Source organism: Erinaceus europaeus, chromosome 20 (assembly GCF_950295315.1).
Source record: "Erinaceus europaeus chromosome 20, mEriEur2.1, whole genome shotgun sequence".
Classification (NCBI taxonomy): domain Eukaryota; kingdom Metazoa; phylum Chordata; class Mammalia; order Eulipotyphla; family Erinaceidae; genus Erinaceus; species Erinaceus europaeus.
Genome location: NC_080181.1, coordinates 40,944,478 through 41,502,245, shown reverse-complemented (window position 1 = coordinate 41,502,245; position 557,768 = coordinate 40,944,478). Strand labels below are relative to the sequence as shown.

The following is a 557,768-nucleotide window of genomic DNA, read 5'->3' as shown; positions in this document are numbered from 1 at the left end:
GTCCCTTTGCCAAGGTCAATGCTTTGCCTCCTTTGAGTGCATTAGCATCATATGATGATGTGCTAAAATCTGATGCAACTCTCCCAGCCAAGGCTTCTCATTTATTAAGACTGGTTTTTCAGGCCTGATAATTTATCTAACAAGTGCCAGGGTTACTTAGTGGATCACTTATTTTTTTTAAGTTTTTGTTTTCTTTATTGAGGGCATTAATGGTTTGCAGTCAACAGTAAAATACAGTAGTTGGTACATGTGTAACATTTCTCAGTTTTCCTCATAACACTCTAACACCTCCCCCCACACAGACCTAAGTTCTCTGCCATCATGTTCCAGGACCTAAATACTCCCCTACCCCTACTGTCCCCACTACCCCCAACCCCACCCCCACCCCCACCCCAGAGTCCTTTACTTTGGTGGAATACACCAACTCCCGTCCAAGTCATGTTTTGTGTTTTCCCTTCTACTTTTATTTTTCAACTTCTGTTAATGAGTGGAATAGTCCTATTTTTAAGAGAAATAACAGTCCAGCTCATAAAACATTTTTCTTTGTGTACTTTCTTTAATTTTTTTATATTTATTTATTTATGTTCTCTTTTGTTGCCCTTGCTGTTTTTTATTGTTGTAGTTATTATTGCTATTGTCATAGTTGTTGGATAGGACAGAAAGAAATGGAGAGAGGAGGGCAAGACAGAGAGGGGGAGAGAAAGATATACACCTGCAGACCTGCTTCACTGCTTGTGAAGCAACTACCCTGCAGGTGGGGAGCCTGGGGCTCCAACCTGGATCCTTACACCAGTTGTTGCACTTCATGCCATGTGTGTTTAACCCACTGCACTACACCCGACTCCCTGTGTACTTTCTAATTTTGGGTGATGAAAATTAAGGAAGCAGCTTGGGAGGTGGTTCAGTTGCTAAGAGCTCAGTGCAAATATGGGGTTTCAGGTCAGATCCTCCAACACTGCATATGTTGACACTGAGAAGAGCTCTGGTCTCTCTCATTAAATAAGTATCCCATTGAAACAATTACAAAAGTCATAACGTCTACCTTCTGCAGCCAAAAAGAATTTCTGTACATTCTCCCAGAGGAAGAGAAATGTTAGTGGAAGATGACCAGAGGGCTCTGAACACTAATTCCATCAGTACTCCCAGAGAGATGAGGAGAAAAGAAAATACATTCAGAAGTAGTAGTAGGTGTAGTTGTGACTTGTAAAGAAAGAGAAGATAGGACCATACAAATATATATAGTTATAGACATAATAGTCAATCCATATCTCTAACCTTGGGAGAACCACTGCAGTTTCTTTTTTTATTTTATTTTTAAATTATCTTTATTTCTTTGTTGGATAGAGTCAGCCAGAAATTAAGAAGGAAGTAGATGATAGAGAGGAAAAGAGAAAGACACTTGCAATACTGCTTCACTGCTTGTAAAACTTTCCCCCTGCAGGTGGGTACCAGGCCTTGAACCCAGGTCCATGGACACTGTAACATGTGCACTCAATCAAGTGTGACACCACCTAGCCCCACCACTGCAATTTGTAATGGAGGGAATGGGGACACAGAACTCTGGTTGTGGGGACAGAGTGAACTTATACCCCTGTTATTTTATAAATAACTAACAAAGAAACCTAAAATAAATAAATAGCTCATTAAAGAAATAGAAAAGTAAAAGTAATTTTCCCCCAAATACTTATTTATTTTATTTTTAATGAAAGAGAAAAGGAGACCAGAGCACTACTCATCTCTGGCTTATGGTGGTACAGGAGACTGAACCTGGGACCTGAGAGCCTCAAGCATAAAAGTCTTTTTCAGATTCATTACATTGTCTCCCCAGCCCATTTTCTTCCTTCCTTCCTTCCTTCCTTCCTTCCTTCCTTCCTTCCTTCCTTCCTTCCTTCTTTTCTTTCTTTCCTTCTTCATCTCTCATCCCCTTTCTTCATTCCTTTCTTTCTTTCTTTCTTTCTTTCTTTCTTTCTTTCTTTCTTTCATTCTTTCTTCCTTTCATCACCAATACAATAGAGCCAAGTAAATTTAAGAGTACAGATCTAGAAGTCCCAGGCAAACAGTACTTTAAGGTTTATAGGACTAGTCTTAAACTCAGCTGGAGGGAGAACACTTGTTCAACACCCCACAGAAAATTAGTTAAAATTAGAATTCTGTTTAGATATGTCTCTATGGCCGTTGGCAGTTCTCTGGACTATCATTATTCAAAGAGAGTTTGTGAACCAGCATTCCTGGATTAGGTTGGGTTTTGTTAGACATGCAAATTCAGCTCTCACTCCAGGCCTACAGAGTCAGAATCCAAATGTTATCAATATCTTCCCTGACTCCCTTGCTAATTAGCCTTTAAGATGAGAGGAGCCTGGAGTCCCAAATCCCAGAAGCAGAGATAAACTCAGAGAGCATTTGTTTGGTTCATGTTTTGTGGTTGTGTTCTACATCAGTTATCATTTAAAGATTTTTTTTGGAGGGGGAGCTGGGCAGTGGCTCACCCTCTAAGAGGTACATTATCACTCAGGAGAACTTGGGTTCAAGCAACTGGGCTCCCACCTTTAGGGGCTATGGGTCACAGTTGGTGAAACAATGCTACAGGTATCTCTCCTTATCACTTTATCCCTCTCTCTCACTGTCTTGAAAAAAAAAGTGATCTGAAACAGTGGAGTTATGCAGGTACGAAGTCCCACTGGTAACCTTTCTGGAAAAAAAAAATGGACATTTACTCAGGTATTGCATCATTTCTAGACAGAAGAACTTTAAAAGACATGCTTTACATGCATTCTGTCTTTCCCTCCTGCCTTTGATCACTTTCTAACTGACAGAGAAGACATACTACATGATTTGGGATTTGCATAAAGCCAAAAATAACTATCATATTATAACTGCCCAAGAGTCTTCTGCCAGGATTGCCTAATGTGTGACTGGCCCTGACCCAAAGACTAGGAAACTGGAATGCATATTTCAGCTTTGTGAAGGCTTCTAAAGTGGTCCTGTTTGTTAAGAAGATTGACATCAAACAGGTGAACAGAGTTTGCCCTGAGGCTTAATTCAGGGAATGAGTCAAGAAGCAGGTGCAGGATTTTACAAGTTTAAAAAAGATGAGGCCCAGAGGAGTTGTAACTCCTCTTGGAAAGAATTACTGTAGAGTCAGCTGAGAATCCTGCCATTTGTACTCTGGAAGTTTTCTATTCTCCCCGAGCAAAAACTAGCCAATTTTCCAGGTAAGAGAATGGAAACAACTGTGATATAGGATAGTGTTCTAAGTCATACAAGGTCAGTTTCTTTAAGTCCTCTCATGATTAAGTAACTCCTTTAACTCAATCTAAAGAGATGAGCTGAACATCAAGGAGAACAGGTAGGCCAGCAGTTTGTAAATGACCTTGATGTTTTGTCCTAAATTTCTGAACATATCACAACTGTGGTTCAGACCCTCCTTAATGGTTTGCATTTCTTAAGCAAGTGCTCAGTGCTGAGAAGGTAAAAGGTACAACCATCTAGACCAACTCACTCTTGTTCTCTGTTCTCTTGGCTTCTTAAAGCTGTTGGGCTTTTGAGCAGAAAGTAGGGTTGTTGTGGTTGGATACAGTAGAGCTTGTGGACATAATCACCATTAGCAAAACATCTAATAGTTTTCACCCTAGATAGATCATAATATGCCTTGCTCAAGGCCCTAGTATTGAGTCCCAGGGCATCACATGGAAGCATCATGGATGTAACTGGAGGAACTCCACAGATGGTGGAAGGGTGCAGAGTTGTTTCTGCCCTCTTTTTATCTCTAAATAAAAGGAATAAAAAATGGCCCTGAGAGACTGCTCTGTGGTCTCTCACAAGTGTTAGTCTCTGAGTTAATTCCCAAAGTGTTGCATTAAATAGGAAAGGACACACATTAGTAAGATGTTTACTCAACTGATGAAACAGAAAACACCTGGCTCTCCTAAAGTTGTTGACTAGTCCATCTCAGCTTGACTTCCTCTTCCAGCATAGATCAATCCTCCAAGTTCCTCTCAGACCTCTACCCCTTGTGATGGCATATAAGCTCTACCTGTTTCTTAATTTTTTTTAAAAAAAAGATTTCCTTTCCGTGTTTGGTTTTATTTTACCAGAGCACTGCTCAGCTCTGACTTATGGTATTGCTGGGAACTGAACCCGAGACTTTGGAGCCTCAGGCATGAGCATCTTTTGCAGAACTATTATGCTTTCTACCAGCCCAATTCTGCTTATTACTATCAATATATGTATTTGGGAGCCAGGTGCTGGCACACCTGGTTTGGTTCACATATTACAATGCACAAGGACCTGGGTTCAAGTCCCCACCCCACAACTTCAAAGGGAATGCTTGCAAGTGGTGAAGCACTGTTACAGGTATCTTTGTCTCTCTTCCTCTCTATATCCCCCTTTCTTCTTGATTTCTGGCTGTCTATGTCCAATAAATAAATAAAGATAATTTAAAAACTAAATATAGATATATATGTATTTTGATCTCTTTTTATTTTTTACTTGATAATGTTTTCAATGTTTATGCTGTATGAAGCCCCAGGTGTTTTTTTTATCTTCATATACTACTGTTTATTATTTACCAATATGTGTAATGATACAATGTGAATACAAACATAGTATGTGTATACGTATTTATCAAATGTGTGAATTATATATCTATATATAAATGACAATATTTTATATTTATTGAGCCCCTTACAAAATTGTTTGTGTCACGTGTAGTATGCAATTATTACCAACAATGCTGCCAAGAACAGATATTTAAATAAGTGTATCCATAGGGGCTTATGCTTAGCAACATGAAATCTGACAGTAAGGATCACTGATAGATATGCACAAATCTAGCAGGAGGTTTGGTTGGAGATTGAGTGACTGGGGCCTCAGCTTTGTTTGTTGTGATTTTCTGGCTACTTAAATTCAAGTTCCAGTAGCCCATTTTAATAAACTCTTTATTGAACTGTGAACACATGAAGTGACTCATACTCTGTGCACTTAGCCCGGTGTGCTACCACCCCTCACATGAGGTGACTTGTATAATTACTTTCCTAAAATAAAAAGACAGGACCAAGCAATAATACACCTAGTTCACCTGGTTGAGAGCACCTATTGCCATGCACAAGGACTCAGATCAAGTCTCCAGTACCAATCTGCGGGGATGTAGAGGGAGAGCTTCCTGTAGAATGAAGGTGTCTCTCTCACTCTCTATATCCCCTTCTCTCAGTTTCTCTCTGTTCTATCAAATTAAAAATAAGATATTAAAATAACATATAAAGTTACAATAAAAAGATTTATTTACTCATTATTGAGAGAAAGGGATTGAGCTTGGGATCTGATCTTTATAGTTCAATACTTCGTACCCAGCATGTTGTACAATGGATTGGGTAAAGCATTGAATTCTCAAGTGTGAGGTACCAAGTTTGATCAATGGCATTGCATTTCTCTTAGTGATGCTCTCTGAGTCTTTCTCACTCTTATTTATCTGGGGGGAAAAAGACCCAAATACTTTATCCATTGCACCACTTCCTAGGCCCTTATGATTATTTTTTTTAATGACTTTGTAGAATTTTTACTGAAGTAATTTAGAATGGAGGCAGGGGGTAGGGGGAGATAACATTTTAGTTATGCAAAATCAAGTTCATGCCTGAGGCTCCAAGGTCCCAGGTTATTTTAAGGTACCAAATCATTCTATATAATTTAGTTTAACAGCATACCCCAATACAAACTAAGTGTAGAAGCTGTTTTAAATTGCCCTACTTATTTATTTTTGCATGTGTCATCATTGCTTTAGGGGTAAGACTCCACCTTTATTACTAAGGCTCAAAACATAGAGCCTATGTTTTTGTTAAGAATTTTTAAAAATATTTATTATTTATTCCCTTTTGTTGCCCTTGTTGTTTTTTATTGTTGTAGTTATTATTATTGTTGTTGTCATTGTTGGATAGGACAGAGAGAAATGGAGAGAGGAGGGGAAGACAGAGAGGAGGAGAGAAAGACAGACACCTGCAGACCTGCTTCACCGCCTGTGAAGCGACTCCCCTGCAGGTGGAGAGCCAGGGTTCGAACCGGGATCCTTATGCCAGTCCTTGTGCTTTGCGCCACCTGCGTTTAACCCGCTGCGCTACATGCGCTGACCTTTATGTATATTAACTTTATGCACATGGTAGCTAACATTCATAGGGGTGACAAGTGGCTCAATAGGTAAAGTGCACAAGTTACTAGGTTCAAGGACCTGGGTTTGAGCCCTGGGCTACCACATGAGAATGCCTGCAAGGGAGAAGCTTCATGAGTAGTAGAGCAGGGCTGCAGTGCCTTGTCTACCTGCCTCTCTTTCCTATTATCTCTGTCTCTTACTCTACGTAAAAGAAAAAAAACAAAACAGTGAAGTTGTGCAGGCACCAAGACCCAGTGATCACCCATGGGCAACAACAGCGACAAAAAACACATGACAAAAGGAAAAAGGAAAGGCAAAAAAGGAAGGTAAAAGGGAAGGCAGGTCATGGCACTACAGTGTGCAAGGATCCAGGTTCAAGCCCCTGGTCCCCACCTGAAGAGAGGAAGCTTTACAAGTTGGTAAGCAGGTCTCTGTCTCTCTCCCTCTCAGTCTGCCCCTCCCCTCTCAGTTTCTCTGTGTCTTATCAAATAATAAATAAAGATTTTAAAATATACTATTAAAATGAAAAAAATGATTAAATCAAAATCATATTATCTTTGAAATCGCAAATGAAATTAATATCATGCAAGAGAATAAGCTAAACAGCAATGTTTTGTCTAGATAGTTATTTAGCATGATCTCATCAAGAGTAGCTTCAAGCTTTTATATTTGTATCACCTCAAGCAGTATAAATTAGGCAACTGCAATCGGTTTTTCTTGTCTGGGTTAACTGTTTCATCATTTAGTGTCAGTTCCCCTAAATCTTTGTCTACAGCTATTGCTTTCTTCATAGACTTCTTGAGAATTATATAGTGAGCTCTATTTTTTCCATTTTATCTTTTTATATTTTATTTATTTATTAATGAGAAAGGAGGAGAGCGAGAAAGAATCAGACATCACTACAATACATGTGCTGCTGGGGATCGAACTCAGGACTTCATGCTTGAAGAGTCCAATGCTTTATCTACTGCATCACCTCCCAGGCTGTTATTTTTATTTCTAAAAAAATGTGTTTTTTAAATTATTTATTCATTTTGCCTCCAGAGTTATTGCTGAAGTGTGGGACCTGCACTATGAATCCACTGCTCCTAATGGCCATTTTTTTTCCATTTTATTGGATAGAACATAGAGAAATTTAGAGATGAGTGAGAGGTACAGAGGGCAAGAAAAGACACCCACAGACCTGCTTCACCATCTGAGAAACATCCCCTCTGCAGGTCTGGAGAAGGTGCTCAAACCTGGATCCTTAAACAGTTCCTTGTGCTTAACCCAGTGCACCACCACACAGCCCCCTAAAATTGTATTTAATTGTAGAAAGAGGCCAGATACTGTTTAGTTCTGTCTTATGGTGGTGCTGGCAATTGAACCTGGGACATCTGAAGGAACGTCAGGCTTGCAAGTCTGATACTGAGTATCTCCCGATCCTCGTTTTCTCATGTTTATTAATGTCTAGCAATTTCTTCAGATAAAGATTTCTTCCTATAATTTCAGATTATCTGCAATTAACAGTCTCTAGAACCTCATGGGCATTATTTCCTTCTTTATTTTGCCACCTAGGTTAGAGCTGTGGCTCTGTGCCTGCAGGACTCCACTGTTTTTGGTGTCCACTTTCTCTTTTCTTTCTTCTAGGTAGTGAGTGAGAGACATGGGGATTAACAGACAGAGAGGGAAGGGAAGATACTGCAGATCTGCTCTATCACTTCTGAATCTTCCCTCCTGAAGATCCTCCAATAACCTGCCCTAGGATTTGATCCCTGCACACTTCTACTTTACTTATGTGCTCACCTGGGTGAAACACCTTCCTGCACACTATTTATTTTTTAATAATTCATGTATTTATTTTTATTTTACAAGATAGAGGTCAGACCATAACTCTGGTATTTAAAATCCTGGAGATTTAAACTCAGGACTTCAGGCTTGCAAGCCTAGCACTGTATCAATTTGGATCAACAAGACTGTTTACCAACAACTTAAAAACTAGTAGTATGGGGATGGAGAGACAGCATCATGGTTCTGCAAAAGATCTTCATACCTAAGGCTCTGAGGTCTCAGGTCCAATCCCCAGCACCACCATAAGCCAGAGCTGAGCTGGTCTATTTATCTCTCTCTCATTAAAACAAATAAGATATATATATATATATATATATGTATATGTATATATATATATTTTTTTAATTTTAAAAGGCCCTTGGTTAAAAGAGGAAAACAACTAGTATTTACTGAAGATGTGAACTTTAAAATGTTTGGTTTGGTTTAGTTTCCATATTTCTCAGTAAATTAGGATTATTTTGTGTTTTTGCATGCTCACAAATCAATTTATATGAAAATTTGATTTTATAAATTAATTTAATAGCAGGTGAAAACAGAAAAAAAATCTTTATGAAAACTGTAGAAATACAAAATCAAGGGGGCCCTGCCATGGCACAGCATGTCAAGCACACATACTAGGAAATGCAAGGACCTGTGCAAGGATCCAGGTTGGAGCCCCCTTGTCCCCACCTGCAGGGATGACACTTCACAAGTGGTAAAGCATGTTGAATGTGTCTGTGTTTCTCTCTACCTCTCTGTCTCCTCTTCCTCCTCTCTCAATGTCTCTCTGTCATAACCATTAAAAAATGGGCAAGGTGATTTTTCAATTCATACTATCATATCATCTGCAAATAGTGAGATTTTAACTTCTTTCCTTCTAATCTGTACCCCTTCAATTCCTTGCTCCTGCCTGATTGTGATGGCAAGAACTTCCAACACTATGAAGAATAGTAATGGTGATAGTGGGTAGCCCTGTCTAGTACCTGATCTAAGGGGGAAATTGTCCAGTTTTCCACCATTTAATATGATGTTGGCTGTAGGTTTGCTGTAGATGGACTCCACTATCTTGAGAAACTTTCCATGTATTCCCAATTTTTGCAGTGTTTTGATCATAAAGGGATGTTGGATTTTGTCAAAGGCTTTCTCTGCATCTATTGATAAAATCTTTGTGGTTTTTGGTCTTGCTTTTATTGATATGGTGGATCATGTTGATTTATTTATATATATTAAACCAACCTTGCATCCCTGGAATAAACTCCCCTTGGTTATGATGAATAAATCTTTTAATATGTTGCTATCCAGTTGGCTAGAATTTTGTTTTTACATAATCATCATGCCATCTCCTTGATCCTTAGCCTGCTCTTAACCAGAGAATTACTCAGCTTTGGCTTAGGGTGGGGGTGGAGAAAGAGGGGAGGAGGATAATGAACCTGAGACATCATAGCCCCAGTCATGAATGTCTGTTTGCATAATCACTATGCTTTTTCCCTGGCACTTGATGGCTCAAGCTTATATTACTACTTTTGGGAAAAAAAAAAAAAAGATTTTCCATTTACCGAGGTGTCAAAAATTTTTTCTCTCCTAAGTCACCTCCTAAAGTCTGTTTTTCAAGTAGGTTGATGTCAGGAACTACTACAGAAGTAAGATAGACATTTTCTTTTTCTTTAACTGTCTAATAATTTATTTTTATTTTATTTTTATTTTTTAAATATTTATTTATTTATTCCCTTTTGTTGCCCTTGTTTTTTTTTTTTTTTTTTTTTGTAAAATGAAATTTACTTATTTTTAGGAAGCTATAGAATGGCTGATGAATGTTTCTTGAAATGTTTGTAGTGCTAATTCTATATATGCTCCCTTCTGTGCTTCTGTTTTTGCAAAGACCTTCTGTTGTTAAAATTCGTAGGCGCTTGCTTCACGGCGGGTAACAGAGACGCGGAGACAACGGCTGGGCAGGGAAGCTGTATTTCTTTATTCAGGAACAACGATTCATAAACTAAGACAAACTAATCACCAAACAGAACTCTGCTGTCTCTTTGCAGCGGCACAAGCACTCCCTCTTACTCTGTAACTCGGGAACTCTCCAACTCTGGAACTCTGGAACTCTCGTACTGGGGAACCCTCTGAAACTCTTCCACTGTGGAACTGTCTCTTACTCTGTAACTCTGAAACTCTCGAACTCCGGAACTCTCCAACTCTGGAACTCTGGAACTCTCGTACTGGGGAACCCTCTGAAACTCTTCCACTGTGGAACTCTCTCTTACTCTGTAACTCTGAAACTCTCGAACTCCGGAACTCTCCAACTCTCGGACTCAGGAACCCTCTCTCGGGGTTCCTTGGGGCGGGGCCAAGCAGGCCCACAAAATTAACAGGACTGATGCAATTCTCTTGGCTGGGAAGAACTACCCAATGTAAAGCATACAACAACCTTGATTAGCTGCAGCCTTTCAGCAGCCTGCGCTCTGGCCTCCTGCGCTGACCGGCCATCTGGAGGGAGGAGGTGGTACAGCTGCACCAGGCTGGTGGCGTCCTCAGTTAAATCTCTCTGAATCTGGTCAATCAGTAAACCATCAATCTTTTTTTTATTTAGAAAATACCAAGCCATCCCACCAAAGTGCCGTGTTGAACGTAAGAGGTCATACTTTTCATGTTTATCTATATCTTCATAAGTCTGATGATGAACTTTGATATATTCAGCAGAATCTGGTTCAAACTGGGCAACACAGAGATTAAGGACATCTACATGTCGGTCTTGACTGTACATGGTTTTGAGATTTTCTTCCCTGAAAATTACTGGTGTTAAAATTCTGCGACCTTCTTTGGGGAAATTGATTTGTATCATCAGGTCCCGTTCTTCCCAAGTGGCTTTGCGTAATGTGCCACTTGGTTCTCTGACAACAATAAAACGCTCCCGGTGTGGCAAGCTGTATGAAATATCAGTAAACACGTATTTGGCAGTTTCTGTTCTTTCCAAAATCTTATCTTCGGCCAGCACGTCATTTATGGGTGTTCGCTCTTCCAGAACTGGCGGCATCTTTAACCGTACTTTAGCTGCCTCAATTGCTCGCCTTGTAGCCTCTTCCAGCTGGACATGGGTCATCAGCTTGTATTTTGGCGGCTTTAGCTGCTGGAGAGCTGGCTTAAAAACCTTCTGCAAATTCAAACCTGTTATCTTGATGAGTATGTTTTGGACTTCCTCATCCATAAATGTAGGTTTCTTGATCGCTGGGCTGCCAGATCCAGTCTCAGAGCAGAGCCGACGGCATGGTGTTCCCGCCACACAGGGACCCGGCAGCGACTGGAACTGGGCGGCGGCCTGGAGCCATGCTTGGACTTGGAAACAGATCGGCTTGGCACCCAGAGAACCGCCCAGGAGGTTCCATAGGGATGCAGATACTCTGAGTGCCGCCATGATGGCTAGGGGGTCGCCCTTGTTTTTTATAGTTGTAGTTATTACTATTGTTGATGTCATCGTTGTTGGATAGAACACAGAGAAATGGAGAGAGGAGGGGAAGAGAGGAGAAGAGAAGGATAGACACCTGCAGACCTGCTTCACCTCCTGTGAAGTGACTCCCCTGCAGGTGGGGAGCTGGGGACTCGAACCGCGATCCTTAGGCTGGTCCTTGCGCTTTGTGCCACCTGTGCTTAACCCGCTGCGCTACAGCTCGACTCCCAATAATTTATTTTATGTATTGGGTAGAGACTGAGAGAAATTGAGTGGGGAGGAGGAGATAGATGGGATCCAGAGAAACTTGCACCAACACTGGTTTACCACTCACAGGAAACTTTTCCTCTGCAGGTGCTGACCTAGTACTTGAACCCAGTCCTTGTGCTAAACTGGGTGTATCACAAACCACCCTAAAATTTATATCTTAAAGACACAGAGAAAGGATGTATTTTTTTTCCCCAAGTTTTGTTGATATTTGCCTTTTATCAGAGCTTAAGGTAACTGTTGCTTTAAAGTTTTTTTTTTTTTTAATAGGGCAGTTTGTTCTCAAAGTCCTTATCTTTTACAATATTGATGAGCATTTTGAGATACAAATAAAGGGACTTAGAGTTACACCTAGGGGATGTATTACTGGTTTTGTAAGAAGTCTGAGACAAAGGCAATAGCTTTAAATTTATTTTTGTTTTACTTTTAGATAGAGACAAAGAAAAAGGGAAAAATGGAGGGAGGGAAAGAGGAAGAGGGAGAGGGAGAGAGAAAGAGAGAGAGAGATGGATGCACCACAGTACTGAAACCTCCTTCAATGTATTCAGAGCGAAACTCTAATTTTAGTTATCATGCACATAGCAAAGCTGTGCACTCTTCTCCACCAAGTATTATATATATATTTCTTTATTCAAGTTCATGTAGTTTAATTTATATTCCATATATGGGTGAAATTATCCCATAATTGTCCTTCACTTCCTTGCCTACTTCACTAAGCATAGTCATATTTGTCCCCAAGGACAATATAGTCTTTATTAACTGCTTGAGTAGTACTCCATTGAGTATGTGTAGTATATGTTCCATGATGTATTTTTTTCAAATATAAGAATCAAATGAGTGATGTTTATTTCATTGTTAAAGCCCCCCCCATCTAAGTATGATTCACAGATTATTTTTAATTTTCCAATATTTTAAGCTTTTAATGAAAAGGCACAGACAAAAGAAGCATGTAGACCATTTTGGGTTATGATGCATGACACCATATAGAAGCTGATGCCTTTTTTATTTACCTCTAAGGCTCCACTTACTTTACTTTTTTTTTTTTACTTACTCAACTCACTTACTTTCTAAGCCACACTTAAACCTATTAAATACAGCTTCTGGGTGTAAAACAGCAGGAGATCAAGGGAGCTGTTTCACTGACCCAAAGATAACTGTATTTCTTAACACCAAGGGTCAGGTCACAGTCTGAGTGACTGCTATCAAGGGACTGAACACCCATCTAATTATATCTTCAGAGTTCTTCTTAGTTTTTATGTGGTGCTGGGAATGAATCCAGGGCTTTTTGCACATGCAATACTGTTGGTGATCAATCTTCCAGGAGAGAGATGGGGAGGAGGAGGAGAAAAGGAGGGGGAAGAGGAGAGGGAGGGGGAAGAGGAGGGGGAAAGGAAAGGGGGAGGGCAGAGGGGAAGGGGAGAGGGAGAGAGAAACCAATCAATGGCACACCCAGTTAAGCACACATAGTATAAAACACAAGGAGCCATGCAAGGATCTGGGTTTGAGCCTCTGGCTCCTACTTGCAGGGAGGATACTTCACAAGTGGTGAAGCAGGTCAGCAGGTATCTCTCTCTCACTCTCTATCTCCTCCTCCTTCTCTCTGTCCTTTCCAATAAAATGGCTGCCAGTAACAGTGGATTTGTAGTGCTGACATTGAGCCCCAGAGGTAACCATAGAGGCAAAAAATAAATAGTTACAGGTCCGGTGGTAGCGCAGCCATTTAAGCGCACATGGTGCCATGCACAAGGACCATGTAAGGATCCCGGTTCAAGCCCCTGGCTCCCCACAGGTAGGGGAGTCACTTCACAGGCAGTGAAGCAGGTCTGCAGGTGTCTTTCTCTCCCTCTCTCTGCCTTCCCCTCCTCTTTCCATTTCTCTCTGTTCTATCCAACAATGACATCAGTAACAACAACAATAACTATAACAAAAATAAAACAATAAGGGCAACAAAAGGAGGCAAAAGCAAATAATAAAAAAGAAATAATTTATTATATTATATTATTGTTTTATAATAAATAATTATAAAAAATAAATTCATACATACATAAAAACAAATTATATATATATATATATATATATATATATAGAGAGAGAGAGAGAGAGAGAGAGAGAAACACACACAGAAAGAGGAAAAACAGCCCCCTCAAGTTCTTCATGATTGTCCTGTCCCTGGTGGTGTGCATGCTCACACCCAGTGCCTCAAGAACAGCAAGGCACTATCAAGCTATTTAAATCCCATTCCTCAATTTTCTTCTTTAAATCATGTGGGATGATTTACAACTAAGGGAATTTTTTTTAATTCTTACCATTACAGAGTTGTTTCTTTGATATCTTTTTATAAATCTTTTCATATAGTTTGACACTTTTTCTCTTTAAATACATAGTTCAAGTTTAGCTTAGGCCAAAAGGTCTTAAAATAGTTCCTGTCAGGTTCTACACTGGCCCACTACAAATTTTTATTTATGGGGGCCAGGTGCTTGTTAAGTGCTCACATTATTGAGCACAAGGGCCTAGGTTCTAGCCCCTGATCTTCATCTGCTGGAGGAAAGCTTCATGAGAGAAGAAGCAGGGCTACAGGGGTCTCTCTGCCTCTCTCCTACGCTATCTTCCCCTTTTACTCCTTAATTTCTGTCACTATCCAATAATAAATAAAATATTTTTTTAAATTTATTCATGTATTTGATAGAGACAGAGAGAAACTGAGATGGAAGGGGTAAGTTAGAGAGAGAGAGGCTGGGTGGTGGCACACCTGGTTGAGCACACAAGGATCCAGATTCGAGCCCCGGATCTCCACCTGAAGGGAGAAAGCTTCAGTGTAGGTATCTCTCTGTCTCTTCCTCTCTATCTCCCATTCTCCTCTCCCCTCCCCTCTCCTCCACTCTTCTTCTTTCCTCTTCCTCTCGTCTCTTCCTCCCCTCCACTTCTTTCCCTTCTCCTCTCCTCTCTCCCTCCCCTTCCATTCTTTTCCCCTTCCCCCTCCTTTCCCCTCTCATCTCTTCTCCCCTCCCCTTCTTTTCCCATTCCCCTCCTTTCCCTTCTCCTCCACTCCACTTCCCTCTCTTCTCTCATTTCCTCTCCTCTCTTTTCAGTTCCTTTCCTCTTATTTCCTCTCCTTTCTTCTCCTCTCCTCTCATTTCCTCTCCTCTCCTCTCATTTTCTCTCATTTCCTCTGCACTACTCACATTCCTTTGCTCTCCTCTCATTTCCTCTGCTCTCCTCTCATTCCTTTGCTCTCCTCTCATTTCCTCTGCTCTCCTCTCCTCTTCTGTATTCTCCTCTCAGTCTCTCCCCATCTCTTCCCCCTTCCCTGGCCTTCCCCTCCCTTTCCTTGTCCTTCTCATCCACTTCCCTCTCCTCTCCTTTCCTCTCCTCTCCTCTCCTCTCCTCTCATTTCCTCTCTTCCCTTTTCATTTCCTTTCCTCCCCCTCTTCCCCTCCCCTTCCCCTTCCCCTTCCCCTCCCCTTCTCTCCTCTCCTCACCTCTCCTTTCCTCTCCTCTCCTCTCCTCTCCTCTCCTCTCTTTCTTTCCCCATCTTCCCCCTTCCCTTGCCTTCCCCCTCCCTTGCCTTGTCCTCCCCTTCCACTTCTCTGTTCTCTTCTCTTCTCTTCTCTTCTCTTCTCTTCTCTTCTCTTCTCTTCTCTTCTCTTCTCTCCTCTCCTCTCCTCTCCTTTTTCTTCTGTTCCCCTTTCCTCTTCTCCCTCTCTTCCCCATTTCCCTCCCCTCCTCCTCTCTTCTCTCTTCCCTCCCTCTTTGCTTTTCTCATGTTCTCTTTTTTATATAGTCAGAAAGAAATTGAGAAGGAAGAGAGATACAGAACTTGAGATAAAGAGATTGAGATAAAGTATCACTGCTTCACTGCTCATGAGACTTTCCCCATAGGTGGGGACCAGGTCTTGAACCTGGAAGTTTGTTCATGTTAACATGTGCACTCTACCAGGAATGCCACTGCCTGACTCCTGGGCTGATGTTTTAACCATGTGAATCCTTCCAGTCTATGAACTTGGAGTATCTTTCCATTTCTTGGTGACTTCTTCTATTTCCTTTAGTACATGATAACTTCTCTAGAAGCCCAGCAGCTCTTAACTTTAATGTTTAGACCAACAAAGATGTCCATAGTGATGGTCTTCTGTATTCAACACCAGAAACTGTACTCCCAACTATATCTGAAAACATGACTAAGGTAAATTAATAGAGCAGAGAAACATAGAGTCATTTGAATTTATATGATACAGGAGCCTTCATAGAGAAATGAAGACATAAGCTTACCTGAGTAATGTTAGGTTAGGATTGCTAGAGAGTAGGTATGATTAGAGGGATATAAATTATGGGGTACTAGGTTAATAACAGTAAATTGGGGGGGCAGGTAGTGGTACACCTGGTTGAATGTACATGTTACAATGCACAAGTATCTGGGTTCAAGGCCCCCCCTCCACCTGCAGGGGGAAAGCTCCATGAATAGTGAAGCAGGGCTGCAGGTCTCTCTCTCTCTCTCTCTCTCTCTCTCTCCCTCCTTCCCTCCCTCCCTCCCTTTCAATCCTCCCATTCCTCTTGACTTTTGGCTTTCTTTATTCAATAAATTCATAAAGAAAATTAAAAAGTAGATGTTAGTAAGGAACTGAACAGAAAGGGAGAGAGAGAGAGAGAGAGAGAGAGAGAGAGAGAGAACTTTGTTCACCTGGAATTAAAAAAGAATCTCAAAAAACACACAAAAAAGTAAATTGGTGGGCTGGGAACAGAAGCTATCTCATCTTGTAGAAAGCTCAGTTTGCCATACTTGAAGACCCAGGTTTCAGTCACCAGCCACCACATGGACCAATATGCAAGAAAGGAAGCTTCATAATTGGTAATGTGGTATCTGTCATCTCTGTGTATCAATTCTATCTCTCTTCCTTTATGAGGAGACAGTCTGCTGGGAGAAGTAGGGAAGACCCACCAACAAACAAACCAACAAACAGACACTGAGTTGGGAGGGAGAGTTGATTCTGGGCGTAGTTAAGCCCCATAAACATCAACAGGGCTGAAACTGGAAGAAACATGACAGCTCTATTTGTTCAAAGTCTTCTTGTCACCCCCTTTATATTTTGAAATAAGGATACTCTTCTCCTCAGGATCTAAAGAGTCCAGGTCTCACATGAGGGTTTCATGACCTGCTTCAAGGGAAAAGAGGAAGAGAATTTCAAAGTGTTCTTCTGCATCTCCTGTTTCCTCAGACTGCTTGAGCTTAAGATATTTACTGTTTCAGGAAATGGCTGGTGGTTTCCTGGCAAAGATACTTTTTTCCATGCATAAGCATTCCATTTCAAGTCCCTAGTACCCATTTGCAGAGGGAAAGTTTCACACTCAGTAAAGCAATTCTGCCGGTCTCTTTATCTCTATCTATGTATGTGTCTATTGTCTATTATGTATCTGTGATGTTCTATATATAAATAAAAAGACTTCTGGTAATAGTGGATTCATATAGGCACCGAGTCCAAACAATAACACTGGTGGTAAAAATAAAATAATAATAATATTCCAAGGTGACATATTTGGGGGCAGAATGTCATTCATGACATCACTATGATTCATCTCCTTGACTGCAAGCAATTCTTTGTGTAGAACACTAAGTAGACAGTAGATTAAGTAATTAATTAAGACAAAATAATGATTTATAGGAAAGACACCTCCATACCCAAACCAAATGCCTCTTCTAGTAAGAACAAAATGCTGCCCACTCCAAGATTGGATTATCTCTTATTACTAGATTTTCACCAATGCCTTTCAAAAGAATTATAGAACCAACTGTAGAAATGCCATCTGAATTATACTTGGGCTCAATACCTGTACTATTTTGCCATTCCTATGTCCCTTTACTTCCTCATAACCTCCCTCTCCCTTCTTTCTTTCCTTTCTTTGATGGGATAAAATAGATGGGAGGAGAGAGAAAGAAAGACTGAGGGAAAGAGAGACATCTGCAGCACTATTCTAGCCCCTCCCCACTGTAGGTCTTCACATTTCATGTTCAATGTTCTGGTATGAGCACACACAAGATAATATGTGCCCTTTGTAGTGAACCACTACCTGGACCCCAGAAAATTCATTCTCAAAAAAAGAGAAAAAACATATATATATATATATCTTTCTTGAGCTGGGTGGTGGTGCACCAAGTGGAACACATGCATTACCACATGCAAGAACTCAGATTTGAGCCCATCCCATCCCCACCTTCATGTGGGAAGCTTCATAAGTAGTGAAGCAGGGCTGCAAGTGTCTGTCTCATTCTCTCCCTACTTCCCTTGTCCCCTCTCAACTCCTCTCTGTCATATCAAAATAAAAGAAAAAAAATCTATTCCTCTGGAACCACTCTTTGTAGAAAAAATCTGTGTGAGTACACAGACATATGGTTGGTCTTTTTTCTCTCTTAATTTACTTGAAGAGAGTTATTTTGGGAGGTGTTTTTTTTTTTAAGGAGTTGACTCATTGATTCTGGAGGCTGGCAAGTACAGAATCTTCAGAGTAGTCTGCAGCTTGCAGACTTAGGGAAGGGTTCATGTTTCAGTTTGAATCTAAAGCGAGTTGGTTGGCAGAATTCCATCTTTCCTAGGGGACCTCAGTCTGTTTTCTCTTGAGAGAAAATTCTATTAAAGGAGGCTTAATTACATTATCAAGAATAATCAATTTAAGTCTAAATTTGGTTGAAAAATATTGTCATGACAACATGCAGGTTGGTGTTTGATCAGGGCACTATGGCCTAGTCAACTTGATATATAAAATTCTCATTATATCCAGAGAGTAAGTGGTTTTTTACTTTTTTTATGTTTATTTTCCCTTTTGTTGCCCTTGTTGTTTTTCATTGTTGTTGTAGTTACTGATGGTGTCATTGTTAGATAGGACAGAGAGAAATGGAGAGAGAAGGGGAAGACAGAGAGAGGGAGAGAAAGATAGACACCTGCATACCTGCTTCACTGCTTGTGAAGTGACTCTCCTGCAGGTGGGCAGCCAGGGGCTGGAGCCAGGGGCTCGAACTGGGATCCTTATGCCAGTCCTTGCACTCTTCTCTACGTGCACTTAACCTGATGCGCTAATGCCCAACTCCTGAATTTTTACTTTTATAGGTCATTTGGTTTCTGTTACATAGAGAAAGAATTTTTTTTCTTTATTATCTTAGGGTCGCTGTTGGCCTGAGTGTGAAAATTAAACAAATACATGCAACTTTACTTAATGTAAGAATTACAACACAAGAGCCTTTGTATTTAATGAAATGAAGAACCAAAGATGCAGTTAGTCTGCTTACATTTGCTTAGTTTGGTAAAGAAAGGATAGTTGGGTAAGAATCTGACAGGTTAGAGAGTATGAGATTAGTATAGTAAGGGTGGTGTTGGTGGTGAGTACTTAGCAAGGTTGGATTTACTTGAATTCTTGGTTTTGTTTTGTTTTTTTGCCTACAGGGTTATTTCTGGGGCTTGGAGCCAGCACTACAAGTCCACAGCTCCTGGCAACTATTTTTTCCCCTTTATTGGATAAGACAGAGAGGAGAGAGGAAGGGACATAGAGGTGGAGTGAGACAGAGACCTGCAGACCTTTTTCACTACTTGTGAAGGGACCCCCACCCCCCGCAGATGGGAGAGTGGTGGTCTCAAACAGGGATCCATGTGCAGGTCCTTGCACTCCGTACTATAGCTTAAACTAATGCACTACTGCCCACCCACTATATATATATATATATATATATATATATATATATTATATATATATATTATATATATATATATATATTTTTTTTTAAAAACATAAGGATGTCCTTTGTTTCTGGGTATTTGGAGGGCACATTAAGCTTTGATGATATGTTTCAAAGGAGATCAGAGAGGAAGATCAAAGTGATCTTCTGTTTTTTCCACACTACTTCAGTTGAAAATATTCTATACCAAGGTGCCATTTTGGGGAGGAGTATATTCTGAGCCTTTCAGCAGTAACTCTTTAACTCTAAAGCTATATTCAGAGATAATATATAAGCAAAGGAATATGGCTATTGGGAAATTGTAGAAAAATATGTATCTGTGTCCCCAGGACCAGGCACAGAATTTCTGAGACACTTTTAATTTCATAAGTGATAAGGATATTAGAATAATTATTCTAATATTAGATCTTTGACAAAACAAAGCAAAAATCTTACAAATTCTTCATGAATTTACCTGCCATCCTTGTGCAGGGGCCATGCCAATCTTCTCTGTATGGTTGCAATTTTAGTATATGTGCTGCCTAAGCAAGCACAAACCTTGCAAGTCCTTCAGAAGTTGGAGGACATCTTTTGTTCTCTGAATGGGCTCCTGGTTGGGGTTGTCTTCAAAAAAATATTTATGAAAATTGGAAAAGTTTGGGTTTCAGAGAAGGTCTAGGTTAGTGTTGAGGAGTAATTTCTTGAGACAAAGCCCTTAATCTGACTCAAGCAGTGTCACAGTGAATTGATGTCTTCTCCCCAACCCCCCATATCTGGTTTAAAAAAAAGTCTGAGAAGTAGAAATTTCTGTAATTAGTAGTATAAGATTAAACACACAAGAGGTGGGTTTTCTCTACTCAGGATGAACCCCACCCCATTTAATGTATTCTAATAATACTATAGGACACTAAAATTTGCCTTTATTTCATTTATTTTGAGAGATACTGCAGACTTATTTCTCCACTTGTGAAGCTTTTCCTCTGTGTAGGTGGGGAAGGGGGCTGGAATCTGGATCCTTTACACATTGTAACCTGAGCATTTAACCAGGTGTGCCACCATCTGGCCCTTATGACACTAAAATTTGAACTCAATATAGATTTTTTTTTTCTTTTTAACCAGAACATTGTTCAGCTCTGGTTTATGGTGGTATAGGGGAATTGAACCAGGGACCTCACAGCTACATGCATGAAAGTCTTTTTGCAGAACAATTATGCTATCTCCCCTGATTACCTATAGTTCTTATGTGTCAGAAAAGTCTTTTACAAATCCTTCCACCATTTCAAGTGTTTGGAAAGTAGTTGATGGGATTCTGGGTACTTTGCTGACCACCTAGGATATTCATATCCAAAGCCAAGATGTGGTAGGGGGGAAAAGTTGTGGGTGAAAGGGTAACTATTTTTATTGCTTAAATCCTGTTTGAATAGTTTTAAGAGTAGACATATCCCCTGCACCCTGATCAGCCTGTTTCTAAAGTGATCCTGAGATTTTTCCAAGGAGCCTCCTGCTAGGAGTCTCTTCCTCCAGCTGTTCCTCAGAGAGGGGGAGGGAGACTGCAACAAAGATTTACTTTCTTGGTCAGGCTGTCTTTTAACTGCATTCCAGAGAGCATATTGTAACTGTAATGAAAAGAAAGGCTGCCACCCAGTGCCTTGCTTGGTTATCCATTCTTTGGTGTGTAGATATTTAGTAATTGTTATCTTCCGTCTTCCACCTCCCCCCTCTCTCAGCCCAACCTCCCATTGCCCTACTTTTACAGTTCTTTACTATTGTAAATGAGGCTTCCATGACAGTATTTTGGTCAAGTCTCCCATAGATGAATACTTTTATTTCTTTGATAAGAAGAAATATTTACTTGGAGTTATTTACTTGGAGTAGCATTGTGGATGACAGTTAAAGTTTATGGTTTAAATCTACATAACGCCAAAGTCCTTTCCAAATATATATTCCTGTTAGCAATATATATGGGTTTCAATTTCTCCACGTCCTTTACAAGACTTGCTATTGTCTTTTTAACTATAGCCTCCCCAGGAAGTGTGGAATTGCACCCTGGAGAGCTATTCCTTTGCATTTCCTCAATGACTAATAATGGGGAGCATCTTTTTTAATGTGTTATTGGTCAGTTGTTTTTCATTGATGGAGAATTGTCTAATCAAATCCTTTCCCATTAAAAAATGGCTTTTTTGTTTTTGACGCTGAGTTATAAGACTTTCTTTGCCAGCTATATAATTTGCAAACATTTTCTATCACTCTATCCATCATCAAAGGAATACAGCCCTCTTATATTTTACAAACTAGGAAACTAATGAACATAAATTTGAATAGCTGATCTTAAGTAATTCTGCTATTAAGTAAAAGCTGGAATTTGTATCAAATGAATCTGCAGTCAAAATCTTGCTTCTACTGAACTATACTGAATATGTTCTTTTATTTCCACAGTATGTATATAGACATAAATTTCCTTAACACAGTCTAGACAAATGCCTATTATATTTTTAAGGTTTTATTAATGAGAAACAGGATGAAATAATATATATCATTGCTCTGGCATTATGTGGCATAAGGGTCTTGAACTCAGGAAGTCTTGCTTGTGAGTCCAAGACTGAATCCACAGCGCCACCTCCAGGGCCACTGTATGAATATTTCTTGATGGTGGGGGTGGGGATAGGGTGAGGGGCTTGGGGGAAGGGAATTCCTGGAGAGGAAATATTAGCTATTTAGTGGCCATTATTTTTAACTCTATTCTCAGCTCTTTGATATTTAAGATCAGGGCTATATTATGTAAAAGCCTAGGCAAATACAGCTTCAGGATTGTTTTTTTCGCTTTAGCACATCAGCATTATTCTCATGCTAAAATGTATAGAAATCTTTAAGTTTCTTAAAGCCTCCCTGCCTCCATAGGCAGATTACCCTTGGGGTGAAAATAATGTCGTTATTCTTTAGTACAATAAAGAAGTGTTACTTCCCCTACTCCAGATTCCACTGGGTACTACTTATTTGTATTTTCTACAAATAAAGTTTCTTGCATTATGTAGGGATCCACTAAAATAGTCTTATCTTCTCAATTTAGCAGACTAGTCATTCTGTATTGGAAGGTTTAAATTGGATGCTTTTTATATGATCTTAACAATTTGCAAAAACAAGTAGATAAAAGGCAATCGTCCTGCTGAATTTCAAACAATGCAACATCTTTTGAAAATCAGACTTTTCTTTTCAGACAAGGATATGCAAATCTAGCATTATGTGCTTCGGGGGTTGTTCACTATCAATTTAATTTCTCGCCATCTGATTTCTTGTGGCATAGAGAATAAACAATATGGGGGGGGTGACTTCTTAAAATTTTAAAAAGAATTGTTTAGTGCTGCCTGCAAACATGTATTGGGGAACCAAGAACCCGATGTGAATATTTGGCACATGACTTAAAAGAAAAGAATTAATAAGATTAACCCTCTGGTCTTGCTGGTTCCTGAGGCTATTCTCAAGGAAGCTTGAGCACTAGGAGTCAAGGGGACCCATCAGCAATTCTCTCAGAGTAAGGGTATTGCGGCAGGAATCCGGCACTGCGGCAAACTAACGCGCATGCGTCGTGCGGCAGGCAGGGCAGACTGGTGCGCAGGCGCGGAGGCCCGGGTGGGTGTAGTCTGCGGCGCTGCGGCGACACCGGGCGCAGAGCAGAGCGGCGGCTGGACATGCCTGACGCGCTCTGCTGAAGTCCGCCAGCGACGCGATGGAGCGGGCCAGGTCAGCCGAGTGGGTGTCTTCTCTGACAGGAACGGTGACTTGGGGTTTGCTGGCTGGTCTGAAAGTGTAGAATTTGGAATATTGTCGGATGTCGGTGGAATCCGGCCCCGGAGCTCTTTGTTCCAGAGGTCTGAGGGGACATGTTTGTAGCTCGCGGCCGCCAGGCCTCAGCGCGTCCCCCCGGGTGCTGCCTCCTCCGAGACTCGGGGTCGCGGGTACAGCGAGAGAGGCATTAGGGGCCCCTGTTGGAGTGAGAGGGGGAGGGGCCCCGGGCAGGGGTGGCAGCGCCCCTGAGGACAGGGCGTCACCGGCCAAGGTGGCGATGCTGGGCACCCGGGCTGAGGCTGACCGCGGCCTTGGAGCGTCGGGGCTGCCATGTTTTCGGGGGCGGGGTGGCGGGGTGTCTGCGGCAGGTGACGGGTGTCTGCAGCAGGTGAAGGCACCGTGTAGGGAGCCGGAGCGGTGGACAGTTGAGGTGCCGGAGAGCCATGGGGCAGCGGGTGACCCGCCTGCAGGGTGAGGGACCCTTGACTGTGTGCAGGGGGCGTCGTGGGGTGGCCGCCCTCTGCAGCTGCGACGTGTCAGTTCTCTGTGGGGGCGGGGAGCTGCGGGGTGACGGCCCTCTGGGGTGGCGATGCCAACAGGTGGGGGCAGGGTGGGGTGATCTCATCGTGGTGGGGGCGGGGTGGGGGTGACCTCATCGTGGTGGGGGTGGGGTGGGGGTGACCTCACTGCGGTGGGAGCCGGGGGGGGGGGGGGACTGCGGGTGACCGCCCACCGCTGTGGGAAGGTTGCTGGGGTCCCACCTGAGCTGCGGTGCCGCGGCCGTCGGACGCAAAGGTAGCGCTGCCCCTCGTTGGAGGTAGAAGCGGGTTGCGGACCAGTGGGGGCGGGGGGCATGGGCGTGGTAGCCGCGGCGGGCGCCTCGCCCTCTAGGTTGGAGGGGCCGACGGGGAGGGGGGGCTGTAGGAGGGCGAGGGCACCAGGCAGTTGGGGGACCGCGGCTGTGGGGGCGAGAGGAGCGGCCCCACGGAGGTGACAAGTGACGGCGTCAGGTAGCAGGGTGTCTGGCATGACGTCGGGGCGTCGAGTCATGGAGGAGTTGGGGCTTCAGTATGTTCATCATGGTGGAGGGGCGTTAGGTTGTCTTTCATGGCATCGGGTGTCAGTCATGGCAGAAGGGCGTCAGGTGTCATTCAAGGCAGAAGGGTGCCGGGTGTCAGTCATGGCAGAAGAGCGTCAGGTGTCATTCAAGGCAGAAGGGCGCCGGGTGTCAGTCATGGCAGAAGGGCGTCAGGTGTCAGTCAAGGCAGAAGGGTGCCGGGTGTCAGTCATGGCAGAAGGGCGAGATACTTGGTCTGTCGCGTTGGGGGTGGAGGGGTATCGGGATATCTGTCATGGCGGAGGGGCGCTGTAGTCTTTCGTGGCGAGGATGGGGGGGCGTCAGGATGTTTGTGGTGGCAGAGGGGTGTCCGCTATGGCAGAGGGTTGCCCATCATGGTGAAGGGGCATCAGGGTGTCAAGTCACGGTAGAAGAGTGACGGGTGTCTCTCGTGGCGGAGAGGCAGACACCGCGTCTTAGCTGAGGGTTGTCGGGGTATCTGTCATGGTGGAGGAGCATCGGGGTATCTGTCATGGTGGAGGAGCGTCGGGGCTTTTGACATAGGGAGGAGTTGTCGAGGCATCTGTCAGGTTGAGGGGCGTCAGGTGTCTGTCATGGCGGAAGCGAAGTGGGTGCAGGCGGCAGGCAGCTGAGCCGCATTTGTGCGGGGGGGCAGGAGTGATGGAGGGGACGGGGCGGTGCTCCCCGTCCTGGCTGTGATTCTTCTGCCACCTGTGGTGGAGCGCTGGGCAGCATTTGTCTGGGCGCCAGGGGCTCCTCCCGCCCACTATTCACGCCTCCACGGCCCTCACTTTGTGGCTTTGGAGTGGACATGCAGGGCTGAGGGGTGCAGGCCTTGCTCCCCACGCCTTCGAGTTCTGGGACGTGCCTTGCAGCCATCGTGCAGCAGCCACTTGGTAGACTGCTGACTGCCGCTAACAGACCGTGTCTCTGCCAGGCCCTGAGGGTCCTTTGCCGCATCAGCAAAGATGGCGGCCACCGCAGATATGCGGTGCTGCGCAAGCGCAGACACACACACACACACACACACACACACACACACACACACACACACACACACACACACACACACACACACACACACACACACACACACACACACACACACACACACACACACACACACACACACACACACACACACACACACACACACACACACACACACACACACACACACACACACACACACACACACACACACACACACACACACACACACACACACACACACACACACACACACACACACACACACACACACACACACACACACACACACACACACACACACACACACACACACACACACACACCCCCATATGGGGGAGGGCAGCCCGGCGGGAGTGTCGCCCCGCCCCCTGCAGACAGAGAAGGCAGACCCGCAAAGTTCGGCTGGGGGAGCATGCGGCAAGCATCCGGGAAGTGTTGCCAAGCAGTGAGGTGGTCGGGAGGGTGTGGGGTACTTTCAATCTGCGGGCAGGTACAGCTGGTAGTGAGTGACCTACCTCATCTTTGCACCTCTGACGCTCTGGCCCAGCGGGGTGAGAGGCCGCCCCCATCCACCAGGGTCCTGAGGAATGGGGAGGGCAGAGGCGGCCTGGGCACGGACATGAGGCCTGGGATGACAGACAGCCTCACTGTGCTCTTGCTTTTTCTCTGTTGTGCAGTAGAAGGGCCTAGAGGTAGGGGTTTGGAGGCCGAGAAAAGGACCAGCCATCCCAGGAACGTCAACTACATAAGGTAGTCTCTCCCATCACTGGTGTAGGAGGTTTCAATCCTCATTCTGGTTCTCTAGAAAGGCTTAGCGTTTTTGTGTTTATATATTCACCTTCCATGTTATTGTAACTTTTCGAATTGATCTCCATATCAAACTGGATAGAGTAACCATTTAGACAGTTTTATTTCCTATATAACCTTTGATTCTATTTCAGCATTGATAGTTTTATGGCTGCAAATTAAATGCTGTTACCATTTTTAACCTAGATATTCAATCTACGTTTGTAGATGATTTCCTTAAGCATGGGCTCCTTTGCTGGGATTTGAGACTTATAAATTGTGTTTGTTCAGAGAGATCAGAGAAGCGGGGCGGATGATACATTGATTATGTTGAAGATGACTTCACAAAGTTACTGTGTTTAGTTGGATTTTAGCGTAATGGTCTTAATGATTTTTTAATTTGGAGCTAATAATGAACAATTGGCTAGAAACAGTCAACAAAGTAATTATTTAAATATTTGTTTTATGAAAGATTTTGTCTTTGCAGGACTTTGATGTGTTTGCATTTGCACGCCCTCCCCATTTTATCTTTCTCTGCAAATAAGTTCTGTTCTGAGTTGGAATAAAATTGAGGAAAAAGGAAACTCAGGAAGCAAAAGAGTAGCTTTGTTTTAGGAATGGTTATTTCTGAACCATTTGAGAAGTAGTAGTTGTCTGGAATTTTGTGATGATTATCTTTTGTTCTCATTTTAAGGCATTGTTTGAAATATTTTATTCTGGTTAAACTGACTCTTCACAAGATGAACTTGTTTCTAATCCGCCATTTTGTGGCCTTTTTGCTTAAGATCTCAATATGGTGGATCTCTTTACAAAGTTTTCATGTGATGTTTCAAGTTCCCAGCTGCAGGACTAATGATGTGGCTTAGTATCAGATGCATTTGCAAGTGAGGAGGGAGTTCAAGCTTTTATTCTGGTTTAGAGAAAGAGACAGTACAGTGTATATTTTATTGCTTCCTTAATATAAATAAGGTACTATGTGACTTGGGTTTATGAAGAATTTATTTTCCATTAACATGATTTCCCTAGTATATTTAGTGTTTCATTGCTAATATTTCTTTACGTATGGTTACTCAGCATCTTTATTATTCAGCATTTTCCTTTAAATATGCTAAGTTTCTAATAATTTACTTTTAAAATATTAGGGCTTCTAGAATGACTTGATTTTGATACTGTATCTGCTACTTAGCTATTTTTCGGAAGGATCCTTGGGGCAAGGCTGGCATGCTTATGCTGGTTCTACACGATACGGACTGTGAGGTTATTATCTTCTTTCTTTAGTGTACTTTAGGATTTTATCACTGTTCTTGTTTACTCAGATTTTGTAGCCTCGAACCAGGAAACATAACTTAATGGTTAAGATAGTTTCTTTCAGTAAGGGCATAAAGGCTACTTGCTTTTGTTCCTCTAGTTTTCGTAAGGATAGCTAGCCCTATGGATCCCACAAACTTGACTGTAGATGCACTGATTTTTCTTGCATAATTGAGAATTAACTTGCATTGTCTTTATTGTTGTTTATTCTTGTGATACCACGTAAATTTTTGATGAAATGTAGACCACATTACATGTTTTAATAATAGAATACCAGGCAATTACGAAAAACATTGAAATCTCATTATCTTACACATCTTAGTTTATTTCCACACTAGTACTATTTTAATGACAATGATTTTTGTACCAAAAATCAACACTACATGTAACATTTTTCCTTTATAAAATGCTTACTTTGTTTCTTTGAGGGTGAAATTAGGAAGGTATAAATGCACATGTGTGCATTTGTATATATGTTGTACAATAATGCAGTGTCTTCGTTCATAGATGTATTTTGCTAAAAGTAGGGAATTGAATATTTTCTACTCTAGCTTGTTTTTTCAGCAAAATTTGGTCTTATGGAGTAAACAGATTTATCTTTTCTAATTTGTTCAGTTACACTTCCAGATTAATCATTACTACTGGTATGATTGCATATTCCATTTTTTCTATAACTATATTGTATTTTTTATTATTGCACTTCAGTTTATTTCCATTATTATTTAACATTAGGTTCATGCGTAATTCTGGTCTTACTTCACACAGTGCAAGGGTGGATGTGCTGGTACAGATAATTACTATATTGTTAGCATTTTTAAGAAGTGCCAGAAGTTGTACCACTGTAACCTATTAGCAAATTCTCTTTCCTTTACTCCTGGTGTTGATTTGCCTTTCCTTTGAGACTACTGTATTACAAAAACCATTTATTAGCATTAATGTATCTCTGGAAAGCTGTCTATTTAAATTTTGTACTCATTTTTTAAACCAGATTTTCTTTTATTGGATTGATTTCTTTACAAATTCTGGGTACTGTACTTTCATAGGGTAAATCACTTGCAAATCTTTTCTCCTGTGTTTCTGGTATTTGCTCACATGAATAATCTCTTCTGAGGCAAATATTTTAAAAAATTGATGAGAATCAATTTCTGAATTCCTCCCTCATATTTATTAGGTATCATAGCTAAGAAACAACTGCCAAATCGAGGTGAAGGTGTTGAGGAAAGTGTGGATTTTTGTCATTAAAAATAAAATACGAAAATGTGATTTAAAAAATGACATTTTCTGTTCATTAACTACAACTTTAAATTTTTCAAAGGAGTGGAACAGCTTGGGGTTATTGGTAAGCTACTTGGATATTATTACTTCCATATTATTGTAAAATTTTAAAATAGTTAATACTACATGAATTTCCTTTTGGGATATGTCCCAAAATGTTATATTTAAATTGCACATGTTTTGTATAATGTCTTCTGTTTTATCTGGCTTACATTTTTTAAAACTTTTAATTTTGCAATTGGTTCCTCTAATTTCTTCATGAGTGAATCAAATGGGAGATTATGAAGATCCTCATGCAGCCATTTTGTGAACTGTTCTGCAGATCATAATATCGCAGCAACTGTGTAGGATTTTATTTTACTTCTTGCTTACACTTTTTAAATCTCCAAATCCTAATTAAACAGCATCAAAGCTGTAGTCAGCATAGACTTTTTGTGTAGTTTTACTATACAAAAGGATCTAAAGAATTCTCAAATATTGAGTTGTTACAAAGTCATTTACATAGAAAAACATGAGAAAATTGTTAGGACTTTTCAAACAACCCAATAATTTAGAATTAGCATTGCTGTTTTTCAGAGAAAAAATAGTATGTGTAATATAATAGTGTATAATATGTGTTTATATAAGATAGCTTAAAACTGTGGTTTCACATATGTAAATTTTAACATTAATAGAAATCAGTATATTTTATTTTTGCTTAGATTGCTGACATTTCTCTTTCTGATGTTAATGATTCTTAATGGAGAAAGTGATTTTGTATAAATAATGAGTTTTGGAGGACAAAAAGACTTAAAATATTTTCATATTGCCTATTTTAATGTTAAGAGCATTATAAAAATTATGTTAAGTGTTAGGATAAATTGACTACATATTACATTAGTAGTTATTTTATAAATTAATAAAGTCTTAGGTAAATCTTCCTGTCTGTTTCAGGGACCGCTTAAACCTGAGACGCACTACTGAACAGCAGGTGCCGGAGGTAGAAGTCCAAGTCAAACGCAGAAGGACAGCTTCACTGAGCAACCAAGAGTAAGTACAAAGTAGACTGAAAAGCAGTTTAAAACAGCTTTTTTTCAAATAGGAACAGAGTGACAATTTGAGGTAAAGGAAGTAAAGTAAAATGTTATATACCTACATGCATGCATACATACATTTTATATATATAATGAAGGCAGAACAAGGCAATTAAATTATGTGTTCTAATTAACTCAGTCTTAATTTTAGTAAAATGCATTTCCTTTGTTTTCATGCATGTGTATGTGGGTTTTCCTTTATAAAATTCTATATTTTTTAATTAGTTGTGCTGTTTATCACTTCCATTCCTTGCCAAATGCTGTATACATTAAGAATTACTAGCTATTCCCTACTATTTTCTATATGGGCATATATGCACACAAATAGAAAAAGTGGTAGATATAATTTGTCTCACACACAGGTTTATATTGTTTTGGAAAAGTTTACTAAAGAATCTTTGTCAGTTCTTATAGATCTCTAATTTTTTAATAGTTTGCATTCTTTTGAAATTTTGAATTCTTTGAATTTTTTTTTATTATCTTTATTTCTTGGATAGATACAGAAATCTAGCAGAAGAGAGAGACAGGGATAGAGACAGAAAGACACCTGCAACCCTGCTTTTCAACTCGCAAAGCTTTCCCCCTGCAGGTGGGAACCAGGGGATCGACCTGGGTCCTTGCAGATTGCAACATGTGTGTTCAACCAGGTGTGCCACCACCAGCCTCACTAATTTTATAAATGGTGGAATATTAGTGATAACATAATTACAGTAATTATTAGCCTACTAACATTGTTTACATTTCTTTATAAAAAGTATTTTGAGAAAGATTGGGGAGGGGATTCTCACTTTTCTACTTATGTGATTTACAGGAATGAGGAAGCATTATTAATATTTTTCTTTTTTTTTTAATTTTTTATTTAAGAAAGGATTAATGAACAAAAGCATAAGGTAGGAGGGGTACAACTCCACACAATTCCCACCACCCAATCCCCATAACCCACCCCCTCCCATGATAGCCTTCCCATTCTCTAGCCCTCTGGGAGCATGGACCCAGGGTCGTTGAGGGTTGCAGAAGGTAGAGGGTCTGGCTTCTGTAATTGCTTCCCCGCTGAACATGGGCGTTGACTGGTCGGTCCATACTCCCAGTCTGCCTCTCTCTTTCCCTAGTAAGGTGTGTCTCTGGGGAAGCTGAGCTCCAGGACACATTGGTGGGGTCTTCAATCCAGGGAAGCCTATCCAGCATCCTGGTGGCATCTGGAACCTGGTGATTGAAAAGAGAGTTAACATACAAAGCCAAACAATTTGTTGAGCAATCATGGATCCCAAGCTTGGAATAGTGGAGAGGAGTGTTAGGGAGGTACTCACTGCAAACTCTAGTGTAATCCTGCTTTCAGGTATATATTTTGCAGTAGTTTATGGATACGTGTGCACATACGCTCTCTCTCACAGAAACTGGTGTATGTCTAGGTTATGGGACTTTGTTAGAAAGTGAACTACCTGAGATGAAATTAGAGTGTACTATAAAAGGAAAGGTCTCACCCGAGTAATGAAGCTGAAGGGTTGTCATTCCACACGTGAAGTCTCTGGATACACTCTGAGGTGAAGCATGTTGAGATGGCAATCGTTGCTTTGGTTAGGTTGTGATCGGCGGATGCAATATTATTTGGTTTGGATTGGGAGATGCATACGGGAAAGTGAGCCCTATCCAAGGGTGCCAGGACTGGGGGAAGTAGGGGCTCTATAGTGAAGATGTGAGGTTCCTGCTGTCTTAGGGTTCAAAAAGACAATCAATAGTTAATATTATCATCACATTATTTGTTAATTGGGTTAACTTTGAAAAGTCCCTTTGTTATGGTTTGCTGTACAGTACCCAGTATCTTGTATATAGCTGTGCTATTGGAAGCTTCTAATCTACTTGGTCTAGGCTTTTGAGAGAGTCCGCATATCAAATACGTAGCCTATCTATTAAAAAGATTCAGTTTGTCTTTTGAGAACCTTTGAGACATACAATTGATTTCCCCCTCTCATATTAATTAACTACTGATTTATATGTCTACATTTTGCTAGGAGTGTACATAAACACCATTCCCATCACCAACTTGTTCAACTCTTCTTAATGATACATATCCTCAGTATTCTCTCATAATAGAGGCACTTAAAAATTATAGTCTGCGTTTTATTTTGATTTTTTTCTATTATGGTGCAATTTCAATAATGGATTGTTATTAGTATCCTATAATTACAAAATTTAAAAAATGATTAAGAACCACATCAAGATGTAAAAAAAAAAACATGAATAAGTATTCAAAATTTATTTGTTTAACTTACTTGGGTTGGTGTACATTCTGTTATTTCACACATACATCACAAGATTTGCTCTTCTTTGTGGCTAGAGAATAAACTCACTTTGCTGATGTACTTCCGAGCTTTAGAGAAATTAGAGCTATAGAGTCTTTGTGCTTCTCTAGAGTTATTCCCTTGAAATGGATTTTTATCTGTTCTGCATTTAATGAATTGCTGTTTGAACTGTTTCCTGTTTACTCATCCTTTCTCTAGTTTTAAATTAGGCTTCAGAATAAAGCAAGATGAATGAAATAACAGATTTTGTAAAAAGGAAAAAAAGGTCTAATATGTTTTTAGAGCTCTTAGTTGTCATTTGGTAAACTAAAGGGTTAGACTTGAGGATGACTAAACAAAGGCTGCATTTTTATTGATAAAAATGAAAGCATTTAGAGGCTTGAGCATTGCATTCTGATTCTTGCTACCTGTAGTTACTGTAGATTGACACATTAATGGCATAGTCATTCCACAAGGTTACCCAAAGTTCACATGTCTGAGTCAGAAAGCTCCAGGGTTTACTGATCATCTACAGTGTTTTTCATTAGTTATCTATAGAATACTCTTTGTTTCCAGTTTGATAGAGTGACATCATGATCTCAGAACTCAAGAAAGCACTAAACTTTTAGTAAAATCAAGAATAACAGAATTTCCAAAAAGTTATGAAGTCATAACCCTAGGTGTATATGTATAACCTACTTCTTTATTATATAGCAGCCTGTTATTTAAAATCTAAAGAAAAAAAGGAAAACCTTTTGTTATGATCCCTTTTTCAAATTCAACCACTTTGGGTTTTATCAACAAAGGCATACTTGGTGATAACGTTTTTTTATATATATATTTATTTATTCCCTTTGTTACCTTTGTTTTTTTATTGTTGTACTTATTGCTATTGATGTCATCATTGTTAGATATAGGACAGAGAGAAATGGAGAGAGGATGGGAAGACAGAGAGGGAGAGAAAGAAATACCTGCAGACCTGTTTCACCACTTATGAAGTGACTCCCCTGCAGGTGGGGAGCTGGGGGCTCTAACCAGGATCCTTAAGCTGGTCCTTGCACTTTCCTCCACCTGCTCTTAACCCACCTGACTCCTGGGGTAATGACAGCTTTTAATGATTATTTTAGTCAGTAATTGTGACCATACATGAAGATTTCTTTGAATGTATACTTATAGTCACATTCACAGACTGACACATTAAAGTATAAAGAGTATAAACACTTTGATAATCACTTTATATAGTATTTAGAGCCTAACTAACCTCTATGCTAAATGGAAGTATTCTGGTTTGCCAAGTACAATGGATATGAATGACAGCCTTAATAGATATCTCTACACCTCACAAAGGGTCAATAGATTACATTCAAGTAGAATGATTGGGAAATGAGTGGATAATATAGGACTGATGGACTAAAGTTTCTTTTGGTTTTGATCCAAAAGAGCCTTATATTTATTTATGCTACTATAGTTATCACATAAACACTGCCTGCAGTTTCTTGGGCTCTTGCCAGTGTCTTACTTTTGGAAGATTGAGGGTAAGAGACAGAATAAAGAAGAAGAAGGTGAGATACCACATCACTGCTCTATTACTAGTGAAACTTCCTTTGTATATTAGGTACTTCCACGTGGTAGACTTTGAACCAAGACCTTAGGACATGGTAAAATGTTCTTAACTAAGTTAGCTATGTTCTGTCCTTCAAGAATCTAGTTCTTAGCTCTGTATGTAGCAACTCCTTCAGCTGTTTTCTGTTTAGTAATTTTATCATGCCATACTGTGACACTATATGAAGATTGATTTAAATGTAAAGAGGCATCTGTATTATTAGATTACCATCTGTATGATACTTTTACTTACATGTATCATGCTTTTGACAGGTGTCATCTGTACCCAAGGCGCTCACAGCAGCAACAGGTTCCTGTGGTGGACTTCCAAGCGGAACTGAGACAGGCATTCTTAGCTGAAACACCAAGAGGTGGTTAAAACAGCATTGGAACATCAAGATAGCTGATTCCAAGCAAGAAATCAGGTTAGAGTTGATCTACTTATGTCAAGGAGTAAAACAGAATGTAGGGTGCTTGAGGAACATCTAACTGTTTGGGATTTCTTCAGTTTTTTCATTTAGAAAGCATCATACAATAGACACATTGTAAGGAGTGGTTAAAGGATCTTAATGTTTTCTGACACTACTTTTTGTGTCATGTCAATATTGTATTCCATTCCTTGTATATGCTCTTTAGGTAGTTTTATTTGCATTTTATTACTGTTATTTTATTTCCACTTCATCGTAAGTGGCTGCTGAATATTCTGCTACTTAATGTTTTATAATTCCATTTATGCGGCACTTTACTTTTTAAAACTTGTAGTTTAAGTTAAACTTGATTGAAAAGTTTTGCATCAACCAATAGATAAGGCAGGTTCCCTAAATATGGCAATATAAAAATAAATTAAATCTATGTACAATTCCCAAATGGCATTACAAATTATATTAGTCAGTTTTATTGCTTTTTAATAGTGGAGAACCAATTACAGTACACATTGAGTAGCATTGGCTGTTGGCTATTTTATTACCTATTACTACTGCATACTGAATTATAAATAATTCATTAGTAATTGAGAAGTTAAATGTTTTGCCATGCATATTTACTAACCATTCTTTTTTGTTTTGTCTTTTACTTTTCTGTTTACATCAGTGTATTTGAAACAGCTGATAACAATGTATTTGAATCAGCTGACAATGTAATAAAGATATTCTCCACAATTTTTCACTGTGATGACCATTTATTTACATATTGTCTTTATGTTGGTTGCTGACATTTTAGGAAAAAGTGTTCAAAAGTTAATTTAATTCATACTTTTGTGATTATTTTCTAAACCAACTTAATCATTTAGTTGTTTTTTTTTTCAACAACCATTATTGTCACAGGGGTATAGTTTTACATCTTTCCAGGATATACTCCACCGAATTCACACTCCACCAAATTGTCATCTTTCTCCACTATGGGATACCTAGTGTCCCAGCTTTGGGCTCTAAGTCTCCCTCTTCATGTTTCTAGATGTGCTGAAAAGATCAGTTTATTAATGAAATTCAACCATGTATTTCCCTTTTGTTTCTTAAGTCTCACCTATGAGTAATATCCAGTCTTCATCCTTCTCCTTCTGACATCTGTCACTAATCCTCTACATTCCCATCCATGCTATATAAAAGAGAACATTTATTATGATTTTCTTTGTATTTATTTAATGGATATATATATATAAAGAGAAATTTAGGGGAAGATGGAGATAGTGAGGGGAGAAAGAAAGACGCCTTCAGCATGCTTTACCACTTGTGAATTGTCCCTCCAGTAGGTGGACTGGATCCTTGAACCCGGGTTCTTGCATACTGAAACATGCGGGTTCTATGGGGGATGCCACCACTCAAGCTCATATTTATTATGATTTTTCAGTTTTGGTATTATCAACATAAAATTTTAGGTGTTTTTAGTGATTTAATTTTTGTTAAAACACACAATGATCACAGTAGCACAATAGTCACTATAAAATATCTTTCTTGAAGCTGGGAAATAATTCACCCAGTATAGTGCCACATATTGGAACCACTGTGAGTGACAATGAGGAAGTTCCATAGCACCATGCTATGCTGTCTTACCCTTTTTCTCATCTAAATAACAAGTGAAAAAATACTAGACCATGAGACTGTTCAACATGTCTTATGGGAGTGATACTCCTGTTACTTTGTGAATTTTTTTTTGTGCCGAGAAAGTTTAATATTTTCTCCCAGCAGATTTCAACATTTCAAATTTAAAGTGTTCAATGCAATACTAAATATAATTGACTTCCTACCTGCTTACTACATTCATTTTTGAAAATATTTCTTTTGGGGCTAGGTGGTGGCATATCTGGTTGAGCGCACATGTTACAGTGCACAAGCCCCTAATCCCCACCTGCAGGGGAAAAGCTTCATGATTGGTGAAGCAAGGCTGTAGGTGCCTCTCTCCCTCAAGATAATAATAAAAATTTAAAGAGATGTTATTTAAAAATATAATTATTTCGAGAGGGAGAGAACCAGATATCACTCTAGTACATTTGTTGCCAGGGATCGACTAAAATGTGTATGTTTTAGTAAGTATGATAATAAGGAGAGGAGGTAATTTGTATGTTCTTTTTAAACCAGAGTGTCTCAGATGTGTGACCTTAGTTTGTTTTAGTAAGTATGATAATAAGGAAAGGAGGTGATTTGTATGTTCTTTTTTTAAACCAGGGCCTCTTAGATGTGGGACTTAGTTCTAGACTTCATTCTCATTAGGATAAAAGAAGGGGCACTTACCTCTCTGACCCTATAAAATTCATAACAGATTTTTGTCTGTTTTTTTAAATATTACTCATGTTGGCATGTTTAAGACCAAACACCATTTTGATTTTCAATGTAACGGAAGAAATTAGACTTTTCCTGAGGAAAACTTCCCTATTCATTTTCCACAAATTATTGACCGCAGGATAGTGACCTGACTGTTGTGCCTTTTTGTTCCACAATGTAAGGGCATTATGAGGGAGTCTTTACTTTTTCCACATTTCTATTTTTCTACAGATTTTGCTCACTTATTTAATGACAGATACATAGGAATATATTAACATACTAGAGCACTGTTCAGCTCTGACTTATGGTGGTGCTTAGGACTGAACCTGAAACTTCAGAGCCCCAAGCATGGCAGTCTTTTTGCATAGAACACTAGGTTGTCTTCCCCTGTCTTAATTTAACAAATTAAGAAAATAATTTCTCAAGAGGAGATTTTCCTCAACATGCATGATATAGTAAGATTTTATACTTTTTTTGTGCCAGATAAGTTATTAACTTCATTGCAGGTATTGAATCTATGAGCCCTGGTGCCTCAGGAATGAAAGTCTGTTGTTATCACTTCTGTATCTACTAGCTCCCCAATAGTATTGATTCAACAAAAATGTTATAGGATAAATTTGACATGTTTACACTGAGTGAATTTAGTGTGCATGCCATTTCAGCTTAGTAAATTTATATGCTGTAATAAAATTTTTGATGTGGCAGTATTTATCATTTCTCATAATTACAGTATGTTTTTGTTTTTTTCTTTATACTGTGTATTAGACTCTGTTTTATTTACTATTCATTAAAAATATTGTACATTGAAACTCACATTAATCTCATACCCAACCATCCATCCCATGATAATCACTGTTTCAGGGTGTTGTTTTTAACATACTTACTTTTTTATAGTTACACTTATACCATAAAGTACTTGTTGTCTGTTTTTAACTCATTTAACATAATGTATTCAGTGTCCATATATGTTGTTGCAAATGGGAGGACATTTTCTCATGATGAACAATATTCCACTGTGTCTACATAGTCCATCTTTTGTATCCATTGATCCATTGGTGAGTACTTGTATTGTTTCCATATCCTGACTGATGTGAATATGGGGTATATATATGTTGTCATTCCGTTTTCATTTCCTTTGGTTTTAGATAAAACTAAAATAGCTAGATTATTTACACAGTAGATTTATATTTAATGTGTTGTGGTACTTCCATACTGCTTTCTATGCTGTTATCAACAATGTTCTATTACCACTGCAATATTATCAGCATCTGTTGCCTCAACATTTTTTAATTTATTATTTTTGTGAATAATAGTAGGTTACAAGATTTCAGTGTATAGTTCCACACCATACACATCACCAGATTTCTGTATCTCCATCATAGATACACCTCCCAAAGATAACCACCTCCCAAAGATAACCTCCCAAAGATAACCACTATACTTCTCACAAGTCTTAGAAACAGTTTGCTTCCGTTTTCTTTTTTTTTCAAGATTATGTGTATCAGTCCTCTAGATATATAGTTCTACACCATACCTGCCACCAAATTTCTGTGGCCCCCACCCTTCCACAAATAACCTCCATAGTTCTCAAACAGTTTTAGATACAGTGTGATTGCAATATCTGTCAGTTCTAGATTCAACATAGTAAAAATGCCTGTTAGTTGTATTTCATCTCTTTACTTACTTTGCTAGCCATAACTACCTCCAGTTTCATTCATTATGTCTCAAAGAACACAACCTCCTCCCTTCCCTTCTCTCTCCTTTTAATGCAGAGTAGTATTATTCCATGGAGTATACTTACTACTACTTACTATAGTCATCTGTTAATGGGCATTTATTTAGTCTGTGTTCAAGAATTGAGAATTGAGAATAATTCAGGTAGTTTATGTGCTTTTTAGTTGATAACTATAAAATTATTTAAGTCCTATTATCTACAAATAGGGCAATTAATTTACTAATAATGTATTTTATTCTGCTGCAGTGCTAATTTATCTGAACAGTATAGGGAAATAGTATTATTTTAGATCAAGTATTCACAAAGGTTTATGATCCGTTACCTGTTACTGATTACAGCCTCTCTCAGCTCTGTGAATGGTGTTAAGGATTGAAGCTATGATAGCTATGATAGCTATGATAGTTGTGTTATTTCCATATTGTCACTACAAGATTACCAAATACTTTTTGAGCACAACTGTGTCCATTATTTATTTATAATTTATGGCTCTCCTACTATAAGTTGGGCATGTTTTGTGACTGATTGATTGGCAGGCAAATAGTAAGATGTTTTTTATCTCTTAAAAGTTTCCTTCCATTTTTTGAGTACCACATTCACAGACAAAAATACCAAGTTGGGGCCAGTTGTCGTATGGTTTTATTGGCAATAAAGTTAAAGGATGAAATAGGAAGGAAGATACTCTGTGGTAAACAAAGGATAGAGATAGGTTAGATAGGATAGAGTAGGTTTCTAGGAAAAGAAAAGAAACAGGCCTAAAGAAGTGAATTTGTATATGTATATGGAATTATATAATAATGTTTTTTTAACTGTAAAAATAGGAAGTTTGCCACTTTATACATGTTTCCACCATAGAACATTGAACTTGCATTTTCTTTATTATTCTGTTGGAAATTTAGTTGAAATTACGCTGTTAAACTTATTTATTCCACATCAGTGTGTACAATTATTTTTCATTGTATTCCATAGTCTTCATCATTTATAATAAACAGATAGTTCATTTATGGTTTACTTTTCCCTTCTACTTGTGCATACATTCTCTCCACCTTCATGTGCTGCTAGATAAATATATTTTCAAGGTATTTGATATCATAATTTTACTAGGAGTATTATTCATTTGTAGCATATAAATTTGTTTTGTTTGCTTTCTAGCAGCATCAGAACCATTATGATGGTTTTCAAAATCACTGTTGGAAATACTGGAGTGCTAGTTTCTCTATACCACTTTCAGTCTTAAAAAATCAATTTAATAGCTGCTATTTACTTGTGGGTTTAGCTGGCATTGTATGTAGATGAGTATTTTTCTATTTGTATTTCCTTGCATGTTTATTTTTCCTCTGAAGAGTTATATTTGAATGAGCAGTAGTGCATTAATCATTCGTGTGTTTACATGTACTCACCATTATTCTATAATGTACTTACTAATCTAGTGTGTGTGTGTACTAACTGGTATTTATTTCAACTTACAGTAGCTTTATAGTTTTGTGGTTTGGGAGATAGCACACAGGGCTTGCATTCAAGGGATTTCTAGGTTTATCTACACCATTAGTTAGAGCTGGGTGGTGCATACAACTAAAACAGCAAAAAATTTGAAATTGTGAGGATATTTAATGTAAGGGTATTTAAATAGAGTTCATTCATTTACATACCCTCTCTATCTCATCAGTTCCTTCGGGAGTACATGATACTTTTTAAGATCTAAGCATGTATGTGGTAACACTCTTGTTCTTTTTGAAGATGAGATTATTTATTTGTTTTGTGTCTGTGTGCTTGCTAGACCATTACAAAGCTATGATTATAATTTGGTGTTGGGAATCAATTATGGGACTCTTGCCACACAGGCATTAGACGTGTATATAATATATATATTTGTGGGGGGGTATTATGATATCCCCAATCCTCTTATTATTTTAAAGGAGCTGGGGGGGAGGAGACATTGTGGTATAATTTAGGATATTATGTCAAAAAGGTGTATTTCAGATGGAGCAAGTATATGTTGAAGTTAAGATAACATGTCTTAAATGTGGGTAGAAAGAACATACTACATTTTGGGAAGGAAAAATGAAACATAATTTATGGGGTTTTATGTATAATAACTATACTTGTCAGCTCTAGATATAAGTGCATGAAATGTGGGGGTTAGGATGATGGAAGTATTAAATTTGGGTTTGCTTAGTGTGGGTATGGAGCATGGGGATATTTAAAATGTGTTATGTTTCTGTTCATTAAGAATTATCTGCTTGATATAAACGTGATATATTTCAGTGTAGCTTGATCATGCTTTCCTCTGCAGGCTCCATCTGCTGTTTGAAGCTTCTACCACAGCTTGCATTGTTTGTAGGAGAACCTGCACCATACCTTTATCTGTAGCCTCCCCTTAGGTCTTAAGAAACCCCAATCTTTTCTGTGGACATTGGATTTGGTGGAACAGCAATCATGGTAAGACATATATGTATAAGTCTAGAGGGTTAGCAACAATGACTTAACAGATTGTGGAGTGATTTTGTATTTGTAATTGTAATAACCAGTATAAAAAGGTATCATTATGGGGCTAGGCAGTGGCATACCTGGTTTAAGTTCACACATTACAAGGTCCCAGGTATAAGCTCCTGGTCCCCACCTATAGGGGGAAAGCTTCACAAGTGGTGAAGTAGGGCTGCAGTTGTCTCTCTGTCTTCCTCTCCCTCTCTGTCTCCCCACTCCTCTCAATTTCTATCTCTATTCAATTCTTCTTCTTCTAGTGTTTGTCCTTCTTCCGTAGCCAGTCAACAGCATCAGGTTGAGCCTATTCAATAATAAATAATATTCAATAATAAATAATATTTTTATTATTTTAATAATATTTTAAAATAATTTTTAAAAATATTTTTAAAATATTTTTAAAATAATATTTTTAATAATATTTTTATTATTTTATTATTATTTATTCAGTAATAAATAATAAAGTATTAAATGAGTCAATAATAATTATATAATATTCAATAATAAATATTAAAAATATTTTTAAAGTATTACATGAACTAAATTATAAGACACATCTACTAAAAAGGAAAATGGTCTGGAAAACATCTTAGAAGATCCTAGATAGAAAAAAATGCTGGAGAGTTAATTTATTCTGATAGTGGTGTGATAAAATCATACAGTAGAGTTAATCAAGACTATAATTTTGGGAGTCTGTAGTGCAGTGGGTTAAGCACAGGTGGCATAAAGCTCAAGGACCTGCATAAAGATCCCAGTTCAAGCCCCCGGCTCCTCACCTGCAGGGGAGTCTCTTCACAGGCTGTGAAGCAGATCTGCGTGTGTCTATCTCTCTCCTCTCTGTCTTCCCCTCCTCTCTCCATTTCTCTCTGTCCTCTACAACAATGATGACATCAATCTGTGGATATTAACATTAGGTTGTAATGGGATTAACATTAGCTATCTTTATTGAACAAAATTAGGAACATTGATATAGTATCTGAATGAGACAGGATATGTGGGTATGATGGAAGAAAAACAGGTCTTTGCTGAACTAAGAAATTGTTCAGAGTATCTTTTCTGTGTTTATGAGATGTGCTAACTATGGATTTCCTGCCATATGGCAAGCTGTTGAGAGTGAGAGGAGTCCATGGTGTCATTGATTCTATAGAGTTAGTCTAGAACAGAGATTAGGAAGTAGGTTACAGACAGATAACTGGGTTTGGGAACATGTTGGGAAGGAATTAACTGAGGAAATTTCAGATGGCAAAGGTTAAAATTTTCTGAAATGTAAAAGGGTTTTATGAAAGAGTATAGTAGTCTTGAGACTCTTGAGATGAGATGGAACATGTTGAGAGAAACGAAATGGGAGAGAGGAGCATACCTCTAAACAGAAACATGTTTTTGGTTTGGCATCATTAAGGAGAAAAATAGGAATAAGGATATTTTTCCACATAAGCTGACTAACTTCTTTTACTCTTTCTAGACTGTGGGAAAGAGCAGCAAAATGCTACAGCACATTGACTATAGAATGAGATGTATCCTGCAGGATGGCCGGATCTTCATTGGCACCTTTAAAGCTTTTGACAAGCATATGAACTTGATCCTCTGTGACTGTGATGAGTTCAGGAAGATCAAGTAAGACTACTTTTTTTAAAAAAAAATTATTATATTTATTTATTTTCCCTTTTGTTGCCCTTGTTTTTTTTAATATTTATTTTATTTATTCCCTTTTGTTGCCCTTGTTTTATTGTTGTAGTTATTGTTGTTGTCGTTGTTGGATAGGACAGAGAGAAATGGAGAGAGGAGGGGAAGACAGAGAGGAGGAAAGATAGACACCTGCAGACCTGCTTCACCGTCTGTGAAGCGACTTCCCTGCAGGTGGGGAGCTGGGGTTCGAACTGGGATCCTTACTCCGGTCCTTGTGCTTTGCGCCACCTGCACTTAACCCACTGCGCTACAGCCTGACTCCTGCCCTTGTTTTTTTTATTGTTGCTGTTATTGATGCTGTTGGATAGGACAGAGAGAAATGGAGAGAAGAGGGGAAGATAGAGGGGGAGAGAAAGACAGACACCTGCAGACCTATTTCACTGCCTGTGAAGTGACTCCCATGCAGGTGGGGAGACGGGGGCTCGAACCAGGATTCTTCCACCGGTCCTTGTGTTTTGTGCCGCTTGTGCTTAAACTGCTGCGCTATCGCCTGACTCCAGTAAAACTACTTTTGATGGTAATGGGGGAGCACAGGGAAATGTAGTAGAAGACCAAGACTATAACATAGTAGTTAGGGTTCATTCTAGTATAGTTTAACAAGGTGTGGGAAATGTAGAAAGGTCAATCCATAGTCTTTCTACATACATACAATTTGTCATGTACCCTTTAGCTTTGGTTTTTATTTGATCCATCATGCACTAGGACCTCAATACCCTCTTGACCACATAACTTCTTCCCGCCTTTACTTTGGTGCAGTGTACCACGGTATAGTCCAAGGGAAAACTTTGTGTATCCCTATCCTTGTTTTTTTAAATTTCATTGATGTTTATTCTTTCTTTATAATGTCTATTATAAATTGCTTGTCACATGTGAGATGCATATATCTTGTTATTGGTTTGCTTTCACTATCCTTGCATAATGAGCTTTAATTATTCAGAAGCTTTTAATTTGAAGTAGCAATTAATTTTTTTTGTTTTTAAAATATTTATTCACTTTTGTTGCCCTTGTTGTAATTATTATTGTTATTGTTGTTGATGTCACTATTGTTGGATAGGACAGAGAGAAATGGAGAGAGAGGAGGGAAAGACGGGGAAAGAAAGATAAGACACCTGCAAACCTGCTTCACCACTTATGAAGCGACTTCTCTGCAGGTGGGGAGCCGGGGGCTCGAATCGGGATCCTTGTGCTTTGCGCCACCTGCACTTAAACCACTGCACTACCGCCCGACTCCCTGCAATTAATATTTAATTTCACTGTCCATGAAGTTGAGTCTTCATATGCACATCTTTGATATTTAGGTCCTGCAGAGTTCTATAGGTGTCAGTTATTGAAAGTATTTCCTCTTTTTCTCCTCTGGTATTCTCTTTGCTACTATTTTGATCCCGTGTTTCAATTATATCAGGATTGACTTGGTTAAAATGACTTTAAAAATTATGTTGTATCTTAACATAGAAATTGAAATTTCAATTTTTATTGCTATCTTAATCTGCATTTCACAAAGAAATTAATTTTGCAGTAGCATAATATTTGAAGAATATTCTGGAAAACTAATTTTCATATATAAAACATTTAATTTTTTACTTCTGTAGACCAGTTCAGTGATTTTTGTCTCAATTACAATTCAGTAGCTGAAGATGATCATGAAATCAGTTATTATTTTTGTTGACAGTTGATGTGTAAATATATTTGTGAGTGAATCCTAGTAAGCTGGCTAAAATTTGCTTCCATTTTATAGGCCAAAGAATGCAAAGCAGCCAGAACGTGAAGAAAAGCGGGTTTTGGGTCTAGTGTTGCTGCGGGGTGAGAACTTGGTTTCCATGACTGTGGAAGGACCACCTCCCAAAGATGTAAGACAATACAGAACAGACATGAATTAGTTTGCAAGGACATTGCATTTCTTAAAATGCCTTCTAAATCATACCAACTTTAGCATGGTATAATGTCTTCTTTGAGGGGGATTAAGATCCATTTTCTCAACATTTCCAACATTTCAAAAAGGAAATATTCACAAAGTAAAATCTCCCACATGAACTTCAACTTAAATATAGACCCTAATTCAAATTCATTTATTTTTAATATCCATAATTTTAATTCTATTAGACCAAGGACGTAAATGTTCTTTAAAGTCCAGCGTCAAGTTCATTCCCTGCAGAATAGCACTGATGCTGGGTCACCTACCCCATCATTTTGCTGTTTTACATTGCCTATATGTAGGTGTTAGTTGTTTTTTGTTTGTAAGAAGACTTGGACACTTTGATATGATTTGATTTCACATGATTTTTCTCATTTCAGACTGGCATTGCTCGGGTACCACTAGCTGGAGCTGCAGGAGGCCCTGGGGTTGGTAGGGCAGCTGGAAGAGGAGTCCCAGCAGGTGTTCCAATTCCGCAAGCTCCTGCTGGATTAGCAGGTCCTGTCCGAGGGGTTGGAGGGCCTTCTCAACAGGTGAAGACCAATGACTATTTTTAATATTATTGTGAAAAAGTACCATGAACCTGACATTTTTTATTGGGGTTTAGTATTTTATTCTTTTTCTTTTTTGTCCTCCCTAATATTTTACAGTTTGAAGTTTAAGTCTTCAATGTATATCCTACACTATAGGATCTGAGTTGGAAAAATGCCAAAGGACTTACTAAGTTAAAAGGTGGATGGTTAGTTTAAGGGAGAATGAACTAATTGGGATATTTTTTAATAATAGAGAAGCAGAAAATAATCTAATTTCTAATGTGAAAGGCACCAGCACACATACTATCTCAATTTGAAAAATAATTGCAGCCCATGAAGTAATTCAGTGGTTAGATTTCATGTCTTACCATACAGAAGGCCTTGGGTTTGAGCCTTAAACCCATTAAAGTGCTTTGTAGCCCCTATCTCTAACTTTTACTTCATTTAAACACTCATGTTCATACTCTCACAATTGTAAAATTAACAAAAAAAGGGACCAAAAGGCCTATAAAATGGAAGATTTGGGTTCATTCCTTGTCACATTAAAAAAAAAAACCTGTAAGAATCAATCTTATTTTATTGTCTTCCATACTGTGTATTCTCAGGTAATGACTCCACAGGGAAGAGGGACTGTAGCTGCTGCTGCAGTTGCTGCTACTGCCAGCATTGCTGGAGCCCCAACACAATACCCACCTGGACGGGGAACTCCACCCACTCCTGTGGGGCGAGCAACCCCACCTCCAGGTAAGAAATGATGAATAAGAAGTATAAGAAATGAATTATTTCTTGTACGAACCAATGACTAAAGCTACTCTAGAAGACACTGGCAAAGCAGGTACCCATCTGTGTGGCACTGAGTTAGAACCCTGACACCATGTGGGGACACCATGGAAAGCAGCATGGTCAATCTTCATGGATAGTGGTACAGCAAAGGGGTGTCTAGCCATTCCTTCTCTGTAGGAAAAAAACACATGTTCTGCATTTATTTCCTCTTGCCCTCAACAAAAAATATGCTGAATTATGAGCAAGCCTAGAATTCCTAACCTAGAAACTTAGAAGATTTTTCCACTTTTGGATACTGGTTGCTGTATAAGGACTACAGTCCTCTCTTGAGGTTGGGATTACATATATTTTAATGGTCAAATGGTCATTTCTTTCTACTCCTTGAAATCTGGCTCCATTTCTTTAAACAGTGTGTTGTGCTTAATTCTGCTAATTTAGATAAACTAATTGATCTGTGTTGGCATTTATTGTTTCTCTTTTTCAGGAATTATGGCTCCTCCACCTGGTATGAGACCACCCATGGGCCCTCCAATTGGGCTTCCCCCCTCTAGGGGGACACCAATAGGCATGCCTCCCCCAGGAATGAGACCCCCTCCACCAGGAATTAGAGGTGAGTGTGTATGCTCAGTGTTATTAGCCAGGCCCCTGAATATCTGTGTATCACCTTTCTAATGGATTTATGGGGTTTTGCTCTATCTTTTCCAGGTCCACCTCCCCCTGGAATGCGTCCACCAAGACCTTAGGATTCTATCAATCCCTCTTAATCACTTCTTCCCTGCAGTGTGTCTTGTGAAACTGTAGAGTATTTGTGAGCTTTTTGTCCCCTTATTGTTACACAATAAATAGCTAATAAATGCATAGAACAATTAAACTGCAAGATACTGTTGTACTTCTTTTGCCTATTTATTTTGCTGAGATCAGAGTGAAGACTGGGATTTTCTGTTCTTGAGGTTATAAGGATATTAATCCTGTTAAACTAAACTGCACATTTAAATTATTTCCATTTCATGACAAAATGGTTCTGCGACTTGCAGATTATTACCTTTCACTTGAACACTGACTGGTTTAATAGTCTCTAAGCAGAGGGAACCTACTGATCAAGTATCTTTTTCTGTGCTGTCACACATAATGAGAGGGATGGAATGCCATGCCTATTAAGGCTATCTATTTAAAATATTGGTACTTAAAGGAGTACTTTGTTCATTAAACCAAAATATTTGGAATAGGAGGTTCTTCTTTATCTTGGCTGTGTACTTCAGGTGATCAGCCTTTACCATAGTCTACACAGTGTGCTCACAATAGATGGCATGGCCAGGATCATCATCATTTCCTGCCTTTGTGTAAGTATCAGCTTCTGCCTGATCTGAGTACTGGGAACCTGGGTGGCTGCATGTTTTATATAATAAATTATATTCCTTAATATCTTGATATTTAATTACGATTGTGCCCAAGTGTACCACATATAGTGTGTCATATTGGAAATACTCTGGTACATACATGGTCTCAGTTAAAGCCATCTAGTTCAAGATGGTTATGTAACAGTGAAAACTTAAACAAGAAAGGAGTAAGTTTTTAGAAGTTACTGTTCAAATTTCAGTTGAGCAATCACTTGATAATATAGTGACTGTAGTAGCTGGCAGTAGTATATTACAACTGGATATAGGTACCCCCTCATCTTCAAATCCATAGACTCTGCTTAATATTTTTTACATGTTAGGACACAGAGTGGATGAGGAAATGGAGAGATAGATACCTGCAGACCTGTTTCACCACTCTGGTTCATCACTTGTGAATCAGACTCCCTACAGGTAAGAAGCAGGGCAATCTTTATAATAAGAGTTTTGTTTAAGTCATATTGATGGTATTCTTTCAAGTAATTGTATTCTAAGAGGGACCTTTAATGTGACTATGATTGTACTTACAGAGTACTATTACCAAGTCTATGTTGGCTTAATTTAGATGTCACCCCCCTTCTTTTTTTCAGTTTGTCCTTGCAAATTTCCAGATAATATACTTTTTTTTCCATCTTTAGGGGAGATAGTCTTTCTCTTACAGTGGTGGGTAATGTCAAACCCACAGGAACTTGAAATTATTGAACCTGACAATAACAAGGCAAGCTCAGGAAAGGCCCCCGGGATTTCTTTTCATAGCAACATTAAACCCTAATTTTTAAGTTGGTAGTTTTGTGTAAACCATAAATGATGATATAAATACCCAAATGGCCTGATCAAAAAAAAAAAACTTACACACCATCTTGAAACAGAATAAATGGAATTTATGCATTGATATGCTCTAAAAATTGAAGCTTTTTGTCTTATATTTCACCCTATTATCTGGACCAAATTCTAATTAATTATTGTACATTTTTTTTCTTTTTAGAAGGATAACATTTCTTGCATAAGTCTGCTGATAGGTATGATCATTAGATTTTTTCATAAGTGACTATATAGCATATTTGAAGAAAGCAATTTCCTTAACTAATGATAGCCTCCCTTTTGCAAATGAAAGATAAGTAGCAACAACCTTAGAATCTGTAAGATTTTTTTTATAATGGAAATTACTGAAAATACTATTTTCTAGAAGTACAATGAATTTTATTTTGGGTGGTGGCTAATGGTTTACAGTTGTTTTCAGAGATGAATACATTTTCTCATCTCCTTATGACTAGTGTCTGCAAAACATTTTCACCCACATCTTTGGATGTTTTCCCACTGTCATCTACCAGGACTCTCATGCCCCCTTCCCTGGAGTCCTTTTTTGCATTGGTGCAATACACAAACCTGATTCAAATTTTATGCTGTCTTTTTTAAAGACTCACAGCAGATACAGTTGTTGTTATGTGTAAAATGTATCATTTTTCTGCAAAACACCCTCACTCCAGCCTATTTTCTTTTCCACCATCATACAACACAACCTGAAAGCTTAACCCCTTGCTCCAGAATCATTTACTTTGGGGCAGTATACCAAACCCAGTCCAAATTCTACTTCAAGATAGTTCATGTTTACTTTCACAGTCTCATCTGGTGTTTTCATTTCTGATAATACTTTTGGGGGGGGTTAAAATTCTTTATTTAATAATTTATTGGATGCAGACAGCAAGAAGTTGAGAGGGAATTAGATGATAGAGAAAGGAAAGAGAGATGCCTGCAGTGCTGCTTTACCGTTTCCAAAGCTTTCCCCCGCAGGTGGGGATTCTGATAATATTCCTACCAAAGTCTTTCCTCTTGTGATTATTTCATTTATTAATGCTTGAATGTTTTTACATTTGTATTGTTGGCTTTTTTTAATTTATATTTTATTTAAGAAAGGATAAATTAACAAAACCATAGGATAGGAGGGGTACAACTCCGCACAATTCCCACCACCCAATCTCCATATCCCATCCCCTCCCCTGATAGCTTTCCCATTCTCTATCCCTCTGGTATCAGGGTCGTTGTGGGTTGCAGAAGTTGGCTTTTTTTTTTCACTGCTGCAGATTTTGTGGGGGGTTTTTGACTGAATGCTTTATTTTGTGTCCTGGGTGTTTACATGTGCTTAAAACTCTGCGGGTGTGTAGAATAATTGCAGTTGAGTCTCAGGAAAGAGCTTTGCTTTAATTGAGGTGAAGATAGGGTACACCAGAGTTCTTCTACAGAGATAAGAAAGTTCCAGCAATTGAACAGTATAACCCAATCCACATATTTCTTTGACAGCAATGTACCAGTCAGGTGGGGTTCAAGAGCAATAGTTTAAGCGCAATAGTTTAAGAGCAATAGTTGTGGTATAGCTTCAATAGGTTCCACTGTAACTTTTGACCGCTTCAGTATGTAGGTAATAGTTGTGGATGCCTTTCTTTTTTTGGGGGGCAGACTCCCTTGTAGAACAGTGGTTGATATCAAATTCCTAGACTAGTCAAGAAAGAAACTGTGATTCCCTTTAGGGTCAGAAGCCCTTACAATATATATTGCTGATAGGTATGGTGTAAGCTGGTCTCTGATCTCTTGGTTCCAGAAGTTTGGGGAGCTATATTTTTTTTAATCTTTTTTTTTCTTTAGATGACTTTATAACCATCTTCAGATGGATGTTTGGAGTCAGACAGAGGTGGGTTTTAGTACTGGCTCAGCCACTTAGAAGCTATGTAATCTTTTTTTTTTTAAAGATTTTATTTATTTATGAGAAAGATAGGAAGAGAGAAAGAACCAGACATCACTCTGGCACATGTGCTGCCGGGGATCGAACTTGGGACCTCATGTTTGAGAGTCCAAAGCTTTACCACTGCGCCACCTCCCAGACCAAAGAGCTGTATTTCTAATGGTGACACTCATGCCTCTGAAAAATGAGAGGTATATAAATCTGTTGGCTAACAATGTCTCATTCTTATACAGTCCACTTAAGTTCATAAAAGGGATGGGTGTCTAGTAAGTCTCTATTTGTGTGCTGAAGAATGAGTGGTTCAAGGGTAGCTCTGCCTGCTCTGAATCCAGCTACTTAACCCTGTAGGGGTCCTCTGGAATACAGAAGCCTTCCTGAATCTGAAGACTTAGCACTCACCTTTGTCCTGAATCCTTCTGAAATCAGGCCATATCTAGGCTTGGGGATGGGGTTGAAATAGAACACTCACCACACGCCATTGTCCCTTTTGCTGTTCATACACATATCACAAGTTTTCTATGTGACTTTTTCCCCTTTTGTTTTATTTTATCTTACTCTATTTATTTTATTGGGATTAATGGTTTATAATTGACAGTAAAATACAGTAGTTTGTACCTGTGTAGTATTTCTCAGTTTTCCACATAATGATTCAACCCCCACTAGGTCTTCTTCCTATCATGTTCCAGGACATGAGCCCTTCACCCACCACTTCAGTCATTTACTTTGGTGTGCAATACATCAACTCCAGACCAAGTTCTGATTTGTGTTATCCCTGCTGATACTATTTTTCAACATCTATGAGTGAGATCATCGCATACTCATCCTTTTGTCTGACTTGTCACACTTAACATGATTCCTTCAAGCCTCCTACAAGATGTGAAGAAAGTGGATTCACCATTTTTAATAGCTGAGTAGTATTCTATTGTATATATAGACCAAGATTACTCAGCCACTCACATGTTTGACACCAGGGTTATTTCCAGGTTTTGGCTATCATAAATTGTGTTACTATGAACATAGGTGAACAAGTCACTTTGGATATATGTGATTGTTTCCTTAGGATATATCCTAAAGTGCAGTCTAGTGGAGGCCCATTTCCAGCCTTCTGAGAATTCACTGGATTGTTCTCCACGGGGTTTGGACCAATTTGCATTCCCAACAGCAGTGCAAGAAGGTTCCTTTGTTATCGAAAGCCACTCATTCAGAGATGCCAGGATCTGAACAGAGTTAGCTTACAGTTGAAAAGAGTTAGCCTGTAATTATCTCCATGCAGCCATCTTGGTACTGCCTTCTTTTTTTTTTTTTTTTTTTTTACCAGAGCACTTTTTCAACTCTGGCTTATGGTGGTGTGTGGGATTAGACCTGGGACCTTGGAGCGTCATGCATGAGTGTCTGATTGCATAACAATTTTGCTGTCTACACTCAGGCCCTATTTGGTTTCTATAAAAAAATATATATACTACAACAATAAAACAGCAAGGGCAACAAAAGTGAATAAATAAATATTAAAAATTAAAAAAAAAACATTATCATGCATACATGAGAATGTAGTTTAGGAACAGTAGGCATTGGATATAAGCTAAATGTGCTTTTTTTCCTTCCAGTTTACCAGCTTAAAGTTCTACATGTTAACACCAAAGTTCAAATATGTAATTTTTTAATATATGTAATGTTTATTCATAAATTGGAGTAAGCTTGTGTGTCATCTGAAACACCATTGGACAATAACTGTTTTCCTTTTCATAATTAATTATAACTAAATATGTCTTATACAGATCTTCCTCTATTCATGATGAGATTATATCCGGATAACTTATTAGTACTGATGTGGAAATAACTACTTGCTTACAGTGACCCACAATTATAGGGAACTAATCATAATATGATTTCATTCTTGCCATTTTCTTTTTTTTTTTTTTTTAGTTTGTATTATCTCTATTTACTGGATAGAGACAGCTGGAAACCTGAAGGGAAGGGGAAGATAGACATGGAGAAAGGCAGAGACACCTGCAGCCCTGCTTCACGATGCGAGTGAAAACTGGGGACGTGAGCCCAATACTTGCACATTGCAACATTTACACGCATCCAGGTGTGCTACCACCCAGTCTCCTTATTTGTCCTTTTTCTTAGATGCTAGTTACAAATTTGAATAACATTAAGTGGTATTTATTACAGGTTTTCACAAGTCATCTGCAGAGGGTTTCATTGTGGTATGCAGATGTTTCTATTGAAATTCTGGAGTTCAGTTACCACAGCCTTTTATTTCTGGTTTCTATGTTGATATAAAAAACTTGACTTTCTTAAAACATGGCATGAGGTATCCTCCCTGCTTTTTTAAAAGTAATTGGCCTTTAATAATGCAGTCATACCACATTTAGGAGGTCTTGTATTTTTTTTTTTTTACAATATAATTGCTGTGAAACTGTTTTAAGAAGTACAGCGTGAATATTTGATCTTTATACTTTGGATATCTTTATACTTTTAAATAATTCCACAGAATAAGTAAAGATTCTATATACAGCTAGTAATATGCAGACTGGAGTTGGTATTTCACCATAGTAAAAGATGCTGTTGAGGAGTAGGATTCATGTCCTAGATCATGATGTCAGAGGGAGGGCCTAGTGGGTTTGAATTGTTATATAGGAAACTGGGAAATGTTATGCATGTACACACTACTGCATTTTACTGTCATGTAAACCATTAACCCTCCCTAATAAAGACATACAATTAAAATTAAAAAAAACTAGCATATGTAAAATGAGTAATATGCTTAAAAAGTTAGCAGTTTAGTGAGAATAAGCCCTATTATAATTATATAGTATTTTTGTTAAAATTGTCATGTAACCTTTTTTTCAAAATTCAGGAAGAAAAGATTAATACAGAGTTAATTGATTTTACTACTTAGTTTTAGCATCTACTATTTTATAGTAAAATAGCAAATTTTCCTTAGAAATACCAGGCTCTTTTTTTTTACTTATTTTTGCACTTTAATGTCCTTAAGACCTCCCCCCCCCTTTATTGGGGGGAATTAATGGTTTACAGTCAGCAGTAAAATACAATAATTGATAAATGTGTAAAGCTTCTCACTTTTCTACAAAACACTTTAACCTCCACCCAAGGTCATCCTCTGCCTTTATGTTTTAGGACCTGAACCCCACGTCGTTTACTTTGGTGCAATACAATAAGGACATTCTCTGTGTACATTAATGCTGATTATTTGATATTAATATATAAAATCATATATGTATTAGATTATTTTTGGAATGGAACCTTTTCAGTCTCATATTATCCCTTTTTTGCCCACTTAGTGAATGGCTATGAAAGGAAGAATTTGGCCACTGAATTGTCAGTGAACCAATAGTGCTGCAGCGAAACTGAATTAACTGCATTTAGGACAAACAAAACACTTAAGGTAAGATTATCTTGTGAAGAAAAAAAAGTTTTTTACCCAGGCCTTGGCTAGATTCATGATGACATTGGACCTTGTATGACTAAAATGACATCAAAATTTGAGCTTAGAATTATACTCTGAAATCCAGTCAATGTGCCTCACTAGACATTTTTTCTCCGTGGAAAATTATGTCAGTTCTGTGAACATAAATATTTTTTGATTTTGCAGAAATTCTGAACTAAGTATTTTCTTTTTTCCCCATTATACATATATGCATACATACATATATACATATATATATATATATATATGTGTGTGTGTGTGTGTGTGCATATATGCTGTTCAAACTAGAAAAGATGATGATCATTGGTCCCAGAGGAAATACACTTATGATAAAATGGATATAGAAGATAGGAAATGAGACAACTGCTACCTTCTGGATCAAACATTGAATAACGAACTTCTAAATGTCAAAGTGAAATCGATGTCCAGGAAGGAGGGTAACTAATATTTATGGAATATTTATTATAAATATGTGTGTGTTGAGTGCCTTCACATGTATGATATTAGTAGTTGAATAACACTTATTTTCTGATGTTTTGTTATATATATATATTTAATCAAAGGATATCATATGTGTGTATATATGTGATATATATTTATATATATATATATTATATAATCAGAGGGCATCAAGTCTGTGCCATAGTAGACATTTAATAAGTAGTAAAAAAATATGGGCAGTACCCTCAAAATTGTTCTAATGATTTAAAATTATTTACAATATACTCCTTATCTAATTGGGATGTCCTTCAATTTTACTATCTTATTCAACACTAAACTATTCTGTAACAATACCCAGTTGGACTGTTTCAGTGTTTAATAGGATATCTTATAGTCATGCTGTTTTGACATGAATTTCATCATTCATTTTAGGAGATAATGTTTAGTTTTTTAGGGGTCCAAATTATGGAAATAATAGTTTCTATTCAGAGGAGTCAAAATAAGATACTTAACTGAATAGTAGTATCTGAAATCTAGACCACATAGGGATATTTGTTTTAGGTGATGTTGCTAAATGGCTTGATGAATTTTTTTTTTTTTTTGTCTTCCATGGTTATTGCTGGGTTTGATGCCAGCACTAGAAATCCACTGCTATTGTCAGCCCCACCCTTTTTATTTGGATAGGACAGAAAGTTTGACAGGGTTGGGGGATATAAGATGAAGAAAGACACCTGTAGGCATGCTCCACCAATTATGAAGCCCCCTCTTCAGGTGGGGAGTTGGATGTTTGAAAACAGGACCTTGTGTGAGTCCTTGAACTCCCACAGTAAAAGATTTATTTTTAATCATTTTGAGTGGTTTACAATAGTTATTAATACATGGGTATAATTTCTCATCTCCCTCTATAGATAGCTCATCCATAATATAGTTCTATTACTACCATCCTGCAATAGGAACTCAACACTCTATCTAGCCCCTTTCTTTTTATATCCCTACACCTTTACTTTGCAGCAATATATCCCACCTATTCCAAGTTTCACACTGAATTTTCCCCTCTGTCCTTGTTTAAATTTCTCCTAGTCTATTTCTAGTGTTCCAAGGTACACCCAGACTATTTTCCCTAGGAGTTGAGACCCATTTAGATCCCTACCAATAGTGTAGAAGTTCTCCTTTCTCCCTTTCCAACGTTTTGTTTGTCTTTTTCTTCTTTTTTAAATTTTTTAAAAATTTATTTATATTGGATAGAGACAGAGAGAAATTGAGAGGATAGGAGAGGAGAGGAGAGACAGAGAAACCTGCAGCCCTACTTCACCACTTGTGATGCTTCCCCCTGCAGGTGGGGACCAGGGGCTTGAACCCAAGTCCTTGTGCACTGTAGTGTGTGCACTTCACCAGGTACGCCACCGCCTGGTCCCGTTTCTGTCTTTTTCTTAATCTATGACATTCTCAAAGGAGTTAAGCATTCTCTCATAGGAATATACATATATATATATATATTTTTTCCTCTGATAGGGATTTGAGCACTTTTTTCTCATACCTAACAGCCCTCTGCATCTCTTCTTTAGGAAATACTATTTTTTGTCTTGATGTTTCAATTTGTTGTTGGCTTTTTGTTGTTGAAGTCTAGTAAAGGACAGTTAAAGTGACACACATTAAAAGATGGTTTACAGTGGCAGTGATGCGACTCCAAGCTGACATTTTATTTTATTTTTTTAATTTTCTATTAGTGGTTTAATAATTATTAACAAGATCATAAGATAGCAGGGTTATAATTCTATACAGTTCCTGCTACCAGAGTTCTGTGTCCCATCTCCTTTATTGGAAACTTCCTTATTCTTTCTACCCCTAGGAGTATGGACCAAAATTCATTTTGGCATGTAGAATGTAGAAGGTCTGATTTCTATAATTGTTTCTCCACTGGACATAGACATTGTCAGTTCAGTCCATACTCCTAGCCTGGGTCCTTGCATAGTTTTGCCACTGCCATTTTACTTTTCAATCCACATCCACTTCTGAATTAATGCATTTGTTCTGGTGTAATAGGCTATTTTTTTCTTTCTTTTTTTCTGCCTCCAGAGGTACAACTGCCCCTGGTGCCTGCACTACGAATCCACTGCCCCTGGAGGCCATTTTTCCCCTTTTGTTGCCCTTGTTATTATTATTGTCACTGTTGGATAGGACAGAAAGAAATTAAGAGGAGGGAGACAGAGAAGGATGAAGACCCTTTTCACTGCTTGTGAAGCACCTCCCTGCAGTTGGGGTGCATGGACTCAAACTGGGATCCTTATGCTTTGTGCCATGTGCCCTTAACCCTCTTTGCTAATGCCTGACCCCTGGCTATTTTCTGTTTATGTACCCAAAAATCTCATTGTTAATCTAGCCACAGACGGATAAGAATCTTACTATTTTTTTAGTTGTGATTTTTTTGATATTGAGGTAAATATTCATTCTCTCATGCCTGGATATATCCAGTAAAGTTGTACTAGTCATTGAATAAATACTACCTTGGCTGGATTTATGATGAGCTATGTTTACTGAGCATGATGAAATGAAGCTTGATATGAGAACTCTGAGGTCCAGTACAAGTGTTAGTTCAAAGATTTTTGGGACACATAATTGCTTGAATGTATGTCCCTATGTTACCAATTTTATAAGTTATTTTTTCATATTAACATTGTAAAGAGCTGGAGATTTTTCAAATGAAACTAGGTTTCTAACTAGTGATGTTTTATTTTCAGCATCCTGTCTTTCCCCTCATTTTTATCTTATTTTCGAATTATATTCCAGATACATTTTTTGGCCTTTTCTCTAATTTTTTTAATTTGGTAAAAACTTAATAGTGATTACATTAAATCCATATAAGTCTCTGGGTGAAATAGTCATGTTTTTTGAGATAGTCGCTTTAATACACTGTATTAATCCAACCCATGAATAACTATTGTGTCTTTTTCTACAGTTAAGTGACTACTTAACATTACTTTTATTTTTTGTTTGAATCTTTGTTTTTTAATATTGATTTACAGAACTATAAGATAAAAATAGGGTTATAGTTCCATACCATTTTCACCACCAGAGGTCTGTATCCACAGCCCCTTCGTTGGAAACTGCGGTAGATATCCCAAAGTCACAGATATGGATTGACATTAACTATATATAATCTATTTAAGTATTTGTCCATTTTTTTCAGTCTTTTCTTCACATTTTTAGTCACACCTTCACCTGTTACTACTTCTGAGCATCCTTTACTCCCTCTTTCTCTGATAAAAGGAAGCCTGTATGAATCATGAATATATATTAAGAGTCCGTAAAGTTGTGGTCTGGGAGGTGGCACAGATTGTTTAGCATAAAGTCATTAGGGAAATTGGAAAGATGGTTGTTGTACATAGTAAATTTAATAAAGATTTATGTAACTTATCTTTAGTTATTGGATAGAGAGCCAAAAATTAGAGGGAAAGGAGAGATAAAAAGGGTAAGAAGAGATACATATGCAGCACTGCTTCATCATTTTCAAAGCATTCTCCTGGAGTCAAACTGGGGACTTTGCACACTGTAACATGTACTCAGCCAGGTGCACCATCACCTGGCCCCAGTATGTTTTTTTTTATTGAGTGACAAACAATTGAAATATGTCTTTCTCTGTTACTTTAATTATCCAGTTCTGTATTATAAGTATGTCATAAAGTGGCAATCACCATGAATTTCTAGGTATGATTTTTGAAAGTGTTTGGGGTAAGATATTCACATAAGGTATAATATGACGGTGATTTCTTTTGAGGCAATATTTAGTTATTTAAATCTAATTTTATAAAGGGAAAGATTTACTTTAATGCCTATGAATTAAATACAGCTAAGAAACCCAGAGCACCACTCCAGCATATGCATCATTGGGAATAAAACATGATCATCAGACATAAATTATCCTGTTCTTCAGTGACTGAATAGTGGCTCTAGTGTATTAAAAAGATGATTTTTTTTTTAGGAATAGTGTTAACTGGACTTGAGGCTTATATTTAGGCACTTTAGGATTGACTTTGTTACTCTTGAAGTTATGAAAGTGATGAATGCACCTAAATATAAGTCAGAGCCAATCAACATGCTGAGGAAATTATACAGACTTTTGAAACAAGACTGAGAAAATTGAAAGTGAAGATTTAAAAAATAACTTGAATCTTCATTAAATATACCAATGTTTTGTTACTGCTTTTCTCAAATTTCAATAGCAAGTAATGTAAAACACTGTTTTCTAAGTGTCTTATGTAGAAATATGTAATCCATTGAGCTTGACTGAATATGGTGCCTTTGAAGTGAGATACTGGGTAATTTTTTATTCAATGAATACAGTAAGGCTGTTAGTGATGTCAGAATATCAAAAGAATTGTCTCATCCTTCAATTAGCTAAAGTTTCAGAGAAGAAACATCATTCATCAAAACCTGTTTACTGAATGATCATTTTTCCCCTAAAATTTTATGTAAGATCTGGGATAAATTATATATATGAAGATACTGACATTTTCTGTTTTTTCTTTCTTTTTTTAAATTTATTTTTTATTTAAGAAAGGATAAATTAACAAAACCGTAGGGTAGGAGGGGTACAACTCCACACAATTCCCATCACCCAATCTCCATATCCCATCCCTTTATGAAGAAAACCAAATACCCATCATTGACCAGAGGTAGGGAGTCCATGTTGGTTTACTGTATTCTCTGAAAGGTCTACCTTAATGAATGATCAGCAGTTAATGATAGTAAATGCTGAGTGAATATTCTATATTTTAACTAGTGTATTGTCACAGTTATTGGTAGGACAAATGAACAGTAGGTTTAAATTTTTTCCATCTATTTCCATCTTTTTTGTTCATGAATATGTCAAATTTATATTTGGGTTTTAAGGAGAAAGGAAAGGTTTCTCTTTGGTTTTTATTTTTATTTTGTGGTATCACTTCAGACCAGCTCACTGGAGAATGAATCTTCTTTATACAAAATACATGTATCTCAGTTTACATGATACTGGGTAGCAAAGAACTAAGCAATATAGAAATTTGTGGCAATATTGGTTTGTTCGTATTATGATGACAATATTGGTTTTTCTCTTACATTTGTAAGCAATGTAGATAAAACTCATGTAAAAAAGATTTTGAAATTTGCTTTTAAAACGATAAATTATATACATACATATATAATTTAAAGAAGAACCTAAAGAAACAGAACCATCTCAAGTTCATTTATAAATGCCCCTTAATTGGGTTATAATTTTCCATTTTAAAGAGATATTAGACACTCATGCTAACTCGGAATGATTATCATTTATGGACATACTTGGAACCTAAGAATGGTGAAGAATTTAAAAGCAGAAAATTTATTGCTTAAAAGGTACCACTTCATTTAACATCCCTAGATATAAATTTGAAGTCTTTTTTTAATTCATTCATCTGGATGATATTCAAGAATCGCATCAGAACTTTTCATAGTTTTGGAATTTCTGTGTCTGGAGTAAATAGTAATCAAAGAAGAAAAGACTGTAAACTGATAATTTATATAGTATAGTATATTTTGCTACTATCAACAGAATATTCAACTATGACATTCAAAGATCTTTGACAGGATAGAGTGCTGCCAACCTACTTGGAACTTGTCAACCCCCATTACATCAATATACAGAGTATCTAAAAATATGTCTATAACTTGAGTTGCTCCCTCTACAGTGAGAAAGTTGATTTCCAGTTCTGATGGAATATATTGTGAACTCTTAGTTTCATACTGCTATGGAAATACAAAACCAAATGAAGACTTAAGGAATTTTTGGCCAGAGCTATCCTATACAACCAGTATTTACATAATCTACTTTTTCTCCATTTGCCTCATACAAAACAATGTGGATATTATATCTCTGATTCCAGATTGCTACCAAAAAATGGAGGTATATGAAACTATCTACTTTTTTTTTTTTACAAGAGCACTTCTGGCTTCTGGTGGTGTAGGGATTGAACCTGTGACTTTGGAGCCTCAGGCATGATAATTTCTTTGCAGAACCATTATGCTGCCCGCCCCCCCCCAAGCATACTAGCTAGTAAGACATATTTATGACATTTCATACATATGTATTAAGATTTCTTGGAATTAATTTTTTGTACAGCTCTAGATATTGAGATCTACTGGACATTTATAGGTTATTAGTTTTCTTTTCATTATGAATACAGACTGAATGTTGATGGAGGCACTAAAATATAATGAAATAATAATATTATTATTAACATGAAATAATAATGTTATTTCCATTCAGTAAAAATAAGGCTCTAATTATTGTGTATTTTCTGAGGATATTATATAACTGTCAACTATAATTGGTCTGTGCTATCTTTAATGTATAAAAACATAATTTTGCTGCTAAAACATATAGATGGATATTTGTAATATTTTGATTGAAAGCCTGAGTAATTGGATTATTAATAATGTTTTAAGTTATGACTGTATGAACACTTGAAAGTTTGGCTTGAATGAATTTTTATTCCTTTGAATGATCATTTTGTTGCATGATGTACTTTGAACTATAGGCATGACTGATTACAGAGGAACACCTCTTATTTTATAATTTTCTTGGTTAATGAGAGAATTATCTAAATCACTGTTCAGAAACAAGAAATGATTTTAAGGGAAGAGTATTTCTTAGACTCTAGATTTTACTGCTTATTAATCTCTTTGGCATAAGCATCTATTTTATTTAAATCCACTTGTTTAACATTAAACAAGTGGATCTTCTTTCAAAATATTATAATTGTTAAATTGTCACTAGTAACTAATTAATCAAAATACATAGTTATTATGAAACATTTTGTTTTTATAACTAAAGCTATACAGTATTTTAAATTAATTTTTACTAAGAAGTTTTTCTTAATTTTACTTGCAAAAGATTTTAGGTCTACTTATTATGAGTCAACTTTTATGTTGTGGCATTTTAGAAAACAGAATTTTTAAAAAACATTGAATATTTTAATTTAGCAATAGATTTCTGTAATGGTTGTCATATTACATTTGCAAATGGGAAACTAGAAGGATATTGTGCTTTATAGTTGGTTATAGGATATCTACAGTGCTTTTTCTATGTAATTATATAAACTTTTCCCTAAAATCATTTTATTGAGGAAATAATGGTTTACAAGACAGTTGAATACATCTGTATTATTTATATATGCTCAATGATAGTTATGTGAACATCACTTATGCCACCCACCCAAGTCTTTCTTCATCATCATACACTGGGTTTCCTGGGCTGTGAAATTTAGAGTTTAATTACAAATATACATGAATATAGGTATATGAATATATCCATGTGTAGATAACAAAAGCTTTAATAATATTGTTGCCAAGTATTGCTTGCTTTATGTGCATTGGATTATATCTAGGGTTTATCTTCGAGTTTCATTATATCTCTGGAGTATTTTATAAGGTTGCTAGTATATAATAGGGTTGTATGGTTAAGATTTAAAAACAGGCATATATATTTTGTAAATACCCCATTGATAGAAAAATATGAAAACACTATTTTGGTGAATAGTGTTGTGTGGTTAAGATTTGAAAATACGCATATATATTTTTTAAATACCCCATTGGTAGAAAACTGAAAACACTATTTTGGTGAATTTGAATTCTTAGTGCATGTATATATATAATGTTTAAAGTAGATAGAATTTTAGTATCTATTTTTCATAAAGAAGATAATGCCACTTTAAGAAATATAGTTATTATTTTTATAACTTTTTCCTTGAAATGTTAAAGATGATTGCCAGATTATAGATATGATCAAATATGTATCTTTAGTAATTAAATTAAATTTCTATTTTTTTTTACTGAGTTCTGTCTAAGTATAAAAGTTGCTGTTTACATTTGTAAATATGTAACGTGTCCTTTCTGTTAATCATTCTTTTGAGTTTTGTAGTGAAGGTGAAATGTTTTGGTATATATTTTTAGATAGATGTTATAAACACCCTCTTCCTCAACACATTTTCTCTCGACAAAGACACACACACACATACACTCTGTAAATATACACTTTGATCTATGGATATAACATCTATTACTTTTCATATTTTATATTAATTCTTATATACAGTACATATGATAATGGCTATATTTTAAAAAACATACATTTTTCAGTACAAGCTTTTCTTTGCATTTTCAGTGACCTGCAAGGTTTATAGACAAAGATTTTTTTTATTCCTATTGCAATCATGCACTAGTTATGCTATAAGACTTAAATATTATGACTTTGCAAATTATCTTACTCAGTTAATGATGTATATAATTGTCTTTATTACATTTCATTTTTTTTTACATTTTAATTTTGTAAATACACAGAATTGTTCATAAGCTGAGACCTAGGGGGAACATTGATTTTTGAGATTATTCACTTTTGTGTACACTATATTAAATATTTGTATTAAAAACAATTTTAAGATTGCAAAGAAAATATTTGAGCTATAAATTTTGTTTACATTTAGTTATGCTTGGAGGAGATATAGTGATGTCTTTTTTCTCTTCTCTCTTTCTCCTTTATCCAGAATAGTGTTCATCTCTGACTGAATGAACTATGGGGGATTGAAACCAGGATTTTAGAAACTCAGGCATGAAAGTTGTTCTTTCTCCCCTAGTCATTGTTCTTTCTCCCCTAGTCATTTTTCCTCCTTTCTTTCTTACTTATTAATATATTTTTGTCATCTATGTTTTCAGATAAAGGCATTGACAGAGGGAAAGACACCACATCCTCAGAGTTTATCCCAGTGTAGTGGAACACAGCCACAAAATAGGGTCATGCACAAGTTTTATGTCATACTTAAATACATACTGATACACCCACAATAAATGTATAAAGTAATGTTATGTAATTAAACAGTTGGTATGTACATCTTACCATCACAGATAGTACCATTTACAATTTAGTGCTTTACAATTTTGTCTAGAAATTAGTTTCATTGCTACTCAGTTTAATAAAGGGGAAGTGAGATGTTTGAAAATACATCTACTTGTATCAAGTCTCACAAAGTTTAATTTTGTGAATATCTCATTGTAGATATTCTGGCATTATTATATCTTAAAAGTATCAAGCAATGAATAGGCCCTAAGATTTATACATTAATATAGTTAGGAGAAGAAATTGACAAATGTACACATACCCCATTTTCATATAGAAGTGGGGTATTCTATCAAGTATGCATTTTTATTACAAAATATAGCATGTAGAGTCATTGGTATTCATTTCTACCTTCCTTTTTTTCTTCCTTGTTCTTTTTGCTTGAATTTTAAAAAAAATATTTATTCCCTTTTGTTGCCACTGTTGTTTTATTGTTGTGGTTATTATTTTATTGGCGTTGTTAGATAGGACAGAGAAATGGGGAGGGGAAGACGGGGAGAGAAAGATAGACACCTACAGACTTGCTTCACAGCTCCTGAAGCAACTCTCCTCTAGGTGGAGGAAGTTGGGGGTTCAAACCAGGATCCTTACACAGATCCTTACTCTTTGCACCATTTGCGCTTAACCCGCTGTGCTACCACCCAACTCCCTTGCTTGAATTTTAAAGTTCAGGAAATAAATGATCTTGATTAAGCTTTTATACTACCTCTGGGAACTATGTGCAATTCTGTATGTGTTCCTTTTTTGCATGACAATGTTCAAGACAATTGTAAATAATGAGTAGATAGAAATTTAAAAGTTTTAACAGTTTTTCTAGATATAATATTTTCATTTTCTGTTATGAATTATTTTTATTGGAACTGTTTTAAGTATTGAAATTTGTATAATTAATTTTCTTGAATTACACATTTTGACAACTATTTGCATACTTACTTCTTTAGGAAAAAGGAGTAAGTTAAAGGAAATATATCCATTTTCCTATTTTCATTTAAAATTTAGCTATTAATGTAATGTGATGCTTTATTATGAGATTGATATGTTATCAGGTACTTTAATTCTTGTAAATAAGTTTTGTAAGAAATTTTATTCTCCCTTTCTCAATTAAACAGCTTTGTTTAATTGAATTGCACGACAACAAGCAAGACAAGCATATCATTTGACATGGATTTTTAACATATATGAACTTCACAAAGCATAGTCTTGTAGTATTTTGTTATAAAAATCACAAATTGTTTACTGTAGTTTGACTGTAATGGTTAAAATTGGACTCTTAAATCTATGTGACAGCTGATGTTTTGACAGTTGGTTTTGGGAATAGAGAAATATCTTCAGAAAAAATATTGTAACAAGTATATGGGTATTTTCATATATAACTAAAGGGATATATATTTTTGTATTTCAAAAGAATAATACTTAGTTATTTTAAATCAGGAATTTACATTACTAAGATAATCTGATTTTTCTATAGAAATTTACTCTGCAAAGTTTATATGTATAGTACAGATTTATACGAAATTCATATAATTGGTGTTATGGATTTAATTTTCAAGTAATACTTTATATTAAAAATTTATATTACTATTTTAATTTCAAATTTATGGGAATAGTATTTTCATACTAATATGAAAACATACCTTTCCTTATCACATTGTAAAATGAATTATTTTTGTAGATTGTATAGTTTTCGATTCTGAGATATTATATATTTTATCAGAAGAAACTTGCATGATTTTTAATATTCTACTGCGGGATTTAAATTTTTCTAATAACTTAGGTCATGATGTAACAATACACTTTTTCAATTTTATAAGAATTTCTTTGCATGTTAATAGTTGGCTATAATATCTCAGTATGTGAATGCATGTCAATTATGATTCTAATTTATAATCAATTATTCCTGAACATATTATAAACACAAAAATATGCTGGTAGACAACAGTGGTATAATTTTATTTGAAATTTTATCATTTTGAACAGTTGTAGAGGTATGAGCATAGACTTTTTTTCCTCTGTTAATGGTTATTATTAATATTATCTTAGTCATGATATAGAATTTTAAAAGTACTCAATTTTTATGATAGTGACTATTTTTATACTTTACAGTTTATGTACATGTGCAACTGAAATACTAAAATTTGTATATCTTTACATTGCTACTTGACAATCTAAGACAAGTATCTAAAAGTATAGAAAATTAGTATAAAAAGGGTTTAGAAGAATACTATAATCTTTGAAAATACTATTTAGTGAAATTAGAATCACAAACTGAATCTGCTTTCTGCATTTAAAATTTCAAAACTTGAAAAATGAATGTTTTGACAATTTTTAAGAGACAACTGATTTGTGCCTGTCTTCATCAAACTTGCCTATTCACATCTTGGAAATTATGGGTTGTTTCTAACACTGTTTTTCTAGTGTTCATTTAAAATTGTTCTTAAGTGGTGATCACGAAGAACATGTTATTTAGAAAGTAGAGCAGCAGAAAGGCTTACCAGTGAACCAAATACTGGACTTCAAGGAATGAAGAGACATGTTATTGAAGGTATGTTACTAAACAGTTATATTTGAATTTACAGTTAGATTTTTAATGAAAATAGTCATAGATGCATTCTTTCAATAGCATATGTGTTTGCCAGAGAATGAAATGGTATATTTCTGTTAACTTATTCTATTGCAGTCTTAATGTAGCTCTGTAATTTGATGGTTACTCTTTATTTGGATTGATTTAGATTTTATTTAATGACTTTCTCATTGGGCTCTCGGGAAAGTCTTGACATATTCTTTGCAAAAATGTGTTCTGACTTTTTAGACAACCTAATATTACAGAAAAAAAAAACTAGAAGTATAGTGGAAGAATTACTGTTATTCTGTCATTTTTGACACTGTGGCTCAAAATCTGGGCCTCACAGTCCTGAGATTTATACAATTCAATATGTTAGGTAAATTTTAAGTAAATACCCTTTTTTTTTAGATTTTAAAAATAGCACAAATGACCAGGTTGAATTCATATAATACAGTGTGCAGGGATTTGGGCTTAAGCCCCCAGTCCCCACCTGCAGAGTGAGGGATTCAGGTATGGTGAAGCAGTGCTGGAGATATGTCTACTTTTCTAGCTCCTTCTTACCTCTCAATTTTTCCCTTTCTCCAAAATAGAGATAATATTTGAGAAATGGCACAATATTTATTTTTATTCGTGATTAAAAGGTTTAGAAAAAGTTAAAATCCCATTAAGCAGTCAATTCGCAATTTTATGTTAACTTAAATGGTTTCTTTTTGATATCTAGATGGCTATGTTTATATTTCTCAGGTGAACTGGAATTATTTCTACAGATAACCCAAGGACAATTGAAATTACCAGGGTGGTCCGGGAGATGGCTGTGATAGGGCTTTGGACTCTCAAGCATGAGGTCCCGAGTTTGATCCCTAGTCCCTAGTAGCACATGTGCCAGAGCTGCAGCTGTACAGTTTTTTTTTTTTTTTTTTGGTTTTTGCATCTTCTGACAATAGTGTTTCTATCAAATTCTTCATGATAGCAGTTAGCAAATAGGTTTTCTTTATTTTTTTATCTCTTAAGTTTTAATTACTTGGTGATTGTTTAAAATATCTTTATTTTCAGGCATAGAACAAAATTATATTGTATTAATATGTGACTGTGATAAATTTGCCAATACCCATACTGGAGAAAAGGAAAAAAATCCATTTTGGGAAGTCTAAGAGAGCAAACTTCATGAACACTACCTGTTATTATTGTCAAAGCTGACTAAAGTTAAAATGCTTTAAGTAGAGTAAGTGGATTTTTATTAATAAAACCGTTTATTTTATAGTGAATATAACTCCCTAGAATTTTTTGACTCATCTTTACATACCAACATTTCCCTTTGGAAGGTTCCTTTATTATCTGCTCACCAGAGTGAATGCTGAACAATCCATTAAATATTCTTAATGCCACTGCATATTATGAGGTAAGTAATCTTGAAACTGGATTTATAAATACTTTGTTCTTACAGAAGACTTCTATGGGGATAATTAATTTTGATGGACAACTGGAATAACACCTTATGAACAAAGTCTTTCCCTGAAGTCCAATATGCCTTCTATATTATTCACAAAATTAGTATTTTTCTTCATCAACTGACTAAAACTTCAAATTACATTTGAATTTTCAGTTCAATATATTCAAGACAGATTTATGGAAATATGTAGAAATTCTGTCACTTAGAGTTTTACAAGTGATTACTTACTGTTATAATATTCCAAAAATAATTTTAATCCATGTGTTTTTTTCTTAATAAAATGGTTATTAACTTTTACTGATGAGCTTTTAAATTCTTTCTATTTGTTCTGCTCTTTCTTTAGGTGACAGCTGCATAGGGAACTGATGCTCTTCCATCTCTTTAACCGTCACAAAACTAAGTGATTATCTTCATAAAGCATACAGATACCTCTTTCAAGTGTTGACCCATGGATACGATATACATATGAGGAAAATTGGTATGAGGAAGATCATGCATCAATCAGCTGTCATTCGAAAGACCAGGCATGTGAATTGTTTTCATAGTTGCCACTCCACTGCACAAAATCTTAATTTTAGTCAGATTGTTATACAAAGAAACCCTGGAATTCAGAGTAATTTTAGATGGGATCATTAGAATTATCTCTAATGTTTTTCCTAGATTTGTGCACATCCTCATGGGATGTGCTGATTAATAAATCAGTTTATGAATAGTTACTATGTTGTCATTTTAGCTATATCTTTTCTGTATAGTACACAAACTTGAAATTTTCATTAATATCTTTTTGAAAAATTAGTGAAATAGTAGTATTGCAAGAAGTAAGCTACCAATTTGTCTTCTGTTGAGGTGGTCTTTATAATTTTGTCCCTACAATCTTTTAAAACAATATTTCCTTATGATTATACAGGTGTCAGACATTTCAGTCTTTGGCATTGTGGAGTTCCAAGGAGATCATCGTCTTCATATCTGAACATGTTACCTGTCATACATTTATTTTATTTTTTAATTTGGATATTAGTTGTCTTATCACTGTATTCCAACAGTTCATTTATGATTAAGAAGTTTAATCATTCCTAATGCAATACAAAAAGAATGTTATGCTCCTGCCATTAGTTTCCTGTGGTGTTTGATTTCTGTTTGTATAAATGTTGCATATTGAAATACAGTATCTTTTATGCATTTTGAGTTTTGTGTTTTTTTATACATGTTCACATCAGTATTAAACACCTTTTTTCTGCATTTCATCATTTATTTCTGCTTTGTTAATCTTTACTATCATCTAAGGTATTGCATATTAAAATACACACTATTATTTAATCATTTAGCTTTTGTAACATTATGTCAAAACTTCCACATAGAGTAGAGTGCACTTTATTGGCTATTGTGTATTGACAACTTCAAAAATAATAATGGTTTTAGAAACATATATTGAATAGAGTTCTATCTCATTTGTCTTCTTTTTCAGAAAATATCCCTGACTGTAGACACATTTTTCTCTCAATTGATGGTTTAAATTATTTTGCAAGTTGAGAAAAATGCACTCTTAATTTCACATACACCAAATTTAATATTAATTAGAGAATAGATCTCTTTAGAATTGCATCTACCTTTCCTACTACAAGGTATGTCTTTCTTTAGTAAAATTATTATATCTGGAGATTTATGTATGTTTTCTAATTATCCCAAGGAATTTTATTCTTCTTTTATCTTAGTAATGAGTATAAGGAATGTAGTATATTTTATATTTGACATAGGAAGTCGTGCTCTTTTTTTCTTAAAAAGATTTCATTGAAATTCCAAAATTTGGATTTAATGATGGATAGGTAACTCCACAATACATGGAAACTGGTTTAAGTATTTCTCTGTTACACCAAATTTGAAAGTACAATTTGAAAAAAAAAAAATATATATATATATATCCCATATGCTACTAAAGGTAACACTTCTGTTTTTGACTTTTTTATCCATGAGAAAGAAAGATAGGCAGATAAAGAACCAGACATCATTCTGGTACATGTTCTGCCGGGGATTGAACTCAGAACCTCATAGTTGAGAGTACAGTTCTTTATCCACTGTGCCACATCCATACCACAAATTTTTGACTTTTTAATTATTTTCAGAACTACTAGCAAAGGAAAACACATTTTTACTAAAATGTACAGACAGCATCAATTATTATTACAGCTAGCATCAATTATTGAAGTATTACAGTTAATTGATGTTTTGTTCCATGTTGCAATGAGGCATAGTTGTAATTATTTTTAATCTTTTAACATTTAAAAAGACTTGAGGCAGGGAGGTGATACACATAATTAAGCACACAAGTTAACATGTGAAAATACCTGAGTATTGAACACCCCTGCTCCCCATCTACCAGGGAATAGGTGACTTCACAAGAGGTGAAGCAAGTACTGCAGGTGTCTCTTACTATAAAATAATTAAGTTTATGAGTGGTAGTAATTTCCAATGATTTTTAAAAACTAAATTTGCTATTTGAGATAGATTAGTGTTTTGAACACTTGAGATGATAAAATAAGTGCATTATAATTCTAATTGTAAAGTCATTTTCTTGACCTTAAAGTTTTGAATACACAGTTATTTGAACAGGAAACCTGTAAGAATAGTTAGGACTCATTGTATAGGCTATGAATGAGGTATATCTCCAGTACCAACAGATGTTACTGCATTGTATATCAGAAGTGTTCTTGCATACACTGATATAATGATACAGAAAATTCAAATTAACAAATACATGAGAAATTGAAGTGCAGTGTTACGACCTTTTTATGACATACAGCAGGAATAATTTAACATGAACAGAGTTGTAACTAAATTACAGGAAATGATGACTTTCTATAACCTGGTAAGAATTTTACTGTCTTCATTTAAAAGCACTAAACACATTTTAGAAAAAAAAAATCAGTATTTTAACAGTAAGAAATTAATAGGCAATTGAAAACTAGTGGCAATTGGCATGGTTTAATTTTTCTTGTTTCCCTTTTATCCTTGTCTTCCCTGGGGTTCTACCACTTATCACTGTTCCCAACCAGTATGATTCATTTTTATTTTTAATACATAGTCATGTTTCCTTCAGAAAATAAATATTTTACTGTCTCATCAGAAGAAGTTATAGCAGTTAAAGATGGATTGTGGTATTTTTACAAATCATTTAGAGGTCAATATCAATTCAAAGTATAGTTGTCTGATGAATATGGTTCCTTATCCCCTTTGATATAGGTATCTGCAAATCATTCACACTACCAACTTAAGACATTCACTATCATGAGCTGAGCCCTCACTAGCTTCTCTATTCCTCCCTCTTCCCCAGAGTCCTTTGTTTTCCTGCAATACACCACACTCAGTCCAAGTTTCAACCTGTGATTACCCTTATTTCTTCATCCTTCTGTCTTCTTAGTTAACACTGCTTCAAGTTGTTTCTCTGACATGAGACAAAGGAGATGAGTTTCTTTGTTATTTTAAACAGCTGAGGCTGTATCCACTTGTGTATAACTTGCAGTTTCTCATCCATTCCTCTTTCATTGGGAAGCAGGGTTGTTTTTAAGTTTGGACAATTCTGTTGACCTGATTATTAATCTTTGGAGTATTTTTTTACAGGGTTTTTTTTTTTTTTAATTTATTTTTTGCCTCAGGTTATCACTAGGTCTTGGTGCCTGCACTATGAATCCACTGCTTCTCAAGGCAAATTTTTTTTCCTTTTGTAGCCCTTGTTACTATTTTTACTGTTGGATGGGACAGAGGGAAATAGAGAGGGGGAGAGAAAGACACCTGCAGACCTGCTTCACCACTTGAAAAGCCACCCCCCTGCAGGTGAGGAGCCAGGGGCTCAAATCTAAATCATTAAGCTGATCCTTGGGCTTTACAGTTAATTCACTGTGCTACCACCCAGCCCCTTGAACTTTTTTTTTTTATCCTGGTAATTCTAAACTTTATTGAACACAAAAACATCTTGAGAGAGAAAGAAGGAAATAAAGAGAAAAGGGACCCACTTACACATGGTGGTCTGTTCCAGGAGAGCAAGTAAGGGTAAAGAAAGACTTGTGTTGTCTGTGCCTATGAAAGAGACCTCTGGTTCTGTGTTACAAACTCAAAACCCTGTCTACACCTCCCAAGCCACACCTGTAACCACTCTCATCTCTGAGTGGTCCTTGCTCCAACATTCAAGCCACACCAATTAACCACTCCCATTTCTAGGTGGTCTTTCTCTCAACATTTGCCCCCTCTAGGAGCATGGTCCCAAAATTGTTTTTGAGATGTTGAAGGACGGAGTTTTCATGCTTGTGTGACTGCTTCCTGCTGATATGTGGGGAGTTGCCTGGTTAATCCATACCTTATTAACTCCTTATTAGGGTAGGACTCTAAAGACATGAGATTTCTGGACATTTCTGGTCATCTGTTCAGGGAGGTCAGGGTAGGGTCATGGCAGCATCTGCGTCTTGATGGATGATTGCTGTCCTGGCCAAAGAATGAATGCCACTGAACATTTTTCTTAGTTTTTTAATTTTTATTATCTTTATTTATTGGATAGAGACAGTCAGAAATCAAGATGGAGGGGGTGATAGGGAGACAGACACCTGCAGCCCTGCTTCACCACTCGTAAAGCTTTCCCCCTGCAGGTGGGGACGGGCCTTGAAACCCACATCCTTCCACATTGTGATACATGTGCTTAACCAGGTGTGCCACCACCCGGCTCCTCAACCTTTTTTTAAAAAATATTTATTTCCTTTTTTGTTGCTCTTGTCTTTTTAATAGTTGTAGTTATTATTGTTATTGATGTCATTGTTGGATAGTACAAAGAAATGGAGAGAGACGGGGAAGACAGATGGGAAAGAAAGACACCTGCAGACCTGCTTCACCACCTTTGAAGCGACTCCTCTGCAGGTGGGGAGCCTGGGGCTCGAACCAGGATCCTTACGCCAGTCTGTGCACTTTGTGCCATTCATGTGCACTTAACTCTCTGTGCTAACGCCTGACTCCCAAATGTCACATTTTCAAGAACACAGATGGAGCTCAAAGGAATTCAACTGACTGCCAATACTGATCTGACTTACTGGTCCTGGAGAGAGAAAAATAGACACCTACATACCTGCTTCACCACCTGTGAAGTGAAACTCCCTCCAGGTGGGGAGTTGGGGGCTTGAACTGAGATCCCTATGTCAGTCCTTGGCACTTTGCGCCATGTCTGCTTAACCTGCTGTGCCACTGCCCAGCTCCCAGGATTAAATTTAAGTGACACCTCTGCCAACATTTCTGCCTCATCTTTGCCAATATTTTCCTCCCTCCTCTCCTCCCTCCCTTCCTTCCTTCTTTCCTTCCTTTATTCACTTGCTACCAAAGCCAGAGTTTTATGGTCTTGTAGGGTATTGGGCAAGGGACCTTGGAGCCTCAGACATAAGAATATACATAGCCATTCTGTCTTAGTTGTATGAGGTGAAGTTAACACTTGTGACAGGTTATTTGTTTCCAATACTGAAGCAAAAGTAAAAAATCTGAAAGTTATGAATTAGTAGCTTTGCTTGTATGTGAACAATGAATGAATAGATAAAAGTTATACTGCTAAGACCCCACCAATGTGTCCTGGAGCTCAGCTTCCCCAGAGACACACCTTACTAGGGAAAGAGAGAGGCAGACTGGGAGTATGGACCGACCAGTCAACGCCCATGTTCAGCGGGGAAGCAATTACAGAAGCCAGACCCTCTACCTTCTGCAACCCTCAACGACCCTGGGTCCATGCTCCCAGAGGGCTAGAGAATGGGAAGGCTATCATGGGAGAGGGTGGGTTATGGGGATTGGGTGGTGGGAATTGTGTGGAGTTGTACCCCTCCTACCTTATGCTTTTGTTCACTAATCCTTTCTTAAATTAAAAATTTAAATAAAAAAAAAAAAAAAAAGATGTCCACACCCTAAAAAAAAAAAAAAAAAAAAGTTATACTGCTTCATTTTGTGATTGAAAAGCTGCCATAATGAATAAATTGACAGTTTTAAAAAAATATTTATTCCATTTTGTTGCCCTTGTTTTTTTATTATTGTAGTTATTGTTGTTGATGTCATCGTTGGATAGGACAGGGAGAAATGGGGAAAGGAAGTTAGACACCTGCAGACCTGCTTCACCACCTGTGAAGCAACTCCCCTGCAGGTGGAGAGCCGGGGGCTCGAACCGGGATCCTTATGCTGGTCCTTGTGCTCTACACCACCTGTGCTTAACCTGCTGCACTACTGCCAGACTCCCAGATTGACAGATTTTGAGAAAAAAATTGGGATAACAATGTTGAATACATAACTAGGAAGGTGAATGAATATAAATCAGGATAGAAATTGCAAATACCTAAGTCACAATGCACGACAGTGGCAAGTTTTGTTGTTCCTTTTAAAATTTAGGCCTTTCTCACAGTCGTGAGGTGGTGACCGATGTCTTTCTTTGAAGTTACATGATGACTTCAATATGAGATGGCTACGCAGTTTTACATTTTAGCATGTGGCTGTCCAGATTACTAAGTCTTTTCCATTTGAGTTCTGTCTTGCTGTTGATTAGATATCTGTATATGAACTATTTTATTACTGTGCTCAAATTCTATTACATTGTCCTAAGTGTCTACTTTTCTTTCTGTATCACACTCTTGATTACTATAGCTTTGTAATAAGTTATAGGAATGTGATTCCTCTATTTAAATTACTTATGGGAAAGTTGGACATATTGCAAAATAGATTAGAGCACAACTCAACTTCCAAGATCAGGCATCACATGATGCCTGCCAGTGAACCTGGGCCATCTTCATCCTCAGGCATTTGCTTTAACTTTTAGCTATACCCTTGGCCCTCTTTTTCTTTTAGTTCATTAAGTACAAATGTCACATTTTTATCTTGACACTTCTATTGGTTTCTAATATTTTCAGATATTTTGAGTTTCCATACTATCATCTGTTGAAAATTAAGTTTAAATTATTATTTATTTTACTTATTTACTTATGATTTTCTCGCCTGCTTTCTATGTCATTTGACTTCTAATACCACACTAAATAAGGTAATAGGTGTTAATATCTTTGTTTTGTTCCTGATCTTAGCAGCAGATTAGGACACAGTTTTTCCCCGTTAAGCATGATGTTGGTTAAAAGTTTGTTATATCACTTTCCCATTGTGTATTGCTTTCTACCCCCATTTTGTGAAGAACTCCCCCCCCATATACACACACAGGGCTATTACTGTGGCTACATTATAACTTTATAACTCTACTACTCCTGGCCAATCCCTCCAACCCCCTTTCTTAATTTGAAAGGATAAAGAGAAATAGAAAAAGGAGAGACACCTGTAACATATCTTCACCACTCATGAAACCTCCACTCCCACCCCACTCCCTACCACTTTCCCTGCAGGCAGAGACCCTGGTAGGGGCTTGAACCCTGTTTCTTGTACATGGTAGCCTGTGTGCTTTGCATATGTGTCACTGGAATGCTTCTCAAATCCTTGTTTAAAAGAATGGAGGGGGAGACTTATAGCTGAATCCCAGAGCTGAGCTAGGGAGCTGTGTTGTGATCTATATCCAAATCTCTTTCATTAATATATATATATATATATATCTGAAAAGTTAAAATAGTAACTTGTCAAGTGATATTTTTGCATCTTATGGTTTATTGGTGTTTGTTAAACCATTGCATTCCTGTGGCATGACACTTCTAATGTGATTGATTTGAATTGGTAATTTTTGAGGATATTTGCATTTTTATTTATGGTGATATTGGTCTATAGTTTTTTTCTGTTTTTAAGCATTGGACAGTTATAACAGTATTAGAATAGAAAGTACGTGCAATTAGTAGCTTTTGACCTGATATGTCTCACTGGGTTAGCTTTGTACTACAACCACCAGGTTGGGACAAACAATCAAATATATCACTTTTATTCATTGACATCTTGAAATAATTTGTTTGTAGGATGGGAAATTTTTTATTGCCACTGGTTATTTCTAGGGTTTGGGGCTGCATGATGAATCCACTACCCTTAGTAATTTCTGTTTTTGTTTTTTCCTCCTCTTGATAAGACAGGCAGAAATTAAGGGGGGGGGGGTTGAGGGAGAGAGACATACCTGCAACCCTGCTTCACAGCTCATGAAATTTCCACCCTATAGGTAAGAACTGGGACTTTATGCATGGTAGCATGTACACTGGACTAGTTGTGTCAGCATCTGAATGGTCCTTTAAGAGGTGTATGAGAGTTTTAACCCCAAATGTAGTTATCTTAATTTTGTTCCAAGTATAGGGCAATCATAAAATTTTCAGTTAGTTGTATAATTTGAAACTCAGTAGTCACTGTTTCTTGATAATGTAAATTTTACACTGAAAAAAATACTGAGTTCTCTTCCCTGGGCTAGAGAATGATTTAAAATGGCCTGTTCACAGGTTTTTTAATTTCTTTTGGCCCATTCAGTTCATTCGGTGATAAAATGTCAGAAAGACATCTGAGAAGCATGTCCATGTTCAAAAGTCTGTGCCCCATGGGAGTTGCCTTAGTAAAGGAGAAAACTGGTGTCTTTTCAACTCTCTTTTTCCTGTTACTATAAATTTACATGAAAAACATGGCTAGGAGTTGTGATATTACTTCTTTAAGCCCATAGGTTTGCACCAAAAAAACAAAAACAACAAAAATCCACCAAAACATACAAAAAAAATCAATGTAAAATGTCTTACATATACTATATACAAAAGACATTAGTAGTTTGTATGAGTTTGTTTTATAATTTACCTGAAATTGTTGGTATGCATGAGACCCCTTCTGTTTCATTTGGTTTAAATCCCCCCTGCTTAACACTATTCTATTTACATAACCACTGTTAACAAGTTCCACCTCCCTCCAGGGCATTTGTGGTTCAGTGATAGGATTCTCGCCTGCTCCACCCCCTCCTTGTCACACCCTGATCCCTTCTTTGTCACACCCTGATTTTCACCAGTCGCTTTTCTCTCCACCCTCTCTATGTCACATCCTGTTTCCACCCTACTTGGGAAGTATATATAAAGACAGCATTGTGAGTTTTAGAGTACTTTACCTTTAGTTTAGCTCAGCTCGGCTTAGATTGTGCTGCGTCCTGCATAAATAAAGAGATATTGCCTACAGCTCAACTATGAGTCCCTGGTCGTCTGTTACCTGCCCGTGAAGCCAGCCCGGCGAAAACAACCTAACCCGTCAAAAACAACATGAAATAGTCATAGAACCATAGAAGCAGAGTATAGTTTGGAATAATGAAATCTCATGGAAATAAGCTAGAGAAACATTAATCAGGCTTTCAGAGTGCTTTATAAGTGAGAAGTAAATGTTATGTTAACCCCATTAAATTAGTTGCTGTGATTCTATACACTCATAATGGCAGATCTAGCATTAATGAATGAATGTCTAGAATAGAAATTCAGACTCATAGTGGTAACTTGACTTTAAAAAGTGCTAGATGAAATGGAGAATGCAAGGATAGTGATTGAAATTTTCAATGTAATGTAAGTTTGAATGGATTTAAAAAATGTCGCATGAAATTTAAAAAATGCAGACATGAAAATTCAGAAAGACGAATTCAAGAATTAAATAAGAGAAAGTCCACAAAACTGAAGCTTCCTTCAATGTGGTGGGATGAGGGCATGAACCTGGATCTAAGATATGTTAAACAGCACAGCTATTTTGTGAGTTATCCATTTTGCACCCTAAAATTGAGTATCCTGGAAAAATTGTCTTAGATTATGACTAATAAGGGCCACTAATGTTCCCAGTAAGATTCAGTTATTAAATCACCATTTTTTAGGGTTGTAATTAGCTGTCAACTAGCAATGGGCTAAGGTGTAGTAGCAATATTCTCTCATTTTAAAGTTAACTATATTATACTGAGAGTTCTGAAGCAATTAATTCAAATTAGCTGCTTTTTCCCCACTCAAAGCTGTTCTTGTTACAATTAAAGTAGTATTCCTGTGTTAAAATATTTTAGTTTAAAAAAAGTACATTGTGATAGGGCTAGGTGGTGGCACACAGGGTTAAGTGTACACATTACAGTGTGCAACAACCCAGGTTCATGTTCCTGGTCCCCACTTGTATGGGGGAAGTTTCACGTGTGGTGGTGAAGCAATGATGGTGTCTCTGTCTCTCTCCCTCACAATCACCTCATCTCTTGATTTTATTCTGTCTCTATCCAATGAATAATAAAAGATTTTGTTATCTAGGATAACTAAAAAATTAACATTAAAATAGTTATGGAAAATATTACAAGAATATGGGATGTTTACAAAACTGCATATAAACTATGATATGACCACTATAGAGATTTTAAGTACTCAGAATTAAAATAGTTGCTCATCAAAAGGCCAGTGTGACATTGCAGTGCATAAGGTTGCAGGTTGAAGTACCAGGTCCCCACCTGCAGGGGGACAGCTTCACAAGCCGTGGAACAAGGCTGCAGGTGTCTTTCTCCCTCTGTCTCCCCCTACCCACTCAATTCTTCTGTCTCTATCCAATAATAAATAAAATATTGAAAAGGCCAGTGTGCAAACAGATTATTTTAAATTATTTTTGTTGTTGGGAGGTTAATGGTTTATAGTACCATTTTTGGCATACAGATAAAATTTCTCATCTCACCAAGATATGTGTATGCAAAACACTCTCATACCCAGGAGCTTAATGCCCCCACCCCTTCTCTGTTGGTTTCCCTTTCCTAGTCTTTTTCTTGGGTGTAATACACTGACCAGTGCAAGTTTTACTGTTTCTGTTTCTTTTCCTGTTTATTAAGTTCTGCCCATGAATGAGATCATCCCATATTCATCCTTGTCTTTCTGGGTTATCTCACTTAACATGGTCCTTCAAGTTCCATACAAATGAGATGAAGAAAGTGACCTCATCATTAGTACTCCATTGTGTATATATACCACAGTTTTCTTAAACACTCATCAGTTGTTGGACACTTAGGCTGCTTCCAAGTTTGGGCTATTATATCTTGTGCTACTATGAACATAGGTATACACAGATTTTTTTTTTGGATGGGTTTGTCTGCTTCCTGAGAGGTTACAAAGGGTAAAGGAACCTTACACTGCTGGTTGGAATATAAATTTGTCCATCCTCTGAGGAGAGTAATCTGAAGAAATCTCAAAAAACTAGAATGGACCTACCCTATAATCAGGTAAATAGGTTACTTTTGAGAAATTGTATTTCAGTGGTAGTGGAAAAGAATATTGTTATTAATAGCAATGTTTCAATTTCAGTGTCAAAGAAAACACCAGTGCCTTATGATTCTTCTTTTATGTGGAACCTTCACCAATAACTAAGATAGAAACTGTCAACAGAATGATGACTGCCAAAATTGGAGGGTGGGCAACATGAGTGAAGGGGACAAAGGTTGCAAAATTCCATGAATTTTTTTCATGGAGATACATTATATAACATGACAATTCTTAATAATGTTATATGGGTTGCTGATATATTGCCAAAAGAGTAAACCTTAGATTTCCTATATAAGGAATAAATAATAAGCATATGGAGAACATATATATACACATATATATATATGTCATGTATATCTGGATATAATGCAGTATTGATTATAACTCAAGGTAACAAAAAAGTCTGATTTATTTGTGAATTGATAGATTCATTATCAGTTAAAGTGTAGGTTAAAAAGTGGTTTCCATTATGTAATGCTGGATAAAGGAATCTTATACAGATACATTGATGCTTAGACTGATCGATGCAAATATGGCTGACTAGAATAAGGAGTGGACTTATGCGCAGAAAACATGGTTGATTTCATGCTAAATTTATGGTTTGATAAATAGATTGGTTAAAGGAGGAATGACACTTTAGTAATAGACTGGTACAGTAATAAAACTATATATGTTAAACTGAATGTAAAGATGGACTATTGAGAGATGAAGGTGATACATGCCACATACACTCATTTGTTATTTATGAAAGTAGAAAATCTGGGCCAACAAAAGGACACTTGCTATTTTTCCAGGCTCAGGACCCAGGTTTGCCTTTAACACCCACTGTATGGGTGGAATTTCAGTGCAGTATTGCATAACCCCCCACCCCAATCTCTGAAAAGAACAGTCTGGAGCAGTGACAAACCAGTGATGGAAATTCATACTCTACCACCCCCTCCCCCAAATTAAAAAAAAAAACAGTTTAGGGCCCTCAAGGTAGCACCTGGGAGGTGTCTTCTCTACTTTGTGCTTGATCTGGGTTTGAGCCCTTCCCTGCCCTATTGTACTACACTGAGTGAAACTTCAGTGCTGTTGTGTAGATCTCTCTGTCCTTCTTCCTTCATACCGTGAAAAGTTCGCTTCAAGTGACGAAGCCCCAGTAATAATAACTAGAAAATTTTAGCACTTGAATTCTCTGAGTATTGTGATAATTGATAAAAACAAGTTACCTATACAAGCAAAAAAAATAAAAGTGGGGTTTCATAGAAGTAGTCCCCCCACATTTTATTTTCCTTTAATGATTTGGGAATGTGTTGGAAGTTTATTAAAGAACCAATTTTGCATTCTACATTTGACTGGCCATGGTCTATACTACAATTTTCCCATGTTTTCCACAGTTTCATAAGAGATGACACCGATTAATGAAAAGAGACAATTTAGAAGCCTTACTACCTGACAATTGTATATCACTCCAAATTCTTGTACTTGTTCATGATCTATGTGAACTTCATTCTTCACAAGTACTGGTAAGAATGAGCAATACTGATATATTTTTGAACAGCTTAGTATGGAATTAAAATTGCATAAATAAAAAATTAAAACCAATACAGGAATTGTCAACTATAACCGATAAAATAGATTAAAAAGCTCTTTGGATTTTGAATCAGTGTTGATAGACTCTTACCTACTCTTGGCCATAAAATATGATGTTATCTAGACTGGTAATCTCTGTCCATATACTCAGTAAAAATAAAATTTGTTAAGTATTCTTTTTTAAAAAGTATTTTTAAAAGCCTGAACTGGTATTTAGATGAATTCTGAGTAGCTATATATAAATGATGGTTTGAAAATGCATGTGTAGCTTGATGGAATTAAAATTATTTAGGTGCTACAGAGATTGTGCAGTCATTTGCACAAGGTATGTATGTGATGAGAGGTGCCAGGTTTGATTATTGGTGCCACCAATAACCAGAGTTCATGTGATGTACTCATCACAGATAAGGAAAACAAGTGTAGAAGTTATGTAAGTGGGAAATAAGTTTAAACTTGAAAAAAAATCAAATGACAGTTACATTATGAAGTGAAAACTGCAACTTATGTGTATTTTATTGAAATATATAATAATATTTTATTAATAGGTATGGAGATTGGAATATGATTCTGGATAATTTTGCATACTTTTGATTTCAGTAACTACTGTGAAATTGCCCTTAGTGATAGTGGGGGAAACTATGTTAAAATAGTCTTTCATTTGAATAAGACATAAACTACTGCAAATTATTTCATGAATTCCTTCTTTTTCTTTATTCCACAAACATCTTACATAAGCATGGATCAAAGAGATTACGACTATTGGTAAGAACATAGATCTATATTATGCTTTTTTCTGTATTGCTGAATTGGATTTTTATTTGGGTTGTTTGTATATTTCCTTAACCTCAGATCTATTATGTAATCTATGTTAGTAATTTCAACTTATATTTTCACCCAGGAATTTAGAGTTATTTTTAGTGCATAACTTATTTAAACCACAACGTGTAATGCAAGAGATGTTATTCATCAGAATTTTTTCAAGAAACATTTATGAAAATGGGGAGAATTTTATATGGATATTCTGATAATGGTTTTGTCATGTGAAATGGTTATGAATAATATTTATAAAGCTTACTTGTAATATTCCCTTCTATAATTTTATTTGAATTTTAAGAGCCTGAATTGTCACATAAATGAATTTTTAAAAATTTTTATTTACAAAAGGAAACACTGACAAAACCATAGGATAAGAGGGGTACAACTCCACACAATTCCCACCACCAGAACTCCGTATCCCATCCCTCCCCCTGATAGCTTTCCTATTCTTTATCCCTCTGGGAGTATGGACCCAGGGTCATTATGGGATGTAGAAGGTGGAAGGTCTGGCTTCTGTAATTGCTTCCCCACTGAACCTGAGCATTGTCAGGTCGGTCCATACTCCTATTCTGTCTCTCTCTTTCCCTAGTAGGCCAGGGCTCTGGGGAAGTGGGGTTCCAGGACACATGGGTGGGGTCATCTGCTCATGGAAGTCCGGTTGGCATCATGGTAGCATCTGGAACCTGGTGGCTGAAAAAATATAAATGAATTATAAGTAGTTATACAGGAAATGAAAATTTAAGAATCCATATGGAGTTTAATGGAATAAAAATAATTTAGGTGCTAGGGAGACTGTGCAGTCTTTATTATACAAGGTGTGCATGCAAGAGGTACCAGATTTGATTATTGGTACCACCAATAACAAGAGCTGAGCAGTGCTTAAAAAAATTTCTAATAAAAGATGTGTATTCAAATAGCAGTAAATATGGCAGAGGAGGAAAATTATTGTTTCATTATTTTATACAATGAATATAACTGTTTTGTAGCTTGGAATATATATATATTCGTAAAAGTTATTTTCCATGGAGTACCAGTACAATATTTGCCTTGGAAATGATATCTATCTGTCAGAATACATGGCTGTGTGATAACCTGTTGTTTATTTTCATTTGCAATCTCTCCCTCTATACTCTACTAGATGATGACCCTGTGGACAAGAGGATCACAGATACCCTCTACAGTGGTTCCCTCCACAGAAATAGCTAAATATTCTCAATATTAATCCTTCAGGAAGTCACTGTGTCTTTGTATTCCAAAGGCCACAACTTTTATATATGTATCCCTAGAATAGAAGTGATGTCATTTTTTATAAGTAATTGATTAGAAGTGTTGATTACTCTACCATTTATCTATCTATATCTTATGGTTTATTGTATTGTTGCATTTTAACCCAAGTTTGCTTTACAAATGGGAGTGTTATTTGCATATGGCAAGTGCAATTGATGGATACCTTAGATCCATTTTGATATCCAACAAACTTTGTTAGAAACAAAGTCCCCTCTGTAAGATACTGAGTTCTTGAATTTGTATCATGGATATGAATATGTCATTTTTAGAATAGTTCTTAACTCTAGTCTAGTAGCAGAATCTGTCTGTAGTTAACCTCTTAACCAATGCCTGAAGGTAAGACTTGAATATATTCACAGATGTGGTTGTCTAAGGAGGAGATACACCCTTACATTGTCATTTTGAGTCATGATATATTGTAGAATATGTGGTTGTATGCTTTCCTAGGTGTTTTTGGAGTAAAAAAAAATTCTGTAAATAATGAGATTTAATTTGTATCCTTACTACCCTAAAATTCATTTACTACCTATTTAACTCAAGTGGACTTATATAGATACCTACATTTATTGTACGATTTTATTTTGTACTTCTGGAATGTAAGTTGAACTGTGATACATTAGTATGCTACTATCAATAAATTGTCTGTTTCAATAGATTAGCTTCCCCTAGCACACAAAAGCTGGGCCACCATAACTGAGTCTCAGTCATTAAATAATTTAAAACAAATGGTGGTTATTATTACTCTAATTTTCCATTCCTACTTCCAAGGGACAAAAGTTAACTATTTGTGATCAGCTTTTGAAAGTTTATGTAATTGTAATTAATTGTGCAAGTGTCTCAGTATTGTGGTATATATTTGAAATAATATGTTGTGGATATATTTCTAAATCATAAATATAGAGACTTATTTCATGGAATATAAAATATTATGGGGTTTATTTTTCTCTATTTCAAGAAATTTAGGTTACTATTTGTTCTTACATATACTGATGAATGTATATAATTAGGAATTTATAATGAGATTTGGATTCATTTTTTAAATATTTATATATAATAGCACTGGATAATTTGTTTTGCATACTTTCAATTTCAGCAATTATTGTGAAATTGTATTTAAGATATTTTCTAGTATAGTGTTCAGCAGTGTTATGAGGGCACTCTTAAAGTTCATAAAAGGTATATATCCAGGATATTGTTAATTGTTTAAAAATATTAACCAATCTAATAGGTGAAATACTATTTATAACTCAAGTCAATTTCAATCAATATATATCCATCCATAAAAGAAAAACTATAGTTATGTTTCATGTAAGCACTTGACTCACCTGCATTTCTGAGTTAGGAACAATTGGCCTATTACAAATGTATTTTTGTGGAAGTTCATATACTTCTTAAGTATTTATATAGGTTTTTGTTTCTATGCTCTTTTACATTGGAATATATATTTTTATAATTAAAATAATTTTACATTTAAATTTGAAAGATTTATACAAAAAGCCCAAATAAACCCTCACCAAAATTTATTTCTACATTGTTGTGATCTCTTCCTTTTCCCCTGTTCCTCCTTTATTCTTTCTTCTCTATTTCTCTCCTGTTATTCTAATTTTGTTAATTACTTTTAAGTTGTAGTTGTTATGTGCCTTTTATCCAAATACTTTAGTGTTTAGTTTCCAAGATCATGGATAGTTTATTAACCTTAGTAGTAAAAAAAAACAACAATATATATAAATGGTACACAAATAATGCATTAAGATATAGCCCCTGATCACATTTCACTATTTAAAAAAATATTTATCTTATTGCATAGTACAGAGAGAAACTGAGAAGATTGGAGATATAAAGGGGGAGAGAAAGAGATATACCTGAAGCACTGCTTTAGTGCTTATGAAGCTTTCCACTTGCAGATGAGTGTTGGGGGCCTTGAACCCAGGTCTTTGTGCTTGGTAGCTTATGTGCTCAACCGTGTGCACCATTGCCCAGCTCTTCACCAGTTGTATGTATGTATGTATGTATGTATGTATGTATGTATGTATGTACTTATTGCCACCGGGGTTATTGCTAGGGTCTGGTGCCTGCACTAAAAGTTCACTTCCAGTGATCTGGGAGGTGGTGCAGTGGTAAAGCTTTGGACTCTTAAGCATGAGGTCCTGAGTTCATTCCCCGGCAGCACACGTGCCAGAGTGATTTCTGGTTCTTTCTCTCTCCTCCTATCTTTCTCATAAACAAATGAAAAAATAAAAAAAGAATCCACTTCCAGAAGCCTTTTTTCTCTTTTGTTCTCTGTTTTTTCTTTCTATTTTTATTTGATGACAGAGAAAGTGAGAGGGGAGGGCAGACAGAGAAGGGGAAACTTGATTCACAACTCATGAAGAGTTCCCTTGCAGACTACTTTAGGGAAGAACAGATGGGATGTGGTAGCTCAAACACAGGTACTTGTGGATGTTGATATATGTGCTTAACCAGGTGCACTAATGCGTGGCCCCCTATAATATTTTTTTTACAGAAATTCACCTCAATAGTTAGGATTCAAAAGTGAAACCTATATTTTATTTATTTCACTGTATGCAATTATCATATAGACTCATTTGAAATTGAAGATTTTATATTCATTCTTTGCTTATGATCATATGATACTTATTTTTATTGCTAACAGGGTTATCATTGTAGCTTACTGCGTGCACAATGAAACCAGTCTCTCCAACCAATTTTTCTTTCTCTGTTTTTTTTCTTTGTTTGCTAGAACAGAGAGAAATTAAGAGGTGGAAGGGAGAGATAAAGAGAGAGAAAGAAACGTGCAACACTGTTTCAGTACTCATGAAGCTTCCTCCCTATAGTTGTGGACTGGGGGCATGAACCTGTGTCCTAGCACACGATCAATCTGTGCTCAGTTGGACGTAACACCATCCAGCTCCATGAAGCCATTGCTATTATTGAGAAATGATGGATCATTGTTTTTGTTTTTTTTTAGCTTTAATTTGCATTTCTTTTTTTTAAATTTAAGACAGGATTAATTAACAAAACCATAGGGTAGGAGGGGTACAATTCCACACAATTCCCACCACCCAATCTCCATATCCCACCCCCTCCCCTGATAGCTTTCCCATTCTCTATCCCTCTGGGAGCATGGACCCAGGGTCATTGTGGGTTGCAGAAGGTAGAAGGTCTGGCTTCTGTAATTGCTTCCCCACTGAACATGGGCGTTGACTGGTTGGTCCATACTCCCAGTATGCCTCTCTCTTTCCTAAGTAGTAGGATGGGTCTCTGGGGAAGCGGAGCTCCAGGGCACATTGGTGGGGTCTTCAGTCCAGGGACATCTGGAACCTGGTGACTGAAAAGAGAGTTAACATACGAAGCCAAACAAATTGTTGAGCAGTCATGGACCCAAACCTTGGAAGAGTGGAGAGGAAGTGTTAGGGGGGTACTCACTGCAAACTCTAGTGTACTTCTGCTTTCAGGTATATATTTTGCAGTAGTTTACCTATACGTGTGAACATATGTTCTCTTTCACAGAAACTGGTGTATATCTAGGTTTTGGGACTTTGTTAGAAAGTGAACAACCTGAGATGGAATTAGAGTATACTATGAAAGGAAAGGTCTCACCCGAGTAATGAAGCTGAAGGGTTGTCATTCCACATGTGAAGTCTCTGGACACAGTCTGAAGTGCAGCATGTTAAGGTGGCAATCGTTGTGTTGGCTAGGTTGTGATTGGCAAATGCAATATTATTTGATATGGATTGGGAGAGGCATACGGGAAAGTGGGCCCTATCCAATGGTTCCAGGACTGAGGGAAGTAGAGGCTCTATAGTAGAGATTTGAGGTTCCTGCTGTCTTAGGGTTCAAAAAGACAATCGATAGTTGATGTTAATCATCACATTATTTGGTAATTGAGTTAACTTTGAAAAGTCCTTTTGTTAGGGTTTGCTCTGTACAGTACCCAGTATCTTGTATATAGCTATGCTATTGGTTGCTTCTCATCTACTTGGTCTAGGCTTTTGAGAGAGTCTGCATATCAATTACACAGCCTATATATTGAAAAGATTCAGTTTGTGTTTTGAAAAACTTCGAGACATTCAATTAATTTTCCCCTTCTCGTATTAATTAACTAGTGATTTATATGACTACATTTTACTAGGAGTGTACATAAACACCATTCCCACCACCAAAAGACTGTGACCCATCCCTTCCACCCACTCCCACCCCCCACTATCCCAGGAAGCTGCATGTCTACCCCTCACTACAGGGCTTTTACTTTGGTGCCCTACTTACAATTTGGTCAGGTCCTGCTTTTAGTTTCCCTTTCAGATCTTCTTACTCAACTTCTGTTGATGAGTGGGATCATCTCATATTCATCTTTATCTTTCTGACTTAGCTTACTTAACATAATTCCTTCTAGCTCTTTCTAAGATGGGTCAGAGAAGGTGGGTTCATTGTTCTTGATAGCTACATAGTATTCCATTGTGTATATATACCACAGCTTTCTCAGCCACTCATCTGTTGTTGGGCACCTGGGTTGCTTCCAGGTTTTAGCTATTATGAATTGTGCTGCTATGAACATAGGAGTACACACCTCTTTTTGATTGGGTGTTATGGAGTCCTTGGGGTATAACCGCAGGAGAGGAATTACTGGATCATATGGAAGGTCCATGTCTAGCCTTCTGAGAGTTTTCCAGACTGCTCTCCACAGAGGTTGGACCAATTTACAGTCCAACCAGCAATGTAAAAGGGTTCCTCTGTCCCCACATCCTCTCCAGCATTTGTTGCTGCTGTCCTTTTTGATGCATACTATTCTTACAGGAGTGAGGTGGTATCTTACTGTTGTCTTAATTTGCATTTCTCTGACAATCAGTGACCTAGAGCAGTTTTTCATAAGTTTGTTAGCCTTTTGGATCTCCTCTGTAGTGAATGTTTTGTTCATATCCTCTGCCCATATTTGGATGGGATCATTTGCTTTTTTGGTGCTAAGTTTGCTGAGCTCTTTATATATTTTGGTGATTAGTTTATTGTCTGATGTATGGCATGTAAAGATCTCCCATTCTGTGAGGTATCTCTTTGTTTAATAGTTTCTTTGGATGTGCAGAAGCTTTTCACTTTGATGTAGTCCCATTGGTTTGTTTCTGCTTTAGTCTTCCTTGTAATTGGGTTTGATTCATCAAAGATATCCTTGAGGTGTAGGTGGTAAACTGTTTTACCAATGTTTTCCTCTTAAGTATTTGATTGTTTCTGGTCTGACATCTAGGTCTTTGATCCATTTGGAGTTGATTTTAGTTTCTGGTGAGATAAAGTGGTTCAATTTCATTCTTCTGCATGTTACAACCCAGTTTTCCCAGCACCATTTATTGAAGAGAGCCTCCTTTTTCCATTTAATCCTTTGGGCCCCCTTATCAAAGATTAGATGTCCATAGGTGTGGGGATTTATTTCTGGGCTTTCAATTCTGTTCCACTGGTCTGTGTGCCTATTTTTGTTCCAGTACCATGCTGTTTTGATGATGATGCCTTTATAGTATAGTTTAAGGTCTGGGAGTGTGATGCCTCCATTTCTGTTTCTTTTCCTTAAGATGGTTTTGGCAATTCTAGGTGTTTTCAGGTTCCAGATAAATGATTGTAGTGTTTGTTCTATTCTCTTAAAGAAGTTGGTGGAACTTTGATGGGTTTTGCATTAAATTTGTATATGGCTCTAGGGAGAATATTCATTTTGATGATATTTATTCTTCCAATCCATGAGCATGGGATATCTTTCCATTTCTTGGTATCAGTTTCTATTTCCTTGAGTAGCGACTTATAGTTTTCAGTATACAAGTCTTTCACTTTTTTGGTCAACTTTATTCCTAGGTATTTGATTGATTTTTGCTGAAACAGTAAAGGGGAGTGATTTCTGGATGTCTTCTTCTTCAGATTTAGTGTTTGCATAAAGAAATGCCACTGATTTTTGTACATTGATTTTGTAGCCTGATACCTTGCTATATTGCCTAATAACTTCCAGTAGTTTTCTGCTGGATTCTTTAGGATTTTCCTATGTACACTATCATATCATCTGCAATTAGTGAGAGCTTGACTTCTTCCATTCTAATCTGTATTCCTTTGATTTCTTTCTCTTGCCTTATTGCTATGGCAAGAACTTCCAATACTATGTTGAAGAGTAACGGTAACATTGTACAGCCCTGTCTAGTCCCCGATCTGAGGGGGAATGCTTTCAGCTTCTGTCCATTGAGGATGATGTTGGCTGTAGGTTTGCTATATATAGACTCCACTATCTTGATGAATTTCCCATCTATTCCCATTTTTTGTAGAGTTTTGAGCATGAATGGGTGTTGGATTTTGTCAAAGGCTTTCTCTGCATCTATTGAGATAATCATGTGGTTTTTGGCTTTGCTTTTATTGATGTGGTGAATGACATTGATTGACTTGCAGATATTGAACCAGCCTTTCATTCCTGGGATGAATCCCACTTGGTAGTGATGAACAATCTTTTTGATATGTTGCTGTATCTGGTTGGCCAAGATCTTGATTAATATTTTGGCATCTAAGTTCATCAGAGATATTGGTCTGGAGTTTTCCTTTTTTGTTCTGTCCCTATCAGCTTTTGGTATCAGGGTGATGTTGGCTTCATAGAAGGTGGATGGGAGTATTCTTGTTTCTTCAGTCTTATGGAAAAACTTAAGAAGTATGGGTACTAACTGTTTCCTGAAAGTTTTGTAGAATTCATTTGGGAAGCCATCTGGTCCAGGACTTTTGTTGTTGTGGTGGTTCTTAATAACGGTTTCAATTTCTTTGTCTGTGATTGGTGCATTTAGATTTTATAGTCCTTCTTGGTTCAGTTTTGGAAGGGCATATGCTTCTAGGAATTGTCCCTTTTCTTCCAGAACAAAAATAAGCACACAAACCAGTGGAACAGAATTGAAAGACCCAGTGGTTCTTAAGGAGTATGTTGTTTAGTTTCCAAATTCTGTGACTTTTAATAATTGTCTGTTTGTTGTTAAATGTTACTTTTACTCCACTGTGGTCTGAGAAGATACTTGTTATGATTTCAATATTCTTGAATTTATTCATGCTGTCTTTGTGGACTAACATGTGGTCTATCCTTGAGTATGTGTTATGTGGATTTGAAAAGAAGGTGTATTCCAGTTTTTTGGGGTGAAGGACTCTGAAAATGTCCAAGAGGTCTAGGTTGTCAATCTCTTCATTCAATTCTCTTGTATCTTTGTTGGTTCTCTGCTTTGTTGATCTAAGTGTGAGAGTGGTGTATTGAATTCTCCCACTATTGTTGTATTACTATTGATGTATTTTTGAAATTCTTTCAGTAAGTGCTTGACGTATTTAGATGGTCCCTCATTATGTGCATAGATGTTAATGATTGTTAAGTCTTGGCTTCTTGGCTGATTGATCCTCTAATCATTATGTAATGTCCTTGCATATCTTTTATTACTGTATTTAATTTAAAATCTATCGTGTCTGAGATGAGAATGACTGTTCCTGCCCTTTTTGTGGTCTGTTAGCCTGTATGATAGTTTTCCATCCTTTCACTTTAAGTCTGTGTTTATCTTGTTGTGACAAATGGGATTTTTGCAAGCAGCATATGGTTGGATTATGTTTTCTGATATATCCCCCAACTCTGTGCCTTTTGATGGGTGAGTTTAAGCCATTGACATTCATTGATATTATGGATTTAATGTATTGTAGGGCCATTGTTTAAAAAAAAATTTTTTTGTTTGCTCTGATATATTGTCAGTATTATAGTGATGTTCTTGTTTATAAGAGGTCTTTTAGAACCTCTTTCAGGGCTGGTTTGGTGATGGTTGCTTCCTTTAACTGTTGTTTGTCTAGAAGATTTTGATCCCTCCATCTAGTTTGAATGAAAGTCTAGCAAGATATATTATCCTTGGTTGAAACCCTTTTTCATTCATGGCTCAATAGATATCTTGCCATTCTCTTCTGGCTTTTAGAGTTTGAGTGGAGAAGTCTGCAGATAATCTTATGGGTTTTCCCTTGTATGTGACTTTTTGTTTCTCTCTTGCAGCCTTTAGGATCCTTTCTTTATCCTTACTTATTCTCATTGTGACTATGATGTGTCTTGGTGTCTTCAGGTCTGGGTTGATTCTATTTGGAACTCTCTGGGCCTCTTGAATCTTGATGTCCTTTCTGTTATTAAGGTCTGGGAAGTTTTCTTCTATTATTTGCTCTAGAATGTTTGCTTCCATTTCCTCTCTTTCTTCCTCTGGCAGGCCAATTATGTGAATGTTACTTCTTTTGAGATCATCCCATATGTCATTGTTGTTGTTTTCAGTGTCTCTCAATCTCTTTTTGAGCTCTTTCACCTCTTTCTTCGTTTTCTCTAACTCATCCTCTGACTAATTCTGTTTTCTGCTTCTGTTAGTCTGCTTTCCCTTGCCTCAGCTTCTTTCTTCATTACAGCTATTTCAGCTTTCAGTTCTCTAATTGCCTCAAGATAATCAGTATTTTCCATGGGGGTCTCAAATGTTGTTTCCCTAATACTGCCATTGCTTTCCTCCAATGTTGTTTTCATTTCTGTGATTAATAAATTTATTATTGCTTGCATACTTTTCTTATCTATGGTTACTTCTGGCTGATTTGTAGTTTCTTCTGGGCTCTTGTCTTCATTCATTGGAGTATCAGTTTTATTTGTTTTTGATCTACCCATTTTTTTGATTTATGTGTTTCTTTTTTTATGCTCTGTTGTTCCTCAGTTGTGTCTTGAGTACAAGCAACACTGTACTAAATACCGTTATGAAAATTGCACTCACCAACCTCAGGAATTACAGTAGCAACTGAAACAAGTATTGAAGCAGTTTAATCACCACCAGTTAGCCAAACAATTTCTCCAGTCTGTGAAAAAATAGTAACCAAATCCCAGTGAAGAAGAAAGAGAAAAGAATGAAGGGATAGCAAGAACAGACAGTTATGCAAATCTACTATCCACTGTATATTCTAGGGGTAACAAGAGGAGAAAGGGAAGGAGAGCAGAGATACACACATAGAGAGTCCACTCTGAGTCAGATTTCTTCCCCAAAATAATTCAGAAATTCAGAAAGGCAAAGAAGAAGGAAGGAAGAAGTGTATGGCAAGATTTAAAAAAAAAAAAGATACAAGTGAGAGAAAAGGGAAAAGATAAGAAAAAGAGCTGTAATTAAAGAGCAGTGAAAGGAAATGTTTTTTTTGATTATTTTTAATTTAATTTATTTTTTTTAATTAGCTAGAAGGAGGAGGGAGGGGAGAGCCTGTAGAGGAGGTAGGAGTAAGGAGACAATTTCCTCCCACAATAGATAAGATGCCCACTACCCTAGCAATGAAAGATACCCTAAGAGTTAATTCTGATCAACCTAAAGGGGGGGAAGATATATGTCTTTATATAATATTAATAATAAAATAGAGCAAGGTAAAAAAAAAAAAAACCCTGTCCCAGATTACCTCAAACCTCGTGATCAGAGGCAGCTTATTGTTAAGAATGAGAAAAAGAAAAAAAAAAAAACCTCAGGACTAGACAAGGATAGCTGAAATACACAGTTATGCAAATCTACTATCCACTATATATTCTAGGGGTGGCTAAAGTAGGAAGGGAAGTTGAGCAGAGACACTTGCAGTGAGAGTCCACACTGAGTCAGAATTCTTCCCCAAAATAATTCCCAAATGTGTATCAGTGGATTCAAAAAAGCACACTGTTTGGTGGTGTGGGGGCTGGGGCCTGTGGCTTTGGAAACTGTAGGATTAAGGAAGAAAGGATGAGAAGAATGAGAAAAAGAAAAAAAAGAGAGAGAAAAAAGAAAAAGAGAAGAAAAAGAACAGTCATAAAAGTGTGGTGAAAGGAAAGAGTTTTTATTTATTTATTTATTTTTAATTATTTAATTAGCTATGCGGGGTGAGGTGGGGGGGTTAGCTACTTAGAAAGAAAAAAGGCCAGAGGTTTCAGAAGGGTATAGACTTAGAATGAATGATACTCCCTGGTTGGACAGGAATTTGGTAAAGACAGAAGCTCAGCAGGGGAGCCTGCCAGGAGCTGGTCCCCAGGGACTGGTTATAGGCGGGGGGTAGAGGGGGAGGAGGTATGCTTTATAATTAAATGGAAAAAAATTTTTACCCCTTTTTTTCTACTCTATTTCTTAACCCAAATTAAGTTATAGTCACCTCCTTGGTGTCACCACTAGGACCCCTTATTGACTGGCCTACTAAAGGCAGAAAATCCTACCATTTCCAGAAGATGTGGTCAGAGCTCAAGCCACTAGCAGCTTCTCAGTCCGCCATCTTCCGGGAACCGGCTCATTTTTTTTTTTAAATACCTAAATACTTCACTGACTAATTCACTCATGGGTAGACTTAACTTATGAATTTTTACTTATAATCCATCGTAATTGGTGTTGTGTATCACAGTGAGTCACATCAAATAAAAAATGTTATTTACTTTTGCCTATTATAAGGGACATTGACTTTCTTGTCATTTAGTTGAATTTATGTCCACAAAGTTTCTCCTTCATAAGTCATAATATATGTCATGGATTTCTCCTATGTACCTTTTTTTTTTTTTTTTTTTTGCCAGAGCACTGGTCAGCTCTGGCTTATGGTGATGCGGGGGATTGAATAAGGCTTTCTTGTAGAAATAGAAACCACTTTATGAACAGAAGTATCAAATAAATTTTTTAAAATATAGTTTTCATTTTTAATGAAAGAGACAGAGGAGAACACTGCTTAGCTCTGGTCTGTGGTAGTGCTGGGGTCCTTTGATTCTCAGGCATTAAAGTTTTTTTATATAAATATCAAATCAGTTTGTAAATTATGAACTAACTCAACTTATTTAGAATATGACAAAGCTTTTTTGTAAAGTGGTTAGCTGAATATTTGCTGTTTTGTTGAGGGAGAGAAGACACCACCCAGAAATGGGAATGGTTGCAGGTGTAGGTGGGGCCTTTGGCTTAAAATGGGTGAAACTTTGGGGGACACACACTCTCCTGGGACCACCATGTTACCATCTACCCTGTAAATGGGTTGGGTCCCCTTCTTTCTATTTTTTCTCTCTCTCTTTTCTAGCATGTTTTTTGTGTCCAATAAAATTTTATTTATGTGAATGATCAATTCTTTGCTAGGAAAAGGCATAGCAAACTCTCAGAATGGGGGCCAGAGGCTGCCCCTCCCCCTCTTATTCCTTTAACATACTGAATATCAAGAAAGCAGTTGGCAACAAGGTAGTACTTCGTGTCACTAAAAGGTGAATTTAAGCTTTGAAATAGAGAATCTCAATTTTAAGTAAAAGTGTTATATTAGTGAGGAGTATAGGCAATACTTTTAATAATATTGGTTCAGTCAAGCAATGAATAATTGTAAGTTGACAGTTTTCCCTGTAATATCACTAACATTGTACTGGAAAACATATTAGGATATTGAGTATTAATTATTATAAAATGAAAAGCTTTTTCAGTTGTGAGATTTCAGACTCTCTTTAGTATAGAACTGGCTCATTCCCATGATACCTCTGTTGTATTCCTAAAGACTTATCCTTTGATTTTCAACATGTTTTCTCTTCATCTGCTCCTGTGTCTATCAACAACAGTCAAATATTTTATGAGGACAGGATTTTTAACTAGTTTCAGAGGTTTTGACTTTTGTGAGATGTTTAATAAGACCCCTAAAAAATTAGAGTTTGTGAGAACTTACGAGAAATAAAGAAAAAAGTGGCCAGCTAGCAAAAGGCTGATGCTAGGACTCAAGGGAGTAAAGTAATATGAAATACAATAGCCTTAATTTGTTTTAATTTTTTTAATTCTCATTTAATTTTTGTAAAGACAGAGAAATGGAGATTTAAGGGGCCTGGGGTAGGTAGCATAATGATTATACAAAGAAACTTTCATGTCTAAGGCTCCAAAGCCCAAGGTTCAATCTTCTGTATCTCCATAAACCAGAGCTGAGCAGTGCTGTGTGTGTGTGTGTGTGTTTGTGTGTGTGTGTGTGAGAGAGAGACAGAGAGAGAGACATCTGCAGTACTGCTTAACAGCTCATGAAGCTTTCCCACCACAGGTGGGGACTAGGGCATTGAACTCGGGTCGTTGTGAATGTTTATGTATGTAAGCTACTAGGCCTGCTTTCACTTGGCCCCAAAAGGCTTACATGTGTAGGAAAAACTATAGGTGGAAGAGTAAGGAATGCTAAATCTACACTTTAATATGAGACCTAAAATGGAGTATATGTGGGAATAGGAATATATATATATATATATATATATATATATATATATATATATATATATGTAAATATGTATATATATATGTAAATGTGAAGGATCTAAATAAGGAGATCAAGTTTTACTGAGCAAAAACGAAAATGGAAAATATAAGCAATATAGTTATATATTTATTAGTAAATATACCGCTTCTAGAAAGGAGTAAATGTTAATAGCATTATTAATATCAAGAAAAAGATGATTGTAGACGACAATATTAGCAGAAAATTATATTTTAATATTCACTTATTTTTATGAGAGAAAGTGAATGAGTAAGTGTGAGAAACAGAAACCAAAACAGAACTGAGCTCTGCTTTATGCAGTGCTGGGTATCAAGCTTGCAACCCTATGAGGGCAAGTCCTATGATCTACTCATTACTTACCTCCCCAACTACAGAAAAATATTTTTATTGACTAATATATCAGAAATGAGAACTTAAAAAATAATCATCCAAAATGTCTAAATTGACATCATTTAATAAGTCTCTAAAGTTTTAGTCACTAATTTTTGTCTTCAGTAGAATTAACAAACAGTGTTGCCATGACTGACGAAGTCATATATATTTTTTACTCTGTGTAATTATAGTGAGCAGATATAGGCTGTGTAGCTGTCTGGAATTGAGCATCAGCTAGATTAGACTTGTTATGATGAAAACTATACTTTGAGTTAAAAATTTCCACTGATAATGGTGGTTGGTAGGATTCAGGCTTATTGTTTTTTTCTGAATGTGTATCATGTATCTGTCTTTACTATGTTTTCTCAAAAAAAAAACAAATACACAATAGAAAATATGGAATATATATTTAACATTGTATACAATCATCATATCTTTTTAGGATTATTCTTTTTATACTCTCATACCTTCAAAAATACTTATTTTAGGTCAGGGAGACAGCATAACTATGCAAAAAACTTACATGTCTGATACTCTGAAGTCCCAATTTCATCTCTGGCCACACTATAGGTCAGAGTTTTGTAGTGAGGTGGTTAGGCAAAAATCAAAATATATATCCCTATTTAAAAATTATCTTGGAAATAGTATAATGTCTATAGTACTGTGTTTAATAAAACCATTCTGTGCCCAACTAATGTATTTGTGCAATTTTTTTTCCTTTAAAATAGTTTCCTTAGTGTATTTGTATCATTCTGAGTATGGTGATGGTTTTCTGAAAGTATTGATAGTCACATTATAGTCACATTCACTTGTGACCTAGACCATTTGTTTAGTCTTAGATTTCAAGAAGCACTGAAGGAGTATTTACGGCTACTGTTAGATTGGGAAATAATACATACTTCAGCGAGAAGAACAGTAGGGAGTAGGAGAAATTGTTGAGGAGTCTTTCATATTACCTTAGACTCTGAAAGTCTATTTTATACCCATGTGTTAACAATTATGGTATAAGCTACTATTATCCATTTCCCACTCAATAAAGTTATTTGTAATAAAAGAGAAAATCCAGAAGACTAGAAATACTGACCCTTATAGACATTGTGAAGAAGTATAAACATAGGAAATTATTAGTAAGAAGCTGACCAATGTTTGAGAATTGATTTCCAAGGGACATTGAAATCTTAAGTATACCTGAGATTTTCCTACAACTTTATCTTCCTTTTTGACATTTTATCAATTGATCTAAGGTTAGGTTTTTTCAGTCTTTATAACCTTTAGAAAAAGTATTGCAGGGTGTTGGGTGGTGGCGCACCCTGTTGAGCACACATTACAGTGTGCAAGGAACCAGGTTCAAATTCCTGGTCCCTACCTGCAGGGTGAAAGCTTTGTGAGTGGTGAAGCAGTGTTGCAGGTGTCTCTGTCTCTCTCTATAACCCCCTTTTCCTCTCAATTTCTGGCTGTCTCTATCAATAAATAAATTAATACAGATAATAAAAAATTAAATAATTAAAAAAGAAAAAATATTGTAGTTTGATTCAGTCTGGAGTAATGAAAGATTGCAACTGAGATCTATATAGATAAACCCTATTGTCTTAATGATTAATGATTCATGGGTAGTTTATTTCATAAAGATTCTCATTCACACCTATGTTTTCCTTAGTGGAGGTAAAGTTGTTTTTAAGAGTAAATGAAACCATAATAAAATGGTAAATTGGAATCAGTTGTTTTGAATGGCACACAGTTGGTGTAAGGACTGGTCAAAATGCCTTAATGCAAATAGATGCATATGTTTAGATCTATTTGCTTTGGGTCCTCACACCAAATTCTCAGACACTGTATTTATACTTATGAACACACATACAATTTTGTTTGATTTTATGTCTTGTGTCTCCTTTCTCCAAAATATGATGAGCTCCTACTTGACAGGGACTTTTGTTGTTGTTGTTATTGTTGTTGTTTTGTTGTCTTATGCTGCAATGTCAAAAGTAAAAATTGTGGTAATGACACATGTTTGTGATGAAATAATTGAGAAGTCATAAATAATGAGAGAATATAACAATGAAATTATAATTTTACACAGATACACAGGTGATGATACTTGAGTAATTGTGTTGATGTCATTTAACAGTGTTAAATCAACATTAAATTTAGTGATTTTATTTTCTGAGATATATATATATTCTTTTATAATGAATTGGTTTATGAAAACTAATAGCTAGACACCATAGAAATGTCAGTATTTGAGAAATTAGAAAGTGTTCACTTGGGGGCCAGGCCGTGGCGCACCTGGTTAAGCACACATTAAATGTGCAAGGTCCCAGGTTCAAGCCCCTGGCACTCACCTGCAAGGGAAAATCTTCAAGTGTGGTGAAGTAAAGCTGCAGGTGTCTCTCTGTCTCTTTCCTTCTCTATCTCCCCCTCTCAATTTATCTTTGTCTCTATCTAATAATAAATAAAAATATAAAAAATAAAGTGTTCACTCAAGAATACTATGTTTATGGATGTTGTGCAATCCTTACTTTTCTGTGGTTTTTTGTGGTGCTAACATATTTCAACTTATGCTGGAAAATGAGAGGCTCACCACTTACAGCAGATTGAGTCTGTCTGTAGATTTATTGGATTGCACAGTATATGAGATAAATGGAAAAAGAAATGCAAGGGATTAGTTCTTGTAGCAGCTGTCTCAACTTTTGTTTGATATTATTTAAAAAACTGAATTCCAAAAGTTTTATCCAACCTTAATCAGGGATATTTGACAGTATATAGTAACATATAAAATATGATGTAAAAAATGTAAGATATTTCATGTGACTTGAAGGTTTAATACATGTATACATTGGAAAGTGGTTGCTTCTATAGGACTAATTAAAATATCTGCTACTTCATATATATGTGAAAACAGGCATGTTCTATTTGCTTAGCAAAGTTCAATTATGTAATGCAGTGTCTCCAACTATAAATACCCTGCTATAAACTGGGCCATCAGATTATAATATTTTTTAGAATTTTAGTTTTAAATTTTAGCTTATTTGATAGGACAGAAATATTGAGAGGGAAGGAGGACCGATAAGAAGAGAGATAGAGACCTGCAGCAGTGCCTCACCACTCATGAAAGTCCCCCCCTGCAGATGAAGGACCAGGGGGATTGAGCCAAGGCAGGTCCTTGTGCATAGTAACACATGCATTTAACCAGGTGTGCCACAACCTGTCCCTAGTTTTCATTATTTTATGACTGAAAACTTTACTCTTTTTCTTAACCATTTTCTTAACCATTTTCTTACTCTTTTTCTTTAACTCTTTTTCTTACTACTTTCCACAATCTCCCTGTCACTACATTTCTACTTTATATGTCTATGAATTTAAGAGAAGAAAATTTGTACATGTATGAGATAGCATGTGGTACTTTGCCTTTCTTCCTGGCTTTTATACTTAGCAATCCACTCAGATGGAGTATCAATACATATGTATTCATCCCATCCATCCATCCATCCATCCATCCATCCATCCATCCATCTTTGCCTCACATTTATTTTTTATGCTTTCATTTTCAGTACAAACTTGGACTGTTCCTACACTTTAGTTAATGAAAATAATGCTGCTATGAAAGTAGGAGATTTATCTTTTTCAAGGTTTTTCCCATGCAGACATTCATCCAGAAATGGGGTGCTGAATCAGTTTTTTATTTATTCATTTGTATGTGATGTGTCTTGGGTTATCAGTTGATACTTAGATTTGGTACCTAGACTAAGACTCCATCATGTATGACCAGTATTTTTTGCCTTTTTTTCTGAGGCAGAGAAAGAATGGGGGAAAGATAGGGAAATACTTAAAGCACTTCTATATCATTTGTGAAACTTTACCTTGCAATGGGGACTGAGGACTTGAACTCAGGCCCTGCCACCTGGTAATGTGTGCACACATGTAGATGATGATGATGATGATGATGATGATGATGATGATGATGATGATGATGATGATTATTTACCAGAGCACTGCTCAGCTCTGGTTTATATTGATGCTGAGGATTGAACCTCAGATATGAGTCTTTTGCCTAACTATTATGCTGTCTCTTCTACCCATGTAGACCATTAATTACTTGAGAAACCTCTTTAATTTATATGATAACTATATTAATTTACATTCCCACTAGTGGTATACATGAATTAGCTACATCATTGGAGATATTTGATATCTGTCTTTTTGATAGTATATCATAGTAGGTATGAGGTAATTTTATTTTATTTCCCCATGAAATATAACCAAAAATGTTGAACATATTTTCATATCCTTGTCAGGTCATTTTTTTTCTTTTTTTAAATTTTTATTTATGAAAAGGAAACACTGATAAAAACCATAGGATAAGAGGGGTACAACTTCACACAATTCCCACCATCAGAACTCTGTATCCTATCCCCTCCTCTGATAGTTTTCCTACTCTTTACCCCTCTGGGAGTATGGACCCAGGGTCATTATGAGATTCAGGAGTTGGAAGGTATGGCTTCTGTAATTGCTTCCCTCCTGAACATGGACATTGTCAGGTCGATCCGTTCTCCCAGCCTGATTCTTTCTTTCCCTAGTGAGGCAGGGCTCTGGGGAAGTGAGACTCCAATACACTTGGGTAGGGTCATCTGCCCAGGCAAGTCCGGTTGGTATCATGTGAGCATCTGGAAACTGGTGGCTGAAAGTCGAGTTAACATATAGAGCCAAACAAATTGATGACTAATCATGAACCTAAAGGCTAGAATGGTTCATATGAAGAGTTGGGGGAGGGTCTCCATTTTGTAGTTAGTAGTCCTATTATAGTTATATTTCAAAGAGCCCATGACTATACTAGTTTTATTATTATTTTTTTTTTCCTGAGCCTGACATCTGATATGCAGGTGGATCCAACTTATTGCCTGGGGAGATGATGTCATGGCTGGAAAAAAACCAGAAAGCTGGATCAGGGAAGAGAGTAGCTCTGTAATATGGGAAAGGTGTATAAATATTGTTCACTGTAAAACCCTTCGATTTGATGTGATCCAGGGTGCATATTCAGCTTAGGAGCATATGAGACCTCTGTATCCCTGTAGATCTGAGCTCACATCCTGTGGTCATGAGTAGAAGTGTACAAAGATGCCCCAATTTCAGGACCCATTTTCCTCACATGGAACATAGAGTATGTTGTTCAGCCTCCCTTCAGAGGATGGAACATTCTCCACCGTTGTTGACTCATGTTGAAAGGAAGGTCCTATGGGGGTCCACAGAGGGGTCTATTCTGTTGTTCCTGATAGAGATGACTGGTAACAATATAGAGAGTAATTTATTCAAGGTCTAGGCCCATCATATCTATTTGGGAGTCTCAGGACTCCCCATCAAAGGCCCCAGATTATGGGGTAGCCAGATAGTGACTCAAGAGTCATCATTAAAGTATGCCAGTCTCTTGCCCCTATTCAGCTTTTGCAGTCCTTACTTTGGTAAGGTTAGCTTTGGAGTGACTTAAGAAAATGTAATAGGAAGTAGATGAGGAGGGTATCTAAGTCTAAGTAGAAACTATTTCATATTTATTTATTTTCCCTTTTGTTGCCCTTGTTGTCTTTTCTTTTTTATTGTTGTTGTAGTTATTGTTGTTGTTACTGATGTCATTGTTGTTGGATAGGACAGAGAGAAATGGAGAGAGGAGGGGAAGATGGGGGAGAGAAAGATACCTGCAGACCTGCTTCACCACCTGTGACCTGCAGGAGGGGAGCCGGGGGCTTTAACGGGGATCCTTATACCGGTCCTTGTGCTTCGCACCACGCGCACTTAACCCACTGTGCAACCACCTGACTCCCAGTAGAAACTATTTCATTGGGAACATGTTATGTACTTTAAAAGAGGGGAAATATACTTAGAATCTCCATACTTAACATTAAATTTCAACTTTCTTATTTTTCAATGAAAATGTGCATATGTGTGCAGGCATAGCATATATACATACTTGTATTTATATTTTTGCTTACTTATAACTTGCATGGACAATTTGCATAACCTTCTATGAAAAATTTGCAAAAATTAATTAGAAAAATATCCAAAAGCTGAGGGGGACTGGGTGGCGGTACATGTGTTTGAGCTCTCATGATAAAATGCACAGTGACCGAGACTTAAATTCCCACTCCCCACTTGCAGGGGGGAAACATTTATGAATGGTAAAGCAGTGCTGCCAATTTCTCTGTCTTTATCTCCCCCTACCTTCTCAACTTCTGGCTGTCTCTATCCAATAAATAAACATAAGAAAACTAAAAATAAAAGAAAAAGAAAATATCCAAAAGTTAGAAAGTATACATATAATTCATAACAGAAATGCATTGAAAATGGTCAAGAGTATATAAAAATGTGCTTACATCAGCCATTATGATGACATAATTTGATACGAATTTGTTATATCTAATAAGATTATAATGAAGATGATTTGTGACATATACAGAGATACATATAATGAAATAAATTAGCAATTATTTATATTTTTCACCTATTAGATTAAGATATATATGTACTAATATAGTGTGAAGAATTGGGACTCCTGATGTGTTATATTCCACTTGACAGACAAAGATATGTAGCATATTTAAATGAGCATGTACTATCAGTTGTTTTTTAGAAAATATATTTAGAATGTAATAGGAAGATTTATATGCATATATATTCAGTGGGACTCATTGTATCCTTAGATATATATTTTAAATTGTGTGTAACCTATTATCAAGTTATAATGCCAGGGAGTTTAGTATTGACAGATTTTTGTTGTCTATTTGGATTGCATTCAGTTATATGTGGCAATAAATAGATTCACTGACGTGCTTTTCCATGTTTGTTTTTTTTGTCCACCAGATCTTGATCACCAATTATGTTTTGTGCATTAACATTGTGGGTTTTTTTCCATGGAAAAATGGTGATATATTTGTCTTTGTTTGAAAATGGTAAATAAACCAATTTTGTAGAGAGAATACTCATGAAATGGTGATAGTGAGTTCTGTTCATTATTTTGTTGTGTCACTTGTGCATGTGATGTGTGTGTGATCTGTGTATGTAACGTGTATATTTTGAAATGTATAAGCATTTAGATATGAATTGTTTAGAGAAGCATTATTTTATAAATGTCATTGAATGCTTATAGTAACTATACAAAGTAAAATGTTTATTACTTCATTTTCTTTTCTGTTCCTATATTGAGATAATGTTCTACAGAATTTGTGTCTGGGGTACATCTCATACTTCTGCAAAATGTGTGTTGCTACACCTCATCTATGACCAAAGTGGCAATCTCTTTTGTTTAGGAAATTTCATTTTATACATCTATACAAAATGACTCTCAAACACCATAAGTTCTTAGATATGTTCAAAGGAACATAATTATTCATTAACACAGGTGACTAGATGAAATAAACCAACTTTGGAATTGACCTGATTATAGGTAATAACCAAAATATAATATCAGACAACAATGAAAAGGTCAGTGAGAATCTTCAGTTATGTTATAACCTTGAAGGTACCTTTAAAAATCAAAATCTCTTTTCTCTGACTATAATTTGTCACCATCTGGTTCAGATAAGTTATCCTTCTTGGATGTATGTTTCATAATCAGTGTAATTTTCCCCATTCACTTGTATTCATTATAACCACTTTATGAAGATATTTGTATGTTGCACGCATACTTTGAAAATTGAGTCATCATTTGAATTGTTGATCAAAATGATACATTGAGGGAAATGGGATATGAATTTTGCCTGATGGTATAATGTGGTTAAAGTATGATTAGAAATTCTGTCTATTTTATAAATATAAGTAATTTGTGGTGCTGTTATAACTTTGTCTTTTTAGTCTTCTGATAGTTTGAGGAGAAGTGAACTGTGTAAGATATTTTCCGCTTTCTGGACAACTGAAGGAGGAAAAAGAATACAGAGAGAGTGCACTGTAAGGTAAGGCTGCAGCTGTCCAAGAGAATCACTGAAAACTGAAGTGAGACTTCTTTGCTTTTGAGTTTGACTGGAAATTTTGGATATTATAACTCTGCATAAGCATGAAAGGGAGTTAATGCTAGTATGATTATGAGTGAATGACTGAATAGGTGGGGTAGATTTTTCTTCTCTTGTTTTACTTTTTGTTTTTTTTTTATTGATAGAAAAGAGAGAAATTGAGAAGGAAGAGGTATGTAGAGAGAGAGAGAGGGGAGAGAGAGAGGAGAGAGAGATAGATGGAGACACCTGCAGACCTGCTTCACCACTCATGAAGTATTCCCCATGCTGGTAGAGACTAGCAGTTTGAACCTGGCTCCTTTTGCATTATAATGTTTGAGTTCAAGCAGGTGTGCCACCACCTGGTATGTGGAATAGACTTTTTATATACCAAAATGCAAAAAAGAGGGAGCCGGGCGGTAGCGCAGCGGGTTAAGCGTAGGTGGCGCTAAGCGCAAGGACCGGCATGAGGATCCCAGTTTGAGCCCCCGACTCCCCACCTGCAGGGGGGTCGCTTCACAGGCGGTGAAGCAGGTCTGCAGGTGTCTGTCTTTCTCTCCTCTTCTCTGTCTTCCCCTTCTCTCTCCATTTCTCTCTGTCCTATCCAACAACGACGACATCAACCACAACAACAATAACTACAACAACAATAAAAAGACAACAAGGGCAACAAAAGGGAAGATAAATAAATAAAAGTACAAAAAATATTTTTAAAAAAATTCAAAAAAGAGAAATTAACATTTGGCAGTAATCATAATAATTGTATCCGCCATATGTCTTCAGACTTCTCATGCTGTGGTCCAGGAGGTGGTGCAGTGGATAAAGCATTCGACTCTCAAGCATGAGGTCCCAAGTTCAGTCCCCAGCAGCACTTGTACTAGAGCAATGTCTGTTTCTTTCTTTCTCTCCTATCTTTCTCATTAACAAATAAATATAATCTTTAAAAAAAGAGTTCCAATAATGATTGGTTAATATATGAGAGACAGTTTACTAATATTTGTAATTGGCCCCTTTATCATAGACTTCTGAGTTACAAAATGAGATTTTCATGTAGTACAATCATTGTAAGTTAAAGAAGAAAAATGAAAAGATTTAATGATGTAAGGGACATAGATACAAGTTTCATATTGTTTGGGTAGCATGAATAGACATACTTCAAGAAATAATAAGAGAAATTGAAAAGAAACAGATTAATCCAGAAAATGTGGATACATTGAATCTACTTTATTATTTATTTATTTATTTATTTTTGAAAAGGATACTAGGAGAGAGAGAGAGAGAAAGAACCAGATATCACTCTTGTGCTGTTAGGGATTGAACTCAAAACCTCATGCTTGAGAGTCCAACACTTTATCCACTGTGCCACCTCCCAGACCGCCACTGAATCTACTCTTCAAGTCCAAAATTAAGTAGAATTATAAAGGAACATGTCAAAGGAGGAAAGGCTTGAATTGTGGCTCTAAGTATACATACAGTATCGGGAAATATGAGGTTGGTATAACTGCACAAATAATCTGCTGACAGTGCAGCTTCTCTCTGTCTCTTTTTTTCCTTTACCAGAGTACTCCTAAGCTCTGGTTTATGGTGTTGTGGGGGATTGAACTGGAACTTTGAAACCTTAGGCATGAGAGTCTCTTTGCATAACCATTATGGAAAAGAGAAATTTCCCATGAGTGGTCATCCCACTTCCGTTTATCTTGTCCATCTCCAAAACTCTCTCCCTTTACACTGTCTGAACTGGAAGACACTTTGAAGAGGGTTAAACTGGGAACAGCTGCTGGCTATGATAACATCACCCCAGAACTCATTCTTAACCTGGGTCCCGCGGCAAAGAAGTGGCTCGCTTCATTCCTGTCCCACATCTTGGATTCTGAGTCTGTGCCCAAAGTTTGGCGTCGTGCGAAGATTATAGCGGTTTTGAAACCAAAGAAAGACCCAACACTGGCCGCCAGCTATAGACCAATTTCTCTCCTCTCCGTGTGATACAAACTCCTTGAAAGGCTGCTTCTGTCACGTATTTCTCCTCTTACAGAGAAATTCCTATCACCCGCCCAAGCTGCTTTCCTCCCAGGAAGATCTACCTGTGAACAAGTCCTGGCCCTCTCAACTTACATTGAAAATGGATTCCAGAAGAATTTAAAGATGGGTGCTGTCTTTGTTGATCTCACAGCAGCCTATGACACGGTCTGGCACCATAGTCTCCTAGTCAAGATCTCAAGATGCCTGCCTCCATGGGTGGCCAACACTATATCATTTCTTCTCCAAAACAGAAGATTCCGGGTGCATCTGGGTGACAAGTCTAGCAGATGGAGACTTGTCTCAAGTGGCCTCCCCCAGGGCTCTGTTCTGGCTCCTACGCTATTTAATATTTACATCAATGACCTTCCAGAAACTTCTTCAAAGAAGTTCATCTACGCCGATGACATCTGCTGTGCTACTCAGGCATCCAAGTTTGACATCCTCGAGGAAACACTCACGAAAGACATGTCTCTGATATCTGATTACTGTAAAAAGTGGTGACTAATCCCTAGCACTGCAAAAACGGTATCATCTGTTTTCCATCTACACCATGCCTCGGCCTCGCGTGAGCTTAATGTGCAGCTTGACGATACGAGAATCCGGCATGAAGCCCAGACAGTCTATCTTGGCGTTACTCTCGATTGCACCCTGTCATTTCACGAACATCTCATAAAAACTGCAGCAAAGGTGGGCGCGAGGAATACATCATTGCAAGACTGGCCAGCTCCTCATGGGGTGCGAGCGCTTCCACACTACAATCATCATCTCTGGCATTATGCTATTCCACTGCAGAATACTGTGCCCCAGTATGGTTCCGTAGCCCCTATGTCCACTTGGTCGACTCCAAATTATATTCCTCCATGAGGATAATTTCTAGAACCATCCGTTCCACCCCGGTTCCATGGCTGCCAGTTCTTAGCAACATCGCCCCGACAGATATTCGTCGGGATGCAGCATCATCTAAGTTCATTTCCCACGTCTACGCTCAACCGGACTTGCCAATATACGCGGATATCTTTGCCCACCCTGTTCAACGCTTGACCTCTCATCATCCAATCTGGTCTCCTATGCCTACACTGAACTTCTCTGTTCTAGACTCTTGGAAACAGAGTTGGCAGTCAGCTGAGGTAAAGAACAAACACCTCATCACAGACCCCTGCAAGCGTCAACCCGGCTTTGAACTAGCACGTTATGATTGGGCCCTCCTCAATCGCTATCGAACAGGCCATGGCTGGTGCGCCGCTATGTTCCATCGCTGGGGAGCCAGAGACGACCCGAACTGCCCCTGTGGCTACAGACAGACTATGACCCACATAGTCAATGACTGCCACCTCTCCAGATTCAAAGGAGGTCTCGAAACTTTACATCAGGCTCAACCTGACGCTGTTGACTGGCTACGGAAGAAGGGCAAACGCTAGAAGAAGAACCATTATGCTATCTAGCCCCCCTGTTTCCTGCATTTGATCCATTAACATCAGTATGTCTACAATATATTATTTTACTTAATATGTTTTTTGTTTTCGTTTTTTCTTTTCATTTTTTATTTTCTTTTTTTTAAGAAAGGATAAATTAACAAAACCATAGGGTAGGAGGGGTACAACTCCGCACAATTCCCACCACCCAATCTCCATATCCTACCCCCTCCCCTGATAGCTTTCCCACTCTCTATCACTCTGGGAGCATGGACCCAGGGTCATTGTGGGTTGTAGAAGGTGGAAGGTCTGGCTTCTGTAATTGCTACCCCACTGAACATGGGCGTTAACTGGTCAGTCCATACTCCCAGTCTGCCTCTCTCTTTCCCTAGTAGGGTGGGTCTCTAGGGAAGTGGAGCTCCAGGACATATTGGTGGGGTCTTCAGTCCAGGGAAGCCTGGCCGGCATCCTGATGACATCTGGAACCTGGTGACTGAAAAGAGAGTTAACATACAAAGCCAAACAAATTGCTGAGCAATCATGGACCCAAAGCTTGGAATAGTGGAGAGGAAGTGTTAGGGGGGTATTCACTGCAAACTCTAGTGTACTTCTGCTTTCAGGTATATATTTTGCAGTAGTTTATGGATACGTGTGAACATATGATCTGTCTCACAGAAACTGGTGTATATCTAGGTTTTGGGACTTTGTTAGAAAGTGAGCCACCTGAGATGGAATTAGAGTATACTATGAAAGGAAAGGTCTCACCCGAGTAATGAAGCTGAAGGGTTGTCATTCCACACGTAAAGTCTCGCGACACAGTATGAAGTGAAGCATGTTGAGGTGGCCATCGTTGCGTTGATTAGGTTGTGATCGGCAGAAGCAATATTATTTGATATGGATTGGGAGAGGCATACAGAAGAGTGGGCCCTATCCAAGGGTTCCAGGACTGGGGGAAGTAGAGGCTCTATAGTGGAGATGTGAGGTTCCTGCTGTCTTAGGCTTCAAGAAGACAATGGATAGTTAATGTTATCATCACATTATTTGGTAATTGGGTTAACTTTGAAAAGTCTTTTTGTTAGGGTTGGCTGTACAGTACCCAGTATGTTGTATATAGCTATGCTATTGGTTGCTTCTGATCTACTTGGTCTAGGCTTTTGAGAGAGTCTGCATATCAAATACACAGCATATATATTAAAAAGATTCAGTCTGTGTTTTAAAAAACTTCAAGACATACAATTAATTTTCCCCCTCTCATATTAATTAACTAGTGATTTATATGACTACATTTTACTAGGAGTGTACATAAACACCATTCCCACCACCAAAAGACTGTGACCCATCCCTCCCACCCACTCCCACCCCCCACTGGCCCAGGAAGCTGCATGTCTACGCCTCACCACAGGGCTATTACTTTGGTGCCCTACTTTCAATTTGGTCAGGTCCTGCTTTTAGTTTCCCTTTCAGATCTTCTTTCTCAACTTATGTTGATGAGTGGGATCATCCCATACTCATCTTAATCTTTCTGACTTAGCTCACTTAACATAATTCCTTCTAGCTCTGTCCAAAATGGGTCAGAGAAGGTGGGTTCATTGTTCTTGATAGCTGCATAGTATTCCATTGTGTATATATACCACAGCTTTCTCAACCACTCATCTGTTGTTGGGCACCTGGGTTGCTTCCAGGTTTTAGCTATTATGAATTGTGCTACTATGAACATAGGAGTACACACCTCTTTTTGGTTGGGTGTTATGGAGTCCTTGGGGTATAACCCCAGGAGAGGAATTACTGGATCATATGAAAGGTCCATGTCTAGCCTTATGAGTGTTTTCCAGACTGCTCTTCACAGAGGCTGTACCAATTTACATTCCCACCAGCAATGTAAAAGGGTTCCTCTGTCCCCACATCCTCTCCAGCATTTGTTGCTGCTGTCCTTTTTGATGTATGCCATTCTTATAGGAGTGAGGTGGTATCTTAGTGTTGTCTTAATTTGCATTTCTCTGACAATCAGTGACCTAGAACAGTTTTTCATATGTTTGTTAGCCTTTTGGATCTCCTCTGAGGTGAATATTTTATTCATATCCTCTGCCCATTTTTGGATGGGGTCATTTGCTTTTTTGGTGCTAAGTTTGCTGAGTTCTTTATATATTTTGGTGATTAGTTTCTTGTCTGATGTATGGCATGTGAAGATCTTCTCCCATTCTGTGAGGGGTCTCTGTTTGTTTAATAGTTTCTTTGGATGTGCAGAAGCTTTTTAATTTGATGTAGTCCATTGGTTTGTTTCTGCTTTAGTCTTCCTTACAATTGGGTTTGGTTCATTCAAGATGTCCTTGAGGTGTAGGTGTGAAACTGTTTTACCAATGTTTTCCTCTAAGTATTTGATTGTTTCTGGTCTGACATCTAGGTCTTTGATCCATTTGGAGTTGATTTTAGTTTCTGGTGAGATAAAGTGGTTCAATTTCATTCTTCTCCATGTTACAACCCAGTTTTCCCAGCACCATTTATTGAAGAGAGCCTCCTTCTTCTTTTTAATCCTTTGGGCCCCCTTATCAAAGATTAGATGTCCATAGGTGTGGGGATTTATTTCTGGGCTTTCAATTCTGTTCCACTGGTCTGTGTGCCTATTTTTGTTCCAGTACCATGCTGTTTTGATGATGATGCCTTTATAATATAGTTTAAGGTCTGGGATTGTGATGCCTCCATTTCTGTTTCTGTTACTCAAGATAGCTTTGGCAATTCTAGGTATTTTCTGGTTCCAGATAAATGATTGTAGTGTTTGTTCTATTCTCTTAAAGAAGCTTGGTGGAACTTCGATGGGTTTTGCATTAAATTTGTATATGGCTCTGGCGAGAATATTCATTTTGATGATATTTATTCTTCCAATCCAGGAGCATGGGATATCTTTCCATTTCTTGGTATCAATTTCTGTTTCCTTGAGTAGCGACTCATAGTTTTCAGTATACAAGTCTTTCACTTTTTTGGTCAACTTTATTCCTAGGTATTTGATTGATTTTGCTGAAACAGTAAAGGGGAGTGATTTCTGGATGTCTTCTTCTTCAGATTTAGTGTTTGCATAAAGAAATGCCACTGATTTTTGTACATTGATTTTGTAGCCTGATACCTTGCTATATTGCCTAATAACTTCCAGTAGTTTTCTGATGGATTCTTTAGGTTTTTCTATGTACACTATCATATCATCTGCAATTAGTGAGAGCTTGACTTCTTCCATTCCAATCTGTATTCCTTTGATTTCTTTCTCTTGCCTGATTGCTATGGCAAGAACTTCCAATACTATGTTGAAGAGTAACGGTGACATTGTACAGCCCTGTCTAGTCCCCGATCTGAGGGGAAATGCTTTCAGCTTCTGTCCATTGAGTATGATGTTGGCTGTAGGTTTGCTATATATCAACTCCACTATCTTGAGGAATTTCCTATCTATTCCAATTTTTGTAGAGTTTTGAACATGAATGGGTGTTGGATTTTGTCAAAGGCTTTCTCTGCAGCTATTGAGATAATCATGTGGTTTTTGGCTTTGCTTTTATTGATGTGGTGAATGACATTGATTGACTTGCAGATGTTGAACCAGCCTTTCATTCCTGGGATGAATCCCACTTGGTAGTGATGAATAATCTTTTTGATGTGTTGCTGTATCCGGTTGGCCAAGATCTTGTTTAATATTTTGGCATCTAAGTTCATCAGAGATATTGGTCTGGAGTTTTCCTTTTTTGTTCTGTCCCTATCAGCTTTTGGTATCAGGGTGATGTTGGCTTCATAGAAGGTGGAAGGGAGTATTCCTGTTTCTTCAATCTTATGGAAAAGCTTAAGAAGTATAGGTACTAACTGTTTCCTGAAAGTATTGTACAATTCGTTTGTGAAGCCATCTGGTTCAGGATTTTTGTTGTTGGGGAGATTCTTAATAACGGTTTCAATTTCTTTGTCTGTGATTGGTGCATTTAGATTTTGTAGTTCTTCTTGGTTCAGTTTTGGAAGGGCATATGCTTTTAGGAATTGTTCCATTTCTTCCAGATTCTCTAGCTTGGTGGTGTATAGTTCTTTATAGAAGTTTCACAGGATTCTCTGGATTTTTGTGGTGTCAGTTGTGATATCTCTTCCATCCTTTACAATTCTATCAATTTGAGTCTTCTCTCTTTTTTGTTTGGTGAGTCTGGCTAGGGATTTGTCAATTTTGTTTAATCTTTCAAAAAACCAACATTTGGCTTCATTTTTCTTTTGTATGGTTCTTTTAGTTTCGATGTTGTTTATTTCTGCTCTAATTTTAGTGATTTCTGTCCTTCTGGTTGCTTTTGGGTTCCTTTGTTCCTCTTCCTCTAAGTCCTTGAGGTGTGCAGTAAGGTCATTCATTTGAGCTTTTTCTTGGTGATTAATATGTGATTGTATGGCTATAAGTTTTCCTCTCAGTACTGCTTTAGCTGTGTCCCAAATATTTTGATAGGTTGTGTCTTCATTTTCATTTGTTTCCAGGAACATTTGAATTTCCTGCTGGAGTGAATCTCTGACCCAATGGTTCTTATGGAGTATGTTGTTTAGTTTCCAAATTCTGTGAGTTTTAATAATTTTCTGTTTGTTGTTAAATGTTAGTTTTACTCCACTGTGGTCTGAGAAGATACTTGGGATGATTTCAATGCTCTTGAATTTATTGATGCTGCCTTGTGGCCTAACATCTGGTGTGTCCTTGAGTATGTGTTATGTGTATTTGAAAAGAAGGTGTATTCCAGTTTTTTGGGGTGAAGGACTCTGAAAATGTCCAAGAGGTCTAGTCTGTCAATCTCTTCATTCAGTTCTCTTGTATCTTTGTTGGTTCTCTGCTTTGTTGATCTAAGTGTGAGAGTGAGGTATTGAAGTCTCCCACTATTATTGTGTTATTATTGATGTATTTTTGAAAGTCTTTCAGTAAGTGCTTGACGTATTTAGATGGTCCCTCATTGGGTGCATAGATGTTAATAATTGTTAAGTCTTCTTGGCTGATTGATCCTCTAATCATTATGTAATGTCCTTGCCTATCTTTTATTACTGAATTTAATTTAAATCTATTGTGTCTGAGATCAGAATGTCTGTTCCTGCCCTTTTTTGTGGCCCATTAGCCTGTATGGCAGTTTTCTATCCTTTCACTTTAAGTCTCTGTTTATCTTGTTGTGACAGATGGGATTCTTGCAAGCAGCATGTGGTTGGGTTGTGTTTACTGATCCATCCCCCAACTCTGTGCCTTTTGATGGGTGAGTTTAAGCCATTGACATTTACTGATATTAAGAATTTAATGTATTGTAGTGCCATTGTTCAAAATAAAATTTTGTTTGCTCTAATATATTGCAAGTATTATAGTGATGTTCTTGTTTATAAGAGGTCTTTTAGAACCTTTTTCATGGCTAGTTTGGTGATGGTTGCTTCCTTTAACTGTTATTTGTCTAAGAAGGTTTTGATCCCTCCATCTAGTTTGAATGAAAGTCTAGCAGGATATATTATCCTTGGTTGAAACCCTTTTTCATTCATGGCTCGATAGATATATTGCCGTTCTCTTCTGGCTTTTAGAGTTTGAGTGGAGAAGTCTGCAGATAATCTTATGGGTTTTCCCTTGTATGTGACTTTTTGTTTCTCTCTTGCAGCCTTTAGGATCCTTTCTTTATCCTTACTCCTTCTCATTGTGACTATGATGTGTCTTGGTGTCTTCAGGTCTGGGTTGATTCTGTTTGGAAATCTCTGGGCCTCTTGAATCTTGATGTCCTTTCTGTTATTAAGGTCTGGGAAGTTTTCTTCTATTATTTGCTCTAGAATGTTTGCTTCCATTTCCTCTCTTTCTTCCTCTGGCAGGCCAATTATATGACTGTAACTTCTTTCGAGATCATCCCATATGTCATTGTTGTTGTTTTCAGTGTCTCTCAATCTCTTTCTGAGCTCTTTCACCTCTTTCTTTGTTTTCTCTAACTCATCCTCTGACTAATTCTGTTTTCTGCTTCTGTTAGTCTGCTTTCCCTTCCCTCAGCTTCTTTCTTCATTACAGCTATTTCAGCTTTCAGTTCTCTAGTTGTCTCAAGATAATCAGTATTTTCCTTGGGTGTCTCAACTGTTGTTTCCCTAATAGTGCCATTTCTTTCCTCCAATGTTGTTTTCATTTCTGTGATTAATAAGTTTATTATTGCTTGCATACTTTTCTTATCTATGGTTACTTCTGGCTGATTTGTAGTTTCTTCTGGGCTCTTGTCTTCATTCATTGGAGTATCAGTTTTATTTGTTTTTGATCTACCCATTTTTTTGATTTATGTGTTTCTTTTTTTATGCTCTGTTGTTCCTCAGTTGTTGTGTCTTGAGTACAAGCAACACTGTACTAAATACCGTTATGAAAATTGCACTCACCAACCTCAGGAATTACAGTAGCAACTGAAGCAAGTATTGAAGCAGTTTAATTGTTACCAGTTAGCCAAACAATGTCTCTAGTCCGTGAAAAAATAGTAACCAAATTCCAGTGAAGAAGAAAGAGAAAAGAAAGAAGGGATAGCAAGAATAGACAGTTATGCAGATCTACTATCCACTGTATATTCTGGGGGTAACAAGACGGGAAAGGGAAGTAGAGCAGAGATCCACACATAGAGAGTCCACTTTAAGTCATATTTCTTCCCCAAAATAATTCAGAAATTCAGAAAGGCAAAGAAGAAGGAAGAAGTTTATGAGAAGATAAAAAAAAGAAACGAGAGAGAAAAGATAAGAAAAAGAGCTGTAATTAAATAGCAATGAAAGGAAAGTTTTTTTGATTAATTTATTTTTGATTTAATTTAATTGTATTTTATTTTTTTAATTACCTAGGAGAGGGAAGAGGAGAAGAAGAGGAGAGGGGGAAGTGGAAGGGGAGAGTCTGTAGAGGAGGTAGGAGTAACGAGACAAGTTCCTCCCGCAATAGATAAGATGCCCACTACCCTAGCAATGAAAGATACCCTAAGAGTTAATTCTGATCAACCTAAAGGGGGGGAAGATATATGCCTTTATATAATATTAATAATAAAATAGATCAGGGTAAAAAAAAATCCCTGTCCCAGATTACCTCAAACCTCGTGAGCAATGGCAGCTGATTGTTAAGAAAAAAAAAAAACCTCAGGACTAGACAAGGATAGCTGAAATAGATAGTTATGCAAATCTACTATCCACTGTATATCCTAGGGGTAGCTAAAGGAGGTAGGGAAGTTGAGCAGATATACTTGCAGTGAGAATCCACTCTGAGTCAGAATTCTTCCCCAAAATAATTCCCAAAGGTGTATCAGTGATATCAGTGAAAGCACACTGTTTGGTGTTGTGGGGGATGGGTCCTGTGTCTGTGGAAGCTGTAGGATTAAGGGAGAAAGGATGACAAGAATGAGAAAAAAAAGAGAGAAAAAAGAAAAAGATAAAAAAAGAACAGTAATAAAAGAGCAGTGGAAGGAAAGAGTTTTTTATTTAAAAAATTTTAAAAATTATTTAATTAGCTATGCGGGGGGGTGGCTACTTAGAAAGAAAAACGGCCAGAGGTTTCAGAATGGACTAGACTTAGAATGAATGATTCTCCCTGTTGGGACAGGAATCTTGGTAAAGAAAGAAGCTCAGCAGGGGAGCCTGCTAGGAGCTGGTCCCCAGGGGCTGGTTATGGGGGGTGAAGGGGGAGGAGGTGTGCTTTGGAGATAATAATTTAAAAGAAAAAATTTTTTTCTCTTTTTTTCTACTCTATTTTTTAACCCAAATCAAGTTCTAGTCACCTCCTTGGTGTCACCATTAGGACCCCTTATTGACTGGCCTACTAAAGGCAAAAAATCCTACCGTTTCCAGAGGATGTGGTCAGAGCTCAAGCCACTAGCAGTTTCTCAGTCCGCCATCTTCCGGGAACTCCCCAATATGGTTTTTTTTAAAACTATTTATTTGAGTGTCATATGAGGGAAGGGAAAAGAATAAGAAACCAGAGTAACACTGATACATGCGGCACCAGGGACTGAACCAGGGCCCTCAGGATGTGCAAGTTCCATGAAATAACTAGTAGTTGAGCTCTTCCTCCAGCTTCCCACTTTAAATGCATTTAAAAAAATTTTAGATTCAAGGGGGCTAGACAGTAACACTGCTGGTTAAGTGCACATGGCATAAATCTCAAAGACCAGGATCCCGGTTTGAGCCCCCGGCTCCCACCTGCAGGGGAGGAGGTCGCTTCACAGGCAGTGAGGAAGATCTGCAGGTGTCTATCTTTCTCTTTCCCTCTATGTCTTCCTCTCCCCTCTCCATTTCTCTATGTCCTAGCCAAGAACAATGACAGCAATAACAACAACAATGATAAACAACAAGGGCAACAAAAGGGGAAAAATAGCCTCCAGGAGCAGTGAATTTGTAGTGCAGGCACCAAGTCCCAGCGATAACCCTGGAGGACAAAAAAAAAAAAAAAAAAAGATTCAAATATCTCATTTCGAGGATAATGGTTTCCAGTATAGTTGTTGGCACATGGGTAAATATATTGTTTTAGGATTCTGCAGTGTTGCTACCTGTATCAGTTTTTTTTGTTTGTTTCTTTATATAGATCAGTATAGTTTGCTTCCCCGTTCATCAATAAGCTTCTTCAATATTAATCAGTAGGATTCTTCTCTTGACTGTCATCACCTCTGGCTTAATCTGCATTGTGTGACTATTGCAAGCTTTCCTTATTGCAGAAAAAGATGCAAGTTAATTCTTTCTTATAGTCAAAAAGTATTCCATTGTGTACATATATACTACACCTCTCTTTTTCTCCTTTTTCATTGGGGGATTAATGATTTACAGTAGATATATTTGTTGCTACATATAAAAAAAGTGTTATCTTTTTCTGCAAAATACTCACCTAGGTCCTTTTCCACCATCATGCAGAAGGGCATGAAAGCCCCCCCCCCCCCAAATCCTTTACATTAGTGCAATACACCCAAACTCATTCCAGGTTTCACTTGTGTTTCCCCTTTCTGTTCCTATTACTCAACTTCTGTTCATCCACTCATCTGGTGTTGAGTCCTCGGATTGTTTCCATAGTTTGGCTATTGTGGATAGTACCGCAATAAACACTGTAGACGTGCATGTATTTTTGGTCATTAGTGATTTTGCATTCTTTTTTTAATATTTATTTAGTCCCTTTTGTTGTCCTTGTTTTATTGTTGTAGTTATTACTGTTGTTATTATTGATGTTGTCAATGTTGGATAGGACAGAGAGAAATGGAGAGAGGACAGTAAGACAAAAGGGGAAAAAAAGACACCTGCAGACCTATTTCACCACTTGTGAAGTGACTCCCCTGCAGGTGGGGTGCCGGGGACTTGAACCGGGATCCTTGCACTTTGTGCCACCTGCGCTTAACCCACTGCGCTGCTGCCCGACTCCCATGATTTTGCATTCTTTGGGTAGATTCCATTTTCACAAGTTAGGTGGATGTCTGATTGTGATTTTGATTTGTATTTCCCTGCTAACTGAACATTTTTCATGTGTATGTTGTTTATCTACATATCCTCATTGATAAGAGTATCTGTTCAGTACCACCCCATTGTTAAGTGGGGTACATTTGTTTTTAGTTCAGCTTCATGACATTTCCATGCATTAAAATTTCCCTAGTCACATCAAAATCATATAGATATCTAGTCACATTTAGTAAGAATTTATTTATTTATATTCCTCCAGGGTTATTGCTGGCTGGCTCTAGATGACTGCACTATGAATCCACTGCTTGTGGCCAATTTTATTTTTATTTTTTTGCATAGGACATAGAGAAGTTTAGAGGGGAGGGGGATCTATATATAGAGAGGGAAAGATAAATACCCGCAGACCTGCTTCACTGCTTGTGAAGTGGCCCTGTGCTGATGAGGAGCCTGGTGCTCACACTGGGTTATTTGTGTCAGTCCTTGTTCTTTGTGTGCTTAACCCAGTGTACCACCACAGGGCCCCCAAGAATACTTTATTAATTGTAGCATCTCTTTTTGCAGAAGTTTTCAAGTTTGATAAGATCACACTTGTTTATTTTATTTCTCTTATCTTTGGAGTTGAATCTCTGAAGTCATCACTGAGCTCAACATTATGGAGTACTTTGTTTATATTTTCTTCAGTATATTTTGTGGTCTCCTCATGTGGATATAGAAGGTGATACGACGTTTGAAGACATACAGTAGTTGCTGAACACTGACTAGTCTATTAAGTACTGGTAGTAGCTCTTATTGTAGAAATATCAATAATTGAATTAAAAAACAGGATTTACATAAGCATAACACATGAGAGTATATACTGAGTACTTGAGCACTAAAACGATGTTATTTCACTCATTTTTGTATGTTTACCTTTCATATACTGATTTTATATTGTATTTATTTTAATAAATGATGAGATAAAGAGAATAAAGAGAAAGGCAGCACTCCGCCTATCTGGCTTTTGGTTGTGCTGGGGATTAAACCTGGCACCCTGGAGCCTCAGGAATAAGGTTTGCTTTTTTTTTTTTTTTTTGCATAACCACTACACTGTCTCCTCAGTCATATTTTTACACTTTGTAGTTTATTATGAATACTGTAAATTGACTAATGTATAATTAATGACTTTGACCAATGTGCATTAGATTTAAAACTTCAGTGATGAGCATGTGTTCCTTAGACTTCCATCACCCCTAAAGTTGTCTTTTGCTCTTCCTTCATAGCCAACCTCTCCTTCCTCTCACTAATCTCTGAAAACTGTTCTACCTATAGCTTAGTCTTCAATACAGTGTTTACATGGAATCAAACATTACATAATATTATGAAGTTTACATGGCCATTTACTTGCAAATATTTATCATTCAGAGATCTCTACTATATTATCCATGTAATCCTTATAGGATATTTTGAATGGATCAAGAGCCTAATTCATACCATAATTTTGCCATTATGAGATTGTTTCATTCAGACAGAGAGAGAGAAGAGAGGAGAGAGAGAGAGACTACAGCACCAAAGCTTTCCCTGTTGTCATAACATCTCCCAAGTGGTGCTAGAGTTTGAACCTGGCAATGCAATTGACAAACCCGCTGGCTAATCTTTTCACATCCCTTCTGGGATTTTTGTTAGATCCCTTTACTGGAGGAAGGAATGATTTATAGAGATGCTTGTTGTAGTGTAGAAATGCCTGAATGATTAGTAGTAGTTACTCCAGAACAGATTATTAGACTTTCTTTTTCTAAGTCTGATATACATTATTTGTAATGTTTTGCTGCAGGTGAAAAGAGAAAACGACTTACTGTCCATCAAAGATTGAATGTGAGTAGCTACTCTGGAACCTTTGAATTTCTTTGTGTTTTTGTGGCCAGTGAAGGCAGAACTTCAAAATTAATTTTAGAAACTAAAAGGAAAATATATTTAAGGCATGTACTCACTCACAGTGGGTGTACCTATTTGTTTCAGATAATTCTTATTGTATCTTTCCTAAGAAATTATTTTAATGCACCCCAAATAACATTTGGGAATCATTTTTACATTACCCACTTGTATAATTTTGTCATGATGAAAATGAACTGTAATTCAATGTAAATGTGTCATCAAATTTCCTTTTTATTTTTGTCACATAGGGAAATAAGCATTTCTACTAGTATTTTTACTTTCACAGATAAGTCTTGTTGTAGAAATGCTTATTTGAAAAGAGGGTGCTAGTCTGGATCGATGATGAGAAAACTGTCTGAGGATGCTGAGAGACAAAACAAGCACTGCAGATGTCAATCTGAGGTCCAGATGAGTGAGTGACCTTTCTATGGAAAAACCTAGACTCAGAGCCTGGCTCTATTTGCTGACCCATAAGAGACCATAGAATGCTGCCTTTTAGAGCAAGGCGTGAGCATCCTTTTGTATGAAACAATTTGCTCCTTTAGATAGGCTGAGTAATCCAAGCCTTGCTTCATTTCCCCCCATTGAGTAGATTAGTATAGATAGATTCCTCTGTCTAAGCCATCTGTTCTTGAATAATGAGTGGGAAGTCATAGTGGTTCAAAGAAGGGAATGCATGCCAATATTAAGTATAGACAGTGATACCAATTTATGGTTTTGTTATCTTTGATGTTCAATGTTTTCTGAGACTATGTTTTGCTTTTCTTTAGGTCTTCTACTTGAAAGATCTGGGTGAGTACCTACCTGTCTCAGGAACATGTGAAATATATACAATGTGTTTTTATTTTCCACTGATTCATTCGATAATAACTGCATGATATTTCTTTTTTTTTTTTTACAAAGCATATACTAAGATCTTTTAATAGTTTAGGAAAAGGTAAATTAAATTGTTCTCTGATAAACTTTTTGTCAGGTGTGTTAAGTATCATCTTCTTTCATGTCCTGTTTGTATTTATGTACTTTATTATGCATATTAATTATTCTATAAATATCCTTCTAATGAGTTCAATAACATTAAAATAGACATGAACTCTAGTAATTGTCATGTTACAAACTGTGTAGTCTCTAAAGAGCTGATAAGGTTTATTTCTTGATTTGTATGTTGATTGGCTTTTGTGTTTGGATAATATAAATTAATTTAGCTATATAATTTTAGCAAATATAACTGGCTATATTTTTAATTTTTAATATTTATTTACTTATTTATTCCCTTTGGTTGCACTTATCATTTTATTTATTATTGTTATTTATGTTGTTGTTGCATAGGACAGAGAGAAATAGAGAGAGGAAGGAAAGACAGGGGGAGAGAAAGATTGACACATGCAGACCTGCTTCACTGCTTGTGAAGTGACTCTCCTGCAGATGGGGAGCCGGGGCTTGAACCTGGATCCTTATGCCGTTCCTTTCTCTTTGCACCACCTGCGCTTAACCTCCTGTGCTACCGCCTGACTCCCATAACTGGCTATATTTTTACTATATTTAAATAGGAAACAGAACATCATAATAGTCTTCCATTCCTGTCATTGTCATTCTCAGCCTGTGTCTATCTCTTTATGTACATACTCTTTTGCATATATAAATTATAAAATATAATAAGAAAGTGTATATAGTAGCACATCTAGTTGAGCACATATGCTACTATGCAAAAGGACCTAGGTCAAGCCCTGTTGCCATGTTCTCAAACTGCAGAGAGGGGGAGCTTAACAACCCATGAAGCAGAGATTCAGGTTTCTCTCTCTCTCTCTCTTTATCCCCTCTTCACTCTCTTTTTCTCATTGTCCTACTAAAATTAAAAGGAAAGGAGAGGAAAAACATAGGGGTAAAAGGGCCACCAGGATTAATGGATTCATATTATAGGCATAGAGCCCCAGCACTAACCCTGCTGGTAAACAGACAAAAAATAAAAGATAAAATAAAAATAACAGCATACACTGCCTGACTTTAGTTCTTTTTAAAATAAATCCTGTTTGCTATTGTAGTTATTTACCTTTCAATCTGAATTTCATTTTATGCTTATTGCTAAAGATTTACTTATAGCAAGAGAAAGAAATTCATGTGCACTTTCTGCTCTGGCACATGGAATAAAGCAAGGATGGAATCTGTGATCTTACACAGACAAGTTCTGTGCTTTGTTTGCTGGACACCTCCACAACATGGATTTAAAAATAACCTACAAACAAGCTTGTGTTAATTTTTGTTTTTATTTCATTGACTCTATATATGAAGTTGGAGTATCTGAATTAAATAATATTGAAATGTTTAATCCATGAACACCATGTGTTTATTTAAGATGCTCTCTGTACAGCAGGGGCTACCTGCCTACATGATTCTACAGATCATAATGGACATCTTATTTTTTTATTTGTTTATTTATTCCCTTTTGTTGCCTTTTTTTTTAAATTGATGTTGTTGTTGGATAGGACAGAGAGAAATGGAGAGAGGAGGGGAAGACAGAGAGGGGGAGAGAAAGACACCTGCAGGTGAGGAGCCGGGGACTCGAACTGGGATCCTTACGTGGGTCCTTGTGCTTTGCACCACGTGTGCTTAATTCACTGCACTACTGCCCGACTCCCGATGGTCATCTTTTTAATAGTGGCTGAGATACCTGGACAGAGACATAAAGAAGAAGAGACATGAAAGCACTTCTTCAGTGCATGTGAATCTTCCCTTAGCATGATGTCCCCATTGGGTAGTCAGAGAATTTATCTTCTCAGCCATAACTTTAACAGTTTCTTCCTTCTTGTTGAGTAGAAATGGTTACTTATATATTATGGAAATGTATCTTATCAGAGATATATAATTTATAAACATTTCCTTATGGTTTTTAGAGCTGAATTTTGTCTGTATGCCTAGTGTCCGTAAATCATAAAGCCTCTGAATTTGTAATTTTTCATTGTTCAACTTTACACATTGATTTCTATTGTTTCTAGTATTGAGTGCTGAGGAATTAGCAATATGTTGAATGGCATGTGATTGATGCAAAACTGAAATGTTTATGTCTGTGCTCTTTAAAGTCAGCTGTACTTATGTAGACATAAGATAAGTTACATGTGTGTTATTCTTTAAGGTTCTCATATTCCAGACAAGAAGATAATTCTTTGATACAAAGTAGCTGTGTTGTGGTCATGGTGAGTCTGGTTTCTGTGTCTCCCAATTGGGGTCCCCTAGCTGCCACCTCCAGCTCCCTGCTTCAAACGCAGAGGAGTAGAGCCATGACCAGAAAACTCTCAGCTGGGTGGCCTTGGGCTTTTCTCTGCTGCTGACCCCACCGTGGCCTCAGGAGAGTGACAGACAGAGAGAGATTGACCACCAGGGATTCCGGTGCTTTAGAAGTACCTCAGATGTGTGGCCTTCTGGCCAAGTGTCTCTGCTTTCATATTGTTGGAGCTCTCATTGTATCCCTGGTGGTTGCAACTTTCTATAAGTTTGCTGTGGCTGAACCAAAAAAGAAGGCAAATGCAGATTTCTACAGAAACTATGATTCCATGAAAGAGTTTGAGGAGATGAGGAAGGCGGGTGTCTTTCAGAGTACAAAATGATTCCAGAAAGTAAAGAATTTTTCAGTTCACATCATCAAAGTTTGCCACTGATTCTGATCTATGACACACAGATACTTGTGTAAGAACATTAACAAATAAAATGAAAATAAAAAAGTAGCTGTGTTGTTATATTCACCTAAAAATCGCTTAAGCAAGCATAGCAAGTGGAAAACAGTAAGGTCAGTATATGAGAATGTGCCCTAATTCCCATACTTTATACTGTGGTATGATATATCCATAACCACATAAGACAATATGATTTCTGCTCGTTAGTAAGATATTTTGACTTGACATCAGCAGGGTCTGAGCAGAAGTTTTCTGACCTTAAGCTGGTGTGCAAGTGACATAGCATAGTATATGCTATTAGGCTGTCAAAGTTCATGACAAATTTTTCTGTGTCATTTTTTTCCCCAACAACTCAATATTATCAGTGATTTAATTGTTCTAGTTGCCTTGGGTATTCTATCAAGTGTAGTTTACTCATGGCACTTTATGGGGAAATATTGTGATCTGGTCAGAAATAGTGGCTCTGAGAGAGGAAGCAGTGTGTATTATGGGAATTTAAGCTAATAACCTGTAAACAAGCATGTTCTTTCTGGTTCTCAGTTTCCCCACACCAACACAAAAAATAAACCTGCCTACCTACCTACATCATGTGTTCTCATGTATGACTTTAGTCATATACATGGTGATAAGACAAATATACATGACAAACAGTTCTAAGATACCCTGGGGAAAAACATTAGCACTAACCAGGCCTTTTTTCAAGCATGCAGAGGTCTTCTCGACATTTCTTAGGTGAAGTTGAAGTGAAAGACTGACCAGTTGAAATACTTGAAGACATATCTCTCTTTTGAGAACCAGAACTCAGCAGAAGCATTGGAAGAAGTATGCCCCAAGTTGTCCACACAGCTCATACTGGTAAACATTTTGGTATATAAAGTTCTGTCTTCTGTTTCAGCATTTCCTCTAACTTCCTCAGAGGTTCTTTGTCCACCCATCCTACAATGGCATATAGAGTTTTGCTCTCATAATGAATTAACTCCCTCTTCCTTTAGTTCTCCCTCTCCCTCTAGCTCTCCCTCTGCCTCTGTCTCCCTCTCCACTCCCCTGCCCTCCCCATGTCCCTCTCCCTCTATCCCCTTCTCTCTGCCTCCCCTTTCCCTCCCTGTCCCTCTTCCTCTCCTCCTTCTCCTGTCTCCTTCATCACCTCCTCCTCTCTCTCCATGAGACTTGGCTCTAGCTCTGAGGTTATTAACTCACTAAGGACCCTAACCTACTTAAGTCATCCTTTAATGAGGAATTCCCTTGTGTAGAAAACTGAACAAAATAATTGAGAACTCACTCTCATTATTCTAATTGAAAATAAGGTCCAATACATTGTCTGGCCTTTGCAAGTAAGGGTAAGGGACAGTTTCTCCATGGTCACAGTCATGTAATCACCATATAGGACATTTGCCAACCTCTTTTTTCAACGATTTTTTAAACTTTTTATTATCTTTATTTATTGGAAAGAGACAGCCAGAAATCAAGAAGGCAGGGAGTAACAGGGAGAGAGACAGAGAGGCACCTGCAACACTGCTTCACCATTTGTGAAGCTTTCCCCCTGCAGGTGGGGACTAGGGGCTCAAACCCAGGTACTTAAGCATTATAACATGTGCTCAACCATGTTTGCCACCACCCTGCCCTGCCAACCTCTTTTTTAAGGGATTTTTTCAATGTGCATAAATTGAGTAGTTGTTAATCATAGATCTGCCTGAATGACACATCTGTGAATGTCTAGTTCTTAGCTGGTATTAGCCTTTAGGATTTTAGTTCACAGTTTCTGATTAGAACCTAACAGAGTCAAATCTTGATAATTGTTGCCTTTGGTCTCAAAAGGTAGTCAGACATCCCCATGCATTTTGGGGGGTGGTAGTTAGAGCTGTTTTTGAAATTGAAAATGAAACTGAAATACTATGTTGATGTATCTGAGAGATGATAGAGATGCAAATAAACCTTTAAGTTGTTTTCTAGAACTTCTCGTGGGTAGCTGTTGTCTACTTTTATTTGAGTTATGGTTCCTATTACATGATGATGTAAAAGGATCTAAGCTATAGGTGAGAGTGTTCTGCAGAAAACTTGTTTGGGGAGATGAGAGATTTACTCATGTATCAACAACTGCACTGTAAACCAAAATGCTCAAAATTAAAATGATAAAAATTATATAGTAAAAGAATATTTAAAAAAAAAAAAAAGAAGAATGTTGAAGTCAGGCCCTGCCACACCACCCAAGTTCAAACCTCCAGTCCCCATGTGTCGGGGAGGCAATTTTAGAAGCAGTGAAGCTCTTTCTCTCTGTCTATCTCTATCTTCCCTACCACTCTAAATTTCTCCTTCCTATCTAATAAAAATAAATAAAATTTAAAAAGAAAGAAATTAAACCATAAAATAAAAAAGAAAGTATATATATATTCCTGTGTCCTGACTGGCAAATTAGATATAAATTCAATGAGACTAAAGAAGAGATACACATGGCCCACAGACATATGTAGAAATACTCCAGTTCACTTATCATTAGAGAAATGCATATATAAATTACACTGAGACTCAACCTCACACCTGTAAGTATGTCCTCCATCAACTAAACAGGAAATGATAACTGTGTGTGAAGCTGTGAAGAAAAAGTGACTCTATTACCCTGCTGGTTGGAATTCAAACTGATGTTGTCCCTTTGGAAGACTATATATAGAGCCCTTAAACAAATAATAATGAAAATGCTTTAAGATCCAGTGCCTAGGGAAGTAAGTATTGTGCTTAGGGAAGTAAGTAAAAAGATAAAAGACAATTACTGTATGGTCTTGCTTATATATGAAATCTAGAGAACTTAAACACATGAGGTTTCAAACCATCAAAAAAGGGGCATCAAACTGTCTCTAAGACTTTGTGAGAACTATGGTAGTTATTGTTGATAGGGTGGGGCCACAGAACTTTGGTGATGGGTGCATTTTGAAAGTATACCTTGTAATCTTACAATCTTAAAAACCAAAATTAATCACAAAATAATAATATAAAAATAAAATCAATGAGAAATCAAGATTTCCATATTGTTAAAATCAGAGAGAAATTAAGTGACTTATATTGTTTAAATGGTGAAAATTGGTGATCTTTTTTTCTGTCTGACCAATAGCAACAGCAGTGATATATAGTACTTAAAGCCATAGTTAGGACAATTGACATTGCACTATGGAAACAAATTAGGATAAGGCAGTCAAGTGTTTGAAAATGTCCTCTAAATAAATATCCTAGAGCACACATGTTCTTAACATGACTTCAGAATATAATCACCAATTGTTGATTTTTATTCTGTCCCATTTGTCTGAGTTGGTGCCACCAGATTTGATATTAGAAAGAAAAAGTTATTGCCCTGAAATTTCTCAATAATTAAGACTAAAAGTGCAGCTTCACATAGAAGCCACTGTCTTTTTAGCAGAAGGTATATTTTTATTTACTTTGATTTCATATTAAGTCATTTATTAGTGGTGTGCAAGATTATACAATTACATGATTTCTTCACTGCACCCACCACTAAATTTATGTGCCATCACACTCCCAATATAACCACCATAGTTCCCACAACGTTTTGGAAAAAAATTGGTTACTTCATCTCTTTCTCTCTCTCTCTTAATACATGTCCATGTGTTTTGACTCTTTTGATTCTATATATCAATGAACCTTTTGGCAGTTGGCTTTTAATATTTTTACTGATTTCACTTAGCTGAATCACCTCCAGTTCTATATATTATATCTCAAAGGAGACAATATAATATTTTTTATTATATAGTACTACTTTTTGGGATCTATATACCGTAACTTCTTTAGCCAGTAGGTTGATACCACTTTTTGGCTATATTGAATAATGGAACTCTGAACAAAGAAATGCATCTTTTTTTTTCCTTTATTTTTTCCAGGGGAGAGCTCGAACACAGTCCCCTACTACCACAAATTATGCAGTCAAGTTTCCCACATTTGGGGAAATAACAGAGATCAGTACATCCGGAGTGCAATGGATAAGCCTTGCCCTGGGAAAAGAACCCTTGTAATCATGATATCTCCCCTGCCAGGTAAGTATGCATATGCATCTTTGAATTTATGTTTTTATATCTTTTGGATAAATGTCTAGGAGTGGTATTGCTCGATCAAGTAATATTTATGTTCTTGTCTAAGAGACTCTCTATACTGTTTTCTGAAATGATTGCAATAATTTGGACTCCAATGACTAACATAACAGGATTCCTTTTTCTCCATACCCTCAACAACACTTGCCATATCCTGTTTTGTTGATGTAGGCCATTATCATGGGTGTTATGTGGAATATCAGCATTTTTCTTTTTCTTTTTTACCAGAGCAGTGCTCAGCTGTGACTTATGGTGGTATAGGGGATTGAACTTGTGACTTTGGAGCCTCAGGTATGAAAGTATTTTTGCATAACCATTATGCTATCTGCCCTGCCCAGTATTTTTTTAAATTTTCATATCTTTAATGATATGTGAAGTGGACCATTTATACATATGAATATGAGCCATGCATGTCTCTTCTTTAGAAAACAGCCTATTCAGATATCTTTAAATCATTTTCTTAGTGGAGTTAAATTGTTTATAGTACAGTTGTTGAAAGCACTTAGCACAGTTGACAGTACATGTTATAGTTGTTGCCTACTCAGATGTCAAAAGCATATTTTTAAATTGTTTGAGTTTGTGAATTTAGAGAAACTGTGTCTCTAGTAAGTGCAGTTCTTGAACAAGAACTCTTCTAGTCATTACATGGCTATTGGCATCCCCTAGAAGGTCAGGAAGAAGTAAATTATAAATGGTTCTTATGCTGTCTGTCCTCAGTAGTGACTAGAAAGATTGTGTCATTCCCTTGTCAATTGCCAAGAGTGGTGAGAGAATATCTAGTTTTTTTTTTTGTTGTTGTTGTTTGTTTTGTTTTTGTTTTTCTTACATAATACTGTGTCCTTGAATTCAAGCTCTTGCCCCAGGAATCACAGGGCTTGACTTTATAAAGCATTGTTTTAGTTGTTGAGACACAGATATAAACATAAAGCTGCTGTATACATGATCTTAGCAAATATCAGACAAACTTATACTCATTGTTTAATTAAAGGCATTTGCAAATACTGTGCAGAAAAATGTTATCAAGGAAGACTTTCAATGCTCGTGGTGATGAAGTCACCTGGAAGTAGCATTTACCTGGAAGTAGCATTAACCAGCATTATCACATCTTTTTCTTTCTTTTTTCCTCTCCCATTTTATTTGGAACTTAATGTGTTTACACTATAGTAGTGTAAACAGTTTCCTTCTTTGAATCATGGGCATGGGTATCTGCAACTTACTCTCATCCCTAAGCTAGGACCTCAAAACCCTTTTGAGATAAGAAAACCAACAGATGGGGAATAACAGAGGGAGGTGGGGACTGATCCAGTTTGTTATGGGCTTCCTTTTTCACATTCCTATGCCCTTGACTGTTCCCCCCCATGCCAAAAGTTTAAGATTCCCACCACTTTCTTATTTTACATATCCTTGATGCCACACCCCTTTTGCAGAGCAAATAAATCCCATGAGCCATCTGAATTGTCTGTTTAGATTCCATTACAAACTCACTGAACTCACTGAACCCTCTGCTTTAATAAACTGTATTCCTTGCTTTCCACATATTTCTAAGTCTTGTTTTTGGCCCAAATGGAACTTTAACATTTGGAGGCTTCAGCAGGGTCTGAAGGTCCCTATGTGGGCCAGACCAAGCCTCCAGAGTCAGAGGGAGTCAGTCCCTCTCAGGATTTTAGAAGCATACACCCAATGAGAGTTCCAGAGTTTCCTTCCACAATGGGGCCAGATTCCTCTCACACTGAGCCATTCCTGTATCAGAAATGAGAAGAAAGTGACCTATGCATTAACATGGATCCTCTTAGGCTAACGTAACCCCCCCCCCCCAGGGAAAATTTAAGCTACTGAAGTCTACCAGATTTGATCACTTCAACAGCCACGGTGTACAGCTGACAGCCAGGTTGTGTGGCCCAGGGCCAGGTTGTTCGATCCACAAAAGCTAGCTGTGTTAGGAATTTAAAAGGGGAAATGGGTTAACCTCTGGTGTGTGAGCGAGAGAGCATGTGTGTAGATGTTATGGTTCCATGGCTTTGGCTATGAAACTTGAGTGGGCTCTAACCTGTGGTTCTATGGGCTGCCATTTTAAGTAAATGGGGATTCACAGCCCTCTGGGCTGCTGCCAAGGGTGGAGTTTATACAGCTACCCCTTTCCTTAAGATCCTCAAAGGGTTCGGCCAGGTGAATACCTAAGTGAAATCAGAACTTTTTGGAGCTCAGGCTCTCCCCCACTCTTGTGCACCATTGTTCATGAGGATATGCATATATAAAATGGGAACCTCCTAGTCAAAGAGTCACTCAAAAATCTTAGGGACAATGCTGAGTAATTTCAAGCTGGATTACAGTAGAGACTATGGCATCTGGATGAAGCCGAAGGAAGTCTGTCCTGTGTGAAGTAGGCCTGATTTTGAGGTAGGGTAGCCTAGTGAATACAGTATAAACAGACATCCAAAAGTAGTGATAGAGCCGAAGGCCAGCGAAATACCAGTACAAGCAAAGCAGGACCCAATTCCATGAGAAGCTTAAATGAATATCTGGACTCTTATGGAAAAGCTGCATACTGCTGGGGTGCTGGTAGAGTGACACCAGGTCCTTATGACACCAGACTGCTATTTGTCACTGAATCATTCAGGAGATTATCTTCTATAGCCCCGGTGAATAAGGAAAGGATAATGAAAAAGGAAGGGATATAGAAAGAAGCAGTCAGATTGGGTCACAGTCAGATAAACTCCCAGTGGTGCTCAAGGCACTGATTTACCAGGTGATTAAGCAGTGCAATGATATCACCCACATAGGAAAGACTGCACTCTATAATATCTTAAATAAGCAATTATATCTTTCTTGGATAGTGACTTTGGCTGCTATAGTTTGTGAGAATTTCTTCACCTGTGCCAAGAATATTCCCAAAAAGGACAAGAGCCAACAATGTGCACCCAAACAGTGATATAACTTCCTTTTGATGACTTAGAACTGTACTTAACGGAAGTCAAGCCCAGCCAAGGGTATAAATACCTGCTGCTCCTTATCTACACATACTCTGGCTGGGTAGAAGCAGAACTGGTATGGCTATAGAAGTCCTGACAGTAATGTTAGAAGGCACTACCCACAAATACTGCCTGCTCTCCAGCATAAGCTCAGACAAAGGACCTGCCTTTGTCACCCAAGTGGTCCAACAAGTGGCAAGACTACTAGGAATTGTCATTTTGTTGTTCCATATAACCCACAAAGCTCCATAAGGATCAAGATAATTAAAAATATTATTTATTTTCCCTTTTGTTGCCCTTATTTATTTTTTATTGTTGTTGTTGTCATTGTTTAGGACAGAGAGAAATGGAGAGGAGGGGAAGACAGAGGGGGAGAGAAAGAGAGACCCCTGCAGACCTGCTTCACCGCCTGTGAAGCGACTCCCTTGCAGGTGGGGAGCCAGGGCTCGAACCAGGATCCTTACACCGGTCCTTGTGCTTCACGTCACGTGCTTAACCCACTGCTCTACCACCTGACTCCCAGGATCAAGACAATTAAAAGAATATTAAAAACTACCTTGGGGGGTCGGGCTGTGGCACAGTGGGTTAAGCGCATGTGGCACAAAGCGCAAGCACCGGCGTAAGGATCCCGGTTCGAGCCCCTGGCTCCCCACCTGCAGGGGAGTCACTTCACAGGTGGTGAAGCAGGTCTGCAGGTGTCTATCTTTCTCTCTCCCTCTCTGTCTTCCCCTCCTCTTTCCATTTCACTCTGTCCTATCCAACAACAAACAACGTCAACAATGGCAATGATAGTAACCACAATGAGGCTACAACAACAAGGGCAACAAAAGGGGGGAAAAATGACCTCCAGGAGCAGTGGATTCATGGTGCTCAGCCCAGCAATAACCCTGTTGGAAAAAAACAAACAAACAAAAAAAACTACCTTGAGAAAGTTTTGCCAAGAGACTGAACTGCCTTGACCTCAGCTTCTTCCACTAGCTCCCCAGGAAGAATGGCTTTCACCATGATGATCTTTGGGTGACCCCTTTCACTTTTGAAAGTCTTGAAGGGTGACAACCACCAGTTAGAAGAAGGGTTAAGAAAACAGCTGATTAAACAGGGGAGTATTACCTGATATAGCAAGGGTGGCTGGGGAGAAAATAACTGATTCCATAGATAACCCTGTCTACAGGTTCTCCTCTGAGTTTAGGTAAAAACATGGAAAAAAAAAAGAGCTTGCATAAGGTATTTGTGATGAGCCTCATCAAGTGATTAGCAGAAGTTGACATTAACATTCATTTAAAATACTCTTTGTGAACCTTGTTTGGTGAATTTGGTGAAATGCTTTTAAAGATTATGGATTTGTGGTTTTGTGTTATGGTTGGAGTCTTGAATTTCCATTATAAGGAGTTCTCTTAACTCAAACTCTTGACAATTTGTCAAGTTATTTATTATTATTATTTTTTATTTAAGAAAGGAGACATTAACAAAACTATACAATAAGAGGAGTACAGTTCCACACAATTCTCATAACCCAAGCTCCATACCCTCCCCTTATAGCCTTCCCATTCTCTAGTTATTTTTGAACTTCCATAATGTGTTATATGCTGTTCAACCAGCGGGTGACACTGGGTCTTTTTTATTTGTTCTTCTTTTTTCCCCACTTTTTAATTTTTTATTTATAAAAAAGAAACATTGACAAAACCATAGGATAAGAGGGGTAAAACTTCACAATTCCCACCACCATCCCCTCCATTGATAGCTTTCCTATTTAACCTGATAGATTTCCTTTTTTTTTTTCCAATCTTTATTTATTGGAGGTTTAGGTGAGACAGTGTTCCAGCAATGGCATTTCTTTATGCAAGCACTAAGTCTGAAAAAAGAGAATATCCAGAAATTACTCCCATTCACTGTTACAGCAAAAGTAATAAAATATCTAGAAATAAACCTGACCAAAAAGAAATGCCACTGATTTTTGTACATTGATTTTGTAGCCTGACACCTTGCTATATTGCCTAATGATTTCTAGTAGCTTTCTGCTGCATTCTTTAGGTTTCTCTATGTATACTATCATATCATCTGCAAATAGTGAGTTTGACTTCTTCCATTCCAATTTTATTCCTTTGATTCCTTTCTCTTGTCTGATTGTTATAGCAAGAACTTCCAATACTATATCGAAGAGTAATGATGATAATGGACAGCCTGTCTAGTCCCCAATCTGAGGGTGAATGCTGTCAACTTCTGTCTGATAGATATGTTGATGGCTATAGATTTGCTGTATATGGACTCCATTATTTTCAGGAATTTTCCCATCTATTCCCATTTTTATAGTGTTTTGAGCATGAATGGGTGTTGGATTTTTTTTAATTTTATTTTTTAATATTCATTTATTATTTATTCCCTTTTATTGCTCTTGTTGTTTTATTGTTGTAGTTATGAATGATGTCATTGTTGTTGGATAGGACAGAGAGAAATGGAGAGAGGAGGGGAAGACAGAGAAGGGGAGAGAAAGATAGACACCTGCAGACCTGCTTCACCACTTGTGAAGCAACTCCCCTGCAGGTGGGGAGCTGGGGGCTTGAACCGGGATCCTTAGGCTGGTTCTTGCACTTTGCGCCACCTGCGCTTAACCCGCTGCGCTACAGCCCGACTCCCGGGTGTTGGACTTTTTCAAAGGCTTGCTCTGCATCTATCGAGACAGTGATGTGGTTTTTGATTTTGCTTTTATTGATGTGGTGAGTGACATTAATTGACTTTTATATATGGAACCAGCTGGCATTCCTGGAATAAATCTCACTTGGTTGTGATGAACAATCTTTTTGATACACTGTTGTATCTGGCTGGCTAGGATCATGTTCAATATTTGGCATCTATGTTCATCAGAGATATTGGTCTGTAGTTTTTCCTTTTTGTTGTGTCCCTATCTGCTTTTGGTATAAGGTGATGTTGGCTTCATAGAAGGTAGAAAGAAGTATTCCTGTTTCTTTGGTCTTTTGGGAAAGCTTTAGAAGTATGGGTATTAACTGTTTCCTGAAGGTTTTGTAGAATTTATTTGTAAAGCCATCTGATCCTGGACTTTTGTTGTTGGGAAGATTCTTTCTTTTTATTATTTTTTATTTAAGAAAGGAGACATTAACAAAAACATAGAATAAGAGTGGTACAGTTCTGCACAATTCCCATAACCTGATCTCCATATCCCATCCCCTCCCCTGATAGCCTTCCCATTCTCTGTCTCTCTGGGAGTATGGATCCAGGGTTGTTGTGGGTTGCAGAGGGTGGAAGGTCTGGCTTCTGTAATTGCTTCCCCACTGAACATGGGTGTTGACTGGGTGATCCATACTCCCAGTCTGCCTCTCTCTTTCCCTATTAGGGTGGGGCTCTGGGGAAGCAGAGCTCCATTAAACACTGATGTGGTCATCTGTCCAGGGAAGTCTGGTCAGCATCTTGCTGGCATCCGGAAGCTGGTGGCTGAAAAGAGAGTTAACATACAAAGCCAAACAAATTGTTGAACAATCATGGACCTAAAGATTGGAATAGTGCAGATGAGGTTTGGGGGGGTATTCCCTGCATGCTCTTGTATACTTTTGCTTTCAGGTATGTATTTTTCCCCTAGTTTATGGGCATGTGTGAACCTATGCTCTATCTCAGTGGACCTGGACTATATCTAGGTTTGGGGACTTTATTGGGGAGTGGAACACCTGGAATGGAATTAGAGAATACTATGTAAGGAAAGGTCTCACCCGAGTGATGGAGCTGAAGGGTTGTCATTCCACACCTGAAGTCTCTGGTCACAGTCTGAAGTGAAGCATGTTGTGGTGGCACTCGTTGTGTTGATTAGGTTGCGATCCATGGATGTAATATTACTTGATTTGAATTGAGAGCAGCATGCAGAAAAGTGGGCCCCACCCTAAGGTTCCAGGACTGGGGGAAATATGGGCTCTATAGTGGAAATGTGAGGTTCCTGTTGTCTTAGGGTTCAAGAAGACAATGGATAGTTATTGTTATCATTACATTATTTTGACTTTGGGAGGTCCCTTTATTAGGGTTTGGGGTATAATACCCAGCATCTTGTATGTAGCTGTGCTACCGATTGCTTTTGTTCTCCCTGGTCTAGGCTTTTGAGAAAGTCCACGTATCAAAGACTCAGCCTATTTATTAAAAAGACTCAGTCTGTGTTTTAAGAAGTTCTAGACATATAATCAGTTTTCCCCTCTCATATTAATTAAATAGTGGTTTATATGTTTACACTTTAATAGGAATGACATAAACGCCATTCCCACCACCAAAAGACTGTGTCCCACCCCCTCCCCATCGTGCCAGGAAGCCCAATGGCCACCCTCGGGGAGATTCTTCTTAATAACTCTTTCTTTTTCTTTGTCTCTGGTTGGACCATTTAGATTTTGTAGTTCTTCCTGATTCAGTTTTCTAAGGGTATATGTTTCTGGGAATTCTTTCATTTCTTCCAGATTCTCTATCTAGGTGGCATATAGTTATTCATAGAAGCTTTGCATGATCTTTTTGGATTTCTGTGGTGTCTGTTGTGGTGTCTCCTCTATTGTTTACAATAATACTTATTTGAGTCTCCTCCTTTCTCTCTCTCTCTCTCTCTCTCCCTCTTTCTCTCTCTGAGTCTGGCTAGGGGTCTGTCACTTTTGTTTAATTTTTCAACGAACCATCTTTGGCTTCATTGATCTTTTGTATAATCCTCTTATATTCAATGTTGTTTATTTCTGCTCTAATTTTAGTTATTTCAGTCCTTAAGGTTGCTTTAGGGTTCCTTTGTTCCTCTCCTTCTAAGTCTTTAAGTAGTGCAGTAAGGTCATTTACTTGAGCTTTTTCTTGTTCTCTAATGTGTTTGTATGGCTATGAGTTTCCCTTTAAGTACTTCTTTAGAAGTGTCCAAATATTTTGATAGCTTGTGTCTTCATTTTCATTTGTTTCTAGGAACATTGTGCCTAGCTGTTTTTGTGGGGTCCAGGCAAGGAAGACAACTTGAGACCCAGGTCCAAATCGTGAGAGGCTTTATTTCCAGGCTGGGGTTGTCTCACAACACAGAAGCTGTTAAAAGAGAGAGCAGCTCAGGCTAGTTTTTATTTTTTTATTATTTTTTTAATTTATTTTTTCTGAATGAGAAATCATAAATAACTTCCTTTATTCCTTTTTTTTCTTTTTCTTTCTTTTTTTAAAATAAAGTCAATTTTTAAAGGCAAAAACCACAACTTCTGTGAGCAAGCAGGGTGCAGAAGCTAATATAGGTGGTTAATTTTAAAACCCCCTTGTTGGGGAGCAAGCAAGCATTTTTGGGAACTATTGAGCTCTTGCACCCACCACACCCTCCTATATAAGGGTATTTCATGAGTGTACTCTGTATGCTAGTGGGTAAAGAATTTTTTTGGAACTAATTAGCCTGGTCGCCATAGAGGCTGAGTTGGGGCTCCTCAGGTCAAGCCCTTACATTCCCCACTTATTTTAGGCAACAGTAAAATCTTTGACTCATTATAGTCCAGGGATACAGGGTCATATCATCTCCATTGTCTCTTTAGGACCATGAGTTTGATAGTTTAAATTGGGGAATATATATATTATTTAGAATATGAGGTCTATGGTTACTCCTAGAAATAGGAGTGCCAGAGGCCCAGTTATGGCAGAGATCAACATTGTAAGCCAGGGGGACTAGGGAAAAAAAACTGATACCAATTAAATTTTTTTCTCTTTGTAGCTTATTTAAGTTTATTTTTATTGATGTTAGGTTTTTTTAAAAAAATAATATCTAGGTTCTTTTTTTACTAATGGTAGGCTCTCTCTAATAATATCTGACTGGTTAGCATAAAAGAAGCATTTTTTAATGCTATTCACAAGCCTTCTTGTGTCACAATCTTTCAGCTTTGGCATGAATTGGCTCAACTCTATTTTAAATTCAGGGGCATGGCCTAAGCCTAGCTGAGGTAGTAACTTGTTTTAAAACTTCCCGTTTGAGTGTCTCATAATTTCCAAATGGCCTCTTTGGGGGCATGTGGGTTAGGGAGACAGGAAGCAGGGCAGAGTAACCAAATTATGAAGCAAGTAAGTGTGTAAGTCTCATCTTTAAGAGATCTTCTCCTGGTGCTGAAGAGACTTTATTTCTCCTCTTGGCTCTCTGGTGGTCTGGTCTCACTTTCAGCTAGGTGTAGTGGATCTAGGAACAGATGCAAACTTCACAGCTTTTGGGGTTGTGAGGATGACTGGAAACAGCCTGTTCCAATGAGATCCAAGGATGTGTGGCTGGTGTTCTCTCACCCAGACTAGGCTTCCAGGCTGTAAGAAAATGCTTCTAGCTGTTGTTGGATTGAGTTTGAGTGGCTTGGACAGACTGGTGAATCTTTTGCAGGATGTTCTCTGGAGATTGGAGGGACTGGAGAAGAGTTTGGTTAGTCATTTAAGATAGTTTTACATCTCTTAGCCATGGCGGTAAGGGAGGTGGCCTCCCAAACACAAATTTATAGGGAGTCAAACCTTTTATATAGTGGGTGCACCTGGCCCTTAAGAGGGCAAAAGGAAGGAGACTCACTCACCCTTCACTGGTTTCTAATTTACTTTTTTTTTACCTGTCCTGAACTGTGTGGTATGTAAGCACAGTATAATGTCCACTTAATCTGAAGCAAATTAGAAATTTCTTGAGTCACTTTGGCTATGAAAGCTGGGCCATTTCGGACACCATGCCTGTGGGTAGGCCAAATCAAGGAACCAATTCTTTTAACAGTTTTCTGACTACTACTAGTGTAGTCTCACTCTTTGTAGGGAAAGCTTCTACCCATCTAGAGAAGGTATCTATGAATACAAGCAAATACTTACACTCATATTGTCTAGGTTTTATCTCAGTTAAATACACTTTTTAAATTTTTACTACAATGTTGTTTTCATATCTGAATCCCAGGGGGTCCCTGGGGATTTGGGCTCACTTTAGTCTTTGCACAAGCTGAACATCTTTTTATTTACTTATTTATTTATTTATTTCCTTTTGTTGCCCTTGTTGTTTATTGTTGTTGTTATTGATGTCATCGTTGTTGGATAGGACAGAGAGAAATGGAGAGAGGAGGGGAATACAGAGAGGGGGAGAGAAAGACAGACACCTGCAGAACTGCTTCACCGCCTGTGAGGCGACTCCCTACAGGTGAGGAGCCAGTGGCTTGAACCGGGATCCTTCTGCCAGCCCTTGTGCTTTGCACCACCTGCGCTTAACCTGCTGCGCTACCACCCAACTCCCACAAGCTGAACATCTTGTCATGATACCTTGAATAATCTTTTTAAGTCTGGAGCATAGTAATGGTTTAGGAGCATGGGTTAGTCAGGTTTTATTTATTTATTTATTTATTTATTTTTAGGATCTATTTATTTATTTATTTTTAGGATCTCTCCACAGAGCTGCTCAGTCAACTGGAGTTCTCAGTTAACAAAACAGTTTCACAGGGAGGGCCATAAGAGTCCCCACTGGTCTTAGGTCAGCCTCTTGAGCTGTCACACCAATCACCCTATTTTTTGAACTCAACATCTTTTTATCTAGGAGTATAGACCAGAATTTTTTGGAACACTGAAGGATATATTTTTGAGCTTCTGTAATTGCTTCTTGCTGAGAAAGGACATAACCTGGTTGATCCATACACATAGATAGACTTTTTAAAAAAAATCTTTGTAGTAGGGTAAGGCTTTGAAAAGATGGGCCCTTTGGACATCTCTCTAGAAAAAATGAGATTCATGGACACTTGTAGTCATCTGTATAGGAAGGCCAGGATGGGATCGAGGCAGTCTGGAACCTGATAACTGAAAGACAGAAAGGTATACAAAGATTAGAGCCAATAAGACATAAGAAAGTGGAAGATAGTATGAAATGTCTTTAAGAAACGTTTTTTTTTGCCTCCAGGGTTATTGCTGGGCTCAGTGCCTGCATCATGAATCCACTACTCCTGGAGGCTGGTTTTTTTTTCCCTTTTGTTGCCTTTGTTGTTTAAAATTCTGATCTGGCAATTTAAGAGGCAAGAGTTGAAAGTCAATATAAAAGGTTTAGACTCAAAACAACCTTTTAATTTTATACCACTTTAGAATACCTTTTTTAGATAAAAAAAAAATATCTTTGTGTCAAACATTAAATCTTTTACCAGGCCAGAAGCACATGTACTATCTTAATTTATCATGAATAAACTTTTGATAGTGTCTTTCTTGAGAATAGAACATTTTGAGTTAGATACTAGAGACAACCATATGACCCATAACATTGTGTTTATATAAATTATATTCAGTGTCCAACATAAGAGTTTTTAATCAAAGTGAATCTAAACCAGTCTCAAAACTTAATGAAAGAATTATGTTGAGATAAATATACAGAGAAAACTAAAGTATTGCTCAGCTCTGCCCTTAGGCAGTGCTGAGGATCAAGCATGGTCCTGAGAGCCTCAGGTGTGAAATTTACCTGTATAATTATTTTGTTATCTTCAAGTCTTATTATGACTATCTCAAGTTTGGTCTGGTTAACCTCTAGGCCTCTCTTTAAAATCTCTATCATATTTTAAAATATTTTAAAGGTTTAGACATATTTATCATCTTTTTATTGTGGTACAGGTGGTTCAATTCTCCAGTCTACCTCTTTCCTTCCTTACAGGTAGCTCTGGGGTATGTTTCTAGTGGACACACTTCAGATACTCTTATAGATTAAGATATTGGCCCATGACCAACAAATAAGTTGTTGCTTTCTGAAACACTGAAAAAGTGAGGTCACTCCAAGCAGTTGGGTTGAAAATGGATTTCAGAGACCAGAGCATAGTGAGTATAAGTACTCAGTTTCATACCCTTTAACAATACATATGCAAGATGGCCAAATTAGAATGGGCTGAAATAGGACTGAAATCAAAATGCTACCCATGGTGGTTGGTGTCCTAAAGCAGATAAATATTACGGTGAAGGAAAAATAATAGTTTTGTCTAAGTGTGTCCACTAGAAATGAAGTGTCTCTATTCTTTGAAACAGTGCCATTGTATTTCTTAGATTATAGGTAGACCATGATTTTTCCCCTGTTAATGCCAACTTAACCTGTTTAACTACATGCCATGAGATGGGATTACATATTCAAGACCTGCTGCCCACCACTGAGCCATCTTCCGAACTTCTATATTATTGTTATTATTATCATTACCATTATCATCATTATTTTACCAGAGCCCTGCTCAGCTCTGGTTGATGCTCAGCTCTGGCTTGAGGGATTGAACCTGGGACCTGAGAACCTCAGGTAGGAGAGTCTCTTTGCATCACCATTATGCTGTCTGCCTCGCCATGCCATGAGATAGATTATATTTGTTGTCCTTTTATCTTAGGACAATAGAAGCTTATATCAGTGCTATCTTTTTTCTTTTGCTGGAATTGTTATAGTACCCAGGTATTTCTTTCCTATGATGCCTATGAGGACTAATTTTGTACATGTTTCTTTAAAGTTTTGTCTTTTTAAAAATTTTTAAAAATTTCTGTATTGGGGAATTAATGTTTTAAATTCAGCAGTAGATACAATAGCTTGTACATGCATAACATTTCCCAGTTTTCCATATAATAATACAATCCCCACTAGGTCCTCTCTCATCCTTTTCGGACCTATATTCTCCCCCCACCCACCCAGCCCAGAGTCTTTTACTTTGGTGCAATATACCAATTTCAGTTCAGGTTCTACTTCTGTTTTCTCTTCTGATCTTGCTTTTCAACTTCTGCCTGAGAGTGAGATCATCCCATATTCATCCTTCTCTTTCTGACTTCTTTCACATAACATGAATTTTTCAAAGTCCATCCAAGATTGGCTGAAAATGGTGAAGTTACCATTTTTTACATCTGAATAGTATTCCACTGTGCATATAGACCACAACTTGCTCAGCCACTCATCTGTTGTTGGACACCTGGGTTGCTTCTGGTTTTGGCTATTACAAATTGTGCTGCTAAGAACATATGTGTACACAGATCTTTTTGGATGGATGTGTTGGGTTCTTTAGGACATATCCCCAGGAGAAGAATTGCAGGATCATAGGGTAGGTCCATTTCTAGCCTTGTGATATTTCTCCAGACTGCTCTCCACAGGGGTTGGACCAATTGACATTCCCACCAGCAGTGCAGGAGGCTTCCTTTGTCTCCACAACCTCTCCATCATTTGTTGCTGCTACCTTTTCTGATGTATGACATTCACACAGGAGTGGAGTGGTATCTTTTTGTTGTCTTTATTTGCATTTCTCTAACCATCAAAGACTTGGAGCATTTTTCATGTGTTTCTCAGCCTTTTGGATCTCTTCTGTGGTGAATATTCTGTCCATGTCCTCCTCCCATTTTTGGATGGGGTTGTTTGTTGTCTTGTTGTTGAGTTTGGCAAGCTCTTTATATATTCTGGTTATTAGCCTCTTGTCTGATGTATGGCATATAAAGATCTTCTCCCATTCTGTGAGGTGTCTCTTGGTTTGGTTAGTGGTTTCTTTAGCTGTGCAGAAGCTTTTTAATTTGATGTAGTCCCATAGGTTTATGCTTGCCTTAGTCTTCTTTGTAATTGGATTCGTTTCATGGAAGATGTCTTTAAAATTTATGCGGAAAAGAGTTCTGCCAATATTTCCCTCTAAGTGTCTGATAGTGTCTGGCCTAATATCCAAATCCTTGATCCACTTGGAATTTACTGTTGTGTTCGGTGAAATATTCATTCGTCTCCATTTCATTCAGTTCAGTTTCATTCGTCTGCATGTTTCAACCGATTTTTTTTCCAACACCATTTGTTGAAGAGACACTACTTTCCCCATTTAATAGTCTAGACACTTTTGTCAAAGATTAGATGTCCATAGGTGTGGGGGCTTAATTCTGGGCTCTCAATTCTACTCCACTGGTCAATGTGTCTATTCATGTTTCGATACCAAGCAGTTTTGATTACAATGGTCCTATAATACAATTTGAGTTCTGGGAGTGTGATGCCTCCAGTTCTGTTCTTTCTTCTCAAGATTGTTTTGACAATTCTAGGTATTTTCTGGTTCCAGAAAACATTTGTAGCATTTGTTCTATTCTCCTAAAATATGTGGTTGAGATCTTGATGGGAATAGCATTAAATCTGTATATGGCTCTGGTGTCTTTTTATATTTCCTGGAGTAGTGACTCATAATTTTCGGTATACAAGTCTTTTACTTCTTTCGTTAGCTTTATTCTTAGATATTTTAGTGTTTTGTTGCTATATTAAAATGAATTGATTTCTGGATTTCATTTTCTTCTAACTTAGTGTTTACATAGAGGAATGTCACTGACTTTTGTATGTTAATTTTGTAGCCTGACACCTTACTATATTGCATGATAATTTCCAAAAGCTTCTTGCTGGATTCTTTAGGGTTTTCTATGCATACCATTTTGTCGTCTGCAAATAGTGAGAGTTTGATTTCTTCTCTTCCAATCTGTATCCCTTTAATTCCTTGCTCCTGCCTGATTGCTATGGCAAGAACTTCCAACACTATGTTGAATAGTAATGGTGATAGTGGGCAGCTCTGCCTATTACCTGATTTGAGGGGAAATGCTTCCAGTTTTTCACCATTGAGTATGATGTTGGTTGTAATTTGCTATATATAGACTCCACTATCTGCAGGAATTTTGTATCTTTTTTTTTTTCTAGAATAAAGAAGTTCTCAGCTATTATGTCTAGAAGAAAGCTTTCTTCCCTTTCCTCTCTTCCTCTGGTAAACCAATAATGCGTATATTATTTCTTTTGAAGTCATCCTATATGTCTCTGTTGTTGTTTTCAGAATCACTTAATCTCTTTTTGAGATCTTTTACTTCTTTTTTAGTTGTCTCCAATTTGTCCTTGATCTTGGCAATTCCGCTTTCAGCCTCATTTATTCTATTCTCTCTCCCCTGTTCTGTTTTCTGTAGTTCATCTATTTTGTTACCCTGTTCTGATACTGTTTTAGCTTGTTCAGTTATTTCAGCTTTCAGCTCTCTAATAACCTTGAGATAAGGTTATTCAGTGTGCAGTAAGGTCGTTTATTTGAGCTTTTTGCTGTTTTTTTACTATGTGATTGTTTGGCTATGAGATTCAATCTCAGTACTGCTTTAGCTGTGTCCCAAATATTTTGATAGCTTGTGTTTCATTTTCATTTGTTTCCAGGAACATTTGAATTTCTTGCTTGAGTGTCTCTCTGACCCAGTGGTTCTTAAGCAGTATGTTGTTTAGTTTCCAAATTTAGTGTTTTCTTCCAGAGTCTCATTTGTTGTTTTTGCATTTCTGATGACAATTTTTCACACTCTTTACTCACTCCTGCCTCACTATTTTGTGCTTCAGCCTTTGGGGCACACTTTTAGCTGGACACCTGTCCTCATTCATTTTCCCATATTTCTTCTTGTTGGTTTAACCATTCTATATAGTATGTTATACTGTATACTCTCTCAGGTATATATAGTTATACTATATATTCAGTTATGTATAGTTATACTACATATGCTCTCAGTACTTTTCAAATTACTGATCACTCTTACCTGGTTTGACTTATGTCTAAGTAATGTACTTAAAGCATTCACAGTTCTGGAAATTAGTAGTGGTTTCAATGTTATTTCAATCCCTGAGTTGGAGTACAGAGGCTGTTAGAAGCCTCTTTTGATCTTTTTCTTTCCTGTACGCTATGGGAGCCTGAGGGCTTTTAAACTATAAGTAGGCTGCTTAGCTTAATCACTCACTTCTGACCAAGAGATAAAGCACATTGGGGGAGAGATAGCACAGTAGTTTGCAAAGAGACTCTCACACCTTAAGGATCCAAAGCTCTGGGCTCAATTCAGCTTCTCTGCCAACCTGGACAGCACTGGTGGGCCCTGTGAGTTTCTAAACAAGTCCTCTTTATAGTCTGTACATTCTGAGGAAATTATTCACCATGCTTTTATCAGGAGAACAATGTGCAAAAGCTCCCACTGTATATCCCCACTGCTAGGCCACTATAGTGTAGCTCTTCTCCAGATTTTCCTGGTCAGTTCTCTGTTCCCAGAAGTCAGTACAGCTTCTCCTCCTGCTGTTCCAGCCTCTGAGGGCAGTGGGAAAGGAAACTCACAGTTGCATTTGGAGAGTCTTAGGGGAGTCTTCTCTTCCTTTCAGCAGTCTTTTTGTTGATAAAGCAGACTGGAGGCGGTGCCTTAACTGGTAAACTGCCGGACTGTTACCAGCCATGCAATCTCTCCTTGGGATCCTCCCTGTCCACGAACCACAAATGTTTGCACTCAGCAGTGGTTTGGTGGGTTCCTGAAGTCGTTCTAGTCCTGCCTTGCTGTGGTCCAAGGTGTTCTCCTTTGTTATTCCTGGTTGACCCAGCAGAGAAGAGGAGAGAAACACAGCTGCTTCTGCTCCATTACCCTGCCTTGTTTTCCATTTTTCTTTTTAGAGGAAGATGAAGTATTTATTTATACAAGCACATAGAATAGCGATTATAACAACTTACACATGTAAAGACACAGGAACTGACACACAAGGACCTCAGGAAAGCTGAGGGGTTCCCTCCCCCCTCAAGCTGGATTGCCAAAAATGGCCCCATTGCGTGGGAGAGAGAGACAGAATATTCAATTTCATGTATTTTTATAATGGTCAGGATTATAATGGTCAGGAACAAGATGGTCACTTTTTTTTAATTTAAAAAAGGAGACATTAACAAAACCACAAATTTCCACACAATTCCCACCACCAGATCTCCATATCCCATCCCCTCTCCTGATAGCTTTTCCATTCTTTATTCCTCTGGGAGTATGGACCCAAGGTCATTGTGGGATACAAAAGGTGGAAGGTCTGACCTCTGTAATTACTTCTTTGCTGAACATTGGTGTTGACTGGTCAATCCATACTCCCAGCCTGCCTCTCTCTTTCCCTATTGGGTTGGGGATCTGGGGAAGGGTTCTCCAAGACACATAGTTGGGGTTGTCTGTCCAGAGAAGTCTGGTCACATTATGCTAGCATCTGGAACCTGGTGGCTGAAAAGAGAATTAACATACAGAGCCAAACAAATTGTTGAACAATCATGGACCCACAGGCTGGAATAGTGCAGATGATGTGTTGGCAGTCCTCCATTCTGTAGATAGCTATTAGGTATATTTTAGTTATATTTCAAAGGGCCTGTAGCTATACTAGTTTTTATATTTTTTCTCTGAGCCTGAAATCTGACATGCAGGTAGATCCATGTTATTGTCTGGGGAGGTGATGTCATATCTGGAAAAAGGACAGAAAGCTGGATCAAGGAAGAGAGTAGCCCCCTAATATGGGTAAGGGGCATAAATATTGTTGACTGTAAACCCTATCGATTTGATTTGGGTCTTGGGCCCATATTCAGCTTAGGAGCCTACGTGACCTCTGCATCCATGCAGATATGAGCTCACATTCTGTGCTCATGAGTAGGAATATTCCAGGCTGCCCTAATATTGACTCATCTTCCTCAGGTGTAGCATAGAGTATGTTGTCCAACTTCCCTTTGGAGGATGGAACATTCTCTATCATTGTTGATCCAAGTTGAGGACAAGGTCCTATGGGGGCCCACAAAGGGGTCTATTTTGTTGTTCCTGATAGAGATGACCAGTAATAATGGAGAGAGGGATTTGAGGTCTAAGCCCATCATGTTTGTTTGGGAATCTTAGGACTCCCTGAATAGGGCCCCAGCTGATGGGGTGGCCTGATAGTGACTGAAGAGTCATCATTGAAGTATGCAAGTCTCTTGCCCTTATTAAACTTTCGCAGTCCTTGATTTGCTAAGGTTAGCTTTGGAGTGAGTGAGAGATCTATAATAGGAAATAGGTGAGGAGGGTATCTAAGTCTAAATAGATACTATTTCATTAGGAACTTTATACTGATTCACTGCAGACTATTGTGTACTTTTGCTTTCAGGTGTATATTTTGCCCTAGTTTATGGATACGTGTGAACATATGCTTTATCTCACGTGACCTGGTCTATATCTAGGTTTTGGGACTTTATTAGGAAGTGAACTGCCTGTAATGGAAGTAGAGAATACTATGAAAGGAAAGGTCTCACCCAAATAATGAAGCTTAAGTATTGTCATTCCACACCTGAAATCTCTGGACACAGTCTGAAGTGAAGCATGCTGAGGTGGTACTCATTACACTGATTAGGCTGAGATCAGCAGATGCAATATTATTTGGTATGAACTGAGAAAAGCATGCAGGAAAGTGCACCCCACCCTAAAGGTTCCAGGACTGGGGGAAACATAGACTCTATAGTGGAAATGTGAGGTTCCTGCTGTATTAAGGTTCAAGAAGACAAAAGATAGTTATTGTTATAATCACATTATTTGGTAATTGGGATAACTTTGAAAAATCCCTTTGTTAGGATTTGCTGTATAATTCCCAACATCACCATGAGTCATGTCCTTTGACATTATTTGTATATAGCTGTGCCACTGGTTGCTTCTGTTCTCCCTGGTCTAGGCTTTTGAGAGAGTCAAGCTATCAAAGACTCAGACTATGTATTAAAAAGACTCAGTCTGTGCTTTAAAAAGTTTGAGACAATAAATTTTCCCCTCTCATATTAATTAAATAATGATTTATATGACTACAGATTAATAGGGGTGTACATAAACACCATTCCCACCACCAAAAGACTGTGTCCCACCCCCACCTCCATCCCCACTGCTTACAAGTTTTAGCTATTAGGAATTGTGCTGCTATGAACATAGGTGCACAAATAATGGACAGCCCTGTATAGTCCCCGATCTGAGGGGGAATGCTTTCAGCTTCTGTCCATTGAGTATGATGTTGGTTGTATGTTTGCTATATATGGACTCCACTATCTTGAGGAATTTCCCATCTATTCTCATTTTTGTAGTATTTTGAGCATGAATGTCTTTTGGATTTTGTCAAAGGCTTTCTCTACATCTGTTGAGATAATCATGCAGTTTTTGGTTTTGCTTTTATTGCTTTGGTGAATGACATTGATTGACTTACCTATGTTGAACTAGCCTTGCATTCCTGGGATAAATCTCACTTGGTTGTGATGAATAATCTTTTTGATATACTGCTGTATCCGGCTGGCCAGGATCTTGTTTAATATTTTGGTATCTATGTTCATCAGAGATATTGGTCTGTAGTTTTCCTTTTTTTGTTGTGTCTCTATCTGCTTTTGGTATCAGGGTGATGTTGGCTTCATAGAAGGTGGAAGGGAGTGTGTTCCTGTTTATTTGATATTGTGGAAGAGCTTTAGAAGTATATGTATTCAACAAGGGCAAAAAAAAAAGTATAGGTATTAGCTGTTTCCTGAAGGTTTTGTGGAATTCGTTTGTGAAGCCATCTGGTCCAGGACTTTTGTTGTTGGGGAGATTCTTAATAACTGTTTCAATTTATTTGTCTGTTATTGGTGCATTAAGGTTTTGTAGTTCTTCTTGGTTCAGTTTTGGAAGGGTGTATGTTTCTAGCAGTTCTTTCATTTCTTCCAGATTCTCTAGCTTGGTACCGTATAGTTCTTCATAGAAGTTTCATGTGATTTTCTGGATTTCTGTGGTGTCAGTTATGATATCTCATCTATCACTTACAATTTTATTAATTTGAGTCTTCTCCCTTTTTTTTATTGAGTCTGGCTAGGGGTTTGTCAATCTTGTTTAATTTTCAAAGAACCAACATTTGGCTTCATTGATCTTTTGTATGGTTCTTTTATTTTTGATGTTGTTTATTTCTGCTCTAATTTTAGTGATTTCTGTCCTTCTGGTTGCTTTAGGGTTCCTTTGTTCCTCTTCTTCTAAGTCCTTAAGGTGTGCATTAAGGTTGTTTATTGGGACTTTTTTGTTGTTCTTTAATATGTGACTCTGTGTGTATGAGTTTCCCTCTCAGTACTGCTTTAACTGTGTCCCAAATATTTTGATAGCTTGTGTCTTCATTTTCGTTTGTTTCCAGGAACGTTTGAATTTCTTGCTTGAGTGTCTCTCTGACCCAGTGGCTCTTAAGCAGTATGTTAAGTCAGTCTGCAGTTTGGACCACTCAGTTGGCTGCAGGCAGCCTTAGCAAAGACAGCCAATTATAAGATGTATCGAGAAAAAAAAATCCTTCCAGGTAACCAGGCAGAGATGAGGCTCTGATTTGTCAAGTATTTTGTCACTCAAATAGAGCTCCAGCCACTTTTAAAAAAAAAGATATGTTAAAGGAAGAGGCTTGGAATGACACCCCTGATGAGCCAGGAATCTTGGTAAAGAAAATAGCTTAGTGTGGAGCCTGCTAGGAGCAGCTGCTGTGCTGCCCCTGAGGGCTGGTACTGTGGTGGTGGGGGTGAGCTCAGAAATACTCAAAGGTTTTTCCTTTGTCCCCCAGACCTCCATTTGGGACTGTATTTTGGTGTCACTCTGACCAGCCTATGTTCACTCTCCTACAGGCAGCCCAGTAATCCTACCCTATCCAGTGGATCCTGGGTTGCAAGCTGCTGCCTCTTGGAGCTCACGATAGCTGTGGTTCCAAAGTGGCCATCTTTGCTCTACCCCCCCTCCTATTTTTCTTTGTGCTATATTTTGTTTTGTGTTTCTCATGAGTATTATTTTTCACATAAAATATCTATATTTTTTTGCCCTCTGGCATATCACTGTGCGTCAGTGCTGACACTACAAAATCCACCACTACAGTTAGCCATCTTTTGCATTTTTTAATGTTTTTATATTTATTTATTTATTTCCTTTTTGTTGCCCTTGTTTTTCCATTGTTATTCTAGTTACTATTGTTTTTGATGTTGTCATTGTTGGATAGAACAGAGAGAAATGGAGAGAGGAGGGGGAGACAGAGAGGGGGAGAGAAAGATAGACACCTGCAGACCTGCTTCACTGCCTGTGAAGCTACTCCCCTGCAGGTAGGGAGCCAGGGGCTCGAACCGGGATCCTTACGCAAGTCCTTGTGCTTTGAGCCATGTACGCTTAACCCTCTGCGCTAACGCCCGACTCCCCATCTTTTCCATTTTATTTTCTAGGACAGAAAAAGTCAGAGGGGAGAAGGAAAGAGAGAGGTATAAAGGAAGATAGACACCTGTAAACCAGGTTCACCACTTTTACAGGTGTGAGTGTGGGATCAAACACAAGTTCTTTGGCATGGTGCTGTGTTCATTAACCTGGTGTACCCCCTACCTGGCCCCTAACTTAAAATATCAATAAGAAAATAATATCTACAAGGATCTTTATTGAGTTGGAATTGGTTAACCAAAATTAGAATGAATTTCTCTATTTTGCTCTCTGTTTTTCTGTGCCTGTTTTCCTATGTTGTTATGTTCCTTTTATTTAAGACTTTATTTATTTATTATTGAGGAAGATAGGAGGAGAGAGAAAGAACCGACATCACTCTGGCACATGTGCTGCTGGGGATCGAACTCAGGACCTCATGCTTGAGAGTCCAAAGCCTTATCACTGCAACACCTCACAGACCACATTGTGTTCCTTTTTCTATTCTAATACTGATAATTTCATAAAAATTTGAGATTTCATTCCTATTTTTTTTTTTGTTACATGTGGGACTCCTCTTAGTAATTCTTGGAAGGCAGGTTTGGTAGTAGCAAATTCCTTCAGTTTTTGAATATCTGAAAATATCTTTATTTTCCCCTCATATTTGAAGGATAATTTAACAGGATACAGAACTTGTAGTTGGTAATTCTGATCTTTAATATTTTGAATAGTCCATTCTACTGCTTCCTTGTCTCTGGAATTTTTATTTATTTATCTATCTATCTATCTATCTATCTTTTTGTTGCCCTTGTTTTGTTGTTGTAGTTATTATTGTTGCCTGTTTTTGTTATTGGATAGGATAGAGAGAAATGGAGAGAGGAAGGGAAGACAGAGAGGGGGAGAGAAAGATAGACACCTGCAGACCTGCTTCACTGCTTGTGAAGCGACTCCCCTGCAGGTGGGGAGCCGGGGATTGAACTGGGATCCTTACACCAGTCCTTGCGCTTTGCACCATGTGTGCTTAACCTGCTGTGCTACTGCCCGAATCCCAATCTCTAGAGTTTTCAATGAGACTTCTGTTGAATATCTGATGGTTCTGCCTTTGTATGCGACTTTCCTCCTTTCACTAGCAGACTGCAGTATTTTTTGTCCCTGCTTTTGTATAGTTTTACAGTGATATGTCTTGGTGTGTGTCATTTTGGATTAAAAAACTGAGCTCTGTTTTCACTTTCTTGGATTTCTTTTTATTGACTTAATAATGATGTATGAAACCATAGGATAAGAGGATAAGAGGGCTACCACTCATGAAGTGTCCCAGCTGCAGGTGGGAAGAGAGCTCAAACGTAGGTCCATGTGTAGGTACTTCATGGTAATATGTGTGCTTAACTGGGTGTGCCACTGCCCAACCTGTGCTATGTTTTTATTTTCTCTTTTTTATTTCTTGATTTAATAATTATCGACAAGACCATAGGACAAGAGGGGTACAATTCCACATAATTCCTACCACCAGAGTACCTCATCCCATTCCCTCTATTGGAAGCTTTCTTATTCTTTATCTTTTTGATAGTATGGACCCAGCATCATTATGGGGTGCAGAAGGTGGAAGGTCTGGCTTTTGTAATTACTTCTCCACTGGACATGGGCTTTGGCAGATTAATCCATACTCCCAGCCCATTTCTCTTTCCCTAGTGGGGTAGGGGTTCGGGGAGGAGGGATTCCTGGGTATATTGGTGAGATAATCTGTCCATTGAAGTCAGCTTGGTATCATGGCAGCATCTGCAACTTGGTGCCTAAAAAACATTAAGATACAAAACAGAGAACAAATTGTTTAATAATCAGGAATCTAAATGTAAGACAGAATCTAAATGTAGCAGATGAGATTTTGTTTCTCCATTTTGGAAATGGCTAGTAGGTCTAATTTAGGTATACTCCAAGGGGCCCAAGACTACTAATTTTTGCTTGAGGCTGACAGCTAACAAGCAAGTGGGATAAAGGTATTGTCTGGGGATAATGGTTTCAGAGTTGGGAATGGGACTAGAAAGCTCCCAAATATGATAAAATTGTAAGCCTCATCAATTTGATCTGAGGCCCATATTCAGCACAGGAGCCTGGGTAACTTCTGCATCCCAGTGGGTCTGAGCTCACATTCTGTAGTCATAGCTAGGGACATTCTAAGCTGCACTCACTACAGGACCCATCTTCCTGGAGTGGTAGAGTATGTTGACCCAACCTCCCTTTAGAGAACAGGGAAATCCCTACCAATGTTGACCCACATTGAAGACAGGTCCTGTAGAGGCCCACAAGAAGGCTTAATGGAGATGACCATTGACAGTGGAGAGAGGGATTTGTTAAAGGTCTAGGCCCACCATGTCTGTGTGGGAATTCCAGAATTCCCTGACCAGGGCCCTGGTTGATGGAGTGGTCTGGTAGTGGTCATAGAGCCATCATTAATGTATGCCAGTCTCTTGCCCTTATCCAGCTATTGTAGTCCTTACTTGTCTGACAGTGTTAGCCTTAGGAAGTAGGTGAAGAAGGTATCTAGGTCTGTGTAGAAACTATTTGACTAAATACTTTATGGTACCTAATAAAATGTGTCTTTTTTAGGTTTCTCTACTTGCTTACTACACTTATTGAGTCACTGCAAAGTATTGTGCACTTTAACATTAAGGTATATTGTACCTTAACTTATAGATACATGTGCACATGTATTCTGTCTCATGGGCCCTGGTCTATATCTAGGTTCTGTGGCTTTGTTAGGAGGTTCACCAACTGATCATGGAATTGAGTAGTCCTATGATCTAGGAATGGTGTCACCAGAGTAATAGAGCTTAAAGGTTGACAGTTTATGCCTGGTGTCTCTGGACATAATCCGAAGTGAAATGTATCGAGGTGGTACTTGTTGCATTGATTTGGCTGAGCTCATCAGATGCAGTATCAAATAGTGGGCTGAGAGAAGCATGAAGCAAAATGAGCCACACCCCAGATATTCCAGGACTGAGAGAAATATGGGTATTATAGAGAATGGGGAACGTTCCTACTGTCTTAGAGTTCAAGAAGGCAACATAATAATAGTTATTATTGTAACCAAGTTATTTAGGAACTTGGTTTAATTTTAAAATCCCATGGTTAGGATTTGTTATATCATACAAGATGTTACCAAGATTTATGATATTTAATGCTATTTACATGTAACTGTATCTTACATAGTGACAACCAGTTGCTTCTGGTCTCTCTGTTCTAAGACTATAGTTTACTTAATATTTAAAATAGTAATTTTTAATAATGTATAATGAATTTGGGGCTGGGTGGTGGTGCATCTGGTTGTGCACATATATTACAATGTGCAAGGACCCAGGTTCAATCCCCACTCCCCACCTGCAGTTGGAAGGAATGCTTTGCAGTGGTGAAGCAGCATTACAGGTGTCTCTCTGTCTCCCTTTCTCTCCCCATGTATCCATCCCTTCACTCTTGAATTCTGTCTGTCTATATCCAATAAATAAATAAAGATACTTAGCAACAGAAAAGCAAGTACCATCCAAAAATGGGCAGAGGATATGAACAGAATATTCACTACAGAAGAGATCCAAAAGACTAAGGAACACAGGAAAATTGCTCCAGGTCACTGATTGTCAGAGAAATGCAAATAAATACAGCATTTAGACACCATCTCACCCCTATGAGAATAACATATATCAAAAAGGACAGTAGCAACAAATGCTGTAGAGGTTTCAGGGACAAAGGAACCCTTCTGCACTGCTTGTGGGAATGTAAGTTGGTTGAACCTCTGTGGAGAGCAGTCTGGAGAACTCTCACAAGGCTAGACATGGACCTTACATATGACCCAGTAATTCCTCTGCTAGGGATATTCCCCAAGGACTCCATAACACCCAAACAAAAAGATATGTGTACAGCTATGTTCATAGCAGCACCCTTCATAATAGCTAAAACCTGGAAGCAAACCAGGTGCCCAACAATTGATGAATGGCTGAGAAAGCTGTGGTATATATACAAAGTAGAATACTACACAGTTATTAAGAAAAATGAGCCCACCTTCTCTGACCCATCTTGGTTGGAGCTAAAAGGAATTATGCTAACTGAATCAGAAAGACAAAGACCACAGTCACAAGCAGAAGTTGAGAAAGAAAAACAGAAAGAGAAACTCAAAGCAGTATCTGACTGAGTTTGGAAGTAGGGCACCAAAGTAAAAATCTCTGGGTGGAGGGTGAGGGTGGATGTTCAGCTTCTTTGGGGCAGGGGGAGGGGGGAGATGGGACACAGACTTTTGGTGGTGGGAATGGTGTTTATCTACACTCCTATTAACTTGTAGTCATAGAAATCACTATTTAATTAATATGAGAGGGGGAAAGTTGATTGAATGTCTCAAAGTTTTTAATGCACAGAACATAGGTTGAGTTTTTGAAATGTTGACTATCCTAAAAGCTTAGCCCAGGAAAGCAGAAGCAACTAGTGGCATGACTTTATAAGATATATGTATGTATATATATATATATATATATATATATATATATATATATATATATGGTGAGGTCTTGTATGATACAGCAAATTCTAACAATGGGATTTTCAAAGTGAACCCAATTGCCAAATAATCTGATTATAGCAGTAACTATCTACTGCCTTCTTAAACCCTAAGACAGCAGGAACATCCTGCTTCCTCTATAAAGCCCATATTTCCCTCAGTCCTGGAACCTCTAGGGTGGAGCTCACTTCCTGCATGCTTCTCTCAATTCATACCGACTGATACTGCATCTGCTGATCCCAACCTATTCAATGCAATGAGCACAACTACAGCGTGCTTCATTTCTGAATGTGTCCAGAAACATCAGGCATGTAATGTCAACCTTTCAACATATTACTTGGGTGAGTGAGACCTTTCCTTTCTCATAGGACTCCGTAATTCCATTTTGGGTGGTCCACTTCCTAAAAAAGCCCCAAAACCTACATATAAACTAGATCCCATGAGACTGAGAAGATGTACATATGTATACATAAATTAGGGTAAAATAAATACCTTAAAGCAAAAGTGCACAACAGTTTTCAGTGAGTCAATAAATGAAACAAACAAGTAGAAAGACCTAAAAAGACACATTTAAGTACCTAGTGAAATAATTTCTACTTAGACCTAGATACCTTCCTCACTTACTTCCTATTACAGTTCCCTTAGTCACTCCAAAGATAACCTTGTCAAAGTAAGAACTACAAAAGCTGAATAATGGCAAGAGACTGTCATACTTCAGTGATGATTCTTTAGTTACTATCAGGCCATCCCATCATCTGGAGCCCTAGTTAGGAGTCTTGGGATTCCCACAGGATGAGCTCAGACCTCCAAAAGATCGCTCTCTCCATTATCACTAGTCATCTCCATCAGGACCAACATAATGGACCACTTTGGGGCCCCCAAAGGACCTTGCCCTCAGTGTGAATCAACAATGGTAGAAAATGTTCTATACTCTGAATGGGGGTTGTATAACATACTCTGTCTACCACCTGAGGAAGAGGAGTCCTGAAATTAGTGTGACTCGGAATGGGCCTACTCATGACCACAGAATGTGAGTTAGAACTTACAGGGATGTAGAAGTTACATAGGCTCCTATGGTAAATAGGGGCTCCAGATTAAATTGATGGGGTTTACAGTCAGTAATATTTATACACTTTTCCCATATTTTGGAGCTACTCTCTTCCCTGATCCAGCTTTCTAGCCCTTTTTCTAGCCATGACATCATCTCCCCAGACAATAATTGGGTCCACCTGCATATCAGATGTCAGGCTCAGGCAAAAACTAATATATACTCAAAACTGGGGCCTATACATCAAAAAGTTTAAGACATTCAATCTATTTTTCCTCTTCTCTTGATTAAATAGTGATTTATATGATTATAAGTTAATAGAAATATATATTAACACCATTCCCACCACCAAAAGTCTGTGTCCCTACCCTGACTCTCCTCTAGTGAAACTGGAAATCTACCTGCACCAACCATCCAGAAATTTTTACTTTGGTGAAAGGTTAAAAAGTCACTCAAATTTTTCTTTGCATCTTCCTGTTGTTTTGTTATATGCTTTACATTGGTTTGGTCTAGCTCTCCCCCCGCCAGAAAAATTGCTTTGGCCCCTGCTAGTTTTGCGGCTGCTTGTCTCCGCCCCAAGGGAACCCCTACAGAGTTCCAGAGTTCTTGGCGCCGCCCTGTGAGGAGAAGGATGAAGGAGAGTTCTGTGTCGTGGTTAGTTTAAGGGTCTCTCTCTGCCGCCAGAGGAGAAAGACAGGAGAGCACATGTTTGCCCACTCATGAATAAAGATATACAGCTTCCCAGCCCAGCCGTGTGTCCTCGAGTCTGTCTCTGTTCACCACCACGAAGCTAGCCCGGCTGGCTGGAGCCCCCGAAAATTTAACAACATTGTTTTATCCACCTTGACTTCTTTTAATCAGTGAGATCATCCCATACTCATTTTTCTCTCTCTGACTTACTTCACTTAACATATTTCCTTTTAGATCCATCCAAAATGGACCAGGTAAGGTAGGTTCATTATTCTTAATAACTGCATAGTATTATATTGCATAAATATACCACAGCTTTCTCAGCCATTCATCTGATGTTGGGCACCTGAGTTGCTTCCAGGTTTTTGTTATTAAAAATTATGCTGCTATGAACATAGGTGTACATATATCTTTTTGGTTGGGTGTTATAGACTCTTTAGGATATATCCTTAGGAGATGAATTATTAGGTCATATGGAAGGTCCATTTCAAGCATTATATGGGTTCTCCAGACTGCTCTCCACAGGAGTTGGACCAATTTACATTCCTACCAGCAGTGCAGGAGGGTTTCTTTGTCCCCACAACCTTTCCAGCATTTTATGATTTATACAACATTGTCACAGGACTGAAATGGTTTCTCATTATTGTTTCTATTTGCATTTCTCTGACAATCAGTAACCTGTAATTTTTCATATGTTGTTAGACTTTTGTATCTCTTCTGTGGAGAGTATTCTATTCATATCCTCTCCGTACTTTTGGATGCATTCATTTGTCTTCTTGTTGAGTTTGATGAGCTCTATATATTTTAGTTATTAGCCGTTTGTTTGATGTATGACATGTGAAGCTCTTCTCCCATTCTGTAAGAGGTCTCTTTTTTTGAATGGTGGTTTCTTGTGATGTGCAGAAACTTTTCAGTTTGATGTAGTCCCATTGGCTTATGTTATATTTACTCTTCATTTTAATTGAATTCATTTCATTGAAGATGCCTTTAAAACTTAGACGGGAAAGAGGAAGGTCTGACTTTTGTAACTGTCTCTCTCTTTCCCTAGTGGGACAGGGATCTGGGGAGGTGGTGCTCCAAGACACATGGTAGGGTCCTCTGCCCAAGGAAGTCAGGTTAGCATCATGGTATCATCTGGAACCTGATGGCTGGAAAAGAGTTAAGATATAATGCAGAACAAATTTTTGATTAATCATGAACCAAAAGGCAAGAATATAGCAGATGAATATTTGGGGCCTCCATTTTGGATAAAGCTAGTAAGTCTGTTCCAGAGGGCCCTTGACTTTACTAGTTTTTGCCTTCGCATGCCATCTAATATGCAGGTGGGCCCAAGTTATTGTCTGGGGAGATGGTGTCATAGTTGGAAAAAGGACTAGAAAGTTGGATGAGGGAAGAGAGTAGATCCCAAAATACATCAATAGTAATACAATAATAATAGGAGACCCCAAACACCCCAGTCTCATACTTAGATCAACTAAGCAGAGAATCAACAAAGAATCAAGAGAATTAATTGAAGAGATGAAAAGACTAGACCTCCTGGACGTTTTCAGAGTCCTTCACTCCAAGAAACTGGAATACACATACTTTTCAAATCCACACAGGGTCTTTTCTTTATTATTAGTTTTTTCTTTGTAACGATTATGTGCCTTGGTGTCCGGCTGGATTGATTCTGTTTGGGACTCTGTGATTCTTGAATCTTAATGTCCTTTCTATTGTTTAGGGTCGGGAAGTTTTCTCCTATTGTTTCCTCTAGGATACTTCTTCCCCTTCCTTTCCTTTTCCCTCTGGTAGACCAATTATGCATTTGTTACTTTTTTAAAAACAAAATTTATTTTTTATTTAATAAAGGATAAATTAACAAAACCATAGGGTAGAGGAGTACAACTCCACACAATTCCCACCACCCAATCTCCATATCCCATCCCCTCCCCTGATAGCTTTCCCATTTTCTATCCCTCTGGGAGCGTGGACCCAGGGTCGTTGTGGGTTGCAGAACGTGGAAGGTCTGGCTTCTGTAATTGCTTCCCCGCTGAACATGGGAGTTAACATGGCATTAACGGTCCATACTTCCAGTCTGCCTCTCTCTTTCCCTAGTAGTTACTTCTTTTGAAGTCATCTGCTATGTTTCTCTTGTTGTTTTCAGTGTTGCTCAAGCTTTTTTTTTTTTACCTCTTTTATCTTCTTTTTAGTTTTCTCGAATTCATGCTCATTCTGGCTAATTCTTTTTTGTGTGTTTATTTATTTATTATTGAATAAAGACCGAGAGAAATCAAGAGGGGAGAGGAAGCTAGAGAGACAGAGAGACACCTGCAGCCCTGCTTCACCACTGTGCAGCTTTCTCCCTGCAGATGGGGACCAGGGGCTTGAACTCCAGTCTGGCTTATTCATGTTTCATACTTTGTTTATCTGATCTCCCTTCCTTCATCTTCCTTCATCAATTCAGCTCTTTTAAATCTTGTTTAGTTACAGTATGAATATGTTTTCTTAGCTGGCCTTTTAGCTCAGTTATTTCAGCCCTACATTCTTTCAGTTAAAGTCTATGTGTCAGAGATGAGAATAGCTGTTCTCATCTTTTTTTGTGTGTCTCATTAGCTTGTATGATAGTGTTCCATCCTATCACTTTGAGCCTGTGTTTGCCTTGTTGAGTCAGGTGGAATTCCTGTAGTCTGCATATGGTTGAGTTGTGTTTTCTGATCCATCCCCTTAATCTTTGCCCTTTAATGAGTGAATCTAAGCAATTACATTTACTGATATTATGGATTTAAGGTATATTTACGTCATTATTCAACAATTTTTGTTCTGATATATGGCAAGTTTTTTGGTGATGTTGTTCATGTTGCTTATAGGAGGCCTTTTAAAATCTAACTTATTTTTACCTCTTTAAGCTCCATTTTTAGTTTTCTCTAATTCATCCTTTTAAGAACTAAGGTTTAAATTTTTCATTTTGTTTTATGGAGACTAAGCTGGGGGGACTGGTGCACCTGGTTGAGTGTACATATTACAATATGTAAGGACCCAAAATTCGAGCCCCCAGACTCTACCTGCAGGGGGAAAGCTTTGCAAGCTGTGAAGCAGTGTTGCAGATGTTTCTCTGTCTTTTCCTTTCTACCACCGCCTTCCCTATATATTTCTGGATGTTTCTATCCAATAAATAAAAACAAAGATAATGAAAAGTGAAACTAAGTTGGTATACATGTTATATGTCTATTAGTGGTATAACTTTACCTCTCCTTAGACTGCATTTGATATTAAATGCCCATCACCAAGGTGCCAGTATACCTCTCCAGTTTTCACTACACCCTCTCTCACTTTTGCAATATCAATTTGTATCAGTATTTTAGGGTTTAATTTTGTACATTTTTCTTTTTTGTTTACTTATATTTCAGATATGTGTGAGATTGTCTCTTGACTGTCATCACCTCTGGCTTAATTTGCTTTGTGTGATTATTGCAAGCTTTCCTTACTGCAGAAAAAGATGCAAGTTCATTTTTTCTTATAATCAAATATTATTACATTGTGTACATATATACCACATCTCTTTTTTCCCCTCTTTTCATGGGAGGATTAATAGTTTACAGTAGATACAGTTGTTGGCACATATATAAAAGTCTCAGTTTTATGAAAAACACTCACCCCCAGCCTAGGTCCTTTCCCATCATCATGCACAAGGACCTGAAAGTCCCTGTGTTCTCTGAAAACCCTTTACTATAGTGCAATACACCCAAACCCAGTCCAAGCTCCACTTGTGTTTTCACATTCTGTTCTTATTTCTCATCTTCTATTCATCCACTCATCTGTTGTTGAGCCCTTGGATTATTTGTATATTTTGGCTATTGTGAATAGTACTGCAATAAATAGTATAGCTATGCATGTAGTTTTGGGCATTAGTGATTTTGTAATCCTTGGTTAAATGCCATTTCCTCATAAATTAGGTGGATATCTGATTGTGATTTTAATTTGTATTTCCCTGGTAGTTGAACATTCTTCATGTGCCTGTTGGTTATCTTCATATAAATTCTGGTAGGAGCTCTTATTGTAGAAATATCAACAATTGAACTGAAAGAGCAGGGTTTACATAATCATGTCACATGAGAATATATATTGACTATTGAGCACTAAAATGTTATTTCAGTCAATTTTTCTATTTTGACCTCTTATATACTGATTTTATATTTTATTTAATTAATTTTAATGAAGATGATGGAGACTAGAGAGAAAGGGGGACTAGAACACTCCTCATATGTAGCTTACTGTGCTGGGGATTGAACCTGGGATCTTGGAGCCTCAGGAATAAGTTTTGTGTTTGTTTGTTTTGCATAACCACTATAATGTTTTTTAGCCATAAGTTTTGTAGTTTATTATGCAAAATGAAAATTGACTGTAGTATATGATTTATGACTTTTGACCATCGTGCATTGTATCTATATTTTCAGTCATGAGAATGTGTACCTTAGACTTCCATCAAACCTAAATTCTTCTTCTGCAATTCCTTCATATCAAATCTCTCGTTCCTCTGACTAATATCTGAAAACCATTGTTCATATAGGTTTGTCTTCAATACAGTGTTGTTTACATGGTATTATATATTTCATAACTTTATGAAGTTGCTTCCATTTACGTGACCATTTACTTGCAAATATTAATCTTTAATGATCTCTACTAAGTTATGCATGTATTCCTCTCATTTTTTTGATTGATCCAGAGCCTAATTCACACATGATGTTTCCATTTTAAGGTTTTTTTTGGGGGGGAGACACTATAGCACCAAAAGTTTCCATTGGTGTCTAAACATCTCCCAAGTTGTGACAGAGTTTGAACTTAACAAGGCAAGTGACCAATCACAGCCCTTATCTTTTAATATCACTTCTGGGGTTTTTGTTAGATCCCTTTACTGGAGAAAGTAATGATTTATAGAAATGCTTGTTATAGTGTGGAAATTTCTGAATGATAAGTAATTACTCCAGAACAGATTATTAGGCTTTCTTTTTTCTAAGTCTGAGCTATTCTTTTGTAATGTTTTGCTACAGGTGAAAATAAAAAACGACTTAACTGTTCATCAAGGATTAAATGTGAGTAGCTACTCTGGTGCTTTTGAAGTTCTTTCTTTTGTTTTGGCCAGTGAATCCAGAAGCTCAAAATTATCTTTAAATGCTAAAAGGAAAACATATTTAAGGCAGATTCCCCCTCGCAGTAAATGTGCCTATTGGTTCAGAGAATTCTTTTTTTTAATTTATTTTTTATTTAAGAAAGGATAAATTAACAAAACTATAGAGTAGGAGGGGTACAACTCCACACAATTCCTATCACCCAATCTCCATATCCTATCCCCTCCTCTGATAGCTTTCCCATTCTCTATCCCTCTGGGAGCATGGACCCAGGGTTGTTGTGGGTTGTAGAAGGTGGAAGGTCTGGCTTCTGTAATTGCTTCCCTGCTGAACATGAACGTTGACTGGTCAGTCCATACTCCCAGTCTGCCTCTCTCTTTCCCTAGTAGGGTGGGTCTCTGGGGAAGCAGAGCTCCAGGACACATTATTGGGTTTTCAGTCCAGGGAATCCTGGCCGGCATCCTGATGGCATCTGGAACCTGGTGGCTGAAAAGAGAGTTAATATACAAAGCCAAACAAATTGTTGAGCAATCATGGACCCAAAGCTTGGAATAGTGGAGAGGAAGTGTTGGGGGGGTGCTCACTGCAAACTCTAGGGTACTTCTGCTTTCAGGTATATATTTTGCACTTGTTTATGATACATGTTAACATATGTTCTCTCTCACCGAACCTGGTGTATATCTAGGTTTTGGGACTTTGTTAGAAAGTGAACCACCTGGGATGGAATTAGAGAATGCTATGAAAGGAAAGGTCACCCGTGTAATCACCCGTGTAATGAAGCTGAAGGGTTGTCATTCCACAAGTGAAGTCTCTGGACACAGTCTGAGCTGAAGCATGTTGAGGTGGCCATCGTTGCGTTGATTAGGTTGTGATCTGCTGATGCAATATTATTTGATATGGATAGGGAGAGGCATGCGGGAAAGTGGGCCCTATCCTAATGTTCCAAGACTGGGAGAAATATAGGCTCTATAGTGGAGATGTGAGGTTCCTGCTGTCTTAGGGTTCAAGAAGACAATGGATAGTTAATGTTATCATCACATTATTTGGTAATTGGGTTAACTTTGAAAAGTCCTTTTGTTAGGGTTTGCTGTCTTCTTCTTCTAGCGTTTGCCAGGGTTTGCTGTACAGTACACAGTATCTTGTAAATAGCTGTGTTGCCTCTGATCTACTTGGTCTAGGCTTTTGAGAGAGTCTGCATATCAAATACACAGCCTATATATTAAGAAGACTCAGTCTGTGATTTGAAAACTTCAAGACATACAATTAATTTTCCCATTCTCATATTAATTAACTAGTGATTTATATGACTACACTTTACTAGGAGTGTACATAAACACCATTCCCACCACCAAAAGACTGTATCCCATCCCACCCACCCACCCCCACTCCCCACCGACCCAGGAAACCGCATGTCTACCCCTCACCACAGGGTTTTTACTTTGGTGCTCTACTTTCAATTTAGTCAGATCCTGCTTTTAGTTTCCCTTTCATATCTTCTTTCTCAACTTATGTTGATGAGTGGGATCATCCCATAGTCATCTTTATCTTTCTGACTTAGCTCACTTAACATAATTCCTTCTAGCTCTGTCCAAAAGGGTCAGAGAAGGTGGTTCATTGTTCTTGATAGCTGTATAGTATTCCATTGTGTATATATACCACAGCTTTCTCAGATGATGGCTGAGAAATGATGTTGTTGGGCACCTGGGTTGCTTCCAGGTTTTAGCTATTATGAATTGTGCTGCTATGAATATAGGAGTACACGCCTCTTTTTGGTTGGGTGTTATGGAGTCCTTGGGGTATAACCCCAGGAGAGGAATTACTTGTGAGTGTTTTCCAGACTGCTCTCCACAGAGGCTGTACCAATTTACATTCCCACCAGCAATGCAAAAGGGTTCCTCTGTCCCCACAGCCTCTCCAGCATTTGTTGCTGCTGTCCTTTTTGATGTATGCCATTCTTATAGGAGTGAGGTGGTATCTCAATGTTGTCTTAATTTGCATTTCTCTGACAATCAGTGACCTGGAGCAGTTTTTCATATGTTTGTTAGCCTTTTGGATCTCCTCTGAGGTGAATGTTTTGTTCATATCCTCTGCCCATTTTTGGATGGGGTCATTTACTTTTTTGGTGCTAAGTTTGCTGAGCTCTTTATATATTTTGGTGATTAGTTTCTTGTCTGATGTATGGCATGTGAAGATCTTCTCCCATTCTGTGAGGGGTCTCTTTGTTTAATAGTTTCTTTGGATGTGCAGAAGCTTTTCAATTTGATGTAGTTCCATTGGTTTGTTTCTGCTTTAGTCTTTCTTGCAATTGGGTTTATTTCATCAAAGATGTCCTTGAGGTGTAGGTGGGAAAGTGTTCTACAAATGTTTTCCTCTAAGTATTTGATTGTTTCTGGTCTAACATCCAGGTCTTTGATCCATTTGGAGTTGATTTTTGTTTCTGGTGAGATAAAGTGGTTCAATTTCATTCTTCTGCATGTTTCAACCCAGTTTTCCCAGCACCATTTATTGAAGAGAGCCTCCTTCTTCCATTTAATGCTTTGGGCCCCCTTATCAAAGATTAGATGTCAGTAGTTGTGGGGATTTATTTCTGGGCTTTCAATTCTGTTCCACTGGTCTGTGTGCCTATTTTTGTTCCAGTATGATGCTGTTTTGATGATGATGGCTTTATAATATAATTTGAAATCTGGGGGTGTGATGCCTCCATTTCTGTTTCTTTTCCTCAAGATGGTTTTGGCAATTCTGGGTGTTTTCAGGTTCCAGATAAATGATTGTACTATTTTTTCTATTCTCTTAAAAAAGCTTGGTGGAACTTTGATGCGTATTGCATTGGAATATTTGGGGTGCATTAAAATAAATTTTGAGGAAAGACACAATAGGAATTCTCTGAACCAAATAGGCACAGCCACTGGGAGGGGGAATCTGCCTTAAATATATTTTCCTTTTAGTGTTTAAAGATAATTTTGATTTTCTAGATTTAGTGTTTGCATAAAGAAATGCCACTAATTTTTGTATGTTGATTTTGTAGCCTGACACCTTGCTATATTGCCTAATAACTTCTTACTGTGTCTTTCCTAAAAATTTATTTTAATGTACCCCAAATAATATTTGGAAATCATTTTATATTACCCAATTGCATAATATTATCATGATGAAAATGATCTGTAATTCAATGTAAATGTGTCAGCATATTTCCTTTTTATTTTTGTCACATAGGGAAATAGGCATTTCTACTAATAATTTTACTTTCACAGATAAGTCTGGCTGTAGAAATACTTATTTGAAAGGAGGGTGCTAGTCTGGATCAATGATGAGAAAACTGTCTGAGGACGCTGAAAGACAAAACAAGCACTGCAGATGTCAATCTGAGGTCCAGATGAGTGACCTTTGTAAGGAAAAACTAAGACTCTCAGAGCCTGTCTCTATTCGCTGACCCATAAGAGACAATAGAATGCTGCCAGGAGCATGTTTTTGTCTTTCTTTTGTAGCAAGGTGTGAACATCCTATTGTATGGAGCAATTTGCTCCTTCAGATAGGCTGAGTAATCCATGCCTTGCTTCATATTTTCCCCATTGAGTAGATTAGTATAGATAGATTCCTCTATATAAGCCATCTGTTCTTGAATAACAAATGGGAAATGAAAGTGGTCCAAAGAAAGGAATGCATGCCAATATTAAGTATAGACAGTGCTATACTAATTTATGGCTTTGTTATCTTTGATGTTTAATATTTTCTGAGAATATGTTTTTGCTTTTCTTTAGGTCTTGCATGTAAAGAGTTGGGTGAGTACTTGTCTCAAGATCCTTTGAAATATATACAATATGTCTTCATTTTCCACTGACTCACTGGATAATAACTGCATGATATTTCTTTTTTTTTTTACAAAACATATACTGAGACCTTTTAATAGTTTAGGAAAGGGTAGAGACATTTGTTCTCTGATAAACTTTTTGTCAGGCATTTTAAGTATCAACTTCTTTCGTGTCCTATTTGTACTTATGTACTTTATTATGCATATTCATTATTCTACAAATCCTTCTAATGAGTTCAATAGCATTAAAATAGACATGAACTCTAGTAATTGTCTTGTTACGAACTGTGTGGACTCTAAAGAGCTGATAAGGTTTGTTTCTAGATTTATATGTTGATTGGCTCTTGTGTTTGGATAATATAAGTTAATTTAGCTATATAATTTTAGCAAATAAAACTGGCTATATTTTCCTTTATTTAAATAGGAAACAGAACATCATGATGGTCTTCCATTACTGTCATTGTCATCCTCAGCCTGTGTCTATCCCTTCCTATACATACTCTCTTGCATATATAAATTATAAAATATAAGAAGAAAGTAAAGATAGTAGCACATCAGCTTGGAAACATATTCTACTATGCACAAGGACCTAGGATCCCTGTTCCCAAGTACTCAAACTGCAGGGGGTGGTGGGGTCTGAAAGGTTAACAACCAGTGAAGCAGGGATTCAGGCTTCTCTCTCTTTCTTTTTATCCCCTCCACTATCTATTTCTCATTGTCCTACAAAAATAAAAATGAAATGAAAGGAAAAACATAGGGAAAAAATGGCCAGCAGGATTGATGGATTCATATTATAGGCACAGAGCCCCAGCACTAACCCTACTGGTAAACAAATAAAAAAATGAATAATAAAATAAAAATAACAACATAAACTATCTGACTTTAAATCTTTTTTTAATAAATCCTGTTTGCCTTTCAATCTGAATTTCACTTTATGCTTATTGCTAAAGACTTACTTATAGTCCGATAAGGAGTGATTCACCTGCACTTTGTGCTCTGGCACATGGAATATGGATAGCAAGGATGGAATCTGGGACCTTACATATACAACTTCTGTGCTTTTCTTGCTGGACACCTCCACCACATGGATTTTAAAATAACCTACAAACAAGCTTGTGTTAATTTTTATTTATATTGCAATGACTCTATACGTGAAGTTGGAGTATCTGAGAATTAAATAATACTGAAATGTTTAATCCATGAATATCATGTGTTTATTTAAGAGGCTCTGTGTACAGCAGGGGCTACCTGTCTACATGATTTCACAGATCATGATGGTCATCTTTTTTATTAGTGGCTGAGATACATAGACAGAGACATAGAGAGAGAAGAAGAGACATGAAAGCACTTCTTCAGTGCATGTGAATCTTCCCCTTAGTATGGTGTCCCCATTGGATAGTCAGAGACTTTATCTGCTCAGCCATAATTTTAACAGTTTCTTCCTTCTTGTTGAGTAGAAATGGTTATTTATATACTATGGAAATATATTTTGTCAGAGATATATAATTTATAAATATTCCCCTGTGGTTTTTAGAGCTGAATTTTCTCTGTATGCCTAGTGTCCATAAATAATAAAGCCTCTGAGTTTAATTTTTCATTTTTATTGTTCAAGTTTACACTTGATTTCTGTTGTTTCCAGTGTTAAGTGCTGAGGAATTATCGATATGTTGAATGGCATGTGATTGATGCAAAACTGAAATGTTTATGTCTTTGCTCTTTTAAGTCAGCTGTACTCATGTGCATATAAGATAAGTTATACGTGTGTCAATTATTTAAGGTTCTTATATTCCAGACAAGAATTTAATACTTTGACATAAAGTAGTTGTGTTCTTATATTCAACTAAAATTCCTTTAAGCAAGCATAGCAAGTGGAAAACTGCAAGGTCAATATATGAGAATGTGCCCTAATTCTGACACTATATATTGAGGTTTGACATTTCCATGACTACATATGACAATATGATTTCTTCTTGTTAGTAAGATATTTTGACTTGACATCAGCAGGGTCTGAGCAGAGTTTTTTTGACCTTAAGATGATATGCTAGTGACATGCCATGGTATACACTGTTAGGTTGTCAGAAAATCCATGATGTGTTTTTGGTTTCTTTCTTTCTTTTTTTTATTTATAAAGAATAAACATAGACAAAACCATATGATAAGAGGGATACAACTCTACACAATTCCCATGATTAGAACTCTGCATCTCATCGCCTCCCCTGATAGCTTGCCTGTCCTTTAACACTCTGGGAGTATGGACCCAGGGTCATTATGGGGTGCAGTAGGTGGAAGGTCTGGCTTCTGTAATTGATTCCCCAGTTAACATGGCCATTGACAGGTGGATCTCCTAATCTGTCTCTCTCTTTCCCTAGTGGGGCGCAGCTCTAGGGAAGCAGAGCTTTAGGACACATTGGTGGGGTTTTATGTCCCGAGAAATCTGGTTGGCATCATGGTAGCATCTGGAACCTGGTGGCTGAAAAGAGAGTTAACCTATAAAGACAAACAAGCTGTTGACTAATCATGAACCCAAAGTCTAGAATAGTGCAGATGAAGAGTTGAGAGTTCTCCGTTTTGTAGATAGTTAGTAGTCCTATTTTAGTTATATTCCAAAGTACCTGTGACTATACTAGTTTTTTTTTTTTCTCCCTGAGCCTGAAATCTGATATGCAGGTGGATCCAAGTTACTGTCTGGAGAGATGGTGTCATGGCTGAGAAAAGGACCAGAAAGCTGGATCAGGGAAGAGAGTAGTTCCCAAATATGGGAAAGGTATATAAATATTATTGACTATAAACTACATTGATTTGATCTGATCTGGGGCCCATATTCAGCTTAAGAGCCTATGTGACCTCTGAATCCCTGTAGCTCTGTGCTCACATTCTGTGGTCATGAGTAGGAACATTCCATGCTGCCCCAATATCAGGACCCATCTTCCTCAGTGGAGCATAGAGTATGTTGCCCAGCCTCTCTTTGGAGGATGGAACATTCTCTACTGTTGTTAATTCAAGTTGAGGGCAAGGTCCTATGGGGGTCCACAAAGGGGTCTATTGTGCTGTTCCTGATAGAGATGACTGGTAGTATTAGGGAGAGGGATTTATTTGAGGTCTAGGCCCATCATGTCTGTTTGGGAATCTCAGGACTCCCTGAATAGGGCCCCAGCTGATGGGGTGGCCTGATAGTGACTAAAGAATCATCATTAAAGTATGCAGTCCTTGTTAAGCTTTTGCAGTCCTTACTCTGATAAGGTTAACTTTGGAGTGACTGAGGGAAGTATAATAGGAAGTAGGTGATGAAGGTATCTAAGTCTAAGTAGACACTATTCCAGTATGAACTTTATACTGACTCACTGCAAACTATTGTGTACTTTTGCTTTCAGGTATATATTTTGCCCCAATTTATGGATACATGTGAACATATGCCTTATCTCATGGGACCTAGTCTATATCTAAGTTTTGGGACTTTGATAGGAAGTGAACCACTTTAAATGGGATTAGAGAATTTTATTAAAGGAAAGGTCTTACCCAAGTAATGAGGCTGAAGGGTTGACATTCCACGCCTGATGTCTCTGGACACAGTCTGAAGTGAAACATGCTGAGGTGGTACTCATTGAATTGATTTGGTTGGGATTGGCAGATGCAATATCATTTTTTTATGAATTGAGAGAAGCATATAGGAAAGTGCACCCCACCCTAGAGGTTCCAGGACTGGGGGAAATATAGGCTCTATAGAGGCAGTGGGAGGTTCCTGCTGTCTTAAGGTTTAAGAAGGCAATAGATAGTTATTGCTGTAATCATATTATTTGGCAATTGGATTCATTTTGAAAAATCCCTTTGTTAGGATTTACTGTATCATACACAATATCACCATAATTTATGTCCTTTGATATTATTTGTATATAGCTGTGCCGCCATTTGCTTCTGTTCTCCCTGGCCTAAGATTTTAAGAGTCAACATATCGAGGGCTGGGTGGTGGCACATCTGGTTGAGCACACATGTTATAGTGCACAAGCACCCAGGTTTGAGCCCCCAGTCCCCACCTGCAGGAAGAATGCTTTGCAAGTGGTAAAGCAGTGTTGCAGTCTGTCTCTGTCTCTCCTTCTCTATTACCCCATTCCCTCTTGATGTCTGGCTGCCTCTATCCAGTAAATAAAATAAAGATAGTTAAAAAAAAAAAAAGAATCAACATATTCGATACTCAACCTATGGTCTGTACATTAAAAAGTTTGAGACATTCAATCAATTTTCCCCTCTTATATTAATTAAATAGTGATTTATATGACTCTAAATTAATAGGAGTGTACATTTCCACCACACAAAGACTGTGGCCCATCTCAACCCCCCCCCCTTCCAGTGAAGCTGAACTTCCACCCTTGCTCTCAACCAAGATATTTTTACTTTGGTTACCTACTCCAAATTCAATCAAAACCTGCTTTGAGTTTACCTTTCTGTTTTTCTTAATCAACTTCTGTTTATGAGTGGGATCATCCCATTCTCGTCTTTCTCTTTCGACTTAACTCACTTGACATAATAATTCCTTCTAGCTCCATCTAAGATGGGTCAGAGAAGGTGGGTTCGTTTTTCATTTTTCTTAATAGTTGCGTAGTATCCCATTGTGTATATATACCACAGCTTTCTCAGACATCATCTGTTGTTGGGCACCTGGGTTGCTTCCAGGTTTTAGCTATTACAAATTGTGATGCTATGAACATAGGTGTACACTATATTTTTGATTGGGCATTATGGTGTTCTTGCGGTATATCCCTAGGAGAGGAATTACTGGGTCATATGTAAGGTCCATGTCTAGCCTTGTGAGAGTTCTCCAGAATGATCTCCACAGAGGTTGGACCAATTTACATTCCCACCAGCAGTGCAGAAGGGTTCCTATGTCCCTACAACATCTATCATTTGTTGCTGCTGTCCTTTATGATATATGCCATTCTCATAGGGGTGACGTGGTATCTAAATGTTGTCTGTATTTGCATTTCTCTGACAATCAGTGACCTGGAGCAATTTTTCATGAGTTTGTTAGCCTTTTAGATCTCTTCTCTAGTTAATGTTCTGTTCATATCCTCTGCCATTTTTTGATGGTGTCATTTGGTTTTCTGTTTCTAAGTTTGCTGAGTTCTTTGTATATTTTGGTTATTAGTCTCTTGTATGGCATGTGAAGATTTTCTCCCGTTCTGTGAGGGGTCTCTTTGTTTATATAATGGTATCTTTGGCTGTACAGAAGATAATAAATTTTATGTAGTCTTATTGATTTGGTTTTGCCTTTCTTGTAATTGGGTTTGTATCATCAAAGATGTTATTGAGGTTTAGGTGGGAAATGTTCCAGCAATGTTTTCCTCTAAGTATTTGATAGTTTCTGGTCTAACATCCAGGTCCTTGATCAATTTGGAGTTGCCTTTTGTTTCTGGTGAGATAAAGAGGTTCAGGTTTATTCCTCTGCATGTTTCAACCAGTTTTTCTATCACTATTTATGGAAGAGAGCCTCCTTCCTCCATTTAATACTTGGATCCCCTTATCAAAATTTAGATGTCCATAGGTGTGGAGGTTTAGTTATGGGCTTCCAATTCTGATCCACTGGTCAGTGTACATATTTTTGTTCCAGTACCAGGCTGTTTTGATTATGATAGCTTTATAATATAGTTTGATATCTGGGAGTGTGATGCCTCCATTTCTGTTTCTTTTCCTCATGGTTGTTTTGGAGATTCTAGGTGTTTTCTGGTTCCAGATAAATGATTGTAATTTTCGTTCTATTCTCTTAAAGAACCTTGGTGGAACTTTGATGGGTATTGCATTAAATTTGTATATGGCTCTGGGAAGAATATTCATTGTGATGATATCAATTCTTCCAATCCATGAACATGAGATGCCTTTTCCATTTCTTGATATCATTTTCTATTTTCTTGAATAGTGACTCATAATTTTCAATATACATGTCTTTTTCTTCTTTCATCAGCTTTATTCCTAGGTATTTTATTGATTTTGCTGCAACAGTGAATGGGAGTGATTTCTGGATATTCTCTTTTTCAGACTTAGTGCTTGCATAAAGAAATGCCACTGATTTTTGTACATTGATTTTGTAGCCTGACACCTTGCTATATTGCCTAATAATTTCCAGTAGTTTTCTGCTGCATTCTTTAGGTTTTTCTTTTTTTAATATTTATTTATTCATTTTCCCTTTTTGTTGCCCTTGTTGTTTTACTGTTGTGGTTATTATGGTTGTTATTAATGTCTTCATTGTTGGATAGGACAGAGAGAAATGGAGAGAGGTGGGGGAGACAGGGGGAGAGAAAGATAGACACCTGCAGATCTGCTTCACTGATTGTTAAGTGACTCCTCTGCAGGTGGGGAGCTAGGGGCTTGAACTTGGATCTTTACTCTGGTCCTTGTGCTTTGTGCCACCTGCGCTTAACCACTGTGATACCACCTGACTCCCTCTTTAGGTTTTTCTATGTATACTATCATATCATCTGCAAATATTGAGAACTTGACCTCTTTCCTTCCAATCTCTATTACTTTGATTCCTTTCTCTTGTCTGATTGCTATGGCAAGAAATTTCAATACTTTGTTGAAAAGTAATAGTGATAATTGAAAGCCCTGTCTAGTCTCTGATCTGAGGGGGAATGCTTTCAGCTTATTTTCATTGAGTATGATGTTGACTGTAGGTTGGCTGTATTTGGACTCCACTATCTTAAGGAATTTCCCATCTATTCCCATTTTTATAGTGTTTTGAGCATGAATGGGTGTTGGATTTTGTCAAAGGCTTTCTCTGCAACTATTGACATAATCATGTGGTTTTTGGCTTTGATTTTATTGATGTGGTGAATGACATTGATTGACTTACCTATGTTGAAGCAGCCTTACTTTCCTGGGATAAATCCCACTTGGTTGTGATGAACAATTTTTTTGATATCCTGCTGTATCCTGTTGGCCAAGGTCTTGTTCAATATTTTGGCATTTATGTTCATTAGAGATATTGGTCTGTAGTTTTCCTTTTTGTTGTGTTTCTATCTGTTTTTGGTATTAGGGTGATGTTGGCTTCATAGAAGTTGGAAGGGAGTGTTCCTGTTTCTTCAACCTTGTGGAAGAGCTTTAGAAGTATAGGTATTAACAACAAAATAGACCCCTTTATGGACACCCGTAGGACCTTGCCCTCAACTTGGATCAACAATGGTAGAGAAGTTTCTATTCTCCAAAGGGAGGATAGACAACATACTCTATGCTACACCTGAGGAAGATGGGTCCTGATATCGGGGCAGCAAGGAATATTCCTACTCATGACCAAAGAATGTGAGCTCAGATCTAGAGGGATGCAGAGGTCTCATAGGATTCTAAGCTAATTATGGGCCCCGGATCACAGCAAATCTATGGGATTTACCATCAACAATATTTTTCTTTCCCATATTAGGGAGCTACTCTCTTCCCTGATCCAGCTTTCTGGTTCTTTTCCCAGCCATTACATCATCTCCTCAGACAATAACTTGGATCCACTTGCATGTTAGATTTCAGGCTCAGAAAAAAAAACTAGTATAGCTACAGGCCCTTTGAAATATAACTAAAATATGCCTACCAGCTATCTAAAAAATGGAGGACCCCCAGCACTTCATCTGCACTATTCCAGCCTTTAGGTCCATGATTGTCCAACAATGTGTTTGGCTTTGTATGTTAACTCTCTTTTCAGCCACCAGGTTCCAGATGCTATCAGAATGTGACCATACTTCCCTGGACAGACAACCCCACCAATGTGCCCTTCCCCACTAGGGAAAGAGAGAGACAGGCTGGGAGAATGGATCGACCTATCAATGCCCATGTTCAGCAGGGAAGCAATTACAGAAGCCACACCTTCAACCTTCTGCATCCCACAATGATCTTGGTTACATACTCCCAGAGGGTTAAAGAATAGGAAAGCTATCAGGGGAGGGGATAGGATAAGGAGGTCTGGTGGGGGGGAATTGTGCAGAGTTGTTCCCCTTATCCTACAGTTTTATCTGTGTTTCCTTTTTATAAATAAAAAAAATTTAAAAAGTAGTATAGGTATTGGGAGTTAGGAGGTAGTGCAGCGGGTTAAGCACAGTTGACGCAAAGCACAAGGACCAGCATAAGGATCTGAGTTTGAGCCACAGCTCCCCACCTGAAGGGGAATCACTTCACAGGTGGTGAAGCAGGTATGCAGGTGTCTATCTTTCTCTCCCCCTCTGTCTTCCCCTACTCTCTCCATTTCTCTGTTCTATCTAATGAGGGCATTGATAGCAACAACAATAACTACAAGAACAATGAAAAAACAAGGACAACAAAAGGGAAAGTCAATAAATAAATATAAAAAAGAAGTAATAGTATTAGCTGTTTCCTGAAGGTTTTGTAGAATTTATTTATAAAGCCATCAGGTACAGGATTTTTATTTTGGGGAAGATTTTTTTTTAATTTCTTTATTGGGGAATTAATGTTTTACATTCAACAGTAAATACAATAGTTTGTAAATACATAATATTTCCCAGTTTTCCATATAGCAATACAACACCAACTAGGTCCTCTGTCATCCTTCTTGGATCTGTATTCTCCCCACACACCCACCCCAGAGGTTTTTTTTTTGTTTAGTGCAATACACCAATTCCAGTTCAGGTTCTACTTGTGTTTTCTTTTCTGATCTGTTCTTGTCTTTTCTGTTTTTCAGCTTCTGCCTGAGAGTGAGATCATCCCATATTCATCCTGTCTCTGAATTATTTCATATAACATGAATTTTTTCAAGGTCCATCCAAGATCAGCTGAAAATGGTGAAGTTACCATTTTTTATAGCTGAATAGTATTCTATTGTGTATATAGACCCTAACTTGCTCAGCCACTCATCTGTTGTTGGATACCTGGGTTGCTTCCAGGTTTTGGCTATTACAAATTGTGCTGCCATGAACATATATGTACACAGATCTTTTTGGATGGGTGTGTTGAGTTTTTTAGGATATATCCCCGGGAGAGGAATTGCAGGATCATAGAGTAGGTCCATTTCTAGCCTTCTGAAGATCTCCAGACTGTTCTCCACAGAGGTTGGACAAATTTTCATTCCCACCAGCAGTGTAGGAAGGGTTCCTTTGACCCCACAACCTCTCCAGCACTTGCTGCTGTTACCTTTTCTGATGTATGATATTCTCACAGGAGTGAAGTGGTATCTCCTTGTTGTCTTTACTTGCATTTGTCTGACAATCAGAGACTTGGAACATTTTTTCATGTGTTTCTCGGCCTTTTGGATCTCTTCTGTGGTGAATATTCTGTCCATGTCCTCTCCCCATATTTGGATGGGGTTATTTGTTGACTTGTTGTTGAGATTTGCAAGTTCTTTATATATTCTGGTTATTAGCCCCTTGTCTGATGTATGGCATGTAAAGATCTTCTTCCATTCTGTGAGGGGTCTCTTGGTTTGGGTTGTAGTTTCTTTAGCTGTGCAGAAGTTTTTTTTCTTTTTTATTTAAGAAAGGATTAATTAACAAAACCATAGGGTAGGAGGGGTACAACTCCACACAATTCCCACCACCCAATCTCCATATCCCACCCCCTCCCCTGATAGCATTCCCACTCTCTTTCCCTCTGGGAGCATGGACCCAGGGTCATTGTGGGTTGCAGAAGGTAGAAGGTCTGGCTTCTGTAATTGCTTCCCTGCTGAACATGGGCGTTGACTGGTCGGTCCATACTCCCAGTCTGCCTCTCTCTTTCCCTAGTAGGGTGGGTCTCTGGGGAAGCGGAGCTCCAGGACACATTGGTGGGGTCTTCAGTCTAGGGAAGCCTGGCCGGCATCCTGATGACATCTGGAACCTGGTGACTGAAAAGAGAGTTAACATACGAAGCCAAACAAATTGTTGAGTAATCATGGACCCAAAGCTTGGAAGAGTGGAGAGGAAGTGTTACGGGGGTACTCACTGCAAACTCTAGTGTACTTCTGCTTTCAGGTATATATTTTGCAGTAGTTTACCTATACATGTGAACATATGTTCTCTCTCACCGAACCTGTTGTATATCTAGGTTTTGGGACTTTGTTAGAAAGTGAGCCACCTGAGATGGAATTAGAGTATACTATGAAAGGAAAGGTCTCACCTGAGTAATGAAGCTGAAGGGTTGTCATTCCACATGTGAAGTCTCTGGACACAGTCTGAAGTGAAGCATGTTGAGGTGGCAATCGTTGCGTTGGTTAGGTTGTGATTGGCAGGTGCAATCTTATTTGATAAGGATTGGGAGAGGCATGCGGGAAAGTGGGTCCTATCCAATGGTTCCAGGACTGGGGGAAGTAGAGGCTCTATAGTGGAGATGTGAGGTTCCTGCTGTCTTAGGGTTCAAGAAGACAATGGATAGTTAATGTTATCATCACATTATTTGGTAATTGGGTTAACTTTGAAAAGTCCTTTTGTTATGGTTTGCTGTACAGTACCCAGTATCTTATATATAGCTGTGCTATTGGTTGCTTCTGATGTACTTGGTCTAGGCTTTTGAGAGAGTCTGCATATCAATTACACAGCCTATATATTGAAAAGATTCAGTTTGTGTTTTGAAAAACTTCTAGACATACAATTAATTTTCCCCCTCTCGTATTAATTTTACTAGGAGTGTACATAAATACCATTCCCACCACCAAAAGACTGTGACCCATCCCTTCCACCCACTCCCACCCCCCACTGTCCCAGGAAGCTGCATGTCTATCCCTCACCACAGGGTTTTTACTTTGGTGCCCTACTTACAATTTGGTCAGGTCCTGCTTTTAGTTTCCCTTTCAGATCTTCTTACTCAACTTCTGTTGATGAGTGGGATCATCGCATACTCATCTTTATCTTTCTGAATTAGCTCAGTTAACATAATTCCTTCTAACTCTGTCTAAGATGGGTCAGAGAAGGTGGGTTCATTGTTCTTGAGAGCTACATAGTATTCCGTTGTGTATATATACCACAGCTTTCTCAGCCACTCATCTGTTGTTGGGCACCTGGGTTCCTTCCAGGTTTTAGCTATTATGAATTGTGCTGCTATGAACGTAGGAGTACACACCTCTTTTTGGTTGGGTGTTATGGAGTCTTTGGGGTATAACCCCAGGAGAGGAATTACTGGATCATATGCAAGGTCCATGTCTAGCCTTCTGAGAGTTTTACAGACTGCACTCCACAGAGGCTGTACAAATTTACGTTCCCACCAGCAATGCAAAAGGGTTCCTCTGTCCCCACAACCTCTCCAGCATTTGTTGCTGCTGTCCTTTTTGATGTATGCCATTCTTACAGGAGTGAGGTGGTATCTCAATGTTGTCTTAATTTGCATTTCTCTGACAATCAGTGACCTGGAGCAGTTTTTCATATGTTTGTTAGCCTTTTGGATCTCCTCTGTAGTGAATGTTTTGTTCATATCCTCTGCCCATTTTTGAATGGGGTCATTTACTTTTTTGGTGCTAAGTTTGCTCAGCTCTTTATATATTTTGGTGATTAGTTTCTTGTCTGATGTATGTTATGTAAAGATCTTCTCCCATTCTGTGAGGGGTCTCTTGGTTTGGGTAGTAGTTTCTTTAGCTGTGCAGAAGTTTTTTAATTTGATGTAGTCCCATAGGTTTGTGCTTGTCTTAGTCTTCTTTGTAATTGGATTCATTTTATTGAAGATGGCTTTAAAATTTATGCGGAAAAGAGTTCTGCCAATATTTTCCTCTAAGTATCTGATATTTTCTGGTCTAACATGCAAGTCCTTGATCCACTTGGAATTTACTTTGTATTTGGTGAAATGTAGTGGTTCAGTTTCATTCTTCTGCATGTTTCAACCCATTTTTTCCAACACCATTTGTTGAAGAGACTCTGCTTTCCCCATTTAATAGTCTGGACACCTTTGTCAAAGATAAGATGTCCATAGATTGGGGGCTTACTTCTGGGCTCTCAATTCTATTCCACTGGTCAGTGTGTCTATTCCTATTCCAGGACCAAGTAGTTTTGATGACAATGGCGTTATAATACAATTTGAGATTTGGAAGTGTTATACCTCCAGTTCTGTTCTGTGTTCTCAAGATTGTTTTGGCAATTCTATGTCTTTTCTTGCTGCAGATAAATATTGCTGAATTTGTTCTATTCTCCTAAAATATGTGGTTGGGATCTTGATGGGGATAGCATTAAATTTATAGATGGCTCTGGGGAGTATATTCATTTTGATGATATTAATTCTTCCAACCCATGAACATGGAATATCTTTCCACTTCTTTGTGTCTTTTTCAATTTCCTTGAGTAGTGACTCATAATTTTCAGTATAAAAGTCTTTCACTTCTTTGGTTAGGTTTACTCCTAGATATTTTGTTGTTTTTGTTGCTATAGTAAAAGGATTTGATTTTTGGATTTCAATTTCTTCTAACTTAATGTATGCATAGAGGAATGCCACTGACTTTTTTTGTAGCTTTATATCACTATGTATTGATTTCTTATTATTTTTTTAAATTTTTTATTTAAGAAAGGATTAATGAACAAAACCATAAGGTAGGAGGGGTACAACTCCACACAATTCCCACCACCCAATCTCCATACCCCCCCCATGATAGCTTTCCCATTCTCTAGCCCTCTGGGAGTATGGACCCAGGGTCATTGTGGGTTGCAGAAGGTAGAAGGTCTGGCTTCTGTAATTGCTTCCCCGCTGAGCATGGGCGTTGACTGGTCGGTCCATACTCTCAGTCTGCCTCTCTCTTTCCCTAGTAGGGTGAGGCTCTGGGGAAGCGGAGCTCCAGGACACATTGGTGGGGTCTTCAATCCAGGGAAGCCTGGCCAGCATCCTGGTGGCATCTGGAACCTGGTGATTGAAAAGAGAGTTAACATACGAAACCAAACAAATTGTTGAGCAATCATGGATCCCAAGCTTGGAATAGTGGAGAGGAAGTGTTAGGGAGGTACTCACTGCAAACTCTAGTGTACTTCTGCTTTCAGGTATATATTTTGCAGTAGTTTATGGATACGTGTGCACATAAGCTCTCTCTCACAGAAACTGGTGTATATCTAGGTTATGGGACTTTGTTAGAAAGTGAACCACCTGAGATGAAATTAGAGTGTACTATAAAAGGAAAGTCACCCGAGTAGTGAAGCTGAAGGGTTGTCATTCCACACGTGAAGTAATATATATTGCATCCGCCGATCACAACCTAACCAACGCAATGATTGCCATCTCAACATGCTTCACCTCAGACTGTGTCACTGACTTTTGAATGTTAATTTTGTAGCCTGACACCTTACTGTATTGCCTGATGATATCCAAAAGCTTCTTGCTAGATTCCTTAGGTTTTTCTATGTGTATAATCATGTCATCTGCAAATAGGGAGAGTTTGACTTCTTCTCTTCCGATCTGTATCCCTTTAATTCCTTGCTCTTGCCTGATTCCTATGGAAAGAACTTCCAATACTTTGTTGAATCATAATGGTGATAGTGGGCAGCCCTGTCTAGTACCTGATCTGAGTGGAAATGCTTTCAGTTTTTCACCATTGAGTATGATGTTGTCTGTAGGTTTGCTATATATAGACTGCATATCTTCAGGAGTTTTCCATCTATTCCCATTTTTTGTAGTGTTTTGATCATAAAGGGATGTTGTATTTTGTCAAAGGCTTTCTCTGCATCTATTGATATGACCATGTGGTTTTTGGTCTTGCTTTTTTTAATGTGGTGGATCATGTTGATTGATTTATGTATATTAAACCAACCTTGCATGCCTGGGATAAACCCCACTTGGTCATGATGAACAATCTTTTTAATGTACTGCTGTATCCGGTTGGCTAGAATTTTGTTCAATATTTTCACATCTATGTTCATCAGAGATACTGGTCTGTAGTTTTTTTTTTTTTTTTTAGTTGTGTCCCTATCTGCTTTTTGTATCAGAGTGGTATTGGCTTCATAGAAGCTGGGAGTATTCCAGTGTCTTTAATCTTCTGGAAGACTTTTAAAAGTAGAGGTATTAGTTCTTCTTTGAAGGTTTTGTAGAATTCATTTGTAAAACAGACTGGTCCAGGACTTTTATTTTTGGGAAGATTTTTGATAATTGTTTCAATTTCATTAGCTGTGATGGGCCTGCTCATGTTATCTACTTCCTCTTTACTTAGTTTTGGAAGTTGATAGGAATCTAGGAAATTGTCCATTTCTTCCAGGTTCTCTAGCTTGTTGGCATATAGTTGTTCATAGAATCCTGGCATGATATGTTGAATATCTGTGGTGTCTGTTGTGATATCTTCTTTTTCATTTATGATCCAATCTATTTGGGTCTTCTCTCTTTTTTGTTTTGTGAGTCTGCCTAAAGGTTTATCGATTTTGTTTACTCTTTTGAAGAACCAACATTTACTTTCGTTAATCTTTTGTGTGGTTTTCTTATTTTCAATGTTATTTATTTCTGCCCTATCTTTAGTGATTTCTGTCCTTCTGGTTGCTTTAGGGTTCCTTTGTTCTTCTTCTTCTAGGTCTTTAAGATGTGCAATCAGGCTGTTTATTTGTGTTTTTTTGTTTGTTTGTTTCCTAATGTGTGCTTGTATGGCTATGAACTTCCCTCTCAGTACTGCCTTAGTTGTATCCCAGATATTTTGATAGCTTGTGTCTTCATTTTCATTGAAGTTTCAAAACATTTTGATTTCTTCCTTTATTTCCTCTTTGACCCAGAAGTTGTGAAGAAGTGTACTGTTGAGCTTCCACATTTTGGGACTCTTACTAATCTTTTGTTGATTATTAAGTGTTAGTTTAATTCCAGTGTGGTCTGAGAAGATGCTTGGGATGATTTCAATGCTCTTGAAATGTGTATTCCAGTTTCTTGGGATGAATGACTCTGAAAATGTCCAATAGTTCTAGTTTATATATTCATTTAGCTCCCTTATGTCTTTATTGATTTTCTGCCTGGATGATCTGTCAAGTTGAGAGAGTGGAGTGTTGAAGTCCCCTACTATGACTGTGTTGCTGTTCATATATTGCTGTAGCTCTTTCAGTAGATGTTTGATGTATTCAGATGGCTTCTCATTGGGTGCATAGATGTTAATAATTGTTAAGTCCTCTTGATTGACTGGTCCTCTGAGTGTTAAGTAGTGTCCATTCCTATCTTTTTTAATCCTATCTGTTTTAAAGTTTATTGTGTCCAATATGAGAATAGCTGTTCCTGCCCTTTTTTGTGGGCCATTGGCTTGTATGATAGTTTTCGATCCTTTTCTTTAAGTCTGTGTTTGTCTTGTTGAGTTAGGTGGGTTTTCTGTAGACAGCATATTGTTGGGTTGTGTTTTCTGATCCATCTTCCTACTCTGAGTCTTTTAATGGGTGAATTCAGGCCATTGACATTTATTGATATCAAAGATTGAAGATATTTTAACACCATTCTTTTAGAGTTTTAGAGTGTTCTGATAATGGCCTACTTATGGTGGTCTGACTGTTTATAGGAGACCTTTCAGAACTTCTTTCAAGGCAGGCGTGGTGATAGTTGATTCCTTCAACTGTTCCTTGAGAAGACTTTTATGCCTCCATCTAGTCTAAATGACAGTCTAGAAGGATACAGTATTCTTGGTTGAAAGCCTTTATCATTGAGTACTTGATAGATATCTCTTTTGGCCTGTAGTATTTGTGTGGAGATGTCTGCTGCTAATCTTACAGGTTTTCCTCTGTAAGTGACTCTTTGTTTTTCTCTTGTAAGCTTCAGGATCCTTTCTTTATCCTTATTACTTTCCATTCTAAATAGGATGTGTCTTGGTGTCTTTTAAGTCTGGATTAATTGTGTTTGAGACCCACTGGGCTTCTTGCATTTTTATGTCTTTGATGTTGTCTAGACTAGAGAAGTTTTCAGTTATTATGGCCTGAAGAATGCTTTCTTCCTCTCCCTCTCTTTCTTCCTCTGATAATCCAATAATGCATATATTGTTTCTTTTGAAGTCATCCCATAGGACTCTGTTGTTGTTTTCAGTATCTCTTAATATCTTTTTGAGATCTCTTGCTTCTTTTTTAGTTGTGTCTAATTCGTCCTCAATCTTGCTAATTCTGTCTTCAGCCTCACTGATTCTATTCTCTCTCCCCTCTACTGTTTTATGGAGTTTATCTTTTTTTTTTTTTACCCTGTTCTGGTACTGTTTCAGCTTGTTCAGCTATCTGTGTTCTTAGCTCAGCTATTTCAACTTTCAGCTCTCTAATAACCTTGAGATAATTAATGTTTTCTTTCATTGTCTTATTTGTTTTTCCTGTATTTCTGATTACAATTCTTTCTACTTCTTTACTCACTACTGTGACTATTTCCTTAACAAGCATTTGGATGTCGACCTCATTATTTTGTGCTTCACCCTATGGGGGGCTATTAGCTGAACTCTTGTCCTGGTTCATTTCTCCAATATTTCTTCTTGTTGGTTTAACCATTTTATATATTATGAGTTCCCTCTCTCAGTACTTTTCAAATTACTGATCACTATTGCCTGGATTGACTAGTGTCTAAGTAAGGTAATTAAAGGGTTCACAGTGGTGGAATTTAACAGTTGTTTCAATAGTATTTTAATCCCTGATTTGGAGCTCAGTGGCTTAAAAGCCTCTTTTGTGCTTTTTCTTCCCTGTAGGCTATGGGAACCTGAGGGCTTTTAAACTATAAGCAGGCTTCTTAGCTTAATCACTGACTCCTGACCAAGAGATAAAGCAGGGTGTAGCAGAGATAATCCAGTGGTTATGCAAAGAGACTTTCACAGCCCCACTGCTATGCCACCAAGTTATAGGTCTTCTCCTGAATTTCCTGGTTATATATCTGTCCTCTGATGTCCCTCCCTGCTGATGCTCCAGATTCTGAGGTCAGTAGCAATAGAGTTGCACTTGGTGAACCTCCGGGGAGCCATCTCCTCCCTTCAGCCATCCCCTTGTTGGTGGAACAGACTGGAGGTGGTGTCTCTGATAAACTGCCAGACTGTTATCAGCCTCTTAATCTCTCCCTAGGCTCCTCTCTGTCCACCAGCCACACGTGTTTGCACTCACCAGTGATTTGGTGGGTTCCTGAATTTGTTCTAGTCCTGTCTTGTTTCATCCCTGGTGGTCTCCTTTGGTATTCCTAGTTGATCTGTGAGAGGAGAGGAGAGGCGAGGAGAGGAGAGAAACCAATCTCTGGAAGTACTCAGTTTTGGGGAAGGTTCTTAATAACTTTTGATTTCTTTGTCTATGATTGGTGCATTTACTTTTGTAGTTCTTCTTGGTTTGGTTTTGGAAGGGTATATTTTTTCTAGGAATTCTTCCATTTCCTCCAGATTCTCTAGCTTGGTGCCATATAGTTCTTTGTAAAAGTTTCATATGATTTTCTTGATTTCTATGGTATCAGTTGATATCTCCTCCATCATTTTCAGTATTTGATTCTGTTCCCTTTTATTTTAGTGACTTTAACTAGGGGTTTGTCAATCATGTTTAATTTTTCAAAGAACCAACATTTGACTTTTGTATCATTGATCTTTTGTATGGTTCTTTATTTTTGATGTTGTTTATTTCTGCTCTAATTTTAGTGATTTCCGTCCTTCTGTTTACTTTAAGGTTCCTTTGTTCCTCTTCCTCTAAGTCCTTAAGGCATGGAGTAAGGTCATTTATTTGAGATTTTTATTGTTCTCTAATGTGTGATTGTATGGCTATAAGTTTCCCTCTCAGTATGGACTTAGCTGTGTCCCAAGTATTTTGATACCTTGTGTCTTCATTTTCATTTATTTCCTGAGACATTTAAATTTCTTGCTTGAGTGCTTCTTTGACCCAGCAGTTCTTAAGCAGCATGATGTTGAGTTTCCAAATTTTGTGACTTTTAGTAATTTTCTGTTTGTTGTTGAATGTTAGCTTTACTCCACTGTGGTCTGAGAAGTACTTGGGATGATTTCAATGTTCTTGAATTTGTTGATACTGTCATTGTGGCTTAATATGTGGTCTATCCTTGAGTATGTGTTGTGTGGATTTGAAAAGAATGTGTATTCCAGATTTTTGGGGTGAAGAACTCTGAACATGTCCAGGAGGTCTAGTCTGCCCATCTCTTCATTTAATTCTCTTTTTTGTTTGTTGATTGTCTGTTGTCAAAGTTCGGGGCACTAGTATGCCAGGCTAGCTTCGCAGGTGGGAGACAGAGACCAGGGACACACGGCTGAGCAGAGAAGCTGTATTTCTTTATTCACGAGCATACGATTCAAAAAACTAATCTAAAATCACCACACAGTTCTGTCCTGCATCTTTCTCCTCTGGTGGCAGCGTCAGGAACTCAGGAAGTATGTAGGATAGGGGGCAGGGAGAAAGAAGAAGCATGAAAAGGCAAAGACTAAACCACAATCTCCTGGAGGTGGGGGGAATGAGACCAAACCAATGTGAAGCATACCAACAATTCCCCGTTTTCTTTTTAACTAACTGACCATAGTATCAGGAGTGTGGGGTGAACAGAAACCTATATCATACAGGCATTTTTTAAAAATTAACTGGCACAAACATGGAAGAACAAGTAAGTGAGCAACAAGAATCAGTGTGATGCCAAGGGAAGGCCTGAGGGGGGTGTTTCCTGCCTCAAAGGGCAAGGTCTAGCAGGCGAAAGGGCATTTCTTGCCTCTGGGTGCATCTATTGTCTCAAAGGGCATTTCCTGACTCTGTGGGCATGACCTAGTAAGAAGGGGGAGTTTTCTGCCTCTGGTAGCAGGGCCTGCAGATGAGGGGGTGTGGCCTATAGAGTCCCAGGGCAGCTGGGTGCAGTCAGTCTTTGAGAAACCCAGCAGCGTAAAGGAAAGCTGATGTAAAGTTGTGTAAAGTGTCCAAGAGGTGTACCAGTAATTCCAATGGAAGTGTCAGTCAAAAGCAGATAACCACAGAAGAAATGCCAGGTGATGAAACGCTGCACGTCTGTCTCAATAGGGAAGGTCAGCCACAGGAATTCCGCTTTTCTGTAGAGAGTGAGCTTTGGAGTCTGTGAATCTGTTTCTTCAGGTCGTGCCAGGTCATATTATTTCCAGAGGTGCTTGTTGTCATGCCATCTTGTGGGCGATGTCAGAGAACAGGAGTCCAAATGGATTTCTGGGGATTCCATTTGAGCAGATGCTTTTTCATGTGAAGACTTGACAGCTGAAATTTACTTACTTGTCAAACAAAACTTGTAGCAGATTAGAAGTTTACTATAATTGATAACTCCATTATAATTGGAAGTCCTTTCTAGTATGATTTCAAGGTTGTTTAAACAGTTTAAACTCAATAAAATGTGGAAAGGTAAACAGAAGAACCACGGTTAGAAGCCTCAGGCTTGAGAATCATTAACATAATCATTGCACTATCTGCCCCACTAATAACTCATACAGTTTTCAGGATTAAACGTTTCATATTTATGCCAAGACATAAAAAAAATCAAAGGAGGAAAAAAATTTTTTTTGGAGTGATTCTGGATGTCTCTAGAAATCATGGCTGTGTCCAGCATTTTTTTAAGTCAATGTCATACAGAAATTCAGTCATTCAAATCACTCTCTTACAAAATGCAACTTGAGCCAGATTATACAGATCTCACCATGTAGCATCATGAGTCCCCAGAGAGCGTCCTAGTCCAAAAAGCTCCTTGAAATTCCATTTAGAATGTTTCTGACTGTTCCTGCAGGATTGCAGGCACCCATTTTTAAAAGTATCTTCCCATCAAAGAAATAATCCAATCAGGAGAGTAGAACTAACCACGTGTCTCCATTCTTGGGGACTGCCAGGGTACTGGAGAATGTTCCTCAAATTAGAGTAGTCCTCAGCAGGAAACATGCAAGACGTCCAGAAAGTCCCAGGGGAAATCTCCATGCATATCCCAAGCTCTACAATCATGGTCATAAAGAACCAAATTGTGGCCCAGAGCAAAATGTAGTCCTTCTTCTTGGGTAACATGTGAGACAGAATCCACAAAGTCCAAGGAGAAATCTCTGTGCATCTTCCAAGCTCTATGATCACAGTCATAAGAAACCAAAGTTCCCGGTCAGGGGACCAAAATGTGGCCCAGAGCAAAATGTTCCAGAGACAGAGAAACTGTCTCATGATGAAACAGTAGAGGCTTTGGCAAACCTCTTCATAAGTAGAAAGGCAACCCATGGTGAATAGGTAGCCAAAGTCTTCACTTATCTGGGGGATGGGCAGGTCAGGTCCCACATTGGTGTGCCATTTGTCGTCAAAGTTTGGGATGCCAGTATGCCAGGCTAGCTTCGCGGGCGGGAGACAGAGACCAGGGACACATGGCTGATCAGAGAAGCTGTATTTCTTTATTCAAAGGCATACGATTCAAAAAAATAATCTAATCTAATCACCACACAGTCTGTCCTGCATCTTTCTCCTTCGGTGGCAGCATCAGGAACTCAGGAAGTACATAGGATAGGGGGCAGGGAGAAGGGAGAAGCGTGAAAAGGCAAAGATTAAACCACAATCTCCCGGAGGCGGGGAGAGTGAGACCAAACCAATGTGTAGCATACCAACAATTCTCTGCTTCATTGATCTGCCTAAGTTTGAGGAGTGGGGTGTAGACGTCCCCCAATTGATGTATTTTTGTACATCAATTTTTGTACAATTGATGTATTTTTGTAGTTCTTTCAGCAGGTGTTTGATGTATTTAAATGGGCCCTCATTGGGTGCATAGATGTTAATAATTATTAAATCTTCTTGGTTGATTCATCCTCTAATCATTATGTAATGACCTTGCCTATGTTTTATTACTTTATTTAATTTAAAGTCTATTGTGTCAGAGATAAGAATGGCTGTTCCTGCCTTTTTATGTGGCCCATTAACCTGTATGATAGTATTCCATCCTTTCACTTTAAATCTGTGTTTGTCTTGTTGGGTGAGATGGGATTCTTGCAAGCATCATATGGTTGGGTTGTTTTTTCTGATACATCCTCCCATTCTGTGCATTTTCTTGGGCGAGTTTATGCCATTGACATTTATTAATATTATGTATTCTAGGTATTGCAGTGCAATTATTCAATAATTTTTATTTGCCTGATATATGGCAAGTATTGTGGTGATGTTCTCATTTAGAAAATATCTTTTAGAACCTCTTTCAGGTCAGGCTTGGTGATGTTTGCCTCCTCTAACTGTTGTCTGTCTGAGTAGGTTTTGATCCCTCTATCTAGTTTGAATGAATGTCTAGCAGCATATATTATCCTTGGTTGAAACACTTTTTCATTCAGGGCTTGATAGATATCTTGCCATTCTCTTCTGGCTTATAGAGTTTGAGTGGAGAAGTCTGCTAATAGTCTTATGGGTCTTCTCCTGTATGTGAATTTTTGTTTTTCTCATGCAGCCTTTAGGATCCTTTCTTTATCCTTACTTCTTTTCATTATAACTATGATGTGTCTTGGTGTCTTCAAGTCTAGGTTGATTCTGTTTGGGACTCTCTGGGCACCTTGAATCCTAATGTACTTTCTGTTGTTTGGATTTGGGAAGTTTTATTCTATTATTTCCTCCAGGATGTTTATTTCCCCTTCCTCTCTTTCTTTCTCTGGTAGGGCAATTATATGAATGTTACTTCTTTTGAGATCATCCCACATGTCTCTGTTGTTATTTCCAGTGTCTCTCAATCCCTTTTTGAGTTCTTTTACCTCTTTCTTAGTTTTCTCTAGCTCATCCTCTGTCTGGCTAATTCTGTTTTCTGCTTCTGTTAATCTGCTTTCTCTTCCCTCAGCTTCTTTCATCAGATCAGTTGTAGTATTAGCTTGTTCTGCTAATTGGCCTTTTAGCCCAGCTATTTCAGCTTTCAGTTCTCTAATTACCTCAAGGTAGCTTGTATTTTTCTGAGGGTCCCATCTGTTGTTTCCCTAATTATGACAGCCCTTTCCTCCATAGTTGTCTTCATTTCTGTTATTATTGGGTTTATTATTGCTTGCATACTTTTCTTATCTGTGGTTACTTCTGACTGATTTGTAGTTTCTTCTGAGCTCCTGTCCTGATTATTTGCAGTAGTGATAGTAGTTTTATTTCTTCTTGTTTTAACCAGTTTTTATTGATATGGTTTGTAATATTCTAGTCTTTTCGTTGTTCAGTTGTTGTGTTTTGAATACTAACCACACTGCCCTAAAGACTTTTCACAAATGCAGTCACAAACCTCAGAAATTACAACAATAGCAACTGAAGTGAGGATTGACACAGTTCAATCAGTACCAGTTAGTGAAACAACAACATTAGTCCAAGGAAAAAAAAAACAGAACCAAAAGAAAAAGAAAGAGAAAGGAAAAAAGGGAAAGCAAGAGTGACTATTATGCAAATCTATTGTCCCCTATAAGTTCTAGAGAAAGCAAGAGGATAAGGGAAGGTAGAAAAGATACACACACACACACACACACACACACACACACGGAGAAAAAAAGAGAGAGAGAGAAGAGGGAGAGGGAGAGAGAGAGATCAATCTGAGTCATATTTCTTCTAAAAAGTAATTCACAAAGAATGGTCAGTGAGTTCAGAAGGCAAAAAAAAAGAACACAAGAAGAAGAAAGAGGGAAAAAAGCAGTGAAAGAAAAGTTGTTTTTTCTTAATTAGCTAGGAGAAGAGAAAAAAGATGGTGGAGGGAAGTGGGAGAGAGAAACAACTTCCTTTCACAGTGGATAGGACACCAACTCACCTATTAATGTAAAAGGCAACAGCAGTTAATTTTGGTCAACTTGAAGAGGAGGGAAAAGGGACAGGTGTACATAATAATAGTAATAATAAAATAAGATGGAGTAAAAAATGCTAACAGTCAGTCTGCAGCTTGGACCACTCCAGATTGGCAAATACAAGCAACTATAGAAGTATCCAAAAAAAGAAAGAAAGAAAGAAACCCTCCAGGTTGTCTTTCCCAAGAAGGGCTGCAGCTCTGATTGGTCAAGTATTTTGTTACTTAAATAGAGCTCCAGCCACCTAATAAAAATGTAAAGAAAAGAAAAAGAAAAGGGTTTGGAATGATACCCCTGCTCTGCTAGGAATCCTGGTTAAAAAAATAACTCTGCAGTAGGACTGCTAGGAGCAGCTGGCCATTCCTGCTGGGCAGGAGGAGAATGATGAGTTCAGAAATAGTGAAGCCAAAGACTTTCCTTTCTTTGTCTATTTGGCTTCTGTTTGCCGACCCAAGAGTGGGTTATAGGACTCTTTTCTGGTGTTACCCTGACCACCCCTATTCACCCTTTCATGGATGTGCCAATTCTCCTAACCACTTCAGAGAAACTCAGGTTGTAGGCCACTTTTTTTTGGAGCTCACACTAGGTGTTTTTTCCAAGTGGACATCTTGGCTCTGCCCCCAGCATGTTTTCCTAAGCAAAAATATACCATTTGTGGTTTTCCTGATAACACAATAAAGTCTTATTGTGCTAGTCTTTCATTGCCAAACTCTTCTTTCTCTCACTAAGATCTGTAAACCATTGTTCCTATAGGTTTGTCTTCAATACAGTGTTCTTTACATGAAATCAAACATTACATAACTTTATGAAGTCCTTTCCTTTTACATGGACATCTACATGCAAATATTTAGCTTTCATGATGTTTACTAGGATATGCATGTATTCTTTATAGGATTTTTCTGAATGGATCCAGAGTCTTATTTGTGCATGATTTTGCCATTTTGAGGTTGTTTTCTTTTTTTCTTTTTTTTTAGTGAGAGGGAGAGGGAGACGGAGATGGAAAGACTACATCACCAAAGTTTTCCCTGTTGTCATACATCTCCCAAGTGGTGCCAGAGTATGAACCTGGCAATGCAATTGACTAACCTGCTGGCTAATTTTTCATATACCTTCTGGGATTTTTGTTAGATCCCTTTACTGGAGGAAGGAATGATTTATAGAGATACTTATTATAGTGTGGAAATGCCTGAATGATAATTAGTTACTCCAGAACAGAGTATTAGGCTTTCTTTTTTCTATGTCTGAGCTACTTCTTTTGTAATGTTTTGCTACAGGTGAAAATAGAAAATGACTTAACTGTCCATCAAGGATTAAATGTGAGTAGCTACTCTGGTGCTTTTGAAGTTCTTTCTTTTGTTGTGGCCAGTGAAGCTAGAAGTTCAAAGTTATCTTTAAATACTAAAAGGAAAGTATATTTAAGGCAGATTCCCCCTCCCAGTGCATGTGCCTATTTGGTTCAGAGAATTCTTATTGTGTCTTTCCTAAAAATTTATTTTAATGCACCCCAAATAATATTTGGAAATCATTTTATATTACCCAATTGCATAATATGATCATGATGAAAATAATCTGTAATTCAATGTAAATGTGTCAGCAGATAAGTCTGGCTGTGGAAATGCTTATTTGGCTATAGAAATGCTTATTTGAAAGGAGGGTGCTAGTCTGGATCAATGATGAGAAAAATGTCTGAGGATGCTGAGAGACAAAACAAGCACTGCAGATGTCATCTGAGGTCCAGATGAATGCTCATTCTATGGGAAAACTAAGACTCACAGAGCCTGACTCTATTTGCTGACCCATAAGTGACAATAGAATGCTGCCAGGAGCATGTTTTTGTCTTTCTTTTGTAGCAAGGTGTGAACATCATATTGTATGGAGCAATTTGCTCTTTTAGATAGGCTGAGTAATACAAACCTTCCTTCATTTTTTTCCCATTGAGTAGATTAGTATAGATAGATTCCTCTATATAAGCCATCTGTTCTTGAATAATGAGTGGAAAATCGAAGTGGTTCAAAGCAGGGATTGCATGCTGATATTAATTATAGACAATGTTACCAATTTATGGTTTTGTTATCTTTGATGTAATATTTTCTGAGACTATGTTTTTGCTGTTCTTTCTGTCTTCTTTCTAATATAGGTGACATGTAGCAAGGTCTTCCACTTGAAAGAACTGAGTGAGTACCTGTCTCAGGATCCTTTGAAATATGTACCATTTTTCTCATACCACAGTTGAGGTCTCTCTCTCTCTCTGTCTCTCTGTCTCTTTCTGTCTCTCTGTCTCCCTCTCTCTCTCTCTCTCTCTCTCTCTCTCTCTATATATATATATATATATATATATATATATATATATATATATATGATAACTTTGAACTTCTAGCTTCACTGGCCACAAAAAAAGAAAGAACTTCAAAAGCACCAGAGTAGCTACTCACATTTAATCCTTGATGGACAGTTAAGTCATTTTCTATTTTCACCTGTAGCAAAACATTACAAAAGAAAAAATAGAAAAAAGAAAGCCTAATACTCTGTTCTGGAGTAACTAATTATCATTCAGGCATTTCCACACTATAATATATATTTAGACTGACAATTGTAGAATTTTAGATTTTTACAGGTTTATATTATAGAGCTATTTATTTTGTGAAATTGAGCTATTCTTAGGAGTATCCTGGTCACTTCCTTATGTTTTCAAAATGTTGACTTTATGATTAACACCATTATTGTCAGATTGTTTTAGTAAGATTGATATGAGTATTGTGGGTCATTATTTTATTTGTCTTCCATGTGTGATCCTGTTTTGCTAATTTTTTTAAATTTCTTTTTATTTAAGAAAGGATTAATTAACAAAACCATAGGGTAGGAAGGGTACAACTCCACACAATTCCCACCACCCAATCTCCATATCCCACCCCCTCCCCTGATAGCTAAATATAGAAAATCACATGGCATTTTTTCTCAAAATATTTCTAAAGTGATGAAGATTTTAAATTAAACAAAAAAGGACTATTGGACAATTTATGTTTCTGAAAAATGAAAAAGTTTAATTTTTCCTCCTCAATTACTTCACAAAAAATCTTAGAGTATAAAATCAAATGAAGTAATGAAACAATGAAATTCCACTTAAGTAAAGCAGTGATAAGTATTTATTATTAAAATGCAAATATTAATCATTATTAAGAGTAGCATGTATATCCTTTGGCATGATAAGAAAATTTTGTGTTTTCATTATCTTTTTGGCAGACATTTTAAGTATTAACTTTTTTCATGTCCTATTTGTATTTATGTACTTCATTATGCATATTCATTATCCTATTTTTTATTTTTTTAAGATTTTATTTAATTATGAGAAAGATAGAGAGAGAGAAAGAACCAGACGTCACTCTGGTACATGTGGTTCTGGGGACTGAACTCAGGACTTCATACTTGAGAGTAGAATGCTTTATCCACTGTGCCACCTCTCAGACCATGCATATTCATTATTCTATAAATATCCTTCTAATGAGTTCAATAGCATTAGAATAGATATGAACTCAAGCAAATGTCATGTTACAAAATATGTGATCTATAAAAAGCTGATAAGGTCTGTCTCTTGATTTATATATTGATTGGCTCTTGTGTTTGGATAATATAAATTAATTTAGCTATATAATTTTAACATACATAACTGGCTATATTTCTACTATATTTAAATAGAAAACAGAACATCATGATAGTCTTCCATTCCTGTCATTGTCATCCTCAGCCTGTGTCTGTCCCTTCTATACATACTCTCTTTCATATATAAATTATAAAATATAATAAGAAAGTATAGATAGTAGCACATCTGGTTGAGCACATATGCTACTATGTACAAGGACCTAGGTCAAGCTCTGTTCCCAAGTTCTCAAACTTTGGGGTGGGGAAGCTTAACAACCAATGAAGCAAGGACTCAGGTTTCTCTCTCCCTCTCTTTATCCCCGCATTTGCTCTCTATTTCTCATTATCATACTAAAATTAAAAGGAAAGGAAAAACACAGGGATAAAACGGCCACCAGGATTGATGGATTTATATTATAGGTACAGAACCCCAGTACTAACCCTGCTGGTAAATAAAAAAACAAATAAATAAAAATAAAATAAAGATAACTTAGCATAAGTTTATTTATTTATTTTCCCTTTTGTTGCCTTTTTTATTGTTGTTGTAGTTATTATTGTTGTTGTTATTGATGTCATCATTGTTAGGACAGAGAGTAATGGAGAGTGGAGGAGAAGACAGAAGGGGAGGGAAAGACATCTGCAGACCTGCTTTACTGCCTGTGAAGGGACACCCCTGCAGGTGGGGAACCAGGGGCTAGAACCATGATCCTTATGCCATTCCTTTCACTTTGCACCACATGCACTTAACCTGCTGTGCTACCTTCCAACTCCCAACTTAACATAAGTTATCTGACATTACATATATTTTTATAAATCCTGTTTTCTACTGTAGTTATTTACCTTGCAATATGAATTTCATTTTATATTTATTGCTAAAGACTTACTTATAGCAAGATAAGGAGTGATTCACCTGCACTTTGTGCTCTGGCACATGGAATATGGATAGCAAGGATGGAATCTGGGATCTTACATATACAACTTCTGTGCTTTTCTTGCTGGACACCTCCACCACATGGATTTTAAAATAACCTACAAACAAGCTTGTGCTAATTTTTATTTATATTGCAATGACTCTATACATTAAGTTGGAGTATCTGATAATTAAATAATACTGAAATGTTTAATCCATGAATATCATGTGTTTATTTAAGAGGTTCTGTGTACAGCAGGGGCTACCTGTCTACATGATTTCACAGATCATGATGGTCATCTTTTTTATTAGTGGCTGAGATACATGGACAGAGACATAGAGAGAAAAGAAAAGACATGAAAGCACTTCTTCAGTGCATGTGAATCTTCCCCTTAGTATGGTGTCCCCATTGGATAGTCAGAGACTTTATCTGCTCAGCCATAATTTTAACAGTTTCTTCCTTCTTGTTGAGTAGAAATGGTTATTTATATATTATGGAAATATATTTTATTACAGAGATATAAATTATAAATATTTCCCTATGGTTTTTAGGGCTGAATTTTCTCTGTATGCCTAGTGTCCATAAATAAGAACATATATGAATTTTGAATTTTTCATTGTTCCACTCATAATGTTTTCATTGTTCAAGTTTACACAATGATTTCTGTTGTTTCCAGTGTTAAGTGCTGAGGAATTATCGATATGTTGAATGGCATGTGATTGATGCAAAACTGAAATGTTTATGTCTGTGCTCTTTAAAGTTAACTATACTCATATAGACTTAAAATATGAGAGAGAAAGATTAGTTAGCTAGCTAGATAGACATATAGATAGGCAGACAGACAGATAGGGAAAACTTCAGGAGAGGGAGAGGGAGAGGTTTCAGGGTCTGAGCAGTTTCTGACCTTAATCTGGTGTACTATTGACATGCCAAGGTATAAGCTACTAGGCTGTCAGAAAATTCATGGTATATTCTTCTGCTTTCCTATGTGAAAAATATATCATTTTTGACAGAGGCCAGCCCCAGCAGGTTATTAGGGTATCCTAAAAGATGGGTGTCGGCAAGAATGAGATGAGAGACACGTCAGCTGCTTCAAGAGCAGGAGAGAGGCACCTCTGCTGTGCTCAGGCAGAACTTTATCTTACAGTCTTATAAGCCTTAGATTATTAAAACAAAAATTACCAAGGCTTTGTGTCATGCTAGCTTCTTGGGCGGGAGAGAGAGACGACCACAGACTCATGGCTGAGCTGGGAAGCAGTATCTCTTTATTGATGAGCGAGGATGTGGTTCAACAATCTAATATCTTCTAATCACAACACAATTCTGTCCTGTATCTCTCCTGAGGCAGAAGAGTCAGGAATAAGGAAGTATGTAGGATAGGGGGCGGGAAGAAGGAAAAAGTGCTAACCAGTGAGGATTAAACCAATGTCCAGGAGGCAGGGGAGTTTTCAGTCAACAGTGCTTATGTAAACAGAATACATCGTAAGTAATACAAGCGAACCTAATGTGATAATCAAAACAGAAGGTCTTATAAGCATGATTTAGAAGCATACGAACAGCTTTGGTTACTAATACATAAATCGCCAAGACTTTGATTATTAATATAAAATCACCAAGGCTTTGATTATTAAAACAAAAATCACTAATTAAGAACAGCACAGTTAGGGAACACTTCCTGCTTTGTGGAACATTTATATTCTGGGGGCATTTTTCTCCCTAGAGATCACATTACAGTCTCTTTGTATTTTGTTATTCCTGTATTTGTGTGTTAGGTAGATGTCCTATTGATTAAGATTAATATTCTACCTGTATGTTTATGCCATTCTCTTGTCCCTATGCATCAGAATCCATGGTTCATAGAAATTTCATGTTTGTTATGTTTCTAGGGGCCTTAAACAAATTGAATAGCCCCATTTTCCACAAAATGGGTTCCATTGTTTTTTGTTCAGTTTTTTTCCTTACTGAGAAGGCACCAAGGTGGTGCTGACCTGGCCAGCCACTCCATAAAGTTAAGCTCTCTAACTGGAATCCATCTTTCTTGTATGCTCACTATGTGACCTAGGTTTTCATGTACTATTCCAGTATAAGGAGGTGGAAGCATAGTGGTGGGTGGTAGATTAAAAGGCCCATTGTATCTAGGTGGGTACCATAATTTTCCCTTTATTAATTATGCTATGTATGGTGACCCCTCCACTGTGGGAAGCACCAATATTTCTCTATATTTTAGGGGAAATACTAAAAGAAGTGGTGTAGATAAAGCACTTTTTCCTATTGGAGCCTCTTGAAAAATTCTGCATTATTGATATTGTTTGTTCCATTATAATCAATCTTACATAGTGCAGTGCAAGTTTTGTCATTATTTTTGTTATTGGTCAGGCTCTGAGCCTGGCCATAGGTAAATATTATCAAGACCACACAGAGCTTAATCCCAAGCCCTATACATGGCAAAAGGCAGGATGGTTTCAGTTTGGCCGGGAGAACCCATCCATCCTGAACTTCCTATGAAGATGGTACTATGTCAAGCAGCTCGCATGGCAGTGCCAGTACCACATCCCCCCCCCAATCTTGTATTATCATGATTTATTGTTCTAGTACCCTGAGGTATTCTATGAAGTGTGGGTTAGTCATGACACTTTATTGGGAAATTTTGTTGTGTTTCTATCACTTTTGGGTTCTAATCAGAAGTAGTGGTTCTCAGAAGATAGTGGTATTTTATCTCAGCACTATATAGTAGACCATTTGAGGCTGTGAACCTGTAAATATGCATACTATTTCATGCTCTGAGTTTATCCACACCAACACAATAATAAACCTGCCTACCTACCTACGTCATGTGTTCTCGTACATGAATTTTAATCATAGTCATGATGTACGCTCACCTCCAAGAAAGGGACCCACCCCTCCTTTTGAAATGGTAAATCCAGCAGATTTGGGGTAATAGAGGGAGGGTTAACTGATGCAGTTTGTTTTGGGCTTCCACTTTCACATTCCAGTGCCCTTCACTGTTTTCACACATGCCAAAGCTTAACTTTCCCACCACTTTTGATTCAGCCCAATCTGCTTGCACTATGTATCCTGAATGCCACACCCATTTGCAGCTCGCCAATAAATTGCATGAGCCATCCAAATAGTTTGTTCAGATTCCTTTACAAACCCATTGAACCCTCTGGTTTAATAAAGTGCATTCCTTGCTTTCTGTATATTTATCATTATTGTTTTTGACCCAATTGGAACTGTAACATATTGGAGGCTTCAGTGATATCTGACTGCCAAGACTGTCATGTCCCTATGTAGCCAGACCAGGCCTCTTAAATCAGAGGGAGTCAGTCTCTCTCAAAATTCCAGAACCTTACACCTAATGAGATTTCTGGAGTCTCCTTCCATAATGGGGCCAGACTTCTTTTATATCAAACAATTCCTATGTCAGGAATAAGAAAGCAAGTGACATATGCAACAGGGATCCTCTCAGGCTAAGGGAAGCCCATCGAGTATAAGTTAAGTTACTGAAGTCTACCAGGTTTGATCACTTCAGTAACTATATTGTGCAGTTGATGGCCATGTAGTGTGTCCCAGGGCCAGATTGCTCAACTCACAAAAGCTAACTGACTTAGGAATTTAAAGGGAGAAATGTGTTATTTTCTCATCTGTGTGAGAGAGCATGTATGTGGATGTTATGATTCTATGGCTTTATGGCTACAGAACTTGAATGGGCTCTAACCTGTGGTTCCATGGGCTGTCGTTTCAGTTAAATGGGGATACACAGACCTCTGGTCTGTGACCGAGGTTGGGGTTTATACAGATACCCCTAAGCTAAGATGCCCTTAAGATCTGTGAGGGGTTCAAACTGCCTATACCACACTCTCCTGTGCAGTGAATATGTCTTTGGCCATGATTAACTTCTTACGGTCCTAATGCAGACATGTCACCAATTTGGTATGGCTACTGGCAGCTCTTTACCACTCTCTTCAACACAGAGAAGTGGCACATTCTCACTGCTTCTAGTGACTGGCTCAAAATGCAAGCTCCCAGAGAACAAATTGAATCTAAAGCTTGGGGTCAATGGGCATTCCCAGAGGAGAATCGAAATTGAAAATCCAACATGGCTGAAGGACAAGCCCATCTAGAATTGATGAGGTCAAGGGAACCCATGGCCCAGGAAACCCAGGCAGGAGCCTGAGAAGCCAGCAAGTCAGCCAAGGTAGCCAATATCCTGCAGAGAGCTGATGAGAGCCTGGAGGTTTTTATGAGATAGACCAAAACTGGGATAGTGCACCTTTGTCATAGACTTGGTGCTATAAAATAATTTCTTACTTTCCCTTTTAATGATATCCCTAAGCTGGCAACCCTCAAACTGTCTAAAAGTTTCTCTTATAGCTCATGACCAACAAACAAGTTGTTGTTTCCTTATGAAACATTGAGAAAACGGGAATTCCCCAAGCAAATAGGTTAGAAGGGAACTTCTAGAAGCAGAGCATAGTGAACAATTCAGTGCCATTCATGTAGGATAATACAAATATAACATGGACTAATTGGACTTGTTTATGAGCTTATAAGTAAAGTTTAAAAATTAATTATGGTTGTTGTACTGAAGAATATAGTTAAGAGGGAGAGGAAAAGGGGCATTTTTCCCTTATTATGTCCTTTAGAAATGATGTCCCTTTTCATTAAAGAAAGTTATATAGTTCAGTAGGTGAGTATACAACACAACATCATATAATGGATAGTTGTATATGTGTGGGCTCATTTGTGGACTTTCGATTCTTTTTCTTTTTGTTGTTGTTTCATTTTTGTTCTCTGTATTTCCAAGTTTCCTCATTTAATATGGCTTTCATTGTTTCAGCATGAGACTGTAGCTAAACTGCTGAATTTCCCTGTTTGTATATCTTAGTAGGGGAGGGGAGATTTTGTCCTTAGTCACTAGGTCAGGTCAATATTGGGTGTCCTTCCTGCTGTCCCAGCTTTAAGGGATCACATTTGTAAATTGCTGAGTTTTTACATGATGTTTTCATTTTAGCAGTTCTTTCTGGATTAAATTTGGTACCAGATGTTTGCCTCAGCTGCCATTTTCCAAATTTGTGCCAGCTATCCCTGAGCATTGATTTTTCTTCTTGGAAATCACACCCTCACCTCCTTCCTGTCCAAAAGCTGGGTGTGTGTCTACTCAACTGTATGGATTCAGTGATTTCCTCCTTCCTTCCTTCCTTCCTTCCTTCCTTCCTTCCTTCCTTCCTTCCTTCCTTCCTTCCTTCCTCCCTCCCTCCCTCCCTCCCTCCCTTCCTTCCTTCCTTCCTTTCTTCCTTCCTTCCTTCAATAGCTGTTTCTTTCACTGAGACCTGGAAGTGTGGTACCACATGGTGCCAGCTTTTCCTGAATATGGCCTTTTAGTTCTGGGAATCTCCCTCTCACCTTTTTCTTTACATGTGTGCTACTCATGTCTGTACTCATGTTTATTGTATTTAGTGTTGACAGAAAATCACTGCTGTATTAATTTACCCTATGTCAGTGATTGAATCACTACCATGGATTTTGATATGTCTAGCAGAGATGTGACTGGCAGGAGTTCTCCCAATAATTAAAACTGAATCATCAGCTCAGATAGTAGCCAGGGTGTTCAATTGGGGTAATATTATTTGATTGGTTCTATGATTTCACCTGGATATAATAGCTATCACATAAATCATAAAACCGATCAAATTATATTAGATGTGGTCCAAATATGTCTGATTTGTAAGTTATATTGTGGCCTGAAATAGTCTGTTATCTAAGAAGTCAAGAATAACATTGTTTATAGTAGTTACATGAATATTTGAAGAATGGGGGCACAGTCATACACTTACCTGAAAACCTGATAGAGTTCATATTCTCAATATTGGCATGTTGATGTAAATAAGGGTAGTTGTTAATCTAATGGAAAAGTTGTCACTTATGAACTCTTCATACTAGGTACATATCTTAAATATTTTTCTTTTTTATAAATTTATTTATAAAATAAAAAATATTGACAAGACCACAGGATAAGATGGGTATAATTCCCAACACCAAGTTTCATATCACATCCTGTCCATTGAAAGCTTTCCTGTTCTTTATTCTAATGGGAGCATGTACTCAGGGTCATTATGGGATAAAAAAGGTAGAAGGTCTGGCTTCTGTAATTGTTCCTGTGCTGAACATGGGCATTAGCATATCAACCCATACTCCCTGACCCTATCTTTACATAGTAGGGCAGGGCTCAGGAGAGATCTTGGTCCAGGGTACCTTGGTGAGGTTGTCTGGCCAGTGAAGTTAGCGTGACATCATGGTAGCATCTGTAAGTTGGTGTCAGAGTGCTGGGGTTGAAAGGTTGACATTCCAGGCATGGTGTCTTTGGACACAAACCTAAGTGAGACATGTTGGGGTGGTACTGGTTGCATTGATTAGGTTGAGCTCAGCCATGCAATATCAAAGGTATGGGTCAAGTGAATCATGTAGGAAGATAATAAGTTATGTTCCATAATTTCCAGGAATGGGAGAAATATGGGTTTTATAGTGAATGGGGAATGACCGTGCTGTCTTGGAGTTTAAGAAGGCAATAGGTAGTTATTATTGTAACAAAGTTAATAGGGAATTTGGTTTACTTTGAAAATCCTATGGTTAGCAATTGCTGTATCATACAAGACCTTAACCATGATTTATGCCATTTAATGCTATTTACATATAGCTGTATCTTATATAGAGACACAAGCAGTTGCTTCTGGCCTCCCTGGTCTAAGATTATCGGTGATTTAATATTTTAATTAAATAGTCATTATTAGAAATACATTAAAAATTGAGCTCACTGTTAAAATTTAATCAGGTTACCAATTTGAAAACTTAAGGGCATAGATTGAAGGAATATATATTCCAAGCTGGGGTCTATCCATAAAAAGTGTGAGAATTTCAATCTATTTCCCCTCACATATTGATAAATATTGATTTATATGATTACAAGCTAATAGAATTGTATATTAGCATGTATGTAGTACCAAAGGTCTGTGTTCCTACCCCCCAATTCCCTATAGTGAAGCTAAAAATCTACCCATTCCACCACACCCGGAGTTTTTTTACTTCGATGAAATACTTCAAACTCAGTCACATTCTACTTTGTTTTTCCATGTCTGTTTTTCTTTCTCAATTTCTGTTTATGAGTGGATCATCCAATGTTCATCTTTCTTTCTAACTTACCTCACTTAACAAGATTCCTTATAGATCCATCTAATATGAGTTAGAGAAGGTATGTATATATTCCATGATTTTCTCAGCCAGTCATCTCTTGTTGAGCACTTGGATTGCTTCAATGTTTTGGATATTATGAGTTGTGCTGTTATGAACATATGTGTACTTGTATCTTTTTGGATGGATGTTATGGAGTCCTTAGGATAATATCCCTAGGAGAGGAACTACTAGGTCATGACAAAGGTCCATTTCGATCTTGGTGAGGGTTCTCCAGACTGATCTCCACAGGGCCTGGACCAATTTTATTTCCTTCAAAATTGCAGGAAGGTTCCTTTGTCATCACAGACTCTCCAGCATTTGTTCTTACTGTCATTTTTAATGTATAATGTTGTTTTCTCCGGGCTGGCTTCACGGGCGGGAGACAGAGATGACCAGAAACTCATGGCTGAGCTGAGAACGCAGTTTAATCTTTATTCACGAGTGAACGGTTTGAAAAACTAATCTAATATAATCTAATCACAACCCAAATCTGTCCTGCATCCTTCTCCTCAAGCGGCAGCATCAGGAACCAAGGAAGTACGTAGGATAGGGGGCAGGGAGAAGCAAGAAGCGCGAAAAGGCAAAGACTAAACCAAAATCTTCCAGAGGCAAGGGGAGTGAGACCAAACCAATGTAACAGAATGACCATGTAAATAGACCACAATGTCAAGCAATGTAACAGAAGGGATCCCAGAAGCATAACTAGAAGCATACCAACAGTATAACATTGTATGTATAGCACAGGGGTGAGGTGGTATCTTACTGCTGTCTTTTTAATTTTTTATATTTATTTTCCCTTTTGTTGTCCTTGTTGTTTTTCATTATTGTAGTTATTATTGTTGTAGTTATTGATGTCGTTGTTAGAGCAGAAATGTAGGGGAAGAGAATGATAGACACCTGCAGATCTGCTTTACCTCCTTTGAAGCGACTCCCCTGCAGGTAGGGAGCCAGGAAGAAAGGTAGATAATCTAAACCAAGGGTAACCAAAGGAGACTATTTACATAGTTCCAGCAGAGGTATTGATTGGCCAGCTATTCTGCCACTCAGCTAGAGTTCTAGCTCACTAAAAAAGAAAAAAAAAAAGAGCCTTTGCTTGGGAAAATCACCACCCTTGATTTGGATGATTATCCCACTGAGCCTGGAAGCTTGATAAAGAAGTTAACTCCACAGGGGTACCTCACAATATGCAGCTGGCTCCCTCAAACCTCTGGTGTGGGGGTTGGTCTTAGTGGTATGCATAGAGAAATAGCAAAACCCATGGCCTGGCCAAATCCATGTTTACATTATACTTTTCAGTTTCTTTTTGTCAGCCTCAGGGTGGGTTATAGGGCTCTTCCTTGGTTTCACTATACCACCCCCACACTTCTGCACCACAGACCTGGAAATTCTACCCTAAACCAAATTCACAGGTTTAAAGTAGACAACTTGCAGAACTCAGGCCAGGTATTGTCTTCAACTGCCATCTTGACTTCACACCTTTAAAGGTTAATGTAATTCCAATATACAAATTGACTATTGTTACTACAGAATACAACAATCTTAAGTTAGAAGATCTTTATCTAATATGTTTCATCTGTGCCATATCATCATTATTAAACTAAGCATTGAATTCACTGAATTATTCCCAATTTTTGCTTGATATAGAAATTTAGAGGATGCTATGGAAATTTTTCAGTATATGAACTTCATCCTCAGATTTAATAGTTCTAGCTCTGTGGTATCCTGGGGGAAAAAAAAAAAGCATGACCTGTGGTATATCAGTGCTATCACATCACTCTTCTGGTAAGTTTTCACTTTTCCAATATTTCCCTTAATGCTGAGACTCTGTTAATGGATCTCTATGACTCCCCTCAAAGCATTCCTTCAAAAGCTGAATGAAATGAATGATAACTCTCCACCATAAACCTGATCAGAAACAGAGGTCCAGCATTGAGTTTTTAGTCACGTACAGTTGATGTATATTCTACTGATGACAGATTATAAAAAGAGGTTCATGTCACTGTTCTATATAGGCTTCCTGAGAATGTTGTGGCAAATTATCAATAAGAAGAACGACTTCTTTAGCTTCAGTGTTCCTAGTTCTGTGTTTTCTGGAAAAGTCTATGACCAGTGGTTTCCGCAGTGTGTTCTCATCACATTTCTGGTAAGCATTCAGCTGTTCCACATTGTCCTTTCTAGCTAAAACTCTGTGAATGTCTTTGGATCAACGATGACTCCCCTCAAAAGCATTCCTTGGAAAGCTGAACAAAATGTGTGAGAAGTCACCACTGTCAACCTCATAAAAACTGATGTCCAGCATAGAGTTGTTAGTCATCTCATGTTTATGTATATTGTATCTAGATACATTTCTAAAACGTGGTCTATGTAATTGCTCTATACAGAATTCCTTAGGATTGTTTGGCAAATCTTCAATAAGTGAATGCCTTCGTCACCTTCTGTGGTCCCAGATCTACTGTGTCCTGGAAAATTGCATGATCAGTAGTTCTTCCTTGCCATCTCAGTACTTTTCTGGTAAGCATGTATCAGTTGAACAAGTTCCTTTCCTGATAAGACTCTGTGAATGTTTTTGGATCAATGATGACTCCCCTCAAAAGCATTCCTTGGAAAGCTGAACAAAATGAGTGAGACTCACCACCGTCAACCTCATCGGAAACTGAGGTCCAGCACAGAGTTGTTAGTCATCTCAGATTGATGTATATCCTACCTGGATATATTTCTAAAACATTGTCCATGTTATTGCTCCATACAGGATTCCTTAGGATTGTATGACAAATCTTCAATGAGATGAAAGCCTTCGTCACCTTCGGTGGGCCCAGATCTACTGTGTCCTGGAAAATTGCATGATCAGTAGTTCTTCCTTGCCATCTCAGTACTCTTCTGGTAAGCATGTATCAGTTGAACAAGTTCCTTTCCTGCTAAGACTCTGTGAATGTTTTTGGATCAATGATGACTCCCCTCAAAAGCATTCCTTGGAAATCTGAACAAAATGAGTGAGAACTCACCACTGTCAAACTCATCGGAAGCTGAGGTCCAGTACAGAGTCCTTAGCTATTTACACTTACGTAGTTGTATATATACCTGGCTACAAATTGTAAAAAGTGGTTCTTGTCCTTGCTCTATACAGGATTCATGAGTATGCTTGGGCAAGTCTTCAGTGGGAAGAAGGACTTCCTCAGCTTCAGAGCTCCTGCTTCTTCATGTTCTGGAAAAGGCCATGACCAGTGGTTTCCTCAGTGCCTTCTCTACACTTGTCTGGTAAGAATTCAGCTATTGAACATGTTCCTTTCCTGCTAAGACTCTGGGAATGTTTTTGGATCAATGATGACTCCTCTGAAAAGCATTCCTTGGAAAGCTGAACAAAATGAGTGAGACTCACCACTGTCAACCTCATCGGAAACTGAGGTCCAGTACAGAGTCCTTAGCTATTTCCACATAGGTAGTTGATGTTTATGTACCTGGCTACATATTATAAAAAAGTGGTCATTGTCCTTGCTCTATATAGGATTCTTGAGGATGCTTGGGCAAGTCTTCAATGAGAAGAAAAACTTCCTCAACTTCAGTGCTCACACTTCTGTGTGTTCTGGAAAAGGCCATGATCAGTGGTTTCTTCAGTACCTTCTCTACACTCTTCAGGTAAGCATTCAGCTGTTGAACATGTTCTGTTACTGCTAAGACTCTGTGAATGTTTTTGTATCATTGATGAGTCCCCTCAAAAGCATTCCTTGGAAAGCTGAACAAAATGTGTGAGAACTCACCACTGGTAACCTCATTGGATACTTAGGTCCAGTACAGAGTCGTTAGTTATGTCCACTTAGGTAGTTGTTGTATATGTACCTGGCTACAGATTATAGAAAGTGGCTCTTGTCCTTGCTCTAATACAGGATTATTGAGGATTCTTGGGCAAGTCTTCAATGAGATGAAAGACTTCCTCAGCTTCAGTGCTCCTTCTTCTGTGTGTTCTTGAAAAGGCCATGACCAGTGGTTTCCTCAGTGCCTTCTCTTCACTCTTCTGGTAAGCATTAAGCTGTTGAACATGTTCCTTTCCTGCTAAGACTCTGTGAATGTTTTTGGATCAATGATGACTCCCCTCAAAAGCATTCCTTGGAAAGCTGAACAAAATGAGTGAGACTCACCACCATCAACCTCATTGGAAACTGAGGTCCAGTACAGAGTCATTAGCGATTTCCACTTAGGCAGTTGATGTTTATGTACATGGCTACAGATTATAAAAAGAGGTCCTTGTCCTTCCTCTATGCAGGATTCTTGAGGATGCTTGGGCAAGTCTTCAATGAGAAGAAAAACTTCCTCAACTTCAGTGCTCCTGCTTCTGTGTGTTCTGGAAAAGGCCATGACCAGTGGTTTCCCCAGTGCCTTCTCTACACTCTTCAGGTAAGCATTCAGCTGTTGAACATGTTCCCTTCCTGCTAAGACTCTGTGAATATATTTGGATCAGTGATGACTCCTCTGAAAAGCATTCCTTGGAAAGCTGAACAAAATGAGTGAGACTCACCACCGTCAGCCTCATCGGAAACTGAGGTCCAGCACAGAGTGGTTAGTCATCTCAGATTGATGTATATCCTACCTGGATACATTTCTAAAACATTGTCCATGTTATTGCTCCATACAGGATTCCTTAGGATTGTATGACAAATCTTCAATGAGATGAAAGCCTTTGTCACCTTCAGTGGTCTCAGATCTACTGTGTCCTGGAAAATTGCATGATCAGTAGTTCTTCCTTGCCATCTCAGTACTCTTCTGGTAAGCATGTATCATTGAACAAGTTCCTTTCCTGCTAAGACTCTGTGAATGTTTTTGGATCAATGATGAGTCCCCTCAAAAGCATGCCTTGGAAAGCTGAACAAAATGAGTGAGAACTCACCACTGTCAACCTCATCTGAAGCTGAGGTCTAGTACAGAGTCGTTAGCTATATCCACTTAGGTAATTGATATATATGTACCTGGCTACTGATTGTTAAAAGAGGTTCTTGTCCTTGCTCTATATAGGATTCTTGAGGATGCTTCGGCAAGTCTTCAATGAGAAGATTGACTTCCTTAGCTTTGGTGCTCCTAGTTCTGTGTTTCATGAAAAATCTTTGACCTGTGGTTTCTCAGTGCTTTCTCATCTCTCTTCTGGTAAGCATTCAGCTGTTGAACATGTTCCTTTCCTGCTAAGACTGTGAATGTTTTTTGAACAATGATGACTCCTCTGAAAAGCATTCCTTGGAAAGCTGACAAAATGAGTGAGAACTCACCACTGTCAACCTCATCAGAAACTGAGGTCCAGCACAGAGTTGTTAATCATGTCAGTTTGATGTATATTCTACTTGGATACAGATTCTAAAACGTGGTCTATATCATTGCTCTATACAGGATTCCTTAGTATTGTATGACAAATCTTCAATGATATGAATGACTTCATCACCTTTAGTGGTCCCAGATCTACTGTCCTGGAGAATTGCATGATCTGTAGTTTTTGCTTGCCATCTCAGTATTCTTCTGGTAAGCATATGGCAGTTGAACAAGTTTCTTTCCTGCTAAGACTCTGTGAATGTTTTTGGAACAATGATGACTCCCCTCAGAAGCATTCCTTGGAAAGCTAAACAAAATGAGTGAGAACCCAGGGCTAAGCTAAGGGGCTGGGCTCCTCAGGCCCTGTGGGTGCTGTAAGAAGGGCCGAGCCTCTCAGCCTTTCCCTGAGCCATGGCTGGATCTAGAGACAAAGCCGGAGCAAGAGCCAGAGCAAGAGCCTGAGCTGTGACCACCTTCTGTCCTTTTGCAGCCACGCCTAAGGTGCTGGGATGAAAGCTGACTCCTCACTTTAACTAGGAATCCTTGGAAAAGTTGAAAAAAGAGAGTGAGAACCCCATGAGACTATCTAATTGGTTCCAAGGTCCATGCTGTACCCTGAGCCAGCAGGAGTGAGGGACAAATGCCTTACCAAGTCTTGACATACCATGCCTTGCCTTGCCTTGCCCTGCCATGCTTAGCCTTACCGAGTTTACCTGGCCTCACCTCACCTGTCTTGGACTGACCTCCTGGCATCACACTCACACTCAGACTACAATGACACTCACATTGAATCAAGGAGCCATGTCAGGAAGTGTGTCCTAAAGAAGGAGGGGCCTGTTGGAGCTAGGGGTAAGCATAGGGTGTTCCCTGACAGAGCTGGAAGACAGGGTAGTAAGGGTCAGTCCGGGGCCACCAAGCCGGCTAGCAGGTCTAATCTGGCTGCCTTGCGGTAGCCAGCATAACCTCACTCTCTAAAGGCCTAGGGGGGGAGGCAAGCGCACAGCTAGTGGGCAGAGCAAGAGTTAGGCAGCTGGACTGGGTCCTGGAATTGGGGGAGTGGCTCTAGTTCTAACTAGTGCTCAGGCAGCCGATGGGAGACGGAGCCTGGGCCTGGGCATGGACATGGTCCTGGGCCCAGGCTTGGGGCCGGGTTGTGCTTGGTGCCCTGAGCTGGGGACAGCCTGAGTTGCAGGCCCCATTCGTGCCTACCTCTCCCAAGGAGGAAGGCTGGTCTAGTGTGGAAGTCTCACAGTGGTGATGGGGAGGCCCTTGCATGGGGTATTTGGGTCCGTGGAGAGCCAGGAGGTCACCTGGGCCTTGATGTCTTGCAGGCCCAGCCTATTGTCTCAGCCCCTTTCGTGTCTTATGTGTGTTTAGGAAGGAGTCTTTTAGAGGGCCTTAAATGCAGGCCAGAGCAGCCAGGGTCCCTGTGAAGCCTCCGGGGATCCCTGTGGCTCTGGTGTGTAAGTCAGCCTATCTGGATGCACTGCTCCCAATGGAGGCTGTCAGACTGTCAGGTGTGCAGGCAGAGGGTGTGAGCTAGCCTAGGCCAGGCATGCAGGGGTGTGCATGGAAGATTTTGGGCAGTCATCTGGCCATTGCTTCCTGCAGAGGGCTGTATTGTGGGCCCTGAGGAGGGTGTGAGGGCATGCGGGTGTGAGGGCCCCAGGGCTGTGTGGCCTAGGCCCAAGACTTGCAGATTGTTTGTGAAGGTAGCAGAGAACTGGTGCACGGCAGAAACAGGGGGCCCAAGAGGTTGCCCCACCAGCAGGATCCCTGCATTCCCTATTGCATGCAAGTACTCATGCACGCCAGGCACCCTCAACAGTTGAAGCCAGAAGCCACGTTGGGAGGCAAGCAGGCAAGGTGGTAGGCAGATATCAGTGCCGGAAGGCACCCAAGCCAGAGGGCAATGGTCAGGGATAGCAGCGCAGAGGCCAGCATCAGCAGGAGGCAGTCCAGCTGGGTCTTCCCGAGCAAGGGACCAGAGCCCAGCATGCACCCAGCTGATGCGCACCTGTGTTGTCTCCCCACCTCTTCAGGTGCATTAGGCTGCCAAGCGGACTGGACAACCCTCACCAGTCCAAGCCGGCAGCCACTTTGGCAGGCAAGCAGGCAGGCAGGCTGGCAGGCAGGCAGGCTGGCAGGCAGGCAGGCAGGCTGGCAGGCAGCCATTGGCGCCGGCAGGCACCTAGGCCTGTGGGCCGTGGTCAGGGCTAACAGCGCAGAGTCCAGCCTCAGTAGGAGGCAGGCCAGCTGGGTCTTGCCGAGCATGGGCCCAGAGCCCAGCATGCACACTGCTGACGCAAAGACGTGTTGTCTCCCCACCTCTCAGGTGCATTTGGCTGCCAAGCGGACTGGACGACCCAGTCGGTGAGGCCAGGCGAGGAGAGGTCCCGGACCCACTTGGCGAGCCAGCCCAGGAGGCTGTGGCAGAGGCTGGCTGTGGCGGCTGTGTGCGCAGCCTGGCCAAGGACACCTCCCTCAGGTAAGCTGGCCTTTGTCCCTGGGCAGCTGGGGCCTTGTTGGGGACTGGCACCAGGCCTGGCAATGGGTCGGCCTGCAGATGAGGCTGCTGTTGATGCTGTTGTAGCGCTGGTGCACAAGGCAGTGGCCGTGGTGGCAGGCTGCAGTGTGCTCCCACGGGGACCCACTCTCCCTGGACTGAGCTCAGGGGCTGGGCTCCTCAGGCCCTGTGGGAGCTGCAGGGAGGTGCTGAGCCTCTCAGCTTTTCCCTGAGCCGTGGCCGGATCTGGAGCCGAAGGCGAAGGTGAAGCCGCAGCCAGAGACAGAGCCATAGACAGAGCCTGAGCCGGGCCCGCCTTCTGCCCTTTGGCAGCCTCCCCGAAGGTGCTGGGATCGATGATGACTCCCCACTCACACCAGCATTCCTTGGAAAAGCTGAACAAAATGAGTGAGAACCCCCTCCGTCTATCTCATCGGTTCTGAGGTCCATGTGGCACATGGTACGACCCTGAGGCAGCAGGAGTGAGGGACACATGCCTTGCCGGGTCTGCCAGGCCTGCCCTGGCCTGGCCTGGCCTTGCCTTGCCTTGCCTTGCCTTGCCTTGCCTTGCCTTGCCTTGCCTTGCCTTGCCTTCCCTTGCCTTGCCTCGCATCGCCTAGCCCTGCATAGCCTTACTGAGTTTACCAGGCCTCACCTAACCTGTCTTGGCCTAACCTCCTGGCATCACACTCCCACTCCCACTCCCACTCGCACTCACGGTCCGTCAAGCAGCCATATCAGGCAGTGTGGCCCAAAGCAAGGTGGGCCTGTTGGAGCTAGGGTATGGCCTAGGGTGTCCCCTGGCAGTACTGGAAGCCAGGGTGGTAAGGGTCAGTCAGGGAGTGCAAGGCCGGTCAACAGGTCTGTGCTGGCAGCCTTGTGGTGGCCTGCATGGCCTCAATCTCTAGAGCCCTCTGGTTTGTAGGCCTGGGGCCGGGCAAATGGGCATGGTTCTCAATGGGGGTGATTGTGGCTTGAGCAGCCTGCAGGGTCTCCACCCTTGCCATTGTCCTGTATCTCCAGGGGCTACGAGGAGCAGGGGGAAGTTGGCGAAGTCTCCAGGGGTCAGAACCATGGCCCTGAGTCTCAGGCCTTTAGCGTACCTTCATGAGGCAGAGGGAGTCCAGCGGTGTGGGGTGTTTCCGAGCATGCAGCTTGGGGACAGAGCAAGAGTTAGAAAGCTGGACTGGGTCCTGGGATCGGGGGTGTGGCCCTAGTCCTGACTAGTGCTCAGGCAGCCGATGGGAGAGGGAGGCTGGGCCTGGGCATGGGCATGGTCCTGGGCCAGGGCCTGTGCCAGGGCCCAGGTCGCGCTTGGTCCCCAGATTTGGGGGCAGCCTGAGTTGCAGGCCCCATTTGTGCCTGCCGTGCCCAAGCAGGAAGGCTGGTCTGGTGTGGAGGTCGCACAGTGGTGATGGGGAGGCCCTTGCATGTGGTATTTGGGCCCCTGGAGGGCCAGGCGGTCACCTGGGCCTTGATGACTTGCAGACCCAGCCTCTTGTCTCAGTCCCTTTCGTGGCTTGTGTGTGTTTAGGAAGGAGTCTTTTGGAAGGCCTTATGTGCAGTCCAGAACAGCCAGGGTGCCTGTGAAGCCTCCTGGGATCCCTGTGGTTCTAGTGTGTAAGTCAGCCTAGCTGGCTGCACTGCTCCCCCTGGAGGCTGTCAGGCTGTCAGGTGTGCAGGCAGACGGTGTGAGCTAGGCCAGGCTTGGAGGGGTGTGCTTGGAGGATTTTGGACAGTCATCCGGCCTTTGCTTCCTGCAGAGGGCAGTGTTGTGCGCCCTGAGGAGGGTGTGAGGGCATGTGGGTGTGAGGGCCCCAGGGCTGTGTGGCTTAGACCCAAGGCTTGCAGACTGTTTGTGAATGTAGCAGAGAGCTGGTCCAGGGCAGAAGCCAGGGGGCCCAAGAGGGTGCCCCGCCAGCAGTATCCCTGCATTCCCTCTTGCATGCACGCACTCATACACGCCAGGCACCCTCACCAGTCCAAGCCGGCAGCCACTTTGGCAGGCAAGCAGGCAGGCAGGCTGGCAGGCAGGCAGGCAGGCTGGCAGGCAGCCATTGGTGCCGGCAGGCACCTAGGCCTGTGGGCAGTGGTCAGGGCTAACAGCGCAGAGGCCAGCCTCTGTAGGAGGCAGGCCAGCTGGGTCTTGCCGAGCATGGGCCCAGAGCCCAGCATGCACCCTGCTGACGCACAGACGTGTTGTCTCCCCACCTCTCAGGTGCATTTGGCAGCCAAGCAGACTGCACGACCCAGTCGGTGAGGCCAGGCGAGGAGAGGTCCCGGACCCACTTGGCGAGCCAGCCCAGGAGGCTGTGGCAGAGGCTGGCTGTGGCGGCTGTGTGCGCAGCCTGGCCAAGGACACCTCCATCAGGTAAGCTGGCCTTTGTCCCTGGGCAGCTGGGGCCTTGTTGGGGACCTGCACCAGGCCTGGCAATGGGTCGGCCTGCAGGTGAGGCTGCTGTTGATGCTGTTGTAGCGCTGGTGCACAAGGCAGTGGCCGTGGTGGCGAGCTGCAGTGTGCTCCCACGGGGACCCACTCTCCCTGGACTGAGCTCAGGGCCTGGGCTCCTCAGGCCCTGTGGGAGCTGCAGGGAGGTGCTGAGCCTCTCAGCTTTTCCCTGAGCCGTGGCCGGATCTGGAGCCGAAGGCGAAGGTGAAGCCGCAGCCAGAGACAGAGCCATAGACAGAGCCTGAGCTGGGCCCGCCTTCTGCCCTTTGGCAGCCTCCCCGAAGGTGCTGGGATCGATGATGACTCCCCACTCACACCAGCATTCCTTGGAAAAGCTGAACAAAATGAGTGAGAACCCCCTCCGTCTATCTCATCGGTTCTGAGGTCCATGTGGCACATGGTACGACCCTGAGGCAGCAGGAGTGAGGGACACATGCCTTGCTGGGTCTGCCAGGCCTGCCCTGGCCTGGCCTGGCCTGGCCTTGCCTTGCCTTGCCTTGCCTTGCCTTGCCTTGCCTTGCCTTGCCTTGCCTTGCCTTGCCTTGCCTTGCCTCGCATCGCCTAGCCCTGCATAGCCTTACCGAGTTTACCAGGCCTCACCTAACCTGTCTTGGCCTAACCTCCTGGAATCACACTCCCACTCCCACTCCCACTCCCACTCGCACTCACAGTCCGTCAAGTAGCCATGTCAGGCAGTGTGGCCCAAAGCAAGGTGGGCCTGTTGGAGCTAGGGTATGGCCTAGGGTGTCCCCTGGCAGTACTGGAAGCCAGGGTGGTAAGGGTCAGTCAGGGAGTGCAAGGCTGGTCAACAGGTCTGTGCTGGCCGCCTTGTGGTGGCCTGCATGGCCTCACTCTCTAGAGCCCTCTGGTTTGTAGGCCTGGGGCCGGGCAAATGGGCATGGTTCTCAATGGGGGTGATTGTGGCTTGAGCAGCCTGCAGGGTCTCCACCCTTGCCATTGTCCTGTATCTCCAGGGGCTACGAGGAGCAGGGGGAAGTTGGCGAAGGCTCCAGGGGTCAGAACCATGGCCCTGAGTCTCAGGCCTTAAACGTACCTTCATGAGGCAGAGGGAGTCCAGCGGTGTGGGGTGTTTCCGAGCATGCAGCTTGGGGACAGAGCAAGAGTTAGACAGTTGGACTGGGTCCTGGGATCGGGGGTGTGGCCCTAGTCCTGACTAGTGCTCAGGCAGCCGATGGGAGAGGGAGGCTGGGCCTGGGCATGGGCATGGTCCTGGGCCAGGGCCTGTGCCAGGGCCCATGTCGCGCTTGGTCCACTGATTTGGGGGCAGCCTGAGTTGCAGGCCCCATTTGTGCCTGCCGTGCCCAAGCAGGAAGGCTGGTCTGGTGTGGAGGTCGCACAGTGGTGATGGGGAGGCCCTTGCATGTGGTATTTGGGCCCCTGGAGGGCCAGGCTGTCACCTGGGCCTTGATGACTTGCAGACCCAGCCTCTTGTCTCAGTCCCTTTCGTGGCTTGTGTGTGTTTAGGAAGGAGTCTTTTGGAAGGCCTTATGTGCAATCCAGAACAGCCAGGGTGCCTGTGAAGCCTCCTGGGATCCCTGTGGTTCTAGTGTGTAAGTCAGCCTAGCTGGCTGCACTGCTCCCGGTGGAGGCTGTCAGGCTGTCAGGTGTGCAGGCAGACGGTGTGAGCTAGGCCAGGCTTGGAGGGGTGTGCTTGGAGGATTTTGGACAGTCATCCGGCCTTTGCTTCCTGCAGAGGGCAGTGTTGTGCGCCCTGAGGAGGGTGTGAGGGCATGCGGGTGTGAGGGCCCCAGGGCTATGTGGCTTAGACCCAAGGCTTGCAGACTGTTTGTGAAGGTAGCAGAGAGCTGGTCCAGGGCAGAAGCCAGGGGTCCCAAGAGGGTGCCCCGCCAGCAGTATCCCTGCATTCCCTCTTGCATGCACGCACTCATGCACGCCAGGCACCCTCACCAGTCCAAGCCGGCAGCCACTTTGGCAGGCAAGCAGGCAGGCAGGCTGGCAGGCAGGCAGGCAGGCTGGCAGGCAGCCATTGGCGCCGGCAGGCACCTAGGCCTGTGGGCAGTGGTCAGGGCTAACAGCGCAGAGGCCAGCCTCAGTAGGAGGCAGGCCAGCTGGGTCTTGCCGAGCATGGGCCCAGAGCCCAGCATGCACACTGCTGACGCACAGACGTGTTGTCTCCCCACCTCTCAGGTGCATTTGGCTGACAAGCGGACTGGACGACCCAGTCGGTGAGGCCAGGCGAGGAGAGGTCCCGGACCCACTTGGCGAGCCAGCCCAGGAGGCTGTGGCAGAGGCTGGCTGTGGCGGCTGTGTGCGCAGCCTGGCCAAGGACACCTCCATCAGGTAAGCTGGCCTTTGTCCCTGGGCAGCTGGGGCCTTGTTGGGGACCTGCACCAGGCCTGGCAATGGGTCGGCCTGCAGGTGAGGCTGCTGTTGATGCTGTTGTAGCGCTGGTGCACAAGGCAGTGGCCGTGGTGGCGAGCTGCAGTGTGCTCCCACGGGGACCCACTCTCCCTGGACTGAGCTCAGGGGCTGGGCTCCTCAGGCCCTGTGGGAGCTGCAGGGAGGTGCTGAGCCTCTCAGCTTTTCCCTGAGCCGTGGCCGGATCTGGAGCCGAAGGCGAAGGTGAAGCCGCAGCCAGAGACAGAGCCATAGACAGAGCCTGAGCCGGGCCCGCCTTCTGCCCTTTGGCAGCCTCCCCGAAGGTGCTGGGATCGATGATGACTCCCCACTCACACCAGCATTCCTTGGAAAAGCTGAACAAAATGAGTGAGAACCCCCTCCGTCTATCTCATCGGTTCTGAGGTCCATGCGGCACATGGTGCGACCCTGAGGCAGCAGGAGTGAGGGACACATGCCTTGCCGGGTCTGCCTGGCCTGGCCTGGCCTTGCCTTGCCTTGCCTTGCCTTCCCTTGCCTTGCCTCGCATCGCCTAGCCCTGCATAGCCTTACTGAGTTTACCAGGCCTCACCTAACCTGTCTTGGCCTAACCTCCTGGCATCACACTCCCACTCCCACTCCCACTCGCACTCACGGTCCGTCAAGCAGCCATATCAGGCAGTGTGGCCCAAAGCAAGGTGGGCCTGTTGGAGCTAGGGTATGGCCTAGGGTGTCCCCTGGCAGTACTGGAAGCCAGGGTGGTAAGGGTCAGTCAGGGAGTGCAAGGCCGGTCAACAGGTCTGTGCTGGCAGCCTTGTGGTGGCCTGCATGGCCTAACTCTCTAGAGCCCTCTGGTTTGTAGGCCTGGGGCCGGGCAAATGGGCATGGTTCTCAATGGGGGTGATTGTGGCTTGAGCAGCCTGCAGGGTCTCCACCCTTGCCATTGTCCTGAATCTCCAGGGGCTACGAGGAGCAGGGGGAAGTTGGCGAAGTCTCCAGGGGTCAGAACCATGGCCCTGAGTCTCAGGCCTTTAGCGTACCTTCATGAGGCAGAGGGAGTCCAGCGGTGTGGGGTGTTTCCGAGCATGCAGCTTGGGGACAGAGCAAGAGTTAGAAAGCTGGACTGGGTCCTGGGATCGGGGGTGTGGCCCTAGTCCTGACTAGTGCTCAGGCAGCCTATGGGAGAGGGAGGCTGGGCCTGGGCATGGGCATGGTCCTGGGCCAGGGCCTGTGCCAGGGCCCAGGTCGCGCTTGGTCCCCTGATTTGGGGGCAGCCTGAGTTGCAGGCCCCATTTGTGCCTGCCGTGCCCAAGCAGGAAGGCTGGTCTGGTGTGGAGGTCGCACAGTGGTGATGGGGAGGCCCTTGCATGGGGTATTTGGGCCCCTGGAGGGCCAGGAGGTCACCTGGGCCTTGATGACTTGCAGACCCAGCCTCATGTCTCAGTCCCTTTCGTGGCTTGTGTGTGTTTAGGAAGGAGTCTTTTGGAAGGCCTTATGTGCAGTCCAGAACAGCCAGGGTGCCTGTGAAGCCTCCTGGGATCCCTGTGGTTCTAGTGTGTAAGTCAGCCTAGCTGGCTGCACTGCTCCCCCTGGAGGCTGTCAGGCTGTCAGGTGTGCAGGCAGACGGTGTGAGCTAGGCCAGGCTTGGAGGAGTGTGCTTGGAGGATTTTGGACAGTCATCCGGCCTTTGCTTCCTGCAGAGGGCAGTGTTGTGCGCCCTGAGGAGGGTGTGAGGGCATGCGGGTGTGAGGGCCCCAGGGCTGTGTGGCTTAGACCCAAGGCTTGCAGACTGTTTGTGAAGGTAGCAGAGAGCTGGTCCAGGGCAGAAGCCAGGGGGCCCAAGAGGGTGCCCCGCCAGCAGTATCCCTGCATTCCCTCTTGCATGCACGCACTCATACACGCCAGGCACCCTCACCAGTCCAAGCCGGCAGCCACTTTGGCAGGCAAGCAGGCAGGCAGCCTGGCAGGCAGGCAGGCAGGCTGGCAGGCAGCCATTGGTGCCGGCAGGCACCTAGGCCTGTGGGCCGTGGTCAGGGCTAACAGCGCAGAGTCCAGCCTCAGTAGGAGGCAGGCCAGCTGGGTCTTGCCGAGCATGGGCCCAGAGCCCAGCATGCACCCTGCTGACGCACAGACGTGTTGTCTCCCCACCTCTCAGGTGCATTTGGCTGCCAAGCGGACTGGACGACCCAGTCGGTGAGGCCAGGCGAGGAGAGGTCCCGGACCCACTTGGCGAGCCAGCCCAGGAGTCTGTGGCAGAGGCTGGCTGTGGAGGCTGTGTGCGCAGCCTGGCCAAGGACACCTCCCTCAGGTAAGCTGGCCTTTGTCCCTGGGCAGCTGGGGCCGTGTTGGGGACTGGCACCAGTCCTGGCAATGGGTCGGCCTGCAGATGAGGCTGCTGTTGATGCTGTTGTAGCGCTGGTGCACAAGGCAGTGGCCGTGGTGGCGGGCTGCAGTGTGCTCCCATGGGGACCCACTCTCCCTGGACTGAGCTCAGGGGCTGGGCTCCTCAGGCCCTGTGGGAGCTGCAGGGAGGTGCTGAGCCTCTCAGCTTTTCCCTGAGCCGTGGTCGGATCTGGAGCCGAAGGCGAAGGTGAAGCCGCAGCCAGAGACAGAGCCATAGACAGAGCCTGAGCCGGGCCCGCCTTCTGCCCTTTGACAGCCTCCCCGAAGGTGCTGGGATCGATGATGACTCCCCACTCACACCAGCATACTTGGAAAAGCTGAACAAAATGAGTGAGAACCCCCTCCGTCTATCTCATCGGTTCTGAGGTCCATGTGGCACATGGTACGACCCTGAGGCAGCAGGAGTGAGGAACACATGCCTTGCCGGGTCTGCCAGGCCTGCCCTGGCCTGTCCTTGCCTTGCCTTGCCTTGCCTTGCCTTGCCTTGCCTTCCCTTGCCTTGCCTTGCCTTGCCTTGCCTTGCCTTGCCTTGCCTTGCCTTGCCTTGCCTTGCCTCGCATCGCCTAGCCCTGCATAGCCTTACCGAGTTTACCAGGCCTCACCTAACCTGTCTTGGCCTAACCTCCTGGAATCACACTCCCACTCCCACTCCCAATCGCAATCACAGTCCGTCAAGTAGCCATGTCAGGCAGTGTGGCCCAAAGAAATGTGGGCCTGTTGGATCTAGGGTATGGCCTAGGGTGTCCCCTGGCAGTACTGGCAGCCAGGGTGGTAAGGGTCAGTCAGGGAGTGCAAGGCCGGTCAACAGGTCTGTGCTGGCTGCCTTGTGGTGGCCTGCATGGCCTCACTCTCTAGAGCCCTCTGGTTTGTAGGCCTGGGGCCGGGTAAATGGGCATGGTTCTCAATGGGGGTGATTGTGGTTTGAGCAGCCTGCAGGGTCTCCACACTTGCCATTGTCCTGTATCTCCAGGGGCTACGAGGAGCAGGGGGAAGTTGGCGAAGGCTCCAGGGGTCAGAACCATGGCCCTGAGTCTCAGGCCTTAAACGTACCTTCATGAGGCAGAGGGAGTTTAGCGGTGTGGGGTGTTTCCGAACATGCAGCTTGGGGACAGAGCAAGAGTTAGACAGTTGGACTGGGTCCTGGGATCGGGGGTGTGACCCTAGTCCTGACTAGTGCTCAGGCAGCAGATGGGAGAGGGAGGCTGGGCCTGGGCATGGGCATGGTCCTGGGCCAGGGCCTGTGCCAGAGCCCAGGTCGCGCTTGGTCCCCTGATTTTGGGGCAGCCTGAGTTGCAGGCCCCATTTGTGCCTGCCGTGCCCAAGCAGGAAGGCTGGTCTGGTGGGGAGGTCGCACAGTGGTGATGAGGAGGCCCTTGCATGGGGTATTTGGGCCCCTGGAGGGCCAGGAGGTCACCTGGGCCTTGATGACTTGCAGATCCAGCCTCTTGTCTCAGTCCCTTTCGTGGCTTGTGTGTGTTTAGGAAGGAGTCTTTTGGAAGGCCTTATGTGCAGTCCAGAACAGCCAGGGTGCCTGTGAAGCCTCCTGGGATCCCTGTGGTTCTAGTGTGTAAGTCAGCCTATCTGGCTGCACTGCTCCCGGTGGAGGCTGTCAGGCTGTCAGGTGGGCAGGCAGACGGTGTGATCTAGGCTAGGCCTGGCTTGGAGGGGTGTGCTTTGAGGATTTTGGACAGTCATCTGGCCTTTGCTTCCTGCAGAGGGCAGTGTTGTGCGCCCTGAGGAGGGTGTGATGGAATGCGGCTGTGAGGGCCCCAGGGCTGTGTGGCTTAGACCCAAGGCTTGCAGACTGTTTGTGAAGGTAGCAGAGAGCTGGTCCAGGGCAGAAGCCAGGGGACCCAAGAGGGTGCCCCGCCAGCATCATCGCTGCATTCCCTCTTGCATGCACGCACTCATACACGCCAGGCACCCTCACCAGTCCAAGCCGGCAGCCACTTTGGCAGGCAAGCAGGCAGGCAGGCTGGCAGGCAGGCAGGCAGGCTGGCAGGCAGCCATTGGCGCCGGCAGGCACCTAGGCCTGTAGGCAGTGGTCAGGGCTAACAGCGCAGAGGCCAGCCTCTGTAGGAGGCAGGCCAGCTGGGTCTTGCCGAGCATGGGCCCAGAGCCCAGCATGCACCCTGCTGACGCACAGACGTGTTGTCTCCCCACCTCTCAGGTGCATTTGGCAGCCAAGCAGACTGCACGACCCAGTCGGTGAGGCCAGGCGAGGAGAGGTCCCGGACCCACTTGGCGAGCCAGCCCAGGAGGCTGTGGCAGAGGCTGGCTGTGGCAGCTGTGTGCACAGCCTGGCCGAGGACAACTCCCCCAGGTAAGCTGGCCTTTGGCCCTGTGCAGCTGGGGCCTTGTTGGGGACTGGCACTAGGCCTGGCAATGGGTCGGCCTGCAGGGGAGGCTGCTGCTGAAGCTGTTGTAGCGCTGGCGCACAAGGCAGTGGCCGTGGTGGCGGGCTGCAGTGTGCTCCCACGGGGACCCACTCTCCCTGGACTGAGCTCAGGGGCTGGGCTCCTCAGGACCTGTGGGTGCTGCAGGGAGGGGCTGAGCCTCTCAGCCTTTCCCTGAGCCGTGGCCGGATCTGGAGCCGAAGGCGAAGGTGAAGCCGCAGCCAGAGACAGAGCCATAGACAGAGCCTGAGCCGGGCCCGCCTTCTGACCTTTGGCAGCCTCCCCAAAGGTGCTGGGATCGATGATGACTCCCCACTCACACCAGCATTCCTTGGAAAAGCTGAACAAAATGATTGAGAACCCCCTCTGTCTATCTCATCGGTTCTGAGGTCCATGCGGCACATGGTGCGACCCTGAGGCAGCAGGAGTGAGGGACACATGCCTTGCTGGGTCTGCCTGGCCTGCCCTGGCCTTGCCTTGCCTTGCCTTGCCTTGCCTTGCCTTGCCTTGCCTCGCATCGCCTAGCCCTGCATAGCCTTACCGAGTTTACCAGGCCTCACCTAACCTGTCTTGGCCTAACCTCCTGGCATCACACTCCCACTCCCACTCCCACTCGCACTCACAGTCCGTCAAGCAGCCATGTCAGGCAGTGTGGCCCAAAGCAAGGTGGGCCTGTTGGAGCTAGGGTATGGCCTAGGGTGTCCCCTGGCAGTACTGGCAGCCAGGGTGGTAAGGGTCAGTCAGGGAGTGCAAGGCTGGTCAACAGGTCTGTGCTGGCCGCCCTGTGGTGGCCTGCATGGCCTCACTCTCTAGAGCCCTCTGGTTTGTAGGCCTGGGGCCGGGCAAATGGGCATGGTTCTCAATGCGGGTGATTGTGGATTGAGCAGCCTGCAGGGTCTCCACCCTTGCCATTGTCCTGTATCTCCAGGGGCTACGAGGAGCAGGGGGAAGTTGGCGAAGGCTCCAGGGGTCAGAACCATGGCCCTGAGTCTCAGGCCTTAAGCGTACCTTCATGAGGCAGAGGGAGTCCAGCGGTGTGGGGTGTTTCCGAGCGTGCAGCTTGGGGACAGAGCAAGAGTTAGACAGCTGGACTGGGTCCTGGGATCGGGGGTGTGGCCCTAGTCCTGACTAGTGCTCAGGCAGCCGATGGGAGAGGGAGGCTGGGCCTGGGCATGGGCATGGTCCTGGGCCAGGGCCTGTGCCAGAGCCCAGGTCACGCTTGGTCCCCTGATTTGGGGGCAGCCTGAGTTGCAGGCCCCATTTGTGCCTGCCGTGCCCAAGCAGGAAGGCTGGTCTGGTGTGGAGGTCGCACAGTGGTGATGGGGAGGCCCTTGCATGGGGTATTTGGGCCCCTGGAGGGCCAGAAGGTCACCTGGGCATTGATGACTTGCAGACCCAGCCTCTTGTCTCAGTCCCTTTCGTGGCTTGTGTGTGTTTAGGAAGGAGTCTTTTGGAAGGCCTTATGTGCAGTCCAGAACAGCCAGGGTGCCTGTGAAGCCTCCTGGGATCCCTGTGGCTCTAGTGTGTAAGTCAGCCTAGCTGGCTGCACTGCTCCCGGTGGAGGCTGTCAGGCTGTCAGGTGTGCAGGCAGAGGGTGTGAGCTAGGCTAGGCCAGGCTTGGAGGGGTGTGCTTGGAGGATTTTGGACAGTCATCCGGCCTTTGCTTCCTGCAGAGGGCAGTGTTGTGCGCCCTGAGGAGGGTGTGAGGGCATGTGGGTGTGAGGGCCCCAGGGCTGTGTGGCTTAGACCCAAGGCTTGCAGACTGTTTGTGAAGGTAGCAGAGAGCTGGTCCAGGGCAGAAGCCAGGGGGCCCAAGAGGGTGCCCCGCCAGCAGCATCCCTGCATTCCCTCTTGCATGCACGCACTCATACACGCCAGGCACCCTCACCAGTCCAAGCCGGCAGCCACTTTGGCAGGCAAGCAGGCAGGCAGGCTGGCAGGCAGGCAGGCAGGCTGGCAGGCAGCCATTGGCGCCGGCAGGCACCTAGGCCTGTGGGCAGTGGTCAGGGCTAACAGCGCAGAGGCCAGCCTCTGTAGGAGGCAGGCCAGCTGGGTCTTGCCGAGCATGGGCCCAGAGCCCAGCATGTACCCTGCTGACGCACAGACGTGTTGTCTCCCCACCTCTCAGGTGCATTTGGCAGCCAAGCAGACTGCACGACCCAGTCGGTGAGGCCAGGCGAGGAGAGGTCCCGGACCCACTTGGCGAGCCAGCCCAGGAGGCTGTGGCAGAGGCTGGCTGTGGCAGCTGTGTGCACAGCCTGGCCGAGGACAACTCCCCCAGGTAAGCTGGCCTTTGGCCCTGGGCAGCTGGGGCCTTGTTCAGGACTGGCACTAGGCCTGGCAATGGGTCGGCCTGCAGGGGAGGCTGCTGCTGAAGCTGTTGTAGCGCTGGCACACAAGGCAGTGGCCGTGGTGGCGGGCTGCAGTGTGCTCCCACGGGGACCCACTCTCCCTGGACTGAGCTCAGGGGCTGGGCTCCTCAGTCCCTGTGGGTGCTGCAGGGAGGGGCTGAGCCTCTCAGCCTTTCCCTGAGCCGTGGCCGTATCTAGAGCCGAAGGCGAAGGTGAAGCCGCAGCCAGAGACAGAGCCATAGACAGAGCCTGAGCCGGGCCCGCCTTCTGACCTTTGGCAGCCTCCCCAAAGGTGCTGGGATCGATGATGACTCCCCACTCACACCAGCATTCCTTGGAAAAGCTGAACAAAATGAGTGAGAACCCCCTCTGTCTATCTCATCGGTTCTGAGGTCCATGCGGCACATGGTGCGAACCTGAGGCAGCAGGAGTGAGGGACACATGCCTTGCTGGGTCTGCCTGGCCTGCCCTGGCCTTGCCTTGCCTTGCCTTGCCTTGCCTTGCCTTGCCTTGCCTTGCCTCGCATCGCCTAGCCCTGCATAGCCTTACCGAGTTTACCAGGCCTCACCTAACCTGTCTTGGCCTAACCTCCTGGCATCACACTCCCACTCCGACTCCCACTCGCACTCACAGTCCGTCAAGCTGCCATGTCAGGCAGTGTGGCCCAAAGCAAGGTGGGCCTGTTGGAGCTAGGGTATGGCCTAGGGTGTCCCCTGGCAGTACTGGCAGCCAGGGTGGTAAGGGTCAGTCAGGGAGTGCAAGGCCGGTCAACAGGTCTGTGCTGGCCGCCTTGTGGTGGCCTGCATGGCCTCACTCTCTAGAGCCCTCTGGTTTGTAGGCCTGGGGCCGGGCAAATGGGCATGGTTCTCAATGGGGGTGATTGTGGCTTGAGCAGCCTGCAGGGTCTCCACCCTTGCCATTGTCCTGTATCTCCAGGGGCTACGAGGAGCAGGGGGAAGTTGGCGAAGGCTCCAGGGGTCAGAACCATGGCCCTGAGTCTCAGGCCTTAAGCGTACCTTCATGAGGCAGAGGGAGTCCAGCGGTGTGGGGTGTTTCCGAGCGTGCAGCTTGGGGACAGAGCAAGAGTTAGACAGCTGGACTGGGTCCTGGGATCGGGGGTGTGGCCCTAGTCCTGACTAGTGCTCAGGCAGCCGATGGGAGAGGGAGGCTGGGCTTGGGAATGGGCATGGTCCTGGGCCAGGGCCTGTGCCAGGGCCCAGGTCACGCTTGGTCCACTGATTTGGGGGCAGCCTGAGTTGCAGGCCCCATTTGTGCCTGCCGTGCCCAAGCAGGAAGGCTGGTCTGGTGTGGAGGTCGCACAGTGGTGATGGGGAGGCCCTTGCATGGGGTATTTGGGCCCCTGGAGGGCCAGGAGGTCACCTGGGCCTTGATGACTTGCAGACCCAGCCTCTTGTCTCAGTCCCTTTCGTGGCTTGTGTGTGTTTAGGAAGGAGTCTTTTGGAAGGCCTTATGTGCAGTCCAGAACAGCCAGGGTGCCTGTGAAGCCTCCTGGGATCCCTGTGGTTCTAGTGTGTAAGTCAGCCTAGCTGGCTGCACTGCTCCCCGTGGAGGCTGTCAGGCTGTCAGGTGTGCAGGCAGAGGGTGTGAGCTAGGCTAGGCCAGGCTTGGAGGGGTGTGCTTGGAGGATTTTGGACAGTCATCCGGCCTTTGCTTCCTGCAGAGGGCAGTGTTGTGCGCCCTGAGGAGGGTGTGAGGGCATGTGGGTGTGAGGGCCCCAGGGCTGTGTGGCTTAGACCCAAGGCTTGCAGACTGTTTGTGAAGGTAGCAGAGAGCTGGTCCAGGGCAGAAGCCAGGGGGCCCAAGAGGGTGCCCCGCCAGCAGCATCCCTGTATTCCCTCTTGCATGCACGCACTCATACACGCCAGGCACCCTCACCAGTCCAAGCCGGCAGCCACTTTAGCAGGCAAGCAGGCAGGCAGGCTGGCAGGCAGGCAGGCAGGCTGGCAGGCAGCCATTGGCGCCGGCAGGCACCTAGGCCTGTGGGCAGTGGTCAGGGCTAACAGCGCAGAGGCCAGCCTCAGTAGGAGGCAGGCCAGCTGGGTCTTGCCAAGCATGGGCCCAGAGCCCAGCATGCACCCTGCTGACGCACAGACGTGTTGTCTCCCCACCTCTCAGGTGCATTTGGCTGCCAAGCGGACTGGACGACCCAGTCGGTGAGGCCAGGCGAGGAGAGGTCCCGGACCCACTTGGCGAGCCAGCCCAGGAGGCTGTGGCAGAGGCTGGCTGTGGCGGCTGTGTGCGCAGCCTGGCCGAGGACACCTCCCCCAGGTAAGCTGGCCTTTGTCCCTGGGCAGCTGGGGTCTTGTTGGGGACTGGCACTAGGCCTGGCAATGGGTCGGCCTGCAGGGGAGGCTGCTGCTGATGCTGTTGTAGCGCTGGCGCACAAGGCAGTGGCCGTGGTGGCGGGCTGCAGTGTGCTCCCACGGGGACCCACTCTCCCTGGACTGAGCTCAGGGGCTGGGCTCCTCAGGTCCTGTGGGTGCTGCAGGGAGGGGCTGAGCCTCTCACCCTTTCCCTGAGCCGTGGCCGGATCTGGAGCCGAAGGCGAAGGTGAAGCCGCAGCCAGAGACAGAGCCATAGACAGAGCCTGAGCCGGGCCCGCCTTCTGCCCTTTGGCAGCCTCCCCGAAGGTGCTGGGATCGATGATGACTCCCCACTCACACCAGCATTCCTTGGAAAAGCTGAACAAAATGAGTGAGAACCCCCTCCGTCTATCTCATCGGTTCTGAGGTCCATGCGGCAAATGGTGCGACCCTGAGGCAGCAGGAGAGAGGGACACATGCCTTGCCGGGTCTTGCCTGGCCTGCCCTGGCCTGGCCTGGCCTGGCCTTGCCTTGCCTTGCCTTGCCTTGCCTTGCCTTGCCTTGCCTTGCCTTGCCTTGCCTTGCCTTGCCTTGCCTTGCCTTGCCTCGCATCGCCTAGCCCTGCATAGCCTTACCAAGTTTACCAGGCCTCACCTAACCTGTCTTGGCCTAACCTCCTGGCATCACACTCCCACTCCCACTCGCACTCACAGTCCGTCAAGCAGCCATGTCAGGCAGTGTGGCCCAAAGCAAGGTGGGCCTGTTGGAGCTAGGGTATGGCCTAGGGTGTCCCCTGGCAGTACTGGCAGCCAGGGTGGTAAGGGTCAGTCAGGGAGTGCAAGGCCGGTCAACAGGTCTGTGCTGGCCGCCTTGTGGTGGCCTGCATGGCCTCACTCTCTAGAGCCCTCTGGTTTGTAGGCCTGCGGCCGGGCAAATGGGCATGGTTCTCCATGGGGGTGATTGTGGCTTGAGCAGCCTGCAGGGTCTCCACCCTTGCCATTGTCCTGTATCTCCAGGGGCTACGAGGAGCAGGGGGAAGTTGGCGAAGGCTCCATGGGTCAGAACCATGGCCCTGAGTCTCAGGCCTTAAGCGTACCTTCATGAGGCAGAGGGAGTCCAACGGTGTGGGGTGTTTCTGAGCGTGCAGCTTGGGGACAGAGCAAGAGTTAGACAGCTGGACTGGGTCCTGGGATCGGGGGTGTGGCCCTAGTCCTGACTAGTGCTCAGGCAGCCGATGGGAGAGGGAGGCTGGGCCTGGGCATGGTCATGGTCCTGGGCCAGGCCCTGTGCCAGAGCCCAGGTCACGCTTGGTCCCCTGATTTGGGGGCAGCCTGATTTGCAGGCCCCATTTGTGCCTGCCGTGCCCAAGCAGGAAGGCTGGTCTGGTGTGGAGGTCGCACAGTGGTGATGGGGAGGCCCTTGCATGGGGTATTTGGGCCCCTGGAGGGCCAGGAGGTCACCTGGGCCTTGATGACTTGCAGACCCAGCCTCTTGTCTCAGTCCCTTTCGTGGCTTGTGTGTGTTTAGGAAGGAGTCTTTTGGAAGGCCTTATGTGCAGTCCAGAACAGCCAGGGTGCCTGTGAAGCCTCCTGGGATCCCTGTGGTTCTAGTGTGTAAGTCAGCCTAGCTGGCTGCACTGCTCCCCGTGGAGGCTGTCAGGCTGTCAGGTGTGCAGGCAGAGGGTGTGAGCTAGGCTAGGCCAGGCTTGGAGGGGTGTGCTTGGAGGATTTTGGACAGTCATCCGGCCTTTGCTTCCTGCAGAGGGCAGTGTTGTGCGCCCTGAGGAGGGTGTGAGGGCATGTGGGTGTGAGGGCCCCAGGGCTGTGTGGCTTAGACCCAAGGCTTGCAGACTGTTTGTGAAGGTAGCAGAGAGCTGGTCCAGGGCAGAAGCCAGGGGGCCCAAGAGGGTGCCCCGCCAGCAGCATCCCTGCATTCCCTCTTGCATGCACGCACTCATACACGCCAGGCACCCTCACCAGTCCAAGCCGGCAGCCACTTTGGCAGGCAAGCAGGCAGGCAGGCTGGCAGGCAGCCATTGGCGCCGGCAGGCACCTAGGCCTGTGGGCAGTGGTCAGGGCTAACAGCGCAGAGGCCAGCCTCAGTAGGAGGCAGGCCAGCTGGGTCTTGCCGAGCATGGGCCCAGAGCCCAGCATGCACCCTGCTGACGCACAGACGTGTTGTCTCCCCACCTCTCAGGTGCATTTGGCTGCCAAGCGGACTGGACGACCCAGTCGGTGAGGCCAGGCGAGGAGAGGTCCCGGACCCACTTGGCGAGCCAGCCCAGGAGGCTGTGGCAGAGGCTGGCTGTGTGCGCAGCCTGGCCGAGGACACCTCCCCCAGGTAAGCTGGCCTTTGGCCCTGGGCAGCTGGGGCCTTGTTGGGGACTGGGACTAGGCCTGGCAATGGGTCGGCCTGCAGGGGAGGCTGCTGCTGATGCTGTTGTAGCGCTGGCGCACAAGGCAGTGGCCGTGGTGGCGGGCTGCAGTGTGCTCCCACAGGGACCCACTCTCCTTGCACTGAGCTCAGGGGCTGGGCTCCTCAGGCCCTGTGGGTGCTGCAGGGAGGGGCTTATCCTCTCAGCCTTTCCCTGAGCCGTGGCCGTATCTGGAGCCGAAGGCGAAGGTGAAGCCGCAGCCAGAGACAGAGCCATAGACAGAGCCTGAGCCGGGCCCGCCTTCTGCCCTTTGGCAGCCTCCCCGAAGGTGCTGGGATCGATGATGACTCCCCACTCACACCAGCATTCCTTGGAATAGCTGAACAAAATGAGTGAGAACCCCCTCCGTCTATCTCATCGGTTCTGAGGTCCATGCGGCACATGGTGCGACCCTGAGGCAGCAGGAGTGAGGGACACATGCCTTGCCGGGTCTTGCCTGCCTGCCCTGGCCTGGCCTGGCCTTGCCTTAGCTTACCTTGCCTTGCCTTGCCTTGCCTTGACTTGCCTTGCCTTGCCTTGCCTCGCATCGCCTAGCCCTGCATAGCCTTACCGAGTTTACCAGGCCTCACCTAACCTGTCTTGGCCTAACCTCCTGGCATCACACACCCACTCCCACTCCCACTCCCACTCCCACTCACAGTCCGTCAAGCAGCCATGTCAGGCAGTGTGGCCAAAGCAAGGTGGGCCTGTTGGAGCTAGGGTATGGCCTAGGGTATGGCAGTACTGGCAGCCAGGGTGGTAAGGGTCAGTCAGGGAGTGCAAGGCTGGTCAACAGGTCTGTGCTGGCCGCCTTGTGGTGGCCTGCATGGCCTCACTCTCTAGAGCCCTCTGGTTTGTAGGCCAGGGGCCGGGCAAATGGGCATGGTTCTCAATGGGGGTGATTGTGGCTTGAGCAGCCTGCAGGGTCTCCACCCTTGCCATTGTCCTGTATCTCCAGGGGCTACGAGGAGCAGGGGGAAGTTGGCGAAGGCTCCAGGGGTCAGAACCATGGCCCTGAGTCTCAGGCCTTAAGCGTACCTTCATGAGGCAGAGGGAGTCCAGCGGTGTGGGGTGTTTCCGAGCATGCAGCTTGGGGACAGAGCAAGAGTTAGACAGCTGGACTGGGTCCTGGGATTGGGGGTGTGGCCCTAGTCCTGACTAGTGCTCAGGCAGCCTATGGGAGAGGGAGGCTGGGCCTGGGCATGGGCATGGTCCTGGGCCAGGGCCTGTGCCAGGGCCCAGGTCGCGCTTGGTCCCCTGATTTGGGGGCAGCCTGAGTTGCAGGCCCCATTTGTGCCTGCCGTGCCAAAGCAGGAAGGCTGGTCTGGTGTGGAGGTCGCACAGTGGTGATGGGGAGGCCCTTGCATGGGGTATTTGGGCCCCTGGAGGGCCAGGAGGTCACCTGGGCCTTGATGACTTGCAGACCCAGCCTCTTGTCTCAGTCCCTTTCGTGGCTTGTGTGTGTTTAGGAAGGAGTCTTTTGGAAGGCCTTATGTGCAGTCCAGAACAGCCAGGGTGCCTGTGAAGCCTCCTGGGATCCCTGTGGTTCTAGTGTGTAAGTCAGCCTAGCTGGCTGCACTGCTCCCCATGGAGGCTGTCAGGCTGTCAGGTGGGCAGGCAGAGGGTGTGAGCTAGGCTAGGCCAGGCTTGGAGGGGTGTGCTTGGAGGATTTTGGACAGTCATCCGGCCTTTGCTTCCTGCAGAGGGCAGTGTTGTGCGCACTGAGGAGGGTGTGAGGGCATGCGGGTGTGAGGGCCCCAGGGCTGTGTGGCTTAGACCCAAGGCTTGCAGACTGTTTGTGAAGGTAGCAGAGAGCTGGTCCAGGGCAGAAGCCAGGGGGCCCAAGAGGGTGCCCCGCCAGCAGCATCCCTGCATTCCCTCTTGCATGCACGCACTCATACACACCAGGCACCCTCACCAGTCCAAGCCGGCAGCCACTTTGGCAGGCAAGCAGGCAGGCAGGCTGGCAGGCAGGCAGGCAGGCTGGCAGGCAGCCATTGGCGCCGGCAGGCACCTAGGCCTGTGGGCAGTGGTCAGGGCTAACAGCGCAGAGGCCAGCCTCAGTAGGAGGCAGGCCAGCTGGGTCTTGCCGAGCATGGGCCCAGAGCCCAGCATGCACCCTGCTGACGCACAGACCTGTTGTCTCCCCACCTCTCAGGTGCAAATGGCTGCCAAGCGGACTGGACGACCCAGTCGGTGAGGCCAGGCGAGGAGAGGTCCCGGACCCACTTGGCGAGCCAGCCCAGGAGGCTGTGGCAGAGGCTGGCTGTGGCGGCTGTGTGCGCAGCCTGGCCGAGGACACCTCCCCCAGGTAAGCTGGCCTTTGGCCCTGGGCAGCTGGGGCCTTGTTGGGGACTGGCACTAGGCCTGGCAATGGGTCTGCCTGCAGGGGAGGCTGCTGCTGATGCTGTTGTAGCGCTGGCGCACAAGGCAGTGGCCGTGGTGGCGGGCTGCAGTGTGCTCCCACGGGGACCCACTCTCCCTGGACTGAGCTCAGGGGCTGGGCTCCTCTGGCCCTGTGGGTGCTGCAGGGAGGGGCTGAGCCTCTCAGCCTTTCCCTGAGCCGTGGCCGGATCTGGAGCCGAAGGCGAAGGTGAAGCCGCAGCCAGAGACAGAGCCATAGACAGAGCCTGAGCCGGGCCCGCCTTCTGCCCTTTGGCAGCCTCCACGAAGGTGCTGGGATCGATGATGACTCCCCACTCACACCAGCATTCCTTGGAAAAGCTGAACAAAATGAGTTAGAACCCCATCCGTCTATCTCATCGGTTCTGAGGTCCATGCGGCACATGGTGCGACCCTGAGGCAGCAGGAGTGAGGGACACATGCCTTGCCGGGTCTTGCCTGGCCTGCCCTGCCCTGGCCTGGCCTTGCCTTGCCTTGCCTTGCCTTGCCTTGCCTTGCCTCGCATCGCCTAGCCCTGCATAGCCTTACCGAGTTTACCAGGCCTCACCTAACCTGTCTTGGCCTAACCTCCTGGCATCACACTCCCACTCCCACTCCCACTCGCACTCACAGTCCGTCAAGCAGCCATGTCAGGCAGTGTGGCCCAAAGCAAGGTGGGCCTGTTGGAGCTAGGGTATGGCCTAGGGTGTCCCCTGGCAGTACTGGCAGCCAGGGTGGTAAGGGTCAGTCAGGGAGTGCAAGGCCGGTCAACAGGTCTGTGCTGGCCGCCTTGTGGTGGCCTGCATGGCCTCACTCTCTAGAGCCCTCTGGTTTGTAGGCCTGGGGCCGGGCAAATGGGCATGGTTCTCAATGGGGGTGATTGTGGCTTGAGCAGCCTGCAGGGTCTCCACCCTTGCCATTGTCCTGTATCTCCAGGGGCTACGAGGAGCAGGGGGAAGTTGGCGAAGGCTCCAGGGGTCAGAACCATGGCCCTGAGTCTCAGGCCTTAAGCATACCTTCATGAGGCAGAGGGAGTCCAGCGGTGTGGGGTGTTTCCGAGCATGCAGCTTGGGGACAGAGCAAGAGTTAGACAGCTGGACTGGGTCCTGGGATCGGGGGTGTGGCCCTAGTCCTGACTAGTGCTCAGGCAGCCTATGGGAGAGGGAGGCTGGGCCTGGGCATGGGCATGGTCCTGGGCCAGGGCCTGTGCCAGGGCCCAGGTCGCGCTTGGTCCCCTGATTTGGGGGCAGCCTGAGTTGCAGGCCCAATTTGTGCCTGTCGTGCCAAGCAGGAAGGCTGGTCTGGTGTGGAGGTCGCACAGTGGTGATGGGGAGGCCCTTGCATGGGGTATTTGGGCCCCTGGAGGGCCAGGAGGTCACCTGGGCCTTGATGACTTGCAGTCCCAGCCTCTTGTCTCAGTCCCTTTCGTGGCTTGTGTGTGTTTAGGAAGGAGTCTTTTGGAAGGCCTTATGTGCAGTCCAGAACAGCCAGGGTGCCTGTGAAGCCTCCTGGGATCCCTGTGGTTCTAGTGTGTAAGTCAGCCTAGCTGGCTGCACTGCTCCCCGTGGAGGCTGTCAGGCTGTCAGGTGTGCAGGCAGAGGGTGTTAGCTAGGCTAGGCCAGGCTTGGAGGGGTGTGCTTGGAGGCTTTTGGACAGTCATCCGGCCTTTGCTTCCTGCAGAGGGCAGTGTTGTGCGCCCTGAGGAGGGTGTGAGGGCATGTGGGTGTGAGGGCCCCAGGGCTGTGTGGCTTAGACCCAAGGCTTGCAGACTGTTTGTGAAGGTAGCAGAGAGCTGGTCCAGGGCAGAAGCCAGGGGGCCCAAGAGGGTGCCCCGCCAGCAGCATCCCTGCATTCCCTCTTGCATGCACGCACTCATACACGCCAGGCACCCTCACCAGTCCAAGCCGGCAGCCACTTTGGCAGGCAAGCAGGCAGGCAGGCTGGCAGGCAGGCAGGCAGGCTGGCAGGCAGCCATTGGCGCCGGCAGGCACCTAGGCCTGTGGGCAGTGGTCAGGGCTAACAGTGCAGAGGCCAGCCTCAGTAGGAGGCAGGCCAGCTGGGTCTTGCCGAGCATGGGCCCAGAGCCCAGCATGCACCCTGCTGACGCACAGACGTGTTGTCTCCCCACCTCTCAGGTGCATTTGGCTGCCAAGCGGACTGGACGACCCAGTCGGTGAGGCCAGGCGAGGAGAGGTCCCGGACCCACTTGGCGAGCCAGCCCAGGAGGCTGTGGCAGAGGCTGGCTGTGGTGGCTGTGTGCGCAGCCTGGCCGAGGACACCTCCCCCAGGTAAGCTGGCCTTTGGCCCTGGGCAGCTGGGGCCTTGTTGGGGACTGGCACTAGGCCTGGCAATGGGTCGGCCTGCAGGGGAGGCTGCTGCTGATGCTGTTGTAGCGCTGGCGCACAAGGCAGTGGCCGTGGTGGCGGGCTGCAGTGTGCTCCCACGGGGACCCACTCTCCCTGGACTGAGCTCAGGGGCTGGGCTCCTCTGGCCCTGTGGGTGCTGCAGGGAGGGGCTGAGCCTCTCAGCCTTTCCCTGAGCCGTGGCCGGATCTGGAGCCGAAGGCGAAGGTGAAGCCGCAGCCAGAGACAGAGCCATAGACAGAGCCTGAGCCGGGCCCGCCTTCTGCCCTTTGGCAGCCTCCACGAAGGTGCTGGGATCGATGATGACTCCCCACTCACACCAGCATTCCTTGGAAAAGCTGAACAAAATGAGTTAGAACCCCATCCGTCTATCTCATCGGTTCTGAGGTCCATGCGGCACATGGTGCGACCCTGAGGCAGCAGGAGTGAGGGACACATGCCTTGCCGGGTCTTGCCTGGCCTGCCCTGCCCTGGCCTGGCCTTGCCTTGCCTTGCCTTGCCTTGCCTTGCCTTGCCTCGCATCGCCTAGCCCTGCATAGCCTTACCGAGTTTACCAGGCCTCACCTAACCTGTCTTGGCCTAACCTCCTGGCATCACACTCCCACTCCCACGCCCACTCGCACTCACAGTCCGTCAAGCAGCCATGTCAGGCAGTGTGGCCCAAAGCAAGGTGGGCCTGTTGGAGCTAGGGTATGGCCTAGGGTGTCCCCTGGCAGTACTGGCAGCCAGGGTGGTAAGGGTCAGTCAGGGAGTGCAAGGCCAGTCAACAGGTCTGTGCTGGCCGCCTTGTGGTGGCCTGCATGGCCTCACTCTCTAGAGCCCTCTGGTTTGTAGGCCTGGGGCTGGGCAAATGGGCATGGTTCTCAATGGGGGTGATTGTGGCTTGAGCAGCCTGCAGGGTCTCCACCCTTGCCATTGTCCTGTATCTCCAGGGGCTACGAGGAGCAGGGGGAAGTTGGCGAAGGCTCCAGGGGTCAGAACCATGGCCCTGAGTCTCAGGCCTTAAGCGTACCTTCATGAGGCAGAGGGAGTCCAGCGGTGTGGGGTGTTTCCGAGCATGCAGCTTGGGGACAGAGCAAGAGTTAGACAGCTGGACTGGGTCCTGGGATCGGGGGTGTGGCCCTAGTCCTGACTAGTGCTCAGGCAGCCGATGGGAGAGGGAGGCTGGGCCTGGGCATGGGCATGGTCCTGGGCCAGGGCCTGTGCCAGGGCCCAGGTCACGCTTGGTCCCCTGATTTGGGGGCAGCCTGAGTTGCAGGCCCCATTTGTGCCTGCCGTTCCCAAGCAGGAAGGCTGTTCTGGTGTGGAGGTCGCACAGTGGTGATGGGGAGGCCCTTGCATGGGGTATTTGGGCCCCTGGAGGGCCAGGAGGTCACTTGGGCCTTGATGACTTGCAGACCCAGCCTCTTGTCTCAGTCCCTTTCGTGGCTTGTGTGTGTTTAGGAAGGAGTCTTTTGGAAGGCCTTATGTGCAGTCCAGAACAGCCAGGGTGCCTATGAAGCCTCCTGGGATCGCTGTGGTTCTAGTGTGTAAGTCAGCCTAGCTGGCTGCACTGCTCCCCGTGGAGGTTGTCAGGCTGTCAGGTGTGCAGGCAGAGGGTGTGAGCTAGGCTAGGCCAGGCTTGGAGGGGTGTGCTTGGAGGATTTTGGACAGTCATCCGGCCTTTGCTTCCTGCAGAGGGCAGTGTTGTGCGCCCTGAGGAGGGTGTGAGGGCATGTGGGTGTGAGGGCCCCAGGGCTGTGTGGCTTAGACCCAAGGCTTGCAGACTGTTTGTGAAGGTATCAGAGAGCTGGTCCAGGGCAGAAGCCAGGGGGCCCAAGAGGGTGCCCCGCCAGCAGCATCCCTGCATTCCCTCTTGCATGCACGCACTCATACACGCCAGGCACCCTCACCAGTCCAAGCCGGCAGCCACTTTGGCAGGCAAGCAGGCAGGCAGGCTGGCAGGCAGCCATTGGCGCCGGCAGGCACCTAGGCCTGTGGGCAGTGGTCAGGGCTAACAGCGCAGAGGCCAGCCTCAGTAGGAGGCAGGCCAGCTGGGTCTTGCCGAGCATGGGCCCAGAGCCCAGCTTGCACCCTGCTGATGCACAGACGTGTTGTCTCCCCACCTCTCAGGTGCATTTGGCTGCCAAGCGGACTGGACGACCCAGTCGGTGAGGCCAGGCGAGGAGAGGTCCCGGACCCACTTGGCGAGCCAGCCCAGGAGGCTGTGGCAGAGGCTGGCTGTGGCGGCTGTGTGCGCAGCCTGGCCGAGGACACCTCCCCCAGGTAAGCTGGCCTTTGGCCCTGGGCAGCTGGGGCCTTGTTGGGGACTGGCACTAGGCCTGGCAATGGGTCGGCCTGCAGGGGAGGCTGCTGATGATGCTGTTGTAGCGCTCGCGCACAAGGCAGTGACCGTGGTGGTGGGCTGCAGTGTGCTCCCACGGGGACCCACTCTCCCTGGACTGAGCTCAGGGGCTGGGCTCCTCAGGCCCTGTGGGTGCTGCAGGGAGGGGCTGAGCCTCTCAGCCTTTCCCTGAGCCGTGGCCGGATCTGGAGCCGAAGGCGAAGGTGAAGCCGCAGCCAGAGACAGAGCCATAGACAGAGCCTGAGCCGGGCCCGCCTTCTGCCCTTTGGCAGCCTCCCCGAAGGTGCTGGGATCGATGATGACTCCCCACTCACACCAGTATTCCTTGGAAAAGCTGAACAAAATGAGTGAGAACCCCCTCCGTCTATCTCATCGGTTCTGAGGTCCATGCCGCACATGGTGCGACCCTGAGGCAGCAGGAGTGAGGGACACATGCCTTGCCGGGTCTTGCCTGGCCTGGCCCGGCCTGGCCTTGCCTTGCCTTGCCTTGCCTTGCCTTGCCTTGCCTTGCCTTGCCTCGCATCGCCTAGCCCTGCATAGCCTTACCGAGTTTACCAGGCCTCACCTAACCTGTCTTGGCCTAACCTCCTGGCATCACACACCCACTCCCACTCCCACTCCCACTCCCACTCGCACTCACAGTCCGTCAAGCAGCCATGTCAGGCAGTGTGGCCAAAGCAAGGTGGGCCTGTTGGAGCTAGGGTATGGCCTAGGGTATGGCAGTACTGGCAGCCAGGGTGGTAAGGGTCAGTCAGGGAGTGCAAGGCTGGTCAACAGGTCTGTGCTGGCCGCCTTGTGGTGGCCTGCATGGCCTCACTCTCTAGAGCCCTCTGGTTTGTAGGCCTGGGGCCGGGCAAATGGGCATGATTCTCAAGGGGGGTGATTGTGGCTTGAGCAGCCTGCAGGGTCTCCACCCTTGCCATTGTCCTGTGTCTCCAGGGGCTACGAGGAGCAGGGGGAAGTTGGCGAAGTCTCCAGGGGTCAGAACCATGGCCCTGAGTCTCAGGCCTTAAACGTACCTTCATGAGGCAGAGGGAGTCCAGCGGTTTGGGGTGTTTCCGAGCGTGCAGCTTGGGGACAGAGCAAGAGTTAGACAGCTGGACTGGGTCCTGGGATCGGGGGTGTGGCCCTAGTCCTGACTAGTGCTCAGGCAGCCTATGGGAGAGGGAGGCTGGGCCTGGGCATGGGCATGGTCCTGGGCCAGGGCCTGTGCCAGGGCCCAGGTCACGCTTGATCCCCTGATTTGGGGGCAGCCTGAGTTGCAGGCCCCATTTGTGCCTGCCGTGCCCAAGCCGGAAGGCTGGTCTGGTGTGGAGGTCGCACAGTGGTGATGGGGAGGCCCTTGCATGGGGTATTTGGGCCCCTGGAGGGCCAGGAGGTCACCTGGGCCTTGATGACTTGCAGACCCAGCCTCTTGTCTCAGTCCCTTTCGTGGCTTGTGTGTGTTTAGGAAGGAGTCTTTTGGAAGGCCTTATGTGCAGTCCAGAACAGCCAGGGTGCCTGTGAAGCCTCCTGGGATCCCTGTGGTTCTAGTGTGTAAGTCAGCCTAGCTGGCTGCCCTGCTCCCCGTGGAGGCTGTCAGGCTGTCAGGTGTGCAGGCAGAGGGTGTGAGCTAGGCTAGGCCAGGCTTGGAGGGGTGTGCTTGGAGGATTTTGGACAGTCATCCGGCCTTTGCTTCCTGCAGAGGGCAGTGTTGTGCGCCCTGAGGAGGGTATGAGGGCATGTGTGTGTGAGGGCCCCAGGGCGGTGTGGCTTAGACCCAAGGCTTGCAGACTGTTTGTGAAGGTATCAGAGAGCTGGTCCAGGGCAGAAGCCAGGGGGCCCAAGAGGGTGCCCCGCCAGCAGCATCCCTGCATTCCCTCTTGCATGCACGCACTCAAACACGCCAGGCACCCTCACCAGTCCAAGCCGGCAGCCACTTTGGCAGGCAAGCAGGCAGGCAGGCTGGCAGGCAGGCAGGCAGGCTGGCAGGCAGCCATTGGCGCCGGCAGGCACCTAGGCCTGTGGGCAGTGGTCAGGGCTAACAGTGCAGAGGCCAGCCTCAGTAGGAGGCAGGCCAGCTGGGTCTTGCCGAGCATGGGCCCAGAGCCCAGCATGCACCCTGCTGACGCACAGACGTGTTGTCTCCCCACCTCTCAGGTGCATTTGGCTGCCAAGCGGACTGGACGACCCAGTCGGTGAGGCCAGGCGAGGAGAGGTCCCGGACCCACTTGGCGAGCCAGCCCAGGAGGCTGTGGCAGAGGCTGGCTGTGGCGGCTGTGTGCGCAGCCTGGCCGAGGACACCTCCCCCAGGTAAGCTGGCCTTTGGCCCTGGGCAGCTGGGGCCTTGTTGGGGACTGGCACTAGGCCTGGCAATGGGTCTGCCTGCATGGGAGGCTGCTGCTGATGCTGTTGTAGCACTGGCGCACAAGGCAGTGGCCGTGGTGGCGGGCTGCAGTGTGCTCCCACGGGGACCCACTCTCCCTGGACTGAGCTCAGGGGCTGGGCTCCTCAGGCCCTGTGGGTGCTGCAGGGAGGGGCTGAGCCTCTCAGCCTTTCCCTGAGCCATGGCCGGATCTGGAGCCGAAGGCGAAGGTGAAGCCGCAGCCAGAGACAGAGCCATAGACAGAGCCTGAGCCGGGCCCGCCTTCTGCCCTTTGGCAGCCTCCCCGAAGGTGCTGGGATCGATGATGACTCCCCACTCACACCAGCATTCCTTGGAAAAGCTGAACAAAATGAGTGAGAACCCCCTCCGTCTATCTCATCGGTTCTGAGGTCCATGCGGCACATGGTGCGACCCTGAGGCAGCAGGAGTGAGGGACACATGCCTTGCCGGGTCTTGCCTGGCCTGCCCTGGCCTGGCCTGGCCTGGCCTTGCCTTGCCTTGCCTTGCCTTGCCTTGCCTTGCCTTGCCTTGCCTTGCCTTGCCTTGCCTTGCCTTGCCTTGCCTCGCATCGCCTAGCCCTGCATAGCCTTACCGAGTTTACCAGGCCTCACCTAACCTGTCTTGGCCTAACCTCCTGGCATCACACACCCACTCCCACTCCCACTCCCACTCGCACTCACAGTCCGTCAAGCAGCCATGTCAGGCAGTGTGGCCCAAAGCAAGGTGGGCCTGTTGGAGCTAGGGTATGGCCTAGGGTGTCCCCTGGCAGTACTGGCAGCCAGGGTGGTAAGGGTCAGTCAGGGAGTGCAAGGCCGGTCAACAGGTCTGTGCTGGCCGCCTTGTGGTGGCCTGCATGGCCTCACTCTCTAGAGCCCTCTGGTTTGTAGGCCTGGGGCCGGGCAAATGGGTATGGTTCTCAATGGGGGTGATTGTGGCTTGAGCAGCCTGCAGGGTCTCCACCCTTGCCATTGTCCTGTATCTCCAGGGGCTACGAGGAGCAGGGGGAAGTTGGCGAAGGCTCCAGGGGTCAGAACCATGGCCCTGAGTCTCAGGCCTTAAGCGTACCTTCATGAGGCAGAGGGAGTCCAGCGGTGTGGGGTGTTTCCGAGCGTGCAGCTTGGGGACAGAGCAAGAGTTAGACAGCTGGACTGGGTCCTGGGATCGGGGGTGTGGCCCTAGTCCTGACTAGTGCTCAGGCAGCCTATGGGAGAGGGAGGCTGGGCCTGGGCATGGGCATGGTCCTGGGCCAGGGCCTGTGCCAGGGCCCAGGTCATGCTTGGTCCCCTGATTTGGGGGCAGCCTGAGTTGCAGGCCCCATTTGTGCCTGCCGTGCCAAGCAGGAAGGCTGGTCTGGTGTGGAGGTCGCACAGTGGTGATGGGGAGGCCCTTGCATGGGGTATTTGGGCCCCTGGAGGGCCAGGAGGTCACCTGGGCCTTGATGACTTGCAGTCCCAGCCTCTTGTCTCAGTCCCTTTCGTGGCTTGTGTGTGTTTAGGAAGGAGTCTTTTGGAAGGCCTTATGTGCAGTCCAGAACAGCCAGGGTGCCTGTGAAGCCTCCTGGGATCCCTGTGGTTCTAGTGTGTAAGTCAGCCTAGCTGGCTGCACTGCTCCCCGTGGAGGCTGTCAGGCTGTCAGGTGTGCAGGCAGAGGGTGTGAGCTAGGCTAGGCCAGGCTTGGAGGGGTGTGCTTGGAGGATTTTGGACAGTCATCCGGCCTTTGCTTCCTGCAGAGGGCAGTGTTGTGCGCCCTGAGGAGGGTGTGAGGGCATGTGGGTGTGAGGGCCCCAGGGCTGTGTGGCTTAGACCCAAGGCTTGCAGACTGTTTGTGAAGGTAGCAGAGAGCTGGTCCAGGGCAGAAGCCAGGGGGCCCAAGAGGGTGCCCCGCCAGCAGCATCCCTGCATTCCCTCTTGCATGCACGCACTCATACACGCCAGGCACCCTCACCAGTCCAAGCCGGCAGCCACTTTGGCAGGCAAGCAGGCAGGCAGGCTGGCAGGCAGGCAGGCAGGCTGGCAGGCAGCCATTGGCGCCGGCAGGCACCTAGGCCTGTGGGCAGTGGTCAGGGCTAACAGCGCAGAGGCCAGCCTCAGTAGGAGGCAGGCCAGCTGGGTCTTGCCGAGCATGGACCCAGAGCCCAGATGCACCCTGCTGACGCACAGACGTGTTGTCTCCCCACCTCTCAGGTGCATTTGGCTGCCAAGTGGACTGGACGACCCAGTCGGTGAGGCCAGGCGAGGAGAGGTCCCGCACCCACTTGGCGAGCCAGCCCAGGAGGCTGTGGCAGAGGCTGGCTGTGGCGGCTGTGTGCGCAGCCTGGCCGAGGACACCTCCCCCAGGTAAGCTGGCCTTTGGCCCTGGGCAGCTGGGGCCTTGTTGGGGACTGGCACTAGGCCTGGCAATGGGTCGGCCAGCAGGGGAGGCTGCTGCTGATGCTGTTGTAGCGCTGGCGCACAAGGCAGTGGCCGTGGTGGCGGGCTGCAGTGTGCTCCCACGGGGACCCACTCTCCCTGGACTGAGCTCAGGGGCTGGGCTCCTCAGGCCCTGTGGGTGCTGCAGGGAGGGGCTGAGCCTCTCAGCCTTTCCCTGAGCCGTGGCCGGATCTGGAGCCGAAGGCGAAGGTGAAGCCGCAGCCAGAGACAGAGCCATAGACAGAGCCTGAGCCGGGCCCGCCTTCTGCCCTTTGGCAGCCTCCCCGAAGGTGCTGGGATCGATGATGACTCCCCACTCACACCAGCATTCCTTGGAAAAGCTGAACAAAATGAGTGAGAACCCCCTCCGTCTATCTCATCGGTTCTGAGGTCCATGCGGCACATGGTGCGACCCTGAGGCAGCAGGAGTGAGGGACACATGCCTTGCCGGGTCTTGCCTGGCCTGCCCTGGCCTGGCCTTGCCTTGCCTTGCCTTGCCTTGCCTTGCCTTGCCTCGCATCGCCTAGCCCTGCATAGCCTTACCGAGTTTACCACGCCTCACCTAACCTGTCTTGGCCTAACCTCCTGGCATCACACTCCCACTCCCACTCCCACTCGCACTCACAGTCCATCAAGCAGCCATGTCAGGCAGTGTGGCCCAAAGCAAGGTGGGCCTGTTGGAGCTAGGGTATGGCCTAGGGTGTCCCCTGGCAGTACTGGCAGCCAGGGTGGTAAGGGTCAGTCAGGGAGTGCAAGGCCGGTCAACAGGTCTGTGCTGGCCGCCTTGTGGTGGCCTGCATGGCCTCACTCTCTTGAGCCCTCTGGTTTGTAGGCCTGGGGCCGGGCAAATGGGCATGGTTCTCAATGGGGGTGATTGTGGCTTGAGCAGCCTGCAGGGTCTCCACCCTTGCCATTGTCCTGTATCTCCTGGGGCTACGAGGAGCAGGGGGAAGTTGGCGAAGGCTCCAGGGGTCAGAACCATGGCCCTGAGTCTCAGGCCTTAAGCGTACCTTCATGAGGCAGAGGGAGTCCAGCGGTGTGGGGTGTTTCCGAGCATGCAGCTTGGGGACAGAGCAAGAGTTAGACAGCTGGACTGGGTCCTGGGATCGGGGGTGTGGCCCTAGTCCTGACTAGTGCTCAGGCAGCCTATGGGAGAGGGAGGCTGGGCCTGGGCATGGGCATGGTCCTGGGCCAGGGCCTGTGCCAGGGCCCAGGTCGCGCTTGGTCCCCTGATTTGGGGGCAGCCTGAGTTGCAGGCCCCATTTGTGCCTGCCGTGCCCAAGCAGGAAGGCTGGTCTGGTGTGGAGGTCGCACAGTGGTGATGGGGAGGCCCTTGCATGGGGTATTTGGGCCCCTGGAGGGCCAGGAGGTCACCTGGGCCTTGATGACTTGCAGACCCAGCCTCTTGTCTCAGTCCCTTTCGTGGCTTGTGTGTGTTTAGGAAGGAGTCTTTTGGAAGGCCTTATGTGCAGTCCAGAACAGCCAGGGTGCCTGTGAAGCCTCCTGGGATCCCTGTGGTTCTAGTGTGTAAGTCAGCCTAGCTGGCTGCCCTGCTCCCCGTGGAGGCTGTCAGGCTGTCAGGTGTGCAGTCAGAGGGTGTGAGCTAGGCTAGGCCAGGCTTGGAGGGGTGTGCTTGGAGGATTTTGGACAGTCATCCGGCCTTTGCTTCCTGCAGAGGGCAGTGTTGTGCGCCCTGAGGAGGGTGTGAGGGCATGCGGGTGTGAGGGCCCCAGGGCTGTGTGGCTTAGACCCAAGGCTTGCAGACTGTTTGTGAAGGTAGCAGAGAGCTGGTCCAGGGCAGAAGCCAGGGGGCCCAAGAGGGTGCCCCGCCAGCAGCATCCCTGCATTCCCTCTTGCATGCACGCACTCATACACGCCAGGCACCCTCACCAGTCCAAGCCGGCAGCCACTTTGGCAGGCAAGCAGGCAGGCAGGCTGGCAGGCAGCCATTGGCGCCGGCAGGAACCTAGGCCTGTGGGCAGTGGTCAGGGCTAACAGCGCAGAGGCCAGCCTCAGTAGGAGGCAGGCCAGCTGGGTCTTGCCGAGCATGGGCCCAGAGCCCAGCATGCACCCTGCTGACGCACAGACGTGTTGTCTCGCCACCTCTCAGGTGAATTTGGCTGCCAAGCGGACTGGACGACCCAGTCGGTGAGGCCAGGCGAGGAGAGGTCCCGGACCCACTTGGCGATCCAGCCCAGGAGGCTGTGGCAGAGGCTGGCTGTGGCGGCTGTGTGCGCAGCCTGGCCGAGGACACCTCCCCCAGGTAAGCTGGCCTTTGGCCCTGGGCAGCTGGGGCCTTGTTGGGGACTGGCACTAGGCCTGGCAATGGGTCGGCCAGCAGGGGAGGCTGCTGCTGATGCTGTTGTAGCGCTGGCGCACAAGGCAGTGGCCGTGGTGGCGGGCTGCAGTGTGCTCCCACGGGGACCCACTCTCCCTGGACTGAGCTCAGGGGCTGGGCTCCTCAGGCCCTGTGGGTGCTGCAGGGAGGGGCTGAGCCTCTCAGCCTTTCCCTGAGCCGTGGCCGGATCTGGAGCCGAAGGCGAAGGTGAAGCCGCAGCCAGAGACAGAGCCATAGACAGAGCCTGAGCCGGGCCCGCCTTCTGCCCTTTGGCAGCCTCCCCGAAGGTGCTGGGATCGATGATGACTCCCCACTCACACCAGCATTCCTTGGAAAAGCTGAACAAAATGAGTGAGAACCCCCTCCGTCTATCTCATCGGTTCTGAGGTCCATGCGGCACAAGGTGCGACCCTGAGGCAGCAGGAGTGAGGGACACATGCCTTGCCGGGTCTTGCCTGGCCTGCCCTGGCCTGGCCTGGCCTGGCCTGGCCTTGCCTTGCCTTGCCTTGCCTTGCCTTGCCTTGCCTTGCCTTGCCTTGCCTTGCCTCGCATCGCCTAGCCCTGCATAGCCTTACCGAGTTTACCAGGCCTCACCTAACCTGTCTTGGCCTAACCTCCTGGCATCACACACCCACTCCCACTCCCACTCCCACTTGCACTCACAGTCCTTCAAGCAGCCATGTCAGGCAGTGTGGCCCAAAGCAAGGTGGGCCTGTTGGAGCTAGGGTATGGCCTAGGGTGTCCCCTGGCAGTACTGGCAGCCAGGGTGGTAAGGGTCAGTCAGGTAGTGCAAGGCCGGTCAACAGGTCTGTGCTGGCCGCCTTGTGGTGGCCTGCATGGCCTCACTCTCTAGAGCCCTCTGGTTTGTAGGCCTGGGGCCGGGCAAATGGGCATGGTTCTCAATGGGGGTGATTGTGGCTTGAGCAGCCTGCAGGGTCTCCACCCTTGCCATTGTCCTGTGTCTCCAGGGGCTACGAGGAGCAGGGGGAAGTTGGCGAAGGCTCCAGGGGTCAGAACCATGGCCCTGAGTCTCAGGCCTTAAGCGTACCTTCATGAGGCAGAGGGAGTCCAGCGGTGTGGGGTGTTTCCGAGGATGCAGCTTGGGGACAGAGCAAGAGTTAGACAGCTGGACTGGGTCCTGGGATCGGGGGTGTGGCCCTAGTCCTGACTAGTGCTCAGGCAGCCTATGGGAGAGGGAGGCTGGGCCTGGGCCTGGGCATGGTCCTGGGCCAGGGCCTGTGCCAGGGCCCAGGTCGCGCTTGGTCCCCTGATTTGGGGGCAGCCTGAGTTGCAGGCCCCATTTGTGCCTGCCGTGCCCAAGCAGGAAGGCTGGTCTGGTGTGGAGGTCGCACAGTGGTGATGGGGAGGCCCTTGCATGGGGTATTTGGGCCCCTGGAGGGCCAGGAGGTCACCTGGGCCTTGATGACTTGCAGACCCAGCCTCTTGTCTCAGTCCCTTTCGTGGCTTGTGTGTGTTTAGGAAGGAGTCTTTTGGAAGGCCTTATGTGCAGTCCAGAACAGCCAGGGTGCCTGTGAAGCCTCCTGGGATCCCTGTGGTTCTAGTGTGTAAGTCAGCCTAGCTGGCTGCCCTGCTCCCCGTGGAGGCTGTCAGGCTGTCAGGTGTGCAGGCAGAGGGTGTGAGCTAGGCTAGGCCAGGCTTGGAGGGGTGTGCTTGGAGGATTTTGGACAGTCATCCGGCCTTTGCTTCCTGCAGAGGGCAGTGTTGTGCGCCCTGAGGAGGGTGTGAGGGCATGTGGGTGTGAGGGCCCCAGGGCTGTGTGGCTTAGACCCAAGGCTTGCAGACTGTTTGTGAAGGTAGCAGAGAGCTGGTCCAGGGCAGAAGCCAGGGGGCCCAAGAGGGTGCCCCGCCAGCAGCATCCCTGCATTCCCTCTTGCATGCACGCACTCATACACGCCAGGCACCCTCACCAGTCCAAGCCGGCAGCCACTTTGGCAGGCAAGCAGGCAGGCAGGCTGGCAGGCAGCCATTGGCGCCGGCAGGCACCTAGGCCTGTGGGCAGTGGTCAGGGCTAACAGCGCAGAGGCCAGCCTCAGTAGGAGGCAGGCCAGCTGGGTCTTGCCGAGCATGGGCCCAGAGCCCAGCATGCACCCTGCTGACGCACAGACGTGTTGTCTCCCCACCTCTCAGGTGCATTTGGCTGCCAAGCGGACTGGACGACCCAGTCGGTGAGGCCAGGCGAGGAGAGATCCCGGACCCACTTGGCGAGCCAGCCCAGGAGGCTGTGGCAGAGGCTGGCTGTGGCGGCTGTGTGCGCAGCCTGGCCGAGGACACCTCCCCCAGGTAAGCTGGCCTTTGGCCCTGGGCAGCTGGGGCCTTGTTGGGGACTGGCACTAGGCCTGGCAATGGGTCGGCCTGCAGGGGAGGCTGCTGCTGATGCTGTTGTAGCGCTGGCACACAAGGCAGTGGCCGTGGTGGCGGGCTGCAGTGTGCTCCCACGGGGACCCACTCTCCCTGGACTGAGCTCAGGGGCTGGGCTCCTCAGGCCCTGTGGGTGCTGCAGGGAGGGGCTGAGCCTCTCAGCCTTTCCCTGAGCCGTGGCCGGATCTGGAGCCGAAGGCGAAGGTGAAGCCGCAGCCAGAGACAGAGCCATAGACAGAGCCTGAGCCGGGCCCGCCTTCTGCCCTTTGGCAGCCTCCCCGAAGGTGCTGGGATCGATGATGACTCCCACTCACACCAGCATTCCTTGGAAAAGCTGAACAAAATGAGTGAGAACCCCCTCCGTCTATCTCATCGGTTCTGAGGTCCAAACGGCACATGGTGCGACCCTGAGGCAGCAGGAGTGAGGGACACATGACTTGCCGGGTCTTGCCTGGCCTGCCCTGGCCTGGCCTGGCCTGGCCTGGCCTGGCCTGGCCTTGCCTTGCCTTGCCTTGCCTTGCCTTGCCTTGCCTTGCCTTGCCTTGCCTTGCCTTGCCTTGCCTTGCCTTGCCTCGCATCGCCTAGCCCTGCATAGCCTTACCGAGTTTACCAGGCCTCACCTAACCTGTCTTGGCCTAACCTCCTGGCATCACACACCCACTCCCATTCCCACTCCCACTCGCACTCACAGTCCGTCAAGCAGCCATGTCAGGCAGTGTGGCCCAAAGCAAGGTGGGCCTGTTGGAGCTAGGGTATGGCCTAGGGTGTCCCCTGGAAGTACTGGCAGCCAGGGTGGTAAGGGTCAGTCAGGGAGTGCAAGGCCGGTCAACAAGTCTGTGCTGGCCGCCTTGTGGTGGCCTGCATGGCCTCACTCTCTTGAGCCCTCTGGTTTGTAGGCCTGGGGCCGGGCAAATGGGCATGGTTCTCAATGGGGGTGATTGTGGCTTGAGCAGCCTGCAGGGTCTCCACCCTTGCCATTGTCCTGTATCTCCAAGGGCTACGAGGAGCAGGGGGAAGTTGGCGAAGGCTCCAGGGGTCAGAACCATGGCCCTGAGTCTCAGGCCTTAAGCGTACCTTCATGAGGCAGAGGGAGTCCAGCGGTGTGGGGTGTTTCCGAGCATGCAGCTTGGGGACAGAGCAAGAGTTAGACAGCTGGACTGGGTCCTGGGATCGGGGGTGTGGCCCTAGTCCTGACTAGTGCTCAGGCAGCCTATGGGAGAGGGAGGCTGGGCCTGGGCATGGGCATGGTCCTGCGCCAGGGCCTGTGCCAGGGCCCAGGTCGCGCTTGGTCCCCTAATTTGGGGGCAGCCTGAGTTGCAGGCCCCATTTGTGCCTGCCGTGCCCAAGCAGGAAGGCTGGTCTGGTGTGGAGGTCGCACAGTGGTGATGGGGAGGCCCTTGCATGGGGTATTTGGGCCCCTGGAGGGCCAGGAGGTCACCTGGGCCTTGATGACTTGCAGACCCAGCCTCTTGTCTCAGTCCCTTTCGTGGCTTGTGTGTGTTTAGGAAGGAGTCTTTTGGAAGGCCTTATGTGCAGTCCAGAACAGCCAGGGTGCCTGTGAAGCCTCCTGGGATCCCTGTGGTTCTAGTGTGTAAGTCAGCCTAGCTGGCTGCACTGCTCCCCGTGGAGGCTGTCAGGCTGTCAGGTGTGCAGGCAGAGGGTGTGAGCTAGGCTAGGCCAGGCTTGGAGGGGTGTGCTTGGAGGATTTTGGACAGTCATCCGGCCTTTGCTTCCTGCAGAGGGCAGTGTTGTGCGCCCTGAGGAGGGTGTGAGGGCATGTGGGTGTGAGGGCCCCAGGGCTGTGTGGCTTAGACCCAAGGCTTGCAGACTGTTTGTGAAGGTAGCAGAGAGCTGGTCCAGGGCAGAAGCCAGGGGCCCAAGAGGGTGCCCCGCCAGCAGCATCCCTGCATTCCCTCTTGCATGCACGCACTCATACACGCCAGGCACCCTCACCAGTCCAAGCCGGCAGCCACTTTGGCAGGCAAGCAGGCAGGCAGGCTGGCAGGCAGGCAGGCAGGCTGGCAGGCAGCCATTGGCGCCGGCAGGCACCTAGGCCTGTGGGCAGTGGTCAGGGCTAACAGCGCAGAGGCCAGCCTCAGTAGGAGGCAGGCCAGCTGGGTCTTGCCGAGCATGGGCCCAGAGCCCAGCATGCACCCTGCTGACGCACAGACGTGTTGTCTCCCCACCTCTCAGGTGCATTTGGCTGCCAAGCGGACTGGACGACCCAGTCGGTGAGGCCAGTCGAGGAGAGGTTCCGGACCCACTTGGCGAGCCAGCCCAGGAGGCTGTGGCAGAGGCTGGCTGTGGCGGCTGTGTACGCAGCCTGGCCGAGGACACCTCCCCCAGGTAAGCTGGCCTTTGGCCCTGGGCAGCTGGGGCCTTGTTGGGGACTGGCACTAGGCCTGGCAATGGGTCGGCCTGCAGGGGAGGCTGCTGCTGATGCTGTTGTAGCGCTGGCGCACAAGGCAGTGGCCGTGGTGGCGGGCTGCAGTGTGCTCCCACGGGGACCCACTCTCCCTGGACTGAGCTCAGGGGCTGGGCTCCTCAGGCCCTGTGGGTGCTGCAGGGAGGGGCTGAGCCTCTCAGCCTTTCCCTGAGCCGTGGCCGGATCTGGAGCCGAAGGCGAAGGTGAAGCCGCAGCCAGAGACAGAGCCATAGACAGAGCCTGAGCCGGGCCCGCCTTCTGCCCTTTGGCAGCCTCCCCGAAGGTGCTGGGATCGATGATGACTCCCCACTCACACCAGCATTCCTTGGAAAAGCTGAACAAAATGAGTGAGAACCCCCTCCGTCTATCTCATCGGTTCTGAGGTCCATGCGGCACAAGGTGCGAACCTGAGGCAGCAGGAGTGAGGGACACATGCCTTGCCGGGTCTTGCCTGGCCTGCCCTGGCCTGGCCTGGCCTGGCCTTGCCTTGCCTTGCCTTGCCTTGCCTTGCCTTGCCTTGCCTTGCCTTGCCTTGCCTTGCCTTGCCTTGCCTCGCATCGCCTATCCCTGCATAGCCTTACCGAGTTTACCAGGCCTCACCTAACCTGTCTTGGCCTAACCTCCTGGCATCACACACCCACTCCCACTCCCACTCCCACTTGCACTCACAGTCCTTCAAGCAGCCATGTCAGGCAGTGTGGCCCAAAGCAAGGTGGGCCTGTTGGAGCTAGGGTATGGTCTAGGGTGTCCCCTGGCAGTACTGGCAGCCAGGGTGGTAAGGGTCAGTCAGGTAGTGCAAGGCCGGTCAACAGGTCTGTGCTGGCCGCCTTGTGGTGTCCTGCATGGCCTCACTCTCTAGAGCCCTCTGGTTTGTAGGCCTGGGGCCGGGCAAATGGGCATGGTTCTCAATGGGGGTGATTGTGGCTTGAGCAGCCTGCAGGGTCTCCACCCTTGCCATTGTCCTGTGTCTCCAGGGGCTACGAGGAGCAGGGGGAAGTTGGCGAAGGCTCCAGGGGTCAGAACCATGGCCCTGAGTCTCAGGCCTTAAGCGTACCTTCATGAGGCAGAGGGAGTCCAGCGGTGTGGGGTGTTTCCGAGGATGCAGCTTGGGGACAGAGCAAGAGTTAGACAGCTGGACTGGGTCCTGGGATCGGGGGTGTGGCCCTAGTCCTGACTAGTGCTCAGGCAGCCGATGGGAGAGGGAGGCTGGGCCTGGGCATGGGCATGGTCCTGGGCCAGGGCCTGTGCCAGGGCCCAGGTCACGCTTGGTCCCCTGATTTGGGGGCAGCCTGCGTTGCAGGCCCTATTTGTGCCTGCCGTGCCCAAGCAGGAAGGCTGGTCTGGTGTGGAGGTCGCACAGTGGTGATGGGGAGGCCCTTGCATGGGGTATTTGGGCCCCTGGAGGGCCAGGAGGTCACCTGGGCCTTGATGACTTGCAGACCCAGCCTCTTGTCTCAGTCCCTTTCGTGGCTTGTGTGTTTTTAGGAAGGAGTCTTTTGGAAGGCCTTATGTGCAGTCCAGAACAGCCAGGGTGCCTGTGAAGCCTCCTGGGATCCCTGTGGTTCTAGTGTGTAAGTCAGCCTAGCTGGCTGCACTGCTCCCCGTGGAGGCTGTCAGGCTGTCAGGTGTGCAGGCAGAGGGTGTGAGCTAGGCTAGGCCAGGCTTGGAGGGGTGTGCTTGGAGGATTTTGGACAGTCATCCGGCCTTTGCTTCCTGCAGAGGGCAGTGTTGTGCGCCCTGAGGAGGGTGTGAGGGCATGTGGGTGTGAGGGCCCCAGGGCTGTGTGGCTTAGACCCAAGGCTTGCAGACTGTTTGTGAAGGTAGCAGAGAGCTGGTCCAGGGCAGAAGCCAGGGGGCCCAAGAGGGTGCCCCGCCAGCAGCATCCCTGCATTCCCTCTTGCATGCACGCACTCATACACGCCAGGCACCCTCACCAGTCCAAGCCGGCAGCCACTTTGGCAGGCAAGCAGGCAGGCAGGCTGGCAGGCAGGCAGGCAGGCTGGCAGGCAGCCATTGGCGCCGGCAGGCACCTAGGCCTGTGGGCAGTGGTCAGGGCTAACAGCGCAGAGGCCAGCCTCAGTAGGAGGCAGGCCAGCTGGGTCTTGCCGAGCATGGGCCCAGAGCCCAGCATGCACCCTGCTGACGCACAGACGTGTTGTCTCCCCACCTCTCAGGTGCATTTGGCTGCCAAGCGGACTGGACGACCCAGTCGGTGAGGCCAGGCGAGGAGAGGTCCCGGACCCACTTGGCGAGCCAGCCCAGGAGGCTGTGGCAGAGGCTGGCTGTGGCGGCTGTGTGCGCAGCCTGGCCGAGGACACCTCCCCCAGGTAAGCTGGCCTTTGGCCCTGGGCAGCTGGGGCCTTGTTGGGGACTGGCACTAGGCCTGGCAATGGGTCGGCCTGCAGGGGAGGCTGCTGCTGATGCTGTTGTAGCGCTGGCGCACAAGGCAGTGGCCGTGGTGGCGGGCTGCAGTGTGCTCCCACGGGGACCCACTCTCCCTGGACTGAGCTCAGGGGCTGGGCTCCTCAGGCCCTGTGGGTGCTGCAGGGAGGGGCTGAGCCTCTCAGCCTTTCCCTGAGCCGTGGCCGGATCTGGAGCCGAAGGCGAAGGTGAAGCCGCAGCCAGAGACAGAGCCATAGACAGAGCCTGAGCCGGGCCCGCCTTCTGCCCTTTGGCAGCCTCCCCGAAGGTGCTGGGATCGATGATGACTCCCCACTCACACCAGCATTCCTTGGAAAAGCTGAACAAAATGAGTGAGAACCCCCTCCGTCTATCTCATCGGTTCTGAGGTCCATGCGGCACATGGTGCGACCCTGAGGCAGCAGGAGTGAGGGACACATGCCTTGCCGGGTCTTGCCTGGCCTGCCCTGGCCTGGCCTGGCCTGGCCTGGCCTTGCCTTGCCTTGCCTTGCCTTGCCTTGCCTTGCCTTGCCTTGCCTTGCCTTGCCTTGCCTTGCCTCGCATCGCCTAGCCCTGCATAGCCTTACCGAGTTTACCAGGCCTCACCTAACCTGTCTTGGCCTAACCTCCTGGCATCACACACCCACTCCCACTCCCACTCCCACTCGCACTCACAGTCCGTCAAGCAGCCATGTCAGTCAGTGTGGCCCAAAGCAAGGTGGGCCTGTTGGAGCTAGGGTATGGCCTAGGGTGTCCCCTGGCAGTACTGGCAGCCAGGGTGGTAAGGGTCAGTCAGGGAGTGCAAGGCAGGTCAACAGGTCTGTGCTGGCCGCCTTGTGGTGGCCTGCATGGCCTCACTCTCTAGAGCCCTCTGGTATGTAGGCCTGGGGCCGGGCAAATGGGCATGGTTCTCAATGGGGGTGATTGTGGCTTGAGCAGCCTGCAGGGTCTCCACCCTTGCCATTGTCCTGTATCTCCAGGGGCTACGAGGAGCAGGGGGAAGTTGGCGAAGGCTCCAGGGGTCAGAACCATGGCCCTGAGTCTCAGGCCTTAAGCGTACCTTCATGAGGCAGAGGGAGTCCAGCGGTGTGGGGTGTTTCCGAGCGTGCAGCTTGGGGACAGAGCAAGAGTTAGACAGCTGGACTGGGTCCTGGGATCGGGGGTGTGGCCCTAGTCCTGACTAGTGCTCAGGCAGCCTATGGGAGAGGGAGGCTGGGCCTGGGCATGGGCATGGTCCTGGGCCAGGGCCTGTGCCAGGGCCCAGGTCGCGCTTGGTCCCCTGATTTGGGGGCAGCCTGAGTTGCAGGCCCCATTTGTGCCTGCCGTGCCCAAGCAGGAAGGCTGGTCTGGTGTGGACGTCGCACAGTGGTGATGGGGAGGCCCTTGCATGGGGTATTTGGGCCCCTGGAGGGCCAGGAGGTCACCTGGGCCTTGATGACTTGCAGACCCAGCCTCTTGTCTCAGTCCCTTTCGTGGCTTGTGTGTGTTTAGGAAGGAGTCTTTTGGAAGGCCTTATGTGCAGTCCAGAACAGCCAGGGTGCCTGTGAAGCCTCCTGGGATCCCTGTGGTTCTAGTGTGTAAGTCAGCCTAGCTGGCTGCACTGCTCCCCGTGGAGGCTGTCAGGCTGTCAGGTGTGCAGGCAGAGGGTGTGAGCTAGGCTAGGCCAGGCTTGGAGGGGTGTGCTTGGAGGATTTTGGACAGTCATCCGGCCTTTGCTTCCTGCAGAGGGCAGTGTTGTGCGCCCTGAGGAGGGTGTGAGGGCATGTGGGTGTGAGGGCCCCAGGGCTGTGTGGCTTAGACCCAAGGCTTGCAGACTGTTTGTGAAGGTAGCAGAGAGCTGGTCCAGGGCAGAAGCCAGGGGGCCCAAGAGGGTGCCCCGCCAGCAGCATCCCTGCATTCCCTCTTGCATGCACGCACTCATACACGCCAGGCACCCTCACCAGTCCAAGCCGGCAGCCACTTTGGCAGGCAAGCAGGCAGGCAGGCTGGCAGGCAGGCAGGCAGGCTGGCAGGCAGCCATTGGCGCCGGCAGGCACCTAGGCCTGTGGGCAGTGGTCAGGGCTAACAGCGCAGAGGCCAGCCCCAGTAGGAGGCAGGCCAGCTGGGTCTTGCCGAGCATGGGCCCAGAGCCCAGCATGCACCCTGCTGACGCACAGACGTGTTGTCTCCCCACCTCTCAGGTGCATTTGGCTGCCAAGCGGACTGGACGACCCAGTCGGTGAGGCCAGGCGAGGAGAGGTCCCGGACCCACGTGGCGAGCCAGCCCAGGAGGCTGTGGCAGAGGCTGGCTGTGGCGGCTGTGTGCGCAGCCTGGCCGAGGACACCTCCCCCAGGTAAGCTGGCCTTTGGCCCTGGGCAGCTGGGGCCTTGTTGGGGACTGGCACTAGGCCTGGCAATGGGTCGGCCTGCAGGGGAGGCTGCTGCTGATGCTGTTGTAGCGCTGGCGCACAAGGCAGTGGCCGTGGTGGCGGGCTGCAGTGTGCTCCCACGGGGACCCACTCTCCCTGGACTGAGCTCAGGGGCTGGGCTCCTCAGGCCCTGTGGGTGCTGCAGGGAGGGGCTGAGCCTCTCAGCCTTTCCCTGAGCCGTGGCCGGATCTGGAGCCGAAGGCGAAGGTGAAGCCGCAGCCAGAGACAGAGCCATAGACAGAGCCTGAGCCGGGCCCGCCTTCTGCCCTTTGGCAGCCTCCCCGAAGGTGCTGGGATCGATGATGACTCCCCACTCACACCAGCATTCCTTGGAAAAGCTGAACAAAATGAGTGAGAACCTCCTCCGTCTATCTCATCGGTTCTGAGGTCCATGCGGCACATGGTGCGACCCTGAGGCAGCAGGAGTGAGGGACACATGCCTTGCCGGGTCTTGCCTGGCCTGCCCTGGCCTGGCCTGGCCTTGCCTTGCCTTGCCTTGCCTTGCCTTGCCTTGCCTTGCCTTGCCTTGCCTTGCCTTGCCTTGCCTTGCCTTGCCTTGCCTTGCCTTGCCTCGCATCGCCTAGCCCTGCATAGCCTTACCGAGTTTACCAGGCCCCACCTAACCTGTCTTGGCCTAACCTCTTAGCATCACACTCCCACTCCCACTCCCACTCGCACTCACAGTCCGTCAAGCAGCCATGTCAGGCAGTGTGGCCCAAAGCAAGGTGGGCCTTTTGGAGCTAGGGTATGGCCTAGGGTGTCCCCTGGCAGTACTGGCAGCCAGGGTGGTAAGGGTCAGTCAGGGAGTGCAAGGCCGGTCAACAGGTCTGTGCTGGCCGCCTTGTGGTGGCCTGCATGGCCTCACTCTCTTGAGCCCTCTGGTTTGTAGGCCTGGGGCCGGGCAAATGGGCATGGTTCTCAATGGGGGTGATTGTGGCTTGAGCAGCCTGCAGGGTCTCCACCCTTGCCATTGTCCTGTATCTCGAGGGGCTACGAGGAGCAGGGGGAAGTTGGCGAAGGCTCCAGGGGTCAGAACCATGGCCCTGAGTCTCAGGCCTTAAGCGTACCTTCATGAGGCAGAGGGAGTCCAGCGGTGTGGGGTGTTTCCGAGCATGCAGCTTGGGGACAGAGCAAGAGTTAGACAGCTGGACTGGGTCCTGGGATCGGGGGTGTGGCCCTAGTCCTGACTAGTGCTCAGGCAGCCGATGGGAGAGGGAGGCTGGGCCTGGGCATGGGCATGGTCCTGGGCCAGGGCCTGTGCCAGGGCCCAGGTCACGCTTGGTCCCCTGATTTGGGGGCAGCCTGAGTTGCAGGCCCCATTTGTGCCTGCCGTGCCCAAGCAGGAAGGCTGGTCTGGTGTGGAGGTCGCACAGTGGTGATGGGGAGGCCCTTGCATGGGGTATTTGGGCCCCTGGAGGGCCAGGAGGTCACCTGGGCCTTGATGACTTGCAGACCCAGCCTCTTGTCTCAGTCCCTTTCGTGGCTTGTGTGTGTTTAGGAAGGAGTCTTTTGGAAGGCCTTATGTGCAGTCCAGAACAGCCAGGGTGCCTGTGAAGCCTCCTGGGATCCCTGTGGTTCTAGTGTGTAAGTCAGCCTAGCTGGCTGCACTGCTCCCCGTGGAGGCTGTCAGGCTGTCAGGTGTGCAGGCAGAGGGTGTGAGCTAGGCTAGGCCAGGCTTGGAGGGGTGTGCTTGGAGGATTTTGGACAGTCATCTGGCCTTTGCTTCCTGCAGTGGGCAGTGTTGTGCGCCCTGAGGAGGGTGTGAGGGCATGTGGGTGTGAGGGCCCCAGGGCTGTGTGGCTTAGACCCAAGGCTTGCAGACTGTTTGTGAAGGTAGCAGAGAGCTGGTCCAGGGCAGAAGCCAGGGGGCCCAAGAGGGTGCCCCGCCAGCAGCATCCCTGCATTCCCTCTTGCATGCACGCACTCATACACGCCAGGCACCCTCACCAGTCCAAGCCGGCAGCCACTTTGGCAGGCAAGCAGGCAGGCAGGCTGGCAGGCAGGCAGGCAGGCTGGCAGGCAGCCATTGGCGCCGGCAGGCACCTAGGCCTGTGGGCAGTGGTCAGGGCTAACAGCGCAGAGGCCAGCCTCAGTAGGAGGCAGGCCAGCTGGGTCTTGCCGAGCATGGGCCCAGAGCCCAGCATGCACCCTGCTGACGCACAGACGTGTTGTCTCCCCACCTCTCAGGTGCATTTGGCTGCCAAGCGGACTGGACGACCCAGTCGGTGAGGCCAGGCGAGGAGAGGTCCCGGACCCACTTGGCGAGCCAGCCCAGGAGGCTGTGGCAGAGGCTGGCTGTGGCGGCTGTGTGCACAGCCTGGCCGAGGACACCTCCCCCAGGTAAGCTGGCCTTTGGCCCTGGGCAGCTGGGGCCTTGTTGGGGACTGGCACTAGGCCTGGCAATGGGTCGGCCTGCAGGGGAGGCTGCTGCTGATGCTGTTGTAGCGCTGGCGCACAAGGCAGTGGCCGTGGTGGCGGGCTGCAGTGTGCTCCCACGGGGACCCACTCTCCCTGGACTGAGCTCAGGGGCTGGGCTCCTCAGGCCCTGTGGGTGCTGCAGGGAGGGGCTGAGCCTCTCAGCCTTTCCCTGAGCCGTGGCCGGATCTGGAGCCGAAGGCGAAGGTGAAGCCGCAGCCAGAGACAGAGCCATAGACAGAGCCTGAGCCGGGCCCGCCTTCTGCCCTTTGGCAGCCTCCCCGAAGGTCCTGGGATCGATGATGACTCCCCACTCACACCAGCATTCCTTGGAAAAGCTGAACAAAATGAGTGAGAACCCCCTCCGTCTATCTCATCGGTTCTGAGGTCCATGCGGCACATGGTGCGACCCTGAGGCAGCAGGAGTGAGGGACACATGCCTTGCCGGGTCTTGCCTGGCCTGCCCTGGCCTGGCCTGGCCTAGCCTGGCCTTGCCTTGCCTTGCCTTGCCTTGCCTTGCCTTGCCTTGCCTTGCCTTGCCTTGCCTTGCCTCGCATCGCCTAGCCCTGCACAGCCTTACCGAGTTTACCAGGCCTCACCTAACCTGTCTTGGCCTAACCTCCTGGCATCACACTCCCACTCCCACTCCCACTCGCACTCACAGTCCGTCAAGCAGCCATGTCAGGCAGTGTGGCCCAAAGCAAGGTGGGCCTGTTGGAGCTAGGGTATGGCCTAGGGTGTCCCCTGGCAGTACTGGCAGCCAGGGTGGTAAGGGTCAGTCAGGGAGTGCAAGGCCGGTCAACAGGTCTGTGCTGGCTGCCTTGTGGTGGCCTGCATGGCCTCACTCTCTAGAGCCCTCTGGTTTGTAGGCCTGGGGCCGGGCAAATGGGCATGGTTCTCAATGGGGGTGATTGTGGCTTGAGCAGCCTGCAGGGTCTCCACCCTTGCCATTGTCCTGTATCTCCAGGGGCTACGAGGAGCAGGGGGAAGTTGGCGAAGGCTCCAGGGGTCAGAACCATGGCCCTGAGTCTCAGGCCTTAAGCGTACCTTCATGAGGCAGAGGGAGTCCAGCGGTGTGGGGTGTTTCCGAGCATGCAGCTTGGGGACAGAGCAAGAGTTAGACAGCTGGACTGGGTCCTGGGATCGGGGGTGTGGCCCTAGTCCTGACTAGTGCTCAGGCAGCCGATGGGAGAGGGAGGCTGGGCCTGGGCATAGGCATGGTCCTGGGCCAGGGCCTGTGCCAGGGCCCAGGTCACGCTTGGTCCCCTGATTTGGGGGCAGCCTGAGTTGCAGGCCCCATTTGTGCCTGCCGTGCCCAAGCAGGAAGGCTGGTCTGGTGTGGAGGTCGCACAGTGGTGATGGGGAGGCCCTTGCATGGGGTATTTGGGCCCCTGGAGGGCCAGGAGGTCACCTGGGCCTTGATGACTTGCAGACCCAGCCTCTTGTCTCAGTCCCTTTCGTGGCTTGTGTGTGTTTAGGAAGGAGTCTTTTGGAAGGCCTTATGTGCAGTCCAGAACAGCCAGGGTGCCTGTGAAGCCTCCTGGGATCCCTGTGGTTCTAGTGTGTAAGTCAGCCTAGCTGGCTGCACTGCTCCCCGTGGAGGCTGTCAGGCTGTCAGGTGTGCAGGCAGAGGGTGTGAGCTAGGCTAGGCCAGGCTTGGAGGGGTGTGCTTGGAGGATTTTGGACAGTCATCCGGCCTTTGCTTCCTGCAGAGGGCAGTGTTGTGCGCCCTGAGGAGGGTGTGAGGGCATGTGGGTGTGAGGGCCCCAGGGCTGTGTGGCTTAGACCCAAGGCTTGCAGACTGTTTGTGAAGGTAGCAGAGAGCTGGTCCAGGGCAGAAGCCAGGGGGCCCAAGAGGGTGCCCCGCCAGCAGCATCCCTGCATTCCCTCTTGCATGCACGCACTCATACACGCCAGGCACCCTCACCAGTCCAAGCCGGCAGCCACTTTGGCAGGCAAGCAGGCAGGCAGGCTGGCAGGCAGGCAGGCAGGCTGGCAGGCAGCCATTGGCGCCGGCAGGCACCTAGGCCTGTGGGCAGTGGTCAGGGCTAACAGCGCAGAGGCCAGCCTCAGTAGGAGGCAGGCCAGCTGGGTCTTGCCGAGCATGGGCCCAGAGCCCAGCATGCACCCTGCTGACGCACAGACGTGTTGTCTCCCCACCTCTCAGGTGCATTTGGCTGCCAAGCGGACTGGACGACCCAGTCGGTGAGGCCAGGCGAGGAGAGGTCCCGGACCCACTTGGCGAGCCAGCCCAGGAGGCTGTGGCAGAGGCTGGCTGTGGCGGCTGTGTGCGCAGCCTGGCCGAGGACACCTCCCCCAGGTAAGCTGGCCTTTGGCCCTGGGCAGCTGGGGCCTTGTTGGGGACTGGCACTAGGCCTGGCAATGGGTCGGCCTGCAGGGGAGGCTGCTGCTGATGCTGTTGTAGCGCTGGCGCACAAGGCAGTGGCCGTGGTGGCGGGCTGCAGTGTGCTCCCACGGGGACCCACTCTCCCTGGACTGAGCTCAGGGGCTGGGCTCCTCAGGCCCTGTGGGTGCTGCAGGGAGGGGCTGAGCCTCTCAGCCTTTCCCTGAGCCGTGGCCGGATCTGGAGCCGAAGGCGAAGGTGAAGCCGCAGCCAGAGACAGAGCCATAGACAGAGCCTGAGCCGGGCCCGCCTTCTGCCCTTTGGCAGCCTCCCCGAAGGTGCTGGGATCGATAATGACTCCCCACTCACACCAGCATTCCTTGGAAAAGCTGAACAAAATGAGTGAGAACCCCCTCCGTCTATCTCATCGGTTCTGAGGTCCATGCGGCACATGGTGCAACCCTGAGGCAGCAGGAGTGAGGGACACATGCCTTGGCGGGTCTTGCCTAGCCTGCCCTGGCCTGGCCTGGCCTTGCCTTGCCTTGCCTTGCCTTGCCTTGCCTTGCCTTGCCTTGCCTTGCCTCGCATCGCCTAGCCCTGCATAGCCTTACCGAGTTTACCAGGCCTCACCTAACCTGTCTTGGCCTAACCTCCTGGCATCACACACCCACTCCCACTCCCACTCCCACTCGCACTCACAGTCCGTCAAGCAGCCATGTCAGGCAGTGTGGCCCAAAGCAAGGTGGGCCTGTTGGAGCTAGGGTATGGCCTAGGGTGTCCCCTGGCAGTACTGGCAGCCAGGGTGGTAAGGGTCAGTCAGGGAGTGCAAGGCCGGTCAACAGGTCTGTGCTGGCCGCCTTGTGGTGGCCTGCATGGCCTCACTCTCTTGAGCCCTCTGGTTTGTAGGCCTGGGGCCGGGCAAATGGGCATGGTTCTCAATGGGGGTGATTGTGGCTTGAGCAGCCTGCAGGGTCTCCACCCTTGCCATTGTCCTGTATCTCCAGGGGCTACGAGGAGCAGGGGGAAGTTGGCGAAGGCTCCAGGGGTCAGAACCATGGCCCTGAGTCTCAGGCCTTAAGCGTACCTTCATGAGGCAGAGGGAGTCCAGCGGTGTGGGGTGTTTCCGAGCATGCAGCTTGGGGACAGAGCAAGAGTTAGACAGCTGGACTGGGTCCTGGGATCGGGGGTGTGGCCCTAGTCCTGACTAGTGCTCAGGCAGCCGATGGGAGAGGGAGGCTGGGCCTGGGCATGGGCATGGTCCTGGGCCAGGGCCTGTGCCAGGGCCCAGGTCACGCTTGGTCCCCTGATTTAGGGGCAGCCTGAGTTGCAGGCCCCATTTGTGCCTGCCGTGCCCAAGCAGGAAGGCTGGTCTGGTGTGGAGGTCGCACAGTGGTGATGGGGAGGGCCTTGCATGGGGTATTTGGGCCCCTGGAGGGCCAGGAGGTCACCTGGGCCTTGATGACTTGCAGACCCAGCCTCTTGTCTCAGTCCCTTTCGTGGCTTGTGTGTGTTTAGGAAGGAGTCTTTTGGAAGGCCTTATGTGCAGTCCAGAACAGCCAGGGTGCCTGTGAAGCCTCCTGGGATCCCTGTGGTTCTAGTGTGTAAGTCAGCCTAGCTGGCTGCACTGCTCCCCGTGGAGGCTGTCAGGCTGTCAGGTGTGCAGGCAGAGGGTGTGAGCTAGGCTAGGCCAGGCTTGGAGGGGTGTGCTTGGAGGATTTTGGACAGTCATCCGGCCTTTGCTTCCTGCAGAGGGCAGTGTTGTGCGCCCTGAGGAGGGTGTGAGGGCATGTGGGTGTGAGGGCCCCAGGGCTGTGTGGCTTAGACCCAAGGCTTGCAGACTGTTTGTGAAGGTAGCAGAGAGCTGGTCCAGGGCAGAAGCCAGGGGGCCCAAGAGGGTGCCCCGCCAGCAGCATCCCTGCATTCCCTCTTGCATGCACGCACTCATACACGCCAGGCACCCTCACCAGTCCAAGCCGGCAGCCACTTTGGCAGGCAAGCAGGCAGGCAGGCTGGCAGGCAGGCAGGCAGGCTGGCAGGCAGCCATTGGCGCCGGCAGGCACCTAGGCCTGTGGACAGTGGTCAGGGCTAACAGCGCAGAGGCCAGCCTCAGTAGGAGGCAGGCCAGCTGGGTCTTGCCGAGCATGGGCCCAGAGCCCAGCATGCACCCTGCTGACGCACAGACGTGTTGTCTCCCCAACTCTCAGGTGCATTTGGCTGCCAAGCGGACTGGACGACCCAGTCGGTGAGGCCAGGCGAGGAGAGGTCCCGGACCCACTTGGCGAGCCAGCCCAGGAGGCTGTGGCAGAGGCTGGCTGTGGCGGCTGTGTGCGCAGCCTGGCCGAGGACACCTCCCCCAGGTAAGCTGGCCTTTGGCCCTGGGCAGCTGGGGCCTTGTTGGGGACTGGCACTAGGCCTGGCAATGGGTCGTCCTGCAGGGGAGGCTGCTTCTGATGCTGTTGTAGCGCTGGCGCACAAGGCAGTGGCCGTGGTGGCGGGCTGCAGTGTGCTCCCACGGGGACCCACTCTCCCTGGACTGAGCTCAGGGGCTGGGCTCCTCAGGCCCTGTGGGTGCTGCAGGGAGGGGCTGAGCCTCTCAGCCTTTCCCTGAGCCGTGGCCGGATCTGGAGCCGAAGGCGAAGGTGAAGCCGCAGCCAGAGACAGAGCCATAGACAGAGCCTGAGCCGGGCCCGCCTTCTGCCCTTTGGCAGCCTCCCCGAAGGTGCTGGGATCGATAATGACTCCCCACTCACACCAGCATTCCTTGGAAAAGCTGAACAAAATGAGTGAGAACCCCCTCCGTCTATCTCATCGGTTCTGAGGTCCATGCGGCACATGGTGCAACCCTGAGGCAGCAGGAGTGAGGGACACATGCCTTGCCGGGTCTTGCCTAGCCTGCCCTGGCCTGGCCTGGCCTTGCCTTGCCTTGCCTTGCCTTGCCTTGCCTTGCCTTGCCTTGCCTTGCCTCGCATCGCCTAGCCCTGCATAGCCTTACCGAGTTTACCAGGCCTCACCTAACCTGTCTTGGCCTAACCTCCTGGCATCACACACCCACTCCCACTCCCACTCCCACTCGCACTCACAGTCCGTCAAGCAGCCATGTCAGGCAGTGTGGCCCAAAGCAAGGTGGGCCTGTTGGAGCTAGGGTATGGCCTAGGGTGTCCCCTGGCAGTACTGGCAGCCAGGGTGGTAAGGGTCAGTCAGGGAGTGCAAGGCCGGTCAACAGGTCTGTGCTGGCCGCCTTGTGGTGGCCTGCATGGCCTCACTCTCTTGAGCCCTCTGGTTTGTAGGCCTGGGGCCGGGCAAATGGGCATGGTTCTCAATGGGGGTGATTGTGGCTTGAGCAGCCTGCAGGGTCTCCACCCTTGCCATTGTCCTGTATCTCCAGGGGCTACGAGGAGCAGGGGGAAGTTGGCGAAGGCTCCAGGGGTCAGAACCATGGCCCTGAGTCTCAGGCCTTAAGCGTACCTTCATGAGGCAGAGGGAGTCCAGCGGTGTGGGGTGTTTCCGAGCATGCAGCTTGGGGACAGAGCAAGAGTTAGACAGCTGGACTGGGTCCTGGGATCGGGGGTGTGGCCCTAGTCCTGACTAGTGCTCAGGCAGCCGATGGGAGAGGGAGGCTGGGCCTGGGCATGGGCATGGTCCTGGGCCAGGGCCTGTGCCAGGGCCCAGGTCACGCTTGGTCCCCTGATTTAGGGGCAGCCTGAGTTGCAGGCCCCATTTGTGCCTGCCGTGCCCAAGCAGGAAGGCTGGTCTGGTGTGGAGGTCGCACAGTGGTGATGGGGAGGGCCTTGCATGGGGTATTTGGGCCACTGGAGGGCCAGGAGGTCACCTGGGCCTTGATGACTTGCAGACCCAGCCTCTTGTCTCAGTCCCTTTCGTGGCTTGTGTGTGTTTAGGAAGGAGTCTTTTGGAAGGCCTTATGTGCAGTCCAGAACAGCCAGGGTGCCTGTGAAGCCTCCTGGGATCCCTGTGGTTCTAGTGTGTAAGTCAGCCTAGCTGGCTGCACTGCTCCCCGTGGAGGCTGTCAGGCTGTGAGGTGTGCAGGCAGAGGGTGTGAGCTAGGCTAGGCCAGGCTTGGAGGGGTGTGCTTGGAGGATTTTGGACAGTCATCCGGCCTTTGCTTCCTGCAGAGGGCAGTGTTGTGCGCCCTGAGGAGGGTGTGAGGGCATGTGGGTGTGAGGGCCCCAGGGCTGTGTGGCTTAGACCCAAGGCTTGCAGACTGTTTGTGAAGGTAGCAGAGAGCTGGTCCAGGGCAGAAGCCAGGGGGCCCAAGAGGGTGCCCCGCCAGCAGCATCCCTGCATTCCCTCTTGCATGCACGCACTCATACACGCCAGGCACCCTCACCAGTCCAAGCCGGCAGCCACTTTGGCAGGCAAGCAGGCAGGCAGGCTGGCAGGCAGGCAGGCAGGCTGGCAGGCAGCCATTGGCGCCGGCAGGCACCTAGGCCTGTGGACAGTGGTCAGGACTAACAGCGCAGAGGCCAGCCTCAGTAGGAGGCAGGCCAGCTGGGTCTTGCCGAGCATGGGCCCAGAGCCCAGCATGCACCCTGCTGACGCACAGACGTGTTGTCTCCCCAACTCTCAGGTGCATTTGGCTGCCAAGCGGACTGGACGACCCAGTCGGTGAGGCCAGGCGAGGAGAGGTCCCGGACCCACTTGGCGAGCCAGCCCAGGAGGCTGTGGCAGAGGCTGGCTGTGGCGGCTGTGTGCGCAGCCTGGCCGAGGACACCTCCCCCAGGTAAGCTGGCCTTTGGCCCTGGGCAGCTGGGGCCTTGTTGGGGACTGGCACTAGGCCTGGCAATGGGTCGTCCTGCAGGGGAGGCTGCTTCTGATGCTGTTGTAGCGCTGGCGCACAAGGCAGTGGCCGTGGTGGCGGGCTGCAGTGTGCTCCCACGGGGACCCACTCTCCCTGGACTGAGCTCAGGGGCTGGGCTCCTCAGGCCCTGTGGGTGCTGCAGGGAGGGGCTGAGCCTCTCAGCCTTTCCCTGAGCCGTGGCCGGATCTGGAGCCGAAGGCGAAGGTGAAGCCGCAGCCAGAGACAGAGCCATAGACAGAGCCTGAGCCGGGCCCGCCTTCTGCCCTTTGGCAGCCTCCCCGAAGGTGCTGGGATCGATGATGACTCCCCACTCACACCAGCATTCCTTGGAAAAGCTGAACAAAATGAGTGAGAACCCCCTCCGTCTATCTCATCGGTTCTGAGGTCCATGCGGCACATGGTGCGACCCTGAGGCAGCAGGAGTGAGGGACACATGCCTTGCCGGGTCTTGCCTGCCTGCCCTGGCCTTGCCTGGGCTGGCCTGGCCTTGCCTTGCCTTGCCTTGCCTTGCCTTGCCTTGCCTTGCCTTGCCTCGCCTAGCCCTGCATAGCCTTACCGAGTTTACCAGGCCTCACCTAACCTGTCTTGGCCTAACCTCCTGGCATCACACACCCACTCCCACTCCCACTCCCACTCGCACTCACAGTCCGTCAAGCAGCCATGTCAGGCAGTGTGGCCCAAAGCAAGGTGGGCCTGTTGGAGCTAGGGTATGGCCTAGGGTGTCCCCTGGCAGTACTGGCAACCAGGGTGGTAAGGGTCAGTCAGGGAGTGCAAGGCCGGTCAACAGGTCTGTGCTGGCCGCCTTGTGGTGGCCTGCATGGCCTCACTCTCTAGAGCCCTCTGGTTTGTAGGCCTGGGGCCGGGCAAATGGGCATGGTTCTCAATGGGGGTGAATGTGGCTTGAGCAGCCTGCAGGGTCTCCACCCTTGCCATTGTCCTGTATCTCGAGGGGCTACGAGGAGCAGGGGGAAGTTGGCGAAGGCTCCAGGGGTCAGAACCATGGCCCTGAGTCTCAGGCCTTAAGCGTACCTTCATGAGGCAGAGGGAGTCCAGCGGTGTGGGGTGTTTCCGAGCATGCAGCTTGGGGACAGAGCAAGAGTTAGACAGCTGGACTGGGTCCTGGGATCGGGGGTGTGGCCCTAGTCCTGACTAGTGCTCAGGCAGCCGATGGGAGAGGGAGGCTGGGCCTGGGCATGGGCATGGTCCTGGGCCAGGGCCTGTGCCAGGGCCCAGGTCACGCTTGGTCCCCTGATTTGGGGGCAGCCTGAGTTGCAGGCCCCATTTGTGCCTGCCGTGCCCAAGCAGGAAGGCTGGTCTGGTGTGGAGGTCGCACAGTGGTGATGGGGAGGCCCTTGCATGGGGTATTTGGGCCCCTGGAGGGCCAGGAGGTCACCTGGGCCTTGATGACTTGCAGACCCAGCCTCTTGTCTCAGTCCCTTTCGTGGCTTGTGTGTGTTTAGGAAGGAGTCTTTTGGAAGGCCTTATGTGCAGTCCAGAACAGCCAGGGTACCTGTGAAACCTCCTGGGAAACCTGTGGTTCTAGTGTGTAAGTCAGCCTAGCTGGCTGCACTGCTCCCCGTGGAGGCTGTCAGGCTGTCAGGTGTGCAGGCAGAGTGTGTGAGCTAGGCTAGGCCAGGCTTGGAGGGGTGTGCTTGGAGGATTTTGGACAGTCATCCGGCCTTTGCTTCCTGCAGAGGGCAGTGTTGTGCGCCCTGAGGAGGGTGTGAGGGCATGTGGGTGTGAGGGCCCCAGGGCTGTGTGGCTTAGACCCAAGGCTTGCAGACTGTTTGTGAAGGTAGCAGAGAGCTGGTCCAGGGCAGAAGCCAGGGGGCCCAAGAGGGTGCCCCGCCAGCAGCATCCCTGCATTCCCTCTTGCATGCACGCACTCATACACGCCAGGCACCCTCACCAGTCCAAGCCGGCAGCCACTTTGGCAGGCAAGCAGGCAGGCAGGCTGGCAGGCAGGCAGGCAGGCTGGCAGGCAGCCATTGGCGCCGGCAGGCACCTAGGCCTGTGGGCAGTGGTCAGGGCTAACAGCGCAGAGGCCAGCCTCAGTAGGAGGCAGGCCAGCTGGGTCTTGCCGAGCATGGGCCCAGAGCCCAGCATGCACCCTGCTGACGCACAGACGTGTTGTCTCCCCACCTCTCAGGTGCATTTGGCTGCCAAGCGGACTGGACGACCCAGTCGGTGAGGCCAGGCGAGGAGAGGTCCCGGACCCACTTGGCGAGCCAGCCCAGGAGGCTGTGGCAGAGGCTGGCTGTGGCGGCTGTGTGCGCAGCCTGGCCGAGGACACCTCCCCCAGGTAAGCTGGCCTTTGGCCCTGGGCAGCTGGGGCCTTGTTGGGGACTGGCACTAGGCCTGGCAATGGGTCGGCCTGCAGGGGAGGCTGCTGCTGATGCTGTTGTAGCGCTGGCGCACAAGGCAGTGGCCATGGTGGCGGGCTGCAGTGTGCTCCCACGGGGACCCACTCTCCCTGGACTGAGCTCAGGGGCTGGGCTCCTCAGGCCCTGTGGGTGCTGCAGGGAGGGGCTGAGCCTCTCAGCCTTTCCCTGAGCCGTGGCCGGATCTGGAGCCGAAGGCGAAGGTGAAGCCGCAGCCAGAGACAGAGCCATAGACAGAGCCTGAGCCGGGCCCGCCTTCTGCCCTTTGGCAGCCTCCCCGAAGGTGCTGGGATCGATGATGACTCCCCACTCACACCAGCATTCCTTGGAAAAGCTGAACAAAATGAGTGAGAACCCCCTCCGTCTATCTCATCGGTTCTGAGGTCCATGCGGCACATGGTGCGACCCTGAGGCAGCAGGAGTGAGGGACACATGCCTTGCCGGGTCTTGCCTGCCTGGCCTGGCCTGGCCTGGCCTGGCCTTGCCTTGCCTTGCCTTGCCTTGCCTTGCCTGGCCTTGCCTTGCCTTGCCTTGCCTTGCCTCGCAGCGCCTAGCCCTGCATAGCCTTACCGAGTTTACCAGGCCTCACCTAACCTGTCTTGGCCTAACCTCCTGGCATCACACTCCCACTCCCACTCCCACTCGCACTCACAGTCCGTCAAGCAGCCATGTCAGGCAGTGTGGCCCAAAGCAAGGTGGGCCTGTTGGAGCTAGGGTATGGCCTAGGGTGTCCCCTGGCAGTACTGGCAGCCAGGGTGGTAAGGGTCAGTCAGGGAGTGCAAGGCCGGTCAACAGGTCTGTGCTGGCCGCCTTGTGGTGGCCTGCATGGCCTCACTCTCTAGAGCCCTCAGGTTTGTAGGCCTGGGGCCGGGCAAATGGGCATGGTTCTCAATGGGGGTGATTGTGGCTTGAGCAGCCTGCAGGGTCTCCACCCTTGCCAGTGTCCTGTATCTCCAGGGGCTACGAGGAGCAGGGGGAAGTTGGCGAAGGCTCCAGGGGTCAGAACCATGGCCCTGAGTCTCAGGCCTTAAGCGTACCTTCATGAGGCAGAGGGAGTCCAGCGGTGTGGGGTGTTTCCGAGCATGCAGCTTGGGGACAGAGCAAGAGTTAGACAGCTGGACTGGGTCCTGGGATCGGGGGTGTGGCCCTAGTCCTGACTAGTGCTCAGGCAGCCGATGGGAGAGGGAGGCTGGGCCTGGGATGGGCATGGTCCTGGGCCAGGGCCTGTGCCAGGGCCCAGGTCGCGCTTGGTCCCCTGATTTGGGGGCAGCCTGAGTTGCAGGCCCCATTTGTGCCTGCCGTGCCCAAGCAGGAAGGCTGGTCTGGTGTGGAGGTCGCACAGTGGTGATGGGGAGGCCCTTGCATGGGGTATTTGGGCCCCTGGAGGGCCAGGAGGTCACCTGGGCCTTGATGACTTGCAGACCCAGCCTCTTGTCTCAGTCCCTTTCGTGGCTTGTGTGTGTTTAGGAAGGAGTCTTTTGGAAGGCCTTATGTGCAGTCCAGAACAGCCAGGGTGCCTGTGAAGCCTCCTGGGATCCCTGTGGTTCTAGTGTGTAAGTCAGCCTAGCTGGCTGCACTGCTCCCCGTGGAGGCTGTCAGGCTGTCAGGTGTGCAGGCAGAGGGTGTGAGCTAGGCTAGGCCAGGCTTGGAGGGGTGTGCTTGGAGGCTTTTGGACAGTCATCCGGCCTTTGCTTCCTGCAGAGGGCAGTGTTGTGCGCCCTGAGGAGGGTGTGAGGGCATGTGGGTGTGAGGGCCCCAGGGCTGTGTGGCTTAGACCCAAGGCTTGCAGACTGTTTGTGAAGGTATCAGAGAGCTGGTCCAGGGCAGAAGCCAGGGGGCCCAAGAGGGTGCCCCGCCAGCAGCATCCCTGCATTCCCTCTTGCATGCACGCACTCATACACGCCAGGCACCCTCACCAGTCCAAGCCGGCAGCCACTTTGGCAGGCAAGCAGGCAGGCAGGCTGGCAGGCAGGCAGGCAGGCTGGCAGGCAGCCACTGGCGCCGGCAGGCACCTAGGCCTGTGGGCAGTGGTCAGGGCTAACAGCGCAGAGGCCAGCCTCAGTAGGAGGCAGGCCAGCTGGGTCTTGCCGAGCATGGGCCCAGAGCCCAGCATGCACCCTGCTGACGCACAGACGTGTTGTCTCCCCACCTCTCAGGTGCATTTGGCTGCCAAGCGGACTGGACGACCCAGTCGGTGAGGCCAGGCGAGGAGATGTCCCAGACCCACTTGGCGAGCCAGCCCAGGAGGCTGTGGCAGAGGCTGGCTGTGGCGGCTGTGTGCGCAGCCTGGCCGAGGACACCTCCCCCAGGTAAGCTGGCCTTTGGCCCTGGGCAGCTGGGGCCTTGTTGGGGACTGGCACTAGGCCTGGCAATGGGTCGGCCTGCAGGGGAGGCTGCTGCTGATGCTGTTGTAGCGCTGGCGCACAAGGCAGTGGCCGTGGTGGCGGGCTGCAGTGTGCTCCCACGGGGACCCACTCTCCCTGGACTGAGCTCAGGGGCTGGGCTCCTCAGGCCCTGTGGGTGCTGCAGGGAGGGGCTGAGCCTCTCAGCCTTTCCCTGAGCCGTGGCCGGATCTGGAGCCGAAGGCGAAGGTGAAGCCGCAGCCAGAGACAGAGCCATAGACAGAGCCTGAGCCGGGCCCGCCTTCTGCCCTTTGGCAGCCTCCCCGAAGGTGCTGGGATCGATGATGACTCCCCACTCACACCAGCATTCCTTGGAAAAGCTGAACAAAATGAGTGAGAACCCCCTCCGTCTATCTCATCGGTTCTGAGGTCCATGCGGCACATGGTGCGACCCTGAGGCAGCAGGAGTGAGGGACACATGCCTTGCCGGGTCTTGCCTGCCTGCCTTGGCCTGGCCTGGCCTTGCCTTGGCTTGGCTTGCCTTGCCTTGCCTTGCCTGGCCTTGCCTTGCCTTGCCTTGCCTTGCCTTGCCTTGCCTTGCCTCGCATCGCCTAGCCCTGCATAGCCTTACCGAGTTTACCAGGCCTCACCTAACCTGTCTTGGCCTAACCTCCTGGCATCACACTCCCACTCCCACTCCCACTCGCACTCACAGTCCGTCAAGCTGCCATGTCAGGCAGTGTGGCCCAAAGCAAGGTGGGCCTGTTGGAGCTAGGGTATGGCCTAGGGTGTCCCCTGGCAGTACTGGCAGCCAGGGTGGTAAGGGTCAGTCAGGGAGTGCAAGGCCGGTCAACAGGTCTGTGCTGGCCGCCTTGTGGTGGCCTGCATGGCCTCACTCTCTAGAGCCCTCTGGTTTGTAGGCCTGGGGCCGGGCAAATGGGCATGGTTCTCAATGGGGGTGATTGTGGCTTGAGCAGCCTGCAGGGTCTCCACCCTTGCCATTGTCCTGTATCTCCAGGGGCTACGAGGAGCAGGGGGAAGTTGGCGAAGGCTCCAGGGGTCAGAACCATGGCCCTGAGTCTCAGGCCTTAAGCGTACCTTCATGAGGCAGAGGGAGTCCAGCGGTGTGGGGTATTTCCGAGCATGCAGCTTGGGGACAGAGCAAGAGTTAGACAGCTGGACTGGGTCCTGGGATCGGGGGTGTGGCCCTAGTCCTGACTAGTGCTCAGGCAGCCTATGGGAGAGGGAGGCTGGTCCTGGGCATGGGCATGGTCCTGGGCCAGGGCCTGTGCCAGGGCCCAGGTCACGCTTGATCCCCTGATTTGGGGGCAGCCTGAGTTGCAGGCCCAATTTGTGCCTGCCGTGCCCAAGTAGGAAGGCTGGTCTGGTGTGGAGGTCGCACAGTGGTGATGGGGAGGCCCTTGCATGGGGTATTTGGGCCCCTGGAGGGCCAGGAGGTCACCTGGGCCTTGATGACTTGCAGACCCAGCCTCTTGTCTCAGTCCCTTTCGTGGCTTGTGTGTGTTTAGGAAGGAGTCTTTTGGAAGGCCTTATGTGCAGTCCAGAACAGCCAGGGTGCCTGTGAAGCCTCCTGGGATCCCTGTGGTTCTAGTGTGTAAGTCAGCCTAGCTGGCTGCACTGCTCCCCGTGGAGGCTGTCAGGCTGTCAGGTGTGCAGGCAGAGGGTGTGAGCTAGGCTAGGCCAGGCTTGGAGGGGTGTGCTTGGAGGATTTTGGACAGTCATCCGGCCTTTGCTTCCTGCAGAGGGCAGTGTTGTGCGCCCTGAGGAGGGTGTGAGGGCATGTGGGTGTGAGGGCCCCAGGGCTGTGTGGCTTAGACCCAAGGCTTGCAGACTGTTTGTGAAGGTAGCAGAGAGCTGGTCCAGGGCAGAAGCCAGGGGGCCCAAGAGGGTGCCCCGCCAGCAGCATCCCTGCATTCCCTCTTGCATGCACGCACTCATACACGCCAGGCACCCTCACCAGTCCAAGCCGGCAGCCACTTTGGCAGGCAAGCAGGCAGGCAGGCTGGCAGGCAGGCAGGCAGGCTGGCAGGCAGCCATTGGCGCCGGCAGGCACCTAGGCCTGTGGGCAGTGGTCAGGGCTAACAGCGCAGAGGCCAGCCTCAGTAGGAGGCAGGCCAGCTGGGTCTTGCCGAGCATGGGCCCAGAGCCCAGCATGCACCCTGCTGACGCACAGACGTGTTGTCTCCCCACCTCTCAGGTGCATTTGGCTGCCAAGCGGACTGGACGACCCAGTCGGTGAAGCCAGGCGAGGAGAGGTCCCGGACCCACTTGGCGAGCCAGCCCAGGAGGCTGTGGCAGAGGCTGGCTGTGGCGGCTGTGTGCGCAGCCTGGCCGAGGACACCTCCCCCAGGTAAGCTGGCCTTTGGCCCTGGGCAGCTGGGGCCTTGTTGGGGACTGGCACTAGGCCTGGCAATGGGTCGGCCTGCAGGGGAGGCTGCTGCTGATGCTGTTGTAGCGCTGGCGCACAAGGCAGTGGCCGTGGTGGCGGGCTGCAGTGTGCTCCCACGGGCACCCACTCTCCCTGGACTGAGCTCAGGGGCTGGGCTCCTCAGGCCCTGTGGGTGCTGCAGGGAGGGGCTGAGCCTCTCAGCCTTTCCCTGAGCCGTGGCCGGATCTGGAGCCGAAGGCGAAGGTGAAGCCGCAGCCAGAGACAGAGCCATAGACAGAGCCTGAGCCGGGCCCGCCTTCTGCCCTTTGGCAGCCTCCCCGAAGGTGCTGGGATCGATGATGACTCCCCACTCACACCAGCATTCCTTGGAAAAGCTGAACAAAATGAGTGAGAACCCCCTCCGTCTATCTCATCGGTTCTGAGGTCCATGCGGCACATGGTGCGACCCTGAGGCAGCAGGAGTGAGGGACACATGCCTTGCCGGGTCTTGCCTGCCTGGCCTGGCCTGGCCTGGCCTTGCCTTGCCTTGCCTTGCCTTGCCTTGCCTGGCCTTGCCTTGCCTTGCCTTGCCTTGCCTCGCAGCGCCTAGCCCTGCATAGCCTTACCGAGTTTACCAGGCCTCACCTAACCTGTCTTGGCCTAACCTCCTGGCATCACACTCCCACTCCCACTCCCACTCGCACTCACAGTCCGTCAAGCAGCCATGTCAGGCAGTGTGGCCCAAAGCAAGGTGGGCCTGTTGGAGCTAGGGTATGGCCTAGGGTGTCCCCTGGCAGTACTGGCAGCCAGGGTGGTAAGGGTCAGTCAGGGAGTGCAAGGCCGGTCAACAGGTCTGTGCTGGCCGCCTTGTGGTGGCCTGCATGGCCTCACTCTCTAGAGCCCTCTGGTTTGTAGGCCTGGGGCCGGGCAAATGGGCATGGTTCTCAATGGGGGTGATTGTGGCTTGAGCAGCCTGCAGGGTCTCCACCCTTGCCAGTGTCCTGTATCTCCAGGGGCTACGAGGAGCAGGGGGAAGTTGGCGAAGGCTCCAGGGGTCAGAACCATGGCCCTGAGTCTCAGGCCTTAAGCGTACCTTCATGAGGCAGAGGGAGTCCAGCGGTGTGGGGTGTTTCCGAGCATGCAGCTTGGGGACAGAGCAAGAGTTAGACAGCTGGACTGGGTCCTGGGATCGGGGGTGTGGCCCTAGTCCTGACTAGTGCTCAGGCAGCCGATGGGAGAGGGAGGCTGGGCCTGGGATGGGCATGGTCCTGGGCCAGGGCCTGTGCCAGGGCCCAGGTCGCGCTTGGTCCCCTGATTTGGGGGCAGCCTGAGTTGCAGGCCCCATTTGTGCCTGCCGTGCCCAAGCAGGAAGGCTGGTCTGGTGTGGAGGTCGCACAGTGGTTATGGGGAGGCCCTTGCATGGGGTATTTGGGCCCCTGGAGGGCCAGGAGGTCACCTGGGCCTTGATGACTTGCAGACCCAGCCTCTTGTCTCAGTCCCTTTCGTGGCTTGTGTGTGTTTAGGAAGGAGTCTTTTGGAAGGCCTTATGTGCAGTCCAGAACAGCCAGGGTGCCTGTGAAGCCTCCTGGGATCCCTGTGGTTCTAGTGTGTAAGTCAGCCTAGCTGGCTGCACTGCTCCCCGTGGAGGCTGTCAGGCTGTCAGGTGTGCAGGCAGAGGGTGTGAGCTAGGCTAGGCCAGGCTTGGAGGGGTGTGCTTGGAGGCTTTTGGACAGTCATCCGGCCTTTGCTTCCTGCAGAGGGCAGTGTTGTGCGCCCTGAGGAGGGTGTGAGGGCATGTGGGTGTGAGGGCCCCAGGGCTGTGTGGCTTAGACCCAAGGCTTGCAGACTGTTTGTGAAGGTAGCAGAGAGCTGGTCCAGGGCAGAAGCCAGGGGGCCCAAGAGGGTGCCCCGCCAGCAGCATCCCTACATTCCCTCTTGCATGCACGCACTTATACACGCCATGCACCCTCACCAGTCCAAGCCGGCAGCCACTTTGGCAGGCAAGCAGGCAGGCAGGCTGGCAGGCAGGCAGGCAGGCTGGCAGGCAGCCATTGGTGCCGGCAGGCACCTAGGCCTGTGGGCAGTGGTCAGGGCTAACAGCGCAGAGGCCAGCCTCAGTAGGAGGCAGGCCAGCTGGGTCTTGCCGAGCATGGGCCCAGAGCCCAGCATGCACCCTGCTGACGCACAGACGTGTTGTCTCCCCACCTCTCAGGTGCATTTGGCTGCCAAGCGGACTGGACGACCCAGTCGGTGAGGCCAGGCGAGGAGATGTCCCAGACCCACTTGGCGAGCCAGCCCAGGAGGCTGTGGCAGAGGCTGGCTGTGGCGGCTGTGTGCGCAGCCTGGCCGAGGACACCTCCCCCAGGTAAGCTGGCCTTTGGCCCTGGGCAGCTGGGGCCTTGTTGGGGACTGGCACTAGGCCTGGCAATGGGTCGGCCTGCAGGGGAGGCTGCTGCTGATGCTGTTGTAGCGCTGGCGCACAAGGCAGTGGCCGTGGTGGCGGGCTGCAGTGTGCTCCCACGGGGACCCACTCTCCCTGGACTGAGCTCAGGGGCTGGGCTCCTCAGGCCCTGTGGGTGCTGCAGGGAGGGGCTGAGCCTCTCAGCCTTTCCCTGAGCCGTGGCCGGATCTGGAGCCGAAGGCGAAGGTGAAGCCGCAGCCAGAGACAGAGCCATAGACAGAGCCTGAGCCGGGCCCGCCTTCTGCCCTTTGGCAGCCTCCCCGAAGGTGCTGGGATCGATGATGACTCCCCACTCACACCAGCATTCCTTGGAAAAGCTGAACAAAATGAGTGAGAACCCCCTCCGTCTATCTCATCGGTTCTGAGGTCCATGCGGCACATGGTGCGACCCTGAGGCAGCAGGAGTGAGGGACACATGCCTTGCCGGGTCTTGCCTGCCTGCCTTGGCCTGGCCTGGCCTTGCCTTGGCTTGGCTTGCCTTGCCTTGCCTTGCCTTGCCTTGCCTTGCCTTGCCTTGCCTCGCATCGCCTAGCCCTGCATAGCCTTACCGAGTTTACCAGGCCTCACCTAACCTGTCTTGGCCTAACCTCCTGGCATCACACTCCCACTCCCACTCCCACTCGCACTCACAGTCCGTCAAGCAGCCATGTCAGGCAGTGTGGCCCAAAGCAAGGTGGGCCTGTTGGAGCTAGGGTATGGCCTAGGGTGTCCCCTGGCAGTACTGGCAGCCAGGGTGGTAAGGGTCAGTCAGGGAGTGCAAGGCCGGTCAACAGGTCTGTGCTGGCCGCCTTGTGGTGGCCTGCATGGCCTCACTCTCTAGAGCCCTCTGGTTTGTAGGCCTGGGGCCGGGCAAATGGGCATGGTTCTCAATGGGGGTGATTGTGGCTTGAGCAGCCTGCAGGGTCTCCACCCTTGCCATTGTCCTGTATCTCCAGGGGCTACGAGGAGCAGGGGGAAGTTGGCGAAGGCTCCAGGGGTCAGAACCATGGCCCTGAGTCTCAGGCCTTAAGCGTACCTTCATGAGGTAGAGGGAGTCCAGCGGTGTGGGGTATTTCCGAGCATGCAGCTTGGGGACAGAGCAAGAGTTAGACAGCTGGACTGGGTCCTGGGATCGGGGGTGTGGCCCTAGTCCTGACTAGTGCTCAGGCAGCCTATGGGAGAGGGAGGCTGGGCCTGGGCATGGGCATGGTCCTGGGCCAGGGCCTGTGCCAGGGCCCAGGTCACGCTTGATCCCCTGATTTGGGGGCAGCCTGAGTTGCAGGCCCAATTTGTGCCTGCCGTGCCCAAGTAGGAAGGCTGGTCTGGTGTGGAGGTCGCACAGTGGTGATGGGGAGGCCCTTGCATGGGGTATTTGGGCCCCTGGAGGGCCAGGAGGTCACCTGGGCCTTGATGACTTGCAGACCCAGCCTCTTGTCTCAGTCCCTTTCGTGGCTTGTGTGTGTTTAGGAAGGAGTCTTTTGGAAGGCCTTATGTGCAGTCCAGAACAGCCAGGGTGCCTGTGAAGCCTCCTGGGATCCCTGTGGTTCTAGTGTGTAAGTCAGCCTAGCTGGCTGCACTGCTCCCCGTGGAGGCTGTCAGGCTGTCAGGTGTGCAGGCAGAGGGTGTGAGCTAGGCTAGGCCAGGCTTGGAGGGGTGTGCTTGGAGGATTTTGGACAGTCATCCGGCCTTTGCTTCCTGCAGAGGGCAGTGTTGTGCGCCCTGAGGAGGGTGTGAGGGCATGTGGGTGTGAGGGCCCCAGGGCTGTGTGGCTTAGACCCAAGGCTTGCAGACTGTTTGTGAAGGTAGCAGAGAGCTGGTCCAGGGCAGAAGCCAGGGGGCCCAAGAGGGTGCCCCGCCAGCAGCATCCCTGCATTCCCTCTTGCATGCACGCACTCATACACGCCAGGCACCCTCACCAGTCCAAGCCGGCAGCCACTTTGGCAGGCAAGCAGGCAGGCAGGCTGGCAGGCAGGCAGGCAGGCTGGCAGGCAGCCATTGGCGCCGGCAGGCACCTAGGCCTGTGGGCAGTGGTCAGGGCTAACAGCGCAGAGGCCAGCCTCAGTAGGAGGCAGGCCAGCTGGGTCTTGCCGAGCATGGGCCCAGAGCCCAGCATGCACCCTGCTGACGCACAGACGTGTTGTCTCCCCACCTCTCAGGTGCATTTGGCTGCCAAGCGGACTGGACGACCCAGTCGGTGAAGCCAGGCGAGGAGAGGTCCCGGACCCACTTGGCGAGCCAGCCCAGGAGGCTGTGGCAGAGGCTGGCTGTGGCGGCTGTGTGCGCAGCCTGGCCGAGGACACCTCCCCCAGGTAAGCTGGCCTTTGGCCCTGGGCAGCTGGGGCCTTGTTGGGGACTGGCACTAGGCCTGGCAATGGGTCGGCCTGCAGGGGAGGCTGCTTCTGATGCTGTTGTAGCGCTGGCGCACAAGGCAGTGGCCGTGGTGGCGGGCTGCAGTGTGCTCCCACGGGGACCCACTCTCCCTGGACTGAGCTCAGGGGCTGGGCTCCTCAGGCCCTGTGGGTGCTGCAGGGAGGGGCTGAGCCTCTCAGCCTTTCCCTGAGCCGTGGCCGGATCTGGAGCCGAAGGCGAAGGTGAAGCCGCAGCCAGAGACAGAGCCATAGACAGAGCCTGAGCCGGGCCCGCCTTCTGCCCTTTGGCAGCCTCCCCGAAGGTGCTGGGATCGATGATGACTCCCCACTCACACCAGCATTCCTTGGAAAAGCTGAACAAAATGAGTGAGAACCCCCTCCGTCTATCTCATCGGTTCTGAGGTCCATGCGGCACATGGTGCGACCCTGAGGCAGCAGGAGTGAGGGACACATGCCTTGCCGGGTCTTGCCTGGCCTGCCCTGGCCTGGCCTGGCCTTGCCTTGCCTTGCCTTGCCTTGCCTTGCCTTGCCTTGCCTTGCCTTGCCTTGCCTCGCATCGCCTAGCCCTGCATAGCCTTACCGAGTTTACCAGGCCTCACCTAACCTGTCTTGGCCTAACCTCCTGGCATCACACTCCCACTCCCACTCCCACTCACAGTCCGTCAAGCAGCCATGTCAGGCAGTGTGGCCCAAAGCAAGGTGGGCCTGTTGGAGCTAGGGTATGGCCTAGGGTGTCCCCTGGCAGTACTGGCAGCCAGGGTGGTAAGGGTCAGTCAGGGAGTGCAAGGCCGTTCAACAGGTCTGTGCTGGCCACCTTGTGGTGGCCTGCATGGCCTCACTCTCTAGAGCCCTCTGGTTTGTAGGCCTGGGGCCGGGCAAATGGGCATGGTTCTCAATGGGGGTGATTGTGGCTTGAGCAGCCTGCAGGGTCTCCACCCTTGCCATTGTCCTGTATCTCCAGGGGCTACGAGGAGCAGGGGGAAGTTGGCGAAGGCTCCAGGGGTCAGAACCATGGCCCTGAGTCTCAGGCCTTAAGCGTACCTTCATGAGGCAGAGGGAGTCCAGCGGTGTGGGGTGTTTCCGAGCATGCAGCTTGGGGACAGAGCAAGAGTTAGACAGCTGGACTGGGTCCTGGGATCGGGGGTGTGGCCCTAGTCCTGACTAGTGCTCAGGCAGCCTATGGGAGAGGGAGGCTGGGCCTGGGCATGGGCATGGTCCTTGGCCAGGGCCTGTGCCAGGGCCCAGGTCATGCTTGGTCCCCTGATTTGGGGGCAGCCTGAGTTGCAGGCCCCATTTGTGCCTGCCGTGCCCAAGCAGGAAGGCTGGTCTGGTGTGGAGGTCGCACAGTGGTGATGGGGAGGCCCTTGCATGGGGTATTTGGGCCCCTGGAGGGCCAGGAGGTCACCTGGGCCTTGATGACTTGCAGACCCAGCCTCTTGTCTCAGTCCCTTTCGTGGCTTGTGTGTGTTTAGGAAGGAGTCTTTTGGAACGCCTTATGTGCAGTCCAGAACAGCCAGGGTGCCTGTGAAGCCTCCTGGGATCCCTGTGGTTCTAGTGTGTAAGTCAGCCTAGCTGGCTGCACTGCTCCCCGTGGAGGCTGTCAGGCTGTCAGGTGTGCAGGCAGAGGGTGTGAGCTAGGCTAGGCCAGGCTTGGAGGGGTGTGCTTGGAGGCTTTTGGACAGTCATCCGGCCTTTGCTTCCTGCAGAGGGCAGTGTTGTGCGCCCTGAGGAGGGTGTGAGGGCATGTGGGTGTGAGGGCCCCAGGGCTGTGTGGCTTAGACCCAAGGCTTGCAGACTGTTTGTGAAGGTAGCAGAGAGCTGGTCCAGGGCAGAAGCCAGGGGGCCCAAGAGGGTGCCCCGCCAGCAGCATCCCTGCATTCCCTCTTGCATGCACGCACTCATACACGCCAGGCACCCTCACCAGTCCAAGCCGGCAGCCACTTTGGCAGGCAAGCAGGCAGGCAGGCTGGCAGGCAGGCAGGCAGGCTGGCAGGCAGCCATTGGCGCCGGCAGGCACCTAGGCCTGTGGGCAGTGGTCAGGGCTAACAGTGCAGAGGCCAGCCTCAGTAGGAGGCAGGCCAGCTGGGTCTTGCCGAGCATGGGCCCAGAGCCCAGCATGCACCCTGCTGACGCACAGACGTGTTGTCTCCCCACCTCTCAGGTGCATTTGGCTGCCAAGCGGACTGGACGACCCAGTCGGTGAGGCCAGGCGAGGAGAGGTCCCGGACCCACTTGGCGAGCCAGCCCAGGAGGCTGTGGCAGAGGCTGGCTGTGGCGGCTGTGTGCGCAGCCTGGCCGAGGACACCTCCCCCAGGTAAGCTGGCCTTTGGCCCTGGGCAGCTGGGGCCTTGTTGGGGACTGGCACTAGGCCTGGCAATGGGTCGGCCTGCAGGGGAGGCTGCTGCTGATGCTGTTGTAGCGCTGGCGCACAAGGCAGTGGCCGTGGTGGCGGGCTGCAGTGTGCTCCCACGGGGACCCACTCTCCCTGGACTGAGCTCAGGGGCTGGGCTCCTCAGGCCCTGTGGGTGCTGCAGGGAGGGGCTGAGCCTCTTAGCCTTTCCCTGAGCCGTGGCCGGATCTGGAGCCGAAGGCGAAGGTGAAGCCGCAGCCAGAGACAGAGCCATAGACAGAGCCTGAGCCGGGCCCGCCTTCTGCCCTTTGGCAGCCTCCCCGAAGGTGCTGGGATCGATGATGACTCCCCACTCACACCAGCATTCCTTGGAAAAGCTGAACAAAATGAGTGAGAACCCCCTCCGTCTATCTCATCGGTTCTGAGGTCCATGCGGCACATGGTGCGACCCTGAGGCAGCAGGAGTGAGGGACACATGCCTTGCCGGGTCTTGCCTGCCTGCCCTGGCCTGGCCTGGCCTTGCCTTGCCTTGCCTTGCCTTTCCTTGCCTTGCCTTGCCTCGCATCGCCTAGCCCTGCATAGCCTTACCGAGTTTACCAGGCCTCACCTAACCTGTCTTGGCCTAACCTCCTGGCATCACACACCCACTCCCACTCCCACTCCCACTCGCACTCACAGTCCGTCAAGCAGCCATGTCAGGCAGTGTGGCCCAAAGCAAGGTGGGCCTGTTGGAGCTAGGGTATGGCCTAGGGTGTCCCCTGGCAGTACTGGCAGCCAGGGTGGTAAGGGTCAGTCAGGGAGTGCAAGGCCGGTCAACAGGTCTGTGCTGGCCGCATTGTGGTGGCCTGCATGGCCTCACTCTCTAGAGCCCTCTGGTTTGTAGGCCTGGGGCCGGGCAAATGGGCATGGTTCTCAATGGGGGTGATTGTGGCTTGAGCAGCCTGCAGGGTCTCCACCCTTGCCATTGTCCTGTATCTCCAGGGGCTACGAGGAGCAGGGGGAAGTTGGCGAAGGCTCCAGGGGTCAGAACCATGGCCCTGAGTCTCAGGCCTTAAGCGTACCTTCATGAGGCAGAGGGAGTCCAGCGGTGTGGGGTGTTTCCGAGCATGCAGCTTGGGGACAGAGCAAGAGTTAGACAGCTGGACTGGGTCCTGGGATCGGGGGTGTGGCCCTAGTCCTGACTAGTGCTCAGGCAGCCTATGGGAGAGGGAGGCTGGGCCTGGGCATGGGCATGGTCCTGGGCCAGGGCCTGTGCCAGGGCCCAGGTCGCGCTTGGTCCCCTGAGTTGGGGGCAGCCTGAGTTGCAGGCCCCATTTGTGCCTGCCGTGCCCAAGCAGGAAGGCTGGTCTGGTGTGGAGGTCGCACAGTGGTGATGGGGAGGCCCTTGCATGGGGTATTTGGGCCCCTGGAGGGCCAGGAGGTCACCTGGGCCTTGATGACTTGCAGACCCAGCCTCTTGTCTCAGTCCCTTTCGTGGCTTGTGTGTGTTTAGGAAGGAGTCTTTTGGAAGGCCTTATTTGCAGTCCAGAACAGCCAGGGTGCCTGTGAAGCCTCCTGGGATCCCTGTGGTTCTAGTGTGTAAGTCAGCCTAGCTGGCTGCACTGCTCCCCGTGGAGGCTGTCAGGCTGTCAGGTGTGCAGGCAGAGGGTGTGAGCTAGGCTAGGCCAGGCTTGGAGGGGTGTGCTTGGAGGCTTTTGGACAGTCATCCGGCCTTTGCTTCCTGCAGAGGGCAGTGTTGTGCGCCCTGAGGAGGGTGTGAGGGCATGTGGGTGTGAGGGCCCCAGGGCTGTGTGGCTTAGACCCAAGGCTTGCAGACTGTTTGTGAAGGTAGCAGAGAGCTGGTCCAGGGCAGAAGCCAGGGGGCCCAAGAGGGTGCCCCGCCAGCAGCATCCCTGCATTCCCTCTTGCATGCACGCACTCATACACGCCAGGCACCCTCACCAGTCCAAGCCGGCAGCCACTTTGGCAGGCAAGCAGGCAGGCAGGCTGGCAGGCAGCCATTGGCGCCGGCAGGCACCTAGGCCTGTGGGCAGTGGTCAGGGCTAACAGCGCAGAGGCCAGCCTCAGTAGGAGGCAGGCCAGCTGGGTCTTGCCGAGCATGGGCCCAGAGCCCAGCATGCACCCTGCTGACGCACAGACGTGTTGTCTCCCCACCTCTCAGGTGCATTTGGCTGCCAAGCGGACTGGACGACCCAGTCGGTGAGGCCAGGCGAGGAGAGGTCCCGGACCCACTTGGCGAGCCAGCCCAGGAGGCTGTGGCAGAGGCTGGCTGTGGCGGCTGTGTGCGCAGCCTGGCCGAGGACACCTCCCCCAGGTAAGCTGGCCTTTGGCCCTGGGCAGCTGGGGCCTTGTTGGGGACTGGCACTAGGCCTGGCAATGGGTCGGCCTGCAGGGGAGGCTGCTGCTGATGCTGTTGTAGCGCTGGCGCACAAGGCAGTGGCCGTGGTGGCGGGCTGCAGTGTGCTCCCACGGGGACCCACTCTCCCTGGACTGAGCTCAGGGGCTGGGCTCCTCAGGCCCTGTGGGTGCTGCAGGGAGGGGCTGAGCCTCTCAGCCTTTCCCTGTGCCGTGGCCGGATCTGGAGCCGAAGGCGAAGGTGAAGCCGCAGCCAGAGACAGAGCCATAGACAGAGCCTGAGCCGGGCCCGCCTTCTGCCCTTTGGCAGCCTCCCCGAAGGTGCTGGGATCGATGATGACTCCCCACTCACACCAGCATTCCTTGGAAAAGCTGAACAAAATGAGTGAGAACCCCCTCCGTCTATCTCATCGGTTCTGAGGTCCATGCGGCACATGGTGCGACCCTGAAGCAGCAGGAGTGAGGGACACATGCCTTGCCGGGTCTTGCCTGGCCTGCCCTGGCCTGGCCTGGCCTAGCCTGGCCTGGCCTTGCCTTGCCTTGCCTTGCCTTGCCTTGCCTTGCCTTGCCTTGCCTTGCCTTGCCTTGCCTTGCCTTGCCTTGCCTTGCCTTGCCTCGCATCGCCTAGCCCTGCATAGCCTTACCGAGTTTACCAGGCCTCACCTAACCTGTCTTGGCCTAACCTCCTGGCATCACACTCCCACTCCCACTCCCACTCGCACTCACAGTCCGTCAAGCAGCCATTTCAGGCAGTGTGGCCCAAAGCAAGGTGGGCCTGTTGGAGCTAGGGTATGGCCTAGGGTGTCCCCTGGCAGTACTGGCAGCCAGGGTGGTAAGGGTCAGTCAGGGAGTGCAAGGCCGGTCAACAGGTCTGTGCTGGCCGCCTTGTGATGGCCTGCATGGCCTCACTCTCTAGAGCCCTCTGGTTTGTAGGCCTGGGGCCGGGCAAATGGGCATGGTTCTCAATGGGGGTGATTGTGGCTTGAGCAGCCTGCAGGGTCTCCACCCTTGCCATTGTCCTGTATCTCCAGGGGCTACGAGGAGCAGGGGGAAGTTGGCGAAGGCTCCAGGGGTCAGAACCATGGCCCTGAGTCTCAGGCCTTAAGCGTACCTTCATGAGGCAGAGGGAGTCCAGCGGTGTGGGGTGTTTCCGAGCATGCAGCTTGGGGACAGAGCAAGAGTTAGACAGCTGGACTGGGTCCTGGGATCGGGGGTGTGGCCCTAGTCCTGACTAGTGCTCAGGCAGCCGATGGGAGAGGGAGGCTGGGCCTGGGCATGGGCATGGTCCTGGGCCAGGGCCTGTGCCAGGGCCCAGGTCGCGCTTGGTCCCCTGATTTGGGGGCAGCCTGAGTTGCAGGCCCCATTTGTGCCTGCCGTGCCCAAGCAGGAAGGCTGGTCTGGTGTGGAGGTCGCACAGTGGTGATGGGGAGGCCCTTGCATGGGGTATTTGGGCCCCTGGAGGGCCAGGAGGTCACCTGGGCCTTGATGACTTGCAGACCCAGCCTCTTGTCTCAGTCCCTTTCGTGGCTTGTGTGTGTTTAGGAAGGAGTCTTTTGGAAGGCCTTATGTGCAGTCCAGAACAGCCAGGGTGCCTGTGAAGCCTCCTGGGATCCCTGTGGTTCTAGTGTGTAAGTCAGCCTAGCTGGCTGCACTGCTCCCCGTGGAGGCTGTCAGGCTGTCAGGTGTGCAGGCAGAGGGTGTGAGCTAGGCTAGGCCAGGCTTGGAGGGGTGTGCTTGGAGGATTTTGGACAGTCATCCGGCCTTTTTTTTCCTGCAGAGTGCAGTGTTGTGCGCCCTGAGGAGGGTGTGAGGGCATGCGGGTGTGAGGGCCCCAGGTCTGTGTGGCTTAGACCCAAGGCTTGCAGACTGTTTGTGAAGGTAGCAGAGAGCTGGTCCAGGGCAGAAGCCAGGGGGCCCAAGAGGGTGCCCCGCCAGCAGCATCCCTGCATTCCCTCTTGCATGTACGCACTCATACACGCCAGGCACCCTCACCAGTCCAAGCCGGCAGCCACTTTGGCAGGCAAGCAGGCAGGCAGGCTGGCAGGCAGCCATTGGCGCCGGCAGGAACCTAGGCCTGTGGGCAGTGGTCAGGGCTAACAGCGCAGAGGCCAGCCTCAGTAGGAGGCAGGCCAGCTGGGTCTTGCCGAGCATGGGCCCAGAGCCCAGCATGCACCCTGCTGACGCACAGACGTGTTGTCTCCCCACCTCTCAGGTGCATTTGGCTGCCAAGCGGACTGGACGACCCAGTCGGTGAGGCCAGGCGAGGAGAGGTCCCGGACCCACTTGGCGAGCCAGCCCAGGAGGCTGTGGCAGAGGCTGGCTGTGGCGGCTGTGTGCGCAGCCTGGCCGAGGACACCTCCCCCAGGTAAGCTGGCCTTTGGCCCTGGGCAGCTGGGGCCTTGTTGGGGACTGGCACTAGGCCTGGCAATGGGTCGGCCTGCAGGGGAGGCTGCTGCTGATGCTGTTGTAGCGCTGGCGCACAAGGCAGTGGCCGTGGTGGCGGGCTGCAGTGTGCTCCCACGGGGACCCACTCTCCCTGGACTGAGCTCAGGGGCTGGGCTCCTCAGGCCCTGTGGGTGCTGCAGGGAGGGGCTGAGCCTCTCAGCCTTTCCCTGAGCCGTGGCCGGATCTGGAGCCGAAGGCGAAGGTGAAGCCGCAGCCAGAGACAGAGCCATAGACAGAGCCTGAGCCGGGCCCGCCTTCTGCCCTTTGGCAGCCTCCCCGAAGGTGCTGGGATCGATGATGACTCCCCACTCACACCAGCATTCCTTGGAAAAGCTGAACAAAATGAGTGAGAACCCCCTCCGTCTATCTCATCGGTTCTGAGGTCCATGCGGCACATGGTGCGACCCTGAGGCAGCAGGAGTGAGGGACACATGCCTTGCCGGGTCTTGCCTGGCCTGCACTGGCCTGGCCTGGCCTGGCCTGGCCTGGCCTTGCCTTGCCTTGCCTTGCCTTGCCTTGCCTTGCCTTGCCTTGCCTTGCCTTGCCTTGCCTTGCCTTGCCTTGCCTTGCCTCTCATCGCCTAGCCCTGCACAGCCTTACCGAGTTTACCAGGCCTCACCTAACCTGTCTTGGCCTAACCTCCTGGCATCACACTCCCACTCCCACTCCCACTCGCACTCACAGTCCGTCAAGCAGCCATGTCAGGCAGTGTGGCCCAAAGCAAGGTGGGCCTGTTGGAGCTAGGGTATGGCCTAGGGTGTCCCCTGGCAGTACTGGCAGCCAGGGTGGTAAGGGTCAGTCAGGGAGTGCAAGGCCGGTCAACAGGTCTGTGCTGGCTGCCTTGTGGTGGCCTGCATGGCCTCACTCTCTAGAGCCCTCTGGTTTGTAGGCCTGGGGCCGGGCAAATGGGCATGGTTCTCAATGGGGGTGATTGTGGCTTGAGCAGCCTGCAGGGTCTCCACCCTTGCCATTGTCCTGTATCTCCAGGGGCTACGAGGAGCAGGGGGAAGTTGGCGAAGGCTCCAGGGGTCAGAACCATGGCCCTGAGTCTCAGGCCTTAAGCGTACCTTCATGAGGCAGAGGGAGTCCAGCGGTGTGGGGTGTTTCCGAGCATGCAGCTTGGGGACAGAGCAAGAGTTAGACAGCTGGACTGGGTCCTGGGATCGGGGGTGTGGCCCTAGTCCTGACTAGTGCTCAGGCAGCCGATGGGAGAGGGAGGCTGGGCCTGGGCATGGGCATGGTCCTGGGCCAGGGCCTGTGCCAGGGCCCAGGTCACGCTTGGTCCCCTGATTTGGGGGCAGCCTGAGTTGCAGGCCCCATTTGTGCCTGCCGTGCCCAAGCAGGAAGGCTGGTCTGGTGTGGAGGTCGCACAGTGGTGATGGGGAGGCCCTTGCATGGGGTATTTGGGCCCCTGGAGGGCCAGGAGGTCACCTGGGCCTTGATGACTTGCAGACCCAGCCTCTTGTCTCAGTCCCTTTCGTGGCTTGTGTGTGTTTAGGAAGGAGTCTTTTGGAAGGCCTTATGTGCAGTCCAGAACAGCCAGGGTGCCTGTGAAGCCTCCTGGGATCCCTGTGGTTCTAGTGTGTAAGTCAGCCTAGCTGGCTGCACTGCTCCCCGTGGAGGCTGTCAGGCTGTCAGGTGTGCAGGCAGAGGGTGTGAGCTAGGCTAGGCCAGGCTTGGAGGGGTGTGCTTGGAGGATTTTGGACAGTCATCCGGCCTTTGCTTCCTGCAGAGGGCAGTGTTGTGCGCCCTGAGGAGGGTGTGAGGGCATGCGGGTGTGAGGGCCCCAGGGCTGTGTGGCTTAGACCCAAGGCTTGCAGACTGTTTGTGAAGGTAGCAGAGAGCTGGTCCAGGGCAGAAGCCAGGGGGCCCAAGAGGGTGCCCCGCCAGCAGCATCCCTGCATTCCCTCTTGCATGCACGCACTCATACACGCCAGGCACCCTCACCAGTCCAAGCCGGCAGCCACTTTGGCAGGCAAGCAGGCAGGCAGGCTGGCAGGCAGGCAGGCAGGCTGGCAGGCAGCCATTGGCGCCGGCAGGCACCTAGGCCTGTGGGCAGTGGTCAGGGCTAACAGCGCAGAGGCCAGCCTCAGTAGGAGGCAGGCCAGCTGGGTCTTGCCGAGCATGGGCCCAGAGCCCAGCATGCACCCTGCTGACGCACAGACGTGTTGTCTCCCCACCTCTCAGGTGCATTTGGCTGCCAAGCGGACTGGACGACCCAGTCGGTGAGGCCAGGCGAGGAGAGGTCCCGGACCCACTTGGCGAGCCAGCCCAGGAGGCTGTGGCAGAGGCTGGCTGTGGCGGCTGTGTGCGCAGCCTGGCCGAGGACACCTCCCCCAGGTAAGCTGGCCTTTGGCCCTGGGCAGCTGGGGCCTTGTTGGGGACTGGCACTAGGCCTGGCAATGGGTCGGCCTGCAGGGGAGGCTGCTGCTGATGCTGTTGTAGCGCTGGCGCACAAGGCAGTGGCCGTGGTGGCGGGCTGCAGTGTGCTCCCACGGGGACCCACTCTCCCTGGACTGAGCTCAGGGGCTGGGCTCCTCAGGCCCTGTGGGTGCTGCAGGGAGGGGCTGAGCCTCTCAGCCTTTCCCTGAGCCGTGGCCGGATCTGGAGCCGAAGGCGAAGGTGAAGCCGCAGCCAGAGACAGAGCCATAGACAGAGCCTGAGCCGGGCCCGCCTTCTGCCCTTTGGCAGCCTCCCCGAAGGTGCTGGGATCGATGATGACTCCCCACTCACACCAGCATTCCTTGGAAAAGCTGAACAAAATGAGTGAGAACCCCCTCCGTCTATCTCATCGGTTCTGAGGTCCATGCGGCACATGGTGCGACCCTGAGGCAGCAGGAGTGAGGGACACATGCCTTGCCGGGTCTTGCCTGGCCTGCACTGGCCTGGCCTGGCCTTGCCTTGCCTTGCCTTGCGTTGCCTTGCCTTGCCTTGCCTTGCCTTGCCTTGCCTTGCCTTGCCTTGCCTTGCCTTGCCTTGCCTTGCCTCTCATCGCCTAGCCCTGCATAGCCTTACCGAGTTTACCAGGCCTCACCTAACCTGTCTTGGCCTAACCTCCTGGCATCACACTCCCACTCCCACTCCCACTCGCACTCACAGTCCGTCAAGCAGCCATGTCAGGCAGTGTGGCCCAAAGCAAGGTGGGCCTGTTGGAGCTAGGGTATGGCCTAGGGTGTCCCCTGGCAGTACTGGCAGCCAGGGTGGTAAGGGTCAGTCAGGGAGTGCAAGGCCGGTCAACAGGTCTGTGCTGGCTGCCTTGTGGTGGCCTGCATGGCCTCACTCTCTAGAGCCCTCTGGTTTGTAGGCCTGGGGCCGGGCAAATGGGCATGGTTCTCAATGGGGGTGATTGTGGCTTGAGCAGCCTGCAGGGTCTCCACCCTTGCCATTGTCCTGTATCTCCAGGGGCTACGAGGAGCAGGGGGAAGTTGGCGAAGGCTCCAGGGGTCAGAACCATGGCCCTGAGTCTCAGGCCTTAAGCGTACCTTCATGAGGCAGAGGGAGTCCAGCGGTGTGGGGTGTTTCCGAGCATGCAGCTTGGGGACAGAGCAAGAGTTAGACAGCTGGACTGGGTCCTGGGATCGGGGGTGTGGCCCTAGTCCTGACTAGTGCTCAGGCAGCCGATGGGAGAGGGAGGCTGGGCCTGGGCATGGGCATGGTCCTGGGCCAGGGCCTGTGCCAGGGCCCAGGTCACGCTTGGTCCCCTGATTTGGGGGCAGCCTGAGTTGCAGGCCCCATTTGTGCCTGCCGTGCCCAAGCAGGAAGGCTGGTCTGGTGTGGAGGTCGCACAGTGGTGATGGGGAGGCCCTTGCATGGGGTATTTGGGCCCCTGGAGGACCAGGAGGTCACCTGGGCCTTGATGACTTGCAGACCCAGCCTCTTGTCTCAGTCCCTTTCGTGGCTTGTGTGTGTTTAGGAAGGAGTCTTTTGGAAGGCCTTATGTGCAGTCCAGAACAGCCAGGGTGCCTGTGAAGCCTCCTGGGATCCCTGTGGTTCTAGTGTGTAAGTCAGCCTAGCTGGCTGCACTGCTCCCCGTGGAGGCTGTCAGGCTGTCAGGTGTGCAGGCAGAGGGTGTGAGCTAGGCTAGGCCAGGCTTGGAGGGGTTTGCTTGGAGGCTTTTGGACAGTCATCCGGCCTTTGCTTCCTGCAGAGGGCAGTGTTGTGCGCCCTGAGGAGGGTGTGAGGGCATGTGGGTGTGAGGGCCCCAGGGCTGTGTGGCTTAGACCCAAGGCTTGCAGACTGTTTGTGAAGGTAGCAGAGAGCTGGTCCAGGGCAGAAGCCAGGGGGCCCAAGAGGGTGCCCCGCCAGCAGCATCCCTGCATTCCCTCTTGCATGCACGCACTCATACACGCCAGGCACCCTCACCAGTCCAAGCCGGCAGCCACTTTGGCAGGCAAGCAGGCAGGCAGGCTGGCAGGCAGGCAGGCAGGCTGGCAGGCAGCCATTGGCGCTGGCAGGCACCTAGGCCTGTGGGCAGTGGTCAGGGCTAACAGCGCAGAGGCCAGCCTCAGTAGGAGGCAGGCCAGCTGGGTCTTGCCGAGCATGGGCCCAGAGCCTAGCATGCACCCTGCTGACGCACAGACGTGTTGTCTCCCCACCTCTCAGGTGCATTTGGCTGCCAAGCGGACTGGACGACCCAGTCGGTGAGGCCAGGCGAGGAGAGGTCCCGGACCCACTTGGCGAGCCAGCCCAGGAGGCTGTGGCAGAGGCTGGCTGTGGCGGCTGTGTGCGCAGCCTGGCCGAGGACACCTCCCCCAGGTAAGCTGGCCTTTGGCCCTGGGCAGCTGGGGCCTTGTTGGGGACTGGCACTAGGCCTGGCAATGGGTCGGCCTGCAGGGGAGGCTGCTGCTGATGCTGTTGTAGCGCTGGCGCACAAGGCAGTGGCCGTGGTGGCGGGCTGCAGTGTGCTCCCACGGGGACCCACTCTCCCTGGACTGAGCTCAGGGGCTGGGCTCCTCAGGCCCTGTGGGTGCTGCAGGGAGGGGCTGAGCCTCTCAGCCTTTCCCTGAGCCGTGGCCGGATCTGGAGCCGAAGGCGAAGGTGAAGCCGCAGCCAGAGACAGAGCCATAGACAGAGCCTGAGCCGGGCCCGCCTTCTGCCCTTTGGCAGCCTCCCCGAAGGTGCTGGGATCGATGATGACTCCCCACTCACACCAGCATTCCTTGGAAAAGCTGAACAAAATGAGTGAGAACCCCCTCCGTCTATCTCATCGGTTCTGAGGTCCATGCGGCACATGGTGCGACCCTGAGGCAGCAGGAGTGAGGGACACATGCCTTGCCGGGTCTTGCCTGGCCTGGCCTGGCCTGGCCTTGCCTTGCCTTGCCTTGCCTTGCCTTGCCTTGCCTTGCCTTGCCTTGCCTTGCCTTGCCTTGCCTTGCCTTGCCTTGCCTTGCCTTGCCTTGCCTTGCCTTGCCTCGCATCGCCTAGCCCTGCATAGCCTTACCGAGTTTACCAGGCCTCACCTAACCTGTCTTGGCCTAACCTCCTGGCATCACACTCCCACTCCCACTCCCACTCGCACTCACAGTCCGTCAAGCAGCCATGTCAGGCAGTGTGGCCCAAAGCAAGGTGGGCCTGTTGGAGCTAGGGTATGGCCTAGGGTGTCCCCTGGCAGTACTGGCAGCCAGGGTGGTAAGGGTCAGTCAGGGAGTGCAAGGCCGGTCAACAGGTCTGTGCTGGCCGCCTTGTGGTGGCCTGCATGGCCTCACTCTCTAGAGCCCTCTGGTTTGTAGGCCTGGGGCCGGGCAAATGGGCATGGTTCTCAATGGGGGTGATTGTGGCTTGAGCAGCCTGCAGGGTCTCCACCCTTGCCATTGTCCTGTATCTCCAGGGGCTACGAGGAGCAGGGGGAAGTTGGCGAAGGCTCCAGGGGTCAGAACCATGGCCCTGAGTCTCAGGCCTTAAGCGTACCTTCATGAGGCAGAGGGAGTCCAGCGGTGTGGGGTGTTTCCGAGCATGCAGCTTGGGGACAGAGCAAGAGTTAGACAGCTGGACTGGGTCCTGGGATCGGGGGTGTGGCCCTAGTCCTGACTAGTGCTCAGGCAGCCTATGGGAGAGGGAGGCTGGGCCTGGGCATGGGCATGGTCCTGGGCCAGGGCCTGTGCCAGGGCCCAGGTCGCGCTTGGTCCCCTGAGTTGGGGGCAGCCTGAGTTGCAGGCCCCATTTGTGCCTGCCGTGCCCAAGCAGGAAGGCTGGTCTGGTGTGGAGGTCGCACAGTGGTGATGGGGAGGCCCTTGCATGGGGTATTTGGGCCCCTGGAGGGCCAGGAGGTCACCTGGGCCTTGATGACTTGCAGACCCAGCCTCTTGTCTCAGTCCCTTTCGTGGCTTGTGTGTGTTTAGGAAGGAGTCTTTTGGAAGGCCTTATGTGCAGTCCAGAACAGCCAGGGTCCCTGTGAAGCCTCCTGGGATCCCTGTGGTTCTAGTGTGTAAGTCAGCCTAGCTGGCTGCACTGCTCCCCGTGGAGGCTGTCAGGCTGTCAGGTGTGCAGGCAGAGGGTGTGAGCTAGGCTAGGCCAGGCTTGGAGGGGTGTGCTTGGAGGATTTTGGACAGTCATCCGGCCTTTGCTTCCTGCAGAGGGCAGTGTTGTGCGCCCTGAGGAGGGTGTGAGGGCATGCGGGTGTGAGGGCCCCAGGTCTGTGTGGCTTAGACCCAAGGCTTGCAGACTGTTTGTGAAGGTAGCAGAGAGCTGGTCCAGGGCAGAAGCCAGGGGGCCCAAGAGGGTGCCCCGCCAGCAGCATCCCTGCATTCCCTCTTGCATGCACGCACTCATACACGCCAGGCACCCTCACCAGTCCAAGCCGGCAGCCACTTTGGCAGGCAAGCAGGCAGGCAGGCTGGCAGGCAGCCATTGGCGCCGGCAGGCACCTAGGCCTGTGGGCAGTGGTCAGGGCTAACAGCGCAGAGGCCAGCCTCAGTAGGAGGCAGGCCAGCTGGGTCTTGCCGAGCATGGGCCCAGAGCCCAGCATGCACCCTGCTGACGCACAGACGTGTTGTCTCCCCACCTCTCAGGTGCATTTGGCTGCCAAGCGGACTGGACGACCCAGTCGGTGAGGCCAGGCGAGGAGAGGTCCCGGACCCACTTGGCGAGCCAGCCCAGGAGGCTGTGGCAGAGGCTGGCTGTGGCGGCTGTGTGCGCAGCCTGGCCGAGGACACCTCCCCCAGGTAAGCTGGCCTTTGGCCCTGGGCAGCTGGGGCCTTGTTGGGGACTGGCACTAGGCCTGGCAATGGGTCGGCCTGCAGGGGAGGCTGCTGCTGATGCTGTTGTAGCGCTGGCGCACAAGGCAGTGGCCGTGGTGGCGGGCTGCAGTGTGCTCCCACGGGGACCCACTCTCCCTGGACTGAGCTCAGGGGCTGGGCTCCTCAGGCCCTGTGGGTGCTGCAGGGAGGGGCTGAGCCTCTCAGCCTTTCCCTGAGCCGTGGCCGGATCTGGAGCCGAAGGCGAAGGTGAAGCCGCAGCCAGAGACAGAGCCATAGACAGAGCCTGAGCCGGGCCCGCCTTCTGCCCTTTGGCAGCCTCCCCGAAGGTGCTGGGATCGATGATGACTCCCCACTCACACCAGCATTCCTTGGAAAAGCTGAACAAAATGAGTGAGAACCCCCTCCGTCTATCTCATCGGTTCTGAGGTCCATGCGGCACATGGTGCGACCCTGAGGCAGCAGGAGTGAGGGACACATGCCTTGCCGGGTCTTGCCTGGCCTGCCCTGGCCTGGCCTGGCCTAGCCTGGCCTGGCCTGGCCTTGCCTTGCCTTGCCTTGCCTTGCCTTGCCTTGCCTTGCCTTGCCTTGCCTTGCCTTGCCTTGCCTTGCCTTGCCTCGCATCGCCTAGCCCTGCATAGCCTTACCGAGTTTACCAGGCCTCACCTAACCTGTCTTGGCCTAACCTCCTGGCATCACACTCCCACTCCCACTCCCACTCGCACTCACAGTCCGTCAAGCAGCCATGTCAGGCAGTGTGGCCCAAAGCAAGGTGGGCCTGTTGGAGCTAGGGTATGGCCTAGGGTGTCCCCTGGCAGTACTGGCAGCCAGGGTGGTAAGGGTCAGTCAGGGAGTGCAAGGCCGGTCAACAGGTCTGTGCTGGCCGCCTTGTGGTGGCCTGCATGGCCTCACTCTCTAGAGCCCTCTGGTTTGTAGGCCTGGGGCCGGGCAAATGGGCATGGTTCTCAATGGGGGTGATTGTGGCTTGAGCAGCCTGCAGGGTCTCCACCCTTGCCATTGTCCTGTATCTCCAGGGGCTACGAGGAGCAGGGGGAAGTTGGCGAAGGCTCCAGGGGTCAGAACCATGGCCCTGAGTCTCAGGCCTTAAGCGTACCTTCATGAGGCAGAGGGAGTCCAGCGGTGTGGGGTGTTTCCGAGCATGCAGCTTGGGGACAGAGCAAGAGTTAGACAGCTGGACTGGGTCCTGGGATCGGGGGTGTGGCCCTAGTCCTGACTAGTGCTCAGGCAGCCTATGGGAGAGGGAGGCTGGGCCCGGGCATGGGCATGGTCCTGGGCCAGGGCCTGTGCCAGGGCCCAGGTCGCGCTTGGTCCCCTGATTTGGGGGCAGCCTGAGTTGCAGGCCCCATTTGTGCCTGCCGTGCCCAAGCAGGAAGGCTGGTCTGGTGTGGAGGTCGCACAGTGGTGATGGGGAGGCCCTTGCATGGGGTATTTGGGCCCCTGGAGGGCCAGGAGGTCACCTGGGCCTTGATGACTTGCAGACCCAGCCTCTTGTCTCAGTCCCTTTCGTGGCTTGTGTGTGTTTAGGAAGGAGTCTTTTGGAAGGCCTTATGTGCAGTCCAGAACAGCCAGGGTGCCTGTGAAGCCTCCTGGGATCCCTGTGGTTCTAGTGTGTAAGTCAGCCTAGCTGGCTGCACTGCTCCCCGTGGAGGCTGTCAGGCTGTCAGGTGTGCAGGCAGAGGGTGTGAGCTAGGCTAGGCCAGGCTTGGAGGGGTGTGCTTGGAGGATTTTGGACAGTCATCCGGCCTTTGCTTCCTGCAGAGGGCAGTGTTGTGCGCCCTGAGGAGGGTGTGAGGGCATGTGGGTGTGAGGGCCCCAGGGCTGTGTGGCTTAGACCCAAGGCTTGCAGACTGTTTGTGAAGGTAGCAGAGAGCTGGTCCAGGGCAGAAGCCAGGGGGCCCAAGAGGGTGCCCCGCCAGCAGCATCCCTGCATTCCCTCTTGCATGCACGCACTCATACACGCCAGGCACCCTCACCAGTCCAAGCCGGCAGCCACTTTGGCAGGCAAGCAGGCAGGCAGGCTGGCAGGCAGGCAGGCAGGCTGGCAGGCAGCCATTGGCGCCGGCAGGCACCTAGGCCTGTGGGCAGTGGTCAGGGCTAACAGCGCAGAGGCCAGCCTCAGTAGGAGGCAGGCCAGCTGGGTCTTGCCGAGCATGGGCCCAGAGCCCAGCATGCACCCTGCTGACGCACAGACGTGTTGTCTCCCCACCTCTCAGGTGCATTTGGCTGCCAAGCGGACTGGACGACCCAGTCGGTGAGGCCAGGCGAGGAGAGGTCCCGGACCCACTTGGCGAGCCAGCCCAGGAGGCTGTGGCAGAGGCTGGCTGTGGCGGCTGTGTGCGCAGCCTGGCCGAGGACACCTCCCCCAGGTAAGCTGGCCTTTGGCCCTGGGCAGCTGGGGCCTTGTTGGGGACTGGCACTAGGCCTGGCAATGGGTCGGCCTGCAGGGGAGGCTGCTGCTGATGCTGTTGTAGCGCTGGCGCACAAGGCAGTGGCCGTGGTGGCGGGCTGCAGTGTGCTCCCACGGGGACCCACTCTCCCTGGACTGAGCTCAGGGGCTGGGCTCCTCAGGCCCTGTGGGTGCTGCAGGGAGGGGCTGAGCCTCTCAGCCTTTCCCTGTGCCGTGGCCGGATCTGGAGCCGAAGGCGAAGGTGAAGCCGCAGCCAGAGACAGAGCCATAGACAGAGCCTGAGCCGGGCCCGCCTTCTGCCCTTTGGCAGCCTCCCCGAAGGTGCTGGGATCGATGATGACTCCCCACTCACACCAGCATTCCTTGGAAAAGCTGAACAAAATGAGTGAGAACCCCCTCCGTCTATCTCATCGGTTCTGAGGTCCATGCGGCACATGGTGCGACCCTGAAGCAGCAGGAGTGAGGGACACATGCCTTGCCGGGTCTTGCCTGGCCTGCCCTGGCCTGGCCTGGCCTAGCCTGGCCTGGCCTTGCCTTGCCTTGCCTTGCCTTGCCTTGCCTTGCCTTGCCTTGCCTTGCCTTGCCTTGCCTTGCCTTGCCTTGCCTTGCCTTGCCTCGCATCGCCTAGCCCTGCATAGCCTTACCGAGTTTACCAGGCCTCACCTAACCTGTCTTGGCCTAACCTCCTGGCATCACACTCCCACTCCCACTCCCACTCGCACTCACAGTCCGTCAAGCAGCCATTTCAGGCAGTGTGGCCCAAAGCAAGGTGGGCCTGTTGGAGCTAGGGTATGGCCTAGGGTGTCCCCTGGCAGTACTGGCAGCCAGGGTGGTAAGGGTCAGTCAGGGAGTGCAAGGCCGGTCAACAGGTCTGTGCTGGCCGCCTTGTGATGGCCTGCATGGCCTCACTCTCTAGAGCCCTCTGGTTTGTAGGCCTGGGGCCGGGCAAATGGGCATGGTTCTCAATGGGGGTGATTGTGGCTTGAGCAGCCTGCAGGGTCTCCACCCTTGCCATTGTCCTGTATCTCCAGGGGCTACGAGGAGCAGGGGGAAGTTGGCGAAGGCTCCAGGGGTCAGAACCATGGCCCTGAGTCTCAGGCCTTAAGCGTACCTTCATGAGGCAGAGGGAGTCCAGCGGTGTGGGGTGTTTCCGAGCATGCAGCTTGGGGACAGAGCAAGAGTTAGACAGCTGGACTGGGTCCTGGGATCGGGGGTGTGGCCCTAGTCCTGACTAGTGCTCAGGCAGCCGATGGGAGAGGGAGGCTGGGCCTGGGCATGGGCATGGTCCTGGGCCAGGGCCTGTGCCAGGGCCCAGGTCGCGCTTGGTCCCCTGATTTGGGGGCAGCCTGAGTTGCAGGCCCCATTTGTGCCTGCCGTGCCCAAGCAGGAAGGCTGGTCTGGTGTGGAGGTCGCACAGTGGTGATGGGGAGGCCCTTGCATGGGGTATTTGGGCCCCTGGAGGGCCAGGAGGTCACCTGGGCCTTGATGACTTGCAGACCCAGCCTCTTGTCTCAGTCCCTTTCGTGGCTTGTGTGTGTTTAGGAAGGAGTCTTTTGGAAGGCCTTATGTGCAGTCCAGAACAGCCAGGGTGCCTGTGAAGCCTCCTGGGATCCCTGTGGTTCTAGTGTGTAAGTCAGCCTAGCTGGCTGCACTGCTCCCCGTGGAGGCTGTCAGGCTGTCAGGTGTGCAGGCAGAGGGTGTGAGCTAGGCTAGGCCAGGCTTGGAGGGGTGTGCTTGGAGGATTTTGGACAGTCATCCGGCCTTTTTTTTCCTGCAGAGTGCAGTGTTGTGCGCCCTGAGGAGGGTGTGAGGGCATGCGGGTGTGAGGGCCCCAGGTCTGTGTGGCTTAGACCCAAGGCTTGCAGACTGTTTGTGAAGGTAGCAGAGAGCTGGTCCAGGGCAGAAGCCAGGGGGCCCAAGAGGGTGCCCCGCCAGCAGCATCCCTGCATTCCCTCTTGCATGTACGCACTCATACACGCCAGGCACCCTCACCAGTCCAAGCCGGCAGCCACTTTGGCAGGCAAGCAGGCAGGCAGGCTGGCAGGCAGCCATTGGCGTCGGCAGGAACCTAGGCCTGTGGGCAGTGGTCAGGGCTAACAGCGCAGAGGCCAGCCTCAGTAGGAGGCAGGCCAGCTGGGTCTTGCCGAGCATGGGCCCAGAGCCCAGCATGCACCCTGCTGACGCACAGACGTGTTGTCTCCCCACCTCTCAGGTGCATTTGGCTGCCAAGCGGACTGGACGACCCAGTCGGTGAGGCCAGGCGAGGAGAGGTCCCGGACCCACTTGGCGAGCCAGCCCAGGAGGCTGTGGCAGAGGCTGGCTGTGGCGGCTGTGTGCGCAGCCTGGCCGAGGACACCTCCCCCAGGTAAGCTGGCCTTTGGCCCTGGGCAGCTGGGGCCTTGTTGGGGACTGGCACTAGGCCTGGCAATGGGTCGGCCTGCAGGGGAGGCTGCTGCTGATGCTGTTGTAGCGCTGGCGCACAAGGCAGTGGCCGTGGTGGCAGGCTGCAGTGTGCTCCCACGGGGACCCACTCTCCCTGGACTGAGCTCAGGGGCTGGGCTCCTCAGGCCCTGTGGGTGCTGCAGGGAGGGGCTGAGCCTCTCAGCCTTTCCCTGAGCCGTGGCCGGATCTGGAGCCGAAGGCGAAGGTGAAGCCGCAGCCAGAGACAGAGCCATAGACAGAGCCTGAGCCGGGCCCGCCTTCTGCCCTTTGGCAGCCTCCCCGAAGGTGCTGGGATCGATGATGACTCCCCACTCACACCAGCATTCCTTGGAAAAGCTGAACAAAATGAGTGAGAACCCCCTCCGTCTATCTCATCGGTTCTGAGGTCCATGCGGCACATGGTGCGACCCTGAGGCAGCAGGAGTGAGGGACACATGCCTTGCCGGGTCTTGCCTGGCCTGCACTGGCCTGGCCTGGCCTGGCCTGGCCTGGCCTTGCCTTGCCTTGCCTTGCCTTGCCTTGCCTTGCCTTGCCTTGCCTTGCCTTGCCTTGCCTTGCCTTGCCTTGCCTTGCCTTGCCTCTCATCGCCTAGCCCTGCACAGCCTTACCGAGTTTACCAGGCCTCACCTAACCTGTCTTGGCCTAACCTCCTGGCATCACACTCCCACTCCCACTCCCACTCGCACTCACAGTCCGTCAAGCAGCCATGTCAGGCAGTGTGGCCCAAAGCAAGGTGGGCCTGTTGGAGCTAGGGTATGGCCTAGGGTGTCCCCTGGCAGTACTGGCAGCCAGGGTGGTAAGGGTCAGTCAGGGAGTGCAAGGCCGGTCAACAGGTCTGTGCTGGCTGCCTTGTGGTGGCCTGCATGGCCTCACTCTCTAGAGCCCTCTGGTTTGTAGGCCTGGGGCCGGGCAAATGGGCATGGTTCTCAATGGGGGTGATTGTGGCTTGAGCAGCCTGCAGGGTCTCCACCCTTGCCATTGTCCTGTATCTCCAGGGGCTACGAGGAGCAGGGGGAAGTTGGCGAAGGCTCCAGGGGTCAGAACCATGGCCCTGAGTCTCAGGCCTTAAGCGTACCTTCATGAGGCAGAGGGAGTCCAGCGGTGTGGGGTGTTTCCGAGCATGCAGCTTGGGGACAGAGCAAGAGTTAGACAGCTGGACTGGGTCCTGGGATCGGGGGTGTGGCCCTAGTCCTGACTAGTGCTCAGGCAGCCGATGGGAGAGGGAGGCTGGGCCTGGGCATGGGCATGGTCCTGGGCCAGGGCCTGTGCCAGGGCCCAGGTCACGCTTGGTCCCCTGATTTGGGGGCAGCCTGAGTTGCAGGCCCCATTTGTGCCTGCCGTGCCCAAGCAGGAAGGCTGGTCTGGTGTGGAGGTCGCACAGTGGTGATGGGGAGGCCCTTGCATGGGGTATTTGGGCCCCTGGAGGGCCAGGAGGTCACCTGGGCCTTGATGACTTGCAGACCCAGCCTCTTGTCTCAGTCCCTTTCGTGGCTTGTGTGTGTTTAGGAAGGAGTCTTTTGGAAGGCCTTATGTGCAGTCCAGAACAGCCAGGGTGCCTGTGAAGCCTCCTGGGATCCCTGTGGTTCTAGTGTGTAAGTCAGCCTAGCTGGCTGCACTGCTCCCCGTGGAGGCTGTCAGGCTGTCAGGTGTGCAGGCAGAGGGTGTGAGCTAGGCTAGGCCAGGCTTGGAGGGGTGTGCTTGGAGGATTTTGGACAGTCATCCGGCCTTTGCTTCCTGCAGAGGGCAGTGTTGTGCGCCCTGAGGAGGGTGTGAGGGCATGTGGGTGTGAGGGCCCCAGGGCTGTGTGGCTTAGACCCAAGGCTTGCAGACTGTTTGTGAAGGTAGCAGAGAGCTGGTCCAGGGCAGAAGCCAGGGGGCCCAAGAGGGTGCCCCGCCAGCAGCATCCCTGCATTCCCTCTTGCATGCACGCACTCATACACGCCAGGCACCCTCACCAGTCCAAGCCGGCAGCCACTTTGGCAGGCAAGCAGGCAGGCAGGCTGGCAGGCAGGCAGGCAGGCTGGCAGGCAGCCATTGGCGCCGGCAGGCACCTAGGCCTGTGGGCAGTGGTCAGGGCTAACAGCGCAGAGGCCAGCCTCAGTAGGAGGCAGGCCAGCTGGGTCTTGCCGAGCATGGGCCCAGAGCCCAGCATGCACCCTGCTGACGCACAGACGTGTTGTCTCCCCACCTCTCAGGTGCATTTGGCTGCCAAGCGGACTGGACGACCCAGTCGGTGAGGCCAGGCGAGGAGAGGTCCCGGACCCACTTGGCGAGCCAGCCCAGGAGGCTGTGGCAGAGGCTGGCTGTGGCGGCTGTGCGCACAGCCTGGCCGAGGACACCTCACCCAGGTAAGCTGGCCTTTGGCCCTGGGCAGCTGGGGCCTTGTTGGGGACTGGCACTAGGCCTGGCAATGGGTCGGCCTGCAGGGGAGGCTGCTGCTGATGCTGTTGTAGCGCTGGCGCACAAGGCAGTGGCCGTGGTGGCGGGCTGCAGTGTGCTCCCACGGGGACCCACTCTCCCTGGACTGAGCTCAGGGGCTGGGCTCCTCAGGCCCTGTGGGTGCTGCAGGGAGGGGCTGAGCCTCTCAGCCTTTCCCTGAGCCGTGGCCGGATCTGGAGCCGAAGGCGAAGGTGAAGCCGCAGCCAGAGACAGAGCCATAGACAGAGCCTGAGCCGGGCCCGCCTTCTGCCCTTTGGCAGCCTCCCCGAAGGTCCTGGGATCGATGATGACTCCCCACTCACACCAGCATTCCTTGGAAAAGCTGAACAAAATGAGTGAGAACCCCCTCCGTCTATCTCATCGGTTCTGAGGTCCATGCGGCACATGGTGCGACCCTGAGGCAGCAGGAGTGAGGGACACATGCCTTGCCGGGTCTTGCCTGGCCTGCCCTGGCCTGGCCTGGCCTAGCCTGGCCTGGCCTTGCCTTGCCTTGCCTTGCCTTGCCTTGCCTTGCCTTGCCTTGCCTTGCCTTGCCTTGCCTTGCCTTGCCTTGCCTTGCCTTGCCTTGCCTTGCCTCGCATCGCCTAGCCCTGCATAGCCTTACCGAGTTTACCAGGCCTCACCTAACCTGTCTTGGCCTAACCTCCTGGCATCACACTCCCACTCCCACTCCCACTCGCACTCACAGTCCGTCAAGCAGCCATGTCAGGCAGTGTGGCCCAAAGCAAGGTGGGCCTGTTGGAGCTAGGGTATGGCCTAGGGTGTCCCCTGGCAGTACTGGCAGCCAGGGTGGTAAGGGTCAGTCAGGGAGTGCAAGGCCGGTCAACAGGTCTGTGCTGGCCGCCTTGTGATGGCCTGCATGGCCTCACTCTCTAGAGCCCTCTGGTTTGTAGGCCTGGGGCCGGGCAAATGGGCATGGTTCTCAATGGGGGTGATTGTGGCTTGAGCAGCCTGCAGGGTCTCCACCCTTGCCATTGTCCTGTATCTCCAGGGGCTACGAGGAGCAGGGGGAAGTTGGCGAAGGCTCCAGGGGTCAGAACCATGGCCCTGAGTCTCAGGCCTTAAGCGTACCTTCATGAGGCAGAGGGAGTCCAGCGGTGTGGGGTGTTTCCGAGCATGCAGCTTGGGGACAGAGCAAGAGTTAGACAGCTGGACTGGGTCCTGGGATCGGGGGTGTGGCCCTAGTCCTGACTAGTGCTCAGGCAGCCGATGGGAGAGGGAGGCTGGGCCTGGGCATGGGCATGGTCCTGGGCCAGGGCCTGTGCCAGGGCCCAGGTCGCGCTTGGTCCCCTGATTTGGGGGCAGCCTGAGTTGCAGGCCCCATTTGTGCCTGCCGTGCCCAAGCAGGAAGGCTGGTCTGGTGTGGAGGTCGCACAGTGGTGATGGGGAGGCCCTTGCATGGGGTATTTGGGCCCCTGGAGGGCCAGGAGGTCACCTGGGCCTTGATGACTTGCAGACCCAGCCTCTTGTCTCAGTCCCTTTCGTGGCTTGTGTGTGTTTAGGAAGGAGTCTTTTGGAAGGCCTAATGTGCAGTCCAGAACAGCCAGGGTGCCTGTGAAGCCTCCTGGGATCCCTGTGGTTCTAGTGTGTAAGTCAGCCTAGCTGGCTGCACTGCTCCCCGTGGAGGCTGTCAGGCTGTCAGGTGTGCAGGCAGAGGGTGTGAGCTAGGCTAGGCCAGGCTTGGAGGGGTGTGCTTGGAGGATTTTGGACAGTCATCCGGCCTTTGCTTCCTGCAGAGGGCAGTGTTGTGCGCCCTGAGGAGGGTGTGAGGGCATGCGGGTGTGAGGGCCCCAGGGCTGTGTGGCTTAGACCCAAGGCTTGCAGACTGTTTGTGAAGGTAGCAGAGAGCTGGTCCAGGGCAGAAGCCAGGGGGCCCAAGAGGGTGCCCCGCCAGCAGCATCCCTGCATTCCCTCTTGCATGCACGCACTCATACACGCCAGGCACCCTCACCAGTCCAAGCCGGCAGCCACTTTGGCAGGCAAGCAGGCAGGCAGGCTGGCAGGCAGGCAGGCAGGCTGGCAGGCAGCCATTGGCGCCGGCAGGCACCTAGGCCTGTGGGCAGTGGTCAGGGCTAACAGCGCAGAGGCCAGCCTCAGTAGGAGGCAGGCCAGCTGGGTCTTGCCGAGCATGGGCCCAGAGCCCCGCATGCACCCTGCTGACGCACAGACGTGTTGTCTCCCCACCTCTCAGGTGCATTTGGCTGCCAAGCGGACTGGACGACCCAGTCGGTGAGGCCAGGCGAGGAGAGGTCCCGGACCCACTTGGCGAGCCAGCCCAGGAGGCTGTGGCAGAGGCTGGCTGTGGCGGCTGTGTGCGCAGCCTGGCCGAGGACACCTCCCCCAGGTAAGCTGGCCTTTGGCCCTGGGCAGCTGGGGCCTTGTTGGGGACTGGCACTAGGCCTGGCAATGGGTCGGCCTGCAGGGGAGGCTGCTGCTGATGCTGTTGTAGCGCTGGCGCACAAGGCAGTGGCCGTGGTGGCGGGCTGCAGTGTGCTCCCACGGGGACCCACTCTCCCTGGACTGAGCTCAGGGGCTGGGCTCCTCAGGCCCTGTGGGTGCTGCAGGGAGGGGCTGAGCCTCTCAGCCTTTCCCTGAGCCGTGGCCGGATCTGGAGCCGAAGGCGAAGGTGAAGCCGCAGCCAGAGACAGAGCCATAGACAGAGCCTGAGCCGGGCCCGCCTTCTGCCCTTTGGCAGCCTCCCCGAAGGTGCTGGGATCGATGATGACTCCCCACTCACACCAGCATTCCTTGGAAAAGCTGAACAAAATGAGTGAGAACCCCCTCCGTCTATCTCATCGGTTCTGAGGTCCATGCGGCACATGGTGCGACCCTGAGGCAGCAGGAGTGAGGGACACATGCCTTGCCGGGTCTTGCCTGGCCTGCACTGGCCTGGCCTGGCCTTGCCTTGCCTTGCCTTGCGTTGCCTTGCCTTGCCTTGCCTTGCCTTGCCTTGCCTTGCCTTGCCTTGCCTTGCCTTGCCTTGCCTCTCATCGCCTAGCCCTGCATAGCCTTACCGAGTTTACCAGGCCTCACCTAACCTGTCTTGGCCTAACCTCCTGGCATCACACTCCCACTCCCACTCCCACTCGCACTCACAGTCCGTCAAGCAGCCATGTCAGGCAGTGTGGCCCAAAGCAAGGTGGGCCTGTTGGAGCTAGGGTATGGCCTAGGGTGTCCCCTGGCAGTACTGGCAGCCAGGGTGGTAAGGGTCAGTCAGGGAGTGCAAGGCCGGTCAACAGGTCTGTGCTGGCTGCCTTGTGGTGGCCTGCATGGCCTCACTCTCTAGAGCCCTCTGGTTTGTAGGCCTGGGGCCGGGCAAATGGGCATGGTTCTCAATGGGGGTGATTGTGGCTTGAGCACCCTGCAGGGTCTCCACCCTTGCCATTGTCCTGTATCTCCAGGGGCTACGAGGAGCAGGGGGAAGTTGGCGAAGGCTCCAGGGGTCAGAACCATGGCCCTGAGTCTCAGGCCTTAAGCGTACCTTCATGAGGCAGAGGGAGTCCAGCGGTGTGGGGTGTTTCCGAGCATGCAGCTTGGGGACAGAGCAAGAGTTAGACAGCTGGACTGGGTCCTGGGATCGGGGGTGTGGCCCTAGTCCTGACTAGTGCTCAGGCAGCCGATGGGAGAGGGAGGCTGGGCCTGGGCATGGGCATGGTCCTGGGCCAGGGCCTGTGCCAGGGCCCAGGTCACGCTTGGTCCCCTGATTTGGGGGCAGCCTGAGTTGCAGGCCCCATTTGTGCCTGCCGTGCCCAAGCAGGAAGGCTGGTCTGGTGTGGAGGTCGCACAGTGGTGATGGGGAGGCCCTTGCATGGGGTATTTGGGCCCCTGGAGGACCAGGAGGTCACCTGGGCCTTGATGACTTGCAGACCCAGCCTCTTGTCTCAGTCCCTTTCGTGGCTTGTGTGTGTTTAGGAAGGAGTCTTTTGGAAGGCCTTATGTGCAGTCCAGAACAGCCAGGGTGCCTGTGAAGCCTCCTGGGATCCCTGTGGTTCTAGTGTGTAAGTCAGCCTAGCTGGCTGCACTGCTCCCCGTGGAGGCTGTCAGGCTGTCAGGTGTGCAGGCAGAGGGTGTGAGCTAGGCTAGGCCAGGCTTGGAGGGGTTTGCTTGGAGGATTTTGGACAGTCATCCGGCCTTTGCTTCCTGCAGAGGGCAGTGTTGTGCGCCCTGAGGAGGGTGTGAGGGCATGCGGGTGTGAGGGCCCCAGGGCTGTGTGGCTTAGACCCAAGGCTTGCAGACTGTTTGTGAAGGTAGCAGAGAGCTGGTCCAGGGCAGAAGCCAGGGGGCCCAAGAGGGTGCCCCGCCAGCAGCATCCCTGCATTCCCTCTTGCATGCACGCACTTATACACGCCAGGCACCCTCACCAGTCCAAGCCGGCAGCCACTTTGGCAGGCAAGCAGGCAGGCAGGCTGGCAGGCAGGCAGGCAGGCTGGCAGGCAGCCATTGGCGCCGGCAGGCACCTAGGCCTGTGGGCAGTGGTCAGGGCTAACAGCGCAGAGGCCAGCCTCAGTAGGAGGCAGGCCAGCTGGGTCTTGCCGAGCATGGGCCCAGAGCCCAGCATGCACCCTGCTGACGCACAGACGTGTTGTCTCCCCACCTCTCAGGTGCATTTGGCTGCCAAGCGGACTGGACGACCCAGTCGGTGAGGCCAGGCGAGGAGAGGTCCCGGACCCACTTGGCGAGCCAGCCCAGGAGGCTGTGGCAGAGGCTGGCTGTGGCGGCTATGTGCGCAGCCTGGCCGAGGACACCTCCCCCAGGTAAGCTGGCCTTTGGCCCTGGGCAGCTGGGGCCTTGTTGGGGACTGGCACTAGGCCTGGCAATGGGTCGGCCTGCAGGGGAGGCTGCTGCTGATGCTGTTGTAGCGCTGGCGCACAAGGCAGTGGCCGTGGTGGCGGGCTGCAGTGTGCTCCCACGGGGACCCACTCTCCCTGGACTGAGCTCAGGGGCTGGGCTCCTCAGGCCCTGTGGGTGCTGCAGGGAGGGGCTGAGCCTCTCAGCCTTTCCCTGAGCCGTGGCCGGATCTGGAGCCGAAGGCGAAGGTGAAGCCGCAGCCAGAGACAGAGCCATAGACAGAGCCTGAGCCGGGCCCGCCTTCTGCCCTTTGGCAGCCTCCCCGAAGGTGCTGGGATCGATGATGACTCCCCACTCACACCAGCATTCCTTGGAAAAGCTGAACAAAATGAGTGAGAACCCCCTCCGTCTATCTCATCGGTTCTGAGGTCCATGCGGCACATGGTGCGACCCTGAGGCAGCAGGAGTGAGGGACACATGCCTTGCCGGGTCTTGCCTGGCCTGCACTGGCCTGGCCTGGCCTTGCCTTGCCTTGCCTTGCGTTGCCTTGCCTTGCCTTGCCTTGCCTTGCCTTGCCTTGCCTTGCCTTGCCTTGCCTTGCCTTGCCTCTCATCGCCTAGCCCTGCATAGCCTTACCGAGTTTACCAGGCCTCACCTAACCTGTCTTGGCCTAACCTCCTGGCATCACACTCCCACTCCCACTCCCACTCGCACTCACAGTCCGTCAAGCAGCCATGTCAGGCAGTGTGGCCCAAAGCAAGGTGGGCCTGTTGGAGCTAGGGTATGGCCTAGGGTGTCCCCTGGCAGTACTGGCAGCCAGGGTGGTAAGGGTCAGTCAGGGAGTGCAAGGCCGGTCAACAGGTCTGTGCTGGCTGCCTTGTGGTGGCCTGCATGGCCTCACTCTCTAGAGCCCTCTGGTTTGTAGGCCTGGGGCCGGGCAAATGGGCATGGTTCTCAATGGGGGTGATTGTGGCTTGAGCACCCTGCAGGGTCTCCACCCTTGCCATTGTCCTGTATCTCCAGGGGCTACGAGGAGCAGGGGGAAGTTGGCGAAGGCTCCAGGGGTCAGAACCATGGCCCTGAGTCTCAGGCCTTAAGCGTACCTTCATGAGGCAGAGGGAGTCCAGCGGTGTGGGGTGTTTCCGAGCATGCAGCTTGGGGACAGAGCAAGAGTTAGACAGCTGGACTGGGTCCTGGGATCGGGGGTGTGGCCCTAGTCCTGACTAGTGCTCAGGCAGCCGATGGGAGAGGGAGGCTGGGCCTGGGCATGGGCATGGTCCTGGGCCAGGGCCTGTGCCAGGGCCCAGGTCACGCTTGGTCCCCTGATTTGGGGGCAGCCTGAGTTGCAGGCCCCATTTGTGCCTGCCGTGCCCAAGCAGGAAGGCTGGTCTGGTGTGGAGGTCGCACAGTGGTGATGGGGAGGCCCTTGCATGGGGTATTTGGGCCCCTGGAGGGCCAGGAGGTCACCTGGGCCTTGATGACTTGCAGACCCAGCCTCTTGTCTCAGTCCCTTTCGTGGCTTGTGTGTGTTTAGGAAGGAGTCTTTTGGAAGGCCTTATGTGCAGTCCAGAACAGCCAGGGTGCCTGTGAAGCCTCCTGGGATCCCTGTGGTTCTAGTGTGTAAGTCAGCCTAGCTGGCTGCACTGCTCCCCGTGGAGGCTGTCAGGCTGTCAGGTGTGCAGGCAGAGGGTGTGAGCTAGGCTAGGCCAGGCTTGGAGGGGTGTGCTTGGAGGCTTTTGGACAGTCATCCGGCCTTTGCTTCCTGCAGAGGGCAGTGTTGTGCGCCCTGAGGAGGGTGTGAGGGCATGTGGGTGTGAGGGCCCCAGGGCTGTGTGGCTTAGACCCAAGGCTTGCAGACTGTTTGTGAAGGTAGCAGAGAGCTGGTCCAGGGCAGAAGCCAGGGGGCCCAAGAGGGTGCCCCGCCAGCAGCATCCCTGCATTCCCTCTTGCATGCACGCACTCATACACGCCAGGCACCCTCACCAGTCCAAGCCGGCAGCCACTTTGGCAGGCAAGCAGGCAGGCAGGCTGGCAGGCAGGCAGGCAGGCTGGCAGGCAGCCATTGGCGCCGGCAGGCACCTAGGCCTGTGGGCAGTGGTCAGGGCTAACAGTGCAGAGGCCAGCCTCAGTAGGAGGCAGGCCAGCTGGGTCTTGCCGAGCATGGGCCCAGAGCCCAGCATGCACCCTGCTGACGCACAGACGTGTTGTCTCCCCACCTCTCAGGTGCATTTGGCTGCCAAGCGGACTGGACGACCCAGTCGGTGAGGCCAGGCGAGGAGAGGTCCCGGACCCACTTGGCGAGCCAGCCCAGGAGGCTGTGGCAGAGGCTGGCTGTGGCGGCTGTGTGCGCAGCCTGGCCGAGGACACCTCCCCCAGGTAAGCTGGCCTTTGGCCCTGGGCAGCTGGGGCCTTGTTGGGGACTGGCACTAGGCCTGGCAATGGGTCGGCCTGCAGGGGAGGCTGCTGCTGATGCTGTTGTAGCGCTGGCGCACAAGGCAGTGGCCGTGGTGGCGGGCTGCAGTGTGCTCCCACGGGGACCCACTCTCCCTGGACTGAGCTCAGGGGCTGGGCTCCTCAGGCCCTGTGGGTGCTGCAGGGAGGGGCTGAGCCTCTCAGCCTTTCCCTGAGCCGTGGCCGGATCTGGAGCCGAAGGCGAAGGTGAAGCCGCAGCCAGAGACAGAGCCATAGACAGAGCCTGAGCCGGGCCCGCCTTCTGCCCTTTGGCAGCCTCCCCGAAGGTGCTGGGATCGATGATGACTCCCCACTCACACCAGCATTCCTTGGAAAAGCTGAACAAAATGAGTGAGAACCCCCTCCGTCTATCTCATCGGTTCTGAGGTCCATGCGGCACATGGTGCGACCCTGAGGCAGCAGGAGTGAGGGACACATGCCTTGCCGGGTCTTGCCTGGCCTGCCCTGGCCTGGCCTGGCCTAGCCTGGCCTGGCCTGGCCTTGCCTTGCCTTGCCTTGCCTTGCCTTGCCTTGCCTTGCCTTGCCTTGCCTTGCCTTGCCTTGCCTCGCATCGCCTAGCCCTGCATAGCCTTACCGAGTTTACCAGGCCTCACCTAACCTGTCTTGGCCTAACCTCCTGGCATCACACTCCCACTCCCACTCCCACTCGCACTCACAGTCCGTCAAGCAGCCATGTCAGGCAGTGTGGCCCAAAGCAAGGTGGGCCTGTTGGAGCTAGGGTATGGCCTAGGGTGTCCCCTGGCAGTACTGGCAGCCAGGGTGGTAAGGGTCAGTCAGGGAGTGCAAGGCCGGTCAACAGGTCTGTGCTGGCCGCCTTGTGGTGGCCTGCATGGCCTCACTCTCTAGAGCCCTCTGGTTTGTAGGCCTGGGGCCGGGCAAATGGGCATGGTTCTCAATGGGGGTGATTGTGGCTTGAGCAGCCTGCAGGGTCTCCACCCTTGCCATTGTCCTGTATCTCCAGGGGCTACGAGGAGCAGGGGGAAGTTGGCGAAGGCTCCAGGGGTCAGAACCATGGCCCTGAGTCTCAGGCCTTAAGCGTACCTTCATGAGGCAGAGGGAGTCCAGCGGTGTGGGGTGTTTCCGAGCATGCAGCTTGGGGACAGAGCAAGAGTTAGACAGCTGGACTGGGTCCTGGGATCGGGGGTGTGGCCCTAGTCCTGACTAGTGCTCAGGCAGCCTATGGGAGAGGGAGGCTGGGCCCGGGCATGGGCATGGTCCTGGGCCAGGGCCTGTGCCAGGGCCCAGGTCGCGCTTGGTCCCCTGATTTGGGGGCAGCCTGAGTTGCAGGCCCCATTTGTGCCTGCCGTGCCCAAGCAGGAAGGCTGGTCTGGTGTGGAGGTCGCACAGTGGTGATGGGGAGGCCCTTGCATGGGGTATTTGGGCCCCTGGAGGGCCAGGAGGTCACCTGGGCCTTGATGACTTGCAGACCCAGCCTCTTGTCTCAGTCCCTTTCGTGGCTTGTGTGTGTTTAGGAAGGAGTCTTTTGGAAGGCCTTATGTGCAGTCCAGAACAGCCAGGGTGCCTGTGAAGCCTCCTGGGATCCCTGTGGTTCTAGTGTGTAAGTCAGCCTAGCTGGCTGCACTGCTCCCCGTGGAGGCTGTCAGGCTGTCAGGTGTGCAGGCAGAGGGTGTGAGCTAGGCTAGGCCAGGCTTGGAGGGGTGTGCTTGGAGGATTTTGGACAGTCATCCGGCCTTTGCTTCCTGCAGAGGGCAGTGTTGTGCGCCCTGAGGAGGGTGTGAGGGCATGCGGGTGTGAGGGCCCCAGGGCTGTGTGGCTTAGACCCAAGGCTTGCAGACTGTTTGTGAAGGTAGCAGAGAGCTGGTCCAGGGCAGAAGCCAGGGGGCCCAAGAGGGTGCCCCGCCAGCAGCATCCCTGCATTCCCTCTTGCATGCACGCACTCATACACGCCAGGCACCCTCACCAGTCCAAGCCGGCAGCCACTTTGGCAGGCAAGCAGGCAGGCAGGCTGGCAGGCAGGCAGGCAGGCTGGCAGGCAGCCATTGGCGCCGGCAGGCACCTAGGCCTGTGGGCAGTGGTCAGGGCTAACAGCGCAGAGGCCAGCCTCAGTAGGAGGCAGGCCAGCTGGGTCTTGCCGAGCATGGGCCCAGAGCCCAGCATGCACCCTGCTGACGCACAGACGTGTTGTCTCCCCACCTCTCAGGTGCATTTGGCTGCCAAGCGGACTGGACGACCCAGTCGGTGAGGCCAGGCGAGGAGAGGTCCCGGACCCACTTGGCGAGCCAGCCCAGGAGGCTGTGGCAGAGGCTGGCTGTGGCGGCTGTGTGCGCAGCCTGGCCGAGGACACCTCCCCCAGGTAAGCTGGCCTTTGGCCCTGGGCAGCTGGGGCCTTGTTGGGGACTGGCACTAGGCCTGGCAATGGGTCGGCCTGCAGGGGAGGCTGCTGCTGATGCTGTTGTAGCGCTGGCGCACAAGGCAGTGGCCGTGGTGGCGGGCTGCAGTGTGCTCCCACGGGGACCCACTCTCCCTGGACTGAGCTCAGGGGCTGGGCTCCTCAGGCCCTGTGGGTGCTGCAGGGAGGGGCTGAGCCTCTCAGCCTTTCCCTGAGCCGTGGCCGGATCTGGAGCCGAAGGCGAAGGTGAAGCCGCAGCCAGAGACAGAGCCATAGACAGAGCCTGAGCCGGGCCCGCCTTCTGCCCTTTGGCAGCCTCCCCGAAGGTGCTGGGATCGATGATGACTCCCCACTCACACCAGCATTCCTTGGAAAAGCTGAACAAAATGAGTGAGAACCCCCTCCGTCTATCTCATCGGTTCTGAGGTCCATGCGGCACATGGTGCGACCCTGAGGCAGCAGGAGTGAGGGACACATGCCTTGCCGGGTCTTGCCTGGCCTGCACTGGCCTGGCCTGGCCTTGCCTTGCCTTGCCTTGCGTTGCCTTGCCTTGCCTTGCCTTGCCTTGCCTTGCCTTGCCTTGCCTTGCCTTGCCTTGCCTTGCCTTGCCTTGCCTCTCATCGCCTAGCCCTGCATAGCCTTACCGAGTTTACCTGGCCTCACCTAACCTGTCTTGGCCTAACCTCCTGGCATCACACTCCCACTCCCACTCCCACTCGCACTCACAGTCCGTCAAGCAGCCATGTCAGGCAGTGTGGCCCAAAGCAAGGTGGGCCTGTTGGAGCTAGGGTATGGCCTAGGGTGTCCCCTGGCAGTACTGGCAGCCAGGGTGGTAAGGGTCAGTCAGGGAGTGCAAGGCCGGTCAACAGGTCTGTGCTGGCTGCCTTGTGGTGGCCTGCATGGCCTCACTCTCTAGAGCCCTCTGGTTTGTAGGCCTGGGGCCGGGCAAATGGGCATGGTTCTCAATGGGGGTGATTGTGGCTTGAGCACCCTGCAGGGTCTCCACCCTTGCCATTGTCCTGTATCTCCAGGGGCTACGAGGAGCAGGGGGAAGTTGGCGAAGGCTCCAGGGGTCAGAACCATGGCCCTGAGTCTCAGGCCTTAAGCGTACCTTCATGAGGCAGAGGGAGTCCAGCGGTGTGGGGTGTTTCCGAGCATGCAGCTTGGGGACAGAGCAAGAGTTAGACAGCTGGACTGGGTCCTGGGATCGGGGGTGTGGCCCTAGTCCTGACTAGTGCTCAGGCAGCCGATGGGAGAGGGAGGCTGGGCCTGGGCATGGGCATGGTCCTGGGCCAGGGCCTGTGCCAGGGCCCAGGTCACGCTTGGTCCCCTGATTTGGGGGCAGCCTGAGTTGCAGGCCCCATTTGTGCCTGCCGTGCCCAAGCAGGAAGGCTGGTCTGGTGTGGAGGTCGCACAGTGGTGATGGGGAGGCCCTTGCATGGGGTATTTGGGCCCCTGGAGGACCAGGAGGTCACCTGGGCCTTGATGACTTGCAGACCCAGCCTCTTGTCTCAGTCCCTTTCGTGGCTTGTGTGTGTTTAGGAAGGAGTCTTTTGGAAGGCCTTATGTGCAGTCCAGAACAGCCAGGGTGCCTGTGAAGCCTCCTGGGATCCCTGTGGTTCTAGTGTGTAAGTCAGCCTAGCTGGCTGCACTGCTCCCCGTGGAGGCTGTCAGGCTGTCAGGTGTGCAGGCAGAGGGTGTGAGCTAGGCTAGGCCAGGCTTGGAGGGGTGTGCTTGGAGGATTTTGGACAGTCATCCGGCCTTTGCTTCCTGCAGAGGGCAGTGTTGTGCGCCCTGAGGAGGGTGTGAGGGCATGCGGGTGTGAGGGCCCCAGGGCTGTGTGGCTTAGACCCAAGGCTTGCAGACTGTTTGTGAAGGTAGCAGAGAGCTGGTCCAGGGCAGAAGCCAGGGGGCCCAAGAGGGTGCCCCGCCAGCAGCATCCCTGCATTCCCTCTTGCATGCACGCACTCATACACGCCAGGCACCCTCACCAGTCCAAGCCGGCAGCCACTTTGGCAGGCAAGCAGGCAGGCAGGCTGGCAGGCAGGCAGGCAGGCTGGCAGGCAGCCATTGGCGCCGGCAGGCACCTAGGCCTGTGGGCAGTGGTCAGGGCTAACAGCGCAGAGGCCAGCCTCAGTAGGAGGCAGGCCAGCTGGGTCTTGCCGAGCATGGGCCCAGAGCCCAGCATGCACCCTGCTGACGCACAGACGTGTTGTCTCCCCACCTCTCAGGTGCATTTGGCTGCCAAGCGGACTGGACGACCCAGTCGGTGAGGCCAGGCGAGGAGAGGTCCCGGACCCACTTGGCGAGCCAGCCCAGGAGGCTGTGGCAGAGGCTGGCTGTGGCGGCTATGTGCGCAGCCTGGCCGAGGACACCTCCCCCAGGTAAGCTGGCCTTTGGCCCTGGGCAGCTGGGGCCTTGTTGGGGACTGGCACTAGGCCTGGCAATGGGTCGGCCTGCAGGGGAGGCTGCTGCTGATGCTGTTGTAGCGCTGGCGCACAAGGCAGTGGCCGTGGTGGCGGGCTGCAGTGTGCTCCCACGGGGACCCACTCTCCCTGGACTGAGCTCAGGGGCTGGGCTCCTCAGGCCCTGTGGGTGCTGCAGGGAGGGGCTGAGCCTCTCAGCCTTTCCCTGAGCCGTGGCCGGATCTGGAGCCGAAGGCGAAGGTGAAGCCGCAGCCAGAGACAGAGCCATAGACAGAGCCTGAGCCGGGCCCGCCTTCTGCCCTTTGGCAGCCTCCCCGAAGGTGCTGGGATCGATGATGACTCCCCACTCACACCAGCATTCCTTGGAAAAGCTGAACAAAATGAGTGAGAACCCCCTCCGTCTATCTCATCGGTTCTGAGGTCCATGCGGCACATGGTGCGACCCTGAGGCAGCAGGAGTGAGGGACACATGCCTTGCCGGGTCTTGCCTGGCCTGCCCTGGCCTGGCCTGGCCTGGCCTGGCCTGGCCTGGCCTGGCCTTGCCTTGCCTTGCCTTGCCTTGCCTTGCCTTGCCTTGCCTTGCCTTGCCTTGCCTCTCATCGCCTAGCCCTGCATAGCCTTACCGAGTTTACCAGGCCTCACCTAACCTGTCTTGGCCTAACCTCCTGGCATCACACTCCCACTCCCACTCCCACTCGCACTCACAGTCCGTCAAGCAGCCATGTCAGGCAGTGTGGCCCAAAGCAAGGTGGGCCTGTTGGAGCTAGGGTATGGCCTAGGGTGTCCCCTGGCAGTACTGGCAGCCAGGGTGGTAAGGGTCAGTCAGGGAGTGCAAGGCCGGTCAACAGGTCTGTGCTGGCCGCCTTGTGGTGGCCTGCATGGCCTCACTCTCTAGAGCCCTCTGGTTTGTAGGCCTGGGGCCGGGCAAATGGGCATGGTTCTCAATGGGGGTGATTGTGGCTTGAGCAGCCTGCAGGGTCTCCACCCTTGCCATTGTCCTGTATCTCCAGGGGCTACGAGGAGCAGGGGGAAGTTGGCGAAGGCTCCAGGGGTCAGAACCATGGCCCTGAGTCTCAGGCCTTAAGCGTACCTTCATGAGGCAGAGGGAGTCCAGCGGTGTGGGGTGTTTCCGAGCATGCAGCTTGGGGACAGAGCAAGAGTTAGACAGCTGGACTGGGTCCTGGGATCGGGGGTGTGGCCCTAGTCCTGACTAGTGCTCAGGCAGCCTATGGGAGAGGGAGGCTGGGCCCGGGCATGGGCATGGTCCTGGGCCAGGGCCTGTGCCAGGGCCCAGGTCGCGCTTGGTCCCCTGATTTGGGGGCAGCCTGAGTTGCAGGCCCCATTTGTGCCTGCCGTGCCCAAGCAGGAAGGCTGGTCTGGTGTGGAGGTCGCACAGTGGTGATGGGGAGGCCCTTGCATGGGGTATTTGGGCCCCTGGAGGGCCAGGAGGTCACCTGGGCCTTGATGACTTGCAGACCCAGCCTCTTGTCTCAGTCCCTTTCGTGGCTTGTGTGTGTTTAGGAAGGAGTCTTTTGGAAGGCCTTATGTGCAGTCCAGAACAGCCAGGGTGCCTGTGAAGCCTCCTGGGATCCCTGTGGTTCTAGTGTGTAAGTCAGCCTAGCTGGCTGCACTGCTCCCCGTTGAGGCTGTCAGGCTGTCAGGTGTGCAGGCAGAGGGTGTGAGCTAGGCTAGGCCAGGCTTGGAGGGGTGTGCTTGGAGGATTTTGGACAGTCATCCGGCCTTTGCTTCCTGCAGAGGGCAGTGTTGTGCGCCCTGAGGAGGGTGTGAGGGCATGTGGGTGTGAGGGCCCCAGGGCTGTGTGGCTTAGACCCAAGGCTTGCAGACTGTTTGTGAAGGTAGCAGAGAGCTGGTCCAGGGCAGAAGCCAGGGGGCCCAAGAGGGTGCCCCGCCAGCAGCATCCCTGCATTCCCTCTTGCATGCACGCACTCATACACGCCAGGCACCCTCACCAGTCCAAGCCGGCAGCCACTTTGGCAGGCAAGCAGGCAGGCAGGCTGGCAGGCAGGCAGGCAGGCTGGCAGGCAGCCATTGGCGCCGGCAGGCACCTAGGCCTGTGGGCAGTGGTCAGGGCTAACAGCGCAGAGGCCAGCCTCAGTAGGAGGCAGGCCAGCTGGGTCTTGCCGAGCATGGGCCCAGAGCCCAGCATGCACCCTGCTGACGCACAGACGTGTTGTCTCCCCACCTCTCAGGTGCATTTGGCTGCCAAGCGGACTGGACGACCCAGTCGGTGAGGCCAGGCGAGGAGAGGTCCCGGACCCACTTGGCGAGCCAGCCCAGGAGGCTGTGGCAGAGGCTGGCTGTGGCGGCTGTGTGCGCAGCCTGGCCGAGGACACCTCCCCCAGGTAAGCTGGCCTTTGGCCCTGGGCAGCTGGGGCCTTGTTGGGGACTGGCACTAGGCCTGGCAATGGGTCGGCCTGCAGGGGAGGCTGCTGCTGATGCTGTTGTAGCGCTGGCGCACAAGGCAGTGGCCGTGGTGGCGGGCTGCAGTGTGCTCCCACGGGGACCCACTCTCCCTGGACTGAGCTCAGGGGCTGGGCTCCTCAGGCCCTGTGGGTGCTGCAGGGAGGGGCTGAGCCTCTCAGCCTTTCCCTGAGCCGTGGCCGGATCTGGAGCCGAAGGCGAAGGTGAAGCCGCAGCCAGAGACAGAGCCATAGACAGAGCCTGAGCCGGGCCCGCCTTCTGCCCTTTGGCAGCCTCCCCGAAGGTGCTGGGATCGATGATGACTCCCCACTCACACCAGCATTCCTTGGAAAAGCTGAACAAAATGAGTGAGAACCCCCTCCGTCTATCTCATCGGTTCTGAGGTCCATGCGGCACATGGTGCGACCCTGAGGCAGCAGGAGTGAGGGACACATGCCTTGCCGGGTCTTGCCTGGCCTGCCCTGGCCTGGCCTGGCCTAGCCTGGCCTGGCCTGGCCTTGCCTTGCCTTGCCTTGCCTTGCCTTGCCTTGCCTTGCCTTGCCTTGCCTTGCCTTGCCTCGCATCGCCTAGCCCTGCATAGCCTTACCGAGTTTACCAGGCCTCACCTAACCTGTCTTGGCCTAACCTCCTGGCATCACACACCCACTCCCACTCCCACTCCCACTCGCACTCACAGTCCGTCAAGCAGCCATGTCAGGCAGTGTGGCCCAAAGCAAGGTGGGCCTGTTGGAGCTAGGGTATGGCCTAGGGTGTCCCCTGGCAGTACTGGCAGCCAGGGTGGTAAGGGTCAGTCAGGGAGTGCAAGGCCGGTCAACAGGTCTGTGCTGGCCGCCTTGTGGTGGCCTGCATGGCCTCACTCTCTAGAGCCCTCTGGTTTGTAGGCCTGGGGCCGGGCAAATGGGCATGGTTCTCAATGGGGGTGATTGTGGCTTGAGCAGCCTGCAGGGTCTCCACCCTTGCCATTGTCCTGTATCTCCAGGGGCTACGAGGAGCAGGGGGAAGTTGGCGAAGGCTCCAGGGGTCAGAACCATGGCCCTGAGTCTCAGGCCTTAAGCGTACCTTCATGAGGCAGAGGGAGTCCAGCGGTGTGGGGTGTTTCCGAGCATGCAGCTTGGGGACAGAGCAAGAGTTAGACAGCTGGACTGGGTCCTGGGATCGGGGGTGTGGCCCTAGTCCTGACTAGTGCTCAGGCAGCCTATGGGAGAGGGAGGCTGGGCCCGGGCATGGGCATGGTCCTGGGCCAGGGCCTGTGCCAGGGCCCAGGTCGCGCTTGGTCCCCTGATTTGGGGGCAGCCTGAGTTGCAGGCCCCATTTGTGCCTGCCGTGCCCAAGCAGGAAGGCTGGTCTGGTGTGGAGGTCGCACAGTGGTGATGGGGAGGCCCTTGCATGGGGTATTTGGGCCCCTGGAGGGCCAGGAGGTCACCTGGGCCTTGATGACTTGCAGACCCAGCCTCTTGTCTCAGTCCCTTTCGTGGCTTGTGTGTGTTTAGGAAGGAGTCTTTTGGAAGGCCTTATGTGCAGTCCAGAACAGCCAGGGTGCCTGTGAAGCCTCCTGGGATCCCTGTGGTTCTAGTGTGTAAGTCAGCCTAGCTGGCTGCACTGCTCCCCGTGGAGGCTGTCAGGCTGTCAGGTGTGCAGGCAGAGGGTGTGAGCTAGGCTAGGCCAGGCTTGGAGGGGTGTGCTTGGAGGATTTTGGACAGTCATCCGGCCTTTGCTTCCTGCAGAGGGCAGTGTTGTGCGCCCTGAGGAGGGTGTGAGGGCATGTGGGTGTGAGGGCCCCAGGGCTGTGTGGCTTAGACCCAAGGCTTGCAGACTGTTTGTGAAGGTAGCAGAGAGCTGGTCCAGGGCAGAAGCCAGGGGGCCCAAGAGGGTGCCCCGCCAGCAGCATCCCTGCATTCCCTCTTGCATGCACGCACTCATACACGCCAGGCACCCTCACCAGTCCAAGCCGGCAGCCACTTTGGCAGGCAAGCAGGCAGGCAGGCTGGCAGGCAGGCAGGCAGGCTGGCAGGCAGCCATTGGCGCCGGCAGGCACCTAGGCCTGTGGGCAGTGGTCAGGGCTAACAGCGCAGAGGCCAGCCTCAGTAGGAGGCAGGCCAGCTGGGTCTTGCCGAGCATGGGCCCAGAGCCCAGCATGCACCCTGCTGACGCACAGACGTGTTGTCTCCCCACCTCTCAGGTGCATTTGGCTGCCAAGCGGACTGGACGACCCAGTCGGTGAGGCCAGGCGAGGAGAGGTCCCGGACCCACTTGGCGAGCCAGCCCAGGAGGCTGTGGCAGAGGCTGGCTGTGGCGGCTGTGTGCGCAGCCTGGCCGAGGACACCTCCCCCAGGTAAGCTGGCCTTTGGCCCTGGGCAGCTGGGGCCTTGTTGGGGACTGGCACTAGGCCTGGCAATGGGTCGGCCTGCAGGGGAGGCTGCTGCTGATGCTGTTGTAGCGCTGGCGCACAAGGCAGTGGCCGTGGTGGCGGGCTGCAGTGTGCTCCCACGGGGACCCACTCTCCCTGGACTGAGCTCAGGGGCTGGGCTCCTCAGGCCCTGTGGGTGCTGCAGGGAGGGGCTGAGCCTCTCAGCCTTTCCCTGAGCCGTGGCCGGATCTGGAGCCGAAGGCGAAGGTGAAGCCGCAGCCAGAGACAGAGCCATAGACAGAGCCTGAGCCGGGCCCGCCTTCTGCCCTTTGGCAGCCTCCCCGAAGGTGCTGGGATCGATGATGACTCCCCACTCACACCAGCATTCCTTGGAAAAGCTGAACAAAATGAGTGAGAACCCCCTCCGTCTATCTCATCGGTTCTGAGGTCCATGCGGCACATGGTGCGACCCTGAGGCAGCAGGAGTGAGGGACACATGCCTTGCCGGGTCTTGCCTGGCCTGCACTGGCCTGGCCTGGCCTTGCCTTGCCTTGCCTTGCGTTGCCTTGCCTTGCCTTGCCTTGCCTTGCCTTGCCTTGCCTTGCCTTGCCTTGCCTTGCCTTGCCTTGCCTCTCATCGCCTAGCCCTGCATAGCCTTACCGAGTTTACCTGGCCTCACCTAACCTGTCTTGGCCTAACCTCCTGGCATCACACTCCCACTCCCACTCCCACTCGCACTCACAGTCCGTCAAGCAGCCATGTCAGGCAGTGTGGCCCAAAGCAAGGTGGGCCTGTTGGAGCTAGGGTATGGCCTAGGGTGTCCCCTGGCAGTACTGGCAGCCAGGGTGGTAAGGGTCAGTCAGGGAGTGCAAGGCCGGTCAACAGGTCTGTGCTGGCTGCCTTGTGGTGGCCTGCATGGCCTCACTCTCTAGAGCCCTCTGGTTTGTAGGCCTGGGGCCGGGCAAATGGGCATGGTTCTCAATGGGGGTGATTGTGGCTTGAGCACCCTGCAGGGTCTCCACCCTTGCCATTGTCCTGTATCTCCAGGGGCTACGAGGAGCAGGGGGAAGTTGGCGAAGGCTCCAGGGGTCAGAACCATGGCCCTGAGTCTCAGGCCTTAAGCGTACCTTCATGAGGCAGAGGGAGTCCAGCGGTGTGGGGTGTTTCCGAGCATGCAGCTTGGGGACAGAGCAAGAGTTAGACAGCTGGACTGGGTCCTGGGATCGGGGGTGTGGCCCTAGTCCTGACTAGTGCTCAGGCAGCCGATGGGAGAGGGAGGCTGGGCCTGGGCATGGGCATGGTCCTGGGCCAGGGCCTGTGCCAGGGCCCAGGTCACGCTTGGTCCCCTGATTTGGGGGCAGCCTGAGTTGCAGGCCCCATTTGTGCCTGCCGTGCCCAAGCAGGAAGGCTGGTCTGGTGTGGAGGTCGCACAGTGGTGATGGGGAGGCCCTTGCATGGGGTATTTGGGCCCCTGGAGGACCAGGAGGTCACCTGGGCCTTGATGACTTGCAGACCCAGCCTCTTGTCTCAGTCCCTTTCGTGGCTTGTGTGTGTTTAGGAAGGAGTCTTTTGGAAGGCCTTATGTGCAGTCCAGAACAGCCAGGGTGCCTGTGAAGCCTCCTGGGATCCCTGTGGTTCTAGTGTGTAAGTCAGCCTAGCTGGCTGCACTGCTCCCCGTGGAGGCTGTCAGGCTGTCAGGTGTGCAGGCAGAGGGTGTGAGCTAGGCTAGGCCAGGCTTGGAGGGGTGTGCTTGGAGGATTTTGGACAGTCATCCGGCCTTTGCTTCCTGCAGAGGGCAGTGTTGTGCGCCCTGAGGAGGGTGTGAGGGCATGTGGGTGTGAGGGCCCCAGGGCTGTGTGGCTTAGACCCAAGGCTTGCAGACTGTTTGTGAAGGTAGCAGAGAGCTGGTCCAGGGCAGAAGCCAGGGGGCCCAAGAGGGTGCCCCGCCAGCAGCATCCCTGCATTCCCTCTTGCATGCACGCACTCATACACGCCAGGCACCCTCACCAGTCCAAGCCGGCTGCCACTTTGGCAGGCAAGCAGGCAGGCAGGCTGGCAGGCAGGCAGGCAGGCTGGCAGGCAGCCATTGGCGCCGGCAGGCACCTAGGCCTGTGGGCAGTGGTCAGGGCTAACAGCGCAGAGGCCAGCCTCAGTAGGAGGCAGGCCAGCTGGGTCTTGCCGAGCATGGGCCCAGAGCCCAGCATGCACCCTGCTGACGCACAGACGTGTTGTCTCCCCACCTCTCAGGTGCATTTGGCTGCCAAGCGGACTGGACGACCCAGTCGGTGAGGCCAGGCGAGGAGAGGTCCCGGACCCACTTGGCGAGCCAGCCCAGGAGGCTGTGGCAGAGGCTGGCTGTGGCGGCTGTGTGCGCAGCCTGGCCGAGGACACCTCCCCCAGGTAAGCTGGCCTTTGGCCCTGGGCAGCTGGGGCCTTGTTGGGGACTGGCACTAGGCCTGGCAATGGGTCGGCCTGCAGGGGAGGCTGCTGCTGATGCTGTTGTAGCGCTGGCGCACAAGGCAGTGGCCGTGGTGGCGGGCTGCAGTGTGCTCCCACGGGGACCCACTCTCCCTGGACTGAGCTCAGGGGCTGGGCTCCTCAGGCCCTGTGGGTGCTGCAGGGAGGGGCTGAGCCTCTCAGCCTTTCCCTGAGCCGTGGCCGGATCTGGAGCCGAAGGCGAAGGTGAAGCCGCAGCCAGAGACAGAGCCATAGACAGAGCCTGAGCCGGGCCCGCCTTCTGCCCTTTGGCAGCCTCCCCGAAGGTGCTGGGATCGATGATGACTCCCCACTCACACCAGCATTCCTTGGAAAAGCTGAACAAAATGAGTGAGAACCCCCTCCGTCTATCTCATCGGTTCTGAGGTCCATGCGGCACATGGTGCGACCCTGAGGCAGCAGGAGTGAGGGACACATGCCTTGCCGGGTCTTGCCTGGCCTGCCCTGGCCTGGCCTGGCCTGGCCTGGCCTGGCCTTGCCTTGCCTTGCCTTGCCTTGCCTTGCCTTGCCTTGCCTTGCCTTGCCTTGCCTTGCCTCTCATCGCCTAGCCCTGCATAGCCTTACCGAGTTTACCAGGCCTCACCTAACCTGTCTTGGCCTAACCTCCTGGCATCACACTCCCACTCCCACTCCCACTCGCACTCACAGTCCGTCAAGCAGCCATGTCAGGCAGTGTGGCCCAAAGCAAGGTGGGCCTGTTGGAGCTAGGGTATGGCCTAGGGTGTCCCCTGGCAGTACTGGCAGCCAGGGTGGTAAGGGTCAGTCAGGGAGTGCAAGGCCGGTCAACAGGTCTGTGCTGGCCGCCTTGTGGTGGCCTGCATGGCCTCACTCTCTAGAGCCTTCTGGTTTGTAGGCCTGGGGCCGGGCAAATGGGCATGGTTCTCAATGGGGGTGATTGTGGCTTGAGCAGCCTGCAGGGTCTCCACCCTTGCCATTGTCCTGTATCTCCAGGGGCTACGAGGAGCAGGGGGAAGTTGGCGAAGGCTCCAGGGGTCAGAACCATGGCCCTGAGTCTCAGGCCTTAAGCGTACCTTCATGAGGCAGAGGGAGTCCAGCGGTGTGGGGTGTTTCCGAGCATGCAGCTTGGGGACAGAGCAAGAGTTAGACAGCTGGACTGGGTCCTAGGATCGGGGGTGTGACCCTAGTCCTGACTAGTGCTCAGGCAGCCGATGGGAGAGGGAGGCTGGGCCTGGGCATGGGCATGGTCCTGGGCCAGGGCCTGTGCCAGGGCCCAGGTCACGCTTGGTCCCCTGATTTGGGGGCAGCCTGAGTTGCAGGCCCCATTTGTGCCTGCCGTGCCCAAGCAGGAAGGCTGGTCTGGTGTGGAGGTCGCACAGTGGTGATGGGGAGGCCCTTGCATGGGGTATTTGGGCCCCTGGAGGGCCAGGAGGTCACCTGGGCCTTGATGATTTGCAGACCCAGCCTCTTGTCTCAGTCCCTTTCGTGGCTTGTGTGTGTTTAGGAAGGAGTCTTTTGGAAGGCCTTATGTGCAGTCCAGAACAGCCAGGGTGCCTGTGAAGCCTCCTGGGATCCCTGTGGTTCTAGTGTGTAAGTCAGCCTAGCTGGCTGCACTGCTCCCCGTGGAGGCTGTCAGGCTGTCAGGTGTGCAGGCAGAGGGTGTGAGCTAGGCTAGGCCAGGCTTGGAGGGGTGTGCTTGGAGGCTTTTGGACAGTCATCCGGCCTTTGCTTCCTGCAGAGGGCAGTGTTGTGCGCCCTGAGGAGGGTGTGAGGGCATGTGGGTGTGAGGGCCCCAGGGCTGTGTGGCTTAGACCCAAGGCTTGCAGACTGTTTGTGAAGGTAGCAGAGAGCTGGTCCAGGGCAGAAGCCAGGGGGCCCAAGAGGGTGCCCCGCCAGCAGCATCCCTGCATTCCCTCTTGCATGCACGCACTCATACACGCCAGGCACCCTCACCAGTCCAAGCCGGCAGCCACTTTGGCAGGCAAGCAGGCAGGCAGGCTGGAAGGCAGGCAGGCAGGCTGGCAGGCAGCCATTGGCGCCGGCAGGCACCTAGGCCTGTGGGCAGTGGTCAGGGCTAACAGCGCAGAGGCCAGCCTCAGTAGGAGGCAGGCCAGCTGGGTCTTGCCGAGCATGGGCCCAGAGCCCAGCATGCACCCTGCTGACGCACAGACGTGTTGTCTCCCCACCTCTCAGGTGCATTTGGCTGCCAAGCGGACTGGACGACCCAGTCGGTGAGGCCAGGCGAGGAGAGGTCCCGGACCCACTTGGCGAGCCAGCCCAGGAGGCTGTGGCAGAGGCTGGCTGTGGCGGCTGTGTGCGCAGCCTGGCCGAGGACACCTCCCCCAGGTAAGCTGGCCTTTGGCCCTGGGCAGCTGGGGCCTTGTTGGGGACTGGCACTAGGCCTGGCAATGGGTCGGCCTGCAGGGGAGGCTGCTGCTGATGCTGTTGTAGCGCTGGCGCACAAGGCAGTGGCCGTGGTGGCGGGCTGCAGTGTGCTCCCACGGGGACCCACTCTCCCTGGACTGAGCTCAGGGGCTGGGCTCCTCAGGCCCTGTGGGTGCTGCAGGGAGGGGCTGAGCCTCTCAGCCTTTCCCTGAGCCGTGGCCGGATCTGGAGCTGAAGGCGAAGGTGAAGCCGCAGCCAGAGACAGAGCCATAGACAGAGCCTGAGCCGGGCCCGCCTTCTGCCCTTTGGCAGCCTCCCCGAAGGTGCTGGGATCGATGATGACTCCCCACTCACACCAGCATTCCTTGGAAAAGCTGAACAAAATGAGTGAGAACCCCCTCCGTCTATCTCATCGGTTCTGAGGTCCATGCGGCACATGGTGCGACCCTGAGGCAGCAGGAGTGAGGGACACATGCCTTGCCGGGTCTTGCCTGGCCTGCCCTGGCCTGGCCTGGCCTGGCCTGGCCTTGCCTTGCCTTGCTTTGCCTTGCCTTGCCTTGCCTTGCCTCGCCTCGCATCGCCTAGCCCTGCATAGCCTTACCGAGTTTACCAGGCCTCACCTAACCTGTCTTGGCCTAACCTCCTGGCATCACACACCCACTCCCACTCCCACTCCCACTCGCACTCACAGTCCGTCAAGCAGCCATGTCAGGCAGTGTGGCCCAAAGCAAGGTGGGCCTGTTGGAGCTAGGGTATGGCCTAGGGTGTCCCCTGGCAGTACTGGCAGCCAGGGTGGTAAGGGTCAGTCAGGGAGTGCAAGGCCGGTCAACAGGTCTGTGCTGGCCGCCTTGTGGTGGCCTGCATGGCCTCACTCTCTAGAGCCCTCTGGTTTGTAGGCCTGGGGCCGGGCAAATGGGCATGGTTCTCAATGGGGGTGATTGTGGCTTGAGCAGCCTGCAGGGTCTCCACCCTTGCCATTGTCCTGTATCTCCAGGGGCTACGAGGAGCAGGGGGAAGTTGGCGAAGGCTCCAGGGGTCAGAACCATGGCCCTGAGTCTCAGGCCTTAAGCGTACCTTCATGAGGCAGAGGGAGTCCAGCGGTGTGGGGTGTTTCCGAGCATGCAGCTTGGGGACAGAGCAAGAGTTAGACAGCTGGACTGGGTCCTGGGATCGGGGGTGTGGCCCTAGTCCTGACTAGTGCTCAGGCAGCCTATGGGAGAGGGAGGCTGGGCCTGGGCATGGGCATGGTCCTGGGCCAGGGCCTGTGCCAGGGCCCAGGTCGCACTTGGTCCCCTGATTTGGGGGCAGCCTGAGTTGCAGGCCCCATTTGTGCCTGCCGTGCCCAAGCAGGAAGGCTGGTCTGGTGTGGAGGTCGCACAGTGGTGATGGGGAGGCCCTTGCATGGGGTATTTGGGCCCCTGGAGGGCCAGGAGGTCACCTGGGCCTTGATGACTTGCAGACCCAGCCTCTTGTCTCAGTCCCTTTCGTGGCTTGTGTGTGTTTAGGAAGGAGTCTTTTGGAAGGCCTTATGTGCAGTCCAGAACAGCCAGGGTGCCTGTGAAGCCTCCTGGGATCCCTGTGGTTCTAGTGTGTAAGTCAGCCTAGCTGGCTGCACTGCTCCCCGTGGAGGCTGTCAGGCTGTCAGGTGTGCAGGCAGAGGGTGTGAGCTAGGCTAGGCCAGGCTTGGAGGGGTGTGCTTGGAGGCTTTTGGACAGTCATCCGGCCTTTGCTTCCTGCAGAGGGCAGTGTTGTGCTCCCTGAGGAGGGTGTGAGGGCATGTGGGTGTGAGGGCCCCAGGGCTGTGTGGCTTAGACCCAAGGCTTGCAGACTGTTTGTGAAGGTAGCAGAGAGCTGGTCCAGGGCAGAAGCCAGGGGGCCCAAGAGGGTGCCCCGCCAGCAGCATCCCTGCATTCCCTCTTGCATGCACGCACTCATACACGCCAGGCACCCTCACCAGTCCAAGCCGGCAGCCACTTTGGCAGGCAAGCAGGCAGGCAGGCTGGCAGGCAGGCAGGCAGGCTGGCAGGCAGCCATTGGCGCCGGCAGGCACCTAGGCCTGTGGGCAGTGGTCAGGGCTAACACCGCAGAGGCCAGCCTCAGTAGGAGGCAGGCCAGCTGGGTCTTGCCGAGCATGGGCCCAGAGCCCAGCATGCACCCTACTGACACACAGACGTGTTGTCTCCCCACCTCTCAGGTGCATTTGGCTGCCAAGCGGACTGGACGACCCAGTCGGTGAAGCCAGGCGAGGAGAGGTCCCGGACCCACTTGGCGAGCCAGCCCAGGAGGCTGTGGCAGAGGCTGGCTGTGGTGGCTGTGTGCGCAGCCTGGCCGAGGACACCTCCCCCAGGTAAGGTGGCCTTTGGCCCTGGGCAGCTGGGGCCTTGTTGGGGACTGGCACTAGGCCTGGCAATGGGTCGGCCTGCAGGGGAGGCTGCTGCTGATGCTGTTGTAGCGCTGGCGCACAAGGCAGTGGCCGTGGTGGCGGGCTGCAGTGTGCTCCCACGGGGACCCACTCTCCCTGGACTGAGCTCAGGGGCTGGGCTCCTCAGGCCCTGTGGGTGCTGCAGGGAGGGGCTGAGCCTCTCAGCCTTTCCCTGAGCCGTGGCCGGATCTGGAGCCGAAGGCGAAGGTGAAGCCGCAGCCAGAGACAGAGCCATAGACAGAGCCTGAGCCGGGCCCGCCTTCTGCCCTTTGGCAGCCTCCCCAAAGGTGCTGGGATCGATGATGACTCCCCACTCACACCAGCATTCCTTGGAAAAGCTGAACAAAATGAGTGAGAACCCCCTCCGTCTATCTCATCGGTTCTGAGGTCCATGCGGCACATGGTGCGACCCTGAGGCAGCAGGAGTGAGGGACACATGCCTTGCCGGGTCTTGCCTGGCCTGCCCTGGCCTGGCCTGGCCTTGCCTTGCCTTGCCTTGCCTTGCCTTGCCTTGCCTTGCCTTGCCTTGCCTTGCCTCGCATCGCCTAGCCCTGCATAGCCTTACCGATTTTACCAGGCCTCACCTAACCTGTCTTGGCCTAACCTCCTGGCATCACACTCCCACTCCCACTCGCACTCACAGTCCGTCAAGCAGCCATGTCAGGCAGTGTGGCCCAAAGCAAGGTGGGCCTGTTGGAGCTAGGGTATGGCCTAGGGTGTCCCCTGGCAGTACTGGCAGCCAGGGTGGTAAGGGTCAGTCAGGGAGTGCAAGGCCGGTCAACAGGTCTGTGCTGGCCACCTTGTGGTGGCCTGCATGGCCTCACTCTCTAGAGCCCTCTGGTTTGTAGGCCTGGGGCCGGGCAAATGGGCATGGTTCTCAATGGGGGTGATTGTGGCTTGAGCAGCCTGCAGGGTCTCCACCCTTGCCATTGTCCTGTATCTCCAGGGGCTACGAGGAGCAGGGGGAAGTTGGCGAAGGCTCCAGGGGTCAGAACCATGGCCCTGAGTCTCAGGCCTTAAGCGTACCTTCATGAGGCAGAGGGAGTCCAGCGGTGTGGGGTGTTTCCGAGCATGCAGCTTGGGGACAGAGCAAGAGTTAGACAGCTGGACTGGGTCCTGGGTTCGGGGGTGTGGCCCTAGTCCTGACTAGTGCTCAGGCAGCCGATGGGAGAGGGAGGCTGGGCCTGGGCATGGGCATGGTCCTGGGCCAGGGCCTGTGCCAGGGCCCAGGTCACGCTTGGTCCCCTGATTTGGGGGCAGCCTGAGTTGCAGGCCCCATTTGTGCCTGCCGTGCCCAAGCAGGAAGGCTGGTCTGGTGTGGAGGTCGCACAGTGGTGATGGGGAGGCCCTTGCATGGGGTATTTGGGCCCCTGGAGGGCCAGGAGGTCACCTGGGCCTTGATGACTTGCAGACCCAGCCTCTTGTCTCAGTCCCTTTCGTGGCTTGTGTGTGTTTAGGAAGGAGTCTTTTGGAAGGCCTTATGTGCAGTCCAGAACAGCCAGGGTGCCTGTGAAGCCTCCTGGGATCCCTGTGGTTCTAGTGTGTAAGTCAGCCTAGCTGGCTGCACTGCTCCCCGTGGAGGCTGTCAGGCTGTCAGGTGTGCAGGCAGAGGGTGTGAGCTAGGCTAGGCCAGGCTTGGAGGGGTGTGCTTGGAGGATTTTGGACAGTCATCCGGCCTTTGCTTCCTGCAGAGGGCAGTGTTGTGCGCCCTGAGGAGGGTGTGAGGGCATGTGGGTGTGAGGGCCCCAGGGCTGTGTGGCTTAGACCCAAGGCTTGCAGACTGTTTGTGAAGGTAGCAGAGAGCTGGTCCAGGGCAGAAGCCAGGGGGCCCAAGAGGGTGCCCCGCCAGCAGCATCCCTGCATTCCCTCTTGCATGCACGCACTCATACACGCCAGGCACCCTCACCAGTCCAAGCCGGCAGCCACTTTGGCAGGCAAGCAGGCAGGCAGGCTGGCAGGCAGGCAGGCAGGCTGGCAGGCAGCCATTGGCGCCGGCAGGCACCTAGGCCTGTGGGCAGTGGTCAGGGCTAACACCGCAGAGGCCAGCCTCAGTAGGAGGCAGGCCAGCTGGGTCTTGCCGAGCATGGGCCCAGAGCCCAGCATGCACCCTGCTGACACACAGACGTGTTGTCTCCCCACCTCTCAGGTGCATTTGGCTGCCAAGCGGACTGGACGACCCAGTCGGTGAAGCCAGGCGAGGAGAGGTCCCGGACCCACTTGGCGAGCCAGCCCAGGAGGCTGTGGCAGAGGCTGGCTGTGGCGGCTGTGTGCGCAGCCTGGCCGAGGACACCTCCCCCAGGTAAGCTGGCCTTTGGCCCTGGGCAGCTGGGGCCTTGTTGGGGACTGGCACTAGGCCTGGCAATGGGTCGGCCTGCAGGGGAGGCTGCTGCTGATGCTGTTGTAGCGCTGGCGCACAAGGCAGTGGCCGTGGTGGCGGGCTGCAGTGTGCTCCCACGGGGACCCACTCTCCCTGGACTGAGCTCAGGGGCTGGGCTCCTCAGGCCCTGTGGGTGCTGCAGGGAGGGGCTGAGCCTCTCAGCCTTTCCCTGAGCCGTGGCCGGATCTGGAGCCGAAGGCGAAGGTGAAGCCGCAGCCAGAGACAGAGCCATAGACAGAGCCTGAGCCGGGCCCGCCTTCTGCCCTTTGGCAGCCTCCCCGAAGGTGCTGGGATCGATGATGACTCCCCACTCACACCAGCATTCCTTGGAAAAGCTGAACAAAATGAGTGAGAACCCCCTCCGTCTATCTCATCGGTTCTGAGGTCCATGCGGCACATGGTGCGACCCTGAGGCAGCAGGAGTGAGGGACACATGCCTTGCCGGGTCTTGCCTGGCCTGCCCTGGCCTGGCCTGGCCTTGCCTTGCCTTGCCTTGCCTTGCCTTGCCTTGCCTTGCCTTGCCTTGCCTCGCATCGCCTAGCCCTGCATAGCCTTACCGAGTTTACCAGGCCTCACCTAACCTGTCTTGGCCTAACCTCCTGGCATCACACTCCCACTCCCACTCGCACTCACAGTCCGTCAAGCAGCCATGTCAGGCAGTGTGGCCCAAAGCAAGGTGGGCCTGTTGGAGCTAGGGTATGGCCTAGGGTGTCCCCTGGCAGTACTGGCAGCCAGGGTGGTAAGGGTCAGTCAGGGAGTGCAAGGCCGGTCAACAGGTCTGTGCTGGCCACCTTGTGGTGGCCTGCATGGCCTCACTCTCTAGAGCCCTCTGGTTTGTAGGCCTGGGGCCGGGCAAATGGGCATGGTTCTCAATGGGGGTGATTGTGGCTTGAGCAGCCTGCAGGGTCTCCACCCTTGCCATTGTCCTGTATCTCCAGGGGCTACGAGGAGCAGAGGGAAGTTGGCGAAGGCTCCAGGGGTCAGAACCATGGCCCTGAGTCTCAGGCCTTAAGCGTACCTTCATGAGGCAGAGGGAGTCCAGCGGTGTGGGGTGTTTCCGAGCATGCAGCTTGGGGACAGAGCAAGAGTTAGACAGCTGGACTGGGTCCTGGGATCGGGGGTGTGGCCCTAGTCCTGACTAGTGCTCAGGCAGCCGATGGGAGAGGGAGGCTGGGCCTGGGCATGGGCATGGTCCTGGGCCAGGGCCTGTGCCAGGGCCCAGGTCACGCTTGGTCCCCTGATTTGGGGGCAGCCTGAGTTGCAGGCCCCATTTGTGCCTGCCGTGCCCAAGCAGGAAGGCTGGTCTGGTGTGGAGGTCGCACAGTGGTGATGGGGAGGCCCTTACATGGGGTATTTGGGCCCCTGGAGGGCCAGGAGGTCACCTGGGCCTTGATGACTTGCAGACCCAGCCTCTTGTCTCAGTCCCTTTCGTGGCTTGTGTGTGTTTAGGAAGGAGTCTTTTGGAAGGCCTTATGTGCAGTCCAGAACAGCCAGGGTGCCTGTGAAGCCTCCTGGGATCCCTGTGGTTCTAGTGTGTAAGTCAGCCTAGCTGGCTGCACTGCTCCCCGTGGAGGCTGTCAGGCTGTCAGGTGTGCAGGCAGAGGGTGTGAGCTAGGCTAGGCCAGGCTTGGAGGGGTGTGCTTGGAGGATTTTGGACAGTCATCCGGCCTTTGCTTCCTGCAGAGGGCAGTGTTGTGCGCCCTGAGGAGGGTGTGAGGGCATGTGGGTGTGAGGGCCCCAGGGCTGTGTGGCTTAGACCCAAGGCTTGCAGACTGTTTGTGAAGGTAGCAGAGAGCTGGTCCAGGGCAGAAGCCAGGGGGCCCAAGAGGGTGCCCCGCCAGCAGCATCCCTGCATTCCCTCTTGCATGCACGCACTCATACATGCCAGGCACCCTCACCAGTCCAAGCCGGCAGCCACTTTGGCAGGCAAGCAGGCAGGCAGGCTGGCAGGCAGGCAGGCAGGCTGGCAGGCAGCCATTGGCGCCGGCAGGCACCTAGGCCTGTGGGCAGTGGTCAGGGCTAACAGCGCAGAGGCCAGCCTCAGTAGGAGGCAGGCCAGCTGGGTCTTGCCGAGCATGGGCCCAGAGCCCAGCATGCACCCTGCTGACGCACAGACGTGTTGTCTCCCCACCTCTCAGGTGCATTTGGCTGCCAAGCAGACTGGACGACCCAGTCGGTGAGGCCAGGCGAGGAGAGGTCCCGGACCCACTTGGCGAGCCAGCCCAGGAGGCTGTGGCAGAGGCTGGCTGTGGCGGCTGTGTGCGCAGCCTGGCCGAGGACACCTCCCCCAGGTAAGCTGGCCTTTGGCCCTGGGCAGCTGGGGCCTTGTTGGGGACTGGCACTAGGCCTGGCAATGGGTCGGCCTGCAGGGGAGGCTGCTGCTGATGCTGTTGTAGCGCTGGCGCACAAGGCAGTGGCCGTGGTGGTGGGCTGCAGTGTGCTCCCACGGGGACCCACTCTCCCTGGACTGAGCTCAGGGGCTGGGCTCCTCAGGCCCATGGGTGCTGCAGGGAGGGGCTGAGCCTCTCAGCCTTTCCCTGAGCCGTGGCCGGATCTGGAGCCGAAGGCGAAGGTGAAGCCGCAGCCAGAGACAGAGCCATAGACAGAGCCTGAGCCGGGCCCGCCTTCTGCCCTTTGGCAGCCTCCCCGAAGGTGCTGGGATCGATGATGACTCCCCACTCACACCAGCATTCCTTGGAAAAGCTGAACAAAATGAGTGAGAACCCCCTCCGTCTATCTCATCGGTTCTGAGGTCCATGCGGCACATGGTGCGACCCTGAGGCAGCAGGAGTGAGGGACACATGCCTTGCCGGGTCTTGCCTGCCTGCCCTGGCCTGGCCTGGCCTTGCCTTGCCTTGCCTTGCCTTGCCTTGCCTTGCCTTGCCTTGCCTCGCATCGCCTAGCCCTGCATAGCCTTACCGAGTTTACCAGGCCTCACCTAACCTGTCTTGGCCTAACCTCCTGGCATCACACACCCACTCCCACTCCCACTCGCACTCACAGTCCGTCAAGCAGCCATGTCAGGCAGTGTGGCCCAAAGCAAGGTGGGCCTGTTGGAGCTAGGGTATGGCCTAGGGTGTCCCCTGGCAGTACTGGCAGCCAGGGTGGTAAGGGTCAGTCAGGGAGTGCAAGGCCGGTCAACAGGTCTGTGCTGGCCGCCTTGTGGTGGCCTGCATGGCCTCACTCTCTAGAGCCCTCTGGTTTGTAGGCCTGGGGCCGGGCAAATGGGCATGGTTCTCAATGGGGGTGATTGTGGCTTGAGCAGCCTGCAGGGTCTCCACCCTTGCCATTGTCCTGTATCTCCAGGGGCTACGAGGAGCAGGGGGAAGTTGGCGAAGGCTCCAGGGGTCAGAACCATGGCCCTGAGTCTCAGGCCTTAAGCGTACCTTCATGAGGCAGAGGGAGTCCAGCGGTGTGGGGTGTTTCCGAGCATGCAGCTTGGAGACAGAGCAAGAGTTAGACAGCTGGACTGGGTCCTGGGATCGGGGGTGTGGCCCTAGTCCTGACTAGTGCTCAGGCAGCCTATGGGAGAGGGAGGCTGGGCCTGGGCATGGGCATGGTCCTGGGCCAGGGCCTGTGCCAGGGCCCAGGTCACGCTTGGTCCCCTGATTTGGGGGCAGCCTGAGTTGCAGGCCCCATTTGTGCCTGCCGTGCCCAAGCAGGAAGGCTGGTCTGGTGTGGAGGTCGCATAGTGGTGATGGGGAGGCCCTTGCATGGGGTATTTGGGCCCCTGGAGGGCCAGGAGGTCACCTGGGCCTTGATGACTTGCAGACCCAGCCTCTTGTCTCAGTCCCTTTCGTGGCTTGTGTGTGTTTAGGAAGGAGTCTTTTGGAAGGCCTTATGTGCAGTCCAGAACAGCCAGGGTGCCTGTGAAGCCTCCTGGGATCCCTGTGGTTCTAGTGTGTAAGTCAGCCTAGCTGGCTGCACTGCTCCCCGTGGAGGCTGTCAGGCTGTCAGGTGTGCAGGCAGAGGGTGTGAGCTAGGCTAGGCCAGGCTTGGAGGGGTGTGCTTGGAGGATTTTGGACAGTCATCCGGCCTTTGCTTCCTGCAGAGGGCAGTGTTGTGCGCCCTGAGGAGGGTGTGAGGGCATGTGGGTGTGAGGGCCCCAGGGCTGTGTGGCTTAGACCCAAGGCTTGCAGACTGTTTGTGAAGGTAGCAGAGAGCTGGTCCAGGGCAGAAGCCAGGGGGCCCAAGAGGGTGCCCCGCCAGCAGCATCCCTGCATTCCCTCTTGCATGCACGCACTCATACACGCCAGGCACCCTCACCAGTCCAAGCCGGCAGCCACTTTGGCAGGCAAGCAGGCAGGCAGGCTGGCAGGCAGGCAGGCAGGCTGGCAGGCAGCCATTGGCGCCGGCAGGCACCTAGGCCTGTGGGCAGTGGTCAGGGCTAACACCGCAGAGGCCAGCCTCAGTAGGAGGCAGGCCAGCTGGGTCTTGCCGAGCATGGGCCCAGAGCCCAGCATGCACCCTGCTGACGCACAGACGTGTTGTCTCCCCACCTCTCAGGTGCATTTGGCTGCCAAGCGGACTGGACGACCCAGTCGGTGAAGCCAGGCGAGGAGAGGTCCCGGACCCACTTGGAGAGCCAGCCCAGGAGGCTGTGGCAGAGGCTGGCTGTGGCGGCTGTGTGCGCAGCCTGGCCGAGGACACCTCCCCCAGGTAAGCTGGCCTTTGGCCCTGAGCAGCTGGGGCCTTGTTGGGGACTGGCACTAGGCCTGGCAATGGGTCGGCCTGCAGGGGAGGCTGCTGCTGATGCTGTTGTAGCGCTGGCGCACAAGGCAGTGGCCGTGGTGGCGGGCTGCAGTGTGCTCCCACGGGGACCCACTCTCCCTGGACTGAGCTCAGGGGCTGGGCTCCTCAGGCCCTGTGGGTGCTGCAGGGAGGGGCTGAGCCTCTCAGCCTTTCCCTGAGCCGTGGCCGGATCTGGAGCCGAAGGCGAAGGTGAAGCCGCAGCCATAGACAGAGCCATAGACAGAGCCTGAGCCGGGCCCGCCTTCTGCCCTTTGGCAGCCTCCCCGAAGGTGCTGGGATCGATGATGACTCCCCACTCACACCAGCATTCCTTGGAAAAGCTGAACAAAATGAGTGAGAACCCCCTCCGTCTATCTCATCGGTTCTGAGGTCCATGCGGCACATGGTGCGACCCTGAGGCAGCAGGAGTGAGGGACACATGCCTTGCCGGGTCTTGCCTGGCCTGCCCTGGCCTGGCCTGGCCTTGCCTTGCCTTGCCTTGCCTTGCCTTGCCTTGCCTTGCCTTGCCTTGCCTTGCCTTGCCTTGCCTTGCCTTGCCTTGCCTTGCCTCGCATCGCCTAGCCCTGCATAGCCTTACCGAGTTTACCAGGCCTCACCTAACCTGTCTTGGCCTAACCTCCTGGCATCACACTCCCACTCCCACTCGCACTCACAGTCCGTCAAGCAGCCATGTCAGGCAGTGTGGCCCAAAGCAAGGTGGGCCTGTTGGAGCTAGGGTATGGCCTAGGGTGTCCCCTGGCAGTACTGGCAGCCAGGGTGGTAAGGGTCAGTCAGGGAGTGCAAGGCCGGTCAACAGGTCTGTGCTGGCCACCTTGTGGTGGCCTGCATGGCCTCACTCTCTAGAGCCCTCTGGTTTGTAGGCCTGGGGCCGGGCAAATGGGCATGGTTCTCAATGGGGGTGATTGTGGCTTGAGCAGCCTGCAGGGTCTCCACCCTTGCCATTGTCCTGTATCTCCAGGGGCTACGAGGAGCAGGGGGAAGTTGGCGAAGGCTCCAGGGGTCAGAACCATGGCCCTGAGTCTCAGGCCTTAAGCGTACCTTCATGAGGCAGAGGGAGTCCAGCGGTGTGGGGTGTTTCCGAGCATGCAGCTTGGGGACAGAGCAAGAGTTAGACAGCTGGACTGGGTCCTGGGATCGGGGGTGTGGCCCTAGTCCTGACTAGTGCTCAGGCAGCCGATGGGAGAGGGAGGCTGGGCCTGGGCATGGGCATGGTCCTGGGCCAGGGCCTGTGCCAGGGCCCAGGTCACGCTTGGTCCCCTGATTTGGGGGCAGCCTGAGTTGCAGGCCCCATTTGTGCCTGCCGTGCCCAAGCAGGAAGGCTGGTCTGGTGTGGAGGTCGCACAGTGGTGATGGGGAGGCCCTTGCATGGGGTATTTGGGCCCCTGGAGGGCCAGGAGGTCACCTGGGCCTTGATGACTTGCAGACCCAGCCTCTTGTCTCAGTCCCTTTCGTGGCTTGTGTGTGTTTAGGAAGGAGTCTTTTGGAAGGCCTTATGTGCAGTCCAGAACAGCCAGGGTGCCTGTGAAGCCTCCTGGGATCCCTGTGGTTCTAGTGTGTAAGTCAGCCTAGCTGGCTGCACTGCTCCCCGTGGAGGCTGTCAGGCTGTCAGGTGTGCAGGCAGAGGGTGTGAGCTAGGCTAGGCCAGGCTTGGAGGGGTGTGCTTGGAGGCTTTTGGACAGTCATCCGGCCTTTGCTTCCTGCAGAGGGCAGTGTTGTGCGCCCTGAGGAGGGTGTGAGGGCATGTGGGTGTGAGGGCCCCAGGGCTGTGTGGCTTAGACCCAAGGCTTGCAGACTGTTTGTGAAGGTAGCAGAGAGCTGGTCCAGGGCAGAAGCCAGGGGGCCCAAGAGGGTGCCCCGCCAGCAGCATCCCTGCATTCCCTCTTGCATGCACGCACTCATACACGCCAGGCACCCTCACCAGTCCAAGCCGGCAGCCACTTTGGCAGGCAAGCAGACAGGCAGGCTGGCAGGCAGGCAGGCAGGCTGGCAGGCAGCCATTGGCGCCGGCAGGCACCTAGGCCTGTGGGCAGTGGTCAGGGCTAACAGCGCAGAGGCCAGCCTCAGTAGGAGGCAGGCCAGCTGGGTCTTGCCGAGCATGGGCCCAGAGCCCAGCATGCACACTGCTGACGCACAGACGTGTTGTCTCCCCACCTCTCAGGTGCATTTGGCTGCCAAGCGGACTGGACGACCCAGTCGGTGAGGCCAGGCGAGGAGAGGTCCCGGACCCACTTGGCGAGCCAGCCCAGGAGGCTGTGGCAGAGGCTGGCTGTGGCGGCTGTGTGCGCAGCCTGGCCGAGGACACCTCCCCCAGGTAAGCTGGCCTTTGGCCCTGGGCAGCTGGGGCCTTGTTGGGGACTGGCACTAGGCCTGGCAATGGGTCGGCCTGCAGGGGAGGCTGCTGCTGATGCTGTTGTAGCGCTGGCGCACAAGGCAGTGGCCGTGGTGGCGGGCTGCAGTGTGCTCCCACGGGGACCCACTCTCCCTGGACTGAGCTCAGGGGCTGGGCTCCTCAGGCCCTGTGGGTGCTGCAGGGAGGGGCTGAGCCTCTCAGCCTTTCCCTGAGCCGTGGCCGGATCTGGAGCCGAAGGCGAAGGTGAAGCCGCAGCCAGAGACAGAGCCATAGACAGAGCCTGAGCCGGGCCCGCCTTCTGCCCTTTGGCAGCCTCCCCGAAGGTGCTGGGATCGATGATGACTCCCCACTCACACCAGCATTCCTTGGAAAAGCTGAACAAAATGAGTGAGAACCCCCTCCGTCTATCTCATCGGTTCTGAGGTCCATGCGGCACATGGTGCGACCCTGAGGCAGCAGGAGTGAGGGACACATGCCTTGCCGGGTCTTGCCTGCCTGCCCTGGCCTGGCCTGGCCTTGCCTTGCCTTGCCTTGCCTTGCCTTGCCTTGCCTTGCCTCGCATCGCCTAGCCCTGCATAGCCTTACCGAGTTTACCAGGCCTCACCTAACCTGTCTTGGCCTAACCTCCTGGCATCACACACCCACTCCCACTCCCACTCCCACTCGCACTCACAGTCCGTCAAGCAGCCATGTCAGGCAGTGTGGCCCAAAGCAAGGTGGGCCTGTTGGAGCTAGGGTATGGCCTAGGGTGTCCCCTGGCAGTACTGGCAGCCAGGGTGGTAAGGGTCAGTCAGGGAGTGCAAGGCCGGTCAACAGGTCTGTGCTGGCCGCCTTGTGGTGGCCTGCATGGCCTCACTCTCTAGAGCCCTCTGGTTTGTAGGCCTGGGGCCGGGCAAATGGGCATGGTTCTCAATGGGGGTGATTGTGGCTTGAGCAGCCTGCAGGGTCTCCACCCTTGCCATTGTCCTGTATCTCCAGGGGCTACGAGGAGCAGGGGGAAGTTGGCGAAGGCTCCAGGGGTCAGAACCATGGCCCTGAGTCTCAGGCCTTAAGCGTACCTTCATGAGGCAGAGGGAGTCCAGCGGTGTGGGGTGTTTCCGAGCATGCAGCTTGGGGACAGAGCAAGAGTTAGACAGCTGGACTGGGTCCTGGGATCGGGGGTGTGGCCCTAGTCCTGACTAGTGCTCAGGCAGCCTATGGGAGAGGGAGGCTGGGCCTGGGCATGGGCATGGTCCTGGGCCAGGGCCTGTGCCAGGGCCCAGGTCACGCTTGGTCCCCTGATTTGGGGGCAGCCTGAGTTGCAGGCCCCATTTGTGCCTGCCGTGCCCAAGCAGGAAGGCTGGTCTGGTGTGGAGGTCGCACAGTGGTGATGGGGAGGCCCTTGCATGGGGTATTTGGGCCCCTGGAGGGCCAGGAGGTCACCTGGGCCTTGATGACTTGCAGACCCAGCCTCTTGTCTCAGTCCCTTTCGTGGCTTGTGTGTGTTTAGGAAGGAGTCTTTTGGAAGGCCTTATGTGCAGTCCAGAACAGCCAGGGTGCCTGTGAAGCCTCCTGGGATCCCTGTGGTTCTAGTGTGTAAGTCAGCCTAGCTGGCTGCACTGCTCCCCGTGGAGGCTGTCAGGCTGTCAGGTGTGCAGGCAGAGGGTGTGAGCTAGGCTAGGCCAGGCTTGGAGGGGTGTGCTTGGAGGATTTTGGACAGTCATCCGGCCTTTGCTTCCTGCAGAGGGCAGTGTTGTGCGCCCTGAGGAGGGTGTGAGGGCATGTGGGTGTGAGGGCCCCAGGGCTGTGTGGCTTAGACCCAAGGCTTGCAGACTGTTTGTGAAGGTAGCAGAGAGCTGGTCCAGGGCAGAAGCCAGGGGGCCCAAGAGGGTGCCCCGCCAGCAGCATCCCTGCATTCCCTCTTGCATGCACGCACTCATACACGCCAGGCACCCTCACCAGTCCAAGCCGGCAGCCACTTTGGCAGGCAAGCAGGCAGGCAGGCTGGCAGGCAGGCAGGCAGGCTGGCAGGCAGCCATTGGCGCCGGCAGGCACCTAGGCCTGTGGGCAGTGGTCAGGGCTAACAGCGCAGAGGCCAGCCTCAGTAGGAGGCAGGCCAGCTGGGTCTTGCCGAGCATGGGCCCAGAGCCCAGCATGCACCCTGCTGACGCACAGACGTGTTGTCTCCCCACCTCTCAGGTGCATTTGGCTGCCAAGCGGACTGGACGACCCAGTCGGTGAGGCCAGGCGAGGAGAGGTCCCGGACCCACTTGGCGAGCCAGCCCAGGAGGCTGTGGCAGAGGCTGGCTGTGGCGGCTGTGTGCGCAGCCTGGCCGAGGACACCTCCCCCAGGTAAGCTGGCCTTTGGCCCTGGGCAGCTGGGGCCTTGTTGGGGACTGGCACTAGGCCTGGCAATGGGTCGGCCTGCAGGGGAGGCTGCTGCTGATGCTGTTGTAGCGCTGGCGCACAAGGCAGTGGCCGTGGTGGCGGGCTGCAGTGTGCTCCCACGGGGACCCACTCTCCCTGGACTGAGCTCAGGGGCTGGGCTCCTCAGGCCCTGTGGGTGCTGCAGGGAGGGGCTGAGCCTCTCAGCCTTTCCCTGAGCCGTGGCCGGATCTGGAGCCGAAGGCGAAGGTGAAGCCGCAGCCAGAGACAGAGCCATAGACAGAGCCTGAGCCGGGCCCGCCTTCTGCCCTTTGGCAGCCTCCCCGAAGGTGCTGGGATCGATGATGACTCCCCACTCACACCAGCATTCCTTGGAAAAGCTGAACAAAATGAGTGAGAACCCCCTCCGTCTATCTCATCGGTTCTGAGGTCCATGCGGCACATGGTGCGACCCTGAGGCAGCAGGAGTGAGGGACACATGCCTTGCCGGGTCTTGCCTGCCTGCCCTGGCCTGGCCTGGCCTTGCCTTGCCTTGCCTTGCCTTGCCTTGCCTTGCCTTGCCTCGCATCGCCTAGCCCTGCATAGCCTTACCGAGTTTACCAGGCCTCACCTAACCTGTCTTGGCCTAACCTCCTGGCATCACACACCCACTCCCACTCCCACTCGCACTCACAGTCCATCAAGCAGCCATGTCAGGCAGTGTGGCCCAAAGCAAGGTGGGCCTGTTGGAGCTAGGGTATGGCCTAGGGTGTCCCCTGGCAGTACTGGCAGCCAGGGTGGTAAGGGTCAGTCAGGGAGTGCAAGGCCGGTCAACAGGTCTGTGCTGGCCGCCTTGTGGTGGCCTGCATGGCCTCACTCTCTAGAGCCCTCTGGTTTGTAGGCCTGGGGCCGGGCAAATGGGCATGGTTCTCAATGGGGGTGATTGTGGCTTGAGCAGCCTGCAGGGTCTCCACCCTTGCCATTGTCCTGTATCTCCAGGGGCTACGAGGAGCAGGGGGAAGTTGGCGAAGGCTCCAGGGGTCAGAACCATGGCCCTGAGTCTCAGGCCTTAAGCGTACCTTCATGAGGCAGAGGGAGTCCAGCGGTGTGGGGTGTTTCCGAGCATGCAGCTTGGGGACAGAGCAAGAGTTAGACAGCTGGACTGGGTCCTGGGATCGGGGGTGTGGCCCTAGTCCTGACTAGTGCTCAGGCAGCCTATGGGAGAGGGAGGCTGGGCCTGGGCATGGGCATGGTCCTGGGCCAGGGCCTGTGCCAGGGCCCAGGTCACGCTTGGTCCCCTGATTTGGGGGCAGCCTGAGTTGCAGGCCCCATTTGTGCCTGCCGTGCCCAAGCAGGAAGGCTGGTCTGGTGTGGAGGTCGCATAGTGGTGATGGGGAGGCCCTTGCATGGGGTATTTGGGCCCCTGGAGGGCCAGGAGGTCACCTGGGCCTTGATGACTTGCAGACCCAGCCTCTTGTCTCAGTCCCTTTCGTGGCTTGTGTGTGTTTAGGAAGGAGTCTTTTGGAAGGCCTTATGTGCAGTCCAGAACAGCCAGGGTGCCTGTGAAGCCTCCTGGGATCCCTGTGGTTCTAGTGTGTAAGTCAGCCTAGCTGGCTGCACTGCTCCCCGTGGAGGCTGTCAGGCTGTCAGGTGTGCAGGCAGAGGGTGTGAGCTAGGCTAGGCCAGGCTTGGAGGGGTGTGCTTGGAGGCTTTTGGACAGTCATCCGGCCTTTGCTTCCTGCAGAGGGCAGTGTTGTGCGCCCTGAGGAGGGTGTGAGGGCATGTGGGTGTGAGGGCCCCAGGGCTGTGTGGCTTAGACCCAAGGCTTGCAGACTGTTTGTGAAGGTAGCAGAGAGCTGGTCCAGGGCAGAAGCCAGGGGGCCCAAGAGGGTGCCCCGCCAGCAGCATCCCTGCATTCCCTCTTGCATGCACGCACTCATACACGCCAGGCACCCTCACCAGTCCAAGCCGGCAGCCACTTTGGCAGGCAAGCAGGCAGGCAGGCTGGCAGGCAGGCAGGCAGGCTGGCAGGCAGCCATTGGCGCCGGCAGGCACCTAGGCCTGTGGGCAGTGGTCAGGGCTAACACCGCAGAGGCCAGCCTCAGTAGGAGGCAGGCCAGCTGGGTCTTGCCGAGCATGGGCCCAGAGCCCAGCATGCACCCTGCTGACGCACAGACGTGTTGTCTCCCCACCTCTCAGGTGCATTTGGCTGCCAAGCGGACTGGACGACCCAGTCGGTGAAGCCAGGCGAGGAGAGGTCCCGGACCCACTTGGCGAGCCAGCCCAGGAGGCTGTGGCAGAGGCTGGCTGTGGCGGCTGTGTGCGCAGCCTGGCCGAGGACACCTCCCCCAGGTAAGCTGGCCTTTGGCCCTGGGCAGCTGGGGCCTTGTTGGGGACTGGCACTAGGCCTGGCAATGGGTCGGCCTGCAGGGGAGGCTGCTGCTGATGCTGTTGTAGCGCTGGCGCACAAGGCAGTGGCCGTGGTGGCGGGCTGCAGTGTGCTCCCACGGGGACCCACTCTCCCTGGACTGAGCTCAGGGGCTGGGCTCCTCAGGCCCTGTGGGTGCTGCAGGGAGGGGCTGAGCCTCTCAGCCTTTCCCTGAGCCGTGGCCGGATCTGGAGCCGAAGGCGAAGGTGAAGCCGCAGCCAGAGACAGAGCCATAGACAGAGCCTGAGCCGGGCCCGCCTTCTGCCCTTTGGCAGCCTCCCCGAAGGTGCTGGGATCGATGATGACTCCCCACTCACACCAGCATTCCTTGGAAAAGCTGAACAAAATGAGTGAGAACCCCCTCCGTCTATCTCATCGGTTCTGAGGTCCATGCGGCACGTGGTGCGACCCTGAGGCAGCAGGAGTGAGGGACACATGCCTTGCCGGGTCTTGCCTGCCTGCCCTGGCCTGGCCTGGCCTGGCCTTGCCTTGCCTTGCCTTGCCTTGCCTTGCCTTGCCTCGCATCGCCTAGCCCTGCATAGCCTTACCGAGTTTACCAGGCCTCACCTAACCTGTCTTGGCCTAACCTCCTGGCATCACACACCCACTCCCACTCCCACTCCCACTCGCACTCACAGTCCGTCAAGCAGCCATGTCAGGCAGTGTGGCCCAAAGCAAGGTGGGCCTGTTGGAGCTAGGGTATGGCCTAGGGTGTCCCCTGGCAGTACTGGCAGCCAGGGTGGTAAGGGTCAGTCAGGGAGTGCAAGGCCGGTCAACAGGTCTGTGCTGGCCGCCTTGTGGTGGCCTGCATGGCCTCACTCTCTAGAGCCCTCTGGTTTGTAGGCCTGGGGCCGGGCAAATGGGCATGGTTCTCAATGGGGGTGATTGTGGCTTGAGCAGCCTGCAGGGTCTCCACCCTTGCCATTGTCCTGTATCTCCAGGGGCTACGAGGAGCAGGGGGAAGTTGGCGAAGGCTCCAGGGGTCAGAACCATGGCCCTGAGTCTCAGGCCTTAAGCGTACCTTCATGAGGCAGAGGGAGTCCAGCGGTGTGGGGTGTTTCCGAGCATGCAGCTTGGGGACAGAGCAAGAGTTAGACAGCTGGACTGGGTCCTGGGATCGGGGGTGTGGCCCTAGTCCTGACTAGTGCTCAGGCAGCCTATGGGAGAGGGAGGCTGGGCCTGGGCATGGGCATGGTCCTGGGCCAGGGCCTGTGCCAGGGCCCAGGTCACGCTTGGTCCCCTGATTTGGGGGCAGCCTGAGTTGCAGGCCCCATTTGTGCCTGCCGTGCCCAAGCAGGAAGGCTGGTCTGGTGTGGAGGTCGCACAGTGGTGATGGGGAGGCCCTTGCATGGGGTATTTGGGCCCCTGGAGGGCCAGGAGGTCACCTGGGCCTTGATGACTTGCAGACCCAGCCTCTTGTCTCAGTCCCTTTCGTGGCTTGTGTGTGTTTAGGAAGGAGTCTTTTGGAAGGCCTTATGTGCAGTCCAGAACAGCCAGGGTGCCTGTGAAGCCTCCTGGGATCCCTGTGGTTCTAGTGTGTAAGTCAGCCTAGCTGGCTGCACTGCTCCCCGTGGAGGCTGTCAGGCTGTCAGGTGTGCAGGCAGAGGGTGTGAGCTAGGCTAGGCCAGGCTTGGAGGGGTGTGCTTGGAGGCTTTTGGACAGTCATCCGGCCTTTGCTTCCTGCAGAGGGCAGTGTTGTGCGCCCTGAGGAGGGTGTGAGGGCATGTGGGTGTGAGGGCCCCAGGGCTGTGTGGCTTAGACCCAAGGCTTGCAGACTGTTTGTGAAGGTAGCAGAGAGCTGGTCCAGGGCAGAAGCCAGGGGGCCCAAGAGGGTGCCCCGCCAGCAGCATCCCTGCATTCCCTCTTGCATGCACGCACTCATACACGCCAGGCACCCTCACCAGTCCAAGCCGGCAGCCACTTTGGCAGGCAAGCAGGCAGGCAGGCTGGCAGGCAGGCAGGCAGGCTGGCAGGCAGCCATTGGCGCCGGCAGGCACCTAGGCCTGTGGGCAGTGGTCAGGGCTAACAGCGCAGAGGCCAGCCTCAGTAGGAGGCAGGCCAGCTGGGTCTTGCCGAGCATGGGCCCAGAGCCCAGCATGCACCCTGCTGACGCACAGACGTGTTGTCTCCCCACCTCTCAGGTGCATTTGGCTGCCAAGCGGACTGGACGACCCAGTCGGTGAGGCCAGGCGAGGAGAGGTCCCGGACCCACTTGGCGAGCCAGCCCAGGAGGCTGTGGCAGAGGCTGGCTGTGGCGGCTGTGTGCGCAGCCTGGCCGAGGACACCTCCCCCAGGTAAGCTGGCCTTTGGCCCTGGGCAGCTGGGGCCTTGTTGGGGACTGGCACTAGGCCTGGCAATGGGTCGGCCTGCAGGGGAGGCTGCTGCTGATGCTGTTGTAGCGCTGGCGCACAAGGCAGTGGCCGTGGTGGCGGGCTGCAGTGTGCTCCCACGGGGACCCACTCTCCCTGGACTGAGCTCAGGGGCTGGGCTCCTCAGGCCCTGTGGGTGCTGCAGGGAGGGGCTGAGCCTCTCAGCCTTTCCCTGAGCCGTGGCCGGATCTGGAGCCGAAGGCGAAGGTGAAGCCGCAGCCAGAGACAGAGCCATAGACAGAGCCTGAGCCGGGCCCGCCTTCTGCCCTTTGGCAGCCTCCCCGAAGGTGCTGGGATCGATGATGACTCCCCACTCACACCAGCATTCCTTGGAAAAGCTGAACAAAATGAGTGAGAACCCCCTCCGTCTATCTCATCGGTTCTGAGGTCCATGCGGCACATGGTGCGACCCTGAGGCAGCAGGAGTGAGGGACACATGCCTTGCCGGGTCTTGCCTGCCTGCCCTGGCCTGGCCTGGCCTTGCCTTGCCTTGCCTTGCCTTGCCTTGCCTTGCCTCGCATCGCCTAGCCCTGCATAGCCTTACCGAGTTTACCAGGCCTCACCTAACCTGTCTTGGCCTAACCTCCTGGCATCACACACCCACTCCCACTCCCACTCGCACTCACAGTCCATCAAGCAGCCATGTCAGGCAGTGTGGCCCAAAGCAAGGTGGGCCTGTTGGAGCTAGGGTATGGCCTAGGGTGTCCCCTGGCAGTACTGGCAGCCAGGGTGGTAAGGGTCAGTCAGGGAGTGCAAGGCCGGTCAACAGGTCTGTACTGGCCGCCTTGTGGTGGCCTGCATGGCCTCACTCTCTAGAGCCCTCTGGTTTGTAGGCCTGGGGCCGGGCAAATGGGCATGGTTCTCAATGGGGGTGATTGTGGCTTGAGCAGCCTGCAGGGTCTCCACCCTTGCCATTGTCCTGTATCTCCAGGGGCTACGAGGAGCAGGGGGAAGTTGGCGAAGGCTCCAGGGGTCAGAACCATGGCCCTGAGTCTCAGGCCTTAAGCGTACCTTCATGAGGCAGAGGGAGTCCAGCGGTGTGGGGTGTTTCCGAGCATGCAGCTTGGGGACAGAGCAAGAGTTAGACAGCTGGACTGGGTCCTGGGATCGGGGGTGTGGCCCTAGTCCTGACTAGTGCTCAGGCAGCCTATGGGAGAGGGAGGCTGGGCCTGGGCATGGGCATGGTCCTGGGCCAGGGCCTGTGCCAGGGCCCAGGTCACGCTTGGTCCCCTGATTTGGGGGCAGCCTGAGTTGCAGGCCCCATTTGTGCCTGCCGTGCCCAAGCAGGAAGGCTGGTCTGGTGTGGAGGTCGCATAGTGGTGATGGGGAGGCCCTTGCATGGGGTATTTGGGCCCCTGGAGGGCCAGGAGGTCACCTGGGCCTTGATGACTTGCAGACCCAGCCTCTTGTCTCAGTCCCTTTCGTGGCTTGTGTGTGTTTAGGAAGGAGTCTTTTGGAAGGCCTTATGTGCAGTCCAGAACAGCCAGGGTGCCTGTGAAGCCTCCTGGGATCCCTGTGGTTCTAGTGTGTAAGTCAGCCTAGCTGGCTGCACTGCTCCCCGTGGAGGCTGTCAGGCTGTCAGGTGTGCAGGCAGAGGGTGTGAGCTAGGCTAGGCCAGGCTTGGAGGGGTGTGCTTGGAGGCTTTTGGACAGTCATCCGGCCTTTGCTTCCTGCAGAGGGCAGTGTTGTGCGCCCTGAGGAGGGTGTGAGGGCATGTGGGTGTGAGGGCCCCAGGGCTGTGTGGCTTAGACCCAAGGCTTGCAGACTGTTTGTGAAGGTAGCAGAGAGCTGGTCCAGGGCAGAAGCCAGGGGGCCCAAGAGGGTGCCCCGCCAGCAGCATCCCTGCATTCCCTCGTGCATGCACGCACTCATACACGCCAGGCACCCTCACCAGTCCAAGCCGGCAGCCACTTTGGCAGGCAAGCAGGCAGGCAGGCTGGCAGGCAGGCAGGCAGGCTGGCAGGCAGCCATTGGCGCCGGCAGGCACCTAGGCCTGTGGGCAGTGGTCAGGGCTAACACCGCAGAGGCCAGCCTCAGTAGGAGGCAGGCCAGCTGGGTCTTGCCGAGCATGGGCCCAGAGCCCAGCATGCACCCTGCTGACGCACAGACGTGTTGTCTCCCCACCTCTCAGGTGCATTTGGCTGCCAAGCGGACTGGACGACCCAGTCGGTGAAGCCAGGCGAGGAGAGGTCCCGGACCCACTTGGCGAGCCAGCCCAGGAGGCTGTGGCAGAGGCTGGCTGTGGCGGCTGTGTGCGCAGCCTGGCCGAGGACACCTCCCCCAGGTAAGCTGGCCTTTGGCCCTGGGCAGCTGGGGCCTTGTTGGGGACTGGCACTAGGCCTGGCAATGGGTCGGCCTGCAGGGGAGGCTGCTGCTGATGCTGTTGTAGCGCTGGCGCACAAGGCAGTGGCCGTGGTGGCGGGCTGCAGTGTGCTCCCACGGGGACCCACTCTCCCTGGACTGAGCTCAGGGGCTGGGCTCCTCAGGCCCTGTGGGTGCTGCAGGGAGGGGCTGAGCCTCTCAGCCTTTCCCTGAGCCGTGGCCGGATCTGGAGCCGAAGGCGAAGGTGAAGCCGCAGCCAGAGACAGAGCCATAGACAGAGCCTGAGCCGGGCCCGCCTTCTGCCCTTTGGCAGCCTCCCCGAAGGTGCTGGGATCGATGATGACTCCCCACTCACACCAGCATTCCTTGGAAAAGCTGAACAAAATGAGTGAGAACCCCCTCCGTCTATCTCATCGGTTCTGAGGTCCATGCGGCACGTGGTGCGACCCTGAGGCAGCAGGAGTGAGGGACACATGCCTTGCCGGGTCTTGCCTGCCTGCCCTGGCCTGGCCTGGCCTGGCCTTGCCTTGCCTTGCCTTGCCTTGCCTTGCCTTGCCTCGCATCGCCTAGCCCTGCATAGCCTTACCGAGTTTACCAGGCCTCACCTAACCTGTCTTGGCCTAACCTCCTGGCATCACACACCCACTCCCACTCCCACTCCCACTCGCACTCACAGTCCGTCAAGCAGCCATGTCAGGCAGTGTGGCCCAAAGCAAGGTGGGCCTGTTGGAGCTAGGGTATGGCCTAGGGTGTCCCCTGGCAGTACTGGCAGCCAGGGTGGTAAGGGTCAGTCAGGGAGTGCAAGGCCGGTCAACAGGTCTGTGCTGGCCGCCTTGTGGTGGCCTGCATGGCCTCACTCTCTAGAGCCCTCTGGTTTGTAGGCCTGGGGCCGGGCAAATGGGCATGGTTCTCAATGGGGGTGATTGTGGCTTGAGCAGCCTGCAGGGTCTCCACCCTTGCCATTGTCCTGTATCTCCAGGGGCTACGAGGAGCAGGGGGAAGTTGGCGAAGGCTCCAGGGGTCAGAACCATGGCCCTGAGTCTCAGGCCTTAAGCGTACCTTCATGAGGCAGAGGGAGTCCAGCGGTGTGGGGTGTTTCCGAGCATGCAGCTTGGGGACAGAGCAAGAGTTAGACAGCTGGACTGGGTCCTGGGATCGGGGGTGTGGCCCTAGTCCTGACTAGTGCTCAGGCAGCCTATGGGAGAGGGAGGCTGGGCCTGGGCATGGGCATGGTCCTGGGCCAGGGCCTGTGCCAGGGCCCAGGTCACGCTTGGTCCCCTGATTTGGGGGCAGCCTGAGTTGCAGGCCCCATTTGTGCCTGCCGTGCCCAAGCAGGAAGGCTGGTCTGGTGTGGAGGTCGCACAGTGGTGATGGGGAGGCCCTTGCATGGGGTATTTGGGCCCCTGGAGGGCCAGGAGGTCACCTGGGCCTTGATGACTTGCAGACCCAGCCTCTTGTCTCAGTCCCTTTCGTGGCTTGTGTGTGTTTAGGAAGGAGTCTTTTGGAAGGCCTTATGTGCAGTCCAGAACAGCCAGGGTGCCTGTGAAGCCTCCTGGGATCCCTGTGGTTCTAGTGTGTAAGTCAGCCTAGCTGGCTGCACTGCTCCCCGTGGAGGCTGTCAGGCTGTCAGGTGTGCAGGCAGAGGGTGTGAGCTAGGCTAGGCCAGGCTTGGAGGGGTGTGCTTGGAGGCTTTTGGACAGTCATCCGGCCTTTGCTTCCTGCAGAGGGCAGTGTTGTGCGCCCTGAGGAGGGTGTGAGGGCATGTGGGTGTGAGGGCCCCAGGGCTGTGTGGCTTAGACCCAAGGCTTGCAGACTGTTTGTGAAGGTAGCAGAGAGCTGGTCCAGGGCAGAAGCCAGGGGGCCCAAGAGGGTGCCCCGCCAGCAGCATCCCTGCATTCCCTCTTGCATGCACGCACTCATACACGCCAGGCACCCTCACCAGTCCAAGCCGGCAGCCACTTTGGCAGGCAAGCAGGCAGGCAGGCTGGCAGGCAGGCAGGCAGGCTGGCAGGCAGCCATTGGCGCCGGCAGGCACCTAGGCCTGTGGGCAGTGGTCAGGGCTAACACCGCAGAGGCCAGCCTCAGTAGGAGGCAGGCCAGCTGGGTCTTGCCGAGCATGGGCCCAGAGCCCAGCATGCACCCTGCTGACGCACAGACGTGTTGTCTCCCCACCTCTCAGGTGCATTTGGCTGCCAAGCGGACTGGACGACCCAGTCGGTGAAGCCAGGCGAGGAGAGGTCCCGGACCCACTTGGCGAGCCAGCCCAGGAGGCTGTGGCAGAGGCTGGCTGTGGCGGCTGTGTGCGCAGCCTGGCCGAGGACACCTCCCCCAGGTAAGCTGGCCTTTGGCCCTGGGCAGCTGGGGCCTTGTTGGGGACTGGCACTAGGCCTGGCAATGGGTCGGCCTGCAGGGGAGGCTGCTGCTGATGCTGTTGTAGCGCTGGCGCACAAGGCAGTGGCCGTGGTGGCGGGCTGCAGTGTGCTCCCACGGGGACCCACTCTCCCTGGACTGAGCTCAGGGGCTGGGTTCCTCAGGCCCTGTGGGTGCTGCAGGGAGGGGCTGAGCCTCTCAGCCTTTCCCTGAGCCGTGGCCGGATCTGGAGCCGAAGGCGAAGGTGAAGCCGCAGCCAGAGACAGAGCCATAGACAGAGCCTGAGCCGGGCCCGCCTTCTGCCCTTTGGCAGCCTCCCCGAAGGTGCTGGGATCGATGATGACTCCCCACTCACACCAGCATTCCTTGGAAAAGCTGAACAAAATGAGTGAGAACCCCCTCCGTCTATCTCATCGGTTCTGAGGTCCATGCGGCACATGGTGCGACCCTGAGGCAGCAGGAGTGAGGGACACATGCCTTGCCGGGTCTTGCCTGGCCTGCCCTGGCCTGGCCTGGCCTTGCCTTGCCTTGCCTTGCCTTGCCTTGCCTTGCCTTGCCTTGCCTTGCCTTGCCTTGCCTTGCCTTGCCTCGCATCGCCTAGCCCTGCATAGCCTTACCGAGTTTACCAGGCCTCACCTAACCTGTCTTGGCCTAACCTCCTGGCATCACACTCCCACTCCCACTCCCACTCGCACTCACAGTCCGTCAAGCAGCCATGTCAGGCAGTGTGGCCCAAAGCAAGGTGGGCCTGTTGGAGCTAGGGTATGGCCTAGGGTGTCCCCTGGCAGTACTGGCAGCCAGGGTGGTAAGGGTCAGTCAGGGAGTGCAAGGCCGGTCAACAGGTCTGTGCTGGCCACCTTGTGGTGGCCTGCATGGCCTCACTCTCTAGAGCCCTCTGGTTTGTAGGCCTGGGGCCGGGCAAATGGGCATGGTTCTCAATGGGGGTGATTGTGGCTTGAGCAGCCTGCAGGGTCTCCACCCTTGCCATTGTCCTGTATCTCCAGGGGCTACGAGGAGCAGGGGGAAGTTGGCGAAGGCTCCAGGGGTCAGAACCATGGCCCTGAGTCTCAGGCCTTAAGCGTACCTTCATGAGGCAGAGGGAGTCCAGCGGTGTGGGGTGTTTCCGAGCATGCAGCTTGGGGACAGAGCAAGAGTTAGACAGCTGGACTGGGTCCTGGGATCGGGGGTGTGGCCCTAGTCCTGACTAGTGCTCAGGCAGCCGATGGGAGAGGGAGGCTGGGCCTGGGCATGGGCATGGTCCTGGGCCAGGGCCTGTGCCAGGGCCCAGGTCACGCTTGGTCCCCTGATTTGGGGGCAGCCTGAGTTGCAGGCCCCATTTGTGCCTGCCGTGCCCAAGCAGGAAGGCTGGTCTGGTGTGGAGGTCGCACAGTGGTGATGGGGAGGCCCTTGCATGGGGTATTTGGGCCCCTGGAGGGCCAGGAGGTCACCTGGGCCTTGATGACTTGCAGACCCAGCCTCTTGTCTCAGTCCCTTTCGTGGCTTGTGTGTGTTTAGGAAGGAGTCTTTTGGAAGGCCTTATGTGCAGTCCAGAACAGCCAGGGTGCCTGTGAAGCCTCCTGGGATCCCTGTGGTTCTAGTGTGTAAGTCAGCCTAGCTGGCTGCACTGCTCCCCGTGGAGGCTGTCAGGCTGTCAGGTGTGCAGGCAGAGGGTGTGAGCTAGGCTAGGCCAGGCTTGGAGGGGTGTGCTTGGAGGCTTTTGGACAGTCATCCGGCCTTTGCTTCCTGCAGAGGGCAGTGTTGTGCGCCCTGAGGAGGGTGTGAGGGCATGTGGGTGTGAGGGCCCCAGGGCTGTGTGGCTTAGACCCAAGGCTTGCAGACTGTTTGTGAAGGTAGCAGAGAGCTGGTCCAGGGCAGAAGCCAGGGGGCCCAAGAGGGTGCCCCGCCAGCAGCATCCCTGCATTCCCTCTTGCATGCACGCACTCATACACGCCAGGCACCCTCACCAGTCCAAGCCGGCAGCCACTTTGGCAGGCAAGCAGGCAGGCAGGCTGGCAGGCAGGCAGGCAGGCTGGCAGGCAGCCATTGGCGCCGGCAGGCACCTAGGCCTGTGGGCAGTGGTCAGGGCTAACACCGCAGAGGCCAGCCTCAGTAGGAGGCAGGCCAGCTGGGTCTTGCCGAGCATGGGCCCAGAGCCCAGCATGCACCCTGCTGACGCACAGACGTGTTGTCTCCCCACCTCTCAGGTGCATTTGGCTGCCAAGCGGACTGGACGACCCAGTCGGTGAGGCCAGGCGAGGAGAGGTCCCGGACCCACTTGGCGAGCCAGCCCAGGAGGCTGTGGCAGAGGCTGGCTGTGGCGGCTGTGTGCGCAGCCTGGCCGAGGACACCTCCCCCAGGTAAGCTGGCCTTTGGCCCTGGGCAGCTGGGGCCTTGTTGGGGACTGGCACTAGGCCTGGCAATGGGTCGGCCTGCAGGGGAGGCTGCTGCTGATGCTGTTGTAGCGCTGGCGCACAAGGCAGTGGCCGTGGTGGCGGGCTGCAGTGTGCTCCCACGGGGACCCACTCTCCCTGGACTGAGCTCAGGGGCTGGGTTCCTCAGGCCCTGTGGGTGCTGCAGGGAGGGGCTGAGCCTCTCAGCCTTTCCCTGAGCCGTGGCCGGATCTGGAGCCGAAGGCGAAGGTGAAGCCGCAGCCAGAGACAGAGCCATAGACAGAGCCTGAGCCGGGCCCGCCTTCTGCCCTTTGGCAGCCTCCCCGAAGGTGCTGGGATCGATGATGACTCCCCACTCACACCAGCATTCCTTGGAAAAGCTGAACAAAATGAGTGAGAACCCCCTCCGTCTATCTCATCGGTTCTGAGGTCCATGCGGCACATGGTGCGACCCTGAGGCAGCAGGAGTGAGGGACACATGCCTTGCCGGGTCTTGCCTGGCCTGCCCTGGCCTGGCCTGGCCTTGCCTTGCCTTGCCTTGCCTTGCCTTGCCTTGCCTTGCCTTGCCTTGCCTTGCCTTGCCTCGCATCGCCTAGCCCTGCATAGCCTTACCGAGTTTACCAGGCCTCACCTAACCTGTCTTGGCCTAACCTCCTGGCATCACACTCCCACTCCCACTCCCACTCGCACTCACAGTCCGTCAAGCAGCCATGTCAGGCAGTGTGGCCCAAAGCAAGGTGGGCCTGTTGGAGCTAGGGTATGGCCTAGGGTGTCCCCTGGCAGTACTGGCAGCCAGGGTGGTAAGGGTCAGTCAGGGAGTGCAAGGCCGGTCAACAGGTCTGTGCTGGCCACCTTGTGGTGGCCTGCATGGCCTCACTCTCTAGAGCCCTCTGGTTTGTAGGCCTGGGGCCGGGCAAATGGGCATGGTTCTCAATGGGGGTGATTGTGGCTTGAGCAGCCTGCAGGGTCTCCACCCTTGCCATTGTCCTGTATCTCCAGGGGCTACGAGGAGCAGGGGGAAGTTGGCGAAGGCTCCAGGGGTCAGAACCATGGCCCTGAGTCTCAGGCCTTAAGCGTACCTTCATGAGGCAGAGGGAGTCCAGCGGTGTGGGGTGTTTCCGAGCATGCAGCTTGGGGACAGAGCAAGAGTTAGACAGCTGGACTGGGTCCTGGGATCGGGGGTGTGGCCCTAGTCCTGACTAGTGCTCAGGCAGCCGATGGGAGAGGGAGGCTGGGCCTGGGCATGGGCATGGTCCTGGGCCAGGGCCTGTGCCAGGGCCCAGGTCACGCTTGGTCCCCTGATTTGGGGGCAGCCTGAGTTGCAGGCCCCATTTGTGCCTGCCGTGCCCAAGCAGGAAGGCTGGTCTGGTGTGGAGGTCGCACAGTGGTGATGGGGAGGCCCTTGCATGGGGTATTTGGGCCCCTGGAGGGCCAGGAGGTCACCTGGGCCTTGATGACTTGCAGACCCAGCCTCTTGTCTCAGTCCCTTTCGTGGCTTGTGTGTGTTTAGGAAGGAGTCTTTTGGAAGGCCTTATGTGCAGTCCAGAACAGCCAGGGTGCCTGTGAAGCCTCCTGGGATCCCTGTGGTTCTAGTGTGTAAGTCAGCCTAGCTGGCTGCACTGCTCCCCGTGGAGGCTGTCAGGCTGTCAGGTGTGCAGGCAGAGGGTGTGAGCTAGGCTAGGCCAGGCTTGGAGGGGTGTGCTTGGAGGATTTTGGACAGTCATCCGGCCTTTGCTTCCTGCAGAGGGCAGTGTTGTGCGCCCTGAGGAGGGTGTGAGGGCATGTGGGTGTGAGGGCCCCAGGGCTGTGTGGCTTAGACCCAAGGCTTGCAGACTGTTTGTGAAGGTAGCAGAGAGCTGGTCCAGGGCAGAAGCCAGGGGGCCCAAGAGGGTGCCCCGCCAGCAGCATCCCTGCATTCCCTCTTGCATGCACGCACTCATACACGCCAGGCACCCTCACCAGTCCAAGCCGGCAGCCACTTTGGCAGGCAAGCAGGCAGGCAGGCTGGCAGGCAGGCAGGCAGGCTGGCAGGCAGCCATTGGCGCCGGCAGGCACCTAGGCCTGTGGGCAGTGGTCAGGGCTAACAGCGCAGAGGCCAGCCTCAGTAGGAGGCAGGCCAGCTGGGTCTTGCCGAGCATGGGCCCAGAGCCCAGCATGCACCCTGCTGACGCACAGACGTGTTGTCTCCCCACCTCTCAGGTGCATTTGGCTGCCAAGCGGACTGGACGACCCAGTCGGTGAGGCCAGGCGAGGAGAGGTCCCGGACCCACTTGGCGAGCCAGCCCAGGAGGCTGTGGCAGAGGCTGGCTGTGGCGGCTGTGTGCGCAGCCTGGCCGAGGACACCTCCCCCAGGTAAGCTGGCCTTTGGCCCTGGGCAGCTGGGGCCTTGTTGGGGACTGGCACTAGGCCTGGCAATGGGTCGGCCTGCAGGGGAGGCTGCTGCTGATGCTGTTGTAGCGCTGGCGCACAAGGCAGTGGCCGTGGTGGCGGGCTGCAGTGTGCTCCCACGGGGACCCACTCTCCCTGGACTGAGCTCAGGGGCTGGGCTCCTCAGGCCCTGTGGGTGCTGCAGGGAGGGGCTGAGCCTCTCAGCCTTTCCCTGAGCCGTGGCCGGATCTGGAGCCGAAGGCGAAGGTGAAGCCGCAGCCAGAGACAGAGCCATAGACAGAGCCTGAGCCGGGCCCGCCTTCTGCCCTTTGGCAGCCTCCCCGAAGGTGCTGGGATCGATGATGACTCCCCACTCACACCAGCATTCCTTGGAAAAGCTGAACAAAATGAGTGAGAACCCCCTCCGTCTATCTCATCGGTTCTGAGGTCCATGCGGCACATGGTGCGACCCTGAGGCAGCAGGAGTGAGGGACACATGCCTTGCCGGGTCTTGCCTGCCTGCCCTGGCCTGGCCTGGCCTTGCCTTGCCTTGCCTTGCCTTGCCTTGCCTTGCCTTGCCTCGCATCGCCTAGCCCTGCATAGCCTTACCGAGTTTACCAGGCCTCACCTAACCTGTCTTGGCCTAACCTCCTGGCATCACACACCCACTCCCACTCCCACTCCCACTCGCACTCACAGTCCGTCAAGCAGCCATGTCAGGCAGTGTGGCCCAAAGCAAGGTGGGCCTGTTGGAGCTAGGGTATGGCCTAGGGTGTCCCCTGGCAGTACTGGCAGCCAGGGTGGTAAGGGTCAGTCAGGGAGTGCAAGGCCGGTCAACAGGTCTGTGCTGGCCGCCTTGTGGTGGCCTGCATGGCCTCACTCTCTAGAGCCCTCTGGTTTGTAGGCCTGGGGCCGGGCAAATGGGCATGGTTCTCAATGGGGGTGATTGTGGCTTGAGCAGCCTGCAGGGTCTCCACCCTTGCCATTGTCCTGTATCTCCAGGGGCTACGAGGAGCAGGGGGAAGTTGGCGAAGGCTCCAGGGGTCAGAACCATGGCCCTGAGTCTCAGGCCTTAAGCGTACCTTCATGAGGCAGAGGGAGTCCAGCGGTGTGGGGTGTTTCCGAGCATGCAGCTTGGGGACAGAGCAAGAGTTAGACAGCTGGACTGGGTCCTGGGATCGGGGGTGTGGCCCTAGTCCTGACTAGTGCTCAGGCAGCCTATGGGAGAGGGAGGCTGGGCCTGGGCATGGGCATGGTCCTGGGCCAGGGCCTGTGCCAGGGCCCAGGTCACGCTTGGTCCCCTGATTTGGGGGCAGCCTGAGTTGCAGGCCCCATTTGTGCCTGCCGTGCCCAAGCAGGAAGGCTGGTCTGGTGTGGAGGTCGCATAGTGGTGATGGGGAGGCCCTTGCATGGGGTATTTGGGCCCCTGGAGGGCCAGGAGGTCACCTGGGCCTTGATGACTTGCAGACCCAGCCTCTTGTCTCAGTCCCTTTCGTGGCTTGTGTGTGTTTAGGAAGGAGTCTTTTGGAAGGCCTTATGTGCAGTCCAGAACAGCCAGGGTGCCTGTGAAGCCTCCTGGGATCCCTGTGGTTCTAGTGTGTAAGTCAGCCTAGCTGGCTGCACTGCTCCCCGTGGAGGCTGTCAGGCTGTCAGGTGTGCAGGCAGAGGGTGTGAGCTAGGCTAGGCCAGGCTTGGAGGGGTGTGCTTGGAGGCTTTTGGACAGTCATCCGGCCTTTGCTTCCTGCAGAGGGCAGTGTTGTGCGCCCTGAGGAGGGTGTGAGGGCATGTGGGTGTGAGGGCCCCAGGGCTGTGTGGCTTAGACCCAAGGCTTGCAGACTGTTTGTGAAGGTAGCAGAGAGCTGGTCCAGGGCAGAAGCCAGGGGGCCCAAGAGGGTGCCCCGCCAGCAGCATCCCTGCATTCCCTCTTGCATGCACGCACTCATACACGCCAGGCACCCTCACCAGTCCAAGCCGGCAGCCACTTTGGCAGGCAAGCAGGCAGGCAGGCTGGCAGGCAGGCAGGCAGGCTGGCAGGCAGCCATTGGCGCCGGCAGGCACCTAGGCCTGTGGGCAGTGGTCAGGGCTAACAGCGCAGAGGCCAGCCTCAGTAGGAGGCAGGCCAGCTGGGTCTTGCCGAGCATGGGCCCAGAGCCCAGCATGCACCCTGCTGACGCACAGACGTGTTGTCTCCCCACCTCTCAGGTGCATTTGGCTGCCAAGCGGACTGGACGACCCAGTCGGTGAGGCCAGGCGAGGAGAGGTCCCGGACCCACTTGGCGAGCCAGCCCAGGAGGCTGTGGCAGAGGCTGGCTGTGGCGGCTGTGTGCGCAGCCTGGCCGAGGACACCTCCCCCAGGTAAGCTGGCCTTTGGCCCTGGGCAGCTGGGGCCTTGTTGGGGACTGGCACTAGGCCTGGCAATGGGTCGGCCTGCAGGGGAGGCTGCTGCTGATGCTGTTGTAGCGCTGGCGCACAAGGCAGTGGCCGTGGTGGCGGGCTGCAGTGTGCTCCCACGGGGACCCACTCTCCCTGGACTGAGCTCAGGGGCTGGGCTCCTCAGGCCCTGTGGGTGCTGCAGGGAGGGGCTGAGCCTCTCAGCCTTTCCCTGAGCCGTGGCCGGATCTGGAGCCGAAGGCGAAGGTGAAGCCGCAGCCAGAGACAGAGCCATAGACAGAGCCTGAGCCGGGCCCGCCTTCTGCCCTTTGGCAGCCTCCCCGAAGGTGCTGGGATCGATGATGACTCCCCACTCACACCAGCATTCCTTGGAAAAGCTGAACAAAATGAGTGAGAACCCCTCCGTCTATCTCATCGGTTCTGAGGTCCATGCGGCACATGGTGCGACCCTGAGGCAGCAGGAGTGAGGGACACATGCCTTGCCGGGTCTTGCCTGCCTGCCCTGGCCTGGCCTGGCCTTGCCTTGCCTTGCCTTGCCTTGCCTTGCCTTGCCTTGCCTCGCATCGCCTAGCCCTGCATAGCCTTACCGAGTTTACCAGGCCTCACCTAACCTGTCTTGGCCTAACCTCCTGGCATCACACACCCACTCCCACTCCCACTCCCACTCGCACTCACAGTCCGTCAAGCAGCCATGTCAGGCAGTGTGGCCCAAAGCAAGGTGGGCCTGTTGGAGCTAGGGTATGGCCTAGGGTGTCCCCTGGCAGTACTGGCAGCCAGGGTGGTAAGGGTCAGTCAGGGAGTGCAAGGCCGGTCAACAGGTCTGTGCTGGCCGCCTTGTGGTGGCCTGCATGGCCTCACTCTCTAGAGCCCTCTGGTTTGTAGGCCTGGGGCCGGGCAAATGGGCATGGTTCTCAATGGGGGTGATTGTGGCTTGAGCAGCCTGCAGGGTCTCCACCCTTGCCATTGTCCTGTATCTCCAGGGGCTACGAGGAGCAGGGGGAAGTTGGCGAAGGCTCCAGGGGTCAGAACCATGGCCCTGAGTCTCAGGCCTTAAGCGTACCTTCATGAGGCAGAGGGAGTCCAGCGGTGTGGGGTGTTTCCGAGCATGCAGCTTGGGGACAGAGCAAGAGTTAGACAGCTGGACTGGGTCCTGGGATCGGGGGTGTGGCCCTAGTCCTGACTAGTGCTCAGGCAGCCTATGGGAGAGGGAGGCTGGGCCTGGGCATGGGCATGGTCCTGGGCCAGGGCCTGTGCCAGGGCCCAGGTCACGCTTGGTCCCCTGATTTGGGGGCAGCCTGAGTTGCAGGCCCCATTTGTGCCTGCCGTGCCCAAGCAGGAAGGCTGGTCTGGTGTGGAGGTCGCATAGTGGTGATGGGGAGGCCCTTGCATGGGGTATTTGGGCCCCTGGAGGGCCAGGAGGTCACCTGGGCCTTGATGACTTGCAGACCCAGCCTCTTGTCTCAGTCCCTTTCGTGGCTTGTGTGTGTTTAGGAAGGAGTCTTTTGGAAGGCCTTATGTGCAGTCCAGAACAGCCAGGGTGCCTGTGAAGCCTCCTGGGATCCCTGTGGTTCTAGTGTGTAAGTCAGCCTAGCTGGCTGCACTGCTCCCCGTGGAGGCTGTCAGGCTGTCAGGTGTGCAGGCAGAGGGTGTGAGCTAGGCTAGGCCAGGCTTGGAGGGGTGTGCTTGGAGGCTTTTGGACAGTCATCCGGCCTTTGCTTCCTGCAGAGGGCAGTGTTGTGCGCCCTGAGGAGGGTGTGAGGGCATGTGGGTGTGAGGGCCCCAGGGCTGTGTGGCTTAGACCCAAGGCTTGCAGACTGTTTGTGAAGGTAGCAGAGAGCTGGTCCAGGGCAGAAGCCAGGGGGCCCAAGAGGGTGCCCCGCCAGCAGCATCCCTGCATTCCCTCGTGCATGCACGCACTCATACACGCCAGGCACCCTCACCAGTCCAAGCCGGCAGCCACTTTGGCAGGCAAGCAGGCAGGCAGGCTGGCAGGCAGGCAGGCAGGCTGGCAGGCAGCCATTGGCGCCGGCAGGCACCTAGGCCTGTGGGCAGTGGTCAGGGCTAACACCGCAGAGGCCAGCCTCAGTAGGAGGCAGGCCAGCTGGGTCTTGCCGAGCATGGGCCCAGAGCCCAGCATGCACCCTGCTGACGCACAGACGTGTTGTCTCCCCACCTCTCAGGTGCATTTGGCTGCCAAGCGGACTGGACGACCCAGTCGGTGAAGCCAGGCGAGGAGAGGTCCCGGACCCACTTGGCGAGCCAGCCCAGGAGGCTGTGGCAGAGGCTGGCTGTGGCGGCTGTGTGCGCAGCCTGGCCGAGGACACCTCCCCCAGGTAAGCTGGCCTTTGGCCCTGGGCAGCTGGGGCCTTGTTGGGGACTGGCACTAGGCCTGGCAATGGGTCGGCCTGCAGGGGAGGCTGCTGCTGATGCTGTTGTAGCGCTGGCGCACAAGGCAGTGGCCGTGGTGGCGGGCTGCAGTGTGCTCCCACGGGGACCCACTCTCCCTGGACTGAGCTCAGGGGCTGGGCTCCTCAGGCCCTGTGGGTGCTGCAGGGAGGGGCTGAGCCTCTCAGCCTTTCCCTGAGCCGTGGCCGGATCTGGAGCCGAAGGCGAAGGTGAAGCCGCAGCCAGAGACAGAGCCATAGACAGAGCCTGAGCCGGGCCCGCCTTCTGCCCTTTGGCAGCCTCCCCGAAGGTGCTGGGATCGATGATGACTCCCCACTCACACCAGCATTCCTTGGAAAAGCTGAACAAAATGAGTGAGAACCCCCTCCGTCTATCTCATCGGTTCTGAGGTCCATGCGGCACATGGTGCGACCCTGAGGCAGCAGGAGTGAGGGACACATGCCTTGCCGGGTCTTGCCTGGCCTGGCCTGGCCTTGCCTTGCCTTGCCTTGCCTTGCCTTGCCTTGCCTTGCCTTGCCTCGCATCGCCTAGCCCTGCATAGCCTTACCGAGTTTACCAGGCCTCACCTAACCTGTCTTGGCCTAACCTCCTGGCATCACACTCCCACTCCCACTCGCACTCACAGTCCGTCAAGCAGCCATGTCAGGCAGTGTGGCCCAAAGCAAGGTGGGCCTGTTGGAGCTAGGGTATGGCCTAGGGTGTCCCCTGGCAGTACTGGCAGCCAGGGTGGTAAGGGTCAGTCAGGGAGTGCAAGGCCGGTCAACAGGTCTGTGCTGGCCACCTTGTGGTGGCCTGCATGGCCTCACTCTCTAGAGCCCTCTGGTTTGTAGGCCTGGGGCCGGGCAAATGGGCATGGTTCTCAATGGGGGTGATTGTGGCTTGAGCAGCCTGCAGGGTCTCCACCCTTGCCATTGTCCTGTATCTCCAGGGGCTACGAGGAGCAGGGGGAAGTTGGCGAAGGCTCCAGGGGTCAGAACCATGGCCCTGAGTCTCAGGCCTTAAGCGTACCTTCATGAGGCAGAGGGAGTCCAGCGGTGTGGGGTGTTTCCGAGCATGCAGCTTGGGGACAGAGCAAGAGTTAGACAGCTGGACTGGGTCCTGGGATCGGGGGTGTGGCCCTAGTCCTGACTAGTGCTCAGGCAGCCGATGGGAGAGGGAGGCTGGGCCTGGGCATGGGCATGGTCCTGGGCCAGGGCCTGTGCCAGGGCCCAGGTCACGCTTGGTCCCCTGATTTGGGGGCAGCCTGAGTTGCAGGCCCCATTTGTGCCTGCCGTGCCCAAGCAGGAAGGCTGGTCTGGTGTGGAGGTCGCACAGTGGTGATGGGGAGGCCCTTGCATGGGGTATTTGGGCCCCTGGAGGGCCAGGAGGTCACCTGGGCCTTGATGACTTGCAGACCCAGCCTCTTGTCTCAGTCCCTTTCGTGGCTTGTGTGTGTTTAGGAAGGAGTCTTTTGGAAGGCCTTATGTGCAGTCCAGAACAGCCAGGGTGCCTGTGAAGCCTCCTGGGATCCCTGTGGTTCTAGTGTGTAAGTCAGCCTAGCTGGCTGCACTGCTCCCCGTGGAGGCTGTCAGGCTGTCAGGTGTGCAGGCAGAGGGTGTGAGCTAGGCTAGGCCAGGCTTGGAGGGGTGTGCTTGGAGGATTTTGGACAGTCATCCGGCCTTTGCTTCCTGCAGAGGGCAGTGTTGTGCGCCCTGAGGAGGGTGTGAGGGCATGTGGGTGTGAGGGCCCCAGGGCTGTGTGGCTTAGACCCAAGGCTTGCAGACTGTTTGTGAAGGTAGCAGAGAGCTGGTCCAGGGCAGAAGCCAGGGGGCCCAAGAGGGTGCCCCGCCAGCAGCATCCCTGCATTCCCTCTTGCATGCACGCACTCATACACGCCAGGCACCCTCACCAGTCCAAGCCGGCAGCCACTTTGGCAGGCAAGCAGGCAGGCAGGCTGGCAGGCAGGCAGGCAGGCTGGCAGGCAGCCATTGGCGCCGGCAGGCACCTAGGCCTGTGGGCAGTGGTCAGGGCTAACAGCGCAGAGGCCAGCCTCAGTAGGAGGCAGGCCAGCTGGGTCTTGCCGAGCATGGGCCCAGAGCCCAGCATGCACCCTGCTGACGCACAGACGTGTTGTCTCCCCACCTCTCAGGTGCATTTGGCTGCCAAGCGGACTGGACGACCCAGTCGGTGAGGCCAGGCGAGGAGAGGTCCCGGACCCACTTGGCGAGCCAGCCCAGGAGGCTGTGGCAGAGGCTGGCTGTGGCGGCTGTGTGCGCAGCCTGGCCGAGGACACCTCCCCCAGGTAAGCTGGCCTTTGGCCCTGGGCAGCTGGGGCCTTGTTGGGGACTGGCACTAGGCCTGGCAATGGGTCGGCCTGCAGGGGAGGCTGCTGCTGATGCTGTTGTAGCGCTGGCGCACAAGGCAGTGGCCGTGGTGGCGGGCTGCAGTGTGCTCCCACGGGGACCCACTCTCCCTGGACTGAGCTCAGGGGCTGGGCTCCTCAGGCCCTGTGGGTGCTGCAGGGAGGGGCTGAGCCTCTCAGCCTTTCCCTGAGCCGTGGCCGGATCTGGAGCCGAAGGCGAAGGTGAAGCCGCAGCCAGAGACAGAGCCATAGACAGAGCCTGAGCCGGGCCCGCCTTCTGCCCTTTGGCAGCCTCCCCGAAGGTGCTGGGATCGATGATGACTCCCCACTCACACCAGCATTCCTTGGAAAAGCTGAACAAAATGAGTGAGAACCCCCTCCGTCTATCTCATCGGTTCTGAGGTCCATGCGGCACATGGTGCGACCCTGAGGCAGCAGGAGTGAGGGACACATGCCTTGCCGGGTCTTGCCTGCCTGCCCTGGCCTGGCCTGGCCTTGCCTTGCCTTGCCTTGCCTTGCCTTGCCTTGCCTTGCCTTGCCTCGCATCGCCTAGCCCTGCATAGCCTTACCGAGTTTACCAGGCCTCACCTAACCTGTCTTGGCCTAACCTCCTGGCATCACACACCCACTCCCACTCCCACTCGCACTCACAGTCCGTCAAGCAGCCATGTCAGGCAGTGTGGCCCAAAGCAAGGTGGGCCTGTTGGAGCTAGGGTATGGCCTAGGGTGTCCCCTGGCAGTACTGGCAGCCAGGGTGGTAAGGGTCAGTCAGGGAGTGCAAGGCCGGTCAACAGGTCTGTGCTGGCCGCCTTGTGGTGGCCTGCATGGCCTCACTCTCTAGAGCCCTCTGGTTTGTAGGCCTGGGGCCGGGCAAATGGGCATGGTTCTCAATGGGGGTGATTGTGGCTTGAGCAGCCTGCAGGGTCTCCACCCTTGCCATTGTCCTGTATCTCCAGGGGCTACGAGGAGCAGGGGGAAGTTGGCGAAGGCTCCAGGGGTCAGAACCATGGCCCTGAGTCTCAGGCCTTAAGCGTACCTTCATGAGGCAGAGGGAGTCCAGCGGTGTGGGGTGTTTCCGAGCATGCAGCTTGGAGACAGAGCAAGAGTTAGACAGCTGGACTGGGTCCTGGGATCGGGGGTGTGGCCCTAGTCCTGACTAGTGCTCAGGCAGCCTATGGGAGAGGGAGGCTGGGCCTGGGCATGGGCATGGTCCTGGGCCAGGGCCTGTGCCAGGGCCCAGGTCACGCTTGGTCCCCTGATTTGGGGGCAGCCTGAGTTGCAGGCCCCATTTGTGCCTGCCGTGCCCAAGCAGGAAGGCTGGTCTGGTGTGGAGGTCGCATAGTGGTGATGGGGAGGCCCTTGCATGGGGTATTTGGGCCCCTGGAGGGCCAGGAGGTCACCTGGGCCTTGATGACTTGCAGACCCAGCCTCTTGTCTCAGTCCCTTTCGTGGCTTGTGTGTGTTTAGGAAGGAGTCTTTTGGAAGGCCTTATGTGCAGTCCAGAACAGCCAGGGTGCCTGTGAAGCCTCCTGGGATCCCTGTGGTTCTAGTGTGTAAGTCAGCCTAGCTGGCTGCACTGCTCCCCGTGGAGGCTGTCAGGCTGTCAGGTGTGCAGGCAGAGGGTGTGAGCTAGGCTAGGCCAGGCTTGGAGGGGTGTGCTTGGAGGATTTTGGACAGTCATCCGGCCTTTGCTTCCTGCAGAGGGCAGTGTTGTGCGCCCTGAGGAGGGTGTGAGGGCATGTGGGTGTGAGGGCCCCAGGGCTGTGTGGCTTAGACCCAAGGCTTGCAGACTGTTTGTGAAGGTAGCAGAGAGCTGGTCCAGGGCAGAAGCCAGGGGGCCCAAGAGGGTGCCCCGCCAGCAGCATCCCTGCATTCCCTCTTGCATGCACGCACTCATACACGCCAGGCACCCTCACCAGTCCAAGCCGGCAGCCACTTTGGCAGGCAAGCAGGCAGGCAGGCTGGCAGGCAGGCAGGCAGGCTGGCAGGCAGCCATTGGCGCCGGCAGGCACCTAGGCCTGTGGGCAGTGGTCAGGGCTAACACCGCAGAGGCCAGCCTCAGTAGGAGGCAGGCCAGCTGGGTCTTGCCGAGCATGGGCCCAGAGCCCAGCATGCACCCTGCTGACGCACAGACGTGTTGTCTCCCCACCTCTCAGGTGCATTTGGCTGCCAAGCGGACTGGACGACCCAGTCGGTGAAGCCAGGCGAGGAGAGGTCCCGGACCCACTTGGCGAGCCAGCCCAGGAGGCTGTGGCAGAGGCTGGCTGTGGCGGCTGTGTGCGCAGCCTGGCCGAGGACACCTCCCCCAGGTAAGCTGGCCTTTGGCCCTGAGCAGCTGGGGCCTTGTTGGGGACTGGCACTAGGCCTGGCAATGGGTCGGCCTGCAGGGGAGGCTGCTGCTGATGCTGTTGTAGCGCTGGCGCACAAGGCAGTGGCCGTGGTGGCGGGCTGCAGTGTGCTCCCACGGGGACCCACTCTCCCTGGACTGAGCTCAGGGGCTGGGCTCCTCAGGCCCTGTGGGTGCTGCAGGGAGGGGCTGAGCCTCTCAGCCTTTCCCTGAGCCGTGGCCGGATCTGGAGCCGAAGGCGAAGGTGAAGCCGGAGCCATAGACAGAGCCATAGACAGAGCCTGAGCCGGGCCCGCCTTCTGCCCTTTGGCAGCCTCCCCGAAGGTGCTGGGATCGATGATGACTCCCCACTCACACCAGCATTCCTTGGAAAAGCTGAACAAAATGAGTGAGAACCCCCTCCGTCTATCTCATCGGTTCTGAGGTCCATGCGGCACATGGTGCGACCCTGAGGCAGCAGGAGTGAGGGACACATGCCTTGCCGGGTCTTGCCTGGCCTGCCCTGGCCTGGCCTGGCCTTGCCTTGCCTTGCCTTGCCTTGCCTTGCCTTGCCTTGCCTTGCCTTGCCTTGCCTTGCCTTGCCTTGCCTTGCCTTGCCTTGCCTTGCCTCGCATCGCCTAGCCCTGCATAGCCTTACCGAGTTTACCAGGCCTCACCTAACCTGTCTTGGCCTAACCTCCTGGCATCACACTCCCACTCCCACTCGCACTCACAGTCCGTCAAGCAGCCATGTCAGGCAGTGTGGCCCAAAGCAAGGTGGGCCTGTTGGAGCTAGGGTATGGCCTAGGGTGTCCCCTGGCAGTACTGGCAGCCAGGGTGGTAAGGGTCAGTCAGGGAGTGCAAGGCCGGTCAACAGGTCTGTGCTGGCCACCTTGTGGTGGCCTGCATGGCCTCACTCTCTAGAGCCCTCTGGTTTGTAGGCCTGGGGCCGGGCAAATGGGCATGGTTCTCAATGGGGGTGATTGTGGCTTGAGCAGCCTGCAGGGTCTCCACCCTTGCCATTGTCCTGTATCTCCAGGGGCTACGAGGAGCAGGGGGAAGTTGGCGAAGGCTCCAGGGGTCAGAACCATGGCCCTGAGTCTCAGGCCTTAAGCGTACCTTCATGAGGCAGAGGGAGTCCAGCGGTGTGGGGTGTTTCCGAGCATGCAGCTTGGGGACAGAGCAAGAGTTAGACAGCTGGACTGGGTCCTGGGATCGGGGGTGTGGCCCTAGTCCTGACTAGTGCTCAGGCAGCCGATGGGAGAGGGAGGCTGGGCCTGGGCATGGGCATGGTCCTGGGCCAGGGCCTGTGCCAGGGCCCAGGTCACGCTTGGTCCCCTGATTTGGGGGCAGCCTGAGTTGCAGGCCCCATTTGTGCCTGCCGTGCCCAAGCAGGAAGGCTGGTCTGGTGTGGAGGTCGCACAGTGGTGATGGGGAGGCCCTTGCATGGGGTATTTGGGCCCCTGGAGGGCCAGGAGGTCACCTGGGCCTTGATGACTTGCAGACCCAGCCTCTTGTCTCAGTCCCTTTCGTGGCTTGTGTGTGTTTAGGAAGGAGTCTTTTGGAAGGCCTTATGTGCAGTCCAGAACAGCCAGGGTGCCTGTGAAGCCTCCTGGGATCCCTGTGGTTCTAGTGTGTAAGTCAGCCTAGCTGGCTGCACTGCTCCCCGTGGAGGCTGTCAGGCTGTCAGGTGTGCAGGCAGAGGGTGTGAGCTAGGCTAGGCCAGGCTTGGAGGGGTGTGCTTGGAGGCTTTTGGACAGTCATCCGGCCTTTGCTTCCTGCAGAGGGCAGTGTTGTGCGCCCTGAGGAGGGTGTGAGGGCATGTGGGTGTGAGGGCCCCAGGGCTGTGTGGCTTAGACCCAAGGCTTGCAGACTGTTTGTGAAGGTAGCAGAGAGCTGGTCCAGGGCAGAAGCCAGGGGGCCCAAGAGGGTGCCCCGCCAGCAGCATCCCTGCATTCCCTCTTGCATGCACGCACTCATACACGCCAGGCACCCTCACCAGTCCAAGCCGGCAGCCACTTTGGCAGGCAAGCAGACAGGCAGGCTGGCAGGCAGGCAGGCAGGCTGGCAGGCAGCCATTGGCGCCGGCAGGCACCTAGGCCTGTGGGCAGTGGTCAGGGCTAACAGCGCAGAGGCCAGCCTCAGTAGGAGGCAGGCCAGCTGGGTCTTGCCGAGCATGGGCCCAGAGCCCAGCATGCACACTGCTGACGCACAGACGTGTTGTCTCCCCACCTCTCAGGTGCATTTGGCTGCCAAGCGGACTGGACGACCCAGTCGGTGAGGCCAGGCGAGGAGAGGTCCCGGACCCACTTGGCGAGCCAGCCCAGGAGGCTGTGGCAGAGGCTGGCTGTGGCGGCTGTGTGCGCAGCCTGGCCGAGGACACCTCCCCCAGGTAAGCTGGCCTTTGGCCCTGGGCAGCTGGGGCCTTGTTGGGGACTGGCACTAGGCCTGGCAATGGGTCGGCCTGCAGGGGAGGCTGCTGCTGATGCTGTTGTAGCGCTGGCGCACAAGGCAGTGGCCGTGGTGGCGGGCTGCAGTGTGCTCCCACGGGGACCCACTCTCCCTGGACTGAGCTCAGGGGCTGGGCTCCTCAGGCCCTGTGGGTGCTGCAGGGAGGGGCTGAGCCTCTCAGCCTTTCCCTGAGCCGTGGCCGGATCTGGAGCCGAAGGCGAAGGTGAAGCCGCAGCCAGAGACAGAGCCATAGACAGAGCCTGAGCCGGGCCCGCCTTCTGCCCTTTGGCAGCCTCCCCGAAGGTGCTGGGATCGATGATGACTCCCCACTCACACCAGCATTCCTTGGAAAAGCTGAACAAAATGAGTGAGAACCCCCTCCGTCTATCTCATCGGTTCTGAGGTCCATGCGGCACATGGTGCGACCCTGAGGCAGCAGGAGTGAGGGACACATGCCTTGCCGGGTCTTGCCTGCCTGCCCTGGCCTGGCCTGGCCTTGCCTTGCCTTGCCTTGCCTTGCCTTGCCTTGCCTTGCCTCGCATCGCCTAGCCCTGCATAGCCTTACCGAGTTTACCAGGCCTCACCTAACCTGTCTTGGCCTAACCTCCTGGCATCACACACCCACTCCCACTCCCACTCCCACTCGCACTCACAGTCCGTCAAGCAGCCATGTCAGGCAGTGTGGCCCAAAGCAAGGTGGGCCTGTTGGAGCTAGGGTATGGCCTAGGGTGTCCCCTGGCAGTACTGGCAGCCAGGGTGGTAAGGGTCAGTCAGGGAGTGCAAGGCCGGTCAACAGGTCTGTGCTGGCCGCCTTGTGGTGGCCTGCATGGCCTCACTCTCTAGAGCCCTCTGGTTTGTAGGCCTGGGGCCGGGCAAATGGGCATGGTTCTCAATGGGGGTGATTGTGGCTTGAGCAGCCTGCAGGGTCTCCACCCTTGCCATTGTCCTGTATCTCCAGGGGCTACGAGGAGCAGGGGGAAGTTGGCGAAGGCTCCAGGGGTCAGAACCATGGCCCTGAGTCTCAGGCCTTAAGCGTACCTTCATGAGGCAGAGGGAGTCCAGCGGTGTGGGGTGTTTCCGAGCATGCAGCTTGGGGACAGAGCAAGAGTTAGACAGCTGGACTGGGTCCTGGGATCGGGGGTGTGGCCCTAGTCCTGACTAGTGCTCAGGCAGCCTATGGGAGAGGGAGGCTGGGCCTGGGCATGGGCATGGTCCTGGGCCAGGGCCTGTGCCAGGGCCCAGGTCACGCTTGGTCCCCTGATTTGGGGGCAGCCTGAGTTGCAGGCCCCATTTGTGCCTGCCGTGCCCAAGCAGGAAGGCTGGTCTGGTGTGGAGGTCGCACAGTGGTGATGGGGAGGCCCTTGCATGGGGTATTTGGGCCCCTGGAGGGCCAGGAGGTCACCTGGGCCTTGATGACTTGCAGACCCAGCCTCTTGTCTCAGTCCCTTTCGTGGCTTGTGTGTGTTTAGGAAGGAGTCTTTTGGAAGGCCTTATGTGCAGTCCAGAACAGCCAGGGTGCCTGTGAAGCCTCCTGGGATCCCTGTGGTTCTAGTGTGTAAGTCAGCCTAGCTGGCTGCACTGCTCCCCGTGGAGGCTGTCAGGCTGTCAGGTGTGCAGGCAGAGGGTGTGAGCTAGGCTAGGCCAGGCTTGGAGGGGTGTGCTTGGAGGATTTTGGACAGTCATCCGGCCTTTGCTTCCTGCAGAGGGCAGTGTTGTGCGCCCTGAGGAGGGTGTGAGGGCATGTGGGTGTGAGGGCCCCAGGGCTGTGTGGCTTAGACCCAAGGCTTGCAGACTGTTTGTGAAGGTAGCAGAGAGCTGGTCCAGGGCAGAAGCCAGGGGGCCCAAGAGGGTGCCCCGCCAGCAGCATCCCTGCATTCCCTCTTGCATGCACGCACTCATACACGCCAGGCACCCTCACCAGTCCAAGCCGGCAGCCACTTTGGCAGGCAAGCAGGCAGGCAGGCTGGCAGGCAGGCAGGCAGGCTGGCAGGCAGCCATTGGCGCCGGCAGGCACCTAGGCCTGTGGGCAGTGGTCAGGGCTAACAGCGCAGAGGCCAGCCTCAGTAGGAGGCAGGCCAGCTGGGTCTTGCCGAGCATGGGCCCAGAGCCCAGCATGCACCCTGCTGACGCACAGACGTGTTGTCTCCCCACCTCTCAGGTGCATTTGGCTGCCAAGCGGACTGGACGACCCAGTCGGTGAGGCCAGGCGAGGAGAGGTCCCGGACCCACTTGGCGAGCCAGCCCAGGAGGCTGTGGCAGAGGCTGGCTGTGGCGGCTGTGTGCGCAGCCTGGCCGAGGACACCTCCCCCAGGTAAGCTGGCCTTTGGCCCTGGGCAGCTGGGGCCTTGTTGGGGACTGGCACTAGGCCTGGCAATGGGTCGGCCTGCAGGGGAGGCTGCTGCTGATGCTGTTGTAGCGCTGGCGCACAAGGCAGTGGCCGTGGTGGCGGGCTGCAGTGTGCTCCCACGGGGACCCACTCTCCCTGGACTGAGCTCAGGGGCTGGGCTCCTCAGGCCCTGTGGGTGCTGCAGGGAGGGGCTGAGCCTCTCAGCCTTTCCCTGAGCCGTGGCCGGATCTGGAGCCGAAGGCGAAGGTGAAGCCGCAGCCAGAGACAGAGCCATAGACAGAGCCTGAGCCGGGCCCGCCTTCTGCCCTTTGGCAGCCTCCCCGAAGGTGCTGGGATCGATGATGACTCCCCACTCACACCAGCATTCCTTGGAAAAGCTGAACAAAATGAGTGAGAACCCCCTCCGTCTATCTCATCGGTTCTGAGGTCCATGCGGCACATGGTGCGACCCTGAGGCAGCAGGAGTGAGGGACACATGCCTTGCCGGGTCTTGCCTGCCTGCCCTGGCCTGGCCTGGCCTTGCCTTGCCTTGCCTTGCCTTGCCTTGCCTTGCCTTGCCTCGCATCGCCTAGCCCTGCATAGCCTTACCGAGTTTACCAGGCCTCACCTAACCTGTCTTGGCCTAACCTCCTGGCATCACACACCCACTCCCACTCCCACTCGCACTCACAGTCCATCAAGCAGCCATGTCAGGCAGTGTGGCCCAAAGCAAGGTGGGCCTGTTGGAGCTAGGGTATGGCCTAGGGTGTCCCCTGGCAGTACTGGCAGCCAGGGTGGTAAGGGTCAGTCAGGGAGTGCAAGGCCGGTCAACAGGTCTGTGCTGGCCGCCTTGTGGTGGCCTGCATGGCCTCACTCTCTAGAGCCCTCTGGTTTGTAGGCCTGGGGCCGGGCAAATGGGCATGGTTCTCAATGGGGGTGATTGTGGCTTGAGCAGCCTGCAGGGTCTCCACCCTTGCCATTGTCCTGTATCTCCAGGGGCTACGAGGAGCAGGGGGAAGTTGGCGAAGGCTCCAGGGGTCAGAACCATGGCCCTGAGTCTCAGGCCTTAAGCGTACCTTCATGAGGCAGAGGGAGTCCAGCGGTGTGGGGTGTTTCCGAGCATGCAGCTTGGGGACAGAGCAAGAGTTAGACAGCTGGACTGGGTCCTGGGATCGGGGGTGTGGCCCTAGTCCTGACTAGTGCTCAGGCAGCCTATGGGAGAGGGAGGCTGGGCCTGGGCATGGGCATGGTCCTGGGCCAGGGCCTGTGCCAGGGCCCAGGTCACGCTTGGTCCCCTGATTTGGGGGCAGCCTGAGTTGCAGGCCCCATTTGTGCCTGCCGTGCCCAAGCAGGAAGGCTGGTCTGGTGTGGAGGTCGCATAGTGGTGATGGGGAGGCCCTTGCATGGGGTATTTGGGCCCCTGGAGGGCCAGGAGGTCACCTGGGCCTTGATGACTTGCAGACCCAGCCTCTTGTCTCAGTCCCTTTCGTGGCTTGTGTGTGTTTAGGAAGGAGTCTTTTGGAAGGCCTTATGTGCAGTCCAGAACAGCCAGGGTGCCTGTGAAGCCTCCTGGGATCCCTGTGGTTCTAGTGTGTAAGTCAGCCTAGCTGGCTGCACTGCTCCCCGTGGAGGCTGTCAGGCTGTCAGGTGTGCAGGCAGAGGGTGTGAGCTAGGCTAGGCCAGGCTTGGAGGGGTGTGCTTGGAGGCTTTTGGACAGTCATCCGGCCTTTGCTTCCTGCAGAGGGCAGTGTTGTGCGCCCTGAGGAGGGTGTGAGGGCATGTGGGTGTGAGGGCCCCAGGGCTGTGTGGCTTAGACCCAAGGCTTGCAGACTGTTTGTGAAGGTAGCAGAGAGCTGGTCCAGGGCAGAAGCCAGGGGGCCCAAGAGGGTGCCCCGCCAGCAGCATCCCTGCATTCCCTCTTGCATGCACGCACTCATACACGCCAGGCACCCTCACCAGTCCAAGCCGGCAGCCACTTTGGCAGGCAAGCAGGCAGGCAGGCTGGCAGGCAGGCAGGCAGGCTGGCAGGCAGCCATTGGCGCCGGCAGGCACCTAGGCCTGTGGGCAGTGGTCAGGGCTAACACCGCAGAGGCCAGCCTCAGTAGGAGGCAGGCCAGCTGGGTCTTGCCGAGCATGGGCCCAGAGCCCAGCATGCACCCTGCTGACGCACAGACGTGTTGTCTCCCCACCTCTCAGGTGCATTTGGCTGCCAAGCGGACTGGACGACCCAGTCGGTGAAGCCAGGCGAGGAGAGGTCCCGGACCCACTTGGCGAGCCAGCCCAGGAGGCTGTGGCAGAGGCTGGCTGTGGCGGCTGTGTGCGCAGCCTGGCCGAGGACACCTCCCCCAGGTAAGCTGGCCTTTGGCCCTGGGCAGCTGGGGCCTTGTTGGGGACTGGCACTAGGCCTGGCAATGGGTCGGCCTGCAGGGGAGGCTGCTGCTGATGCTGTTGTAGCGCTGGCGCACAAGGCAGTGGCCGTGGTGGCGGGCTGCAGTGTGCTCCCACGGGGACCCACTCTCCCTGGACTGAGCTCAGGGGCTGGGCTCCTCAGGCCCTGTGGGTGCTGCAGGGAGGGGCTGAGCCTCTCAGCCTTTCCCTGAGCCGTGGCCGGATCTGGAGCCGAAGGCGAAGGTGAAGCCGCAGCCAGAGACAGAGCCATAGACAGAGCCTGAGCCGGGCCCGCCTTCTGCCCTTTGGCAGCCTCCCCGAAGGTGCTGGGATCGATGATGACTCCCCACTCACACCAGCATTCCTTGGAAAAGCTGAACAAAATGAGTGAGAACCCCCTCCGTCTATCTCATCGGTTCTGAGGTCCATGCGGCACGTGGTGCGACCCTGAGGCAGCAGGAGTGAGGGACACATGCCTTGCCGGGTCTTGCCTGCCTGCCCTGGCCTGGCCTGGCCTGGCCTTGCCTTGCCTTGCCTTGCCTTGCCTTGCCTTGCCTCGCATCGCCTAGCCCTGCATAGCCTTACCGAGTTTACCAGGCCTCACCTAACCTGTCTTGGCCTAACCTCCTGGCATCACACACCCACTCCCACTCCCACTCCCACTCGCACTCACAGTCCGTCAAGCAGCCATGTCAGGCAGTGTGGCCCAAAGCAAGGTGGGCCTGTTGGAGCTAGGGTATGGCCTAGGGTGTCCCCTGGCAGTACTGGCAGCCAGGGTGGTAAGGGTCAGTCAGGGAGTGCAAGGCCGGTCAACAGGTCTGTGCTGGCCGCCTTGTGGTGGCCTGCATGGCCTCACTCTCTAGAGCCCTCTGGTTTGTAGGCCTGGGGCCGGGCAAATGGGCATGGTTCTCAATGGGGGTGATTGTGGCTTGAGCAGCCTGCAGGGTCTCCACCCTTGCCATTGTCCTGTATCTCCAGGGGCTACGAGGAGCAGGGGGAAGTTGGCGAAGGCTCCAGGGGTCAGAACCATGGCCCTGAGTCTCAGGCCTTAAGCGTACCTTCATGAGGCAGAGGGAGTCCAGCGGTGTGGGGTGTTTCCGAGCATGCAGCTTGGGGACAGAGCAAGAGTTAGACAGCTGGACTGGGTCCTGGGATCGGGGGTGTGGCCCTAGTCCTGACTAGTGCTCAGGCAGCCTATGGGAGAGGGAGGCTGGGCCTGGGCATGGGCATGGTCCTGGGCCAGGGCCTGTGCCAGGGCCCAGGTCACGCTTGGTCCCCTGATTTGGGGGCAGCCTGAGTTGCAGGCCCCATTTGTGCCTGCCGTGCCCAAGCAGGAAGGCTGGTCTGGTGTGGAGGTCGCACAGTGGTGATGGGGAGGCCCTTGCATGGGGTATTTGGGCCCCTGGAGGGCCAGGAGGTCACCTGGGCCTTGATGACTTGCAGACCCAGCCTCTTGTCTCAGTCCCTTTCGTGGCTTGTGTGTGTTTAGGAAGGAGTCTTTTGGAAGGCCTTATGTGCAGTCCAGAACAGCCAGGGTGCCTGTGAAGCCTCCTGGGATCCCTGTGGTTCTAGTGTGTAAGTCAGCCTAGCTGGCTGCACTGCTCCCCGTGGAGGCTGTCAGGCTGTCAGGTGTGCAGGCAGAGGGTGTGAGCTAGGCTAGGCCAGGCTTGGAGGGGTGTGCTTGGAGGCTTTTGGACAGTCATCCGGCCTTTGCTTCCTGCAGAGGGCAGTGTTGTGCGCCCTGAGGAGGGTGTGAGGGCATGTGGGTGTGAGGGCCCCAGGGCTGTGTGGCTTAGACCCAAGGCTTGCAGACTGTTTGTGAAGGTAGCAGAGAGCTGGTCCAGGGCAGAAGCCAGGGGGCCCAAGAGGGTGCCCCGCCAGCAGCATCCCTGCATTCCCTCTTGCATGCACGCACTCATACACGCCAGGCACCCTCACCAGTCCAAGCCGGCAGCCACTTTGGCAGGCAAGCAGGCAGGCAGGCTGGCAGGCAGGCAGGCAGGCTGGCAGGCAGCCATTGGCGCCGGCAGGCACCTAGGCCTGTGGGCAGTGGTCAGGGCTAACAGCGCAGAGGCCAGCCTCAGTAGGAGGCAGGCCAGCTGGGTCTTGCCGAGCATGGGCCCAGAGCCCAGCATGCACCCTGCTGACGCACAGACGTGTTGTCTCCCCACCTCTCAGGTGCATTTGGCTGCCAAGCGGACTGGACGACCCAGTCGGTGAGGCCAGGCGAGGAGAGGTCCCGGACCCACTTGGCGAGCCAGCCCAGGAGGCTGTGGCAGAGGCTGGCTGTGGCGGCTGTGTGCGCAGCCTGGCCGAGGACACCTCCCCCAGGTAAGCTGGCCTTTGGCCCTGGGCAGCTGGGGCCTTGTTGGGGACTGGCACTAGGCCTGGCAATGGGTCGGCCTGCAGGGGAGGCTGCTGCTGATGCTGTTGTAGCGCTGGCGCACAAGGCAGTGGCCGTGGTGGCGGGCTGCAGTGTGCTCCCACGGGGACCCACTCTCCCTGGACTGAGCTCAGGGGCTGGGCTCCTCAGGCCCTGTGGGTGCTGCAGGGAGGGGCTGAGCCTCTCAGCCTTTCCCTGAGCCGTGGCCGGATCTGGAGCCGAAGGCGAAGGTGAAGCCGCAGCCAGAGACAGAGCCATAGACAGAGCCTGAGCCGGGCCCGCCTTCTGCCCTTTGGCAGCCTCCCCGAAGGTGCTGGGATCGATGATGACTCCCCACTCACACCAGCATTCCTTGGAAAAGCTGAACAAAATGAGTGAGAACCCCCTCCGTCTATCTCATCGGTTCTGAGGTCCATGCGGCACATGGTGCGACCCTGAGGCAGCAGGAGTGAGGGACACATGCCTTGCCGGGTCTTGCCTGCCTGCCCTGGCCTGGCCTGGCCTTGCCTTGCCTTGCCTTGCCTTGCCTTGCCTTGCCTCGCATCGCCTAGCCCTGCATAGCCTTACCGAGTTTACCAGGCCTCACCTAACCTGTCTTGGCCTAACCTCCTGGCATCACACACCCACTCCCACTCCCACTCGCACTCACAGTCCATCAAGCAGCCATGTCAGGCAGTGTGGCCCAAAGCAAGGTGGGCCTGTTGGAGCTAGGGTATGGCCTAGGGTGTCCCCTGGCAGTACTGGCAGCCAGGGTGGTAAGGGTCAGTCAGGGAGTGCAAGGCCGGTCAACAGGTCTGTGCGGGCCGCCTTGTGGTGGCCTGCATGGCCTCACTCTCTAGAGCCCTCTGGTTTGTAGGCCTGGGGCCGGGCAAATGGGCATGGTTCTCAATGGGGGTGATTGTGGCTTGAGCAGCCTGCAGGGTCTCCACCCTTGCCATTGTCCTGTATCTCCAGGGGCTACGAGGAGCAGGGGGAAGTTGGCGAAGGCTCCAGGGGTCAGAACCATGGCCCTGAGTCTCAGGCCTTAAGCGTACCTTCATGAGGCAGAGGGAGTCCAGCGGTGTGGGGTGTTTCCGAGCATGCAGCTTGGGGACAGAGCAAGAGTTAGACAGCTGGACTGGGTCCTGGGATCGGGGGTGTGGCCCTAGTCCTGACTAGTGCTCAGGCAGCCTATGGGAGAGGGAGGCTGGGCCTGGGCATGGGCATGGTCCTGGGCCAGGGCCTGTGCCAGGGCCCAGGTCACGCTTGGTCCCCTGATTTGGGGGCAGCCTGAGTTGCAGGCCCCATTTGTGCCTGCCGTGCCCAAGCAGGAAGGCTGGTCTGGTGTGGAGGTCGCATAGTGGTGATGGGGAGGCCCTTGCATGGGGTATTTGGGCCCCTGGAGGGCCAGGAGGTCACCTGGGCCTTGATGACTTGCAGACCCAGCCTCTTGTCTCAGTCCCTTTCGTGGCTTGTGTGTGTTTAGGAAGGAGTCTTTTGGAAGGCCTTATGTGCAGTCCAGAACAGCCAGGGTGCCTGTGAAGCCTCCTGGGATCCCTGTGGTTCTAGTGTGTAAGTCAGCCTAGCTGGCTGCACTGCTCCCCGTGGAGGCTGTCAGGCTGTCAGGTGTGCAGGCAGAGGGTGTGAGCTAGGCTAGGCCAGGCTTGGAGGGGTGTGCTTGGAGGCTTTTGGACAGTCATCCGGCCTTTGCTTCCTGCAGAGGGCAGTGTTGTGCGCCCTGAGGAGGGTGTGAGGGCATGTGGGTGTGAGGGCCCCAGGGCTGTGTGGCTTAGACCCAAGGCTTGCAGACTGTTTGTGAAGGTAGCAGAGAGCTGGTCCAGGGCAGAAGCCAGGGGGCCCAAGAGGGTGCCCCGCCAGCAGCATCCCTGCATTCCCTCGTGCATGCACGCACTCATACACGCCAGGCACCCTCACCAGTCCAAGCCGGCAGCCACTTTGGCAGGCAAGCAGGCAGGCAGGCTGGCAGGCAGGCAGGCAGGCTGGCAGGCAGCCATTGGCGCCGGCAGGCACCTAGGCCTGTGGGCAGTGGTCAGGGCTAACACCGCAGAGGCCAGCCTCAGTAGGAGGCAGGCCAGCTGGGTCTTGCCGAGCATGGGCCCAGAGCCCAGCATGCACCCTGCTGACGCACAGACGTGTTGTCTCCCCACCTCTCAGGTGCATTTGGCTGCCAAGCGGACTGGACGACCCAGTCGGTGAAGCCAGGCGAGGAGAGGTCCCGGACCCACTTGGCGAGCCAGCCCAGGAGGCTGTGGCAGAGGCTGGCTGTGGCGGCTGTGTGCGCAGCCTGGCCGAGGACACCTCCCCCAGGTAAGCTGGCCTTTGGCCCTGGGCAGCTGGGGCCTTGTTGGGGACTGGCACTAGGCCTGGCAATGGGTCGGCCTGCAGGGGAGGCTGCTGCTGATGCTGTTGTAGCGCTGGCGCACAAGGCAGTGGCCGTGGTGGCGGGCTGCAGTGTGCTCCCACGGGGACCCACTCTCCCTGGACTGAGCTCAGGGGCTGGGCTCCTCAGGCCCTGTGGGTGCTGCAGGGAGGGGCTGAGCCTCTCAGCCTTTCCCTGAGCCGTGGCCGGATCTGGAGCCGAAGGCGAAGGTGAAGCCGCAGCCAGAGACAGAGCCATAGACAGAGCCTGAGCCGGGCCCGCCTTCTGCCCTTTGGCAGCCTCCCCGAAGGTGCTGGGATCGATGATGACTCCCCACTCACACCAGCATTCCTTGGAAAAGCTGAACAAAATGAGTGAGAACCCCCTCCGTCTATCTCATCGGTTCTGAGGTCCATGCGGCACATGGTGCGACCCTGAGGCAGCAGGAGTGAGGGACACATGCCTTGCCGGGTCTTGCCTGGCCTGGCCTGGCCTTGCCTTGCCTTGCCTTGCCTTGCCTTGCCTTGCCTTGCCTTGCCTCGCATCGCCTAGCCCTGCATAGCCTTACCGAGTTTACCAGGCCTCACCTAACCTGTCTTGGCCTAACCTCCTGGCATCACACTCCCACTCCCACTCGCACTCACAGTCCGTCAAGCAGCCATGTCAGGCAGTGTGGCCCAAAGCAAGGTGGGCCTGTTGGAGCTAGGGTATGGCCTAGGGTGTCCCCTGGCAGTACTGGCAGCCAGGGTGGTAAGGGTCAGTCAGGGAGTGCAAGGCCGGTCAACAGGTCTGTGCTGGCCACCTTGTGGTGGCCTGCATGGCCTCACTCTCTAGAGCCCTCTGGTTTGTAGGCCTGGGGCCGGGCAAATGGGCATGGTTCTCAATGGGGGTGATTGTGGCTTGAGCAGCCTGCAGGGTCTCCACCCTTGCCATTGTCCTGTATCTCCAGGGGCTACGAGGAGCAGGGGGAAGTTGGCGAAGGCTCCAGGGGTCAGAACCATGGCCCTGAGTCTCAGGCCTTAAGCGTACCTTCATGAGGCAGAGGGAGTCCAGCGGTGTGGGGTGTTTCCGAGCATGCAGCTTGGGGACAGAGCAAGAGTTAGACAGCTGGACTGGGTCCTGGGATCGGGGGTGTGGCCCTAGTCCTGACTAGTGCTCAGGCAGCCGATGGGAGAGGGAGGCTGGGCCTGGGCATGGGCATGGTCCTGGGCCAGGGCCTGTGCCAGGGCCCAGGTCACGCTTGGTCCCCTGATTTGGGGGCAGCCTGAGTTGCAGGCCCCATTTGTGCCTGCCGTGCCCAAGCAGGAAGGCTGGTCTGGTGTGGAGGTCGCACAGTGGTGATGGGGAGGCCCTTGCATGGGGTATTTGGGCCCCTGGAGGGCCAGGAGGTCACCTGGGCCTTGATGACTTGCAGACCCAGCCTCTTGTCTCAGTCCCTTTCGTGGCTTGTGTGTGTTTAGGAAGGAGTCTTTTGGAAGGCCTTATGTGCAGTCCAGAACAGCCAGGGTGCCTGTGAAGCCTCCTGGGATCCCTGTGGTTCTAGTGTGTAAGTCAGCCTAGCTGGCTGCACTGCTCCCCGTGGAGGCTGTCAGGCTGTCAGGTGTGCAGGCAGAGGGTGTGAGCTAGGCTAGGCCAGGCTTGGAGGGGTGTGCTTGGAGGATTTTGGACAGTCATCCGGCCTTTGCTTCCTGCAGAGGGCAGTGTTGTGCGCCCTGAGGAGGGTGTGAGGGCATGTGGGTGTGAGGGCCCCAGGGCTGTGTGGCTTAGACCCAAGGCTTGCAGACTGTTTGTGAAGGTAGCAGAGAGCTGGTCCAGGGCAGAAGCCAGGGGGCCCAAGAGGGTGCCCCGCCAGCAGCATCCCTGCATTCCCTCTTGCATGCACGCACTCATACACGCCAGGCACCCTCACCAGTCCAAGCCGGCAGCCACTTTGGCAGGCAAGCAGGCAGGCAGGCTGGCAGGCAGGCAGGCAGGCTGGCAGGCAGCCATTGGCGCCGGCAGGCACCTAGGCCTGTGGGCAGTGGTCAGGGCTAACAGCGCAGAGGCCAGCCTCAGTAGGAGGCAGGCCAGCTGGGTCTTGCCGAGCATGGGCCCAGAGCCCAGCATGCACCCTGCTGACGCACAGACGTGTTGTCTCCCCACCTCTCAGGTGCATTTGGCTGCCAAGCGGACTGGACGACCCAGTCGGTGAGGCCAGGCGAGGAGAGGTCCCGGACCCACTTGGCGAGCCAGCCCAGGAGGCTGTGGCAGAGGCTGGCTGTGGCGGCTGTGTGCGCAGCCTGGCCGAGGACACCTCCCCCAGGTAAGCTGGCCTTTGGCCCTGGGCAGCTGGGGCCTTGTTGGGGACTGGCACTAGGCCTGGCAATGGGTCGGCCTGCAGGGGAGGCTGCTGCTGATGCTGTTGTAGCGCTGGCGCACAAGGCAGTGGCCGTGGTGGCGGGCTGCAGTGTGCTCCCACGGGGACCCACTCTCCCTGGACTGAGCTCAGGGGCTGGGCTCCTCAGGCCCTGTGGGTGCTGCAGGGAGGGGCTGAGCCTCTCAGCCTTTCCCTGAGCCGTGGCCGGATCTGGAGCCGAAGGCGAAGGTGAAGCCGCAGCCAGAGACAGAGCCATAGACAGAGCCTGAGCCGGGCCCGCCTTCTGCCCTTTGGCAGCCTCCCCGAAGGTGCTGGGATCGATGATGACTCCCCACTCACACCAGCATTCCTTGGAAAAGCTGAACAAAATGAGTGAGAACCCCCTCCGTCTATCTCATCGGTTCTGAGGTCCATGCGGCACATGGTGCGACCCTGAGGCAGCAGGAGTGAGGGACACATGCCTTGCCGGGTCTTGCCTGCCTGCCCTGGCCTGGCCTGGCCTTGCCTTGCCTTGCCTTGCCTTGCCTTGCCTTGCCTTGCCTCGCATCGCCTAGCCCTGCATAGCCTTACCGAGTTTACCAGGCCTCACCTAACCTGTCTTGGCCTAACCTCCTGGCATCACACACCCACTCCCACTCCCACTCCCACTCGCACTCACAGTCCGTCAAGCAGCCATGTCAGGCAGTGTGGCCCAAAGCAAGGTGGGCCTGTTGGAGCTAGGGTATGGCCTAGGGTGTCCCCTGGCAGTACTGGCAGCCAGGGTGGTAAGGGTCAGTCAGGGAGTGCAAGGCCGGTCAACAGGTCTGTGCTGGCCGCCTTGTGGTGGCCTGCATGGCCTCACTCTCTAGAGCCCTCTGGTTTGTAGGCCTGGGGCCGGGCAAATGGGCATGGTTCTCAATGGGGGTGATTGTGGCTTGAGCAGCCTGCAGGGTCTCCACCCTTGCCATTGTCCTGTATCTCCAGGGGCTACGAGGAGCAGGGGGAAGTTGGCGAAGGCTCCAGGGGTCAGAACCATGGCCCTGAGTCTCAGGCCTTAAGCGTACCTTCATGAGGCAGAGGGAGTCCAGCGGTGTGGGGTGTTTCCGAGCATGCAGCTTGGGGACAGAGCAAGAGTTAGACAGCTGGACTGGGTCCTGGGATCGGGGGTGTGGCCCTAGTCCTGACTAGTGCTCAGGCAGCCTATGGGAGAGGGAGGCTGGGCCTGGGCATGGGCATGGTCCTGGGCCAGGGCCTGTGCCAGGGCCCAGGTCACGCTTGGTCCCCTGATTTGGGGGCAGCCTGAGTTGCAGGCCCCATTTGTGCCTGCCGTGCCCAAGCAGGAAGGCTGGTCTGGTGTGGAGGTCGCATAGTGGTGATGGGGAGGCCCTTGCATGGGGTATTTGGGCCCCTGGAGGGCCAGGAGGTCACCTGGGCCTTGATGACTTGCAGACCCAGCCTCTTGTCTCAGTCCCTTTCGTGGCTTGTGTGTGTTTAGGAAGGAGTCTTTTGGAAGGCCTTATGTGCAGTCCAGAACAGCCAGGGTGCCTGTGAAGCCTCCTGGGATCCCTGTGGTTCTAGTGTGTAAGTCAGCCTAGCTGGCTGCACTGCTCCCCGTGGAGGCTGTCAGGCTGTCAGGTGTGCAGGCAGAGGGTGTGAGCTAGGCTAGGCCAGGCTTGGAGGGGTGTGCTTGGAGGCTTTTGGACAGTCATCCGGCCTTTGCTTCCTGCAGAGGGCAGTGTTGTGCGCCCTGAGGAGGGTGTGAGGGCATGTGGGTGTGAGGGCCCCAGGGCTGTGTGGCTTAGACCCAAGGCTTGCAGACTGTTTGTGAAGGTAGCAGAGAGCTGGTCCAGGGCAGAAGCCAGGGGGCCCAAGAGGGTGCCCCGCCAGCAGCATCCCTGCATTCCCTCTTGCATGCACGCACTCATACACGCCAGGCACCCTCACCAGTCCAAGCCGGCAGCCACTTTGGCAGGCAAGCAGGCAGGCAGGCTGGCAGGCAGGCAGGCAGGCTGGCAGGCAGCCATTGGCGCCGGCAGGCACCTAGGCCTGTGGGCAGTGGTCAGGGCTAACACCGCAGAGGCCAGCCTCAGTAGGAGGCAGGCCAGCTGGGTCTTGCCGAGCATGGGCCCAGAGCCCAGCATGCACCCTGCTGACGCACAGACGTGTTGTCTCCCCACCTCTCAGGTGCATTTGGCTGCCAAGCGGACTGGACGACCCAGTCGGTGAAGCCAGGCGAGGAGAGGTCCCGGACCCACTTGGCGAGCCAGCCCAGGAGGCTGTGGCAGAGGCTGGCTGTGGCGGCTGTGTGCGCAGCCTGGCCGAGGACACCTCCCCCAGGTAAGCTGGCCTTTGGCCCTGGGCAGCTGGGGCCTTGTTGGGGACTGGCACTAGGCCTGGCAATGGGTCGGCCTGCAGGGGAGGCTGCTGCTGATGCTGTTGTAGCGCTGGCGCACAAGGCAGTGGCCGTGGTGGCGGGCTGCAGTGTGCTCCCACGGGGACCCACTCTCCCTGGACTGAGCTCAGGGGCTGGGCTCCTCAGGCCCTGTGGGTGCTGCAGGGAGGGGCTGAGCCTCTCAGCCTTTCCCTGAGCCGTGGCCGGATCTGGAGCCGAAGGCGAAGGTGAAGCCGCAGCCAGAGACAGAGCCATAGACAGAGCCTGAGCCGGGCCCGCCTTCTGCCCTTTGGCAGCCTCCCCGAAGGTGCTGGGATCGATGATGACTCCCCACTCACACCAGCATTCCTTGGAAAAGCTGAACAAAATGAGTGAGAACCCCCTCCGTCTATCTCATCGGTTCTGAGGTCCATGCGGCACATGGTGCGACCCTGAGGCAGCAGGAGTGAGGGACACATGCCTTGCCGGGTCTTGCCTGGCCTGGCCTGGCCTTGCCTTGCCTTGCCTTGCCTTGCCTTGCCTTGCCTTGCCTTGCCTCGCATCGCCTAGCCCTGCATAGCCTTACCGAGTTTACCAGGCCTCACCTAACCTGTCTTGGCCTAACCTCCTGGCATCACACTCCCACTCCCACTCGCACTCACAGTCCGTCAAGCAGCCATGTCAGGCAGTGTGGCCCAAAGCAAGGTGGGCCTGTTGGAGCTAGGGTATGGCCTAGGGTGTCCCCTGGCAGTACTGGCAGCCAGGGTGGTAAGGGTCAGTCAGGGAGTGCAAGGCCGGTCAACAGGTCTGTGCTGGCCACCTTGTGGTGGCCTGCATGGCCTCACTCTCTAGAGCCCTCTGGTTTGTAGGCCTGGGGCCGGGCAAATGGGCATGGTTCTCAATGGGGGTGATTGTGGCTTGAGCAGCCTGCAGGGTCTCCACCCTTGCCATTGTCCTGTATCTCCAGGGGCTACGAGGAGCAGGGGGAAGTTGGCGAAGGCTCCAGGGGTCAGAACCATGGCCCTGAGTCTCAGGCCTTAAGCGTACCTTCATGAGGCAGAGGGAGTCCAGCGGTGTGGGGTGTTTCCGAGCATGCAGCTTGGGGACAGAGCAAGAGTTAGACAGCTGGACTGGGTCCTGGGATCGGGGGTGTGGCCCTAGTCCTGACTAGTGCTCAGGCAGCCGATGGGAGAGGGAGGCTGGGCCTGGGCATGGGCATGGTCCTGGGCCAGGGCCTGTGCCAGGGCCCAGGTCACGCTTGGTCCCCTGATTTGGGGGCAGCCTGAGTTGCAGGCCCCATTTGTGCCTGCCGTGCCCAAGCAGGAAGGCTGGTCTGGTGTGGAGGTCGCACAGTGGTGATGGGGAGGCCCTTGCATGGGGTATTTGGGCCCCTGGAGGGCCAGGAGGTCACCTGGGCCTTGATGACTTGCAGACCCAGCCTCTTGTCTCAGTCCCTTTCGTGGCTTGTGTGTGTTTAGGAAGGAGTCTTTTGGAAGGCCTTATGTGCAGTCCAGAACAGCCAGGGTGCCTGTGAAGCCTCCTGGGATCCCTGTGGTTCTAGTGTGTAAGTCAGCCTAGCTGGCTGCACTGCTCCCCGTGGAGGCTGTCAGGCTGTCAGGTGTGCAGGCAGAGGGTGTGAGCTAGGCTAGGCCAGGCTTGGAGGGGTGTGCTTGGAGGATTTTGGACAGTCATCCGGCCTTTGCTTCCTGCAGAGGGCAGTGTTGTGCGCCCTGAGGAGGGTGTGAGGGCATGTGGGTGTGAGGGCCCCAGGGCTGTGTGGCTTAGACCCAAGGCTTGCAGACTGTTTGTGAAGGTAGCAGAGAGCTGGTCCAGGGCAGAAGCCAGGGGGCCCAAGAGGGTGCCCCGCCAGCAGCATCCCTGCATTCCCTCTTGCATGCACGCACTCATACACGCCAGGCACCCTCACCAGTCCAAGCCGGCAGCCACTTTGGCAGGCAAGCAGGCAGGCAGGCTGGCAGGCAGGCAGGCAGGCTGGCAGGCAGCCATTGGCGCCGGCAGGCACCTAGGCCTGTGGGCAGTGGTCAGGGCTAACAGCGCAGAGGCCAGCCTCAGTAGGAGGCAGGCCAGCTGGGTCTTGCCGAGCATGGGCCCAGAGCCCAGCATGCACCCTGCTGACGCACAGACGTGTTGTCTCCCCACCTCTCAGGTGCATTTGGCTGCCAAGCGGACTGGACGACCCAGTCGGTGAGGCCAGGCGAGGAGAGGTCCCGGACCCACTTGGCGAGCCAGCCCAGGAGGCTGTGGCAGAGGCTGGCTGTGGCGGCTGTGTGCGCAGCCTGGCCGAGGACACCTCCCCCAGGTAAGCTGGCCTTTGGCCCTGGGCAGCTGGGGCCTTGTTGGGGACTGGCACTAGGCCTGGCAATGGGTCGGCCTGCAGGGGAGGCTGCTGCTGATGCTGTTGTAGCGCTGGCGCACAAGGCAGTGGCCGTGGTGGCGGGCTGCAGTGTGCTCCCACGGGGACCCACTCTCCCTGGACTGAGCTCAGGGGCTGGGCTCCTCAGGCCCTGTGGGTGCTGCAGGGAGGGGCTGAGCCTCTCAGCCTTTCCCTGAGCCGTGGCCGGATCTGGAGCCGAAGGCGAAGGTGAAGCCGCAGCCAGAGACAGAGCCATAGACAGAGCCTGAGCCGGGCCCGCCTTCTGCCCTTTGGCAGCCTCCCCGAAGGTGCTGGGATCGATGATGACTCCCCACTCACACCAGCATTCCTTGGAAAAGCTGAACAAAATGAGTGAGAACCCCCTCCGTCTATCTCATCGGTTCTGAGGTCCATGCGGCACATGGTGCGACCCTGAGGCAGCAGGAGTGAGGGACACATGCCTTGCCGGGTCTTGCCTGCCTGCCCTGGCCTGGCCTGGCCTTGCCTTGCCTTGCCTTGCCTTGCCTTGCCTTGCCTTGCCTCGCATCGCCTAGCCCTGCATAGCCTTACCGAGTTTACCAGGCCTCACCTAACCTGTCTTGGCCTAACCTCCTGGCATCACACACCCACTCCCACTCCCACTCCCACTCGCACTCACAGTCCGTCAAGCAGCCATGTCAGGCAGTGTGGCCCAAAGCAAGGTGGGCCTGTTGGAGCTAGGGTATGGCCTAGGGTGTCCCCTGGCAGTACTGGCAGCCAGGGTGGTAAGGGTCAGTCAGGGAGTGCAAGGCCGGTCAACAGGTCTGTGCTGGCCGCCTTGTGGTGGCCTGCATGGCCTCACTCTCTAGAGCCCTCTGGTTTGTAGGCCTGGGGCCGGGCAAATGGGCATGGTTCTCAATGGGGGTGATTGTGGCTTGAGCAGCCTGCAGGGTCTCCACCCTTGCCATTGTCCTGTATCTCCAGGGGCTACGAGGAGCAGGGGGAAGTTGGCGAAGGCTCCAGGGGTCAGAACCATGGCCCTGAGTCTCAGGCCTTAAGCGTACCTTCATGAGGCAGAGGGAGTCCAGCGGTGTGGGGTGTTTCCGAGCATGCAGCTTGGGGACAGAGCAAGAGTTAGACAGCTGGACTGGGTCCTGGGATCGGGGGTGTGGCCCTAGTCCTGACTAGTGCTCAGGCAGCCTATGGGAGAGGGAGGCTGGGCCTGGGCATGGGCATGGTCCTGGGCCAGGGCCTGTGCCAGGGCCCAGGTCACGCTTGGTCCCCTGATTTGGGGGCAGCCTGAGTTGCAGGCCCCATTTGTGCCTGCCGTGCCCAAGCAGGAAGGCTGGTCTGGTGTGGAGGTCGCATAGTGGTGATGGGGAGGCCCTTGCATGGGGTATTTGGGCCCCTGGAGGGCCAGGAGGTCACCTGGGCCTTGATGACTTGCAGACCCAGCCTCTTGTCTCAGTCCCTTTCGTGGCTTGTGTGTGTTTAGGAAGGAGTCTTTTGGAAGGCCTTATGTGCAGTCCAGAACAGCCAGGGTGCCTGTGAAGCCTCCTGGGATCCCTGTGGTTCTAGTGTGTAAGTCAGCCTAGCTGGCTGCACTGCTCCCCGTGGAGGCTGTCAGGCTGTCAGGTGTGCAGGCAGAGGGTGTGAGCTAGGCTAGGCCAGGCTTGGAGGGGTGTGCTTGGAGGCTTTTGGACAGTCATCCGGCCTTTGCTTCCTGCAGAGGGCAGTGTTGTGCGCCCTGAGGAGGGTGTGAGGGCATGTGGGTGTGAGGGCCCCAGGGCTGTGTGGCTTAGACCCAAGGCTTGCAGACTGTTTGTGAAGGTAGCAGAGAGCTGGTCCAGGGCAGAAGCCAGGGGGCCCAAGAGGGTGCCCCGCCAGCAGCATCCCTGCATTCCCTCTTGCATGCACGCACTCATACACGCCAGGCACCCTCACCAGTCCAAGCCGGCAGCCACTTTGGCAGGCAAGCAGGCAGGCAGGCTGGCAGGCAGGCAGGCAGGCTGGCAGGCAGCCATTGGCGCCGGCAGGCACCTAGGCCTGTGGGCAGTGGTCAGGGCTAACACCGCAGAGGCCAGCCTCAGTAGGAGGCAGGCCAGCTGGGTCTTGCCGAGCATGGGCCCAGAGCCCAGCATGCACCCTGCTGACGCACAGACGTGTTGTCTCCCCACCTCTCAGGTGCATTTGGCTGCCAAGCGGACTGGACGACCCAGTCGGTGAAGCCAGGCGAGGAGAGGTCCCGGACCCACTTGGCGAGCCAGCCCAGGAGGCTGTGGCAGAGGCTGGCTGTGGCGGCTGTGTGCGCAGCCTGGCCGAGGACACCTCCCCCAGGTAAGCTGGCCTTTGGCCCTGGGCAGCTGGGGCCTTGTTGGGGACTGGCACTAGGCCTGGCAATGGGTCGGCCTGCAGGGGAGGCTGCTGCTGATGCTGTTGTAGCGCTGGCGCACAAGGCAGTGGCCGTGGTGGCGGGCTGCAGTGTGCTCCCACGGGGACCCACTCTCCCTGGACTGAGCTCAGGGGCTGGGCTCCTCAGGCCCTGTGGGTGCTGCAGGGAGGGGCTGAGCCTCTCAGCCTTTCCCTGAGCCGTGGCCGGATCTGGAGCCGAAGGCGAAGGTGAAGCCGCAGCCAGAGACAGAGCCATAGACAGAGCCTGAGCCGGGCCCGCCTTCTGCCCTTTGGCAGCCTCCCCGAAGGTGCTGGGATCGATGATGACTCCCCACTCACACCAGCATTCCTTGGAAAAGCTGAACAAAATGAGTGAGAACCCCCTCCGTCTATCTCATCGGTTCTGAGGTCCATGCGGCACATGGTGCGACCCTGAGGCAGCAGGAGTGAGGGACACATGCCTTGCCGGGTCTTGCCTGCCTGCCCTGGCCTGGCCTGGCCTTGCCTTGCCTTGCCTTGCCTTGCCTTGCCTTGCCTTGCCTCGCATCGCCTAGCCCTGCATAGCCTTACCGAGTTTACCAGGCCTCACCTAACCTGTCTTGGCCTAACCTCCTGGCATCAAACACCCACTCCCACTCCCACTCCCACTCGCACTCACAGTCCGTCAAGCAGCCATGTCAGGCAGTGTGGCCCAAAGCAAGGTGGGCCTGTTGGAGCTAGGGTATGGCCTAGGGTGTCCCCTGGCAGTACTGGCAGCCAGGGTGGTAAGGGTCAGTCAGGGAGTGCAAGGCCGGTCAACAGGTCTGTGCTGGCCGCCTTGTGGTGGCCTGCATGGCCTCACTCTCTAGAGCCCTCTGGTTTGTAGGCCTGGGGCCGGGCAAATGGGCATGGTTCTCAATGGGGGTGATTGTGGCTTGAGCAGCCTGCAGGGTCTCCACCCTTGCCATTGTCCTGTATCTCCAGGGGCTACGAGGAGCAGGGGGAAGTTGGCGAAGGCTCCAGGGGTCAGAACCATGGCCCTGAGTCTCAGGCCTTAAGCGTACCTTCATGAGGCAGAGGGAGTCCAGCGGTGTGGGGTGTTTCCGAGCATGCAGCTTGGGGACAGAGCAAGAGTTAGACAGCTGGACTGGGTCCTGGGATCGGGGGTGTGGCCCTAGTCCTGACTAGTGCTCAGGCAGCCGATGGGAGAGGGAGGCTGGGCCTGGGCATGGGCATGGTCCTGGGCCAGGGCCTGTGCCAGGGCCCAGGTCACGCTTGGTCCCCTGATTTGGGGGCAGCCTGAGTTGCAGGCCCCATTTCTGCCTGCCGTGCCCAAGCAGGAAGGCTGGTCTGGTGTGGAGGTCGCACAGTGGTGATGGGGAGGCCCTTGCATGGGGTATTTGGGCCCCTGGAGGGCCAGGAGGTCACCTGGGCCTTGATGACTTGCAGACCCAGCCTCTTGTCTCAGTCCCTTTCGTGGCTTGTGTGTGTTTAGGAAGGAGTCTTTTGGAAGGCCTTATGTGCAGTCCAGAACAGCCAGGGTGCCTGTGAAGCCTCCTGGGATCCCTGTGGTTCTAGTGTGTAAGTCAGCCTAGCTGGCTGCACTGCTCCCCGTGGAGGCTGTCAGGCTGTCAGGTGTGCAGGCAGAGGGTGTGAGCTAGGCTAGGCCAGGCTTGGAGGGGTGTGCTTGGAGGCTTTTGGACAGTCATCCGGCCTTTGCTTCCTGCAGAGGGCAGTGTTGTGCGCCCTGAGGAGGGTGTGAGGGCATGTGGGTGTGAGGGCCCCAGGGCTGTGTGGCTTAGACCCAAGGCTTGCAGACTGTTTGTGAAGGTAGCAGAGAGCTGGTCCAGGGCAGAAGCCAGGGGGCCCAAGAGGGTGCCCCGCCAGCAGCATCCCTGCATTCCCTCTTGCATGCACGCACTCATACACGCCAGGCACCCTCACCAGTCCAAGCCGGCAGCCACTTTGGCAGGCAAGCAGGCAGGCAGGCTGGCAGGCAGGCAGGCAGGCTGGCAGGCAGCCATTGGCGCCGGCAGGCACCTAGGCCTGTGGGCAGTGGTCAGGGCTAACACCGCAGAGGCCAGCCTCAGTAGGAGGCAGGCCAGCTGGGTCTTGCCGAGCATGGGCCCAGAGCCCAGCATGCACCCTGCTGACGCACAGACGTGTTGTCTCCCCACCTCTCAGGTGCATTTGGCTGCCAAGCGGACTGGACGACCCAGTCGGTGAAGCCAGGCGAGGAGAGGTCCCGGACCCACTTGGCGAGCCAGCCCAGGAGGCTGTGGCAGAGGCTGGCTGTGGCGGCTGTGTGCGCAGCCTGGCCGAGGACACCTCCCCCAGGTAAGCTGGCCTTTGGCCCTGGGCAGCTGGGGCCTTGTTGGGGACTGGCACTAGGCCTGGCAATGGGTCGGCCTGCAGGGGAGGCTGCTGCTGATGCTGTTGTAGCGCTGGCGCACAAGGCAGTGGCCGTGGTGGCGGGCTGCAGTGTGCTCCCACGGGGACCCACTCTCCCTGGACTGAGCTCAGGGGCTGGGCTCCTCAGGCCCTGTGGGTGCTGCAGGGAGGGGCTGAGCCTCTCAGCCTTTCCCTGAGCCGTGGCCGGATCTGGAGCCGAAGGCGAAGGTGAAGCCGCAGCCAGAGACAGAGCCATAGACAGAGCCTGAGCCGGGCCCGCCTTCTGCCCTTTGGCAGCCTCCCCGAAGGTGCTGGGATCGATGATGACTCCCCACTCACACCAGCATTCCTTGGAAAAGCTGAACAAAATGAGTGAGAACCCCCTCCGTCTATCTCATCGGTTCTGAGGTCCATGCGGCACATGGTGCGACCCTGAGGCAGCAGGAGTGAGGGACACATGCCTTGCCGGGTCTTGCCTGGCCTGCCCTGGCCTGGCCTGGCCTTGCCTTGCCTTGCCTTGCCTTGCCTTGCCTTGCCTTGCCTTGCCTTGCCTTGCCTTGCCTTGCCTCGCATCGCCTAGCCCTGCATAGCCTTACCGAGTTTACCAGGCCTCACCTAACCTGTCTTGGCCTAACCTCCTGGCATCACACTCCCACTCCCACTCGCACTCACAGTCCGTCAAGCAGCCATGTCAGGCAGTGTGGCCCAAAGCAAGGTGGGCCTGTTGGAGCTAGGGTATGGCCTAGGGTGTCCCCTGGCAGTACTGGCAGCCAGGGTGGTAAGGGTCAGTCAGGGAGTGCAAGGCCGGTCAACAGGTCTGTGCTGGCCACCTTGTGGTGGCCTGCATGGCCTCACTCTCTAGAGCCCTCTGGTTTGTAGGCCTGGGGCCGGGCAAATGGGCATGGTTCTCAATGGGGGTGATTGTGGCTTGAGCAGCCTGCAGGGTCTCCACCCTTGCCATTGTCCTGTATCTCCAGGGGCTACGAGGAGCAGGGGGAAGTTGGCGAAGGCTCCAGGGGTCAGAACCATGGCCCTGAGTCTCAGGCCTTAAGCGTACCTTCATGAGGCAGAGGGAGTCCAGCGGTGTGGGGTGTTTCCGAGCATGCAGCTTGGGGACAGAGCAAGAGTTAGACAGCTGGACTGGGTCCTGGGATCGGGGGTGTGGCCCTAGTCCTGACTAGTGCTCAGGCAGCCTATGGGAGAGGGAGGCTGGGCCTGGGCATGGGCATGGTCCTGGGCCAGGGCCTGTGCCAGGGCCCAGGTCACGCTTGGTCCCCTGATTTGGGGGCAGCCTGAGTTGCAGGCCCCATTTGTGCCTGCCGTGCCCAAGCAGGAAGGCTGGTCTGGTGTGGAGGTCGCACAGTGGTGATGGGGAGGCCCTTGCATGGGGTATTTGGGCCCCTGGAGGGCCAGGAGGTCACCTGGGCCTTGATGACTTGCAGACCCAGCCTCTTGTCTCAGTCCCTTTCGTGGCTTGTGTGTGTTTAGGAAGGAGTCTTTTGGAAGGCCTTATGTGCAGTCCAGAACAGCCAGGGTGCCTGTGAAGCCTCCTGGGATCCCTGTGGTTCTAGTGTGTAAGTCAGCCTAGCTGGCTGCACTGCTCCCCGTGGAGGCTGTCAGGCTGTCAGGTGTGCAGGCAGAGGGTGTGAGCTAGGCTAGGCCAGGCTTGGAGGGGTGTGCTTGGAGGCTTTTGGACAGTCATCCGGCCTTTGCTTCCTGCAGAGGGCAGTGTTGTGCGCCCTGAGGAGGGTGTGAGGGCATGTGGGTGTGAGGGCCCCAGGGCTGTGTGGCTTAGACCCAAGGCTTGCAGACTGTTTGTGAAGGTAGCAGAGAGCTGGTCCAGGGCAGAAGCCAGGGGGCCCAAGAGGGTGCCCCGCCAGCAGCATCCCTGCATTCCCTCTTGCATGCACGCACTCATACACGCCAGGCACCCTCACCAGTCCAAGCCGGCAGCCACTTTGGCAGGCAAGCAGGCAGGCAGGCTGGCAGGCAGGCAGGCAGGCTGGCAGGCAGCCATTGGCGCCGGCAGGCACCTAGGCCTGTGGGCAGTGGTCAGGGCTAACAGCGCAGAGGCCAGCCTCAGTAGGAGGCAGGCCAGCTGGGTCTTGCCGAGCATGGGCCCAGAGCCCAGCATGCACCCTGCTGACGCACAGACGTGTTGTCTCCCCACCTCTCAGGTGCATTTGGCTGCCAAGCGGACTGGACGACCCAGTCGGTGAGGCCAGGCGAGGAGAGGTCCCGGACCCACTTGGCGAGCCAGCCCAGGAGGCTGTGGCAGAGGCTGGCTGTGGCGGCTGTGTGCGCAGCCTGGCCGAGGACACCTCCCCCAGGTAAGCTGGCCTTTGGCCCTGGGCAGCTGGGGCCTTGTTGGGGACTGGCACTAGGCCTGGCAATGGGTCGGCCTGCAGGGGAGGCTGCTGCTGATGCTGTTGTAGCGCTGGCGCACAAGGCAGTGGCCGTGGTGGCGGGCTGCAGTGTGCTCCCACGGGGACCCACTCTCCCTGGACTGAGCTCAGGGGCTGGGCTCCTCAGGCCCTGTGGGTGCTGCAGGGAGGGGCTGAGCCTCTCAGCCTTTCCCTGAGCCGTGGCCGGATCTGGAGCCGAAGGCGAAGGTGAAGCCGCAGCCAGAGACAGAGCCATAGACAGAGCCTGAGCCGGGCCCGCCTTCTGCCCTTTGGCAGCCTCCCCGAAGGTGCTGGGATCGATGATGACTCCCCACTCACACCAGCATTCCTTGGAAAAGCTGAACAAAATGAGTGAGAACCCCCTCCGTCTATCTCATCGGTTCTGAGGTCCATGCGGCACATGGTGCGACCCTGAGGCAGCAGGAGTGAGGGACACATGCCTTGCCGGGTCTTGCCTGCCTGCCCTGGCCTGGCCTGGCCTTGCCTTGCCTTGCCTTGCCTTGCCTTGCCTTGCCTTGCCTCGCATCGCCTAGCCCTGCATAGCCTTACCGAGTTTACCAGGCCTCACCTAACCTGTCTTGGCCTAACCTCCTGGCATCACACACCCACTCCCACTCCCACTCCCACTCGCACTCACAGTCCGTCAAGCAGCCATGTCAGGCAGTGTGGCCCAAAGCAAGGTGGGCCTGTTGGAGCTAGGGTATGGCCTAGGGTGTCCCCTGGCAGTACTGGCAGCCAGGGTGGTAAGGGTCAGTCAGGGAGTGCAAGGCCGGTCAACAGGTCTGTGCTGGCCGCCTTGTGGTGGCCTGCATGGCCTCACTCTCTAGAGCCCTCTGGTTTGTAGGCCTGGGGCCGGGCAAATGGGCATGGTTCTCAATGGGGGTGATTGTGGCTTGAGCAGCCTGCAGGGTCTCCACCCTTGCCATTGTCCTGTATCTCCAGGGGCTACGAGGAGCAGGGGGAAGTTGGCGAAGGCTCCAGGGGTCAGAACCATGGCCCTGAGTCTCAGGCCTTAAGCGTACCTTCATGAGGCAGAGGGAGTCCAGCGGTGTGGGGTGTTTCCGAGCATGCAGCTTGGGGACAGAGCAAGAGTTAGACAGCTGGACTGGGTCCTGGGATCGGGGGTGTGGCCCTAGTCCTGACTAGTGCTCAGGCAGCCGATGGGAGAGGGAGGCTGGGCCTGGGCATGGGCATGGTCCTGGGCCAGGGCCTGTGCCAGGGCCCAGGTCACGCTTGGTCCCCTGATTTGGGGGCAGCCTGAGTTGCAGGCCCCATTTGTGCCTGCCGTGCCCAAGCAGGAAGGCTGGTCTGGTGTGGAGGTCGCATAGTGGTGATGGGGAGGCCCTTGCATGGGGTATTTGGGCCCCTGGAGGGCCAGGAGGTCACCTGGGCCTTGATGACTTGCAGACCCAGCCTCTTGTCTCAGTCCCTTTCGTGGCTTGTGTGTGTTTAGGAAGGAGTCTTTTGGAAGGCCTTATGTGCAGTCCAGAACAGCCAGGGTGCCTGTGAAGCCTCCTGGGATCCCTGTGGTTCTAGTGTGTAAGTCAGCCTAGCTGGCTGCACTGCTCCCCGTGGAGGCTGTCAGGCTGTCAGGTGTGCAGGCTGAGGGTGTGAGCTAGGCTAGGCCAGGCTTGGAGGGGTGTGCTTGGAGGCTTTTGGACAGTCATCCGGCCTTTGCTTCCTGCAGAGGGCAGTGTTGTGCGCCCTGAGGAGGGTGTGAGGGCATGTGGGTGTGAGGGCCCCAGGGCTGTGTGGCTTAGACCCAAGGCTTGCAGACTGTTTGTGAAGGTAGCAGAGAGCTGGTCCAGGGCAGAAGCCAGGGGGCCCAAGAGGGTGCCCCGCCAGCAGCATCCCTGCATTCCCTCTTGCATGCACGCACTCATACACGCCAGGCACCCTCACCAGTCCAAGCCGGCAGCCACTTTGGCAGGCAAGCAGGCAGGCAGGCTGGCAGGCAGGCAGGCAGGCTGGCAGGCAGCCATTGGCGCCGGCAGGCACCTAGGCCTGTGGGCAGTGGTCAGGGCTAACACCGCAGAGGCCAGCCTCAGTAGGAGGCAGGCCAGCTGGGTCTTGCCGAGCATGGGCCCAGAGCCCAGCATGCACCCTGCTGACGCACAGACGTGTTGTCTCCCCACCTCTCAGGTGCATTTGGCTGCCAAGCGGACTGGACGACCCAGTCGGTGAAGCCAGGCGAGGAGAGGTCCCGGACCCACTTGGCGAGCCAGCCCAGGAGGCTGTGGCAGAGGCTGGCTGTGGCGGCTGTGTGCGCAGCCTGGCCGAGGACACCTCCCCCAGGTAAGCTGGCCTTTGGCCCTGGGCAGCTGGGGCCTTGTTGGGGACTGGCACTAGGCCTGGCAATGGGTCGGCCTGCAGGGGAGGCTGCTGCTGATGCTGTTGTAGCGCTGGCGCACAAGGCAGTGGCCGTGGTGGCGGGCTGCAGTGTGCTCCCACGGGGACCCACTCTCCCTGGACTGAGCTCAGGGGCTGGGCTCCTCAGGCCCTGTGGGTGCTGCAGGGAGGGGCTGAGCCTCTCAGCCTTTCCCTGAGCCGTGGCCGGATCTGGAGCCGAAGGCGAAGGTGAAGCCGCAGCCAGAGACAGAGCCATAGACAGAGCCTGAGCCGGGCCCGCCTTCTGCCCTTTGGCAGCCTCCCCGAAGGTGCTGGGATCGATGATGACTCCCCACTCACACCAGCATTCCTTGGAAAAGCTGAACAAAATGAGTGAGAACCCCCTCCGTCTATCTCATCGGTTCTGAGGTCCATGCGGCACATGGTGCGACCCTGAGGCAGCAGGAGTGAGGGACACATGCCTTGCCGGGTCTTGCCTAGCCTGCCCTGGCCTGGCCTGGCCTTGCCTTGCCTTGCCTTGCCTTGCCTTGCCTTGCCTTGCCTTGCCTTGCCTTGCCTTGCCTCGCATCGCCTAGCCCTGCATAGCCTTACCGAGTTTACCAGGCCTCACCTAACCTGTCTTGGCCTAACCTCCTGGCATCACACTCCCACTCCCACTCGCACTCACAGTCCGTCAAGCAGCCATGTCAGGCAGTGTGGCCCAAAGCAAGGTGGGCCTGTTGGAGCTAGGGTATGGCCTAGGGTGTCCCCTGGCAGTACTGGCAGCCAGGGTGGTAAGGGTCAGTCAGGGAGTGCAAGGCCGGTCAACAGGTCTGTGCTGGCCACCTTGTGGTGGCCTGCATGGCCTCACTCTCTAGAGCCCTCTGGTTTGTAGGCCTGGGGCCGGGCAAATGGGCATGGTTCTCAATGGGGGTGATTGTGGCTTGAGCAGCCTGCAGGGTCTCCACCCTTGCCATTGTCCTGTATCTCCAGGGGCTACGAGGAGCAGGGGGAAGTTGGCGAAGGCTCCAGGGGTCAGAACCATGGCCCTGAGTCTCAGGCCTTAAGCGTACCTTCATGAGGCAGAGGGAGTCCAGCGGTGTGGGGTGTTTCCGAGCATGCAGCTTGGGGACAGAGCAAGAGTTAGACAGCTGGACTGGGTCCTGGGATCGGGGGTGTGGCCCTAGTCCTGACTAGTGCTCAGGCAGCCTATGGGAGAGGGAGGCTGGGCCTGGGCATGGGCATGGTCCTGGGCCAGGGCCTGTGCCAGGGCCCAGGTCACGCTTGGTCCCCTGATTTGGGGGCAGCCTGAGTTGCAGGCCCCATTTGTGCCTGCCGTGCCCAAGCAGGAAGGCTGGTCTGGTGTGGAGGTCGCACAGTGGTGATGGGGAGGCCCTTGCATGGGGTATTTGGGCCCCTGGAGGGCCAGGAGGTCACCTGGGCCTTGATGACTTGCAGACCCAGCCTCTTGTCTCAGTCCCTTTCGTGGCTTGTGTGTGTTTAGGAAGGAGTCTTTTGGAAGGCCTTATGTGCAGTCCAGAACAGCCAGGGTGCCTGTGAAGCCTCCTGGGATCCCTGTGGTTCTAGTGTGTAAGTCAGCCTAGCTGGCTGCACTGCTCCCCGTGGAGGCTGTCAGGCTGTCAGGTGTGCAGGCAGAGGGTGTGAGCTAGGCTAGGCCAGGCTTGGAGGGGTGTGCTTGGAGGCTTTTGGACAGTCATCCGGCCTTTGCTTCCTGCAGAGGGCAGTGTTGTGCGCCCTGAGGAGGGTGTGAGGGCATGTGGGTGTGAGGGCCCCAGGGCTGTGTGGCTTAGACCCAAGGCTTGCAGACTGTTTGTGAAGGTAGCAGAGAGCTGGTCCAGGGCAGAAGCCAGGGGGCCCAAGAGGGTGCCCCGCCAGCAGCATCCCTGCATTCCCTCTTGCATGCACGCACTCATACACGCCAGGCACCCTCACCAGTCCAAGCCGGCAGCCACTTTGGCAGGCAAGCAGGCAGGCAGGCTGGCAGGCAGGCAGGCAGGCTGGCAGGCAGCCATTGGCGCCGGCAGGCACCTAGGCCTGTGGGCAGTGGTCAGGGCTAACAGCGCAGAGGCCAGCCTCAGTAGGAGGCAGGCCAGCTGGGTCTTGCCGAGCATGGGCCCAGAGCCCAGCATGCACCCTGCTGACGCACAGACGTGTTGTCTCCCCACCTCTCAGGTGCATTTGGCTGCCAAGCGGACTGGACGACCCAGTCGGTGAGGCCAGGCGAGGAGAGGTCCCGGACCCACTTGGCGAGCCAGCCCAGGAGGCTGTGGCAGAGGCTGGCTGTGGCGGCTGTGTGCGCAGCCTGGCCGAGGACACCTCCCCCAGGTAAGCTGGCCTTTGGCCCTGGGCAGCTGGGGCCTTGTTGGGGACTGGCACTAGGCCTGGCAATGGGTCGGCCTGCAGGGGAGGCTGCTGCTGATGCTGTTGTAGCGCTGGCGCACAAGGCAGTGGCCGTGGTGGCGGGCTGCAGTGTGCTCCCACGGGGACCCACTCTCCCTGGACTGAGCTCAGGGGCTGGGCTCCTCAGGCCCTGTGGGTGCTGCAGGGAGGGGCTGAGCCTCTCAGCCTTTCCCTGAGCCGTGGCTGCATCTGGAGCCGAAGGCGAAGGTGAAGCCGCAGCCAGAGACAGAGCCATAGACAGAGCCTGAGCCGGGCCCGCCTTCTGCCCTTTGGCAGCCTCCCCGAAGGTGCTGGGATCGATGATGACTCCCCACTCACACCAGCATTCCTTGGAAAAGCTGAACAAAATGAGTGAGAACCCCCTCCGTCTATCTCATCGGTTCTGAGGTCCATGCGGCACATGGTGCGACCCTGAGGCAGCAGGAGTGAGGGACACATGCCTTGCCGGGTCTTGCCTGGCCTGCACTGGCCTGGCCTGGCCTGGCCTTGCCTTGCCTTGCCTTGCCTTGCCTTGCCTTGCCTTGCCTTGCCTTGCCTTGCCTTGCCTTGCCTTGCCTTGCCTTGCCTTGCCTTGCCTTGCCTTGCCTCTCATCGCCTAGCCCTGCATAGCCTTACCGAGTTTACCAGGCCTCACCTAACCTGTCTTGGCCTAACCTCCTGGCATCACACTCCCACTCCCACTCCCACTCGCACTCACAGTCCGTCAAGCAGCCATGTCAGGCAGTGTGGCCCAAAGCAAGGTGGGCCTGTTGGAGCTAGGGTATGGCCTAGGGTGTCCCCTGGCAGTACTGGCAGCCAGGGTGGTAAGGGTCAGTCAGGGAGTGCAAGGCCGGTCAACAGGTCTGTGCTGGCTGCCTTGTGGTGGCCTGCATGGCCTCACTCTCTAGAGCCCTCTGGTTTGTAGGCCTGGGGCCGGGCAAATGGGCATGGTTCTCAATGGGGGTGATTGTGGCTTGAGCAGCCTGCAGGGTCTCCACCCTTGCCATTGTCCTGTATCTCCAGGGGCTACGAGGAGCAGGGGGAAGTTGGCGAAGGCTCCAGGGGTCAGAACCATGGCCCTGAGTCTCAGGCCTTAAGCGTACCTTCATGAGGCAGAGGGAGTCCAGCGGTGTGGGGTGTTTCCGAGCATGCAGCTTGGGGACAGAGCAAGAGTTAGACAGCTGGACTGGGTCCTGGGATCGGGGGTGTGGCCCTAGTCCTGACTAGTGCTCAGGCAGCCTATGGGAGAGGGAGGCTGGGCCTGGGCATGGGCATGGTCCTGGGCCAGGGCCTGTGCCAGGGCCCAGGTCACGCTTGGTCCCCTGATTTGGGGGCAGCCTGAGTTGCAGGCCCCATTTGTGCCTGCCGTGCCCAAGCAGGAAGGCTGGTCTGGTGTGGAGGTCGCACAGTGGTGATGGGGAGGCCCTTGCATGGGGTATTTGGGCCCCTGGAGGGCCAGGAGGTCACCTGGGCCTTGATGACTTGCAGACCCAGCCTCTTGTCTCAGTCCCTTTCGTGGCTTGTGTGTGTTTAGGAAGGAGTCTTTTGGAAGGCCTTATGTGCAGTCCAGAACAGCCAGGGTGCCTGTGAAGCCTCCTGGGATCCCTGTGGTTCTAGTGTGTAAGTCAGCCTAGCTGGCTGCACTGCTCCCCGTGGAGGCTGTCAGGCTGTCAGGTGTGCAGGCAGAGGGTGTGAGCTAGGCTAGGCCAGGCTTGGAGGGGTGTGCTTGGAGGATTTTGGACAGTCATCCGGCCTTTGCTTCCTGCAGAGGGCAGTGTTGTGCGCCCTGAGGAGGGTGTGAGGGCATGCGGGTGTGAGGGCCCCAGGTCTGTGTGGCTTAGACCCAAGGCTTGCAGACTGTTTGTGAAGGTAGCAGAGAGCTGGTCCAGGGCAGAAGCCAGGGGGCCCAAGAGGGTGCCCCGCCAGCAGCATTCCTGCATTCCCTCTTGCATGCACGCACTCATACACGCCAGGCACCCTCACCAGTCCAAGCCGGCAGCCACTTTGGCAGGCAAGCAGGCAGGCAGGCTGGCAGGCAGGCAGGCAGGCTGGCAGGCAGCCATTGGCGCCGGCAGGCACCTAGGCCTGTGGGCAGTGGTCAGGGCTAACAGCGCAGAGGCCAGCCTCAGTAGGAGGCAGGCCAGCTGGGTCTTGCCGAGCATGGGCCCAGAGCCCAGCATGCACCCTGCTGACGCACAGACGTGTTGTCTCCCCACCTCTCAGGTGCATTTGGCTGCCAAGCGGACTGGACGACCCAGTCGGTGAGGCCAGGCGAGGAGAGGTCCCGGACCCACTTGGCGAGCCAGCCCAGGAGGCTGTGGCAGAGGCTGGCTGTGGCGGCTGTGTGCGCAGCCTGGCCGAGGACACCTCCCCCAGGTAAGCTGGCCTTTGGCCCTGGGCAGCTGGGGCCTTGTTGGGGACTGGCACTAGGCCTGGCAATGGGTCGGCCTGCAGGGGAGGCTGCTGCTGATGCTGTTGTAGCGCTGGCGCACAAGGCAGTGGCCGTGGTGGCGGGCTGCAGTGTGCTCCCACGGGGACCCACTCTCCCTGGACTGAGCTCAGGGGCTGGGCTCCTCAGGCCCTGTGGGTGCTGCAGGGAGGGGCTGAGCCTCTCAGCCTTTCCCTGAGCCGTGGCCGGATCTGGAGCCGAAGGCGAAGGTGAAGCCGCAGCCAGAGACAGAGCCATAGACAGAGCCTGAGCCGGGCCCGCCTTCTGCCCTTTGGCAGCCTCCCCGAAGGTGCTGGGATCGATGATGACTCCCCACTCACACCAGCATTCCTTGGAAAAGCTGAACAAAATGAGTGAGAACCCCCTCCGTCTATCTCATCGGTTCTGAGGTCCATGCGGCACATGGTGCGACCCTGAGGCAGCAGGAGTGAGGGACACATGCCTCGCCGGGTCTTGCCTGGCCTGCACTGGCCTGGCCTGCACTGGCCTTGCCTTGCCTTGCCTTGCCTTGCCTTGCCTTGCCTTGCCTTGCCTTGCCTTGCCTTGCCTTGCCTTGCCTTGCCTTGCCTTGCCTTGCCTCTCATCGCCTAGCCCTGCATAGCCTTACCGAGTTTACCAGGCCTCACCTAACCTGTCTTGGCCTAACCTCCTGGCATCACACTCCCACTCCCACTCCCACTCGCACTCACAGTCCGTCAAGCAGCCATGTCAGGCAGTGTGGCCCAAAGCAAGGTGGGCCTGTTGGAGCTAGGGTATGGCCTAGGGTGTCCCCTGGCAGTACTGGCAGCCAGGGTGGTAAGGGTCAGTCAGGGAGTGCAAGGCCGGTCAACAGGTCTGTGCTGGCCGCCTTGTGGTGGCCTGCATGGCCTCACTCTCTAGAGCCCTCTGGTTTGTAGGCCTGGGGCCGGGCAAATGGGCATGGTTCTCAATGGGGGTGATTGTGGCTTGAGCAGCCTGCAGGGTCTCCACCCTTGCCATTGTCCTGTATCTCCAGGGGCTACGAGGAGCAGGGGGAAGTTGGCGAAGGCTCCAGGGGTCAGAACCATGGCCCTGAGTCTCAGACCTTAAGCGTACCTTCATGAGGCAGAGGGAGTCCAGCGGTGTGGGGTGTTTCCGAGCATGCAGCTTGGGGACAGAGCAAGAGTTAGACAGCTGGACTGGGTCCTGGGATCGGGGGTGTGGCCCTAGTCCTGACTAGTGCTCAGGCAGCCGATGGGAGAGGGAGGCTGGGCCTGGGCATGGGCATGGTCCTGGGCCAGGGCCTGTGCCAGGGCCCAGGTCGCGCTTGGTCCCCTGATTTGGGGGCAGCCTGAGTTGCAGGCCCCATTTGTGCCTGCCGTGCCCAAGCAGGAAGGCTGGTCTGGTGTGGAGGTCGCACAGTGGTGATGGGGAGGCCCTTGCATGGGGTATTTGGGCCCCTGGAGGGCCAGGAGGTCACCTGGGCCTTGATGACTTGCAGACCCAGCCTCTTGTCTCAGTCCCTTTCGTGGCTTGTGTGTGTTTAGGAAGGAGTCTTTTGGAAGGCCTTATGTGCAGTCCAGAACAGCCAGGGTGCCTGTGAAGCCTCCTGGGATCCCTGTGGTTCTAGTGTGTAAGTCAGCCTAGCTGGCTGCACTGCTCCCCGTGGAGGCTGTCAGGCTGTCAGGTGTGCAGGCAGAGGGTGTGAGCTAGGCTAGGCCAGGCTTGGAGGGGTGTGCTTGGAGGATTTTGGACAGTCATCCGGCCTTTGCTTCCTGCAGAGGGCAGTGTTGTGCGCCCTGAGGAGGGTGTGAGGGCATGCGGGTGTGAGGGCCCCAGGTCTGTGTGGCTTAGACCCAAGGCTTGCAGACTGTTTGTGAAGGTAGCAGAGAGCTGGTCCTGGGCAGAAGCCAGCGGGCCCAAGAGGGTGCCCCGCCAGCAGCATCCCTGCATTCCCTCTTGCATGCACGCACTCATACACGCCAGGCACGCTCACCAGTCCAAGCCGGCAGCCACTTTGGCAGGCAAGCAGGCAGGCAGGCTGGCAGGCAGGCAGGCAGGCTGGCAGGCAGCCATTGGCGCCGGCAGGCACCTAGGCCTGTGGGCAGTGGTCAGGGCTAACAGCGCAGAGGCCAGCCTCAGTAGGAGGCAGGCCAGCTGGGTCTTGCCGAGCATGGGCCCAGAGCCCAGCATGCACCCTGCTGACGCACAGACGTGTTGTCTCCCCACCTCTCAGGTGCATTTGGCTGCCAAGCGGACTGGACGACCCAGTCGGTGAGGCCAGGCGAGGAGAGGTCCCGGACCCACTTGGCGAGCCAGCCCAGGAGGCTGTGGCAGAGGCTGGCTGTGGCGGCTGTGTGCGCAGCCTGGCCGAGGACACCTCCCCCAGGTAAGCTGGCCTTTGGCCCTGGGCAGCTGGGGCCTTGTTGGGGACTGGCACTAGGCCTGGCAATGGGTCGGCCTGCAGGGGAGGCTGCTGCTGATGCTGTTGTAGCGCTGGCGCACAAGGCAGTGGCCGTGGTGGCGGGCTGCAGTGTGCTCCCACGGGGACCCACTCTCCCTGGACTGAGCTCAGGGGCTGGGCTCCTCAGGCCCTGTGGGTGCTGCAGGGAGGGGCTGAGCCTCTCAGCCTTTCCCTGAGCCGTGGCCGGATCTGGAGCCGAAGGCGAAGGTGAAGCCGCAGCCAGAGACAGAGCCATAGACAGAGCCTGAGCCGGGCCCGCCTTCTGCCCTTTGGCAGCCTCCCCGAAGGTGCTGGGATCGATGATGACTCCCCACTCACACCAGCATTCCTTGGAAAAGCTGAACAAAATGAGTGAGAACCCCCTCCGTCTATCTCATCGGTTCTGAGGTCCATGCGGCACATGGTGCGACCCTGAGGCAGCAGGAGTGAGGGACACATGCCTTGCCGGGTCTTGCCTGGCCTGCACTGGCCTGGCCTGGCCTTGCCTTGCCTTGCCTTGCCTTGCCTTGCCTTGCCTTGCCTTGCCTTGCCTTGCCTTGCCTTGCCTTGCCTTGCCTTGCCTTGCCTCTCATCGCCTAGCCCTGCATAGCCTTACCGAGTTTACCAGACCTCACCTAACCTGTCTTGGCCTAACCTCCTGGCATCACACTCCCACTCCCACTCGCACTCACAGTCCGTCAAGCAGCCATGTCAGGCAGTGTGGCCCAAAGCAAGGTGGGCCTGTTGGAGCTAGGGTATGGCCTAGGGTGTCCCCTGGCAGTACTGGCAGCCAGGGTGGTAAGGGTCAGTCAGGGAGTGCAAGGCCGGTCAACAGGTCTGTGCTGGCTGCCTTGTGGTGGCCTGCATGGCCTCACTCTCTAGAGCCCTCTGGTTTGTAGGCCTGGGGCCGGGCAAATGGGCATGGTTCTCAATGGGTGTGATTGTGGCTTGAGCAGCCTGCAGGGTCTCCACCCTTGCCATTGTCCTGTATCTCCAGGGGCTACGAGGAGCAGGGGGAAGTTGGCGAAGGCTCCAGGGGTCAGAACCATGGCCCTGAGTCTCAGGCCTTAAGCGTACCTTCATGAGGCAGAGGGAGTCCAGCGGTGTGGGGTGTTTCCGAGCATGCAGCTTGGGGACAGAGCAAGAGTTAGACAGCTGGACTGGGTCCTGGGATCGGGGGTGTGGCCCTAGTCCTGACTAGTGCTCAGGCAGCCGATGGGAGAGGGAGGCTGGGCCTGGGCATGGGCATGGTCCTGGGCCAGGGCCTGTGCCAGGGCCCAGGTCGCGCTTGGTCCCCTGATTTGGGGGCAGCCTGAGTTGCAGGCCCCATTTGTGCCTGCCGTGCCCAAGCAGGAAGGCTGGTCTGGTGTGGAGGTCGCACAGTGGTGATGGGGAGGCCCTTGCATGGGGTATTTGGGCCCCTGGAGGGCCAGGAGGTCACCTGGGCCTTGATGACTTGCAGACCCAGCCTCTTGTCTCAGTCCCTTTCGTGGCTTGTGTGTGTTTAGGAAGGAGTCTTTTGGAAGGCCTTATGTGCAGTCCAGAACAGCCAGGGTGCCTGTGAAGCCTCCTGGGATCCCTGTGGTTCTAGTGTGTAAGTCAGCCTAGCTGGCTGCACTGCTCCCCGTGGAGGCTGTCAGGCTGTCAGGTGTGCAGGCAGAGGGTGTGAGCTAGGCTAGGCCAGGCTTGGAGGGGTGTGCTTGGAGGATTTTGGACAGTCATCCGGCCTTTGCTTCCTGCAGAGGGCAGTGTTGTGCGCCCTGAGGAGGGTGTGAGGGCATGTGGGTGTGAGGGCCCCAGGTCTCTGTGGCTTAGACCCAAGGCTTGCAGACTGTTTGTGAAGGTAGCAGAGAGCTGGTCCAGGGCAGAAGCCAGGGGGCCCAAGAGGGTGCCCCGCCAGCAGCATCCCTGCATTCCCTCTTGCATGCACGCACTCATACACGCCAGGCACCCTCACAAGTCCAAGCCGGCAGCCACTTTGGCAGGCAAGCAGGCAGGCAGGCTGGCAGGCAGGCAGGCAGGCTGGCAGGCAGCCATTGGCGCCGGCAGGCACCTAGGCCTGTGGGCAGTGGTCAGGGCTAACAGCGCAGAGGCCAGCCTCAGTAGGAGGCAGGCCAGCTGGGTCTTGCCGAGCATGGGCCCAGAGCCCAGCATGCACCCTGCTGACGCACAGACGTGTTGTCTCCCCACCTCTCAGGTGCATTTGGCTGCCAAGCGGACTGGACGACCCAGTCGGTGAGGCCAGGCGAGGAGAGGTCCCGGACCCACTTGGCGAGCCAGCCCAGGAGGCTGTGGCAGAGGCTGGCTGTGGCGGCTGTGTGCGCAGCCTGGCCGAGGACACCTCCCCCAGGTAAGCTGGCCTTTGGCCCTGGGCAGCTGGGGCCTTGTTGGGGACTGGCACTAGGCCTGGCAATGGGTCGGCCTGCAGGGGAGGCTGCTGCTGATGCTGTTGTAGCGCTGGCGCACAAGGCAGTGGCCGTGGTGGCGGGCTGCAGTGTGCTCCCACGGGGACCCACTCTCCCTGGACTGAGATCAGGGGCTGGGCTCCTCAGGCCCTGTGGGTGCTGCAGGGAGGGGCTGAGCCTCTCAGCCTTTCCCTGAGCCGTGGCCGGATCTGGAGCCGAAGGCGAAGGTGAAGCCGCAGCCAGAGACAGAGCCATAGACAGAGCCTGAGCCGGGCCCGCCTTCTGCCCTTTGGCAGCCTCCCCGAAGGTGCTGGGATCGATGATGACTCCCCACTCACACCAGCATTCCTTGGAAAAGCTGAACAAAATGAGTGAGAACCCCCTCCGTCTATCTCATCGGTTCTGAGGTCCATGCGGCACATGGTGCGACCCTGAGGCAGCAGGAGTGAGGGACACATGCCTCGCCGGGTCTTGCCTGGCCTGCACTGGCCTGGCCTGGCCTGGCCTGGCCTTGCCTTGCCTTGCCTTGCCTTGCCTTGCCTTGCCTTGCCTTGCCTTGCCTTGGCTTGCCTTGCCTCTCATCGCCTAGCCCTGCATAGCCTTACCGAGTTTACCAGGCCTCACCTAACCTGTCTTGGCCTAACCTCCTGGCATCACACTCCCACTCCCACTCCCACTCGCACTCACAGTCCGTCAAGCAGCCATGTCAGGCAGTGTGGCCCAAAGCAAGGTGGGCCTGTTGGAGCTAGGGTATGGCCTAGGGTGTCCCCTGGCAGTACTGGCAGCCAGGGTGGTAAGGGTCAGTCAGGGAGTGCAAGGCCGGTCAACAGGTCTGTGCTGGCTGCCTTGTGGTGGCCTGCATGGCCTCACTCTCTAGAGCCCTCTGGTTTGTAGGCCTGGGGCCGGGCAAATGGGCATGGTTCTCAATGGGGGTGATTGTGGCTTGAGCAGCCTGCAGGGTCTCCACCCTTGCCATTGTCCTGTATCTCCAGGGGCTACGAGGAGCAGGGGGAAGTTGGCGAAGGCTCCAGGGGTCAGAACCATGGCCCTGAGTCTCAGGCCTTAAGCGTACCTTCATGAGGCAGAGGGAGTCCAGCGGTGTGGGGTGTTTCCGAGCATGCAGCTTGGGGACAGAGCAAGAGTTAGACAGCTGGACTGGGTCCTGGGATCGGGGGTGTGGCCCTAGTCCTGACTAGTGCTCAGGCAGCCGATGGGAGAGGGAGGCTGGGCCTGGGCATGGGCATGGTCCTGGGCCAGGGCCTGTGCCAGGGCCCAGGTCGCGCTTGGTCCCCTGATTTGGGGGCAGCCTGAGTTGCAGGCCCCATTTGTGCCTGCCGTGCCCAAGCAGGAAGGCTGGTCTGGTGTGGAGGTCGCACAGTGGTGATGGGGAGGCCCTTGCATGGGGTATTTGGGCCCCTGGAGGGCCAGGAGGTCACCTGGGCCTTGATGACTTGCAGACCCAGCCTCTTGTCTCAGTCCCTTTCGTGGCTTGTGTGTGTTTAGGAAGGAGTCTTTTGGAAGGCCTTATGTGCAGTCCAGAACAGCCAGGGTGCCTGTGAAGCCTCCTGGGATCCCTGTGGTTCTAGTGTGTAAGTCAGCCTAGCTGGCTGCACTGCTCCCCGTGGAGGCTGTCAGGCTGTCAGGTGTGCAGGCAGAGGGTGTGAGCTAGGCTAGGCCAGGCTTGGAGGGGTGTGCTTGGAGGATTTTGGACAGTCATCCGGCCTTTGCTTCCTGCAGAGGGCAGTGTTGTGCGCCCTGAGGAGGGTGTGAGGGCATGCGGGTGTGAGGGCCCCAGGTCTGTGTGGCTTAGACCCAAGGCTTGCAGACTGTTTGTGAAGGTAGCAGAGAGCTGGTCCAGGGCAGAAGCCAGGGGGCCCAAGAGGGTGCCCCGCCAGCAGCATCCCTGCATTCCCTCTTGCATGCACGCACTCATACACGCCAGGCACCCTCACAAGTCCAAGCCGGCAGCCACTTTGGCAGGCAAGCAGGCAGGCAGGCTGGCAGGCAGCCATTGGCGCCGGCAGGCACCTAGGCCTGTGGGCAGTGGTCAGGGCTAACAGCGCAGAGGCCAGCCTCAGTAGGAGGCAGGCCAGCTGGGTCTTGCCGAGCATGGGCCCAGAGCCCAGCATGCACCCTGCTGACGCACAGACGTGTTGTCTCCCCACCTCTCAGGTGCATTTGGCTGCCAAGCGGACTGGACGACCCAGTCGGTGAGGCCAGGCGAGGAGAGGTCCCGGACCCACTTGGCGAGCCAGCCCAGGAGGCTGTGGCAGAGGCTGGCTGTGGCGGCTGTGTGCGCAGCCTGGCCGAGGACACCTCCCCCAGGTAAGCTGGCCTTTGGCCCTGGGCAGCTGGGGCCTTGTTGGGGACTGGCACTAGGCCTGGCAATGGGTCGGCCTGCAGGGGAGGCTGCTGCTGATGCTGTTGTAGCGCTGGCGCACAAGGCAGTGGCCGTGGTGGCGGGCTGCAGTGTGCTCCCACGGGGACCCACTCTCCCTGGACTGAGATCAGGGGCTGGGCTCCTCAGGCCCTGTGGGTGCTGCAGGGAGGGGCTGAGCCTCTCAGCCTTTCCCTGAGCCGTGGCCGGATCTGGAGCCGAAGGCGAAGGTGAAGCCGCAGCCAGAGACAGAGCCATAGACAGAGCCTGAGCCGGGCCCGCCTTCTGCCCTTTGGCAGCCTCCCCGAAGGTGCTGGGATCGATGATGACTCCCCACTCACACCAGCATTCCTTGGAAAAGCTGAACAAAATGAGTGAGAACCCCCTCCGTCTATCTCATCGGTTCTGAGGTCCATGCGGCACATGGTGCGACCCTGAGGCAGCAGGAGTGAGGGACACATGCCTCGCCGGGTCTTGCCTGGCCTGCACTGGCCTGGCCTGGCCTGGCCTGGCCTTGCCTTGCCTTGCCTTGCCTTGCCTTGCCTTGCCTTGCCTTGCCTTGCCTTGCCTTGCCTTGCCTTGCCTTGCCTTGCCTTGCCTTGCCTCTCGTCGCCTAGCCCTGCATAGCCTTACCGAGTTTACCAGGCCTCACCTAACCTGTCTTGGCCTAACCTCCTGGCATCACACTCCCACTCCCACTCCCACTCGCACTCACAGTCCGTCAAGCAGCCATGTCAGGCAGTGTGGCCCAAAGCAAGGTGGGCCTGTTGGAGCTAGGGTATGGCCTAGGGTGTCCCCTGGCAGTACTGGCAGCCAGGGTGGTAAGGGTCAGTCAGGGAGTGCAAGGCCGGTCAACAGGTCTGTGCTGGCCGCCTTGTGGTGGCCTGCATGGCCTCACTCTCTAGAGCCCTCTGGTTTGTAGGCCTGGGGCCGGGCAAATGGGCATGGTTCTCAATGGGGGTGATTGTGGCTTGAGCAGCCTGCAGGGTCTCCACCCTTGCCATTGTCCTGTATCTCCAGGGGCTACGAGGAGCAGGGGGAAGTTGGCGAAGGCTCCAGGGGTCAGAACCATGGCCCTGAGTCTCAGGCCTTAAGCGTACCTTCATGAGGCAGAGGGAGTCCAGCGGTGTGGGGTGTTTCCGAGCATGCAGCTTGGGGACAGAGCAAGAGTTAGACAGCTGGACTGGGTCCTGGGATCGGGGGTGTGGCCCTAGTCCTGACTAGTGCTCAGGCAGCCGATGGGAGAGGGAGGCTGGGCCTGGGCATGGGCATGGTCCTGGGCCAGGGCCTGTGCCAGGGCCCAGGTCATGCTTGGTCCCCTGATTTGGGGGCAGCCTGAGTTGCAGGCCCCATTTGTGCCTGCCGTGCCCAAGCAGGAAGGCTGGTCTGGTGTGGAGGTCGCACAGTGGTGATGGGGAGGCCCTTGCATGGGGTATTTGGGCCCCTGGAGGGCCAGGAGGTCACCTGGGCCTTGATGACTTGCAGACCCAGCCTCTTGTCTCAGTCCATTTCGTGGCTTGTGTGTGTTTAGGAAGGAGTCTTTTGGAAGGCCTTATGTGCAGTCCAGAACAGCCAGGGTGCCTGTGAAGCCTCCTGGGATCCCTGTGGTTCTAGTGTGTAAGTCAGCCTAGCTGGCTGCACTGCTCCCCGTGGAGGCTGTCAGGCTGTCAGGTGTGCAGCCAGAGGGTGTGAGCTAGGCTAGGCCAGGCTTGGAGGGGTGTGCTTGGAGGATTTTGGATAGTCATCCGGCCTTTGCTTCCTGCAGAGGGCAGTGTTGTGCGCCCTGAGGAGGGTGTGAGGGCATGCGGGTGTGAGGGCCCCAGGTCTGTGTGGCTTAGACCCAAGGCTTGCAGACTGTTTGTGAAGGTAGCAGAGAGCTGGTCCAGGGCAGAAGCCAGGGGGCCCAAGAGGGTGCCCCGCCAGCAGCATCCCTGCATTCCCTCTTGCATGCACGCACTCATACACGCCAGGCACCCTCACCAGTCCAAGCCGGCAGCCACTTTGGCAGGCAAGCAGGCAGGCAGGCTGGCAGGCAGCCATTGGCGCCGGCAGGCACCTAGGCCTGTGGGCAGTGGTCAGGGCTAACAGCGCAGAGGCCAGCCTCAGTAGGAGGCAGGCCAGCTGGGTCTTGCCGAGCATGGGCCCAGAGCCCAGCATGCACCCTGCTGACGCACAGACGTGTTGTCTCCCCACCTCTCAGGTGCATTTGGCTGCCAAGCGGACTGGACGACCCAGTCGGTGAGGCCAGGCGAGGAGAGGTCCCGGACCCACTTGGCGAGCCAGCCCAGGAGGCTGTGGCAGAGGCTGGCTGTGGCGGCTGTGTGCGCAGCCTGGCCGAGGACACCTCCCCCAGGTAAGCTGGCCTTTGGCCCTGGGCAGCTGGGGCCTTGTTGGGGACTGGCACTAGGCCTGGCAATGGGTCGGCCTGCAGGGGAGGCTGCTGCTGATGCTGTTGTAGCGCTGGCGCACAAGGCAGTGGCCGTGGTGGCGGGCTGCAGTGTGCTCCCACGGGGACCCACTCTCCCTGGACTGAGCTCAGGGGCTGGGCTCCTCAGGCCCTGTGGGTGCTGCAGCGAGGGGCTGAGCCTCTCAGCCTTTCCCTGAGCCGTGGCCGGATCTGGAGCCGAAGGCGAAGGTGAAGCCGCAGCCAGAGACAGAGCCATAGACAGAGCCTGAGCCGGGCCCGCCTTCTGCCCTTTGGCAGCCTCCCCGAAGGTGCTGGGATCGATGATGACTCCCCACTCACACCAGCATTCCTTGGAAAAGCTGAACAAAATGAGTGAGAACCCCCTCCGTCTATCTCATCGGTTCTGAGGTCCATGCGGCACATGGTGCGACCCTGAGGCAGCAGGAGTGAGGGACACATGCCTTGCCGGGTCTTGCCTGGCCTGCCCTGGCCTGGCCTGGCCTGGCCTTGCCTTGCCTTGTCTTGCCTTGCCTTGCCTTGCCTTGCCTTGCCTTGCCTTGCCTTGCCTTGCCTTGCCTTGCCTTGCCTTGCCTTGCATCGCCTAGCCCTGCATAGCCTTTCCGAGTTTACCAGGCCTCACCTAACCTGTCTTGGCCTAACCTCCTGGCATCACACTCCCACTCCCACTCCCACTCCCACTCGCACTCGCAGTCCGTCAAGCAGCCATGTCAGGCAGTGTGGCCCAAAGCAAAGTGGGCCTGTTGGAGCTAGGGTATGGCCTAGGGTGTCCCCTGGCAGTACTGGCAGCCAGGGTGGTAAGGGTCAGTCAGGGAGTGCAAGGCCGGTCAACAGGTCTGTGCTGGCCGCCTTGTGGTGGCCTGCATGGCCTCACTCTCTAGAGCCCTCTGGTTTGTAGGCCTAGGGCCGGGCAAATGGGCATGGTTCTCAATGGGGGTGATTGTGGCTTGAGCAGCCTGCAGGGTCTCCACCCTTGCCATTGTCCTGTATCTCCAGGGGCTACGAGGAGCAGGGGGAAGTTGGCGAAGGCTCCAGGGGTCAGAACCATGGCCCTGAGTCTCAGGCCTTAAGCGTACCTTCATGAGGCAGAGGGAGTTCAGCGGTGTGGGGTGTTTCCGAGCATGCAGCTTGGGGACAGAGCAAGAGTTAGACAGTTGGACTGGGTCCTGGGATCGGGGGTGTGGCCATAGTCCTGACTAGTGCTCAGGCAGCCTATGGGAGAGGGAGGCTGGGCCTGGGCATGGGCATCGTCCTGGGCCAGGGCCTATGCCAGGGCCCAGGTCGCGCTTGGTCCCCTGATTTGGGGGCAGCCTGAGTTGCAGGCCCCATTTGTGCCTGCCGTGCCCAAGCAGGAAGGCTGGTCTGGTGTGGAGGTCGCACAGTGGTGATGGGGAGGCCCTTGCATGGGGTATTTGGGCCCCTGGAGGGCCAGGAGGTCACCTGGGCCTTGATGACTTGCAGACCCAGCCTCTTGTCTCAGTCCCTTTCGTGGCTTGTGTGTGTTTAGGAAGGAGTCTTTTGGAAGGCCTTATGTGTAGTCCAGAACAGCCAGGGTGCCTGTGAAGCCTCCTGGGATCCCTGTGGCTCTATTGTGTAAGTCAGCCTAGCTGGCTGCACTGCTCCCCGTGGAGGCTGTCAGGCTGTCAGGTGTGCAGGCAGAGGGTGTGAGCTAGGCTAGGCCAGGCTTGGAGGGGTGTGCTTTGAGGATTTTGGACAGTCATCCGGCCTTTGCTTCCTGCAGAGGGCAGTGTTGTGCGCCCTGAGGAGGGTGTGAGGGCATGCGGGTGTGAGGGCCCCAGGTCTGTGTGGCTTAGACCCAAGGCTTGCAGACTGTTTGTGAAGGTAGCAGAGAGCTGGTCCAGGGCAGAAGCCAGGGGGCCCAAGAGGGTGCCCCGCCAGCAGCATCCCTGCATTCCCTCTTGCATGTACGCACTCATACACGCCAGGCACCCTCACCAGTCCAAGCCGGCAGCCACTTTGGCAGGCAAGCAGGCAGGCAGGCTGGCAGGCAGCCATTGGCGCCGGCAGGCACCTAGGCCTGTGGGCAGTGGTCAGGGCTAACAGCGCAGAGGCCAGCCTCAGTAGGAGGCAGGCCAGCTGGGTCTTGCCGAGCATGGGCCCAGAGCCCAGCATGCACCCTGCTGACGCACAGACGTGTTGTCTCCCCACCTCTCAGGTGCATTTGGCTGCCAAGCGGACTGGACGACCCAGTCGGTGAGGCCAGGCGAGGAGAGGTCCCGGACCCACTTGGCGAGCCAGCCCAGGAGGCTGTGGCAGAGGCTGGCTGTGGCGGCTGTGTGCGCAGCCTGGCCGAGGACACCTCCCCCAGGTAAGCTGGCCTTTGGCCCTGGGCAGCTGGGGCCTTGTTGGGGACTGGCACTAGGCCTGGCAATGGGTCGGCCTGCAGGGGAGGCTGCTGCTGATGCTGTTGTAGCGCTGGCGCACAAGGCAGTGGCCGTGGTGGCGGGCTGCAGTGTGCTCCCACGGGGACCCACTCTCCCTGGACTGAGCTCAGGGGCTGGGCTCCTCAGGCCCTGTGGGTGCTGCAGGGAGGGGCTGAGCCTCTCAGCCTTTCCCTGAGCCGTGGCCGGATCTGGAGCCAAAGGCGAAGGTGAAGCCGCAGCCAGAGACAGAGCCATAGACAGAGCCTGAGCCGGGCCCGCCTTCTGCCCTTTGGCAGCCTCCCCGAAGGTGCTGGGATCGATGATGACTCCCCACTCACACCAGCATTCCTTGGAAAAGCTGAACAAAATGAGTGAGAACCCCCTCCGTCTATCTCATCGGTTCTGAGGTCCATGCGGCACATGGTGCGACCCTGAGGCAGCAGGAGTGAGGGACACATGCCTTGCCGGGTCTTGCCTGCCTGGTTGGCCTGGCCTTGCCTTGCCTTGCCTTGCCTTGCCTTGCCTTGCCTTGCCTTGCCTTGCCTCGCAGCGCCTAGCCCTGCATAGCCTTACCGAGTTTACCAGGCCTCACCTAACCTGTCTTGGCCTAACCTCCTGGCATCACACTCCCACTCCCACTCCCACTCGCACTCACAGTCCGTCAAGCAGCCATGTCAGGCAGTGTGGCCCAAAGCAAGGTGGGCCTGTTGGAGCTAGGGTATGGCCTAGGGTGTCCCCTGGCAGTACTGGCAGCCAGGGTGGTAAGGGTCAGTCAGGGAGTGCAAGGCCGGTCAACAGGTCTGTGCTGGCCGCCTTGTGGTGGCCTGCATGGCCTCACTCTCTAGAGCCCTCTGGTTTGTAGGCCTGGGGCCGGGCAAATGGGCATGGTTCTCAATGGGGGTGATTGTGGCTTGAGCAGCCTGCAGGGTCTCCACCCTTGCCATTGTCCTGTATCTCCAGGGGCTACGAGGAGCAGGGGGAAGTTGGCGAAGGCTCCAGGGGTCAGAACCATGGCCCTGAGTCTCAGGCCTTAAGCGTACCTTCATGAGGCAGAGGGAGTCCAGCGGTGTGGGGTGTTTCCGAGCATGCAGCTTGGGGACAGAGCAAGAGTTAGACAGCTGGACTGGGTCCTGGGATCGGGGGTGTGGCCCTAGTCCTGACTAGTGCTCAGGCAGCCGATGGGAGAGGGAGGCTGGGCCTGGGCATGGGCATGGTCCTGGGCCAGGGCCTGTGCCAGGGCCCAGGTCACGCTTGGTCCCCTGATTTGGGGGCAGCCTGAGTTGCAGGCCCCATTTGTGCCTGCCGTGCCCAAGCAGGAAGGCTGGTCTGGTGTGGAGGTCGCACAGTGGTGATGGGGAGGCCCTTGCATGGGGTATTTGGGCCCCTGGAGGGCCAGGAGGTCACCTGGGCCTTGATGACTTGCAGACCCAGCCTCTTGTCTCAGTCCCTTTCGTGGCTTGTGTGTGTTTAGGAAGGAGTCTTTTGGAAGGCCTTATGTGCAGTCCAGAACAGCCAGGGTGCCTGTGAAGCCTCCTGGGATCCCTGTGGTTCTAGTGTGTAAGTCAGCCTAGCTGGCTGCACTGCTCCCCGTGGAGGCTGTCAGGCTGTCAGGTGTGCAGCCAGAGGGTGTGAGCTAGGCTAGGCCAGGCATGGAGGGGTGTGCTTGGAGGATTTTGGATAGTCATCCGGCCTTTGCTTCCTGCAGAGGGCAGTGTTGTGCGCCCTGAGGAGGGTGTGAGGGCATGCGGGTGTGAGGGCCCCAGGTCTGTGTGGCTTAGACCCAAGGCTTGCAGACTGTTTGTGAAGGTAGCAGAGAGCTGGTCCAGGGCAGAAGCCAGGGGGCCCAAGAGGGTGCCCCGCCAGCAGCATCCCTGCATTCCCTCTTGCATGCACGCACTCATACACGCCAGGCACCCTCACCAGTCCAAGCCGGCAGCCACTTTGGCAGGCAAGCAGGCAGGCAGGCTGGCAGGCAGCCATTGGCGCCGGCAGGCACCTAGGCCTGTGGGCAGTGGTCAGGGCTAACAGCGCAGAGGCCAGCCTCAGTAGGAGGCAGGCCAGCTGGGTCTTGCCGAGCATGGGCCCAGAGCCCAGCATGCACCCTGCTGACGCACAGACGTGTTGTCTCCCCACCTCTCAGGTGCATTTGGCTGCCAAGCGGACTGGACGACCCAGTCGGTGAGGCCAGGCGAGGAGAGGTCCCGGACCCACTTGGCGAGCCAGCCCAGGAGGCTGTGGCAGAGGCTGGCTGTGGCGGCTGTGTGCGCAGCCTGGCCGAGGACACCTCCCCCAGGTAAGCTGGCCTTTGGCCCTGGGCAGCTGGGGCCTTGTTGGGGACTGGCACTAGGCCTGGCAATGGGTCGGCCTGCAGGGGAGGCTGCTGCTGATGCTGTTGTAGCGCTGGCGCACAAGGCAGTGGCCGTGGTGGCGGGCTGCAGTGTGCTCCCACGGGGACCCACTCTCCCTGGACTGAGCTCAGGGGCTGGGCTCCTCAGGCCCTGTGGGTGCTGCAGCGAGGGGCTGAGCCTCTCAGCCTTTCCCTGAGCCGTGGCCGGATCTGGAGCCGAAGGCGAAGGTGAAGCCGCAGCCAGAGACAGAGCCATAGACAGAGCCTGAGCCGGGCCCGCCTTCTGCCCTTTGGCAGCCTCCCCGAAGGTGCTGGGATCGATGATGACTCCCCACTCACACCAGCATTCCTTGGAAAAGCTGAACAAAATGAGTGAGAACCCCCTCCGTCTATCTCATCGGTTCTGAGGTCCATGCGGCACATGGTGCGACCCTGAGGCAGCAGGAGTGAGGGACACATGCCTTGCCGGGTCTTGCCTGGCCTGCCCTGGCCTGGCCTGGCCTGGCCTTGCCTTGCCTTGTCTTGCCTTGCCTTGCCTTGCCTTGCCTTGCCTTGCCTTGCCTTGCCTTGCCTTGCCTTGCCTTGCATCGCCTAGCCCTGCATAGCCTTTCCGAGTTTACCAGGCCTCACCTAACCTGTCTTGGCCTAACCTCCTGGCATCACACTCCCACTCCCACTCCCACTCCCACTCGCACTCGCAGTCCGTCAAGCAGCCATGTCAGGCAGTGTGGCCCAAAGCAAAGTGGGCCTGTTGGAGCTAGGGTATGGCCTAGGGTGTCCCCTGGCAGTACTGGCAGCCAGGGTGGTAAGGGTCAGTCAGGGAGTGCAAGGCCGGTCAACAGGTCTGTGCTGGCCGCCTTGTGGTGGCCTGCATGGCCTCACTCTCTAGAGCCCTCTGGTTTGTAGGCCTAGGGCCGGGCAAATGGGCATGGTTCTCAATGGGGGTGATTGTGGCTTGAGCAGCCTGCAGGGTCTCCACCCTTGCCATTGTCCTGTATCTCCAGGGGCTACGAGGAGCAGGGGGAAGTTGGCGAAGGCTCCAGGGGTCAGAACCATGGCCCTGAGTCTCAGGCCTTAAGCGTACCTTCATGAGGCAGAGGGAGTTCAGCGGTGTGGGGTGTTTCCGAGCATGCAGCTTGGGGACAGAGCAAGAGTTAGACAGTTGGACTGGGTCCTGGGATCGGGGGTGTGGCCATAGTCCTGACTAGTGCTCAGGCAGCCTATGGGAGAGGGAGGCTGGGCCTGGGCATGGGCATCGTCCTGGGCCAGGGCCTATGCCAGGGCCCAGGTCGCGCTTGGTCCCCTGATTTGGGGGCAGCCTGAGTTGCAGGCCCCATTTGTGCCTGCCGTGCCCAAGCAGGAAGGCTGGTCTGGTGTGGAGGTCGCACAGTGGTGATGGGGAGGCCCTTGCATGGGGTATTTGGGCCCCTGGAGGGCCAGGAGGTCACCTGGGCCTTGATGACTTGCAGACCCAGCCTCTTGTCTCAGTCCCTTTCGTGGCTTGTGTGTGTTTAGGAAGGAGTCTTTTGGAAGGCCTTATGTGTAGTCCAGAACAGCCAGGGTGCCTGTGAAGCCTCCTGGGATCCCTGTGGCTCTATTGTGTAAGTCAGCCTAGCTGGCTGCACTGCTCCCCGTGGAGGCTGTCAGGCTGTCAGGTGTGCAGGCAGAGGGTGTGAGCTAGGCTAGGCCAGGCTTGGAGGGGTGTGCTTTGAGGATTTTGGACAGTCATCCGGCCTTTGCTTCCTGCAGAGGGCAGTGTTGTGCGCCCTGAGGAGGGTGTGAGGGCATGCGGGTGTGAGGGCCCCAGGTCTGTGTGGCTTAGACCCAAGGCTTGCAGACTGTTTGTGAAGGTAGCAGAGAGCTGGTCCAGGGCAGAAGCCAGGGGGCCCAAGAGGGTGCCCCGCCAGCAGCATCCCTGCATTCCCTCTTGCATGTACGCACTCATACACGCCAGGCACCCTCACCAGTCCAAGCCGGCAGCCACTTTGGCAGGCAAGCAGGCAGGCAGGCTGGCAGGCAGCCATTGGCGCCGGCAGGCACCTAGGCCTGTGGGCAGTGGTCAGGGCTAACAGCGCAGAGGCCAGCCTCAGTAGGAGGCAGGCCAGCTGGGTCTTGCCGAGCATGGGCCCAGAGCCCAGCATGCACCCTGCTGACGCACAGACGTGTTGTCTCCCCACCTCTCAGGTGCATTTGGCTGCCAAGCGGACTGGACGACCCAGTCGGTGAGGCCAGGCGAGGAGAGGTCCCGGACCCACTTGGCGAGCCAGCCCAGGAGGCTGTGGCAGAGGCTGGCTGTGGCGGCTGTGTGCGCAGCCTGGCCGAGGACACCTCCCCCAGGTAAGCTGGCCTTTGGCCCTGGGCAGCTGGGGCCTTGTTGGGGACTGGCACTAGGCCTGGCAATGGGTCGGCCTGCAGGGGAGGCTGCTGCTGATGCTGTTGTAGCGCTGGCGCACAAGGCAGTGGCCGTGGTGGCGGGCTGCAGTGTGCTCCCACGGGGACCCACTCTCCCTGGACTGAGCTCAGGGGCTGGGCTCCTCAGGCCCTGTGGGTGCTGCAGGGAGGGGCTGAGCCTCTCAGCCTTTCCCTGAGCCGTGGCCGGATCTGGAGCCGAAGGCGAAGGTGAAGCCGCAGCCAGAGACAGAGCCATAGACAGAGCCTGAGCCGGGCCCGCCTTCTGCCCTTTGGCAGCCTCCCCGAAGGTGCTGGGATCGATGATGACTCCCCACTCACACCAGCATTCCTTGGAAAAGCTGAACAAAATGAGTGAGAACCCCCTCCGTCTATCTCATCGGTTCTGAGGTCCATGCGGCACATGGTGCGACCCTGAGGCAGCAGGAGTGAGGGACACATGCCTTGCCGGGTCTTGCCTGCCTGGTTGGCCTGGCCTTGCCTTGCCTTGCCTTGCCTTGCCTTGCCTTGCCTTGCCTTGCCTTGCCTCGCAGCGCCTAGCCCTGCATAGCCTTACCGAGTTTACCAGGCCTCACCTAACCTGTCTTGGCCTAACCTCCTGGCATCACACTCCCACTCCCACTCCCACTCGCACTCACAGTCCGTCAAGCAGCCATGTCAGGCAGTGTGGCCCAAAGCAAGGTGGGCCTGTTGGAGCTAGGGTATGGCCTAGGGTGTCCCCTGGCAGTACTGGCAGCCAGGGTGGTAAGGGTCAGTCAGGGAGTGCAAGGCCGGTCAACAGGTCTGTGCTGGCCGCCTTGTGGTGGCCTGCATGGCCTCACTCTCTAGAGCCCTCTGGTTTGTAGGCCTGGGGCCGGGCAAATGGGCATGGTTCTCAATGGGGGTGATTGTGGCTTGAGCAGCCTGCAGGGTCTCCACCCTTGCCATTGTCCTGTATCTCCAGGGGCTACGAGGAGCAGGGGGAAGTTGGCGAAGGCTCCAGGGGTCAGAACCATGGCCCTGAGTCTCAGGCCTTAAGCGTACCTTCATGAGGCAGAGGGAGTCCAGCGGTGTGGGGTGTTTCCGAGCATGCAGCTTGGGGACAGAGCAAGAGTTAGACAGCTGGACTGGGTCCTGGGATCGGGGGTGTGGCCCTAGTCCTGACTAGTGCTCAGGCAGCCGATGGGAGAGGGAGGCTGGGCCTGGGCATGGGCATGGTCCTGGGCCAGGGCCTGTGCCAGGGCCCAGGTCACGCTTGGTCCCCTGATTTGGGGGCAGCCTGAGTTGCAGGCCCCATTTGTGCCTGCCGTGCCCAAGCAGGAAGGCTGGTCTGGTGTGGAGGTCGCACAGTGGTGATGGGGAGGCCCTTGCATGGGGTATTTGGGCCCCTTGAGGGCCAGGAGGTCACCTGGGCCTTGATGACTTGCAGACCCAGCCTCTTGTCTCAGTCCCTTTCGTGGCTTGTGTGTGTTTAGGAAGGAGTCTTTTGGAAGGCCTTATGTGCAGTCCAGAACAGCCAGGGTGCCTGTGAAGCCTCCTGGGATCCCTGTGGTTCTAGTGTGTAAGTCAGCCTAGCTGGCTGCACTGCTCCCCGTGGAGGCTGTCAGGCTGTCAGGTGTGCAGGCAGAGGGTGTGAGCTAGGCTAGGCCAGGCTTGGAGGGGTGTGCTTGGAGGATTTTGGACAGTCATCCGGCCTTTGCTTCCTGCAGAGGGCAGTGTTGTGCGCCCTGAGGAGGGTGTGAGGGCATGCGGGTGTGAGGGCCCCAGGGCTGTGTGGCTTAGACCCAAGGCTTGCAGACTGTTTGTGAAGGTAGCAGAGAGCTGGTCCAGGGCAGAAGCCAGGGGGCCCAAGAGGGTGCCCCGCCAGCAGCATCCCTGCATTCCCTCTTGCATGCACGCACTCATACACGCCAGGCACCCTCACCAGTCCAAGCCGGCAGCCACTTTGGCAGGCAAGCAGGCAGGCAGGCTGGCAGGCAGCCATTGGCGCCGGCAGGCACCTAGGCCTGTGGGCAGTGGTCAGGGCTAACAGCGCAGAGGCCAGCCTCAGTAGGAGGCAGGCCAGCTGGGTCTTGCCGAGCATGGGCCCAGAGCCCAGCATGCACCCTGCTGACGCACAGACGTGTTGTCTCCCCACCTCTCAGGTGCATTTGGCTGCCAAGCGGACTGGACGACCCAGTCGGTGAGGCCAGGCGAGGAGAGGTCCCGGACCCACTTGGCGAGCCAGCCCAGGAGGCTGTGGCAGAGGCTGGCTGTGGCGGCTGTGTGCGCAGCCTGGCCGAGGACACCTCCCCCAGGTAAGCTGGCCTTTGGCCCTGGGCAGCTGGGGCCTTGTTGGGGACTGGCACTAGGCCTGGCAATGGGTCGGCCTGCAGGGGAGGCTGCTGCTGATGCTGTTGTAGCGCTGGCGCACAAGGCAGTGGCCGTGGTGGCGGGCTGCAGTGTGCTCCCACGGGGACCCACTCTCCCTGGACTGAGCTCAGGGGCTGGGCTCCTCAGGCCCTGTGGGTGCTGCAGCGAGGGGCTGAGCCTCTCAGCCTTTCCCTGAGCCGTGGCCGGATCTGGAGCCGAAGGCGAAGGTGAAGCCGCAGCCAGAGACAGAGCCATAGACAGAGCCTGAGCCGGGCCCGCCTTCTGCCCTTTGGCAGCCTCCCCGAAGGTGCTGGGATCGATGATGACTCCCCACTCACACCAGCATTCCTTGGAAAAGCTGAACAAAATGAGTGAGAACCCCCTCCGTCTATCTCATCGGTTCTGAGGTCCATGCGGCACATGGTGCGACCCTGAGGCAGCAGGAGTGAGGGACACATGCCTTGCCGGGTCTTGCCTGGCCTGCCCTGGCCTGGCCTGGCCTGGCCTTGCCTTGCCTTGTCTTGCCTTGCCTTGCCTTGCCTTGCCTTGCCTTGCCTTGCCTTGCCTTGCCTTGCCTTGCCTTGCCTTGCCTTGCCTTGCATCGCCTAGCCCTGCATAGCCTTTCCGAGTTTACCAGGCCTCACCTAACCTGTCTTGGCCTAACCTCCTGGCATCACACTCCCACTCCCACTCCCACTCCCACTCGCACTCGCAGTCCGTCAAGCAGCCATGTCAGGCAGTGTGGCCCAAAGCAAAGTGGGCCTGTTGGAGCTAGGGTATGGCCTAGGGTGTCCCCTGGCAGTACTGGCAGCCAGGGTGGTAAGGGTCAGTCAGGGAGTGCAAGGCCGGTCAACAGGTCTGTGCTGGCCGCCTTGTGGTGGCCTGCATGGCCTCACTCTCTAGAGCCCTCTGGTTTGTAGGCCTAGGGCCGGGCAAATGGGCATGGTTCTCAATGGGGGTGATTGTGGCTTGAGCAGCCTGCAGGGTCTCCACCCTTGCCATTGTCCTGTATCTCCAGGGGCTACGAGGAGCAGGGGGAAGTTGGCGAAGGCTCCAGGGGTCAGAACCATGGCCCTGAGTCTCAGGCCTTAAGCGTACCTTCATGAGGCAGAGGGAGTTCAGCGGTGTGGGGTGTTTCCGAGCATGCAGCTTGGGGACAGAGCAAGAGTTAGACAGTTGGACTGGGTCCTGGGATCGGGGGTGTGGCCCTAGTCCTGACTAGTGCTCAGGCAGCCTATGGGAGAGGGAGGCTGGGCCTGGGCATGGGCATCGTCCTGGGCCAGGGCCTATGCCAGGGCCCAGGTCGCGCTTGGTCCCCTGATTTGGGGGCAGCCTGAGTTGCAGGCCCCATTTGTGCCTGCCGTGCCCAAGCAGGAAGGCTGGTCTGGTGTGGAGGTCGCACAGTGGTGATGGGGAGGCCCTTGCATGGGGTATTTGGGCCCCTTGAGGGCCAGGAGGTCACCTGGGCCTTGATGACTTGCAGACCCAGCCTCTTGTCTCAGTCCCTTTCGTGGCTTGTGTGTGTTTAGGAAGGAGTCTTTTGGAAGGCCTTATGTGTAGTCCAGAACAGCCAGGGTGCCTGTGAAGCCTCCTGGGATCCCTGTGGCTCTATTGTGTAAGTCAGCCTAGCTGGCTGCACTGCTCCCCGTGGAGGCTGTCAGGCTGTCAGGTGTGCAGGCAGAGGGTGTGAGCTAGGCTAGGCCAGGCTTGGAGGGGTGTGCTTGGAGGATTTTGGACAGTCATCCGGCCTTTGCTTCCTGCAGAGGGCAGTGTTGTGCGCCCTGAGGAGGGTGTGAGGGCATGCGGGTGTGAGGGCCCCAGGTCTGTGTGGCTTAGACCCAAGGCTTGCAGACTGTTTGTGAAGGTAGCAGAGAGCTGGTCCAGGGCAGAAGCCAGGGGGCCCAAGAGGGTGCCCCGCCAGCAGCATCCCTGCATTCCCTCTTGCATGTACGCACTCATACACGCCAGGCACCCTCACCAGTCCAAGCCGGCAGCCACTTTGGCAGGCAAGCAGGCAGGCAGGCTGGCAGGCAGCCATTGGCGCTGGCAGGCACCTAGGCCTGTGGGCAGTGGTCAGGGCTAACAGCGCAGAGGCCAGCCTCAGTAGGAGGCAGGCCAGCTGGGTCTTGCCGAGCATGGGCCCAGAGCCCAGCATGCACCCTGCTGACGCACAGACGTGTTGTCTCCCCACCTCTCAGGTGCATTTGGCTGCCAAGCGGACTGGACGACCCAGTCGGTGAGGCCAGGCGAGGAGAGGTCCCGGACCCACTTGGCGAGCCAGCCCAGGAGGCTGTGGCAGAGGCTGGCTGTGGCGGCTGTGTGCGCAGCCTGGCCGAGGACACCTCCCCCAGGTAAGCTGGCCTTTGGCCCTGGGCAGCTGGGGCCTTGTTGGGGACTGGCACTAGGCCTGGCAATGGGTCGGCCTGCAGGGGAGGCTGCTGCTGATGCTGTTGTAGCGCTGGCGCACAAGGCAGTGGCCGTGGTGGCGGGCTGCAGTGTGCTCCCACGGGGACCCACTCTCCCTGGACTGAGATCAGGGGCTGGGCTCCTCAGGCCCTGTGGGTGCTGCAGGGAGGGGCTGAGCCTCTCAGCCTTTCCCTGAGCCGTGGCCGGATCTGGAGCCGAAGGCGAAGGTGAAGCCGCAGCCAGAGACAGAGCCATAGACAGAGCCTGAGCCGGGCCCGCCTTCTGCCCTTTGGCAGCCTCCCCGAAGGTGCTGGGATCGATGATGACTCCCCACTCACACCAGCATTCCTTGGAAAAGCTGAACAAAATGAGTGAGAACCCCCTCCGTCTATCTCATCGGTTCTGAGGTCCATGCGGCACATGGTGCGACCCTGAGGCAGCAGGAGTGAGGGACACATGCCTTGCCGGGTCTTGCCTGCCTGGCCTGGCCTGGCCTTGCCTTGCCTTGCCTTGCCTTGCCTTGCCTTGCCTTGCCTTGCCTCGCAGCGCCTAGCCCTGCATAGCCTTACCGAGTTTACCAGGCCTCACCTAACCTGTCTTGGCCTAACCTCCTGGCATCACACTCCCACTCCCACTCCCACTCGCACTCACAGTCCGTCAAGCAGCCATGTCAGGCAGTGTGGCCCAAAGCAAGGTGGGCCTGTTGGAGCTAGGGTATGGCCTAGGGTGTCCCCTGGCAGTACTGGCAGCCAGGGTGGTAAGGGTCAGTCAGGGAGTGCAAGGCCGGTCAACAGGTCTGTGCTGGCCGCCTTGTGGTGGCCTGCATGGCCTCACTCTCTAGAGCCCTCTGGTTTGTAGGCCTGGGGCCGGGCAAATGGGCATGGTTCTCAATGGGGGTGATTGTGGCTTGAGCAGCCTGCAGGGTCTCCACCCTTGCCATTGTCCTGTATCTCCAGGGGCTACGAGGAGCAGGGGGAAGTTGGCGAAGGCTCCAGGGGTCAGAACCATGGCCCTGAGTCTCAGGCCTTAAGCGTACCTTCATGAGGCAGAGGGAGTCCAGCGGTGTGGGGTGTTTCCGAGCATGCAGCTTGGGGACAGAGCAAGAGTTAGACAGCTGGACTGGGTCCTGGGATCGGGGGTGTGGCCCTAGTCCTGACTAGTGCTCAGGCAGCCGATGGGAGAGGGAGGCTGGGCCTGGGCATGGGCATGGTCCTGGGCCAGGGCCTGTGCCAGGGCCCAGGTCACGCTTGGTCCCCTGATTTGGGGGCAGCCTGAGTTGCAGGCCCCATTTGTGCCTGCCGTGCCCAAGCAGGAAGGCTGGTCTGGTGTGGAGGTCGCACAGTGGTGATGGGGAGGCCCTTGCATGGGGTATTTGGGCCCCTTGAGGGCCAGGAGGTCACCTGGGCCTTGATGACTTGCAGACCCAGCCTCTTGTCTCAGTCCCTTTCGTGGCTTGTGTGTGTTTAGGAAGGAGTCTTTTGGAAGGCCTTATGTGCAGTCCAGAACAGCCAGGGTGCCTGTGAAGCCTCCTGGGATCCCTGTGGTTCTAGTGTGTAAGTCAGCCTAGCTGGCTGCACTGCTCCCCGTGGAAGCTGTCAGGCTGTCAGGTGTGCAGGCAGAGGGTGTGAGCTAGGCTAGGCCAGGCTTGGAGGGGTGTGCTTGGAGGATTTTGGACAGTCATCCGGCCTTTGCTTCCTGCAGAGGGCAGTGTTGTGCGCCCTGAGGAGGGTGTGAGGGCATGTGGGTGTGAGGGCCCCAGGGCTGTGTGGCTTAGACCCAAGGCTTGCAGACTGTTTGTGAAGGTAGCAGAGAGCTGGTCCAGGGCAGAAGCCAGGGGGCCCAAGAGGGTGCCCCGCCAGCAGCATCCCTGCATTCCCTCTTGCATGCACGCACTCATACACGCCAGGCACCCTCACCAGTCCAAGCCGGCAGCCACTTTGGCAGGCAAGCAGGCAGGCAGGCTGGCAGGCAGCCATTGGCGCCGGCAGGCACCTAGGCCTGTGGGCAGTGGTCAGGGCTAACAGCGCAGAGGCCAGCCTCAGTAGGAGGCAGGCCAGCTGGGTCTTGCCGAGCATGGGCCCAGAGCCCAGCATGCACCCTGCTGACGCACAGACGTGTTGTCTCCCCACCTCTCAGGTGCATTTGGCTGCCAAGCGGACTGGACGACCCAGTCGGTGAGGCCAGGCGAGGAGAGGTCCCGGACCCACTTGGCGAGCCAGCCCAGGAGGCTGTGGCAGAGGCTGGCTGTGGCGGCTGTGTGCGCAGCCTGGCCGAGGACACCTCCCCCAGGTAAGCTGGCCTTTGGCCCTGGGCAGCTGGGGCCTTGTTGGGGACTGGCACTAGGCCTGGCAATGGGTCGGCCTGCAGGGGAGGCTGCTGCTGATGCTGTTGTAGCGCTGGCGCACAAGGCAGTGGCCGTGGTGGCGGGCTGCAGTGTGCTCCCACGGGGACCCACTCTCCCTGGACTGAGCTCAGGGGCTGGGCTCCTCAGGCCCTGTGGGTGCTGCAGCGAGGGGCTGAGCCTCTCAGCCTTTCCCTGAGCCGTGGCCGGATCTGGAGCCGAAGGCGAAGGTGAAGCCGCAGCCAGAGACAGAGCCATAGACAGAGCCTGAGCCGGGCCCGCCTTCTGCCCTTTGGCAGCCTCCCCGAAGGTGCTGGGATCGATGATGACTCCCCACTCACACCAGCATTCCTTGGAAAAGCTGAACAAAATGAGTGAGAACCCCCTCCGTCTATCTCATCGGTTCTGAGGTCCATGCGGCACATGGTGCGACCCTGAGGCAGCAGGAGTGAGGGACACATGCCTTGCCGGGTCTTGCCTGGCCTGCCCTGGCCTGGCCTGGCCTGGCCTTGCCTTGCCTTGCCTTGCCTTGCCTTGCCTTGCCTTGCCTTGCCTTGCCTTGCCTTGCCTTGCCTTGCCTTGCCTTGCCTTGCCTTGCATCGCCTAGCCCTGCATAGCCTTTCCGAGTTTACCAGGCCTCACCTAACCTGTCTTGGCCTAACCTCCTGGCATCACACTCCCACTCCCACTCCCACTCCCACTCGCACTCGCAGTCCGTCAAGCAGCCATGTCAGGCAGTGTGGCCCAAAGCAAAGTGGGCCTGTTGGAGCTAGGGTATGGCCTAGGGTGTCCCCTGGCAGTACTGGCAGCCAGGGTGGTAAGGGTCAGTCAGGGAGTGCAAGGCCGGTCAACAGGTCTGTGCTGGCCGCCTTGTGGTGGCCTGCATGGCCTCACTCTCTAGAGCCCTCTGGTTTGTAGGCCTAGGGCCGGGCAAATGGGCATGGTTCTCAATGGGGGTGATTGTGGCTTGAGCAGCCTGCAGGGTCTCCACCCTTGCCATTGTCCTGTATCTCCAGGGGCTACGAGGAGCAGGGGGAAGTTGGCGAAGGCTCCAGGGGTCAGAACCATGGCCCTGAGTCTCAGGCCTTAAGCGTACCTTCATGAGGCAGAGGGAGTTCAGCGGTGTGGGGTGTTTCCGAGCATGCAGCTTGGGGACAGAGCAAGAGTTAGACAGTTGGACTGGGTCCTGGGATCGGGGGTGTGGCCCTAGTCCTGACTAGTGCTCAGGCAGCCTATGGGAGAGGGAGTCTGGGCCTGGGCATGGGCATCGTCCTGGGCCAGGGCCTATGCCAGGGCCCAGGTCGCGCTTGGTCCCCTGATTTGGGGGCAGCCTGAGTTGCAGGCCCCATTTGTGCCTGCCGTGCCCAAGCAGGAAGGCTGGTCTGGTGTGGAGGTCGCACAGTGGTGATGGGGAGGCCCTTGCATGGGGTATTTGGGCCCCTTGAGGGCCAGGAGGTCACCTGGGCCTTGATGACTTGCAGACCCAGCCTCTTGTCTCAGTCCCTTTCGTGGCTTGTGTGTGTTTAGGAAGGAGTCTTTTGGAAGGCCTTATGTGTAGTCCAGAACAGCCAGGGTGCCTGTGAAGCCTCCTGGGATCCCTGTGGCTCTATTGTGTAAGTCAGCCTAGCTGGCTGCACTGCTCCCCGTGGAGGCTGTCAGGCTGTCAGGTGTGCAGGCAGAGGGTGTGAGCTAGGCTAGGCCAGGCTTGGAGGGGTGTGCTTGGAGGATTTTGGACAGTCATCCGGCCTTTGCTTCCTGCAGAGGGCAGTGTTGTGCGCCCTGAGGAGGGTGTGAGGGCATGCGGGTGTGAGGGCCCCAGGTCTGTGTGGCTTAGACCCAAGGCTTGCAGACTGTTTGTGAAGGTAGCAGAGAGCTGGTCCAGGGCAGAAGCCAGGGGGCCCAAGAGGGTGCCCCGCCAGCAGCATCCCTGCATTCCCTCTTGCATGTACGCACTCATACACACCAGGCACCCTCACCAGTCCAAGCCGGCAGCCACTTTGGCAGGCAAGCAGGCAGGCAGGCTGGCAGGCAGCCATTGGCGCCGGCAGGCACCTAGGCCTGTGGGCAGTGGTCAGGGCTAACAGCGCAGAGGCCAGCCTCAGTAGGAGGCAGGCCAGCTGGGTCTTGCCGAGCATGGGCCCAGAGCCCAGCATGCACCCTGCTGACGCACAGACGTGTTGTCTCCCCACCTCTCAGGTGCATTTGGCTGCCAAGCGGACTGGACGACCCAGTCGGTGAGGCCAGGCGAGGAGAGGTCCCGGACCCACTTGGCGAGCCAGCCCAGGAGGCTGTGGCAGAGGCTGGCTGTGGCGGCTGTGTGCGCAGCCTGGCCGAGGACACCTCCCCCAGGTAAGCTGGCCTTTGGCCCTGGGCAGCTGGGGCCTTGTTGGGGACTGGCACTAGGCCTGGCAATGGGTCGGCCTGCAGGGGAGGCTGCTGCTGATGCTGTTGTAGCGCTGGCGCACAAGGCAGTGGCCGTGGTGGCGGGCTGCAGTGTGCTCCCACGGGGACCCACTCTCCCTGGACTGAGATCAGGGGCTGGGCTCCTCAGGCCCTGTGGGTGCTGCAGGGAGGGGCTGAGCCTCTCAGCCTTTCCCTGAGCCGTGGCCGGATCTGGAGCCGAAGGCGAAGGTGAAGCCGCAGCCAGAGACAGAGCCATAGACAGAGCCTGAGCCGGGCCCGCCTTCTGCCCTTTGGCAGCCTCCCCGAAGGTGCTGGGATCGATGATGACTCCCCACTCACACCAGCATTCCTTGGAAAAGCTGAACAAAATGAGTGAGAACCCCCTCCGTCTATCTCATCGGTTCTGAGGTCCATGCGGCACATGGTGCGACCCTGAGGCAGCAGGAGTGAGGGACACATGCCTTGCCGGGTCTTGCCTGCCTGGCCTGGCCTGGCCTTGCCTTGCCTTGCCTTGCCTTGCCTTGCCTTGCCTTGCCTTGCCTCGCAGCGCCTAGCCCTGCATAGCCTTACCGAGTTTACCAGGCCTCACCTAACCTGTCTTGGCCTAACCTCCTGGCATCACACTCCCACTCCCACTCCCACTCGCACTCACAGTCCGTCAAGCAGCCATGTCAGGCAGTGTGGCCCAAAGCAAGGTGGGCCTGTTGGAGCTAGGGTATGGCCTAGGGTGTCCCCTGGCAGTACTGGCAGCCAGGGTGGTAAGGGTCAGTCAGGGAGTGCAAGGCCGGTCAACAGGTCTGTGCTGGCCGCCTTGTGGTGGCCTGCATGGCCTCACTCTCTAGAGCCCTCTGGTTTGTAGGCCTGGGGCCGGGCAAATGGGCATGGTTCTCAATGGGGGTGATTGTGGCTTGAGCAGCCTGCAGGGTCTCCACCCTTGCCATTGTCCTGTATCTCCAGGGGCTACGAGGAGCAGGGGGAAGTTGGCGAAGGCTCCAGGGGTCAGAACCATGGCCCTGAGTCTCAGGCCTTAAGCGTACCTTCATGAGGCAGAGGGAGTCCAGCGGTGTGGGGTGTTTCCGAGCATGCAGCTTGGGGACAGAGCAAGAGTTAGACAGCTGGACTGGGTCCTGGGATCGGGGGTGTGGCCCTAGTCCTGACTAGTGCTCAGGCAGCCGATGGGAGAGGGAGGCTGGGCCTGGGCATGGGCATGGTCCTGGGCCAGGGCCTGTGCCAGGGCCCAGGTCACGCTTGGTCCCCTGATTTGGGGGCAGCCTGAGTTGCAGGCCCCATTTGTGCCTGCCGTGCCCAAGCAGGAAGGCTGGTCTGGTGTGGAGGTCGCACAGTGGTGATGGGGAGGCCCTTGCATGGGGTATTTGGGCCCCTTGAGGGCCAGGAGGTCACCTGGGCCTTGATGACTTGCAGACCCAGCCTCTTGTCTCAGTCCCTTTCGTGGCTTGTGTGTGTTTAGGAAGGAGTCTTTTGGAAGGCCTTATGTGCAGTCCAGAACAGCCAGGGTGCCTGTGAAGCCTCCTGGGATCCCTGTGGTTCTAGTGTGTAAGTCAGCCTAGCTGGCTGCACTGCTCCCCGTGGAGGCTGTCAGGCTGTCAGGTGTGCAGGCAGAGGGTGTGAGCTAGGCTAGGCCAGGCTTGGAGGGGTGTGCTTGGAGGATTTTGGACAGTCATCCGGCCTTTGCTTCCTGCAGAGGGCAGTGTTGTGCACCCTGAGGAGGGTGTGAGGGCATGTGGGTGTGAGGGCCCCAGGGCTGTGTGGCTTAGACCCAAGGCTTGCAGACTGTTTGTGAAGGTAGCAGAGAGCTGGTCCAGGGCAGAAGCCAGGGGGCCCAAGAGGGTGCCCCGCCAGCAGCATCCCTGCATTCCCTCTTGCATGCACGCACTCATACACGCCAGGCACCCTCACCAGTCCAAGCCGGCAGCCACTTTGGCAGGCAAGCAGGCAGGCAGGCTGGCAGGCAGGCAGGCAGGCAGGCTGGCAGGCAGGCAGGCAGGCTGGCAGGCAGCCATTGGCGCCGGCAGGCACCTAGGCCTGTGGGCAGTGGTCAGGGCTAACAGCGCAGAGGCCAGCCTCAGTAGGAGGCAGGCCAGCTGGGTCTTGCCGAGCATGGGCCCAGAGCCCAGCATGCACCCTGCTGACGCACAGACGTGTTGTCTCCCCACCTCTCAGGTGCATTTGGCTGCCAAGCGGACTGGACGACCCAGTCGGTGAGGCCAGGCGAGGAGAGGTCCCGGACCCACTTGGCGAGCCAGCCCAGGAGGCTGTGGCAGAGGCTGGCTGTGGCGGCTGTGTGCGCAGCCTGGCCGAGGACACCTCCCCCAGGTAAGCTGGCCTTTGGCCCTGGGCAGCTGGGGCCTTGTTGGGGACTGGCACTAGGCCTGGCAATGGGTCGGCCTGCAGGGGAGGCTGCTGCTGATGCTGTTGTAGCGCTGGCGCACAAGGCAGTGGCCGTGGTGGCGGGCTGCAGTGTGCTCCCACGGGGACCCACTCTCCCTGGACTGAGATCAGGGGCTGGGCTCCTCAGGCCCTGTGGGTGCTGCAGGGAGGGGCTGAGCCTCTCAGCCTTTCCCTGAGCCGTGGCCGGATCTGGAGCCGAAGGCGAAGTTGAAGCCGCAGCCAGAGACAGAGCCATAGACAGAGCCTGAGCCGGGCCCGTCTTCTGCCCTTTGGCAGCCTCCCCGAAGGTGCTGGGATCGATGATGACTCCCCACTCACACCAGCATTCCTTGGAAAAGCTGAACAAAATGAGTGAGAACCCCCTCCGTCTATCTCATCGGTTCTGAGGTCCATGGGGCACATGGTGCGACCCTGAGGCAGCAGGAGTGAGGGACACATGCCTTGCCGGGTCTTGCCTGGCCTGCCCTGGCCTGGCCTGGCCTTGCCTTGCCTTGCCTTGCCTTGCCTCGCATCGCCTAGCCCTGCATAGCCTTACCGAGTTTACCAGGCCTCACCTAACCTGTCTTGGCCTAACCTCTTGGCATCACACTCCCACTCCCACTCCCACTCCCACTCGCACTCGCAGTCCGTTACGCAGCCATGTCAGGCAGTGTGGCCCAAAGCAAGGTGGGCCTGTTGGAGCTAGGGTATGGCCTAGGGTGTCCCCTGGCAGTACTGGCAGCCAGGGTGGTAAGGGTCAGTCAGGGAGTGCAAGGCCGGTCAACAGGTCTGTGCTGGCCGCCTTGTGGTGGCCTGCATGGCCTCACTCTCTAGAGCCCTCTGGTTTGTAGGCCTGGGGCCGGGCAAATGGGCATGGTTCTCAATGGGGGTGATTGTGGCTTGAGCAGCCTGCAGGGTCTCCACCCTTGCCATTGTCCTTTATCTCCAGGGGTTACGAGGAGCAGGGGGAATTTGGCTAAGCCTCGAGGGGTCAGACCCATGGCTCTGAGACTCAGGCCTTAAGCGTACCTTCGTGAGGCAGAGGTAGCCCAGCTGTGTGGGGGTTTCCGAGCATGCAGCTTGGGGGCAGAGCTAGAGTTAGACAGCTGGACTGGGTCCTGGGATCGGGGGTGTGGCCCTAGTCCTGACTAGTGCTCAGGCAGCCTATGGGAGAGGGAGGCTGGGCCTGGGCATGGTCATGATCCTGGGCCCGGGCCTGTGCCAGGGCCCAGGTCGCGCTTGGTCCCCTGATTTGGGGGCAGCCTGAGTTGCAGGCCCCATTTGTGCCTGCCGTGCCCAATCAGGAAGGCTGGTCTGGTGTGGAGGTTGCACAGTGGTGATGGGGAGGCCCTTGCATGGGGTATTTGGGCCCCTGGAGGGCCAGGAGGTCACCTGGGCCTTGATGACTTACAGACCCAGCCTCTTGTCTCAGTCCCTTTCGTGGCTTGTGTGTGTTTAGGAAGGAGTCTTTTGGAAGGCCTTATGTGCAGTCCAGAACAGCCACGGTCCCTGTGAAGCCTCCTGGGATCCCTGTGGCTCTGGTGTGTAAGTCAGCCTAGCTGGCTGCACTGCTCCCCGTGGAGGCTGTCAGGCTGTCAGGTGTGCAGGCAGTGGGTGTGAGCTAGGCTAGGCCAGGCTTGGAGGGTGTGCTTATAGGATTTTCGGTAGTCATCCGGCCTTTGCTTCCTGCAGAGGGCAGTGTTGTGCACCCTGAGGAGGGTGTGAGGGTATGTGGTTGTGAGGGCCCCAGGGCTGTGTGGCCAAGGCCCAAGGCTTGTATGCACGCAATCATGCATGCCCGAAACCCTCCATGTCCAAGCCAGCAGCCATGTTGGCAGGCAAGCCGGCAGGTAGGCAGGCTTGCAAGCTGGCCGGCAGGCAATGGCGCCGATATCACCTAGGCTTGCGGGCAATGGATAGGACTAGCAACGCAGAGGCCAGCCTTAGCAGGAGGCAGGCCAGCTGGGTCTTCCCTAGCATAGGCCCATAACCCAGCATGTACCCTGCTGACACTCACCCTTGTTGTCTCCCCACCTCTCAGTTGCATTTGGTTGCCAGGCGGACTGGACTGCCCAGTCGGCGAGGCAAGGCGAATAGAGGACCCGGACCCACTTGGCAAGCCATCCCCAGAGGCTTAGGCGGAGGCTGGCTGTGGTGGCTATGTGCGCAGCCTAGCCGAGGACACCTTCCCCAGGTAAGCTGGCCTTTGGCCCTGGGCAGCTGGGGCCTTGTCGGGGACTGTCACTAGATCTGGCAATGGGTCGGCCTGCGGTGGAGGCACTGCTGCTGCTGCTGCTGCTGCTGCTGCTGTTGTAGCGCTGGGGCACAATGCAGTGGCTGTGGTCCCCGGCTGGAGTGTGCTTCTATGGGGAAACCACTCTCCCTGGGCTGAGCTCACGAGCTGGGCTCCTCAGGCCCTGTGGGTGCTGCAGGGAGGGGCTGAGCCTCTCAGCCTTTCCCTGAGCCGTGGCCGGATTTGGAGCCGAAGGCGAAGTCACAGCCAGGTCCAGAGCCATAGAGAGAGCCTGAGCCGTGCCTGCCTTCTGCCCTTTGGCAGCCTCCCCGAAGGTGATGGGATCAATGATGACTCCCCACTCACACCAGTATTCCTAGGAAAACCTGAACAATATGAGTGAGAACCCCCTCCTTTCTTGGTTTAACCGGCCTGGATTCACAGGCGGGTAACAGAGACGACCAGTAAAACACGACTGGGCTGAGAACACAGTTTAATCTTTATTCACGAACGGCAAATCACCATACCATGTACTTTTCTCCATCATCCTTTCTTTTTTTTTTAATAATTTATTTCTTTATTGGGGAATTAATGTTTTACATTCAACAGTAAATACAATAGTTTGTACATGCATAACATTCCCCAGATTCCCATTTAACAATACAACCCCCACTATGTCATTCATCATCTTTCATGGACCTGTATTCCATCATCCTTTGTCTGCTGCTGCTGCTGGGACTATGCCCATTCTTTAGCATAGGGGGCGAGGAGAAAGCAGTTCACAAAACTAGCAAGGGGCAAACCAATTCTTCTCAGAGGTGGGGGGAAGGGGGGAAGGGAACATACCAACAATCCAGCCATTACTTCCTGCAAAGGGCAGTGTTGTGGGCTTTGAGGAGGGTGTGAGGGCATGAGGGTGTGAGGGCCCCAGGGCTGTGTGGCCTAGGCCCAAGGCTTGCAGACTGTTTGTGAAGGTAGCAGAGAGCTGGTCCAGGGCAGAAGCCAGGGGGCCCAAGAGGTTGCCCCCCCAGCAGCATCCTTGCATTCCCACTTGCATGCACACACTCATGCACGCCCGGCACCCTCACCAGTCCAAGCCGGCAGCCACGTTGGCTAGCAAACAGGCAAGCTGGCAGGCAGGCATTGGCGCTGGCAGACACCCAGGCCTGCGGGCAATGGTCAGGGCAGCAGCGCAGAGGCCAGTCTTAGCAGGAGGTAGGCCAGCTGGGTCTTGCCAAGCATGGGCCCAGAGCCCAGCATGCACCCTGGTGATGCGCACCCATGTTGTCTCCCCACCTCTCAGGTGCATTTGGCTGCCAGGCGGACTGGACGGCCCAGTCGGCGAGGTAAGTTGAGGAGAGGACCCGGACACACTTGGCGAGCCAGCCCCAGAGGGTGAGGCAGAGGCTGACTATGGCAACTATGTGTGCAGCCTGGCTGAGGACAACTACCCCAGGTAAGCTTGGCTCTGGTCAGCTGGGGCCTTGTCGGAGACTGGCACTAGGCCTGGCAATGGGTCGGCCTGCAGTGGAGGCTGATGCTGCTGCTGCTGCTGCTGCTGTTGTAGCGCTGGCGCACAATGCAGTGGCCGTGGTGGCAGGCTGGAGTGTGCTCCATGGGGTATCCACTCTCCTTGGGTTGAGCTCAGGGGCTGGGCTCCTCAGGCCCTGTGGGTGATGCAGGGAGGAGCTGAGCCTCTCAGCCTTTCCCTGAGCCGTGGCCGGATTTGGAGCCGAAGGCGAAGCCGCAGCCAGAGACAGAGCCATAGACAGAGCCTGAGCAGGGCCCACCTTCTGCCCTTTGGCAACCTCCCCAAAGGTGCTGGGATCGATGATGACTCCCCATTCACACCAGCATTCCTTGGAAAAGCTGAACAAAATGAGTGAGAACCCCCTCCGTCTATCTCATCGGTTCTGAGGTCCATGCGGCACATGGTGCGACCCTGAGGCAGCAGGAGTGAGGGACATATGCCTTGCCGGGTCTTGCCTTGCCTTGCCTTGCCTCGTCTTGGCTTGCCTCGCCTTGCCCTGCATAGCCTTTCTGAGTTTACCAGGCCTCACCTCACCTGTCTTGGCCTAACCTCCTGGCATCACACTCCCCCACTTCCACTCACATTCCCTCTAGCAGCCATGTCCGGCAGTGTGTCCCAAAGCAAGGTGGACCTGTTGGAGCTAGGGTATGGCCTAGGGTGTCCCTTGGCAGAGCTGGCAGCCAGGGTCGTAAGGGTGAGTCAGGGACTGCAAGGCCGGTCAACAGGTCTGTGCTGGCCGCCTTGTGGTGGCCTGCATGGCCTCACTCTCTAGAGCCCTCTGGTTTGTAGGCCTTGGGCCGGGCAAATGGGCATGGTTCACAATGGTGGTGATTGTGGCTTGAGCAGCCTGCAGGGTCTCCACCCTTGCCATTGTCCTGTATTTCCAGGGGCTACGAGGAGCAGGGGGAAGTTGGCTAAGGCTCCAGGGGTCTGACCCATGGCCCTGAGCCTCAGGCCTTAAGCATACCTTCATGAGGCAGAGGTAGCCCAGCGGTTGGTGTGTTTCCATGCATGCAGCTTGCGGGCAGAGTAAGAGTTCTGCAGCTGGACTGGGTCCTTGGATCAGGGGTGTGGCCCTAGTCCTGACTAGTGCTCAGGCAGCCGATGGCAGAGGGAGCATGGGCCTGTGCATGTGTATGGTCCTGCGCCCGGGTTGCGCTTGGTCCCCTGATCTGGGGGCAGCCTGAGTTGCAGGCCCCATTTGTGCCTGCCGTGCCCAAGCAGGAAGGCTGGTCTGGTGTGGAGGTCGCACAGTGGTAATGGGGAGGCCCTTGCATGGGTTTGGGTTCGTGGAGAGCCAGGAGGTCACCTGAGCCTTGATGTCTTGCAGGCCCTGCCTCTTGTCTCAGCCCCTTTCGTGGCTTGTGTTGTAGGGGTTCTCCCTGACAGTCGTGATGAGGGAGATCTGGACCAGCCGGACCCCCCTTCTTGGCCTGATCAGGAGGGAGAGTGTTGAGGACTTGAGAAAAGACACCACACCAATTTCGGAGTACTGTCAAAGCAGTGACTCGCTTTTTTAAGGAAAATTTTTTTATAGGCAGGGGTTAGAGGCAGGGATGGAAATATAGGGTGAGATGTCGTTAGAGGTGGTGTGAGGTGGCGTCTCCGTCGTTGGGGCCTGTGCTCTTTACGCATCATCAGTTGGAGGGCAGATGTGAATTCAGACACGGCCTACAGGAAATGTTGTGTCACTCTGAGGATGTTAGTGACCGTCCGCAAAACTTGAGCCAGGCTTACAGAGTGTCTGCTGGGCCTAGATCGGGGCCAAGCAGACCCCAACATATTCCCCTTCTGTTTTTTTAATGCCAGGTCGCATAGCTCCTGTCTTAGGTTGTCACCGCACCAGTGATCTTACCCGTCATTGGATACCATGCCTCTGCTGGCTTTTGGAAATTGGCTCCATGACCTGACTTAGGTTGTCTCAGTCTCTCTGAGATCTTACCCATCATTGGTCTACTGGAGTGCTGGGGATGGTTCGTAGCCTTCAGGCTCCAGAGTCCTGAGTTGGTGATAGTGGACCTCAACTTGGTGAAGCCGTATTTCCTCGAGCCTTTCCTGGATGAACTGTGCGCTTTTATTGAGCAAGCAAGGCCCCACAGTTAAGAGGAGGAGAGGAGAAGGAGGGGCACCCGGATTACCAAGGGGGAGTACCTGGACCTCCACGGGTGGAAATAGAGTGTAGTTGGTCAGGGCGAGGAGGTTGGTTGGGTTTGCTGGGTATATACAGGCATGTGTCCTTTATGGTAAGGACTTGTCAACAGGGACTCTGTGGATTTTGCAAGAGCAATAATGGCATCCACCATAGCAAGAGAAAAACAAAACATGGATATCCAGTGTTTAAAAGAAAAAGAAAAAAAATATGTCTCTATGACTGGAAAAGTGGGTTGCTTTGTCAATGAGATATAATAAATGGACAATTCAAATTTTTGTAAATATTAAAAAGGTTTAGTATAGTTACTTCATTGACACTTTAGCCAACTGAATATTGTGGGGTGCATTCCCCTTCTTTTTTTTTTTTTATTAATTGAGCTTAAGGGGTATAGTATAGCGGTTATTGTAATGAGAGTAATGTTTTAAAGGAAACAAAAAATATATTGAATGGATATATCTATTGAAGCAAATCAGGAGAGCATATGGCTTATGAGGTTTTTGAGCTTTTTTTGTTTTAGCTATAGCCCACATAAATTTAGAAAAAGTACCAATTGAGAAAAAAAATGTTTTTGTTTAACAAACATGGGCAGGTGAGTTACATCAATCTGTCAGAGAGCATTGGCTTTTATCAATGGGGATTAATATTAAAAGTCTGAATATTAAACCAACCTTGCATGCCTAGGATAAACCCCACTTGGTCATGATGAACAATCTTTTTGATATACTGCTGTATCCGGTTGGCTAGATTTTTGTTCAATATTTTCGCATCTATGTTCATCAGAGATATTGGTCTGTAGTTTTCTTTTTTGGTTGTGTCCCTGTCTGCTTTTGGTATCAGGGTGATGTTGGCTTCATAGAAGCTGGCAGGGAGTATTCCAGTGTCTTCAATCTTCTAGAAGACTTTTAAAAGTAGAGGTATTAGTTCTTCTTTGAAGGCTTTGTAGAATTCATTTGTAAAACCATCTGGTCCAGGACTTTTATTTTTCGGGAGATTTTTGATAACTGTTTCAATTTCATTAGCTGTGATGGGCCTGTTCATGTTATCCACTTCCTCTTTACTTAGTTTTGGAAGTTGGTAGGTATCTAGGAAATCGTCCATTTCTTCCAGGTTCTCTAGCTTGGTGGCATATAGTTGTTCATAGAAGCCTCGCATGCATGATATGTTGAATTTCTGCGGTGTCTATTGTGATATCTCCTCTTTCATTTACTATCCGAGTTATTTGGGTCTTCTCCCTTTTTTGTTTTGTGAGTCTGGCTAAAGGTTTGTCGATTTTGTTTACTCTTTCAAAGAACCAACATTTACTTTTGTTGATCTTTTGTATGGTTTTCCTATTCTCAATGTTATTTATTTCTGCCCTAACTTTAGTGATTTCTGTCCTTCTGGTTGCTTTAGGGTTCCTTTTTTGTTCTTCTTCTAGGTCTTTAAGATGTGCAATCAGGCTGTTTATTTGTGCTTTTTCTTGTTTCCTTGTATGCTTGTATAGCTATGAACTTCCATCTTAGGACTGCTTTAGCTGTGTCCCAAATATTTTGATAGCTTGTTTCTTCATTTTCATTGAAGTCTCAAAACATTTTGATTTCTTCCTTGATTTCCTCTTTGACCCAGAAATTGTTAAGAATTATACTGTTATACCCTTCCTACCCTATGGTTTTGTTAATTAATCCTTTCTTAAATAAAAAAGAAAAAAAAAGTGTACTGTTGCCACATTTTGGGACTGTTACTAATCTTTTTTCAATTGTTAAGTGTTAGTTTAATTCCACTGTGGTCTGAGAAGATGCTTGGAATGATTTCAATGCTCTTGAATTGGCTGATGCTGTCTTTGTGGCCTAACACATGGTCTATCCTTGAGAACGACTCATGTGGACTTGAGTAAAATGTGTATTCTAGTTTCTTGGGATGAATGACTCTGAAAATGTCCAATAGTTCTAGTTTATCTATCTCTTCATTTAGCTCCCTTATGTCTTTATTGATTTTCTGCCTGGATGATCTGTCAAGTTGAGAGAGTGGGGTGTTGAAGTCCCCTACTATGATTGTGTTGCTGTTAATATATTGCTGTAGCTCTTTTAGTAGAAGTTTGATGTATTTAGATTCTCATTGGGTGCATAGATGTTAAAAATTGTTAAGTCCTCTTGATTGACTGATCCACTGAGCATTCAGTAGTGTCCATTCCTATATTTTTTAATCTTATCTATTTTAAAGTCTATCATGTCAGATATGAGAATAGCTGTTCCTGCCCTTTTTGTGAGCCATTGGCTTGTATGATAGTTTTCCATCCTTTCACTTTAAGTCTGTGTTTGTCTTGTTGAGTTAGGTGGGTTTCCTGTAGACAGCATATTGTTGGGTTGTGTTTTCTGATCCATCTTCCTACTCTGTGTCTTTTAATAAGTGAATTCAGGCCATTGACATTTATTGATATCAAAGATTGAAGATATTTTAACGCCATTCTTGTAGAGTTTTAGAGTGTTTTGATATATGTCCTATTTGTGGTGGTCTGGTTGTTTATAGGAGACCTTTCAGAACTTCTTTCAGGGCAGGCTTGGTGATGGTTGATTCCTTCAGCTGTTGCTTGTCTGAGAAGGTTTTGATGCCTCCATCTAGTCTGAATGACAGTCTAGTTAGATATAGTATTCTTGGCTGAAAGCCTTTCTCAATTAGCACTCAATAGATATCTTGCCATTCTCTTCTGGCCTGTAGTGTTTGTATGGAGAAGTCTGCTGCTAATCGTATGGGTTTTCCTTTGTAGGTGACTCTTTGTTTTTCTCTTGCAGCCTTCAGGATCCTTTCTTTATCCTTATTCCTTTCCATTCTAAGTATGATATGTCTTGGTGTCTTTAGGTCTGGGTTAATTCTGTTTGGGACCCTCTGGGCTTCTTGAATCTTTATGTCTTTGATGTTGTCTAGACTAGAGAAGTTTTCAGCTATTATGGCCTGGAAAATGCTTTCTTCCTCTCCTTCTCTTTCTTCCTCTGGTATGCCAATAATGCATATATTGTTTCTTTTGCAGTCATCCCATTGGACTCTGTTGTTGTTTTCAGCATCTCTTAATCTCTTTTTGAGATCTCTTACTTCTTTTATAGTTGTCTCTAATTCATCCTCAATCTTGCTAATTCTGTCTTCAGCCTCATAGATTTTATTCTCTCTGCCCTCTACTGTTTTCTGGAGTTCATCTATTTTGTTGCCCTGATCTGATACTGTTTTAGCTTGTTCAGCTAGTTGCATTCTTAGCTCAGTGATTTCAGCTTTCAGCTCTCTAATAACCATGAGATAATTAGTATTTTCTTCCATATTCTCATTTGTTGTTCCTGCATTTCTGATTACAATTTTTTCAAATTCTTTACTCACTCCTGTTATTATTTCCTTAGCTAATGTTTGGATGTTGAACTTGTTATTTTGTGCTTCACCCTCTGGAGGACTTTTAGCTGGACTCTTGTCCTGGTTCAATTCTCCAGTATTTTTTGTTGTTGTTTTAACCATTTTATATATTATGTTATGAGTTCCCTTTATCAGTACTTTTCCAATTATTGATCACTATTGCCTGGATTGACTTGTGTCTAAGTAAGTTAATTAAATGGTTCACAGTGGTGGAAGTTAACAGTTGTTTCAATCCCTGAGTTGGAGCTCAGTGGTTTAAAAGCCTCTTTTTTTTCTTCCCTGTAGGCTATGGGAGCCTGAGGGCTTTTAAACTTTCAATAGGCTTCTTAGCTTAATCACTGACTCCTGACCAAGAGATAAAGCAGGGTGTGGCAGAGATAATACAGTGGTTAATGTAAAGAGACTTTCACAGCCTCTCAGCTATGCCACCGAGGTATAGGTCTTCTCCTGAGATTCCTGGTTAGATCTCTGTCCCCTGGTGTTCCTCCCTACCACTGCTCCAGATTCTGAGGGTAGTAGCAATGGAGACTCAGAGTTGCACTTGGTGAGTCTCTGGGGAGTCCTCTCCTCCCTTAAGCTGTCCCTTTGTTGGTGGAGCAGACTGCAGGTGGTGTCTCAACTGATAAACTGCTGAACTGTTAGCAGTCACTTAATCTCTCCTTAGGCTCCTCTCTCCTCTCTGTCACCAGCCACACATGTTTGTACTCACCAGTGATTTACTGGGTTCCTGTGGTCATTCTAGTCCTGTCTTGTTTCGGTCCTGGGTGGTCTCCTTTGGTATTCCTAGTTGATCCAGGAGAGGAGAGGAGAGGAGAGAAAGCGATCTGCTGCTCGTAGCTCTGCCTCCGGAAGTCGAATCCTGTTACATTTCTTTTAGATGACAATTTTACACTAAATAATTTTGTTGAATCACATTTGTCGAATAAAAACTTTTATCAGGCCAGGAATATCATTTTTAACCCTTCTTTCCTGGCAAGGCCACTGCTCTATCCAACCTGGATTATTATAAAGCCAGTCCAAACGTGGAATTTGTTACAAACAGTGGCCGTTGGTATTGAGGTGTTAGTAAGATTTAGAATTTTCACAAGAGTGAGAGAGACTAAAGAGGTGTCTTACCATACCTAGAGATCTCAGAAAATAACTAATGAATTGATGCTGATATTAGCTATCAGAAGGACGAAACTGTCTTATATTTTAGTCTGGTAAAGGTGTGCCAACTCTACGAGTCAGGATCTTTAAAATCACATTCAGCTTAACTAAATCTTATTTAAAACTTAAACTCTATTATTTTGGAGGGTTAGCACACATTAGTGAAAACAAGGTTAGCACACAGACTTAAAACAGACATTCTTGGTGAAAAGAAAAATTTTCCATTTGAAAAGCTGTTTTTGGATTTTTGGCTCACAGCCACTCCCCCGAGGAGGGGCGGGTGTGGCTATGGGAATGATTGACTGAAGTCTATGCCAATCTGTGGAGCAGTAGCTCTATTACGTGATTGGCTGCGCAGATGGAACAGGTAGGCTTAGTTTACTGCCCCTCACACAGAGAAAATTCTTTGGAAGTTTCTTTTTTGGTCTAAGGTACATTTTAGATTTTTGAAGAAACAAATCATTAAATTTCTATCAAAAGTATGTGCTGATTCTCTGATTAATAGCTTTTAAGTTAAAGAGAATGTCTTGTTTGATTTCTTTCTTTCTTTCTTTAAAGAATAGCTTGCTAGCCAGATAAGATCTCACTCAGAACTGGTTTAAAGCTTTCTGAGAGTAGAGGCAAAAAGCTTTTTTTTTTTAGGCAGGAAATAGCAGTTTTAAGACAATGCCTAGGTCCACTGTAATGTCTGTTTGACTCAGAAATTAGGTGACAGTCTAGAACAAACGCCACAAAAAGTGGGAGAGGAAAAATTAGGTCAGACTCGTTAAGATTAAACAGGGGAAGGACACTCAGTTTTTCAGAGCCTGGCCAGGGTTCTGATCTGCTGAGGTTCCTTCTCTGCATCTACTCCACGAGCTTCCCTGGAGCATGAAGGATAGGGAGAAGGAGAGAAAGATCACAGGGCCTCAAACGTTTCTCACCTGGTTAGGGTATTCTCGCTTAAAGTGGCCCTCTCTGCCGCAACCAAAGCAAGTGCGCCCTTTGCTAGTTAAAGTTTGTTGGAGGGTATTAATTAGGATGGTTAAGGGTGGCCACCAAGGCCCTAGTCTGGTGGGAGAAAGAGCCAACATCTCTGGTGGCAATAATCTAACAATCAAGACTCTGTTGGCGTAGCATGTTAATGGTGATAGGGATTGAGGGTTGGGCGTTTTGGTTTCTTTCTCCCTGGGCTCAGCACTCTTCATTAAAATAGGCCAGAAATATAAGAAATGTGGGCCCAGGCAGGACGACTTTAGCCAGTTCTTTCCAATCCCGGGTGATGCAGGCCTGGTGGCTAGGCCTTCAAGAATAGTATCTGCCCAGGGTGAGCTGGGTCTATCTTTGGCCACAGCCCTTTTTTAGTTCTTTTTAATTCTCTGGGGTCCCAGGGATACCAGGTGGCTGGTCTGTTACCCCCGGGACTAAGATTGACAGGGTAAAGGTGGGGAGTTTCTCTTAAGCCGAAGGCCCCTCCCATATAGGGAGGAGGCACTGAAGGCAAGGGGGTTGGGCGTGCAGAAGGAGTGCAGAAAGGGTTAGCGAGTGACTCAGGAGTCGGGGACTTGGAGGAACAAGGCTTAATGTTGGGCCATGGGGCACAACCAAAGGAGTTTAATGAGGGGCACAGGGGCTCTGAGGAAGGTGGGGGCAATTTATCAGGTGCATCTGTCTTTGGGTCAATCTTAATCTCTGTCTCCTTTTGTGGCCGTCTTTCTTTGGTTTCCTTGGGAGGCCTGGGTGGAAAACAGCTTATTAGAGCTGAGATAGTAGGGAGTAACCCAAGAGGCGGAATCTCTCCTTGGTCAACCTGGGCCTGAGTGATCAATTGTTCTACTCAGTCCCAGGTATCCCAGTCGAAGAGGTTGGCAACAGGAAGCCAAGGGGCAAACTTGAGTAGGCACCTGTTGTTGTGGTGGTCCTCAGCAACAGGCACCCCCAGGCCTGAAGGGCTTGATTATCAGAGTCAAGCCTCAACTCTTAAGTAAAATATGCAAGGATTCAAGGGAGGGATCTGGCTGCCCCCTGGATGAGGTGGAACCCATGATAGGACTAGAAATAAAAAAAGGGGTGAAAAAGAACTGGCATCCAATGGATGACAGACAATCAACTGTGCTCGCCTGGCCAGGCCCTTCACACGACCTTAAGGGGTCTTAGCTTAGGAGTAGTCGTATAAGCCCCGACCTTGGTCTTGGCATGGCCAAGAATCTCCACTGAGCTGAAACAACTCCACGGACACGCAGGTAGAGAGCCCACTCATGCCCCATAGCCATGAAGGCTGTTGAGGCTCACAACATGCTCGCACACAATCACACAGAGGCAATCATTCAGTCAAGGCAGGGGCAATGACCAGACCGGCAACCGTTACTTGAATATTGTAAGTCAGACCTTCAAGACTCACCAGAGAGTAGACCAGCCACAGCCCGTCAGTTGTCGTGACAAATTTAATTCTTTCACACATTGCCAAAGTGAGAAGGGAAAGAAAGAGGACTGCCCCATAATTTATGGGGGTACACTCACCAGCAGAAGGATTGGCCAGTCAGTGTTCTTCCGTTGAGCAGCCTCACACGGGGCACCAGTCTGCCGGGGTTCTCCCCGAAAGGTAGTCATGAGGAGGGAGATCTGGACCAGCCGGACCCCCCTTCTGGGGCTGAGCGGGAGGGAGAGTGTCGAAGACTTGAGAAAAGACAACACACCAAGGCGGGAGTAATGTCAAGGCAATGACTCGCTTTATTGAGGAAAAGACCATTTTTTATAGGCAGGAGGTAGAGGCAGGGATGGAAATATAGGGTGAGATGACATTAGAGGTGGCATCACCATTGGTGGGGCCTATGCTCTTTATGCATCATCAGCTGGAGGGCAGAGGTGAATTCAGGCACGGCCTACAGGAAATGCTATGTCACTCTGAGGAAGTTAGTGACCATCAGCGAAACTCAAGCCAGGCTTACGGAGTGTCTGCTGGGCCTAGATCAGGGCCAAGAAGACCTCAACATTGTGTGTGTTTAGGAAGGAGTCTTTTGGAAGGCCTTATGTGCAGTCCAGAACAGCCAGGGTGCCTGTGAAGCCTCCTGGGATCCCTGTGGCTCTAGTGTGTAAGTCAGCCTAGCTGGATGCACTGCTCCCCGTGGAGGCTGTCAGGCTGTCAGGTGTGCAGGCAGAGGGTGTGAGCTAGGCTAGGCCAGGCTTGGAGGGGTGTGCTTGGAGGATTTGGGGCAGTCATCCAGCCATTGCTTCCTGCAGAGAACAGTGTTGTGGGCCCTGAGGAGGGTGTGAGGGCATGCGGGTGTGAAGGCCCCAGGGCTGTGTGGTCTAGGCCCAAGGCTTGCAGACTGTGAAGGTAGCAGAGAGCTGGTCCAGGGCAGAAGCCAGAGGGCCCAAGAGGTTGCCCCGCCAGCAGCATCCCTGCATTCCCGCTTGCATGCACGCACTCATGCACGCCCGGCACCCTCACCAATCCAAGCTGGCAGCCACTTTGGCAGGCAAGCAGGCACGCAGGCAGGCAGGCAGGCTGGCAGGCTGGCAGGCAGGCTTTGGTGCCAGCAGGCACCCAGGCCTGCGGGCAATGGTCAGGGCTAGCAGCGCAGAGGCCCGCCTCAGCAGGAGGCAGGCCAGCTGGGTCTTGCTGAGCATGGGCCCAGAGCCCAGCATGCACCCTGCTGACGAGCACCCATGTTATCTCCCCACCTCTGAGGTGCATTTGGCTGTCAGGCGGACTGGACGACCAAGTCGGCGATGCCAGACGAGGAGAGGTCCCGGACCCACTTGGCGAGCCAGCCCTAGAGGCTGAGGCGGAGGCTGGCTGAGGACACCTCCCCCAGGTAAGCTGGCCTTTGGCCCTGGGCAGCTGGGGCCTTGTTGGGGACTGGCACTAGGCCTGGCAATGGGTCAGCCTGCAGTGGAGGCTGCTGCTGCTGCTGCTGCTGTTGTAGCGCTGGCGCTGGGCTCCTCAGGCCCTGTGGGTGCTGCAGGGAGGGGCTGAGCCTCTCAGCCTTTCCCTGAGCCGTGGACAGATCTGGAGCCGAAGGCGAAGCCGCAGCCAGAGACAGAGCCATAGACAGAGCCTGAGCTGGGCCACCTTCTGCCCTTTGGCAGCCTCCCCGAAGGTGCTGGGATTGATGATGACTCCCACTCACAACAGCATTCCTTGGATAAGCTGAACAAAATGAGTGCCTCGCCTCGCCTTGCCTCGCCTTGCCCTGCCCTGCTTAGCCTTACTGAGTTTACCTGGCCTTACCTCACCTGTCTTGGCCTAACCTCCTGGCATCACACTCCCACTCCCACTCACATTCCCTCAAGCAGCCATATCCGGCAGTCTGTCCCAAAGCAAGGTGGGCCTGTTGGAGCTAGAGGTAGGCGTGGGATGTCCCCTGGCAGAGCTGGCAGCCAGGGTAGTAAGAGTCAGTCAAGGACTGCAAGGCCGGTCAACAGGTCTGTGCTGGCCGCCTTGTGGTAGCCTGCATGGCCTCACTCTCTAGAGTCCTAGGGTGTATAGGCCTGGAGCCGGGCAATAGTAATGGTTCTCAATGGAGTTGATTGTGGCTTGAGCAGCCTGCAGGGTCTCCACCCTTGCCATTGTCCTGTATCTCCAGGGGCTACAAGGAGCAGGGTCAAAGTTGGCTAAGGCTCCAGGGGTCAGACCCATGGCCCTGAGCCTCAGGCCTTAAGCATACCTTCATGAGGCATAGGTAGCCCAGCTGTGTAGGGTGTTTCCGAGCATGCAGATTGCGGGCAGAGCAAGAGTTAAGACAGCTGGACTGGGTCTTGGATTGAGGGCTGTGGCCATAGTCCTGAGTAGGACTCAGGCAGCAGATGGGCAAGGGAGCCTGGGCCTTGGTGTGATTTTCACGTATTTTTCTGATTATTTATGGTCTTTGATTTTATTAATGATCATTATCGTTAATGTTTCAACCATCATGGTCCTGTACCATTATAGATTTTCACTTTTGTGTGCATGGAACAAACTGAAATATATCTATTAACCTTCCAATAAGTTGGAACAGAAAAGCTTTCATTTGCTTCTTTCTACAACATGGATTAATCTAATAGTGTTTGTGCTAATTAATTTTGGTCAGAAGGAAAATACAAGTGTTCGATAATCTTTTTCAAATGGTTCATATAAAAACAAAAGATCATAATTGTAAATATGAAACCTAAAGAATTTTTTGTTGTATATTTGCAATTTTGGCTTCCATAAAAATATTTTCAGGGTAAACAAAGCCCAATATGGAAGGAGAGATAGCATAATGGTTATGCAAGTATATTCTCATGTCTGAGGCTCCAAAATCCCATGTTTAATCCCCCATTCCAGCATAAACCAGAGTTGAGCAATGCTTTAATAATAAATAAACAAATCAAGAAATAAAACCATAGTGCCCTGTGGTGGCAGAGAGTTGTGTTTTGTTCATGTGTTAGGTTCATCTTTTTGAGGCATTGTGAAATTTTATCCTTAAACCTCAATACTTTTATAAAGCAACATTTTCTCTATAAATAAAGTATATAGATGCTTTAACTGAGAAGTCGATACTTTATGGAGTGTCTTTCAATTTTTTTGCTAGCCAGCCACCCAGATTAGATTATTTGTTGGTGTCTCGTTTTTTGCATCAAGCAGCTTCTTATCATGGACATTGATTATCCAGTGACTATCTTTGATTCATTTAGTACCTAGTTATTGAATATTGCTTTAGGAAAATTTTATTTCTTAACTTCCTAATTTCTCCTGTGTCTTGTAGATTGGAAGTGATGTTGATAGAAAGAATATTTTGGCATTGGAAGTACTCATAGCTGCCCACAAAGAAGTGCTTTTGTTGTCACTTGCCTGAACTCCCTTCTTTGGGTAAGATAAAAAACAGTGCACTCTGAAAGGTAATATCAATTTAAGGTAATATCAATTTTAATGTATTTTTTCAATATTTTAAAGTATTTAATATTAATATTTAAGCTAACATCATTTTAATAAAAGGTCATGTACTGATTTTAATTAATATGTGACATACCTTGTTTATTTTATTAAGTGATTTTAGTGCTTTATGAAAAGTTCATTAATCCAACCAGTATATATATTCTTGGGGAGTAGGTGCTATTATAATTTGGAAGTTATCAAATCGTGATAAACATTCAAATTTTGTTTATTGATTTGTTAGAAAGCATGAAAGTTCAAGGATACAGTGGTCTTGTATCAGTATATTAATATTCAGTAGGCATGGTTTAATAATGCCTTAACTTTTTCCATAACATAAAACTAAAATGTGGAGCTGGGTGGGGATGCACCTGGTTGAGCACAAACGTTACATGGTACAAGGACCCAGGTCTGAACTTCTGGTCTCCTGCAAGGGAAAAACTTTGCAAGTGTTGAAGCAGTGCTGCAGGTGTCTGTCCCCTTCCTTCTTGTTTTCTGCCTGTCTCCATCCAATAAATAAATAAGGTTAATTTAAAATTTTTTAATTTAAATGTTGCATTTCATTGTTTGTTACTATCATTATTGACAAACCATTTTACAAGTGTGTTGTCATCTCAGGAGTATGATTTAAAACCTTCCAAAATATGTGTTAGTATCCTCCTCCTACCACCAAACGTTCTAAGTTTGTTTTGTTTTGGTTTTGCTTTTATTTGTTGTTTTACCAGACCCCCACTGAATTTTGGCTTTTGGTGGTTGAGAGAACTGACCCTGGGGCTCTGCTATTTCCATCCCAATCTGCTCCTTGCAATTTTTCCTTTGTGAATTGAAGATGATCAACTAAGTTGGAGTAGAAAGTAGCATGCAAGTCATAATATTGTATATTTTTGATGATACTATACATAAAGTAATCCAATGCAGTCCTCATTCTGTCAAATATAGGCTTTTCGTTGTCTAAAAAAAGTTGAGTTTTCATTTAAATACTTTCTTTTTCTTTTTATTTTTTTAATCCAAGCACTGCTCAGTTCTGCCTTATGATGGTATGAGTGAGGGTGGGGGTGGGAGAATTCAGCCTGGGGCTTTGAAGCCTCAGGCATGACAGTCTATTTGCATAACCATTATGCTATCTGCCCCCCACCCCTTTTGCTTCTTTTTAAATATTTCTTTGTTTGTTTATTTATTTACTGGATAGAGACAGAAAGAAATTGAGGGGGGAAGAGGGAATCAGAGAGGGAAAGAGACAGAAAAACACCCACAGCCCTGCTTCAACAATTGCAAAGCTTCCTCCCTACAGGTTGGGACTGAGGGGCTGAACCCTGGTCCATGTGCACTCATCTGGAGGTAACACCACCACCCAGCTCATTAGATACTTTTGTTTCATAATGATGGTTTCTTCAGAGTCATAGATAAAATATTACATTTCTGGTTCATCTTAGATGAAGAATAGTTAGAACACTTAGTGCACGTGAATCGACCTATTTGCTAGATTATTGTTTTGGAACAAAGTTTAGATTATTGTTTTATATTGTTATATTATTATTTATTCTTCCCCAATATTTCTAACTGTTACTCACAGTATTTTCACTGTTATGTACACAATACCATTTTTTTGTTTGCTTTACAACATTTAATCTTAAATGGATGGGGATATTTTATTTTCTTTGTCTAAGTCTGAGCTAGCCCTCTTCTATATCCAGCTGACATCAGGGGGTAGTGAGAGCAGTGCATGTTCAAGATTGTATGCATGGCACACAAAGAGTCTAGCACCTTTCCCCAGTATGTGTAGAGCACAGGACACTCACTCTCTATTATCGTTATAACATTAAATGACATCATATGTACATAGGCTTGTCTATAGTTAAATTCACCTATAGGTGAATTTATATATATATATATATTTTTTTTTAGTTTTTAAAAAACAAACAAAAAAAACCTTTTGCCTTTTTTCCTATCAGGTGATGACAAAATGTAGAAGAAAATCTGCTTGTGGCTTTGCCTTATTTCTTGAATGTCAGCTCCAAAACCTGAGTGACAGCTTCTGAGTTGGCATTCTCCACCCCTACTGTGGTCACTTGAATACCCCTGCAGGTATGACTATGCAGATGCACTTCATGTATGTCATCAAAGAGTGTGGGGTAGATGTGAATCCATAGATCCTGCTCTTCTTAAGGTTGATGACACTGTTACAGTGAAATTTCAGTCGACTCCGTTTATCCAAGAGTCGGATAATAGTGGACATAACTGTGGGCCATGGCATGTCTTTCCATATGAGGGTCTTTACATAGCAACCCCATACTAAAAAATGAGTATCCCTATGTAAGATCATTTACTAACTTGATTTTCAGCTCTTTATGTATATGATTATCGGATGAGCTTTTTAATTTCTTACAATTTAACAGTTCTCAATTTATTTTTTGTGATATGAACACTTTATGGCTTGCCTGACATAGACAATAAATTTTCATTGGGAATAGAAGTATGTGAAGGTTATGTTGAGTGATTTCATAAATACCCTGGCCAGGTAAGCAGAAAGGGGGATTAAATGATTTAAAAGTCAGATCCTGGCAATCTCACTGATGTGGAGAGTGGACAAGAGAGAAGAATCCCGATGCAATGTGTTGACATTAAAATGTATAGAGTTAAGGGTCAGCTTTATAAAGCTGTGTAACAAAAAAAGCTAAGACTTCCAAATGAAATGGTTATGAAAGAGAACTGATGAGTGACTTACCAACTGAACTCCCTTTTTCATTCAAAGTGGTGTTTTTCCTTTATTTTCTCCTCAGAAGTTGATTCCTTGGGAATTGTTCTGGGAATGCATGGAACCAGTAAACTCGTCAAGAAGACTCGAGGCAGATCATCTTTTCATACACATTGTCTCTAGGCCACCCTCTGGTGGTAAGTTTTTCATCAAAATAGTCCTTAATTTCATAGGACCAGCTGTGTTTCTGATAGAAAACTAGTAACGGTTTTCTGAAAATTGATTGACTTTTAGTTGTGTTATAATTCAAGGGTCAAACTGCGTAAGAATTTAAGAAATACAGCTTTTCTTGCACATCTAGCTTTTCTTATGTTACTATATTTACTATTATTAATGAGCATCTTCTGAACTTTTTTTTCTCAACAAACTAAGCTTCTTCTTGACAAAATCCATTTTGTTGTCAACAAATTCTTATATATGGGAAACAAAATTTTCCTAAAGCAATATTCAGTGACTAGGTACTAAATGAATCAGATATTCACTGGATAATCAATGTCCATGATAAGAAGTTGCTTGCTTGATGCAAAAAATGAAACACCAATAAATAACAATCTAATATGGGTAGCTGGCTAATAGATTGTCAATGACCAAGTGAGTGAGTGACTTAAGACTGTAAGAAGGGAGGAAATCTCAGATAGTTGGAGATACCACCTTTTAGCCTAGCAGAAGAGAAAGCATAGCACCAGTGTTTGGTATCATGGGTTTTAGGAAGTCGCCTTTTACCCCCCCCCCCCAGCCATAGCATGACTCCAGCTGCCAATAAAGTGATTTTTGTATAATCAGGATAAATTTATGCTAGCAAATGTAAAGGGGGGGTGATGCAGTAGGATTGTATAGTCACCCGACAGATTCCTTGGGAAGTGTGTTTCTCACCTTTGTCCCTTTTCCCCCCACTGTGTCCTTATAGGGGATGACCACAAAAGCAAGCTGGATTTGTCACTGTGGGTACCATTACCTCTACCACCAACATCACCGAAACAATGATACAGTCTTCCTTAAGCATGGAGACTCCTCTCCTTCCGTGTTGCAGTGGACACCTCCTGCAGATAAGAAATGCTTAACTGAGAAATGCTCATGTTGGGATATCATCGATGAGACTTTAATTTGGGCATGGTGACTGTTTCCCCTGCTGCCGCTTGCCTCAATCCCAGGAGCCTCAGTAGAGGAAATAATATTATACAAGAAACTCAAAATGATGGAATTGCTTAGTGCTCCCATAAAATATACATTTATAATTTTATTTGCCATGTCGTAAAATTTAAAATTAGGATACATTAAAAGGAAAGTTTGCATAATTTTTTAATTCAAAGAATACCTAAACATTTCATATATAAACTGAATACCTCTTCTTTCCAAATTCATCCCCCAGAATGTTCTTCTTTCCAAGGAGTTGTGTGCATTTTTTAAGTAGCTAATGCACACAAAGTTATTTCGGGGGGTTGTGGAAATAAAGCCACATTGTACACATTCTTCTGCAAATTGCCTTTCATTTAACAGTTTCTCAACCTTGTTTTTCTAATTAAGTAATAGGCATCTGTGTCATTTTTTGGATGACATGACTGTTTTGTAGTTGAACAACTATTAAATGTTTTAAGCATTTCTCATAGGTATTTATGTTAGCACCAAATTCTGTGCCATGAGCCTCCTTACATAGCAATAATTTTGCTTTGTCTATTATAACTTAATAAATTATTTACCAGTTGTAATACTGGGACTAAGGACATATACAATTTTTTCAATTTTTGAAAATTATTCCATGATTTACATTAAAATGTTGTGATAATTTTATCCTCATATGGCAATTTGAAATATTGCCAGTTTTCCCAGACCTTTAACAGATCACGAATTTTATAAACATCTAAAGACCTTTGCCAATGTGATAGCCCAAACTATTGTCTTTCTTTTGTTTTGAGTTTGATCATTTTCATGTTTACTAGTCATCTGTATTTTTTTTTAATTTATTTTATGTCCAATATTGGGGGCGGGGAATATCTTGGTCTCTTCCTAATTTGGAAGAGGTCATTCATTATGGGGGAGTAATCTTCAGATTGTCAAGCATTACAGATATTTTCTATACACTTTAAACTTGACTTCTGTTATAAGAATGTGTATGATTGTTCTGTGTCCAAGTATAACCATGTCTGCTTCTATAGCTGCTGAGTTTCATGTCATTTTGGAAAGTTATTTATACTGATTCCATAAAACTCTTCACCTATGTTAACTTCTAATTATTTTGTGTTTTTAATTCAAATTCTTAAAACCATGAGAATTTTTTATTTGAAATCTTAAAGTTGCCAAGTTATTTGCCATTACTTGCGATTATTTGCCAATAATTGCCCATTTATCTGTAATGCCATCTTGCACATATGCTGTATTATCATCTGTGACTGGCTTCATTTTTGTTCTGTGGGTCTGTGTGTCTCTTCTTCTGCCTCCTGTCTCATGTGTCTTCTCATTGGAAGAAATTACAGTTTAGACTGCAATTTCATCAACATTAATAAATTAATTTAGGGGATACTTGGTCTTAATAAGTCTTCCTATCCAAGGACAAGGTACGTCTTTATTTTATTCAATACTTTTCATAATGGATATGTTTTAATTTTGTGATGGGATATTATCTTACATTTTATTTTCTTGGCTTGGTGGGAATAAGTGGTCTCTTTCTTATTTCTCATGACTTTTCAGATATTTTTTTCCAAAGTATGTACTAAGTTCTCTGAAAATTCTAACAGTTTGTATTCTGAATTTCCATATGACTAGGATTTTAGTTATGTTGATAATTTCTTTGATATTTTTAGAGCATGTAAACAATTGGGAAAAGAAGCCCACCCTTGACCCAGGGTTGAATGGAATACTTCTTTGGTTTATCCTGCTGTTGCTTGTTAGTTCCCCAGAAAGATTCCCAGAATGAGCTATGATGAAAGCAAGCAGAGTTTATTAAACCTGTCACAACAAAGGAAAATACCGCTCTGACCATCTTAGTACTATTTCAAAAACAGGAATTTAGGACTTGGAGTCTTGGGGATGATGTGGTAGAAAAGGGAATTTCCAAGGTAGAAAACCTATAAAGAATGGTCAAAATTGCTCTACAGTCATTTTAAGGTTGGTAAAAGAGTAAAGTCAGGATATAAATATGAGTCTATATAATCTGTAATTATAATCTATAATCCAACTGTCTGATAGTAAACTTGCCTATATGAGTAATGTGTTATCAATAATGAAGAGATATTTGTATGTATCAGTAAATTGGGAGTTAAATTATGGGTATACATTCCTATACATTGGTATACATAGAACTCACTTGGGGTGGTATTCAGTCTTAGTTCCAAGAGATAGTTTATTTTGATGTGGATGCCAATTTTAAATTTGACATTTTGTATGTCATATCAGGAAAACTTCCCACCTTTCATATTCTATAATGGATTCCAATAAAACCAAGAGACATTGTAATCACATGCTTTTTACGTAATTGTTGTGTTCTTCTTTAATTAAACTTTATCATGCAATGATTCATTTCCTATTATGAAACTCCCTCTTTCCCTTCAATGAACAAACTCTGTTTGGTTCAAATTTTGTATTTTTTAAATCTACTGCAGAAATATAAGTAATTTCATTAAATTTTTTTTTTACAAATGCACTAGTAAGTGAAAATATTTTTCTGACTGTGTTAAAATGATTTTTAAGTTTTTCTGTGCTCTAGAATGGTATGAAAAACTCTAGCCTTAATAGCAACAGTTAAGTGATACACCACTGAAATTACCTTTTATTTTAGCACTCTGGAATAGAACTGAGAGTTTCTATACATTTTTTCACATTTTTTATAGCCATTGCTTGTTTTCTGTTTTATACTTTATATTTTATACTTACTTTGTTCTTAAAAACACACAATTCAAATTTTCAAGTACAATAGCCAAAAATTATACAAAGTTTTTTTTTTATCATTTGAGGTTTTTGTCCTTCAAAATCATTTACAATGTGTTTTTTATCACTATTCAGTTTTCTTTTTATTAATATTCATTTTCACTCCAGTTTTGTTTTTCTACTATGTCATTCTTACAAAATTAGTTTGACTCGTAGAATTTTAATATCATTAGCTTTTCTTTGATCTTCCTGCCTCCTCAGTTAGTTCATTGGTATATTTTGCCAGTGCTGCTCATGCTATAATTAATTCACATAAATTTCTAAATGCATTCATGGTTTTTTTTCTCATGTATTCTTATCACTTATTTTCATATGTCACTGGTGGCTAAATATTTTCTCTGTTGTGAATTTTGAGAAGCTTTGATTATAAGCACATTGGGAACATACAAAATATAAGAAAGTGCTAGGGAACAAAGTACCAGGAGCCCAGTCTCTGACCTTCATTTTCAACTTTTCCCATGTTCAATCTGTGCTAGATTTAAAGTGTTTTCAGATAATTTGGAGAATTATTTACCCCCAACAAGAATTTTGGCACTCAGATATTTATTAAATGGTCTAAGTGTGAATATACTCATACCAATTTTCCTGACACTCCTCTAATTTAACAAATGTATTTATTTCTGTGATGCCTCACTCTTCAAAAACTACAGAGACTTGAGGACCCAGAGCACAGCCCTTATTATAAAAATCCTAATATATTTTAAAATTCAGAATTTACCAAAGGATAGTCAGTGTAAGGTATCTACTTTTACTCTGTATTTCATTGCCCCAACCCCCCTCTCTGAATATTACACACACATATCATACATGTCCCAGAATGTACACATAATGTACACATTTTCATCCTGTCCTATAAATTTCTTTTGATATATTTATGAAATTTATAAATATTTAAATATTTCTAGCATGTCACTCCTTATCAATATATGAACTTCTTTGTTATTTCAGTATTTTTACCTTGTATAGGTGCAACATACAAAGCTTAGTGCATAAATATTAACTGTATAATCCAGTAAGTTTTCTTAAAAATATATAGATATTTGTATAGTTTTATTTATTTATACTTCTTATTGAAGTGACAGAATATTTTTCATAACTTGAGAACTTCTACTTCTCCATCCTTCTATACAAAACTAATTCTCATAAGAAACAATGTAATCATTTCTATCAAAAATTAGTTTTGCCTGTTCATTATGTGAAGTCACACAAAGTATGTCTTGTCCCTTTCACTCAACATTAAAGTATGAGTTTCATGCATGTTATTCCCTATATCAGTAGGCTTACTTTTTCTTATTCATTTATTATTACTTTTAATTATAAAATAAAAATACCAACAAGTCCATAGGATAAGAGGAGTATAGTTCCACACAGTTCCCACCACCAGAGTTCCATGTCCCATCCCCTCCATTGGAAGCTTTCCTATTCTTTATCCCTCTGGGAGTATAGACAAGATCTCTGTGGGGCGCAGCAGGAAGGTCTGGCTTCTGTAATTGCTTCCCCACTGGACATGGGTGTTGGCAGGTTGATCCATACCCCTAGCCTGTCTTTCTCTTTTGAGAGACAGGAGGAATAGCTCATGCAGCAGTGCTCACACTGTACCAAGTGCAAAGCCCTGTGTTTAAGCCCCAACACTACGTTGGGAGGCCCAAAAGACTGGGAGAAGCTCCATGGGTAGTGGATCAATGCTGTGGTATCTCTTCTCTCTACCTCTATCTGAAATGAAGAAAATTTAGAAAAACAAACAAAAAAACAAGCAACAACAACAACAAAAACGACAGCCCAGCAACATTAGAATCAAGCATATGGGAGAATCCACTGCTACCAAAAAAAAGTTTCTTTTCAGTTGCTGATTGAAACATCATTAAGTGTTCATCATCCCATCTTGATGGCCCTCTGGATTGTTCCCAGTTTTTAGTTGTTTTGAATATGTTAGACATATTAGCAGATAATATGTATAATTATCTAAAATGGAATTTGATCAGGATATATAATTATCAATTTAAGATAACTCAGTAAGGGGTACCTTACTGTGACTTCAACTTACAATTTGATCATTTAAGAAGTGATGTTTTTCTAGACAGGGAGAGGGCTTAGCATGATAACAGTGTTATCACTCCTGAATTCCAGGGTTCAGTGCCCAGCACTGCATAGGCCAGAGCTGTGCCCACTATGGAGTCTTTGTCTCCCTGCTTCACCACTCCTGAAACTTTCCCCCTGCAGGTGGGGGCTTGCTCATGGTGATACATGAACTTAACTAGGTATACCACCACCCAGCCTTATTTTTCTTTTTGATTTGTAAAATGATAAAAGAACAGGGTACAATTCCACTCCATTCTCACCACTAGAGTCGTGTGTCCCCATTCCCTCCATTAGAAACTCAGTGGTTTTCCCAAGATCTGAGATATGGGCTGACTATTATTTCTCTAACTACCTATCTATATATTTTTACTCATTTGTTATTTATTTTAGTACCTGTGTTTTCATATATCACAATAATTTTAATTTGTATTTCTAAGAATTTTTTTTAATTTTCTTTATTTATTTTCTCTTTTGTGGCCCTTGTTATTTGTTGTTGTTGTTGTTGTTGTTGTTACCAGTATCATCATTGTTAGATAGGACAGAGAGAAATGAAGAGAGGAGGGGAAGACAGAGACGGGGAGAGAAAGACAGACACCTGCAAACCTGCTCCACCACCTGTGAAATGACTCCCCTGCAGGTGGGGAACCCAGGGGTCAAACCAGGATCCTTGCAACTGCCCTTGCTCTTCGCCACATGCGCTTAACCTGCTGCACTACCACCCAACTCCCATATTTCTAAGAATTAACCATTGGAAGCTCTTTTTTATTTATTTTTTTTAATTATCTTTATTTGTTAGATAGGTACAGCTAGAAATTAAGACAGAACCAAGAGACAGAGAGACACCTGCAGCCCAGCTTCACTCGAGAAGCTTTCCCCTTGCAGGTGGGGACTAGGGGCTTGAACCTAGGTCCTTGAGTACTGTAATACTGTAATTCAACCAAGTGTGCCATCACCCAGTCCCGGAAGCTCTTTTTTTTTTTTAAGTTGGTCCAGTGTTTTTTCTTTCAACAACTCTGCCCTTTTATTTTTTTTTCAGCACTTCTTTATTTCCTGGTTTCACATTTTATTCTAGATTTATATTTTCATTTTCCAAGCTTAGAATCAATCATTTTTGAAAAACAGGTCTTAGCAACCAATTTTAAGTGTTAAGTGTGTTTGTTATTACTAGGGTTTCCTTTCATGTAGGTACTATTAGTGCATAGAACTGATAAATAAGTTTTAGATTGTTGATTATAACTAGTCCATATATGTAAAACATTCATTACTATGATTCTAAGAATAAGAATTGTGAGAATTGTACCTCTCCTCTCACTACTATCTTATTCTTCCTATCTCTTCACACAAACTCTAGAAGTTACTATTTTTGGGTGTATTGTTTTGTTTTTTGTTTTTTATTCACAAGTGGAAAAATACATGTATATTTCAGTATGCCTATTCCCTTCTTACATGAATGGAAGCAAGTTATTCATTCTTTTTTTTCACAGTGTACTTTTACACTTAATATACTATGCAAATCAGTCTTATCAGTATCAAGATTCAAAGAGATTTTTCCTTATTCTGATTGGTTGTTACTTAACTCTGTATATAACAGTTTATTTATCCACTCTGCTCTATAGGAAGAATTTGTGTGGGGGGGGTTGTTGTTGTTGTTGTTTGTTGCTCGGTTGGAGGGAACTTAAAATCATGTTGTTTATTCACTCTTGCATTTTTTTAATTTTCTTTTTATATTTTTTTATTTATAAAAAGTAAACATTGACTAACCCATAAGGTAAGAGGGGTACAACTCCATACAATTCCCACCACCAGAACTCTGTATCCCATCACCTCCCCTGATAGCTTTCCTATTCTTTAACCCTCTGGGAGTATGGACCCAAGGTCATTGTGTGGGATGCAGAAGGTGGAAGATCTGGCTTCTGTAATTGATTCCTAGCTGAACATGGGCGTTGACAGGTCAATCCATACTCCCAGCCTGCCTCTCTATTTCCCTAATGGGGAAGGGCTGGGGAAGTGGAGCTACAGGACACATTGGTGGGGTTGTCTGTCCAGTGAAGTCTGGTCATCATCATGCTAGCATCTGGAACCTGGTGGTTGAAAAGAGAGTTAACATACAAAGCCAAACAAACTGTTGACCAATCATGGAACTAAAGGCTGGAATAGTGCAGATGAAGAGTTGGGGTGTCCTCCATTTTGTAAATAGCTAGTAGTCATATTTTAGTTATATTCCAAAGGGCCTGTGGCTATACTAGTTGTTGTTTTTCCCTGGGCCTGAAATCTGATATGCCAGTGGATCCAAGTTATTGTCTGGGGAGATGATATCATGGCTGGAAAAGGAACAGAAAGCTGGATCAGGGAAGAGAGTAGCTCCCTAATATGGGAAAGGGGTATAAATATCCCATCGATTTGATGTGATCTGGGGCCCATAATTAGCTTAGGAGCCTATGTGACCTCTGCATCCCTCTAGATCTGAGCTCACATTCTGCGGTCATGAGTAGGAACCTTCCAAGCTGCCCCAATATTGACCCATCTTCCTCAGGTGTAGCATAGAGTATGTTGTCCAGCCTCCCTTCAAAGGATGGAACATTCTCTAACATTGTTGATCCAAGTTGAGGGCAAGGTCCTATGGGGGCCCCACAAAGGGGTCTATTTTGTTGTTCCTGATAGAAATGACCAGTAACAATGGAGAGAGGGATTTATTCGAGGTCTAGGTCTGTCATGGCTGTTTGGGAATCTCAGGACTCTCCAAAAAGAGCCCCAGCTGATGGAATGGCCTGATACACCCTGTGATTATTAAGGAAATTTCTGGGCTTAATTGACTAAGTTTGAGGTTTCTTATGGGCATATTCAATTCCCTTGAAGTACCAGGCTGAGAGGCAGTTTGAAAAAAAAAAAAAAAAAAACTTCTTGGATGTTACTAATGTGCTTAGAATCTGGTAAATCTGGTAAAACTACTTTTGGAGAAAAAGCAGTTCTTTGTGTCCTGAGTAATAGAATATAATTCCTTACTGAGGTAATAATCTTTTAATAGATTTTTTTTTTTAAGAACCAATGATATATGCCCTCCTTTCAGGGGGAAAAAAAGTGTATGTCTGGGAGTGTTGGTGAAGAGTTCTTATCTCACTCTGGCTTGAGCAGAATACAGCTGTTGTGAATTTCCTGATTTAATAACCATCTGATAATCAAGACCATACATTTTGTAGACAGAAAAGGATTCTTCTCTTATTCCCCTTCCCCCCTTAAAAAAAAAGAAAGAAAGAAAGAAAGAAAATGATTCTTCAGGGCAGGGGTACATAGCATAATGGTTATGCAAAGAGACTCTCAATTCTGAGGCTCCAAGGTCCCAGGTTTAATTCCCTGCACCACCATAAACCAAAGCTGAGCAGTGCTCTGGTAAAAATGAATAAATAAATAATTATAACAATTCACATAGCTAGGAATGTTGTTTTAGAATGGTACTTATTTGTGGTAGAATGGTACCTATCACATGTAGGGATAGATAGCATAATAGTTATGCAAAGAGATTCTCATGCTGAGGCTCCAAAGTTCCAGGTTCAATCCCTTTACCACTATAAGCCAGAGCTGATCAGTGCTCTGGTAAAAATAAATAAATAAATAAACAATACCTATTTCTTTGTGAATAGCTCTCCCACCCTTAAAATCATTACATTTTTGATAAATACACTGACTCAAGACCAAGACTATCCAAAAGACTATCAGTGCATTATTTTAATACCTCATGAAGTAGGGTGCCTTCTCTACCATGTGCATCCCCCCGAGTTCAATCCCAGACACACCACAGTGGCACTGGTAGACATTCCAGTGCTATAGTGTCTCTTATCTTTGTCTCTATATGTCTGAATGGAAAAGTTGAACTAGAGTGGTAACGTTGTGCACGGACAAGGCTCCAACAGTGCTGGAAAATACCATCTCAGTATAATGGTATGGGAACCCACAATCACATGATATCTTGCAACTGACAGAACCAAAAGATTCCAGTGATGTTCTAGTGAGCAGACAATATCAGTATATAATCAAAGTCCTTTATACAAGATAATTATGACATCTGTTTGGAAATATTTAAGTGATCATGAAGTTTGGGACTTTAGTTCATTCCTAATTTTTTTTTTTTTTTGCCTCCAGGTTTCTCACTGGGGCTCAGTACCTTCACTACAAATCCACTGCTCCTGGAGGCCATTTTTTACCCATTTTATTGGATAGGACAGAGAGAAATTAAGAGGGGAGGGGGGAGAGAGATGAGAGAAAAGACACCTGTAGATCTGCTTCGCCACTTGAGAAGCATCCCTGCTACAGGTGGGGAGTGGGGCTTAAACCCAGGTCCTTGAGCACTGTGTTTGCTTAACTGGATGTACCACCTCTCACACACACCCTAAATTTTACATTTTTACAAAGGATTAAATTACCGACACCCTTGAGAAACACGATAATAGTTTCTTCCCTGATTTTGTGTTTGTTGTTGCTGAAGCTCCAAGCTGACACTGATAGAAAGATAGATAGATAGATAGATAGATAGATAGATAGATAGATAGATAGATAGATAGATTGATAGGGAGATAGATAGATAGATAGATAGATAGATAGATAGATAGATAGATAGATAGATAGATAGATAGATGATAGATAAGCAGGCAGATAGGCAGAAGAGAGGAGAGAAGGGGAAGAGATAGAGAAAGCAGAACTCCTCTGCTGTAGTGCAGGCTGAGCCTGAACCTGGGTCATGTGCATGGCAAAACAGATATACTTCTAGGTAAGCTATTTTGCCAGATCACCTCCCAAATCTTTAATACAGTTGCCATTTTTTCCCTGGGCTCTGATGAACACTTTCACATTATTATTATTAGCAGGTTTCTCAATGGGGCTTTGTGCCTGCCAGTTCCACTGCTCACAGCAAGCTCTTTTTTTTTTTTTTTTCCAAAATAGACACCAAGAAACAGAGAGGGAGACAGAGACAGCAAGAAAAAGGATAGTCACCACAACACTGCCCACTGCATGTAGGAGATGCTCCTTGTCCCTAAGCAGGTGCTGTATGTGGTGGCTGGGGAGCTCTTGCCTGGGTCCTCAGGATGGTAAAGTGTGTGCTCCACTGAGGGAACCATCTTCCAGGCCCCTTCAGGTCAGAGTCTTTGCAATCTCAGCCTGTAGTTTTCTAGAGCTGGGAAGTGCCCATTGAGGCAGTTTCCTATAGGAAACATCATTGTATACTCTAGCTGAAAATTTCTCCTTTCACTTTTTCCAGAACCAGTTTCTGGAATCATAGAACATGTGAATCTCTCAAAATATTTAATTATAAGGAACACAATCTTAGGGTTACCTGTATGGTCTCTTTTTTGCATCCATGATATGCCCTTTTTATATTCATTTTATAAGAGTCTCTCAGAGTTTTCATAGCACTAAAAAGTAGTTAATTTGCTGAGTATTGTGAATGGAATCTTCTGCTGAAATCAACAAGTTCTTTCTTCACAAAGCATCCTAAAACTGTGTACTACACTCAATGTAGAGTCAACACCAGTGCAGACAATCACTTGCTTATTTTTTATTAACCAGCCATATAAGTTCTGCCATGAGGCCATGTTTAACTTGGGATATTTATGGCCCAAATATACAGTTAATTTTCATAAATGTAGAAGTATTATGATCCGAAAGCACTCTAACACAATAAAGAGTATAGATGTGTCACTATAAAATATACTTCCTCAATATAAAATATTCACAGTAAATGTATATTTTCACAATTTAAATAATATATTTAATATGTATATGATGATATATTTATAAGTAAATTTATAAATAATATATACATTATGTATTATATATCATATAATATAGATTATCAAATATACGGTAACTAAAAACAAAATGTATTTTGTTATGGCCCTACAAGGGAAAAGGGAGTTACTATTTTATTTGAGGCTCCAAAGTCCTGAATAAAACTGTTTCTGTCAAGATGCTTTTAGTATTATAACAAAACTACTATGAAAGCTACTTTACAATATGCATATTATGAAAGGATTATAAAGAACCTATAAAGACCTTAGGATATGTATGGCCCAAATATACAGTTAATTTTCGCAAATATAGAATTATTATGATCCAAAAGCACTCTAACACAAAAAAGAGCATAAATGTGTCACTATAAAATATACATCCTCAATATAAAATATTCACAGTAAATTTATATTTTCACAATTTAAAAAATATATTTAATATGTATATGAATGATATATTTATAAGTAAATTTATAGATAATATATACATTATGTATTCTATATAGATCCCAATATAGATCTTGGTTTTGATTTTAGTCCTTTTCAGTTCCTGGTAATCTTAGGTAGCATTTTGGATATATAAATCAAAATTTTACTGGATTGCTCATAAATAGTTCTGCCTATTTTAGTAGAAATATTTTATAAGCCAAAGCACATAACTTTATTTTTATAATTTTCTTTAATATTTTATTTATTTATTAGTGATAAATATAGAAAGAGAGAGAGAAAGTACCAGACATCACTCTGGTACATGTGCTGCTGGGGATCGAAATCAGGACCTCATGCTTGAGAGTCCAATGCTTTATCCACTGTGCCACCTCCCAGACCACTTTTTAAAAACATTTTTATTAGTGATTTAATAATGATCAACAAGACTGTAGGATAACGGGTACAATTCTATACAGTTTCCACCATGAAAGTTCCATATCCCACCCCCTCCACTGGAAGTTTCCCTATTCTTTATCTCCCTAGGAGTATGGGCCCAAGATCATTATGGAGTACAGAAGGTGGGAGATCTGGCTCCTGTAATTGTTTCTCCACTGGACATGGGTATTGGCAGATAGATCCATACCCCCAGGCTGTTTCTATCTTTCCCTAGTGGGGCGGGGCTCTGGGGAGGTGAGACTTCAGGACACACTGGTGTCATAGTGGCACGAGGGCCAGGTGGCAGCACACATAGTTGAGTGCATGTAGTACAAAGAACAAGGACCCAGTCCCCACCTGCAGGAGGATCACTTCATGAGAAGTGAAGCAGGTCTATAGGTGTCTATTGTCCTCTCTCCCTCTTAATCTTCCCTCCTCTCTCAATTTATCTCTATCCAATCCAATAAAACAGAAAAAAATTGTAGTGCTGGCACTGAGCCCCAGTGATAATCCTGCAGGCAAAAAAAAAAAAAAAAAAAAGGATCATAGTTGTACCTGAAACTTGGTAACTGAAAGACAGTGAAATGTAGAGCAGGACAAGTTGTTTAATAAACAGGAACCCAAAGGTAGAAGGAATACAGCAAATGAAATTAGGGGTCTTCCAATGGGTAGAAGCTAGGAAATCTATTTTAGGTATGTTCCGAGGGGCCCATGACTTTAGTAATTTTTGCCTGAGCCTGACAGATAACATGCAGGTGGACTAAAAATATTCTGGGAAGATGTTGTCAGAGTTGAGAATAGGACTAGAAAGCTGGATTAGGACAGAGAGTAGCTTATAAACATGACAAAAGTATATACATACTATTAACTATAAACCTCATCGATCTGACCCAAGGCCCATGTCTACTCATATTCAGCTCAGGAGCCTGTGTAACCTCTGCATCTCTGTCAGTCTGACCTCGTAGTCCACGGCCACAGCTGGGAACAGTCTAGGCTGCACCCATTTCAGGACCAATCTTCCTCAAGTGGCAGCGTAGGCTGACTCAGCCTCCCTTCAGAGAGTGTCCTGTCCACTAGGAGTATTTCTGCATAAAAGTGTTGAGCATCTCCTTGAGACCTTCAATTGGGCCTGGTTTATATATAAAAGTAGCAGGAGATCTATCTCAAAATTACCCCTAACTATGAGGACAGATGTCCTCTGACTGAATTCTAGACTGAATTCGAAAAGTGTTTGACTTGAGTTTCCATTTGAATAGTCAGCCCTGACCTAAGAAGGAAGTGTCTGTAGTATTACAGTAGAATAAATAGTATGATTTAGTTAAAGTCTACTTGTCATAAACTGGGCACTGGGAAACTTCTGAGGATTATTGGAGAAGCCTCCCACCGGAATGATTTGTCATTTCAGGAAGATTTGACTAACATGGATATCATAACACTTATCTACTTTTTTAAAAATAGGGCAGTGTAATTTTTAATATATCTTTTCTTTTATTTTATTGGTCAGTTATTGACATGTTACATATGCTGACATATCACATTACAGTTTTTGACACATGGGTACAATTTCTCATCTCCCTGTGATAGGTGTGTGTGTGAAACACTCTGATTCACAGTTAGGTCCTTCTCCAGCATTGTACACCAGGACCCAATGCACGCCCCATCACCTAATATACATTTAAAGTTTTTCTTTTGACTTTAAGGATAAAATGGGTATTCAAAACCCAGTCAAAATACTTTTATGCTCATATCTATTTTGTTTTCTTTTTCTCTTTTAGAATTCCAGCTAGTTCTGGGCATTTTTTTTTTCCTTTATGAAAAATAATCAGAATGTTATGCATGTACAAACTATTGTACTTACTGTTGAATGTAAAACATGAATTCCCCAATTTAAAAAAAAGTAAAAAAAAAAAAAAGAAAAAGAATTTAGGGGGTAGGTGGTGGTACACCTGGTTGAACACACATGTTACAGTGCCAAAGGACCCAGGTTTGAACCTCCAGCCCCCACCTGCAAGGGGAAAACTTTGCAAGTGGTGAAGCAGGGCTGCTCTCTCTCTCTCTCTCTTCCTTCTCAATTTCTGTCTCTAGCCAACAAATAAATATAATAAAAAAATCATTAACTAAAAAAAATAATTAAGGAAATACTTTACAATAAAACTGTTGTTTTAGGATTATAATTGTGCATCTCTTCGAAATAGGTATTATCTCACTTAGTCCATTTTTTCCAGTATATTTCAAACGTTTACAGGAAGTAGAGAATATAGTATATACTGTTGTCTGATTTTATTTTATTATAAAACTTTGAACACATTTAGTGAAATGCTGGACATCTAGCAATGTAACCAGGTCTGTGCCTTTCACTTTATGAATTACCTGACTTTGAAAAAAAAAAATTAGCCTGAATCTGTGAATCGCGAATTAAACTGCTTTCAAATCATTGGTCTGGTAAGAGAAATCACAACATTTTGCTTCTTGAAGAAAGGAACGAATATGTACATAATATTGCAGATGGTGGAGTTTAGATTACGCTGACAATAAGCAATGTTTGGGTTGGATTAAAGAAAAATTGAGCCAACTGAAGGTGGTTTATCTGACCAGAGTCAACTGGCTTGCTGACCAAGTCAAATCAAGTAGTGTTTGCTAACCATGACGTTTTATCTAAAAGCCTGCTTTTAGACCACTATAGAAGTTTCATGAATACTGGGTAATTCTGTATTTCAGGGAAACTGGAATTTTTAGTTTCACTTGCACATGTGGGTGGTGTCATTCAAGCATGGAGGGGGTTTGTTATCTTGCCATTAGCCCTGAAAAAGTCAAAGGCAGGGCTGGGCAGTGGTGCACCCAGCTAAGCTCACACATCTGCATGAGCAAGGATGCAGGTTCAAGAAGCCAACGGTCCCCACCTGCAGGGGGAGGCCTCATGAGTGGTGAAGCAGGTCTTCAGGTGTCTCTTGTCCTCCTCTCTACCCAGCCTCCCTTCTCAGTTTTTCTCTGTTCTATCATAATAAATAAACATAAATACTTTTGAAAAGCAAAGGCAACATAAAAAGTGTGCACAATCTTTTAGATATTCTATTGATATCTGTGTTTCCAGGTGCTTACACCCACCGTGAAATTCCAAAGAAATGTACCTCAAACTTAAACACTTAAACTGGTGAATTTCTATAAGTATTTGTAGAAAAACATGTGATTCTCATTCTCTCAGAATAACTTAGTTCTCGTAGCTAAACTTATCAATTAACACTGCAAAACAAGAATTTACAGAATGTGACTACTATGCATATAACAGAATATGGAAGTATTCTAAGCACAAAAATTGTAAATAAAAGTACATGAAATGTTTTTAAATGTACTAGCACCATCTGGAGTCTACTGATGTAGTGAAAGTTACATTAAACTCATTAAATATCTCTGGCTTCATCTCGGACATATGAAAATCTTGGGAGGCATCATTTCTGTCCTAGAGAGAAGTGAACAAGCAAAGAAAAAAAGCAGTGTCCTTGGGTCAGAGAACTGAGGCTGCAAGGGCCAACACACACAAATCTGAAGAGAAAGCTAGACCCATCCACTGAGATACAACTGAGCTCAGCTAAGCTGGACACGAAGTCACAAACTGATAGGTGCCGGTCTAGCTTCGCGGGCGGGAGAGAGACAACCAGGGACTCATGGCTGAGTGGAACACAGTTCAATTTTTATTGATGAGGAATGCAGTGCAAGCTATCTAATCTAATCTCTCTTCATTAGAAAGATTTATCTAATGAAGATAAATCTTTATTTATAAATCTTTATTTATGCTTTATTTATATCTCCTGAGGCGGAAGTGTCAGTCTGGAAGAGGATGTACGTAAGACAGGGGGTGGGGAGAAGGAAAAAACGCTCGAACCAGTGGGGATTAAACGGTGGGAAACAGGATGTGATGAGGAGAGGGGGCGGAGTGGAAAAAGAACACAAAGCAGTGGGGATTAAACCAGTGTGAACAAAACAATGATTATGTAACTAGTCCACAGCGTCAAGCAATGCAACAGAAGGGGTCTTAGAAGCAGAATTTAGAAGCAGACCTGGTCTAACAGATAGGAACCCAAGGGAGAATCTCACTGGGTAGCTGGATGATAATGTGAACCAGAGTGAAAGGGAGAAACTTATGAATGGCCAAACTATTTGGACTCTAGCTGCAAGAACCTCACAGGTTTCTCATTTTACTGATTTGAGAAAGACCTCCTCATGATCTGGGAGAGGGGGATGTAAGACACCTTGTGAAAGATGCCTGAGCAGTTTTTCCTAACAGAGGCCTAACGTGAAGAGAAAAGACTTGGACAGAGTGTATTCAGGTGATGGGTGAAAGATTCCTCTCACTCCATCCTCCTCTGGATCTAACCAACCACTGAAAACCCCACAGTGATGACTAGAGCACAGGACTGCCAGGAAATAGATAAAAAGAAACACTGAGAACACCTGAGTCATGAAAAAGAGCTAAATCGCAATCCCACTGGATTAATACTTGTGAGGGCGGTAGCCCCAACATTTGGGGCCTGGGCAGCTCAACAGAGCACACATGTTGCAGTGCACAAAACCCTGGCTCAAGACTCCAGTCCTTACCAACAATGGGGAAGTTTCACAAGCAGCAAAGCAGTACTGTACATTCGCTCTTTCCCTTTTTTTCCTCCACGGTTATCACTAGAGCACTACATATCCACTGCTCCTGGCCTTTTTTTTTTTTTTTTCATTTTATTGGACAGGACAGAAATTGAGAGGGAAGGGGGAAGATAGATAGATAGATGATAGATAGATAGATGATTGATAGATAGATAGATAGATGCAAACCTGCTTCACTGCTGCAACCCCCCCCACACACACACACAGGTGGGGAGCTGGAGGCTCAAACCTGGATCCTTGTGACAGTCCTTGTGCTTAGTGCAATGTGCGCTTAACCAAGTGCGCCACTGCCCGACACTGACCCTTCTGTTTCTTCCCTTCCCTCTTAATTTTGCTCGGTCTCTATCTAAAATACAAATTTTTAAAGTCTGACTTATGAAAAAAGTCTTGGGCCACTAAACTGTCCCACAACTTCCCATCCTCCAACACACTCTGTGGATGCCAGTTTCCCGGGCTGCAGAGCTACAAGTCGTGTGGAGAAGGAATCCTCGTCTAGAAAAGCCCAGAGGAATTAGAGGGAACAGAAACAAAGCCAGGGAAGGAATTTGACAATCTTGTGACCTCTAGCAATAGCAACTATTAAATACAGCACATGGGCTGGCCATATTTCTCTAGGTCACATACTAAATTTCTATTGACCTCAATTCCTAATTACAGGTACACCTCGACACAAACTACAGTTCATGTCACGTGTCAGGACAAAAGCATCCAGGAAAAAAAATTAGTGGGACCAGTTTCAGAACATAGTAATAACTGTCAAGTAGAGACTTTAATTAATTGATCTATGTGTTCTTATAGGAATAAAAAAGATAGCATGTATGCTATATAATCAGAGAAAGAAAAAAAATGTAAGAGCAAAAAGTCCAGTCCATGTCCAGTAAAGAAGCAATTGCAGAGGCCAGAACTCCCACCTTCTACACTCCGTGGAAAATTTTGGTCCATACTACCAGAGGGGGAGAAATGTTAGGGAAGACGACCAGAGGGCTCTGAACTCCAACTGTGTCAGGACCAAGAGAGAGAAGAGAGGAAAAGGGAGGGACATTTGGATGTAGTGATAGGTGTAGCTGTGACTTGGAAAAGAAGAGAAAATGGGACCATAGAAAAAAATGGGCAAACATATACAACTATAGACAGATAGTTGTAGAAATGATAGCTGACCTATATCTGCAACCTTAGGAGAACAGCTGTAACTTACAATGGAGGGATTGGGGACACAGAATTTTGGTGGTGAGCATGGTGCCGAGTTGTACCCCTTTTATCTTGTAATTTTGTAAATCAATATTAAATCACTGATAAAATTTTAAAAAATAAAGCCTAAAAGTAAGAGAGGCAGACTGGGAATATGGACCGACTAGTCAACGCCCATATTCAGCGGGGAAGCAATTACAGAAGCCAGACCTTCTACCTTCTGCAACCCACAATGACCCTGGGTCCATGCTCCCAGAGGGATAGAGAATGGGAAAGCTATCAGGGGAGGTGGTGGGTTATGGAGATTGGGTAGTGGGAATTGTGTGGAGTTATACCCCTCCTACCTTATGGTTTTGTTAATTAATCCTTTCTTAAATAAAATTTTTTTAAAAAGTAATAAATAAGAAAAAAGCAAAAGGCAATGTCAGAAATTAAGAAAAAAAAAGGAAGAAAGAAAGAAACCACTGGGACTAAATGAAGGAAGAATACTTTCCACAGGCTCATTAGACTCAAAGCAATAGAAGAAAGAATCAGGGAGCCTGAAGATAGTTCAATGGAAAAAAAAATCACAAAATCAAATATAAAAAGAACAAAAGAAAAACTGTAATGAAAATTGTAATAAACTGACATTAAAAAATAAAAAGAATTAGTAACTATAAATGAAAATAAATGTTTGAAGTAGTAATGGACAAAGACAATACCAAAAGAAATGACGCATACCAAACTACAAAGGCAGAAAGCTTAGAAGACAGTAGAACATAAGAGGGACCAGACACTAACAATAAAGCCAAGTATATCATGTTTAACTTTAGGAAGCCCAAAACTAAAAGGAGACTTGAAAGAAGCTTGTGGGGAAAACCTTACCTTTGGGAAATTATAGAAAATTATGGGGTGGGGGGGGCGCAGGCAGTGGCACAGCAGGTTAAGCGCACATAGTACTAAGCGCAAGGACCCATAATAATGCAGGTGTCTCTCTTTCTCTCTCCCTCTATATCTCCCCTCCCCTCTCAATCTCTCTCTGTCCTATTAATACAATGGAATAAAAGGGGGTGAATGGGTGAATGGCTTCCAGGAGCGATAGATTCACAGTGCACTGAGCCCCAGCAATAACCCTGGAGGCAAAAAAAAAAAAAGGAAACTACAGTGGACTTCTCATAATTATATAAATTACAAATGTAAGAAGAAAGTAGTGTGTAATATTAAGTGTTTCAGGAAAGTAAAATCTACCTAGAAATCCATCAGCAAAGTTTTCCCAAAAAAATGAAAGAGAAGTAAAGACTTTCAGGCAAACTAAAAATGAGAGATTTCTAACTAGTACACCTTATCTACAAGAACAGTTAGAAGAGAAAACTAGATTTTAAAAAAACTTAAGAATTCTTTTAAAATATTTTTTATTTTAATGAGAGTTGCAGCACTGTTCCACTATTGATTAAGCGCCTGCCTTGCAGGTGGGAATATGAGGCTTGAACCCAGGTCTTCATACCTGGTAATGTGTGTGCCCCATCCATCCTCTGTTGTGTTTATTCTGAAAGAATTATAACATTCTTCTAATGTGATGGTAGTAATAACATGTTGGATGACTGTGATATATGAAGTGAAAAAAAAAAAAACAGCATTAACTAGGAGACGAGTGCTATAAGGAGCCTGCCTTTGCTACAAAGTAATATAGGGAAACTCAAGGATAGTTTTGGATTCATCTAAAATGCATATTGCAAGTTTGAAGAAGCAGTGGGAAAAGTTTAGTATGATTGCTATGCTGAGGGATGATAAAATAGAATCATGTTTAAAATTCCTTAAGGAAATGGGACTAAAAACTAGAAGGCAGCAAAATGGAAGGGGAGGGAGCTGACTGGAAAACAGTTGCAAACATAAAATGTATTGCTGTGACCAGCAATCACTTTCTGTGCAAATAAATGGTCTAAAGCTAGCAAGATAGTTCACTTGAGAGGGTGTCTGCTTTGTTACACACTGTAACCCAAACTCAAATTCACCTTCCACTACACCAGAGGAAGCCACAGTGCTGTAGTGTCTTTCCCTCTCTCCCTCAGTCTATCTCAAAAAAAAAAAAAAAAATGGCCTGAGTGTTAAAGCCCCAGTGATGAAGAAAGAAGAGAAGAGAGAGAAGGATGGAAGGAAGGAAGGAAGGAAGGAAAGGAAGGAAGGAAGGAAGGAAGGAAGGAAGGAAAGTATTAATCAATAAAATTAAAGTAAATTTTTAAAAAGAGGGAGGGAGGAAGAGGGGGGTTAAAATATAACTCAGATGATCAGATTAGGCAAAGCAAGATTCAGCTATATTTTGTCTACAGAAAACCTACTTTAAAATGATGAGTTTAGATAAGATAAATTTAAAAGAGCTAGAAAATATATACTGTGCTAACAGTAATCAAAAGGTTTGGGGTTAAAGAAATAGCAATAAGGGGCCAGGTGGTGGCCCACCTGGTTGAGCATACATGTGCAAGGACCCGGGTTTGAGCCCCACACTCCCCACCTTCAGGGGGAAAGCTTTGCAGGTGGTGAAGCTGTATTGCAGGTGTCTCTCTGTCTCTCTCCTCCTTATCTCCCCCTTCCCTCTTGATTTCTGGCTGTTTCTATCCAATAAATAAAGATAATTTAAAAAAAAAAAGGAATGAATAGCAAGGAGTGAATATTACTGCATATGCACCAGGACATACAGGAGGTGCTGTGGCATCAGAGGAAGGCCCAGTGCCACAGCCTTTCCCCTTCTGTCTCTTTATCTGAATGAAAAAGAAGCCCAGAGCAGTGATGTTGTGCATGTGAGATTTTTTTTTTTTTTCCAGAGCACCATTCAGCTCTGGCTTATGGTGGTGCAGGGGATTGAACCTGGGACTTTGGAACCTCAGGCATGAGAGTCTCTTTATATAACCATTATGCTATCTATCCCCACCCTTGTATTTTGTTTGTTTGTTTGTTTGTTTTATAGGTCAGAGAGAGGAGGGAGGGATAGAGATAGAGAAAGATAGACACCTGCAGAACTGCCTCACCACTTGTGAAACGTCCCCCCTGCAGGTGGGGAACAGGAGCTTGAACCTGGTCCATGAACTTAGTACTCTGTGTGCTTAACCAGGTGTGCCCCTGCCCAGCCCCTGCAAGAGCTCTTAACTCTGGCAAAAATGAAAAAAAAAATCTGTCCCAGTGATTTCAGATAAAACAGGTTTCAAAACAAGGAATACCGCTGAGCATTACATGACAGTAAAGGATCAATTAGCAATATATAAATAAATAACATAATATAAAAAACATAAATGTGTGTGCACCTCAGAACAAAATATCCAGAAAAAGCCAGGGGAAAGTTGAAAGAGTAAATAAAAAAACAGGAGAGAAAAAAATGTCATGATTGCTCTTGTAATTGTAACCTCTCCAGCAGTGGTTCATCAACCAGGCACAGACACTAAGAGCCCTGGTGATCTAAAGATCTTCTGACAACAACTTCTCATTAATCAACAGGGTAAGAAGGGACAGGAGAGACGGACGGGGCAGGACACAGATGACAATATCAAAACAAAGAGTACCAGTCAGATTCCATAGGCTTTAAAAGGAAAATGGAAGAGTGTGAAGGGTAAATCTACAACCCCTCACTTCTCCAAATTGGATGCATTAACTGATATGTACTGAGCCCTTGAAAGACACAGATTACCAGAAGCCACAAAGAGAAATGGATGGAATAGCCCAGATTTATTTAATGATTGAATGAGCAGGGGCTGAGCGGAAGCTCACCTGGGTGAGCGCTTGCACTGCGGCATCCTCACCCACAGGCAGGAGCTTCATCAGCAGTGGGGCAGGGCTGCAGGTGTCTCTCCATCTCCAATTCTCTCTCTTCCTTCTCAGTCGATTGATGTCTCTAGCTGATCCATAATATTTTTAAAAATTGAATGATTAACAGCCTTCCAAAATAAAACACACCAAGTCCACATAGTTTTTTCTTATTTTGTTTTGCTTTATTTTTGTAAGCACTAGAGCACCATTCGGGGGGAGGGGAAAGGGAAAAAATATCAGTCCCACTGATTTCAAAGAAAACAGAGTTCAGAACGAGGAAGATCATCAGACACTACCTGATGATAAAGGGTCAATAGTTGAAAAATACATAGCCTACATGTGTATGTGTCCCACAATAGAATATCTAGAGAAGTGAGAAGAAAGTTTAAAACAGCTAGGAGAAGAAACAGAAAAATCCCTGATTACGGCTGGAGATTTAGACACCTCTCTGGCAGTAATTAATATCTCTGCCTTTCTGCATCTCTGTCTCTATCTCAAAAAAAATCACCTATAAAGTATTTACAGTTGAGGGGGCCAGGTGGTGGTGCACCCAGTTAAGTGGATATAGTATTAAGCACAAGAACTTAGGTTCGAGTCCAGGGTCCCCACCTGCAAGCGGGTCGCTTCACCTATGGTGAAGCAGGTCTGCGGGTGTCACATTTTCTCTTTCCCTCTCTATCCCCCTGCCTCCATTTCTCTCTGTCCTCTCCAATAAAATGGGGGAGAAAATAGGCCACCAGGAGCAGTGGATTTGTAATGCCGGCACTGAGCCCCAGCTATAACCCTGGAGTCGTTATTTACAGTTGAGTCCCACAATGTGTAGGGGAGATTATACACTGCAATCAAGTGGTATTTATTCTGGCTACAGAAGGATGTTTCAGCATTAAAACATTTAACCCATCACATCAAAAGGCTACAGAAGAAAATTCATATGGCCAGATGAGTAGACACTATTAAAAAAAAAAAAGGCAAAATCCTGCACTGACTCATTTCTTTAAATATTTTTATTTTGGGGATTAATGATAAATGGTAAATACAGTTGTTGCTACATGTGTAAAAGTTCTCAATTTCTTCTGATTCTATATTTTAAAAAGAAACAGCAAACTAGGAAGACAGGGTGATTCTCTCAATTTGATAATAAATATCTGCAAAAAAATGGAGAGTTTATATCATTTTGCTGCTGAGAAAAATACAAAAATTTCAAGAAAAAGATAAAAGTTGTCCTTACACACCTCTATGCAGAATTATTATGAAAGTCTCAGCTTATGCAGTGAGACAAAAATAAAGGAGAAAGAGACATAGAGATTGACACTGGAGAGAAAGAGTTACCTTTATTCAAAATTACATCATGGTGCATGTAGGAAATCTTAGAGAATCTGCAAAGCAAACACACATGCACACACACACACACACACACACACACACACACACACACACCTACACACATACACACACATATACACACACTCACATTCACACACACACACCTACATACACATACACACACTCACACACATTCACACACACACACAATGAGCTAGAGATCATGACAAGATCAGTGGATACTAGATGAATATACAAAAATCAATTGCTTATCTTCTTCTTCTTCTAGTGTTTGCCCTTCTTCCGTAGCCAGTCAACAGCGTCAGGTTGAGCCTGATGTAAAATTTCGAGGCCTCCTTTGAATCTGGAGAGGTGGCAGTTGTTGACTATGTGGGTCATAGTCTGTCTGCACTGTAGTAATAAAATATTATTTAAAATATACCATGTGCAACTGGTCCAAAGTAAATACTTAAGGTGTAGATGTAAGTAATTATACATGGGATCTAGGTACAAAAAGTACAAATTCTGTCAAAGTACAAATTCTGAATAAGGTAATAGACAGATACTCTATGTTCATTAGAAAACCAAGTATTGCTACTGAATCAATTTTTCCCCAAGTTTGCTCTGTCTATTCAATGAGACTCTTTTCATCCTGCTAGTAAAAGTTATGGCATAGGTATCAACAAATGAATCCCAGAATTTGTAAGGACAGAAGAATTAGAGTTGACCTATCCAATATTTTATAAAATAACATTTGACGAACACTGTATTATTTCAAGATTTACTACAAAATCTACAGTCATCAAAACAGCATTGTTGGCACAAAACGGATCAACAGTACAGAAGAGGGAATCCAGAAATGGATACACAGATACAATTAGCTAGTCTTTTTTTTTTTTTTTTTTTTTTTGCAGAGCACTGCTCAGCTCTGGCTTATGGTAGTGGGGTGGGGGGTGGGGGATGGGATTGAACCTGGGACTTTGAAGCCTCAGACATGAGACTCTCTTTGCATAACCATTATGTTATCTACCTCCACCCTTCAACTAGTCTTTGATAGGGACACAAAGGCAATTCAATACACAAATAGTCTTTTCTGTAAATTATGCAAGCATAAAGGGAAGTCTGTATGTAGTAAGGGAACCTAGACATACACATTGTATACTTCACACAGACACACAAAAAAAGTTCTCAGAATAGACCAATGAATTGCAAAACTGATCTAGGAGGAAATCTATGTGGACTTTGATTACCAAAAGCACAAACCATGAAAAAAAATTGTGAGTGGGGCTTTGTCAAAGGTGAAAGGGATGAACACTAAATGATCTCACTTACTAGCAGGACTTAATAAAGTCAGGAAGGGGAGGGAGAGCCCAGGTGAAAGGAGGACTGGACATGGTGTATTGTAAAGCAAAGGACTCTGGAGAGGGAGGGGAAGGGAGGAGAGGAAGAAAACTTTGGGAGCCTGGCACATAATGAACATGTACGCATATGTCACCGACTGCACTGTAAAGTGTAAATTAAAAAAAAATCATAAAATAGAAAATAGATTAAATACGGCGGGGGTAGATAGCATAAGATGTAAAGAGACTCTCATGTCTGAGGCTCTGAAGTCCCAGGTTCAATCCCCTGCACCACCATAAACCAGATGGTAAAAATAAATAAATAATAGAAACATTTTTTAAAGTTCTTGGGGTCGAGGAGATACCCCCCTGCCCACCACAGAGTGCACGCCTTACCATGTGTGAGGTCCTGGGTTTGAGCTGTGACAGGAAGTCAGAAGTAGCCTGGACAACACCGTGGATGGTTAAGCAGTCCTGTCAGTGTCTCCCCTCCCTTTGTCTTGCCCTATCGCCTATCTCTCCTCCCTTCCTTTACATAGGAGGGAATTAACCCAGGGAAGGCCACTGGGTAGTGGTAATGTGCAAAGCTAGAACACCACATAAGACGAGCAAAGTCTGATTTGGTAAAATAAATACACTGTTCATGTAAAGACACAATGTGGCTTTAGAGAAAATATTTTCAAAACATGATAAAGGTATTTTAGCCAAATTAAAAAAGACAAAAAACTCTTGGTTGGAACCTGGCCCCCACCACACCAGAGGAAACTTCAGTGCTGGGCTACTGTTCCTTCACCCCTTTTGCTCTCTGTCTCTACGGAAAAGGTCGATATGGAGTGGTGAAGGCCTAGTGACAACAAAAAAACTCAACTACAAAAAAGGTCATTAGGAAGCCAGGCAGTGGTGCACTAGGTTAAGCGCACATAGTATGAAGTGCAAGGACCCGGGTTCAAGCCCCCTGGCTCCCCACCTGCAGGGGGCAAGCTTCACATGCAGTGAAGCAGGTCTGCAGGTGTCTCTTTGTCTCTCTCCCTCTCTGTCTCCTGCTCCTCTCTCAATTTCTATCTGTCCTATCCAATAAAATAGAAAAAAAAAAAAAAAAGGCCACCAGGAGCAATGGATTCATAGTGTCAGCTCTGAGCCCCAGTGATAACACTGGAGGCAAAAAAAAAAAAAAAAAAACATTTAAAAATCAGCAAAGGTCTGAAAGATCTCTATGCAAGGATAGTCTACATTATATGTCATTAGGGAGATGCAAATTAAACCATTTAAGAGAATAGCTAAAATCCAATTAGTAATGCCAATCTTTGATGAAGATGCAAGCAAGGGTGGTTATTATTTCGGGGTGGTGAGAACCCAAAATGACACAGGTCCCCAGGAATACTGTGTTGCATGTCACACAGTCAATACTGTTCTAGATATTTACCACACTTAGCTTAAAAACTTACATCAACACCAAAACTAACACAAAAATATTTCTAACAACTATACTAGTACTTGCCAAAACTGGTGATACATACAATATTCTTCTTCAAATAGTGATTAGATTTTTTTTTAAAAATAAGATTTTAGTACATCCATACAATAAAATACTATGAAATGATAATAATTAGGCAACAGTTCAAAGAAAAGAAAGGGGGAGGATATGAATAAATCCTAAATGTATTTTGATGAGTGAAAGAAGTCACTCTGAAAAGAATATATACAGTTGCTCCCATGAATATGACATTCTGAAAAGGGAATACTAAATACACTGTAAATAGACCCAAGCCCTGAGTACAGCAAATCCAATCTACTGTTCCTTCCTTCCTTCCTTCCTTCCTTCCTTCCTTCCTTCCTTCCCTTTCTTTCTTTCTTTCTCCCTTTCTCTCTCTCTCTCTCTCTCTCTCACCAGAGCACTGCTTAGATGGTGTGGGGGGGGGGATTAAACCTGGGACTCCAGAGCCTCAGGCATGAGAATATGTTCACATAACCATTATGCTATTTACTCCTTGCCCAAGATGAATCTATCCTGCATGTTACAGGAGACACTATATATTTGTCAAAAGCCTGTAGAACTTTATATTGCAAAGAGTAAACCAGTGTATAAAAATTTTAAAAAAATTATGAGTTTGTGAGGATCCTAGGGTAAGATACAAAATGTGTTTAAATGGATCTACTCGAGGCTGGGTGGTGGCGCACTGGGTTAAGCAGAATATATTACAAAGTGCAAATATCTGAGTCTGAGTCCCTGGCTCCCCACCTGCAGGGGGGATGCTTCACAAACGGTCAAGCAAGTCTGCTGGTGTCTTTTTTACTCCCTCTCTATGTCTCCTCCCCTCTCAATTTCTCTCTGTCTTATCCATGGGGGAAAAAATGGCTTCCAGGAGCAGTGGATTCGTAGTGCCAGCGCAGAGCCCCAGTGATAACCCTGGAGGCAAAATAAAAAAACAGATCTACTCTATTACAAATATACGAGGGGAAAAAAAGCCTTGCTAACAGGGTTGCAATGAAAAGTTTATTACTTTTAAAAATTGTGGCGAGAGGAGCCAGGAGGCTGTGGTGCACCTGGTTGAGTGCACATGCTACAAAGGGCTGAGTTCAAGCCCCTCGGTTCCCACTTGTGGGAGAGAAGTTTCACAAGTGGCAAAGCAGTACTGTAGGTGTGTCTATTTCTTTCTCTTCTCTCCCCCCCCATCTCCCTCTCTCTTCCCTTTCCTCTCAGTTTCTCTCAGTCTTTATCAAATAAATACAATATTTTTAAAATGAGAGTAGGGAGTTGGTAGATGATGTAAGACTAAATAGTGACTATAGACAACACTGTACTCTAGTTGATAAAGTATTTTCTTATGGACCTATGGTTGAACAACTCTGAAAACACTGTATACATATATTGAAATTGGACAGCTAAGTGAACATTCAGAAGCCGGTGTAAGGTTATAAGCTAATGTAACTATTGGAGCAACTATTAGACCCAACAAGGAAGTTAGGTCATAATGACCCACATGACAATGAATAAGAGTTGGAAACATCAGTATCAATTCAAGCTTAACTTAGTATAGATTATGTATATATTTGTAGATACATGCACCTAAAAGTTATTGTAGTTCTTTTTTTATCTTTATGGGGGGGGATTAATGGCTTACAGTCAACAGTAAAGTGCAGTAGGTAGTTTGTACATGTGTAACATTTCTCAGTTTTCCACATAACAATATAACCATCCCCCAAGCCCTCCTCCACCATCATCACATCCCCTAACCTCAGAGTCTTTTACTTTGGTGCAATACACCAACTCCAGTCCAAGTTCTGCTTTGTGTTTTCCCTTATGTTCTTGTTTTTCAATAACTTCTGTCTATGAGTGATGTCATCCCATATTCATCCTTCTCTTTCTGGCTCATCTCACTCCACATGATTCCTTTAAGCTCCATCCAAGATGAGGTAAAGAAGGTGAATTCACCATTTTGAATAGCTGAGTAGTATTCCACTGTGTATATAGATCACAACTTACTCAACCACTCATCTGTTATTGGACACCTTGGTGGCTTCCAGGTTTTGGCTATTACAAATTGTGCTTCTATGAACATAGGTATACACAAATCTTTTTGAATGGGTGTGTTTGGTTCCCCAGGAAAGGAATTGCCAGGTCATTGGGTAGGTCCACTTCTAGCCTTCTCAGTTCTCCAGACTGTTCTCCACATGGGTTGGACCTATTGTATTTGTTTACCCTGATATTTTTTTTAATTTTTATTTATTTATTTATTTTTAACCAGAGCACTGCTCAGCTCTAGCTTATGGTGGTGCAGGGGATTGAACCTGGGACTTTGGAGCCTCAGGCATGAGAGTCTCTTTGCATAACCATTATGCTGTCTATCCTCCACCCATTAACCCTGTTAGTTAAGAAGGATTTGAAGCAATGACAATCCAGTAAGAGCAGATACACCCCACAACTTGGTTTCTAATTATTCTCCAATGAAGCAAACCAGGATGCATTCAGAAATGGTTGATTCCAGGAATGGGCAGAAAATATAAAAGATGACACTAGAACTTATCGTTATGCCATAAAGAAAGGAAATGCTAAGCACACACCTGTGGAAACATACACTGGACATACATATGCTGAAGGGACAGGAAGAATATCCAACCTTAAGACAATCTGAACACAATAAACATCTCCTTATGAAAGTATTACTCAGTATAGAAATCAAATATTCAAATTTACCAATGTTAAATAAATACCAATATGGGAAAAATATATAAATACCATTAACTGTAAGCCCCACTGATCTGACCTAGGGCCTGTGTCTATTCATATTTAGAAAATACACTTCTTTATAACAATACTGTATCTGCTAGGGAAAAAAAAAGGGCAAACAAAGCTCTCCCTCAAGACTTGAAAGAACAAGTCAACTTGGAATATACTCACAATAAAATAACAGGCTCTATAGAAAGGAAAATCCTAGAGAACCACAGAAGGTGGACTAGAGCCTCACCGGAAGAGTTGTCAACACATTCTTTCATCATGGGTCTGAGTAGTTAGACTGACCATGTTGGAGATGCCTGAGTGTAACACAAATGACTACATTCAGAATCGCCACATTTACTGGAGCTGAAACAGCTGAATTCCAGGATGCACTGGGCTAGAGACTAAGCAGTGTAGACTAAAACTCTTGAAAAACAGATTTTGTAAATACAGGGATGAGTCATCCAGTTTCCAGTGTTGCACTGGGACATGAATCTACCTTAGCAACTGATCTGAAATATAGAGAGGAAGATATTGATCAAAGTCTGAATCTGGATCTCCCTCAGGGACGACAGGCAGATGTGACCCTAATTAGATTCATAGACTAATAAGGGCCAGCCTCTAAGATATTATATTATTTCACTAAGGAACATGAGTATTTATGACTAATTATTCTATGTTGATGATTCACACAGTTGACATAATTACATGTTTTATATATTTGTTTTGCTTTGATTGAATTATTGATATTCATATGATATATGATTTGGTTGGATATAAATTAACATACAGATAAAATAATTTCTCTCAGAGTAGTTTGATATTGCTAAAGTGACCTGATATTATAGACTATTAGAACTACTCAGGGGGGCAGGTGGTGGTGCACCCAGTTAAGTGCACATAGTGCAAGGACCTGTGCGCAACTGGGTTCCAGCCCCCAGTTCCCCACCTGTAGGGCGGTGGGAGGGGGCACTTCACAAGCAGTGAAGCAGGTCTTCAGGTGTTTCTCTCTCCCTCTCGATCTCCCCATCCCCTATCAATTTCTCTCAGTCCTATCCAATAAAATGGAAAAAAAAAATGGTCTCCAGTGGATTCATAGTCCCAGCACCAAGTCCCAGTAATAACCCTGGAGGCAAAAGGATCTGAGATCAGCAGGCATGTTTTCCCAGGACACGCTGGTATAAATAAAATTATAAGTGACCTGATATTTACACTCTGACTATTGTGTGGCCTGCATGTATTTAATTTTAAAGAAAATATTTATGCTATGAGCAGTCCCATTATCTTCTGCCCTGGCTTCTTGAAGGACATAGCCACATGTTAGGAGGATTATTAAAAGTAGAATGACTAGAAGAACTAATAGTAGAATGTTGTGCCTGGATCAAGGCTGCTGAAAGCTTCTTGTGCCCAAAGTATCTTGTGTTTAGTGAGTCACTGGTCTATGCACAGAGGAATGTGGCTTTTTTTTTTAATACTCCCTAGGACTGGGTGATGGCGCACCTAGTGCACATGTTCCCATGCACACAGACCCAGGTTCAAGCCCCACACTTGTTGGACAAGCTTCACAAGCATGAAGCAGCACTACAGGTGCCTCTTTCTCTCCTTTCTACCTCTCCTTTCTAAGTTTCACTCTTTCTCTGTCCGATAAATTAATAAACAGAATATTTTTAAAAGGATCAGCCAATATCCCACATATAAGAATTATGTGGGAGGACACGAATAACACAGATGTGAGAACAGCCGTTTTCATTGTGAAAGTCAAATAGGGGAAGAGGAGTCATTACCCTGTTTACCCCAGGGAGCCTTTGACTATCCAATCTCCCTGCAGCTGATTTGTCAGGACCTCAGTTAAAGGATTCCACCACTAGGGAGAGACTTCAGGACAAACAGGTTGTAGGTGTGAGAGGGAGAACAGGCATGCTTTGTAAGCTTATGGTAAAAGCGAACACCTCAGGTAATTCTGCATATGAAGTGGTGTCTTAGCTTCCTTAGAGTGGAAACTACCCAGGGGCTTCAGATAATGAATCTCATATGGAAAACTCGATTCCTTCTAACACTTGTTTGTGTATTTTGTGTGCTGGCAGGTAAATGCACCTGGGCTGCCTCTCCTAACTGAGAAATTTCACGTAGGCATGCAGACCTTAGAACTAGTGAAGACACACTAAGGGTATTTAGGATTATGATTTCAGAAAGCATGAATATGAGCTCCTCTTCTCCATGAGTCGTGATATGACTCATCAGAATTTTATTTTACAGGAGCTGGGCGGTAGCGCAGCGGGTTAAACACACGTGGCACAAAGCCTGGTTAGAGCCCCCGGTTCCCCACCGGCAGGGGAGTCGCTTCACAGGCAGTGAAGCAGGTCTGCAGATGTCTATCTTTCTCTCCCCCTCTCTGTCTTTCCCTCTTCTCTCCATTTCTCTCTGTCCTTTCCAACACAGCTATGACAGCTATGACAACAATAACAACTACAACAAGGGCAACAAAATGGGGAAAATGGCCTCCAGGAGCAGTGGATTTATAGTGCTGGCACTGGAGCCCCAGCGATAACCCTGGAGGCAAAAAAGAAAAAAGGAATTTTATTTACTTTTTTTTTACATTTTTCCCTTTATTGGGGGGGGGGTCTTAACGATTTTACATTCAACAGTAAAATACAGTAGTTGGCACATGTGTAACACCTCTCAGAACATTTCACTTTTCATCTGAGCTTGCATTTACCTCAAGTTGAGAAAGGTTTGTGGTTCACTGGTAGCACTTTTGAAGAGCCATATTTGTTTGGATCTATATGTCCAAGTAGATAAGTCTAACACGAATGTGTATTATTTCACATTTTATCATGTTCTGTTTGCAGGTCTTGCTGTACAGTGAATATTCAGTAGTGCTGGAAATTGTGGCCAAAAGACTGAAATTCTGATATATGTTTACCTGTATAAAAATTAGGGCTTGGGTGGGGGGTAGATAGCATAATGGTTATGCAAACAGACTCTAATGCCTGAGGCTCTAAAGTTCAGGTTCAATCTCCCATACCACCATAAGCCAGGGCTAAGCAGTGCTCTAGTTAGCAAATAAATAAAAATAAAAATAAGGCTTTTATTTACTTTTTAAGGAATAACACCAACTAGATCTTTGACTAATGTCCTCCTATCCTCTTATCTAAAAACTATTGAGGAAGAGGACTTCTTTGCTCCTTCAGAACACAAGAAATCTACTTAGCCTAATTATATCGAAACTACCTAAATAACAATCTTCTTTAGTACAAGAGTTTGAAGATGCCAACTCTGGTTAGAATTTTCAGGACCAAGTAAATATATAAGGAAAATGAAGGGGCCAGACAGTGGTCACCTGGTTGAATGCAGATGTTACAATGCGCCAGGACCCAGGTTCAAGCCCCTGGGGGAGTGGTGAAGCAGGGCTGCAGGTATCCTTTTTTCTCTCTCCCTCCCTGTCTCTCTGTACCCTCTTGATTTCTGTCTGTCTCTATTCAATAAATAAAAGTAATTTAAAATTTTTTTTAAAAAATAAAGGAAAGTAATATGGTCTAGGTTAAGGAGATTTGATAACAGAAACTGTGCCGACATCTAGCCAATACACAAATGTAGTTGTGAAGGCCACAGAGGGATCAGGCCCAGGTTCAAGCCCCCATCCCCACCTGCGGGGGAAAGCTTTAGGAGTGGTGAAACAGGCTACAGGTGCCTCTCTGTCTCTCTCCTTATCTACCCTCCCCTCTCAATTTCTCTCTATCTAGTAATAAACAAACAAATAAATAATTAGACCACGGAATAAGAACATGTTGGCTTTAGAGGACGTACTCTCTCTAATAATTTGAAATAAGGGAGTCGGGCGGTAGCGTAGCGGGTTAAACGCACACGGCGCAAAGCGCAAGGACCAGCATAAGGATCCCAGTTAGAGCCCCCAGCTCCCCACCTGCAAGGGAGTTGCTTCACAGGCGGTGAAGCAGGTCTGCAGGTGTCTGTCTTTCTCTCCCCTTCTCTGTCTCTCCTACCTATCTAACAACAACAAAACCAATAACAACAACAATAATAACTACAACAATTTAAAAAATGGGCAACAAAAGGGGAATAAATATTTTTTAAATTTTTTAAAAAATAAATCAACAATTTGAAATAAAAACAATCATACTAATAAATATCAAGATCAGAACTGAAATAACAGGAGCCAGTTTGCTTTTCATCTCAAAACCTGACATGAGGGGTTGTTCAAGCTCCTTGAAACTTTCCTGCAGAAATATCCAAGGTGTGAGTTTCGTGAACTTTCTTTGAGCTGTTCTTTCTCCTCTGAAGTTTCTGTGTAACATGTGCTCTCTTTAAATAATGTATTTCACCTCCTGAGATGACCTGCAGGTAATTTCCTGGAATGAGACATGCTTATAACTAAAGACTATCATATCCCATCCTTTGAAGTAAGTGTTTTTGAAGCACCTGGGTTGCCAGGCATCAAAGTTGATAATATGAGTTTTCTGAAAAAAAAAAAGATGTGTGAAAGAGTGAAGTCTCACCTTTTAAAGGAATAAATAGAGCCATCTGTGTGGGACCTTGGAACAAATTATAGCCATTTTAAATCAAACAAAAAATATAAAAAGATATTTTTACAACTCGGCCACAATAAAAACAACACAAAACAGAAGAGTAGAATAGAGACTTCAAAAAAATAAACAAATGGCCCAGAAAATCTTAGATTTTCACACTGTTTCCCATCACATAGTTCTGAATCGCCAACCACTCTATGATAAGCTACAGCAGTTTTCCTAAGGTCACAGATACGGGTTAATTATTATTTCTACAATTATCTGTTTATATTTGTATATAATCGCCCCCCCCCTAAGATTTTCTGGGCCATTTGTTTATTTCAGTGTGAAATTATACCCCTGTTGACATGTATGTGTAAATCAATATTAAATCACTAATAAAAATGACCCAGAAGCACATACAAAATATTTAACATTGCTTAAAAAATAAAATTCCCAGTGAGGTGCCCAGCACCCATGAAAATAGTTTATACAAAAAGACAGGATAGGGGCCGGGTGGTGGCACATTTGGTTGAATGCACACATTACAGTGTGCAAGGTCCCAGGTTCGAGGCCTTAGTCCTCCTCCTGCAGGGGGGGAGGTTCAAGAGTGGTGAAGCAGGGCTGCATGTGTCTCTCTGTCTCTCACCTCTATCACCCACTTTCCTCTTGATTTCTGGCTGTCTCTATCTAATAAATAAATAAATAAACAATGTTTTTTAAAAAGACAGGATACAATAAGCATTGGTGAGGGTGTGGAGAAAACAAAACTGTTAATACTTTTTTAGAAATTTGACTGGTGAATTCTGTGTGGAAAACAATATGGAGGGGCAGCGGTAGATAGCATAGTGGTTATGCAAACAGATTCTCAGGCCTGAGACTCCAGAAGTCCCAGGTTCAGTCCCCTGCACCACCAGAAGCCAGAGGTGAGCAGTGCTCTGGTTAAGGAAAAAGGAAAACCAAACCAAACTAAACTGCCCACAAAGGCTCACCCTCAGTTGGCTGAGCCATAAAGAGAGAGCAGAGCCCAGGTGTTCAGTGGCATTCAGTGTTGCCTGGGAGACACCTGTCAGGACACTTTTCCAAACTCTGGCCCAGGGCTGGGGAGATAGTAGAATAGTTATGCAAGACTTTGAGGCCCGAGGCTCTTTGACCTCAGCTTCAGCCTATGGGGGCAGCTTAAGCCAAAACTGAGCAGTGTTCTGGTCTCTTTGTCTCTCTCTTTCTCTGGATCTCATTTTTTTTATTTCTTTATTGGGGGGTTAATGAATTATAGTCAACAGTAAAATACAATAGTTTGTACATGTATAACATTTCCACATAACAATACAACCCCCACTAGGTCCTCCTCTGCCATCATGTTCCAGAGCCTGAGCCCTCACCTCACCCCAGAGTCTTTTACTTTGGTGCAATACACCAACTGCAGTCCACGTTCTGCTTAGTGTTTTCCCTTCTGATCTTGTTTTTCAACTTCTGCCCTCTCTCTCTCATTTAAATAACATGTGGGAGAGTCTTTTGTAGATAAGCTTTCTATTACAAAGGGCATGTGGTTATATTTCAATTCAACTTTTTCAAATAAAATCTCTCATAAATGGGGTTAATTCATGTAAATTTATGTGATCACGTGTTAGTTTCAAAACGTGTATTAAATAAGGGAGAGACAGATATAAAACACTATGATCAGCTTGATTGCAAATTTCTTCTTTTTCTGCAAACTCTTTCCTGTTGCACATACTGCCTTTTCTTTAAATATATATGGATTGATTATTTACAGTAAACAGAAAATACAGTTGTTAGTACATGTGTGACATTTCTCAGTTTTCTGCAAAACACTCTCACCCCCTGCCTAGTTCCTCCTCCACCATCATGCACCAGGACCTAAACACCCCCCAGGGTCCTTTATTTTGGTGCAATATACCAAACCCAGACCAAGTTCTGCTTTGTGTTTCTCCTTCTGTTCTTATTTCTCAACTTTAGTCTATGAGTGAGATTATCTCATATTCATGCTCTTTCTGGCTTATCTCACTTAAATGATTCCTTCAATCTCCATCCAAGATGAAGTGAAGAAGGAGAAATCATCATTAAAAAAAAACTTAAAAAGAAGACAATAAAAAGATTCTTTTAAAAACTAAAAATAGAAAGAATATGCAATACCACTCGACTGTAATGCATGTCATGTTCACAGCAATATTATTTCCGGTAGTTCAGACATGGGAGACGTAGAGAGAGAAACTGTGGCAGGTGTGCTCAATGGAATACTACTGAGTCCTTGAAAAATGAAATCCACAAACAAACAATATCACAATGAAGCATATAAAAAAAAACAGCAGCTCAGCTGGGATTTCAGAAGACAGGGGGTCATTATCTGAAGCTGAGTGATACTCATGGCCAGTGGGCAGTGGAGGGGAGAGGGAAAGAGACTTGCGGCAGGGATGTGGTACTTGGCAACTGCCAAATACAGGTTTCTTAACAGTCAGTCTGCCAGCTGGGCAGACAGTCGATAGCAAGCTCAGCAAGAGAAGAGACGGCGGGTTCTTAGTCTGGTTGAGAGAGACTTACCAAGAGGTTATCTTCTCAGACCTCCATCCAAAGATGGGGGTGGTTCTCCCTAAGCTCTATCAGGCTCACACATGTTACCAACAATCACTGATGTTGTTGTTGGATAGGACAGAGAGAAATAGAGGAGGGGAAGACAGAGAGGGGGAGAGAAAGATACCTGCAGACCTGCTTCACTGCCTGTAAAGCGACTCCCCTGCAGGTGGGGAGCCAGGGACTCTAACCGGGATCCTTATGCCAGTCCTCATGCTTTGTGCCACATGCCTTAACCCACTGTGCTATCGCCCGACTCCCTCTGAGGTTCTCATTCTTACCAGCAGTTGTCATTTAAAGAGTGCGATTACAAGGGGCCACGTGGTGGCAGCTGGTTAAGCACTCACATTACAGTGAGCCAGGACCCAGGTTCAAGCCCCTGCTGGGGGAAGTCTTGCCAAGTGGTGAAGCGGGGGTGCATATGTTTCTGTCTCTCTCCCTCTCAATTTCTCCCTGTCTCTATCCAATAATAAACAAACAAACAAACATAAACAGTGCTCTGGTATGAAAAGAAAGGCATGTCAGTAAATGCATTATATCTTGGCACAACAAATTCCAGCATCTATGTCTGGGAGGCATATTCAAGGACAAAGTATGGACCAGTGAAGTATATCCTTGTGGATCAATTATAATAACCTACATTACAGGAGGAGGAGTTAAAATTAAAAATCACGCACAATTGGGTACAATTCTTGGACAGAATTTATGAATGGTTGCATCTTCTCTACAGCTATTGTGTACTGAGCTGTATACAATAAAGTGTTTTATGAAGTCTGTGGCCTACCGAATGTGTGTGAGTCTCAGCACAATGAGTACACAGACTAGAATTTTTGTTCCCATATTTGCAATAGCACTAGAACTGGATGGTTGTGCACTTGGTAGAGAGCACATATTACCATGTACAAGAATCCAGATTCAAACCTCTCGTCTCCACCTTCAGGGAAGAAGCTTCATGAGCAGTGAAGCAGTGCTGCAGGTGTCTGTCTTTCATTCTCTCCTTCCCTATACCCTGGCCCTATCAAGTAAAAAAAAGTAAGTAAAAGAAATGCAATGACCACCAGGAGCAGTGGACTCATTGTGCAGGCACCGAGCCCCAGAAATAGCCCTCATGGCAATAAAAGAATAAAATAAATGTAGGGACTGCACACCCAGTTAAGTGCACATAGTACAAAGTGCAAGGACCCACACAAAGATCCGGGTTTCAATTTTTACAGGGATTGTATTTAATCTGTATAGAGATTTGGGTAGAAAAGTCATTTTAAAAAATATTTATTTATTTATTCCCTCTTGTTGCCCTTCTTGTTTTATTGTTATAGTTATTATTGTTGTTGATGTCGTCATTGTTGGATAGGACAGAGAGAAATGGAGAGAGGAGGGGAAACAGAGAGGGAGAAAGAAAGATACACACCTGCAGACCTGCTTCACCACCTGTGAAGCGACTTCCCTGCAGGAGGGGAGCTGGGGGCTCGAACTGGGATCCTTAGGCTGGTCCTTGAGCACCACCTGCACTTAACCCACTGCGCTACTACTGCCCAGCTTCTAGGAAAGTCATTTTTAACTTTGTGAATTTCAGAAATTTGTGAGCATAGTGCAGTTCATATTGCCTTGTATTTTATTCTACATCTTTGAACAAGGACTCAAGCAAATTTTGATCTACCAGACTTGCACTTCTTTTGTTAAATGTACTTTGGGATAGTTAACTCTCATTGAGGCCATTGTAAATGCTTTTGTTCTCTTCAGGTCATTGTTTATAAAAAGAAAAAAATACCAGGTTTTTATAATGACACATATCACTTAACTTTATTGACTTGCTGTTCCTGATAGTTTTTTTTTTTAATTCTGTAGGCTTTCTCTGTATCTTACATGACGTGCAAATACAATAGTTTTACTTCTTTTAAAATTTGGATAATTCTCATCTATCTTCTTGTCTAATTTATTTTTTTATCTTTATTTATTGGATAGAGACAGCCAGAAATCAAGAGGGAAGGGTAAGATAGAGAGGGAGAGAAACAGAGAGACACCTGCAGCACTGCTTCACCAATTGCAAAGATTTCTCCCTGCAGGTGGGGACCAGGGGCTTGAACCTGGGTCCTTGAGCATTTGAACATGTACGCTCAACCAGGTGCACCACCACCTGGCCCCTCTTGTCTAATTTCTTTTTATTTAAATTTTTTAATTTTATTTATTTATTTTCCCTTTTATTGCCCTTGTTGTCTTTTTATTGTTGTTGTAGTTATTATTGTTGTTGTTATTGATGTCATCGTTGTTGGATAGGACACAGAGAAATGGAGAGAGGAGGGGAAGATAGAGAGGGAGAGAGAAAGATAGACACCTGCAGAACTGTTTCACCGCCTTTGAAGTGATTCCCCTCAGGTGGGGAGTGGGGACTCGAACAGGGAACCTTATGCCACTCCTTGTGCTTAGCGCCAAGTGTGCTTAACCCGCTGCACTACCGCCCGACTCCCCTCTTGTCTAATTTCTAAGATTATTTCTTCCAAAACTATTAAATAACAGTGGTGGTAAAACTGTACATCCTTGTCTGGTACCTGATCTTTGAATTAAAAACTTCAGATTATTTGCCATACCTAATAGGCAATAATTGAATTCATTTCTTAGACACAAAGACAGAGGGATATCATAGCACTGGATCTTCCCCCAGTGTCACTTTAGCCCCACCTGTGTGAGGTGCTGAAGTTTACAAATTAGCCATATGAAAGGGCTGGGAAGACAACATAATGGTTCTGCAAAAGGCTTTCATGGCTGAGCCTCCAAATTCCCAGGTTCAATCCCCAGCCCCACCATAAATCAGAGCTGAGCTGGGCTCTTGTTAACTCTCTGTGTCTCTTCCACTAAAAATAAATAAAATATTTTTAAAAAATAAAATAAAATTTGGCTATATGTCTGGTAAGGCAAGTGCCTGACCCAGAGAGCTATTTACTTGACCAAGTGTCCATAGTCAGAAATATGAGCATGGGCATAAAAATTTTCAAGCAGTGATTCATTTAACAATCAGAAGAGCTAGATTTCTACATATTCATTTCCTAAATGTATTCAATGAAAAGGAAGGACAACTAGTGAATGATTTCACTCATAAGTGGAAGATAGAGAATTGAAACATATAAACTTGAATAAAAGAAATACATATACAGTCAACCTATAACTTGACCTTGACCTTGACCACTAATGGAGGGCATAGAATTTTGGTGGTGGGAAAGGTGTGAAATTATACCTTATAATATTGTAAATCACTAACAAAAAATAATGTTTTCTGTTCTTTTAAATAATTAGGTATTTTATTGCTTAAATATTACTGTCAGGGCAAACTTTTGCTATATTTGGACTCCACAAACCCTTATGCAAAATACAATAAACACACACCCAACACCAAGTACATAAGGTGAGACATTCTTGATTGACCCCATGATCAAATAGGTTTAGCCAAGTGGTCGCTAGATACCATTTTCCATGGTGTCTTTAAGACGGACAACCAGAAATGCAAAATCTTGAGCAGCAGCTGAGTGGGCATTTCTAGAAATGAAGTTGCTAATACTCAGAATCCAAGTCTTTTTCTTTTTTCATTATGACACCAGCTTTGCCTACACTGTAGAGCATGTGTTCCCTAGTGATTGAATTGTTGTGTGGTTATTGGAAGACAGTACCTAGCCACAGGGAACACAGATGCTTTGGGCTACATTTTCCTTACTGACAAGTTCCTGTCAGGCAAAGATTTGCCTGAACAATGACCAGTCAGCACCATAGCAGTTTTCCTAACTGAGGATAAGGACAGCATTACAGCTGTTTCCTATTTAATGACTTCCAGAGTATGTTAACCATTCACACTAGTCACATTGTGACAATTTAGCCCAAGGTCCACTCATTTTTTTGTTTTGATTTAACATTTTACACTGCCCATTAATCTCTTCTCTGGCAACACATTTCATGATTTTAGTGTCACCCACAGTGGTCGTACCTGGGAATTAAGTCTTGTGATGTCCTCCATTGTGCCTGGTGCAAGGAGGTAGTCTTCACTCTGGAGCAACTTAGAAGCTGGGTCCACTTAGTCAAGAAAAAGTTGCACCCCAAGTCCTGGAGGGTATGTCTATTGACTTCCACCAGCTTCCCTCTTTTCACTCTCAACAGGTGTTCCCAAGAGTTTGTTCACTCATCATGCTGGCCCTGGTGCCATACTTGTCATATCTCTGGACTCTTCTGTTAAGAGACCACATAGAGGTAAGGATATTGTGGTGTGGTGGTGTGAGATATGCACAGCCACACTGTTTTGGGTGAATAATGAAAATTCATATTGTCCTTCTTCTTCTAGCGTTTGCCCTTCTTCCGTAGCCAGTCAACAGCATCAGGTTGAGCCTGATGTAAAGTTTTGAGACCTCCTTTGAATCTGGAGAGGTGGCAGTCGTTGACTATGTGGATCATAGTCTGTAGCCGCAGGGGCAGTTCGGGTCGTCTCTGGCTCCCCAGCGATGGAACATAGCGGTGCACTGGCCATGGCCTGTTCAATAGCGATTGAGGAGGGCCCAATCATAACATGCTAGGTCAAAGCCAGGTTGACGCTTGCAGGGGTCTGTGATGAGGTGTTTGTTCTTTACCTCAGCTGACTGCCAACTCTGTTTCCAAGAGACTGGAACAGAGAAGTTCAGTGTAGGCATAGGGGACCAGATTGGGTGACGAGACGTCAAGCGCTGGACAGGGTGGGCGAAGATATCCACGTATATTGGCAGGTCCGGTCGAGCGTAGACGTGGGAAATGAACTTAGATGAATGGAGTCGGAGAAGGTCGAAGAGGCTGTATGGTAAAAGTCCGCAAGACACGATTTGGCGTAGTTTGTAGTGAGTACCCCCCTAACACTTCCTCTCCACTATTCCAAGCTTTGGGTCCATGATTGCTCAACAATTTGTTTGGCTTCGTATGTTAACTCTCTTTTCAGTCACCAGGTTCCAGATGTCATCAGGATGCTGGCCAGGCTTCCCTAGACTGAAGAACCCACCAATGTGTCCTGGAGCTCTGCTTCCCCAGAGACCCACCCTACTAGGGAAAGAGAGAGGCAGACTGGGAGTATGGACCGACCAGTCAACGCCCATGTTCTGCGGGGAAGCAATTACAGAAGCCAGACCTTCTACCTTCTGCAACCCACAATGACCCTGGGTCCATGCTCCCAGAGGGATAGAGAATGGGAAAGCTATCAGGGGAGGGGGTGGGATATGGAGATTGGGTGGTGGGAATTGTGTGGAATTGTACCCCTGCTACCCAATGGTTTTTTAATTAATCCTTTCTTAAATAAAAAAATAATAATAATAAAAAGAGACCATCTGGGGGTAAGTATCCTCTGTGCAGTGATGTGAGATGTTAAAAGTGACTCTGTGTTGGGTCAATGAAGAGAACTCATGGTATTAAAGAGAGATGGTGACTACAGGGATTTGTTGAGGCCCAGCCATTAGGAAGGAGCCCAAGACAGACAGCTGAGGTGTCCACTTCCCTCCTTGAACCATAAAGCCCCTTGGAAATAGCCTAGAGCTTGGCTCAGGCTTTCTTCTGGCCAGAAAATCCTGTGGTTTGGTTTTGAGTTTCTGCTCCCTAGTGTTCAGCAGTGTTCCCATGTTGGCCCACCCCTTAGCTCTCTGGATTCTCTTGTGTCTTTCAGATAGGGCTTCTTCTGGGGAGTCTTTGGCCATGGCCCTCATCATCAGTGGGGATGCTTCACAATCAGTGAAGTAGGTCTGCATGTCTCTCTCTCTCCCTCTCCCTCTTCCTCTCTCTCTCTCTCCATCAAATAAAAAAATGTAAAGGAAAGAAAAAAATGGCCACCAGGAGCAGGACCGAGCAGCCGAAAGAAAGAAAGAAAGAAAGAAAGAAGCTATGTCACTTTCACTTGAGTTCATAACTTAATAGGACCATCAACTACTCTTTTTAAAATTTTTATTTATGAAAAGGAAACACTGACAAAAACTATAGCATAAGAGGGTTACAACTCCACACAATTCCCACCACCAGTATCCCATCCCATCCCATCCCCCCCCCCCCATAGCTTTCCCATTCTCTATCCCTCTGGGAATATGGACCCAGGGTCACTATGGGGTGCAGAAGGTGGAAGGTCTGGCTTCTGTAATTGCTTCCCCGCTGAACATGGGTGTTGACAGGTCGATCTATACTCCAGCCTGTCTCTCTTTCCCTAGTGGGGTAAGGATATGGGGAGGCGGGGTTCTAGGAAATATTGGTGGGGTCATCTTCCCAGGGAAGTCAGCTTGGCATCATAGTAGCATCTGGAACCTGGTGGCTGAAAAAGAGTTAAGATATAAAGCAGAAAAAATTGTTGACTAATCATGAACCGAAAAGCTGGAATAATGCAGATGAAGATTTGAGGTCTCTGTTTTGTAGATAGTTAGTAGGCCTATTTTAGACATATTGCACAGGGCCCATGACTATACTAGTTTTTTTTTTTAGCCTGATATCTGATATAACTATTTCTAAAGCAATGAATTAAAAAGGAAAATAATTTAATATATTAAATAACAAAATCCACTGCTCTTGGCAGCCATTTTTCTCTTTTTTGCTCCCCCCTTCTTATTTGATAGGACAGAGAGAAATTGAGAGAGGAGAGAGAAATAGAGAGGAAGAGAGAAAGATAGACACCTGCAGACCTGCTTCACTACTTGGGAAGTGACCTCCCTGTCTATCTCCCCTTCCTCTCTCAATTTCTCTCTGTCCTATTCAATAACAATAAATAAATAAATAAATAAATAAATAAATAAATAAATAAAAGGCCGCCGGGAGCAGTGAATTCGTAGTGCAAGCATTCAGGCCCAGCAGATAGCCTGGAGACAAATGATTAAAAAAAAAACAAAAAAAAACAGTGCCACTCAAAGTTCCAAAAGTCAAAGTTGCTAGGCAACAAGGGCCTAAGAACACCTTGTTCAACTACACTACCACCCTGGTGGATGAGAGTGAGGCAGCAGTAAAGACCATAGCTCAGGCCAGGGGAGGTGGGAGAACAAGACGCTTGACAGAAGCAGCAGGGACAAGAACAGCCTCTACCCACCTCTCAGCAGTGTTCTGCTGAGAAAGATGGAAACTGGGGGGGAGGGGGATTTCTCTTTCCAGAAGGGAGGACAAGCCAGCTCTTGGCAGTGCACAAGAGTGGAGGCCATCCCCCCATTTTTGTTTGTTTGTTTTTGCCCTTGTTGTTGCTGTAGTTGTTGGATAGGACAGAGAGAAATGGAAAGAGGAGGGGAAGACAGAGCGGGGAAGAGAAAGATCGATACCTGTAGACCTGCTTCACTGCGTGTTAAGCAACCACCCTGCAGGTAGTGAGTCGGGGACTTGAACCAGAATCTTGGACCAGAATCTGGTCCTTGTGCTTGGTGCCATGTGCGCTTAACCTGCTGCACTACCGTCTGACCCCAGAGAAACAGTTTCTTGGGTCATCAGGCCACAGCTGGAAGGAGAAGGGACCATATGGGATTTTTCTACAAACTCCTCAACAAGAGTGCAGAATGATCTCCAAGAACCAGTCATTGGCTAAGAGCTCAAATGGTAAGTTTTTTTTTTTTTTTTTAACAAAATTTTTAAAAATATTTATTAATTATTTATTCCCTTTTGTTGCCCTTTTCTATTGTTGTAGTTATGATTGATGTCATTGTTGTTGGATATGACAGAGAGAAATAGAGAGAGGAGGAGAAGACAGAGAGGGGGAGAGAAGACTGCAGACCTGCTTCACCACCTGTGAAGTGACTCCCCTGCAGGTGGGGAGCTGGGGACTTGAACTGGGATCCTTACGCCAGTCCTCGTGCTTTGTGCCACCTACGCTTAACCCACTGCTCTACCGCCTGACTCCCAAATGGTAAGTTTTTTAAATCTAGTCTGTGGAGATAGACGTATGTAATCCAGGAAGGACTCCAGCAGCTCAGAGGAAGCGCAAATGGACTCAGCACAGTCAAGTCACATCCAAGAACCCTAAGGAAAAGAGTTTTTCCATGAATGAAAGTATCTGGAAAATAAAGCTCCTGCAGCCTCCAAGCTTCCTCTTTCCAGATTCCTCCTCCAACAATGCCTTAAAGACAGGAAAGGAGGAAGACTGCACACTATAGGAATCATATACAACTGGAAGAGGGCTGAAAAATCATTTTTTTAAAAAATTTTTTGATTGTCACCAAAGTTATTGCTGTAACTCGGTGCCAACATGTGAATCCATCACTCATGGTGACATTTTTTTTCTTTCTCCTTTCTTTTTTTCCTTCCTTCCTTCCCTTCTTTCTTATTTTTTTTTTACTTATAATCCTTTATTCTTTTTAATTTTTATTTACACAAAAGAAGCACTGACAAAAACCATAGGATAAAAGGGGTACAATTCCACACAATTCCCACCACAGAACTCTGCATCCCATCCCCTCTCCTGATAGCTTTCCTATTCTTTAACCCTCTGGGAGTATGGACCCAAAGTCATTGTGGGATGCAGAAGGTGGAAGGTCTGGCTTCTGTAATTGCTTCCCTGCTGAACATGGGCATTTGGCAGGACAATCCATACTCTCAGCCTATCTCTCTCTTTCCCTACTGGGGCAGGAGTGTGAGGAAGTAGGGCTCCAGGACACATGGGTGGGGTTGTCTTCCCAGGGATGATCATGGTAGCATCTGAAACCTGGTGGGTAAAAAAGAGTTAAGATCTAAAGCAGAACAAATTGTTGACTCATCATGAACCTAAAGGCTGGAATATTGCAGATTTGAGGTCTCTGCTTTGTAGATAGCTAGTAGACCTATTTTAGTTATATTCCAAAGGGTCCATGACTATACTTGTTTTTTCCTGAGCCTGACATCTGATATGCAGGTAGACCCAAATTATTATCTGGGGAGGTGATGTCATGGCTAGACTTTCTTATTTTTTTACTTGATAGTATGGAAATAAATTGAGAGGGGAAGAGGAGGAGTCTGAGAGGGAGAAAGGAAGAGAGACACCTGCAGATCTGCCTTACTGCTCCTGAAGCATCACCCCCCCCCTCTCCTGCAGGTGGGGAATGGGGGCTCAAACCCTGGGTCCTTGTACATGGAAACGTGCTCTTAACTGGGTGTACCCCCACCCTTGAAAATCATTCTTAAAGAGATTAGAAAACAAATCGGAAGCAATCCCATCACCAGGAAGAAAAGACACTTTTACTAAGGCACACTTTCTCTTTTCACCCATTTTTATCATACAGCAACTACTGAATGACTTAATTAAGAAGTGGTTTACTCTTATACCTCAAGACAGTTCTTGAAATCAGAGAAGTACTTCTCCTCTTTTGTACAACCATGACAGTCCCAGCTGGATTTAAAGAGTGTAGAGCCAGGTCAGCTGGTCCTGCAGCTCTTCAAATGGACACGGGTAAGTATCTCTATGGGCAGCAGAGAAATGGAAGTCTGGGTAATTTTCAAGTTCAGGCTCTGTCTCCCCACCAAGGAGCACCTTTAAGAGGAGTGGTGATTAACACAGAGGAGCATGAGTATGGGGATTATTTTGCTAGTACGGCTCTCATGGAGAACAGAGAGTAGAAGAGGGGCCGGGTGGTGACGCACCTGGCTGAGTACACAAGTGGCAATGCTCAAGGACCCAGGTTCAAGCCCCTAGTCCCCACCTGCAGGGGGAAAGCTTTGTGAGTGGTGAAGCAGTACTTCAGGTGTCTCTCTGTCTCTCTCCTGCTCCATCAACTCCCCTTCCCTCTCGATTTCTTTCTTTCTTTCCAGCCTTTTTATAATGAAAGCACTTGAAAAGTAGTTGACTTGAGAACTAGTAGAGGTCTCTCTTCTTCCAGCTCATTTCCTCAAGTGATCCCTAAGGGGAAGCTTCCTTCCACTTAATTAAGCAAAGGCAATGCAAATTAAGGGAGATGAGGGAATGATTCTGAGAGGGAGGCAGAGATTCTGGGTTTCTAGGGTCTTTTTTTCTTTCTGCCTTTTTTTTTTTCCAGTCAAAGGACTGATTGGTTCTGGCTGATGGTGATGTAGGGGCTTTGGAGCCTCAGGCATGAGAGTCTGTTTGTATAGTATTATGATAGCTACCCACCACTATTTTTTAAATGAGATTTCTATAGCGCAATGGCCAGAACAGGAATGGGCTCAGCGCTTCACAGTTTGAGACCTACTTATGCTATCTAGCCCTGCCCATCCTAAATTCGAAGACTTTTAAAAATATTTATTTATTCATTACTGGATAGAGACAGACAGACGTTGAGAGGGAAGGAGGAAATAGAGAGGGAGAGAGACAGAGAGACATACCTGCAGGCCTGCCTCGCCATTCACAAAGCTTTCCCCCTGCATGTGGGGACCATAGGCTTGAACCCAGGTCCTTGCTCACTGTGTGCTTAACCAGGTGCAGCACTGCCTGGCTCCAATTCTATAATGACTTTAACTTGTCCCAAAAAGCACAGAATGAATTGACTTTAAGCAAAATCAAACACTGTCAGTCTTTTGTTCTTCAGTAATTAACATTTCAGATTTTTAAAAATTTTATTATTTTTATTTATTGGATAGAGACAGCCAGAAATCAAAAGGGAAAGGGGGAGACTGACAAAGAGACACCTGCAGCCCTTATTCACCACTCACAAAGCTTTCCCCCTGCAGGTGGGGATGGGAGGCTTGAACCCGGGTCCTTGATTATTGCAGCATGTGTGCTCAACCAGGTGCACCAGGGGGCATGGACTGGCATCCTTACGCCAGTCTTTGTGCTTTGCATCACCTGCAGTTAACCTGCTATGCTACCGCCCAACCCCAGCAATATATTCCTTTTCTTTTTTTCTTTTTCTTTTAAGTTAAAAAAATTTTAGAGACAGAAATTGAGAAGGAAAGGTAGGTAGTGAGGGAGAAACACCTGCAGCACTGCATGACCACTTATGAAGCTGCCCTCCTCAGGCATGATACAGTTGGCCCATGTCTAATATTTGTGTTTTCCCTATAACATTCTAACTCCCCACCTAGGTCCTCTGCCATCATGTTCCAGGACCTGAACACTCCCCCCACACACACACAACCCCAGAGTCTTTTACTTTGGTGAAATACACCAACTCCAGTCCAGGTTGGGAAGCTTCCAGAGGGGAAGCTTCACACGCAGTATCACACAACAGTGTGTTCCTCGCTTTCTCTCTCCCTCTCTTAAATTTCTCTCTGTCCTATCAAATATAAGGAAACTTACAATAGGGGCTGGGCAGTGATGCACCCAGGTTTGAGCCTCCCCTCATTCCCCACCTGCGGGATGGGGGGATATTTGATGAGCAGTGAGGCAGGTCTGCAAGTGTCTTTCTCCCTCCCTCTCTATTTGGAAAGTCTGACGCAAATGACAGCTCTATAGCCTTTCCCAGGGTCTAGCATCAAATGAGGGAAGTAGAGTCATAGACAAAGGAAAGTTTAATGTAGTAGCCAGGGGAGAGATTGAGAAGTCCAGCTAAAGTAACTGGGGGGAGTCTAGGAGAGAATCCAGCTTGGTGGGGAGAGGGGAGAAGCCCAGTGTGGGACAGTCTGGTGCACCTTCTATAGTGTATTGTTTACTTCTGGCATGGAAAGGGTCATGGCATGGGTAGCATCACAGAATTTATGATCCTTTCAGAGATGTTTCCAGTTGATGTGTCAGCTGACAGGGCTAAATCTTCCTGCATGAGTGAGGGTTCTGCTTATTCTCATTTTCAGCAAGATAAGTTCTTTACTGAGAGTAGAGGGTCAGGCCTCAGCATATTTCCTTCACTCTATCCCCTCTCAATTTCCTCCTGTCCTATTAAGTGTAATAGAAAGAAAAGGAAAAAAAAAAAAGAAGGGAAAAATGGCCACTGGGAGTGGTAGATTTATAGTGCCAGCACTCTGCCCATCTTTCTTTCTTGCCCTTCCCTGTGACTTCCGCTGTGACATGACTCCCCAAGAGCCCAGGTCGGCTTTCCTCAGGTCAGAGTCTCTTCCATCTTGGAGAGGGCTACCTGACACAACTATACTATCTGTAATTTCCTGCGAAACTTTGTTCCTCTTCTGTTCAAACCTAGCAGCATGATCTATACAGTTTCCCAAACCCAAAACATGAGGTGTTTTTCTTTTTTTTTTATTTTATTTTAATTCTTCTGAACTATCCCATGAAAGAACTTTCTTTCCCCCCTTTACCTAAGCATTGCTCAACTCTGGCTTATGGTGTTAGGTAGTGGTGGAGCTTGAACCTGGGACCTTTGGTGCCTCAGGCATGGGAGTCTTTTTGCGGGTGCACCTCGTTGAGCACACACATTATAGTAAGCAAGGACCTGGGTTCAAGCCTCTGGTCCCCACCTGTAGCCAGGAAGCTTCATAAGTGGTGAAGTAGTGCAGGTGTATTTCTTTTTCCTTGTCTCCCACTTCCCTCTCAATTTCTCTAAATTGTTAAATAGGTGTAAAATATAAAACATTTTTAAAACATTTAATTAGTTTATTGGATAGAGATAGAAACTGAGATGAAAAGGGGAGAAAGAGAGAGAGGCATCAGCCTTGCTTTACCACTTGTGAAACTTCCCCCTATAGATAAGGACCAAGGACTTGAACCCGGTTCCTTGTGCACAGTAATGTGTACACTCAGCCCCCATCCAGATCCCTCAAACAGGTCATTCTTGTGCATTTGTTTGTCATTACTGGGGCTTCGCTGCTCTGGGTCACCATTTTATTTTATTTTATTTTATTTTATATTTTCTGCCTCCAAGGGTTACCGCTGGCGCTCAGTGCCTCCACTATGAATTCACTATACTAGAGGCCATTTTCTCCATTTTGTTGCCTTTGATGTTGTTGTTGTTCTGTTATTGTTGTCATTGCTGTTGGATAGGACAGAGAGAAACTGAGAGAGGGGGGAAGGCAAAGAGGAGGAAAGACACCTGCAGACCTGCTTCACTGCTTGTGAAGCGACTCCCCTGCAGGTTTGGAGCTAGGGGCCTGAACCAAGATCCTTGGGCAGGTCCTTGCACTTCACACCATGTGTGCTTAAGCCACTGTGCTACTGCCCTGCCCCTGGGTCAACCTTTTTATTCAGATAAAGACAGAGAAATGGGGCCAGGTGGTGGCACATTTGCCTAGGGGCACATGACACAATGGATTCAAGCTCCTGGGCCCATCTGCAGGGGTAGGGTGCTGCTTTCCCTAAGTCCATTCAACAGTGAGGTGTGTGTGTGTGTGTGTGTGTGTGTGAGAGAGAGAGAGAGAGAGAGAGAGAGAGAGAGAGAGAGAGAGATTCAAGCTCCTGATCCCCACCGGCTGGAGGAGAGCTTCACAAGTGGTGAAGCAGGGCTGCAGGTGTCTGTCTCTTTCCCTTTCTACCTCCACCTTCCTTCTCAATTTGTCTCTATCCATAACAAATAAAAATATAATTAAAAAGGAGGCATTGGCAATGCAGTAGAACCCAACTTTTATCCCCTCATGAATTCTCCAACCATGTACATTTATTTTTTTCTGATGACTTGCAGTTAATAAAGAAAATCCCAGCCCAGCCCACTCAATTAATTCGACACAGCTGAAATATCTGAATCCCACTCTCAGGCGGGGGAGATTACATAGTGATTATGCAAAAATACTTCAATTCCTAAGGCTCCAAAGTCCTGGTTCAATCCCCAGCTATCACTATACGCCAGAGCTGAGCAGTACTCTTATGACGAATAAATACATTCATTCATTCATTTTTCACTCTCTCTTAAAAGGAAATGTAATTCTTGCTGAGAATTCTGAACATAGGGAAACCAGTTTCTTCCTTTACTTTCTCATCCAAGGCCAGCTTTTGGCCTGTCCGGAGGGGAGGAGATTATAGAGAAATGTCCTGCCTTATCCAGTTGGTGAACTTGTCATAGGATGGTAAACCTTTAAGAAAGGACATTTTTTTTTCATGGAGTCACCTTACATGAGAATCCAAAAGAAAATCTCTGGCTTAACTGGTAGCTTCTCATCTCTTCTCCTCTCAGCCTCTGCATTTGAGGTGCTCAAATATTAGGTGCTTGATGCCACACAGAAAGCCCATTTGTGTAGAATGATTTTTAAGATAGCTCAGGGCATGCATACATATTTCTTTCAGCTATGGCAAGTGGCTGAAGGGGCCACATACCCAGAAGAACCCTTCAATGAAATGTTACTTAAGGACCTTTTGGGCAGGGGTAGATAGCACAATGGTTATGCAAAGAGACTCTTAAGCCTGGAGCTCCAAAATCCCAGGTTCAGTCCCCCATACCACCACAAGCCAGAGCTGAGCAATGCTCTGGTAGAAACAAAACAAAATAACAACCATTCTAAGAAGCCAGGTGCCACCCTAGATTCCCCAATGGGGTAAACCACTCTATCCAGCTTGTTTGAAACATGGCTTATTGTGTTTAAGATGAAGAGCTCTGCTCATTCAGAAACTAACACACCTCGATAGCAAAATCAGACAAAGATATAGTCATGAAAACAAGCACTGCCAGAGATAGCACACCTGGTTGAAAGCACGTTACCATGTGCAAGGACCTGGCTTCAAACCACCACCTCCAAGTCCCAACAAGCAGTAGAGCAGTGCTGCACGTGTCTTTTTCCTTCCCTCTTAATTGCTGTCAAAATAGAGAGAGGGAGAGACAGACTGAGAGAAATGTAGGAAGGCAGGCTACCAGGAGTGGATTTGTCAGAGCCCCAGAAATAATCCTGGTGGCAATTAAAACAAAATAAAACCATGCATGCAACCCAGGTTGAGTGCTGTGCCAACGCAGAACCATGGCTCAGTTCTGCTGCTGCCTCCCCCCTCAGTATTTGAATGAAAGAGGCTCACAAGTGCTTGTGCCAGGTTTCAGTCTGGCCCCCACCACACTGAAGGAACTTCCAAGTGCTTTCATCAGTGGGATAAGACTAAGAACCTATAGTCTCAAATTTCTGTGTTTATTTACTTATTATTGGATAGGGACAGAAAGTGAGAGTAGAGGGGGTTTAAAGAGACAGACACTTGTAGCCCTGCTTCACCACATGTGAAGCTTCTCCCCTGCAAATGGGGATGAAGGGCTTGAACCCGGATCTTTGTGCACTATAGTTCGTGCACTTAATCAGGTGCACCACTGCCTAGCCCCCCTTTTTAAAATAAGGGTGTCAAAATCATTCACCAGGAAATAAATGTCTTTATTTTTTAATTGGATAGAAATAATCAAGCGTGAAGGGGGAGACACCTGCAGCCCTGTTTTACATCTCATGAAGCTTCTCCACCCCCTGCAGGTAGGGACTAGGGGCTTGAACCTGGATCCTGGTACACAGCACATGTGTGCTCAAGTAGGTGCACTACTCAGCCCCTGAAGTCAATGTCTTCTTACTGAGTGGTACCTGTACAACTAGATAACCATGTGTCAAAGAATGGATGTGAACTTATACTGAATGGTTCAAGAGTTTAAGATTGTAAGACATCTAAAATAGGTCTTCAACACTAGAGTTAGGCTGTGGTTTTTGAGGTGATACCAAAAACACAGTAAGAACAAAAAGTCCATGTAATTGAAAAATTTTGTTTGAATAATAAAGTGGAACCAGTGGTTCAGGAAGTAGCATAGTGGACAAAATGTTAAGACTTTCAATAATGAGGCCCTGTGTTCAATCCCTGACTTGGCATGTGTCAAGAGACACACTCTGGTTGTCTCTCTTTCCTAATGCTCTCATCAATAAATAAATCTAAAAAAAAAAAAGGTAAGCTATCCAAAAGATGGAGAAATATTCAAGTTATCTGATAGTGAATTTGTGTCCAGAATAATCACGAAGAAAAAAAATGATCCAATTAAAAAATGGACACATGATTTGAATTGACATTTATTCAAAGATGAACAAGAGTCCCACCATCACATGACCTTGCTCAGTCATCATTAGCCATCAAGAAAACGCAAGTGAAAACCATGAACAATCACTGCAATCCCACTAGGACGGGCTGAATCAGGCAATAAGGGATAATCCATGTGGCAAAACTGAGGGAATGATGTTAATACAAGTATTTTGGAAAACCATTTGGTAACTTCTTGAATGGACTGGGCATGGTTTGATTTAGCAATTTCACTTAAGGAAAAAAAAAGGGGGGGGGCTCACCACAAACTCTCTTTGGAAGGGGTATAGCATACACTGTGAAACAGGCTTTATTTTCACGAGACATAATTTTAACCAAAATAACATGGGGGTTATGAATATCTTTAGCTCTAATTTCCTTTTCTTTCCCATGTGAGAGACCAAGTAGGTATCCATAGTAAAAAGTAAATAACAATAATCATAACGACAAAAGACTTCTTTCAATGAAAAACTCCATCCTCTGTTCCTTGTCGCATCCAGAAGGAAGAGGCTGCCTTAATCATCACAGTGGTGAGTCATTCTCTTCTCTGGTCTTTTTAGGCTCTTGAATTCCTAAGTGTTCTTTTATGCTTTTATGTAGAGCCGGCTTATTAAACCAAGCAAGGAGACAGGGCTTTTAAAGACAACCACTTCACTCTGTTGTCCAGGCTTTTCCCTTTTTTTCTATGCTTTCCTTTTAGCAATTTTGTACACTCATTTGTACAAAATCAAGAACAATGAACTGTATGTATCTTGCACACAAATGTTCATAGTATATGTCATAGTTGAAAAGAAAAACCAAATATCCAACAAACATTATCAGTGTTTTTCAGTCATAAAAGTATAGACACGTGCCACTAAATGAGTGCATCTTGTAAACATTGTTTTAAGAAAAAAAAAAAAAAAAGCCAGACATCAAACGCCAAATACGGTGATCTTACTGACAGGATGTATGATACAAGCAAAAAGTGAGCTAGTGACTGCCGGAGGCTGAGGTGAAGAGGTGATGCAGAGGGACAGTATGGAAGATGGAGTTACAACTAATGAAAGGGATGTTAACATATGTGACTTCTCAGAGATAAAAATGCTCTGGAATTATAGTGATGATTGCATGATCTTGTGACTATACCAACTCTTAATTGTACACTTTAAATGGGTAAATTATTACATGGGAAACACACGAGGGAAAGCACCCTCCTCCCATGTTGTGATGGATGAGGGTCAACTTCTGTAGACATCGTCATGGTTAAACATCCCCAATGGGTTAAAAGCCCCCAATGGGCTCTTTGATTTTTTTTTGCAATTTGGACTTAACTGCTGAGGCCTGGTACCTGCACAACTCTGTTTCTGTCTACCCCCCAACCCCGCTTTTTTTTTTTTTCTTTCTGATAGAGGGTAACAAAGACTTGTAGCACTGCTCCACCACCAAGATTTTCCCCCTGCAGGTGTGAACTGAGGAGAGAGTGGGGGGTTGAGCTTGAGCCTGGGTCCTAGTGCACGTTAACATGCACCACCCTCCAGTCCCTAAACCCTCCATAGACTCTTAATTGGTGAAGCAGGAGAACCTGAGTCTTCATAACGGGTTGTGCACTGTGTCTCAACCCCACTGAATCCATGGGCTTAGTACAACCCAAGGACAGGGAAATGCCAAGACAGAAACCTTGTAGTCCGAGTGCTGCACACTCAACCCCATGCCCGTTGTTTTAGGCAGCAAGCAGCATTATTCTAGGTACTGTCCTGCTGAATCTAAGACTTCTGATTTGGGGATTGACTTGTAACAACGGTCATAAGGTTCTGACCAAACATATCTATTATTGTGTTGCCAATAGTGGGATATCCATTCAGCCCCATCTCCACCGAGTGAATTGTAACTACAGAGGCCGATTATAGGGAGGCTCCTGGCTGTCAGAACCCATCCACAGAACAGGGCCCAAGTCGCTCAGAGGCAGGATTTTGTACTTTGCACTCCTTCCAAGGGATGAAATGGTATAAGCAATGATCTATGTAGTGCTGCCTCCTCACTGAGCAAGGCCTTTAGTCACTTAAGTATTCAAACACTTAAAAGCCCTCTGGGGTGGAGGAGCTAAGGCAAACAAGACAGTGGTCATTTTAGTTGGTGGGGAAAAAATAGGATGCTTTACTGAAATCTCTATTGTGTTCTTGTTTTCAACCATTCAAGGGGCAATTGACAAGCTGGTGGAAAGACAAAGACACTATTTAAACACTTCACAGGAAAGGCACAAGATGAAAAAGACAGTCTTCACTATGAACATGCTGAGCCCAGGAAATAATCAGTTCAAAAGAAGCCGCACTATCCCACTGTTCAGGCTCTGAGGTTGCAGAGGTCCTCTGGAGGCTGATGATCTTTTAACATGGGTAAGTTTGTTTTTACTTTTTCATGTTTAAAAGTTACTTGAGAAGTTAAGAATGTGAAGCTACTGGGTGGGGGAGTAAGGAGTCTCTTAACATGTTAACACTGTTCATGGTTGGGGTCCTGTCTTTCTAGCTTTGAAAACTTGAGGGGGAGCAGTTTTAGAGATGGAAGAAAGCACACCAGGTGGGGTGCCCGCCTTGCTATGCATGCGGCGCAGACTCAAGTTGTTGAAAAGAGTTGAAAGCAGCTCTATATTCTCTGTATTGTCTCTAACTGAATGAAAAACAGCAGCCCAAGAGCAGTGAAATCACACGTGTGAGTCATCAGTTCATCAAAGAAATTAAATTTTGGCCAGAGATGGGTCATGGTGGTGCTGAGGATTGAACCTGAGACCTTTGGTGTCTCAGGCATGAAAATCTTTGTATAACCATTAAGTTATGGCCCTATTCTCTGTGCTAGAGCACTGCTCAGCTCAGGCTTATGGTGGTGCAGGGGGTTGAACCTGGGGTTTTGGAGCCTCAGGCATGAAAGTCTTTTGCATAACCATTAAGCTTTCTACCTCACCCTAGAGACCATTTAATTAGCAAAACTGTGTTAGCAGAATGACTATTCTGGAAGAGCCAGAGTTAGACAAAAGTATTTCAAGTCGACTGAGGTACCATAACTATATCCTGAGGATGGAATGTAAGCACAGGATATGGATGTGGGGGAAAATGTTCAGAAGTGAATGAGGGTGACCAGAGATAAATGGACACCTACAGAGAATTTTTTTAAATGACAACAGATTTTTTTTCCCTCTTGTGGGTGTTTTAAACTCTTTGGTGACTCAATGAATGGACAGAAAGTGTAGTGATGGAATGAATGGTTCTTAGAGCCTGGTAGAAGGTTCAAATACAGGGTAGGGGGGAGAAGAGCAGCCTTGAGAAAAATCCCCAAGGACGCCTGAAACCCTGCCAACAGGGACTAATACTATGTCAGACTGCAATCGTTTGTCCCCTTTTTAATGAGGTATCTGTATCACAGTGGGGAATAAATAATACCAGCTTCTGTTTGAAGCCTCATTTCCAAGTTGCATCTCCTTACCTGTCAGATATGTATCCCAAAATAAAGATAGCAAAGTGAGGACTGGACTTCATGATACTATGAAAAATCCAACTCTTTGTGAAGCTAGGATTAGTATCTCTAGGATTATTTGACTGTGGGGCTCCGTTTTTACTTTCTATGTTTCAAACACTCGGAATAACAAAAGGCCATATAATACGTATCAAACAATTACTTTTAGCTTATGATTCATTTTCCTTCAGAGCTTCTGGGGGACTGTGGGGAGACTCACAGAAAACTAGTCTGTAGAATATATGAGCCAAAAATGTGCTTTTATAGCACAACATTTGTAGTGAAGGGAGTATGTGCCAATATAGTGAGAATCGCTTTCTCTTAAGCTATCGTTACACTTTCTAACAGTGGAAAAGAGGCAGTCAGAGAAGAGGTGGTAGACACTCAGCATTATTAATTATGAGCCAAGTGAGAGCAATTTGAATGGGTAACCAATACCAGCTCCCATAAATACTTTTGAGGGTGGGTTTATTTTCAACTGTTTCAAGTTTGATATCAGTTTTACGTCTGATAAAATTAACATTCAAAAACTCCACACAGATGTTACTAAATAGCAGAACTCTAATGCTGATAATAAAACTTGAGAACTAAAGAGAACAAATTTCTTCATGAATTTATTATATAAAATGCCCCCAGAATATTTGATTTCTCTTCTCATTTTCATTATACACAAGAAGCACACAAATGAGAGGTCCTGTAAGATGACTATAGTAGCATGAGGTTCCCTTGAATCAAGGTAGTATACATACCTTAACAGTGTTCTAAAGGCTGGCCCAGAAAACACATGTCACCTTTAACACAACGAGAAATGGAAAGCACTGTCTTCTTTTCCCACTGAATTATGGTGAAAAACGTCACTGTTTTATTTAAGCATTATGGTACATAACAATTCTATCTCAATTACTAAAAGAGTTAAAAGAATCCTGAAAGACATCCTTTTTCCTTTCCAATGATTTGAAAGCTGTAATTTGTCTGCCAATTTCAAACAAATCATCAGGCTGATTTGTTGGAGTCAGTTCAAACAATCATCAAGGCACAAGCTCAGCCTATCAACTGTAGCTTGTAGCAAAAGGATATATCAACATGTCTCTCCTTGGTTAAAAATACATAATCCTTTTATTTCATATTTCCATAAAAGAAACTAACATCACTGACACAGAAGACTACAAAGGGGGAAGCTACTTCTGACTGTGCATTAATTTAAGCCTATTTGAACTTTTCCATAGTACACGAAAGAAATATTTAACACTTTTTTTTTTTTGAAGTAAAATGTAATCTTTGGGACTATACAATGTAAATAGGTCTTAAGAGTAATAGTTCCATTCATTTTTGGGTCTGCTCACTACTGTGTACACGTAAACAAGGCACAGTAGCCATTCCTTCCAGTATGTCACAACACTGATCATGTGCCTTGATAAAAATGGCTGATTCCACAAGATGATGGCAACATGAAGGGAAACTTTGGATTGTCTATTTAAAAATGCAGGTAATAAGCAATTAAAAGTTTATTTTAAGTGCACTTTCACTTGCTCTGTGTTTTTGTAAGAAAACAACAACCTTCCTAGCTTTCTTGCAACAGGCTTCACTACCATTTCATTTGGCCAAATGCACTTTTCCCCAGTGAACTGAAAACAACAACAACAACAACATCAACAATAAACAAACAAATCCCTGTCTTTTCATAGACTAAGAAAGAGGATTGGCTACTAAAACAGTTCTTTGCAAGACACATGAAGACAACAACTGTGGCATGAGTTATTTTCATTTGTTGTGCTGTTTGTTACTAAAGTAAAGTTCTGAGGGCTGCACTTGAACATTCCAAATTCTCCCTTCCATCTTTATTGATTCTCAAGATTTTGCACAGAAAACTCTTTGGGGACTAGAACAGCAGCAATTGCATCACACTGTTTTCAAGACTTCAAGTTTCAAAAGCAAATTATTAAAAAAAAAAAAGAAGAAAAAGAAGTACAGTTCCTGATTTGAGTTAAGATACAGGGACAAAACCTAACACATACCTGAAGGTTACATGGTCTACAAATGGTGGCAATATTTTCCTTGGGAGAGTAGTTTTGTTGGTATAATTTTTTTTTTTAAATAATCAAAAGGCTCAACCTCAAGCAGTAATAAACACAAGCCAAAGTGATTTAACCCTTAAAATAAATATTCAGAAAAAACCTCTCTGTACATACAAGTGAAAGAATAAGTAACACTTTCACGCAAAAAAAAAAAAAGGAAAACAAAATAAAAAAAATTAAAAAAAAAACTTAAAATAAAGAATTTGTTCATATAAGCAGCTGAAATCTGCTGTTCCAGCCCACATATCCCCAGTAAAGAAGGGCGCTACAGACACAGGTGACAATTATGGTTCCTTATCTTACAGCCTTTGTGTAATGGGACATTATCACCACCAATTTTTATCCCTCCTTATATTAAATTTTTTTTGTGTGTTTTGTGTGCATGCGTGCGTGCGTGCGTGCGTGCGTGTGTGTGTGTGTGTGTGTGTGTGTGTGTGTTTCCTTTTTCTTTCTTCTTTGCTTTTTTATAGCATGCCAAACCCTTTGGCATAAGTGATGGCCTTCAACAATCTCTCCTTAAGTTTTTCTTTGCTCGAATATTCCGGAAGTAAAAGGACATTAAAGCAAGTATGAGATGTAGGCAACCTAAAGGGAAAGAGGAAAAGAAGACATGAGCAAAAGCTCAGTACTTTTCAGAAGGTATAGACAGCTGCAATGGTTTTGCCGTGCAGTCTATAAATATCAATATAAATCCTAAAGACTAAATGTTTTTGCCATGTAAACACCATGTATTAGAAATAGTCCTGACAATACTACTATGTTAATGATTTGATACAAATCTACACAGTACCATTACATATAAAGTACTAAGTAGTGTCTGTATATATTTAATCCACTAAACATGCTGTTACTCATGGATGATCATTACTCATCAAAAATATTAATTTATGTGATAGGAAGAAAACACAATTAAATGTTAAAATTTAGAAAACTGGCAATTCCAGTGTAATTCAGTGCTAAATAATCTCCTGAGACTCTTAATCTAACCATTCCCAAAAGATAATGTAACATGGTCTTAAGTATTAAAATTCTGAACCAAAATAAATGAGTAACAATTTTCAAAAAAACCCCAAAATTTTCAAAATTTCAAACCAAATAAATCCTTATGATTTTTAACTTGGCTAGTGTTTAATTTTTTTTTTCTCCAACAATAATAGCAAAATATTCTCCAAATGATTTGGAGAATTCTGGGTAAAACTATAAAAGTACTCAAAATTAAGTTCAATATTGGTTAATGTAGAATGCAAAATTCTCATTATGTAGTCAACAAGTTAACAGTTACCTTTCTGTATCTGGGCCATTTTTGGCTATAATCATCTTTAATTTTCCTAGTCCACCCACAGGTGCTCTGTCTGTACCCGTTGTAAACTGCAAGAAGAGTCTTTTTTGCTCATCTGTAAATGAATGAACAATTTCCCAGAACTCCCTAGTGAGAGAAGAGTTAATACCGATTTTAGTTTGGCATTCATGATAGCTAGCAACAATGTTACTTTATGATTTATATTAAAACAATAGGGGAATACTGGAAACTAATATCAAGAACCCTAAGTATTCATTCCTGGTAATCCAGGATCTAGGAATTCCATTTATTCAAGCTTACTGTATGGAAACACCTTTTTTTTAATATAAAAACTTATGTTGATTCTCCTTTAATTTACAAAAGTTTCATGGGGGAAGGTGTTATAAAGAACAAAAAAAACCCCTAAAACATACACTTAATGTATATGCTTTCTATAACAACCAAAATTTATGTTATAAATAATCCATACATTGCATAATTATACAAAGCACATGCTTTCTATATAAACTAGAACACTTACGTTATTAGTGTATGTTATGGAGGATGGGATTATTCTGATATCTCTGCCAACTAGAGTTAATTTAAGAGAATGATTCAATCACTGACATTACTAATCCCATGTAAAAATCAATGTTAACTTGTAGCTATGTCATATTCTAAAGATAAACATTTATAGCCATCTTGGCATACTTGTTCGAATACTCAGATCTCCACCAATATACTATGTACACTAACCGCAAGCTAGAAGAAAACTCCAGAACTCAGAAAAACAAACAAACCCCGAATGGCAATTTTAACAGAGCAGAGAACATAATGTTTCCTCCATTCACAATTATAATTCCAGTTTTTCTGTATGTCAATAATCCAGCATACAATTTCTTTTACAATGTTGATATTTTTGGTGGTGTAAGCCATTAGTTCTGACATAAGTTAGTAGCTTTATTCTCTCCCAACTCCTACCACTTTTTCCTTCCTTGACAATCTGACACACTCTTTATTCTTCACTTCCTATAAACCTCCGACCCACCTAAAGAAAATAATAAGTATACAACATCTACAAACTGGACATCCAACTTGCAGGAAAATCTCTCAGGAAAGAAAACAATCATACTAAAGCTTATGCCATTCCTTTTGGGGTGTGTGGCAAGAAAGAACAATTCTGCTATCAAAAAAAAAAATTGCCCTCCCATAGGTGCAATGTAGTCTCTTTATACAGTACAAGTGCTCTATGCCTGAGTCAGCCTTACCTGCAGATACAGACAAGCAGTGGTCACTATGACTACTCTGATTAATACTATAAATTATAGGATAGTTTTTTTTGATTCTTTCTAAAAACAAAACAAACAAAAAACAGGACTTCAAATACTAGGGTTATAATAATAGAATTACCATTACAGAATGAAATCACTAAACTCTCCCCATAAATTCTACATTAAAATACTGAATTAAGGGTGGAAGGTAGATAGCATAATGGTTATGCAAACAGATTCTCATGTCTGAGGCTCCAAAGTCCCAGGTTCAATCCCCCACACCACCATAAGCCAGAGCTGAACAGTGCTCTGGTAAAAATGAAAAATAAAATTCTGAATTAAGAATGCAAATAAATAAAAAGTGGATAGGAGCATGGATCAGATTCCATTCTTCTCTCTCAAGTCTACAGAAATAAAAAGGAGGAGGAATGTTCAACCTTTCACCCATGCCTTGAGTAAAACTAGGAGAGTGGAGCACCTGGAGCCAAAGCTCCAACAGACATATACATAGGGAAGAGTACCTGAGCACACGCTAGCAGAGCCCAACAGAAACTATGTGGAAAATGGAGGTACATAAAATAGCCTGGCTGGCCTGGGGAGATAGCATAGTGGCTATCTGAGTAAGTTTCATGCCTGAGGTTCAGAGGGCCCAGGTTTAATTCCTGGCACCACCATATAAGCCAGAGTTAAGCAATATTCTGGAAGAGGAAGAAAGAAGGCAAAAAAAAAGGAAAAGAAAAACGAAAACAAAGAAGACAGGGCCTGGCAAGGTAACTTACTTGAACAGTGCATTTGCTTTGTCTTAGGCCTGAACGAGTTCTGAGCCCAACATGCACTGCAGTAAGGGACGTTTTGGTGCTATGTTATCTCTTTCATCTCACAGCTTCTCTGAAAAAAGTCAGCCTTTTCAGAGCGTTCCAGTGACAACTAGCTAAATAATGAACAAGGACAAGAGGCTTTGCAGAAGGTGAGAGGGCTCACCCCTACCCCAAGTGAACTAAGACAGACAAGAGCACTGACAGCAAGGTGGCCACAAAATGACTGGAAAGTGTCTGGGACCAGAAATGGCATCTCCAAAGGACCACTCCTAGAAAGGATCAGGGGATACTTTGGCTCTAAAGAGATGGAAGCAGCTGAGGGAAAAGTCCCTAATCAGCAGGAAGAAAGAACACTATTGATCGTAAGTACAAACAAGAAACGGACAAATGAGGTACAGAAACAGTAATACTAAAAGACTCTCAATAGATACTTGGAAATAGGGACCTCAAAGAACATCAATATAAAAATGTTTACTAACAATTAAGAAAACGATCCTCTGTATTGCCTAAGCCGAAAAAGTGCTCTGGCCTCTCTAAATCAATCCACCAATAGGTTTATTTTCATGCAAGAGAGAAAGACAACAAAGCATTGCTCAAATCTGGCACATGTGGTGCCAGGGAATAAATCTGGAACCCTAGGTGGGTAAAATGTGGTACACTACAGCTGTGCTATCTCTCAGTCTTGCGAATTGCAAGGACCCGCGTAAGGATCCCAGTTTGAGCCCCCAGCTCCCCTCTGCAGGGGGGTTTGCTTCACAAGTGGTGAAGCAAGTCTGCAGGTGTCTTTCTCCCCTCCCCCTTCCCTTCCTCTCTGTCTTATGCAACAACAACAGCAGTAACAATAATAACAACAAGGGCAATAAAAATGGGGGGGTGGTCTTCAGGAGCAGTGGATCTGTAGTGAAGGCACCAAGCCTGGAAACCCTGAAAACTCTGGAGGCAAAAAAAAAAATCCAACTAAATCCAGCTATTCAAGTTTGGAGCATGTGCATTAAGTGATGCCCCCAAAGAGAACTGATGTATGTTGAAAGATTTGTCAACAAAACATGAAAATTATGACTTTCAAACAGAGCTTTTTTTTTTCTTTTTCTTTTTTAAATAACAGAGGCTATGTAAGAACAATTAAATCAAAACACTATCTCAGAACAAGGGTGACTGACAAAAAGAATTTGGAAGGCATGACAAATTAGGGAATGATCAGGTCAGAGGCAGGCTGGGGGAGGGGGTAAGGATTAAAGGTGCGCAAGGCATGTAACCAAGGATTTTGAGTTCAGTGCCCAGCACTGCATGTACCAGAGTTCTCTGCATGCTAAGGTTCTCTCTCTCATTAAGATGTGAATAGATTTTAAAAGTTCCAATGCCAACAATACCAAAGTAATATCCAATATGAATACATAAATAAAGCTAAGCTAGCAGCAGCACAAGGTGAACTACACAGCGTACTCTCAATAATAACAAGAAATAAAAACCACATCCTTGACTCTTTCCTAACCTATAGACACAGAGCACACTGACAGTGACAGAAAAACTCTGCCATGTTGACCCTGGCCTGGGAGTTACTCTCATTCCTTTTGGAGCCTCAGAGTTCCTCCGAGTCTAGAGACACTGAATGGCCAGGAACATCAACAGGGAGCTCTCAGCACACCGTGCTGGAAGGACTCTGCTGCACAAGCCTGAATTACTGTGCACATGACTCCACCACCCAGAGACACCAGGCAGTGCTGTCTGATGATGCCTTTTGCTTTGGTAGGTAGAGCCAACATGGTTCAGTAGAATGAGATGAATGAAGCAGATCAGAATACCACCAGAAAAGTTCTGAAAACTAGATGTGGCATCACCATCACATCACGACCTCTAAGGTATGTCAGGACCTGTGTTCGAGGTAGGGGGAGGTGGAATCACACCAACATTAAGAAAAGCAAAAAGGGGAGTCGGGCTGTAGCGCAGCAGGTTAAGCACAGGTGGCGCAAAGCACAAGGACCGGCATAAGGATCCCGGTTCGAACCCCGGCTCCCCACCTGCAGGGGAGTCGCTTCACAGGTGGTGAAGCAGGTCTGCAGGTGTCTATCTTTTTCTCCTCCTCTCTGTCTTCCCCTCCTCTCTCCATTTCTCTCTGTCCTATCCAACAACGATGACAACAACAATAATAACTACAACAATAAACCAACAAGGGCAACAAAAGGGAATAAATAAAATATTAAAAAAAAAATAAAAGCAAAAAGATTAAGCTCATGTCACATTCAGAACAAAGAAAACTACAAGTCACAAAGAGGTAGGGACCAATCCACTAAGAACACATGATTCTAAATGATAATGCTCAAATGACAGTCTCAAAATATATGAAGTGAAACCCAATACGTATAAAAGAGAAAAATACCAGGTGTTTCTCTTTTGTCTCTCCCTCTACAAAAAAAAAAATTAAAACTAAAAATTATAAAGTAAGCCTCCAGGAGGCCTGTCTGGACACCAGGTTCTAGGGATAACCCTGGCAGCAATATAATAAAAATGAATATTTAAAAAGTAGTTCAGTGAAGGAAGGAAGGATAGAATAATATAACTAGTATATACAGAGTGCTAAAAATATACAGTTAAGAGCCAGATGGTGGCACGCTCGGCTGAGTACACATATCACCATGTGCAAAGACCTGGGTTCAAGCCCTGGCCCCACCTGTAGGGGAAGCATCATGAATGGTGAAGCAATGCTGCAGGTAGGTTCTTTCTCTCTATCCCCTCACTTCCAGTCTCTATTAAAAAAAAAAAAAAAAACCATACATAATAGTTCATTTAAACTTATAGCTCTCCCCCCTGCAACACACAAATTCATATCTACAGTCATAAAACAAAAACTACTAATAAGGCTCGGGCAGTGAAGTAACTGGTAAAATGTATGTATCAAACCTTAAAATACTCAAAGTCCTAACAACCTATGATCAATAATATAACTAACAGAAACTGCTGTGATAGTCCTCATGACTCACAAAAAGTTTTCCTTTCATCATGTTATCACAACTTTTTACTGGTCACTTTTCTAATGTCAAATATGGAGCACAACAATAGTTTCTAAGAGAAAATAAACTTTCTACTGCTGTAGAAATGACCAAGCATGTGATAAAAAGGACTATAACCTGCTACAAAACAGGATAAAGAACAAAATAATGAAAAGTAAAAATTTAAAACAAAGAACTCTAGAAATGGTCGAAACTCATTTTGGTGTTCTTTTTACATGCTTGTGTCCTAGAGTAATTTTCAGAGACAACATCCAGGAAATTATCTGTTTTCCAGTTCACCTCACCTCACCTCACCTCATCTCTCACCTCACCCCACACCTCACCTCACACCTCACCAGTGGTGCCAACAGTGCATCTTATCTCCTCTTACCAATCTCAGAAGGGCAGAATTCAATCTATGTAGTTCAGGACTGGGGTAGCATGGTACAGAAAACAAATAGCAAAAGTATTTGCTTGAGAGCAGATAAGATCTTTACTTTATTCTGTGTGAATATGAGGTTCTACTTTCAGGTATAAATACTAATATTAACTAACTGCTATGTTGTTATACAAAATTAAATAAGAGAATGTACCATTACACACAAAAGGTACTCTCAACAAGGAAGACAAGTAGCAGTTCAGAGTTTCAAAGAAAGGAGAAATATTCAGGAATGTGGTTCTGTCTCATTATCTAACCATTAGTAAGCATGTTCTAGAGAGACACCTGCAGCTCTGCTTCACTACTTGTGAAGCTTTTCCCCTGCAGGTGGGGACCAGGGGCTTGAACCTGTGTCCTTGCGCACTGTAATGTGTGCACTTAAGCAGGTGCGCCACCGCCTGGCCCCAGTAAGCATGTTCTAATCAGAATACTATAAATTATGTATTTTAGCTAAGTTACAGTTCAAATAGATAAAACATTAATTACATTGAGAATAAAAAAAGAGTAATTGTATTACAAGTACAAATACATTTTTAATTGCATAGATAAAGAATTTGCAAGACTGCTTATTAAACACAAAGGTCTAAAGAAGTAGTGCAGACCTCTGTGGTGGATTAGGTCTTTATTTGAAGAAGTAAGGACCTCACCTGATCACGACAGTGTCCCTGGTATAGCCACCATCATATTCTGTGGTTTCTTCAAGTGCTTGGAAATCCAAATTCTGCAAATTCAAGCAAATGTACCTTAACATCTCCTACACCACATCACTACAAAATAGAAACCAATACTTGGTATTTTTACAGACATCTGCTTACCCGGCTTCCACATATCAGTAATTCAATTTCCTCTGGTCTGAATAAATATTTTAAGGGAGATTCATTGGTCACCATATGAAAACCTCTCCGAAATGCCTTGAACTGTTTTTCCACTGATTTATTAAGAATGTAGTCAGAATAGAGATTGACAAACTCCTGCACCAAACATGAGTCAAAAAAGTTTATTTTAACTTGCTATCCAACAAAACACAAGCTACAGAATGATGTAGCTTTCTTTTTTTATTCAAATTCCACATGTGCAAGCAAAAAAAAGAAAAAAACCTTTGACAAGTTCTCTACAACAGCCCATGCTAAGCTGGAAAAAGGCCATGTGCCTCTGTGCTTACCACACTAACTTCAATTCTGATCAAGTTATCATTCACTATCTCCTATGTCTGCCTAAAAGCGATTCAGAAAACTGCTTTCACATCAGTGTGTATGTCAAGATATTTTTCTGTTTTTATGAGTTATACCACACCTACCAGCAAGGTTCTTGTGACACCATCCCTGCCCACCACACCTCAAGATTTAGAAAGCTGGCTATTTAATTTATATTAACTTGGTTACTTGCTTTCTGGAGTCTTTGAATGTGCTATTAGATATTTCCTTTTAAACTACAAGTATATATGATTTAAATTTCTGTAAAGATAGTAAAGAGACAAAGACAGTAACATTAAAAACAGTCATTACCTTCCTATTTTCATTTGTAATTGGAATTTTATCACCATTTTCCTTTAGATCGTACATCATTGGATTACCAAAAAGATCAGTTTGTGATATCTGGAAAGTTATCATCATATCATCTTCCACACTCCCTTCATATTCCAATAAATCTTTTAAACTCTGAAAGAGAACCTAACAACCAGAAATGGAAAACTGAATTTACTACAGAATTACAAAGAACACAAATAGCTTGTATTGCTCTTTTTGTAAGAGGAAAGTCTTAACAAGAATCAAAGCATAATGTCCCTCCTCTTCTTCAAATTTACAATACAGAAACTAAGCAGTTGATCAGTCTTCGATGATATCCCACTCTCTAAGAAATCATATCATCAACTTAGCAAAGGCTTTCCCACTGCTTTTTAAGGAGAATCTCATAGATTTATCTCATAGGGAGTTGCTAGAGGAAAGGAAAAAAGAAAAAAAAAAAAAACTACAGCGAAAGTTTTTTACCTAGGCAGTTTTAATTTTGACTGGCAATCTCAAAATTTTATTATTAATAATAATTATTTAAAAATCACACATAAAAACACAGTATCAGCAATACATATATCCTTTAAGTGCTCATATTACTTTGATTAAAACAACTTTTATCTTTAGATTAGATATAAAAATATTAACAAAAATTCCAAAAGAACACTTTAACGTATATAAATTAATTATATCTTTATTCCTAAGTAACAATCAAAAGATCAAATACAAAACCACAAAAGACTTACAGGATGAGAGTCTCCCAAGTCACGAAAGGTTCCTTTCTTCCCCATTAGCTTCCTGTAGACAACCATGGGGAAATGTACATCCAGTATACAGTTATTGTAAATAGCCAGACCCAGTACTATGCCAATCAGAGTAAACTGACCCTCAGTTTCAAAAGAAGATGGATTAAACCAAAACAGTTTTGTAGTTTCATCATATGTGAACATACCTATAAAAAACAATTAAAAAAATATATATTACTTTGATATTTTACTAAGTACCGACAAACGCAATATAAATGACAAATGTAAATTTATATAAGGGTATAATGGTTATGCAGAGAGACTCATGCCTGAGGCTCCAAAGTCCCAGGTTCAACCCCCCACACTACCATCAGCCAGAGCCAAGTAGTGCTCTGGTAAAAAAAATAAGTAAAATAAATAAATAATTTATATAAGGTATGTAAAAATTTTCTGTTAGCATCTGAGAAAGAAAAGCTCAAATATATGGGATTGTCAAAACTGTGTAAATGGCAGGATATAATTACGAAGTTAAGGAACCCAAGTGAAAAAGAAGACTTCATAGTATATTATTAAGAAAATCATTCATGGGGCCGATGGTGGCACACCTAGTTGAGTGCACCTGTTCCCATGCACAAGAATCAGGGTTCAAGCCGCTGGCCCCCATGTGCAGGAAAAGACTTCACAAGCGGTGAAGCAGGTCCTCCCCCTCCCTACTTCCTTCCCTCTTCTAAATTTTTCTGTCCTGTCAAATAAAATAGTTTTTAAAAATTAGAGATAAATTATATATATTAAAACAGTTCAGTAAATTCAAATTCTGTAATCTATTAACACAACTGAAATGTTAGTTTTCTACTTTACCCTCTGAATGCTTATTAAAAACAAGTCTGCACAAATTTTGAGCTTTGCTAGGACAGCAGAGAGGATTGGTGCTATGCTTTTACTTCCTCTCTACCTATCAGGAAACAACAACAAAGCCTTGGAGCAGTAAGCCCCCAGTGATAACAATTACTGTAAAATTAACAGGAAGAAAAAAAAGACTTTAAAAATGTTTAATGTACAAAAATCCCTTTAATTCATATAGATTGTTAAAAGTAATCCTTGCAAAACTGCAGTGTTTTCATGAGCTTTTTCTAAGAAAATCAGAACTCAGCAAGTACACAGCACCAAAGTCAACTTCACTGCTGCGGAGGCTGGGCTTGAACCTGAGTCATGCACGTGACAAAGCAGCACACTGCCAAGTGTGTTACCTCACCTGCCCTGAACATGGACATTTTTAAAAGTCTGTGACAACATTTCGAAATGCTCTTTTATGCCAGCAAGTCAGCCCTTCCCAAGTGTATAAAGACTCTATGCAGTGGCAAATAGCAGATCAGGAGGGAAAAGAGGGTTCCAGAAAGTTCAAGTATTTGGGAAAAGATTATAATTCTTAACTAAGACCCAAGAACTATTTTAGCAAGCAAACCTAACTAATTTTATATCAACCAGTTTTTCCAAGCTGTAAGCATGATATACTCTGAGTTCTCATTATTCACACCACAGTTCTGTGAAGGTCTTGCTTCAAAATTGTCATGAATTTGGTGAAAGCTTAGAAAAAAAGAGTAAAGAAAACACTTCAATTGTTATAGTCACTATTCTAAAGTGTCTTTGAAATTTCACTTACCTAAGAGAAAACTCATTTTATTCCTATATTAAAATATTTGGCTAAGTAATCTGAGAACACAACTAAGTAATTGAGATAAATCAGCCACCAAGACTTAAGAATTCAGTCACTAGCTGTAATTCCTGGTAAACAACAGGAAGGCCCTCCTCTGTAACTCTTCATAGTTGAGAATATTTACAAACTTCAGTAAAAACATTCTTAAATCAAAATACAAAAGATACCACCACCAAAATTATTACCAATATCTGGGTTGAAGATTTCTTCCACAACCAGCTGGAAAAATTCTTTGGATACACCTCCCTCATCAACTCCTTGTTCTCCTTCAAATTCCACATACAACTGTTTCTTTAAGTCTGCAGGGTTTTCCATAGCGATCATCTCTAGCTAATAAGTGAAAAGATAAATTGAGAAGAAAATGACTGCAATTATCAGGATGGAAGCAAAATCCAAGTGGTAGATACTGACGCTTTGTTGAAATCAGGTAGAAATTTGGTGGAATCAGGAGTCAAACTGGTAAAAAGCAGAGGCAAAGACATAATTTCAGATTATGGAAAAATAGGAAAGAAAGAGGCTTAGAATTGTTAGTTTTTTCTTCTAATTACTGATTTGTCATCAACATAAATAGTAGAAAATTAGAATTAGGGTTTTCTGTGACTCAAAACACTGAGCTATAAAGATAGGATACAGAAATGCAGACAACAAAAGAAATAAAGTGACTATTGTACTTATTAGGAACTCATGAAGTCTTGATATCTACTAACAAATAAGAAATTTAATTACAAAAAGTGCATAGGATAAACAGGAGAACTTAGGGTCCCTTATAATCACATTAAAATAGCATAAACTATCACTTTTTAATGGGGCAGAACATCTTGTATCTATGTTTTTTGAAAGAAGATGAAACATATGCTTACTTAACCTGAGTTATCAAATCCTAGTTTCTAACATTTCGCCTATGAATTTTTTACCAAATACTGTTTTTATCTATGGAGTAGTGAATGTACTTTAAGATTAATTTCATACTGGTAAGAATAGACTTGAATAGTAAACATTTACACTGCAATTTATTTTATGAATATGAAACTAAGCTATTGATTATAACTGATTTGTAATTACAAGTGCTGTAACAGTGACGATCAACTTTTCTTTTAATATTTATTCCCTTTTTTAAAATTGTTGTAGTTATTGATGTCGTCGTTGTTGGATAGGACAGAGAGAAATGGAGAGAGGAGGGGAAGACAGAGAGAAGGAGAGCAGACCTGCTTCACCGCCTGTGAAGTGATTCCCCTGCAGGTGGGGAGCCGGGGGCTCGAACCGGGATCCTAATGCCGGTCCTTGCGCTTTGCACCACGTGCACTTAACCCACTGTGCTACAGCCCCACTCCCTACTTATTTTCTAAATTGACTTTAAATGCCTTCTGGCTGTTTAAAAAATAGTCAAAACACAGTATTTCAGGATAATATTACTGCAACTATTCCAACTACAATCTTTTAAATGGCTTTAAGCAGCAACACAGACATCAATCACTGAGATAAGCAGAGTCCTAAAGTTACTGTAAGTAACACAAGTTTGGATACCCTAGAAAATGAAAACAAAAATCTCAAATGCATGAGTTGGATCATTCGCCCTCCTCCCTCAATTAAAGAAAGGTTTCTTGTAACTGCCAATTGTGGCCAGTCCAATGCATTTCAGAGTTTGCAACCAACAACAGACGCAAAAATCAGAATGCATGCCACATAGTAATGGAATCTATTCAATAGTCTGTTAAACTTTCAATTATTTGTACAGACATATGGGAAGTAAACTCTCAGTGAGTGCAATAAACCAAGAACAAGAGGTTGAAATGATCTAGGTTATGTGCAACTTTTGGACTTATGCTTCTGTGAATTTAGAAGGTTCAGCTCTTTCCATGTGGGCAAGACAGCTCAGTTAATTGTGTGAGACTTCACGTTTAATTCCTAGGACCACATATGTTAGGCTGTACTCTGGTCTCATTATTTTTTATTTATCGTTTTAAAGAATGTCTATCCTTGTACAGTGATTGCCAATAGTTACAAAGTCATTTTGATGTTATGCTATGTAAGATTTACTTTTGAGACCTACTGTAGATTTAATAAAAATATTCTGTACTGCCATTTCACCTAGATTATAACCACTTTGCTTTTGTCAGTGAGCCTTCATTTCTTCATTTGCAAAGGAATAGAATGGTTAATACTTTCCATACTGACAGCTGTAAAGGTTCAGTAATAATATAGATGACAAAAGAGTTCTGAAGTGGGCAATAGTTTATAAGTTAAAAAGAAAAAAGTTTACAATTTGACTTCACAGTATAGTTTCAAGATTTGAAAATAGAGCATGGGGATAGTTACAGCACAAAAACAATTCTGGGAGTTAAGTTGTGACCCACTCAGTATGAAGATGCGGGGTCTCCCATCCCTCAATGCAGAATGGAAGCTTCATGTGCAGCAGTACAGAGCTGGCAAGGGTGAGGGCCTTCGAGCATACACAGGTGAGCCACCTCTGGGAGTGGGCTTGTGTAGATACCCTACTGATAATCTTGATGCAACCCACAAAAAGTCTGAAGACTAAATTAATCATCATATCAGTTTAAGTGTGGTTTATGCATATTGCCAAGAAAGCTTTTCTTTTTTTTTTTTTTCAAATATTTATTCCCTTTTTTCATTGTTGTAGTTATTGATGTCGTCGTCGTTGTTGGATAGGACAGACAGAAATGGAGAGAGGAGAGAAAGACAGACACTTGCAGACCTGCTTCAATGCCTGGGAAGCGACTCCCCTGCATGTGGGGAGCTGGGGCTCGAACCGGGATCCTTAGGCAGGTCCTTGCACTTTGCACCACCTGCACTTAACCCGCTGCACTACCACCCGACTCCCTAGAAAGCCTTTCTTAGTTCTTCTCAGTATCCACCTGTTTCACACATGCGACTCAGTATTTCTGTATGCCTTTACAAAACAAAGACAACACTGTTTACAGCAATGTATTTCATGGCAAAAATTATCTGATGTTTAGAATATGTTTTCTATAGAATTTTGGAATTACTATTCCAAAGTGAGAGGTGACTCCAGTATCAGTTGTGGCTGATACCTCTGAAAGGCTTTATTGCAGTTTCCACAGATTTCAGGTGTCCTTGTTTGTAAGTCTTACTTTCACTGAAGTCAACTGACAACTAAGGCCAAGTTATAGCTTTATTCTTTATAAAAGGTCTGTCCATTCCCATCAATCTCCACTTTGTTCTCCCCACCTTCCGTGCCAATTTAATGTAGTATGTTCTATTATAAATGTAGACATATAAACTTGCCTATATTTGATCTTCATCTGTAATGTGAGCATAATACAGTAATAATATATGAGATTAATTTCCGTGCACAACAAAGTTTTATAATACTAGTTCTTGCTGTTACTAATTCCACTCTTCCTAAATTTTACTCCAGTTTGCCTGAAAACCTACAGACACAGGCATTAAAGAATAAAACTATTCCACTAAGGGCAATACACAGCATTTATGTACTGGGACATACTTTACACACACACACACACACACACACACACACACACACACCCTAATTCATTTAATCTTCACAATAACCCAATGCAATTGGCAATATGGATAGAGTCCTGATGGCAATAAGAGGTTTAACAACGTAATGAAGAGTAAATAGGAGACTCTAATCCAACAAGATCTTAGCTGCTATGCTATACCACTTTTTAATGACTACCAGTGTTTTTTTTTTTAATGAGGGGTTTTCATTTTATGCTTTTCTTCATCTTTTATATTTTAAAATAAGTATTTTCAGAAATAGTATTCCTCAAATATAAGTATGCAAAATTAGGTGGCAAATGAACTGTGTAAGTGGAAACTCCATTTTAGATTATCCTGACACATATCTACATGTATTTCTATACACTGTTCTTCCATGTACACATGAATAGCAGACCTTTAAAACATGGCACTGTTTTCCTGTGTTAGCAAACACATAAGATTTAGCAGTCATCATTCGGACAAAGGTCAGTATGGGTCAACATGGATTTTTATTAAAAAACAATTTTAACCCAAAATTCAAATAGAGAAGTAATTTAAGAGTTCTAAAGATATATCACTTATGTAATATATACATACCATGTAAAAATGAATTTTTTAAAAATATTTATTTTATTTATTTATTCCCTTTTGTTGCCCTTGTTGTTTTATTGTTGTAGTTATTGTTGTTGTCGTTGTTGGATAGGACAGAGAGAAATGGAGAGAGGAGGGGAAGACAGAGAGGAGGAGAGAAAGATAGACACCTGCAGACCTGCTTCACCGCCTGTGAAGCTACTCCCCTGCAGGTGGGGAGCCGGGGTTCAAACCGGGATCCTCATGCTGGTCCTTGTGCTTTGCGCCACCTTGCGCTTAACCTGCTGCGCTACAGCCCAACTCCCCCAAAAATGAATTTTTTAAATCAGAAGCTGTCTTGCATACAGTAGGATATATGGAAGTTGGAGGAATGTCAGTGAAATTCTGAAAAGAATTTGCATGTATTCTTGAATTAATTGAGTATACATATAGGGTTTCTATATATAGGTTTTCTTAAAGTATTTATTTTATGTACTTAAGAAAACTGGCAAAAGACAGATTGCTATGGACAAATAAGACTAGATGTAATGACATCTACTTCTTCCTTATGAGACTTACTAAGACCTGATTTCACCAATTTGCTGCCATATATGATTTTTTCGATTTCTGAACTTTTTAAAAACTTTTAATTTATTTATTTCCTTTTCTTGGCCCTTGCTGTTTTATTGTTGTAGTTATTGTTGTTGTTACTGATGTTGTCGTTCTTGGATAGGACAGAGAAATGGAGAGAGAAGGGGAAGACAGAGAGGCGAGAAAGATACACCTGAAGACTTGCTTCACCGCTTGTGAAGCAAATCCCCTGCAGGTGGGGAGCTGGGGGTTCGAACTGGGATCCTTACGTTGGTCCTTGTGCTTTGCACACATGTGCTTAACCCACTGCACTAGCCCCCAACTCCCTGATTTCTTAACTTTTAACTGGTCATGATGAAGAAATCCTAGAGATCATTTTCCTAAAAATTGACATGTTAGCAAAGCATTCCCAGAATATCTAGGTAGGATGGCATCTCAATATTAATATTTCCCAAGTTTATCATTCAAGAAGAAAAAATCCCAACTTAAAAAATATCTTAACAGTATTTGTAAAATTCTATACAGAGTTGAGAAAAATTCACTGAAAATTAAGGAAGTAGTGATATTTATATTAGACTTCTCATACTTAAGAATACAAAGAACTGTAAGAATGTTAAGCCACTACAACTAACTTAAACTCTATGACTAATTTCTTGCTAGTATTCACATTTAATCTACTGACTAGGCCTAGCTCTTTTGGATTGTCCGGATACATTTAATTTTTCAATTCCGTTGTAAACTGATTAAGGAAAGTGTTTTATTTCTTATAGAATTTAGATGTCTGGTATAAATTAAATCACATCTGCCTGTGAGGCCAGATGCCCTGAGTTCTACTTGAATTTCCAACACTGACTTTCTGCAAGTCACAATCACTTATCTACTCAGATTTTTTTTTTTTTTTTTTTAGGAAATACTGTTTCATGGGACTAGTTGTCTCAGGAGGTTCATTTCCATGTCTCTCTAAAGTGTGTTAGCACACTCTGCCCACCACTGAAGGAAGTGTCATGGTGTGAGGTAGCTAGGTATGTCACATGACATTGTTATTGTTGGTCTTTTTCAAATTGAAACTGTGGAGACAGATGATGGAAAGATGCCACGGCAGGAAGTGGCCTTCAACATGGTGAGAGGCAGGGGCATGGCAATGTGTGTGTGGGTGGGAGGTGGGGGGAGAGGGACATGACAAAGTTCCTAACCTTTCTCTTCAGTTAGTCTCATGTTTGCCAATATAGAAGGGTTTATGCTTCAATTTGTTTTTCCCCTTACTTTCTCCTCTTGCTATTTTATATAGCATGGCAGATTTATTTACCTCATGCTGGTACTGGGAATCTGTGCAAATCATCTCCATTCTCTCATTTTAATTATTACACAGTATTGATCTACTTCATTCCCATCATCAACTGGGCATGAAGATCCTCATTTCAATTAGGATAAATCACAAGTAAAAAATTACTGGCCACTATATTAAGTACAATACAGTGAGTGTACAAGATATAATTAACCATGTCCAGAGAAGCAGGGAGTGATCTTCTCAAAGCACAGTAGGTCAATTGATGATAATGTTGTGCAAAGTGTTTTCCAAATAAAAGTGACAGCTAGGTTAGATAAACAGTGCTGTTAAGAGTTCAGGGGATGTGGTCCAGGAGGTGGCGCAGTGGATGAAGCGTTGGATTCTCAGGCATGAGGTCCCAAGTTTGATCACCGGCAGCACATGTACCAGAGTGATATCTGGTTCTTTCTCTTTCTCCTCCTATCTTTCTCATAAACAAATAAATTCTTAAAAAAAAAAAAAAAAGTTCAGGGGAATGAAGTGGGTAAGTAAGTTAGAAAGGATATGGGGAAAACCTCTTGATAGCAGGGTTTCCTATGTGGCTGAAATCACACCTATTCTAGCGTATATTTTTTGGACATTCCTATCGAATTCTACAAAGGTATAGGGTTATTTCTTAAATGATCTGAAAATGTCTACTTATGGAAAGACAATATAAATTTTACCTAATTTTCACTGATTCTAACACTTTCTTTTGCTTTCACAAAAATGTATATATTTCAAAATATAGCTATGGCAGCATTGTTTATACTACTAGTAACAAAAAATGGTATGCTCTACAATCAGTGGTATCTTAGAAAAAAATATTCTCTGGTTATTAAAGACAATTCCTCTGAAGACTTCAGTTAGCAAGTAATTAGCTGATCTGGTTAAAATTATACAGTACATTAATGCAACAAACTTTTTTTCTTGTAGAAAAAAATCTATAATTACTCATTGGTGGTCTTTTCCCCTCTGAGCTAGACAGCTTTACAATTAGCAATTAAATATTAAGACCCTTGAGAAAACACTGTCTTATGTGTAGCCACTGTTTTCCGAGCCTGATCTACAAACTTCCTTTATACTCCACAATCTTAAAACTTAAATTTCATTATTAATATTGTTTGCCCCAAAGGTTTCCTTTCCTCTTCTCTTCCCAATCCTATTCTGTAGTTAAAAATGAGCAGTCCACAAGAAAGTGGTATATTACAGGTTTATTTTATTTGTAACTGTGATATAAAGACACTTCAAAAAATTGTTCAACATCCATCAGTACTCATTAGACATTCGGTCAGAAGATGATCTTAAAACTTTTTTTACTGTAAACTTTATATTCTTTGCTATAACATAATCATTATGTTAATAATATTGTTAAAACACTGGGGGGGTATTAAGTTCATTTCCAGTACTTATTTTAATGCTGATTTTTAAAAAAATAAATGGAGGAACAAGAGTAAAATCTTCTTTGTATGAACACTGAGAGCCCCTACTAGGAAGTTTCTGAATGAACATAATTCATCTTCATCTACTGTTTAGCTAAATCCCTCACACGATTTCTAAAGTAAACTACTTCTGCGGATTAGTAATATTACATTACAAACATTACTTTGTGAAACTTGATTTGTAATAAGTCAGATCATCTTTAGTTTTGGCATAAACAGAACTTGTCAAAAAAAAAGTTGTCTAAACCAAAACAGTTGCTTCCTTTCCCAGAGGATGACTTGAATAAGTTGTGTAAGACTATGTATACCTAAACTTTTATTGATTCTTCACCTTGCTTTACATGGGAAATGGGAGGAAAATAAAATGCGGTAGATTTTTGAGTAGGTAAGGAAAATAGATAATTTTTAAACTCAGATGAACCAATTTTATTAATTTTAAGAGTTAAGAATAAGAATGGGTTTCAACACAATAAACATGTGAATACTTCTAAAATAAGTATCTATTGATAATGATAATGAGACAATGAATAAGACTGAGATTAGAGCACTAGCTGTGGCATCAAGTGGTTTTGGTGACTGGTGCTGTGAACTTTATGGCCATCGGTCAAATCTAAGTGATATTTTAAAAGCCAGGAACAAATGAGGCACAAAATCTCTCTTTCAAATGTCTGAGATACCAAACAACTTTTCCTCTGTTTTAGCTTTAAGAATCCTCAGCTTTAGATAAAAATTCATTCTAAAACTAAAATCTATTTTGAAATATAAATTATTCCTAGTGTTACCCTTATTAATATAAAAAGTTGACTATATCTTAGTTTTAATTGACATTAAAGACCGTTAATTCTGCAATAAAGGACATTATGACAAGTGTGAGTTCTGGTAATTGATCTCTGTCCTCTGATCAGGTACCAAATCATTAACAGAGGGCACTAAAGTTCTTATTTTCTGTGGAGAGAAGGAATAATCAAAGGGCAAAATATCTGGAAAAACAAGAAGTTAAAGGGGGAATATACAGGCTTCCGTAATTCTTTCATTTCAATCTTCTTGATCTGGGTTAATGCTACATGGATCATTATTCACAAGATTACTGGAATAGGATCTATTTTCTTCTTTTTTTAAATTATAAGTTCTTTTTTATTTAATTTTTTTTTTAAAAATCTTTATTTGCTGGATAGAGACAGTCAGAAATTGAGAAGGAAGGGGGTGATAGAGAGGGAGAGAGACAGAGAGACACCTGTAGCACTGTTTCACCACTTGTGAACCTTTCCCCCTGCAGGTGGGGGCCAGGGGCTCGAACCTGGGTCCTTGCACACTGTAACATGTGCACTCAACCAGGTGCACCACCACCTGGCCCCGGCAGGATCTATTTTCTTAGATGTGCTAACCAACTCCAAGATCCAAGGTAGTTCCTATGCATATTTCAGAGTGAAGAAATTGTCACTATTTGACAGTACCAGACAGGAATACAACTCTAAATTTTCTATGATGGAATTGTGGGTCACTGCTTGTTATTTTATGGTGTGGCTTTACTATACCACTGCTCCTATTAGAATTTGATGTTCAGACTTAATGAGTTTCTCCATCTCCCCAATTGTTCCTGTGCTTTGGACCTCCGCCAGTATCTACTGCTCTCTCTAAATGGAGAAAAGCTGTCAATATTTTAAAGATAGATTATCTTCAAAGAGAGCAGCAGTCATTATACAAGACAACCAGTGTTTTGCAGAACACATTTATTAACTTAGGAGTGAGAAAAGTAGAATGCCTACACCTATAATTTTAAAAGCTCATGTGTTCCATGGTATAGAATACCTTAATCTTTTTCAGAATCTAAGATAAACTTTTGTTTTATGGTACTGAACTATACCACAGTCTCCATCACTAGATACTGGATCAAGTACTACTTTTTAAATAATAGCCCAACTTACCCGAACAAGTGCATCATCTATGATATGGTCACGTCTGACTTTGAGTCTCAAGTATGGATTCAACTGCTGTCCTTGAACCAAGCTGTAGAGAACGGTGATTCTTCGTTCACTGTACATTCGAATTCTATTGTCATAGTATAATCCCAAATTCTTTGTGACAGCATTCAATATGAAGGGACATGTCATAAAAGAGAATTTGTTCTCTGTTTCTACTTTGAAAAATGTATAATCTTTATCCATCTCTAGAACATCATTCAGTGGTTCGTTGATAAACTCTTCAAAAGGGATAAGTGGCTTTCGACAATCCAGAGTCTTAACACCAAGTTCAGTTTCCAATGGGTCTACTCGAGGACCTTTCTTGTTTCTTCTTTCTTCTCCCAATAGCTCCTGAAGTGTTAGTTCACTGGATTCGGGAATTGGCTCTTCATCATCTTCTTCGTTGTGATTTGTGTCCACTTCTCCTCCCACTACATTTGCATAGTAAACCATTTTCAAGCACTTTGAAGCAGCAACAATTGCATCATCATCATTCACTAGATTTCGACTGTTAAATTCATTGCTTATGACTTTGTAAGTGATAAGTTGCTGAAAAGTTTCCATCATTCTCCGAATCTGGTCTGCACTGTATTTAGACCACAGTCTAACCAGTTTCCCTTGGGCTGCAAGGGGTAGCTTACTCATTGCTTTGCAAAATAATGGCAAAGCCATTTCCAGATATTCAGGACTATGGAGATTTCTATTCTCCATTACAATAATGAATAAATTCAGATAATTAGGGTCTCGGGAGTATACGTTGTGGTATGTCAAGTCACATTCTACGTTAGGTGACAAATACACGAGTGCATTGAGAAAGGCAGTTTCTATTTTTTCATTAGAAAGCAATCTGGTGTACACCCTCCTGATGGCATCAATATCCACAGAAACATCATCAGGGCCTAGCTTTTGTATGTTGTTATCTCCCTGTGGACTATCATTTATCCTGGAGGAAGAGGCTTCGGAATCCTCCTCCATAGCGGCGGCGGCGGCAGCGGCGGTAGCGGTGGTAGCAACAGCGGCGGCAGCAGCAGCAGCAGCGGAACATGCAGCGTTTTCTTTTTCATCTTCATCTTTGTCTTCATCCTTTCCTTGAAGAGATTTCAGTTCTTCCTTGGTGTGTTGTTTGACCTTCCGAAAACTCTGTACTAATGCTTCAGCACTGGAAAAAATTCTTCCAATAACACGAATTAAGGGGGAAAAATCCTCTCTCTCTCTACATAATTCAAGAATTTCATATACTTTTTCTTCCGTTAGGTAAGTGACATCTAGAAAATTAGAGAGGGAGGGGGAGAACAGAATTCAGTAAGTGGATGCTGATTTTCACAAATTCTAATGCTAAGTGTACTAGCTAGCGACTTTGCACTTAAAGCATGCATGATTTACATACCTTTTAAAAAATGACTAATGTTTAGATTCAACTAAGTGTTAGGCTGTATTTGCCTCATTACCAGCCACAATTTCACCCAAACTTTTATATTTCCTCAGCAGTACACTAGTTTTAATGAGCTCATATCAGCTCAAACTCTCTTTATAATCACAGTATATATTAGCATGCTGCTTTCCTTGTAAACCTGAACAAAATATCATGCTAGTTCATTACCATATAACTCTTATAACCTTGCATTAGTAGAACTATTACTGTTTTTGAGGTTTTGTTATTGTTCCACTGATCTTCTGAAACCATGTATTCCTTCTATCTCTAACACATCTGTCGGACATACCCCATTACTTGTCACTACAAGGAAAAAGTTTGGAAACTAAACAATAGTATTCCAGTACTCATTTGTACTTGGGGGACTGTAGTAATAGTTCTGTCAATGATAAAGTTGGAAGTCTACTGGAAGACTTATGAAAGTTTGTTTTCACAATAAAGGAAACACTTAACAAGGTATATTTTGAGTAGAACTTTTAAAAGAATCTTAGTGATTTTTAGTATACATACAAAATGTTAAAATGATTTTTAAACTTCCAAAGTAGAAGCTGCACAAGCCTCTAAAACTTTAAAATGTTCCTTTGAAATTTATATTTTTCACTACATGTGAGTAAAAGCGTCATCTAAATGTGAAATAAAAATTTTAGTAACCCGAGTTAAGCCAATGTTTCTTAGAAGTCTTGGCCTTGAAACAATTCACCACATTTAAAGCAAATTAACTACACTCTTAAGTACAATATTTTATTTTAAACAATATCCTTCCTTAATAAATAACAGTAGTTTGTCACTTTCAATATTCACATATTCTATAAGAGAAAAAGCAAACGATAAACTTCTGTTAATGAGAACTGTATTGGTCAAACAATGGAACAGTGAAAGAGTTCCATGTCTCTCTCTTTAATGTACTTCCCCTCTAAAATTCTCCACTAGGGACCAAGGAAGTAGTTCAGTGATACAGTGGCTGTCTTGAACAGGTGAGCCTCTGATTTTGACTCTTGGTACCACAGAAAAGCAACAAGGAAAGAAAAGTAGAAACATCTTAGTCTTACTTTCTCCTGAAAATGTGAGGTGAAATAAACTGGGTGTGGGAGGCAGTTTGGGGGTAGAAAGAGACCAAGAGCTTATTCTCTGGAACCACATTTTTTTTTTTAAGTCTCAATGACAAAGAGAACAGCTTACCTTTAAAATCATCTCGAGCACCTTCCTTCTTCATTTTTATCTCAGAGCAGTTGTTAGAGGCACCTTTTGAGTTTTCAAGGTAAGCTGAGCTTGCTCCTTTCTTGGAGGGATGAGGATCACAGAGTTTTGCATTAATCTTATAAAGCTCGAGGGCTTTAATAGCTGCTGCATTGTTATCCATACGACGGAAACTTGGACAGGAAGCACAAAACTCATTCGTGCAGGCCTCATTTCCACAGCCCTCGGTTAACTGATGGTAGTAGCGTTCTATTAGATGCTTTGCAGCTGCTCGCTTCCTGTAGCAAACATTCAAACAATAAGCACAGTGATTAGTATGGCTCCCAGATCAGCAGTGAGGCAAGCTGAGTTAGTCAAGCAGTGATAATAAACTTCTACATTAAAATCAAAGATCTAGGGACCAGGAAGTGGTACATCCAGTAGAGTTCATGTGTTAAACATTAAACATACGCTAGGACTTGGGTTTAAGAGCCCAGAGTGTTGTCCTGTTTGGGGCAGGGGAGCTTTATAAGCAATGGAGCAGTGTTACAGGTATCTCCCATGCTCTTTCTCCCTCTTTATTTCTACCCCCTGCCCACAAAGGTGACTGGGAATGGTAAAGGTACACAGGCACTAAGCCCCAACAGTAACAATAACCCAAGTGACAAAAAAAAAATGGGGTAAACTGTAGGATATAGAGATCCACTATTTAGTAAAATTTTCAACTAATAGAATATTTGATATTTCCTGAAATACTATGTATGAAAAACTTAACAATGCTTATGAAAATCATTGGTTTAATAGCATGTGATAAGGCTCCCTCAGTTAAAAAAAAAAAAAGTAATGAATGTGCCCAAGTTGTTTGTACAACTACTGGAAATCCAAAATTTAAAGTAACACTGAGAAAATAAGAGTCTGTTAAACGTGTCAATATAGCTTTCTTTTATATTTTGTCAACAGTTTGTAAATAATGATTCATATAATCACTATCCTTTCCACTACCTAAAAAAGAAGGATTTTTAAGTATCTAACATGAAAAAATTTAAACGGATTCATATATGTTCCAAGATTGCATTATACTCAAAGAAAGTAGCTCACATGACCTGAAAAGTCTGATTAGACGTCATTACCATGTAGTAAGAACATGGAATATTTTAAGTCTTATAAGGTAAAGTTTTGGCTATTTAATTTCCTAAACATAATGTATTATTAGAAATAATCTATCAATAAGAAATTCAATTGCATCATTTACCTTGGATTTGTGGTCTCAAATCAGCATATGTACTAATGAAAACTGGAACCCTTCAAAAACCATAGTAAGACTTAACTAATTTAATTCTCAAAATTAATTTTATTTTGCTAATGGGCAGGGTCAAAGTATTAGAGTTTACATTTTGTTAATAATGAGAAACATCTTATTAATCACAGGAAAATGAATGATTATAAGAAAATAATAAGCAAGTAGTACCGGTCACACTCCTAAGTGTTGTAAAGCTATCGAAGTAAGTGATGAGTAAATTTAAATGTATTCAGTTCATTCTGGTGCTACTTCTATTTTTCAAAGGTTTCATGCAAATGTAGCACTTATTTCATGCAAATAGTGAAAAAAATACAATGAAAACAACATACGTAATGACACGAACAAGATTTAAAAGACAAGCTTTCATTATATTTAGCTATAAATAACTTCTATTTTGAAACTAAGATTATTCGGGATATATCATTATGCAAAATATTAATGTGGCAATATAAAGAAAGAGAAAATGAATGTAAAAGAATATATGAATGCAATTATTGAGATGTCTTTTTTTAAATAGGTGCATTTGCCAATATATAATTTTGAAGGAAAAGTTAACTTGAAATGCAAAACAATTCAAAAAAAGAGAAAGAAAAATTAGACTACATAAAGACCTTATCCTATGCTGTTTATTCTTGAGTAAATAATGGGAAATTGAGTAGTGGAGATAAGCTTAGCCTATCAGCACACCAGACTTTCATGCTTGAAGCCGCAGAGGTGATAGGTTCAATGCCTAGCACCACTCTTATACCAGAACTGAGTGGTATTCTGATCCTCCCCTGCTCTTAAAAATAAATAAAATTAAAAATGGGGTTGGGGTCAGGACAGCTGGGAGTGTGTCTGCTTTGCCATGTATACAACCCATGTCTGAGACTGGCCCCCAGCACACTGGGAGGAGCTTCGGTTCTGTGGTATCTTTCCTCCTCTTCCACTTTTTTTTTCTTTTGGAAAAAGTGGGCCTGCAGTGCTAAGATCCCAGTTATCATCATCACAACACTATAGATCAACTCTATTTCTCTCAAAGTACTACAGTTTTTCTAGTGAGAATATACATAGACAGGACGATTCTGGAGGCAAAGTATTCAAAGAATGAGAGATGTGGCTAAGAAATAGCTTATCTGGTAGAGAATAGGATTTGCATGTCTGAGATTCCCACCCTGACATCACTTGTATCTGAGTGGTGCTGGGGCTTCTCTCTCTCTCTCCCTCCCTCTCTCCTTTTTTAAATTAAAAAAAATTTTTTTTAATATATTAACTTATTTTCCTTTTTGTTGCCCTTGCTGGTTTTTATTGTTGTTGTAGTTAATGATATCGTCGTTGTTAGGACAGAGAGAAATGGAGAGGGGAAGACAGGGGGAGAGAAAGACAAGACGCTTGCAGACCTGCTTCACAGCCTGTGAAGTGACTCCCCTGCAGGTGGGGGAGCCAGAGGCTTGAACCAGAATCCTTACACTGCATGGGCTTAACCTGCAGCACTACCTTGTGATTCCCTGGGGCTTCTCTCTTAAGAGACACTATCTCATATGAAACAAGTAAGTATTTAAAATATATGAATAAGAAAATAAACATGAATGAGAGAACCCACTTGTAGAAAATAAGGAGAGTTTTGCTAAAGTGTATTGCTTTCTGTGAAATCTGACCTAGAAAAGGACAAATAACTGGCTAGTCCAAGAGCAGGAAATAAATTACACTGACAATGCTTCACACATTGAGATAAGATTACAAAGACCAAACTTGTGCAAGTAACAGTTTTCCTCATACATCATTAACTGACAAATGTCACTTATAAAGTATTAATAGTATGTGTAGGCCAAAATCATTTTTATTTCAAAATAAGATTTGGCCTCAAAAAAAAAAGTCAGTTACATACACAGTGCAAAATAGGACAACCCCCCCCAAAAACAAACAAACAAACAAACAAAAAAAAAACAAACAGAGTTTAATTAAGTGACAGCTCTGTCTCTACACAACTCTGAGCAAGTATTTTCTGGGCTTTAATTTCTCATCTCCTGAATTCCTTTCAGCTCTAAATTTTGGTGATTCTTTAGAACAGGGAGATAAGTAAGCAACCAGCCAACTGCTAATTGCCTAATAGTATTCAGACATATGGTTAAGTACTCTTGACAGGTCATCTCATTTGAACCCTATTATTATCTTCAGTCCACAATTAAAGGAGAAGATAGAATTGAGAGTCAAATCACCTAATCAAGACCACACAAAAAAAGTGCAATTCAGAAACACAGGGGTCTTCTGGATTCAAGTTTACAAAAGGTGAATTGTTTCGAAATAATAAATCACATTAGTAGCACTAAAATTTTTCAAGTAGGGAACCCCCCCACCACCACAAACTGGAGGACTGGGGTTCAAGCCCCCTGTCTCCACTTACTGGAGTTTCTCTTCTCTCTCCCTATCTCTCTCTGCCTCACCTTACCTTCCATCAAAAGAAAACTGAAAATAAGAAATGTCTTTAAAGAGTGGTGGAGTCATTATTTATGCATTGAGCTCCAGTGATAACCCAGTAGTTAAAAAATAAAACAAACAAAAAAACCCCACAATACTATACATAATTCACATCCTGGCTCTGCCACTTACTAACCATGTGACCTTGAGTAAGTTACTTAAGCTTTCTGTGTCTCAACTTCTTCATCTTTAAAATGATGCTATACATGAGAAATATCATATCTGTGAGGGAGAAAACGAGTTAAGATTAAGTGTTTAGAACACTGCTTGGCACATTGCAAAAAGCTTCACGTAAGTGTTATCCACTATTATTACTACTACCTTCACAGTCTGTACAATAGAGTAATCCTTACTCTACTGATGCTCAGAGCAATATAACAAGTCACACCTTTAGCATTAGATATGGACCCATGTCTGACTCCAAACCTTTTGGTTTATATGAGATGTAATGCTGGGAAGGACTGATCAGGCCTCTTTTTTTAACCTGCTTCCTGCTCTAAGACTTAGAGCACTGCTACACTGCTAAGACAGGACTGAAAGGAGGTGGTACTGGAAATTCCAGTCTATCAGGATGATCGTTCATATTATGCATTTTTCTTCTTTCCTCACTCCTTGAATTATCTGCATGCTATCTCTAGTCCCACCTAATTTAAAGCATATGAAAGGTCTATAAACTGGAAATCTATAGACAGACGACTCTTGGCAAGAAATGTCTACAAGGTCAGCTCTAATATAGCAAGAACTGTCAAATTATATAGTTCATGAGTTAAATCTAGCCTATCACCTCTTTTGTTTTTAAACAGGCTTCAAAATAAAAATGAACAAACAAAAAAAGTATTTTTACAATTTTAAAAGCTAGAAAGGTATAAAAATGATATGAACACCAAATTACATAATTCAAGAAGTCCTATTAGCTCTTTATCTTCATATTTTCTACAGCTGATCTTACACTAGAACACTTACAATTTTAATAAGACTGTACATCTGCAAAGCCTAACATCAACACTCACTGACCCTTCACAGAAAATCTTATTTGTGCTCTATGACCTTAGGTTGATACTTCCACCTAATCACACAGCTGCACCACACTTTCTGCAGAGCATTCAATGCAGTATGTTTCCTTTTGCTCAAAATGATAAAAGAACAGGAAAGGGGAAGAGGCCAGGCAACTCCCACCTGCAAGGGGGAAGCCTCACAAGTGGTGAAGCTATGCTGCAGGTGTCTCTTTCCCTCTCTATTTCCTCCTTCCTTCTCAATTTCTTTCTGCCAGTCACCACTGGCAGAAAAAGGAAAATCAATGTCAGTGTCATCAATGTCATTAGTACTACTTAAATTGATTTTTGGAACAGCCTGGTACTAACCCCAAACAAACCCCTGTAATACTAAAGGGAAAAACAATAATTGAAGCTGCCCATAATTATGCATAGCAACTTGATATAGCTTTCAAAAAAGACAAACACTAGGGGGTCAGGCGGTAGCATAGCAGGTTAAGCCCTCGTGTGTGAAATGCAAGGACCTACTTAAGGATCCCAGTTTGAGCCCCCTGCTCCCCACCTGCAGGGGGGTCGCTTTACAAGTGGTGAAGCAGGTTTGCTGGTGTCTATCTTTCTCTCCCCCTCTCGGTCTTCCCCTCCTCTCTCCATTTCCTCTAGTCTTATCCAACAATCCAACCACAACAACAACATTGATAACAACAATAACCACAGTAACAATAAAAAAACCAAGGGGAAAAAAATAGCTAGCCTCCAGGAGCAGTTGATTTGAGCCCCAGCAATAACCCTGGAGGGGGGGGGGGGGACACTAAACTAGCATCTTTCGATATTTCTGTATCAACGGCAAACCACAGGGGGTAGAAACAATTAAATTGACCCATCAACAACTAGGAGATCATTTGGCAAAAACCTCCCAAAGAAAGGCCAGTTCCAAACAGCTGCAATGGGAAAGTCCACCAAGGATTTAAAGAATTGGCACCAAACCATCTCAAACTTACTCTATGAGACCAACTAAGGCACTATTCTGATTCTGGAGGCACGAATAATAAAATAGTTCCCACACTCATAAAGCTTCACTCCCTAGTTTACTTAACCTTGATGAGAAACAAAGACCTCACTGTGAGCCTTTAGGACAGTATTTCCTCCTTTCTCTCTAGCAACTATTCAGAAACTTCCCCTCCTAATCAAGCAATGTTTATATTCCCAAGGGACTAGCTATTACACACTTTCTCTTGAATTCTCTTTTTGGACAGTTTCATTTTCTTCCAAGGCTTTAGCAATACTTGCTAACTTGCAAATGTCTTCCCTTCAATATAGTTAAAATGAGTATTATGAATTTTCTAGGCCCTCTGACTACTCTGATGTGGGTTCTTTAAGAAACTTCCTGTTGGGGGTCGGATGGTGGCGCAGTGGGTTAAGCGCACTTGGTGCAAAGCACAAGGACCAGTGTAAGGATCCCGGTTCGAGCCCCTGGCTCCCCACCTGCAGGGGAGTCCCTTCACAGGCGGTGGCGGTGGAGCAGGTCTGCAGGTGTTTGTCTTTCTCTCCCCCTCTCTGTCTTCCCCTCCTCTCTCCATTTCTCTCTGTCCTATCCAACAATGAACAGCATCAACAATGGTAATTATAATGACCACAACAAGGCTACAACAATAAGGGCAACAAAAGGGGGGAGAAAATGGCCTCCAGGAGCGGTGGATTCATGGTGCAGGCACTGAGCCCAAAAGAAACTTCCTGTTTAAAGGAGAAAGTCATATAATTTGAATATCATAGGATCTACTGAATCATGACAGTATAAAGAGAGGCAATTTAGCCAAAATGCATCAAATAGGATGGCTAAGAGCTAATAGCAAAAACTATGTGCCTTCTGCTTCAGAATCTTTCAGATAAAAGGGAAAAGAGTGGGCAGGGGAGACAGCATAATGGTTATGCAAACAGACTCTCATGCCTGAGGCTCCAAAGTCCCAGGTTCAATCCCCCGCACCACTATAAGCCAGAACTGAGCAGTGCTCTGGTGTTTCTGTCTCTCTCTTTCCCTCTGCATCTCTCAAAAAAAGGGGAGGGGGATGAGTGAAAGCCATAAGAAGGTCTTATACCAGAAATTCTAATTTTAACCATCAAATAGGGTGATCTGATAAAAGTAACAACTCCCTTAAAAAAAAGTACTCAGCCTGAAAGCAGGATTACACTAGAGTTTGCAGTGAGTACCTCCCCAACACTTCCTCTCCACTATTCCAATCTTGGGATCCATGTTTGCTCAACAAATTGTTTGGCTTTGTATGTTAACTCTCTTTTCAATCACCAGGTTCCAGATGCCACCAGGATGCTGGCTAGGCTTCCCTGGATTGAAGACCCCACCAATGTGTCCTGGAGCTCAGCTTCCCCAGAGACACACCTTACTAGGGAAAGAGAGAGGCAGACTGGGAGTATGGACCGACCAGTCAACGCCCATGTTCAGCGGGGAAGCAATTACAGAAGCCAGACCCTCTACCTTCTGCAACCCTCAACGACCCTGGGTCCATGCTCCCAGAGGGCTAGAGAATGGGAAGGCTATCATGGGAGAGGGTGGGTTATGGGGATTGGGTGGTGGGAATTGTGTGGAGTTGTACCCCTCCTACCTTATGCTTTTGTTCACTAATCCTTTCTTAAATTAAAAATTTAAATTAAAAAAAAAAAAAAAAAAAAGTACTCAGGAAGGTGACTCCAGGAACTTGCATAAGCACCAAAGTAAAGGACTCTGAACTTGGTGTGTGTTTCTGGGGTGTGTGTGTGGGGGGGTGGTGGTGGAATCTTTCAGGTATGATGGACCTAGACCAGGGGTCAGAATGTTCTGCAGAAAATTGAGAAATTTGACACAAGTATGAACTATATTTACTGTAGACCATTAATCCCAATAAAAATTGAAAATAAATAGGGAGATTTTTTAAAAAATCAGTAATACAAATGCAAAAAAAAATCCCTCACCTATTTTCTTCCTCCTTCATACTTTTATGTGAACATATTTTTAAATACACACATACTCTTATCTTGCAAGAAATTTCAGAAGATTAACATATTATTTCTAAACCACTAGATTAACTAACTAGAGAGTATTAAGCAGAATAGTGGCTAAGCCAAATTTGCCTTTTTGCAAATTTTGATTTTTGAACTTGAGGTCAAAGATGGCAAGACTACAAGAGGTAGACAATCCTGTCAGGTGAAAACTACTGTAGCAAACTGGGTGAAGAATGTGGGAGTAGGAACAAAGAGGAGAAGACTGACAGAAGAAGCATTTAAGAGACAGTGTGGGAGTTGGGAGGTAGCGCAGCGGGTTAAGTGCAGGTGGCACAAAGCACAAGGACCCGGGTAAGGATCCCAGTTCCAGTCCTTGGCTCCCCACCTGCAGGGGAGTCACTTCACAGGCAGTGAAGCAGGTCTGCAGGTGTCTGTCTTTCTCTCCCCCTGTCTTCCCCTCCTCTCTCCATTTCTCTCTGTCCTATCCAAAAACGACAACATCAAAAACAACAATAACTACAATGATAAAACAACAAGGGCAACAAAAGGGAATAAATAAATAAATATTTAAAAAAGAGAGACAGTGTGAGGGGTAAATAAGTGAAAAGGTTTCTGGGATGGGCAAGGAGGAGGAAGTGCATGCTATAAAGTGAAGTGACAGCAAGGCGACTAGGACCATTAGCACAGAGTGAACGATTCTATACAGTATGTCCTCTAAGCCTCGCAATCATCCTCAGATCCTCCAGTAAAGGACCTAGAAAATAGAAAGTCCCTGCTTTTAAGTAATTTGAGGAAAACAGCATCTCTTTTATTTTCACTGACCTCTTTCAGTGCTGATCCCCATTAATAGCTTGACAAACTCCATGTAATAAAGGTCAGTATACTCATTACTGTTTCTTAAGGTCACATAGACACAATGAATAGAATGCAAGATTCTAAAAACCCTTTCAGTGGGAAACCTCAACAAAAATAGTATTGCTAAAACTACTTTGTGAAAAGATTTAGTCAGATGCTTCTACTCAATCACACTTCAACATGATCCATAAGCATGTTTCTTTGTTCTTAAAAGGTAATGCTTCACATGGCAGAAAGGTAGACTAAGATTTGTGTCATTTCTTTTTTTAATTTATATTTATTCCCTTTTGTTGCCCTTGTGTTATTGTTGTAGTTATTATTGTTATTGATGTCATCTTTGGATAGGACAGAGAGAAATGGAGAGGGGGGGAAAGACAGAGAGGGGGAGAGAAAAACACCTGCAGACCTACGTCACTGCTTGCAAAGCTACTCCCCTGCAGGTGGGGATCTGGGGGCTCGAACCGGGATCCTTAAGCCAGTCCTTGCACTTTGCGCCACCTGCACTTAACCTGCTGTGCTACCACCCGACTCCCGATTTGAGTCATTTCTATGCTTATTACATTAGCTCCTCTTATCACCTAACCTCTATGCTTTGGCAATGCCAACCTTCTTACAGTTCAGGCAACAGTTCTGCTGTCCTTCGCTACAGAGCTCAGAAAAGTTTTTCTTCCTATCTAGAACACTATGATCCCAACAAATGCCCATTTATCCTTGATGATTAGTGACAGGTCACTTTCAAGATAATTAGGGATCCCTTCTCAGCTTCCACAGGAACTTGTGCCTTACTCTCAGAACACCTTACAACTGCCATTAACTAAGGATAAACTCCTGAGGTACATGATCCAGATTAACAAGATTAACTTAATTACAGCTGTTTCTGGAACCTGAAAATTATAGAGCCTTAGTAAAAATTCCTTCAATTTATCTTCCGATGATGTTTAGATAATAGTGCTGATTAACCTGGATCTTCAAATATTTAAGCTGGACAAGGACAGATGTCAGACTGCCTCTTGGATTGTTACATATGAGAAAGAAACACAAAAAACTATAAACGATTAACTGGAGAGTAAGGATATGGGGTTGAAATGATATGTAACAACTCCGGGGTCACAAGATTTGTATCTTATATTTCAGAATGTATTTAGAGATGCTATTTAATCCATAATATTAAACATGTGCACACCTAAATTGTAACTCACTTTCCCCCATTCTATAGAATAAATAATGCGTCCTTTCTGGATCCACATATAATGAGTTAGAAAGTCTCTACTCTGAGTGCCTGGGAGGTGGGACAATGAATAGGGGCTTGGACTCTCACCTGCAGGAGGAAAGCTTTGCAAGTGGTGAAGTAGTGTTGCAGGTGTCTCTCTCCTTCCCTATCCCCCCATCTCTCTCAATTTCTGATCACCTCTATCCAGTAAATAAATAAAGATAATAAAAAATTTAAATAATCCTTTAAAAAACTATTTGAGGCATATCTCATGGTTATGTATCCATGGTAGTTAGCTATGAACCCCCAACTATTCTTTCTCTCCTGCATTTGAAGCACCTCATCAAAGTTTAGCTCTGAAGTAAATTGGACTAACTTGTCCATTAGAAAATATTCCTGGGAGTCAGGTGGTAGCACAGCTGGTTAAGGGCAGGTGGTGCAAAGCACAAGGTACGGCATAAGGATCCCAGTTCGAGCCTGGGGCTCCCCACCTGCAGGGGAGTCACTTCACAAGTCTGCAGGTGTCTATCTTTCTCTTCCCTCCCCTCCATTCTCTCTGTCCTATCTAACAATGATGACATCAATAACATTAATAACCAAAACAACAATAAAACAAGGGCAACAAAAGGGGGGAAAATGGCCTCCAGGAGCAGTGGGTTCATGGTACAGGCACCCAGCCCCAGCAATAACCATAGAGGCAAAAAAAAAAAAAAAATCCTTAAAAACTCAAACGGTCACAAAAATACAAAGAACATCACCGCCTATCCAAAAAGACGACTACTATAAAAAAAATGAGTATAAAGTACTGACAGGAATGTGGAGAATTTATAGCCTTTATATGGTAGCACTCAATAGAAAATAGAATTAACTAAAATTGTCTGTTGACAGATAAGTGAATAAACATTCACCTTTAAAAAGAAGGCGTTTTCTGATATATGCTACAAGGTAGATGAACACAGAGTATTATGTGAAGTGTGTGTTACAAAAAGACAATTCCAGTTATATAAAAGATTAGTTACATCAGGAAGAGAAAGCAGACTACTGACTGATAGAGACTAGGAAAGGGCGTGTATGAACTCAGTTTTGCAAGATGAAAGAGTTGTGATAGATGGTGGTGAAGTAAAGATGTACTTAATACATCTGAGCTGTACACTTAAATATGGCAAGATGGAAAATTCTATTACATGTATTGTACTAAAATTAAACAACTGAACCCTTTCAAGAAGCACCTATTATCATCTTAAAGGAGACAGAAATAGACCTGAATGATGTTACAGAGAAAATTTACTATTGAGGTGTGAATGACACTGACTTCCCCATTCTGTTCTGCAAACACATCCAGGATCCATCTTTACTTCCTAGTCTCAGAAGATGAGGTTCTCAGCTTTAAGTCTTCATCATCCTTATTCTTATCTATTTATTTATTTTCCCTTTTGTTGCCCTTGTTGCTTTACTATTGTTGTTATTGATGTTGTCATTGTTGGATAAGACAGAGGGAAATGGAGAGAGGAGGGGAAGACAAAGAGAGGGAGAGAAAGAGAGACACCTACAAACCTGCTTCACCGCCTGTGAAGCCAAACTCTCCCCCCCCCCCACAGGTGGGGAGCCAGGGCTCCAACAGGGATCCTTAAGCTGGTCCTAAGCCATGTGAGCTTAACCCGCTGTGCTACCCTACCCCCCCCCCCCCCATCATCCTTATTCTTAACACTTAAAAACTACCTTGCATCCCAACAGGAATCTGGGACTATTAGCATACAACTGACATCAGCCTGAGGCAGGGACACACAAGGGAATGTCTAAAAGCAAGGACTTGTAGCAGGTTACTCTCTTTGGCAGCTGCTTCATCTCCGAGGAGGTGGCTACTTCTCCTAGGAACTGAACACATGTGACTCTGCTAGCCTGTAAACTTTTAGATCCCTCTACAGCCACGAGCAACCTGCACCTGAGCTGCTAGTTGTTTACCTTATGGGACTGAACTTTTGCTAACTATACTCAGACTTTATGGACCTAGTGCACTCTTAAGCCCTGATGATAATTGCTTATTTTGTGTATCTAAAATATATGTCCCATACTTCTATACTGCCCTTATAAAACTCTCTTTTGCTTTACCTTAAAATGAAGCTGCTTATTGGAAGTCAGGTGGTAATGCAGTGGGTTAGGCGCACCTAGCGCAAAGCACAAGGACCAGCGTTAAGGATCCCGGTTCGAGCCCCTGGCTCCCCACCTGCAGGGGAGTCGCTTCACAAGCAGTGAGGCAGGTCTGCAGGTGTCTTTCTCTCCCCCTCTATCTTCCCCTCCTCCAAAACAACATCAATAACTACAACAATAAAACAGCAAGGACAACAAAAAGGAAACAAATTTTTTAAAAAATGAAGCTGCTTATTTTCAGCACCTAGATAAATGTTTGTCTTTTACCCAGATTACCCAAATAAAGACTATTGTTTAAACCCGTTCCCAGCGCCCCACTGTGACTCCTTTTAAGCAATGCAGCTCCCCACCCCTTTTTAAGTTAAATTACAACACTACCTCAAAAACTTTGCTTCAATAATCAGTACCTCTTCTATTACCTTAAACTTCTTAATCTTTACAACTAACCACCGAAATCTTACCTTTTTATTTTCTAAAGTTTCCTTAAATCAAGAAAGATTTATCTTGGATTCCTACTGTATTGCTACCTTTTCTTTGAGCTACTGATGCTCTAGTCACCCTAGGACCACAGATTTCTTCTTGATCTTGTCTCCATATTGCCAAAGTGATTTCAAATTTTTATGTTAAACATGATTACTAGTAAACAAGTACTAATATCTAATGACTCCTAAATACCTATGAAAAACAGGCTAAAACCTTTATATGGAATGCATTGCCTTACTATTCCTTTCTATCAATCCTCTTTATTTTCTTCCTTCCTTTCTACCAGTCTAGGATCTAAAAATTCTCAACTATCTACCATCTCCTACATTCACCACAACTTTGTTCATGCACTATCTGGAACATACTTGCCTGTGTGCATGCTACCATCGGCTTCTCAGTCATTCCCCAAGAGTCGATATGTCCTGCCCTTGGCTATCTCTACTTCGAAGCCAAGTGAATCAGGTTTTGATTATTACTAATACCTGAGTACACTGAGCAGCATTATGCTCCCACTGCATGGTCATGCATTCCTACTGTTAATACCACTCACAACAATCCCCTCAAGGTAGATCATGTACTTCAACCTAACACCTCAAACTCCTAGGATAAGAAAAGATGATAAGCTCTCTTTTTCTTGGGGGTGATTTCTTAAATGAGAGGAAATAATTACAAAGTGTGTATCTGTTAAGAGACTAGTATCCAAAACACATAAAGAATTTACTTGAAAACAAATAAACCAAAAGCACAAACAAGAGCCAGATGATGCTATACCCAGCACCCACCCAGTTCAGTGCACACTTTACCATCCATAAGCACCCAAACTCAAGCCCCTGGTCCCCACCTGCAGGACAAGAGCCTCACCATACTGGTGAAATATATGCAGGTGTCTCCAACCTCCCCACCCAGCCTCAATTTGTCTCTATCCAAAAAGGGGGTAGGGAATAATAATAATAATAATAATAATAATAATAATAATAAAAAGACTCATTGGTCACTGGAAGCACTGGATTTGTTATGGAGGCACCAAACCTCAAAGGCAACCCTGGCAATAAAAAATAAAGAAAGAAATAAAATCAAACAGTACACTTAAAACATGGGCAGAGGATCTAAACACATTTTTTTTTTCCTCCCAAAGATTAGAAAACCCTTATATATCATTGATGAGAATGTAAACTGATACAATCATTTCAAAAAATAACATGGAGACTGTTAAAAAGGTATCATAGGACCCAGCAACTCCACTGCATACACAAGAAAATGAAGACACTAATCTGAGACTTATGCACCCTTGTGTTCAATGCAGCATTATTAGCAGGAGCAAAGATATGAAGACTATCGATGCAGAAGGGTGTAAATAAGCTGTGGTGAATGTAAATATATATGAAACTCAGTAATTAAAAAAATCTTTAGAAAAAAAATCTTGTGTGTTATGACAAGGACAAAAAGAGGATTACACTTAATGAAATAAGCAATACAGAAAAAAAGGGCAAAAAAAAAAAAATCCTACACATGAACTTTGAAAAACAAAAACTAACTTCTTCTCACAGGTACAGAAAAGAGACTGAGGCTGGCAGAGACAGGACTGAGGTGTAGATAAACTAAGTTAAGGAGGTTACGTTACCAAAGCGCACATGAGCACACACACATTCACAGTTATCAATCAAGTTACACTTACATTCGGCTAGCTTCGATGTCGTCAGGTTGAGGTTCTCCTGGTGATCTGTAAAATGCAATGGAGGAAAATTAAGCAATGTGTTTCATATTCCTAAAAGAGGCAGACATGTTATCTTCCTAAGATAAGTTTGCAAAACAACACTTTTTAAAAAGCCAACTGCAGATTGCCATGCTAGACAAAAAAAAACAAAAACTTCAATGCATTTTTGTAAATGATGACAATACATAAGCTAGTGTAATTCTAGTTATTCTTGAAGTCAAAAGTTTACAATAAAAACTTATAAGGCTTTCTATAGTTAAGTATTAGCTGTGCATACTATCAAAGGTATTCACAATCCCAAACATTATTAAATAAGGAGTCAGCAAACTACTAGATCACAAACTAGTGTTTGGGTCAGCCACCAGTTTTATCAAGTTCTGGTATGGCCATACTAATTCATTTACAGTGTGGCTACTTTCTTACTACAGAAGTACAGTGAGAAAGTGTGGCAGAGACCATACGACTCACAAAGCCTAAAATATTTGTTATCTGGCCCTTTAAGTTTACCAGCCTCTGCTCTTAAGTCAATTTTGAGAGATTAAGTCAAATTTGCCTTTGACTTATGACTCTTAATGGTTCAACAATGAAATTAGCTTTCTATGGAAATATAGTGTCAACATGTTCTACAATGTACTATCAAAAATGTACCTTTCTGGAATATACACACACAAAAAATGTCAGTGGATAATAAGTAAATTTAGTCATTAACAACTGCTAGCTATTTCCCAGTAGTTTTTAATATACTTCTGTGATTTGTATATAAACACTTAAAATTTCTAGGACACTAAGAAGTCTTTCATTTTCATATTGAGGCATGAATCAATTTTGCTTGCCCTTACCATGTTGCCAAAAATCAATAAATTCCTACTGTCCTATTTAGTTTCATAGATTCCTATTCACTTTCAGCATCATGACTGTGTCTTAAAATAAATCAACATGATAACGAAGTAAAACAATTTCAAATTCTCAAAAAAGTCATCTACTAAAGGCCAAAAGTTAAATTTTCAAAGTGATATTATAAAGGGCATAATTTATAAATTTATTACTGACTGATCAAATTTCAAACAACTTTAATAAGAAAATCTTAGAAGTCAGAAGAGCAAGGTATTTTATATATATATATATATATATATATATATATATATATATATGTACACACACATATATATCTGTTCTACATTTCAGTTTTAGAAAACACCTTTCTTCCAAAAACTCACCCCTCAAAGAAATGCACTCAGTCTTAAGTTTGGAAAGAAGAGGAAACTCTAGTAATTAAAAAATATATATATATAGATCTTCTTTGCAGAATATATAACAACAGTTTAAATTTTGTGGTTATATTAAAACTAAAGTCGGATTTGTACTGAAAGTGGGAGTGATCCAACTGCAAACTTCATTCCAGGGGCTACACGATGGCACACAAGTAGAGAGACAGAATACAAATCATGATACACAAAGACCTGGGTAGTGAAGCCTGAGGTCCCTGACTGCAAGGTGGGAGGATAGGGAGATCTGCTAATGGTGAATCAGTGCTACAGTTGTCTTCAACCCTCTCCCCCTTTCTTCTCTCCCTCTTGTCTCTATCCTTCAAAAAAACAAAGGAAAAAAAAATTCAATCTACCTTCTCCAGTAGGGTACAAGCAAATCACCTTGTGATACACCTGGGTCTCCATCAGTCTGTGGGTAATAACCCAAAATTGTTTCCAAATTGGCATCTCTCAGACAGAAAAGCTAAAAACCCAGGTAACAGCTGACTGGATTTTGAAATAATGACCCTCTAGCATCAGGTGTCATATTGCAAGGAGGAAGAGCAGGCTTGCAAAACAAAAAATAAACCTGCTGGCACTAAGAGAAAAGAGGCAGATCAGAAACTTTCAAACACTAGGACAGCGAAACTTTCAAAATTAAAAGGGGGAAAGAGGGAAACATGAGGACACAATGGCAGGAAGATACAAATGCTACTGCAAAAAGGTGTAACACAAGTAAGGAGAACAAATCTGAGTCTTAGAAGCACAATAACAGTTGTTGTGAAGTTCTGAGATTCTGAAATGGGCTAGAGAGTAAACATATCAAATCCTCCCTAAGCGAGAGTATGGGAACATAGTCACCAAATTATAATATAGATTATTATTTAATAGTAACATAATAAGGTGAGTTATGCTCTTATTAAAAATCATTGATAAGTCAAATCAAGAAACCAAACCTAGTTCAGTCTAAGGACAAAAAGAATAAAGACAGGAAGACTATCACTCTAAGCAAGACCTATCCACGCTCTTCAACAGGGTTAGCACAAGCAGTTTTTTATTCAACAAGAAAATTGTATTTTAAGCATGAAAAAGTGAACTAAAGAAACATTTTATTGCCCTAATATAGTAATATGTATAAATAGTATATAACTGATTAAATTTCTAACTATTCTGCTTTTATATATCTATATTACTCTTAATTAAAAAAAAAAAAAGCCTGAATTTAGAATCCAGACTCTCAAAACCATGGAATATATAGTATTAAACAACAGCTTTGCCCCTGAAGAGTCTAATCTTTATTATTTACTGTCAAGTTTTTGGAAGTAGAAAACTAAGTTTTGCCAAGCTGAGAACATAAAATGAAGGGGAATAGGGGATATGAATTGATTTAGGTTACTCTAAGGCTTGTCAGAACAACAAATCAGGAAATAAATTGCTTAAGCAGCACTTGAAAATGAAATCTTGGAAAACCTCAATTTTAGGGCTTTATTTGGACTACAGAAAATGTGATCACAAAACATCTACTATTATGAACACTGCAGCACAAGCTGAAAATTCAGAGATTCAATTCTAGTACTAAGTGCGGTTTTCCCAGGATACAAACCACACCTTTTATCTGTAGCTTTCTAGGAGAGAAAAAATATACCAGGACTTTTAAAAGTTGCAAATGCTTCTGAAGAAATGTTGACTCAAAACTTGCATTTAAGGTTAAGAATTTTTCAGTTTATAATGGTAATAGAACATTTATTTAAAAAACTGAATTTTTTGAGGAATACTTTCCTGTTTATTCACAGAGACAGGTCTGGAGAATAAAGCATTTTATTAAAGAAACTAAATGGAGAAGTAGGTCAGCTCTTAGGTCCACTATTCTTGAAATATTCATGCCAACTATACATTTTCTTCATTTTTCACAGCACGTACTTTACAACAACAGCCTTTGAAAGGCTGTAAAATAACAATCAAAATTACCTTTTACAAGCTGTGGCCATTCGGTGACATCAGGGTGATCACAGCTTTGAGTCACTGATTAAAAACAGGTTGTCACACCAGTCTAGCTGCTAACTTGATCTGAGCGTAGGTTTAATAACTCTAATAAATTAAACAAATCTTTAGTTAGAACACTTTAATATATAAATCCAAAATTCACTATTCAAGAAAAAAATCTTCAAAGTTTTGACTGTCAATGCAACATGTCTTCAAGGACTATTTTCCAGCATTTTTTTTCCCTCCTTAAATGACCTCTTCATTTGAGAAAATATCATTGTAACCTCTCCCACTTCTGAAAACTCATATAGTTCACACAAAAGCATTTGCTCAACAGTATCTTGTTCAACTCTCACAGCAACTTTGGCTCTATCTAAGGAAGACAGGTACTAAAGGATATAGTAAGAATTTACAAAATTAAGGAAACTTAGAATGTTAATTGATTTGGTCAACATTTTGGAATCAGTGTTAAAGCTAGGACTGAAATTTGTATCTACTGACTTCCTATGCAGTGTCCCTTTTTTTAAATTTGCTCTAGTTTTGCAAATATGTAACATGATTGAGAATCCCCACACTTATAGCAGTAGCATAATAATAATAGAGGGTTTCTGAGATAGCCCCAATACTTAATGGAATGGTTGGTGTCTCCCCCCTCTCGGAGGCTTAATTCTACATTTTAGTCATGCAATCAAACATTAGCTGAAAGTCCCTCCAGGGTACTCCAGGAAAATGTACCCAAGTCCTTCTCAGACATGAATATACCAAGCTTCAATCTCACAAGACAGAATAGCAAAAGATGAAAATACTTTCCTCCTCCCTCCATCCAGCATTTTTTCACATTATTTGAGCTTGATTGGCCTTTTTTGATTGTTATAGGCCAGACTGAAGTATTCTAGCTCTGAAGAACTCATTTTGTGTAAAAGCGGTTGATCTTTTTTTTTTGTGTAAAAGCTGTTGATCCTCCAAAAGCGTGGGTCATGTATCAGTGGTTGGTTCAACTTGTGAATACAGAACCACAACTAGGAACAAGGAATGTACATATATATACTTTTTTTCCCAAATATGTACTGCTTAAAAGTCTTCTCCTGATGACTTCCCTAACTGTATGTTCAAGATTATCAAAAATGTACTAAAGAAAATGAGAAAAATTAGGAGAGCAGGAAAAAGGATCTTGACAGTCAATACCTTCAAAGCGACAATAGGCAAGAATAGAAGGTTATCAGCATTGATCCAGGCACCGATATGAAACAGTAAGTTGTCTGAGCATCCCAAGAGAAAGGGTTTATGAAACATCAATGCTTGAACCCTATTTCTGTAGTCCATAAATTTGGCCAAGTGTATTTATGGTTCAGAGCTGGTGTGAATACTTTCAGGTGGTTGTAGTAAACATGATTTACAACTGATAGAAAAATTACCCAGATTTCCCTATTGCAGTTACACTTCTCCTAATAAGAGCCTTGAGAGTACCTGGGGAGCAGGCACAGTTCCCCGTGAAATAAACATTTTGGTTACAAAAAGTTCCTCCAGTTTTCATGGTACTAAAATTGTGGTGGATTTTGACGATCCAAACAAGTATAACTTTCCAACCAGTATACTTAAAAAAGTAAAACATTTTTAAAATTTATTTTATTGTTAAAATACTTTTATTTATTATTGCATACAGACAAGACAGAAATTGAGGAGGGGAAAACAGTGAGGGAAAGAGACAGAAAGACATCTGCAGCTCTGCTTCACCCCTTGTGAAGTTTTCCCCTTGCAGGTGGGGACCAGGAGCTTGAAGGCACGTCCTTGAGAACTATAAGGTGAGCGCTTAACCAGTTGAGCCACCTCCTGTCTTCTTCAAAGTACTTTTAATTGGCTGAGGTGAATTAGTTCATTACAAAGTTGTTGTGTATTCTGAAAATGAATGAGTTGCCTTCACTTCTATTTTTATTTTATTTTTATTTTTTCCCTTTTATTGCCCTTGTTTATTGTTGTTGTTACTGCTGTCGTTGTTGTTGGATAGGACAGAGAAATTTAGAGAGGAGGGGAAGACAGAGAGGGGGAGAGAAAGATACCTGCAGACCTGCTTCACCACCTGTGAAGCGACTCCCCTGTAGGTGGAGTCTGTGCGCTTAAGCCGCTGCTCCACCGCCCAGCTCCCTTGCCTCCACTTCTAATCCTTCTTTTGCTATGAGAGCCAGTGTTAACAGAGAACACAAACAGTTCCAGAAATAGGTCGCTTAGGTGGGAAAAAAAAATGCAGGCAGATTCCTCTTCTATGTTTCAGTTTCCTCCTAGGTAGACTCAAATAATAGTAGCTACCTATTTCAGAAGACTGTCACAGTGGAGAACAAGCTAACAAAACTGCTCAGAACAGTGCCTGGCACATAGTAAAAGCTCGCCAAATGGAAGCTATTATTAACTTGAAATCTAACAGTCAAACATACCCCCTCAATTTCCCATGCATATGGTTTTATTTCCTGTAGCAAACTACCTGAAATCTTTCACCACCCCCCTTGAATCCCCCACACTGAGGTCACAGTAACTTGGTGCTTTGCATAATGCTTTAAAAATGGCAGGCACCCAGACTGGCTAAACACATCTGCCACTATTCTAAACAGTGTTAAGAAATACATGCAATTTTGATTTTTTTAAAAAAAATACCCAGAAACATACCATGTTTCACCAAACTTCTGAGGAGCTGGTTAATTCTAAATTCAGGATCTTACAGATTTTTAACCTAAAATATAAAACACCTCACTCAATTCTTCTTATACAAACTGAATGAACTTTTAAAGAAAAAAATTCCTGTATTATAAATGCAAATTCATTTCCTGTAATATATATGTATACATATACACACCATGTGTGTGTACACACACACACACACACACACACACACACACATAAAGGTATAGAGACAAATGTTTCTGGCACTGCTGCCAGAAGCAGGCCCTTGGATCAGAATGCTTTCATCAGGCAGTATTATATTTCCTATTTTCATTCACTGAGCTCAGGGCTTGCCATTACATGACTGTTTCCTCTCTCCAAAAGAGTTAAGAAAATGGAAATGACTAGACTACAGACCTCTTCCTTCAGACTCTTACAGAAATTTAGCTTTTATTCATCTATGTACTAAGCATCTAGAACATATTAGGTACATACATACACATCTGTCCACTGCCTGTCTGGGTAGGGTAGTGGCTTTCAGAAGAAAACATGCTAGTAATATGTAGGACATTGCTGCCTGGCACACAGCAAGGCACTGATATATGACAGCAGGTACTTATGCCTCTCAAAACTTTAGTTACTAAAAATCAAGTTCTGAAACTTAAAAGCATACATGCAAATAACCAATCTAAATTTTTAACTCATTTACAATCAGAATATTTCTTCGCAGAAAATGATAGTCTTTTACTTAATTTTACTTAATGATAGTCTTTTACTTAATTTCCTTTCCTTTTCTATGAAGAAATTAAATCCCAAAGATGAAGAAACACATCTGGTGTTAAGGCCGATGGTGAGAAAAAAAATTGAAGGATTAAGTCTCAAACGATTTATTTATCAGAATCACCTGTGGAAATTTATTAAAAATACAGACAGTTGCTCTCTACTTGGAGAAACTGTGCTTCAGTGTATCAAGTGGGAATGTGTGCATCTGTTCTTTTTTTTTAAATATTTATTTTATTTATTTACTTATTCCCTTTTGTTGCCCTTGTTGTTTTATTGTTGTAGTTATTATTGTTGTTGTCGTTGTTGGATAGGACAGAGAGAAATGGAGAGAGGAGGGGAAAACAGAGAGGAGGAGAGAAAGATAGACACCTGCAGACCTGATTCACCGCCTGTGAAGCGACTCCCCTGCAGGTGGGGAGCCGGGTTTGAACCGGGATCCTTAAGCCGGTCCTTGTGCTTTGCGCCACCTGCGCTTAACCTGCTGCGCTACAGCCCGACTCCCGCATCTGTTCTTTTAACACACATTTCAGTTGATACACAGACCCTAAATTTTGAAATATTAAGAACACATGAAATCAAGATTTCTGTGGCAGAGCTATGGCGATGTTAAGTCACAGAAATTTGCCCCCCCCAACCCCACACTGCCCAGAAAAACAAACATTACAACAAAATAACCAATTTCATCAGAAAGCAGCTGGATTTTCTGGCAAAGAAAGGAACCTCAGGGGCTGGGGAGACAGCATAATGGTTATGCAAAGACTTTCATGCTTGAGGCTTCAAGGTCTCGGGTTCAGTCCCCAACGCCATGATAAGCCAGAGCTGAGCAGTGCTCTGGTCTCTTTCTCTCTCATTAAAATAAGTAAAATATTATGAAAGGAACTTCACTATCTGAAGGTTGGTGATTGTGCACAGACAGTGGGAGGAGGAGAGAGGAGAGAAAAGGGCTCAAGCAGAACAGATACACAAGCGCCCCATTGTCCATGGGCATCAAATTCACACGGCAGACAAGACCAACCAGAACTACTTAGGTATTGAGTAGTTGTTTTTTTTTTTTTTAATAAAGGACCTCTGGACTGCGTTTTAGAGCTGTAGAAGCTTTAGAGGACCCAGAACATGGAACACAGTATCCTTGTGGCACCAGGGTCAGACTGCCTGGCAGGCAGGAAAAGTGACTTTCGTCCCACAGCGGAGTTCCTTCTTTCAGGAATCAGTCTGGAAAGAGAAGGTCTGGAATCTTTCCCCACAAGGTCTCTCTTTAAGGGACACAGGCACCATAATACTGTCAGTTCAAAGGTCTTCCCCTTCCTCCACTACTCACAAAGGAAAACCCAGCACCACTTGTGGGCAACAACAACCCAAAACAGATGGGTCAAACTAGAAAGATACTGGTTCTTCAAAACCAAGATGAAGGCCGGAAACATAATGTAAAGCCAGAGGAGCTATCAGAGGAAGGGTGTGGGACAAGCTGTGAAGCAGGTCTGCAGGTGTCTATCTTGCTCTCACTCTCCACCTCCTCCTCTCTCAATTTCTGTCTGTCCTATCAAATAAAATAGAAACAAAGAAAAAAGAAAAAATGGCCGCTAGGAGTGTTGAATTCCTAGAGCTGGCCCTGGTGGCAATAAAAAAATAAATGAATAAAAAAACAAGTATTCCCCCCCAAGCTCGGCTGGTATCGTTGTTTTCAGCCCACTACTTGCTGCAGTAGTGGTCTCACTTTTACGAAAGCCAACTACAGTGTGGGCTGATCTCATTAATCTTCAAATTCATAATGCATTCTCCCAAACTACTATTTACTGACTAAAACATAATTATACTGGGGCCAGGTGGTGATGCACACAGAAAAGCACACATTACCATGCATGAAAATTTGGGTTCAAGCTCCTGGGCCCCCTGTAGGAGGGGAGAGCTTCACGAGCAGGGCAGCAGTGCTGCAGGTGTATTTTCTCTGTCTCAAGTTCTACTAAAATGGGAGGAAGATGGAAATTAACATAATGATACCATACACAATTGTACTCTAATTTTAAGAAATAGGCTTAGCGGGGGAAGGGAGGGAGGAGGGATGGAGGAAGGGTCTCTTTGTCTTCATGTTCATGTGGCATGGGGCAAGAGGCACAAACAAAACCACAATAAAGCATGCAATGCATGTTTTTTTTGTTGTGAGGGAAACACAGACTATGAAAAATGCAAAGTTCTGATTTGGTTTGAGGAAAAGAAATTCTTTTTTAAAATATTTATTTATTTATTTATTCCCTTTTGTTGCCTTTGTTGCTTTACTGTTGTAGTTACCATTATTGTCAGCGTTGTTGGATAGGACAGAAAGAAATGGAGAGGAGGGGAAGACAGAGAGAGAAGAAGAGAAAGATATCTGCAGACCTGCTTCACCACTTATGAAGCGACTCCCCTGCAGGTGGGGAGCTGGGGGCTCAAACCAGGATCCTTACACCAGTCCTTGCGCTTTGTGCCATATGCACTTAACCTGCTGCACTACTGCCCGACTCCCGGGAAAAGAAATTCCTTATGAAGTAACATATAAATTGGGTTTTGAGGTGTGACCAAGCTTTATCAAACATACTAAGAAAAATATCTGAGGTGATGGTAGCACTATCAGTACTACTACAGTTATCCAAATCCGAGAATTTCTGAGCTATATTCTAGAAAAGAGAAGCCTGCCCCTTTCCCAGCAGAGTGCTCATTCACCTGGTGCTACAAACTGTACCACAGAAATTGCCCCCACCCAGCTCTCCCACTGTTGCCTTTTAATTGCTTCAAGAACAAAGCCACATAATGTCAGATGAAACAATATACAATTTTCCCAAAATCTGTCAAACCAGTATCTTCTAATGGAGATCACAAGTATCCATCTTTATACTGTCAGTACTTGAAAATTTTCACAAAGTAAGCATCTTGTGAATGAGAATGGCTTTCTCCATGTGACTTGCTTTAGGCTATTTAATCTAAGATGCCTGATCCTAAAGCCATGCTCATTCACTTGTACCATGTTTCAAAGTTATATTAAAATTCTAAGCATTTTATCTTTGAAATATCTTGCTTCATTTCCTCACGAAAGTCAATACGGTGCTACTACAAATCTTGATTACTTTTACATGTGTTTTCTTTCCTTTTTCTTGACAGTGCTGCTAGAATTATCTTCCAAACAAATTCAAATCTGGTCATAGCAGTCTCATTCTACACCTTTCCAGTGACCATAAAGATAAATTTCAAGTCCCATAAACCACGAGGTTCTTACCAAGGATTCCCCCCAAAACATAAATACAGAAGGCTTACTATTTACTACATGACACCACTATACAGGTCCTTGATGGTATAGTCACATCACTGGTACTGGTTCACCACATCTTACCCATCTGTATTTGCTTTCAATGCTTTAGTTTTTTCAGAACATTGCACGCAGAAATATCTCCCTATACTTTGTTATCCTCCATCTCTCATCCACCTATCAAATATTCTACTTACTCTGAAGGCAAAAATCAGTGTTTTCTAGCATATCCTATAAATAGCCATTAAGTCTCCTTTAAAACCATTAACCATTAAGTGTCCTACTATATATGCCTAATATCACAAAATATTTATTTCTACTCTAAATTCACTGTTTTACACTTTATAGCTACTGTGTTTGTTCCCATGATGATGCTTCTAGCTTGTAAGCTGCTTGATGTTAAGGTTCATATTAACATATTGTTTATTTCTATAGCAATGGGAAACACTGGTTTTTTAAGCAGAGCAATGCTCAGCTCTGCCTTATGGTAGGACGTATAAGGGGTGTCAGAATTCTGGAACCTCTGTTGCCTCAGACATGAAAGCTTTCTTAAATTTTTTTTTTTTTTTTGCTTAACTATTTTCTTCTAACTCTCCAACACAGAAATATGTTTTTCTTGACATCACACCTTCTAACTATAGGAGGAAAAACAAAACAAAACAAAAAAGCTAAGCTGGTTCCAAATGCAATGCATGGAAGACCAAAATGGGGACCATCTCTCCTCAAATTAATACAAATTTAATAAAATTTTGTTTCAGAGACCAAATATGTAAGGGCACCATGAAATTTTCATTTCTAACATAATGTCTTTCCTAAAGAATCTGCTCTACTAGGGATTAAAGAATGAAATGTTAAATAGTCTATTAGTAGAACTTCTTCAAAAAGGCTTAATATCTAGTAAAACTAAATGAAAACATACCCTAGGAATTAAATTTTCCACTTCTAAGTACGTGTCAAACAAGAAATGCATACAGTAGTCCCCCTTATCTGCAGTTTCGCTTTCCATGATTTCAGTTACGCGTGGTCAATCAAGATCTGAAAACAATACACACAATAATATATTTTGAGAGAAAAAGACCACATTAATATAACTTTTATCACAGTATAATTGTAAATTATATGTTCTATTTATTATTGCTGCTAATCTCTTACTATGCCTAGTTTATAAATTAAACTATCAGTCATATATACACAGGGAAAAGTAGAGTAAAGGGCTCAGGCATCCACTGGCACTACCACTATAGATACACGCTCACAAGAAGACATTGTGGGCTGTTTAGAGTAGCACGACTTTTAGGAATCCCAAACCAGAAATGAAAATACTCTGGCATATTCCTAAAACCGAATGCAAACAACTATTACAACCTTATGGCTGAATCTTACAAATATGTTAAGTGAGAAAAGCTATATGCAACTAATTGTAATTGATATGCAAAACATAAAACCAAGCCAATCTATGATATTGTATATCAGGATAATGATGGTTATTCTTAGGGGAAAGCAGCAGTGGTAAGAGAGATCAAGTGGCTTTAAAGAATATGCTGTTTCTTTACCTGAATGCTAGTGAAGTGTAGGTTGTTAGTATGAAAGCTCAGCATGTAATGTGTATGTATGTGTGCATGTGTTATTATATTTCAAACTGTATAATGTTTCTTTATTATTATTATGACAGACAGAAATAAGGGGGGGAGACAAAGAAGACACCTCCTGTGAAGAAGACACTTCACAAGCACTGTTTCACTGCTTGTGAAGATTGCCCTCTGTGACTGGAGACCGACCAAAGGCTTGAATCTGCATCCTCACACTTGGAGACTTTGAGCTCTTTACTGGTTACACCACCACCTGGCCCCCTGCATAATATATCAACCAAGAGCTTTTTTTTTTTTTTTTAAATCTCAATATGGTATAAGTGGAACAGAAAGTAATTCTAAAGATGTAAAAATATATAGTCATTTTTTATGAAAAATAAGCACCAGGTACTTTCAGACCATATAAGGTAATTACAATGCGGGATTGTAAACCATGAGAACAGAAATGAGGTGAACCTGCCAATGTTCAGATTTCTGCCTGGAGGCACAGTTCTACCAGCAGGGGAAACCCCATAAGAGACAGCAATGTTGCCGAGGATAGAAGCAATGGGTTAAGGTCAGGAATGTTGTTTAAAAGTACCAGAGGAGAGATGCTAAGCAGAGAAAGGTGTCTAGGAATGTGCCTTGGTGTCCTGAGAGTCTGCTGCTGTCACTACACTTAAGGTAAAAGATTTCATGAAACTGGGAGAGAAGAGCTATACACTGAAATATTCTTACATGCTCACATAGGACCAGAAAACTCCAAAATTCCTTTCTACCAAGAGTGAGTGAGCATACTGACACTGAGTATACTGATACTTTATTTGGTAAAGACCTTTAAAAAAGGAGCTAAGGAGACAGCATAATGGTTATGCAAAGAGACTCTCATGCCTTAGGCTCCAAGGTCTCAGGTTCAATCCCCAGCACTACCATAAGCCAGTGATGAACAGTGCTCCTGACCTGCCCCCCCCATATCGCTCATTAAACTATTATCCTTAAAGTGAATTAGCTGGCTGCTAAAATAAGTCAATGCTCTAAGACAACAAAAATCCGTTAACAAACTGCTACAATGCCCAGAATTCAATAAATATTACCAAATATGCAGAACAGGTAAATTTGGCCCATAACAACAAAACAAATCAATATAAATAGTAAAGTAAAAGATTAATACACAATGACTTTCAGCTTGCTATTGTAAATATGCTCAAGGGTTCAAAGGAACAAATATAAAAGCAAATCAAATGAAAAGTCTACAAATATCAAATTACCATGAAACAGAAGATAAAGCACAGAGACTAAGAATGTTAATGAACTTAAGACCATATAAAATGGCCTAACATAATCTTTAATTATTTTATTTATGATAAATAGTACATTATAAGATCTTAAGATTAGTGTATGATTCCACACCACATCCAGCACTATAACCACTAAGAGTCTTAAGAAACATTGTAAGAACAAGAGATTTATTTATTTAAAATTTAACAATATGCATGTGAAGTTAAGAAGGAAGATCAGTATATACAGTAGATGTTTTGCACACCTGAGGCCTCAGGCTTGATCCCCAGTACCATTTATGACCAAACAGTGCTCTAGTCCATCTGTACTTTACTCAAATAAATTCTGAAAAATTACACATATTTTTATACACCCACACACTAAAAAAACAGCTGATAATTTTATAGATTTGATAACAGCTGATTTTTAAAAGTTCAATATACTAAACAGAAAAATAAAAAAAGGAAATCAGTAATAAATAAATTCATTAAAAAAAAAGGCCAAGAAGGGTTGGGAGTGGTTCACTCAGGGGAATACACACCATGTTCAGGGACCTGGAGTCAAACCCACAACCAGCAGATGGAAGCACCATGCAGGGAAACTTCAAAACACTGATGAGAAAACTGGTTCCGAGTTGGGGCTGAGTGTTCATGTTCTCCCCATGTCAGTACGGACTAGTGCAAGGTTCTTCAGTTCCTACTCACATCCAAAGGATGTGTATATACAGTTCATTTGGCATTTTTTAAAATATTTATTTTCCCTTTTGTTGCCCTTGTTTTTTATTGTTGTAGCTATTGTTGTTGTTGTTATTGATGTCGTCGTCGTTAGATAGGACAGAGAGAAATGGAGAGAGGAGTGGAAGACAGAGAGGGGGAGAGGAAGTTAGACACCTGCAGACCTGCTTCACTGCCTGTGAAGTGACTCCCCTGCAGGTGGGGAGCCGGGGGCTCGAACTGGGATCCTTACGCCAATCCTTGGGCTTTGCACCACATGCGCTTACCCCACTATGCTACCGCCCGACTCCCTCATTTGGCATTTCTAAACTGTCACAGGCAGGGGAGGAAAAAGGGGGAGAGGGCAAGTGAAAGGAGGGGAAGGAGGGGATTAGGGCAGGAGAGGAGATCCATGGTGGATAGATGTCCTATACAAGGTGGTTCCTACTTTGCTTCCTAAGTTGCTGAGGAGTCTTGGTTACTCGTGACAGTGAACTAGAATAAATGGGTGGGAAAATAAAGGAGTAAATGCTACTGTTCAATATGAACAGTATTGTTTGGGGGATCTTCTGAGTTTGGAATCTTGTATAAAGAAAAGCATACCCCAGAGAACTTTAAGTGAAGCTTTATCAGTCTATTGTTTAATGGTTTTGTTCTGTTTTTTTTTTTTAATATTTATTTTATTTATTTATTCCCTTTTGTTGCCCTTGTTGTTTTATTGTTGTAGTTATTATTGTTGTTGTTGTTGGATAGGACAGAGAGAAATGGAGAGAGGAGGGGAAGACAGAGAGGAGGAGAGAAAGATAGACACCTGCAGACCTGATTCACCGCCTGTGAAGCGACTCCCCTGCAGGTGGGGAGCCGGGATTCGAACCGGGATCCTTATGCCAGTCCTTGTGCTTTGCGACACCTGTGCTTAACCCGCTGCGCTACAGCCCGACTCCCCTGTTCTGTTTTTTTTTTTTTACTGGAAAATCACAATTTCGAAGAACCCAATGATATTTAAATAAAAAGTTACTACACAATAATAACATTATTATACATTTATATGGAATTCTAGAAGTAGCTAAACTAATCTATGATGAAAGCAATCAGAACTATTAGAATGTGATGAGAGGAAGGAACTGACTAAAAGTATAGTTTATAGAGAGGTGGCACAGCAGAAGACTGGATTTCAAAGTGTCAAGCCCAGGGCTTAGTATCTGGCACCATATATGCTGTGATCTCTGGCATGCGGGATCTCATTCTATCTTTCATTACTAACTTTTTTTAAGTACGGAGTGCATCACTTTGTAGGGCTCTATGTTACAAGAGCATACAAATATCTGTCAAAACTTAAAAAAAAAAACAACACAATATAGCCTTATCCCACATGCTCTCATAAAGTATCAAAGGTGGTGTGGTCTCTATGTCCCTTCCTAAAAGGTCTCTGACTCTTTCCATAAAACAGGACTGTGGAAGCATGAACTCTGTGACTTCTGGTGCTATGTCATAAAATGAGAAGAATCACTTATCTGTCTTGTCCTCTGGAGGTACTTACTCTTGAAATCTAGGCCCCATATGGTAAGGGAGTCAGCCACACATTAAGGCAATATATACTAACTGACACCCAGCGTAATCTCCAAATGTGCAAGTAAGTCTCCTGTCACCCCAAACATAAAGCTTGAATCTTTCCCTCAACATGTCCATAAGGACGTGGAGAGTGGTATGGCAGGTGGTGCAGTGGATAAAGCATTAGACTCTCAAGCAAGAGGTCCTGAGTTTGATCCCCAAAGCATATGTACCAGTGACGTCTGATTCTCTTTTTCTCTCTCTCCTCCTAGTTTGCTTATAAATAATCTTTAATAAAAAAAATGTGGAGAAACAAACTCTTGTGCATTACTAGTATGGATGGAAAATGGCACACACTGTGGAGAAATGATTTATGTTGGCTCCTAAGAAAATTGGACATAGCCTGAAAAGTGGCACAGTAGATGAAGCTCTGGATTCTCAAACGCAAAGTCCTGACTTGATCCCCAGTATCACATATACCTGAGTGGTGCTACAGTTTTCTCACACACTAATAAATTTATCTTAAGAAAGAAATGGGGGTGGGGAGACAGCATAGTGGTTATGCAAAGAAACTCTCATGCCTGAAGCTCCAGAAGTTCCAGATTCAATCCTCCACACCACAAGCCAGAACTGATCAGTGCTGGGGAGGGGGCGGCACAAACTATCATATTGCCAAGCATTCTTCCTGCATGTAAATAACCAAAAGAATTAAAAGCCAGATTTGATCAGTTTCATGTACGCAGATACTGACTACTGATAGCAACATTATTACAATATCCCAAAGGTAGAAACAATCAAATGTCTACAAATGAAAAATAAATGAAATATGGTATATACACATGGTGGAAGTCGTTTGGCTTTAAAAAGGAGTAAAATTCTGATACAGGCTATAATATGAACTTTGAAGACATTATGCTAGCAAAATATACTAGACACAAAAGGTTTAAGTGTATGATTCCACTGTGAGTATCTAGAACACTGTTCAATCTGTAAATATAGAAAGTAGAATAGTGGTATTCATGGGTGAAGGAAGGTGAAGATATTACAGGGCTGCTGTTTAATGGGTAGAGAATTTGCTTGGTTTGATGAAAAAGTCCCAGAGATAGGAAACTGGAAATGGTCGCACAACAATGTGAGTATACTTTCTATCATGGAACTGAACATATTAAAATGATAGATTTTGTGCTACACATACCTTACTGTAGTTAAGAGGGACTACAATGGTTGAGCATCACACCCAAGAGAACATCTGCAATTTGAGAATATCGAGTGCTGCTCGATTCTGGAACTCTCATACAGTGCTAGTGAGAATGCACAATTATAACCAGCTGGAAAAATTTGGCATTTCTTTATAAATTTAAACAAAAAACTTACCATGTGGTCCAATAATTCCAATTAATGGTATTTACACTAGAGAAATGAAATCATGTTCACACAAAGACACACACGAAATGAGTACTTTGAGTCCCAACAGCCTAAAACTAAAATCTATCTAGTCACCAAAAAATTAAATAAACTAGCACAGTTCAAAAAACTAGTAATAAATACAAAATGAATAAATTTTAAACACATGCTAAGTGATAAAAAGATGAGTATATACTACAGGATTCTATATTTTAATTAAAAAATTTTTTAAATCTTATTTTGTTTTATTTATGATTGGATAGAGACACAGAGAAATTGAGAGGGGAGAGGGAGATAGACACCTGCAGCCCTGCTTCACCACTTGTGAAACTTTGCCCCTGCAGGTGGGGACCAGGGACTTGAACCTGGGTCCTTGTACACTGTAATGTGAGCACTTAACCAGGTGCACCACCACCTGCCCCCTGCCAGGATTCTATTTATAATAATAAATAGATCAGTAATTGTTTAGAACTACAAAAAGACATGAGTAAAGTCAAAAGTAGCTCAGCAGTAGAGCACACACCCTACATGTGAAGTTCTATTTGATCCCTGACACATAACAAAGCAGCAAGCATCATGAATGTTGAAGTAATGCTCCAATCTCTTTCACACAAGAGAATTTCTGGAGGACAATTTAAAACTTCTACTTTAACTGTGGTGGTAGCTACAATGCATGTATTTGTTAAAACTGTATACTTAAGAACTGGTACACTTCAAAGGATGGGACCACATAAATTTATGAAAATATACATATAAAGTGCCATTTTAAAATCAGTGAGGTGAAGATCTGTTAAGTAGTCTAGAGAATTAGGTACCCATGTTGAAAAATTAAAGTTAGGATTTCCATATAATATCCAGAAATATGCCAAATCAAGTTCGTATCTCAACCTGTCATATGATATTCACAATATGCTGAATGTCCTCCAATCTAAGTCTATCAATCTAGAGATGGGAAAATAGCATAGTGGTTATGCAAAATGACTGCCATGCCTAGGGTTCTAAATTACCAAGTTCAATCCTCCCAAACCAGCATATGCCAAAGCTAAACAGTGCTCTCTAGCTCCCCTCTGCATTTCTCTCTCTCACTAAAATAAGCATTTGAGGTAATTATCATAAAAGGACTAAAAGTAAGGAGTTGGACAGTAGCACAGCAGGTTAAGCGCACATGGCACCAAGTGCAATAACCAGCGTGAGGATCCAGGATCCAGCCCCCGGCACCCCACCTGCAGGGAAGTCACTTCACAGGCAGTGAAGCAGGTCTGCAGGTATCTCTCTCTCTCTCTATCTTCCCCTCCTCTCTCCATTTCTCTGTCCTCTCCAAAAATGATGACATCAGTAACAACAATAATAACTGCAACAATAGTAAAAACAAGGGCAACAAAAAGGAAATAAGTATTCAAAAAAAGGCCTAAAAGGAAATACAAGAGATTACTTCTCTATCATCTCTGCAAATATGCTGCAGCTGAGCAGTCATAAGAAATTTGCCTACAACATGAGGCAGTATTTGTCAACTATAATTAAAAAATGGTATATTAGAACTACCTATAAATTGCTAAGTAGGAATGCAAAATAAGCAGGAAATAACAGGAAATAAGTAAATATGACTTAATAGACACTCAAATATTTATAAAGATGTATTTATAAGATACATATGCAAAGAGTTATAGATGAGCAGTTCCATATAAAGTTGTTGACAGTGAAATTTGCTGTAGGTAATTTTAAAGGAGTGATTAGCTATTAATGTGTATCAAATTTCTTAAATGACAAAGTTTTGTGTTCTCACAGTTGCACCTGTAGATATCTACAGGAATAAGCACCACTATTATGTGTAGTGGCAAAAGTTGAAAACAAGCTAAATTTCCTTATAATTCACACATAGAAAAAGATTTATAGGCTTTCACTTCAAGTTTACTACAGGATATATTGTCATTAAGACCTAATTTCATATATATAACTGTTTTACCCACTCTTGTTCCCCCTCCTCTCAATTTATATAAAATAATTGTCATTATGTCATGTTATGTTCTGCAAGATTTAATACTGTACTTTTAAAAAATCATTCAGCTTCATCCTCAGTGGTAATCAAAACCTGAGTGTCACCTTTTTTTAAAAAAATTATATTTATTTATTGGATAGAGGCAGCCAGAAATTGGGAGGGGAGGGGAAGATAGAGGAGAGAGACATCTGCAGCCCTGCTTCACCACTTGTGAAGCTTTCCCCCTGCACGTGGGGACCAGGGGCTCAAACCTGGGTCCTTGCACATTGTAACGTGCGCCACCACCTGGCCCAAGTGTCACCTTTTACTGCTTCTTTTATTTCAAACTTACATTTTGCTCTACTAGCAAGTTTTTGTATACAAAATACAGTACAATACAGGTTCAATATGTCTCAGAAAGTCAACCCTTCTCACCAATTTCATTAGCATCATCCTATCCAACCAATAGGCATCCTCTGTCCTTATCCTCTTTCATTCTATCCTCAACATTGCAGCCAGAGTTATTACTGCTAAATTTCACTCTTCTGCTAAAAATCTGATGGCTTCTTTTCCCCTCAGACTCAAGTCAAACGCAATATGAATTAAGTAAGTTGAACCTCATAGTATCTCTGAGACCATTTACTTTTCTAAAGTCATGCGCGACTGTCATTTTGTAGTACTAAAAATCTGATGGCTTCTTTTTCCCTCAGACTCAAGTCAAACGCATTATGAATTAAGTAAGTTGAACCTCATAGTATCTCTGAGACCATTTAGTTTTCTAAAGTCATGCGCGACTGTCATTTTGTAGTACCTCAAACACAGCAGGTCCTCCCCCACTTAGGATTTTTATTTGTTCTTCCTCCAGGTATCCACAAGGTCAGCGGTTTTCATCTTAGTGCCTGCCTTAGATTTTATATTTGCCTTAAATTTTACATTTAATAAATGTTTTTCTGGCTATCCAAAAATTTGCACACATCCTCTCTAACCCTGAACACTTTAAAATTCACTTCCAATACTCAACTCCTAAAAACTTCAATGCAACTTACAACAAATAAGGGACAGTCTCCTCAAAAGAAATGCTGTTGGAAAAATTGGACAAATACAAATGAATGGATTGTGACCATAGTCTTCATCACATGCAGAATAATTCATTCAAAATGGATTACAGACTTGAATGTAATAACTGAAACCATAAAGTACATAAGAAAACAAAGGCTTCACATTGCCCTTGGAACTGCCCTTGTGGGGAATGAGCCAGTTGAGTGCACCTGATACCATGGGAAAAGCATGGGGTCCTCACCTGCAGGGGGAGCTTTACAGCAGTGAAACAATGGGTAGGTGTCTCTCTCCCTAGCTCCCCCCTCCCTCTTAATCTCTCTCCATTGTATCAAGAAGGAAGAAAGGAAGGAAGGAAGGAAGGAAGGAAGGAAGGAAGGAAGGAAGGAAGGAAGGAAGGGAGGGAGGGAGGGAGGAAGGAAGGGAGGGCCATAAAAGGAAATGAGAAAAAATGGCCATGGGGAGCAGTGGATTCAATGTACAGGCACAGAGCCCTAGCGATAACCCTGGTAGCAATTGAAAAGAAACAACTGTCTTTGTGGAGTTACCTTTGATGCAAAAGGAAATAAAGGCAAAAGTGAACAAACAGAATTGCATCAACCTAAAAATCTTTCGCACCGCAAAATAAAAATGCAGCCTACTGAAAATATATCTGTAAATCATATGTTCAGTATGAGATTAATATCCAAAAAATGGTCCGGAGGCGGGGCTACAGAGCAGCAGCAGCTGTATTTCTCTCCTCTCCTCTCCGGGGTCAACTAGGAATACCAAAGGAGATCACCTGGGTCTGCAACAATGCATGACTAGAGTGCAAATACGCTTGGCTCGTGGACGGAGAGGAGCCTAGAGAGATTAAGTGGCTGGTAACAGTCTGGCAGTTTACCAGTTGAGACACCACCTCCAATCTGTTTTACCAAAAAAAGAGTGCTGAAGGGAGAAGAGGACTCCCCTAAGACTCACCAAACGCAACTGTGAGTCTCCATTGCTACTGCCCTCAGAGGCTGGAGCAGCAGCGGGGAGGCCCTGTGCTGACACTGGGGGACAGAGAACTGACCAGGAAACTCAGGAGAAGAGCTACACCTTGGTGGCCTAGCAGTGGGAGGGAGCCTTTCCATGCTGTTCTACTGATAAGAACATAGTGAACAGTTGCCTCAGAACCTACAGACTATAAATGGGACTTGTTTAGAAACTCACAGGGCCCAGCAGTGCTGCCCAGCTTGGCAGAGAAGCTGAATTGAGCCTGGAGCTTTGGATCCTTGGGGTATGAGAGTCTTTGCATAACCACTGTATTATCTCTCTTCCACCCTGCTTTATTTCTTGGTCAAGAGTGAGGGATTAAGCTAAAAAGCCTACCTATAGTTTAAAAAACCTCAGGCTCCCATAGCCTACAGGGAAGAAAAAGAACAAAAGAGGCTTTTAAAGCCACTGTGCTCCAACTCAAGGATTGAAATAATATTGAAACAACTGTCAATTTCCACAACTGTGAACCCTTTAAGTACCTTACTTAAAGGTTACTTAGACACAAGTCAATCCAGGCCAGAGTGATCAGTAATTTGAAAAGTACTGAGAGAGGGACCTCATAACATACTATATAAAATAGTTAAACCAACAAGAAGAAATATTGGAGAAATGAGCCAGGACAAGAGTCCAGTTAATATCCAAAAAAAGTAAGCAATTCATTACAAACAAACAAAAACAGAAAAGAAACCCTGTTCAGAAAACCACAAAGGGCAAAGGATTTGAAGGGACATTTCAGGATAGACATACAGATAGCCAAGACTCATGAAAAGATGTTTTGTTAACACTTAGGGAAATGCACATCAAAACCACGATGAAATACCACTTCACAACTGTTAACCTCTAAAACCAGTAAGTATTGGCAAGGTTGTAAAATACAAGGACCCCTTGCCTCTGCTATTGAGAATGTAAACTGTAGAAAAAAATATACAGAGCTTTCAAAAACTAAAAGGAATACTGCATCTCATCTAGTTCTGGAAATTTAGTCCAAGGATATATATACCCTTCTTATGTCCTCTGCAGTATGTTCACATCAGACAAAATGGACAATCTCAACAAATGAGTTGGAAAAAAAAATGCAGCAGGAATGGAGTGCTGTTTAGTATTTTAGTACTGGTGCTATTAGTACTAATACTAGTCACTACTTAGATGTAGTAAACAATAAAATAGCAATTAATAAAGATCAAATCTTGTCATTTCTGACAACAAAGCTGAACCTTGAATAGATTATGCTAAATGAAAATAAAAAGAGAAAGAGCCAGGCAGCGGTGCACCTGTTTCAGCATACATGTTACAATGTTCAAGGACCTGGGTTCAAACCCCAAGATTTCAGCTGTAGGTGTCTCTCTGCTTCTCTCCTTCTGTCTCTCCCCCCCTTGAATCCTCTATCCAATAAATAAAATATTTCAAAAGGTGAAAGACAAATATTGCATGACTCACACTTGTGTAGAAAAGAAAGTGAACAGAGTAACAACAACAAAAAACACCTTAAATTCTGACAAGAGAATGGAGGTAGATGGGGGTGGGAGGAAGTAAAACAGGTAAAAGACTGAACTGGTGAAAACTAGATTTTCAGTAATGATCACAGTAAAATATGTACTGCCATCAAAATATAAAGCCAGACACCTAAACTTGAAAAAGGAAAACAAAAACTTAGATTATAAATTATAAAAACTTAGATTGTAATTATTTTATAGGTGTCTATCTTTCTTTCCCTCTCTATTTCTCCTCCTCTCTCAATTTCTCTGTCCTACCCAATAAAATGGAAAAAGAAAGATGACCGCCAAGAGCAGTGGATTCAAATGTAGTGCAGGGACCAAGCCCCAGTGACAACCCTGGAGGCACACACAAAAAAAGTTGGTTAGTTTCTTTTTACCTATCTTTCTGTCTTTGCAATAGAAGTTCAGCTGGATTCATACTCTACTATCTCCACCAGAATCTAGAAAAATGCTGTTTTTCAAAAGTGAGAGGCAAACACTCCATTAATGTGAAAAGACGGCTCATAGAAAGGGTATAAGAACTTGTATCCAGAACATATAAGAAAGCTTAAAATCCAAAAGGGGGAAAAAACAGAAAGACAAACAACATAAGTTATGCAAAAAGCCTTTCATACCTGAGGCTCTGAGAGCCCAAATTCAATCCCTAGTACAATCATAAGCCAGAGCTGATCACTACTCTGGTCTCTCTCTTCTCTGTCTCCTTCATTAAAATTTATATATATTAATGACAGGCTAGGGAGATAGCAACTAGGCAAAAAGACCTTCATGCCTGGGACTCTGAGGTCCCATGTTCAATCCCCATCATCATTAAGACAGAGCTGAGCAGTCTGATAAAAACAAAGGAGGGAGACTGATTGTATTAAAACAGCAAAAGATGTAAATATTTTCTCCCCCTGCAAAGAAAATAAACACAGTACATGAAGTATTATTTGTCATCATCAGTCATTAAACAAATTCAAACTAAAACCACAGAGGTAACAGCTATAGAATGGCTAGAATTAAAATTAAAATAAAAAAAGACAGAAAGGATCAATCAGAAAGCTCACACTGACAATGCAATTGGCCACTTTGCAAGAGTACAGCAACTCCTCAAACTCTTAATCCCCTGAGCCAAGTTTCCCTGTTAGACACTCACCAAGAGAACTGAACAGTGAATCCTCAACATCTGTGAGTTCCTCATCAAAAATACTATGTAATTGGGCTATTGTTACATCTGTATTGAACAAATGTATTTCCCCTGTCATTATTCCCTAGGAAGCACTTTTAATATTTACACACCAAGCATATTGTTAAGATATGAGTAATCTAAAGATGACTTAAAGTAGATAAATATGTCCGGTTAAAAAAAAAAAAAAGGCAGAGGATGGGCAAAGGTTCTATGTGTCTACGATGACGTGATCAGGGAACCAATCCCTAATTACCATCAGTTTCAAACAGCTCAATGATTTGACATTGTAAAATATCCCTCTGGGTCCTTTTCATACCATAGTCAACTTGAGATCAACATCTACAGTACCTAAATGAAAACCAAATCTAGAGTTAACACTAGCTTTCGGCCTGCTATATTCAACACTGGGAAAAAAAATGAGCAAAACAATTTACCAAAATAGCCACAGCTAGATGGGTTTTCTTTGAGATAAATATTAATGGGGTGAAGAGACAGACAGGTCATGAAGCAGAGGATGTACTTTATGTGTTGGCTTCAGGCACCAGCACCAAGAGGGGACACCATGGACAACAACAGGTGGTGGTGCTGTCATGTCTCTCCTCTCATATGTACTGAACTAATAAATTAGCCCAGGAGTCTGCTCTACAGTGCAAGGCCCAGAGCCATATTAAAACAAAACAAACCACCAAACATTAATAGATAGCTTTAGAGGTTACATTTATATTTCATATCTAACACATCACATAGAATCTAATTTAAGAGTAACAAAAGATTATTTAACTTCAGAGGCTGGAGACAGTTCAGCCTGTTAAGAGCAGCAAATTGCACGATCAAGATTTAATCCCCAGCACCACCGAATGCCAGAGCTCAGCAGTGCTCTGATGTGTTAGTATTATTTAAACTTCAAAATGCACTTAATAAAATTTACATATATAATCTTAAACTTGTTAAAATTACAGATTCCGTTAGTTAAAATTGTTTTTCTAATCCCATGCACACTTGAGAGGCATGAAGTATCAAACAATGAAGACATTTAATTATTGGGGCTGGATGGTGGCACAGCTGGTTCAGCACACGTTACAATGCACAAGGAACCTGAGTTTGAGCCCCCCATCCCCACCTGCAAGGGAAAAGCTTCATGAGTGGTGAAACAGTGCTGCAGGTCTCTCTCTCTCTCCCTATCTACCCCATCCCTCTCAACTTCTGACTGACTATATATAATAAATAAAGATAATAATTTTAAAAAGAAATTGACCAGTCAATTAATTCTTCATAAAAGAGACATTTAATTATCTACTAATAACAAAATGTTTTTAATATTGCCTAAAAATGTATTTTACAGAGTTATCAACTAGAATATTTTTAACTGAAAAATATAAATGCACATTTCTGGAGGTGTGGCTATGGAGTAGAAGACATTTCAGATGTCGGTCCTGATAAAATCACCTGAAAACAACAAAATACACCAGGATTTCTCCAGAAACTCACTAAGCTCAGCCACCAAGTTGCAGCTGCAAATATGATGCCATCCTGAGTTCCCTGGGCAGCAACTTCACCAACGTCTCTTGGAACCCCTCCTCTCTAGAGCCCTGCCCCACTAGGGAAAGACAGAAACAGGCTAAGGGTATGGACCAACCTTCCAACATTCATGTCCAGTGATGAAGCAATTACAGAAGCCAGACCTCCCACCTCCTGCACCCCATAAAGAATTTTGGTTCATACTCTCAGAGTGGTAACTATTAGGCGAAGATGACCAGAGGGCTCTAACCTTCTATTCCATAATAGAGAAAAGGAAGAAAAAAATGGGGGGGAAGGGCGACACACTCAGAAGTAGTAGATGTGACTTAGAAAGGAAGAGAATGCAGGACCATAGGGAAAGGGGGGCTATATATATAAATATAGGTACAGAAATAATAGTCAACCCACATCTGTGATCTTTCGAGAAAGAATGCAATTTCCAACAGAAGGGATGGGATAGTGATGGGAAAAGTGTGGAATTATACCCTTGTTACCTTATGATTTTGTAAATCAATATTAAAACACTAATAAACAATTAAAAATATGTATCTATGCCATAAATTCACCCAGGCTCAGAAACATTTGAATCTTCACTTAGAAAAAATAAAATGACACCGACATCTATTTAGTTCATAGAATCTTCAATTAAAGAATAAAGAAAATGTTTTCAGTTATATCTCACACTGCACAAAGGAAGCAAGACTCAGCAATTCCGTCCTAAAAATCAATGAATTTGGGGAGTCGGGCTGCAGCGCAATGGGTCAAGCACATGTGGCGCAAAGCACAAGGACCTGCGTAAGGATCCTGGTTCGAGCCCTGGCTCCCCACCTGCAGCGGAGTCACTTCACAAGCAGTGAAGCAGGTCTGCAGGTGTCTATCTTTCTCTCCCCCTCTGTCTTCCCCTCCTCTCTCCATTGTTCTCTGTCCTATCCAACAATGACAACAACAATAAAACAACAAGGGCAACAAAAGGGAATAAATTTTAAAAAATGAATTCAATTATGAATGAAGTCAAATTTAGGCTGAGTCTTTAAGGATGGGTAAAATTAACCGACTGTTCTAGACAAATCAAAATGCAAAATTGAGGTGAACCAGTCAGTTCCTTTTTGTTTGAAATTATGTGCTAAATATTTTTTCCTGCCCTTGGGCCCACCCAGTTACTCTCTCATTCTGCTTTTCAGCTTTAAGGATCCATCTATTTTTAAGCTCAAGCTACCCTACCTTTCACTTGGGGCGAAAGAATATTCCCAGTGGGAACTGAGGGGGTGGGGGGGCTTGTCTCCTTGCGGAGTTAAATCAAACTATCAAATTTGACTTTTTTTATTTTGAAGATAATTTAATTTACAATATGCTAGGCAATAAAGAATCCATGACAGTATGATTTGAAATCCAAGTTCATATGTATAAGAAAGTATCTCCATTTTTCTTACTCTTTAGCAAACTTAATACATTTAATTTTCTATTTTTACTCTTTGTTCTTTAAACATGTTTAACATGTGTCTTAATTTATGTGGATTGTCAAAACAAAATGTCACAGACTGGGTATCTTATAAATAAGAGAAATTTATTTCTCACAACACTGGTTCTAGGAAGTCCAAGCTCAGAGTGCCTACACAATAGGTGTACAATGAGACATCAGCTTCCTGGCTTATAGACAGCTGTTTTCAGGTTCACTCCTCCCATGACAGAAGATGCAGCAGAGCTCTTTGAAGTCTTTCCTAAATGTACCAATCCCAATTGTGAAAGGCTCCAACTTCATTCCCTTCCAGAGACCCCCCTTCCTAATAACATCACATTGGGAGTGAAGATTTTAACATGTAATGGGGCAGCGGAGGAGACAAAACATTCAGTCTTCAGCAATATGTTATAGACAAAATATCAATAAAATGTGTAAGAAATGGAAAATATGTATGTACAAACTGGTGACTGTAAAACATTAACCCCCCAATAAAGGGAAAAAAAGTAATAAAAAGAATAAAGAAAAAAGAAACAGAAAATAAGTGAAGCCACTTAAAGTAATGAAGAAAAAAATTTCATGCTGTAGACATTTTAATTTTACATCATCTTAAAACAGTAGCTTCTATCACCACCATAGAATATGACACTCACGTCACTTACAAAAACAGAAAAATGTTACGCAATGTTTGTGTGAAATAGAACTTATCAATTGGCATGTGTTAGATTATTTCAGACAGATAAAAGACATATTTTTAATCCCCAAATCAAAAACTTACAATACTTAGGAAACACTTTACAGTAATCACACTACACATACTGGTACAAAAGAATCCCTATTGAAAAAAAAAGTACTAATTAACTGAAAATAACCCATATTTTCTCCCAACAGCCCATCAATTTTAATTTTTTATTTACTTATCAGAGAGAGAGAAGGAAGCAGAACATTTTTCAAGCAGATGCAGCACAAGGGGTCCAACTCGGAACTTCATGCAGCCAAGTCCTGAGTGCTACCTCAGAGCCACCTCTCTCGCCACCAGTATTTTGTCTGCACCCCTCTAGGCCGACTTTTTCAGACAGGAGAGAAAGAGAAGCTGAGAGAGAAAGGCACCACAGCACAGAAGCTTTCCCCACTATGATGGTGGCCAGGCATGGGCCTGGGTTGTGCATAGGGCAAAGCAGATGCACTATCCAGGTGAGCTATTAATAAGGAGTGTTGGGTACTTCATGGTTTCCTTTCTAAAGCTCAAGATTATGTTTTGTACTTAACAAGAAACAATGCAAGTATTTGAAGTATGAATAGAAGAGACTCCTGCAGTGGTATCTGCAACGTTAGAAGTATCACCTGAGAAGAAAATCAGTTTTAGAAAACAAGTTCAAGTGTGGAGTAAAGTGACAACATGTAACATCTGCTCATGCTGAATGGCACATACATGCCTGTAGGTTACAGTCGTCTCTGTACCTCTAATTTGGGGAGAGGGGTAACTTATTCTGCACCACAAAAAGAAAGTAATAATAATAAATGAGGGTAGAAGTAGATCTTAAAGAAATGGATAAACCAAACCTTTTGACACAAGACAGAAACCATCAAATGAACAGAGTGTATGTGGAAGTACAGCACCAGTAACATTCATTCCACCCTCAGCTAAGTGATTTTTGTTCAGCACTTGTGTCAATGGGCACATATTTGAGATCTAGAAAAAATTAAAAAATCACAAGTCTCCATACCATAGGAGATAGGACAAAACTTTTTTTTCATGTTTTATTTCTGTGCTAGACTACTTACTCGACCTCAGTGGTCCACATCAATCTGTGAACCACAACAAGATGCTCCCTGACTCCACACTGGTCAGGGAAAAGGTTCACATTAAGACTAACTTTTTCCTACTCACAGGGTTAATATTCAAAGCTCATACACTACCTCCATGTTTTTATTTGCACCACAGATGCTGACTTTAACAAAAAAATCTTTTCCCCCCATAAAGAGGCAGTCAGAGAAGCAGAGAAAAACAAAGACAGAAGCAAAGCCATGGGTTCAACTTTCTTGGCATGGAAGATTTCTTCAGTGCAGTGGGGGCCGGGCTCAAACCTACCTAGGTCAAGCAGGTCAAGCACATCGGCCGCTATTTAAGTGAGCAATTTTGCCAGACCAATAAAATCTTATAGGATTCCCTTCTGTGTTCCGCATGTGATGTTCCACAAGATTGCAAAAGATTTCCTCTGATTCTCAAGAATAGTCAGAAAGTTCTATGGCTTCAAGACTGCTTCTCCACTCAGGCCAACCTGAATTAACAGGTGATGACAAAAGCAGAGCTAATTACAGAATGAGTGAGTGGATGAACAATACTGAATTGTAGCTAACAGGAGTAAGAGTAATGCATCATTAAGATCTATTTCTCTCAAATTATATTACCAAACTTTCAATAAATCCACAGTAGGGGTTGAGTATATCCAGTTGACCAAATCATTACCATGAGCAAGGACTGTGGTTCAATCCCTTGGTCCCCCCACACACATCTCAGAAGGTGGAGAGGCTTCATTAAGTGGAAGCAATGCTGCAGTTCTCTCTCCCCTCCCTCTTCCTCCTGCTCCCAAGTTCTGTCCTACCAAAATTCATAATACACTATTAAATAAAAATAAATCTACACTAAATACTTCGAAGAGGTCACGAATATTAACAAAGCATGAAGATACACCAAGGTTCCAACCATCTACCATAACTAATTTGCTTTCTCGAGCAAATCAAAGGTCACTGCATACAGTATCAAACTACTTTTTCAAAAATGAACACATCTAAAAAATATAATCCAAGGGGTCAAGAGATAGCTTACAAGGTAGAACATGTGCCATAATATTCCCTTTAAGGCCTTGAATTCAAGTATTAGTAAATCACCACATGAAAGCTCCATAAAGATGGAACAGTGCTGGGGAGTCTCATTACTCTCCTCTTGAGTAGATATGTATATTTTTATTATTAAAAAGAAAAACTGGGCCAAGAGGGCATTTAGCAGTATCTCAAATGTACAAGGCCCTGGGTCAATTTCCCTGTGCAGCAAGCAACAGTAATGGCATCAGAAAATGAAAAACAATGTTATGAACAGAGAAAGCAAGTAGTTTTCATTTGATAGAATAATCAAGGTTTGCGAAGCTAAATGACTTGTTCATGATCAGAAACGAAGCCAGAGAGGAAGAATACACCTCTGACAACAGCATGCTTCCTCTTCCACATCAATGGTTCTTGATGACTTTTGCTCACTAACCTATTGAGGCTCCGAAGTACTTACATTTCATATATAATTTCAGTGAATTACTGACAAAGCTTAGAATCAAGCAGTAAGAACTGTCAGTTAAATCTCATACTAAGCATCAGGATTATTTCTTTACCTCATTACTTTACCTTATACTTTACCTTATACTTAGGCCATCTTTTGTTTAAGATAAAGCACTACAGGTGACATTTGTGAAATTAAATAAAAATGGAATCAGAGACAGTCAATAGACAAGATGTCTATCTCACCATGCACATGGCCAGGTTCAAAGTCTGGCGCGAGCTGGATGGTGGTGCACTTGGTTGAACGCACATTACAATGCACAAGGACCTGGGATAGAGTCCCTGGTCCCCACCTACAGGGGGAAAGTATTCCGAGTCTGTCTGTCTGTCTCTGTCTCTCTCTCCCTCCCTCCTTCCCTCTCAATCTCCACCTACCCTCTCAATTTCTGGCTGTCTATAACCAAAAGATTTAAAATTATCTGAATAAAGAAAAGGCATCAAATGTAGATGTCACACATGAGCAAGGTAGCAGCTACACAAGACAATCAATAAAAATGAAAAATCAGTGGGCAGGGGAGCCATAATGGTTATGCAAACAAGACTTTCATGTCAGAGGCTCTGAGGTTCCAGCTTCCATTCCCAGTACCACCATAAGCCAGAGCTGAGCAGTGCTCTAGTGTGTGTCTCTCTCCCCCTTCTCTCTTCATACCCCACTCTACACACACACACACACACACCAGCAGTGCTATAGTCTATTTCTTTCATTTAAAAAAGGGGGGGGCAGGCTGTGGCACACCTGGCTTAGTGCACACATCATAATGCACAAGGACCCAGGTTCAAGCTTCCAGTCCTCTCCTGCAGGGGGGAAGCTTCACAAATGGCAAAGCAGTGCTGCAGGTGTCTCCTCTTTTCTAACTTCCTTCACTCTCAATATGTTCCTATCCAAAATAAGTAATATTTTTTTTAAAAATTTAATGAAAACCAGCAAATAAATTTAGTGTCATCTCATTAAAAAGTATTTATGAACTCGGTAGATACGATAATGCTTATACAAAAAGACTGAAGTACCTAAGGTTTCAATATCCTAGGTTCAATCCTCAGTACCACCATAAGCCCAAGCTGAGCAGTGCTCCTGTAAAAAAATTAATAATAATTCTAAGAAGTATTTATATAGCATTTCTCCCAACTCAACCACCATCTTTCTTTTTCCCACAGAGCTGGAGACTCATGTATGTGCAACTGCACTGCTCTAGGATCAACATTTTCATTCTTTTGTTAAGGACAATGAGAGACACCACAGTGCTGGGATCTACCCCAATGCCATGGCACTCCCATGTGGCACAGGACTCAAAGTCAGGCCACATGCGTAGCAAAGCACACAGTCTACCTGATAAAAGTATTTCCCAGTGCCAATCTTTAAGCATGTTATGTATCTCCTGTTAGGATACAAGATTTAAGTTCAAAGATTAGCACCATTTCCACTTACTTTATTAGAAGAGGAAAAAATCATTTTCTGTTCTAGCTGTCATGAGCAGAAAGGATCCATTAGCGATATCTTGTCAAAGATGCCTTCTACTGATAGTGCAGAAAACACTCATATCTCCAGAGAGGTGGGTGGGTAATCACAAAGCAAAGTACTTACTCCTGCCATCAGGTAAGACACACATGCCATTATGACTCAGATTCTGGTTCTATCACCTAAGTAAGAAACCTTCTTTATAAGGATAAAAAATAAATAAAAATAAAGCTTTGTGCTTCAATACATATGCATAAAATGACTGGATTAACTCAAATATTGATAATCAAATTTCAAGTTTCTATCTATAGCCAAGACAAAATGACAAATACTCCAAAAAAATACCAGTGTACCTAGCAAAGTAAGTTTTTTTTTTTTTACACATACACTAGCACAATATATGGCAATTATCAAATGGTAGAGCAGGATCAATATCTTAAATATATGAAGCACAGGTCATGAGTACAATACCCAGCCTTGCATATGCTAGGGTGATTCTCTGGTGTTTTAATTCATTCTCTCTCACTAGAAAATAATGAGTTTAAGTACTATTTTTAGAATAGTGGTTAGGAATAGAAGGCTCTAAGTCCACGAAGCTGCCCTAAGAATGAGCCTCCTTCGTTAAACGTGACAGGGTTTCACAAACAATGTATTGTGTGGAGAAAGTTAGCAGACTATAAGCATCCCAAGAGATGTCCTTGAGTTTGTGACCCCTCCACCTAGCTCAGCTTACAGCAGCCATGGCAGGTGTCTCACAAATGCTAGCTGACCACTCACTGACCTGTCGATAACTAATGCATCTATACCTTGGTCTTTCTCTAGGTGTCACAGTAGACACTAGGAGGCCTTGTCTTTAAAGAATGAGCTCATAGCCAGAGAGGGGAGGAAAACAAGGTAAAGAACAGTATGTTGAAGTCACTGTACTGAGAGGGAGTAAAAGATAAAAAGGTAAAAGATAAAAGGTAAAAGATAATATGCGGGAGTTCACTGCATACAAGGTGCACTAAGCCTTAGGAAAAAGTTGGGTAGAAACTTCCTCACAGCTGTTGGTTCAACCTTCCCATTTTACAATTTACACATTTTATAATTCTGAAAACTGTAGTCACCAAGATTAACTTGCCATTGGGGGGTGGGCCAATATACGCGGATATCTTCGCCCACCCTGTCCAAGTCTCGTCACCCAATCTGGTCCCCTACGCCTACACTGAACTTCTCTGTTCCAGACTCTTGGAAACAGAGTTGGCAGTCAGCTGAGGTAAAGAACAAACACCTCATCACAGACCCCTGCAAGCGTCAACACGGCTTTGACCTAGCACGTTATGATTGGGCCCTCCTCAATCGCTATCGAACAGGCCATGGCCGGTGCGCCGCTATGTTCCATCACTGGGGAGCCAGAGACGACCCGAACTGCCCCTGCGGCTACAGACAGACTATGACCCACATAGTCAACGACTGCCACCTCTCCAGATTCAAAGGAGGTCTCGAAACTTTACATCAGGCTCAACCTGACGCTGTTGACTGGCTACAGAAGAAGGGCAAACGCTAGAAGAAGAAGGGGGGTGGGGGTGGGGGGATAGAACAAGGCCAGGACTTAAGGCAGGATTTAATTCCAAAGGTTTCTCACTATGTATACCACCACATCTTTGATTTTTACATTTAATGTTCATATCTGCAGTAGACAGAGAGTGGAGAACATCAGTCAACCACAATGCGATTACCCTGAATTATCACCAAAAGCATACAGGTCTTCTTAAGTATTTTACTCGGGGAAAAAAAAAAACTTACTTGGAAATTTGTCTTCATTCATAAAAATAAACTTTTTAATAGCTGAGTATCTACTTAGTGTAATGTTTCTACATTCTGACCTATACAATACAGTCATTTAAATAAATGTGTGCAACATGACTGCAGGACATAACCAGTAGTCATTTAAGCAAGCAAACATTTCAGAATATTCCAGATACTTGGGGTTGAAAAATCAAGACATTATTCATGGTGTATCATTTCACTGACTGCATATTGAGACAAACAACAGACTCCAAGGATGATTTTTTTTTTTTTAAGAAGGGGGGCAGGGAGAAAAGGTCATTTAGGAATGAACTTAAGTTGTTAACACAATCGACTGAAGCAAAGACACTGAAGGTATCCTAGAAATACTGTTAAATGGGCAAAAATTGTGTCTTCTACAAACTATTAAATTTAAAATACGTTTTAAGTGTGTGTGTGTGTGTACACACACACACACACACACACACACACACACACACACCATGGTAGAATTTTAAAGTTCAAATAAGATCACTTCCAAAACCTCTGAAAAGCTATGTACACACTGTAATTTCTATCTTTGTGTAAAGTTAAAACCAGGGACTGGCCAGCATAAAAGGCATGGATGGCCCATACTGTTACATTAGTGCTAGTTAATAAATGCTGACACAATAGTACTGTAAAAAGAATCATTTCTTGAAACTTTCAATTTGCCTCTGTCATGCTTATTAATGTCTTTAAAGGGCTCCTGGTCATCTTTTGGATTCATTAGTACTGTATTCACTTTCAATGATCCACACCTGAAAATGTACTGTCTTCAATACTGTATTACTTCAATACAGCATTACAGTATTATTTTAATTTCAGAAATGTGAGTTGATTATGTGTTGACTTCCTTAAATGTGGTTCACAAGCAAGATCTAATTCTAAAGCTATCTTCCTCATATACACCGTGGAAATGCCTTTTACTTACCTAAGCTCTAAATTTCACAGGGTCTACAAAACAATCTCCTGGGGAAGGGGCCTTATTAGTGAAGTAAACACTCCTCATGCCACTTGGGGGAATTCATTCTACACAATGTATTGGACACCAACTACCCCGTTTCTAACCCATAACTATGTAAAAATTTAAATGTTATTTATTTACCATTATTTTGTAATACTAGACTTGCAGGATTAAGGTTTCCCTCCCTAACAGATTATTAATTTAATTACTAAAATTCAGGTTATTTTTATTTTATGCCTCCAGCCTCGCTCCCTACTGCCACTCAAAACTGTTCTAGAATAATCTGTTTCTCTCAATACTGCAAACAGTGTGATGATGCAGTCACCGTTATATTCAGATTTCACGACTGTGAGGTTGACTGTGGACTCCATCTTGTAACTTACAACAGCACCCCAGTCATTTCATAAATACAACCCCAGACTCATTCTGGAATGCCTGTTTCACCATGGCCATGGGGATACAGACTGCAACTTTTTTTTTGGAGGGGCCTCACCGTAATACAACAAGGTGCATACTGTAGTTACAAAAGGGGGGCAGGCAGTGGCGACCTGGTTAAGCACTCACAACACAGTGCAGGAGAACCCGGGTTCAAGCCCTGGTCCCCACCTGCGGGGGAGGGGGGGAAGGAGAGAAAGCTTCAAGAGTGGTGAAGCAGGGCTGCAGGTCTCTTGTTTCTCTCCCTCTCTACCTCCCCGTTCCCTCTCAATTTCCCTGTCTCTATCCAATAATAAATAAAAATGTGTTAAGAAATGTGAAAAAAAATTATAGGTGAAAGCATTTGCCACATTCCAATTCGATTATCATTTTTTTTAACCAATAGCCTCCTCCACACTGTATAGGGGGGGAAAAGTGTTCCTCAACTGAAAAGGACAATCAAAACAACGCCCGCTCCCCCCCAAAAAAACAAACAAACAAATAAAAACGCAGCCAACAGTGCTGAGGTTTGCACTGAAGAGAATTCCCGGCGGGCACGTCCGTCTCACAACGTTTTCGGCTTCGCGTCTCACAGCCCCTCACAGGCCCCGGCCCCGAGAAGGCGCCGGCAGCACAGCCGCGCCCCGCCCCCGCCCCCGCCCCCGGAGCGCACACGCGTGGATGTTTCTCCGTCTAGCGAGCAGAAAGAAAAGGAGAAAAAGGGAAAGAAAAAGAGAGAAAGAACAGCGCACAAATGCCAGTAAGGAAATGAGGAAAAGAAAGGAAAGGAATGCGGGAGGAAGGAAGGAAGGGAGAAAAAGAGGAAAAGAAAAGGGAGAGAGAAGAGGGAAGGCAGGTGAGAAGGGCGGACAGAAGGAGGGACGGACTGACGGACGAACAGACGGACGGGAGGGAGGGAGGGACGCCGGAGGGCACGCAGGCAGGGAGGAGGGAGCTCCCCGAGGAAGGCCGGGGCCTCTGAGCCCCGTGCCCGCCCGCCCGCCCGCCTCCCCGCCCCGCCCCGCCCCGCCGGCGCCCTCCGCCCCGCCCGCGGCGCCCGGCCAGGACTGACAGTTACGGCCGCAGCCGCCGGGGCCTGGTCCCGCCGCCCCCCGCCCCCCGCGGCCGCGCGCCCCGGACCCTCCCCGCGGCGCCGGGCGGCCCCCTCCCCCTGCCCCTCCCCGCGGGCAGGCCCGGGCCGCGGCGAGGAGCCCCCGGCCTTCCCGGGCGCCGCGGCGCACTGACCTGCGGTCGCCCCCGCACCTGGGCCGCGGCCCTCGCACTGGTCGTCGTCGCCCGCGCCCGCCGTCTCCGCCCGCCCCCGCCTCGTCCCCTGGCGCTGCCGCCACCGCCGGGGCTCATGCGGGACCCGCGCTTCCTTCTCCGGAGACCGAGGCCGGGAGAGGGGGCGACGGGGCCGCAGGAAAGCCCACGCTGGTCGCCGCCGCCTGTCCGCAGCCGGGAGGTGTGCGGGGTCCGCCCGACCCGGCCCGGCTGAGGCGCGGGGAGGAGGCGCCGCCGCCCGGGGCCGAGAGCGCCGGGTCTCAGAGATGAGGCGGCGGTGGCGGAGAGGGCGGGCACCCGCGGTCGGCGGATGGCTACGCCGCGGGAGGATGCGCGAGCGGACGGGCGGGCGAGCGGGGGGTAAGGGGGCGGCGTGTCAAGGTTCTGGCGAAGGGGATTCAAGCGCTGCCGTCTTCTACAGCCTCCCCGAGGCCGGAGCCACCATCTTGGGAAAAGCGCGGATCTCGCGGCCGCGGCGCAAGCTGGGAGGACTTGGCTGGGCGGGCCGAGTATCCCGGCAAGCAGCGCGCGCCGCCCGGCCTGACTCGGGCTCCAGACCCGAACGCGGAGACTCAGGGCGGGGCCAGGGAGCTCGCGGGCGGGCGCCGCGCTCGGCCCCGCCCACCTCCGGCCTGCCCCGCCCTCCCAGCTTGCCGTCGCCGCCCGCGCAGGGGCAGTCGGGAAGGGGAAGTGGCCCGCCCCCTCTTCGGCTTCGCCGTGGGGCCGGTCGCCATCTTGCCGGGCAGGAGGTGCCGCAGGGTGCGTCTTTGGAACCGCTGTTGGACGTGGCCGGAAAGAAGATGGGGTTTACTGGATTCTCCAGTAGGGTTGAGCCGGCCCATCTCGGGGTTTATTCTAGTGAGGCCGGCGGGCATCGCCACTCAGTAGTCGCCAGTGGCTTTGCTAAAGCTCGTGTGTGGCGCCTCCGACCCCAACCTCTGCCCAGCGCCCCAGGAGCCTGCAGGACAGTGGGAGACGGGCCTGGACCCCTGCCGGCTCTCTGCAAGCCGAGGTCACCTGCTCAGGCCTATGCCCAGCACGTGCTGGCCGGCATAGAAGGTGGTGGAAAAAGGGCGCCCCTCAGGCTCGACCTCCCCGCAGGCTCCACAGCCCCGCAGGCTTGTCCATAAAGTGGCCTCTTGGCCGGGCGA

General features: G+C 47.9%; 5 protein-coding genes, 7 long non-coding RNA genes, 109 other non-coding genes and 1 pseudogene across 135 annotated transcripts; 118 read left to right on the top strand and 4 right to left on the bottom strand.

Moving 5' to 3' along the window:
* Window positions 1–9,678: 9,678 nt before the first annotated feature.
* On the bottom strand, window positions 9,679–11,365 carry LOC103123421 (small ribosomal subunit protein mS22-like). Its single transcript, XM_007534075.3, has 2 exons — window positions 10,374–11,365; window positions 9,679–9,829 (listed from the first exon to the last, which is right to left on the bottom strand). The coding sequence occupies exons 1-2, from the start codon at window positions 11,355–11,357 to the stop codon at window positions 9,734–9,736; spliced, it is 1,080 nt and encodes a 359-aa protein (XP_007534137.1). The 5' UTR covers window positions 11,358–11,365; the 3' UTR covers window positions 9,679–9,733.
* An 8,435-nt stretch (window positions 11,366–19,800) lies between these two features.
* On the bottom strand, window positions 19,801–19,907 carry LOC132535212 (U6 spliceosomal RNA). Its single transcript, XR_009546981.1, has one exon. It is a non-coding gene; the product is annotated as a U6 spliceosomal RNA (small nuclear RNA).
* Window positions 19,908–22,949: 3,042 nt separating this feature from the next.
* On the top strand, window positions 22,950–33,944 carry SNURF (SNRPN upstream open reading frame). The gene is made up of 3 exons (XM_016192928.2): window positions 22,950–23,091; window positions 29,510–29,605; window positions 33,804–33,944. The coding sequence occupies exons 1-3, from the start codon at window positions 23,078–23,080 to the stop codon at window positions 33,907–33,909; spliced, it is 216 nt and encodes a 71-aa protein (XP_016048414.1). The 5' UTR covers window positions 22,950–23,077; the 3' UTR covers window positions 33,910–33,944.
* Window positions 33,945–40,317: 6,373 nt separating this feature from the next.
* SNRPN (small nuclear ribonucleoprotein polypeptide N) lies at window positions 40,318–46,302 on the top strand. Its single transcript, XM_007534074.2, has 7 exons — window positions 40,318–40,457; window positions 41,962–42,113; window positions 43,921–44,032; window positions 44,478–44,630; window positions 45,236–45,374; window positions 45,898–46,023; window positions 46,119–46,302. The coding sequence occupies exons 1-7, from the start codon at window positions 40,455–40,457 to the stop codon at window positions 46,154–46,156; spliced, it is 723 nt and encodes a 240-aa protein (XP_007534136.1). The 5' UTR covers window positions 40,318–40,454; the 3' UTR covers window positions 46,157–46,302.
* Window positions 46,303–52,453: 6,151 nt separating this feature from the next.
* Window positions 52,454–67,542, top strand: LOC132534850 (uncharacterized). 5 transcript variants are annotated; one of them, XR_009546562.1, is made up of 5 exons: window positions 52,454–53,435; window positions 64,760–64,886; window positions 65,961–66,129; window positions 66,701–66,885; window positions 67,265–67,542. It is a non-coding gene; the product is annotated as an uncharacterized LOC132534850 (long non-coding RNA). The 5 variants fall into 5 exon arrangements; XR_009546564.1 differs by lacking the exon at window positions 52,454–53,435 and adding an exon at window positions 66,230–66,306 and having other exon boundaries at window positions 61,544–64,886; XR_009546565.1 differs by lacking the exon at window positions 64,760–64,886 and having other exon boundaries at window positions 52,568–53,435.
* On the top strand, window positions 53,007–53,080 carry LOC132535178 (small nucleolar RNA SNORD107). Its single transcript, XR_009546956.1, has one exon. It is a non-coding gene; the product is annotated as a small nucleolar RNA SNORD107 (small nucleolar RNA).
* Window positions 55,951–56,017, top strand: LOC132535172 (small nucleolar RNA SNORD64). The gene has a single exon (XR_009546953.1). It is a non-coding gene; the product is annotated as a small nucleolar RNA SNORD64 (small nucleolar RNA).
* A 10,282-nt stretch (window positions 67,543–77,824) lies between the features above and the next one.
* On the top strand, window positions 77,825–81,956 carry LOC132534849 (uncharacterized). The gene is made up of 3 exons (XR_009546560.1): window positions 77,825–79,060; window positions 79,863–79,889; window positions 81,082–81,956. It is a non-coding gene; the product is annotated as an uncharacterized LOC132534849 (long non-coding RNA).
* A 34,896-nt stretch (window positions 81,957–116,852) lies between these two features.
* LOC107523135 (uncharacterized) lies at window positions 116,853–125,345 on the top strand. Its single transcript, XR_001601746.2, has 5 exons — window positions 116,853–117,342; window positions 119,678–119,738; window positions 120,948–121,070; window positions 124,100–124,252; window positions 124,535–125,345. It is a non-coding gene; the product is annotated as an uncharacterized LOC107523135 (long non-coding RNA).
* On the top strand, window positions 116,884–116,956 carry LOC132535182 (small nucleolar RNA SNORD109A). Its single transcript, XR_009546959.1, has one exon. It is a non-coding gene; the product is annotated as a small nucleolar RNA SNORD109A (small nucleolar RNA).
* Window positions 124,097–124,260, bottom strand: LOC132535188 (U1 spliceosomal RNA). Its single transcript, XR_009546965.1, has one exon. It is a non-coding gene; the product is annotated as a U1 spliceosomal RNA (small nuclear RNA).
* A 10,974-nt stretch (window positions 125,346–136,319) lies between the features above and the next one.
* Window positions 136,320–197,201, top strand: LOC132534922 (uncharacterized). 2 transcript variants are annotated; one of them, XR_009546681.1, is made up of 5 exons: window positions 136,320–136,510; window positions 160,303–160,323; window positions 184,194–184,235; window positions 185,057–185,097; window positions 197,078–197,201. It is a non-coding gene; the product is annotated as an uncharacterized LOC132534922 (long non-coding RNA). The 2 variants fall into 2 exon arrangements; XR_009546680.1 differs by lacking the exon at window positions 136,320–136,510 and adding an exon at window positions 159,875–160,033.
* On the top strand, window positions 159,843–159,915 carry LOC132535183 (small nucleolar RNA SNORD109A). Its single transcript, XR_009546960.1, has one exon. It is a non-coding gene; the product is annotated as a small nucleolar RNA SNORD109A (small nucleolar RNA).
* LOC132535184 (small nucleolar RNA SNORD109A) lies at window positions 184,584–184,655 on the top strand. The gene has a single exon (XR_009546961.1). It is a non-coding gene; the product is annotated as a small nucleolar RNA SNORD109A (small nucleolar RNA).
* On the top strand, window positions 196,529–196,621 carry LOC132535145 (small nucleolar RNA SNORD116). Its single transcript, XR_009546927.1, has one exon. It is a non-coding gene; the product is annotated as a small nucleolar RNA SNORD116 (small nucleolar RNA).
* On the top strand, window positions 196,897–196,990 carry LOC132535140 (small nucleolar RNA SNORD116). The gene has a single exon (XR_009546923.1). It is a non-coding gene; the product is annotated as a small nucleolar RNA SNORD116 (small nucleolar RNA).
* A 63-nt stretch (window positions 197,202–197,264) lies between the features above and the next one.
* On the top strand, window positions 197,265–197,358 carry LOC132535046 (small nucleolar RNA SNORD116). Its single transcript, XR_009546830.1, has one exon. It is a non-coding gene; the product is annotated as a small nucleolar RNA SNORD116 (small nucleolar RNA).
* Window positions 197,359–197,448: 90 nt separating this feature from the next.
* On the top strand, window positions 197,449–200,149 carry LOC107523133 (uncharacterized). 3 transcript variants are annotated; one of them, XR_009546678.1, is made up of 7 exons: window positions 197,449–197,576; window positions 197,821–197,951; window positions 198,199–198,329; window positions 198,578–198,708; window positions 198,955–199,085; window positions 199,324–199,454; window positions 200,067–200,149. It is a non-coding gene; the product is annotated as an uncharacterized LOC107523133 (long non-coding RNA). The 3 variants fall into 3 exon arrangements; XR_001601743.2 differs by lacking the exon at window positions 197,821–197,951; XR_009546679.1 differs by lacking the exon at window positions 198,199–198,329.
* On the top strand, window positions 197,634–197,728 carry LOC132535045 (small nucleolar RNA SNORD116). The gene has a single exon (XR_009546829.1). It is a non-coding gene; the product is annotated as a small nucleolar RNA SNORD116 (small nucleolar RNA).
* Window positions 198,009–198,102, top strand: LOC132535048 (small nucleolar RNA SNORD116). Its single transcript, XR_009546832.1, has one exon. It is a non-coding gene; the product is annotated as a small nucleolar RNA SNORD116 (small nucleolar RNA).
* On the top strand, window positions 198,387–198,481 carry LOC132535143 (small nucleolar RNA SNORD116). The gene has a single exon (XR_009546926.1). It is a non-coding gene; the product is annotated as a small nucleolar RNA SNORD116 (small nucleolar RNA).
* On the top strand, window positions 198,766–198,859 carry LOC132535126 (small nucleolar RNA SNORD116). Its single transcript, XR_009546909.1, has one exon. It is a non-coding gene; the product is annotated as a small nucleolar RNA SNORD116 (small nucleolar RNA).
* On the top strand, window positions 199,143–199,236 carry LOC132535133 (small nucleolar RNA SNORD116). Its single transcript, XR_009546915.1, has one exon. It is a non-coding gene; the product is annotated as a small nucleolar RNA SNORD116 (small nucleolar RNA).
* On the top strand, window positions 199,511–199,605 carry LOC132535137 (small nucleolar RNA SNORD116). Its single transcript, XR_009546920.1, has one exon. It is a non-coding gene; the product is annotated as a small nucleolar RNA SNORD116 (small nucleolar RNA).
* LOC132535142 (small nucleolar RNA SNORD116) lies at window positions 199,885–199,978 on the top strand. The gene has a single exon (XR_009546925.1). It is a non-coding gene; the product is annotated as a small nucleolar RNA SNORD116 (small nucleolar RNA).
* A 103-nt stretch (window positions 200,150–200,252) lies between the features above and the next one.
* Window positions 200,253–200,341, top strand: LOC132535144 (small nucleolar RNA SNORD116; annotated as a pseudogene).
* A 151-nt stretch (window positions 200,342–200,492) lies between these two features.
* On the top strand, window positions 200,493–200,590 carry LOC132535149 (small nucleolar RNA SNORD116). The gene has a single exon (XR_009546931.1). It is a non-coding gene; the product is annotated as a small nucleolar RNA SNORD116 (small nucleolar RNA).
* A 1,733-nt stretch (window positions 200,591–202,323) lies between these two features.
* Window positions 202,324–430,209, top strand: LOC107522705 (uncharacterized). 4 transcript variants are annotated; one of them, XR_009546556.1, is made up of 6 exons: window positions 202,324–202,473; window positions 409,731–409,883; window positions 423,835–423,967; window positions 425,954–426,086; window positions 426,782–426,893; window positions 427,664–430,209. It is a non-coding gene; the product is annotated as an uncharacterized LOC107522705 (long non-coding RNA). The 4 variants fall into 4 exon arrangements; XR_009546559.1 differs by lacking the exon at window positions 202,324–202,473 and adding an exon at window positions 209,459–209,606 and having other exon boundaries at window positions 423,835–423,938; XR_009546555.1 differs by lacking the exon at window positions 202,324–202,473 and adding an exon at window positions 209,459–209,606.
* On the top strand, window positions 202,842–202,939 carry LOC132535123 (small nucleolar RNA SNORD116). The gene has a single exon (XR_009546907.1). It is a non-coding gene; the product is annotated as a small nucleolar RNA SNORD116 (small nucleolar RNA).
* On the top strand, window positions 205,231–205,328 carry LOC132535122 (small nucleolar RNA SNORD116). Its single transcript, XR_009546906.1, has one exon. It is a non-coding gene; the product is annotated as a small nucleolar RNA SNORD116 (small nucleolar RNA).
* Window positions 207,631–207,728, top strand: LOC132535121 (small nucleolar RNA SNORD116). The gene has a single exon (XR_009546905.1). It is a non-coding gene; the product is annotated as a small nucleolar RNA SNORD116 (small nucleolar RNA).
* Window positions 209,975–210,071, top strand: LOC132535141 (small nucleolar RNA SNORD116). The gene has a single exon (XR_009546924.1). It is a non-coding gene; the product is annotated as a small nucleolar RNA SNORD116 (small nucleolar RNA).
* On the top strand, window positions 212,393–212,490 carry LOC132535136 (small nucleolar RNA SNORD116). Its single transcript, XR_009546919.1, has one exon. It is a non-coding gene; the product is annotated as a small nucleolar RNA SNORD116 (small nucleolar RNA).
* On the top strand, window positions 214,747–214,844 carry LOC132535127 (small nucleolar RNA SNORD116). Its single transcript, XR_009546910.1, has one exon. It is a non-coding gene; the product is annotated as a small nucleolar RNA SNORD116 (small nucleolar RNA).
* LOC132535120 (small nucleolar RNA SNORD116) lies at window positions 217,106–217,203 on the top strand. The gene has a single exon (XR_009546904.1). It is a non-coding gene; the product is annotated as a small nucleolar RNA SNORD116 (small nucleolar RNA).
* Window positions 219,481–219,578, top strand: LOC132535134 (small nucleolar RNA SNORD116). Its single transcript, XR_009546916.1, has one exon. It is a non-coding gene; the product is annotated as a small nucleolar RNA SNORD116 (small nucleolar RNA).
* Window positions 221,865–221,962, top strand: LOC132535139 (small nucleolar RNA SNORD116). The gene has a single exon (XR_009546922.1). It is a non-coding gene; the product is annotated as a small nucleolar RNA SNORD116 (small nucleolar RNA).
* On the top strand, window positions 224,224–224,321 carry LOC132535138 (small nucleolar RNA SNORD116). The gene has a single exon (XR_009546921.1). It is a non-coding gene; the product is annotated as a small nucleolar RNA SNORD116 (small nucleolar RNA).
* Window positions 226,564–226,661, top strand: LOC132535135 (small nucleolar RNA SNORD116). The gene has a single exon (XR_009546917.1). It is a non-coding gene; the product is annotated as a small nucleolar RNA SNORD116 (small nucleolar RNA).
* LOC132535119 (small nucleolar RNA SNORD116) lies at window positions 228,935–229,032 on the top strand. The gene has a single exon (XR_009546903.1). It is a non-coding gene; the product is annotated as a small nucleolar RNA SNORD116 (small nucleolar RNA).
* Window positions 231,344–231,441, top strand: LOC132535118 (small nucleolar RNA SNORD116). The gene has a single exon (XR_009546902.1). It is a non-coding gene; the product is annotated as a small nucleolar RNA SNORD116 (small nucleolar RNA).
* LOC132535117 (small nucleolar RNA SNORD116) lies at window positions 233,679–233,776 on the top strand. Its single transcript, XR_009546901.1, has one exon. It is a non-coding gene; the product is annotated as a small nucleolar RNA SNORD116 (small nucleolar RNA).
* Window positions 236,055–236,151, top strand: LOC132535047 (small nucleolar RNA SNORD116). The gene has a single exon (XR_009546831.1). It is a non-coding gene; the product is annotated as a small nucleolar RNA SNORD116 (small nucleolar RNA).
* LOC132535116 (small nucleolar RNA SNORD116) lies at window positions 238,479–238,576 on the top strand. The gene has a single exon (XR_009546900.1). It is a non-coding gene; the product is annotated as a small nucleolar RNA SNORD116 (small nucleolar RNA).
* Window positions 240,885–240,982, top strand: LOC132535115 (small nucleolar RNA SNORD116). The gene has a single exon (XR_009546899.1). It is a non-coding gene; the product is annotated as a small nucleolar RNA SNORD116 (small nucleolar RNA).
* LOC132535129 (small nucleolar RNA SNORD116) lies at window positions 243,291–243,388 on the top strand. Its single transcript, XR_009546912.1, has one exon. It is a non-coding gene; the product is annotated as a small nucleolar RNA SNORD116 (small nucleolar RNA).
* On the top strand, window positions 245,706–245,803 carry LOC132535114 (small nucleolar RNA SNORD116). The gene has a single exon (XR_009546898.1). It is a non-coding gene; the product is annotated as a small nucleolar RNA SNORD116 (small nucleolar RNA).
* On the top strand, window positions 248,101–248,198 carry LOC132535132 (small nucleolar RNA SNORD116). The gene has a single exon (XR_009546914.1). It is a non-coding gene; the product is annotated as a small nucleolar RNA SNORD116 (small nucleolar RNA).
* LOC132535130 (small nucleolar RNA SNORD116) lies at window positions 250,482–250,579 on the top strand. Its single transcript, XR_009546913.1, has one exon. It is a non-coding gene; the product is annotated as a small nucleolar RNA SNORD116 (small nucleolar RNA).
* On the top strand, window positions 252,863–252,960 carry LOC132535113 (small nucleolar RNA SNORD116). The gene has a single exon (XR_009546897.1). It is a non-coding gene; the product is annotated as a small nucleolar RNA SNORD116 (small nucleolar RNA).
* On the top strand, window positions 255,243–255,340 carry LOC132535112 (small nucleolar RNA SNORD116). Its single transcript, XR_009546896.1, has one exon. It is a non-coding gene; the product is annotated as a small nucleolar RNA SNORD116 (small nucleolar RNA).
* On the top strand, window positions 257,631–257,728 carry LOC132535111 (small nucleolar RNA SNORD116). Its single transcript, XR_009546895.1, has one exon. It is a non-coding gene; the product is annotated as a small nucleolar RNA SNORD116 (small nucleolar RNA).
* LOC132535110 (small nucleolar RNA SNORD116) lies at window positions 260,035–260,132 on the top strand. Its single transcript, XR_009546894.1, has one exon. It is a non-coding gene; the product is annotated as a small nucleolar RNA SNORD116 (small nucleolar RNA).
* Window positions 262,418–262,515, top strand: LOC132535109 (small nucleolar RNA SNORD116). The gene has a single exon (XR_009546893.1). It is a non-coding gene; the product is annotated as a small nucleolar RNA SNORD116 (small nucleolar RNA).
* LOC132535108 (small nucleolar RNA SNORD116) lies at window positions 264,802–264,899 on the top strand. The gene has a single exon (XR_009546892.1). It is a non-coding gene; the product is annotated as a small nucleolar RNA SNORD116 (small nucleolar RNA).
* Window positions 267,176–267,273, top strand: LOC132535107 (small nucleolar RNA SNORD116). Its single transcript, XR_009546891.1, has one exon. It is a non-coding gene; the product is annotated as a small nucleolar RNA SNORD116 (small nucleolar RNA).
* On the top strand, window positions 269,526–269,623 carry LOC132535106 (small nucleolar RNA SNORD116). The gene has a single exon (XR_009546890.1). It is a non-coding gene; the product is annotated as a small nucleolar RNA SNORD116 (small nucleolar RNA).
* On the top strand, window positions 271,932–272,029 carry LOC132535105 (small nucleolar RNA SNORD116). Its single transcript, XR_009546889.1, has one exon. It is a non-coding gene; the product is annotated as a small nucleolar RNA SNORD116 (small nucleolar RNA).
* LOC132535104 (small nucleolar RNA SNORD116) lies at window positions 274,352–274,449 on the top strand. Its single transcript, XR_009546888.1, has one exon. It is a non-coding gene; the product is annotated as a small nucleolar RNA SNORD116 (small nucleolar RNA).
* Window positions 276,767–276,864, top strand: LOC132535103 (small nucleolar RNA SNORD116). Its single transcript, XR_009546887.1, has one exon. It is a non-coding gene; the product is annotated as a small nucleolar RNA SNORD116 (small nucleolar RNA).
* LOC132535102 (small nucleolar RNA SNORD116) lies at window positions 279,172–279,269 on the top strand. The gene has a single exon (XR_009546886.1). It is a non-coding gene; the product is annotated as a small nucleolar RNA SNORD116 (small nucleolar RNA).
* Window positions 281,592–281,689, top strand: LOC132535101 (small nucleolar RNA SNORD116). Its single transcript, XR_009546885.1, has one exon. It is a non-coding gene; the product is annotated as a small nucleolar RNA SNORD116 (small nucleolar RNA).
* Window positions 283,998–284,095, top strand: LOC132535100 (small nucleolar RNA SNORD116). The gene has a single exon (XR_009546884.1). It is a non-coding gene; the product is annotated as a small nucleolar RNA SNORD116 (small nucleolar RNA).
* Window positions 286,423–286,520, top strand: LOC132535099 (small nucleolar RNA SNORD116). The gene has a single exon (XR_009546883.1). It is a non-coding gene; the product is annotated as a small nucleolar RNA SNORD116 (small nucleolar RNA).
* Window positions 288,858–288,955, top strand: LOC132535098 (small nucleolar RNA SNORD116). The gene has a single exon (XR_009546882.1). It is a non-coding gene; the product is annotated as a small nucleolar RNA SNORD116 (small nucleolar RNA).
* On the top strand, window positions 291,268–291,365 carry LOC132535097 (small nucleolar RNA SNORD116). The gene has a single exon (XR_009546881.1). It is a non-coding gene; the product is annotated as a small nucleolar RNA SNORD116 (small nucleolar RNA).
* LOC132535096 (small nucleolar RNA SNORD116) lies at window positions 293,678–293,775 on the top strand. The gene has a single exon (XR_009546880.1). It is a non-coding gene; the product is annotated as a small nucleolar RNA SNORD116 (small nucleolar RNA).
* On the top strand, window positions 296,088–296,185 carry LOC132535095 (small nucleolar RNA SNORD116). Its single transcript, XR_009546879.1, has one exon. It is a non-coding gene; the product is annotated as a small nucleolar RNA SNORD116 (small nucleolar RNA).
* LOC132535094 (small nucleolar RNA SNORD116) lies at window positions 298,508–298,605 on the top strand. The gene has a single exon (XR_009546878.1). It is a non-coding gene; the product is annotated as a small nucleolar RNA SNORD116 (small nucleolar RNA).
* Window positions 300,913–301,010, top strand: LOC132535093 (small nucleolar RNA SNORD116). Its single transcript, XR_009546877.1, has one exon. It is a non-coding gene; the product is annotated as a small nucleolar RNA SNORD116 (small nucleolar RNA).
* Window positions 303,324–303,421, top strand: LOC132535092 (small nucleolar RNA SNORD116). Its single transcript, XR_009546876.1, has one exon. It is a non-coding gene; the product is annotated as a small nucleolar RNA SNORD116 (small nucleolar RNA).
* On the top strand, window positions 305,739–305,836 carry LOC132535091 (small nucleolar RNA SNORD116). Its single transcript, XR_009546875.1, has one exon. It is a non-coding gene; the product is annotated as a small nucleolar RNA SNORD116 (small nucleolar RNA).
* On the top strand, window positions 308,139–308,236 carry LOC132535090 (small nucleolar RNA SNORD116). Its single transcript, XR_009546874.1, has one exon. It is a non-coding gene; the product is annotated as a small nucleolar RNA SNORD116 (small nucleolar RNA).
* LOC132535089 (small nucleolar RNA SNORD116) lies at window positions 310,525–310,622 on the top strand. The gene has a single exon (XR_009546873.1). It is a non-coding gene; the product is annotated as a small nucleolar RNA SNORD116 (small nucleolar RNA).
* LOC132535088 (small nucleolar RNA SNORD116) lies at window positions 312,899–312,996 on the top strand. The gene has a single exon (XR_009546872.1). It is a non-coding gene; the product is annotated as a small nucleolar RNA SNORD116 (small nucleolar RNA).
* On the top strand, window positions 315,267–315,364 carry LOC132535087 (small nucleolar RNA SNORD116). The gene has a single exon (XR_009546871.1). It is a non-coding gene; the product is annotated as a small nucleolar RNA SNORD116 (small nucleolar RNA).
* Window positions 317,636–317,733, top strand: LOC132535086 (small nucleolar RNA SNORD116). The gene has a single exon (XR_009546870.1). It is a non-coding gene; the product is annotated as a small nucleolar RNA SNORD116 (small nucleolar RNA).
* LOC132535085 (small nucleolar RNA SNORD116) lies at window positions 320,040–320,137 on the top strand. The gene has a single exon (XR_009546869.1). It is a non-coding gene; the product is annotated as a small nucleolar RNA SNORD116 (small nucleolar RNA).
* On the top strand, window positions 322,410–322,507 carry LOC132535084 (small nucleolar RNA SNORD116). The gene has a single exon (XR_009546868.1). It is a non-coding gene; the product is annotated as a small nucleolar RNA SNORD116 (small nucleolar RNA).
* Window positions 324,774–324,871, top strand: LOC132535083 (small nucleolar RNA SNORD116). Its single transcript, XR_009546867.1, has one exon. It is a non-coding gene; the product is annotated as a small nucleolar RNA SNORD116 (small nucleolar RNA).
* Window positions 327,144–327,241, top strand: LOC132535082 (small nucleolar RNA SNORD116). Its single transcript, XR_009546866.1, has one exon. It is a non-coding gene; the product is annotated as a small nucleolar RNA SNORD116 (small nucleolar RNA).
* Window positions 329,503–329,600, top strand: LOC132535081 (small nucleolar RNA SNORD116). The gene has a single exon (XR_009546865.1). It is a non-coding gene; the product is annotated as a small nucleolar RNA SNORD116 (small nucleolar RNA).
* LOC132535080 (small nucleolar RNA SNORD116) lies at window positions 331,873–331,970 on the top strand. Its single transcript, XR_009546864.1, has one exon. It is a non-coding gene; the product is annotated as a small nucleolar RNA SNORD116 (small nucleolar RNA).
* LOC132535079 (small nucleolar RNA SNORD116) lies at window positions 334,268–334,365 on the top strand. Its single transcript, XR_009546863.1, has one exon. It is a non-coding gene; the product is annotated as a small nucleolar RNA SNORD116 (small nucleolar RNA).
* On the top strand, window positions 336,653–336,750 carry LOC132535078 (small nucleolar RNA SNORD116). Its single transcript, XR_009546862.1, has one exon. It is a non-coding gene; the product is annotated as a small nucleolar RNA SNORD116 (small nucleolar RNA).
* LOC132535128 (small nucleolar RNA SNORD116) lies at window positions 339,023–339,119 on the top strand. Its single transcript, XR_009546911.1, has one exon. It is a non-coding gene; the product is annotated as a small nucleolar RNA SNORD116 (small nucleolar RNA).
* On the top strand, window positions 341,392–341,489 carry LOC132535077 (small nucleolar RNA SNORD116). The gene has a single exon (XR_009546861.1). It is a non-coding gene; the product is annotated as a small nucleolar RNA SNORD116 (small nucleolar RNA).
* On the top strand, window positions 343,746–343,843 carry LOC132535076 (small nucleolar RNA SNORD116). The gene has a single exon (XR_009546860.1). It is a non-coding gene; the product is annotated as a small nucleolar RNA SNORD116 (small nucleolar RNA).
* LOC132535075 (small nucleolar RNA SNORD116) lies at window positions 346,115–346,212 on the top strand. The gene has a single exon (XR_009546859.1). It is a non-coding gene; the product is annotated as a small nucleolar RNA SNORD116 (small nucleolar RNA).
* On the top strand, window positions 348,524–348,621 carry LOC132535074 (small nucleolar RNA SNORD116). Its single transcript, XR_009546858.1, has one exon. It is a non-coding gene; the product is annotated as a small nucleolar RNA SNORD116 (small nucleolar RNA).
* Window positions 350,894–350,991, top strand: LOC132535073 (small nucleolar RNA SNORD116). The gene has a single exon (XR_009546857.1). It is a non-coding gene; the product is annotated as a small nucleolar RNA SNORD116 (small nucleolar RNA).
* On the top strand, window positions 353,258–353,355 carry LOC132535072 (small nucleolar RNA SNORD116). The gene has a single exon (XR_009546856.1). It is a non-coding gene; the product is annotated as a small nucleolar RNA SNORD116 (small nucleolar RNA).
* LOC132535071 (small nucleolar RNA SNORD116) lies at window positions 355,628–355,725 on the top strand. The gene has a single exon (XR_009546855.1). It is a non-coding gene; the product is annotated as a small nucleolar RNA SNORD116 (small nucleolar RNA).
* Window positions 357,987–358,084, top strand: LOC132535070 (small nucleolar RNA SNORD116). Its single transcript, XR_009546854.1, has one exon. It is a non-coding gene; the product is annotated as a small nucleolar RNA SNORD116 (small nucleolar RNA).
* Window positions 360,341–360,438, top strand: LOC132535069 (small nucleolar RNA SNORD116). The gene has a single exon (XR_009546853.1). It is a non-coding gene; the product is annotated as a small nucleolar RNA SNORD116 (small nucleolar RNA).
* Window positions 362,711–362,808, top strand: LOC132535068 (small nucleolar RNA SNORD116). Its single transcript, XR_009546852.1, has one exon. It is a non-coding gene; the product is annotated as a small nucleolar RNA SNORD116 (small nucleolar RNA).
* Window positions 365,065–365,162, top strand: LOC132535067 (small nucleolar RNA SNORD116). The gene has a single exon (XR_009546851.1). It is a non-coding gene; the product is annotated as a small nucleolar RNA SNORD116 (small nucleolar RNA).
* Window positions 367,435–367,532, top strand: LOC132535066 (small nucleolar RNA SNORD116). Its single transcript, XR_009546850.1, has one exon. It is a non-coding gene; the product is annotated as a small nucleolar RNA SNORD116 (small nucleolar RNA).
* LOC132535065 (small nucleolar RNA SNORD116) lies at window positions 369,805–369,902 on the top strand. Its single transcript, XR_009546849.1, has one exon. It is a non-coding gene; the product is annotated as a small nucleolar RNA SNORD116 (small nucleolar RNA).
* LOC132535064 (small nucleolar RNA SNORD116) lies at window positions 372,189–372,286 on the top strand. The gene has a single exon (XR_009546848.1). It is a non-coding gene; the product is annotated as a small nucleolar RNA SNORD116 (small nucleolar RNA).
* Window positions 374,559–374,656, top strand: LOC132535063 (small nucleolar RNA SNORD116). Its single transcript, XR_009546847.1, has one exon. It is a non-coding gene; the product is annotated as a small nucleolar RNA SNORD116 (small nucleolar RNA).
* LOC132535062 (small nucleolar RNA SNORD116) lies at window positions 376,938–377,035 on the top strand. The gene has a single exon (XR_009546846.1). It is a non-coding gene; the product is annotated as a small nucleolar RNA SNORD116 (small nucleolar RNA).
* On the top strand, window positions 379,368–379,465 carry LOC132535061 (small nucleolar RNA SNORD116). Its single transcript, XR_009546845.1, has one exon. It is a non-coding gene; the product is annotated as a small nucleolar RNA SNORD116 (small nucleolar RNA).
* LOC132535060 (small nucleolar RNA SNORD116) lies at window positions 381,788–381,885 on the top strand. The gene has a single exon (XR_009546844.1). It is a non-coding gene; the product is annotated as a small nucleolar RNA SNORD116 (small nucleolar RNA).
* LOC132535059 (small nucleolar RNA SNORD116) lies at window positions 384,192–384,289 on the top strand. Its single transcript, XR_009546843.1, has one exon. It is a non-coding gene; the product is annotated as a small nucleolar RNA SNORD116 (small nucleolar RNA).
* Window positions 386,572–386,669, top strand: LOC132535058 (small nucleolar RNA SNORD116). Its single transcript, XR_009546842.1, has one exon. It is a non-coding gene; the product is annotated as a small nucleolar RNA SNORD116 (small nucleolar RNA).
* LOC132535057 (small nucleolar RNA SNORD116) lies at window positions 388,977–389,074 on the top strand. Its single transcript, XR_009546841.1, has one exon. It is a non-coding gene; the product is annotated as a small nucleolar RNA SNORD116 (small nucleolar RNA).
* On the top strand, window positions 391,378–391,475 carry LOC132535056 (small nucleolar RNA SNORD116). The gene has a single exon (XR_009546840.1). It is a non-coding gene; the product is annotated as a small nucleolar RNA SNORD116 (small nucleolar RNA).
* LOC132535055 (small nucleolar RNA SNORD116) lies at window positions 393,726–393,823 on the top strand. The gene has a single exon (XR_009546839.1). It is a non-coding gene; the product is annotated as a small nucleolar RNA SNORD116 (small nucleolar RNA).
* LOC132535054 (small nucleolar RNA SNORD116) lies at window positions 396,117–396,214 on the top strand. The gene has a single exon (XR_009546838.1). It is a non-coding gene; the product is annotated as a small nucleolar RNA SNORD116 (small nucleolar RNA).
* Window positions 398,465–398,562, top strand: LOC132535053 (small nucleolar RNA SNORD116). The gene has a single exon (XR_009546837.1). It is a non-coding gene; the product is annotated as a small nucleolar RNA SNORD116 (small nucleolar RNA).
* On the top strand, window positions 400,871–400,968 carry LOC132535052 (small nucleolar RNA SNORD116). Its single transcript, XR_009546836.1, has one exon. It is a non-coding gene; the product is annotated as a small nucleolar RNA SNORD116 (small nucleolar RNA).
* LOC132535051 (small nucleolar RNA SNORD116) lies at window positions 403,215–403,312 on the top strand. Its single transcript, XR_009546835.1, has one exon. It is a non-coding gene; the product is annotated as a small nucleolar RNA SNORD116 (small nucleolar RNA).
* Window positions 405,616–405,713, top strand: LOC132535050 (small nucleolar RNA SNORD116). Its single transcript, XR_009546834.1, has one exon. It is a non-coding gene; the product is annotated as a small nucleolar RNA SNORD116 (small nucleolar RNA).
* Window positions 408,004–408,101, top strand: LOC132535049 (small nucleolar RNA SNORD116). The gene has a single exon (XR_009546833.1). It is a non-coding gene; the product is annotated as a small nucleolar RNA SNORD116 (small nucleolar RNA).
* On the top strand, window positions 410,264–410,362 carry LOC132535147 (small nucleolar RNA SNORD116). Its single transcript, XR_009546929.1, has one exon. It is a non-coding gene; the product is annotated as a small nucleolar RNA SNORD116 (small nucleolar RNA).
* Window positions 411,747–411,844, top strand: LOC132535125 (small nucleolar RNA SNORD116). Its single transcript, XR_009546908.1, has one exon. It is a non-coding gene; the product is annotated as a small nucleolar RNA SNORD116 (small nucleolar RNA).
* Window positions 422,215–422,307, top strand: LOC132535148 (small nucleolar RNA SNORD116). Its single transcript, XR_009546930.1, has one exon. It is a non-coding gene; the product is annotated as a small nucleolar RNA SNORD116 (small nucleolar RNA).
* Window positions 430,210–468,383: 38,174 nt separating the features above from the next.
* On the top strand, window positions 468,384–468,447 carry LOC132535044 (small nucleolar RNA SNORD115). The gene has a single exon (XR_009546828.1). It is a non-coding gene; the product is annotated as a small nucleolar RNA SNORD115 (small nucleolar RNA).
* Window positions 468,448–470,578: 2,131 nt separating this feature from the next.
* On the top strand, window positions 470,579–481,509 carry LOC132534848 (uncharacterized). The gene is made up of 3 exons (XR_009546554.1): window positions 470,579–470,855; window positions 472,204–472,370; window positions 480,957–481,509. It is a non-coding gene; the product is annotated as an uncharacterized LOC132534848 (long non-coding RNA).
* A 1,343-nt stretch (window positions 481,510–482,852) lies between these two features.
* On the bottom strand, window positions 482,853–557,100 carry UBE3A (ubiquitin protein ligase E3A). 5 transcript variants are annotated; one of them, XM_060179256.1, is made up of 14 exons: window positions 556,579–557,100; window positions 532,077–532,192; window positions 527,104–527,167; window positions 524,431–524,550; window positions 521,177–521,221; window positions 507,069–507,364; window positions 504,422–505,722; window positions 495,287–495,431; window positions 493,388–493,593; window positions 492,639–492,803; window positions 491,949–492,104; window positions 491,781–491,854; window positions 485,622–485,765; window positions 482,853–484,924 (listed from the first exon to the last, which is right to left on the bottom strand). In XM_060179256.1, the coding sequence occupies exons 4-14, from the start codon at window positions 524,448–524,450 to the stop codon at window positions 484,804–484,806; spliced, it is 2,673 nt and encodes an 890-aa protein (XP_060035239.1). In that variant the 5' UTR covers window positions 524,451–524,550; window positions 527,104–527,167; window positions 532,077–532,192; window positions 556,579–557,100; the 3' UTR covers window positions 482,853–484,803. The 5 variants fall into 5 exon arrangements, with proteins under 5 accessions (XP_060035239.1, XP_060035240.1, XP_060035241.1 ...); XM_060179257.1 differs by lacking the exon at window positions 527,104–527,167; XM_060179258.1 differs by lacking the exon at window positions 532,077–532,192.
* LOC132534988 (myosin IC heavy chain-like) lies at window positions 555,235–556,887 on the top strand. Its single transcript, XM_060179900.1, has 2 exons — window positions 555,235–555,267; window positions 556,525–556,887. The coding sequence occupies exons 1-2, from the start codon at window positions 555,235–555,237 to the stop codon at window positions 556,885–556,887; spliced, it is 396 nt and encodes a 131-aa protein (XP_060035883.1).
* Window positions 557,101–557,768: the final 668 nt, after the last annotated feature.

Excerpts from the sequence above, each read along its gene's own strand:
- SNRPN (XM_007534074.2), top strand. Across the intron at positions 42,114-43,920 it reads GATGAGTTCAGGAAGATCAA|GCCAAAGAATGCAAAGCAGC; the intron begins GTAAGACTACTT and ends TCCATTTTATAG. Across the intron at positions 45,375-45,897 it reads GCGAGCAACCCCACCTCCAG|GAATTATGGCTCCTCCACCT; the intron begins GTAAGAAATGAT and ends TCTCTTTTTCAG.
- LOC132534988 (XM_060179900.1), top strand. The coding sequence starts at position 555,235 with ATGCAGTCACCGTTATATTCAGATTTCACGACT. Across the intron at positions 555,268-556,524 it reads TATATTCAGATTTCACGACT|GCCCGGGCCGCGGCGAGGAG; the intron begins GTGAGGTTGACT and ends CCCCGCGGGCAG.
- SNURF (XM_016192928.2), top strand. Across the intron at positions 29,606-33,803 it reads GCTTCACTGAGCAACCAAGA|GTGTCATCTGTACCCAAGGC; the intron begins GTAAGTACAAAG and ends TGCTTTTGACAG.
- LOC103123421 (XM_007534075.3), bottom strand. The coding sequence starts at position 11,357 with ATGGCGGCACTCAGAGTATCTGCATCCCTATGGAACCTCCTGGGCGGT. Across the intron at positions 9,830-10,373 it reads AAAGGCTGCAGCTAATCAAG|GTCTTTGCAAAAACAGAAGC; the intron begins GTTGTTGTATGC and ends TAACAACAGAAG.
- UBE3A (XM_060179256.1), bottom strand. The coding sequence starts at position 524,450 with ATGGCCACAGCTTGTAAAAG. Across the intron at positions 505,723-507,068 it reads TGCTCGAGATGATTTTAAAG|ATGTCACTTACCTAACGGAA; the intron begins GTAAGCTGTTCT and ends CTAATTTTCTAG. Across the intron at positions 484,925-485,621 it reads AATGGCCCAGATACAGAAAG|GTTGCCTACATCTCATACTT; the intron begins GTAACTGTTAAC and ends CTTTCCCTTTAG.